The sequence below is a fragment of the Polypterus senegalus genome, chromosome 1 (assembly GCF_016835505.1).
Source record: "Polypterus senegalus isolate Bchr_013 chromosome 1, ASM1683550v1, whole genome shotgun sequence".
Classification (NCBI taxonomy): domain Eukaryota; kingdom Metazoa; phylum Chordata; class Cladistia; order Polypteriformes; family Polypteridae; genus Polypterus; species Polypterus senegalus.
In genome coordinates, this window is record NC_053154.1 from 104,069,784 (window position 1) to 104,646,499 (window position 576,716).

The 576,716-nt window shown below is 37.8% G+C and overlaps 9 protein-coding genes across 30 annotated transcripts in view; 5 read left to right on the top strand and 4 right to left on the bottom strand.

The window, feature by feature from the left end:
• Positions 1 to 14,933: 14,933 nt before the first annotated feature.
• Positions 14,934 to 15,479, top strand: LOC120527115 (neurogenin-1-like). The gene has a single exon (XM_039750246.1). It carries the CDS (start codon positions 14,934 to 14,936, stop codon positions 15,477 to 15,479), a length of 546 nt encoding a protein of 181 aa, XP_039606180.1.
• A 70,531-nt stretch (positions 15,480 to 86,010) lies between these two features.
• sgpl1 (sphingosine-1-phosphate lyase 1) lies at positions 86,011 to 156,203 on the top strand. 2 transcript variants are annotated; one of them, XM_039755109.1, is made up of 14 exons: positions 86,011 to 86,150; positions 94,442 to 94,607; positions 105,742 to 105,809; positions 111,130 to 111,277; positions 114,089 to 114,168; positions 119,655 to 119,783; positions 121,263 to 121,351; positions 130,415 to 130,523; positions 131,863 to 131,961; positions 133,778 to 133,924; positions 139,723 to 139,961; positions 147,144 to 147,290; positions 148,362 to 148,482; positions 153,315 to 156,203. In XM_039755109.1, the coding sequence occupies exons 1-14, from the start codon at positions 86,118 to 86,120 to the stop codon at positions 153,453 to 153,455; spliced, it is 1,716 nt and encodes a 571-aa protein (XP_039611043.1). In that variant the 5' UTR covers positions 86,011 to 86,117; the 3' UTR covers positions 153,456 to 156,203. The 2 variants fall into 2 exon arrangements, with proteins under 2 accessions (XP_039611043.1, XP_039611052.1); XM_039755118.1 differs by having other exon boundaries at positions 114,092 to 114,168.
• Positions 156,204 to 157,281: 1,078 nt separating this feature from the next.
• On the bottom strand, positions 157,282 to 175,386 carry pcbd1 (pterin-4 alpha-carbinolamine dehydratase/dimerization cofactor of hepatocyte nuclear factor 1 alpha). The gene is made up of 4 exons (XM_039755130.1): positions 175,272 to 175,386; positions 161,633 to 161,764; positions 157,822 to 157,902; positions 157,282 to 157,616 (listed from the first exon to the last, which is right to left on the bottom strand). Exons 1-4 carry the CDS (start codon positions 175,272 to 175,274, stop codon positions 157,524 to 157,526), a joined length of 309 nt encoding a protein of 102 aa, XP_039611064.1. The 5' UTR covers positions 175,275 to 175,386; the 3' UTR covers positions 157,282 to 157,523.
• A 10,481-nt stretch (positions 175,387 to 185,867) lies between these two features.
• Positions 185,868 to 241,942, top strand: tkfc (triokinase/FMN cyclase). 4 transcript variants are annotated; one of them, XM_039755177.1, is made up of 17 exons: positions 185,934 to 186,045; positions 197,069 to 197,258; positions 203,761 to 203,871; positions 203,961 to 204,142; positions 204,712 to 204,790; positions 207,238 to 207,327; positions 210,263 to 210,297; positions 210,372 to 210,456; positions 210,648 to 210,737; positions 218,527 to 218,643; positions 220,920 to 221,039; positions 221,309 to 221,446; positions 221,554 to 221,660; positions 223,671 to 223,774; positions 227,885 to 227,918; positions 228,276 to 228,368; positions 241,649 to 241,942. In XM_039755177.1, exons 3-17 carry the CDS (start codon positions 203,778 to 203,780, stop codon positions 241,805 to 241,807), a joined length of 1,527 nt encoding a protein of 508 aa, XP_039611111.1. In that variant the 5' UTR covers positions 185,934 to 186,045; positions 197,069 to 197,258; positions 203,761 to 203,777; the 3' UTR covers positions 241,808 to 241,942. The 4 variants fall into 4 exon arrangements, with proteins under 4 accessions (XP_039611101.1, XP_039611111.1, XP_039611079.1 ...); XM_039755145.1 differs by lacking the exon at positions 185,934 to 186,045 and adding an exon at positions 186,995 to 187,122; XM_039755167.1 differs by lacking the exon at positions 197,069 to 197,258 and having other exon boundaries at positions 185,868 to 186,045.
• Positions 241,943 to 242,577: 635 nt separating this feature from the next.
• LOC120530712 (cytochrome b ascorbate-dependent protein 3-like) lies at positions 242,578 to 298,749 on the bottom strand. 4 transcript variants are annotated; one of them, XM_039755221.1, is made up of 6 exons: positions 298,691 to 298,749; positions 250,052 to 250,247; positions 249,710 to 249,918; positions 248,376 to 248,530; positions 244,112 to 244,271; positions 242,578 to 243,523 (listed from the first exon to the last, which is right to left on the bottom strand). In XM_039755221.1, the coding sequence occupies exons 2-6, from the start codon at positions 250,236 to 250,238 to the stop codon at positions 243,500 to 243,502; spliced, it is 735 nt and encodes a 244-aa protein (XP_039611155.1). In that variant the 5' UTR covers positions 250,239 to 250,247; positions 298,691 to 298,749; the 3' UTR covers positions 242,578 to 243,499. The 4 variants fall into 4 exon arrangements, with proteins under 4 accessions (XP_039611155.1, XP_039611126.1, XP_039611137.1 ...); XM_039755192.1 differs by lacking the exon at positions 298,691 to 298,749 and adding an exon at positions 263,762 to 263,839; XM_039755203.1 differs by lacking the exon at positions 298,691 to 298,749 and adding an exon at positions 254,379 to 254,559.
• tmem138 (transmembrane protein 138) lies at positions 268,329 to 286,381 on the top strand. 9 transcript variants are annotated; one of them, XM_039755299.1, is made up of 7 exons: positions 268,329 to 268,971; positions 271,144 to 271,256; positions 272,519 to 272,610; positions 275,234 to 275,416; positions 278,824 to 278,995; positions 281,653 to 281,728; positions 285,577 to 286,381. In XM_039755299.1, exons 4-7 carry the CDS (start codon positions 275,289 to 275,291, stop codon positions 285,687 to 285,689), a joined length of 489 nt encoding a protein of 162 aa, XP_039611233.1. In that variant the 5' UTR covers positions 268,329 to 268,971; positions 271,144 to 271,256; positions 272,519 to 272,610; positions 275,234 to 275,288; the 3' UTR covers positions 285,690 to 286,381. The 9 variants fall into 9 exon arrangements, with proteins under 9 accessions (XP_039611233.1, XP_039611243.1, XP_039611226.1 ...); XM_039755242.1 differs by lacking the exon at positions 272,519 to 272,610 and adding an exon at positions 272,632 to 272,835 and having other exon boundaries at positions 268,330 to 269,424; XM_039755234.1 differs by lacking the exon at positions 272,519 to 272,610 and adding an exon at positions 272,632 to 272,835 and having other exon boundaries at positions 268,330 to 268,971.
• A 265-nt stretch (positions 298,750 to 299,014) lies between the features above and the next one.
• tmem258 (transmembrane protein 258) lies at positions 299,015 to 312,061 on the top strand. Its single transcript, XM_039755378.1, has 4 exons — positions 299,015 to 299,120; positions 306,310 to 306,419; positions 311,639 to 311,780; positions 311,966 to 312,061. Exons 1-3 carry the CDS (start codon positions 299,118 to 299,120, stop codon positions 311,763 to 311,765), a joined length of 240 nt encoding a protein of 79 aa, XP_039611312.1. The 5' UTR covers positions 299,015 to 299,117; the 3' UTR covers positions 311,766 to 311,780; positions 311,966 to 312,061.
• Positions 312,062 to 314,972: 2,911 nt separating this feature from the next.
• On the bottom strand, positions 314,973 to 476,674 carry myrf (myelin regulatory factor). Of its 6 annotated transcripts, none has more exons than XM_039755349.1 (28): positions 476,163 to 476,674; positions 405,865 to 405,952; positions 404,885 to 405,064; positions 401,636 to 401,697; positions 386,908 to 387,181; positions 378,222 to 378,322; positions 374,752 to 374,869; positions 351,649 to 351,844; positions 350,970 to 351,046; positions 350,658 to 350,768; positions 349,793 to 349,883; positions 345,257 to 345,457; positions 341,253 to 341,361; positions 340,973 to 341,082; positions 339,990 to 340,150; positions 338,890 to 338,962; positions 338,322 to 338,410; positions 334,092 to 334,160; positions 333,555 to 333,635; positions 332,299 to 332,400; positions 331,371 to 331,435; positions 330,958 to 331,053; positions 327,166 to 327,393; positions 326,992 to 327,079; positions 326,581 to 326,655; positions 322,481 to 322,583; positions 321,382 to 321,456; positions 314,973 to 317,982 (listed from the first exon to the last, which is right to left on the bottom strand). In XM_039755349.1, the coding sequence occupies exons 1-28, from the start codon at positions 476,206 to 476,208 to the stop codon at positions 317,896 to 317,898; spliced, it is 3,156 nt and encodes a 1,051-aa protein (XP_039611283.1). In that variant the 5' UTR covers positions 476,209 to 476,674; the 3' UTR covers positions 314,973 to 317,895. The 6 variants fall into 6 exon arrangements, with proteins under 6 accessions (XP_039611283.1, XP_039611265.1, XP_039611273.1 ...); XM_039755331.1 differs by having other exon boundaries at positions 327,151 to 327,393; positions 374,752 to 374,866; positions 476,163 to 476,673; XM_039755339.1 differs by having other exon boundaries at positions 314,973 to 317,979; positions 327,151 to 327,393; positions 476,163 to 476,673.
• Positions 476,675 to 510,772: 34,098 nt separating this feature from the next.
• dagla (diacylglycerol lipase, alpha) overlaps positions 510,773 to 576,716 on the bottom strand; it is a 326,959-nt gene continuing 261,015 nt past the window's right edge. For both annotated transcript variants that reach the window (XM_039755392.1, XM_039755401.1), the window contains 9 exons: positions 574,993 to 575,070; positions 569,753 to 569,833; positions 565,130 to 565,272; positions 556,622 to 556,690; positions 556,462 to 556,534; positions 553,039 to 553,235; positions 552,827 to 552,956; positions 528,807 to 528,961; positions 510,773 to 515,550 (listed from right to left, as the gene is read on the bottom strand). In XM_039755392.1, the coding sequence (XP_039611326.1) occupies positions 514,257 to 515,550; positions 528,807 to 528,961; positions 552,827 to 552,956; positions 553,039 to 553,235; positions 556,462 to 556,534; positions 556,622 to 556,690; positions 565,130 to 565,272; positions 569,753 to 569,833; positions 574,993 to 575,070 (2,220 nt within the window). In that variant the 3' untranslated portion in view covers positions 510,773 to 514,256. The remainder of the gene's footprint in view (positions 515,551 to 528,806; positions 528,962 to 552,826; positions 552,957 to 553,038; positions 553,236 to 556,461; positions 556,535 to 556,621; positions 556,691 to 565,129; positions 565,273 to 569,752; positions 569,834 to 574,992; positions 575,071 to 576,716) is intronic.

Consider the following 576,716-nt stretch of genomic DNA (forward strand, 5'->3'; position numbering starts at 1 on the left):
CAAGTCTTCAACTACACAAAACCTCAGAGACCACACATAAGGTTGCTGATATGAAACATTAGTAGAGAAAGGCACACACCAATATGCTCAATATTTTACACTTGAATTAATCATTCTGACATTACATTAGTAAGAATTCCATTGGAAATTGAGGTCCAACTCCGTCTTGTGATGTCCCAGCAACATGCACAACATATACAATGGCAAGAAGAAACAGCATTAGTATAAATACTTTTGAAATAAGCTGCAGTTTTGGAGAGCTGGCCATCGCACCACATCACAGAAAACAATAGCAAGTTGTTTAGATGTCTGTTCTTGTCTTTGCTATGCCAAGTTAATCTCTTTACACAAACTGAACCTTTACTTTTTAAAATTATAATTTTTTCAAAAATAAAATAATGAGAAAGTTTAAAGTGTTTAAGTACTCCTAAGCATTTTTGTCTGTGTTTCATATACATATCTCTTTGATCCCATCACTTTGATGCACAGAGAATCCTGTTTTTGTGAAGGGCTGTAATTTGAAATATCACGTTCATTTGTCACAAGCACTCCATGCTTAGTAGATGCACTTTGAGCAAAAAAGCAAAACCAATAATAACGGAACATGAAAAACATGTAAAATATAAAGTTTCCACTTAGAATCTTTAACCCACATCTCAATATGTTTGAATGTTTAGTTTTAATTTGAATATTCAAACCTTAATCTAGTATATAAAGTTGAATGTGTGTTTGTGTGTTTGCTTGTCCAGTATGCAAATATATGGTATTTAACCTACCTCTGCCAAATTGTGCATAGAAACCCCTATATTTAATTCTTAAAGTGATTTTGGGACAAAATTTTTCTCCCTGAGGAATTTATTTGGTAGTCGCTTCTGCATTTTATTCCACTCTGGATATATTTTGAGGGCCCTAGCATCTTCCTAATACCTTAAATTTGAGAGTTATTTACATATTGTAATTTTCAAAGCCACCAATAAATGGTGCATGGAAATCCTGCTATCCCAAAAGGTAATATCAAAGCATACCTTTTAATTTTCAAGTAGACCAAGTCTGACACCACTGGCCAGCACAAGACTGGGTGTACATCCGTGCTCCCTTTCTTACCACCGCAGCTCAGTGCACTTGCTACAACATGGTTGAGTTGGCAGCAGCCAAGTAAAGCTTTGTAAACAAAGCAATCCTGCCCTACTATGGCCTTTTGGCCAATCTCAGTGCCAGACCACGTTGCAACTAGAAGTGCGACTCTGTGAGGGTGACCTGTGCACAAGCTTTCAGTCCTTGGGAGATTCTAATCTGATGGCTGATGAGTGTGGAGAAATTGGTGACAAAGGCTGTGGAAATCATCTTCTATGTTTTTCTGGTCAATGTACTGCCAGAAAACTTTGCCTGAACAGTATGCTCCTGGGTGAACATAGAGAACCTTGTCAAATCATTGCATGAACCCTTGACCCTTGTAGCATGAACCAACCTGCCGTGAATTGGATACAGGTGCCTGCAAAAAAAATGGCACGTCTTCACTGCCTCCCCACTGCTGTAAATGTTGTGGGGTAGGCCACATAATCCCAAAACTGTCTGACACTCAAACAGCAAATAGATTATGGGAGGATACAAGGAAGGTGCTGTAACTAATCCTCTCATGCTTCATTTTGAAAGGGCAGTATGAGTCAATAAGCATTAGGTCATCACACTAACAGACTCCAGCAGTATCTTCATAGCTCGCCATTACATCCTCCCACAAATAACTACAAAAGCGAGACCTGACTTGCCTGTATTTATGCCGAAACTCGATAATACAAGACTGCTCTGTGACCAATCATTGTCCAGGGTCTGACCTGGACAATTCAGGTTGCAGTCCTCCAAAAACTGCCTTTTGCCATGACCATGGGCCTTGACAGATTCCAACGCAAAGGTGGAGATGCTCAACTTGCCTTTGACAAACCTACAGATAAGAGCCTGGCCATGGATGAAGTTGGGCTAGGACTGATATCTATTAGGATCCCTGGAGCCATCAGCCCGGTGTTCACCTTTATAAATACAGTTCAGCACTGTGGGATTTCCAAACTAGTTACCATATCATGGAACTCATCACAACCTCACACTCTATGCTGTATGGGGTAAAACAAAGGCAAAACTTAGTAGACTATTTAGTCAAACAGCCCAATCAAAGGCCAACCAAAATTATACAAACCTACTGGAAAAATGTGAGACCCCAAGCCTCTCTCGCCTCTCTCCAAGTCAAATCAGCACCATTTATGGTCAAGTGCTGTAGCTCAATGTTGGAACTAATCTCAACACCCAGAAAAAAATTTAAGTTGTTGGCCACCATAAACTCCATCCATGCCATTGTTGATGCTGAAACTGGCTATACCTTTTTGATCTCCCACTACATTGTGACTGAATCTGGGGTTGTCCATCAGCAGGGACTACCGTCGCCTCCCAGTGGTGATGTAAGCCAAGGTCAAGGTTGAATTAATGTGGATGCTCAGGATAGGCAACTTTGAGGGAAGCTCAAGTCCCTGGATGAGCCCAGTTGTTTTATTTCTCAAACCAGATGGAAGTTGGAGACTCTGCAACAACTTCTGCTAAAAGAACCAAGTCCGTTTCAACTCATACCCTGTGCCCTGAGTTGATGGCCTGTTTGAGAATCTCAGTGGCATGAGATAACTGACCACCTTAGACAAGACTGCTAAAGAAAATACTGCATTTACCAGCCCACTGGACACTAGCAGTACTGTAACCTTCCATTTGGGCTGCATGAGGCCATCCTAATGTCTGGTGGATAGACTACTAAAGCACCACAATGGCTATAGTGGTGCCTACCTGCATGATATAGTAGTTTTTTCCAGCACTGGGAAGAACACACATAGCATGTTCTCACCAGGATGTCCACCATCCACAAAGCTGGGCTTCAAATTAACCATAACAAGTTACCTATGAAGGATTCACAAGTCTAATACTAAATGTGTAATATCAAGAGAAATGTGTCCCACTCCAAAGTGAATTTTTGTCTGTAAGTCACATTGCTGAGATAAATATAAACACTTAGACCCAAAAAAGTGTTTATTAAGGTCTTGTTACATAATGGTAAATTCAAAATAGATTAATTTTTTGCAGTACCTAAACTAAAGTGTTACTGTTTACTTTTCAAAACACACAATGCAATAAGTATATTTGAATATATCAACAAATCATACCCTAGTTATACCATGGTTCTTAAAAAATTGGTGGGCTGGCTCACCACCTTCATACTACACCTACACTCTTTTTTCTCTTTTAATCTTTTATCTAATTTTCTCTCTCATTCTCTCAGAATCCTACCAGATTTTACCCATCAGATAGCGTTCACAGAAAAAATGGTATGGAGAATATATACAGTGTCATAAATTTGGCAGTAAGAGAAAGTAATCCACCAAACAATACGATATCTTGCGAAAATAAAAGGGCAAACTGAAATAATAGTGAAGAAACAGACTGATGACATAAAAAGATAATTAATCAGCCACTTCACAAGTGTGTATAAAGTGCTAGCTACACCCTTAATGTCGAAATACAAAAAAGCATCATTGGTGGAAATGAAAACCCTTGATTGACAATACAGTACATTCATTATAAATTGATGGTTTTGTTTCTTACTGAGAATGGAATAAACTGTAAAAATCTAATATGAAGAAAACATAAAATCATAATATAATAAACCATTAAGACAAAGTATATAAATAAATACAACAACATTACAGACACCCATCATAAAACAGAATTCTTTTTGAAAAAAGCAGACCATGTTGTTTACTAATACACACTGCTAGCATGAAAAACAAATGTGAGATGAGATAGTGAAGAGAATGCAGAATTTTAGATCAGGAATTTGACATATTTCAACCACCATCCCCAATCTTCTTCTTCTTCTTCAACTTTATCTACTTCTTCTTCTTCTTGTTTGTGAAGAGGAACACCTGTTCTAACAGCAATGTTAGACAGAATAGCAAACAACTTAGCACAGTTTGGCTTAGATGAAAATTGGATTGCAGCTGATGATTTATAAAGATGGCCAAAGTTCAATTCCTTTTGCTATACCCATACTGCATACCTTGCTTTTCATCAGACTTTGGGCACTATTGCATTGACCAGTTCTTAGTCCACTGTCTGCGAATTTGTTACACATTTTAACAGGTATGCATCCAGAAGATGCCCATTATCAGCTAATAGCCATCCACCGCTAGACTCACATTTTCTTTCCTTTAGACACAGTGTTGAATTGTTCAGATAAAAGCATCATGGTTACTCCCCAAACACTTTGCCAATAATATCCATAAAAAGTCCTTACTGCTTTTAAGGCATCTGTATATTCAATGCAGAGGAACTTTACGGCAAGTGTAAGTAAACTCCAAGAGGTTAAAAGTATTAATGGGTATAAGTTGCAACCCATTGAATGTATGTATGAGCTGGTGGTTGGAGACACTGACACAGAACTCAGCTCGTGTTCTTGTTGGTTTTCTTTATTGCAGCCATTCTGTCTTTCAACAAACATAACCAACTCGTAGTTTCTGTCATTTCCTTTTGTTTCTTCCCACTTCTCTCATAACCAACTGCAACACAGAAAGCATCTCAGTCAAAGTAAAGCTGTTGCTGCAACATTATACAAAAGATTCTTCAAAAGGTTTAAAGAACATAGACATTATCAACTTATAAATTTGTAATTATTAACAGTTAAAACTGTTCAAATTAAGTTAATTATTTATACTTTTCATGCATTACTGTATTTCACCATGAAAAGTATATTATTTTAAGAGTATTTTAAATGTCATTGCTGTAGATGTCCCGAGAACTTTCATTACGTGAATATACTGTATTCTGTGTTAGTCAGCACAGTCATCACCAGAGGTCGCCAGTTTAATGAGCACTTAGTGATGGATGAGTGTGTCAAGAAACACATACTGTAGATTACGAAAAATTTAATGTGCTTCTTCAGTTAAGATTAGTTTTAAGAAACAGTCATAAATTAATGATTCTCATCATGCTTTCAGGAAACACACCACAGACTGGTTTCCACATTCCAAAAAGACAAAGCAAAATTCAAATTTGTCAAAATAGAGCAGAATAACCCTAACACTAAATATTTTCCTGAATGTTTCTTTTAGGTACATTTTACGTTAAAGGAAAATTAAAGATTTTTAAGCAAAGTTGATCCAGAACTGAGACATTAAACCATACATTTAGCCATGTTTCATGCACAGTGCAATAACGAAAGACTTTGGGTAATACATTCCACATAATCAGACATATTGACTGCCAATAACACACAATATGAAAATGTCTATTCTCAAAACAATTCAAAACAGCAGCCACCATGTTGTTTCAAAATAAATAAATTAGTAACAAGCTAGTTAGAAATTATGACAAACATCTTCTGACTATCATATTCACATGTGCCTCTGGCATAAGGTAGCATTAAATTGTTAAAACTGCCTTTTGTAACACATAGAGCCCCTAACACCTCTGAGTCCTCAGCAACTCCCTGAACTTTCCTCTCACAAGAAGGCACCCTCTGTTGTCCTATTGAGGTGAACAGATTTCGCAAGTCTTTCATATTTGCTACTGGATATTTGTGTATGATTAGCACTTGCTGCGTTGCCTACCCTCTAGAAGGGAAAACAAAATTAGATGCTTCTTCTTAAGATTCATTGTTCTCTTTTTCTCCTGAACTGATTCCCTGCTTGTTGTCCTTCCTACATATCATATTTGACAGTGTCTGCTTCACCCAAGAAACCCTTTACTTCCCACATTCATATACACCATAATGGTTTTTCAGATCAATGCAATAGAGGTACCATTTTAAGTTACCAAAAGAACCATCCAATGAAGGTTCCAGAAATAACCTTCATTTATTTAGATCCATAACAGGCTATAGTAAATAACCATGAAAGGATTATAACAGACTTGTGAAATACCAATGTGTTCATAATCTTAAAAACACTCTTGTCACATACAATAATACAGGTTATTTACAAATTTTCTTGAGCTGATCCTACTAGGTAGACTATTTTTTTGTGATGAAAAGTTTTGTTATAATTTGCTAGGTAGCCTATATACATTAAACATTTCTACTTTGTCCCCATATTTGGAACCTTTCCAGATAGGTACATAGGGAGACAGCGATAGATAAGGCACTATGTGATAGATAGATAGATAGATAGATAGATAGATAGATAGATAGATAGATAGATAGATAGATAGATAGATAGATAGATAGATATAGATAGATAGATAGATAGATAGATAGATAGATAGATAGATAGATAGATAGATAGATAGATAGATAGATAGATAGATAAAAAAGTAGTAATACAGAGAATGCAGTTTGTTGCTTACACTGCTATCGTGGGCTGCATCAGGAGTGGGCAGGAGGAGGAGTATATGAGCCTAATCATTTGTTAAATGGTGCGACTCAATCCACTTACAACTGAACACCAGCAAAACCAAGGAGCTGGTGGTGGATTTTAGGAGGCCCAGGCCACTCATGGACCCCGTGCTCATCAGAGATGACTGCGTGCAGAGGGTGCAGACCTATAAATACCTGGGATTGCAGCTGGATGATAAATTGGACTGGACTGCCAATACTGATGCTCTGTGCAAGAGAGGACAGAGCCAACTATACTTCCTTAGAAGGCTGGCATCCTTCAACATCTGCAATAAGATGCTGCAGATGTTCTATCACACAGTTGTGGTGAGCGCCCTCTTCTAAGCAGTGCTGTGCTGGGGAGGCAGCATAAAGAAGGGGGATGCCTCACACCTGGACAAACTGGTGAGGAAGGCAGGCTCTATTGTAGGCACAGAGCTGGACAGTTTGACATCAGTGGCAGAGTGACGGGCACTGAGCAGGCTCCTGTAAATCATGGAGAATCCACTGCATCCACTGAACAGGATCATCTCCAGACAGAGGAGCAGCTTCAGCGACAAACTGCTGTCACTGTCCTGCTCCACTGACAGACTGAGGAGATCGTTCCTCCCCCATACTTTGCAACTCTTCAGTTCCACCCTTAAACGTTAACATTATTCAAAGTTATTGTCTGTTTTACCTGCATTTTTATGACTCTTTAATTTAATATTGTTTTTTATCAATATGCTGCTGCTGGAGTGTGTGAATTTCCCCTTGGGATTAATAAAGTATCTATCTATCTATCTATCTATCTATCTAAAGAATTGAAAAATGAATTAAAAACCATGAGTAGTTTGGTCATATGGTCATTGCATTTTTACGTGTCAGGATTCTTTCAGCAACATTTAGAACTAACGTCCATCCATTCATTTTCCAACCCGCTATATGCTAACTACAGGATCACAGTGGTCAGCTGGAGCCAATCCCAGCCATCACAGGGCGCAAGGCAGGAAACAAACCCCAGGCAGGGCGCCAGCCCACCGCATTTAGAACTAATGTGAATCTGCTAATACAACTGAAGAGAAGACAATGTAATTGGGGGCCTTAATTCATTCCTACTCTACTTTGAGCAGGTATATTGAAGACAGTACAATCACTTCAGAATGTTGATCTAAAAATCAACCCTAACCCCAACCCAATACAAGAACATACATGTATGAACTCACACTTCCCAAACAATGCTTTACAATATAACTGTATACAAGACTGAAATGAAAGTCCCTGAAGCCCAGACCATTGGCATCAACTGAATATTTTCTTTTAATTCAAACTCTTAAAAGTAACAGTTCTTTAATGGCATTCTGTGGTTCTTGAATGAGTTGCGTGGTTCTTTGTTGAACTATTGTTTTTTGCTTTTTTTTTAACATTGTGTTGAATTTATTAAAAGCAAACAACATTCCATACAAGCAAGTCAAATTTTACAAAACTAAGTTCAAATCAAATCAACCCCCACCCATGAGAAAGAGAGCTAGCCCAACAGAATAAAACTTTAATAGTAGGAAAAATAAGTAAAGAAAGAAAAAAAGATTCCATATTCCTCAGTTTAAATGCTTATTCTAAGATGTTACTGATTAGATCCTGCCAGGTTTTAAAAAGGCTTTGCACAGATCTTCTAAATGTGAATTTGATTTTTTCCAATTGAAAATAGTATATAGCATCAGTTATCCACTGACTTAAAAGAGGTGAGTTAGGATTTGTCCAGTTGAGCAAGACAAGTCTATGTGCCAAAAGTGAAGTAAAGGCAATTACGCTTTGTTTGTCCTTGTCCACTTTAATGGATTAGGAGGAATTGTGACTCTGAGGCTTTCTGAAAGGCATTTAAAGATTTTGGTCCAGAATGTTGTTAATGTTGTGCATACCCAAAACGTTTGGCCCAATGAGGTTGGAGCTTGATTGTAACGTTTACAGGTTGGATCTTGCCCTGGAAACATTTTGGACAGTTTTAAACAAGATAGTTCAGCTTGATAGATGATTTTATGTTGAATAATTGTATATTGTTGAGCTATTGCTTGACAAAGCATAATTCTTGTAAGTTTTCTTTGTATATGAAGTTGTTTTTTATGCTTTGAAAATCTTCCTAATACAGTATGTTGAAAAAAGCTGAAATCTTTAATGTATGGTAGGGCACCTAGCAGAACACTAGCAGATTAAGAAAACTAAACTTAGATGTGTTGTTGTATGCTGCAAGAGTCCTTTTAAAATCACAGCCACTGGTATTTCACACATCTGTTACCATATCTATTCATGGCTATTTAGCGTATGGAACCTGTTATGGATTGAAAAAAAATAAAAGCTCTTTCTGAAACCTTCAAGTGGTTGGGTTTTTTGGGAACCAAAAATGTTCCACTATGGCATCGCTCTGAAGAACGGCTCTGATACCTTTATTTTTAAGAATATACTTCTTGATTTCATAACACGTTCAAACTCTTTACGCCATCAAGCACCACCTTTTCAAAAATGTAGATACTTGTCTGTTGACCTGATGAAGTTTGTCGCTCTATTAATTAAGCAGAAAATTGCATTTAGTTTACACCATGCACATTAAAATTAAATTCAACAGTTAAAGAATATTATTATCAATTGTAACCTATAGATATCCCTTTTTTCGATAAGCATTTTAAATTAACACTGCATTTACTTTTATGTACAGATTTTGTAAATATAGCACTAAATTCTGAATTTGAAATACCTGAATTAGGAGATGAGTTTCAGGCAATCATTCCGTTTATCTGCTCTAAAAGAAAAATGTGTGCCTTAGTATAGGTTTCCGTTGAAATCAAAATATCTCATTCGTTTTGATATAGTAACAAATAATGGTGGCTTCCAATAATAATAATAATAATAATAATAATACAAAGTATTCACAAGATGTGCGCCCTCGGCTTTTAGCACGTGTAACAAATTGAGATTTAGATCGCGAGAAGGCGCACAGAAATGTGGCCCAGTGAATTTCAGTTCTACTGTATGCTGCTTCTTGCGCAACTGATCTTTTTACTTTAGGTTTACATGAAAGGTGTTTCTTTCTTCACTTTATAATGTCAAAAATACCTGCCGAAGTAGGTTCTGTTTTCTGAGAATGAAAGGTCTCCTGTGACAAGTTTGTAACGGTGGCACCGCGGCAGATATTTGCTGCTATGCGTGCGTTTGGATAGGTAGTCTGTTTAATGGTTCACTACGATATTTTTTGTTCAGCATCTTGTGTCAAAATAACTTATTCTGAGGTGTTCATCATTTCAGTCATTCGGAATTCTTGGGGAAAAAAACAGTTCTGATAAAGTTGCTCCATTAAGGGCGAAGACGCAGCGGACACACACCTTGTAAATCTAAAGTTCGCGCACAACAGTTTGTGTGTTTCAATTAACATGACATTTTGAGGTCTGTGGTTAATCGAAAACAACCAAAGACTTTGACTTGCTGCGCATTGCGATCTTTTGTTTAAAACTGACTACAAAATAGCTCACCTTTGCTTCTTGCGCTCGACATGTGTAGTCACTATGGGCAAAAATGAATAAAATTTTATATGCAGCCATTTATATTTGCTATAAGAGCGCTTCTGTTTTAAACTGTTCTAATCGATTAAATCAAGAAACTCAACAGTTACCCCCCAAAAAAAAAATCTGTGAGGATGATGAGTTAAAAAGAGTGAAGGACGGTTATATGGCGGTCGTTAGATGCTGCGTCTTGGGCTTCAGGTATTATGTGATTGGGAAGGTAAATTAGGAAGAGCAGCTGCGCTTTGTGAAGCTTGTACACATATTCGCCCAGCATATGTCACTACAAATCACGGTATCTTTATAATAGTAGACAGACATTTGGTGTGGAAGAAAAAGAAGTCCGCCTGAGACAAGACAGCTAGAGAAACAGGTGTTAGATGACTGTGCGCAAAGTACCTTTTAATGCGTCTTGCCCTTCTCTTCAGCTTCGTCTAAAGCCATATAAGCACAGTGTTTACATTTTGCTGAATCTTTCGTTTGGAATATGTAAACAAAGGCTTTGCGATCTTTTTCATATTCAAGGGGATAGCCTTTTTGTGTGTGTGAATTCCCCTCGCCTCTGTGTGCGCCCTTACATCGCCAGAACGTAACTGCGAACATATGGTGTTCTATAACCTACCCAAAAGTCAAGAGCGCATGCCGCCTTAATTGCATGCGAATTCTATTAGCTTGTGATTTAGGTACATAAAATACGGCAGTCTTATCTCAGTTGGACATAGCAATTAGATTAAACATTTGGCCATAAGAGCCTTAGATATTTATGCTTTAATGAGATAGCAAAAACCACTCCATCACCAGCAAACTAAATATGCGTTAAACGAATCATCTGTCCACCATATGCTTTCAATAAAAAAGGCAAATATGCTTGAGAGATAGGACTTGGATGTAGTCTGTTGTAAAAATAAATATATAAAAAAATAATATTTATAATTACAATCCAAAGCAAACGGAATATTATCGCTTCACAAATAACTGTTAGATGTCAAAACCGAACGTGATCCTCCGGGCAGGTGTGTGTTGAACCTAAAGAGTTTTTTTTTTTTTTTTTTTTTTTAATCCCCTACAACACTTTTTTCCTGTTTTATCAGGTTTGTGTGTAATATTGTGCTTGTTATGCTAAGTATGGGTAAACATAAGCGACCCAGTTGCTGTGGAAATGCTAGTGAGTTATCAGAAAAGTGTTAGTCTGAAGGTGATTTAACAATAAACTTTCTTTGCTCCAGAGCAGGTGATACCTGCCCCCAGACTCATGATTAATACTTCCACAACCACTTCACTTTACAATCTTTTGTAATTATTTATTAAACGAAATCTATTTATTATCATTTTAGCAAACAGTAGTACCAGGTGGGGCTTTATTTTCGTCTTCAGCTTTTGTTTGAAGGACGTTTGAAGTGGGCAATCTAAGCTAGAAAACTCGCTCACCAGATTTTTGCCAAGCATTTGTTCAAGCTCCAAACTGCCAGGCATGCTATTCAGTTTTTTCTCTTGTTCAGACATGTAAAAAGGCTACATATAAAAAAAGAAGAAGAAAAAGAAGAAAAGTTCACATTAAAAGTGAAAAAAATAAGCTTTAAAACATTTAATTGCAAGCCAGTTACAAAATGAACGGCACTTGTTAGCCTGAAACGTTTCTTTTCATTTAAATGTGCGTCTTTGGAGACGCGTGCGCGTACTGCCAGCAAAATGCCAAGGGGATCCTGAAGATACCTTCAGAAAGAAGAAGACGGCAGCTCATTTGCGAGCAAGCCTTTTGACACTGGCATGTATAAAGCATTAAGGTCTCGGACAGCTATATGTCTGCTGCCATCTCCGCTAATCAACCGCTTGTTTTACATTTAATAGCACAATTCCAAACTGCCGCTCTGGCAGTTTTCAATTCTGTTCGCCAGTAATGAGCGCTTACTTTTAGAATTAAAAAGTAATCGTTTTCTTTCAATAATAAATTAAATCCAATTAAATATTCCAAGAAGGAATAACAAAATGAGACAGGAACACAATTCGTTTTTTGATTGACTGTAATTTAAAAAAGATAAAAATAACATCAAGTGGTTAAATAAGAAACAACTGCGCATTGTTGCGCATTGTTGCGAAAAGTGATTTAATATGCGTGTAGTATTAAAAAAATAATATGTGGATATTTCTAGCAAAAATCCAAACGATTTGCAAGCTAAAGCTTCACCGAAATTAATAGTGTAAACGACCGGTATTTATAATGATGGTGCCTTATATTTATTCATTTCCCTCTACTGAAATAAAACATTACGGCGATGAGCTCATTTCAGCTCAGTTCTTTCAGTTTAGATGAGGTGTTTCGCTTTTTTAATTCTGACGTTATTTTAAACATTCCGAAATCCTGTTTGTGTTGGGGATTGAATTACCCTAATGAACTTTTATTTTAGTCACCTGCCAAAAGGTTACAGAATCTTAATTGTGACAGTAAACGCAACGTCGCAGGGCAGACAGAAGCCGACTGTACTTGATATGTACAGACTTCATCTTCGGATAACAAGTTGTTGAAGTCACTTTTATCTGTGGAGTTTGTTTCAGTAACAGAATTGACAGTCATCTTGGTATTATTATTTAGTATTTAATCCAACCCCAGTTTCCATAACTGTAAATATATGTTTTGTGTGATTCTCAAGTCCTACTTAAGAAAGAAATGAGAATCTTTTAGTGTAGCTTTGTTTCATTATCACGTAATCGATTAACGGCAGAGTCCTTTATCGTAGAGGGTAACCAAACACAAGCCCGGTTCCTACAGCGCATCAGATATAAGAAATGTACCTTAATACAAAGTTGGCGAAGATAAATTATCTCTAGAATTATATTATTACTTCAAATGATATAAACAGAGGAAACATTCGAATATCGATTTTGCTTTTCTTCTACATGTAGTCTACTAAGAGTATATTAAATAGAAAATATCTATTAATAGAAAATATCACTAATGTCACCTTAAAATCATCATCATCATCGTAATAGTAGTAGTAGCAGTAAAAGAAGAATATAGCTAAAGCACTTCATTTTTCAACACGTTCAAAAGATTTAGTAAAACAGCTTTTACAAACTGCAGCGACGTAGCATACTCGTTAAATGAAAAAGCAACTTACAGTTTAAACAGTCATAAGTAAAGAATGTGAGTATTTTCTAACAACCTGCAACAAAACACAAAACAATTTTATTTAAAATAACCTTTCCTGCAAATATCGTTCACATTCCCAAGACTGATAAAAGCTCGGATAATGAAATCAATTTTTAGAAAAATAAATACAAACTTACATTTAGCCTAGGCATTAAATAAGGGGTAATTTCTTAAGAATTCAGTAGCCCCCATCAGCACCACAGCAGCCAATATTTTGGGTTATGCGAATGGTTTTCTAAACGACGACACGTGTAGTGTGAGACAGAATGCGTTTTAAATAAAACTATTAACACCACACACACAACATATTTCGTTTTAAAACGGTGGCTGGGTTTTATAATAACTTAAGAAAAAAATCGGACATGACTGTCGCATTACGATAAATTGCATGCTTTTTTTTTCAGATTCATTAATAAGCGAACTGAAACGAACTTAGAAATCCTGTTAACGACTTATTTGTATTCATTCATTCCAGTCCTGAAGCATAATGTCTGGTACTGTAAATGATGGTATTTGTAAAGTAGCAGGGTGAATCCATCATGCGATCGACCATAGTAATCGTGTTAATCCCTGTTAAAAAAAATGCTTACATGCATTGAAATTCCTACATCTTTACTTCATACAGAAATTAGTGCTATACTGCCATACTATTATTATTATTACTATTATTCAGAGTTAATTAAAGAATATTTTTGTTGTTTGTTTCATGCTTATATTTCGTTACTTTAAGACAACAAAAAAGCATTTAGGTATTCTTTTAAAATGTAGTTTCCCATGTAATAATTTTGATCTGTTGGCCACACTCAGTGAAGTGTAATGTGAAGGCCAAGTCAAGGTCTAACAAGCAACGCAGTCATCCGAAACAACAGAATCGCCGTGTCTTGTTTTTCTTTCTTTTTGTTTCAAGTATCTTTTCGCACGACTTGCCAGTTCTAGAGGTTGCTCTGTTTGCTCCTAGTTTCCTAAGCCTTTTCTTTGTTGGACTTTGAGAGTTGAGTAATTAGGCTGAAAAGAGCCTTCGAAGGGGACTCGCGTGGCTCAGCCTATAGTCTTGAGCTCTGATTGGTCACTTCTCAGGCACTAATGAGCAAGACACACTCCAAGTAGGCTGATAAGATAAAGAATGCACAGGGAGTCTCCGACCTGATCCACAAATAAGCATTGTCTACACGCGCTATATAAACCGGGGCAACTTAGTCGTGTGCCTGTCACACAGCCGTCTCACAAGACAGCATCTCTCCACCATTGATCATTTCTTACATAGACAAAAAGTCCGGATTTCGAATGCAGGTCACGCTCCTGTCCATAAAGCACGCTAGCATCAACTAGTCGTAGAGGTATGTCTTTCTAAGTCGTTGGTCAAATGTATTTTTAAATTAATCATTTATAACAATTGTGTAAATAATTTATTTAAATAGATGAAGTATATGTTTTCCCATTGAGTAGCCAGAGAATACTGCAAAGTTTACTGAAACTTATCATAGATTCATATTTTAAAGAGTTCTTTACAAAATACGACGAAGACATTTCTAAATAGCCATCTGTGAGAAAGATGTAAGTTGTAAATATGAGTAATGTTTTAATGTTAATTCATATATTGATGTTAATGTTACTTGTACAAACACACTAATAATAATAACAATAATAAAAAAAATAATAATAGATTAGCATGCTGCGAAATGGGTAGCTGTACAATGCATAACTGTAAAAATGTATCATTCTTTACTTGTCAGATTAGTTGAGAACAGCACATCGTGACATTTGACCATTTTTAATTTTTGGATTGGTCAAGTCAAACCCTCTTCATGAAGTTTTTCTTCTTGCAGCCTCCCATCTCACTTGGCTTTACCCGGAGGACATGGCTGACAGGTTATCTTCAGTAGAAAGGACAACTTCAGATGTTGCATACTCAAATCACGAAAAGTCACTAGGATTCCAGAAAAGGAAAGGAAAGCTGAAAAGAGGACAGCCCGGGTTCAAGAGCGAAAGTCTGGCAAAGAAGCAGAAGGAGAATCGCCGAGTCAAAGCGAACGACAGGGAGCGAAATCGTATGCATAACCTGAACTCTGCGCTAGATACCCTAAGGAGTGTGTTGCCCACATTTCCAGACGATGCCAAGCTCACCAAGATCGAGACCCTTCGGTTTGCTCACAACTACATTTGGGCGCTTACGGAGACTTTGCAAATTGCAGATCAGTATCTAGTCGCTCCACGCCAACGGGACATGAAAGAGCCGTTCTTCCAGAGCACAGGCGCCTGTCTTCCTAGCCTCGACAGTCCGTCTAGCGTCTGTTCATCAGAATGGGAAACAGCAGGCTATTCGCCATCTTCTGAAAACTCCCCCAGCTTAAGTCCGAATGACGCACTGCAAAGAGCATCTCACGCAAAATCTTGGCTTTACTAGACAGAAGCGTGGGAAGATTTCATACCCACAAATCAGTCGCTTTCATGAGGACCTTCTCGGTATACAAAATACAGAAAACCTGAGTTTGAACAAAACTTTTAGATAAACTAACGAATTAATACTTGAAATCTACTTGTTAATTAAAATCAAATGTGAAAATTGTCGGGGTTTTATAGAAACTATTTCGTAACAAACTACATCTGAGTTTAGAATATAAAAGGATAGCCTTAAAGTAAAGCACTTTCATGTTGTTTTTCCTTCTTTTTTAGCAAAATATAATAGAGATGAATATGTATTTTCTTAAAAAAAGTACAATGCAGTATGGTGTCAATGATTATGAGACAAATAATTAAAAACGGGTCGCTTAGTAATTTCAGAGCTAGTGTTATAAGGGTAATTTATCCAAATCACTGTTGATTATGTATTATATTAATATGTGAAGGTAAGTATAAAAAGTATGCACTGTATATAAGATTACTTTTTTTATTATTACTGTATACTTTCGACATTTTTGGTGATAAGTCAGATCAATGGCAATAAAGTTTTGTCATTAAAGTTTCACACTCGTGCTGTTATTTATTGAATTTTTTTTTCTCCAGACTAAAATCCTAACTCTGAGGTGGACTGGCCCCCTGCCCCGGGACTGTACCTGCCTTGCGCCCAATGGTGGCTGGGATTGGCTCCAGCAGACCCCCGGGACCCATGTGTTAGGATATAACGGGTTGGAAAATGACTGACTGCCTGCCTAAAATCCTAACTTACATAATGTCATTTTCTTCTACTTCAAGATCTATACAATTCTTAACCGTTAAAGTACAAATTAAGAAACATATTCGCAATCCTTGGGATCTTCATTTATAATGTTCTAATATGCCATTGAATTTCGAGTTTAGTTGAATACTTGAATTTCGAATGCAATGTCAGCAAGCCAAATGACAAGAATATCTGGAGAGTGAATTCTAACAGTTGTTAGGAATATTTAGCGCAGCCTTTTTTTTAGTTTTTATAGGACTTGCAGGTATCGGAGGAAGCTCTCCATATCTGCTGCACTAGAATTACACACACGTCTTTGCCTTTTATTTATTGGAATACTAATGGATGTTCCTTGATATCTGTGGAATATTCGCAATGCCAACACATGCTAAGTGAGCACAGTAGTGAGTCTCAGAAAATACACCCTGAATTAATGAATTTATCGCATCGTCCTCTCTTCTTTATGTACTCGAAGTTTTATATTTCAGATTCTTAGTAAAAAATGTATAGGAAAGTGACACCAAACATTATTGTTTAAAGTACAATGCTATTTCTTTTCTTTTTTCTTTCTTTGTTCGTTTTCCTCTCCTTGTATTTATTGATTTTGTAGGATCTTGGGCGCGTAAAGTTCATGACAAGGAAGATGCGGCCGTGTTTTGATTTGTCTGGTCAGAACATTTCATATTCATTGTTGAATCTTTATCGTTTAGATTTTTACATGTCATAATGTTTTAAAAAGACTCATAAACATACAAAATGAACAGGGGCGTGCTTGTATATATCATGATTGCAGTGTTTTTTGTCTGATGATTCAGTGATTTCCTTTTATTGTTGTGCCATCTATTGCACTATTCACAGTCACTGCATGATAGCCAGGATACAACCCGTTAGACGAGAAAACACGCCACACTCTTTGGCTTAAATCTAAAAGAGACAAGTGCACGCTCGGATTAAGACTCCTATACGCCCCTGTGGTGACTTAGTTCCTTAATAAAGAGTTGATCATATTCAGCGTGGGGACGACGGGGTCGTTAAATGCAACTTACTCTTCATTTCGGCGGCTGACTCGGTCACTTCATCGATCTGAGATTCCCCGCTTGGTCATTTCCATACGCGGGTACGCGATCCTTTCGACCTGCCCCTGGGTATGAGGAAGGACCCCCAGTCAGTCTTCGCTTATGCTGTGTGGTGCACAGGACCCCAGCACAGTGCCATTGTGGGATTGCAGAAACCTGAAGAATAAGAGTTGTGCAGTCAATATCTCGCTTTTTTTGGCTTTCTCATTAATAATTACAGTAAGTTTGGTCGACTGTTTGCTGCTCTTCTCTTTTCCAAAAGGAAAGCAGAGATGTTGGAAGTTCCGAGCCTCAAAATGCCTTTGTATACACCAGACTAATACATAACGGTAAACAAATATATGAAACTATGGACAAAAACAGAAACCAAAATATGCCCAACTTACTTTATGCTCCGTTGGAGTCAACCCATCTTTCTATCCTAACTTAATTCTAACAAACTGCAATATTAGACAGCACTCAGACAGAAACAAAATCAAGATTATTTCTTAATATACTGTATATATACAGTACAGTATATACACATACAGTATATTTAGAGTATATATTCTAGTATACACACAGAATTGGGGAGCATGCACTCAGCATGTTGCCGGACCCACCATATGACAAAACAGCTTGGGATCCTGGTTGGCAACTCCCCAGCAGACGCGCAGTTGAGTCCCACCCTCTGGAAATGACCCTCTATCTGCTGCAGCCAGGTGTAATGTAGGCATTAAATCTTTCCTTGACTGTTAATTCCTAATTTATTCCTTTTAAATGTTATAATAGCAGGGGTATTTGGAGCTGCTTGTAGTGGGACAGAGTGCAGCTGAAATTACTAAATAAATTTCCCAGGGGGGAAATTTTTAGCCCCAAACCAAAATTTCACAGATTAAACTCACAGTGAGGAACAACTTGACATATCAGTGCCAAATCTCAAATAGGTTCAATGGCGTGGACTTACATATCAAACAAACACACACCTTACTTAATGTATGTGTGTATATAAGGTCATTGCCAGGGTCATCCTCAATAGGATCCTAGCAGCGACTGGAGCAATCTGACTTTACACCTAAGAGGTCTACCATCAACTGTATCCTGGCACTAAGAGTTCTCATGGAGTGCCATGTGAATATCTGCAGAGTTTCTTTGCAGCCTTTGCCAATTTATGTAAAGCATTCAACTCAATTGATCAAGCTGTCCTGTGGGACATCCTGAGACATCGGGGGATCCCCTCAAAGTTGCTGGATATCATGGCTGGCCTGTACACTGTTATTGTGAGTGCTGTGCAGAGTGGAGGCAGGACCTCTGCATTTTTCCCAGTTGATTCTGGGGTTCATCAGGGGTGTGTTCTTGCTCCTACTCTGTTCAATGCTTGTATGGACTGGGTGTTGTGCAGGGTCATGGGGTCCAGTGGCTGTGGGGCATCTGTTGGTGAAGAAAGGTTCACTGATCTTAACTTTGCTGACGATGTTATGATGTTCACAGAGTAAACGGATGCTCTGATCGAAGATCTCGAGAGACTGACCGAGGAGTCTGAGTGTCTGGGCTTGTTAGCATACTGCATAAAAACCAAGATCCAGGCCTTTAATGACCTCTTAGGCACAGCCATCAGCAGTTTGTCTGTCTGTGGAGAGTGTGTTGACCTTGTTGAAAGGTTTACTTACCTTGGCAGTGACATTCATGTCTCTGGTGACTCTTCCTATGAAGTCAGTTGATGGATTGGGAGAGCATCGGGGGTCATGAGGTCACTGGAAAGGGGTGTGTGGCGCTCCCGATATCTCTGCAAAAGGACGAAGTTTGGCAGAGTTTTAAGATCCAGTGAATGCTGATCTTGCCTCTCGCTTGGTGTTTCAGAGTGAATAAACTCTGTTTCAGAGAGGACCAGGTTCTGGTAGCATTACATGAGAAACAGTGGTGAAATGTTGTTGAATGTCTGTGTTTGAGTTTCTGCATGGATTTGTTGAGAATGGAAGGGAGTAGGCAGTGGTTTCAGGGGGGAATGGTCAGGGATTAAAACACATTCCCATACACAACTCTACACTAACTTATTATTAGTAATGTTTTGTTATGTAAGGACTTTAATATTATATATATTACAATAGTGCATCAAGATGGTAGATAATGGAGTGAAGTGGTCTGCAATTAGTCAATTCTGCACCTTACAAAATAGATAGATAGAGGGGACCGGATGTGGGTCTGCGCCCACCCTGGATCACGTGGGGGCCGCCTTCCTGGTTGTTTTGGGGGCCACGGGTTAAGGGCATGGAAGCCCCACCCTGCAGGGGCCCGTGGTCACTGCCAGGAAGCACCCCAATGCCTTGGGGACCTGTTCCCTCAGCACTTCCGCCACACCAGGAAGTGCTGGGGGAAGATTTAGAAGGGCACCCGCTGGGGCGTGGCCAATGAGGGAATGCCGGGAGCCATCTGGAGCTCGTCTGGGTAAAGATAAAAGGGGCCGTCTCCTTTCATTCAAGGCTAGAGTCGGGTGGAAGACGGACAAGGCAAGAGAGAGTGGAGGCGGCCCGAAGAGAGGCATTTTGTGGTCAGGACTGAGAGTTAGGGTTTGTGCACTAATGAACTGGGTCTGAGTGACCATTTATTGTAAATAATTTGTAAATAAAATATGTGTGGTGGTGACAATCAACATGTCCGCCTGTCTGTGTCAAGGTCGGCTCCACATCTGGCGTAGTCGGCAGAATGCTCCGCCTGTTCCAAAGCGGTGACCTGGAACAAAAAATCTCGTTGCGCAGCAGGGGACCCCACCCACAGAGGGCCGTTTTCCCCTGCCGCGGGCGGGTGGCGTGCATGGAAGGAGTGCAGCGGTCTCCGACGAGCGCGCCGTTGCTGGAGGCGCCCGGGACGGTATGGCGTCCAGAGAGGCCACGCCGTGGACGTTTCCTCGGTTAGATGGGACCTGGGAGGTGAGTTCCCTGCCTATCGGCAGCCGGCCCTCGGGGGTCAGGCGTGTGTTTTGTTTTCCAGGCAGGGACCTCCCGGATCCACGTCAGTGGTGGGCGCATGCCGATCTGTGGGGCTCCGGCAGCACGGCGGCAGCCGCGAGGGCTGCGGAGGAGGAGATGTTGCAGCTCGAGAGGCGCCGGCAGCAAAGCAAGGCTGCCGGCAAGCACGTCGCCGCCGCCGGAGGGGTGTCAAGATGGCCGCAGACCAGAAGTCAGACGGTGTGTCTTGTGTGCCCACCAATGACTGTATAGAGGCGGGCCCAAGGAATGTCCATCACGGGCAGGGGGGTGACCCGATTGGGCCAGAGGAGGAGGCCCACAGGAAGTTGCCGGCGACGGAGGCTGACAGACAGGTAGGCTCTGCGTCGGTTAACTTCCTGTCTTTGCCGGCTGCTCTGTCGGAGCTGGAGGCGTGCCTTCAGCCCGCGGACCAGGGGTTATTCCAGGTGCTACTTGCCCTCCGGGCAGAGATGCGGGTACTGGAGAGGAAGGCAGTCGCGTCCATAGTGGACCTGCGGATGGCGATCCGACGGCGCGGCGCTGGATTCTCCAGCCGGAGCGACACGGCAGGGAAGGTAGGTTTCGCCGTCCCCGTACAGCATGAGGGAGGGTTTGCTGAACATGGCTGTGATGCCAATGATCAGCTTCAAGTAAGTAGCCCTAAGACAATAGGTGCGGCGCAACGAGCTGTGCGCGCGGCGAGGGGGGAGTCCGTGAGGACGCTGCCTGGACACGGGCTGCTGAGTGCCCCGGGTCATAGCACCCTCCGCCCCGAGTCGGCCGGGGACGCAGACGGGAAAGGCTCTTTCTTTGTAATAAGGAGTCTCAAACCGTCAGGGCATCCCAGAGTGACAGGAGGAATGGCAAGCTGAGTGCCGGTTCCTCCGATATGTTGGGACGCGGTGCTGGGTGCACGCGTCCGGGTGCTGGCCGCCCTCTGCAGGGGCAGAGGGAATCCCTGAGGCCGGTAGAGAGAGTGCAGGCGCCGGCACGGCGGTTCCACCACCAGGAGGGACATGGAACCCGCAGAGAGGGTGCCGAACAGGCAAGTGCCGGGGTGCCGAACGGAGGGGGGAGGGCGGTTCTGCCCCTGTGTTTTTCTTTATTGCAGGGACAGACCCCGGATGAGCAGTAGGACCCCCTTCGTTGGGGACCTGCCCTCAGATGTCGGACCGCCTGTTGAGGGATCTCTCTGCTGGTGTGCGGGTGCCACCACGGCTGGAGGAGGCTGCAAGGGAGCGAGTGGCACAGAACAAAGGGGCGTGGAGGCCTCGGAGGGGGTGCCGAACGAGGGGGACCCGGGGTGCCGGTAAAAGGGGGGAGCGCAACCTGTGCGAGGCACAGGAGAGCACCGAGTGGAGGTGCTCAGGCTGCGTCTCCGCCCCTAACCCTGTTCAGAGAGCAGGGCCGGAACTCGGTGGTCCTGGAGTAGGACCCGCTTTGGGGGTGTGCTGCCCTCGCGGGACGTGTCGCTCTTCCCAAGTGGTCTTCGCTGGCTGTGGGGCACTGTCAGGGATGCCAGGGGCAACGACCCAGCCGGAACGCCGTGAGGGACCGGATGTGGGTCTGTGCCCACCCTGGATCACATGGGGGCCGCCTTCCTGGTTGTTTTGGGGGCCACGGGTTAAGGGTATGGAAGCCCCACCCTGCAGGGGCCCGTGGTCACCGCCAGGAGGTGCCCTAATGCCTTGGGGACCTGTTCCCTCAGCACTTCCGCCACACCAGGAAGTGCTGGGGGAAGATTTAGAAGGGCACCCAGAGAGCTGCCGGGAGAACAGCCGGCACTTCCACCACGCTGGGGCGTGGCCAACGAGGGAATGCCGGGAGCCACCTGGAGCTCGTCTGGGAGAGGATAAAAGGGGCCGTCTCCCTTCATTGAAGGCTAGAGTCGGGTGAAAGACGGACAAGGCAAGAGAGAGTGGAGGCAGCCTGAGGAGAGGCATTTTGTGGCCAGGACTGAGAGTTGGGGTTTGTGCACTAATGAACTGGGTCTGAGTGACCATTTATTGTAAATAATTTGTAAATAAAATATGTGTGGTGGTGACAATCAACATGTCCACCTGTCTGTGTCCGGGTCGGCTCCACAATAGATCAATCTTTTTTTGTCCTTTATTTGAGCTTTTTACAGAAGTTCTTTAAATAATAAATATGCATACACACTTTGATCTGAAAACACACACCAGAATGACTATAAAGCAAGAAAATTAAAAAAGAAAAATTCTGACTTTGCTGTCACAGTCACGAGGCATTATGCAGATGTATTGCTGTTGTTATAAAGGAGGCCCAGTAGCATGAAACTTATTCAAAAGGCTTTTAAATTAAAAAAAAATAAGTGAGTTAATATTAAATTGATTTTTTAAACTTCATTGTCTAAAAATACAAAAGCTTTCAAGAGTTGCAAAATTTTGTTAGATAGTGTTCATACAACATCTGTTGTCCTTAAGAACACATACCACTGGAGTTCTTCCAAACTGGAAAAATAGCTGCCTATAATGCTGTATCTCATGGTTCCCAAACTGCAAGGTATGCACTCATTTTAAGCAATTAAATAATGTCATGATTTAGACAACAACTCAGCCAACAAAGTAATATAAATATAATCATTTTGTTGTTTTTGAGCGTCAGACTTTAGGCAACTTGCCTGCTAAATAAACAGTTAAAAAGTTAAAAATGTAAAATAATGCCAATGTTAATGCCGATGTTCAAAAGCATTTGTGCAAAAATGAACTTGCAACAAAATGCAGTGTATTGCTTTGTAAAAAATTTTGTAAAAGTAAATTATGTTTTGCTTCCAGAAAAATTTGTGCTACTCACAAAAGAAAGGCACTTAGTTCCTGTCTGGAAAGATTTTCACGCATTAATTCCACAAAGAGGAAGGCCTAAGAGAAGGTTTATGGATGTGGTGAGAAAGGACATGCAGTTGGGGGTGTAACAGAACAAGATGCAGAGGACAGAAAGATATGGAAGAAGATGATCAGCTGTGGCAACCCCAAACGGGAGCAGCCGAAAGAAGACGAAGAATTCCACAAATGTTTGCCTGCTATTTTAGACTGAAATTTACATTTATTTGCTTTTATCCAAATTGACTTACAAAAGAGGTCAACATAACTGAGTAAACATCAGTCTGTGGAACTGTTTGAGAGCAAATGTTGCAGGACAAGGTTACAAAAATGATCACCACAAGCGAAGACCTCATAACAAAATACAAGCAAGTTAGAATCTCTAGGCTATACAAACTAACAGCTAATATCACTTAAACAGAAATTCATCAAATAAGAGGGTGCCTGAGAAAAGAGGCACCCTAAATCCTTTACCATCTCTCCCTTATTCTTTTGTATATTGCATAGGATTACAGAACACATCTGGAGAGGCACCAACAATGAACTAGTTTGGAGTGGAAATGGATTTACTGATAAAGTTTTCAAGAGTTTAAATAAAATCTGTAACATAAATTTTAGCAACCTAAACTTGATTGGTGAAAAATACGAATGCAATTTGTAATAGTACGACTATATCTTGTAAATGCTTTTCAGGTCTAAGAAAATATTAATTCAATGATCAGCTCTTGTTCTTTATTACTGATATACTGTATATTACTATTATTACTAATTCACTTTTTTCTTTTCTTATTTTATGTAAATCATTTTCATTGATTCTACTTGAATTTTAAGTAATAAGCTATTATTTATTGCATACATTTTTATGTTCTTAATTATTCTATTATTCTTAACAATGGACAATTTTTGCTGCTTCTTTTTATTAGTGTTTACTCCTTTTCTTTATTATTAATATTTTTTCTTTTTATCCTCTTTTAATTTTCTATTAATTTTAGTAATAGTATTAGCATTTGCATTAAAGTATTATTTGCAGTATCTTCAGTCACTTAAGTATTTCTGTCAATTGACTGTTTAATCAGGCATTAGCACAGCAACTAATGTGCACAACTCCCCATTGAAAATAACTGAACACTGTTGTTGGGAGGAACTTGTGTTTTTAGCATGTTATGTTACATTGTATGTTAGGGGACTCCAGACGATGAAGAGCCTTATTTGGGGGGGGTCAAGGCTGGAGAGAATCTTAGCCTTTTTTAGGGATTCAAACGTGGGGTGTTTAGAATGTGGAAGAGGATGACAGAGCATGTTGTATACATTGCTTTCTTATTGCAAGTGTCACATTGCAGTGAGCAGAGCATTGCAATTAATGGTGGAGCTGGACATTCCCAAATGTAAAATCTCACCAGATATTTAAAGAATGTCTAGAGATATGTCATCTTATGCTCCCAAATAGAAAGATTAATCCTAGCCGAAAATATCAACAGAATATTTACTGTTCATTAAAGTTACTAAATGGGAATGTCACATGTTTCAATCATGAGTTTAAAATAAAAAAGTGCTCTCAAACCCCAGTTCCATTATACCAGAATGTCTGCAAGAGATGCATCGGTCTACCAGAGATTAGATGCAGTATTTCATTCCAATATTAACAAGAAGACACAAGGAGTGAGAATGTTGATCCACAGAGTAACTCCTTTAATAGCTTTTGAGATACTAGTGGACGCTGAAAGCCATTATATTATGGGAAAGGGGAAATTAAATGAAAATAAAATAGTTTTTGCCAACACATGTGTACCAAACTCAGATGATGATGAAGAAGTTATGATCAAAGTACTATTGTCAGTTCTTAATATGTGTTATGGATTGGAGTCCCAAAAACAGCAAAATAGGTGTGAGGCTTAATAAAAAGACCATAAAGGTAGAGCCTTAACCAGAAATGTACCTGCAGACTTCAACCTGACTAGGCCCAAAATGTGAAAAATCTGACTTAACAATTTAAAATATAAAGAAATGTCCCAAAATTCAGTTGCCTCTTGTGAATCAAGGGTTTACAATTCACAAATCTACCTATTAGCAAGTTTATCAACAATAATTAAGTGGAAATTATTTTGTGAGTTTTGCAAGCAGTTAACAAGAAAAATGTCATTCCCACAATTCTGTACATTTGAATTGAAGACAGGACTCTTGACCAGTGAATGTGGGAGATAGGAAGATCTTCAAGTCAACTCTGCAACATTGTGGGAAAGACATCTTTCCTGTTTACTATAAATGCAGGCATTCCAGGGTATAACTATTAATAATATTTTAGCAAAAATGCACACATTTTGCACTGTTTTGCCCATATAAATGGATATCGGACATGTGGATTATACAGTATGGGTTATGTAAGATGTGTTTTCTGTTTTCCATAGACTTGTTCACATCATTTGCCATTGCCCAGAATAGTCAACACCCTACACCACTAAGTTTGAATACTTTTTCTCAGCCACTTCTACAAACCATATGGAGTAAGTAGCATTTTTAAAAAATCATTTTTGAGTGGAGTATTCTTTTGCCGAGTTGACATTAACGTATATGAAAAATAAAGCAGGAAATCCATGAAGCATACAGCTACACCAGTGAGTGTTAATACTCTGTATATTGCTGCTGCAGTGCATTGCAGCATACAGTAAATTAATCATATATCATTTTACTTTTTTTGGTGTTTCTATATACATATTTGTGCTGTTTTGTCTTGAATTTGTTAAATAAGTGACTGTATGTTATTGGCAAGGTTTGTGGTCAATGATACATTATTAGGAGGAGCGGTGGAGGGCCCAAGATGTACTCATGGATTTTTGGTGGTCCTGTACTAGTAACCCTATAAATCACAAAGGGATAAGTTTATAGCAAAAGTCTCATAAGTGGAAAGATGACCATAAACCTTCAGCTTGTACACAAAAGGGCAATTAAGCAAATAATTTATTAAGAAAAATACAAAAATACCAGTAAAATGTTCAAAACAGCAAAACAGACAATCCTTTAGCAAGCAAATCCAAATCCTCAATTCAGAAGAGAAAACCAGGTGTGGAAGCAAAATACTTCAAGAAGAACTAGAATATCCAAAGAAAATAACAATACCTACCAAGGCTCCTTTCACAGACAGTGTTTGTCTGTTTCCAGCTTACTCAGCTCTGGCCTTAAATAGCCATGGACTGGGCTCAGAAGGAATGATGTCACAACAACCCTGCCTCTTCCACAAGGAGTGAAAGCATAGTTAAAGGGACAATATACAAATACAAATATAACCAAAAAAAAACACAAATATTAAAAATAATCATAAAAAAATTACAATAAAATATAAAATGCACATAGATACAGACCCTTATATAAAAATAGCTTCCATAAACTGGTAATGGGAGGAATTTAAATTGTTTATTAAACCCTGTTTTACGTCAGTCACCAATGGTGGCCACCACCTTATCCAAAACTGCTGCAATAATCTTACACTTCATGAAGGATCATAACCTCTCAGACAAATTGAAATTTCTCTGCCTTTACTCAGTTTCCCTTGGCAATATTCCTTCTTTTCTAAAGTACACCATACTTAATCTCTCTTTATTGGCTACAACCTTTTGGCCCTTTGTATATACTGTATTTGTAAATATGATGCAATCATTATCTATGATCAAACTGACTTTATTTCAGAATTTAAATCAGAGACTATACTGATCCAAAATGTTGCTGTTACCTGAGCCCTTTAATTCCAGCAGATGATGACTCATTAAATTTATTTATCCAATTTAAAATTTATCCCATCTAAATTAGATTTTTTAAACAGACCAATACACTACAAAAGAGACCAATGTTCTACAAATCCAGATACATCTGCAGGAAGACTTTTGGAGATGTTAAATGCATTTCTGAGGGACAAATTACAGGTATATCATTTGATTCTCCTAAAAATAACTAATATTAGAATTATTTGCAGACACACTATACATAAAAAAGGCTGTCACTACAAACATAGTTTAATATTTTAACTGCAAGAGAAACAAGGCAACTAACTTCAAGTTACAGTACTCTTATATTGATCACATAGAAAAAGTTAGTAAGATTTTATTGTAACAAATGCAGAAAACAAGGATGAAACAAAATAGCAGAGTTAATAAAAATTTAAAGGGACAAAATTTAGTGAGAAAAAATAAACATCTAACACTATGGAGACATTATAAGTCTCTATGCACATCTGAATGCAATGAAGGAGTTCAGGTTAATACCCGTCTGGGAATTACCTCAACCTATCACCCTGCTTGTAAAGGAAATGAACAAACCACTGAGGCTTATTGAAATTAAATAAACTATACATTCCTACCAAAGTGGGAAGGATATTTCTCCAAATTGTCCAAATAGTTATCACACAAAATTTCACTTTGTTAATGCTAGGTATGGCTGAAGAAGCAAAAGTTGACAATATTCTATCCTACACTCTACACCAGGCTGTGATAAGAAAAATTAAATCTTGAGCATGAAGGATAATGAAAAAGGTTTTAAAATTAAGATTTAAAAGTAAAAGAGTTGGGAGGTGCACCATATAGACCAATTTCATTACTAAATAATGATGTCAATGTATTGGTAAAAGTTCTAGGGATAAGAATTGTGAGAGTGCTCCGTATAATAATTTCTCAAGACCATGCTTGAATGATTAAAGGCAGGCAGCTATTGACAGATGCTCGCTGATTGTCAGATATACTGTGCACATTCTGGGCAACTGAGCTTCCAGAAGTTTTTGTATGTCTAGATGAACAAAAAACATTTGAGAGTAAAATGGGGACATCATTTTACTGTTTTGTGCAAATTTGGGTTTTCTACACATATCGTCAACTTGTTTCTGTAGTATTTAGTTTGAAATATATGCTTTTTTCTTCAGGTGTGGGTTTTAACACACGGGAAATCTTTTCCTGAAGTTATGTTTTTAATTTGTCTTGAATTTAAAAGTTTATTTTCATTACAGTCTCATAGAATGTCTGGGGCCTTGGACTAAAAATTAGTTGGATGGGTGTGATTTATTATCTGTACTTGATGCATTTTTACGAGAATCTAAACTGCTCAATAGGCATGAGGCTAGAATTAACAACAAGTGATATATCATCATTGCTTCAGCATATGCTGTCTCTGAGAAGAGAAGTATGATCATACAATATGTGGTCTGATCAACTAAGTAGATTCTGTTATTTGTTAACCCAAATTGGTGAATAAAATATAGCACTATGTGCAATGTATTGTCCAACACCTTATCAATCAAGCTTTCTATCATACATAACAAAACAGATTTTAAAAGTGAAATATTATGAGATCATTTGGGTCATGTACACAAATGCTTTTACAAGCCCTCTGCTTGACAATCTCTCTTTCACTACTTTGGTTGATTTCCATCTATTGCTTATGCCGTCTTCTGCCAAGTTATTTTTGTTCTTTCCTCCATGTCATTGCACTTCTCTTAATTGCTGGCCTCATTGCTAATTCAATTTACTTTAATGAAAATTTGAAACAAACATCAGTTTCTGATTAGCATGTGTTCTGTGTCTTATTTTAACCAACTGCTCCAAGTTTTATGTGCAATTTAATTCCTCCTTACTTTTAAATCCTGAGTTCTACACAAAGCATTTTTCTATGTCCAATGAATTCATAGCAATAAATTCAGAATATGATGGGAATACTTCCTGTACATGGATGGATAAAAAAGGAGACATCTGTAATTTTACAATTTAATATGCAACTGGTATACCAGAGCTGTAATCCTTATAGATTGAAATATCTTGCCCATTTTAGATTTTCAAAAGTGCCAATCAAGGTTTTGCATTGTCTCCTTTACTTTTAATTTTCTTCTTAAAACCCTAGCTATTACCCTTCACTCTCAAGATTTAATTTCTCATGTCACTGTGTATGGCTTCCAAAATAAAAATTCCTTTTACATTAATAATATTTTGCACTTTCTTGGTAATGCACCCTCTGATTCTACATATGCTTATATTATTTAGTTCATTTGAAAAAGTACCCTGTTCTAAAATTAATTACTCTTCTACCCTTAAAGCAGTGTTTCTTAAAATATAGGTAACAGCTCTGTAGAATGACTGTGTAGAAAAATTAACCTTGTTTATCAAGCCGTAAATTCTGTGATATACTGCCTTCTATTCATTTACTATTATTTTAATGACACCTTTGTCAATCGTGACTTACCACATTTCAGATAGTTTTTTTTTCAAAATGGAGCCCAGGAAAGCACATTTTCTTGCTCATGGTCACATATTGTGAGTAATGGGATTGGAACCCACAACCTCATGGTCGTAACCATTGCGCCACACTGCCTATCTAGTAAATATACAATGTTTACTATTTATTGCAGTAGTACATGATATGATATATAGCATATAAATGATAACATTGGTGTGTCACAGAGAGCTTTTATTTCTGTTTCACAAACGTGTAATGTAGCTACAGGTTGACTGTGAAAAACAGAGGCGAAGCTAGAGAATGGATTGACAGAAGCAAGACAGGCAAGCATGACATGCACTCTTCAAAAAATATTTGGGAAGGTTGGCAGAGTCTGCCATCTGAAAAGGAAAAGTGGGAACCAGCTCAGGAGTAATGGTCAACTTCTTCCTCTTCTTCTTTAGAGTAGGTGTGCAAAGACTTGTTAGAGGGAGTTAGTATGACATTGCTGCTATTTGGAATTCTTTTTTCAGGTGTTTCCTGTGGTCTCAACATCAGGAAGGTATAGTAGGTCCATCAGATTGGAGCATTGTTTATTTGTAATGAAGATGTCTGGTTCTGATTTAATTACATTTGGTGTGTGTGTCCCACAGCAGCCATCCCAGTATTCATTACAATAATAAATATTCCCCATGACTCTAACACACTCATCACAGCTCTGAAACAATTCGACTGAGATGACTGATAAGCAACTGCATGTATAAGAAAGAAAAGGGCAGACAGACCACCTTGTGAGGTGTAGGGACCGTAGCACTAGTTTGAAATGCTGAAATGAAAATAAATGGTAAGGCAATGTGATCATTTTTGGAGTGGTGGGTGAGTAAATAGTGTAGAGGTTATAGCAGTGTTCTGACAGTACTGTATGATAGATGCAGTTTCACAGGCCATGGACAATGGGCTGAAACCCCATCACATGTTCAGTGTTATGGCATACAACGAGTCCAAATCTGTAACTCTATCTAGTTTGGTAGTTTAATGTGCTTTGGTAAGGAAGAATCCCTTTTCGTAGTGTTATTTTTAAATGTTATTTCTCTCTACCACTGGTATGAAGCACATACTTGTTGGTCCATTAAGAACTGTAGGAACACCAGAAAATATCAAAAAGGAACTGTAGAGTAGAGCATTCAGTATTTAGCATGATGTTAGTTGGTAGCACTAATTTTAGAATGGACTGTTCACTGAATTCTTTATCATGTTTTATCCTTCCACCCATATAAAATAGAAATAGTCCATATCTTTCAGCTATGTGACTCAACTTCTCTACCTGTTGTGTTCAATTATTAAATATAAAATGAGGACAATGAAAATGAACAATTTGCAGACTTATTTTTGAGGAATGTATTTTTATTGGTGGAGGTCATTTGAAAACATTTTCTAAAAATAATGTTATTTAAGCAAATTAAGCAAATTACATCAATTTAACTCATGTGAAAGCCAACCCTGACACAAACAGACACAAGACGCACAAGGTCAAAGCACACGTGATATTTTATTTTCTTCTCTTCGTGGGAAACTCCTTCCCCATATCCCATAGGTCAAACACTATCCCAAAGCACAAACACTTCACAATATTCTTCTCTTCTTCTCTCTTTCTCCACCCCACCTTCTCAGCAAGTTTCGTCCTCTTCCACCCAACTCTGGCTCCCCAAGTAGTGTCTACTGGCTCCTTTTACACATTACCCAAGAGTGCTCCAGGTGCTTGATGACCTGCTTCCAGCAGCACTTCCATGTTTGATGAAAAAATCGCCCATCTGGGCTCAGGAACAGTTGTAGCACCTCCTGGCACTACATGGACCCCAGCAGGGCTGCACCAAACTCCAACTCCCACGAAGCCCTATGGGAGTCCCAGGCACCGCCGCAACCCAGGGGGGTTACCATTTAGTGCCCCAGGGGAGATAACAATCTGGCCACTCTTGCTTCCCTGGTCCTTCAAGCTTGGAGGTGTCCCAAGTAGATTTAATTCTATTTATTTATGATGATATATATGATTTGACTTTCCTCCAAGGATTTCATCAATCGATTAGTGATATGGAACAGAGTTGTAATTTTCAGTCCTTCACTTTTTCTCTTCTATTTCTTTGCATATATTTAATTAAGAAAAGATATTTGGTGGTGAACACATACAGGTTTAAATGGAGCCAAGTTAGATGATGAACTGTCATCTCCATTATCATTTACATTATATTGTTAATTAAAAGTTGGGTAAGAAAACAGGAAGCAATTACAGATGATGAATGACACTTTAAGACTAAAGGTAAATATCTAAAAATGAATCTCCACATCAATGCATCCTTCCTTAGAGGTATCCCCCACTAATCCCCACAAGTTATTTTAAAATGCATTTGAGTTCATAGTAAGCAATGCTACAAAATACAATGAAAGTTCCTTCTTTGTGATGATTACTACAGCCAGAATTTCAAGTAATACCTTGGTTAATGAATCCTCTGAGAATAATCCTTCTCCAAATTAAAGCTGGAGTAAAATACACACCAGTGCATGTTCAAATTCAAGTACCTGTCTGCCAGAGTATTGAACTGTGAAAGTCACTGTGCATCTCCTTCACACTGAACAGCCATGTGTTTATATACACATTAGAAAAGAAATATGATTTTAAAGCCATTATGTGAGACATATTTAGTGTCAAATATTAACAGACCTCTCCAACCTAAGATGTATTTAGCAAGAAAGGACAAAAATGTATGATCAACATTTACAGTAAGATAACTGTCCAACAAAGTCTTTTTAAGTTTTTGATGAGTTTTCCTTTCATTGTGGAACTGTAATCAGATCCCCAGGGGTCAGTCAGGCTGATGTAAATAGTCCTCATATCTTCTTCTTCTTACGGCTGCTCCCATTAGGGGTTGCCAAAGCAGATCATCTTCTTCCGTATCTTTCTGTCCTCTGCATCTTGTTCTGTTACACCCATCACCTGAGTGTCCTCTTTCACCACATCCATAAACCTTCGCTTAGGCCTTTGTCTTTTCCGTTTCCCTGGCAGCTGTATCCTTAGCATGTATCCTTAGCATCTCCTCTGCACATGTCCAAACCAACGCAATCTCGCCTCTCTGACTTTGTCTCCCAAGCGTCCAACTTGAGCTGACCCTCTTATGTACTCATTTCTAATCCTGTCCATCCTCGTCACACCCAGTACAAATCTTAGCATCTTCAACTCTGCCACCTGCAGCTCTGTCTTCTGCTTTCTGGCCAGTGCCATCGTCTTCAACCCATATAACAAAGCAGGTCTCACTACCATCCTGTAGACCTTCCCTTTCACTCTTGCTGATACCCGTCTGTCACAAATTACTCTTGACACTCTTCTCCACCCATTCCACCCTGCCTGCACTCTCTTTTTCACTTCTCTTCCACAATCCCCATTACTCTGTACTGTTGATCTCAAGTATTTAAACTCATCCACCTTTACTCCCTGCACCCTCACCATTCCACTGACCTCCCTCTCATTTATACACATGTATTCTGTCTTGTTCTTACTGACCTTCATTACTCTCCTCTCTAGAGCATATCTCCACCTCTCCAGGGCCCCCTACTATTGCTACAGATCACAATGTCATCGGCAAACGTCATAGTCCACAGGGACTCCTGTCTAATCTTGTCTGTCAACCTGTCCATCACAACGCTCCTATCACAGTCCTCACCACTGTCACACTTCCCTCATACATATCCTGTACAACTCTTACGTACTTCTCTGCCACTCCCGACTTCCTCATATAATACCACAGCTCCTCTCAAGGCACCCTGTCATATGCTTTCTCCAGGTCCACAAAGACGAAATGCAACTGCTTTTGGCCTTCTCTAAACTTCTCCATCAACATCCTCAGAGCAAACATTGCATCTGTGGTGCTCTTTCTTGGCATGAAACCATACTGCTGCTCACTAATCATCATCTCACATCTTAACCTAGCTTCCACTACTTTTTCTCATAACGTCATGCTGTGGCTCACCAGTTTCATTCCCCTGTAGTTACTGCAGTCTTGCACATCCCTCTTATTCTTAAATATCGGCACCAGTACACTTCTTCTTCACTCCTCAGGCATACTCTCACTTTCCAAGATTCCATTAAACAATCTGGTTAAAAACTCCACTGCCACCTCTCCTAAACACCTCCATGCTTCCATAGGTATGTAATCTGGACCAACGGCCTTTCCATTTTTCATCCTCTTGATAGCTGTCCTTACTTCCTCCTTGCTAATCCGTTGCACTTCCTGATTCACTATCATCACATCATCCAACCTCTTATCTGTCTCATTCTTTTCATTCATCAGCCTCTCAAAGTATTCTTTCCATCTGCTCAACACACTCTCCTCGCTTGTGAGTACATTTCCATCTTTATCCTTTATCACCCTAACCTGCTGCACATCTTTCCCAGCTCAGTCCCTCTGTCTAGCCAATCGGTACAGGTCCTTTTCTCCCTCCTTATTGTCCAACCTCTCATACAACTCATCATAAGCCTTCGCCACCTCTCTCTTCAACTTGCGTCTTATCTCATTGTACTCATCCAGTCTTCAATCTCCTTCAGATCAACTCTTCTGCATAGGATGTAATCTACCTGTGTGCATCTTCCTCCACTCTTGTACATAACCTTATTTTCCTCCCTCTTCTTAAAATACATATTCACCACAGCCATGTCCATCCTTTTGTCAAAATCCACTATCCTCTGACCTTCTTCATTCCTCTCCTTGACACCATACCTACCCATCACCTCCTCGTCTCCACTGTTCCCTTCATCAACATGCCAATTGAAATCCGCACCAATCACCACTTTCTGTCCCTTGGGTACACTGTTCATCACTTCATCCAACTCACTCCAAAAATCTTCTTTCTCACCCATTGCACACCCAACGTGCGGTGCATATGCACTAACAACATTCATCATCACACCTCCAATTTCCACCCTTGTAATTACTCTGCCTGACACACGTTTCACCTCCAAAACACTCTTGACATACTGTTCCTTCAGAATTACTCCTACCCCATTTTTTCTCCCATCCATACCATAATAGAACAATTTGAATCTGCCTCCAATCAACCTGGCCTTACTTCCCTTCCATTTAGTCTCTTGCACGCACAATATATCAACCTCCCTTCTCTCCATCATATCTGCTAACTCTCTCCCCTTACCAGTCATACTGCCAACATTCAAAGTTCCTACCCTCAGTTCCACTCTCTTTACTTTCCTCCTCTCCTCCTGCCTCCGGTCACATCTCCCCCCTCTTCTTCTTCTTCTTCGGCCAACAGTAGCCCAATTTCCGCCAGCACCCTGTTTGCTAACAGTACTGGTTGCGGTCATTGTTAACCTGGGGCTCGACTAATCCGGTATGGAATTTTGTATTGTTGTCCGCATATTGATTTGGCAAAATTTTACACCCTTCCTGACGTAACCCTCCCCATTTATCCGGGGTTGGGACCAGCACAAAGAAACAGACTGGTTTGTGCCTCCCCTGTGGCTGGGTTGTAAATAGTCCTCATATCTAGTCATAAAACTCCTGTCCCTATTCAGACAATACTGTAATGTGTTAAATGTTTAGTTTAACTTCCCATTGCTTTCTCTCCACTTGTGTCTTGAAGTTTTCCATAAACACTGTAATTTTAAAATCATTCTTGTAGTGTCTATTGCTTCTGAAGGTGAGCCCCTACAGGGAAATTTCTTGTGCCATGCTTAATGTGAGACCTGTTTAAATCCATTCTTTGGCACAATAATTGCCCAGTTCTTCCCTTATTAAGTCTAGTGTTGGGACATTTTATGCACAGAATTTGTTAGAACAATAATCCCTGATCCTCCTGATCTGTAGTTCAGATGTGAGTACAGGTTTCACAACTTTTCTGTAGACAGTATGATGTACCGTTTTCTGTTGGCTCACTCAGAAAACTTAGTTGTTGCAGCCTGGATGGTTGTCTGTATGCCAGGAAAGAAGGTTGTGGGAATACACCTCTCAGTTTGTTATCCTTATTTAGCAGCCTTTATGTTTATTATCATTAAGAAATCTAGCTCCACAACAACCCATAGAAATTGGGAAAATGGGAATTAATCCACAATAATGTCATTGCAGAGCTTTGTCCTGGTTATGTTTCTATTCTGGGAACTCAGGACATTTTGTTGCCAGCTGTCCTAAGCTCCAGGAAAGCTAAATGGCTCATTCCATAAAAGGGTTGGTGGGGCAGGCACTTGTGGTCAAATCCAACTGTAGGCTAATTTGTTTCTTCCAGTGTTATTAATGAATAAAGAGAGTGGAGTGTTTGATATTTCACTGCTGCACAGAATCTTATAATTTTGATTTTGCAAAAGAATGGAACACCTCGTCCTTATCCTTATCACTTCTCAGGTATGGTTTAGAGATTTAATGGCTGAAATTACCACTTTGTATTGCTAATATACATTAGATAGAAGGGCCTAATAAAATGAGTAATTGAAAAAATAGGGAACTAATGGCATTGAACCCACCAGTGTTTCCAGATCTTCAGTTAATAATAATAATAATAATAATAATAATAATAATAAGTTACATTTATTGAACGTGTTTCACAAACCCAAGGTCACTTTACATACAGAGAAAAAAAAATTACATAGATGACAAAAGTTTGTAGAAGAGGAAAGGTTTCAATTGAGATTTTAAAGTACAGAAAAAGGAGCAATCTCGGAGAGACTGAGGAAGAGAGTTCCAGAGTTGAGGGGCCATAACACTGAAGGACCGGCCTCCCAGGGTAGAGAGTCTGGTACGTGGGACAGTAAGGAGATTACTGTTCGAGGACCAGAGAGAGCGACAAGGAGTGTACAGAGCTAGTAGCTGAGTGAGGTAAAGGGGCGCAAGGTTATGTAGGGCTTTGAAGGTGAGAAGCAGAATCTTGAATTTAATCCTTGATGAACGCTGCCGCTGGCGTTTGTCATGCCTACGACGAATACAATATTTGTGAGATACAAGTTTAATGAGAAGACGCAGGATATAAACAAGATTTTGGATCACTTTGTAATGGAGTTAAAATTGCTGCAACAGAGTTAAACCTGCGGGTGAAGGACTGTGCTTATGCAAACGTATAGGAAAGCAAGGTGTAAAGCTTAACTTTAAATTAAGTTCATAGACACGCTGTTGCTGGCGTTTGTCATGCCTAAGACGAATACGATATTCGCGAAATACAAGTTAAGGACTGTGCTTATGCAAATGAATAGAAAGCAAATGTTACGTTATTTTTAAAATGTTTCCTTTTCTTTTTCATAACTTCTTTAACACACTTCTTCTCTGCTGCGAAGCTAGTAATTTGATAAAACTTAGAGAGAGAAGCAAATGGAAACTGCTTCAGGCCATTATGAGCATCTTGTGATGCCCAATAGAATGGGCAATGCTCTGGCATGTTTTTCAATTATATGTTTATTCTGTTTTTTCTGATTTACTGGGTCATTCAGTACTAGTCTACATTGATGATATTTTGATTTTCTGTAAGACCTATGACCTTTATATCATCTCCTGGTCTATTTGGTATTCACAATAATCCTTAGGCACTTACAAGTTATTTTAATCTGTATATATAAAATTGAATTTTTGTCTGTCTGTTAGAGCATAATGTGAAAACCACCACACCTCTTTCTACAAAACTTTGCAGTTATTTCTAATGTAGTCTAAATCTAAATATAGCCTAATAAACTTTTAAATTTTCTAAATGTAAACATCTAGAAAAAAATTAGACAACCTCCCTAAACAAAAGGGGACCATTGTGCCTTTAAACATTAATATCTTCAGAACACAATATGATATTGACCCAATTTTTGCTTCAAAAGAATTAGAAAGAGATGTGTAATAAAACACTGTGAATCTGAGGTGTTAATGTTGACCACAATAAAAATCGAAAATTGCATTATTTTAGTCTTTCTTGAGAGCTAACTTCTTATATCTGGATTTGATTTCTTCCATGTTCTTGATGCTATCAGTATGCTCAAGTGGATTAGATGCGTGGCTCAATGCATGGCTCAAATCTTGGTGCAGGGTAGAAGGGTATAGGTTTATGGGACATTGGGACTCCTTTTGGGACAGATGGGGCCTGTTATATCTGAAGTGGAGGGGCACCAATGTATTGGAAAGGCTTATAAGTAGGGTAGTCGAGGATTGTTTAAACTAGGGAATGGGGGTATCAGCAAGTTTAGGACAGGCCAGATTTAGAACCATCTGCGTAGGAACAAACAACAATGTAGAAATAAAAAGGCATAGTAATGTAAATTCTAACCCAACATTTAAATGTAGGAGGAGTAATACATTAAAAATTGCTTGTCTTAGTGCTAGAAGTATCAAAAATAAGGCAAGTGAGTTGGAGCTGTATGTAGCACAGCATAATTATGATATTATTGCAATAACGGAAACCTGGCTAAATAAAAAAGATGGGGATGAGTATTACAGAGAGGAATACACATTTTTAGGAAGAATAGACAGAACAGAACAGGAGGTGCGGTTGCTGTTTATGTCAAACAGAATTTAAATGCAAGTCTTCTTACAGTTGGACGATGAGCCCTGTCTTAGTGAGGATATGTGGCTTCGCTTGGAAAGCATTAGGGAAAGAGGCCTTATTTTAGGAGTGTGTTATAGACCACCCAATGCAGGAAGTAATTTCAATACACATCTTTTTAGTAATATTAAAAAGGCATGTTTACAAGGTGATATTATAGTCATGGGGGACTTTAATTATCCAAATATTAACTGGGCTAAACTTGCAAATGGAGAAACACAAGAGCAGAAGTTTTTAGAAGTAATCAGTGACTGTTTTTTGGCACAGTATTTTAAAGCAGCAACATGGGATGAAGTTTGTGTGGATTTAGTATTTTGTAATAATCAGGATAGAGATTGAACCACTAGGGTCAAATGACCATGATATAATACACTTCTCAGTGTTTTATAAGAATGCAGATGCAAAGACTAAACTTTTTTAAGGAGATTTGACAAAGTCTAAGTAGGATAGACTGGGATAAGCTTTTAAGTGTGGAGACAGTTGAGGAGCAGTAGAACAGGTTTAATAATCGTTTACATGTAATGCAGGACAAGTACATACCCAAATTTGGAAATAATAGGAAATTTTTAAAAACTCCGCAGTGGGTTAATAAAGAGTTATAAAAGAGGCTGCAAAGAAAAAACAGTTTTAAAAGGCATACAAGACTAATAACTGCAAAGTGAATTGTAGGGCATATGAGAACATGAGGGCAACCATTTAGAAGGATATCGGGGAGGCTAAAAGATAGTTGGAGAGGAATAAAACAGATAAGGTGAAAGAAGACCCTAAGAGATTCTTTCAGTATTTTAGTAGTAAAAGAACAATAAAGGAGGAGGTGAAGTGCATCGGATATAGTAAAGGGGAATTAAAAGATACAGACAGTGAAATAGTGGACACTTTAAACTTGCATTTTTCTGAGGTCTTCACAAGTGAGGAAGTGGATAACCTCCCAGCGGTAAACGGGACTACTAAGTAGGTACTGAAGGATTTGTAGAGGGAGAAGTGCTGCTCAGATTAAATAAGCTGAAATCAAAGAAATCAACAGGATCAGATAATATTTACCCTTGTGTTCTAAAGGAGGCTAGCGAGAACATATATAACCCCTTGACGCATATTTTAGGAAGTCACTGCACACTGGGGAGATTCCAAAGGACTGGAAAATGGTAAATGTTATTGCATTATATAAAAAAGGTGACCAGGCAGATCCAAGCAACTATAGGCCAGTAAGCTTAACATGCATCAAAGGAAAATTAATAGAAGGAATTATTAAGGATAAGATTGAGCAACACATGGCAAGTACAGAGGTTCAGAAGAGGGAGTTCATGTTTTACAAACATGTTGGAATTCTATGAGGAAGAAACAAAAGGATATGATCAAAGTGGAGCATATGATATTACTTATTTTGACTTTCAGAAAGGATCTGATAATGTGCCACATGAGAGGTTGGGCATCAAACTAAAAGAAGTTACAGTTCAGGGTGATGTTTTTAGATGTGTGCAGAACTGGCTGAGACACAGGAAGCAGAGGGTGATGGTCCAAGGAACCTTATCAGAATTGGCAGATGTAAAGAGAGGTGTTCCACAGAGGTCAGTGCTAGGGCTGCTGCTATTTTTAATATATATAAATGATTTAGATAGGAATATAAGTAACAGGCTGGTTAAGTTTGCAGATGATACCAAAATAGGTGGATTGACAGATAATTTGGAATCCATTAAATCATTACAGAAGGCCTTGGACAATGTACAGGTTTGGGTAGATTTGAGGCAGATGAAATTTAATGTCAGTAAATATAAAGTATTACACATAGGAAGTAAAAATGTTGAATACACAATGGGTTTGAATACACAATGGGAGGTCTGAAAATCTAGAGTACACTGTATGAGTAGGATATAGGAGTCGTAGTGGACTCTATGCTATCAGCTTCCCAACAGTGTTCAGAACCCATTAAGAAGGATAATATAATGTTAGGTTATATATCACGATGTGTGGAGTACAAGTCCAAGGAGGTTATGCTCAAGCTTTATAAAGTACTGGTGAGGCCTGTTACACACGTGCACATGGAAGGCAGCTAAAGGGCCTGAATGAGAGTAATTCCACACCAGACCAGGTGGTGGAGGAGTACAATGACACCTTATCTCACTTCTCTGCAGACCAGTTACAGGAAATTCTGCCTGGCCCTAGTGACGTCACTTCCGGCCCCAAAGCCATTGATGACATCACTTCTGGTTTCACTGCCATTGATGACATCGCTTCCGGTTCCAGGCCCAATTAATGACATCACTTCCTCTGCTTGACTTTAGAACCGCCATCTTGACAATCTCAAATCAGTTCTGTGTTGGACCCAAACCTGCACACGTCTGTACAACTAATTTATCCATTTGCAGTCAGGAATATTGTAAGGGTGGCTGCCCCAAACTTTTTTTTTGGCTCCTTTATTTGGAGTACCTCATTTGGAGTACTGTGTGCAGTTTTGTTCTCCAGGCTACAAAAAGGACATAGTAGTGCTAGAAAAGGTCCAGAGAAGAGCGACTAGGCTGATTTCAGGAATAAAGGGGAAGAATTATTAAGAAACATTAAAAAAAGATTAAAAGAGTTTTTTCAGTTTAAGCAAAAGAAGATTAAGAGGAGACATGATTGAAGTGTTTAAAATTATGAAGGGAATTAGTACAGTGGATCGAGACTGGTATTTTAAAATGAGCACATCAAGAACACGGGGACACAGTTGGAAACTTGTTAAGAGTAAATTTTGCACAAACATTAGGAAGATTTTCTTTACACAGAGAACCATTGACACTTGGAATAAGCTACCCTGTAGTGTGGTAGACAGTAAGTCTAACTATATTTGATGTTTTTTAGAAGAATTAAGTGGATAAGACTGGTAAGCTTTATTGGGCTTAATGCCCTGTTCTCGTCTAGATTGTTCTAATGTTCTAATGTATTTGATCGTGAATGAATGCATGGATAAAAAATGGATGTTTAAAAAAGTTAAATATTTCTCTGGTTGGTAACAATTTTTGCAAGTCCAGCTTATAAGTACTAACACAATATTTTTGGTTTTATATGTAGCAATTTTGAATCATCTTTGAATGATTTTTAGTTTTTCAAATGTAGATAATGTGCTCTTTAAAAATACATTAACTTCATAAATGAATGAATAAGGGGTGGCGCAGTGGTAGCGCTGCTGCCTCGCAGTTAGGAGACCCGGGTTCGCTTCCCGGGTCCTCCCTGCGTGGATCTTGCATGTTCTCTGCGTGGGTTTCCTCCAAGCGTTCCGGTTTCCTCCCACAGTAAAAGACATGCAGGTTTGGTGGATTGGTGATTCTAAATTGGCCCTAGTGTGTGGGTGGGTTTGTGTGTGTCCTGCGGTGGGTTGGCACCCTGCCCTGGATTGGTTCCTGCCTTGTGCCCTGTGTTGGCTGGGATTGGCTCCAGCAGACCCCTGTGACCCTGTGTTCAGATTCAGTGGGTTGGAAAATGAATGAATAAATCAATAAATAGGTTTGAGTAGTTTAAATAAAAGTACTACTTTAATAAATATATGTGTTTTGCAATAAACAATGAAGAACTATTTTGTGTTTTATATTTGCAAATAATTTAGACAATTCTGCAGAGATCTGTTTTCACTTTGATAGTAAACAGTCTTTTTCTATTGTAAAAAAACATCAACAACAACATTTATTTATATAGCACATTTTCATACAAATAATGCAGTTCAAAGAGCTTTACACGATGAAGAAAGAGAAAAAAGACAAAATAAATAAGAATTAAAATTAGGAAACACTAATTAACATTGAATAAAAATAAGGTTCGATGGCCAGGGAGGAGAGAAAAAACAAAAACAACTCCAGACGGCTGGAGAAACAAAATAAAATCTGCAGGGGTTCCAGGCCATGAGACCACCCAGCCCCCTCTAGGCATTCTACCTAACATAAATGATCAGTCCTCATTGTATTCAGAGCTCTCATGGAAGAACTTGATGATGATGGTCATGTGGACTTCTGGCCTTTAATCCATCAATGTAGGGACATCATGGTGCTTTGATTTGGTGGTGGTGGCGCAGGTCGCCACCCCAGAAAGCCGGAAAAAGAGAAGAAGAGAAAGTAGGGGTTAGTATGGATTTGGAATATGAATACCATGATTAGTAATGATAATTAATTGAATATACAGAGAATCAGGATTTAACTAAGATGAAGCTATGAGAAAGCCATGTTAAAGTAATGTGTTTTCAGCAGTTTTTTTAAAGTGCTCCACTGTATTAGCCTGGCGAATTTCTATTAGTAAGCTATTCCAGATTTTAGGTGCATAACAGCAGAAGGCTGCCTCACCACTTTTTAAGATTAGCTCTTGGAATTCTAAGCAGACACTCATTTGAAGATCTAAGGTTACAATTTGGAGTGCAAGGTGTCAGACACCTCAGTCAAATATAAGACGGAGCGAGATTATTTAAGGCTTTGTAAACTATAATCAAGATTTTAAAGTCAATTCTAAATGACACAGGTAACCATTGTAGTGACATCAAAGCTGGGGTGATGTGCTCGGATTTTCTTTTCCTAGTTAGGATTCTAGCAGCTGCATTCTGCACTAGTTACAGTCGATTGATGTCTTTTTTGGGAAGTCCTGAGAGGAGAGGGTTACAGTAATCTAGTTGACTGAAAACAAAAGCGTGGATTAATTTTTCAGCATCTTGCGATTTTATAAGAAGTCTGACTTTTGCTATATTTCTATACAATTTAACATTGTATAATAATAAAATATAGTTTATTTTAGAATAATTTTATGTATGTTTATTTAAAGATTCAAAAAGAGCACAAGAAAGACAGGACAGGAAAAGGCCAAAAAAGGCTTTACCTAAAATGCAACCATAAAAGAAAATAAATCCAAAAGCAGCAAATCAATAATAGTATCTTATAAATGAAAGGAGGGGTCAAACCCAGTAAATCCAAATATCAAAAAGAAGCAAAAAATCAAAAATATTAACCTTATGTTTTAATCTTCTGCTTCCCTTTACCTCCATAATGAGTTTTGATTTTTGCTGCCTTTTGACAATTCTGTTTCAGGATCTCTTCAGTTTAGAATATTTGGCATTGTTATTTAGGATTTTGGACATTTGGCTGTTTTTGTTAATTATCGCTTCTTGTATTTTTGTATTTTGAATTTCTGAATGTTAGTCTTTAGTATTCATTTTGGATTTTATGTTTTTGAATTTGGTATTTAGCATTTGGATTTGCTTTTGCTTTTCATTTTTTACAACTTTTGTAGTCTTTTCCATTGTTTCTGTACTTTTTTTTAAATTAAGGGCTTTGAATTTTTGCTTTTTGACTTTAGTTATTCAATAAAATAAATGAATTAATACAGTTTAATTTGTGGCCAGAGTTTTTCTGATTGTTTCCCTTCTCCTTTGGGTTAAATTCAATGCTGTGCTCCTGTATTTTACCTGAGAGTCCCATCCAAGTCAATACCCAAGAACTAAACTTAGGTTTTATTTTTTACTGTATGTGTTGTACTTCTGTGTAAAGTCCTTTGAAGTTCCTCTTTTTAGGAAAAAAAAAAGTTAGATGATTTCCTCTAAATGAAATTCTTATTTGGGTTAACTGTGGATAATCATAGGTTCAAAGGGTCAGTATTGCCCTGTATAATAATGTGACATACCTAGGTTAATCAATGTAATGAGCTGCAGTTTGCTGCTTTGAAAAATAAACTGCCACTCCAGTAGTTTTTGAGCACTCTATATTTCTTTCTAGAAATTATATTGTAAAACTTTTTCTACACTACCGTATTTGCTTCATTTGATTTATTTGTGATGAATATTTTGAACTGTGTTAAAAACAACACCTATTTGTGGATAAACATTTAGCAAACAGGCTAATATTTCCATCTGCAAGAAGTAGTAGCAGTCTACACAGATAACAAGTTATAAGACCTGTGTCTAAAAACTTGTTAACTTGTTGTCATTGTTTAGGCTGAATATTGTTGTTTGTAGCTAGAGAAGCCATATCGTGTACTGTTGTCAGGGTCACATCCTGTGTTTCTAGGGGTGTGGTCTCTGGGGTCATGACCTTGACTTAATCAGTAGATGGCATAAAAGATCAGCCTTTTGCTGTGAGCTTTATCCTAATTTTCATTTGACTTATTTTGTGTTTCTTGCCTTGACTGGTTTTGACTTACTGCCTATTATTTGATCTTAATTTTTGCCTCTCAACTGGGTTTTGGTTGTTTCAGTTTATTTTTATTTTTTTGTTTTGCCTTTTGCCTGCTTCTCCCAGTTTACTCACAAAATCAGTTATCTGTTTTCCTGCCAAGTCAGGACATCTGCAATAACAAATGAAAGCTACTTTACATTGAAATAAAATGGTGCAATTTCTGTATTAAGTTGTGCTTCGTTTTTTGCTTGGAGTGCTTGAGGCTTTTAATAGCTTTCCAAACTCTATGCTACAGATAATCTTCTATCTGACAATCCACTTCCAAACTGCACACTTACCTTTCTTATAATAAATACACTACTTTGTTTAAGTGTTAATTATATTTAAATGTGAAATTCAAGACTAAATTGTGAATATAATGTATATTAATGTCTTTGCATCATTTTAAATGTTGTCCATATGTACTCCTACACTATAGGCTTTATTTTAGTTTTTTTACCAGTTTCATATAATTAGCTTGTATCATTTTGGTGTAGCAAGCAAAGACCTTTTCTTTTCTTTATCTTTATCTTTAGCAACAGAACATTTCTGTGTTTGACTAATGATTTGGATATGACCTACCAGCATTCAGAGATGGAACATCAGGTCATTGGACAGATGTTTACCTGGGACTCATGTGCTTGCTTCTAGTCATATTAAAATCTTCACACTAGCATAAAACCATAAAAGCCATAAAAAACTGGTCTTTTTTTTTATCATTCCTGTACATGTTCTGCCTTTACTGGAAACAAGTGGAACAGAAAAGGATGCTACCTCTGATGACATGAGAAAGTCACTTCAGTTAATACCCAGACTGCATAAATGAAAATGATTATTATTAATGTACTATGTATTATGTAGTATACCATGTCTTTTTGAAATAGGCACATATTATTACTGTGTATACTCGTGGATAAGTTCTCCTGCGGATAAGTCGGGAGTTGATTTTACTGTATAATTTCTTAATTTTGCAATGTCCGTCGTATAAGTGGAATGCAGAAAACTCATGCTATTGGTTCAAGAGATTATGATATGCTAACGCCTACCTGAGAGAGTAACCACGGAGCAAACTGCCTTTTTTTCTATGTTGATGCGGCAATGCACGGTATCAGCACATACTCCTAACCTCTCTCTCTCTCTCTCTCTATTGTGCATACGTGACCACACAGTAATACCCAAACTATTCTGAAGCAATGTTTGCAGTGATTTGTGTTTTTTGTATCTCACAACCTCATACACCTTTATTGTAAGAGCATCCCTGATCTATGATGGAGCGTTCGATCAGAAGAAAATATGAAGCTGGTTTTAAATTAAAAGTCGTTAAAGTAGCGAAAGACATTGGTAACTACGCTGCTGCAACAAAGTTTGATGCGTCTCAGAAATCGGTGTGAGATTGGAGGAGGCACGAAGATGTAAAAAAAATGTGTCGAATTTTTGAATGGCCGTATAAGTCGGGGTCTGATTTTATGATTGATTTTTCGGGTTTCAAAACCCGACTTATACATGAGTATATACGGTATATGGTAGAGGGCTATTATTATATCAGTCCATAGTAGCCAGTGTGGTGTTGTATGCTGTGGTCATGTGGGGAAGCAAACTGAGCTCAAAAGGAGTACTATGTCTGAATAAACTTATCAGGAAAGCCTGCTTCATTACAGAGCAAACCCTGGACAAATGGGAGAGAAAAAAGGATGGTGGCAAAATTTGATGTCATTCTAAGAAATCCCCTCAAGGAGGTGCTGTCTTGGAGCACTTTTAACCACAGACTCTTTCCACCACTGGGTGTTTTCTGCCCACAGCTTTCAGGCAATTCAGTGCTTCCTCCCTAGGCACCTGTTAAGTTCATTTTGGAATATCTGGACAATATTTATCTAATTATTTATATGTACTTATCAATTGAATCAATTTCCCCATGGGATTAATATAGTTTTATCTAATCTAATCTCTAAGAAACAAAGTGAAAAGCACTCTACAATTTAAGTATGAAGAGAGGTAAATTGGTGGTATGGCTATAATTTTGGGGGGTTGTAACAAATAGAAATGCTCGACGTCTTAAACATTGTTTAAATTCCAAATTCACCATGTTTTCTGTTTTTGAACATACAGTAAGAGCATAATAAGTTTCTCAAGATTTTCTTTTCAGCTACATGACTTCATAGTTCAGTTCCACAACTCTTGGTATATTTTGTGTTTCAGCAAGTAGGGATGAGATACAAGTGTTTCTTTTATCAGAATTTTATTATTTTTTATGTTAACATTGATCATGTAGTTTCTTCATGTCTATGTATCTACTGCTTTGTCCCATGTGTCTTGTGGGTGGTTCCCCAAGAGGCGGGACCACCTGGCCATCATTGTAAGAAACTGCCCTCATCCCCACTGCTCCCACTGAATGTGCTGGTATAGGTGAGTTTTGTTTGGATTTATGAAATTCTTGTGCTTTGTATTTACTGAATTTTGAGCCCCTTTTGTTCTGTTGTTTCAGACCATTCTTTACATTGTGTATTGTGAGTTTATTAATGGATTGCCTTGTTCACATAACTCCTTCTTCTTTTTCTGCTCTTTGAAATGTGGATTACTACAAAAAAAGATATAAAGATACAATGTTTGGTTTGTCCTTTTTTTGATTAGCTGGGGTTTGACAGTTCCCCCATTTGTGATGCTTTGGTACTTTCATGTTTACTCTCTAGTTCATTACAGTATAAAGATGTGCTTCCAGTCCTCCATTTTTATTTGCACTTTTTCTTGAATTACACACTTGCACTTGAGTAAATGTTTCACTGTTGAACTAAAGTAATTGTGCTGATTCAATTTTATCAATGCCTTTAAAAATTATGAAGAACTGGACTAGATCCCCACCTAGCTTTCCCTGTTTTAGACATAAACCAATCAATTCCCTTAGGCATTGGAGTGAAATTATGCTTGTGGTCCCAAGCGCTCTTTTCTGGATATGTTCTACAGCTGTTAGTGTACATTATGTGTTTTTGTGATACAGTGAAAAAACTGTACAAACCTCCAGAAGATGTTTCACTTGTGCATTTCAGAGTGTGAAAATAACAATCTTTTTTATGTCATAAAACAAATAGTGTTCTCCTAAAACAAATTCAGATTGGTAAAAAGAAATTTAAAAAGTGTTATTCCCACACTAAAAAAACAAAAAAATTCTGAGGGACATCCGGAAAGTGGCGAGTCTATCCTTTTTTTTCTCTATTTCAGGGTGGGAATACCCTTTATTTTTTCCCTCTTGCAGATACACAATGACAGAGCCCTTTTCTAAGTCCATCAAATATATATCTTTCTTTTTTAAATGGGCAATACATTTTCTCTTTTTTAACAGATGTATAAGAAATTAAATAAAGCCCCTAATGATATACTTAAAGGATAAGCAAATTAACATATGCCTCATGTCTCTCTAAGGACATTTTTTCAACAAGAAGTCCAAAAAAGCTCAATGAATTCACATTTGTATTTTGAAATGAATGCACAAGGGGCAGATTTTGTGATCTGAGGGCCCTAGGCAGAGGTAAGTTTCAGGTCCCCTACAGTTTCTTCTCTGCATTTCTTAAATGTAAAAAATTTAAGGAGGGTGGGCTTGTCTTCAGTGCAGGGGCTTGGATCTGAAAATGATGAAGCTATTTAGTCTAGGTATCTCTTCTGACTGTAAAAGAAAATAAGACAAATTAGGTTTTCATTTTAACTGTACTATAAAGAACATCTGTAAGATAGTTGCAGTATTCTTTACATGTTCTTGTGGAGCATATCCCATGACCACAGCTAAAAGAAAATGTGCATGCTGGCTGCATACAAAGGTATTTGTTTAGAAAAGACAATGAGTATTGTAATTATTTACCTCTAGTTTTCACTTCTGTATATGTTTGCATTTTCTTCAGGATACTTGCTTACATCCCAAAGATGTTCATGTTAGATTAATTGATAACAAAAATCATCTAGTAGACCAGTATGTGTAAGTGTGGATATATGCATGAGCATGTTTGGCAATAGATTGTCACAACTTGCCTTGCATCTGATGCTGATGCCACCACACTACAAAACTCTATCCCAATGACACCTCTCACCACCACAATAATACTGCTTTTAATTAACCAGATTTGGAAACAAGACGACGTTCTACTTTGTATTTCTTGTATTTACTTGTATTGTTCAACAGTAGCATCAGCAGATACAAATCTGCTGCTGTTGGACCACTAAGTGCAGGAGCAGTGTTAACATCTGACATGTGATCATAGTGTCTGTACTCTCACCGTATTCTTCTGTCACTCTGGCTCTCTTTGTTTAAACTAATTCACACTAGTAGACATAAGAGCACATTTCATTTTTAACTTGCTCCCTTTTGTCCTGTTTGTTGGACTCATCTGAGGTGTATCTACACTTCTTTTTTGATGTCCCACAAGACTATACCATTGCACAATGAAAATAAAAATCGGACAATTCTGAAGTCATGTTCAGATTTTGATACAGACTTTCTTCCACTTACTGGATTTATTGTAGTCACTACACTTATTTATCACTTGAATTTTATTTTAATTGAGAAAATAATTATGTGTATTTTAGGCTGTTTGCATGGAGCCCCTTTTCTAATAAGAAATGAGGGAATTGCTTACCTTTGCCTATTTATAAGAAGGTCCCTGCAGGTTAAACAACACCTTTCTGGGCTGTTTGGTATTCTAGATATTTGAGGTAGACTAAAATATTTCAAGACAAATGTCCTTTCTTTATTCAGTACCCATTAAAATGATTCATCCTTCAATAACTGTACACAAGAGTGAATGTGAAGCAGCAAGCATTTCTATGGAAAAAAACATTTCACTGCTTGCCAAGTAATTATGTCACCATAACTTGACTAAGGGTATATTAATAAATCATAAAATAATAATTGTTATTTAAAGAGCATAAAATTAAAGTTAAAACAGAATAAATCTCATTTTTTTTTTCAATTCATATGCACCATTGTGGCTATGGTTTATAAACTGTATAACATAAAGTCATTTTTGACATGCTTTTATAAATGCATGTATGATTTATATAATGGATTTTTTCATCTCATTAAAAATTTGGATATGCATTAAATACAGGATTTACATCAAACTCCTCATGCCTATTCCATGATATAATACATAGAAAAATGCTACATATATGCATTTCATTTCAGTCTTATTAGAATTATTATTTCAGAGTTTTAAAAATCAAGGTAGCTTGTCCAAATCGCCTGGATACTTTCAAATTACAGTTTAATGTAGGCAACTGTGAAGGGCTATATGGAGCTTAAAAAAGATTTATTATAATACAAGTTGGATGAACTACAGGAAGATCTGTAAAGGAATTTGTTTTTAACATTGGTGCAATATTCTCATCCAATAATGAGAAAAATTAAAAGGCTAATAAAAGGTTAGGTTATGTAGTAAAAACTGACATGTATACCTTTAATTTGTTTTCATCTTCACTAAAGTGAATCCTCCACTGTGCCTAACATCATCACCTATTGACTATACCAAAACATCAAATACATGACCGTTTAAAATTCTATTCTTATGTAAAATAAAACAGTGAATCAAATGGGTTTGATGGACTGAGCAATTTCTTTTTGTCCACAAAACATATTATGTCTCTTGAAGTGGGCAAAAACTGTTGCTCATTCTAAAAGAGAAATTCATTTTTGCACAGGTATACTGCATATTGGGTGATTTTGTTTATGGCTCTGTTTGTTAAGTAACAGATTTTAGTGTTATCTGTTTATTTATTGTGGCAGATGGCATGCATCGGCTGGTGCCCCCAGCCAACATGCTGCAGGCACCCAGCCAGGAGGTCAGTGAAATAGAAGGACTGGGAAGACAATGACTTTGAAGTACTCTCTCTCCTGTCACATTTGATGGCAGTATTCCTGGACTTGGATACCCAGCTGGATACCCACAGGAGTGCAGCCCTGTTTGATTCCATGGGTGTTACTAGGGGGCGCTACAGGGAATTATAATCTCTACTATAGGAGACCTCCACATGACCCAGAAGTGCTTCTTCCAGACCGTGTCCTAGCATCGGATGTACTCCGAGGTCCCAAATGAAAGGAGCCACTTTACCTTACCCAGGTGAGTTGGAGCTGGGAGTGGAGGAAAGACAAAGTTCACCTGTGAGGAGTAGAGGATAAAAAAAGACGGGGAGACAGAGAGAATTAAGAAGAGTTGTTGTTGCTTTTGTCTAACAAATGTATAGGGTGGTCCAGATCTAATTATGCAGTTTTAATTACACTATAATTTATTAAGTTTATTACATAGAAAATCACCCAAAAAATCCCGGACCATCGAGAAGTGTGCGAACTGACGACATTAAGAATCGTCCCTGCGTAAATCAAAAGTCATCCAGACGATCTGGATCTGCATAATTAGATCTGGACCACCCTGTATAGGACTCGTGTCACTGTGGTTGTGTCTGTGGTTTGGGATGCAGCAATGCCCCTTACAGGTCACATCACATAACCTTCATCTGTTCTTTAGATGTGGATGAAGATCTATAAAAACTGAACTCCACCTTGTGTCAAGGTTTATTGATAAACCATTCTTAAAATAAATTTATTAACATATATACATTATGATTTTTTAATGTCCTATTTAAGTATCAAGTGTATTGCCTAAATTCTGTGTTATAGTTTATACCGTATATTCAAATAAAACTTTTCTATAACCCTTAATAATCACATTATAAAAGACAAATAACTTTACTATAAATCTTTTTTACACAGAATTAGGTGCTGATACCCCAACATCCTGAAACAGCAACACAAATGGATAGATGTTACCACTGGTTTCTAATGGAAACGGAACCATTCTGTTATTTGAGAAATTAGAGCAAAACATTGCATGCAGCCGTATATAAATATAAGTGAACTATTCATCCTAACACACGGCTAGTTTCAATATGTTTTTCCAAGTGTTCTTTTTTTCTTGAAGCCACAGAACACCTTTGTTTCACTTACAACAGAAGATAAGTTGGACTGTCATAGTCTGAAAAGGTGATATATTTTTATACATAGTAGCTAAATGTATGCTATTACTAAGGAAACCCTTTTGTTACTCTATAGATCATAAAGATACAATTCAAATTCCCCCAGTAAAATACAAGGCCTCCAAGGCACACTCATATTTCATGACTTCAACACACCCCAATTTCAAAGAGTGTAGGGGTTTGCTACTCTTTCTTCTCGCTCTTAACATTAGTGAGGCATTTTATGCTAGATGTTTGCTGAAAACTGGGTAGCATCTGTCAGTTATTCGGATCTGTTTGATTTTTTTTTTTTTGTATGTCTTTAGTGCTGGGTTTTCTTTTTTCTTTTTTCCCCTTTTGCATACCATGATAGAAAAAAAGAAAAAGACTGCCAGACAGCATCAAGCCTCAGACACAAGAAAGGACATAATTGCATTTCTTCCCTTGTTAGTCTGCAATGAAAATGTCATCATATATCGGTCAAGTCTATTCAGCTCCAATTAAACCTAAATCGTTTCTTTGGGCAGCCATGCAACTATTCATGGTTTCCAGATTGATTGGGAGCCAGCTGCTAGAAGCTGCTGCCCTGACACCTATATTGCCCCTGACTTTTCCATCAAACATTGAACATTTCAACAGCTGATCGGTAGTTTCTCAAGCTGGGCCTCATTCTCAAAAGACAGAAAATCTGACTGAGCAAAGGTTGCCTTATAGAAAAAGGTGATTAAAAGCCTGTTTTGTCATAAACAGAAAAGGTAGCAGTTTAAACTTATCATACTGTCGCGTTGCCAGCAGAAGGACTGCACTGTTGCCAATTATTTCTATGAGGACATGTGCATTTGTTTATGCATGTATATTCTTCCCCTTCAAACAAAATGGTTGAAAGAAACAGAATGCGATTTTTATGTGAGGCAGCACAAAAATACACATTGTAACAGCAGTTGAAAAACTGCTATATGTAAAATACTGTTTAAAGCACGCCTTTGAAGCATTAACTCAGTCAAATGAATAAACACGGTTTTATGAAGAAACTAAAAAGCATCAGCATGCAAATTGAAATATGCTGTGAATTGTTTTAGTTATACAGATTTTTTTTTCACATCTAAGATCCCAGCAATCTAGTTTTATGAAATAACAATATTATCATTATTATAGCAGAGTGGCATACTAGTTATCTTGGTATGTAGTTAAGTATTTTCTAAATTTCAAAGCGTATTGGTCCTGAGATCAGTACTTTAGGTGTACAGTATGTGAAATAACATGTAAAATGAAAGAGCAATTATGTTTGACATTTATTTCCAAATAAATCAGTTTGCAATTAAACAAAATCTCAAATAAAGCATCTTATTTGTGTATTATGATTTTAAAAAGATAGGCATAGCATTCTCATTCCTGCTTAATCCAATTCATGGTACCGTATTGGAAGGCCAGAGCCTTTCCTGGCAATATCTGAAACAATCCAAATTGCTGCATACATCCCTAAATGTTATTTTTTATTTTCTTTGATTTGTGTTTTCATTTAATGTACCGTGTTTGTTTTGTGTATTGCTCTCTATTTCTTAATTGTTTAATGAACTGTTGTAATAAGACACTTAACTGGGTTATAGCCCTCAGGTGCTGCAGTTAGGCAATGCTACACCACATGAGGGTTATAAATTTTGTTGTGTTAAAATCCTTTTTGTTAAAATTCTGTGCTACTTAGAATAAGACTTTGCCTCCAAAGTTCACCTACAGGCTTGTAATGGGACCTAACATTCAAAGTCAGCTGTTCCCCAAACCCACAGCTGGCCTCTGCCTACACATACGATAAAGGGTGACAAAGGCTCAAAAATACTCAAAATCTAAGAAACTATCAAAAAAGGTGGTGTAGTAACCATGAAACCTTGGGCCCATAATAATAAAACAAAATTCCTTTATAATTGAAAGGTTTTCTTAAAATGAAATTAAAAAACATAAAAGTAAAAAACAGCAACAGGTATGCCTAAAATGCAAACTACAAAAGTAACAAGAATCAGTCTGTAATCATTAATGATCCCTTGAGGAACTGTAACACCCAGTCTTAAATACAGAAGCTGAGCACAGACCCTTAACTATAATATCAGTGGGCCTGCCCCCTGAGGTTCCACCTACAATACACAAGGTACCAAAAGAGAATAAGCATAACTCAAAAATACAATCAATCAATTATCAAAACAATATGAATAAAAACATAAAAGGAGAAAACAAAAACATTGTCAATACTGTTGCCTAAATAATAAATAGACATAAAAAGATTAAATAAACAAAAAAGTAAATGCTATCTCTAATACAGCAGCAGCAGCTTTTTATGTACTTGCTGCCCTCTCATTTTTTTGGAATTTAATGTTTTTGTCATTGAAGGTCTTTAACTCTTTATTGTTTGATGTACTGGGTTTTGACTTCTTGGCATTGTAATTTGGTTTAAGATTTAGATTAAAATTTGGTCTAATTTAATTTAGATTTTTTAAAAATGTTTTTGGCCTTTTGATTTTATTTATTTAGCTTTTGGCTCCTTTTTTCCCTTTTCTACCTACGGAGCCCCTGAGGTGACATTGTGTGATTTTTTTTTCTGATGCACACCAGATAGCTTCAAGTGTGCACCAGATTCTTTCAACCGCACAGTAACTGAAAAGGGGATCCACACCTATACATAATTTCTGATGCATATTAGTTCTGTTTCATAGTTGCACTTAGGAAAAATGAAAATTGGAGACTCCTCCTCGAGCCGTCACCTTATCATGCTGGAGGGGTTTGCATGTCCCAATTATCCTAGGAGCTCTGTTGTCGGAGACTTTATGTCCCTGGTAGGGTCACCCAAGGCAAACTGGTCCTAGGTGAGGGACAAGACAAAGAGCGGTTCAAAAAACCTACCATGAAGAATAAAAACTTTGGACGGCGTTTTCCCTCACCCAGACGTGGGTCACCGGGGCTCCAATCTGGAGCTAGGCCTGGAGGTGGGGCTCGATTGCGAGCACCTGGGGGCCGGGCCTGCACCCATCGGGCTCAGTTGGACACAGCCCAAAGACGTAACGTGTGCCTCCCCTCCAATAGGCTCACCACTTGTGGGAGGGGCCAAGGAGGTTGGGTGCAGTGTGAGTTTGGTGGTGGCCGAAGGCGTGGACCTTGGTGGTCCGATCCTCGGCTACAGAAGCTGGCTCTTTGAACGTGGAATGTCACCTCTCTGAAGGGGAAGGAGCCTGAGCTGGTGCGCAAGGTCGAGAAGTTTCGGCTAGATATAGTCAGGCTCACCTTGGCGTACAGCGTGGACTCTCAAACCAATCTCCTTGAGAGGGGCTGGACACTCTACCACTCTGGAGTTGCCCCCGGTGACAGGTACTGAGTGGGTGTGGGCATAGTTATTGTCCCCCGACTTGGAGACTTTTCATTGGGGTACACGCCAGTAGACGAGAGGGTAGCCTCCCTCTGTCTTCAGGTGGGGGGACAGGTCCTAACTGTTGTTTGTGTTTATGTGCCGAACAGCAGTCTGGAGTACCCACCCTTTTTGGAGTCCCTGGATGGGGTGCTAGAGGGCACACCTTCTGGGGATTCCCTCATTCTGCTGGGGGACTTCAATGCTCACGTGGGCAATGACAGAGACATCTGGAATGGCGTGATTAGGAGGAATGGCCCCCCTGATCTGAACCCAAGCAGTGTTTTGTTATTGGACTTCTGTGTTTGTCACGGATTGTCCATAACAAACACCATGTTCAAGCATAGGGGATGTCCATATGTGCACCTGGCACCAGGAAACCCTGGGCCTCAGTTCAATGATCGACTTCGTAGTCGTGTCATCGGACTTGTGGCCCCATGTCTTAGACACTCAGGTTAAGAGAGGGGTGGAGCTGTCAACTCATCACCACCTTGTGGTGAGTTGGCTTCGATGGTGGGGGAGGATGCTGGTCAGGCCCAAACGTATTGTGAGGGTCTGCTGGGAACGTCTGGCAGAGTCCCCTGACCATGTCCCGAGGGAGGTGGGAGACATTGAGTCCGAATGGGCCATGTTCCGTGCCTCTGTTGTTGAGGCGACTGACCGGAGCTGTGGCCGTAAGGTGGTCGGTGCCTGTCGTGGTGGCAATACCCGAACCCGTTAATGAACACTGCCGGTGAGGTATGCCGTCAAGCTGAAGAAGGAGTCCTACAGGACCCTTTTGTCCTGTGGGACTCTAGAGGCAGCTAATAGGTATCGGCAGGCCAAGCGGAATGCGGGTTCGGTGGTTGCTGAGGCAAAAACTCGGGCGTGTGAGGAGTTTGGGGAGACCATGGAGAACGACTTCCGGACGGCTTTGAAAAGATTCTGGTCCACCATCTGGCATCTCAGGAGGGTAAAGCGGTGCAGTGTCAACACTGTATATGGTGGGGATGGTGCGCTGCTGACCTCGACTCGGAACATTGTTGGTCAGTGGGGGGAGTACTTCGAAGACCTCCTCATTTCCACTAACATGGCTTTCAATGAGGAAGCAGAGCCTGGGGACTTAGAGGTCACCGATGTGGTCAAAAAACTCCTTGGTGGCAGGGCCCCAGGGGTGGATGAGATATGCCTGGAGTTCCTTAATGCTCTGGATGTTGTAGGACTGTCTTGGTTGACACACCTCTGCAACATCGCATGGACATCAGGGACAGTGCCTCTGGATTGGAAGGCTGGGTTGGTGGTCCCCCTCTTTAAGAAAGGGGAGTGGACCAGCTCTACACCCTTGGCAGGGTCCTGGAGGGTGCATGGGAGTTTGCCCAACCAGTCTACATGTGTTTTGTGGACTTGGAAAAGGCATTCGACCATGTCCCTCGGGGAATCCTGTGGGGGTGCTCAAAGAGTATGGGGTACCGGACCCCATGATAAGGGCTGTTCGGTCCCAGTACAACCAGTGTCAGAGCTTGGTCCGCATTGCCGGCATTAAGTCGAACCCATTTCCGGTGAGAGTTGGACTCCGCCAGGGCTCCCCTTTGTCACCGATTCTGTTCATAACTTTTATGGACAGAATTTCTAGGCGCAGCCAGGGTGTTGAGGGGGTTCGGTTTGGTGGGCTCAGGATTGGGTCACTGCTTTTTGCAGATGATGTTGTCCTGTTTGCTTCATCAGGCCGTGATCTTCAGCTCTCTCTGGATCGGTTCAAAGCCGAGTGTGAAGCGGCTGAGATGGGAATCAGCACCTCCAAATCCAAGATCTTATTCTTCCTATAACTTGCCCTAAACGTATGTGGAAAGGAACAAGTGGACTTGCCACCCAAATTTTAAAACTAACCTGTCTCTAAACTGCCAAATCCTCTGCCAACTTGCCCAGATCACCATTCTGCCAAAACACACACCATAATGTCCTCGCCCCTGCCTCCTTAATCTTCTAATAATGTGCATGCCCATCTGTCCTATAACACATCCATAGGATAAGTCCAATCCAAATCTTATTCTACCTCTGCTAGTAGAGTGCCGAGTCTTGGTTGTTTTCACTGTATTCCATAAATCCACATCATATAATCATTATTCCTTTCATTTTTCTCAAGTCTAATTTTCTAAACCCACAGAGTCATTCCCACCCTAATTTTATTCTACACTTGCTGCCAGTCTGCCCAGTCCTAAGCAAGTTTGCCAGGCTTACCTCACCTGGGCATAAATTCACATTGTAAGATCCACAGACCCCCACATCTTAAAAAATAACCCCCAACTTGTCTTGTACTACACTCATATGACAAGTCCAAATTAAACCTTATTGTGCCTTTATGATCAGAATATCTATATTTCCTTGAACATAAATGTTGTCCTCATTTCCTACAGGCCTGAAAATTCCTCAACTCGTAACCTTTTTTTTGTTGTGGCACACTTTTTGTAACCAAAATCATCCCCAGACACACCACTGTTTTACTAACCACAAACACATATACAGGGACTACTGGAGAAGCTGGTAAAAACGGAGCTCCAAGATCAGAGTTGGCAGACTTGGCACTTAGTGAGCACTTTGGTGGCATCTCCAAGCCGCTTTGCCCTTGTGCCCACCCCTCTCTGCCACAGAGGCAACTCATATGCCCACTATTCACCAGCACAGTGAGGCACACTGGTGACCACACACCCAGGTAAGATGAACTCTAGCAGCCATGGCGACACATCTTAAGTGTTCAAAGTGCTGTGTCTGCAACACAGTGATCACAGAGCTGATTTCATGCCAGCTGCTCCAGGAAAACCTGTCTTCCTCAGGCAGGACTCAACAACCTGCAGAGCTTGTCCCTCTCAGGTTCAGACCCATGTGTGCTACACTATTATTTCTATTAATTTCACATGGGTAGCTCTCATGGTGCACCATTGTGCCACAGTACACTGTTTGAAAAACACTGCCCTACATGACTGCGGCTACTTATTTGCCACGTGCATTTTTCAGAAAGATGTTTTAGGTCTCGTACCTACTTCGTTGTCCACAACATTTTGACACAGCAAACAGGGAAATTTGGCCGATGCACTTCACTCGTGGTATACAGGAATTCACATAGAAAATAAACAAGTATAAGTCAAAACCAATTTTTAATAGATGTTGACATGCGCTGACACCAGGCATGATATGCAAATAAACCAGTTTATTTCATGAATATTTCGCATTACCTAATTAATTTAAGTAGAGTATTAAAATATTTGGAGAAAGGGTGGCACCCCAGCAGTATTACAAACCGCCACTGGCTGTATCCCTTCCACCGCAAGGTTCAATGTGTTTTGTATTCTGAGATGCCTTTTTGCTCACCATAATTACCTGATTTATTGTAGTCTTTCTGTAAGTTTCTGTATCGTAGTTCAAGCCAATCTGGCCATTTTCCTCTCAACACTCTCATCAACAGGGTGTATCCATCTGCAGAACTGCTGCTTCATTGATATTTTTGCACCATTCTCAGCAAACTCTAGAGACCCTTGTGTGTGAAATACTCAAACCACCAACAATCATACCATGGTCAAAATCACATAGATCACATTGTTTCCCCATTCTTGTGTTTGATGTGAACATTAAATGAACCTCCTGACCTGTATCTTCAAGATTTTATGCATTGTGCTGCTGCCACATAATTGGCTAATTAGATAACTGCATGGATAAGCAGGTGTACAGGTGTTGGTTCAGTTACTGTATATATTACTGGATAATAGCAATATTACCTGAATTGTGGTTAATTAGAGCTAGTTAACACAAACTCTTAACAAGGATAGATTTATGTACTCAGAATGTCAGTGTTCTTGACTTTCCATCATCAAAAATCAGACAGAACACTGTATCCAGGGAGTTCTTTATCCCTTGCATGTGTTTTCTTCTTCATAGGTGTATACTTCTGTGGGCTGTCAGCTTCTACATCTCATTCATGTCAAGGTTCACCTTTGTTGTGTATTTAATATGTCTCCTTTGGCACCATTGTTGGACTTTGCAATTAGTTGACTGATAGTAGCCGATCTTTTTCTCAATATATGTCAGTCTCCTTCAGAGTCTTTCATCAATGCAGTGCTATTATTGTTAACAAAAACTATAATTAAGATCAAAACTATTAATAAATAAACCATTTTGTCAGCTTAACTAAAATAATTAACAAATCTGAAACTATTACAGTAGCTATTCACACTAAGTGAAATAAAATCATACATTACAAAAATTACTTTTAGTTTTTATCACAGCCAGATTTAAGCATGGGCTAAATAACTGGCTATATCGGTGTAGCTATTTGTTATTTGTTTTTCAAAGAAATATTCCTTCTATTAGACATACCAATCAAGTGTACCTTAATATCCTTATAGCTGAGACAACTTGTCTCTAATAAACTCCATCTAGTGATGGTGAGCAGCTGTTGAAACAGCATTTGTGGCAGTAGGTCTAGCTGAATACAGGCTGTTGAAACATAAAGCGTGTGATAAAAAAGGGACCTATGAGATTATAATAGTGGCAGTTCTTCAGAAATAGACATTGACATGATAGATTCTTATTCTGGTTATAGAATGGAAGCGATGATTTTGCTCCACCACATAATTATGATGCCACTTACTAATGTGTTAGGACACTTTCATAGCTGCCATTTACTAAAGATCTGATGCTCATAGCAGGTTTATTGGATACATTTGATCTTGTAGCACTCAGTGGACCCACCTTAAAGAGGGATAGGGCTGGACACCTAAGTGACAGTTACCCATTGATTACAAATCAACATGGCTGGTAGAAAACAACAAAGCCTTGAATGGAAGTTTTTTTGAACATTGGATTGTCTTAGATGTGAGTACATTGTGTGCTGTACAGATTAAAGGTAACAGCCCAACAAACTGTAATGTTCACCTACAGTGTCATCACAAATTGACCCTTTTCTGGGCAAAGACAACGAAATACTGAAAAGCACCAACCATCACAGCTTACATGCAATTCCAAGTCCCCATAATGGAAGTCATTAAATATTAGTAGCATATTTGCAAAGTCCAGCAGCTTGGGGAACAAACTCGAACACAAAAATATAAAGAAGCTGGAGTTAATTTAAATGTTCATTGAAGCTGGCATTTCTACAAGGTTATGTGACACACCATCATTCACAAACTGTGCTGCTTCTCTTGACTTCAAATATAGCATGCCATTTACTACATAAATGAATGTTATGGTAGGAATGTAAAACGTTAATTGTTTAATGGTGAAAAATGTATATCTCTCCTTTACATTTTGCATTATTAGGCTACTTGAGAGTTTTGTTATTTAATAATATAATATAATGTACTGTGGTGGGCTGGCGCACTGCCCGGAGTTTGTTTCCTGCCTTGCGCCCTGTGTTGGCTGGGATTGGCTCCAACAGACCCCCGTGACCCTGTAGTTAGGATATAGTGGGTTGGATAATATAATATAATATAATATAATAATATAATATAATATAATATAATATAATATAATATAATATAATATATTAATTATTTTTTGGTAAAGGATAGGGAATGTGGGGCATGGGTGCAATTTAATAAAGAAGGGTTTCAAGAACCTTTCCCTTTATATGTAGCATCAAGACAGTCCCTTGTAATAGTGTAATTAAACCTGAAGGAAATCAATACACGAGTTAGTAAGTTGGTCATTTGACCCCTTTATTTCTTGGCCATGTAGACTGAATTGTTTGATGTTGATTGGATGAAAAAATGTCCTTCTAAGACATTTAGCACTTACATCATACCATTACATACTACAACGGTGCACTTTTCTGCCATCATTCTGTTAATATGTTGCCAATAAACTGACTCACACCCAAACTATTGGCTATCAGGCCTGTCTAAAACCAGACAAGCAATTTATTTCTCCTTTTTTTACCCTTTAGACAAGTCAACTAGTCCTCCTGAGGCCCTTGTCACCTGAATTAACCTTCTTCACATAACAATTAAGTCATTTAAGTAAACATCAGTAAATGAAATCCCTGTCTACCCCTTGTTACTAGCCATGTTCAGTAATTTACCTTGCATCATCAATTTCCTTTTTCGTATGTATTTTTTTTCACCTTCAACTATTTATACATTATATTGTGGACTTTAGGGTGAGTTCAAGTTCAGAACCAAAATCCAAATAATGACTTTGGTAAAGTAAAGCAACATACAAAGAGAATTTAATAATAATTAAATGAATAAATACTAAAGTAATAAGGAACAGGAATGCAGAAAAGTAAAAAAAGCTAATCTTAAGCCTTCAAGACCTATCGACTCACTAGAAGCCCTTAGCTACAATATGTGTTGGTTTGTCAATTTACCAAATATTATTACAGATGAACCTAGGGAGAATTCACACTCGGGCAGCTATGTTCCAGATGAATTATATTGTAAAAAAAAGTAAAAGTTTACACATAGGAAGTAAACATTTCCCTCAGTTTGGAAAGCTAATCTTTACCTGAAAATCCCTTTGCAGGGTGTAATTTGCATAACTTGGATGCATAATTACCCTAAATCTAAATAGAAAAACGTTGTAAGCTCTGTCTCCATAAATGATTCCCATTTTTGTTCAAATATTACCCAAGTACATAACAAATTATATAACTTGTTCAAAATCAAATTAAACTCTAATAAAACATTTTTACCTTAATTAAATATCATTTTATATCTCATTATTGTTTGGCTGCTAATTAATGAACAGTAATTGGTTAATAATTAAGAAAGTGGCTGAAAAGAAACCTGAAGCAACTGCAGCCTTCCAGGATATTAGTTTGCCATCCCAGCTGTATGCAATGAAATTTTGTTTTCAGTAATCAAAAAGCAGTAAAAACCAATGTAGTTCTGTAGATAGTTGTATTACTGTGCCATATTTCTGCCATTCATTGTCAAATAAAATACATTTTAAAAATGGTGCTGCATAATTAATATGTCTGTTTCATATTTTCTTCATCAATTTTCCCAATAATAGGCTTATAATAGGCTGGAGCAACCAAGACATAGTGAAAAACATGAAGGCGTTCCCTAGAATAGCTGGCTGAACAGGCATTTGGAGTAGTAGACAAAAGTAAAACATAAAACATAATTTACTTAGCTTTTGAGAAAACCCTGTCATACAGTTTCATACCAAAAATGTGTTTTAAAACTGAAAGCTTTTGGCATCAGACTTTACTTGCAAATTTGGATTTCAAGTTGTTTAATCAAGCAGGTGGCGAAAAATAGTATACGGTGTAATGAAAAAGCACAAACAAGCATAAAGAGTTGGGGCACCCACACGCAAACCCCATATAACTGAAGGAAAACGAGAAATGTAAACGCATTAGGAAAGGCAAAAAGGCAAAAAACGTCTTTGCAGACACAAGTCTCAAGACTGACTACTCCAAGATGGTGGCACTTCTGGTTAAGTACAGGCCAAGCAGGAAGAGGTGGGTACAGGGGGACGGATGCTGGAAGTGATGTCAGAGATGGTAGAGCTGTCAATAATCTCGTCTGTACGGGGTGAAAGAGAAGCGGCTTTACTAAACAGCACCACCACCACCAGAGCCTTTAAGCTGGCCGCAAGGTGCATGTGTGTGACAACAGAAAAGGGGAGAATGTGTTCCATGGATGAAAATCTAACTCTTTTATTATAAATACAATGCAGTCTAATTATATCAGTTCAGATTTATTGTTACATGTTCAAAGTACAATGAAACCCATATAGGTATGTGCTCACACTGCCACTTTTAAATAACAATACAGAATGTAATAGATTAAAAGTCAGCACTCTTTGAGTAAAAATATTCCTATGATTTTAAAACATATCTCTTTACTATTAGAAGCCATTGCAGAGCACAATCGCTGAATAAACAGTATTGCAGAATCAACAGTAGGTTAATACGCAAAATATACTGTAGCTTGGAGTAGGGTGGGAGAGGGTTGTCATAACTTCACCCCCGACAGCCACTGAGAGCAGACAAATATCCTTACCTGGATAAAATAGTACAAGGCATCTTTGATAAAATGTATTATTTCAGTTTGCTTTTGTTGTCACGAGCATGTCTGAGAACAGCAGAAGGCACGTTTTCTTAAATCTAAACCTTTGCTACTTTAAACTGGAAGTATTTGGCAAGTTTTAAGACTTTTTTTCACAATTGGGCCCCATTAGCTTCATTATAAAACACAAGAAAGGTAGTTATTTTTTTAAATTGATAAAATATGCTTCACCTTAAAATGAAATTTGATCTGGCAAAATACTATATACCATGATTGTGAAGAAATGCCTTCAACTTAAAAAATACCAAACTTATCTTTGAGTTCTACAGGGGTGGTCCCCCAGCTATACCATTAGGAGGCTCTGTCTTTAAAAAAACAGAACCAGAATTAATAAATCAATATACAAGATTATACTTAGATAAAAATAGAAAACTTAAATTAATAAAAAATTCACTTTAGCCAGGGCACCAACAATGGATGAAACATGGAGATTTTGCTATAATTTTGCTTCTCTTTGACAAATTTTATTTAATTTTATTGCTTTATATTGTGTGATCTGTACTGATTCCAAACAACAATTAAGCAAGGACCAACTCTATTAATCTAAATGATGATTGGAATATACTTTAGGTACAAACATATGCAAATATACAGTACCTATAAATGTATTCACCCAATTGACAGTTTTCACATTTTATTTTTATACAATATTGAATCATAATGGATTTCATTTGGCTTTTTTGACATTAGTACAGAAAATGACTCTTCAGTATCAAAGTGAAAGCAGATCTCTGCAAAGTGTTCTACTTTAATTGCAAATATAAAGCACAAAATAATTGCATAAATTCACACCTTGCTTAATATGACACACCTAAATCATCACTGATGCAGCCAGTTGGTTTTAAAATCCACAGTTAGTTAAATGGAGAACACCTTTCTGTTGTCAAAGAGGTTTTAACTCATGGTAGTCTAAATCCTTCTGTATGTGGAAGGTCCAGCGTGTGGTGTGTCAGTGTCATAGCCTAATCTACACAATAAAGACAAACAAAACAGTCCAAGCAACTCCATAAAAAGGTGATTGAAAAACACAAGTCAGGGAAAGGGTACTGTTATTGCAATGTTTGGTTTGTAATTTCTAAGCATTTGGGTTGAAACAAAAACCTGATGCCCCTTCTGCCATCCTGAACCATCTTTGCAGACCCCTATTTTACAATATAAATCTGTCTAATTTGATTTCTTTGATTCCAAGGCTCACAGTATCTCAGGTGTCTTTGCAATGGGCAATAAAACAGCTTGGAAGTACAGCAGCAGCACTTAGAGACTTAGTAGAACACTGAGAAGATAAACAGAACAGATGGGAGTTAGAAGCGGTTCATAATCAGTATAAAACTTACATATATATATTTTTGAATAAATGACATACAAAAACAGATATAAAATGCACATCTAATCAGCACTTCTAATCAGACTAAAGTAGTAAGTCTTCAGTCTGGAAATAAAAGCTGAGACTGAAGGAGCATCTCTTATACAAGCAAGCAGATCATTTGTCAGCTGAGTAGCTACAAATATCTCAACATTCTCCTGTTATTTTGTTAATCCTTTAGTATGCCAGCAATTTGAGATTTAAATGCACACTCTGCTTTGTTGACACAACATTTTCATAGAGTAAGCAATGTACGGAAAGCAATTAAAAAGGCAAATAAAATGTTAGGTTATATCATAAAAACTGTTGAATTTAAGTCAAGTGATGTTCTGCTCAAACTATATAATATACTAGTAAAACCACAAATGGAGTATTGTGTGCAGTTCTGGTCACCACAGTACAAGAAAGACATGACAGGACTTGGAGCTGTGCAGAGGAGCAACCAAGTGCATCCCGGGACTTAAGGACATGTTCTACTCTGACAGACTCAGAGAATGAAACCTGTTTAGTCTCGAGCAGAAGAGATTGCGTGGGGAGCTAATCCAGGCATTTAAAATCCTCAAAGGCATTGATAAAGTAGATCCAGCAACATAATTTCAGCTTAAAGGATGAACACATACTCGAGGACATCAGTGGAAATGAAGGGGAAGTGGATTTAAAACTGAAGCCAGGAAGTACTTATTTACATAGAGTTGTGGGACTCTGAAACAAACTACTGAGATGTGTGGTTGACGCAGAAACCTTGATGACCTTTAAGAAGAATCTGGATGAGATATGGGAACAGTTTAGCTATTAGTTAAACAAACGGGCTTGATCGACTAAATGGTCTCCTCACATTTGTCAAATCTCTTATGTTCTTATGTATGTAATGATAAGCCTTGATAGGTAGGTAGGGCCTTGGCCATTTAAAGCTTTATATAGAAGAAGGATTTGGAAATCAATCCTAAGCTTAAGACAGTGTAATGACTTGAGAAATGGAGTTATGCAGGAATTTTTGTATTCCCAGCAATGATCATTGCGGAAATATTTTGAATTAATTGAATATAGAGCAGCATATAAATAATGTGCTGCAGTGGTCAATTCTTCTATAAATAAATTAATAAAATAATTTCTCCATATTCTTCAAATTTAAAAATTGTCTTAATTTTCCAGTATTTTTAGCTAGAAAAGCAGGTTTTATATAGGGTAATGCATGCTGTAAATGATATACTGTTGTCAAAGACAGTGATTAAATAGTGTGCTCATTTGCTAAAACTAATGTTTAGACCAATTGAGTTACAAATGGTCAGAATATTGATGCAGTTGGCACCATTCCCTCCAATTAATATTATTCCTATTTAATTTATTTCTATTTAAAGATAAGCATTTATCATCCATAGACTGCAACAATTGCTTAAAGACACTATTGGAGAAATGTTTCATGTAAAACAAGGTTATAGCCATGAATTGCCTGCGTACAAGTGAAACTGAATGTTGCTTTTTAATAATAGTTTCCAACAGGCAAGAGTGAAATGAAAACAGTAAATATCCAATGAACTAAGATGGCATAGGTTAATTCTGAATACAACAACAACAAGATTTGTTTATATAGCACATTTTCATACAAAAAAATGTAGCTCAAAGTGCTTTACATATTAAAGAATAGAAGAATAAAAGACACAGTAAGAAAATAAAATAAGTCAACATTAATTAACATAGAATAGGGTCGACAGAAAAAGCAAAAAAAAACTCCAGACGGCTGGAGAAAAAAATAAAATCTGTAGGGATTCCAGACCACGAGACCACCCAGTCCCCTCTGGGCATTCTACCTAACATAAATGAAACAGTCCTCTTTGGATTTAGGGTTCTCATGGAAGGACTTGATGATGATGGTCATGTAGACTTCTGGCTTTTAGTCCATCAATGTTGGAGCATTATGATGCTTTGAGTAGGTGGTGGTGGCGCAGGCCGCCACCACAAAGAAACCGGAAAAAGAAACAGAAGAGAGAGTTGGGGTCAATACGGATTTTAGAGCCACTATGAATAGTTATTATGATGAATTGAACATACAGAGTATCAGGATTAAGTTAAAGTGAAGTTATAAAAAGGCCATGTTAAAGTAATGTGTTTTCAGTAGTGTTTTAAAGTGCTCTACTGTATTAGCCTGGCGAATTCCTATTGGCAGGCTATTCCAGATTTTAGGTGCATAACAGCAGAAAGCCACCTTACCACTTCTTTTAAGTTTAGCTTTTGGAAGCTTTTTGGAAGCAGACACTCATTTGAGGATCTAAGGTTACAATTTGGGACATAGGGTGTCAGACATTCCGATATATAAGATGGAGCGAGATTATTTAAGGCTTTATAAACCATAAGCAGAATTTTAAAGTCAATTCTGAAATTCTGAAAGACACAGGTAACCAGTGTAGTGACATAAAAACTGGAGAAATGTGTTTGGATTTTCTTTTCCTAGTTAGGATTCTAGCAGCTGCATTCTGCACTTTTTGCAAATGATTTATGTCTTTTTTTGGGTAGTCCTGAGAGGAATACGTTACAGTAATTTAAGCGACTGAAAACAAAAGCGTGAATTAATTTCTCAGCATCTTTCAATGATATAAGAGGTCTAACTTTTGTTGTGTTTCTTAAGTGAAAAAATGCTGTCCTAGTGGTCTGATGAATATGCAATTTAAAATTCAGTTTACAGTCAACAGTTACCCCTTAGTTTTTTACTTCCATCTTAACTTTTAATCCTAATGCATCAAATTTATTTCTGATAACCTCATTGAATCCATTATTGCCAATCACTAAAATTTCAGTTTTCTCTTTATTTAGCTTGAGAAGATTACTATTCATCCATTCAGAAATACCAGTAAGACATTGTGTTAGTGTATCGAGAGAGTCGGAGTCATCAGGTGCTATTGATAAGTACAGCTGTGTGTCATCAGCATAGCTGTGGTAACTCACGTTGTAACCTGAGATAATCTGACCGAACGGGAGCATGTAGATTGAGAAGAGCAGCGGACCCAGGATAGAGCCTTGTGGAACACCATATAGAATATCATGTCTTTGAGTTGTGATTACCACAACTAACAAAGAATTTTCTAACTGTCAAGTAGGATTCAAACCAATTGAACTGCCAGAGAGGCCCACCCATGACTAAGGTGATTTCTAAGAATATTGTGATCAATGGTTTCAAATGCGGCACTCGATCGAGGAGGATGAGAACAGATAAATGGCCTCTGTCTGCATTTACCCGCAAGTCATTTACTACTTTAACGAGTGCAGTTTCTGTGCTGTGAATAGAATAATGGAGTAATGTAATAACACTCTTGTACACACTGAAATTAATTTGATGGTTACACTTCATTTTAGGTATTGCAAAAATGCATCTATTACTCTTTTACTGTTATGTAAAAAGACCATGACAAACACTTCTTATCACTTACAAAACATCAGTAGATAGGTTATTCATCTCTGTGCTGTGTGGCATATTGACATGATGATAAAACAATTTGTTAATATGAAGGAGGCACAGGTCTTATACTAAATATGTAATATCAAGAGAAATTTGTCTCTGTTTAGCCACTTCAGACATTCCAAAGTGTTTTGTTAGAAGGTCACATTGAACAAATACTTTACTGATGCTTTGTACGTGTTATGAAGACCCAAAGAAGTGTTTGTCAAGGTCTTGTTTCATAACAGTAAATGAGCAATAGATGCATTTTTGCAGGACTTAAAATAAAATGCTACCAATTTAATAAATATAAACTAAACCATGTAAGAATGATGCTTGAGAGTCCAACATAATTTCCAGCCTACAGTGGTGTGAAAAACTATTTGCCCCCTTCCTGATTTCTTATTCTTTTGCATGTTTGTCACACAAAATGTTTCTGATCATCAAACACATTTAACCATTAGTCAAATATAACACAAGTAAACACAAAATGCAGTTTTTAAATGATGGTTTTATTATTTAGGGAGAAAAAAATCCAAACCTACATGGCCCTGTGTGAAAAAGTAATTGCCCCCTTGTTCAAAAATAACCTAACTGTGGTGTATCACACCTGAGTTCAATTTCCGTAGCCACCCCCAGGCCTGATTACTGCCACACCTGTTTCAATCAAGAAATCACTTAAATAGGAGCTGCCTGACACAGAGAAGTAGACCACAAGCACCTCAAAAGCTAGACATCATGCCAAGATCCCAAGAAATTCAGGAACAAATGAGAACAGAAGTAATTAAGATCTATCAGTCTGGTAAAGGTTATAAAGCCATTTCTAAAGCTTTGGGACTCCATCAAACCACAGTGAGAGCCATTATCCACAAATGGCAAAAACATGGAACAGTGGTGAACCTTCCCAGGAGTGGCCGGCCGACCAAAATTACCCCAAGAGTGCAGAGATGACTCATCTGAGAGGTCACAAAAGACCCCAGGACAACGTCTAAAGAACTGCAGGCCTCACTTGCCTCAATTAAGGTCAGTGTTCACAACTCCACCATAAGAAAGAGACTGGGCAAAAACGGCCTGCATGGCAGATTTCCAAGACGCAAACCACTGTTAAGCAAAAAGAACATTAGGGCTCGTCTCAATTTTGCTAAGAAACATCTCAATGATTGCCAAGACTTTTGGGAAAATACCTTGTGGACTGATGAGACAAAAGTTGAACTTTTTGGAAGGCAAATGTTCCGTTACATCTGGCATAAAAGGAACACAGCATTTCAGAAAAAGAACATCATACCAACAGTAAAATATGGTGGTGGTAGTGTGATGGTCTGGGGTTGTTTTGCTGCTTTAGGACCTGAAAGGCTTACTGTGATAGATGGAACCATGAATTCTACTGTCTACCAAAAAATCCTGAAGGAGAATGTCCGGGCATCTGTTTGTCAACTCAAGCTGAAGCGATCTTGGGTGCTGCAACAGGACAATGACCCAAAACACACCAGCAAATCCACCTCTGAATGGCTGAAGAAAAACAAAATGAAGACTTTGGAGTGGCCTAGTCAAAGTCCTGACCTGAATCCAATTGAGATGCTATGGCATGACCTTAAAAAGGCGGTTCATGCTAGAAAACCCTAAAATAAAGCTGAATTACAACAATTCTGCAAAGATGAGTGGGCCAAAATTCCTCCAGAGCGCTGTAAAAGACTCATTGCAAGTTATTGCAAATGCTTGATTGCAGTTATTGCTGCTAAGGGTGGCCCAAACAGTTATTAGGTTCAGGGGGCAATTACTTTTTCACACAGGGCCACGTAGGTTTGGATTTTTTTCTCCCTAAATAATAAAACCATCATTTAAAAACTGCATTTTGTGTTTACTTGTGTTATATTTGACTAATGGTTAAATGTGTTTGATGATCAGAAACATTTTGTGTGACAAACATGCAAAAGAATAAGAAATCAGGAAGGGGAAAATAGTTTTTCACACCATTGTATGTAAAAGAGTAGAGTCGTCAATGGCTTTAAAGGCTGTGCTTGAATCTAACAACATAATTACTGTAGCATTTCCTTCATCAGAAGATATTTGAATGTCTTTTACATCAACTTCAATATTAGTTTTGTCCATCTAAAGGAATTTAGACTCAATTATGTTTTATGCCAGTACCAATAAAACGCTCACCCTTAATTTATAGATGAATTTGTATTGACAATTTTAATTACATTATTTTTTAAAGTTGCATTAGACAAATTAAGTTTTATATCTGACTTCCTTACACTTTTTTACATGTAGCCTCTGAATAACCTTAAAATTATTTATATTGTGATTCAATAACTTTTCGGTGAATAAGCACTTTGAGCTACATTGTTTGTATGAAAATGTGCTATATAAATAAATGTTGTTGTTATTGAATCTTTATATAAAAAGGCAATAATAAATAATTATTATTATTATTATTATTATTATTATTGCTTAGAACAAATAATTGATTCTATGCAGTGGTTTACAATGTCTAGTGTGTGGTAAATTAAGCAATTAAAGGTTTCTTTAAAAAGGCCTGATCGGATTGGACCAAAGGTACATGTGAACGGTTAAATGTGTGAAATTACTCTATAAATTCATGTCTATTTATTTTGTTAGAGGAGTGTATGTGACAAAAAAGAAAAGGCCAACACTACTGAAGTCAGCACTGTGCATGATTATATATTTTTAGTTCTCTTCACAAAAAAACTTGGACACCAATTCTTAGGTGATCAAAGGTGAAAAATAAAATCTACATAAGTAATGAGTAATAATAATTATCTACATAATATTGAAAATAAATGCATATCAGTCAGTTATTATCCAACCTGCTAACACAGGGTCATGGGGGTCTGCTGGAGCCAATCCTGGCCAGCCCAGGGCGCAAGGCAGGAACAAATCCCAGGTGGGGCACCAGCCCACCGCAGGGCACACACACACCAAGCACACACTAGGGACAATTTAGGATCTCCAATGCACCTAACCTGCATGTACAATACAATACAATACAATACAATTTATTTTTGTATAGCCCAAAATCACACAAGAAGTGCCGCAATGGGCTTTAACAGGCCCTGCCTCTTGACAGCCCCCCAGCTTTGACTCTTTAAGACAGAGGTGTTAAACTCCAGGCCTGGAGGGCTGCAGTGACTGCAGGTTTTCATTCTGAACTTTTTTCTAATTATTGACCAGTTTTCACTGCTAATTAACTCCTTTTCCCCTCATTTTAATAGTCCTGTTTTTAAGGATTCAGTCCTCTGAATTGATTTGTTTCTTCATGAAATGGCAGCCAAACAGAAATGAGATGTGAAACGAGCCAACAAATGAGCAGCTAAACTGGGATTTCAAACTCCAACCAATTTCACTCCAACCAATCTAATTATGAGAAGCTGATTCTTGCTGTTAATTAATTAAGCCCGTTATTTAGTTTTGTGGTTTGTTGCTGCTCTCATTCTGCCATAGCAGACATTTCCAAAACTGTTGATTTTCTGTTTGGCAAACGTTTTGGTGACCTGAGAGATCAGCCTTACTGAGACTTTCACTTTTCTTTATTTTCAGATACTGTGTGACGGGCACAGGTGAGCTGGTCATGTGAGAGCTTGTTTTGTGTCTCATTATTGTTTGGCTGCTAATTAAAGAAAATGAGACAACTAAGGGGCCTTAGTCAAGTTAATTAAAACTAAAGCAAAAGAAGTTGATTAGCAGTGTAAACTGGTCACTAATGAAGAAGATGGTTAGAATGAAATCCTGCAGCCACTGCGGCCCTCCAGGCCTGGAGTTCGACACCTGTGCTCTAAGAAGACAAGAAAAAATTCCCAAAAAAACCCTTGAAGGGAAAAAATGGAAGAAACCTTGGGAAAGGCAGTTCAAAGAGAGAGCCCTTTCCAGGTAGGTTGGGAGTGCAGTGGGTGTCAAAAAGAAGGGTGTCAATACAATACAATACACAGATCAGAACAAATCCTCAATATAGTATAAAAATAAAAACTTTACAAGTACGCACCAGAATTTAACAGTAGATGATATCACATAATATGATTTGGATTTGTTTAGAGTTCTGGAGACCTCATGCATCAAGCTGCCTCTCCCATTTGGCCATTCCACAGCTGAAACAGCGCTGGGCCAGCCAATCCGATGAAAGGACCCCTCTACCCCACAATTCCTGCGATCCTCTATCAAGGATGACTTTACCATAGGCAGGCAAAACAGCTTGGCAGGTGGGCCGTGGCACCAAGTGCCACATTTGAATTCCGAGAAGAGAAACAGAATATGTGAGGGCTAGTATCCAATTATAACTATCATGTTACTTATGTTTTAGTGCCAATGACTAACAACAGAGATGCAGTCTGTACAGTTAATCAGCAGCTCTAGTCAGGATATGCTAAACTGAAGTAGTGAGTCTTCAGCTGGGATTTAAAAGCTGAGACCAAAGGGGTATCTCTTATAGTAGCAGGCAGACCATTCCACAGTTTAGGGGCCCTGTAACTAAAAGCTCGACCTCCCACTGTTATTTTATTAATCCATCATGGATTGTGGGAGGAAACCCACACAGACATGGGGAGAACATGCAAACTCCATTCAGGGAGGACCTGGGAAGCAAACCCAGGTCTCCTTACTACAAGGTAGCAGTGCCACCACTGTGCCATCCTATGCATAACATTTTTAAAAATCTTTAATTAATCTCAATAATGCTGTTCTGTAGGTCCTTGGGGCTTTGACCACTGGCAAGCAGGGCATCTCCTATGCACAACTGCAGTCTTTCTCAGAATAGGTCACAGATTCAACAGGCCAGGTGTTCAGTCAGCTGCTTGGAGCGAAAACTCTACTGAACACCTCACTTGATCTTTTGAGTATAAACAGAATGTCCAAGACATGTAGTCTTCTGCATATGCCAATATGGTGTAGAAGACCTGAAAAGTCTGTTCTGAGTACTGTACCTCACATTGGCAAAGACAAACGGTCTTTACTCCGGTGTGCAGCACTACAGATCCAATGTTATTGCGCTTTTGCTGAGAACAGACTGAAGCTTCTTTGTAATATACAAGACACAAGGACTTGGAAAGTAGAGTTCATGCATTCTTCTGAAAGATGGTGTGAAATCCCAGTTTTGTTATGTTAGAGTTTCAAGAATTAAAATGTCTGTCGAGCTTGCTGGTAAGGTACGGGATCTTATTTATATATAAAATAACATGTAATGTGGCTAATCTGATGCATGGATTAGTTCAGCTATTTTACATCTTTATTTTTTATCTCTTTATTTTCCCTCTTTTAGTCCTTTTAATTGCTCATGCACCTTCATTTTTGGAAAATTGAACCAAAAGTCTGGAACTGTGTTTTAAAATAAAAATGGTGCTTGTTAGATTGTAAACAATTTGTCCTTTCTTGAAGAGCTTAACCAAAGATTGAAAGCTAGCAAATCAGGGTTTAATATACATAAATACTTGCAAAATGTACATATACAAACAAAATAAATAAACTAACAAGCAAATTATCAGAATCTACAAAGTTCTTTTCCAAAACAAATAATGAGAGTAGAATACAGACTGAATTTGCATTTGCTTCTAATATACAGAGCATCATGACATGCATTTCAGAAGACTCATTCTTAACTCACTATTGATGACATACTGTATAACTTACTTCAAAGATTGTATACAATAAAATGATTGAGTGACAACGTATTGTAATTTTCCGTGTTTGCATATTGTATACACTATTGCGAAACATACATTTCTGTAAGAAAATCCAATAATATTATGCCTTAAAAACTAGGTTTGTAAAATGACAGTGAAAATACACAAAAATAAACATACGAACATCTGTGCAGTGACCCTGCTGTGCTGGTCACCGAAACTTACTAAAACTGTGTTCTGGTGCTATCTGGTGGTGATCTTCGGGAATATGCACCCACTGTAGTAAATTGCACTACGGAATAAAGTGTCAGGGGCATAACCACCATCAAATTACACATCTTTAACTTCATCTAAACTTTACCAAGCTAACGCGCCTTTCGCAGCATAATGCAATCTCACACTGATAAACGGGATTGTATAAATAAGGGAACACAGACAGAGAGAGAGAGAGAGAAAGAGAGAGAGAGAGAGCGGCCGGCGCAAGACAGAATATGAAAACAACTTTAAGGAACGACAATTAAGTTTACTTTTGCGACTGAGAGAATCACAGAGTTGCTATAGCAGCAGGTCTGTTGACCTGTCTCCATAACCAATAACTACTCGATCACAACATTAGTCAATCGGATGTTTCAGCTAAATTAACAGTTTGTAATAGCCAGCATTGTCTCCTTAGAGATAGGCGGGTACTGGAGAGGTGATTGACAGCAGGGTTCTGCGCTCTGCGTTCCAGGATCCACAGACACTTTCGCGTTATACTTATCTTTCAAGTACGAGAAGGCTCGACAAGCCAGGTGGAGACTCCCATGGCATTATAAATACAGCCTTGCAGACGATAACGGGGTTAACTTGGAAAAAGAGACGCCACACGAGACTATGAACGACGATCAGGAGCAGCCTGCCCTAGTGAAGTGCCTATTATTTTCGAGTTTGATTCTGCTAGAAGACTGCTGTAAATTATTTACTGCCGAATAAACGCGCCCGTTATTGGGCTTAACGTCCATTCGCTGTGTGTCTTGGTCGTTCCATCTTGGCGTTCGTTACAATCTAATCAGTTCAAGGGGTGTTTTGTTTTTTTTTTTTTCTTTTTTACAAAGCAGTTGCTTTCTTGCCAGGATTGTTATCTACTACAATACACTCAGTTTTCAGTAGGATTAAAAATGTGCGCTCTGGTGTGGCTTCTTTTTATAATTCCACTCGAAGATTAAAAAAGATGAAATAGGCCTACTGGAAACGTACAAAGTTTAGATCAGTGGTTTGAAAAGACGTTCATGGAGGACCATAGTGGCTGCAGGTTTTTGTTCCAGCCCGATAATCAGAAATCAATCCTTGCCAATGACAGATCTTATTTATTTGTACGGCTTGTTAGTGTTTTCACTCACCCATGTCAGGTCATTCATGTATCATTGATTTTTTTTTTTACCAGTACACGTACTATATGTAGATCATCCAGGTGATTTGTAGCCTGAAATGAATGAGTAATTCTCAGACCTTTCCTTCACTTTTTTCTTTTCACTTTCCTTCCAGGTATTTTATATTACCAGAATATTCTCTGATGAATAATCACAGCTGTAAACGGAAACAAGTTAAACGGAGAAGTGCTGGTTCATTTGACATCTGCGTCTTATTGCTAATCAGGGTCAATTAAAACAGTAGCTGATGCAATGTAAGACTAAAATAACCAATTAAGCGTGGGTAATTTTAACAATCGGTACAACTAAAATGAAGCCTACAAATGTTACTGCATTTAAATGTTTAAATGCAAATAAAGCCTGCAGGCACTACTGCCCTCCAGGACTGACTTTGCAGATCCCTGGTCTAGATTAACAGCTATGGCAAGGTATAGTCCTATTGTGTCCGGAAAATTATTCTGGAAAAAAACAGACTAAAATGTGCAGTCGGACAGGGTTACTGTTTTGGTGACCTGGTCAACTACCTCCCTATCCACTATGATCTATAATAATTATTACTCTTGTATTTTTGCACAAATGCCTTACAAAAAGAGATGCAATATGCACAGATAAACAGCAGCTGTAATCAGGGTATACTACACTAAAATAGCCTAGATGTAAAAGCTGAGACTGAAGGAGCATCTCTTACATAAGAAAACAAATTGTAAAAACATGACCTCCTACTGTTCTTTTATTATTCCTTGGAAACGTAAGTAGACTGGCATCTAGAGACCTTAATGCATACCTCATTCAGCATCTTAGCCATTTAAAACTTTATATGTGAGTTGTAGGATTACTAAAACTAATTAACTAAAAGCCAGGGCAATGACTCAAGAACAGCACTTATGTGGTCATACTTTCTAGTTCCTATAATATTTCTTGCTGCAGTCTTCATTTTTATAATTGTAAGCTGGTAAGCTGGGCAGAGAAATTTTTAGGGAGTGTTGTAATGTGTATCTTAAGCAAACACCCAAGTTGCATGCTTATTCAGCAAAGCTAATGTCTAGGTCTATTAAGTTAGAAAGTGACAGAAAATTGTTGTGATCTGCATCATTTCCACTAATTAATAACATTTGTTTTTTCTCTGTTGTAAATTAGGTGGTGATGGAAGGTGCTATTAGAACAGTGTATGCAGGAGTAGGGTTGAATATGGGCCATCTGATCAGAAAGTGCCTGAAGAAGAAAGAAATTTATCATGTGATAGTAATGACAGTTCTTCAGAAGTGGAGAGTGGCAGAATAATAGCTTCTAGTTCCAGTGATATTAAGGCATATGAAGGGGATGATTTTACTCAAAACAGTAAACCATGATGTCCCATCTGAATGTGCGTGGTGTGATAAGAGTGTAGGATGGGTGCATCAGCTACAGATCATCCCATACTGTATTTCTATCTGTTCATAAATGATTACATATTATTATTACATTATTACATTATGTGAATTTCCCCTTGGGATTAATAAAGTATCTATCTATCTATCTATCTATCTATCTATCTATTACATATGTGGTCTCATGTCAGTTATGATGAGCTGTATGTTTCCTTTGCACTTGTTGTGTATCAAGATGTAATTCAAAAGCCTAAAGATGAAATGTGCTGGTTAACAAAATGTTTACTTGAAATGCCTGATGTGTAGCAGATCATAAGTGAAAAATGTTTCAGCGTACAACTCGGGTATTTGCATTTTGTTGTCAATAACTTGCCTGTCAAAACCTTTTTTTACAAATAAAACTATGCTTTGAGGCAACAAAAGAGAGATTTGTGACAATTTACACACCTGAAAAGAGTGCTGTTTTTGAAGAATAACTTAAGCTTTAGAAAGGTTGTTTGGGAATGAAGCAATACAAGCATCACACAACTACTAGAACATAAGAATGAGAGGATGACCATTCAGTTCTCTAAGCCTGTTTGTTCAGCTAATAGCTAAGCTGTCCCAATATCTTATCCATATTTTCTTAAAGGTTGTTAAGATTCTGCTTCAACTACATGCCTTGGTACTTTGTTCCAGATTTCCAGCTGAGTTGGCAATGTCTCTACTGAGCAAAAAGATGAAGTTTACTGATAGCTTGACAAAAGAGCCTAGTCTACAGACATGTTCTTATTTTTATTTATTTTATATATTTAACTTTTTCTTAGTGTAATATTTACTGTCGAAAATACGTGATATTGTGAAAATAATTTCTTTCCAGAATATTTTAAATATTTTCCCTCCATCTCTCCCGTCTTTTTCACTATTTCTCAAATTAGTCAGTTGAAGGATCAGGCTCTCTTTGTTTTTAACATTAGACATGGCATACTGTCTCTGCTGTTCTTGTGTCTTGTTGATGTCTATCTAGTGTAATTTGAAGTTTTCACATTGCGTACTCTGTCTCTCTATTCATTGTCCATTACTGTCTATTATTCTGTTCCTTTATTTTTTTAGCTGTCCATTCACATCGTGTATGATCTCGCTCTCTACTTGTTGTTCTTGTGCAGTGGCAATTCAAATCTTGGCTATTCCAAAGCTTTGACATTCCATGCTAGTTTTTCTGTGGTCTTCTCAGAAAAGCTCCCACTTAAGTCCACCAATGCCAACAATTTGATGGTAACATTGTATGCTATTATCTATTATTTACCTAACTTTGTTATAAGCTTAATATATTTCCAAAGAACATGAAAAGGTGGGCTCCCTCCTAAATCAAAGTGTTAACTAATCACATCAAAAGATGAACCTCAATAAACAGAACAGGACAGGATGGCTTTCAAATGGCAGTATACAACAGGTGCTGAGAAAATTTGTAAAAAAGTAATGTGAGAGGGAGATGGAGACAACAAAATTCTGGTAAATGTTGTATTTCATAAACCATCAATGCTTGATACAGTATGTTATCAAAAATGCTTAGTTTAATGTGAAGTCTGACTGTGACTAAATGAACTGTCTTTAAGTGTCCTGTAAAAACATTATCTCAGTCCTTACTGATCAGAGATGTGAGAGCACTTTTTTCTTTTTTAAGGTCATGTTTGAGATCTTTAATGTTCAAGATATTGCTTGATTAGACGTATACTGTTTCTTCCATCTAGGAAACATTTTCTGATATCAGATTAAATAAGTGAGATTTTTTTTTAATTTTAACTTTATCTCCAATTCTAAATATGTCATACCTGGGCCTTCCAACAGTAAAATAGCCAATAAAGTGCTAAATAAGATTTTATTTTGTGGGCAGTGGAGAGTGTTACAGTATTTACAAAACCAATCATTGATGAACTTTAAGGCATTAAACATGTGCTTAGACTTTTTGACAGCTCAAGTTGAATTTTCCAAAATTCATGATTATCTACATTACAGAAAAACTGCAGAGTAAACTTTGTAACTTTTCTGAGGTCCAAAAATAAATACATCTTTTGAGGAAACATCAACTAGAAAATGGCTGCTTTTATTTGATTTTTTTTTTGTTTGATATTTGATATTTTTTATGTCTTGAGGTTCTTATACTTGAATTTTTGCATAATGATTTTCACACAGGGACAGTCCTAATGGTCATTCTTGTTTCCTACTGTGTTGTGGTGAGGTAAAAGAACCTGCTTTTCTTGAAATGTATCTGTAAGATACAAGTTCCTATCTTACACCAAGAGCTGTTGGTTTATATTTCAGTCCACTACAAATTTAGTTTAGGGGATTGAGAATTTTTATGTTATGTTATGTTATGTTATGTTATTCCACCTGTCCACGTGTCTTCCTTGCACAGTCCAAAGTCATGCAGGTTAGGTGGATTGGTATTGCTAAAGTGACCCTGTTGAGGGAGAGAGAGAGAGTGTGTGTGCGTGTGTGTGTGTGTGTTTGCCGTGTGATGGAATGGAGCTCTGTCCAGGTGATGTTCCACTGTAACCAGTGACTGCTGGGATAGGCTCCAGCTGCCCTGCAGCCTTACCCTTGATAAGCAGTTCAGGAAAATGGATAAATTTTATAAAAATAGTTTACTTTTACAAATATCTCATTTGTATACTTCTTAAAAATCTATTAAGGTATTTTTTTATTGAAATACTGTAAAATTCTGTTGGATTTTATCCTCACCTTTCTGTAGCAACACTAAAGCTGCAGTGACTGTTAATGTACATTCAAATATAATGTTAGCATATTTACATTTTTGTTAAAATCATTACACGAATGAGGCAGAGAAGAGGCAATTCAGTAAAACTGATTGTATTGTTTATACCATGATGATTTAGCCAACATGATTTAACCTTTTCCATTTTTAAATGAATCAACATCCATAAAGCAGCTGACTGGTGTAACAAGACGAGACTTCAGACATGGGAAAGGTTTGCAGTAGCCACCCGTATAATATGTTCCTGGCTGCAAAAGTAAAGAATTTTAAGACCAGAGTAGTTTATAAGATTGAGTCTAAAACAGAACTGAATTCCAGAAGAAGGGAGTGAGGCTTAATAGGAGGTCTGGGGTAAGTGATGTCGTCCTCGGTACCGGAAGTGATGTCGTCCTCACGGCCAAGACCAAAGGTGACGTTTCCCGAGTTGAGGCAGTGGTTTCTGGTGGGATTTCCTGGGAAAGGTCTGCAGGGGACTTAGAAAGAGAGTTAGTGTACCCCGCCGCCCCCTGGGCAGATGTGTTACCCTTATTCTTTAAGCCCTTCAGCTGCCACCTATTCGCACGTGTGTGACAAGACTCCCCCCTCAGCCTAGACCTGTCGGGTCGGACAGCCTGCACCAAGAGGTCGTGAGTCCGAGAGAGGGCATCAGCATCGGCATGAAGAGACTCCTGTCGATGAATGAGTGAAAACTTGTATTGCTGCAGGTCAAGAAACCACCTAGTGATCCGTAGACTCGACTCCGACTCCTTGTGAAGGGCCATCCACTTTAAGGGTGCATGGTCCGTCACTAGAGTGAACACCCGTCCCAAGAGGTAGTACTGCAACTGAGTAATCGCCCACTTAATCGCCAGGGCTTCCTTCTCCACCGCTGCATACCTTGTTTCCGGGTCCAACAGTTTCTGGCTCATGTACATGACAGGGTGTTCAACACCGTTGATGCTTTGGCTCAACACGACTCCCAAGCCTGTGTCTGAACCATCCGTCTGGAGGACAAAAGGAAGAGAAATGTTAGGGGATATTAATATAGGTGCTGAAGTCAGAGCCTGTTTCAAGTCACCGAATGCAGTTTCCGTCTTGTCAGACCATACCACTTGGTTGGGAGCTCTTTTCTTCGTTAACTCAGTCAAGGGCACCGCTCTCTCAGAGAGCCAAACCGAGAAATGATCGGACTTGCCACTTGTTTCGCAGATGGGGCCATGTCAGAATGGCATTTCATTTTGAACACTGTGGCTTCACAGTACCCCGGCCCACCAGGTAGCCCAAATATTTAGCTTCCCTCAGTCCGAAGAAACATTTCTTGGGATTGATCCAAAGCCTGGCCTCTCCTAGTGTCCTCAATACCGCTGTGACCTGCTGTACATGTATCTTCCACGTGCTGGAATAGATGACAACGTCATCTAGGTAGGCAGCACTATACCCTGTACGTCTTATGGGGTCCACCAGACGCTGGAAAGTTGCAGGCACCCCATGTAACCCAAATGGAAGGACACGATACTGCCAGTGCCCTCTAGGGGTGCTAAACGTGGTCTTAGCCTTTGCGGACTCTGTTAAAGGAACCTGCCAGTAACCCTTCGTCATGTCAAGCATGGTCAGGAACCTAGCTGGTCCCTGCCTCTCGAGGAGGTCGTCCACGCGTGACATGAGATAAGCATTGAACTGGGAAACCTCGTTAAGCCGACAGAAGTCATTGTAAAACCTGCCATTGGGCTTAGCGACCAAGACGATGGGACTGGACCAGGGACTAAAACTTTCCTCAGTCACTTGTAGTTCCAGCATTCACTTGAGTTCCAGTTCCACCTCAGCTTCCTTTGCCTCCGGAAATCAATAAGGCCGCTCTCGGATGATAAGCCCCGGCTCAGTCAAATTGTCATGCGCAACCAGAGAGGTCCGGCTGGGTTGTTCACTCACCACCTCTGGGACGGAGTGAATAGCTGTTTCCAGCTCCTGCCTCTGTCTGGAAGATAATTCCTCACCTAAATTAAGGGGATCCATTTGAGCAAAGAGTGAGCAGGGCTGACCGGAGGAGGGATCGGGATCCCTCTCCTTCCACGGTTTCAGCAAGTTCACATGATACACCCGCTCGCTTGGCCGACGATTAGGTTGTTTCACCAGATAGTCCACCAGTCCTTTCCTCTCCTTAATTTCATAAGGGCCTTGCCAATGGGCAAGCAATTTGGAGTGAGAGGTGGGAACCCATACCATGACTCGATCACGTGGACAGAACTCCCAGAGAGAGCCACGGTTGTAAAGGCGGGCCTATGCTGCTTGCGTCTCCTCCATATGACTCTTTAGAATTGGTCTAATTTTATCAAATCTATCGTGTAACTGTGCGATATATTCTAGTGTATTTGTCGAGGGAAGAGCTTCTCCTTTCCAACCTTCTTTTAAGATATCCAATATACCCCGGGGCTGTCGTCCGTATAACAATTCAAAATGTGAGAAGCCCGTAGAGGCTTGGGGGACTTCCCGATAGGCAAATAGAATGAGTGGGTGGAGTTGATACCAATTCCTCCCATCCTCGTTGACCACCTTACAAAGCATCTGCTTGAGAGTCTTATTGAACCTCACGACTAAACCATTGGGTTGAGGACGATTCACTGCGGTTCTTAAGTGCTTTATTTTCAGTAACTTGGAAGTTTCCTTGAATGTTTCCAAGATAAAAGGTGTCCCTTGGTCCGTTAGGACTTCTCTAGCGACTCGCACAAAGACCCCTACTAGTTCCCATGCGATTGCTTTAGAAGTAGCCGAGCACAAGGGAACGGCCTCTGGGTATCGGGTCGCATAATCTATGAGGACTAATATATATTTATGTCCTCGGGCTGAGGGTTCTAAGGGTACTACTATATTGACCCCAATTCGGTCAAAAGGAACATCAATCAGAAGAAGGGGAACAAGAGGAGCCCGGTCCCTCCTGGGAATTTGCCACAGTTGACACTCCAGACAGGAAGTGCAAAAATGGCGAATCTCCTCATTAATTCCCGGCCAGAAAAACCAGAGCTTGATTCGCTCCAATGTTTTTTCAGAGCCGAGATGGCCTCCAAGGAGGCGGGCATGCATTAACTCGCAGACCTGCTGCCGGTAGGTTTGTGGGATTAGCAGCAACTTCCGGTCCTCCTACTAATGCTGCATGACCCGATATAATAAGTCATTTTCCGTAACGAAGTGAGGTCTCTGTAGCATGAGCTGATGTGTACGTTGGCCGTTGATGAGAACCACTGCATTCTTTGCGTGTTTCAAAGAGTCATCATTCCATTGTTCTATCTTGAAAGAAGCCGGCGTTGCTTTAAACTGAAAATGCATCTCAGAGAGAGGGTCCGGTTTGACCTCAAGGGGCGGAGATTCCTCCCGGGCTGCCAGGGCGCTGATAGATGATATAATGGACCTCGACGGACCAGGAGTTTCTGCATTACCCTCGGTCCTCCATCTCACTCTCTGCTGGCTGGTTACACAGCGTGGAGACTGCTTGAGGCCCAAAGCTCGACTGGGAGTACTCAATAGTCTACCACCTTTTCTATCAGACCAGTCCCACCCTAGTATCACAGTAAAAGGAGGATTGGGAAAGACTGCTACGGGGTATCTTTTTAGTGTCCTTCCGTGACAGATGTAATACAGGGCAGATTTATATGTATGGAGTTCTCCATGTATACACTTTAGACCGGTCATTTGTTTAGTCAGCTGTCGCGGTAACACATATTGGCGAGCAATGACAGTGACATTACTGCCGGAGTCAAACAAAGCAGTGCCTTTATGTCTGTTAACAAGTATGTCTCCGGTATGTGAAGACGTCAGGGGGTTGGCCAGGGCACACAAAGCACATTCCTGCATCCACCTGCATTCCATAGTCTCTAGGGAGTCCACTAGAGGACCGTTCTGGCCTCCCAGATTGCAAGTCCGGCATGGGTTTTTTTTTCACGAGCCATACTTGCTTGGTCATTGAGTGAAAGACTCCCCAGGCCAGCTGGGCAAAACTGTCAGGGAGATGCTGCAAAAATAGGAAGCACGCTACCTGCTCCACCAATTGGTAGGTGGTGAGATCCCACAGCCGTAGCCACCACCCCACCTGCTCTCAGAGGGCCATAGCCTGCTCCGGGATTGAACTCTCTGGATTGAATACCCAGCGACTTAACACCTTTGCCTGCTGGTCTGGGGATAGCCCACCATTAACGAGGACCTTGGTCCTGATGGTCGGCTCAGCTCTCTCATCCAAGAGAGCATAATAAGTCCTTTTCATTTCTTCCCCAGAAACCAGCCCACTTCTGTGGGTCCCATCTACGTTCTCCCATAGGTAAGATCTGCCTTTTTGGAGCAGAGCCTGTCCCGTGTCTCTCCTGACCCTCGGACGCACTGCCCACTCAGAAACTCTGCCCCGGTACTTTCTCACCTGGGTTAACTTTGAATTCTGTCCCGGTTTCTTCTGGGACACCATCCTACCGACTACGCCACTGTAACAAGATGAGACTTATGACATGGTAAAGGTTTGGGGCATCCACCCATATAATATGTTCCTGGTTGCAAAAGTTAAGAATTTTAAGAGTAGAGTATTTTACAAGACTGAGTCCAAAACAGAACTGAATTCCAGAGGAAGGGAGTGAGGCTTTATAGGAGGTCTGGGGGAAGTGATGTCGTCCTCAGGACCGGGAGTGATGTCGTCCTCGGGTCCAGTACCGGAAGTGACGTGTCCCGAGTTGAGGCAGTGGTTCCTCGTGGGATTTCCCAGGAAAGGTCTGCAGGGAACTTAGAAAGAGAGTTTGTGTATCCTGCCGCCCCCTGGGCAAATGTGTTACCCTTATTCTTTAAGCCCTTCAGCTGCCTCCTATTTGCACGTGTGTGACACTGGGTAGATTGCAAGACCATGATTTTAAAAGCCAATAGTGATCAATTGGCTGGCATTTTTAAGAACATTTTTTAATTGTGACTGAGAAAATATGTGAGTCCTGTCTGCTTCCAAAAGTCCACTATAATCACTATATGCTGTGTGACTGATGCTGGGACACATTAAATGTAATATAGCAGATTTTTCACTTGCTCTATGGATAACATCATAAAGAGGATACCACTGTCAAAACATGTGCCAATTGGCATCACTACTACCTTCATACTGATCAGAACAGAAACCCCACAGGGTAGTGTGCTAAGCTCCTGCTACAGTACTTGGTTACCTATTATTTTGCAGCCACATATAACTCCAACTTCATCATTACATTTTCTGATCATTTGTCATATGCTTGCTCACCAACAAATGATACATTTAATAAAAAAGATTTACCATCTGACACAGTGGTAGCAGGACAACAATCTGTCCCTTAATGTAATCAGCATGTAGATGCTGACCATACATTTCGAGAGGCAGGAGGCAAACCACACTTACATTTGCACTAAATGGCAGACCAACTACATTAGAAGGAATTTTATCTCACCTATTATCAAGAAGACTCAATATTGCCATTAACTTTTAATATTTCAGAGAAACACTTAAGTGTCAGCCTCTGTGCTCAACAACATCTAAAGGAACACAGTGAAGTCCTTATTCCCTAGCTAAGTAACATCCTGTTACTTTTACCTTCACTTGTCAACAAGACAACTAGAAACTTGGATTTTTTTCCACTTGAAAGTATTTCCCATCTATTCTTTCCTAGGAGAGGAATTTACCCTCAGATCTGAAGGTGCTGTTTCTAATACCAGTCACATGACATTCAGCTATGAACTGGACATTTCCAGTGAGTTAGAGAGATTACAGTCTGATCAGACCAAGAAGATAGCATTGTTTGCAAACAGTAGAGGTGAAATCCTTAAATTCAAAAACTAGATAGGCTCCACAACCCAGCAGTGTCTTAACATTTTAGCCATTAAAATCTTTGCAAAATGAATGAAATAAAATAAGATAATCCAAAGTGGGTGGAGATCCTTTGCACATTACAGTTAACGCAAGTTTGTCTGATCATGCCTTTGCCATTTTTATAACTAATAAGATACATTATTTCCAATTATTCAGTTAAGTTAATTAGTGATTTTAAATTGTTCTTATATGAGTTAAGGCTGATGTGTGAGGCGTGTACCTTGACACTCCACCCAGGGTTGGTTTCTGTCTTCTATTAAATGCACTCCACACCCTGAGCTAGACAGCAAGATTAGAAGATGGGTGAATTGAAATTTAGAACCCATTTAGAGCAATATTCTTGAAATTTAAAATTCAGTTATGCAATGTGTAACACCAATTTCTTATCCATAAAATATGAATGAAAAGACAGGTTTATTGAGTAGCAAAGGGCCAAGTTTTCCAACAGACTGAACTGGGCCCAAAGAACTATTGTAATCTGTGAAATTCCGTATCAGATGTTCTGGGCATCTTGCTCCACTTCTTAACCTTTTCTTTATACTTGAAGTAGTGCTAGTCAACTGCAGCACTATTATTTGTTCATATCCAGTGTATTACAATGTAGTGGTATTTACTATCAAGTCACAGCTCAGGGTTCTTATGTTCAAATCCTGCTTAACTCAACTCATTATCTTTATGGACTTTGCACAATCTACCTGTGCCAGACTTTTTTCCCCTGATACTGCAAATTCCTACCTCATCCAAAACATATGTGTGTTATTCTAATTTTTGACATTAAAAAACGCCTGTGATAGAATGGTGCATCAGTTGTTATTTGCCTTGTGCCCAAAGCTCTCAATTTATTGGATTTAGTAAGTTATGTGAGAAAAGTAATGCATACATACCATTTGACAGGTTTGCTTTATATTCAGAATAAGTTAAAGGATCTTAGTTTTAAAAGAATATTAATAGTGCATCATGATAGAATATTTTTAAAATCAAAAATAGATTGTTCTTTCAAAAACAAAACAAAAAAGTATATATATACCAAGTTAGTCCATTACATAATCCCATTCACTCAGACAGCACCAAATTTGAGTCACCAGTCATCCTATGATGTAAAATGCATGGCCATAAAAAGTGAAAGGAAACAGAATTTCATGGAGAAAATCCACTCGGACAAGGGATACAATGCAAAATGTTCATATTGATAACTTAACCCAGGTGCTACTATATGGAACTGTGAGGCAGTAATGTTGCTTATCACTTTCCCACAATGCAAAAACCTAACCATGTAATTTGTTGAATACCTGTGCCCATTTTTATGTTATTGCTGAACACTGGATGCCTACAGGTACACTGTGCACGATGAGGAAAACTGTTAAAATACATCCTGAAAATACAATTGTTCAAGTCAAAAATCTATCTGTGCTTTATAGGGTCATACAAGTCATTCAACTTTTGCATTAACGCAATTTAAAACATAAACTTATTAATATATCATAGTTATGAAAACACAATCATTCTTATATTTCTGTTTCCAGCAAGTGGTGAAGGCGTTTTCGTTTTCAGACGTCTTCTGGAAATATTATTTGCCAAAAAACAGAAAAGCTGGAATCCCCTTGTTAATCCTTTGTGACACCGCCGGCATTCGGGTGATAGCGATCTTTCCACGTCCCATTATTCCTACTCAATATGGCTGCCTTCAAGGGACGTTCCTTGAGTCTCGATCACATCTATGGTAATCTAGTGAAATGTGCTTTATCTATGGAAGGGGGAGGGATTTTTCAGAAGTTGACCGGCTGCAACTTCCTGATTTCATAAGTAGTTTCGATAAGGAGCGATTGAATCAGTTGCACTGTGAGAAAGAATACTCGCTAGACGGTACGGCAGAGGAAGTATTAAATGTAAATCATAATGAGCCAAGAAAAGGTTGAAGTTGATATTTCGGTGAGTTAGAAAACTCTTGTTTTTCTTGTACTTTGCATTCCTTTCAACATGTTATGTGAATACGTAGTGTCTTGAATGCACAAAGGGGAATTTGGATTTGACTTTTTGTCTGAACGATGCTTCCAAATTGCGAAATCGGAGCAAATTAGCTTACTCATAACATTAATAAAATGGTGCTTTACTGCTCGAGTGACAGACGCCGTGCTGACAGCGCTTTAAAGAAGTCACACGGGGTTAAAGATTTTCTTAAAGGCCTTTGCTTTACGACCATCATAGATAAGATCTGTTTTCCTAAGTGACATGTTTAGATTTGCGTGAATCAAAAAAGGCATTTTTAGGTGATGTGTACATAGCCTTTTACATTTAAAGACACTACATGGTGCTTTGGTTGCAAATGAGAACTTAAAATAGTTTTGTAACTATCAAATTTTTAATATTACGGGACTGCCTGACGTATTTGTTAATGTAGATGCCTAGAGAATTTTGTGTATTTTTTTTTTCTTTTTTTGCGTGACATAAAATAATATCTGCCGTGGCAGCATATAGAGATTTCGAATTTGAATCTACAGATTAACATTTGGTATGAACATTTAATATACACATACATCTAGCGACGCTAAATTGGATTGTATGTGCAGTACTATAAATGCTTTATGATGATTTTTTTAAGATTACTGCAATCTACTTGTGATTTAAGTTTTTGCAATTTCTTTTTTTCTTTGGATTATAGAAGCATAGAATTTATGCATTTTTGTTTAAAAATGTTAATGAGCTGGGTTAATACGTTTAAATGCATACTTTTTTTTTTTTTTTTAAAGCAATGATTAATATTAAATACAACCACAAATTGCGTGACAGATGCAAAAATACAATTCTGCAGTTTTGGACACCAGCATATGATAATCTAATTTAACATGCTGACAGTGCAAGCAAAAAATAATAATGAGCAAGCAAATTTTTTTTACATTTTACTCACAAAAGTGGTTATAAAGTTAGCGTTATTCTTGAGATAAGTTAATAAAGACCAATTGCTTCTTCCCTTTTTTTCTTCTCGTTGTCAGCACACTTTTCTGGATTGCTTGGTGTTGCAGGATTTTCTTTTCAGTTTTACTAGAATAAGGGTGGCATAGTGTTTACTGCCGCTGTCATGTTGCTCAAGAGTGCTGGCCACGCTTTATGTGGAGTTTGGACATCCCCTGATTTCTTTACCCCAAGAATTTTTATTTCCTTATACATACCATAGATAAGCATAATAAGTTAACTGCCAGCTCTAAACTGGTTTTGTTGGAGTGAGTGGGAGCATGTGTGAATGAGTGTGCCCTGGAATTGACAGTCTTGCTCCCTATCTTTTTATTAATAATTGCAAAATAGGGATTTTTTAGAATGCCACTCCTTTTTACTTAGTTAAGAAGTCATTAGGATTCATTGTGGGGGGAAAAATGCCTTGTGGTCTGTGTCTGTCATATGGGAATGGAAAAATATGTCCATCCTTATTCATTTTTGGAAATGCATTTTCATTTTTGTTTTAAATGCTCCATTTTAAATATCATTCCAACTGAGCACTTCATTTCTGCTTTTAAATTTTAGTCTTAACCATGACATTCTCAAGTCCACTTAAGGGTTGAGAGATGGTTGTTGTAGAATTCAGTCATATATTTAATCAAGATTAGATTTGCTCTTTGATCTTTGTCCTTTTTCCAGCATCATGTAATTACCCTCCTGGACTGATTACTGTATATATGGTTTTGTTGTCCCAGTATAATAACCCTGAATAAATTTTGATATCATATTTCTCTGTTCAATATATTTGTTTGACCATTTTTTTTATCCTTTGATCAGATAGATAACATTTTTTTTCTATATGTTTCTGAAAATACATCCATCCTTCCATCAATTTTCTAAACCTTCTTTATCTAAGTGGTGATAATTTTGCAAAAATGAATTTAACTAAAAATTGACCTTTAAATACCAGACTCTGCTTAGATTAAAAATAACATTTATAGAAAATGAGATCATACCCATTTCTTGAAATTTAAAAATGTAATGTGAAGTTAAATTTATGTAATACCATATTGTTCTATATTAATGTATTTACTATTGTGACATGGTTATTGTTTCACTACTTTTTCGTAACATTCTTGTTTTGCCATATTGTGTGAAAATACATTTCTTGGCATGGAGAAAGTAATTTATACAGCTGTCCACATGAGAATCCATAGATTTATTAAGTTATATATAGTTGTTTATAGTCCTGGGAATTACAATTCACACAGGTTACTGCAGACACTTTGAAAGGGATGCTGGTGGATTTCAGAAGAACATGTGGAATGAATGCAAAGCTTGTTTATTTTGTCATTCATTTGATTTGAAGTTCCTTTTAGCTTGTCTGGTTCCTCTACACAGTTTTGGTGCATCAAGATTTTGTTGTGACAGTTTTAAAATTACGTTATGCACAGGCAACCAGGTGGTTTCAAAGAGTTGATGGACATGGTTGGATAAAATAGAACCTGCTGGTTATCCGTGACATTGTCTGTAGACTTGTATGTTGTGGCTGGTTCTGTATATGTAGGTTAGTATTACTAACATTTTAGGTGTCAGAATTGGTCATTTCTATAGCCATAAATGGTTTCTAAAGCTGTTTATAATGTAATGAAATGACTGGAATATTGTGTGAACATCCAGTGGAAATGAAATCTGAAGCATCCTTATTTTCATATTTTAGCAAATAAATAATAAATAGATATTTGTTATCTGTGCTGTTTACAAACAAAAATGTCATCTGTCACTATCTGCTGTAGATCATCTGTCAATATCTGCATTTTAGTTGGTGGTGTTCCTGGGTTACCTGCATTACTCATTCAGATATATAAAGCCACTTAGTAAAGCTTTGCCCCAGTATCTCGACGGATGTAGAAATGTATAGGAGACCATAATACAAACATCAATTCAATTGTACATAAATTGTACAGTAGATGTCTTTTACATGAGGTACATTTCAGAAAGTATAACTTGCGTAGCTAGAATGAGAGAGTACCATTCAGATATATCTATTTTTTGTTTTCCTACATAAAGCTTTTTGGGTATTTTTTTTGTCTGTCTTGCTAAAAAAGTAGTGAATGTTGTTGTTTATTTGCTATGCTATGCCACTTTTTTCACATCCCCTCTGAATTCCCCCTGTTTAACTGTATGTGATCATAAATATGTTCCATTCAGGATGGTTTCCCATTTTATTTCTTCTGTTTCCAGGATTTCACACTTAAAAGTCATTTATTTGAATTGCATGACTGTGTATTACTTGTGAAATCTAAACTGTAAGAGCTTTAACAAAAGCTTATGTTTCTAACCTGTTTTGTTTCAAAGAGCAGTTAATAACAATAATTCATATGGGTAAATAGTATTAAAATACTAGCCACACAATCTTGACATATCCTATTGAACATCCTTTATAGCTGTGGTTTTTGTCCAGAGTCGATATCTTGAGAAAGAGATAAATGAACTTTAGCCCTTGAACCAACAAAAGAGATAAGCAATAGTCCAGTAAGATTATTCTTTCAGCAACTAGATGTGCAATAGTACTAAAGTGCCAGCTATGCTTTAAGCTGCTGAAGAATGCTTTTTACACTGGAAGGTTCTTGGTAGATACTGTTTAGTTCTGAGTGTTCTCAAGTTTAAATAGTGAGATAAGTTTAGTGTTGGAAAACATTCAAAGCCCAGTTTCAAGTTAAGACCTGCTTTTCTAGACGTCTTTTGTTTTTTTCTGCCAGAGCAGTTACATACTGTATTTCCAAAGAGAAACATCAGTGTGGTGGATGATTTGCAGTAATTTTAAAAAGTCTTTCCTAAGTAATTTTCTAAAAAGATAAATTGGAACATTTACTTTCCAATCAGTATCTAATATATTATTCATTATCACAGGTCCATAGATATTGAAGGTATAATCATGCAGATCTTTATTTTAAGTTATTAAAATTAAGTTATTGATTTTTTTTTTCTGAAAATAATAATACAGGTTATAATATCTTCACTGCTTTTATGTATAGAGTCCATTTTTAAAATCTTAGTTATAATGGTGTTTATTTTGAGAACAGAAGGGTGAAACACAAAGTAAACGCAGGGTGGCACTGTTTTATGATTGCAGATGCGAATGTTCATTCATTCATTTATTTATTCACTCTCTCTCCATGCCTGCTTGTATAATTCAGGAACACTGAGGTCTGAAACCTATAAGATACACAAATTAAAAAGAAAGATAAAAGTATTTCTCTGTTTGCTTTGCAACTTTTTGAATATTTTCACATGGAAACCTCTACAAATTATATCGGTGCTATTGCTATTAGTTTGGCATAATTCAGCAGCCTCACTGGTTAAAAGATTTCAGTCAAATTTGGAGGAGGAGGAGGGGGCAATAAAACAGGTCATAGTAAATTTTGGGATAGTAATGTTAACAAAGCACAGCTATTAATTTGCTTGTTCTTAATTGGTTGTCACAAAGGATCTGACTTGACTAAAGGATACCAGCAGTGTTTCCTAATCTTCTTAAGGATTTCTTATTCTTCATCCCAGAATGCACTGGACATATCTCCTCTTTTTAAATCAACTCTTCTGTCAAAGGGTAGGGTAATGCATACAAAACATTGTCTAACCAGACCCATGCAAAAATAGTAATTTAAAGTCGACCATGGAAAATTATTATACCTTTTCTGAAATTTTTTTGTTGTCTATAAGAATACATTTTTTGGGTGCAGATAGTATTGGAAAGAATAAATATAGTTCTATGTCAGTCTGTTTGACCGGGTTTATTTTTGAGTATTGGCTTTTGCTTGCAGTAAAATGTTTTTGCAAATGCTTGGTGCGTGTTGTTTATTAGAGCTGGATGAACAAGAAAAACTATTGTGCATGAATGACAAAACGGAAAACTATGATAGGAAAGCAAATTGTATCGTATGTAGCCTTAACCCATACATACATACATTCTGTCAGTTCTAGCTATGCTATTTTGCCACCTACCGTCTATCCTTTTTTCTAAAGCATGCTCTGACTTTTTAATTTATTTTCAAATTTAATGTATATTTTTCTTTTCTTTTTTTTTTTTTTTATTTAATTTTGAGATGTAAACATGTTTCCTCCTTGTGAGGCATTCATCCAGTGATTCAATTCTTACATACTTATTTTCAAGAGCTGAGTTATGAACGGAATCGTGGATAAAAACTAAGGCCGAAAACTTGCAGTGATGCATAGTTCAAGCTGCCCAGATTCTGTCACAGCGTGGGAATGATTCGAAAATCCCATTGGTCATTCATTCCACAGCACATCATTGCAACCTCTCCTTAATTCTGCTCCTCTTTTCCCCTTATAATCTGCAGGAATTAACAGCCATTCACTTTCACAATCTTGGGTGGGGGATCAGTATGTTAATTTTCTTAAAGTAATGAAAAATCTTAAATTGAAAACTTTATATTGAGAAAAAAGTGGAGCAAATGCTTTGAACATTAGGGCATTTTAAATGAAAATCTTTTTCAGATTTCGTGTAAATAGTAAAAACCTAGTCAGTCAATTAGTCATGTTTATTCAAGTTCATGTTTTCTGTCGTGTACATACTACAATCATTTTTATTTGTTTTCTCATAATAGTGACAGTGATACATTATCAACAAACAACAAAGGCATAAAACAATTTATGTAGAATCCATCATTATACTGTACTTATTAAAACATGTACTATATTTTTTGTTATGTTTAGTGACCTTAAGTTCTGTGGATAGAAACTGTCTTGAAAGCTACTGGTGTGATTGCGAAATGTTCTGTGTCATTTTTCCAGAAGGGAGGAGAGAGAAAAGCAGCTGTGCATGATGGTTGAGGTCTTTAATTACACTGTTTGTCATTCTAGGGCATCTTTTGTTGCAATACACACTGATCAGCCACCCTATTAAAACCACCTGCCTAATATTGTGTAAGTGCCTCTCGTGTTGCCCAAACAGTTCCGAACCTTTGAGGAATTGGCTCCACAACACCTATGAAAGTGTCCTGTTGTATCTGTCATGAAGACGTTAGCAGCATATCCTTTAAGTCCTGTAAATTGCCTGGTGGGGCCTCCATAGATCAGACTATTTTCCAGCACATCTTACAGATGCTGAATTAGATAGAGATCTGAGGAATTTGGAGGCCAAGTCAACACCTTTAACTCTCTGTCATGTTCCTTAAACCATTCCTAAACAATTTCTGCAGTGTAGCAGGGTGCATTACCCTGCTGAAAGGGGTCTCTGCCATCAAGGAATACCATTTCCATGAAGGAGTGTATGTGGCCTGCAACAATTTTTAGTTAGGTAGCATTTGTCAAAGTAATATCCACATAAATGCCAGAACCCAAGGTCTCCCAGCAGAACATTGCCCAGAGCATCACACTACCTCTGCCAGCTTGCCGCCTTCCCATATACTTAGTTTTCAGCATCCATCTCTTCCCCAGTTAAGTAATGCACACTTACCCAGCTGTCCAGATGATCTAAAAGGAAATTTGATTCATCAGTCCAGGCCACCTCCTTCCATTGCCCCATGGTCCAGTCCATGATCACTCTGACTCATTTGTGGCTAGGAAGTCCCATACTTAGCAAGCTGCGATGCATTGGTTGTTCTGTCACTTTTCTGTCATGGCCATTAAGTATTTCAGCAATTTGTGCTACAGTAGCTTGGACCAGATGAGCTAGCCTTTGCTCTCCATGCACATCAATAAGCCTTGAGCACCCATGACTATGTTGCCGGGTGACTGGTTGTCTTTTCATTGGAGTTTTGGTAAGTACGTACTAATCACTGAACTACTGGGAACACCCCACAAGACATTCTGTTTTGGAAATGCTTTGACCCAATCATCTAGCCGTCACAATTTGTCAGAGTCGCTCATATCCTTATGCTTGTCCATTTTTCGTTCTTCAAACACATCACCTTCAAGAACTGACTATTCACTTGCTGCCTAATATACAGTATACTACCATTTTTATATGTGCTGTTTTAATGAGATGAAAAATCACAGACGGCTAAAGTGAATAAAATTTGTCATGTTGTGGCTGATGACTGGTGTACAGTATATGTATAGAACAGATGGCACTTGCGTATTCACATTACATTAAGGAAGGCCAGTCCAGTTTTATCTCTTCACCCTCTTATTTTGATAGTGATATCTAACCAGTTACATACAAAAATAGTAACTTAAAGTGGACCATTGAGTTGCACAGTGCTCAAAGCTGCTTTCTTACAGGTCCAAGGTATTTGTTTTGGGCCTGAAATATTCTTGTTTGGAGTTTATATTTTTTCACTTCTGAGTGGGGTTTCTCTTTGGATTTGCTTTCTTACTTATCAAAAAGACTTGCATGTTAGGTTTTGTAGTGATATTGAATCACCCATCTATGAGGGAGTAATTTTACATACAAGAATGTGTCCTGAATTGCATGTTGCATTGAATTGAATTGTTTATTTTCTAAGTCCTTCTCATAAGGTGTACTTTCAAGCTTCAGACTTCCCAATGCTTATTCAAATCTTAAACTAGAAATGAGAGAGTAAAAATTAATTAACTCCAGTTCACATTTGCCAGATGCAGAATAAACTTTTGTTAAGTTGTAGATCATTAAATACTCCTCATCTTAAACAGGCACTTTGCTCATGTGTAAATGAGGGGGGGAAATACCTCAAACTCTGCCTTTAGAACCTTTTTTTTTAATTTTTAAAGCAGAGAATTTAAAAGAATTGCTGTGATCCACATACTGATTGATTGCAGTTTCACTTTACCTTTAAATCTGTTTTCATAAAAGAGCCTTGCCATGACCTATGCCGAATTTAAAAGTGTTCGAGAGCAACTGAGTTTCATTGTAATTCAGTTCAGTTTTTCAAAGCATTTGGTGCTTGTGTTGCAGAGGACGTTTAACATGCATGTTAATATTGTGTAGATTCTCGAATGTTTTGACATGCTTAGTTAATGAAAGGAGAAAAAAATGCAATGATAATTTATTTCCAGTTTATTGCCAGATTTACTTTTACAAAGGTTATGATAGCTGCTTTGTCTTATTTGGTGTTTCACTTGAATTATTTTCTGTCATTATCACCTTATTTTGAATATTCATTGATAGACTGATTTAACTGCCTGAATTCTTCTTTACAGGTTGCCGTAATTTTTTAAATAATTTAACATATAGGTTAAAGCAGATAGATGCATAGTCTTTCTTTTCTTTTTTATTTGATAATTACATTCCTAAATACTTTTGTGTTCTTTAATTTAAGTTTATTATTATTTTTTGTCCTTTACAGAATGCTGTGGCTATTTATGTTGAATTTTTCATGCACTATGTTGACAAGGGTCGAAGATTTGTGAATAACCAATGTACTGGCCTTGAACCATGGCAGATTATTGGAGCAACTGTAATGTCTACACTTTTTATACTCTGGTTACATGGATTTCTGTTTCAACAAGAAAGTAAGTTTAAAAAAAAAACTGATCAATTTGAAAGCAATGTGACATTTGAAAATGTTATGTAAAAGTGCAAAATAAGCAATAATGCTGTTATCCATTCCTACATTGAAACTGATGCTGTCAGAATTCAACAAATTTCCTGAGTTCTGAAAATGGGTGATTGAATATTGTTATAAACTAGCATTTGTAATTTCACAACTTCAGTGTAAATTACGTTCATATTACAATTTATATTCTATAAATCTAATGGTTGTTTATATTTATTATGTCAGATTGCATAAATTATTTATGAAATTGTTGTCAAATGGCTCAGTTTGTGTTAGAAATAAGAACATCATCTCCAAACAGTTTTCAGATTGAGTTGATCAAGTATGGCCTCTTTTTCCCAAAGCCATTATTTTACTTTTTACTGAGCTGTTTTTAAATAATTACCTCATATGCCTAAATTCGCAGTTAAGGTTTCCTGGGAATGTCTGGCTGAGGCTTCCCTCCTTGATGAATTCATTTAGTACCTCTGAAAGAACTTCTGCCATGTGCAAAGTGAGTTTGAGGACATTGATTTTGAATGTATCCTTCTCAAGACCTCAGTTGTGGAAGCAGCTGCTAAAATCTGTGGTCTTAAAGCAGTTGGTGCATCTCATGGTAGTAACCCTAAGGAACTTATGCTGGACACCAGAGGGAATTTGTCAGACTGACAAAGGTGACCTTCAAGTAAATACTCGCTGTGGGATCTCCTGACTTAGTTGATAGGTACCGACAGGCTTTGCTGCAAGAGGATTGCTGCGAAAGTGGTTGTGAAATCAAAAGTTTCAGCATGGTAGGAGTTTGGTTGAAGTGCGAGATAAGGACTGTTGGTTAGCCTTGAGGTTTTTCTGACAAACTACTTGGAAACCTCAGGAGAGGATGGTGTGACCTTGCCTGGACTGTGTTAAGCTGGGATTGGGAGTTGCTGACCTCTTCAGGAGTAATTGTTGAGCATCGGAAGGAACACTTTGAGGAACTCCTCAACCGTTGGACATGCCATTCTACCAGGAAGTAGCATTGGACTCGTCTGGTGGGGAGAATCCCATCGCTGTTTCCAAGGTCACTACAGTGTTCTGAGGACTCCATAATGGTAAGGCTGCTGGGGTGGAAAAAATATGACTGGAAATGTTGAAAGCTTTGGACATTGTTGGGATAGCATGGTTAACACTTCTCTTCAATATTGTATGGAAGGCAGGTACAGCACATTTGAAATGGTAGACTGATGTGGTGGTCCAGTAGAGCAGCTCTTCTCCCTGGCGCAGTGAGAGTATTTTAACCCAATCTATATGTGTTTTGTAGAGTTGGAAAAAAACATAAGATCGGGTCCCACAGCATGTGTTATGGAAGGTGTTGCAGCTATATGGGGTAACAATAATGCTCTTGGATGCTATTCTTTCCCTATGTGAAAGCAATGAGAGCTGTGTCCGAATGCTTAGTGTTAAATCAGATTTGTTCAGTGTGGGTATTTGACTCCATCAAGGCTATATTTTGTCACTATTCCTGTTAGTGGTTTTCATGGACAAGATTTCAATGCACAGTTGAAGATTTGAGGGTGTTCAATTGGGGTGGCTAGAGGTATCATTATAGCTTTATAAAAATGATGATATCCTCTGTCTCCTCAGACTATGACCTTTGGCACACATCTGAGCGATTTGCTGCTGAGTGTGAAGTTGTTAGGATAAGAATCAGCACCTCCAAGTTTGAGGTCATGGTTCTCCCCCACAAAGTAGTGAAATACTTCCCCCAGTATCTTCATACCTTGTTTGTGAGTGATTTAAAAAGGGCAGGTAAGGACGATGAGAAGATAGAAGCCATGGCACCTGTTTTGCAGGCAGGTAATGGTCTATGGTGCTGAAGCTAGAGCTGAGTCCAAAAACAGTGCTCTCAGTTTACCACTTTGTTTACGTCCCTGTCTTCATCTATGGTCATGAGCTGTGGGTAATGACTGAAAAAAATGAGATTACGAGCATATGTCAGAAATGAAGTTTCTTTGCGGGGTGGCTAGGCTGACACTCCATGATAGGGTGAGAAGTTCACTGATTTGAAAGTGCCTCCAAGTAGAGTCACTGCTCCTCCGAATCGAGTAGAGGCAGTTGAAGTGGTTTGGGCATGTAAGAATGCCCCCGGAGTGCCTTGTGGCACACTCGGGACATACTGGAGGGATTATATCTAGTGGCTAGCCTGGGAAGAGCTGGAATCTGTAGCTGGGGACAAGGAAATTGATTCTTTTTTTAAGAAAAGTAATATGTATGCTTTTTTCTCTCTCTCTCTAATAATGTGTCTTAGAGATTTTTGAGTCAGTTTAATTTTACTGGTCACTTACTGGATTTTTTTTTTAAATTATGGTGGTTTAGTGACAATACTAGTTCCATCATTTTCGTGAAATGAATTGTTATGCACTAAACCTCCATATTTTTACTAGTCAATCAAGACACCACACACACACACACACACACACACACACACAAAACTTTTTAAGTTCTTTTGTATGACATTCACCAGCTTAAACATTTAGTTTAGTTATTGTTGTCTCTGGTTGCACAAGAAGCCCCCAACATAAGTTACATTTCCTCCTCAGTTTATCACTAGGACCATTCCTAGTGCCAAAGCATTATTTTTATCTTGCTATTTGTAAATGCTTTAATCTGATTATGAAATAAGTTATGGTTTATGTAATGTTGAGGAGGGTTAGCAGGGCATCCCTACTTCAAACAGAACTTTGTTTTTTGTCAGACTAAATTGAATGTGTACATACTTGGTATATGTTAAAGATATCTGATCTTCTTATAGTGATTCAACTAGACCATGTGTACATTTCTGTTGAATTTGACCTTGGTGTGTGTGTGTGTTGGACTTTTATACGTGTACAGTGTTGAAGGCATTATTCTGCCTCGAGCACAATGTAGGGTACAGGTGTCTCAGCATATTTCTGTGAACTACAATACATAAACAAACGATTTGTGTTTGTGTGTTGTGTTAACATTAGTTTGGTTTCTTTATAAAGTCATCAGAGCTGGCTTTATTTGATTAGCCAGAGAAGGCAGATATTCCTTCTTTGCTGCTTTTTCATTTAAATTATATTATGCAAGGTTTTATTTTTTCATTACGTCTACTTTTTTTTTTAATTTAAAGCCGTGTATATGTAATGTCTGATTTTCTTATTCTTTCAATGTAGTTGAATATTTTGTACCAAAGCTGATAGCATTTTACTTTTAATTTTACTGTGCAGTTAGTACCATTTCCAAAACATTAACATTAAATAAAGAAGGTGGAGGTAGAAAATGAAAATCTATGTTTAAACAGTATTATGAGATGACTTGTTGGCTCCACTCACAAATATACTGATTCATGGTGTTGGCACTTTCTTGTGCTTCAGTTGCTGTACAATTTCTACAAAATATTGACAAATGGATGTGGAGGTGCATCTTCAAACATTTAAAAGGACTTTGGAAATTAAATACTGGTCACAATGGATTTGTTTGAGTTTATGTAAAAATTAGCATCTGAAACACTGGCTTGACTTGGGGGTAACTTTAGACCACTCCATGTGACACTTTCATGCTCAGGTATTTCAGTTACTACTTTCACCACCACTTCATTGTACAGTTTGACTTATCTCTTATGAAAGTTTCACGATAGGGGTGGATAAATTGGTATTCCAGGAACTACCAGCTTTTAATTCCAGACAACCAAACTATAGACTTGCAAAGCCTGGTGGACTACTAGATGCTTTAGATCTTTGGTCTATGCAACATTTTCCTAATCAAAAACAATCTGAAACAAAAGACCCAATTCCTCATGTAAGATCTTGACTTGGGTGTTGCTTTTAAAGACTGCTGCTTATAGCTTGTCAGACCATGGTTATCAAAGTCTAAAGCCCAGTTTATCCTTAATGTGTCCGCCAGTAATGTCACATATCTAAGAACTGCACAGCAGAGGAAGTGAGACTCTGATGATGGAAGAAGAGTTGTACCAGTTATTACTGGTTTTAAGAGGAAAGAAAGGTGAAGGTGGAATATCAGACCCAGTAACCAAAAGCAGCAAACAGAGAGTGATTATAGTATTTTCGTGCTTAGATGACCTAACATGATGAATTGGTGTACTAAAATATCTTTGCATGTCTTCTTTGTGCTTTGATGTTGCATCATAATTCGGTCCCTCTTTCATTATTCTGGCACCCATGGACCCAACCTCTCCTCAAAATTAACTGCTTTGGATATATGCACACACCAACTAGTGAGTAATAAAGTGCAGTTGTACAGTAGGTCTATAAAGCAATAAAGCAAATCAAAAGCGCTGGCATTTAAACAGGGGCAGTAAGCACAAGAATGACCGAAGTTTACCCTCTTGTTGTTTACTTTGATATTAATAAGATAATAATAAGTCCATACTTTGGATTTAAAAAAGAAAGAGGAGAGAACCAGGTGAACCACTTCACTGTTGCTTCAGAATCAGTTACAAAGGAGTCATAATTACAAGCAGCATTATAACAAAAACAAATGGAAAATAGTTCTTTGAAAAAATGTTTTCAGCAGATTAAATACTGAGGATATTAACTGCAGGGAGAGGACAGCATCATAATCAAGTCGGAAAATGTACTGTGCTATATGTAGACAGCATCCAGAAACCACATATAAGAGGTCCTATGCTTTCATGCAGACCTAAGTTTAGTACTGAAAAGGTGACAAAGCACAGTATCCTTAAACTGTTTACTATACTTATCTGCCTGCAAGATCTAACAACTGCAGCTGATGTGCTGTGCTCCTTACAAATTAGCTCCATTACTGCAGGGTGTGGATATGCTTTTTCAGGCCTACACCTCATCTTTACTAACATGAAGACCCACTTAATGGTCAAAGCATGGCCAATTTTAACATAGCTGTACACAATGATCATGGGCTTTGGTCAACTAAAGTGTATGGCACTGTAACCTGCAGCTCAGAAAAACTCTCAAGGTCAAAGTAATGTTTTTGACAGACTCCAACTAATGTTTGGAGTCTAAATTAGGTCTGAAAACTAATTTTAAGAGTACAGTAATCCCTCCTCGATCGCGGGGGTTGCATTCAAGACCCCCCCGCGATAGGTGAAAATCCGCGAAGTAGAAACCATATGTTTCTATGGTTATTTTTATATATTTTAATCCCTTATAAACTCTCCCACACTGTTTATAAATATTCCCCGCAGAGTTATACAGCATAATCCCTTTGTATTCTCTTAGATATTAGGTAAGATTCATTGAAATTATGTATATAAACACACTGTTTATATACAGTAAAACCTAAATATTTTAAAGATATTGAGTGTCTCCGATATCACATGTTACAGCCATTACGATAGACATGCCACCAGCAATAAATACGTACATTGCAACAAAAATAGTATACAGTAAATGTGTGTGTACAGTGACACTAAACGTATGTACATGTACTAAGTACTATAAGTAGAAAATTAATCATGGTTACTCACCAACAATGACACAATGACTTGTCCGATAACAATGAGTTTAATTTTACTGCACAACAAAGGAGAGCGTTACAGCCCTTAAAGGAGCCACTTCAGGCGATTGTGTAGCACTGCCGTTGTTCTTCTTCTGGCAGTCTTCAATCCAAATCCCTAAAGCAGATTCCATCCAGACTACTGCCTTATTACATCCACTTACAACTTGTTTTGCACCCTGGTTAAAAGGACACTGCGGCCGTAGATCTTATATTCCTTTCCTACTTTTAAATAAAAAGAATCGTAGCCTTCGACAAATCCAAAACGTTTACCTTTTCGGCAATCGTTAACCTCTTCCGTTTACGCTTGGGCACGGCCCCTGAAGCAGTAGCAGATCGTTTTGGAGCCATAATGAAGGGCTTGACTATGCACAAAGATAAACACAAAAGAGCACAACTCTTTACACAGCGAAACACGTTGATGCTGAATGAGCGAGACGAGACTTCCTGGTTAACACTGCATTCAGCAAGCAGGAACTTAACTGCGTGCTCTGATTGGTTAGCTTCTCAGTCATCCGCCAATAGCGTCCCTTGTATGAAATCTACTGGGCAAACCAACTGAGGAAGCATGTACAGGAAGTAAAAAGACACATTGTCCGCAGAACCCGCGAAGCAGCGAAAAATCCGCGTTATATATTTAGTTATGCTTTCATATAAAATCCGCGATAGAGCGAAACCGCGAAAGTCAAAGCGCGATATAGCGAGGGATTACTGTACATTGTTGATGCAGTATTTCATTTTAAATAAAATATTTTTGTGTACTTTGTAAAAAAAATACCATCCATCAACATGACATAATGCTTTAAAAAAAATAATACAGTATATTTACTAAAATATCCTCTTTCAGGATGTCATTTGTGTTTGCATTGTGGTAGAAGAATGTAAATCACTTGTGTACAACAAAACTTTATAAATGAACATTGCTGTTATTATCATATGCATTCATAATTCCACCCTTAACCCCCACCCCCATATATGAGATACCTGATACATTTCAAAGCATGGGTCAAGGCAAACATCTGCTATACTTGGATGTCAGATTTTGTACTGCTAATAGATAGGCATTAAATAGCGAGCAGTCCCTGTATGTCAAAAAGTGTGAAGTGAAGACCATACATCTCTCCCATTACCTGGGGCTGGTCAACATCCAGAAGTAAGAAGTTGTCCACCTGTATTGATTCTTAGCTAAATCAATAACTAAAACTGTGAATTATGGTAATCTGAAGCCCTATTCTGTCGAAGAAAGGTCGATTTAAGAAATATGTTTACATTTAGAGACTGTTTCAAATGATACTTAAGAAAACCTTGAAAGTAGGAACAATTCAATTTGTGAACATTTTTTTTTTTTTTTTCCCCACGATCCTTAATGCTGGTATACCTTACCAGTCAGGGTTCTGTCCATTTACATGGTGGAGGATGTCGGGTGGGGTGGAAGAATGGACAAAACAACCTGTTTTATTCTTTATTTCCAGTATTCATCCTTGTATCTTATTAATTTTACACAGTTTCTATTTGGGAGATTCTCTCTCTGGTAGTTTATTTGCATCTTTAGTTAATTTGGTAGCTCATTTTTTCTCTCTAAGTGAATATATTGTGGAGATGGCACTTCAGCCCTTCTTTGAACAATTATTTTTATGAATTTTAAATTTATTCTTGAATTTTTATATTTTTATAGTCTGTCTACTTTGATAGTTATTATTTTAAGTATAAATTAAGCTGAAATTAACTTCTACAGAAAGTGCTTCATTTTAAATGCTAGCTTTGTTTCAGTCAGCAGTAATTAACTTTGTTACTTTTATGTTAGTCCTGAACTGTTTCAGTTGTTAAGACTTGCAATTCATTCTGCCATTCTAAAAGTATTTGCATCTTAGACACTTGTTTCCCCTTCCCTAGATGTTCTGGATTTCCTCCAACATATTTGTGATACCTGTCTCCCCATTGGAGGCAATAATGACTTTTATAAAAGTTGTTGTGATGTTAGAAGCAAATTGGAAAGGTATTGACATAATAAATTTTTATTTTGTGTTAGTGACAGCTGTTGTAGCTTTTCTATTTTGTGTGTCTCATAAAGTAAGTTTTACCTCCGGTTTGTATTCTTTCATCAGTACATGATTGCCTCGGCCAGAGTATTATGCTGGCAACAGTGTGACACAGAAAAGAAAAAACTTCATAATTCCAGATTGGATTGTCTATTTCAAATTATTTTATTTTATTTTTTTTATTTTATTTATGTATATTAAAGTCAAATAACAATCCATGCACATAACTCAAGTTTTACAATACAAAAAAAAAGGTTAGAAAAAAATCAACCCCCACCCCTGAGAGAGAGAGCTAGGCCAGCAGTGTAAAACTAAGACCATCTGGAAATACACCAAACACAGCTGTTAGTGGATTAGGAGGGATTGTGACACCAAGGCTGTCTGAAAGGCATTTAAAGATTTTGGTCCAGACTGATGTTAATTTGGTGCAGGCCCAAAACATGTGACCCTGTGAGGCTGGAACTTGATTGCAGCGTTCGCAGTTGGATCTTGCCTTGGAAACATTTTGGACAACTTTTAAATGAGAGAGATGCACACAATATATAATTTTGAGTTGAATAATTCAATGCTTTGCACATAGAAAGCTTGAGTGAATTCTATGCATTGCTACTTTCCACTCCCTTTCTGAAATGTTCAGTAAGATATCCTTTTCCCACTGTTCTCTTGGATCTTTGAAAGGGAGGGACTGTAAAATGTTTTTATATATTATGGAAATGCTGCCTGAGTCCTTGAGACTGAGCAATATTTTTTCCAGCATAGAGGTAGGTGGGAGGTGAGGAAAATTGGGCAGGTTCTGGTTAACAAAGTTTCGAAGTTGAAGGTAATGAAAGAAATGTGTTGCTGGAAAGTTAAATTTGGAGTGTAATAGTTCGTAGGATGCAAAGACGTTGTCTATGTACAGATCTGTAAGTGATTTAATCCCAAATGTTTTCCAGGCCTTAATAACTGCATATGTTTGAGAGGGTGGAAAAAGGTTGTTCTCATGTAGAGGTGCCACAGATAAAAGCTTGTCTATCTTAAAATACTTCCTATATTGGTTCCATATTCTGAGTGAGTGAAGCACAATTGGGTTATTCGGTCACTACCCATAGCTCATGACCATAGGTGAGGGTAGGAGCGTAGATCAACTGATAAATTGAGAGCTTTGCCTTACGGCTCAGCTCTTTTTTCACCACGGCAGACCGATGCAGAGCCAGCATCACTACGGATGCCGCACCGAGCCGCCTGTCGATCTCACGCTTCATTCTTCCCTCACTCGTGAACAAGACCCCGAAATACTTGAACTCCTCCACTTGGGGCAGGATCTCTCCCCCAACCCTGAGAGGGCACTCCACACTTTTCCGGCTGAGGACCATGGTCTCGGATTTGGAGGTGCTGATTCTCATCCCAGCCGCTTCACTATCAGCTGCGAACCGATCCAGAGAGAGCTGAAGATCACGGCCTGATGAAGCAAACAGGACAACATCATCTGCAAAAAGCAGTGAGCCAATCCTGAGTCCACCAAACCGGACCCCTTCAACACCCTGGCTGCGCCTAGAAATTCTGTCCATAAAACTTATGAACAGAATCGGTGACAAAGGGCAGCCCTGGCGGAGTCTGCTACAAAACTGCAGGGTTTACAGAAATGCCCAGTTTGTAAATTCTGACCAGAGACTTTTGACTTGTTGCTACTGTGAAGGTCCAGTTTAGGTCCAGTAGTCTACCATCTGCTAGGAGAATGAGGCTAGACTTGGCCAGTTTCCAATAACAGGCTGTTTCTAATGTGTTTGCACACAGTTTGTGTGAGGAGCTTGCAGACTTGGTTGCGGCTGACAATCCTAATGTGATATGGGAGAACTTCTGTGACAAGACTCTGAAGGTGCTGAGAATTGTGTTGAGATTGCTGGTGTTCCCAGAAGGAGGTATTTCATCTCGTAGGGCTCCCTGGATAATATCGAGAGGAGTTGCTTTGCATGGCTTGATGTCAACTGTTGCATCCATTGTTGCAGTAAATGTGGTAAAGGGTATGGTGCTGAGAAATTTGCTTTGCAATCGAATGCCCACTAAGGAAAGTACAGCAAATATGAACCTTTTGCAGTCAAACAATGATTGCTTTTGACATTGTATAGTGCACATAATACACAGCTGAAGAGACAGTAATATTTAAAGTGTATATTAGTGTTTAAGTACAGGTGTAAAATAAACAAAGTAACTTATAGAAATCAAATTATATGGACTTTTTGAGAACTTGGCAAGACTGTGTAAGCTTAACATGTAACAACAGGTATACTCTTAGGTACAGAAAATAAAATATAACACTTCATTTAGGTTTACTGGATTACTGTTCTTAATCTCCTGCTTTTGTAGTTGAGATTATAATCGGAACAGTAATGACACTAGTGGTGATCTGGCTATACATATTTTGGGAATGGATGCTTTTAAACGTTTGGCACAATTTGTAGGCATTGATATGTTCCTTAAGTGGCTCTCCTCTTACCCTGTGACACAGTTTTATATATGGCCCCTCTGCAGTCCTCATTAGTATGGAACCCAGAATTGCACCTTTGCTTGCCCCAGACTTGTATACATTGCACAGGTCAATTTATTCTACAAATTTTAGGATGTGCAAAATGCAATGTAGACAATTTAGTATTTTAATTAACTTTGTATCCTTCTATATAAAAGCGGTCGGGATTGTCCTTCCGTCCCGTGAGTGTTACGCAGGCGTGGAGTTTCACACATGCCCCGTCCATTTTGCAATGCACGATGGGATTTGTAATTTCGTTTTTCCAGGTGAAAGATGATTTTCTACTCCAGACTGTGTGAGATCTTCTTCTTTCTTACTATATAAAAGTGGTCGGGGTTGTCCTTCCGTCCCGTAAGTGGAAAGCGTAGCGGTATTCCGCTTATCACAGACTTACTACTTGCAGCTTGCGTGCAAGCGACATGATGTGAGCAGAGTTCTGGTGCTTCCATCGTTCCCTTGCTTTTGTGCGCGATGCGCTGGAAAAATAGACAAAATTATGTCTCTGGAAATAATTAATGTTGATGGAGTACAAATGCCTTACCGCGTAGTAAATATCAGGGGGGTTCAAAAGGGCGACCTCAATATAGAAAAAGTTTAAATTTCATCACAAAAATAACAGAAACTACGAGTATTAAAGTAATACCGCTCAAATGCAATATAACCAAATTAATGAGTTTGTATAAAATATCAAATTGATCTACATATTGAATTGCCTTAAGAAGTGGTCAACTTAAAATTCGGTCGCCTTAAAAGGCAGGTCAGCCTAGTTTTTATTTAAAACAGTACAGATATTATTCAATACACCTTCAGAAAAAAACCTTTGTGTTCTTGTCTCCCTTCGCCATTGTAATTGTTTACATAATATTGTATTCACTTTTATTTGAAACTGTATTTAAAAATGTTCTTCCTGGTTTAAGAGTTTATGTATTAAAAATAAAAACTAAAATAATTACCTCCTGTTTGTTTTTTGTTTTCCTGCTTTCCACTCTGCTTCCAGGATAGGCATCAGGTCAAGTGGTTATGAGAATGTTGATTATTTTTTAAATAATTTGTATGTGTATTTCTACTTACAGGTTTAAGATCCAGAGCTAAGAAGCAGTTCTTTAAGATGATAAGGAGGGTTCCTTTTATTGGTACTGCTGTAAGTTTCACTTTTTGCTTTTTGTCAACATTTGGAAAATTACTTCCTGTTTAAGTTACAGTGCATCTGGAAAGTATTCACAACACATTTTTTTTTCCACATTGTGTTATGTTACAGCCTTATTCCAAAATGGATTAAATTCATTGTTTTTCTCAAAATTCTACACACAACACCCCATAATGACAACGTGAAAAAAGTTTACTTGAGGATTTTGCAAATTTATTAAAAATAAAAAACTGAGAAATCACATGTACATAAGTATTCACAGCCTTTGCTCAATACTTTGTCGATGCACCTTTGGCAGCAATTACAGCCTCAAGTCTTTTTGAATATGATGCCACAAGCTTGGCACACCTATCCTTGACCATTTTCGCCCATTCCTCTTTGCAGCACCTCTCAAGCTCTATCAGGTTGGATGGGAAGCGTCGGTGCACAGCCATTTTAAGGATGTTCAATTGGATTCAAGTCTGGGCTCTGGCTGGGCCACTCAAGGACATTCACAGAGTTGTCCTGAAGCCACTCCTTTGATATCTTGGCTGTATGCTTAGGGTCGTTGTCCTGCTGAAAGATTAACAGTCGTTCCAGTCTGAGGACAAGAGCGCTCTGGAGCAGGTTTTCATCCAGCATGTGTCTGTACATTTCTGCAGTCATCTTTCCCTTTATCCTGACTAGTCTCCCAGTTCCTGCCACTGAAAAACATCCCTACAGCATGATGCTACCACCACCATGCTTCACTGTAGGGATGGCATTGGCCTGGTGATGAGCAGTGCCTGGTTTCCTCCAAACGTGACGCCTGGCATTCACACCAAAGAGTTCAATCTTTGTCTCATCAGACCAGAGAATTTTGTTTCTCATGGTCTGAGAGTCCTTCAGGTGCCTTTTGGCAAACTCCAGGTGGGCTGCCATGTGCCTTTTACTAAGGAGTGGCTTCCGTCTGGCCACTCTACCATACAGGCCTGATTGGTGGATTGCTGCAGAGATGGTTGTCCTTCTGGAAGGTTCTCCTCTCTCCACAGAGGACCTCTGGAGCTCTGACAGAGTGACCATCGGGTTCTTGGTCACCTCCCTGACTAAGACCCTTCTCCCCGATAGCTCAGTTTAGATGCCCGGCCAGTCCTGGTGTCCTGGTGGTTTCGAACTTCTTCCACTTACGGATGATGGAGGCCACTGTGCTAATTGGGACCTTCAAAGAAGCAGAAATTTTTCTGTAACCTTCCCCAGATTTGTGCCTCGATACAATCCTGTCTCGGAGGTCTACAGACGATTCCTTTGACTTCATGCCTGGTTTATGCTCTGACATGAACTGTCAACTGTGGGACCTTATATAGACAGGTGTGTGCCTTTCCAAATCATGTCCAATCAACTGAATTTACTACAGGTGGACTCCAATTAAACTGCAGAAACATCTCAAGAATGATCGGGGGAAACAGGATGCACCTGAGCTCTATTTTGAGCTTCATGGCAAAGGCTGTGAATACTTATGTACATGTGCTTTCTCAATTTTTTTTATTTTTAATAAATTTATAAAAATCTCAAGTAAACTTTTTTCACGTTGTCATTATGGGGTGTTGTGTGTAGAATTCTGAGGAAAAAATGAATTTAATCCATTTTGGAATAAGGCTGTAACATAACAAAATGTGGAAAAAGTGATGCGCTGTGCAAATACTTTCCGGATGCACTGTATATTATCTGCATATTTAATAACTGCTAACCAGCAGGTTTGTTTGTGGAATTATTGCATTGTACAGTGAATGTAACCCTGGGACAATATGCAAGTTGTAGAACACCAGTAGTTTTATGTTTACAGGTCTCCTTTTATTCTAGTTGTCTTCATTTTCATAAGCAAACAAAACAAATGTAGACAATTGTATCACATTCTACTGCATTGGATAAAGGCATCAGTCAAATAATGTTACTAAGTGCAATTACTCGGTACAGGAATATAGAAATTTGCACAACACTAATGCTATATTTATGACCTGGATTGATAATTTAAACTCCCAGCTAAGATATAGCGCAGGAGCAAGTCAGACATGTAAACTAATCTGTTACGAGTCTGACACATTAAACCATTGTGGTTTTAATAAATTTTGATGTGAAAGTCTTATGTGAATTTAGTGGATATATATATCGAGGAATGTTTCTATTTATTTTAGCCTTTTCTGCAACTGAAGAAAATTATATTTTATTTTGGTTTGTTATGTAGCACTATCACAACGTATATGGGTACCACCATTTTGTAAGTCCAGTCATCGGGATGCTTTTGTTGCTGGGGTCTTTGTCTCGAGCATTGCAGCATCTGACTTCATTGATGCACTGTTTTAAATGCTGGCATGATGGATCTTTCCTCATCCATGATTGTGATTATAAATGAGGAGCTTTGTACAGTATGCAGTTATTGTTCTGAAATCTTAAAACTCCCCTCGGATTACCTCTTTCGTTTTTGGCTTTGGCAACATATTTAGTATGTTTTTGGTTAACAACTCTTCTGAGTTTGGATTTCGATATCTCTCCAGGTCTGTTGTATTCATTTTTTCTCTGTGCCCCAGGATCAGAACAATCTAGAATAATGTGGGCAAGGGGGAGAGAGATGACAGTAGATCTGATTTCTTAACAGACAGTGCTAAAGTAATCAGTTTAAATTACAGGATACAGCATATAGCAATGTAAAATGTAAAGGAAATCAAAGATATTTTTATGCATTCAGGTAATTAATTATAAAATTAACTTTATTACTTGACAAATGGATAGGTTATGGTGGGCATGGTATGAAACATAAGTTTCCGTATTTTATGTTTGTTTTATTATTTGGTTTTGTTTGTCATTAGAAAATTAAATTGGAGATGTATGTAATTCCTAAGACACATTAATTCTTTGTACACGATGTGAGCCGGTGAAGAAATAAACAGTTTTTGATTTTTTTAAATAAATTATTTAATGTTAATAATTATTCTTTTACATGTACTGCAATTCCTAGTTCTTCATAGGGTTAAGTTTAAATACTGTATCTTTTAGGCACTGTGAGTCTATCTATGCTTCTCAAGTGAAGTAACTGAATGTACTAAATGTTGTTATACTACAACAATCTAAATATTTGCTTCTCGTGTTATTTTTTTATTTAGCAGGTGCAGTAACATAAATGTTCAGTGAAAATGAGTTTGAGTGTTTTATTAGGCATCTACTAAGTTAGCAAACATTACAGAGCAAAATTTTAAAACGAATCACAAGAGGTGTAGGATATTGATAGTTAAAAGCATTGCAGCTTTTACAAAGTACACAGAACATGCAGATCTGACTTGAGAACCTAACAGTTGCTTCCCTGAAGTTAGAGAAGGGGTGTTTTTCTTTTGACCTCATGAAACTGCTACTTTCATCAGACAATAAAATCTTTTTTTCTTCTTTTTTTAATCTTTATTAAATGACTTAAAGAGGCAAACATTTTAGAACTGCACAAATAAAATTTTACATATAATAAATTAGCATCTGTTTCTGTGGTGCCCATCCCTCTCAACCCCAAACTAGACCTGCAAAGATCAAAATTCTAAATATTGCTAAATTGGTAAAATATTAATAATTGCTAAAATATTATTTACTTCCAGAATTATCAGTGCACATCATAAACAGGAAACCTGAAGGCTTATGGGAATGACTTTTTGAATTGAAGACTGGACTAGGGCTGGGTGGTATACTGGTACTAGAAAATGACAGAAAAACCCAAATTTCAGGATTTTTGGTACCAGAAGTAAATGTCAGCTTTCCTTATTCCTCTGTGTCTTCCTTCAACACTGGCTATTGCAGCTGTCGAAAAATATCCATTATTTTGACTTGCTTCATCATGACCTTGGGCGAACCCCCTATTGCTTCAACACAATCATGACTTTACCACAGGACCCCTACCAACCCACCATTTCTTTGACACAAACTGGACTTGACTTTCATGGCTATCAACAGGGAAGCATTATGTGTAGTGCTGCACACCAGGGAGCCAAGCAATTGTGTAATGCACCAGGCAGGCTGAAATTAGACAGGGAACTTTGAAGTATTTTTTTTTCAAGAACCATTTTGGTAATGGTATTGAGGTCTGAAATTCTATATCAATAGCAGAGTCAAAATTTTAGTACTGATCCAACACTAGACAGGACTTTTGACCAATGAAATAGAGAGACTTTGGGTTTCCTATTTATGATTAGTGCTGCAGACAGACATCAAGAATTTAAAATAAATGAACAGATTTATGCACGTATTGTTAGCCCTGCTGGTCACCATTTTTATAAATACTAATGTTGGAAAATATGCTCCTTATGTAGTCCTTGCCCCTTTAGAACAAAACTCAAAGTTGTACCAAAGTCTTCCATGCAACAATGAACTCTTTCTGAAAAGTTTAAAGTATAATTATTTAATACTTTGCGGGTGCAAAAGTATAGAATATTGTTTTCACTTCAGTATTTCCTTCAAGAAGTACGAGTTGCCCGCCTCTAGCTATATGATGTCAGTGGTATCAGTTATGCTTTGCAAACCTTATTAATTATGCCAAATATACCATCCGCTGCATTCAAGATGTCTATGAATAACATCTCAATTTAAGATTTTTTTTTTTTTAATACATATGAAATTAGCCTTAGAGGTGATCCTTTGTAACACTAAGGTTTAAAAGAACCCGAAAGCCTAATTATTTGGTCTTATTTCATTTGGACTGCTGACATCAACTTATGTTAAGTCCATTATTAACCAAAAATGTAATTATTTATGCTTACACTTTTTTTTTTCTTTTCTTTTACTTAAATATTTTATAGATAACCGTGTTAATGGAGTTATTTTAGTTGTGTTTTTTCATTTGCTGATATTTGCAAATTTTTATATTTAAAAAGGCTCTTTATATATTCAAATAAAGCACACATTCATATGCCTAATAGAAGTATTTGGACAAAATTGGCTGTTAGATTAATCAGTTAATCAATAAAACAGTTGATACATTAGATTAATGCTGCCACAAATGATTTTTGCAAATGATTAACGTCTAGCCTTAGTGTACTATAAGCATCCATTTTCTGTAGCAAATCTTTACAGAACGCTGATGAACAATGACTGTGCTAGGATTAGATTAAAAATTCAAAATAAGAATCTGGAAAAATATTTTACAAATAATGCTATAAATCAAAGTGGGATCATTGTTTATTTGCTAATTTATAAAAGCATTAAGATCAAATATGTTCTGTGTGACACTTCCAGAGATTAATTCAAGTATTTCAAGTGTTTCTATACTGAATCTAATTATAATATAATTTTAAATAATGTTTTAATAATTATCTTACTATTGCAGATACAGAAGCAGTTAAACAAGGCTCTGCATGACATGGCAACAAATCTATTTACGCTTAAAGAAGGAATGAGTTATATTACAGATCTTCCTTCCAAAGGACTTTCACAGCAAGAAGTCTTGCAAAAGCTCAATGAATATACATCTTTAGGTAGGATTGTACTTTATTTGGCTGTTTAAATATTTTACTTATTGTAAATAAAATACTAGTTTTTGATTACAGCACTTAAGTATTCTCTGTTCTTTTTTTTTAATATACATACTGGTGAGCAATTTGAAAAATCTAATATCGCAGTGAACACAAAATTTTTGAAATCCTTACAAATAGGCTTTGTGTACAGACTTGTTTTTAACAATTGTGTAACTTGGGGAGCCCATCAGCTTGAGTGAAAAATGAACGGATTATATGGAAGTTTAGATTGCATACAGTACATGTAAGCCTTGGTATTTATAGAGTGGTGACTAATGGGATCTACCAATAAATTATCTAGTTTTATCAGCTACTATTGACCTATTTTAACATTGTTTTATATATAAATAACTACAGCCCCAGAACCCCAAATTAAAACTGTGGCTCTTGAGGATTTTTTTCTGTCCAATATTGAGATGTATTGGTTTATACTCCACATGACAAACTGTCACTGCTAAACTGCTTAGGTTTATGTGCAACATTATTTACTTGGGCTGCATTAACAACTACTAAAAGCCAGGACTGCTGTGTACAGCTGTTTACTGGAACATTTTTTTGGAGAGTTTTCGGATTCTGTCAGGTGAAGTTTCTCATGTTTTTGATGCATGTTTAGGTTTTAACTTTAAATATTTGTAAATAATCAAAAAATAAGTTAGTCTGGAATTTTGAACAGGAGGCCAGTTTGATTAGAGATGTGCAATTAAAACTAAGAACAATTGGAAAACTGGGTGGAGTAATTAAGGGTTTTGTGCAAGACAAGTGTAGAATTGGAAAAGATTATGGTATAGTTTGTGGATTTTGAGAAAGTTAAAGAAGCTAATAAAGTGTTGAGAAAATAGTGATATGCTGAATTAATAGATAAAAGCTATTATTTTTCAAAGTTGTGATTCACCTTTTTGTAACAGAAAATAGTTTTCATAATTTCTTTGACATACCACAGTTCATCTTATTCCAATATATAGTAATGGATGATGTCAACAATTGTCTAAGAATAGGAGGTAAATTAATGGAAGGTAATGTTTATAGACCATGTATTTACTGTGGTGAATTTTGTAACCGATGACAATGTAAAGGAAGTGTGAAATGAGCAGAAGGTAAAATTATTTCAGCAGGCATTGTGTGAAATGAGTAAAGCAATAGCTGATAAGAATAAACCTGTGTTAAAAAGAAAGACCTTTGTATTGTCATCACATTTCACATGTGGATGGTGGTGAAGACTAAATTAGTGCAGAGGTATTTGAGATATTTTAATGAAGGAACAAGATGGGAATTAAGCTGTAAGGCTTGCAAATTTATTGGTAACGGTAAATTAATGCTAAAAGAGGCTTCACAATATTTATATTATTTTAACTCCCAGTAAATCAAGTCAAAAACGGTGAAAAATGTTTCATTAATAAAAAACGCAATACAGTAGGATAGGAATTTTTAGTGTTCACTGCTTTACTGATACAGTATTAGTACATGTCTTTCGTGTGGTAAATTCTGTAACGGTTACTAAAACTCAGCCTGATGTTGCACTCGGAACAGTTTAAGCATGTTTCTTTGCACACTTCCCCAACCAGCCCCCCCAACCCCAGTGTTCCCCCAGGACATGTGAGGGCTGAATGTCAGTGCCTGATCCACTCATGGCGCACAAGTAGGCTACCACACCATAAGGCTTAGTGACTTAGGGAAATGTCAGTCAGGAATATTGACAGTTACTGAGTTGTGAACAGTGATTAAGGGGCTAATGTCTGTTTTGTTGTTCTACTTGATAGCAATCATTTTCTTTTTTGCTTAGCAGGTACTGCATCACCCCACTGCAGTGTTACGCAACTGAAATCACCAGGCATACCACAGAAATTCGGTCACACTGAGCCATAGACATTAGTTTCAGTGTCGTCACTGTGTGGTTCAACTAATGTTACACTTTGAGTTTGTTCTAAAACAGAGTTAATAACCTCTTGCTTACATACCATTGTGTTTTGGTTGAAGGTTCTGCCTCTTTCATGAATATTGATGAGTTAACTTAGAGTTTCAAAGCACAATTCATGATTTTTGCAGCATGATGTTATATCATCGTCTTGATGGCAGCAGAATAGTGTCCCAAGTGTTTATCATATTTAAATGTAAAGCAAATCATTAAATGTCTCACAATCAATCTCACATATGGTTTTAGGTAATTGTGTAGAATCCCAAGCCTTAGTCAGGTTTGGGTTAACGCCCAGGAAGTTAAACTTTTCTCTAGTACAAAAAAGTAAATAACTGTAGCACACCTTTAAAAAGAGAAATTCTGGTGAGAGAAAAGGGAGCAAGCTGAGGGTTATTATTAAAGGAACTTTCACACAAAAAAGTAATTCTCAACCAAGAAAACCAGCTGAAGAAAGTGAATGCAATGAACTTGCCTTCATTCAGGGCATCAATAAACAATTAATAAAAGTCTGTCCATTATCCAACCCGCTATATCCTAACTACAGGGTCATGGGGGTCTTCTGGAGCCAATCCCAGCCAACACAGGGCACAAGGCAGGAAACAAACCCCGGGCAGGGTGCCAGCCCACCGCAGGGCACACACACACCAAGCATAATGAATAAAAGTGTTATCTCTAACTTCTATATAAATAATAGCTCATTTTTACTACTTTATAATTTCTTATATCTAATAGAAAGGTTTTCTTATTGTATGAAGACCAACTTTGTGAAATACATAGCATGTTACTCATTCCACATACATGCTAATTTGTTTACATTAATGTACATACATGCTAATGTGTTTTCCTGTGTTTCCTTGCAGCAGAGGTACAGTGGCAGAGTGGAAAAGTTTCAGGTACAGTTTACAGTGGAGATGAGAAGCTCACCAATTTGTTAGTAAAGGTAAAGTATATTTTAAGTGTAGGAATATATAGTACAATGTGATGAGGGTGATAATCACACATTGAAATTTAAGCTGTCAGTAACTCAATGAGAATTTATTATTTGTGTAGAGATTAACTTTGCCCACTTCATGTGGTTGACATACAGTAGGTACAGAAAGTATTCAGACCCCCTTCAATTTTTCACTCTTTGTTATATTGCAGCCATTTGCTAAAATCATTTAAATAAAATTTTTCCCTCATTAATGTACACACAGCACCCCATATTGACAGACAAAAAAGAATTTTTGAAATTGTTGCAGATTTATTAAAAAAGAAAAACCGAAATATCACATCATCCTAAGTATTCGGACCCTTTGCTCAGTATTTAGTGGAAGCACCCATTTGAGCTAATACAGCCATGAGTCTTCTTGGGAAAGATGCAACAAGTTTTTCACACCTGGATTTGGGGATCCTCTTCCATTCCTCCTTGCAGATCCTCTCCAGTTCTGTCAGGTTGGATGGTAAACGTTGGTGGACAGCCATTTTTAGGTCTCTCCAGAGATGCTCAATTGGGTTTAAGTCAGGGCTCTGGCTGGGCCATTCAGGAACAGTCACAGAGCTGTTGTGAAGCCACTCCTTCGTTATTTTAGCTGTGTGCTTAGGGTCATTGTCTTGTTGGAAGGTAAACCTTCGGCCCAGTCTGAGGTCCTTAGCACTCTGGAGAAGGTTTTTGTCCAGGATATCCCTGTACTTGGCCGCATTCATCTTTCCCTCTATCTTGGAGTTTGCTAAAAGACACCTGAAGGACTCTGAGATGGTGAGAAATAAGATTCTCTTGTCTGATGAGACCAAGATAGAACTTTTTGGCCTTAATTCTAAGCGGTATGTGTGGAGACAACCAGGCACTGCTCATCACTTGTCCAATACAGTCCCCACAGTGAAGCATGGCGGTGGCAGCATCATGCTGTGGGGCTGTTTTTCAGCTGCAGGGACAGGACAAGTGGTTGCAATCGAGGGAAAGATGAATGTGGCCAAGTACAGGGATATCTTGGACAAAAACCTTCTCCAGAGTGCTAAGGACCTCAGACTGGGCCGAAGGTTTACCTTCCAACAAGACAATGACCCTAAGCACACAGCTAAAATAACGAAGGAGTGGCTTCACAACAACTCTGAGACTGTTCTTGAATGGCCCAGCCAGAGCCCTGACTTAAACCCAATTGAGCATCTCTGGAGAGACCTAAAAATGGCTGTCCACCAACGTTTACCATCCAACCTGACAGAACTGGAGAGGATCTGCAAGTAGGAATGGCAGAGGATCCCCAAATCCAGGTGTGAAAAACTTGTTGCATCTTTCCCAAGAAGACTCATGGCTGTATTAGCTCAAAAGGGTGCTTCTACTAAATACTGAGCAAAGGGTCTGAATACTTAGGACCATGTGATATTTTAGTTTTCCTTTTTTAATAAATCTGCAACAATTTCAAAAATTATTTTTTTTTTGTCTGTCAATATGGCGTGCTATGTGTACATTAATGAGGAAAAAAATTAAATGATTTTACCAAATGGCTGCAATATAACAAAGAGTGAAAAATTGAAGGGGGTCTGAATAATTTCCGTACCCACTATAGCACTCTGATCATCATTAATGCATATGCTTTTATTTTCTCATTCATCATTTCCCTTTTCTATTCTTTCATAAAGACGATAAAACAATGCTGCAGTGTTGTACTGACTGGAGTTAACACTTGTCATTAATGTTTCTTCTACAACCTCACTTGTAGTAGGTTAATAACCACAAACACTATTATCATGATTAGTCCACAACATTTCACACAGACTTATATTTTGCGGCCTCCAGCTACACTTGCCTAATATCCAGTATGACAAATGATACTTTTGCAAAATTAGAATATCCATACACCTATTGCAATCTATGAATAACTCTCATAGTGTCTGAAAGTTGTGCCATAAGTCAGTTGGAGGAATGTGGTTACATTCCTTAAACTCCATTTGCACAGGAGTAACAAAGTTAAGTGGAGAGATACCAACATTCAATTCAATTCAATTTTGAATTTTCAGACTGTAAAAACATTCGGGCATATTCTAAATTAATCTGCATAACACAACTTTTTGTAATAAAGATCACTTCTTGCCATTGGCACAATAGTTACTCCTACTCCTTGTTAACGTGTCCTGCTCTCTGCACAAATTGTACAAAACAAGCCTTTACACTGATGATTGCTTTTCTTTAAGGTTGTCTTTTATCTTATTGATAATTATAATTCACTTTATTTACCATATACAATTTCTTGCATTAGGAATTTTTCATTTTTCTCATGCCACAGCTTACCTTCCATAGACAAAGAGAAAAGTATTTCTGTTCTCAAAGATTTGTATAGTCATATACTTTATAGTATTTCCACTGTTGTTTTTTTTTTTTTTTCTTTCACTTTCCTCATTTTAAATATTTATACATTTGCCTTTCAGGCTGGAGTCCTTGTTTTGTGCTCATAGAAAGTCATACAATGACGCTGACAAAGAACTAATGCATGGTGGTATTGAACCAGTACAGTGCTTCAGAGTGGTATTGATGCCCCCACACATATTAGTTCTTTCTGTTCCTGAAGTATTTTAGCAAATACTGCATACTCCTCATGATGAGCTACTCATATAGTATTAATGGGCATAATAATTTTACATGGTATACATTTTAAATTTTAACTTTTTTGATGAAGATTTTTACAAAGCATTAGCATGTATTATGAATACTGTATTGCATTTTTTTGTGTAGTGCATGTTACATGATTTGGCACTGTTTATGTAGTCTGGTTCATAAAGGTGCACAACCTAAGCAAAATGTTGTGTTAGAGTATCCATCTACAATAGGCGTTATTGGACAACTTTCCATCCATTATCCAACCCGCTATATCCTAACTACAGGGTCATGGGGGGTCTGCTGGAGCCAATCCCAGCTAACACAGGGCACAATGTAGGAAACAAACCCCAGGCAGGGCGCCAGCCCACTGCAGGTTTTTGTACATATAACTGGAAATTGTATAATTAGAGCAGGTGTTCTTTTTCTATAATTGTATTACACTTTTGACAGCTTTTCACAATGAATTTTTTGGTTATTTTATGCATTTTAAGAAATTTAGCTCTTCTTTTGACCCCCATTTTTTTTTTTTATTTAGTTTAATTTCACCATGAAGCAAGTATTTTCTTTTGCTTTGTAATAACACAAATCTTTGGCAATTTCCTGTAATTACACTGTATTAGTGCAGTACTGCCTTCCATTGCCTTACTTCATTATATGACCTTTAATGAGCACAAAACAAGGACTCTAGTCTGAAAGGCAAATATGTAAATATTTTGCACTCTCCTTGTTTTTAAACAACTGAGTAAATACTATGAAGTATCTGACTACAAATGTTGAATTGTTTTACTTTTGTTTAGCTCAAGTCATTTATTTATTCATTTTAAGATTAATTGGAACTTAATTGACAGCAATTATAAGTAGGTAGTTTGATCTTATTATTACAGTTTTTGAAATTCCTTTAGTTTTAAACTGTTTCCTGAATTCTTTCAAACGTAATTCAAAATTCTCTATGGCTAAGCAGAAACACCCTTATACAGTAATTTAGACTATAATTTTTAATCACTAGATAAAGGCAATACATTCATTCTGAGGATAAACACATTATTGTTGCACTTAACTTTGACACTAGTTTTTACAGATGTGGCAGCATTCCCAAATACAGGTAAAATTCCATTACAACAAACTCCCAGGGACCTAAAAAATATTTCGTTGTAACGAGAATTTCGTTGTAATGAGATTCTGTATTTGTTACTATAGTGCTTTATTTAACTTGCGCCCAGACATTTGCAATCATTTCAATAGCTTCTATCATGTTAATTTTAATCTCCTCCTGCCTACAAATTATGCTGACGAGAATTTTTCTCAGCATTCCCTTGTGATAATATACTTTCAGGGTGCGAATGATGCCCAAATCCAATGGTTGAAGCACTGCTGTGCAATTGGGTGGGAGGAATTCAACATGAACATTATCTAAATGTAGAAGCATGTTGTGGGCAGCACAGTTCTCAATCCGTAGTCGAATCGTCCTTTTCCTAATATGAGGTTTCTAAACTCTTTTGAGACCCCACCCAACGTGAACGACACGCTGAAGTGCGTCCCGAAGTGCAATTGCAGCGTCTGTGGAAGATTGTTTGTCTGTTGCTGTGGCAGGGCATCAACAGGCTCATAGCGCTGCATTGAAGCAACACAGAAGCAAATCATAAAAGATAGGGGGCGCACTACAAGTCCCTGTCTTGCACCCCAAAACATGAGGCTGTCTCAGTACTCAGTAAAACCAACTTTATTTAGCTTGAAACAGGAGCGGCACACTTATTTATTGTAGCGTGATCTGCCACTCTGCTATACACGGGCACAGCGGTCAGGTTGCATCACCCATCAATATTTTTTCTGTTTGCTTTGGCAGAGAGACGCAGCATAGCTTAGAGCTAGCTGTTGCCCTGGAACAGATAAACAGTCTTCCATAGACGCGGAGATCAGACTTTGCAATGCTTTTTGGCGTGTCGTACAGTAGGGGGAGGCCCCAGCGTGTTTAGAAACCTCACATTTTCTTGAATGAGTGCCTATTAATAGGAATGTTTCTTGAAAGAGCATCACTGAACCACATTAAAAACTGCTTTTTCGATGTCTTCAAATACAGCAGTTCACATGCGTTTCCAACCTGAAATTTTTTTTTTTTTCTTTTTTTGCTCGGTCCTTTAAGAAAGTTGACAGCGTCAATGGCGAAATTCCGAATTCACCGGCAATGTCTTTTTCTTTTTGCCGCAATCAAGAGCTGCAAAAATGAAAAGTTTTTTTTTTCTAATATGAACTGTTATCATTTTTATGTGTCTGCTGTTTCTATAGGAGGGTGACAGTGAGTTAAATTCCAATGGATTTTTTTCAAATGTTGATGAGCAATAAGTAAAAGGTATCACTGAAAACCTCAGGAAATGCGCAAGGCAGGAAACAAACCCCAGGCAGGGCGCCAGCCCACCACAGGGCACACACACACACACACCAAGTACACACTAGGAACAATTTAGAATCGCCAATGCACCTGACCTGCATGTCTTTGGACTGTGGGAGGAAACCGGAGTACCCAGAGAAAACCCACGCAGACATGGGTAGAACATGCACACTCCACGCAGGGAGGACCCGGGAAGCAAACCCGGGTCTCCTAACTGCGAGGCAGCAGCGCTAACACTGCACCACTGTGCCACCCCTATGAAAAGACCATTTTTTTAATATATAAAATAGTTTAAACAGGTTATTTTGTAGATATTAATCAAAGAGCATAGGTAGAACATGATTAAAATGACTATTCATTTTTCGTAATGTATTTAATGTAAACATCAGTATGCTTCAACTTTCCCAGATACCTAAACATTTGAATACTAATGAAAATTTACTTTTCCATATTTACAAATGCATAGGTGTATGGAGATTTTGCTTGGAGCAATCCTCTCCATCCTGATATCTTTCCTGGAGTACGAAAGATGGAAGCTGAAATAGTTCGAATGGCTTGTACACTATTTCATGGTAGTCCTGATTCTTGTGGCTCGGTAAGTAATTTTTTTTCCCCATTACAGTATGTGTGTGTGTGTATATATGTGTGTATATATATATATATATATATATTATTTATTTTTTTTTTTCTTCATTTCTGTTACACTGATGACTTGCTGTATTTTATTGAATTAGGTTAGCTTTTTCATTTATCAGTTAATTATCTCATGCACTATGTGGTCAGTCTAGGAAGTATCAAAATTGACAGCTCATAGAGCTGTAATTCATAGTATGTACAGTAAAAACATAAAAATCCAAGATGATGATGATTTTCTTTGGGACATATTCACAATAGTTGTAGAAGGAATGGGCCACTTTGTTTTTCAAAAGCTCATACCATTAATCCTAATGTGTCTTAATACTTAGGGAGACAAATAATATTTTAATAGATGATAAGAATTATTGTTTCTTAATGGTTTAGTGATCACCAAATTCTGTTTTACTACATAATTTCCAGGCAAAACAAGCTAATTGATTTGTTAGTAGTTTCAAGTACTGCATTCTACTTTAATCAAAACTATGCATCTTATGAGAGCATGATAAATTTATTAGTATGTGTCAGCTGGCAAAATGTATAATATTTATCTATGATTTATTTAAACCTGCATAAGAGTCTTCAATCAACTAACACATATGAGATATGGGATGGACAGGATCTGAAGAAAAAACACATGCAGTCATGGGTTGAATGTTCATACTCCACCCAGACAGTGCCGGGGCAATCTAGGTGTTTCATGCAATAGTATACACTTAAGAGTATTTCACGTATTTGGTAAAGGTTAATTTTATTAGGTCTAAACACCAAAAATCAGAATTGGATCTTATTTTCAAAATTATACTCTCCTTTGACTTTGGCCAGGTTCACATTTCTTCAGAATCCAAAATTAATTGCACATAGGTTATTCTTGTACCTCATTTACATTCTGTTGTTGCACACACCATCTATTTTGTCCTGGGAATGTTGCTTTAATTATCGAGGGTGACATCGAATCACCAGTGTGTGTATTGGAGAACTGAGAAAAGGCAGTATATTATCTGTCTTTGGAGAAACTGGCACCCAGGAAAATTTAATAGCAAAAGCACATTTGAGATTTAAAAAAAAAAAAACCACGCACACTGCAATGTATTTTTAATTCCAGGTCCAGCTCCCTAAGTCTAAAATTGGTGCCCTCCCCTTTAATAAGACTACCAATTTTACTAAGTGGCTTTGTCCCTGCAGAGGGTTAGTCTTGAGTTTCAGAGAGAATGTCTGCTGCAGTATGTGTGGGCTGTACTGAGTGAGCAGGGAGATAATATTGATCAGAAAGCTCATGTAGTAGCAGGTAGTTCTTGTGTGCACCTCCTTGTGGTTGTATGTGGAATGTACAGTGTTTTTAGGAAATATTCCTTGATATACAGTATTAGTCACTTTACACAGTAGTGGAGATCATTTGTCACAGCACCTTCCGTAATGATGTTTGAACTTTATATTTTAGGTTACTTCAGGTGGAACAGAAAGCATCCTAATGGCCTGCAAGGCATACAGAGACATTGCTGTAGAGCGTGGAGTCAGGTTCCCTGAAATGTATGTAATTGAAAGAATGAAGACCTCTCATCCCATTTTCTTTTTTAATATTTTTTATATTTTTTTTTCATATCTTGTAGTTTTATGCAAATACCCTCTGCATAATTCTGGAAATCCAAATGTTAATTAATCAAGAATTTCTAAAACCATTTTCCAGTCTTCTTCTTTCAGCTGCTCCCGTTAGGTATTGCTACAGTGGGTCATCATTTTCCATCTTTTCTTGTCTCCTGCATCTTGCTTTGTTACACCTGTCACCTGCATGTCCTCTCTCACCACATCCATAAACCTTCTCTTAGGCCTTCCTCCTTTCATCTTGCCTGGCAGCTCTATTCTTAGTATCCTTTTCCCAATATACTCCGCATGTCTCCTCTGCACATGTCCAAACCAATGCAATCTCACCTCTCTAGCTTTGTCTCCAAACCGTCCAACCTTAGCTGACCCTCCAATGGACTCATTTGTAATCCTATCCATCCTTGTCACACCCAGTGCAAATCTTAACATCTTTAACTCTGCCACCTTTTTTGTTCAGTGCCACCGTCTCTAACCCATGTAGCATTAACTGGTGTCACTACCATCCTGTAGACCTTCCCTTTCACTCTTGCTGATACCCGTCTTTCACAAATTACTCCTGACACTCTTCTCCACCCATTCCACCCTGTCTGCACTCTCTTTCTTAATTCCTCTCCTCTCTAGAGCATATCTTCACCTGTCCAGAGTCTCCTCAACCAGCTCCCTACTCTTGTTACAGATCACATTGTCATCAAAAAATATCATAGTCCATTGGGACTCCTCTTTATTCTCGTCTGTTAACCTGTCCCTCACCAATGCAAATAAGAAAGGGATCAGAGCCGATCCCTGATGTACTCCCACTTCCACATTGAATCCATCTGTCACTTCTTCCGCAGACCTCACCTTTGTCACACTTCCCTTCTTCATATTCTGTACATCTCTTGCATATTTCTCTGCCACTCCCAACTTCCTCATACAATACCACAACTCCTCTTGAGGCACCCTATCATATGCTTTCTACAGTTCTATAAGGACACAATGCAGCTCCTTCTGGTCTTCTCTGTACTTCTCCATCAACACCTTCAGAGTAAACATTATAGCTTCCACTAGTCTTTCCCATAACTTCATGCTGTGGCTCATCAATTGTATCCCCCTGTAGTTACTACAGCTCTGCTCATCCCCCTTACTCCTAAAAACTGGTACCAGTACACTTCTCCACCCCTCAGGCATCCTCTCACTTTCCAAGATTGCATTAAACAATCTGGTTAAACTCTACGGCCATTTCTCCGAAACGCCTCCATGCTTCCACAGGTATGTCATCTGGACCAGTGGCCTTTCCATTCTTCATCCTCTTCATAGCTATACTTCAACCCTTGCTAATCCATTGTACTTCCTGATTCACTATTGCCACATCACTCAACCTTATCTCTCTCTCATTCTTTTCATTCATCAGCCTGTGAAAATACTCTTTACCAGTAAATGTGTCAAATACTGTGTAGTTTACGGTAGTTCTGTGACTTAAGAGAGAACTCTTCTAGCAAGAAAGCTACAGAACTCAATTTTGAGCTTGGAATTTTTGTATATTTAAAATAAGGAAGACTACATTTCATAAAAACCAAGTAATAATTAATGATGTTTGATTTCTTTGGTTGTAAACTATTTATTGTGCAGTATAAATACTTTTTGTGTCTTGTATCTAAGTGAAAATGTTTTAAATTCCAAAAGATCCATCTATTTTTTCCTAAGCTTTCTTGATCAAAGTATAAGTTTATGAAAGTCTTGAACCTATTTTGGCAAACTGAGATGCAACACTTGCAGTATACAATTGGTTTTGAACATAGCTATTGTAACATTATTATTTAATCTTATTGCCATTACAAAGGTTGTTAAACTTACGGCTTACATGTGAGTCATAATGTGTTTGATTTATTCGCCTTTTTAATATCATAATGTCACTTGGTCTTACATCTGTTTTATAGATGTACTGTGTAAATGAAAATAGCACTTTGTATTAAATATGGCATTTACAATGACATGCAAAAGTTTGTGCAAACTTGCTTAAAATGTTTATTACTGTGAATAATTAAGTAAGAAGTAGATGAACTGATCACCAAAAGGCATAAAGGTTACATATTTCTTTAATATTTTAATAAAGATTACATTTTTATTTCCATCATTCACAGATAGAAAATACCAAAAAAATGAAAAAGGCCTGAAGCAAATGTTTGGGCACCTGACATATTTAGTAACACCCCCTTTGGCAAGTATCTCGATTTTGTAAATGTTTTTTGTAGCCAGCTAAGGGTCTTTCAGTTCTTACTTGGAGTGTTTTTGCCATTTTATCCTTGCAATAGGCTTCTAATGCTGCACGATTCTTGGTCGACTTGCGTGCACTGCTGTTTTGAAGTCTGTCCACTGATTTTCAATATGTTTAGGTCGGGGGACTGTAAGGGCCATGGTAAAACTGTCAGGTTTCACCTCCTGAGGTATTCCATTGTAGACTTTGAGGTATTTTGGATCATTATCTCGTTGTAGGACCCATCCTCTTTTTACTTTTTTTTAGTAGATTATGTAATGTTTGCTTCCAGAATTTGCTGGTATTTATTTAAATCCATCCTTCCATCTACCAGTGACGTGTTCCATGTGCCACTGGCTGCAACACAAGCTCAAAGCATGATTGATCCACCCCCATGCTTAATAGTTGGAGAGGTGCTCTTTTCCTGGAATTCTATAGCCTTTTTTCTCCAAACATACCTTTACCCATTATGGCCAAAAAGTTTCTATTTGGACTTTGTCAGTCCACAGGACTCCACAAAATGCATCGGGCTTGTTTAGATGTTCATCTGCAAACTTCAGGCGCTGAATTTTGTGGCTAGGATGCCAGACAGATTTTCTTCTGCTGACTCTACCATAAAGGTCATATATGGTCAGGTGTAGTTGCACAGTAGAACAGTGTACCACCACTCTAGAGTATGCTAAATCTTCATGAAGGTCTTTTGTAGTTAACAGGCTTTTCAGTTTCCTTTCTAGTAATCCAACGAGCAGTTTTTTCAGAAAGTTTTCTTGGTCTTCCCAATCAAAACGTGATCTCCAAGAAATCCTGTTAACTGCCATTTCTTAATAACCTTATGAAATGAGGAAATGTCTGCCTGAAAACACTTTGCTATCTTCTTGTAGCCTTCTTCTGCTTTGTGAGCATCAGTTGTTATATTTTTCAGAGTGCTAGGCAACTGCTTGGAAGAGTCTGTGACTGCTGATTGTTGGGACAAAATTTAATGAGTCAGAGAATTTAAACAGCTTTTCACTTTGTATCACCTGGGGTTTTCTAAAAAAGACTGAACAAGCCATAGTCCTAACGAACTAATTAAAGTCTGAGGCCTTGGGGTCTCTGACAACTTTTACCAAGTATCTTGGGTTGCCTAAACATTTGCAGGGTGCTCCTTTCCTTTTTTAACTGTACAAGTGTAAGGTGTTTTTTTTTATTTTTTTTTTTATTGCTCTTTAATTATTTTTGTTTTTATCAGTATACTTCTGCTAGAGTATGTGAATTTCCCCTTGGGGATTAATAAAGTATCTACCTACCTACCTACCTTACTACCTACCTACCTACCAAACAACACTGAAACGAAATGACTCATCTTGAACTTTAAGCCTTTTGATGATTTAACTATTCTCAGTAACAGACATTTAAAGCAAGGCTGCCCAAACTTTTGCATGCCACTGTGTTCTTTTTCTCTTTTGAAGTGCTGTGCTTACAGGCATCATCGCAGGAACCTACTGAATGCCTAATAGGAAGTAAAAAGCTATAGAGAAGACAGTACCAATAAGCAGATTCTGCTGCAGACACAACATCTTTACAAAAATGTGTGAAGTCAGGCTTGCCCAACAGCAGATGTCACTAAGTCTTGTAGTAGTCATGTGAGCTTTCCTATCATTTATAAAGTGCTTTTTAGGGTGGAATTTGTAGGATTTCAGAATTGTAAGAAATTAATGTATGAAACATCACAATCTGCAAATATTATGATCTGGCATTTATTTGAATTTTTTAACAGTTTCTCCTTGGCCTCTAAAAAATAATTAAGATTTTGTTTTGGGGGGTTTAGATGTCAGGAAATCAGTTCATGTTGGTTTTTGAACCAGATGCGTTTTTAATGGTGGTTGTTCTCTTATGGTGCCATCTTGTTTTCATTATAGGTGCTGCTAGTTTGAGCACTGATAGCTAACAATGCATTCACAGGTGCCTGTCTCCCAGAAGCTGTGCTGAATGACATTAGTGCAACAACTTGCAAACCGACTATTCAGGTTTCTGCCATCCCTGATACTTTTCTCTACTTGTTCTTGTGTCGTATCCTGAGCTATGTTTACCAAATATTTTCTTTTCAGTTTTGAGTTTAGCTTCTGAGTCTATCTCTGTTCAAAGCTACTGCTGCCCTGTGCAGCCAGAACAACAAGCTGTAATTTTCAGTGCTGTTCCCTAGTATAATATTTTTTTGTGGAATCCACCATCAAAAGATGCTTTAGTCACACAAATGGAATTACTAATCCTAATTCCCTGATTAAAATGTTAAAATGTACAGTTTTAATACAATAAAAAGCTAATTGGGATTTTATTTTAATAGGGATGTTTCTCCCTGTTTAAGTGCTAAAAGTCATAGTTTTGCCAAGTAGTCAAGGTGATAAATTAAGAATTTTTGATCAGTACTATTAAATGTTGTGGTCTTATCTGATACAAAATTGTGCCATTCACTAATTGTTCCAGTGAGCTGTTTTGGTTTTGTGTACTTTTTAGTTTTATCTTTTAAAAATATTACTGGTATTACGGCAGGACTATAGTTTGGCACCCTAATTTTTCATGGGTTTCATGTCTGAAGATGTGTCCTCCTCATGAGGGATTGCACATGACAGGCTAGTCTAAGGGGAGAGTTGGACAAAAATTAGCCATTAATAACTCTCAAGTTTCAGAAAATGAATGAGAACCTACTGTGGAACAGGTCTATCAGAACCTATTCCTGGAGACAGACCTGGGAGCAGAGTTCATTGGCAACTTGGTAACCAATGTAGCCTTGTTAGGCTCAGTCCGAAAAAGCTATTTGTAGTTCACCACCTCCAGGTGAAGGACATAGATCAGGAGAAATGCCAGTTGGATAGGTTTCACTGTTGCCTGTTGCCCAGCCATATTAGGCCTTTTAACTGGAAAGTGCCTCTCTAATTCTGATATAACTTTGTTTGCAGCAAAGAGGAGGAGTTTTAAAAATACCAGCCAGATATCTGTGTACAGTATAGCTGGCGTTTGTTCAGGTGGATGAAAGGATGTTTCAGTGTGACTTGGAGTGACTTAAACTGTTTGTATATATGTACCAAATGACTGTTCAGTGTGTAAAGCCTTTTTAAAGACATTGGACTTGGTGGTTAAAATGGTATTATCTATTGACTGTTCAATTTTACTCAGTGTTACTAGAAAGGTATGACTAGGATTAATGGCATGTCGATTGTAAAGCCGAGTGCTGTGCTAGTTATGGATTGTCTATAATAAATACCATGTTTTAATACAAGAATGCTCATTAGAGTCCCGGATCTCTGAGCACCTTGACCCAGGAATCGGTGATATGCTTTGTTGTTCTGTCATTTCATCTGAGTTCTTATGTTTTGAGCATTCCCATCACTGCTGAGAAGTCAAAAGATCAATAATTAGTAAATTGCTTGCCTGTTGGAAAAACTAAAAAATGGGTAATGTAAGTTTGCTGGAAATTACTAGTAAATTCTTCTGATTGGAATAAGTTTTTAGCACTTCCCCTCCAAAAAGCTGCATCTGCATCTCAGGAGATGTCAGAAATACAAATATCCCCTGTTCAGGACCAGGGGCCTCATGTATAAATGGTGTGCATGCACAAAAATGTTGCGTAAGAACGTTTCCACATTCAAACCGCAATGTATAAAACCTAAACTTGGCGTAAAGCCACGCACATTTCCACGGTAGCTCATACCCTGGCGTACGCAACTTCTGCGCTCAGTTTTGCAGACTGGCGGCACCCAGCGTCAAAGCAGTGCTACTGTTCCTGTGTGGTTATCCTTTCTTTTTTAGATCCACATCCCTGACGTGGCTTTATAAATACACTGAAATTAACCGCATATTGTTTATTAGTTTACTAGTAACCTGTAACAATATAATGGTCCACAGAATGGTCAAACTATTTTAAATATAATAGCTGCTTTAGCGTTGTTACTCTCACTGCACCTTCTTCTTTTAGCTGCTCCCATTAGGGGTTGCCACAGTGGATCATCTTTTTCCATATTACTCTCACTGCACCACTCTATGAGTATTTATATCACTGTATCTGAGTGGGGAATCGCAGCTGATCAGAAAGAAAATTACCGGGATACAGCATCCAGCACATGCTGCCTCGACCATGCTGTCTGTTGAACTGCTCTAACACGGCAAACGCTTCAGAGCCTTTCCTGTACTGACCTCGTGGTTCAGAAACTGTTTCATCCCAAAAACTATAAATGGACTCAATCAGTCCATCAAGTGCTCCTTGTAGAATGCTTTTTACTTATAAGTACAATTACCTCACTGTAAACTTGCGATACAGTTATAGTATTGCACAACCTGAGCCACTTTATAAAGTACTAGCAAAATACCCGCGCTTCGCAGAGGAGAAGTAGTGTGTTAAAGAAGTAATGAAAAAGAAAAGGAAACCTTTTGAAAATAACGTAACATGATTGTCAATGTAATTGTTTTGTCACTGTTGTGAGTGATGAGTGTTGCTGTCTTTATTTATATATATATATATATATATATATATATATATATATATATATATATATATTATATATACCCGCAGCAGATATCACATATACATCTCAGTATTTTAATTATTCAGAGAGCTGTAATATTACAAATGTAATGGATTCTGTGTCCTGTCGGAGGAAGAGAGAGACCAGAAGCACATAGAAGGTCAAATAATCAAATACAAAACAAAGCATTTAACATGCTACTTTAGTTACTATGGGATTTGAGAAACTAGTAAATTAAACGATTTTAAGATGAAGTGTGTGATTTTTCTACTTTAATGACAAGATAAACTGATTAAAGTAGAAATTTAGAGATTAAAGTTGACATTGCGTGCTTTTTTCCCCCCACTGTGTGCCTTTTTTTTTTTTTTTTTTTTCTTCTTCTCTCTCTCTGTACACTAATAATCTTTCATATGACACTCAGATGGTAGGCTACAACTCGCCTTTTCATGGCGACTTTGATATGTGACAACTTCTTTTTTTATTTCGGGCACTCTGTGACTTTGTAAACTTGAGCTTTCCAGTTTCTCCGACACGCTATGTCACTTGATCAGCTTCCTTTTGTTGTTTATACCACTGTTTAAACCAACAAATGGTATGTTTCTCCTTGGCTCCACTTCGTATTCGCTGAAATCCTTCTATTTTCCCTTATCACAGAAGGCTGAGCTTAAGGGCTATTTATATTGAGTTGCATTTTCAAAGAGGTGTAATTCTGGGAGTAGGTGGGGTGGGACAGAATGCGCATGCACATGCGTTACTTTTCATGCTGACCATGATTTGTGGAGCAGAAGACCGTGGAAGTTGGCGTTCGCACAGATTTATCTGGATTTTTTTTGTGCGTAAGCACATTTCTGCTTTTGTCCGCACACCATGTTATAGTGTGAATTCTACGCACGCTGTTATGCATGAGGCCCCAGATTATTGGAGGTCTCTGCAAGGATCTGTAACTTCATAAATGCTGGTCCTAGACATGGCAAAGATGCTGGGATCTAATGGTGGATGCCTACAGTAAGAAAAGTTATCAGCTTGAAAAAAAAAGTGCCTCACAGGACAGTAGTTGAAGTAAGCAAATGTCACTTTCATCTGTAATGGGAAGACATCAAGCTGCAGGTTTGACGGGTCAAGTGGCAGTAAGAGTGCATTGGCTAAAGTTGCAAAATAAGGGGCTTACCTGGGCCAGGAACCACTGAGACTCTTGATGTACTCTGATATTAAAGTACATTCAAATAAATAGCAGGTGATATGGATACAGCACAACAACAATTACCTGTTGAACAATACCTGTAGAAACCGTTTGCATCAACTTTTCAAGGGTTAATTAACTTCTGTTATTAATCTTTTGACTGATTTCATGCATGTGTATGTGTGTGTATGTATAATATATGTATATATATATATATATATATATATATATATGTGTGTGTGTGTGTGTGTGTGTGTGTGTATGTATGTGTATACACACTTAAAATAGTTCATTAAGAAGGATTTTGGAAATTGTACAAAAAAGCAGTTTGTGATTCATATACATGCATTGTTAAACTTCCTTGTTAATCTATAAAATTCAATGTTTACGTGGAAATGCAGCTCAGAGTGACAAATTCCACAACAATAGGGGATTTTCATTATCTTTTTTTAATTTTAACTCCTCTCAACTTCACATGTAACCTATTCAGCTGACAGCTTTTTTTTTTTTTTTTTTTCTTCTTCTTCTTCTCAAGCAATTTGCTCTCTTTCCCCCACTACAAGTTTTTACCTCCATTAATGCTTTCATTTCTGGTTAAAATGGTAATTCTGTATAATTCCTGCATGCTAGCTTTGCAGAGTAGGATTTGCAAATGTAAGGGCTATATTGTTTGATTCAAATTTTGGTTCTGTTTCTTTTGTGTGTGTTATTTATATGCAGGACCATTTAAAAAGATTTTATTATTGGTATGTTGATAAAATTAAAATAAAATAATGTTGCATAATATCTGTTGGCTCTTAGAAATTGCAAAGTGTTCACATTTTTTAGTATGTGTGTCTTTAAAAGTTTTCAGAAAAACTATTGGTTAACAAAGTAAAAAACTTTTGGAAGGCAACATTCTAAATATAAGGCATCATACAGAATGATAAATATGTTGGATTTTTTGTTCCCCTCGTTAAGTAATATACTGTATTTTTTTCACAGACATGAATCTAACCCTTTCATAGAATACAGTAACTGGTCACTCTACTAAAGTAAGTAACCATCAAGTAACCATTTTTCAACCTCTTGTGTTTTAGTGTGGCTCCAGTCAGTGCTCATGCAGCATTTAATAAAGCTGCTCATTACTTTGGAATGAAAATGGTTCATGTTCCTTTGGACAAAAATACCATGCAGGTGGATGTAAAGGTACTTTGTTTCAATCCATTCCTTTGCTGTAATATTTTAATTCATTTTTGGCAATTGTGAATGTATATAATGTATTTAAATTACTATAAGTATTATCATTGGTCAATAAATGCAGATGTATCTGGTGTATCGTGAACCTTGTGACATATTTAAGATCAGCATGGATCTGGAAGATTAAAGATTATAGACCACAGTCTTGCTCAGAGAATGCAGGCCTAAAATTCATGAGGGTAGCTATTTCAGGTGAAATATAAAAACTATATTTATTCCTTTTAGATAAAAGAATGAAGAAAACACAGCTTTATAATTAAATGGGTAGAGCACAGTGTTTTATCATGGGAAGAATGCTATATAAATAGCATGCATTGTTGTTGTTAGGGATGCCACAATTGCAGAATTTTTGCATTTGATGTCCGTATTAGTGAATTTACATAATACTCAACACCTTTTCAATACCACAGCACAGAAATAACAGCTGTCCCTTTCACAGGCGTTTAATCAAAAGTACCACCATTATTCAAGTGGATCGTATTGATGCTTTTTACATAATAGAATATAAAATATAAAAATAAAAAAAAGTAACAACACATTTAAAATAATGTTGTATCAATAGGGTAGCTCCCTAGCGGTCATTTAAATAAACTAGTATTGGCATTCATAAATACCAAATTATAATACAAGACTTGAATTTAATTTGTGATGGTCCATTGAAATTCCTCCAGTGTAGCAGTAAATTAGTGTATGTTATAATTTTAGGGGGATTTCAGCATAGATCTTACAATCAAAGATATCATCATGGACTACCCGATTTTATATTATGTGCATATTGAAAATTTTTCTTTAACATTTTCTCTCCAGTATGTAAAAAAAACACTGCTTAAAATCAGTATTAAAATAAAAATATTTGTGAATTAGTGACTTGCAAGATAATTTTTAATTTAAACAAACTCTTTTAAATCTATTTTTCTAGCATGTCTTGAAAACTGTGATTTGTTAACATGTGTACAAATCCAAAATTAGAATATTAATGGAATGACTTTTTTTGCATTAAGTATGATGTTTTGCCTGTATTATAATAATAACTGTGTGTCTCTGTGAAAGATATCTGTGTTCAATCAGAGAATGAATGCGAAGCCTCCATTCCTGTATTAGGACAACTGTATATAGAATATGATATTAAAAAGCAATTAATCTCGCCATCTACAAGTTAATATTAAATTTTTTACATGATTTCTGTATTCAGTGCTAAAGAGATGGCTATACATATGTCATTAAATGTTGGCAGCATGAAAGATTAATTATGCTCATTTGTAATGAAACTTTTCCTTATTTTATGTAGATGATGAAACGAGCAATCTCAAAAAACACCGCTATGCTGGTATGTTCTGTTCCCCAGTTTCCCCATGGAGCAATTGACCCAGTTCAGGATATTGCAAAGGTAAAGTTATAAGTGTTTTTTTTTTTATATTTTTATTCATGCTTAATACTTAACACAACCTCTAAACTCCAAAAACCTGGAATTAAACCCCTTCATCATTAATGTCGGTTTGGGCTGTATATTTACCTTCTGAGTTTTCTTTGGGTTCTCTGGATCCCAAAAGTGTGCATGCTAATTTTATGTTGACTCCTAATTGGCCCTGGATGAGTGAAAAACCGTGGTGCTTGAGGGTGGCCTAGAGTGGATTAGAGTTCCATGCATTAGGTGGATTTCTGCCTTAGGCCCAATGCTGGTTAACTAGTCTCACTTTCCCTATGACTATGAAAGGAAAAGATGCTATTTAAATGGTTGGCAAAACTCCATTGAATTCTCACCTTACTACTTGTATGCAAAGTTGTTTTTTTTTTTTTTTAATTAATGGAAATACGGATTCTTAACCAATGAATAAATGGGAGATGCAGATATTCAATTCAAAAAATGGAATTATGGGAATGTTCCTTTCCTTTTTATGATAAATGCTGCCTTTTGTAGTGTTAATATTACAGTGGTACCTCTGTGTACATCCTTAATCCGTTCCAGACCCTTTGACTTATACCAAACAGGATGTATTCCAAACAATTTTTTCCATAAGAAATAAAGGGAAAATGATTCATCTGTTCCCATGAAAAAATATCCTATTGTTTATTGGCATATTATACATTGATGGGGTTGTATAAAAATAATTTAAACACTGCTTAATACTAAAATACATAAATACCAAAGCAATTAGATGAAATAAATGAAAATTTAATCTCACTTTACTTTTTAATAACGTCTTTGTTTTTCACAATTGTAGATACCGTCATTCTCGGCATACGGTATGCAGCAGCCATGTCCTGGATTCGCATGCCACCTTCATACTTTTCAACAATGAATTCCAATTTATGCGAAAAAACACAAAATAACATGAAAATTTACAGAGTTATAGCGCGGGTTGTTCACTGAATGCTAGCAACTGCTATACTGACGCTTGTGGGCAGTCGTGGCTTTGTCTCGAGAGAGAGGTAAACAAGGGTAGCACGCAAGTCGTATTCCAAAGGCCGTATACCAAGCAAAATTTTTCATGTCCAAACAGGACGTATACCAAGTTGGACTTATTCCAAAGCGGACGTATACCAAGGCATCACTGTATTTTATAAATAAATGCATGACTTTTGCACATTTTCATCATATGACTGGATAATGGACATGTGGCTTATCCCTTAGAGTAACATGAGAATTTTTTCTTTTTTCCATGAATGTTTTTCACATCATTTGTCGTTGTGCAGCACAGGTCACCAGTAGGATCTGTTATGTAAATCACCAGATCCTCCTTGCCACCTTCTCTGATCTTGGCATCACTGAGACTATCCTCAGGTGGGTTGAGTCCTACCTCTTGTGCAGATCCTATCATGTGTCCTGGCATGGAAAGATGTTTAGGGTACACCAAGCAAGCACGAGGGTGCCCCAAGAATTAGTGCTGGGCCCACTCCTTTTCTCCCTATACATTTCATTACTGGGCCTTATCATCCAGTCCCATGGTTTCTGTTATCAGAGCTATGCTGATGATATACAACTATACCTCTTGTTCCATCATCTGCTAAGCAAATAAATGTAAAACTATATCAACTTTTTCTGTATGAAAATGATTTTTTTTTTCTTGGCCATCACTATACATGCGACTATACAAAAATATAATTTTTGGCGAGATTATTAGTGCTTTAGACAAGATGAAAGTGAAAATGCCTCTAATGTTCAGAAAGATTAGTAATTAAGTTATTTTCTTTTTTTTTTTCAGCTTGCTGTAAAATACAAAATTCCCCTTCATGTGGATGCGTGCCTGGGTGGATTTTTAATAGTGTTTATGGAAAAAGCAAACTACCCCTTGCCACCTTTTGATTTTCGAGTCAAGGGTGTAACAAGCATCTCGGCCGACACTCACAAGGTAATGAACAGGGAGGAAGTGTTTCTGCAAAGCACTATCTTTATGGCTTATTGCTTTGTGAGAAACTTCTCTGCATTTTTGTGTCATTTCTGTTTGGTCAATTTGTTAAGTGGGTGGTTGATCATATTCTCATCCTCAGGTTTAATCTTTGTTATTGTCTGTTTGATAAACATAGCCAAGAAAAAACATCAGCTGGAAGGAATATATTTTAGAAAATAAGAATCTGTAGCCTGGCAAGCTAATATTTGTAACATAAATGTGAAGTTGAAATGTGTAAACATGGGAAAATAGTTACTTCAGAGTGACTCTAGATGATGAAACAAACCTCTGTAATAATGAGGATGGTGACCTGAATGCAGTGGCAACCAATTGGGTAATTACAGTGAATAAGTGCTTTAATCTGAAAAGGTGCTTCAAAATATTCTAGTTTTCCTAGTGCTTGATTTTTGCTTTGAGTTTGACATCCACCCCAGACTTATAGCAGTTTTTCATTTTTTTCATTTCTGTTATTCCTCCAGCAATGTTACCTTATATGTTAAACTGTTGATAAACAAGTGGAAGTTAATGCTAACTTTACTGCACAATTCAAAAGGTGACTTCTGTTGCTTATCAATGAACATACTAAGATGGCATGAATTCTCAATTAAGAAATACAATAAGCCCCTCACTTTTTTTTAATATCCTGCAGTTACTTAAGCTCCAGATGTCTGTGTTTTGTATAGAGTTACATCTACAGTACTGATAGGAAAAATGGACCAAATGAAATATTTTATGTTGTTATAAATTAATAATAGAGTGTCAGCATGGTAGTGCAGTGGTTAACACTGTTGCTTTATACTGTACATCTAGCATCCTGGGTTTGAATCCTGTAATTGGGTCCTGCACATTGGGTATGTGTAAAAGAAGAAACAAATAAATAAAATAAATAAATAAATAAATAAAATCAAGATCTGACTTCATAGATTTTAATATAGAGTCCGTAAAAGTCAAATGTGCTTCAAGCCCATAATAAAACCCCACTAAAGTCTAAGAAACCTCCTGCAGCTGATGGCATTTTTTCAGTTGTACTAAAAGATCTCATATAAACCTTTCTTAGGCATGTTTGAGCAGTCACTTCAGAGAGAAGTACCAGATGGCTGGAAAATTGCAAATGTGGCTCTAATTGAGAGATTTATTGTTCTGTAACTACCAGTATATACCAGCACACAGTGTTTAGTACTACTGCTTCAAAGTTCCAGATGACCAGCTTCAAACCTAGTTACTGCCGTTATTGAGTTCACACATTCTACATTTGTTTGTATGGATTTACCGTGGTGATTCTTTTTCCTCTTACATCTCAAATACCGGCATGTTAGGTTAACTGCTGTTTTTAAGTTGACTTAGTGAAGGTGTGTATGGGCTTGTCTTGCAGTGGACTGGCATCTTATCTGTTATTGATTCCTGGTTGATGGAAGAATGGACAACTGTATTGCGAGACCGGATCATACTGTTGTTCTCTGTAAACTAAATTATTAAGTGCTTTGTCCATTTTTTTTTTTTTTTTGTGTGTAATGAAAGTGACATGCACATGTGTAAACAATGTTGTTATAAAGTAAATGAGCAGCAGATTGCATTTCTGTATGGTTGAACAGACACAATAAAAAATTAACTACTTTTGCTTCTTCAGAATTAATGTTAAAGTTTTAAATTGTGTAACTACTATATTTTAAAATAACAATGTTTGATAAAGTTAATGGTGAACACTTCTGTTTAGAGTATTTTTATTAAAGTATTTTTTGAACTATTTTTATTCAAAGTTATCAAGACATAGCCACACTTGTAATGAGAATTGTGTTTAGAGAAGACTGTCAGATGTAAATGTGTGCGGGATTGTAAGCTTCTCCTAGTCAGTGAAATCCTAATAAGCTTTCTCCGCGGAGAGCAGATTTGAAACAAGTTGATATATATTAATGTAAATAATTAACATGGTCAGGTCTAGTTTTCACATTGTTTATAAAGCTTGATCCCAGACAACAAAGAATGATGAAATCTTTATCTTCATATCTACTTAGAAGTCCGCAGCATGATGTAGAAGTGTACTGTAATGACAGTTAATCATTTGCTTATGTCCATAATAAGTATTAGTAATGGAAGAGTTTTGTTTGTGAGGTTTACTACGATTTAGTGGAAGCCAAATATACTCTTAGAAAAACTATTAATCCTGATAGAGTTGGGCAATATGGTAAGAAATGTGCCCCTCTAAAATGGGGTTCTTAAACTGTTTAATCTGAGGTCCCAAAATTAGAAAAACAGTATCATGCTGGGACCTAAAAAGAGGATTATTACCATAATTACAGTTGAACGACACAGAGGCAAATTACAATGGCCATATAATAAAAACTGTAAATGTTTATTTCCATTAAGGCATATTTCTCACATGAATACATGTATTACTAAAATAGAAAAGTGGAAAGCAAACATTGTTAGTAAAACAATAACTATTATTCAAAACAGTTAATAGATTCCTGAAGTATATCCCTGCCAGTATAAGTTTTTGGTGTAGGCTTTAGTAAAGCTTAGAGAAATAAGTGCTTCTTTATAATTGGTGTTTCACAAGGATAAGATCATTTTTGAAAGGACAGCCTGAATTATTACTTAATTTAGTCACTTGAGTCATGGTGCCATGTAAGGAGAATAAAACAGTCAAAAAATAATTGATTCCTTGTCTTAAATAACATTTTTTTAAAAGTAATGTTTTTCAAAAGAGCTCCACCATTAAGCAATACATTCTACATGTAAACAAACTGTTCGTATTTATTCAAGTGAAAGTATAAATCTTGATGAGGAATTTGGTACAGTCCAGTTTGAAAAGATTAATTCTAACAACTAATATCATGCTGAATGCCGAGGGTTCACCTGTACAGTCTGTTTCACCCTTCACATATTTTATGGTGTTCTTACAGTTCTCAGTGTTCCAACAAACACGTCTTTTACAGTACCAGTAGTTTTAAAGTGGTCTGATAAATTTCAATAGTGTTATAAGTATTGAATCACCTTCACTGTGATGCATTAAACTTGATACAAAATTTCCTTTGCACCTCAGTTTCAAATTTGGTTTTAGTGTGTGCTATAATGGCAATACATGCAATGAGTTACTGACCAGCTGTCCATGGCCTTTAGCCATACAACACTGCCACAACACAATATTTACCTCCACCTTATTGACTCGCTCCTCCCACAACACCCTAAAAAAATCAATTACATCTTTAAGATGTACATGTTATTTTCATTTTGACATTTCAAACTAGCCCCACAGACTTTTCACCTCCCAAGCACAGAAGGGTCAAATCAGTCTATTGCACAAGCTGATCTGTTCCATTCTTTGCTTGTCAGTCATCCTAGTTTGATTGTTTCATAGGTGTGTGAGGGGTGATTGTATCCTTGTCAATATATCTGAATATTCTAAAACTATAAGCAATTGGCTTCAGAGGTATCCTACAAAACTGGATCTTAACTGGCAGGTTACAAAAAGTACAGGTAAGACGAGAATTTTTTGTAGCACCACTAGAAACATGACAAAAAAAGATGTACAAATTTAATTGCTGTACACCATGTTTGACACATATATAAGAAGCTGGGACTGGACAATGGTATTATGATAATTACTGACTATTACCAACATTTAGTTAGCTGGCCTTCTTAAATTCATCTGATAACCAGAGATGTTACTCAAAGATGAGAGGACATGTCAGAAGACCAAAGAGGCAGACTTTTGTCTCTTAATTTACATCTTTTTGAAGCAGTGCTCTCAAAGAATGGTTACCTGTTTTAATATAAATAATAATTATTAATACATCCATTTTTTTGAAACACAAAACTAGAAGGAATGTGGTAATGTTCTTGCCGTATGACTAATGAGAGTTCCTGAGTATGGGTTACAGTACAACTCGAAGCATGAGAAAATGTGATCGGGGTTAATCGGAACATTCATATTTTGCTGTTTTTATAATTCAATTCAGACATGGTGATTGAAGATCAAAGATAATTGTTTTTTTTTTTTTTCCCCCTTTTTTGACGTTTCATAATGTCCTGTCTATTGTTACTGAGCATTGTGAGTTATTTGTTGGATGTATTGTTGGAGATGTACAATACAGTAAGGAGGTTTTTAATGCTGTATTGAACTAGGTTGAATTTCTGGTCCAATCACTGCAAGTCAACTTTTGTTCATTCGTGTTTTTTTTTCTGGGTGCTCCAGTTTTGTCACACATCCCAGACATGCGCATGTTGAGTTGGGACACTAAACTTCACAAGTGTGATCTAATGTGGTTGTATGCATTAATATACACAATGAGAAATTGCAGTTTTTTTCCACAGCTGATTTCTGCATTAAGCCTACCAAGGCCAAGATTGGCTCAAGCCGGCTCAAAATGGATTGCTGAAGGGTTAAACTTGTGGTATGACCCTCATATTTCCCAGTGGGGGCTGGGTGGTCTCATGGTCCCAGAAACCCTACAGACTTTTTTTTTTTACTTTATTCTTTGTTAGCTTTAGTATTGCCTAATCTTATTTTTATATATTTTTTCTTTCTTCATCTTGTAACACACTTTGAGCTACATCATTTTTATACAGATGATACTCAACTCTAATTCAATGTTAAAAGTGGAACTTCATCAGAGCTTTCTCAGCTCTCAGCAAATTGGGACTAAAATGCAACTTAATAAAAAGAGCTCCTTCCCAGTCAATCTTGGCGGTAATCTCATCAGACCTGCTACTACTGCAAAGAATCTTGGTATCATTTTTGATTCCTCCGTCTCTTATTCCGCCCACATAAATCTCATTAAGAAACTTTGTAACTTTCACCTCCATCTCATATCCCGTGTTTGCTCTATCCTCTACTTTTCTAATGCTGAGAAACTAGTCCATGCTTTTATCACATCCCACATTCATTATTGTAACTCGCTGCTGGCAGGTGCCCCTTCTAATCTTATATCACAGCTCCAGCTTATTCAAAACTCGGCTGTAAGAGTCCTTACTCAAACCAGCAGCAGCGAGCACATAACACCCATCCTGCTCCGTCTTCACTGGCTCCGTGTGTCTTACAGAATCGAATATAAAATCCTACTAATAACATACAAAGCCTTAAATAACCTTGCGCCAAAATACATCAGTGACCTTCTCATTCACTATGTGTCTGCCCACTCACTAAGGTCCTCTGATTCTGGCAGTCTTATTGTGCCTCACACTAATCTACACTCCATCGGTGACCGGGCCTTCAGCTGTATAGCGCCCAGACTCTGGAATGACCTACCGAAATTAATCAGGTCAGCTGACTCCATGAATTCTTTTAAAAAACAACTCAAAACTCATCTGTTCAGGAAGGTTTTTAGCTCTACTTGACTTTATTCCCCTTCTCTCAGTTTACCTCTCTGTCAAGATGCTCATGTGTGTGTGCTAGACCATCAATTCTGTTGTCTGTTAGGCGTTTTTCTTCTTTTTTTCTCTGAATTCACTGTCGTAATCTTCTTTATTTATTTATTTGGTTTATACAATGCTATATACTGTATACCCTGCCGTTCTTTCTTATATACTGTAAGTGCCTCGAGCATGGGAAAGGCGCTATATAAATAAAATATATTATTATTATCATTATCATCATTTGTATTAAAACATACTATATAAATAAATGTTGTATGAACCTCATATTAAAATGTTTTTGAGGGCTAATCTTTTATTGAAAAACATAATATAAATAAATATTTAACATTAAGGCAGAATACTGATTTTTTTTTTTTTTTTCTTTTCTCTTTCCTTATAAACAGTATGGCTATGCACCAAAAGGCTCATCGGTAATACTCTACAGTGACAAAAAAATTCGGCACTACCAGTTTTTTGTGGCAGCAGACTGGCAGGGAGGAATTTATGCCTCTCCAACCATTGCTGGCTCACGGCCTGGGGGAATCATTGCTGCTTGTTGGGCCACCATGATGCACATGGGAGAGAATGGATATATTGAAGCCACAAAGAAAATTATTAAGACAGCAAGATACATAGACACTGAGTAGGTTTTCCTTACCACTTTTTTTTTGTATTTGAAGCCTATGTTAAGTAAGTGCCTTGGAGCAGTGAGTTCCAATTTCAACCCAAGGCTCCCCCAAAGCTTTGCTTATATTGATTGGTAATGTATGCATACAATTAAGGGAGCACATTACACAAAAAGGTGAATGAATTGGAAAATGACAAAAGAAAGTTAAGAACTTAAAACTTTGGTAAAAATAAATATTTCCAGATTTCTGATGAATGAAAATTTCACAGTACTGCTGTTTCTTTCTAAATGCTGAATATAAAAAAGACCAGCTAATTAAACAGTAAAATTTGTTAGGAAAGTTTCTTACGGATTGTGGAACTGCTTGGAGCAAATACCAGTGGTGAAAGGTGTCCTTGGAACTTGGAAACCACTGCCTTAGTGGAATTTTTTTAAAGATATATTGAGTTTTTACAGTAATTGTCCAACAGAAAAAAAATAACCTGCTTGATACTTTTAACTGGAGAAAATGTTTGCTTTAGTATACAACTTTTCACTTGTTGTCCTGAGATGTTATTAGGTGAATAATTCAATAAACTTAATTGAAGAGAAAGGCACTGAAATAGAAAGCTAGTTTAACAGTGAAAAGCAAGAATGGCAATGCCAGTAATACCAATCTGTTGGTGTCTAGCATAAGTATGGGAAGTTTTGGAGAGATGGTATCTGTGTGAGGTAATGGTCCTGGGAGAAATTCAGCTTCAAGCGCAGACTGCATAGAAGCTGTTCTTAAAATAAATAGTGGCGTAAGGGGTAATTTGCAAGCACAGCATGTAGTTGTCAAAATTTGAATGAGGATTGCTTTGGAGAAAGTAGGCATGTTTTTGTGTTCATAAAACTTACTTATGAATGCTTTGAAATCACTTCAGTTTTTGTATCTGTTTAGTGCCTCTGAATTACCGGTATGAGAAAACCCCTACTTATGTTATACTGCTGAACTTGTCTTGATGTCTTGTTATGCAATACATCAAGCATTTGGGTTTTTTTCCCCACTGTTTATTTTCCTGTAAATCCAAAAAAACTAATTTTTTTGGACCAATGAGCCATATTTTGATCTATTTCATCTACTGATATACATATATTATATACTACTACCTCATGAAGCAAATCATTAAATTTTTTTGCAGACCACAACTTATGGCAGCTTACACTAATCCAGACGTTTTCTACATTGGTGACACCATAAATGCAGAGTGGGTTGCGAAGTTGATCCTCCCAACAGTAGTGAGATAGGCATTGATGAAACTGAAGGAGTTGTCCCTATTTTACACTTCTAAAGAAGCCTGTCTTATGTTGGCTGTTTAAAGAAAACTGAATTATCTATTTCACTGGAATAAAACAGAATCAAGATAAATTTTGTATGACTTGAGGTTCAGCTCAGTAAAAAGTTTGTTAATTAATGAGTCTTTGCTGGCTTCTCTGCATTCATTAGTTAGCCAGGGTAGATGGGAAATTTCAGAACACCAGAATCTGATGTTTTGAACAACAAAACCTCAGTTATAAAGTTCTAAATCTGGACATGCCATAGCATTTATATCTTTAGGACAACCACGTGCAGAATGTCCTAAACAGGGTTTCCTATTATTGTAGTTAAATTTGGATATCATGCGTCTAAATTTGGACCAGTATTTATTGGGTGGGGGGTTCATCTTAGTCATAGCTTTACAAGATGGGAGCAACATGTCAAGATAAAAGTCCAGATTTAGGCTACTTTTATCTTCAGTAAACATTATTTAATAATTGTGTAGTGCATTAGAGAAGGGAAGCAAAGAAATATCAATGCCAAGGTATCTGAACTGCAAAGCTGTTTGAATATTGCAAGGAGAATTCTCTAGTGTGCCTTTACTGTTAAGGAAAAACAGCATATTTACTTCAGTTAATCTTATAACCAAAAACAATGCTCATACCACATTGATAGTTAATAAAACTTATGGTAGAGTTATCTAAAAGCAAAAGAATATCATCTCCATATAAAAACATGAGCAGTTTTACAGCCTTTAACAGGAGATGTGTGAGTTGCAAACTAAAATAGTGAGTAGGTCCAGAAACATTGGCTTTTGTGTAGTATATAAAATATGTTATAGTCTTTGCATATGAACAGATTGGAAGTCTTGAAAGGGTAAATCCTGTCAAGTAAGGGTGCACCAATTTAGTCATCACAATATCCAGCTAATATTTCAGCTAACAGTTTAATGTCTGAATTAATTAAAAGAGGGAGACCTTTAACTGGAGCATAATGTGGGATTCTTATTTTGTTTAAGAAAGTATAAAAATACTGTTTTGTTTATATGTCTTATGTGACCCTTAGCCACTATTTGAAATGCTGAATAGAGACATGTGCTGTGTCTGTATCTTTAGTGTACTCCTTCAGTTTTCTCCTGCCCTGAAGCTTGCACAATTCTTACAGATATTGAAGAAGCCAAACCCTGAACATTTTATTTGTTCCATTTTTCATCCCATCTCTGTCTATCTTGTTTATTGTTCTACAGAGTTACTGTGTGTTTCATCTTGACTTTATACAGAATCAGGGGACTTTGGGTTTTCCTCAGTGTGTGATTACAATGCAAGTAAAACCCACAATATGTTTTGATTCACCAGTACAGTATGTGTAAGAATACATATGTAACGGACTACAGCAAAGTTAACTTCTTCCTGCATTGCTGTTTAGCAAGCCCAAAACCAAATAGTGGTTGTATCTATCAAACATGCGTAAGGTGGGCACACACAGCACACAGCAGTGAATATACCATTAGTGGAATGTAAGGTCATAAAATTGAGCAAAATTTTAAAAAAACAATACATTTAACAATTACTCTGCTGTAACTTTAACTTAAATTGCATGCAGCTACCAAATGTACTAAAGCATTGTTGATAATGCAGCACTTAATATTCAGTTATCAAAATATTTCACCATAGATAAAATAAAACTGAAACAAGGGTAAGGCATGTTACTGAAACTTAAAAATACACATATACAAAGGCAGTAATGGTGACCTCGCCTTTATAAGAACAGAACTTGAATAGTTAGTAAACTGAATCTTTGCAAATTTATGCAGTTTATATCACAGTGCTTTGATAAAAGTGCATGGTGACAAGTCGTGTATGGAAATGCACACAGGGACAAATATGCTCAATAATGTTTTTTCATTTAAGGTAAAGTAACACTTTACTTTTTAATATATACAGTACAGATATAAATGCAATTTCAATTATCATTTATAAGCTATTTTTAACTTGTATTTTTACCAATGATTAGTTACTGGATTGATTATTTTAATAAATAAGTAAATAAATAAATACATGAAAAAGAAAATATGGCAAAACAGAATCTATAACAAGAGTAGCAAAGCCTTTCAGAAAGCACAAAACCATGTCAATAAAAGAGTAACTGTGTACTATGAAATGTATCCATAGCAAAAACTCTAAAAGCAGCAGGGCTATTAAGCTGAACATGCAGCAGGGGAAAATATGCATAGAATGCATCAACATTTTTCTCAGTAAATCTATTTCTGATGGGGCATGAAATTTGAAATTTTCACAAGTTGTGTTGGTAACAACCCAAGTAATCCAGACATACAAAGAAACCGAAACAAATAAGTCCATAAATTAAGTTGTGTAATAAAATGGAGTGACAGATAATAAGTATTGAACACACTTACTGAAATTTACTGTATGTAATACTTAGTAGAAAAGCCTTTGTTGGTAATGACAGCTTTAAGATGCCTCCTGTATGGAGAAACTAGTCGCATGCATTGCTCAGGTGTGATTTTTGGCCCATTGTTCCACACAAACTGTCATCAAATCTGGAATATTCTGGGGGCCTCTTCTATGAACTCTTCAGTTCATTCCATAGATTTTCAATTGGATTCAAGTCAGGTGATTGAACGGGCCATTCTAGCAGCTGTATTTTCTTTCACTGAAACCAGTTGAGAGTTTCCTTGGCTGTGTGTTTGGGATCATTCTCTTTGCTGAAATGTCTACCCTCGTTTCATCTTCAGCATCCTGGTATATGGCAGCAGAGTCTTATGAAGAATGTCCCAGTACATTTTTCCATTCATCCTTCCTGCAATTATATGACGTCTGCCAGTACCATATGCTGAAAAACAGCATGTTGGTATGGTGTTTTTGAGGTGATGTGCAGTGCCATTTCTCCTCCAAATATGGTGTGTGCAATGACATCCAAAGAGTTCAATTTTGGTATCATCTGACCAGACTATATCCTCCCAGTATTGGCTTGTCCAAATGTTGCGCAGCAGACTTTAAACAAGCTTCAACATGCTTTTTCTTCAGCAATGGAGTTTTGCGCAGTGAGCGTGCATAGAGGCCATGGAGGTTGAGTGCATTACTTATTGTTTTCTTTGAAACAACTGTACCTGTTAATTCCAGGTCTTTCAGAAGCTCTACACAAGTTGTCCTTGGCTCTTGGACAACTTGTGTCATTATTCTTTTGACTCCTTGGTCAGAAATCTTGCAAGGAGCACCTGGTCGTGGCCAGTTTATGGTGAAATGATGTTCTCTCCATTTCCGGAGTATGGTGCTCACTGGAACATTCAGAAGTTTAGAAATATATCCAATGCCATCAGTATGTTTTGCAACAATAACGTTGTGAAAGTCTTGAAAGAGCTTTTTGCTTTTACCCATCATGAGATTTTTCTTGTGTGACACCTTGGTAATGAGAAGTCTTTTTATGGGCCATTAATTACAATAAAGTCCAGCTGCAGTCAGGTCAGTTTTAGGCCTTGGATGGATTCAGTGACCTGAGACATTCTGAGGCCCTTAAGATGATGCCCCTGTCAGCTGCATCACTTTGAATCCACCCAGTTTCCACGTCTCCACCCCCTATGTTTGTGGTACACTTTTGTACTAATTGTAGTATTATAGTAATGTTGGCAAACTAAATGTTTGTGCAAATAATATTTATAAATAACAAAAAAAAAGCTTTACCATTACTGTTGTGCTAATATAATAAATGTCTCTTCGTACTTGCTCAAGGTCGCGAGCCAACCCCAATGGGCATGCAAAGTCGCTCAGCTAACAGAAAAGGTCTTAGCTGGGTGACTCAAACGATTACTTCATACCTCTTCATGCTTCTGAGGGTAAGTGCGTCATTCCTCTGGAGCATAAACACTGCCACAATTAATGCATTGTCAATTAGTACTAATGACATAACACACAGGACCATAAAGACAGTACTCAAAAGCGCTCCTAAACGTCTGGTGTGTAGTATTGCATATTTTGACTGTTCACACAAATTATGATTTATTCGATTCAGAGTCTATAATAATATGTAGAGTTAATTGTAGCTCAGTGCAGCATATCATTTATTCTTCTTGGTCTTCTTCCTTAGCATTTCCCATTTGTATATGGGGTGAATCTTATGATTACCAGTGTAGATCCTTAGCCACAGAGCCACTACTCCATTGAGTGCAGCATATAACTAACGTATTAAAAAGTACAGTCTCATGAATGAGACATGGCAAACACAGATATAAAACATGTACTATAAAATGCAAAATGTTAAGATATTTTGTTCAGTTTGTTTCAAATATTTGACACCAAAACAACTGCTTCAGATTTAGAACTGAAAGACCTTGATAGTTTAGAAGTTTAATAAATGCTGAATACACATTTGACTTCAAGAACTAAAGGGAGTTGAAGTTGGCATGAGGGTCATGTAATATAGGTGTCAATTTATGGACCTCATAGTGGCTGAAGTGCTCAGACCTGTCCGAGGCCTAAAACTTTCCTGACTGCAGCTGGACACTTCTCATCAATTAGGACTAAACCAGCTGATCTTAATTTGCACTGATAGGGAGAAGGGTAGCTTTCTAAATACTGACATATTTTAGAGGGTTTCTTGGCTTTTTGCACCTCCTTTTCTTCATTTGTTTAAATACTTTTTCCCCAGTGTCATCCCACTTTATTACACAACTTGATTTATGGACTTATTTGTTTTGATTTCTTTGTATTTGTTGTTTACTTGGGTTGTTACAGACATCTGGTGAAAATTTCATATCAGTAAACCCATTAGAAATATATCTACTGAGACAAACATTTTCCCTACTGTATCTTGATTTTGATGCCTCTAGCTCTGTTGGGCAGTTATCCATAAGTTCTTCAAAATTAATTAACACATCATAAGTCACAAAACTTAAAGATAAGAACTTTTGTCATTTTGTAAGGGTTAGGGTTAACCCTAGTTCCTGTACTTTTTTCAACAAAGATTTTTTGTGACAAAAAAAGCAGTGCACTAGCTGTGATGCTGGGAGGACAGTTTTGCTTTCTGGTAAACAATGAATTGTGAATACCTAGAATAAAGAGCAGAGTAGTATTATATCCAAAACATGCGCTCATTTGTCAGTGCAATTTTTCTCCCACACCCTTTAGCTCTGCTGCCCAAAATTGCAGTGCATTTCTGTCCAGGAAAGTTGTCAAATTTTGAATTCTTTCACCAAGTGATTCTTCCTTTATGTAAATTTTTACCAGCTCAAATACATGCATCAAAAAAACATATATTAAAGAATATTTTTTAAGAATTCATTTTGGGGTGGGGACAAAACATATCAGGATGAGGAGCCTTGGCCACCGTAGATAGAAAATAACCTGTTAAATCTTTTTCTATTAATTTACAAAGCTGTCAGCAGCACATCCTTACCTGTGATTCCACTTCCTTCTCCTTTTAAAGCAATTGTGCCATCTCCATGCATGAGTCTTTGTAATGCTTTTGTTACCATAAAACATGTACAATGTTATAATAATTTTTATAGGTGTTGTTAAAAACACACACCCACCAATAATTTGTGTTCTTGGTTAATGTGGCCAACACAGGTTCTAGGCTTTAGTTTACTATATTCTTCTAAATGATCTCATTCACATTATCACAGGTGTTACCTTTGCCGCTTATTTATGCCCATTATTGGTTGTATAAAATCTTTATATGTTGTGTTCATTAAGGTGACTTGATGATTTTTTTTTATATATAGAAATTTCAGTTTTAAAATTATTCCATTTTCATTTATCAAGTATGTTTTTGTGATCAAATTTTTATTTGTATCAAGTGGCTTTTGGGTATATTACCTTCCTTTATTCACGTTAATATTTTTGACATATATACAGAATAATCCAGTTTGTCTAATTTATTTGTTTGTTTGTATTTGACAGGTTGAGAAAGATCAATGGAATATTTGTTTTTGGAAAGCCTGAAGTTTCTGTGGTTGCTGTTGGATCTAATGTCTTTGATATCTTTCGTCTATCCAATTTACTCACCAGCAAGGGATGGAACTTAAACACACTACAGTTCCCTTCAAGGTGAGTAAACACAACTTGGAAAAGATTTGCTTATAAATTTAATTGTAATGTGGTAGTTTAAAAGTGGATATACAGTGGGTACGGAAAGTATTTAGATCCCCTTCAATTTTTCACTCTTTATTATATTGCAGCCATTTGCTAAAATCATTTAAATTAATTTTTTTCCTCATTAATGTACACACAGCACCCCATATTGACAGACAAAAAAAATTTTTTGAAATTGTTGCAGATTTATTAAAAAAGAAAAACTGAAATATCACATGGTCCTAAGTATTCAGACCCTTTGCTCAGTATTTAGTAGAAGCACCCTTTTGAGCTAATACAGCCAGGAGTCTTCTTGGGAAAGATGCAACAAGTTTTTCACACCTGGATTTGGGGATCCTCTGCCATTCCTTCTTGCAGATCTTCCCCAGTTCTGTCAGGTTGGATGGTAAACGTTGGTGGACACCCATTTTTAGGTCTCTCCAGAGATGCTCAATTGGGTTTAAGTCAGGGCTCTGGCTGGGCCATTCAAGAACAGTCACAGAGTTGTTGTGAAGCCACTCCTTCATTATTTTAGCTGTGTGCTTAGGGTCATTGTCTTGTTAGAAGGTAAACCTTCGGCCCAGTCTGAGGTCCTTAGCACTCTGGAGAAGGTTTTTGTCCAGGATATCCCTGTACTTGGTCGCATTCATCTTTCCCTCAATTGCAACCAGTCGTCCTGTCCCTGCAGCTGAAAAACACCCCCACAGCATGATGCTGCCACCGCTGAGGAGAGGCAAGACACATGACAGCCCGCATGTAGTTTGCTAAAAGACACCTGAAGGACTCTGAGATGGTGAGAAATAAGATTTTCTGGTCTGATGAGACCAAGAGAGAACTTTTTGGCCTTAATTCTAAGCGGTATGTGTGGAAACAACCAGGCACTGCTCATCACTTGTCCAATACAGTCCCCACAGTGAAGCATGTCCCCCACCCCCCACACTCACTAAGCACCCCCCACTCACTAAGCAAGAACATTTAAACAAGCATCATAAATTGCACCTCTTCTTTTTTTCTATACTGAATAATATGATTTTGTTTATATTATAGCATTCACATATGTGTGACATTATTACACACACATGCAGGAGTTGCCCAGCAATTTATAGAAGATGTTAAGAACTCAGTAAGTGAGATTATGAAAAATCCTCTGGAGAAAACAACTGGAATGGTGAGTAATTACACCAGTATCCATTTTTTTAATTTCTTTTCATAGAAAGGGTTTCATTTGCAAATATTTGATTCTGCGCTACTGCAAAATCACACATTCTTTATTTTTCTTTATTCTGTAGCCCTGACCTAAAGAATTATATTTGTTGTAGATTTCACAGGGCACTTGCATTTAATTTCATTCTTCGGGACATATCTGGTCTATAGTCTCTTTTGTGGATAAGCAACTTTCAAAGATTATTTATTGTTTTAGATTTGTTATTACTTTTTTTTTTAACGCAGTTGAACTTCAGGCCCCCTTTACATCTTTATTGTGTTTTTCTTTTTGCTATGATGTTTAATTCCTTTTTCAAATCTGTAAAGTTGTTTAGAAATTGATATTTCATTCTAGTAGGTCAGTTTTCCCTGGTGTTCTGTGTTTCCTATAATTCTTTTGCAGTCGTTTTATTCCATCCATCCATCCATCCTCTTCTGCTTATCCGAGATCGGGTCGCAGGGGCAGCAGCTTGAGCAGAGATGCCCAGACATCCCTATCCCTGGCCACTTCTAGTTCTTCCAGGGGAATCCCAAGGCGTTCACAGGCCAGCCACGAGACATAGTCCCTCCGGCATGTCCTGGGTCTTCCCCCAGGCCTCCTCCCGGTTGGACGTGCCCGGAACGCCTCACCAGGGAGGCGTGCAGGAGGCATCCTGATCAGATGCCCGAGCCACCTCATTTGACTCCTCTCAACGTGGTGGAGTGGCGGCTCTACTCTGAGCCCCTCCCGGATGACTGAGCTTCTCACCCTATCTTTAAGGGAAAGCCCAGACATCCTGCTGAGGAAACTCATTTCAGCCGCTTGTATTCGCGATCTCATTCTTTCGGTCACTACCCATAGCTCATGACCATAGGTGAGGTTAGGAACATAGATCGACTGGTAAATTGAGAGCTTTGCCATGCGGCTCAGCTCCTTTTTCACTACGACAGACCGATGCAGAGCCCGCATCACTGCGGACGCCGCACCGATCCGCCTGTTGATCTCACGCTCCATTCTTCCCTCACTTGTGAACAAGACCCCGAGATACTTGAATTCCTCCACTTGGGGCAGGATCTCGCCTCCAACCCTGAGAAGGCACTCTACCCTTTTCCGGCTGAGGACCATGGTCTTGGATTTGGAGGTGCTGATTCTCATCCCAGCCGCTTCACACTCCGCTGCGAATCAATCCAGAGAGAGCTGAAGATCACGGCCTGATGAAGCAAACAGGACAACATCACCTGCAAAAAGCAGTGACCCAATCCTGAGTCCACCAAACCGGACCCCCTCAACACCCTGGCTGCGCCTAGAAATTCTGTCCATAAAAGTTATGAACAGAATCGGTGACAAAGGGTAGCCATGGCAGAGTCCAACTCTCATTGGAAACGAGTTCGACTTACTGCCAGCAATGTGGACCAAGTTCTGATACCGGTTGTACAGAGACTGAACAGCCCTTATCAGTACACCATACTCAAAGAGTACCCCCACAGCATTCCCCGAGGGACATGGTCGAACACCTTTTCCAAGTCCACAAAACACATGTAGACTGGTTGGGCAAACTCCCATGCACCCTCCTGGACCTTGCTAAGGGCGTAGAGCTGGTCCACTGTTCCGCGACCAGGACGATAAATACACTGTTACTCCTGAATCCTAGGATCGACTATCCGACGGATCCTCCTCTCCAGGACCCCCAAATAGACTTTTCCAGGGAGGCTGAAGAGTGTGATCCCTCTGTAGTTGGAACACACCCTCCGGTCCCCCTTCTTAAAGAGGGGGACCACCACCCTGCTCTGCCAATCCAGAGGCACTGTCCCTGATGTCCATGCAATGTTGCAGAGACGAGTCAACCAAGACAGTCCTACAACATCTAGAGCCTTGAGGAACTCCGGGCGTATCTTATCCACCCCTGGGGCCCTGCCACCAAGGTGATTTTTGACCACCTCGGGGAGCCCACCTCTGAGTCCCCAACGTCCTGAGTCGAGGTCAGCAGCGCACCATCCCCACCATATACAGTGTTAACAATGCACTGCTTCCCCCTCCTGAGATTCCGGATGGTGGACCAGAATCTCCTTGAAGCCATCCGAAAGTTGTTCTCTATGGCCTCCCCAAACTCCTCCCACACCCGAGTTTTTGCCTCAGCAACCACTGAAGCCACATTCCGCTTGGCCTGCCGGTGCCTATTAGCTGCCTCCAGAGTCCCACAGGACAAAAGGGTCTCGTAGGACAACTCCTTCATCTTGACGGCATCCTTCACAGCCGGTGTCCACCAATGTGTTCGGGGATTGCCGCTACGACAGGCACCAACCACCTTACGGCCATAGCTCCGGTCAGCCGCCTCAACAATAGAGGCACGGAACATGGCCCATTCGGACTCTATGTCCCCCACCTCCCTCGGGACGTGGTCAAAGTTCTGCCAGATGTGGGAGTTGAAGCTACTTCTCACAGGGGACTCTGCCAGACGTTCCCAGCAGACCCTCACAACACGTTTGGGCCTACCAGGCCTGACCGGCATCCTCCCCCACCATCGAAGCCTACTCAACACCAAGTGGTGATCATTTGACAGCTCTACCCACTCTTCACCTTAGTGTCCAAGACATGTGGCCGCAAGTCCAATGACACGACCACAAAGTCGATCATCGAACTGAGGCCTAGGGTGTCCTGGTGCACATATGAACACCCCTATGATTGAACATGGTGTTCGTTATGGACAATCCGTGATGAGCACAGAAGTCCAATAACAAAATGCTGCTCGGGTTCAGATTATGCATTCCTCCCAATCACGCCCTTCCAGGTCTCACTGTCATTGCATTGAAGCCTCCCAGCAGTACAAGGGAGTCCCCAGAAGGTATACCGTCTAGCACAACCTCCTGGGACTCCAAAAAGGGTGGGTAATCCAAACTGCTGTTCGGCGCATACGCACAAAGAGTTAGGACCTGTCTTCCCCTCCCACCTGAAGGCGGAGGGAGGCTACCCTCTCGTCCACCGGGGTAAACCCCAATGAACAGGCTCCAAGTCTCAATAAGGATGCCCACACCCGCTTGGTGCCTCTCACCGGGGGCAACTCCAGAGTGGTAGAGAGTCGAGACCCTCTCAAGGAGATTGGTTCCAGAGTCCAAGCTGTGCGTTGAGGTGAGCCCGACCATATCTAGCCGGAACCTCTCGACCTCGCGCACTAGCTCAGGCTCCTTCCCCTTCAGAGAGGTGACATTCCACGTCCCAAGAGCCAGCTTCTGTAGCCGAGGATCGGACCGCCAAGGTCCCTGCCTTCGGCCACCACCCAACTCACACTGCACTCGACCTCCTTGGCCCCTCCCGTAGGCGGCGAGCCCATGGGAAACAGTCATTTTATTGTCTCTGCTAAATTTTAAATAAATTATTCCATTGTATTGAATGTTGTGAAAATCCATAGATTGTATATGCATCAAAATAATTTTCTAATGCTAGTTGTAATAAACTAGTTTTATGCACAAATCCAGACACAGAACTGAGAACATTTTGTGACTTCATATTGTGACATTAGTTTCTGTTATGGCAAATTTAACAATATACAGTTAGGTCCATAAATATTTGGACAGAGACAGCTTTTTTCTAATTTTGGTTCTGTACATTACCATAATGAATTTTAAATGAAACAACTCGGATGCAGTTGAAGTGCAATTCATTGTGGTAATGTACAGAACCAAAATTAGAAAAAAGTTGTCTCTGTCCAAATATTCATGAACCTAACTGTATATGAAATGGTAATAGAATTAAAAAATAGCCATATTTTATGATGAAAACAAAGCAGTCCTATGGTAAATATGCTGATTCAAAAAAGATGAATAAATGGAAGTAGTTCATTCAGTTTATCCTCATTTTCCATATGCATATATTTTATTGTAGTGTTGCTCTTTTCAGTGTGTGCATTGCTGCAATGTTGTCATTTCACATGTTACATTTTTGCTTTGAAGGACATTTTTTTGTCTTCAGTTAATTTTTGGTCTCAATGAAATAAGGATTTCTAAAGGTACTGCCCATGTTTCTCCCTAGGGTTGAAGCAATATTCTTCCGATAAATTACTTGTTCTTTATCTGTTATTGTTACTAAGTGTTTCTGTAGTGATGGCTGAAAAAAATGTTCCCATGGAAAATGTAGATAGCAAAGTTGCTCATACAGTGGGCTTCAGTGTGGGCCAGTGTTAATCTATGCTAAAGAAGAGTAAACATTATTAAAACATCAATGGGGGGGAAAAAAAATCTAGTTACTTGTGATGCATAATCCACATGTTAGTTATCCACTCAATTCCTCACTATCTTAAAAACACACATTTCTGCTAAAATATTATTTAATAATTACATCCTGGAAAATCAAAACCGTGCACAGGTAAAGTGTTTTCAGACTATTTCAAGCTTTTACGTTGAAGACCGAGCTCTTGACCAATGAATGAGAGGAAAAGTGGGTCATCAAAACTGAGTCCAGTAGAGTTTATATTTCTCCAGTGTCATATTACGAATGCTGTGTACTGCAGTTCAAGAAGGGCTCCCCAATTAGGAAGGTGAGCTGTTGGAATAGGCTAAAAAATGTCCCTCAAAACATCTGAAATTGGTTGATTTAAAACATTCTTACATACTGGAATATGTTGCAGATTATTCATAGATTTTTCTACACCAACATAAAATGAATGGACCTATTTTATATAACAATTATTATGGTAATAACTAGAGTGTAATAGAAATTACTAAGCACTATGATAATTTGAGTATGTTAAATATAGTTGGCTTCTACTTCAAATTAAATGTTTGTTACTAATCTGTTCTGTTGTTCTAACCCCCTTTATTTAGGGTGCAATCTATGGAATGGCACAGTCAATTCCTGATCGTTCCTTGGTAACAGAAATATCCTGTGGATTTCTGGACTGCCTATATAGTACAGACACAATCTGTGTGGATAAGCACATGAATGGCTCAACTGGACTCCAATGACCATTTAGTTACACTAGACAAGTAGGGCCTCAGTTATTAAAGTATAGATGTGTTTTGTTTAATTTTTTAAAGTTTCATATTAATTTTATATTTCCTAGCTTGATGTTGGAAACCACTAATGTATCCCTCCAGAGATATCATTTGTTTAAATTATTATGTAATAAGTGATGCCTAAGCAGCCAAGCTAAATTTAATTATTTCTTTACTTCTTTATAATTAAAAAAAAAAAAGGGTTTACGACTTTCAGTTATTTTTATAATAATTTGCAATGAAGTAAGATATATGTATATTGAGTGTGCTGTCTTTTGTTGTAATTTATATTTAAATAGGTTAATTATTATTCACATTACAAGTAAACTGGACCAAATTAACATTTTACCATCTCTAAAACCACTAATTTTTTATTCTGACCTTTATACACATAAAGAGTACATGGTAGATGTTTAAATTGCACATTTGTTTTTATATTAGAATAATCTAAAAAAGGCATTTTTTTCTTCCCCTTTTTCTCTCCCAATTGTTTCAGGTTTTCCTAGGGTAAATGCTCAGTTCATTTATATTTAATTACAAATTACTTTGCCATTCATTTCCTGTGTACGTGTGCTAATGTACTCATTCATTTCACAAAAGACTGAATGCTAATTTAAACCTGGACCTGATTTATATTAGCAGTCACTCTTAAATAAGTAAACACTTGAATTTTTTGAAGATCAGTAAGTAAGAAATAGATTGTAAAATAATCTGCTTTCTAACAAAGCAGAATAATTTCTATAAAAGATGATATGTGCTTGCAAGTGCAAAGAGCACAATCAAACTGTTATTTCCCACATGTGATCTTTGAGAGTTTATTGTACTGTTGCTTTGTTAATCATTTTTGAAGTTACTCACAATACAGTATCTTCTAATATTTATTAAATCACTGTATGTTACTTTGATAAAATAAGAAAAATAACTAAAATGATGCCGTCTGAAACCATAGTTCTCGTCATTATTCTTTCTCAAGCTGATATGAAAAGCAAAATTTGAAAACCAGATATCAAAGTTACTGTAATGGATACTGTATGCATAATGCCAGTAGACTTCAACACAAGCATATGATGAGATAAGGCAATTAATTATTGCTTCAGATATGTAACAAAAATGTTATCCAGAAAAAAAATTTGAAAGGGTTGCAGTGGGTGGAAGTCTGGCTAATATGGGTAGGAGAGAACACTAGAAATTCACTTTTTTATTTTTTGATTAATAAATTAGGCTTGTTAAAGATTTTGTATGACCTTAACATACAGAAAATGTTAGGAACTGTTGGAAACTGTATTATTTTGTATATCAACACAGTATTGGGTAGTTTTTAAAAAATGCTTTACATTAGAAATTCTGTGCAACAGCATTTAGCTGTTCACGGTATACACTATTCATTTAATATAGACAACATATTGTGCCTTACTATACTGTAGGTAGTCAGGATCATTTGATATTTGATACATATTTTACAGCATATGTGAAATTACAAACTATATTGTGATTTTAACTTTGAAGTTAATACATTTTGGCAAAAAGTACAGTGAGTTTTAAACACGGTGCCTTTTTTAGCAATTAGTTTTCAGTGTAACAGTTTTAACAGTTTTTTGTTCAGTTACATTTACATTTTATTATAGAATTGCACAGCTAAGTGCACTGATGCATACATTGAAAATAATCAATCCTAATAATTGTTTGAATTCCTTTTAAACCATTATTTTATATAAGGTTATTTGTAAAGGATCCATGATAATTGTAAGTTTCTCATAGAAAACATATACACGCTGTTTCTGCCAAAAAAAAAAAAATAATTTTTATAACTAAAAGAATTATCTAACAAGGCATTTGCTTAATTTTAAAGAACTGTATTCAATTCCTGGACAAACATTAAAGTTTTATTTCTTAATGAGAGATGCACTGAATATGATTAGGCCGCCTTCAATTAAGTGTAATTAAGGAAATACTTATATTTATAGTTGCATTCTGTCAGATAACATATTTTCGTAAACATTTTCTAAAATGTCAAATCTGTGTAACTTTTTTATGGGTCTGCTTTTATATGTGAAAAGCAACTCAGGACTTTACATTCTGATCATTTTTTTAAAGTGAACTTTTCTACTTTTTATGTTCAGAGAAAAAGGATTTATGTAACATTTTCTTATTAGTTTTTCAGTTCACATTTATTTTAAGGTTTTTCTGTTGAGAATTCAAAAAGAAAATGACTTTGTTATTCTATACCACTGCACATGAACTTTTCTGCTTTTTAAGTGACACTGTCCCATTAGTTGTTTAATGTGTACAGAACAGAGCAAGAGTTTTATGAATTCGGTTAAAACATCTTTTAAGCCAATGTCTCTTAATTGTTCCATTAGAATGTGTTCATAACGATAAAAATAAATACATTATTTAAATATTGTTTTGTTTTTTTTTCCTGTCATCACATGGTCTTTGTTGTATCTTTTGGATCTGTGAAAAGGTAGGCCTTTCCAGCTTAAAATCTCTTGGCTTTGTACTCTGTCTCCTGTTGATTCTGCCAAGGCCCACTCTTGTGGGCTTCAAGCCTCGCTTGACTGTGAGATCAAGTAACATTTTTTTTTCCCCTTTGTGTTGACTAGTGTTCAGATCTCAAAAATACGACTGTTGTTACAAAGTAGTTAAACTATTTTCGGTGTCACATAAATTCTGACAGTTTTGTGTTTCAAATAAACTATTATCCACTTGGCTTTTTAATGATTTTTTTTTTTATTTTAATTTTGACCTTTTATCTTTTATTTATCAAAAAAAACCCAATTTTAAAAATGAATGAATCATTTAAAATTAATGGCATAGTGGTTAGCAATTCTCCCTCGCAATGCTTGATAATCAAGTTTGAATTGGTACCCCGGCACTACCTGTGTGAAGTTTGCACATTCCTTCAGTGTATGTGTGCATTTTTCCTCCAGTTACTGCAGTTTTCATCCCTAATCCCAAAGATGTGCATTATGGGTTGAGGTCTAACTGCACTTCCCAGTATTGTACATTGTAAGAGGTTTGATGATATTATGGTTTCTATCACAAGTAAGGAGACTCTCACCAGATATACAACTAAAGTACATAACCGCAGAAAGTAGATGTCATACAACAAAGGTGGACACTGCCAGAAATAGTGGCAGCTGTTTAAAGACATGGGATCTCAGAGGCTACTGGGACTGTATTTCTAGCAGGAACTTTTGAGTTCTTTTAAATCCTGTTACTTCTATGAGAAACAAGTTGCTATGAACAGAAAAGGTTCTGTTGAATACTGATTTATTTATGTAGTTTTTGATGCTAAGCAAATCTGAGGCTTAAATGGGTTAAAATAGTATGGACCCTTTTAAGCAACACAGACCCCCACAACTTTAACTAGATAATTATGTACATTTATTTGAACACATGCTCATATGTCATAAACACACACTATCTTGTTATAGCAATAATTTTTCTTTGTGGCAGGTAAGTTTACAGTTGGCTGATGTGTGCATCCAAGATGCAAATGACAGGTAATTAATTTACTTTGGCTTGATTGAATTAATTGAAAGAAAAGTAGAAGGACATGTTGTACTACGTTTTGCTGCTTTTAGCTACAATATACTCTGATATCTCTCACTCCCCTGCTATTATGTACAACATACAGTATAGGAGAGGATCAATAAATCAGTCAGTAGTCAAACACATATTGCGCAGAAGTTTTAAGCCAAGAGAGTGTTTGAGATTACTTTTGTTAGATTAAACTGATTAAATAAAATACATACAGGAAAACTATAATGTTTTGTATGACCTTCCAAAACCATTTTATCATTTAATCTTTTTATTTTTACCAGAACATTTTACACTTCACAAAAGATAAAGGCAGTTTGCTTTCAGCTTTAATCCTAAAGAAGCAAAAGTATGCTTTATTTTAAAAACTTTTGAGATGTGAATTCTACTGTCCTCCACACATATTCATTACACCTTTTGATTTGGATGCTGTGCTTGATTTTGTAATAAAGATTACATTCTTCTTGTTCTTTTCCATCTGGTATTAGCTTTTGATTAAAAAGGAACAACCTGTTCAATGAAGTCCGCCAGAGCCACATCCCTGTGGGAAAGTCCTCCACAATCATGAGTGCTTAAAGTTATGTGCACCTGAAAAGGACATGATATGTTACTCAACATGGCAGCATATTCATAATTCTTAAAATAAATACATTTCATTGGACTCTTCCTTACAAAAAGCACTTCTTTCAAACTGCTAGTCAGTATGTGCAGGTTTATTCACTAGTATTGCGAACCATTGTATCAGATATGAAGGTAAGAAAATGGAATATTGGTAAACACCTTTCATCAGTACCTTATTATACACATTAAACCATTCTGGGTGATGGTCCATTTTCTCTGACTGGAGAGCAACTCTAGTCATAAAACCAAATGCCTGTAAAACATTGTGGGAAATAGGAAAAATGAGTTTAAAATAAATGTGATGTCATCCTAGAATTCAAAGCATTAAAATACTCTTAACAATAATTCATGCCTGAAAACAATTTAATACTGTGCAGTTGGAAGTAAGCCTATAGAGAATAAATGCACAGTAAACCTCCCTCCAGTCATCAGAACCCTGTTAGTCCAGTGCAGGGTCAGGAGTGGGCCAGTCTAGAAATCGGTATTGAATTTAAAGCCTGAACATGTCCCAGATTGAATTCTTCTTCAACCCAAGGCACACTAAGTCATATGGAATACAGCTGGAGACACCGGTTTACACACTCCTTTCATATTAAGTTTATTGTGTTGTATGTAGTACTATGAACTTCTTATTTGCATGTCCCCTCAGAATAGTAAAAGTAAGACATTACCAACATTAAAACACATTCACAAAAAATGTTAGTGTAAAACCAGAGTAACCATATCACTAATTTCAAAGTAAGAGCAATAAAAATGCCTTGACAACAATTTCTGTGGGTGGCATGGTGGTGCAGTAGTTGGAATTGTTACCTCACACATTCAGAATCCTGAGGGGTGTTTGTATGATTTCTCCTTCTGTTTGGGTGTCTTTTCCACACCTAAAATGACATGCATAAATGGTTGATAGGTGATTCTCAGCTGAGCCTCTGTTTCTAAGTGGGCTCTATGATGAACTTTCTGTTTTGTGCACCATTTGCTTCAGTCCTTCATTTCCCGGAGTTGAATTAGGTAGGTTCAATGTTATGTTATACTTGACTTCTGGATAACCAATTTTTTTTCTTGTTACATTTTAGTGAGGCTCAGTTTGTACTAATAACAAAAGTTTTTCTCTAGCCAGTGTTCCCTTTAACAGAGAAGGGTTTAGAATATGTTATATATTTTTTATATGTATTTGTTAGGACTGCGTGTGTGTGTGTATTAAATTTAACATCCGTGACCGTTTTATTTTAAATTGGTACTGGTAAAGAACCCCCTTTTGCATACAGAGTGACATAGATTCTTCAAGAAATGCATGTACCAAGGCTCTGGATTATGACTTAACAGCATCATAGAGCTCTTGCATATTTGGTATTCTGCTGCCGACAGTCCAGTATAACTCCCCTACTGCACATCACCATTGTAAAGAGCGATTATGAGTATTTGTGGCCTTTATGTTGCCTTGGCGAGCCTCCTCTGACCTTTCTCTTTAACAAGATGCTTTTGCCTTTAGGACCACCATTCTCTGGGTGATGGTTGTTGGTCTCCCTATTCTCATGCTGAAACCACAGTGTCTGGAAATGGTGACAATGCCCAGGCAGAATTTATAGCTCATAAGTTTTGTCTAAACAAACATTACAATAGTCAACTTCTTGAACATGTCTTCATACCATGAAAAGCCACTTCGCGGCTCTGCTGCTCGCTGATGGGGAAGCGGATGTACAATTTAAACAGATTTTTATTTTCATGGGAATTTTTACATATGCATAATAGACTATTTTACTATTTTACATTACAGCGAGTAATTAGCCATAGTAAAAAAAAAAAATAGTAAAACGTAATAAATTGAAAGAAGATTGTTTCATGTTGTGTTAGAGGTATTCGTTGCATTACATGTTTTTGTTCTGTTTGGCTTTGAAATTAACACACATGTACTTTTTAAACTTACACTTTTTTACTCTAAAACTTCAGTAAAAACAATATTTGGAAATAACTTTTCGTCAATATTGCTTTGAATTTTGATTCAGTGTTTGGAGTTACATCTTGACAACACAATGTATAGTTGCCTGTGAGTGAATATTGTTTCTTTCTCTCTAATAAATAAACTGACTTTTTCAAATGTTTGTCCCTGTGATTTGTTAATTGTCATAGCAAAAGCTATTCTAATGGGAAACTGTAAATGTTTTAATACGAGTGGCATATCAAGATCTCCTTTGGTGTCTGATATTTTTCACGGAAGAGTACTACTACATTACCTTTCTTGATGCCTGTTAAAATTTTGCATGTCAGAATTATTTGACCAATTTTGAATACAACTAACCTTGTTCTATTGCATAGGCCATCACTCATTCATAAATTATGCAGTAACATTACGACGCACCCTTCTTTCAACAGTAATTAAGCCGGTGGAAGACCGGATGGTGTTAACGGTTTTAGTTATTCTACGGGATGTTGTAAGTTGATGTTTTCATCTTCAGCATAATCTATTGATATGCATTTAACCAATTTGCTGTCTAACCGATCGACAATTTTCGCTTTAATTCGTTTGACTTGACTTGGTGTTAGGATTGCGTACTCATTTCTTCTGTTGATAACTCTTTGGGATGAAATTCTTCATTAAGATTTGGACATAATAAGTCTTCTTTTATTGGGAACTTAAAGTGAGGAAAACATCATTTTTAAGAGCTGAGAGCGCAGGAACTGTGTCTGACAAAAGCATTCATCTGAATGAGAGGTGAGAGGACCATGGGCGTGGGCCATTAACCGTAAATGGCTGAGAGGAGAGCGAGACTTGAAAAAAATCTTTTGGCAATAGTCTTGTCTTGCGGCACTTGAAAACTCTTTGAAATAGTCTTGTCTCAAGATGTTTTTTTATAAAATAAATAAATATATATATATATATATATATATATATAAGTTTCTCCTTGCCCAAATGAGCAGATACCAGTCCTGCTGATGGGTTAAGGACCTTCTACGGCCCTGTCCAGCTCTCCTAGAGTAACTGGCTGTGTCCAGGAATCTTGTCCATGCCCTTGAGACTGTGCTGGAAGACACAGCAAAACTTATGGAAATGGCACATATTGATGTGCCATCCTTGAGAAGTTGGACTACCTGTGCAACCTCTGTAGTTGTCCAGATATCACCTCATGCTGCCAGTATTGACACTGACTGTAGCCAAATGCAAAACTAGTGAAAAAACAGTAAAGATGAGGAGGGAAAATTGTCAGTGGCCTCCACTTGTTAAACCATTCCTGTTTTTCGTCTCATTGTTGCCCCTCTAGTGCACCTGTTGTTAATTTCATTAACACCAAGGTAGCTGAAACTGATTAACAGCCCCCTCTGCTACTTAACTGACCAGATCAATAGCCCAGAAGTTTTTATTGACTTGATGCTATACTCTGATTTAAAAAGTGTTCCTTTAATTTTTTGAGCAACATATAAAATAATTTGAAAGTTGCAGTCACATAAGATTGGTGTATTTGCATTAATAAGCAGATACAATAATACATGCAGTAGCCTGTGTATGTACTGTATGCTTGTATAGCCTTCACACTAACAAGTCAAAAATGACTGTTAGCTAGTCTAACTGCATGGTTGCAGTACACCAGTCTTTTACACAGCTCGCATCCTCACTCATGCTGTCATAATTTAGATCTGCATCCTTTGTTATGTCAGAGGAAACCAGACAAAGGTCAGACTAACGTGGATAGAACATGTAAACATCATGTAGACAAATAGCTGTGCAAGAAGTTAAACCCAGAACTCCGGGGCTATGACTCTGCAGCTATAACCATGGTTCTGATGCTACTTGTATTCCATTCCCCAATCTCAAACCCAAGCAGCACTGAACACAAGGTAACCTTATAGAAATTTGAAATAATCAGAGGCCATATTTTGGAACAGTCAGAAATATCCCCGTTAAAATAAAAAAAATTTATAATCACATAAAACAGTTTTAGTTCCTTATTCATTCAATTCCCAGGCACTATTCTTAGCACATACTGTACCTGGTTGAAATCTTTAAATAAGAATTCCTTATATATGGCATCTCTACCTTCTACCTCAATCCAGCCAGAGGCTTTCAAATTAGGGAGTAATTGTCCTCGTTCCTCTTGGTTCAGTCTGTGGACTCTTTCTGCCTGAGTTTAAAAAAACAAAAAAAAGTACTGAACACTTATTAAATGTATTATTCCCATTCTTACACCCATTTAATCAGATTCAGGGTTTACTAGGGAGGTAACAGCTGGAGTCTGTCACATGACCCTCTCACACATTTTGTGATACAATAATATGTGCTATTAATATGTGTTTAAATTTGATTATAGAGCATATGTACTCCTGCTCCTTAGGATCAGTCAAAGGACTTTGAGAAAATCATTTCTCTCTTGCTTCATAAGAACTTGCCTTTATGTCCTATAGAGGTGTGGTGGGTATCCCTAGATTTAAGTCGGAGGAGAACCCAATACAGACCTGCAGAGGATGGTGGGTCCTACAGTGCTTTTTAAAAATGATTTTCCCCTTCCCTTCCTTGTATCCTCCATTTTTATATTTGTCACAGTGAATTGCTTCAGATCATTAGACAAAAATGTAATATTAGGTAAAGGGAACCAGAGTAAGCAAATAACACCTTTTCTAAATTGATCCTTAATATATAGAAGTTGTAAAGTTATCCTATATTTTTTATTGTCCATGTGAAAAAATAAATGCCCCCTTAGCAACTCCACTTAGTGAACACAGCCTGACCTGGCTGCAGTCAGCCCTGTTGGATCGTACTTTACATTGACCCTTACCATGAGCCTGAAGTCATCATCACAAGATTTTCTAGAACAACGCTGTGTCTTGAACAATCAAAATTCCAGAAGAATGGAGGACAAAAGTGGTTGAAATGCCACAGGTCAAGAAGGATTACAAAGCCATTTCTGAGGCTCTAGGACTCCACAATGCTATGGTCAGACACGGCACTAACACAGCATCTAACACTAAGAACGTGCATACCTAAAATAAAACTTGGGGAGGGTGTATGATGGTGTAGGGACGCTTTGCTGCCTGAGGTTTTGAAAGACTTTCTATTATTGGAGGAACACTGAATTCTGCACTTGACCAGAATATTCTTAAGAAGGCTCTCTGGTCATCAGTCCCTGTCCTGAAGCTGCAATGAACAGCTTATGCTGGCAAACCTACCAGTTTTTCTGTTTCAGTGCAGCTGTGCAAAAAAGAGTGGGCTAAAATGTCTCAAAAGTAATGTGAAATACTGACATTAACTTACAAGAAGAGTTTAGTTGTGATCATTGCTGCTATCAATCATGTACTGCAACTGAGTGGTGAAATTACAGGGCAGTTACTTTTTCACATGGGTGATATGATTTTTCCTGGAATAAAGAGAGTAGTGATATAAAAATTGTTGCGTATTCATGCAGGTTTCCTTTGTCTATTATTGCATTTTATCTGAGTCTCAGAGGCCATTCATTGTGTTAAATCTGCAAGTAAAAATTGCTCATCTTAATTGTAAAAGGGTCAAAAATAAAGTGAATTGAAGTTACAGTATATGTACAGTTGTGCTTAAAAAGTTTGTGAACCCTTTAGAATTTTCTATATTTCTGCATAAATATGACCTAAAACATCATCACATTTTCACTCAAGTCCTAAAAGTAGATAAAGAGAAACCAGTTAAACAAACGAGACAAAAATATTATACTTGGTCATTTATTTATTAAGGAAAATTATTGAATATTACACTTTTTTGAGTGGCAAAAGTAAGTGAACCTTTGCTTTCAGTATCTGTTGTGACCCCCCCCGATTTGCAGCAATAACTGCAGCTAAACGTTTCCGGTAACTTATGATAATTCCTGCACACTGGTGGCTTGGAGGAATTTTAGCCCATTCCTCCGTACAGAACAGCTTCAACTCTGGGATGTTGGTGGGTTTCCTCACATTAACTGCTCGCTTCAGGTCCTTCCACAACATTTTGATTGGATTAAGGTCAGGACTTTGACTTGGCCATTCCAAAACATTAACTTTATTCTTCTTTAACCATTCTTTGGTAGAACGACTTGTGTGCTTAGGGTCATTGTCTTGCTGCATGACCCACCTTCTCTTGAGATTCAGTTCATGGACAGATGTCCTGACATTTTCCTTTAGAATTCTCTGATATAATTCAGAATTCATTGTTCCATCAATGAAGGCAAGCCGTCCTGGCCCAGATGCAGCAAAACAGGCCCAAACCATGATACTACCACCACCATGTTTCACAGATGGGATAAGGTTTTATGCTGGAATGCAGTGTTTTCCTTTCTCCAAACATAACGCTTTTCATTTAAACCAAAAAGTTCTATTTTGGTCTCATCCGTCCACAAAACATTCTTCCAATAGCCTTCTGGTTTGTCCACGTGATCTTTAGCAAACTGCAGACGAGCAGCAATGTTTTTTTGGAGAGCAGTGGCTTTTTCCTTGCAACCCTGCCATGCACACCATTGTTGTTCAGTGTTCTCCTGATGGTGGACTCATGAACATGAACATTAGCCAATGTGAGAGAGGCCTTCAGTTGCTTAGAAGTTACCCTGGGGTCCTTTGTGACCTCGCCGACTATTACACGCCTTGCTCTTGGAGTGATCTTTGTTGGTCGACCACTCCTGGAGAGGGTAACAATGATCTTGAATTTCCACAATTTGTACACAATCAGTGTGACTGTGGATTGGTGGAGTCCAAACTCTTTAGAGATGGTTTTGTAACCTTTTCCAGCCTGATGAGCATCAACAACTCTTTTTCTGAAGGTCCTCAGAAATCTCCTTTGTTCGTGCCATGATACACTTCCACAAACGTGTGTTGTGAAGAGCAGACTTTGATAGATCCCTGTTCTTTAAATAACACAGGGTGCCCACTCACACCTGATTGTCATCCCATTGATTGAAAACACCTGACTCAAATTTTACCTTCAAACTAACTGCTAATCCTAGAGGTTCACATACTTTTGCCACTCACAAATATGTAATATTCGATCATTTTCCTCAATAAGTAAATGACCAAGTATAATATTTTTGTTTTATTTGTTTAACTGGTTTCTCTTTATCTACTTTTAGGACTTGAGTGAAAATCTGATGATGTTTTAGTCATATTTATGCAGAAATATAGAAAATTCTAAAGGGTTCACAAACTTTCAAGCACAACTGTAACTGCACATACATGGCAATAAGAGAAACCAAGCTCAATCCTAGACATGACAGAGAATGAAGCATATAGTAAATTTGTATAAACATATGTGAAAAAGCAAGTACACCTCGTGGAAATATACTTGAACAAATGGTACATAAAACTGACATGGTGTATTCAGTCTCTTAATCTAAATTAACAAAAACTCATAATGGTCATGTGAAAAAAGTAAGTACACCCCTACATTTATCACCACTTCAAATTCATAAAATTAAAATCAAGCCTGCCAGACTAGAGAAGCCAATGTTGGTGTCAAAGTGCATGCATCTACAATCAGAGATTGCACAAATTTAACCTATGTGTGAGGTGTACCAGAAAAATGCCTTTGCTGTGCAAAAAGGACATTAGAGCAAGACTTCAGTTTTCTATTAAACAGATAAACAAAGATCAGAAGCCTCATGTGTAAAATGTTGCGTATGCCCATTTCCACGCTCACATCATGATGTATAAAAACTAAATTTGGCGCAAAGCCACACACATTCTCACGCCAGCTCAATGCATTGCGTACGCAAGTTTTCGGCTCAGTTCAGTGTCAAAGCAGTGCTACTGTTCCTGTGTGGTTTCCCTTTTTTTTTTTAGATTCACATCCCTGATATGGCTTTATTAAATATACTGAAATTAACTATCGTTTATTAGTTTACGGCATCTGCCTTAAACTAATAATCTATAACAATATAATGGTCCACGGAATGGGCAAACTGTTTCATATACCATAGCTGCTTTAGCGTTGTTAGTCTCAGTGCACCACTCAAGAGTATTTTAACCCATTGTATATGAATATGGAATCACAGCTCTACAGCAGCTGATTGGAAAGAGCACACGCTGCCTCAGCCATGCGCATTGTCTATTTGAAATTCTCCCATACGGCAAATGCTTGAGAGCCTTTCCTATAGGGACCTCACAGTTCACAAACAGCTTCATCCTAAGAGCTCTAAACACACTCAATCCATCAAGTCAGTCCCTCCAGGATTTTGCTGGCTTTTTTTGTGATTGTTGTGGCCTAAATGCCTGATTTTGCGGCAGCTTTTTCAAAAAGTTGCAGTGACAGTTGCAATGCTTTAAGACTTTATTTTTTTTCTATACCATTGCAAGAAGAAATGAATTTACAAAAGTAAAGAAACACACATTAAGTACAGATTAAATGCAATAAAACTGGGTAAGATAAGTTACCCACTCCACTGTTACTCTCACTAGTAAAATATGTGTGAGCTTATTTGTGTATGCTCTTTCCTCTGCATCACTGTCATATGACACACACACACACTCACACATACATTTTAATACATTAAGCAAAGCGCATACAGCATGTTTATCATTTCACTTAATATTTTTATCCGAAAACATATTAATATCTCTCATATTTGCTCACATACACCCACACATGCTGCGCACACATACATACACACACATCATTTGAAACCCAGACTGACAAGCACACCTCTGTAACTTTATAATTATGTCTCTCTAACATTGTTTCTTGTTTCTTTCAGCACTTGCAATCGATCTGGATGCAACAGCCTCTGTCATGGTCACTTGTCGTATCTGTAGTCCTTGCTTTTTAGCCATTCCCTGGACATGTTTTGCAGTAGAAAAGTGCCTTTCAAGCGATGACTTTTGTCTGTGATCTACTACGATATTGCACATAGTGCAAAACAGTTTATCACCACTATTGTGTAATAATTCAGGAAATTGACTTGCACAGACTTTATCAGTAATATTTGACAGAAAATGTGATCTTTTTGCATAGTGCATCTTGCAGGCTTGGCTTCAAGGAAGTGAACCTGGGGAGGAGGGCTAAGGTGTGTGGTCAAATTTGCAGAAAAATCACAGTGATTGGACAAAATTGCAAGGCTGTGCAAAATTTGTGGGGATTGGTTGAATTTGCATTAACAGTTGCGATTGCAACATCGCAGCTTCCTGGATGGACTACATCAAGTGTTCCTGGTAGAACCGTTTATACTTGTAAGTACAATTACCTCACTGTAAACTTGCTCTTCAGTTGTAATATTGCACAACCTCAGCCACTTTATGAATCTTTTGCACTATATTTACATGTGTATCGTACATAAGCTTCATATCGTACATGTTGCATTGTTTTTTATTGTATTATTATTATTATTGTTATTTTATAGGAAAAAAATTTATGGAGGATTTGCATATTGAATCTCTTTGTACCATAGAATAAAATGAAGGAATTCAATTCAGTAGAAGAGGGTGCATATTTACAATAATGCAGCAATAAATTATTTCATTGAGGGTCACAAGTGCCCCAGCAAGCATTGTGCAGGATGCAGGAACAATCTCTGAACACACAATACGAAGCATTTAATGTGCTACTTTAGCTACGATGAGATTTGAGAAACTAGTAAACAATTTTAAGATAAAATTTATGATGTTCTACTTTAATGACGAAATACACTACATGATTAAAGTTGACATTTCAAACTATTTTTTTTCCACTGTCTCCCATATAATGTGTGTTACATTTCACGCTGACCAGGATTTATGTAGCGGAAGAACGTGAAAGTTGGCGTACACACAGATTTATGCATCTGAATATTTTGTGCATACGCACATTTCTGTTTTTGTCCATACACCAGGTTTTATTGTGAATTCTACTTACAGTGTTATACATGGGGCCCCAGGCCTTCTAGAACAATATGCTCTGGACAGATGAATGAAAGATAGAGATGTCTGGAAGATGCTGAAGTTAAACCATAAATGGACCTTTCCACATGACAATGATCTGAAGTACACTAGCAATCCAACAAGATATTGCCCAGAAATAAGAAATGAAGGGTTATGGACTGGACTAGTCAAAGCTCTGATTTGAATCTCATTGAAATGGTGTGGTGGTGAAACAGGCAATGCACGCAAGAGTACCCATAAATGTCTTGCAACTGAAAGAATTTTACATGGAGGAGAGGTAAAAAATTTCACCAAGATTATGTCAGAGACTGGTGGACAGTTACACAAAACACCTTGAAGATGTCACTTCTGCTAAAGGGAGCAACACCAGCTACTGAATTAAAGGGTGTATTTTTCCCCAGTAGACCATTACATCTTTTGATATTTTTTATGCAATAAATAATTGAAATGGAAATTGTTTTCTTGTGTTTTTATTCAAGTACAGTGATCCCTCGCTATATCACGCTTCGACTTTCGTGGCTTCACTCTATCGCGACTTTTTCTCATACACGCTTACGTCACTACGCATGCGCTTTCTGAGAAATTTTATCTAAGTCCCACTATGGCTCCTAAAAGTGCTGCTTTTTCTAAGCCTTCTTACAATAAAACTAAGCACCGGAGGAAGATGCTTACTATCCAGGAGAAGGGGAAACTCTTGGATATGATCAAAGATGGCAATACCCTACAAAAGCCTCCTCACACATATGAAAAGACAGCGCCAGCAACTGCCTATCAAGATGTTCTTCAGCCACACAACCAGACACCCACTGCCTACTCCTAGTACTCCTTCAGCGGAAGAAGACAACGACGCACCTGCTGAAGATACTGTACCACCTGAAGACTCTCCTACTGACGCCGTGCCTTCATAGGTTAGTGGTTGTGTGTAAGAACTGTGTGTGTGTGTAATTAAATGTACAGTACAATAATCTACTATATATAAATGGCTGGATTGTCCTTCCGTCCCGTGAGTGCAAAGCGTAGCGGTATTCCGCTTATCACAGACTTACTACTTGCGGCTTGCGGTACGAAGCGACACGATGTGAGCAGAGTTCTGGTGCTCCCATCGTTCCCTTGCTTCTGTGCGTGATGCGCTGGAAAAATAGACAAAATTATGTCTCTGGAAATAATTAATGTTGATGGAGTACAAATGCCTTACCGCGTAGTAAATATCAGGGGAGATGGTGCTTGGTTATTCTTATCTATAGCTTATTTAGTGCATGAAACTCCGTCTTTATCGGGCTGACATTGTACGACTTTGAACAGCCACTCGAGGGGATAAAAAAACGTAGGTTTTCGGGAGATGTTATGAATGGGCACTTTGATGTTCTTATTCCCTACACTTACATGCCTGATGTACACATGGAGTGCATACAAATTGAGGATAAAAGTCGGTCGACTTAAAAGTCGGGTTAGCCTAGTAATAATATATTTGTAACATCTAATATGTCTTATTTTCTCTTATTTTGTCTAATATATTGGGTAATACAAGCGTAATGGTGACTAAATGGTGTTATTTCATGTCTAGAGGGCTCTAATACTGTTAAAAAACGTATTTAGAAGGTCGTAAACAGGTTTTCTGTACTCTAACTGCAAAAATATTCAATTTATAAATAAAGAATCCTACTTCGCGAAAATTCATTTATCACGGTAGAGTCTGGAACGGATTAACCGTGATAAACGAGGGTTCACTGTATATTACCTTTATCCATAGACAATGTTTGCATGAAGATCTACTGTTTGCCTCTTAAAATGGGAAATTGTTGACATTTTCAACATGGGGTGTGCTTATGTTTTCACATGACTGTATATTGTTTGGAAAAGTAAAGCTAAATCAAAAAGTTTGGGTATATATCAAGGGTTTTACTTTCAAATGGGAGATGAGACACATTTAGTGAAGATATTTGTGTTTCAGACTGTGTTTTAACCGAAAACCCCAAGCACATAAATACTGAAAAAATATATACAGAAAAGGCAGGAGCAAATGCAAAACCTAAAAAAAATGTGGAAAAGTTAATATGGCTATTTTTTATTTTAAATGAGTTTTCATGCATGTAATAATTTTATTAGATATAACTTTAGAAATTTCTATAGGAAACACAAATAAATTATAACTTCCAAATCTGTTTTAACTCAAATTTTACCATTTTAGGCATTAAAAAGATGAGATTCCCAGTCCCAGGTAATTAAGTGGATGTAAACATGGTCACACTTAGACTCCCTTCAATTGTAAACTTCATAAAATTTCCACTTCTAACTCAGAACAGTCAAGATTAATTTAATTTGAAATACGCACAGCAGTATGAATCCATTCATTTATATTCTGTGGGGTGGTGTGGAAGTATGATAGAAACCAGGACTGGATTTTTTGCAACACATACTGATTGTCAGGCTTCTGGAATCCTTCCCAGCACTATGTGGACACATACACTTTAGCATGTTGTCTTACTTGGTTAACATTTCGTTGTTAAGTCACCTCACATGCAGAAAACAATTTATAAGAAAGCAGTAACATGTTTATTAAAACTAGCATAAAATATCGCACTCTACTTGTCAAACTATTGAGAATGTTAACATTTTTGTCTAATTGTCAAGAACAGTTGTATTAGTTATCACTCAACACAAGTGTATGGAAGGCAGTTTATTCTGGGAAAGCTGAAAGGTAAGATTCATAGTATTTTGTTTAGTCAGAAAGTGTAGCTTTTGATTCCCACAGGGAGATAACCTTGACCTTAGTGAGAATAATTCCATAATATTTTCTGTGTTTTGAAAAGCTGAAAAGGGTTGTGGTGTGCTCGCTAATGGAGATGAAATCATTTTAGCCAGGTGTTTTGTGTTTGTGAATGGAGAGGTGGAGAGTGGCTTCCTTTTTCTTATATTTTTTCAAAGAGATCTTACTTTTCTCAACTGCTGTGTGAAAATGGACACTTTTATGGAGTTTTTTTTTTTTTTATAACTACTGCTATGGACACACTGCAATATTTTTTTCTTCAGCAATTTGTTTTGTAACTAAGGAAATTGACTTAGTTGACTCAGTGCCAATTGTGATTTTTCTGTTGCTAAATGGACTACAAAAAAAAGTACGAACTCTTCCAGGGTGCAAGATTCTTTGCATTTCTTATATTTTTTGCTTTTGGTTGTGTACATAAAAGCCTAAAAGCCTTGTCTAACTGTTACTAGCGAGCCTTGAGTTTGATTGCCATTCCTTGTCTTGCTGTGGTCCCTTAAAGGAACTAGAGGATGCTCTTGTGAAGCTCTTGTGGTGGTAAATTGGGTTAAACTAAAGAAGTAAAAGGAAAGTCAGCCTGCTGATAGAGGGTCCAATGATGAAATTCACAGGGCACAATACAGACTGTGAGGCAGGTAAGAGGTTACAGGCAACAGATATATAGCTGGTTTTAACATTTCTTCCAACCTCTCAAAAAATAAAAACTAAGAGCTTAATTGGTACCTTTTCATATTAGGTGATCTGATAGCATAATAAAATTTACCAGGAGAGACTGTGTTTTACTAATACAATATAATCATAAACGAATGCAGCAATCAGAGAGTTGTGCATATGATATTATTTATCTTAATTTTCAAAATGTTTTTGATGAGGTACCACATGGGAGGCCTGTGATCAAACTAAAAGAAATAAGTTCAAAGTGCAGTGTAGATGGTACAATACTGGTCTATAGTTAACAGGGGTGAAGAACTTTTTACAAAATAGTTGTTGTTAAAATCGGTGTCCCACAGGGATCAGTGCTGGGCCATAACACTTTTTAATGTATACATGATTGAGATAATGATGCAAGTAACAAACTCGTAGATGACACTGAGCTATTTTTAATGCAATGCCCGAGCATCTGCAAAATCATTACAGGTTTAACTTGATAGAATTCAGAGTTGAGTAGATGAAATGTAACATTAATAATCATTTACATTTTTAACAATGATTATGTAATAGGATTTTCAAGCCTGAAAGTACTGTACATCTTGTGTCAGAATTGTTGGTGAAAGGTCTTAGGGAGTCATAGTGGATTAAGCCAGTGGTTCTCAACCTGTGGGGCGGACCCCCTAGGGGGGCGCGAAGATGTGAAAAAAAGAAAACAAGAATCACAAATATGAAAAAAACATCTTGTTGAAACCAAAACAAATTAACTTAAACTACATTCTGATACTAGAACAATAAATATAGAGTTAGATGAATGTCAATAACAGTTAAGTAGGTATAATAAAATATGCATGTACATTTCAAAAAAATGTTAGGGGGGCGCGATTAAAACTGTTATGAAAACTCGGGTCGCAAATACTTAAAGGTTGAGAAACGCTGGATTAAGCTTGTCCTTAAGCTTTACATCTAGACAAGAACAGGCCATTCAGCATAACAAAGCTCTCCTTCCTCTTCACTTAATTCTTCCAAAATAGCATCAAGTCTACATTTGAATATCCCTAAAGTCTTACGGTCTACCACACTACTTGGTAGCTTATTCCATGTGTCTATGGTTCTCGCTGTAAAGAAAAACTTCCTAATGTTTGTGTGAAATTTACCCTTAAAAAGTTTCCAAATGTTGTCCTGTGCTCTTGTTACTTTAAAATGAGTTCAACAGTCTTGATTCACTGTACTAACTCCCTTCACAATTTTAAACACTTCAATAATCCATTCATCCATTATCCATCCCACTATATCCTAACTACAGGGTCACAGGGGTCTGCTGAAGCCAATTCCAGCCAACACAGGGCGCAAGGCAGGAAACAAACCCCCGGCAGGGCGCCAGCCCACCGCAGCACTTCAATCATGTCTCCACTTAATGTTCTTTTGCTTAAAGTGAAAATGCTCAGCTCTTTTAATCTTCCCTCATAACTCATCCAGTGTATTCCTGGAATCAGCCTTGTTGCTCTTTTCTGGAGTTTTTCTAGTGCTGCTATGTCATTTCTGTAGACTGGAGACCAAAACTGCACACAGTACTCCAGACGAGTCTTCACCAGTGCATTATAAAGCTTAAGCGTAACCACCTTGGACTTCACACATCGTGCTATATAACCCAACATTCTGTTAGCCTTCTTAATGACTTCTGAACACTGCCGGGAAGTCGATAGCTTAGAGTGTCAACTATGACTCCTAAATCCTTCTCTTAAGGTGTACTTTCAAGTTTCAGTCCTTACCTTGTGTATTCAAACCTAATATTTTTACTTCCTGCATGTTTTATTGGCTAACTAAAAAGATTACAATATGCAAGCTTTCGAGGCAACTCAGGCCCCTTCTTTAACATCTTGCCTGAAGAAGGGGCCTGAGTTGCCTCGAAAGCTTGCATATTGTAATCTTTTAGTTAGCCAATAAAAGGTGTCATTTTGCTTGGCTTTTCTCTATATTCATAATGGCTAACACGGTACAACACCCTAGTACTACTTCCTGCATGTAACAGTTTACAGATACTGACATTAAATTTCATCTGGCACAAATATACCCAAACCTGTATGCTGTCCAAGTCCTTCTGTAATGATTCAACAAATTCTCCGTTATCTGCCAATCCATCTACCTTGTTATCATCTGCAAACTTAACCGGCTTGTTAGTTATAATCTTATCCAAGTAATTTATATACAGATAAAATGGCTGTAACCCTAGCAATAACCCCTGTGGGAAACCACTTTTAACAGCACCCAGTTGTTTGTGAGGGATCATCTTGAATTGAGTGTGTAGTTTTCATTCCTTGTGAAAAAAGATTTAACAGTTTTTAAGTCCAGTATACGCATAATAACGGGTGACATGACTGAAGTGTCAAATTATGAAAGGAATTAGTATAGTGTCTATCAGTTGTTACTTTAAAATAAGTGCTTCAACACAAACTAGGATAGTGAGGCTGGTTAAGGATACGTTTCACTGTAACATTAGGCAGTTGCTCTTCATCCAGAGAACCAGATATGTGGAAAAAATTACCAAGTATCCCTAGTTAGTAGTCAGACTGAGATATATTCTCTAGTCAGCTTTCATTTTGAAGATATTTCGCAGAAGTAAGGTGAATAGGGTTTGATGAGTTATGTTGCACTGAATGGCCTTTTGTCATCAGAATTGTCCTGATGTCATTACAATGACATTTGTGTTTTCACTGAAATGTCTGGTGTTGCCTGATCAGCTGCATTGAGATAAGTCATTCTTCATCGGGTTTAACTCAAGCTGTCCATTGTTCTGTTTAAATAAGGCAAGTTAAACGTGTTGATGATTAACTTGACAGAACATTACACAGCATTACATGAAAGTTGCTTTTAAATTGCATATAATGAAAAGCAAATTCTCTACACAAAGCACAATTTTTGTTCCAATTTTTGACTATTTGCCATTAAATTCCTTTACCAGAGTCTGTCTGAGAAGATACATCATCAAGAGTAAAGAGTTTGTTTTTCTAGAGCTATTCTCCTAGCATTAACTCTCTGAAACGGTCTCTGTCATGATTTACTAGGCTATAAATCATGACAGAAACAGTTCATCTACTTTGAAATGTTTCTGTGTTTCCACTGTGAACAGTTTTCTGTTCTTGATGTCCAGTCTTCCCCTGTTTTTCTAGTGTCTGTGAATGCTTTATTGTTCTTTCTACTACTTGGTATACAGGGTGGCCAAATACTGTAGCCAATATGTTAAATTTTAAACCTTAAAGGCTACTGGTTCAGTCCCCACCCCAACTCATTGTTCAACTCTGGGGAGAAAAAAAAACTTGATGAAGTTCTTGTTACTTTTTATTACAACAATGTGTTTTTGCATTTATATAATTGTATAATGCATTCACAACCAGAAACCTACCACCAAGATTTCCTACTTTGTGCCCACTGCTGCTAGAGTAGGCTATAGCTCATCATTACCCTAATCATGATCAAGTTCCATCTTTCTTCTTGACAATCTGGTTTTCCACACATATTCCAAACATGTGCATGCTAGGTTGAATGGCACTATATGAGTGGGTATTCCCTGTTATGTATTGTCATTCCATCAAAGATTTGGTTTCCTAAACTGGATAAAAAGTTTATAATATAGATGCAAGTTTGGATAGCATTTTTTAATATGAGATCAAGAAGAATGTTAACTAATGCAGTAAACATTAGTTTAAAAGTTATTTAGTATTGAGCGCACAGTGCATAATATTTCTAAAATACTGTTAAGTACTCATATGTGCTCTTTACTTGGATGTGATCACGCCTGCACTTCATGCTCTAAGGTCACAGCATCATAGTCCATCAATCATTGTCAGACATCAAACATCACACAGTTCAGTTTAAAACGTGTGTAGCTCTTTTAGAAATATTTGCCCCCTAGGAACACGAAATAAGGCCAAAATGTGCAGCATTCCCAATTAATTATCCTCACAGCTTGTCGGGGAGTCAAACACAAGATGTAGAGATGTTTTTCGCAAGCTGATATATATCACATTTTATATACCGTCAGAAAGCAGAGGAAAAGGGTTTTCTTTTATGTTAACATTTTTCAAGTAAATACTAATCTGTACATATTTCAGTGGTAGTCTTACTGCTATGATTTGTAAGTGGCAAGTAATTCTGGTATATCAACAAGTGTACAGCATCAAGTTTAAAAGCAGTTACCATTAGCTTTTTAAACACAGATTTGATTGAAAGTTATTATCTTTATTCATCTGCTTGATATTGAAATAAAAGCTCTTAACCAAAGTGCATACCTGTATTTACTGTTTTTATCATTAACCCAAAGCTTCCAGAATTTAATTCAGATCATATACCATAAAGTATTAAGTATAAAAAGATCTTACCATGTTGTTTTGCACTTAAAACAGAGCCTCCGTGTCTCTTCAGATGTTTGAGTCTGTGCTACACGTTCATGTGACTGTCTCCCTCATAGAGCCCAGCTGGAGTGGCAGCTGCAATTGATTATCAGGCCCAAGGTAGACGTCTGCATTAATGCCTGACCAGAATAAGCCGGTCAGTCCTGCAGCTTGACAAAAGCATTGCTTGTTTAAACACAGCTCCCCTACACAATGCCTACTGCTTTTGTCATCCACCGGGGGTAGAACACACCATGTTGTTCTAGATTGTTGTGCATTTTGACAGCTTTTGCAAATCTCTCTCCATACTGTTGAGACCTATGGATTCATCTAGGTTTGGTATCGAGGATAAAATCTTTTATTGTGTGCACATGCATTGAAAAGCAAATAACCACTTACTGTATGCATTAAGATAAAAGACAAGATCAAATGTGATAAAAAACGTTTAATTAGGGAAAGTGTCGTGGTGCAACAGAGACAGCTTTTGCATCCAGGATTTGAGTTCTGGCACTGCCTGGATGGAGTTTACTTGTTCTCACTGTATGTGTGTGAGTTTCTGTCCTTTGTCTTCCCTGATTTTCTTCCAGCATTCCAAAGATGATCATTAGAAAAGTTGGTGGTCCTGAATTGGCAAAGTATAGGGATTTGCACAAGGGTGGTCATTTCTTGCTAGGCATCTTGGTTTTTGGGTCGTGCCTTAAACCCAGTGCTGCCAGGATGAACCCTACCTCTCCTCACAGTGCTCTAATGAAGTGGATTAAGTAGGCTTGTTGGATGGATGGTTATAAAGCCAAAACAATGTGAGCTAAACAGGTGAATCCTACTATGAGACACATAGCTGATTTCTGGTTTTATGTATGACTTTGCTGTAATTTAATAGATGATGACAAGGTCACCAAATATCAAAAAATGCTCAGTTTAAAAGTTTCTCCCATGAAGTCCTGTAATCACTAGAATACAATTTCCAGCACTGTCTTTGAGATGACCACGAATTAAAATAGATATTCTGAAGAAAGGCTGTTAGTTTGATTTTTGTAAGTGCAAATTGACCCGTTGTGAGCGTGTGTGTGAGAGTTTGTCTAATGAAGGATTAATGTCTTTTTGAGGTTTGAGTCATATGCCACATGGCACTTCAGGCTACCAGTGGCCTTGTTTATGACGATAGCATACACAACTTCCCATGCAAATATTGGGATTTATAAAAGAAAATTGCAACTCTGACCCATTCATATGCAAAATTTCAGGGAAACTGGGAAATGATGACAACCTTGATTGAGTCAAGAAATGCAACCTGGATAAATGATAACTTGCACATACTGTATAAAAATTCATATCACTGAACTATTATTATAATGTGTGTTGATGTGACAAATATCTATCTATCTATCTATCTATCTATCTATCTATCTGGTCATTCCACATGCTGTCATTGTCATCATCATAGTGTCAATGCACATCTTGGCCTGTCCAGTACCAGGCCCATAGGACAAATTCAAGATAAAATATATTACATCACTTTCCACCAGGCTGCCCAATCTGATGCCAGCTTTCCCATTTCTACTGTACTCCCAAACTTCAGTTTGTGACATCCACAGTTTCTTTATTCTTTCCATAACTTGCCATGTGGAAAGGAACCAGTACATCTGTCACCCAAATTGTATACTACACCGGTCTCTAAATTTCCCAGTCCTCCGTCAACTTGCCCAGTTCCCCATTCTGACAAAACCTGCACCATAATGTCCACTCTTCCACTTCCATAATCTTCCAATAACGTGGAGTTCTGGCTGTCCTATAACACATCCATAACATAAGTCCAATCCATATCTTATTCTGCCTTTGCCTATAGAGTGCCCAGTCCTTTGCCATTTCCACTGTATTCCATAAATCCACATCATACAATCACTAGTTCTCTTGTTTTTCTCAAGTCTTGTGTTCCAGTTTATCATTTACCACACCCACTGAGTCATTCCTACCCTAATTTTATTCTACACTTCTTTCCAGTCTGCCCAGTCCTATGCAAGTTTGTCTGGCTTACCTCACCTGGGCATAAATACACATTATAAGATCCATAGACCCCCACATCTCAAAACATAACTCTCCCCCACCAAACCTGCCTTGTACTACACCCACAGTCCAACCTAATTCTTATTCTGCCTTTACGATCAGGATACTTATATTTCCTTGAACATAAATTTTCCCTCTTTTCCTTCAGGCCTGAAAATTTCTGAGTCATTTTACTAAACCCGCCAAAAAAAATTAGCTTCATACTATTGTGTAGATACATGATTTCCAACCTCTTTTTCAATAGTGGCACACTTTCTGTAACCAAAATCAGCCCCAGGCACAATACTATCTTACTAAGGACAAACACATATACATTTTTTTGTTTTACAGGCTTAAATGAAAACACACAAACCAATATATTTTCCAGCTTTACTTACTCAATGCAATCTATAACATCCAAGTGAAAGATATCACAGCTACAGTTCAGAAGAATTTAAAAAAATCAAAAACAAGAAATATTGAGATTAATAAAGGATCACCACCCCAAAATCCCCCCAAATTCAATCAGGTGTAAGTAACCACCATTTCCATTGCAGACCATGGTTACTGGCTGTGATCAATTGTAATCCGTGTGATTAGTGAAGCATAAAAACAGCTGTTCCTGGAGCATTCCCTTGCTTGGTAGTGCAACCGACAGCGAACAACTGACTATGGGTGGCAAGCCACTTTTAAAAGATATCAGGGATAGAGTTGTGGACAGACATAATGCAGGAGATGGATACAAAAAAATCTCAAAGGCTTTATTAATCCCAAGGAGCAGAGTAAAGTCCATAATAAAGAAGAGCCAAGTGTTTGGTACTACTAGGACCCTCCCTGGATCCGGCCGTCCCTCCAAACTGGATGGAAGAGCAAGGAGGAAACTGTTAAGAGAGGCTACCAAGAGGCCAATGGTCACTTTGAAGAAGTTACAAGATTTTATGGCAAAGAGTGGTCATTGTGTGCATGTGACAAAAATTTTACAAGCGCACCACAATTGTGGCTTGTTTGGGAGGGTCACAAGGAAAAAGCCACTTCTCAAGAAAGGACACATTAAGGCTCATTTGAGCTTGGCCAGAAAGCACCTTGCATATTCTGATGCCAAGTGGAAAAAGGTCTTATGGTCAGATGAGACCAAAATCGAACTATTTGGCCTCAATACCAAACAGGAGACCTGGCGGAAATCCAATGCCGCTCACTATCCACAACACACCATACCTACAGTAAAGAATGAGGTGGCAGCATCCTGTTGTTGGGGTGTTTTTCTGCCACAGGGCCTGGGGCTCTCGTTAGTGTAGAAGGAAAAATGAATGGGACAAAATACCGTCAAATCGAGGAAAACCTGCTACCATCTGCCAGAAAGAAGATGGGCAGAACGTTCACCTTTCAACATGACAACGACCCGAAGCACACAGCAAAATTGACCACACAGTGGCCGCAGGAGAAAAAAGTGAATGTCCTCGTGTGGCTCAGTCAGACCCCAGACCTAAATCCCATTGAAAATCTGTGGAAAGATTTGAAGATAGCAGTCCACCAACGATCACTATCCAATCTGACCGAACTTGAACAATTCTCTAAAGAAGAGTGGGCAAATATTGCTCAATCTAGATGTGCAAAGCTGATAGAGAAGTATTCCAACAGATTCAAGGCTGTCATCAAAGCAAAAAGTGGTTCAACAAAATATTGACATTGGGGGGGTGATCCTTTATTAATCTCAGTATGTCTTGTTTTTGATTTTTTATAATTTTTCTGAACTGTAGCTGTAGTATCTTTCACTTGGATCTTCTAGATTGCATTGAGTAAGTGAAGCTGCGAAAAAATATCTTTTTTTGTGTGTTTTCATTTAAGGCTGTTAAGCAAAAAAATGGGAAGATTTCAAAGCGGGTGATTCTTTTCTATACCCACTGCCACACCCACATTCACTCATAGGAGCCAATTTAGACACACCTGATGACAGGAAATGCATGTCTTCAAGTACACCTGGAGAACTGCCCTTATAAGAAAAAAAATGGACATACCAGTGTCACACTGGCAGTGCCCGGGTAAGCTAGAGCTGTCATGCAACAGCACTAATCGCTGTGCAGCTGGTCTTAACATACAATATGTTTGACATTACCTCTGCTGAATAATTATAACATTTAAGACAACCTAAAGCTTTACACTAGTGAGTCCTAAGTTAAGTCCTGGGGTACCCCTATGGCCCCTGTTTGCAATCAATGTCACAATCACTGTGTCATTCCTACTTTTAATTGTTTAGTGGGATGAACCTTTTTTAAACAGATTTTAAGAAATTATGAAATATTTGTATGTTTTGCCAAAGCTTTGAATGTGTGAGTTTCCTTTAGCATTTTCTTTTTATTCCACTCTTTGTGGTAGAGTTTGCTCCCTTAGTTGTATTAGCATTTGATGATTAGCAGTTAGTGGTGCAGACACAGATGCAAAGAACATTGCATGCTAAAGGTCAGCACTTACTTCTGTGCCTTATTCATTTGTATTACTTGTTTCCTAATAAGCAGACATGTGAAAACTGCAGCGAAGTAATTGTTATCCTTTATCATTTATGTTGTTTGCATTACTCACTGTTTCTTAGGACTGTGCCAAACTACAACTCTTGTGGAGCCCTCTGGGAATCCGAGGTGCTACTGCAACCCAGCCAGACTGCCATCTAGCGCTTTGGGGAAGGCAGTGTCCAGTGCACGTCTGCTCCCCCGGTTTTTCCAATATATTAGCCACCAGGTCGGGAAAAGGCTTAAGATGTCCATCACACCCTTACATAACATAATAGGTTATGTTTATTTTTAACATACATACTGTGCTGTCAACGCACTTGACACAACTATATGTTTAACAGGGTGTTTCTGGGAGACTTTCAGCCGTTTCCCATCATAACCATGGGCTTGCTATTGGTTGGATGACATTAATAAGAGCACCATTACTGTTTGCTGTGTAAAGAGCTCCACCTTTGAGAGGCATTGGATTGGTTTAGAAATGTCACACTACGTGATAGGTCCAATTGTTCCCACCTACATTGAAGTCAGATTCATTCACGGTTGTCTCCAATGGCCCTATGTGACTAAGCCACTCCAGGCACACTTACACACAAATACACACACACACTCCTTCATACTGGCTGAATTTGGAGCCCTCAAGTGTCAATGACATGTTCACATAGAAATAAATTGCTTAATAGAGAAGGATATTTAAAGCTTAAAGAGTAAGAGTAGCAACAGTCATTTTTGCAATTCTTTTTTGAGTTAAAATGTCACTGAGCAAGACCCTAGCTGTAACCTAATTTGTTCTTTGCTTTCCTGGAACAGTCACATAATATACAATTTCTTACTGGCTATACAGTCATATGAAAAAGTTTGGGAACCCATCTCAGCCTGCATAATAATTTACTTTCAACAAAAAAGATAACAGTGGTATGTCTTTCATTTCCTAGGAACATCGTACTGGGGTGTTTTCCGAACAAAGATTTTTAGCGAAACAGTATTTAGTTTTATGAAATTAAATCAAATGTGAAAAACTGGCTGTGCAAAAATGTGGGTCTTCTTATAATTTTGCTGATTTGAATGCATGTAACTGCTCAATACTGATTACTTACAACACCAAATTTGTTGGATTAGCTCGTTAACCCTTGAACGTCATAGACAGGTGTGTCTAATCATGAGAAAATGTATTTAAGGTGGTCAGTTGCAAGTTGTGCTTCCCTTTGACTCTCCTCTGAAGAGTGACAGCATGGGATCCTCAAAACAACTCTCAAAAGATCTGAAAACAAAGCTTTTTCAGTATCATGGTTTAGGGGAAGGCTACAAAAAGCTCTCTCAGAGTTTTAAACTGTCAGTTTCAACTGTAAGGAATGTAATCAGGAAATGGAAGGCCACAGGCACCGTTGCTGTTAAACCCAGCAGGTCTGGCAAGGCCAAGAAAAATACAGGAGCGGCATATGCGCAGGATTGTGAGAATGGTTACAGACAACCCACAGATCACCTCTAAAGGCCTGGAAGAACATTTTGCTGCAGATGGTTTATCTGTACATCATTCTACAATTCAGCGCAATTTGCACAAAGAACATCTGTATGGCAAGGTGATGAGACAGAAGAGTCGCTTGATGTATGCAAATGCACATTTGGACAGCCAGATTCATCCTGAAATAAAGTGCTTTGGACTGATGAGACAAAAATTGAGTTATTTGGTCATAACAAAAAGTACTTTGTATGGCAGAAGAACAACACCTCATTCCAAGAAAAACACCCGCTACCTACTGTCAAATTTCATGTCAGTATCATGCTGTGGATCTGTGTGGCTAGTTCAGGGACTGGGGCCCTTGTTAAAGTCAAGAGTCGGATGAATTTAACCTAATATCAAAAAATTCTTCAGGATAATGTTCAAGCATCAGTCACAAAGTTGAAGTTACGCAGGGGTTGGATATTCCAGCAAGACAATGACCCAAAACACAGTTCACAATCTACAAAGGCATTCATGCAGAGGGAGAAGTACAATGTTTTAAAATGGCCGTCACAGTCCCCTGACTTGAATATCATCGAAAATCTATGGGATGATTTGAAACGGGCTGTCCATGCTCGGCAGCCATCATATTTAACTGAACTGGAGAGATTTTGTTTTGAAGAATGGTCAAAAATACCTCCATCCAGAATCCAGACACTCATCAAAGGCTATAGGAGGCATCTAGAGGCAGTTATATTTACAAAAGGAGGCTCAAATAAGTACTGATGTAATATCTCTGTTGTGGTGCCCAAATGTATGCAACCTGTCTAATTTTGTTATGATGCACATTTTCTGTTAATCCAATAAACTTAATATCACTGCTGAAATACTACTGTTTCCTTAAGGAAGCATGTCATATTATTATGTCATATTAAAAGGAAGTTGCTACTTTGAAAGCTCAGCCAATGATAAACAAAAATCCAAAGAATTAAGAGGGGTTCCGAAACTTTTTCATATGACTGTATATATTTACAAGGTTTATTCAAAGGTTTATCATTGTCTAATTAAAATGATTTTAGAATATGGCCAAGACATTATGAAAGTTGCAAAATGACTGTTTAAATTTATTCTTCACATTTGACTACAAAGCCCCATTTTTAGCAGCCATCACCCCAGTGTCCTAATGATAAACTCCCTTAGTGTATCCTTAGTCACATTTAAATGTTAATTGATTATTAAAGAAACCTATGTAATTACATTAGTACATCTGAATGCATCTATTACTCATTTAATATTATGTAACAGACCTTAACAAACACTTCTTTGGTTCTTTATAATACTTACAGAATATCAGTAGATAGGTTATTCATCTCTATACTTCTGGCATATTGACATGAAGGTAAAATTATGTGTTAATATGAAAGAGTCACAGTAAGTGTTATGAAGACCCAAAGAAGTCTTTGTTAATGTCTTGTTACATATTAGTAAATAAGTAATGCATTTTTGCAGTAACTACAATAAATTGTGACCAATAATAAGTGATCCAATGCAGTTGATTGCCATGAAACTGGATACTTCATAAAAAGGAGGCCACTTCTGCCTTAAGAGAAGGGGGCAAACTGGAAAAAAAAGAGACATTGAAGGTCCAGTTGCATAACTGCATTAGAGGCTAAGGACATCAGCATGTGTACATTAATGCCTTGCAGGTCTTCAGCCAGCTTCTTCCTTACATACACGTCAAATGCCAGTGTCACCTGCAACAGAAAAAGATGACTCCAGGATACTGCCCTTCCAGAGTTTCAAAGCAAAAATAATTTGAAACTGGCAAATAACAGAAAAGGATAAAATGGGCAACAGAACACTGACACTGGATATAGTGAATGACTGGAAAGAGTATTATTATTATTATTTATTTAATAAATATACTGTATATTATGCATTATTTATGCTCATGTCATTTTGCTACATTTATTTCTAGGCACATTTCACAATACATCTGTTTATTTTATTTTGTTTGAAAAATTCATCTACACTTCTATCGTCTACAGGTAATGTCCACAGTCTGGACTCAACCGAGACACTGTTCAAGTATCTGTAGACTAAGGGGGCAGAGTCACAATAATCATTTTCTCTTCCTTACATTATCTGGCTGTAAAGACCTACTCTAGATCTTTTTTGTTAAACTCTTGTTTGTTTAGTTTGGTGCTGATGATGTAATTGAGTCCTGCCCTAATTACCCACCTATTGAGTTGCCCATTCTTAATAAATCACCTGGGTTGTGGGTGGGGTGTAGGTTATAAAAGAAGGTTGTTTGGGTTTTAGGTTAGACAGAGAGTGTGAAAGAAGAAGGATTTGGGGTTTCACAGTGCAAGGTATGGAGAGTTAGGGTTGAATGACCTGGCTTTGGGTTTTTAGTTTCTTATTGCTTGGTAAAGAAATGTAATTGTTGTCAGCTAGCCATGTATGTGATAAATGTGGATAGGTGTATCTAGCTGTGTAAACCTTGTTTAGCGAGATAGCTAAGTTAGTCAATGTCAATTTATTTATATAGCACATTTAAAACAACATAGGGATGCTGTGGCCAAAGTGCATTACAATAAAAGAAGAAAAAAACATACAATTAACATAAATAGAAATAAAATAAATTAACATAAATAAAATAAATATAAGTCAGATTACATAATCACAATGAGGAAACCATCAGTATTACTGAAGGTCATTTAATCTTGTTGTGAACAGTTCAATTGAAGATGACTTCTTTATGTAATGACGTAAAGAGTTCCACAGGCGAGGAGCAGCAGCAGCTGCAAAAGACCTGTCCCCCTTAGTTTTACACTTAGTACGAGGGACAACAAGAGACAACTGACCAGAAGATCTAAGTGCTCTGGATGGCTGGTGTAAAGCACACAATTCAGATAAATGGGCAGGAGCAAGCCCATGTAAAGATTTAAAAACTAGCAATAAGATTTTAAAATCAATTCAAAAACTGACAGGTAGCCAGTGTAAAGAAGCTAATATTGGAGAAACGGAATCAGCCTCAACCACAAAGCGAGTGGCAGCATTCTGGACCAACTGTAACCTGTGTATCAGGGATTTGCTAATCTCAGAATACAGCGAGTTGCAGTAATCAAGGCAAGAAAAGATAAAGGCATGAGTAGCTTTCTCAAGAAAAGGCTTGATCTTACCTAAAAGACAAAGCTGGAAAAAGCAATTATTTACTACAGAATTAATCTGTTTTTCAAAAGAGAGGTTACTGTCAAAAATAACACCAAGTTTTCAGACTTGAGGTTTGCAAAAGACAGAGAAAGAGCAGAGAAGTCCAAGACCAATTTGGGCTTTTGCTGATGGACCCACTCTAAGCTCCTTTGTTTTATTTTGATTCAGATCAAGAAAATTATTAGCCATCCAGGATCTTAGTTCAAAAAAGACAGTTGTGCATTTGATTCATTGCAGACGGGAATATAAACCAGTGTATCATCAGCATAGCAGTGAAAAGAAATGTTAAATTTCCTAAAAATAGCTCCAATATGGTGAAGGTATATAGAGAATAAAATAGGACCCAAAATGGATCCCTGAGGAACACCACATTTAAGAGGAGCAGTAGACGAAAAACAGGAATTTAAAGTCATTGAAAAATGTCTACCAATTAGATATGACCTGAACTAGTTAAGCCCGAACAAGATGTTCAAGCTGCAACAGCAATATCTCATGGTCAATAGTGTCCAAGGCCAGCGGACAGGTCAAGAAAGACAAGGTCTGCAGCGCCGCCTAAGTCAGTAATAATGGAGATATCATTGAATACTTTCAGGAGGGCCGTCTCAACACCATGATAATGCCTAAAGCCAGATTGGTAGATCTCAAATAAATTATTGGAGTTAAGGTGATCAACCAATTGATTATAAATAATTCTTTCTAATATTTTAGCCAGAAATTCGTGTTGTCCTCCTGCCTTGTTTCTGTTTAGTGTAACTTTCTCCATATTTTGTGAGTTTTTTTTTTCTTTTTGACTATAAATGGAGTTTTTTTTTAGTTAGCTGGTTTATTTTTTTTCTGTGTTTTGTCTCCCTCTCTCTCTCTATCAGTTGCGTGTGGCCTATTTATGTACCTCTACACCTTTTGGTAGGCCATCTCTCTGGCTTCTTAATAGAATTTGACACAGTGAGAAACTCCAAACACCCCTATTTTGATGCGGTAATAAGATCAATAGGAAAACCTATAGGGCACCCCTATTAATGAAGCAGTGTTTAGAGTAATGGAAGAATCAACATGTATACGAAGTTAATGGTGGCTGTAGTTGATTGGATAAATTCTGCATATTAAGAGTCGGATAACATGATGTATTAGCTAAAGTAATGGCCATAGAAATGTATAAAAAGGAAAGAATTGTATTAATGATTGCTCACTCCATGGATTGAGACATTAGGGCATATGTATGTGAAAATAAAGAACCATTCTGCATTTCCATGGTCTCTGTGAATGATTTTTTTGTAAACAGAGGAAAGCTTTTTCCACAACAATGGCAGTGTTGTATACTCAAAGCAGTTTCACTGGCCATGGGCAAATGATCTGTCCTTCATCATGTGCTTGCTGTTAACATCATACATTGAATCTAATTCTGCAACAGAGATGCATTATGTTTAGCATGCTTTGATGAGCAAGAATTCCTTCTCGTGATACTATTTTAAAGTGGTCTAATAAATTTCAATCAACTTGTAGTGTGAAGGAGGTGTTTGGCCCATTGACAACTGAAGAAATATCAGAAAATATCAAAAGGGTGAGTCATATTGTAAACGTTCAGCATGATGTCAGTCAGTAGTATTAAACATTTCAAATTGGATTTTTCTGCATTTTTTTAATCCAATCATTTGTATAAGCAAATAGTGCATGCATTTTTTAGAAATTGTTTGGCTACTTGATTACTAGATTTATGGAATTGTTAAAAAAGAGAGATATGTTGAAGAATTTATACGCTCATTTAGAAAAATACTGTTATAGTTATTGTGGAGCTCATTTGAAAAATGTCATTAAAAACCCAATGTTACTTAAGTCAAGATAAATCAACTGCAATTAATTTTGACCATTTTATTCCATAAGTCTTTTGACAGCTTTACTAAAGCTTACACTAAGCATTTACACTGGCAGAGGCATGTACAATACAGTGATATACAGTATACCTCAATAATATGTTCCCAGTTTTATTTAATAATTATTGTTTTATTAACTTTGTAATATGTACAGGTGTGAGATACTTGAAAGGAAACAAAAACGTCTGTTTTTTATTGTATGGCCTTTATTGTGTGTCTTTACGGCATCGCTGTCATTATAATAATAATAATAATAATCCACTTCATGAATCCCACTATGATATCGATTTTTTTATTTGGTTGCTCTGACTAAAAAGTTCTCCTGCTGCAGGATGACGACCAGGTGCTACATTCGTCCCCTTAACGCTTTATCGGTGAGGCAGATGTTAGTATATAATGGCTACATTTCTCTACGCTTACCTTGCGGCTACCCGAATTAAAGAACATTCGAGGAAGGTTTATCAAAAATAGAACCTGCGTATTTCATCCAATTCCACGTCCATTGTCATTACGTCCCCTAGCTGATGCTGAAACGGTTCGGAGTAATCCGGTTAGTAAACTGACTGATGCATTCCGCACACGCCCACCTTTTCTTTCCTCACGTGTTTAACGCGGCCTGTTTTTCTCTGACGCGCCGAGCGAAGACACTAATGCCGTATTCGACCTGCGTCGCCCTTTGCCCAGTTAAAAGTTAGCAGAAGAAGGACTTTGCATTAGTGCTCCATTACCGTAGAGTGGATGAAGCAAGGAAAAGCAGCCGAATGGAGGTGGGGAACTTGTTCCACGTTAAACCTCAGAATTGTCACACGTTATTATCCTGAATTATGTTATATATATATATATGAGTGTAGACAGATTAACTTGTGTATTTCAGTTATTACTTTAAAGCAATCGCAGTTGATTTAAAACTTTTATTACCGTGGGGACACAATGTGTTATAATGCCAATAAAGCTCTTTCTGAAGATTCATGTGGCTTTTGATCAGCAGGGCGCACGGGTGACATCGTTTTTGTTTTGATCGAGTCGGATGTGTTGTACAACAGTTATCTTTATTTCCTGTATCATACAGCGCTTGAAACACCAACTCAGATACGGATTGCAGAAACGAATTGCATAATATATGTGAAAAATGAAAGAAACGTTACTTATAGAGAAAAGAAGAGACCGTGCAATTAATGCATTTACTCAGTGCGTAAAAATGGGACAATTTTTTGTTGATATGCTTTCTGATTCTCTAGCGGCGTATAATAATAAAGGAAAGTGTAAACGTTACTCGTACCGCGTCAGCCTATTTTACGGAATACCTAAATACTCGCTCGTAAGGATAGATGCACCAGATACACGCACATCTGTGGAGGTAGGAGGAGACTGCAGTTCCTGGAGGCAAACCTCGTGATCACAGCAAACTCCACCCTGGTACTCTTACTCCCAGCTGTGAGGCCGCGCTGTAGGACCACTTCCGAGTCCGACATGAAGAGGCAGTCGTAGGTTCCTAGTCCTTCCCACGGTCATCTGAACTGAGTTACTGCATGCTAACTAAATTCTGTTAGTAATGTTGAAAATTAAACAGTAGCAGTTGCGTCGTCACGCGTACAGAACCACGGAAGATTACAAAAGGAATTATTTTCAGCTGGCCCAGATCGTTTTCATTGATATTACCACTCCGAAATGAAAATGAGGTCTTCATCAGAAATGATGTAGTTGAATACATTCTTGGCGGTATAGAGTGGCAATGTATTGGATGTTGGTTAGACATTCATGGACTAAATTCACAATATTTTACTAATGCAAAATGTACTCCAAAGAAACACATTAAAACTAATAAAACCATAGTGACGTTATTAGGGAGATTAACATCATTCCTTTCAGTTTATCCAAATGGAATAAACATTAAATTGGTGCTTACAGACCTCTGCAGGGTCTTGAGTGTTTGGGCTTTCAAGCGTCATGGATAAAAAAAACAAGATCCAAGCCTCTACTGATTTCTTGGGCATAGCTATTCGGTGTGTGTGTGTCTGTGGAGAGAGTGTCGACCTTGTCTTACCTCTTCTTTTGAAGTCAGTAGATGAATTGGGAGAGCATGCGAGGCATGAGGTCGCAGGACAGGGGTGTGTTTCTTGCAAAAGGATGAAAATCCAAGTCTTTAGAGTCCTGGTGCTTCCTGTTTTGCTGTATGGTTATGAGACATGAACGCTATCCAGTTGCCTGAGACAAAGACTGGACTTCTTCAGTACTGTGTCTCATCGGAGAATCCTTGGGTATCACTGATTTGATTTTGTGCCGAATGAGGCATATTACCAGCATTCTGAACGATTCCCCGAGGGCGATCCGGCTTGCAGGATCCTCGTTGTTTGGGACCAGAGCGGCTGGATAAGGACACCTGACTGCGACAGATAGATGATAATTTTCAGGGATGGGGGATAGACTGGACTGTGTGTCTGCCAGGGGTTTTGCCAACCATGATCCCGAGCTCTTTTATCATGTTGTGGGTACGGCAACTCACTTTACAAATGCATGCTCCACAACCTGGCCTGACCTTACAAATAGTAGCAATAGCAGTATGATTAGCAGTGGTGTTTAAGATTCAAGATTCTTTTATTTGTCACATGCATAGTTATACAGGACAATCGCAGTGAAATGCATCCTGATCCGCTTATAGCATTGAAGGCCAGTGTGGCACAGCCCAACCCCAGATTTTGTGCAAAATGCAGAATTTAAAAGATAAGTTGGGTATTTTTCAAGTCAGTTTTACTTCTTCACAATCGTAGTATATTTTAAGTTAGACATATAAAATTGTACTGTAAATTAAAGCTTTATAAGTTGCCATTTCGCAGCATTACTATGTTGTTTTAAATGTGCTATATACAGATCTCAATGGGAAAAAGAAATCCTCCTGGATATCTATACTGATATAGACTGGGTAATGTGTTAGTAACGAAAAGATGCCACATCGTTTGATGGAAATGAAAATGATCAACCTACAGAGCCCTGAATTCAAAGACGCCCCAAAAATCAGAGTGAAAAAATTATGTGGCAGGCTAGTCCATTTTGCCAAAATTTAATTGCAGCAACTCAAAATTGTACGCAGCACTTTGTATGGCCCCTGTGTTCTTGTATACATGCCTGACAACATCGGTGCATGCTTCTAATGAGATGACAGATGGTGTTGTGGGGGATCTCCTCCCAGATCTGGACCAGGGCATCACTGAGCTCCTGGACAGTCTGAGGTGCAACCTGGTGGCATTGGATGGACCAAAACATAATGTCCCAAAAGGTGTTCTATTGGATTTAGGTCAGGAAACTGTGGTGGCCAGTCAATGGTATCAATTCCTTCATCCTCCAGGAACTGCCTGCATACTCTCACCACATGAGGCCAGGAATTGTCGTACACCAGGAGCCACTGTACCAGCATAGGGTCAGTCAATGGGTCCAAGGATTTCATCCTGATACCTAATGGCAGCCAAGGTGCCTTTGTCAAGCCTGTAGCGGTCTGTGTGACCCTCCATGGATATGTTTTCCCAGACAATCATTAACCCACCACCAAACTGCTCATGCTGAATGATGTTACAGGCAGCATAATGTTCTCCATGGCTTCTCCAGACCCTTTCACTTCTGTCACGTGCTCAGGGTGAACCTGCTCTCATCTGTAAAAAGCACAGGGCACCAGTGGTGCATCTGCCAATTCTGGTATTCTATGGCGAATGCCAATCGAGCTGCATGCTGCTGGGCAGTGAGCTCAGGGCCCATTAGAGGACATGGGGCCCTTGGGTCACCCTCATGAAGTCTTTCTGGTTGTTTGATCAGAGACATTCACACCAGTGGCCTGCTGGAGGTCATTTTGTAGGGCTCTGGCAGTGCTCATCCTGTCCCTCCTTGCCCAAAGGAGCAGATACTGGTCCTGCTGATGGGTTATGGACCTTCTATGGCCCTCTCCAGCTCTCCTAGAGTAACTGCTTGTCTCCTAGAATCTCCTCCATGCCCTTGAGACTGTGCAGGGAGACACAGCAAACCTTCTGGCAATGACACGTATTGGATGTGCCATCCTGGAGAAGTTGGACTACCTGTGCAACCTCTGTAGGGTCCAGGTATCGCCTCATGCTACCAGTAGTGACACTGACTGTAGCCAAATGCAAAACTAGTGAAGAAACAGTCAGAAAAGATGAGGAGGGAAAAATGTCAATGGCCTCCACCTGTTAAACCATTCCTGTTTTGGGGTCATCTCATTGTTGCCCCTCTAGTGCATCTGTTGTTAATTTCATTAACACCACAGCAGCTGAAACTGATTAACAACCCCCTCTGCTACTTAACTGACCAGATTAATATCCCATAAGTTTCATTGACTTTATGCTATACTCTGATTAAAAAGTGTTCCTTTAATTCTTTTGAGCAGTATATATATATAATAGCAAAATACCCGCGCTTTGCAGCGGAGAAGTAGTGTGTTACAGAAGTTATGAAAAAAAAAAAGGAAACATTTTAAAAATAACGTAAAATGATTGTCAATGTAATTGTCGTAGGCTTATTTTAGTATTGACAGTGAATTTGATTGCAAATGTTGTGTGTGAGAAATGCACTTTTTTAGGGTGTAAGGATCTCTTTGTAAATGATGTTTGCAGTTCTGCCCTCGGGCTGTAAATTGACCAAGCTGTCTGCTGAGCTTACTCAGCAATGTACAGTTTACCATGTGAGAAGCAATCTTGTGTCAAGTCAATGCCAACCTTTTTTGGAGTTTGGCCCTGTGACTTATTTATTATCATAGCGAAGCAGACCCTTACTGGAAATTGGAGGTGTTTGAATTGGAATGGGTGGTCAGAGGGTATTAGACGGATGTGAGGAATATATACAGTCTCCCCTGAGCCAGTTCCAGTGAAGACAGTTGCCTCAATGAGGTTCTTGTGCAGAGATCTGATCTGATGCCTGGTGCCGTTACAAAGTTTTGGTGATTGTAAGTTTCGGAGTAAAGCTGTGGAGTAAATGAAAATACAGGAGTCACCAGCAGGAAGATGTGAAGCAAGGCCAACAATAACAGCCTTGAAGCGGTGGAGTAAAGAAGAAGGGAGCAGTGAGCATGACAAACAGCTGAGGAAAGTAAAGAAGCGAGTGAGGAGGCACATGAGTGTGGGATGTTGTTAATGTATATAGGCTGGGAGCCAACCACATGGTTGGTGCGCGGACAGCGGCCGTGCGGAAAAAGGAAGCCCTTGTTCGTCTCTGCCATGAAATAAATCCTCTGTTAATGGAAATAAGGAATGAAACCACCAAAAGGAGAGGTCAGTTACGAAAGTTCCTTACGGCATAATGGTGAGAAACGCAAAAAAGAAGACTTTTTTTTTAGTTTGTTGCAGGGCATATATACAGTTTAGGGGGTACACCCGTTTCCCCCCCTTGGGTGTTGCAGTAGGACATGAAGCATACCTAACTTTTGTAAGTACACTACAAGGAATGAGCACACGAAATTTCAGCTTCCCACTTGTATGGAAAGTGGGAGAAATGGTGAAGAGTCATTGAGGACTTTGCCTTTTATATGTATATATTTTATTTAACGTTAAAGGTGCATGTTTCACTAGCCATTAGCAAAAGAGGGAAAGATGTTGATAGGTAGGTTAATGTTTACATTGGAGAAGTCTGCACACATATAAGAAAATTCTGATATGACCCCAGCATAATACTCATGCCAAAAGTGCCATAGATAATCCATTCTCCTTTATTATACTTGAAGTGTTCATAATGTACTGTACATGAATACATTCTGAGACCTGCTTAATCCAGTTCAGGGTCATAGTGCGTCAGAACCTATCCTGGCACCACTGGGCACAATGCAGGAAATGGTCAAGGATAGGGCACCAGTCCATCCCAGGGTGCTGAAAAACATCTTCACACAACTATGGACAATTTAGAGTTGCCAGTGAACCTTAATTGCATGTCTCAACAAAAAGAACAAAAAATTAAATCTGTTGTTCTAGAAGAGATCAGATTAGTGAGTGTAATTTATCAAAGTAGCATTATGGATTAAAGAAGTTACTACTAAGCTAAAAGTGGATAAAGAAGTAAAATAAAATTTAAAAAAATTCATCTGACTACACCAGCAAATGTCAAAGTTTTTAATGTTAACAGTTTTATTTTGTAAATATTAAAATTACTGTCATGTTTTCCACAAAAATGTACATCCGTACATTATAGTGGAGAATCCGCCGGTCATTTCAGTGTGTTTCTGGGGAAACTATGGTGATTCTGTGTGTTTACTGTTGCTGTCCTGCATTGTTTAAGACAGGAGTAGCTAGAAGAATGCCAGGTCAATTTGTGCTATTAACCCCATGTGTAACTCTGAGTGAATTGCATAATAACTCTGTAATAATATATAAAAATAAAATAAAAAATAATATATAATATATCCACATGGATCATTATATGACCTTTTGCAAAGCAAATGAGGTTAGATTGCATTACGAAACAGAAAACTATTAATAAAATAATAATAGGTTCCAGTATAAGGAAAAGCAACAATGCAATATTGATAGATATTAGAAGGACAAGGAAGAGAGGTTCCATTGAGAGTTCATCATTCTTTATTTTATACAGTTCTTTTTGCAGTGAGCGTGATGAGGATCACTAGTTTATGTAAGACACAGTGAAAGTGTATTTCTTAATCGTGTTAATTTGTGTACCTTGGGTGCCATTTCAGTCTTTGTGAAAATGTGCTGCTTCATAAGGCAAACAGAAGAAAACAGAGAAAGTCCAGAACTAAGCAACTTGTAGTTCAACATGCAGCCTTATTCCAGCTGTGTGCTTCTGTTTTAGATGTACAGTAAGTTAATTTTTGTTTACTTGGTGGTAATTCAGGTGGCATCCCCACATTGCCTTGGAATGTGTGGCTGCATATGAGTTTGCTCACTGATGCTGTAGTATCCATTATTAATCAGTATTAATTATGTCATCATTCCTACCTGGATGGCTTCTCTGATTCTCATTTTATATTGGCACTAACCCATTTCTCACTTCCTTTGGCAGATCCAGCACAGATTGTATTTCTCTCTGCTGTGTATACAGTAGACCACATAAGGTCTTCATTCATATTTAAAAATACAGCTTTTGAGAGAAGGCACACTTTTTAATATATTTCATTCTTTATCCCACCCTGTGGAACATGACTAAAATTCGGCTGCTCTCGTTAGGGGTTGCCACAGCGGATCATCTTCTTCCATATCTTTATGTCCTCTGCATCTTGTTCTGTTACACCCATCACCTGAATGTCCTCTCTCACCACATCCATAAACCTTCGCTTAGGCCTTCCTCTTTTTCTCTTCCCTGGCAGCTCTATCCTTAGCATCCTTCTCCCAATATACCTAGCATCTCTCCTCTATACATGTCCAAACCAACACAATGTCGCCTCTCTGACTTTGTCTCCCAACCGTCCAACTTGAGCTGACCCTCTAATGTACTCATTTCTAATCTTGTCCATCCTTGTCACACCCAATGCAAATCTCAGCATCTTTAACTCTGCAACCTCCAGCTCTGTCTCCTGCTTTCTGGTCAGTGCCACCGTCTCCAACCCATATAACATAGCTGGTCTCACTACCATCCTGTAGACCTTCCCTTTCACTCTTGCTGATACCCGTCTGTCACAAATTACTCCTGACACTCTTCTCCACCCATTTCACCCTGCCTGCACTCTCTTTTTCACCTCTCTTCCACAATCCTCATTACTCTGTACTGTTGATACCAAATATTTAAACTCATCCTCATTCGCCAACTCTACTCCCTGCATCCTCACCATTCCACTGACCTCCCTCTCATTTATACACATGTATTCTGTCTTGTTCCTACTGACCTTCATTCCTCTCCTCTCTAGAGCATATCTCCACCTCTCCAGGGTCTCCTCAACCTGCTCCCTACTATCGCTACAGATCACAATGTCATCAGCAAACATCATAGTCCACGGGACTCCTGTCTAATCTCATCTGTCAACCTGTCCATCACCATTGCAAATAAGATAGGGCTCAGAGCCAATCCCTGATGTAATCCCACCTCCACCTTGAATGCTTCCATCACTCCTACTGCAGACCTCCCCAGAGTCACACTTCCCTCTTTAATATCCCATACAACTCTTAAATACTTCTCTGCCAATCCCGAATTCCTCATACGATACCACAACTCCTCTCGAGGCACCCTGTGATATGCTTTCTCCAGGTCCACAAAGACAGTGCAACTCCTTCTGGCCTTCTCTATACTTCTCCATCAACATCCTCAGAGCAAACATTGCATCTGTGGTGCTCTTTCTTGGCATGAAACCATACTGCTGCTCACTAATCATCACCTCACTTCTTAACCTAGCTTCCACTACTCTTTCCCATAACTTCATGCTGTGGCTCATCAATTTTATTCCCTTGTAGTTACTGCAGTCCTGCACATCCCCCATATTCTTAAATATTGGCAGAAGTACGCTTCTTCTCCACTCCTCAGGCATCCTCTCACTTTCCAAGATTCCATTAAACAATCTGGTTAAAAACTCCACTGCCATCTCTCCTAAACACCTCCATGCTTCCATAGGTATGTCATCTGGACCAACAGCCTTTCCATTTTTCATCCTCTTCATAGCTGTCCTTACTTCCTCCTTGCTAATCCGTTGCACTTCCTGATTCACTATCTCCACATCATCCAACCTCTCTCTCATTCTCTTCATTGATCAGCCTCTCAAAGTACTCTTTCCATCTGCTTAACGCAGTCTGCTCGCTTGTGAGTATGTTTCCATCTTTAACACCCTAACCTGCTGCACATCTTTCCCAGCTCTGTCCTTCTGTCTAGCTAATCGGTACAGGTCCTTTTCTCCCTCCTTAGTGTCCAACCTCTCATACAACTCATCATACGCCTTTTCTTTAGCCTTCGCCACCTCTCTTCACCTTGCCTTATCTCCTTGTACTCTTGTCTACTTTCTGCATCTCTCTGACTATCCCACTTCTTCTTTGCCATCCTCTTCCTCTGTATACTCTCCTGTATTTCCTCATTCCACCACCAGGTTTCCTTTTCCTCCTTCCTCTTTTCAGATGTCATGCTAAGCACCCTTCTTGCTGTCACCCTTACTACATCTGCTGTAGTTTCCCAGCTGTCTGGTAACTTTTCACTGCCACCCAGTGCCTGTCTCACCTCCTCCCTAAACTCAACCTTGCAGTCTTCCTTTTTCAACTTCCACCATTTGATCCTTGGCTCTGCCCTCACTCTCTTCCTCTTCTTGATCTCCAACGTCATCCTACAGACCACCATCCTATGCTGCTTAACTACACTTTCCCCTGCCACCACTTTGCAGTCTTCAATCTCCTTCAGATCAACTCTTCTGCATAGGATGTAATCTACCTGTGTGCATCTTCCTCCACTCTTGTACATAACCCTATGTTCCTCCCTCTTCTTAAAATACGTATTCACCACAGCCATGTCCATCCTTTTGGCAAAATCCACTATCCTCTGACCTTCTTCATTCCTCTCCTTGACACCATACCTACCCATCACCTCCTCGTCTCCACTGTTCCCTTCACCAACATGCCCATTGAAATCCGCTCCAATCACCACTTTCTGTCCCTTGGGTACACTGTTCATCACTTCATCCAACTCACTCCAAAAATCTTCTTTCTCACCCATTGCACACCCAACTTGCGGTGCATATGCACTAACAATTCATCATCACACCTCCAATTTCCAGCTTCATAATCATTACTCTGCCTGACACTCTTTTCACCTCCAAAACATTCTTGACATACTGTTCCTTCAAAATAACTCCTACCCCATTTCTCCTCCCATCCACACCATGATAGAACAATTTGAATCCACCTCCAATCCACCTGGCCTTACTCCACCCATTTAGTCTCTTGCATGCACAATATATCAACCTTCCTTCTCTCCATCATATCTGCTAACTCTCTCCCCTTACCAATCATACTGCCAACATTCAAAGTTCCTACCCTCAGTTTCACTCTCTTTACTTTCCTCCTCTCCTGCTGACTCTGGACACGTCACCCCCCTCTTCTTCTTCTTCTTCTTCTTCTTCTTCAGCCAACAGTAGCCCAATTTCCACCAGCACCCTGTTGGCTAACAGTACTGGAGCCGGTTGTTGTTAACCCGGGGCTCGAACGATCCGGTATAGAAATTTGTATTGTTGTCCGCATATTGATTTGGCACAATTTTACACCGGATGCCCTTCCTGACGTAACCTTCCCCATTTATCCGGGCTTGGGACCGGCACAAAGAAACACACTGGTTTGTGTCTCCCCTGTGGTTGGGTTACATGCTTAATTTCACTACTTGGGTGAAAAAACGTAAAAAAGAGAAAAGAAAAAAAGGCTTAATTAGTGGTGTAGAATTTAAATTGTACTTGAAGAAACATGCCATGGCCTAGTTTGGCTGAATTGTATCTTCATGGTCAATGACAAACTGATGTCGGTGTCCATGTTGGCATTAAAAAGAATTCTCAAGTCTAACTTTTTCTTCATTTGCATTTGCCAGTCCTTTCAGAATGTTGTTGTGAAAACACAGAGACTTAATATGCTTCTAAATGTCTAGTTTGTTAGAGACAAGACCCACCTTCCCAGAAGTGCTACATTTCTACACTTCTCAAGTGATAGCGGCATATGTTATAAATCAGTCAGATCAGTTTTTCGAATATCAGTTAGTTCTGTATGTTCCACTGGCTACTGCAACTCTCATATGCTGCCTTTAATTCTCAAGGTACACAAGAAGTTGTTAAACTCAGTTGAAGGCTGTGTGGATGATGCTCTTCTGGGACTTGTCACCTCACACCCTGGGCTGTCCCTGCTGCAGGGCCATCATGTGGTACTGCGTTCTGATCTTCATGCCTTAAAAGGGAAAGTAGCACTGCTGTCAGGAGGTGGGTCTGGCCACGAGCCGGCACATGCAGGTAAGAACAGAGCAACTGTATCCTTGTCACAATACAATTGCACCAAATATAAGTGAATAGGTTTACTTTACAAACAAAAGTACTATTTCAGTCTTTATAGATAGATAGATACTTTATTAATCCCAAGGGGAAATTCACACATTTGGGACTTGTTAGCCTAATGCCCTTCTCTCCTTCTCTCTTGCTTTTTTCTCTCATTTGTAATTTGTTTTTAATGATAATCCATTTTAGAGGTGAAGAGACCATATTTACTACATTTCATTGGCTGAATAATGGTTAAGTCTTATGAGAAAAAGATTTAAAACGATCTGGTTTATATGAAAGGAAAGTGTTTACTTCATGTTTCAATTATATTCTATCAATACTTTTCAATGGTTTAAATATAGGCCCTAATGATGATTCCAATTAATGCATACATTTTACATTCTGGCAGGGTTTTTCAGCAGTCCACTGGATAAAGTTAATGTTCCCACTGACACTGTGTGACCCTGAACAAGTCACTTGCCCACCTGTGCTCCAGTTGGGAAAAGAAAATAAATGTAACCAATTGTAACTCAGATGTTGTGAGTCAATTTGGGTAAAGGCATTGGATAAATAAATAAGTGTAAATATAAAGAAACCATCAACCAGCTATCACCTGAATATTATGAGTGTTCTAAGGGAAGCCTAGGAAAACCTTTTTAATGCTGAAAGAATTTTCAGTACTGGTTAAGCAACTCCCTACACTGCTTTTTCCATATATTTTGTTTACAGTCATTCAGGTTAGGTCAGGTCAGGTTGGGGAGTATGCACTGGTACAGCGCATTGCCTCACCCACCACATGACGATACAGCTTGGGATCCTGGCTGGCAGACACGCGGCCCAGTCCAACCCCCCGGAAATGACCATGTATCTGGTCCAGACACTCAGGTCCTCAACAGTGAGCATCCTGTTAGCCGGATCACCCTTGGGGAATCGTGCCACATGGCCATAGTGCCATAACTGGTGGAATTCTATGAGGAGGCAACAAAATGATACGATCAAAGTGGAGCTTATGATATTATTTATCTGGACTTTCAGAAAGCATTTGATAAGGTGCCACATGAGAGGTTGGGCATCAAATTAAAAGAGGTGGGAGTTCAGGGTGATGTTTTTAGATGGGTACAGAATTGGCTCAGACACAGGAAGCAGAGGTTGATGGTGCGAGGAACTTCATCAGAACTGGCCGATGTTAAGAGTGGTGTTCCACAGGGGTCAGTGCTAGGGCCGCTGCTATTTTTAATATATATAAATGATTTAGATAGGAATATAAGTAAGCTGGCTAAGTTTGCAGATGATACCAAGATTTGTGGAAAAGCAGATAATTTGGAATCCGTTATATCATTACAGAAGGACTTGGATAGCATACAGGCTTGGGCAGATTTGTGGCAGATGAAATTTAATGTCAGTAAATGTAAAGTATTACACATAGGAAGTAAAAATGTTAGGTTTGAATACATAATGGAAAATCGAGAGTACACCTTATGAGAAGGATTTAGGAGTCATAGTGGACTCTAAGCTATCGACTTCCCGACAGTGTTCAGAAGCCATTAAGAAGACTAACAGAATGTTAGGTTATATAGCACGATCTGTGGAGTACAAGTCCAAGGAGGTTATGCTCAACCTTTATAATGCACTGGTGAGGCCTCATCTTGAGTACTGTGTGCAGTTTTGGTCTCCAGGCTACAAAAAAGACATAGCAGTGCTAGAAGAGGTCCAGATATGAGTGACTAGGCTGATTCCAGGTCTACAGGGGTTGAATTATGAGGAAAGATTAAAAGAGCTGAGCCTTTACAGTTTAAGCAAAAGAAGATTAAGAGGTGACATGATTGAAGTGTTTAAAATTATGAAGGGAATTAGTACAGTGGATCGAAACAGTTATTTTAAAATGAGTTCACACAGGGACACAATTGGAAACTTCTTAAGTGTAAATTTCGCACAAACATTAGGATGTTTTTCTTTACACAAAGAACGATAGACACTTGGAATAATCTACCAAGTAGTGTGGTAGACAGTAAGACGTTAGGGACTTTCAAAACTCGACTTGATGTTTTCTTGGAGGAAATAAGTGGATAGGACTGGCAAGCTTTGTTGGGCTGAATGGCCTGTTCTCGTCTAGAGCATTCTAATGTTCTAATAACTGACGCTTCCTCATTCAGGACTCTGTGAGCAACCGCTCATTCAACAAATAGTTAAACTAGCGGTACCCAGGGACTGTCCGAAGAGACACAGTACTGAAGGAGTCCAGTCTTCAATTCAGGTCACTGGATAGAGTCCATGTCTCACAACCATATGGCAAAACAGGAGGCACAAGGACTATAAAGACTTGGACCTTTGTTATTTTGCAAAGATATCGGGAGCGCCACACATCCCTTTCCAGCGACCTCATGATCCCCATGATCTCCCAGTTCATCTACTGACTTCATAGAAAGAGTCACCAGAGACATGAATGTCACTGCCGAAGTAAGTAAACCTCTCGGCAGACAGACACACTGCTGATGGCTATTCCCAAGAGGTCATTAAAGGCCTGAATCTTGTTTTTTATCCAGGACATTTGCAAAATCCAAGGCACTCTGACTCCTCGGTCAGTCTCTTGAAAGCCCTGATCAGAACCTCCATTGACTCTGTGAAGAACACAGCATCATCCGCAAAGTCAAGATCTGTGAATCTTTCTTCACTTGTAATTTACACTGGCTATTGCTGGCAGAAATAGCTTTTTAATAACCAGAGAGAGGTCATAACATAACATTCTCAAGTTTGATTTGTCCCGTTCTTTGAAACTGGAGCCTGTCCCAGTAGCACTTAGCACAAATTAGGAAATGGCCCTAGACAGGGCACCAACACACTTTTGCTCACACTTCGGGCGAATTTATACTCTCCATTTACCTGAACTTGGATTATTTGTTGATGTCGGAGGTACTGGAATACCCACACATACATGGAGAGTATGCATGCCTAACATAGATAACGATCAAATGCGGATTCAGAATCAAGACACTGTATCTGTAAAGAAACATAGCATTTCTGTGCTATCATACTGCACTACTTGCAAATGATTATTTCTAATATTATTATTTTAACTAGTACACTACTAACTGATTCATTCAGGTTGTGTCTATGTGTTGTTGCCTTTTTAAAGAAATACTTTGCTTCAAAAAGGAATTTTTGGGATATTTTAAACTTATTCCACTAAGGCCTAATATATATCAAATTTCCACACTGCAAAAAATGAAATCTAAGCAAGTGAAAGGTATTCATATCATGACATTAAATCTTGTTTTTCTTATTGTAAGAATTGTTCACTTATCAAAAAATTTGTAATACGATTTTTTTTAGCTTTTTTTAAGAAATCTTGTCAAGTAAATTTTTCTTCCCCCATTGGCAGATATTTTTTGCTAAATAAAAGCAAAACATCTCCCATTTTAAATTTTTTGTGTCTAGTTTTTGTATATGCATTTTTGCAGTGCAAGGAGCACTTTGGCTAAATCTAATGTAGTGCATTCTGGACAGAAAACCTAGATAGACTGACTTGTGCAGGCTGTGTTGTTTCTCTCTTACTTGGGATGAATTAGGTGCAATTTTGTGATCCTTAAAGTGCAAATGCATTATTTTTATTAATTATGTTGTTGAAGTGAAAAAGAAAGTGGAAATATTTTTGCTTATGCAGAGTGTTACAGAGATTGCATTTCCATAAATGTGCCAAAGTGGTGCCTGGAGCCTTCTAGAATTCCATCAGATTAGATTAGACCAAGATGGCACAAATCACATAAATGGGAATGTCATTGAAAGGTTTAATGAATAACAAATGTATTCTTTTGTATTATCGTTACTTCTGTCCAGGTTCCTATTGTGAATTGTGTAATCTTGTAAGCAGTACTATAATGCTAATCATTTGTTCATCTTTCAAAAAGTTGCATGGTCTCCAGATAAAATGCTTGCATGTTTCTAGCTTTAGATTATATTTGAAAATACTGTATATACTCGTGTATAAGTTGGGTCTTGAAACCCGAAAAATTGATCATAAAATCAGACCCCTACTTACAGTTAGGTCCATAAATATTTGGACAATTTTTTTCTAATTTTGGTTCTGTACATTACCACAATGAATTTTAAATGAAACAACTCAGATGCACTTGAAGTGCAGACTTTCAGCTTTAATTCAGTGGGGTGAACAAAAAGATTGCATAAAAATGTGAGGCAACTAAAGCATTTTTTTAACACAATCCCTTCATTTCAGGGGCTCAAAAGTAATTGGACAATTGACCCAAAGGCTATTTCATGGGTAGGTGTGGGCAAGTCCGTCGTTATGTCATTATCAATTAAGCAGATAAAAGGCCTGGAGTTGATTTGAGGTGTGGTGCTTGCATGTGGAAGATTTTGCTGTGAACAGACAACATGCGGTCAAAGGAGCTCTCAATGCAGGTGAAAGAAGCCATCCTCAAGCTGCAAAAACAGAATAAACCCATCCGAGAAATTGCTACAATATTACGAGTGGCAAAATCTACAGTTTGGTACATCCTGAGAAAGTAAGTAAGTACTGGTGAACTCAGCAACGCAAGAAGATCTGGACGTCCATGGAAGACAACAGTGGAGGATGATTGCAGAATCATTTCCATGGTGAAGAGAAACCCCTTCACAACAGCCAACCAAGTGAACAACACTCTCCAGGGGTAGGCGTATTGAAATCCAAGTCTACCATAAAGAGAAGACTGCATGAAAGTAAATACAGAGGGTGCACTGCAAGGTGCAAGCCACTCATAAGCCTCAAGAATAGAAAGGCTAGACTGGACTTTGCTAAAGAACATCTAAAAAAGCCAGCACAGTTCTGGAAAAACATTCTTTGGACAGATGAAACCAAGATCAACCTCTACCAGAATGATGGCAAGAAAAAAGTATGGAGAAGGCGTGGAAAAGCTCATTATCCAAAGTACACCACATCATCTGTAAAACACGGTGGAGGCAGTGTGATGGCTTGGGCGTGCATGGCTGTCAGTGGCACTAGGACACTAGTGTTTATTGATGATGTGACACAGGACAGAAGCAGCTGAATGAATTCTGAGGTGTTCAGAGACATACTGTCTGCGCAAATCCAGCTAAATGCAGTCAAATTGATTGGGTGGCATTTCATGATACAGATGGACAATGACCCAAAACATACAGCCAAAGCAACCCAGGAGTTTATTAAAGCAAAGAAGTGGAAAATGCTTGAATGGCCAAGTCAGTTACCTGATCTTAACCCAATTGAGCATGCATTTCACTTGTTGAAGACTAAACTTCAGACAGAAAGGCCCACAAACAAACAACAACTGAAAGCCGCTGCAGTAAAGGCCTGGCAGAGCATTAAAAAGGAGGAAACCCAGCATCTGGTGATGTCCATGAGTTCAAGACTTCAGGCTGTCATTGCCAGCAAAGGGTTTTCAACCAAGTATTAGAAATGAACATTTTATTTCCAGTTATTTAATTTGTCCAATTACTTTTGAGCCCCTGAAATGAAGGGATTTTTATTAAAAAAATGCTTTAGTTCCCTCACATTTTTATGCAATCGTTTTGTTCATCCCACTGAATTAGTTGTTTCATTTAAAATTCATTGTGGTTATGTACAGAACCAAAATTAGAAAAAAATTGTCTTTGTCCAAATATTTATGGACCTAACTATATACGCCTGTTCAAAAATGCAACACTTAAGTTTTATTTATTTTTTTACATCTTCTTCCTTCCTCCAATCTCGCACCAGTTTCTCAGACACATTGAACTTTGTTGCAGCAGTGCAGTTACCAATTTCTTTCTCCACTTCAACAACTTTTAATTTAAAACCAGCTTCATATTTTCTTCTGATCGGATGCTCCATCATAGATAAGGGATTCTCTTACAATAAAGGTGTATGAGGGTGTGAGATACAAAAAACACAAAGCAGTGCAAACGTCACTTCGGAATAGTTTGGGTATTACCATGTGGTCACGTAGGCACAATATAGAGAAAAAAGGCAGTATGCTTCATGGTTACTTTCTCTAGTGGGCGTTAGCATATCATAATCTCTTGGACCAATAGCGTGACTTTTCCGCATTCAATGTATACGACTGACATTATAAAATACTGGAAATTATATGGTAAAATCAAGCCCCGACTTATCCGTGGGAGAACTTAAACACGAGTATATATGGTATTCCTAATTAATATTTTATTAATTTTTTTCATTTGTCCCCTAAGTGGTTTTCTAAGCTTCCTGTGTGCACAAACTACCAATATATTCAGCTTTGTTAGTTGTATATGTTTTTGTTTTCTAAATTTCTATAAACTGCACCTATCACTTCCTTTAACTTGTGACTTTTTGTCTTTTTACTTCTTAAAGATAATCTGATTATTTTTGTATACTCTTTTGTTCCTTCTGTTCTCCTTTAATCTTGAGGAGACTTTTATGTTTGTTCTTAGAACTGCTATCTGTCTTATCGAAATTTGGCCTGAATTTTGGCCTTTATTTACTCAGGCTATGTCGGTCAAGGCATGCTTTCAGGTGTAGTAGCTGGAGCCGTGTTTACATCGCCCCCTCCTGGAAGCATCCTGGCAGCTATCCGAGCATTGACAGATGCAGGAGCAGGTGAGCTATGTAGGATCTTAGTTGTGCTTGTCCGTCTTTTATCTTTGATATTTTCTATATAACCTTTCTCTCCTCGTGTTATTTCCTAGCTGCTGTTCTTCTCATTGTGAAAAATTACACTGGTGATCGATTGAACTTTGGCCTTGCTTTGGAACAGGCAAAGTCAGAAAGTTTGTCTATCGCTATGGTGATTGTTTCTGATGACTGTGCATTTACTACCACCAGCAAGGCTGGGCGCCGTGGCCTCTGTGGAACTGTGCTCATACACAAGGTGAAAAGAGAGTGAAAGTCACTAAAGGGGGCAAGGGACTGGGGCTGGGTAAGCAGCAGATACCATGCATATATACAGTATGCAATAAGTGTATCTGTCTACAATATCAATCACACAGAGAAGTTAAATGTTTTCAGAATTCATTGATTTGTTTTTGCTATCCATATACATAAATTGATGAATCAAACATACGTTTCTCTTGTACAATTAGCATAGGGTGCAATGTTCTGAGGGGCATGGCAGCTGACGGCACACAAAACAGTCAGCACCAATACAAATGTATTAACTGTCTGAACAAAGAGCACAAGGGATTAGACTTTTCAAAAGCCCCTAATTGCAGCTGGTTTTTAGAATACAGAACGGATGCCATCAGTTGATTGATTGATAACTAGCAGAAATATCCAGCATTATCTGAGTGCACTAAAAATATAATATTGCTATTACTGTACCTATGTTGAAAAATATTAAGGAATAATTACGTCAGGTATGGAGAAATTGGGTGTTTTTGAGGGTCTTATTTAGATATGCCCTAATAACATTGATTTATTACTGTCCTTGATGTTCTGCAGATTGCGGGAGCCCTTGCAGAGGAGGGGCGTCAACTGGAGGAAATTGTATGTAAAGTGAATCAAGCTTCAAAGCTAATTGGTAAGACAGTTTTGGCAGCATCTATGCACTCTTTTACCATATAATTTCCAATTTATATTTTTTTATTCTTTCCTGATGTTTATTGACTATTTTTCAAAAATGGCAAATTAATAAACAAAAGCATACAGAACATTAGTACTAGAATGTATACCTTCACAATGTACCTCCACAACAACACCCTAAGTCAGGTAAGTAAGAAAATGGCAAAGAGAAAGTGAGCAGTGCGCCTTTGCCAGGAAAAGTAATGTTACAGTCAGCATGTCACAAGTAAGGGGAACCAAAAGGGGCAACATCAGTGAGCAGCAGACATAACAGAATTTAAAGTACTGAGCATGAGTAAACCAGTCTTTGATACTCTTAACGCAAACTCTGTTAAGTCTGAGGTACATATACAAGATAGCTGACAAACTGTATAATGAAGATAGCCAGTTATTGGTCTTTTAGCAAGCCTACCTAAACAAGTCAGGTTCCACTGATTTGAGGTCAGACGTGAAGTAGAAAGGTCTAGCAGGGAAATAATTTGAGACCGTCGGTGAATATCAACAGAAAGGAAAGAACACCAGGAGTAGTGTACATAGGTCCAGAAGGGAAAAACTGGGGGGCAGATCCAAAATGTGAGGAGGAAAGCCACAGGGCAAAAGTAAGAGAGGTTCAAGACCTATCAAATGACATTTGTGTTGAGTAGGCAGAGTCTGTGAAGGAATTGTGATTGGGTCTGTTTAAAATGTTGTTTGCAAGTCCCTGTCGAAATGTGAATACAAAATCCTTAAAACTTTCCAGATACTTTCATTTTCAAGCCAAAAATGTTCTCAAGTTTTGATTCTTGTCTCGAGATTGCAGACATGTTATAAAACAGCAAATTTATGTTGTTTTCAGAAAAAAATATTTTTGTGACATACTGACATTTTTTCAAAAGGAGTACAGCTGAGCAGTTCATCTCATTGCCTGTCTCCCTCCATTGCAGCTCTCAGAGCCTGGTTTCTGTTAGATCATTTTTTGAATGATGCAGTGATATATTTATATTACAAATGATTCAAGAGCTTCCTGTAAAATAATTTTCAGGATTTAGAAATATAAGCTGTTATTCTATACATATTAACAACACACATACACTCACACTTATTTGGAACAGGAAATTCACCCAACCTTGGATATATTTGAGGATGTGACAGTATACCTTGTAATAACTTGGGGAATGAACAAACTATACAAGGCACAAGGTTAACACAGGGCGCTGGATTCATGACGCAGTGTTGGTATTGACTGCACTACTGTGCAGCCCCATAATGAACTACAGAATTAAACAGTTTTCAGTATGCTGGTAAACAACAGTTCCATTGCTAATAACATAGGACTCAATTTTTCACTCCTCTTCATTTTCAGCCACAGTGCAGTGACACTCCGGAAAGATACTTGAGACTGAAGCAGGCTTCAAAAATTGGTGATCAAGAGAACTTTCTGTTCCTTATAATCTGCAAGTAGTAATCCTCGGAAGAATGAGCACCACATGATCAGCTTTCTATAGGTTTTTGGTTCAACTGTTCACATTAGACCTAAGTGCTACAAGCCATAACTTCAGTTGCATTCATTGCCAGGTTGGGTTTTGCAGAGGGACCTCCACATCTCGTCAAGATAGTCCCTCAACACAAATAAAAAGCTTTGGTGCAGTTTTACTTTATGGTAAAGTGTTTTGGTACCTAAATATGAAGCAAAAAATACCTTAATGATGTTATTCTGGAAACCTTGTGAGTTGTATGTAGTAGCAAACAGTTGAAGAAGATTTATTCTTGAATGTTTATGACTGCATTTATTTTTTATGGTTCTTTTTCTTCTTGCTGTGATGGTTTTTGAACAGATCTGTGTAACATAAAATCATAAAATAAACAGTATACCCAGTGCTGTGTGGGTTCCCTGCACACATTAGCCAGTGCACTTAACAGGTGCCATTTTACGTGTGTTTGATAGAAAACACCTATGCTTGTCTCTGCACTTGCTGACCCACGCAAAGTTAAAGGCAGAACAGGGAGTGCCGAGTTTGAGAGCTTTTTTGTCTCAGTCATGGTAAATAAAACGTGACTGCTATGAATGATCTTTCATGGTAATTTTTACCTGGTCATACTTAGCTAAGCGCAGTTAATTTTCTTGGTTGTATTCAGAGAATTTGTATTCTCCATTAAACTTGGCATCCCAGTAGGCTTTGTTGTCATTGGCAACCTCCATGTTTGGGCACTGTGATTTTTTTTTATGAGAAAAGGTTCTGTGCCTAAAAGATGAAGTTACCTCAGTCTGGAAGGTAAGCAGAAGGTTTTGGCCCTTTTGTTACAAATAGACATAATAGACTTAATTTTAAAGAGAAAGGTTCAACAAGAAGGGAGGTGTAGGAACCCAAGTTTTAGGCAGCTGCCATGTGGAGAGTCACCTCATTTATAGCTTTTTGTTTTTTGCAGGAACCCTTGGAGTCTGTCTGAATCCTTGCAGTGTTCCAGGATCCTGCCCAACGTTTCATCTTGCATCTGATGAGATTGAGCTTGGTCTGGGTCAGTAATATGTAGTATTAATGTGTAGGCAAGTTTAGTGGAACTGGCTTAGCGCAAAGCCTAGGTTGTATTTATAAATGCATTCCCAGGTGCTGATCAAAAGATCATCCTTCCAAGTACACCTCCATCTTGTGGTACCAAAGAGCCATTTTCATTTGATGCCCTAATAACTAGTTTTCCCAGTGTCAAGTTGTGCAAGGTGAAGAAAAGCTGACTGAAGTATGCAGAGCCTTGTTTCAAGACTAATAACAGTTAACAGTGAGTAGTACAGTAATCCCTTCTCGATCGCGGGGGTTGCGTTCCAGACTCCCCCAAACCCCCGCGCGATTGGTGAAAATTGGTGAAGTAGAAACCATATGTTTGTTTGGTTATTTTTATATATTTTAAGCTCATATAAATTCTCCCACACTGTTTATAAATATTCCCTGCACAGTTATACAGCACAAACCCTTACATATTAGGTAAGATTACACACTGTTTATATATAGTAAAACCTAAATATTATTTTAAAGATATCTAGTGTCTCCGATATCATATATGTTACAGCCCTTACGATAGACAGGCCACCAGCAATAAATCCGTACAATGCAAGAAAAATTGTATACAGTAAATGTGTGTACAGTGACACTAAACGCACGTACATGTACTAAGTACTGTAAGTAGAAAATTAATTATGGGTACTCGCCCACAATGACACGATGACTTGTCCGATAACGATGAGTTTATTTTTACTGCACAACAAAGGAGAGCATTACAGCCCTTCTAAAGAAGCCTCTTCAGGCGACTGTGTAGCACTGCCGTTGTTCTTCTTCCAGCAGTCTTAAGTCCAAATCCCAAAAGCAGATTCCATCCAGACTACTGCCTTATTACATCCACTTACAACTCGTTTTGCACCCTGGTTAAAAGGACACTGCGGCCATAGATCTTATATTCCTTTCCTACTTTTTAAATAAAAAGAATCATTGATGCCGTAATGGCATCCTACAGCGGTGTAGCTTTTCCCTTCCTTCAACATATCCAAAACGTTTACCTTTTTGGCAATCATTAACATCTTCCATTGGCGCTTGGGCACGGTCCCTGAAGCAGTAGCAGGAGCAGATTGTTTTGGAGCCTTAATGAAGGGCTTGACTATGCACAAAGATAAACACAAAAGAGCACAAAAATTAACTCTTTACACAGCGTAACACATTGATGCTGAATGAGCGAGACGAGACTTCCTGGTTAACGCCGCGGAATCAAATTCAGCGCTCCGTCATTGAGCCATTCAGCACACAGGAACTTAACTGCGTGCTCTGATTGGTTAGCTTCTCAGCCATCCACCAATAGTCCCTTGTATGAAATCAACTGGGCAAAACAACTGAGGAAGCATGTACAGGAAGTAAAAAGACCCATTGTCCGCAGAACCCGCGAAGCAGTGAAAAATCCGCATTATATATTTAGATATGCTTACATATAAAATCCGCGATAGAGTGAAGCCGCGAAAGTCGAAGCGCGATATAGCGAGGGATTACTGTATATAACTTACTAGTTCCAGTAACTAGTAATATTTAATGTCATGGGACTGGAGACTCTCCTAGGAGCACAGGGAGCAGAACAAAACCAGCCTGGACATACACAGACTCTTCACAAAAAAACCCAAAAAGCTATCATTGAACCAACCACAGATGATTTTTAAACTAAAATTAAGGTAGAGCCCTATAACACAGCTCAAGTGCATCACCTACACACACAAACTGCAAGCCTCACCTAACATTCTGTGTTTGATTTTGATGCAGCTACTTCACACAGCTCAGCAAACCAAAAGTTTCATCCTCTTTCTTGTGTGCTTTGTCATGTATTTAGACAATGCTCTGTCTCTGCAAATGCAGGAATTGAAATCCCTGTACTCTCGCGGTACATCCCAAAACATATCCCAGGATACATACATCAGGCTCCTTGCCTACAAAACACTGATGTTCACATTCCCTGGTCTACTAAAATATTAGTGCAAACAAAGATTTGTTCCTCTGTTGCATAGCCAGACAGAATTTGCATTTCCCCTCCTTAGAGAGTTAGTAGGTAGTATACTTTCACGTACCATCTCCATCGCTAACTCCATCTCCATGAAGGCTAAATGTTTGGAGTTATTTTTGGGCACATTTACAATTGCAACAATGCAGCTACCTTGGTAGTTCCATTTCTCCAATGCAATATACAAAGCTTATGAATTTATTTTCCCTTGCATGAGACATTTTCCATAGGGTAGCTGTAAACTAGGGAAATTACACTAAATTGGAACATCCAATCCTAAAGAAGATGCTGTGCTTAGACTTCAGCCTTAATACATTTAACTGATACTTTTTTTAGTATCTCAAAGATCTGTCTCTGGCAGAAACTTTAAATGGCTCAAGAGTCAGTCTCATTTACCAGGATGTAGTCCAGTGGAAACTTTTTGCTCCATACAGCAAATCCCAGTAGGCACTGCACTTAGCCCCCATATTTGATTTTTTCCATGCAGTTAATTCCAGTAGGGTTTAGTGGGTTGTCCGTACACCATATGTTCTCACCTATGAACATCACTTATAGACTTTTAATACAAAAGTACATTTAGGTATCCTTATTTTGTGTAAGTTTGTTTTAATATTTTTGTAAACAATTAATTTTACAAATAATTCTCAGTTTTAGATCATTGTGCAAAGGTAACTCTACCAGGAAAAAACAGGTCCTGTCAGTATAGTCCTAGGTGTAGGTGTATCTGGAATACAAATGAAACTTTTATATCACTCTAAGATCATGATCTTCAGAAAGATCTCAATTGTAGATTAGGATTAACAGTATGTTAGTGTTAAATGGTATTACTTCTTCTTGACAGTTGTCTTTTTTCTTATTTTATAACAAAGTGATTTGAGTTGTTCAAGCATCAGCAGAAAACAAGATATATCTTTTGTTCTTACAGGGATTCACGGGGAACCTGGGATCAAAAGGACAAAAGTGAGAGAAAATTTTGATTTGCATCCATGTTTATGGAAACAGAATCTTTTACTCACATTATTTGTGCTTGACAGCTAACAACTGCAAATGAAGTTGTGAAGATGATGATTGACCATATGACTGACCCATCCAGCCAGTCCCATCTCCCTCTCAGTGCAGGTAGTTCATTCTGTAGGATTGTTTGTTTAAAATGAGGAGTTTTGAAAAGGTTATCATCAGCCACTAACACCTGGGACGTGTAAGCACCCTATTCTCCCTTCCTTCCTCCCATTTCTAGTGCATTACATATTTTTTGTCTGTTAGAGGGTACAGTCTACTTAATTACAATGAGTATTGTTTCTGTGTTGCAGGAAACTCTGTGGTCCTAGTGGTGAACAACTTGGGAGGGCTTTCCTGCCTTGAGCTGGCCATTGTTACTGGATCAGCTATCCATTGTCTTGGTTAGTTTCCCTTTCAAGCTGTACTTATGTTTAGCTACAAGGCAATGCAAATTATGAAACATTTTGAATGCGTAAAATTGCTCAGTGCTGGAACCTTGAGAAAATGTCAAGTAGAAAACATACTTAGCCAGAAATTGCTAACAAATGATTGCACTCTACAAGCTAAGTCCACTTCCTGCTGCTTTCTCGCCTTGGCACTGTTACAAGGTGTCTGTGCCCTGATTGGCTATGGCAGAACATAGTTTGTCCTTGAATTAATAAAACCTGCTTTAAAGACTTAAAATATGCCCCCTAATTTGCTGGAAGCTTTGGAAAACAACTTCTAATTTGCAAAAATTAGGACCAGTCAATGTATGGAAATTATATGCAGACTTCTTTCAGGAAAACAAGCATTTGATTTCATCAGTGGGTGAACAGTACACAGAAAGGTGAGGTATACTATTGGACTGCTCTGGTTGTATACCTTTCAAGGAGGTTTGAGCATCTTCATGTCTTCAACCAATCTACTTGTAGAATTAGTATGCATTGAAAAAGCACATGACTTACCTGCGGCTCATTAGTGTATTGACAGCAGTACATGGGGTCTTGTAAGAATAATGCACATATTTGTTTTTCTATGAATATTAAAAGTAATACACTGACTAACTACGATAAATATTATTAGTGACAAAGTCCAGTGTGCTAGTCAGTTTTACAGTAGACTGATTTATTTACAGACTTTTAAAATTGATCTGCACTATACTATAATCTTTAGCACTTGTCCATTTCTAGTAATTGTTCTCTTTCCTAATTGATAATTCTTAACTTGCATCAGTATGTACAAGCGATCTGTTTGGAGACAATTAATGACTGTTTACTAAGATATAGTGAGATTCATAATCTAGATAGATAAATAGATAGATACTTTATTAATCCCAAGGGGAAATTCACATAATCCAGCAGCAGTATACTGATACAGTATAGTAATAAAAATGCATGTAAAAGTGCACAATGCACAATATTGTTTTTTGTATCAGTATACTGCTGCTGGATTATGTGAATTTCCCCTTGGGATCTATCTATCTATCTATCTATCTAGATTATGAATCTAGACTGGATGCAAAAAAATATCCATGACCCTTTGCCAGATATTGGAGTTGTTCATTTTTTTTATGTAAACAAATTCATGATTTCAGGATAGCCTGAGACCATTTCATATCCCATGATATAGCTATTCCAAATTCCTACATTTACATACACTGTAACAGTTGACAAAATAAGTGTTTGTAGTTTTGCTATAGAGAATTAACTTTAATATCATAACAATAGAAAAAAATAAATAAACCCTATACCCCTCATCATATGTGAATATTTCATGTAGTTCACATGAATGGAATTTTAAAGTAGCTCTTTCTATAGCCATTCCAGTTCAAATTAAGCTCCAATTATAGTAACCTTCAGGCCTATAAATGGTGATTTGTTTATTTTTTTAAACAGAAGTGACTCTATTTTTTCCAGGATTAAAACAACATAATGAACAAGCTATGGTGTGTATGGAAACATAATAACTATGTAGCAGTGGATATTACTTAATGAAATGGTTAAATGAATGCAGAAGACAATCAAGTTGTCAGCATGTCCTTGGCAATTTACAGTACAACTTGATAGAGAATGACTGTTCGGTATAGAGATGGCACTTAACATTCACTCTTTAACAGAAAAATAGTTGGAACCCAAGTTCCAAATAGCTGGTACAGGTGAGTAAGACATGATTCCAGAACTGAAAGAAAGAAACAATTTATTGCATCAGAACAGGTTAAAACCAAAATCATAGGCAATACTCTGCTGTATGGTGGGCAATGACTCCTCCATGTAGGCAATGGATCATAGTGCATGTTGTGAGGACTCAAATTGGCACCTCGGCACACCCCAAACATCCTTGCTTAATTAAACATGGTCCTAGACATAAAATTGCCTTAGGAAGGCCTTCCACAAATCCTGACACAATGTGTGAGTTTATCTCCTACATATATTAAACCAAAGTCATATTGCTTCTAAGAAGCAGTGGAAATGACTAGACAACATGCCATAAAACTGTCAATTAACCAAGGTAAGAGTGAAAAGACAGTACTAGATAATATCAAATTATATTTAATACAGAAGTAGTCAAAAAGCAGTTGGCATGAGGTCCACAGTTCATCTAATGAAAGCTTGTTTGGTTAAAATTACCAGATTAACAATTAATCAGACCTTTTGGTATGTAGCACTTTTCTTAACTTCTTTCATCATTGGGTTGTCTGTCCATGTTATCCTGGCCTCTATATTTTTTCTGTAGTATTTTCTGCTGTATCTTTAATATCTATGTCTTCTCTGCTTGCACTGCTGGGATGTTGTTATCTTAAAAGATGCCTGTCACTGTGCCCCTTTTAGTTACTGCAGAGTGGTGCAGTGTTCAGCAGTGCTGCCTTCTAAATTCAGCTCACTTGTAAATTCAGCTTAGAATGCCGATTCTTCAAAACTTTTAAGGAACATTGAAATATTTTTATTATACATGTTTAATTATTCTATCCATTCATCCATCTATCCAAGGGCATGCCACTCTCAGCAAGCATAGAGCACAAGGCAGGAATAATTCCTGGACGGGGTGCCAGCTCATTGCTACCGTTGCACCACCAAGCCCCCACATGTTTAATTATTAACAGTATATATTATTTAAATGAATTTAAAAATGTATTTGTAAAATGTAATATACATACTTTAGTGTCTTTCATCATAAAAATAATATCAAGTATACTTCCTAGTTTTCTAACAGCACACAGCTCTAAGAGGATAGCTCTTGGAAATCTAAATCGACTTAGAAGCAGTCATCATCATCTGTAAATATGCACTGTCTTCTATTGAATTGAATTGAATCGAATCAAATTCCTTTATTGTCATTGTGTGGTACGATGAGATTCAGTATGTAACTCCTCCATGAACTTATTTTCCTATAAAATCATAAAAAAATAATAATAGGATAAAAAACAATGAAATATATACAATATGAAAGTCTAAGTTCAATTTACATGTGCCTATAGTGCAAATGGATCATAAAGTGACTTTGGTTGTGCAATGTTACAGTTGTAGTGCCAGTTCACAGTGAGGTAATTATAAGTACAAACCGTTTCACCGGGAGCACTGGATGGACTGATTGAGTGGGTTTATAGTTCTTGGGATGAAACTGTTTCTGAGCCTCCAGGTCCTTGAAGGAAAGGCTGTAAAGCATTTGCCGGATTGGTGAAGTTCAAGTAGACTGTGGCATGGCTGAGTGGAATCCATGCATGATGGCTTTGCTGAGGCAGCGTGTGCTGTAAATGTCCTCCAAGGCTGAAAGCTGTATCCCGATAATCCTCTGTGCTTCCGACACAATCTGTGCGGCTGTGATACCACATACAAATACAATCAACAGGTTAAAATACTCAGAGTCGTGCATTCAGAGTAACAACGCTAAAGCAGCTATGGTATTTGGAATAGTTTAGCCATTCTGTGTACCATTATATTGTTACTGAATGATTACAATCAAGTGCCTTACATTTGTAAACGATGTGCAATTAATTTCAGGGTATTTGATAGAGCCTACAGTCATGGATGTAAATCTAAAAAAGAAAAACCACAGAAGCAGTAGCACTGCTTTGTCTCTGGGTGCCACCAGTTTGCAAAACTGAACAGAAAAGTGCATATGCATGGTGTGGACTGCCGTGAAAATGTTTGTGGTTTTACACCAAGTTTAATATTTATACTTCTCAAAGGGAGCATGCAAACTGGTGGACGCAACATTTTTGTGCATACGCACCATTTATACAGGAGGCCCTAGGAGATTAAATGCACAATCTGAAACAGAAGGGGCATTTGGTATGGTCTCAAATCAGTTGCATAAATGTGGTGAGGGAAATGCCATTTGTTTACAATCGGACACCTTTACATAGTCTACATGTCAGACTGAAGTGCTGGCATAGTTATTTGTAAAACATATTTTTCAGCCATCCATCCATTTTCTAACCCGCTGAATCTGAATAGGGTCACGGGGGTCTGCTGGAGCCAATCCCAGCCAACACAGGGCACAAGGCAGGAACTAATCCTGGGCAGGGTGCCAACCCACCGCAGTACACACACAAACACACCCACACACCAAGCACACACTAGGGCCAATTTAGAATCGCCAACATATTTTTCATATATAAACATTTTTTTTACCAATATGCAGGCATCACTGAAAATATTATTAATCTTCTTGAAAGAAGATCAAAGTTTCTCAATAGTTTACTTCTTGGCCTCAAGGAGCTTCACTACCTGTGTGTTATGGAGCAATGAGAAATGACTGTGTTTGTTCCTTTTAAATTAATGAAGACCTTTTTAGTAGTTCGTGATATTAACTAAAATGCCTAGGCCAGCTAAGTATGTTAATGACAGGTTGATATATTTCTGGCTGAAAACATTCCTGTTTTTATTCATTGGAAGACAATTTGTTCCACAGCATTGCTGAAAATGAACAAATTAGATATTAAGAGTGGTAGAACATGTTCAGCATTAGCTTTATATAGGAAGCTTCTGTTATGCCTTTATCACTAATATGCATAATCAACTAACATTGATGGTGGTCTTTGTTGCTGCATGCATACCATTATTAATTTGTGGATCAGCCACCAGTGATTGAACTTTTTATTTTTATTCAGGTTAGCTAAAGGTAATTTAGAAGATAGTGTGCTACAGTTTATACAGTATTGGTATCTGTTACTGCAGCAAAGAATTATAGTGATGTTTCATTTACAAGCAGTATTTTAAGTTTTGGAGTATTGAGTCCAGCATAATAAAATTTATGTTGGATAATCAAAACCTTTTGGGTATGGACAGTCAAAGGTACCAAAATGTACATATGTAGCTCTTTTATCCCTTTTTTTTTAAATGCTGGTCTGACCTTGTGGGGTTGGGAATGTTTATTGAAAATAGTTTTACTGCATACAGCAGCCATCAGGAAGCATTTGGAACATGTAATATTTTTATAAATCAAAAGAACGACATTTGTTCTGCCTGCTATTTACACCTACTTTAAGTGTATTCAAATGTCACAGTTTTAGTGTTTTAGGAAATCACTGATTTTTCTAATTTGTTTCCCTTGTTTTTGAGTCATTTGCAGAAACCTGCATTGTTACTGATTTGTTTGTAATTTTCAAGGTTCTTTTATTTGCCATTTGTGCATAAAACCAACAAACAGTCAAAGCACATTGGAATTCTTATGCAGAGCGCTGTCCGAGTCATAGTAAAATATTAAAAAAAACTTTAAAACAGTAAAATAATATAGATTATACCAGAACTATACAGAAAGGTGGTAATATCTACATAAAAAATACAATATATTGTAGGTATTGCACAGTTAAAATATTGCAAATTTTTCACTCGTCATTTACATGACAAGTCAAGTGAGGTAGTGTGAGGTTATTACACATATTCAATAATTTTGTTTTGCCATCAGCCTGACTGTGACGGGGAGAAACCTTATTCTGTGAGTGATGATTCTGTCTGCTCTGCTGGGTCTCAGATTGTACATACAGTTTTTTGTGTCTGAGCAGGGAGTGAGCTGGATGGAGTGAGTCCCTGATAATTCCCTCTGCTCTTTTCCAACAACAATGTGCGTACATAAAGTCCATGGAAGGAGGTTTTGTCCCTATGATCCTCTCCGCAGTCTTTATGATTCTTTGCAAAGCCTTCCTCTCTGCCTGTGTGATGTTCCCATACTAGACAGTGATACCTGTGGTTAGAATACTCTCTATCAGTCCCCTGTAGGCCTGGGTGAGAGGGCGATGGTTCAGGTCGGCTTTCCTGAGCAACCTAATAAAATATAGCCTTTGCTGGGCTTTTTTCACTGAGGCTGTGGTGTTAAGATTCCAGCTCAGGTCTGATGTAACCTGCAATCCCAGGACTCTGTGGCTGTCAGCCCTCTCCACCTCAATCCCTTTGATGATAAGAGGCTGTAGAGGGGGAGGATTCTTCCTGAAGTCCGATATTATTTCTTTGGTCTTGTCTATGTTGAGGATGAGGTCATTTTGTCATTATATTTTATTCATATTAAAGTATATTAATGGAACTTCACCATAAAATAAGTTTAAAAAACTAAAAACTTTCTGAATAAGTCCATTTTTCAAGCCAAGAAAGTTATTGAGCATTGATCAGAGTCTTGAGTTTTGGAGTGGAGTGGTGGCTCTGAGGCTAGGGATGTAGCCAGTTAAAATCCTGTAAATTCCAGAAGGTGGGCCCTTGAGCAAGGTCCTTAACCTGCAATTTCTTTGTCCTGGGTATGACATTAATATGCAGATCTGCTAACTTATAGGGACAATTTGGGGGCTGGTGGCAGGATGGCACTCCAGACACTGTATATTTAAAAAAAAAAAAAAAACCTCACAACATTCTAGTGTGGTGCTGAGGTGTCGCCCACTGCACTCGGGTCCCAATCCAGGTTGCTTGTCATGTAGAGGGTGTACCAATGTGTTATCAGCACATTAAGATTGTACACTGTAACCGCAAGGGGGAACCACTGAGCCAAAATCTGCAGACACCGTATTGCCCTGACACACTTTCTGCTCCAATGAAAGGTTTTTATTGAGCCCCAACACCTTCCTCACAAGAATAATGACAAAAACACACACACACACACACATACACCAAGCACAATTCTCCTTCCTCCTCCAAGAGCATAACCCACTGCCTCCCATCTGTGACTCATCAAAATGAGGCAGCAGGCTTTCTTTTAAGCTCAACCAGGTCTTTTGTCCCAGTCGTCCAGAGTACTTCCATGACATGCATAAACCTGGGCAGTCCTCCCTCCAGCAGCACCCTATGGCAGTCCCCAATGACCTCAACAGGGTTGCATTTCCAGACTCCATTTCCTATGCTACCCTGCAGGTGTTCTACTCAGGTTTAGCCTCGAGACATATTACCACCTGCCATGTGGGGGAATGACCTGCTCCTGGCAAGCCCATTCCACCGGTCCTTCCATTATGGCCTCTTGGCCACATATGAAACCTTCCATTATCCTGGCCAGGATGCCTGTCCTTCCTTCTGGGGACCCACAAAACACATTGTAAAATAGCTTATATGTGTCATTTTCAAACAAAATAAAAGCAATATTATAAGATTCAGCCATTTTAAAAAACGATCATCTGTGCACATTCCCTATGTGCTTGTCGTCTTGTGTTGATTTACTTCCATATTTATGTGAGAACTTCTCTTATCACACAAGCACATAGAAAATGCATCCTTAACTCAAGAAAAATAGTACTAGGTAAATGCAATAAAATTATCATTTCCAGTTGCTATTTGTTGTCACAATCATGTATCAGAAACACAGAAGGCATGTTTTCTTATATTGAAACTTTTGCTGCTTCAAACTGTATGCATTCAATAAGTTTTTAGGCTTTTATTTTCCAGTGGTGCCCTGTGCCCCATTGCCTCCATTATAAAGTGCTAGTGCATGCAAGATAATTATTAAAATTTAAAGAAAATGCTTAACTTCATTTTGCATGACAAAAGCATATACTGTATACCCTGTCTGTGAAGAAATATCTACAACTTGAAAAATAAAAGGTATCCTTTAAATAATACACCTTTCATTTCTTGGCTTTTTAAGTTAAATCACAATTAGAAATTGCTGGCTATAACTTTTCTTTTGGTAAGTTTAAAAACTGATATTAACTGTCCTTGCAATTCAGATCATTTTTGTTTAGTATATTGTGTATGCAGGAAGCGGTGACTGATCATGTTCTCCCTGATGTGACAGAGAGCCGGCACGTCGTGGTTGCACGGGTGGTTTCTGGTACCTTTATGACCGCGCTAGAGATGTCGGGGGTCTCCCTCACACTGATGGTGTCAGATGATGAGCTCCTTAGACTCTTTGGTGAGTTCTGTTTTTACAGTACCTTTACATTGTTATATGTCTGCTCCCGGGTTTATATTGGACCTGGGATGATGTCGAGAGACTGTTTGCTATCATTATATTGTATGATGCTTAAGTTTTTAAACAAGTTTATTGCATACATGCAACATTTTGAAAAGGCAATTTTCCTTAATTAGGAAGTTTAGATTTGTCTGCATTAAACCTTGGTTACTTAACACATTCAGAGTATAGCAGCTTTCATCAGTATTAATAATTCAGTTTTAGTCAGTATTTATATTATACAACCATGTTATCTTTAAATCGCACTGGTAAAACGGGTACATTTGCATTTGATTATTAGATTCAATTGATGTAACAAAAAACTTCTGCATTATAAAAAATTAATAAACCCTGTTTTGTCATGAATATATAAAAGGAACCTTTTCAAATTGACAATTTTAGGAGGGACATTTCAATCACCTTTTATATTGATCCATGGTTGAGTTAAGCTCACAATGAAAACCTTTTTCTGATGATATGCATATACAGTATTGGCGAGAGTAGGAAAAAAAAAGCCAAACATACTGTGCATTATTCTCTTTCACTCCAAGTGGGACCATTAGACCTAGGTGGCTATAATTAAGCTTTCCAGTTACGTTTAATTAATAACTGTTGTCATGTAACTATACCGCTAGCTTATTTTTTCTAACATGTAACAAAGCTGCTAGTGTGCAATGCATAACACACTGAAGGGTGCAACATCAGAGAAAAAGGCCAGTGTGTACATTTTCAATGAAGAATCATAACCTATTAACATTAATCAGAGAACAACAAATCAATGCTGAAGAGAGTAAAAGAAAAAATGAAGTCTGTATCCAATACAAAGAGAGGACACCACTGGTGTCTCCTTTCTCATTTTTTGTATTATTGTAGAGGTAGCTGACTGTGCTGCATGTCTAAGAAGAGTTTAATCCAAGTAATCAACAGACCCCAGCATTAATGTTTGCAGTGCAGTTTTTGTAATGCATGTAGTAATAAGATGCATTGTGCTTGTCATTCCAACAGATGGTGTGTCACAAATATTCATAGAAATAGGATGCATTACTACAAATGTTTGTGAAGCACTATCTATTGGAATGACAAATGCCAATGCATTTTATTACTACAAACACTTATGTAATTACGCCATTTATTGGAATGACAGGGACATAGCAACCAGACAATTATCTTTTAATTAATGTGGGTATGTAATGTATATATTTCAATTATTGCCCAGTTCTAGAACTATAGGACTGGTTTATCTCCAACAGTAGTGTCAAATATGAACATAAGATATCTGACAAATTAGAAAACACCATATGACCATAAATCTATTTGGGTCAATCAAATAATCCCAATAAGTAATCCAGATATTTTTTAAAGGTTGTTGATGATACTACCTAATAAAATAACTCTTTCATTCCAGATTCCCATGCCTCTTTGTGTAGTAATGTGCTTCCTGAAATCTGTCTTATATGCACTTCCCCTTGATTTCTGTTGGAGCTCACAAGTACATGGATCATAAACTCTGCTCTGTGTGCTATACAGGTGCCTTTAAGAACTTTGTAGATTTTAGAATGGTCCCCTCATAGACGTCTCTGCTTGAGATTTAGGAGATTTGATTCCCTTAGTCTGTCAGAGTAGGAAATACCCTTCAGTGCATGGACACACTTGATGGCTTTTCTCTGAATAGCCTCCAGACTCACTATTTATATTTTGTTATGTGGATATTGGACCTGAACACAGTACTCCAGATGCAGTATTGTAAGTACATTATGGAATCTGAAGATAAGGTCCCTTGATTTATATTCAGTCTGAGATGTCCTATGTCAGACACACTCAGAAAATGGGGCATGCAAACAATAAGTATAACAGAATCCAGTGGAGGTTTGCTGATGGGTTTACTTTCATACTATCATGGTAATGACTTCACGCATTGAATACTCCTAGCCAATCTGCCTTGCAACATCTTGGCAAGTTTGCCTTACACAATGGCAGCACCCATAATAACAACATTTACTTATACGGTTCTGCACATTGCCAGGACAATGGTAATACAGTATTATGTCAACAGAAAATTCTTCAGTGCTACTTCTGTTAACATAAAAAGTTTAATTTGTTGTCATTATGTCAAAAGGGAAACTCTATTATGTCAAACATCTCAAAAATTGAAAATTATGCTATTACGTACAATGTAGAACATGGAGCTCCTCATACTATTAATAACACTCTGGTTTTCTTTTGATTTTACTTGGCAGACTCTGAAACTCGGGCCCCAGCATGGCCAGCCACAGGTCGAACTGTGCTTACAGGGCAAACACGCCTTATCCAGCCTTCAGTGGAAGAAACGACAGTGGTTAAAACCTTTGAGAATGAAGGTGGGTGTGGAATGATGCTTCACCTGCCTAAAGACAAATTGTTTGCATTCCTGATTCTGGTCTTACATTACATTTGGGTTTAAGTAGTTGAGCCTTGGTGCCTGTTTTTCAGATTAATTTTTTTTAAATAATTGCATTTTTTTTTTAATTCTCCCTACAGATTATTGTACTGTATGTAGAATATACTGTACAATACAATGATCTTTACAATGAACTTAAAATATTAGTTTCTGTCTTACTCTTAGCACAATGTATCTTTTTACCTGCAGCTTCTGAAGCGGTTCTGGTTAGACATGTCTTGCAGAATGTTTGCTCATCTCTCCTTGCTCTACACGAGGAGCTCAATGCACTTGATCGCGCTGCAGGAGATGGGGATTGTGGAAGCACACATTCAAGGGCTGCCTTGGGTGAATGATGACTTAAGTTACTATGTCTTAGCTTTAGTAGGTGAAAATGACTGAGTGTCTCTGGGATAGGATTTCATGTTGAGATTCTTGTCGTCTTATGTTTCTAGCGATCCAAGACTGGCTACAAACTCAAATCATACCTGCCAGCTATACTCAGCTCCTGTCTGCTCTTGCAAAAGTGGTTCAAGAACACATGGGTGGCTCCTCAGGGGCGGTAAGTGTTTGATCGTGTTGTGTAGTTTGGTGTCATATTGACTTTTAACTTTAAAGATGTGAGTTTTGCTTTGCCAGCCTGTTAATCCTAAATTAACATTTTGAATCAGTTAATGACATTCTAGCAGAGGGAATATTTTTCATGCCTTGTGCAGGATGTGAAGCTCATTTCATAAAGTCCTTTCTGGTGTCACAGCTACTTCTTCTCATTCACCATCATAGGAAGCATAGTCCTCCAGTGACACAGAAGCAAAATAAGATTGTTTTCTGGAAAAATCCAAGTCCATTAAAGGAACACATGCAAATATAATTACATTTAAGACAGAGGAAATTGAAATTAGACACTTAAATTAATATCACATGCGGTGGGTTGGCACCCTGCCTGGGATTGGTTCCTGCCTTGTGCCCTGTGTTGGCTGGGATTGGCTCCAGCAGACCCCCATGACCCTGTGTTCGGATTCAGCGGATTGGAAAATGGATAGATGGATGGATGGATGAATTAATATCACATAATTAGACTGTTTTGAAGAAACCCACACAAACACCGGCAAAAGACTGGACATTAAGACACCCCATTCAAGTAAAATGAATAAAATATTTTATCCTCATGGAGGATGTATAGATGTTGTTAAGTAAATGCCTTCAGTTAGCCTTCAGGTGGCACTGTTGTACTGCATGGCCCTGCTAATTCCCACATAAAAAATGTTTGTAATTATACTTCAGTATACCATAGAAACATCTGACAAAAATATCTAAAAACACTGAAGCAGCAAACTTTGTGAAAACCTATACTTGTGCCATTCTCAAAACTTTTGGCCACAACTAGAAACACAAAGGAATCAACCACACCTCATTCAGCTGAACATTTAGCACAAATTAAACTGAGGCTCCTCAGCCACCATACCCATACAAAATGATGTTAGTAAATCTCATATTTGCTGTTCCTAAAATGTGAACAGATTAGGGTTAGGGTTTTAAAGACATGGTGGCACGTCATACAATGCTTAAACTATCTTGATTGGCTAAGGGCCTTCTTCTAAAATCTCCTTTTAATCCTTACAAGTGGGACTGACCTACCATATCATTTCTAGAAGTTTTGACTTTTCAGAAGACCTCAAAAATTCAAAAACAAATCCTGCCACTGATAGAAAGTACTTCATCTGACAGTGCACACAGCTTAGATACATAACAATTCTTTGACACATTTGCAGGCAAAGAAGTCATAAGCATATAAACTGTTATGAGAAAAAAATAGGAATGAATTAATCTTGCCCAGTCAGGACTGTTAGTGAACGTCATCTGGTGATGCCCCCTCAACAAATCTCAATCCTGACTGTTTTTGTGTGTAGCTCTGAGCTGGCAGAATGAGCTGCCCATCTCCATCTGAACTGCGGACTACATCACTGTGTTTAAGAAGATTTTGAAGCTTCCCTTGTTCTCTGAATGTCTAATTGATAATGGCTTTGGTAGGTTCTTGTAACTACGAAACAATTAACTAGACTGGCATTCTGTTTGCATTGTGAAGATCAGTTCTGGAACCTTGTCTGTGGCTCTTGTCCCAAGAGTGATGTTTACTTGATTCTGTTGACCTACTTTGTAAGTCACTTTGGATAAGTGAATAAAGGTAAATGTAGTTGCTGATAATGAGAGAAGAAACCCCTGGATTTGTATTTGACCAGTGACTGTCGCACACACACAGCAACACAAGTGTGCATAGCCTTGATCAGTAGGTACATGTACTTATTATACAGTACAATACAATGATGGCAGATCTCTATTCTCTGCGTATAGTACTTGGTTTTATTGTTATTGCTATTATAAAGTCCGAGGGAAGATTTATGAGGTGATTTGACCTGAATTTTAGTTAAGTAGCAATGGTCCACAAGCAGTTCAGTACAATATCTTCTCAAACCAGAGGAATTGTCAGCACTGTTATCTCCCCCAGATTTCAAAATGTATCTCAAAGTAAATACATAACAGTATCACTTATTTTATTCTTTCTTGCACAAAGCTATACAGTTTATTCCTGACAGCTGCAGCACAGCTTCTTCGGTCGTCATCTACTCTGGTTTCCTGGGCAGATGCAGTGCATGCTGGGACTGAGGCCATAAAGAGGTAAGGGCTGTTTTATTTATTAGACTGGGAACTTGAGTGGCTGGACCAGGCCAAGGGGTCGCCCACGTAACACCTGGCTGCAGCAGATAGAGGGTCATTTCCGGAGGGTGGGACTGGACCGTAAGTCTGCCTGGGGGGTTGCAAACCGAGTTGTTTCGTTATGTAGTGGGTATACCAGTGCATGCTCCCCGACTTGTGATCATACCCAACAAGAACAAGACCAGAAGGCAATACAAACTTTGTATACTGTTAAGAAATTACAGGAGCAACTTGTGTGTCAGAAAAATAAAACAGGACTAGTTAGTCGTTATGTCATCAAAGGCAGAAACTGAAGTGAACATTTTTTTGGTTTGGGTCAGTATGCAGTGTTTTCTTCTGTTCATTACAGATTTTCAATCTTTAGTAGAACTGAGATTCAAAATGCTAATACCAGGAACCCCACATGGCTACTGGGTCTTGTTCATAAGCCAGTTTCTTCCTTCAGTTTGCTAGCTTGGTCATTCATCTGTTTAGAAACATCCTGTTTGTTTTACTGTAAAGGAATATATAAAGGACATTGTTGTCTGCATACTTTTTCATGATTTGCAACCAAAATCTGTTTTGGTAATTTAGTGGTTAGACTTAGATATTTAGAATGCTGTATCGTGTCTTGTACTTGAGACAATGAATATGTGGGCAAAAGAATGATGGAAATGGAAGTGCAGGGGAAGAGAAAGTGAGGAAGGCCAAAGCGGAGATGGATGAATAAAGTGAAGGAAGATCAGAAGGAAAAGGGCCTGACTAAGGAGGAGGTATTGACAAGGTTGATTAGGCATATTAACTGCACATAGAAGTGGGAAAAGATGAAAAGGATGAATGAGAAAAATAATTTTGAAACATTCTGCAACTTGAGCATGAATCACAATTGCTAATTACTAAGTCAAATAACAGAATTATATATATTGTGTATTTTTGTACATATTTATGAGAGAAAGAGATCTATCTATCCATCCATCCATCCATCCATCCATCCATTCATTCATTCATCCATCCATCCATCCATCCATCCACATAGAAATATAGTTATAGGTGATACCCCATGTGCCAACTTTGCAAAAATATAAAAGTAAGATCTTTATCAAAATTAAAATGTTTATTATGAATTAAATTACTAAGAAAGGACAAAATGGTTGGAGAAAGTACTGAGCCAGAACATACTGGAAGAAAGTCTTGCCTGCTTGAGCTGCACTCTGCTTTGAGCAGCATGTACTTGGTGGGGTGGCTGGTCAGCAGATGCAGGACACAAGCTTGTCTTAAATATTACCTGTTCTGCCCACATTGCCCCCAGAACGCAAACCCCACTGATAAGAATAATATGCACAACAGTCAAACCATCCTTTTGTCTGGTAGAACTGGTAAGTTCTCCATTTTTTTGCCATAACAAGTGCTTATCTTATCACTCAGTTCTTGTACCTCTTTTTATTCCAGATATTTTTTGAGAGATTTTACCTACCCATGTCTTCAATTTATAAAAGATGCCCTAGGTTCAAATTAAGTAGGTTACCCTTTCAGACATGCCATTTTCACCTCGCTAACTACAGCAGTTGTAACAGGGCATTTTTATGTACTACCCTTTTCTAGAAAAAGGTGCCAAAAAATAAAACTGTTTAATCACAGTAGAATGCTTAATTATTTGAATAACTGAGTTTAGGTATAAGACAGAACTCTACAGAAACAGCACATTGACAGAAAGGCTATGAAATAAACCTTTATAAAAGTCTTTGAACCCTGTCTACTAAGTGGGAGGACTTGTCCACCGTCTACAGCCCAAAATGAAAATGCAAAGCACTCATAGTAGTCTCTCTTCCCCCAAAACACTCTTTTTTTTCTGTTTGTCTAAATCATTAGCTCACCATATCTCTGCTAAATGAAATCCTTGCCACTATCTCACCTCTGCACTACATGCTCAGCTTCACTTTGGAGTGGCTTTATACTCATCCATGGAAGCACCTTCTATGTAATCCTTGGATCAGAAATGAAAGAAAGTTATGTGGCCTGCCCTGCAGATCCCTACATCCTTGAACACTTGTTAATGAATTACATCCTAAGGATTAGATACATCCATGGCACAATAATTTTCAGGTCAGGTAATCCTCTTGAAGTTTCCTTCCAATTTTACCATTCCCGTCATGGGAGCATGATGATTAGGATGATCCTCCTCTATGTTACAGAAACCTATACTCTCCTCTTAACATACACATCGTTCTAGATCTGCTCCCTGTTTCTTTCCATTTCCTGCCCCTTCTTACTCTGGCAGGTCAGCATAAGTATCTTTTTATGTTTATTTATTTGCCAGTTCTTTCTTCTTGTAATGATTCTTTAACAGTTTCATCGTCACATACATGTGACAGTACTTGCCGGCCTGTTTGACAAGTTGCCAGGTCTGTGCTTTTTCCCACAGTAAAACATTTGGAGAACTATAAGACATTTCCAGGAAAACCTGTTGTGCTTGATCTTTTGGAATATGGACAACTACTGTACACATTGATGACTGCGCATTACGAGTTACTGTGCACATGCAAACACTGTAGCACCATGACCACAAATCGTAGTTGAACGGTACTGTGTGCATGACTGATTTAATGAGACACAGACAGAATTGCTAATAAAGAGTATAATGCTAAAGCTGAACACTGTATACTAGACCATCTTAAAATGGTCAGAGGGAGCAGATGTAGCCATGTTTTTGAAGATAACGTCCTATATCATGCAGGATCTTTTATTGCACCCAAAGTGTTCTGTGTGAGTGGTATGTTGGGAAATGTCAACAGGAATGTCAATGTCAACACTGGCCATATGGTTAGTAATAGGAGAAGACACTTGAGCCTAGAAAGAAGAATCAGACAATATAATGAAGAAGTTCTACAGTATTTGATGGTGTGGGGAAGAGTCAGAATGTTAAGAAAGGATCAGAAGGATTCAGGTTCAATTTCTGTTACTTTTCTAGGAGTGAACTTCATTATGTTTGGTACTGGCTTGGCTGAGGGCCCTGACCATAACATGAATGCCATTTTCTTAAAGAGCCATGCCTGTTATGAAAAGAACTGTAGAGAAAGGAATGGCGTGAAGCAATGGCATGGGTTTTAGTATGACATTCTTGCACACATTCAGTTATAACTTAGATAACATTGTGATCTGATATGTCAGACATCTCTTCAATATTGCTTTCATCCATCCATCCATCCTTTATCCAACCCGCTATATCCTAACTACAGGGTCACGGGGGTCTTTCAGTTGATTTTGAAAGCTCAGTTACTGTAAGTACCTCACTGCAATGCTCTAATACAGCTATATAAAGTGCAGTTTCAGTCCTAAACAAATGTTTCACTCTTCCCTGGGAATTGCCCAAGACTCTTTGCAGTTCAGAAAGCACCAGACTTCTACTTTTTGAATTCCCCTTCCCCAGACAAACCTTTCAGCTCAGCAATTTTCAGTGGCTAGTCTTGCCTGAAGACTCCAGCACCCTGCTTCTATAGCAAACAGAGAGTCTGTATTGAACATGGGTGATGTTTAACATTAGAGATGACAAAATGTAATACAAGGTAAAAGACCCTTCCATTTTGTAGAACAGCTTAGCTGGTTTAGGGTTGAAAGGAGTCAGGGCCTATCCTGACAGCTTTATGTGCGAGGCAGGAACCAAGGTTGTCCATGCCTTTGAAGGCACTGATATTTCAGGCACATTGTTCCCATCTTTCAGTGATCCAGAGTAAGTAGGAACAACCATATGAAGTGCTTCTGAAACCCAGTTTACATTGTTCAGTTATAGTTCTGTAAATCGCCTATCATAGTAACCAACACATAACAGTCTAAACAATAGTCAGTGTGTGGAAGTGGTGCAAATCTCAGAATATCAGTAAGACAACACAGTCTAATAAATCACATGGGAAAAGATGATTTTATATGAGGGCACGACAGAATAACTGTGCCTACATGGGCTTTACCCTTCTAAAATGAGTAGTTTTCTGTGGGTGTTTTTTGCTTTTCATCATGTGGTGTGTCAGTGTAAATGTTTTGATTTTCCACCTTCTGCTCCAGAGTTGTGTATTGAATCAGTAATCTTTGTGCTTCTAGGTATGGAGGAGCTGAGCCAGGAGACAGAACCATGGTAATGCTGGATTAATGACCTGCCCAATACAAATGCTGTCAAGCTTATTGTCTGATCTGAATGAAATGAGAATGGAGGCATTTCTGATTGTCCTACTCTCTGTTCTGGACATTTTATACAGCTTTAGAGAAAGAGCAGTTTAGTTTTTTTGTCTCTTTTGTCAATTGTTCAGGTTTGGACTGGACAACAGGGGAGAAAATCTGTTGTTAGACATTCCAGAATTTGGCCTCTTTAGAGCTTTGCTTAAATTGTTAGCAGTTTTTCTGGTAACCCCCCAATCTCTTGTTCATATTATGATATACTTCCTGGAGGGACAGACCCATGGCAGCATGTCAACCCTAATTTCTTGTGTTGTAGCTGGACGCTCTGTGTCCTGCAGTGAAAGAGCTGCAGAAGCTTCATTCCTGTCCTTCTGGAGGTGAAATGGAGGTGCTGGAGAGAGCCGTGCAGGTACAGTAACTTTCCAGAAGTATCATTTTGTGCTTTTCATATCTTGATTGACAAGAATACAAAAATTCTTCTTGCAATGAAACATTTAATCCTATCAAATAAGTGTTTATTATTTTTTTTTTACCATTATAGTTCGAGCGTTTACTCTGCCCAATCAGAAGTTTTCAGCAGTTTGGCATAGTAAGGAATTAATGTGTAAACTGGAGATCCACATTCCTGTGCATGTCCAATGGGACCTGTCTTCTTAGCTGTGCGTTTTTGTTTTATTTGGCTAGTGTATATTAAAGGAGAGCTTTGATTCCAAGGCTTAGCTCATTACATAATAGCATTTGCAACCCACAGCCACATACTGGACTGTAGAGACTTGAGAGCAGGTACGTGAACCTGAAGTAGCAATGGATTATTTACCTGAATGGTAGAAGTCCTTGCTTAGCTACCCCTATAGACACCTAAACACTATAGAATAATTTTTTTTAGTTCTGTGGTTTAGCAGGTCGCGTCTCAGAAAAAGGTGGCCAGTTTTGAAATAAATAAGTAAATAATTGGCCGGCTCGATCTCTATGGGTGTGTGTGCTCACACAGCTGTGGTGGGGTTGGTGGAGTAATTGGGGTGAAAAGCATCTTCACGTGAGGGTGTAGTTTGTCTCAATTGCTTCATTGGCTTCCTGCGATGCATGATTGGGATGCTGTGCCCATGGGAAAAGGGAGGAGTCACAGAAAAAGGAAATAAGAACAAAAAAAAGAAAGGAAGGAGCAAGGTTAAGAAAAGAAAGCGGGAGACCGAGAGAGTGGGTGTGAGTGAGTAAACGAGAGAGAGAGAAGGCAGGCAGCCAGGAGGAAGTCCCTGAGGAGAGCGTGTGGTGACGTTTCGAGAGTGAAGGCAGCCACTTCACTGGAGTGATTGAGGAGCTGCAGTGACTGAGGCACTTCTTGGTTGGAGCGACTCCATGTAAGACCGGACGGGTATTGAAGGCTCAGCGAGGCATCCTGCTGGGGAGCCATGTACTGCAGGGACACGAGCCTGGCAGTGGGAGTCGGAGGTTTGGCCTAGTGCCCTGCCCGGGCCACAGATTGGTAGCAGGCCTAGGAGCAGCGCTGATGGTTGGCTTAACTGCCAGTTACGTGTCTCTTTGGCTGCAAGGACCCGTTTTGAGTTAGGCTAAGGAGACGTTAGTTTTTAAAGGAGTGCACCCGGCTCATGTTGTTAAAGACAGTTTCTTGCCATGTTTTAACCTTTCCTTTAAAGGATTATTTATTTGATTGATTTTAACTTCCACCAATTCACTTCACTTTTGCACTGCACTTTTGGACATTAATTTGTTTTGAATGGTTTTAATAAAAGCAGTTTTATGCACCTACCTTGTGCTCTGTATGAGCATCCTCATCCCTGTTGGGTACATTATTGGCAGTAGCAGGTTCAAGAGGTTCCCTGCAGCAACTGGGAAAGTAAAGCCGACCTGCACTGTCACAAGATCCTACTGGATATTAGTGATGCAGCTATAGTGTCTAGAAAACATATTCATCCCCTTGGGAGATTTCACATTTTATTATTATGCAACAGTAGTTGTGTTACTCAACTTCACCCGGTGAATTTTGTAGGACCATAGGCCTCCTTGATGGTGCCTTTGGCTAATCAGATGCATCACAAATACTACGTAACTCACTAAGGTCTCTTCTGTACACAATATTTGTCGCATTTTTATACAAAGTGTTAATGTTATTGTCGGGAAGTGTGGTTTAGTGGTTAACGCGTTGTACCTTGGACTTTAAACCCTAATGTTTCTGCTACTGACACTGTGTGACCACAAGCAAGTCACTTCCCCTGCCTGTGCTTCAATTGGAGAAACACGAGAAATGTAACCAATTGTGTGTCAAAGGTTTTAAGTCACTTTAGTCAAAGACATCCGTCAAATAATAAGTAATATGAATATTGTTAGGTCACTGGAGCTGACTGTTGTTGAACTAGGCATTGCAATTGCACAGAAGGAAAATATCCCTGCATTAGATTAATGTCTGCCAGTGTCAGTTTTCCTAGTGACTTGGCTTTTGTTGATGGTCATTGCAAAACACAATTTTACAGGAAAGTGTTTATTTTAATTAGAAACAGGTAATCCGTGATATTCCCACTAGGCTGCACTATGTTCCCTTTTCACATTGCTCACTCCCCTCCGATGCTGCACAGCATTTTGAACAAGTCACATAGCTGTTACAGCGTCTTTCACTCCTTGGTAATGCACCCATGGGCCCTGAAACTCCACAGGTCAACTCACACACAACCTAAAATCCCGCTGGACGTTTGTGCGAGAGTGCAGTGCAGCGTCCGGTGGTCAACAGAGCAGAATGGATAACTAAGATGAGAGCTGGTACACTTCTTAGAGTTGCGGGTAGCCAACCATTGAGCTGTGTGTCTTCCTTGAGCTCCGCTGAACTTTCCCTTTCCATTTTACAGTGTGATCACGTCTCTTTTTTTTTCCTGTCAATGACACCGCTTCATCTTCACTTATCCATCATCCCTGTTGGTTAGTGGTGGTGTTCATGTGGCCAGTCAATGACTTCTCCTGCTAACTTCATTTGCATAAAGCACACTCTCATCACAGGACAAAGCCTGTAAGTCAGTATAATGTTAATAAATATTGATAACTAAACAATGTGCCAGGGTGAGCCAAAATAAAGTACCACATTTTTCAAGGTCAGTGCATGAGGGAGAGAGGCAGTCGAGTGGGCTGGGGTGGGGGTCCTTTAATAGGCGATCCCTTGTAGTTTTCAGTTGGCAACATGCCTTGGTCCGGTGCGCACTGTGCTTTCACTGTCAAAGTATTCTCCAAAAACAACAAATCCTTCATTACTATGCAACACCCCTTCTGAATGCAATTCAGCATTCCTCCTAACAATGAAGTCCCAAATCGGAATACAGTTCTTCAGTGGGTGGCTAAATTTAGACAGACGGGTACAACATTGAACAGAAAATCTCCAGGCTATCCTTGGACTGTACAAATACCTGAAAACATCCAAGCTGTAAAGGCATTGATTTTGCAGTCTTCTAGACGTTCACCACGCAAACATGCTTCTGCCTTAGTCATTTCCAACACATCTTTGAGTAGGATTTTGCATGAGCACCTTAATTTCCATCAATACAAAATTATGGTAGTGCAGGAACAAACTGAAAGAATGGGAGAGCTGCAGAGAGTTGTGCGCGAACATTCTGCAAACCATTCATCGAGATACCATCGTCATGAGGCATATTTCCATTTGAATGGTTTCGTAAATAAGTAAAACCTTTACTATTGGGCTGAAACCAACCGTCGTGAACTTCATCAGAGACCCCTGCACAATGAGCGGATTACAGTTTGGTGTGTCGTTGCAGAACTTTTTGCGTCCCCAACTGGAAGAAATGGATGTGATGGATGCCTGGTTTCAACAGGATGGAGCAACAGCTCATATGGTGTGGAGATCCATGAATGTTTTGTGGCAGATGTTTCCTGGGAAGCTCATCTCCTTGCATGGCGATGTTGGGTGGCCTTCACATTCTCCTGATCGCACTCTGTGCATTTTCTTCTTGTGGGGATATCTCAGGTCGAAGGTACACACACTGACCTCAAAACCTTGAACCCCTCAAGGACACTATTCACCATGAAATTACCGCTATTCCCCTTGAAATGGCTGAACGAGTCAAGCGAACGTTCAGAAATCGTCTTGAAGAGTGTATCGCTAATGATGGCCAACACCTTGAAGACATCATTTTTAAAACACAGTGAAAAAAATCTATTTTGTATACGCTGTCTTGCATCGTAATGAAATTTATTTTATTGTGTAGTGTTTTTGTAGAATAAACCTCTGAAATGTGGTACTTCTTTTTGGCTCACCCTGTATTTGTCAGTATTGTGGCCTAATCTACACAATAGAGACACTTGAGGCAGCTCAGTAAAAAGGTCAGTAGATGAATACAAGAAAATATCCAAGTTACTAAATGTTAGTCATTAAGAAATGGCAAAAATAAGGCCCCACTGAAAACCTGCCTACAGCAGGTCATCGAGAAAACTGAGTGATTGTTCAAGAAGACCAGGGGCCTCATGTATAAACGGTGTGTACGCACAAAAATGTTGCGTAAGAATGTTTCCATGCTCAAATCGCGATGTATAAAACCTAAACTTGGTGTAAAGCCACGCACATTTCCATGGTAGCTCGTACCCTGGCCTACGCAAGTTCTGCACTTGGTTTTGCAAACTGGCGGCACCCAGCGTCAAAGCAGTGCTACAGTTCCTGTGTGGATTCCTTTTCTTTTTTTAGATCCTCCACATCGCTGACATGCCTTTTATAAATACACTGAAATTAACCGCATATTGTTTATTAGTTTAAGATTGTAATTAACCTGTAACAATATAATGGTCCACAGAATGGTCAAACTATTCCAAATACCATAACTGCTTTAGCATTGTTACTCTCACTGCACCACCTTCTTCTTCTTCTTTCAGCTGCTCCTGTTAGGGGTTGCCACAGCGGATCGTCTTCTTCCATATTACTCTCACTGCACCACACGGAGTATTTGTATCACTGTATCTGAGTGGGGAATCACAGCTGTACAGTAGCTGATCGGAAAGAGAATTATTGGTATAAAGCATCAAGTACATACTGCCTCAGCCATGCTGTTTATTGAACTGGTCTCATACGGCAAACGCTTCAGAGTCTTTCCTGTACGGTCCTCGCGGTTCAGAGACAGTTTCATCCCATGAACTATAAACGCACTCAATCAGTCCATCAAGTGCTCTTTGTAGAACTGTTTGTACTTATAAGTACAATTACCTCACTGTAAACTTGCGATAGTTATAATATTGCACAACCTGCAGCACTTTATAAAGCGCGTATTTACATATGATGACAATGTCATTTTGAAGATGAAATGCAGCAAAATATGTTTATTGTATTATACAGATAAAACTTTAACTTCATTTAAATAATCTGTATTGTTAATAATTAAAAATGTGAGGACACGGTGTCGCAGCGCTAGCGAGCCGCTGGCGCTCCATTCACAGATTGTTCCTGCCTCGCGCTGTATTCTTGCTGGTGCTGGCGTGACACTTGAAGGATAGATGGATAGAATAATTAAACACGTACTACGAAAATATTTCAGTGTTCCTTAAAAGTTTTGAGGAGTCAGCGTTCTAAGCTTACAGATGGCTTAACGTCTATTACAGAGGTGATTGTGTGGCAATTGGGTATTTGCAGAAAGAAAAGGAAGGACAGGAATTTGAGGTTAGTACATTTGAAAGAGACAGTATTGCTACAATAAAGTATTTCCTCGAAGGTCACGCAGCAAGCATCTTGCATGAGACATGAACAATCACTGCGCCACCGTGTTCCCATGTTTAATAACATGCTTTAACTCCTATGATAATGAACATTATATCAAGTATACATCTCAGTATTTTAATTATTCAGAGAGCTTTCATATGACACTCAGCGGGTGGGCTACGACTCGACTTTTCACAACGACTTTGATATGTAACAACTTCTTTTTTATTTTGGGCACTGTGCAACTTTGTGAACTTGAGCTTTCGATTTTCTCCGACACGCTATGTCACTCGATCAACTTCCTTTTGTTATTTATACCACTGTTTAAACCAACAAATAAGTCAGTTTTTCCTTGCCTCCACTTGGCATTTGCTGAAATTCTTCTATTTCCCCCTGTGCTTTTGCTATTGTCTTTTCACAGAACGCTGCATTTTAGGGCTATTTATATTGATTTGCATATTTAAAGAGGCGTAATTCTGGGAGGAGACAAGGTGGGACAGCAGGTGCGTGCATGTGTGTTACTTTTCACGCTGACCGGGATTTATGTAGCAGAAGAACGTGGAAGTTGATGAATGCACAGATTTATGCATCTGGATTTTTTTGTGCGTATGCACATTTCCGCTTTTGTCCACACGCCATGTTATAGTGTGAGTTTTACGCTCGGCGTTATGCATGAGGCGCCAGAATAGTGAGGAAGGCTGCAAAAAGACCAAGGAGAACTCTGAAGAAGTCATAAGGTGCAGTGACTGAGATTGGAGATGGTGTGCAGACAACAAGTGTTGCCCGGGGGCTTCACCAGTAACAGTGCTATGAGAGAGTGGCAAAAAGTAAGCCCTGGTTAGAAAATGCATGTAACATCTCAGCAAAAGACACGTGGGAGACCCCAGTGTCAGCCGGAAAGTTCTCTGGTCTGATGAGACCAAAACTGAGATTTTTGGCCATTAGACTGAAACAGTGCATATTGGCAAAAGCACATCCTGCCACCGTGGTGGCACCCTCATGCAGTGGGGTTGCTCCTCTGCAGCTGGTCCTGGAAAGCTTGTGAGGGTGGAGGGGAAAATGCTGGAAAGTTCAGGAGGAAAACCTGATGCAAGAGCATCTGCGTCTTTGGGGAAGGTTTGTGTTCCAGCAAGACAACAACCCCTAAGCACAAAGCGAAAGCTACACAGGAGTGGCTTGAAAATGACAAGGTCAGCGTCGTGGAGTGGCACAGTTGGCGTCCAGATCTCAATCCAATGGAGAGTCTGTGGCTGGATTGGCACATACTGTTCACCCGCAATCCCCAGTGCTTCGGCAGCTATGTAAAGAAGAATGGAGGGGATGGCTGTGTCCAGATGTGCAAGGCTGACCGAGAGAGACCTGCGCACTCAAACTCCAGGCTGCCAAAGCTGCATCTGCTAAATCCTGCTTGTATCACGTATGCCATTAATTATTTTACAGCTAATATTGGTAATTAATTTACGTCACTTTGCAGAGATCTGTTTTTATTTTTACATTCAAGAATCTTTTTCTGTTGATTGGCATCTAAAAAAAGAAAATGAAACTCACTGTGATTCAATGTTGTATAATAATAAAATGTGAAAACTTCCAAATACCTTTTATAGGCACTCTGTGGCTGTTGCATCACATGCCCCTCTGTTGCTGTAACAGGTGACATGTTCTTGTGTATGTCACACACCATATGCACTTGTTAGTACCCCCAATATACTCTAAGCTGTGTTTGTAGCTGTGAAGCTTTCTTGCGTCAGCCTCCTAGCTAACTGAAGCATTCCTAAGGGTGGAGATGGAGTCGCAGCTACTGGTGCCCTGGGAGCATCAGCAGAACAGAAACAGGAAGGTGTCTGTGACGTACTCTCCCCCCATGAAATGTGTCACGCTGCCTAGCAAGTCACCATTGAAATATATGGAATAATGTGAGAAAGCTGTTGTGCGTGACAGCAACAATCCCTAGTCCACATGCTGTGGATTTGTGCAGCTCATTGTGTTAGCCATGAAGTACTGGATACACACAATGGCTGTTTTTCCTAGTTTATCATTAGAACTCATATTTGACAAGTGGAGACCATCGCCAACCGCCACGTACAAAAGCTAATATTCACTGTATGCAGAAACATGAAGAAGAAATGGCACAGAAATGTCAAATATAAACTGTCTTTCCATCAAGTCACAACTACTGTATATGATAGAATATGGAAGTGTGATCACAGTTGGTAAGAGGCTGGCCACAGGAGTCCATGCCTGGCATACTTTGTGTCCTTGTTATCTTGTTGACTGTGGAGCAAGAAGTCACTGCCTTTTGCCAAAGCCCCCCATATGTCAATATTTCAGCAGGATCCATTTGCATGTGAATAAATCAACTTGCACACCACAGTCCAAATGTGCTTGTTGTGTATTTGTTCATTTTTGGGAAAGAGAAGACGATCTTTACTGAGTTTCTAGGAGGTCCATACCCTGCATGAACTACCAATGAAGACTCGACATCTGATAATTCCTGCTGTAATAATCCAAGTTCATACTTTATATAATCAGAGAGGCTGAATGCTGGTGACTATGGCTTCAGCCTTGCAGTTTGGAGGAACTTGCATAATTCTATTATGAGTCACGTGATTACCAGCAAGAAGAAAGCAATGTGCTTCATTGTCAGCCCACCAGCAGAACCTCTTTGGAGTCCATGCAGTGGTCGGTGCTTGCACAGCGTACATTTACAAATGACACCGTTGTGGGCCAAACTGTGCAGTGAATTCGTTTAAAGCTTGAAAAGGAAAGAATCTGAATTGGCAATTGGGTTCTCGTCATGGCATTTTAAGTGTGTTACCAGTATGAAGTACCTGCTGTGTAAGTGAAGTGGAACATCAATGTAGAGTAAGAAAAAGGAAGGCCTCGACTCTTAACAGGCTTTGAGTATGTGACCGATGATGATGATGAGAGAGAAGGAGCACCCAGTGTCAAGTAAAAGACTGCAGTCGTGTTTTATCTTTGGCCTGATTAGTGTAGAAACTTCTAGACCACTGAGGGTGTCTGGTAAGCGTCTGAGCAGTCAGCCTCGTGTTTGATATTTTCAGTGGGATTTTGTACTGCAAGTCATCCAGTTAACAATGCAGAATCAAACTGACACTTCACCTTGTGGAGCAGATTTATTTACCATTTGAAGTATGCCAGCACTGGTCTTCATGTGATAAGAACTTAAAAATCATTTTGTATGCAAGGAATGAGAGGTTCATCTCAGCAGCCTTCTATGGAGGAAATAAAAAAGTACCAAAAAGTAAACCGTTTAATTTGTAAACTTTAATATGAGCCTTCCAGAATACTGGAGACTGGACTTTTCTTACAGGCACAGTATCCCGTTTTTATTCTGCAGGAGGGCTGAATGCCGATTCTTCTTTTCAGATAACGCTGTACAAACACCTTTCAGAACTCCGTTGAAAAATTACAAACTGTGTAGTAAAGGACAACCTGACCCTGAGATGGGCCAAGAAGCAACACTCATTACCTGAAGTAGAACAGCAAGATTTTTTATTAAGTTTGATGTAAAGAAAAAGTAAGCCTAGTAGAAAATTCTACTTATGCAGAAATCTTGGCAGAAATGCAGAATAGAATGAGCTCTGCAATAGAGAGCTGCAAGACGCAACTAAATTGAAAAATTGTGAGTAGATGAAGGCATTGGATAAACCTCTGGAAAAATTCTTGAACAGGAAATAATTTCTCTCTTATTTAATAAAACACTAAGGTCTGACTGTGTGTCCAGTCACTCAGGGCAATTTGATTGGTTAGTTTTGCTTTGGTGATCTGATTGAGAAAGGAAATATGAGAAGGAGGTACGCTGAGAGTCGCTGTCAAAGACAAAGTATAAAACTAGACAAGAGGTGAGAAATTAATGATGGAGTCCAAGTAGCAGGCCTTTATATATATATATATATATATATATATATAATTTGATACTATCCGTATGTATGGTGTTCGCAGTAATACCTCGAGCAGCCACAAGAGTAGCGGCCATGGGAAGGATGCGTAGGAAACAAAGTCACATGACTGACGCAGAACGTAAACTTGCTAATGCGACCACACGTACACAACGAGCACAACAAACGGATGAGCCGCCTTCGGCTACAAATGCTACTAACGCTGACAGACATCGTGCAGATCAAACACAAAGGACAGATGAAGAACATGCGCTACAGAATGCTACTAACGCTGACAGACATCATGTCAGCCGTGCACAAAGGACAGATGAAGCTCGAGCAGCCGCAAATGCAACACGGGTTGAAAAAAATCGAGCAGCCTGTGCCCTGCGGTGGCTGAAAAGGTCCATTTTAACCACAAATCAGTGCCATGATAACAAAATCATTTCAAGGACTTAACAAAACAATTCTTTGCAGAGAAAGTATGGATTTCACAAACGTTGAATTTGTACCCTGATTCGATTGGGCTCCCAGTTGCTAGTATAATATATATATATATATATATATATATATATATATATATATATATATATATATATATATATATACAGGCCAAAAGTTTGGACATACCTCCTCATTCAATGTGTTTTCTTTATTTTCATGACTGAAGGCATCAAAACTATGAATGAACACATGTGGAGTTGTGTACTTAACAAAAAAAGGTGAAATAACTGAAAACATGTTTTATTTTCTAGTTTCTTCAAAATACCCACCCTTTGCTCTGATTACTGCTTTGCACACTCTTGGCATTCTCTCGATGAGCTTCAACAGGAAGACACCTGAAATGGTTTTCACTTCACAGGTGTGCCTTATCAGAGTTATTTAGTGGAATTTCTTGCTTTATCAATGGGGTTGGGACCAGCAGTTGTGTTGTGCAGAAGTCAGGTTAGTTGGACGATCATTTATTTTTCAACAGGACAATGACCCCAAACACACCTCCAGGCAGTGTGAGGGCTATTTGACCAAGAAGAAAAGTGATGGAGTGCTGTAAATGGTCATGAAAATAAAGAAAACACACTGAATGAGGTCTTGTGTCCAAACTTTTGGCCTGTACTGTGTGTATATGTATATATATATATATATTAGTGTGCAAATGTATTTATATATGTATCTCTCTCTCTCTCTATATATATATATATATATATATATGCTGCTCAAAAGAATTAAAGGAACACTTTTTAATCAGAGTATAGCATAAAGTCAATGAAACTTGTGGGATGTTAATCTGGTCAGTTAAATAGCAGAGGGGGTTGTTAATCAGTTTCAGCTGCTGTGGTGTTAATGAAATTAACAACAGATGCACTAGAGGGGCAACAATGAGATGACCCCAAAACAGGAATGATTTAACAGGTGGAGGCCACTGACATTTTTCCCTCCTCATCTTTTCTGACTGTTTCTTCACTAGTTTTGCATTTGGCTACAGTCAGTCACTACTGGTAGCATGAGGCGATACCTGGACCCTACATAGGTTGCACAGGTAGTCCAACTTCTCCAGGATGGCACATCAATACGTGTCATTGCCAGAAGGTTTGCTGTGTCTCCCAGCACAGTCTCAAGGGCATGGAGGAGATTCTAGGAGACAAGCAGTTACTCTAGGAGAGCTGGAGAGAGCCATAGAAGGTCCATAACCCATCAGCAGGACCAGTATCTGCTCCTTTGGGCAAGGAGGAACAGGATGAGCACTGCCAGAGCCCTACAAAATGACCTCCAGCAGGCCACTGGTGTGAATGTCTCTGACCAAACAATCAGAAACAGACTTCATGAGGGTTGCCTGAGGGCCCAAATGTCCTCTACTGCGCCCTGTGCTCACTGCACAGCACCGGGGAGCTCAATTGGCATTTGCCATAGAATACCAGAATTGGCAGGTCCACCACTGGCGTCCTGTGCTTTTCACAGAGGAGAGCAGGTTCACCCTGAGTATATGTGAAAGACGTGAAAGGGTCAGGAGAAGCCGTGGAGAATGTTATGCTGCCTGTAACATCGTTTAGCATGACTGGTTTGGTGGTGGGTCAGTGATGATCTTGGAGGCATATCCATGGAGCGACTCACAGACCTCTACAGGCTAGACAACGGCATCTTGACTGCCATTAGGTATCAGGATGAAATCCTTGGACCCATTGTCAGACCCTACGCTGGTGCAGTAGGTCCTGGTTTCCTCCTAATGCACGACAATGCCCGGCCTCATGTGGCAAGAGTATGCAGGCAGTACCTGGAGGATGAAGGAATTGAAACAATTGAATGGCCTTCACGATCCCCTGACTTAAACCCAATAGAATCTGTGGGACATTATGTTTCGCCATTAGGCGCCGCCAGGTTGCTCCTCAGACTGTACAACAGCTCAGGGATGCCCTCATACAGATCTGGGAGGAAATGCCACAAGACACCATCCGTTGTCTCATTAGGAGCATGCCCGACGTTGTCAAGCATGCATACAAGCTCGTGGGGCCACACAAGATACTGAAAAGCATTTTGAGTAGCAGAAATTAAGTTTTGAAAAATGGACTAGCCTGCCACATCTTCATTTCACTCTGATTTTAGGGTGTCTACACAATTGAGCTCTCTGTAGGCAGAAAATCTTTATTTCCATTAAAAGACTTGGCATCCTTTTGTTCCTAAGACATTGCCCTGTCGTTATTTGTATAGATATCCAACTTCATATTAAGATCTGATGTATCTAATGTGTTTCTTTAAAGTGTTCCTTTAATTTTTGTGAGCAGTGTATATATAATATATATAATAATATTTATATTATTTATTTGCAGTTTTCTAATTAATATTTTTTCATAGTAAAAATGTATATAGTCAACTAATGTGAGTGCATGTGTCATGTGATGTGTTAATTTTTTTTTTTATTTTATCTTTTCAGGCATTGTGATACATATTAGCTTATAAGGCAGATGAATAATAAGATTATTATGTGGAGTATCATTGTTGTTGTTGTTTTCTTCTTCATATATGTATTGACTCCACTCACGTGGACAGATCTGTCATATAGTACCTTATCTATCTGGGCGAGAAGATTTTGGTTTTCAAAGTGGAGTACTGGGAAAGGATGGTGATTAAGCGACACCTGCCTTCGTATCGGTTGGCTATTAAGTTCACTAATCAAAAAATGTAATCAATTTATATATCTTAATGGGGTTACTAAAAAGCTGAATATAAACTTAACAATTGCAGGGTTGCTGTTTCTCTTCCGTAAAACAAAAAATAACACATTTTATTTTAGGTACTGCAAAAAAAAAAAAAAAACTAACCAAGACCTTAACAGACAGTTCTCTGGGTCTTCAGTTACAAAGCCCCCAGTAACGCGTTTATTCATCTGTGCAGTGTCCCCTACTAATAAAACTGAGCTGGTTTAGCCAAGACACATTTTTCTTGATATTCCATATTTAGTACAAGACCTGTAACTTCTTCATATTAACAAGTTATTTTACCGTCATGTCAATATGCCATATGATTTGTTTTCACCTCCTTTGTACAGATTGCAATAAAAGTGGAATAAGTTCTGACAGGATTTCTCTTGGATGTATTTTTTTAATTACACAAAACCTGCCACTTTGGAAGGGGTGTGTAGACATTTTATATGCACTGTGTAACTGAGGATGATATATCTAGTTTGACGCACACACACACACAGAGCAAACAAGGGCTGCTCACTGAAAGGACTGAAATAAGTGAAAACCCTACTGGGAGAATAGAGTAGAGAGGGCTTAGTAGGCTTCTGTAACTGGAGAAGATCCTTCATCATGACCCGAACACTCCTTCATTTCTGGTCAGCTAAATGTGACATTTCTCTCCTGCACAGTAGTACTTTTCTAAGTACTCCATGATTAGCTTGTGCTTTGCATTCTGTTAGGTCACTGCCAGGTTAAGCGAGTGTCTGTCTTACAGTCACATCATGACACAACTAAGTGTGACTTTGTGGTTTTCACCACTGCGCCACACTTGCTGCTTCCTTTAACTGACAGATTTGTAGAATTTGACTGAAAAAAAAACAAGACTGTGAGTAACTGGGTTTTCTCTCTTTCACAGCAAGCTGAATTGGGGGCACAGTCCACCCGTGAGCTCACAGCCCAGGCGGGCAGAGCCAGTTATATAGACGCTACAAGGGTTAGCCAGCCAGACCCCGGGGCTGTTGCAATTGCGGCCATTTTCAAAGCCATCCTGTGTGCACTGAGGAGTAGACCATAGGGGCAGCCTGAACTCCGAAGAATCCAACTCCAACCAACCAAACAACCATCCATCCCTTTGCAATCCAGGAAGATGTGTTTTGTTTCGAGTGTATGTAGTACTGCATAAACAATAAAACCAACATTGTTGCTCTCATTGGACTTGAGTTTTATTTCTTACTAGCCGACGCCCGCTGTAGCATACGGTGGTGTAAGAATGGGAACGGAAAACGGTGAGAAAGGAATTCAGAAATCAAGAAGAAAGAAATACTTCTTAAAAGACACAATTCTGAATAGGTGTTTTGCTGGAGACAACAGATAATGAATCGAAAGATCTAACCCTAGAAAAAGCCACGTACAACAATAGTTTTGTTGCATACATCATGGACTTCCTGGAAAAGTGGACGGTAACTCCACACATTCACCTCCTCATTCTCTTTACAGTCCTTTCACTTTACTTCTTACTTGCCTTCACATCACACTCCCCCAACACTTGTCACACAGCTTGCTGAAACGTTTCCTTTAAATATCTTAACTCTTTGTAGAATGGCTGTACACATCTCCCTATCACCACCAGTGCTGAACCTTTATCATCATCCCCAATCTATGTGTCAGCTTGCCTAAGTAATAAAACTCTGTTGTTTGCCTCTAAACATATTATTATTGAGACAACATTGGTTCCCTTCTCACACACGTCTTTCAAAGGTCTACTTGTTCCACTTCTACATGTTTTATAAATCCATTTTCAGCACACCCTGCAGTGAAGGTGGTTTATTCACACAACCCTGTAAGTGAATGACTGTTTAAAAAACAAAACATCAAATTTTAATCAAGAAAATCATTTACAGTTCTCCTTAAAAATAAACAGCTCTAACATTTTTTGCACCAGAACCCTTATACAGTGTGGTAATTTGTGCAGGATAATAACAAGAATATGCATATGGATCTTAGCAAGAGGTGGCAGAAGAAGCATCTAGACTGAACACATGGGGTGATGCCTCACAAAGTGTTTTAATTGTGTCTCTCTAAGGGTTATCATCCATCCATCCAAACGTGAATAGTGTTGCAGGGAAGCTGGAGCCTATCCCTGCAAGCACCGGATGCATGGCAGGGACAAAGGAACTGGATGCCTCAAATGGCTGAAAGGTGAAGTTGTGACTTGTTTACTTTTCACGTTACTAAAGCAAGTAAAATATTTTTAACATACAGTATGTTTCTTCAAATGTACAAAACTGTGAGGTGGGTACCTAATCTCAGGGGTCCCCCAGATAGTCTTCATCGCAGGGTAATATTGACAAAAGTCCCTTAAGATTTTGCAGAACAGTAGTGACAAGGATCAAAGGAATGAGGCTGGAACGGCGTTCATTACAGCTGCTGTGTTCAGCCTCCTACAGTACACACAAGAGAGGTGTTTGCTGCAGAATCAATGCAGTAATACAGCAAGTGAACCTGTCCAGAATGCTTCACTGCATAACCCCATTAAGGTCTAGAGGGTGTTTGGTAAAGAATGGGCTACGGACCAGCTAAAAGGCCACTCCAATATAAAGCAAAGTGAACTGACAGCCATAAGAAGGTTTTCTTCATTCCATATGGTGGCTGGGAAAGCAGAGCAGTCAACTTTAGCTTTTAGCTGTTTAAATGTTAAGGCAAGGTGAGGTGACTGCCAAATCTGCATGACACCTAATAACACCACACTGTTCTCTTCAGTCGAAGCTCATCGGCGTCCATTAAGTAGAGGCTGTGGGAATTGAAGAAACCCGGTCAGTTAACTGTTGATAACAATGGACATAAAACAAGCACTGAATCAGTGATGACAGGGCTTCACAAGTACAGAACTGCTCCAGGGACTATAGCAGGAGATCTTTTATGCATGTAAAATAAATCCTGAGCTGAAATTAAATATTTCAAATGAGAGATTCAAAAAGTCAGTCTGAAATAGATAAGAGATGCTGCTTAAGAACTCCATTTCACTTTTGGACAGTATTAAAATGAACATAAATGATTTATCTGCCAATATTGTAATGATACTCCTTTTACAGCATATAGTGCCTTCCATGACAGATACCCTGTTAAAAATTCTTTTACACACTAACTACTACACAAAGTGCCAGTGTGTGCATTTCTTCATTAGACGTACATCCATATTAAGAGGCCTGTTCACCCAAGGCACTTCAAGCACTGGAGCTAACCACTGAATGACACTGCCCGAGTTTCAATAATAATCATTGTATACATAAGAAGCTGTAGCTCCATCTGAACAATGACATATAACTGCATGATCAAGAGTGGCAAAAACAAAATGTCCTGGTCAACACCCAAATCCTACCTCTGTTACTTCAGATGGATGGCCATCAGGCCGCTGCCATGAATGGTTGAAGAGTATCCGTAGCACGATGATCCCAAAGATAAAAATCAAGACTCCCAGAGCGTTTCCAAAGCGGGCCTCTGCTGGTTGTTTAGCGTACTGCTCAGTAGAATTACCATTTCTGCAGAAAAGAAGTCACAAGGATAGCACACTGGAAAAACTGCAATGAGAACAGGCCACTGAGCCCAACAAGCTTGTCCACCCTATTCTCCTAATTTCTACCACACTATTTTTATTTTATTACACGTCTCTGTTTTTTTGTGTGAAGAAATTTAACATTTATGCAAAATCTGCCCTTAACAAGTTCCCAACTGTGTTTTTAAAGTAAAAACTGGAATCACTGGGAACATTTTAGTCATGTCACCTCAATCTCGGTTTGCTTTACCTGAAAAGGTTCAACACCTTCAGTCTCTAATCACAGCTCATACGTATTGTCCCAAAATCAGACTAGTCGATCTTCTCTGGACTGTCTGTAGTACTGCCAGAGTATACTGTGACTCGAAAGCCCATAATGAGACACTGGAATGGAAACTGTGGCCAAGTGTTGCTCCAGGATCTGAGGTTCAGCTATGAGAATTCCATACTGGTCATGAAACTGGGAAATAATTCTTTGCCCTAAAATCAGTAACTGACGGTTAATGAGAGTTTACCAGTCCTGCATATATGCACTTTTTGGAGAACACTTAGGACCACGTAGCCCATGACATTTTGAGGTACAGAAGTATGAATGTGGTGGGGTTGCTGCAGCATAACTTTCAGTCCCTCAGTTTGTGGAGTTTTGTTTTCCCAATTAGCATCGAGTTGACTTTTTTTAAAATGGGTGAGGGACTTCATCATGTGCGTATCTTGTATTCTTTCCCTTCACAGTTTTTCTTTTGGCTACATCTCTGACCTTTTGAAGCATATTATGCTCTTGGTTTTATCAGACTACAACCTCCAGTACACGTGGCTGTGATTTGCCGTCAAGTGTAATGCAGATCATGGTACTTTGTAGGAAAGGAGTGATTTGCTTTTTCATAGTGATTGGGAAATGGATGTATCTCAGGGTTTTGGTCACAAGGAAAGTTAGAGGTGATTGTGAGACTAACCTATAAATCAGTAAAGTGACAAGTGGATGAAGTATGAAGGCACGGCTCACCTTCAACGAATTAATAAGGAGCTCAGCAATACAGGAAGACCAACGGAGGAGAAGCCAGTTGAGACAGTTCGGCCATGTAATTAGGACGACTTTAACTCCCATGTTGAATTTCAAATCAGCTAAAACTGTATTTTTTATATTTGGTGGTTTTCGACGTTTTGTACACCACGTAAAACCAAAAAAAAAAAAAACTGTCAAAGATTCATCAGTTTACACCAAAAAGGAAAACTATTACTTATCAAATTAAACTTTTTTAAAGTGCTCATACTATTTAATTGCAAGTTTAAATTTGCATACTGAAGGAAATGAAGAAGGGCAACATATTCTGGGATGAGAAAACTACAATTACAGTTTATAAGCTTTTTCCGAAAGACCTAGATCTAGATAAGTGGCCCTTTGCCTGCTAGTGGCCACTAATTTTGTCCCATAACTGCAGATTCAGAGGCTCACTGGCTCAGGTAGTAGTGGTAACTGTAAGAGATGGTCAAAATATTGACTGAAAGATGACTATTGTTAATGTTCACTATTGGAAATTGTTTTCCTGTTGTTTATGTTGTTGTGTTTTGTTTTGCTGTTATTACCATTTGTTTATTGTTGTTTCAGCAATGAAGGTTGAGTCGTTATTCTAACCACAGCTACATTTTCCTTAACAGGGCCGATGATTAGATAATGGCTTCTACATGTAAGATAAATTACTGGCTCACTTGCTGTAAATTAAATTAACCAGTGAAGATTAACATTCTCTCCATCTGTAATGCCCCATAGAACAACTGAGGAAAAAAGCTTCAAAATAAAGAAAAATAACAATCCTCAGAACTTGAGACAGTCCATTGTCCAGTCAAGGAAACTCTTTTATGAATACTAAACAACTGTGTTTGGCATGAATCAAAAACCACACAACATCTCCACTATTAACAATTATGGTAGTAGCATTATGTTACAGTGATGACGATTGCCACTGGGTACTCATCACGCTGCTCATACCATTCACTTAGATTGTCTAAAATAGTATCAACTTGAGATTTGAATGTCTTATAAGTCTTACTGTCCACCATACTGTCAGTTTATTCCATGTGTTTTTGGTTGTTTGCATGAAGAAAAACTTTCTAAACTTTGTACAAAATCTTTTGTAAAACAAATGACAAGTTTAACCATGTCCCTGTGCTCCTGTTGCAGAATTTATTTTAAAGTAAAAACTGAAACCTATTATACTAATTCCCTTCATAATTTTAAACTCTTCAATCGTGTCTCCTCTTAATCTCCATTTGCTAAACTTACAAGGTAAAGTTCCTTCAATCTGTCCTAATAGCTTACACCTCTTAGCTTCAGAATCAGCCTAGTCACTCGGCTCTGGCCGGTCTCTTGTGCTGTTAAATCTAATGTGTTAGTGGGTGATGCCTATTTTCCCATAATGTAATTTGGTCATTTTAATTTTTATAGTTTTTTTTTTTTTTTTGCATTTTGCACTCAAAAAGCATTGTATTTTATTTTTCCATTCTTTCATTCTCACCGACAGCAAGTTGAAAAACATACAAACAAAACTACATCTGCACAATTCAGTTTTTAAACCTATTAAATTATTCTTTTCACTAAATATAATCTTCCCTAGACACATTTTCTACTTGTCCATCATCAAAGGGGCGGCTTGTATACATGTTCTTTATGTTTTTCAACAGAAAGCATTAACAGCCATTAAGCCATAGGTGAATATAGGAGAAGATGGGCATTGTCAAATTTTTAGGCTTTCATGGCACACCAGGCCTGTTAAGAAAACAGATTTCATACAGTAGGGTTGCAGGTATCCATCTGCACAAAACTCCCACTTGCATTCTAAACTAAGCAATGCAACTCCAGCTTGTTCCAGGATCATCCTGGACTTCATCTGATAACAAAGGTATAAATCAGGAGTTACACTGATATCTCTCCAGAGGCCCTCTGCACACCTCTTGAGCCAGCAGGTGCAAAATGGACTCAAATAAGGGCAAAGACCTATAATTTAAGGGAGGGCATCTAGGATGGACAGACCAAAACACCGATTTTATAACTAAAAGTGACTTTAATCCAATCAGGAGAAGGTTCATCCTTACATTAAAACTCTGCATCATCCTGAAGAAGCTCTCTCTCTCTCTCTGGAATAGCTGCTGGACACTTACTGAGCTCCATGGGGATTCTCTCGGAGGTTCTCTCAGGGAGGGAGAACTCTCCAAAATGGCTGAAAACACCTGAATCTTGGCCTGTGAAGCTAAAAGGTATGAGACGCTCCCTTGGAGAGTCAAAATTGATGACCTGTTATCTTTGTGAACCAGAAGTTGAGACCCAGCCTGTAAAGCCAAAGCTGTGTTCCAGTAGTCTGAGGAGGCACAGAATCCATGACTTCAAGAAAGGAACTTCAACATCTAAACCTGTGAGCTAGAATGAGGAATGCCTTCTCCTTACGAAGTTCAAAAAAGACAGCAGAAGGCAGGCTGAGGAAGTAGCGGCACAGCACAGCACTGACAAGGCTCATGCAGCAAAAAGAAAGAGTGCACTCCAATATATGAAGAATCCTCCACTTCAACCTGGAGCAACAATAAAGCAACAACTCTGCACAACATCAGGCATCATCCATAAAGACTTGGTATTGTAAATTTATTTATCTGTGCCAAGATAAAAGTACAACTCTAAATACCAGTAAACAGCCAGCCTATTTGTTATATGTTTGTCTGACTAGTCGGTCTGCATCCAATCTTATATGTCAAGATATATATGCAGTTATCATATTTCTATAATCCTTGTGTTTAATCAATAAATTTTACTATTCTGGTCCCCTAAATGAGTGTGCCTCAGTTACCTCGAAAAGTCTAAAGATTGGAGAGACCCGCCTTCTGCAACAGACAAAGTAAAGGTGACTAAAGTAGGAGCTTTGCCGAATTATTGGACTATTTACCGGTATTGCCGAAGGCAAAACTGATATTTAATTAACCAAGTTTCATTTTTTTTTTTCTTCTTCAAATTCCACATTATTATGGTGTCCTCCTGGGTGGCTGTGTCATTTGTTATTAATCAATCAAAAATCCTACATGAGTTTTGTCAAGATCAGTTACTTACAGGACAAAAAAGAGCTTCTCATTGATGCCAGAGATGGATGAAATAAGCGACATAACAAAAACACTGGTACCCAGCCACACATGCAGTGGTTTAGCCAACTGTCGAAGTTCCAGCGGAGTCCAGGGAAACAAGAATGTTGCTAATCCCAGAAGCCACTATGGAGAACAAGGAGAAAAGCAACAGTCTTTCTTGAAGTTTTATCTATGGAGAATATATATGCAGAGAGCAAATAAATTGTCAAGTTAATCTGTAGCTGTAAAGGCATATCTGAGATCTTAATAATTTATCATCTTTTGTTTGACCTACTTAACTAAAACATGCAGCTCATGCATAAGAGGCTCTGAAAACCTAAGTATTGCCTATGTACTTCTAAAGCTAACATACAGTAGAATTTATATTGCAAACTATTAAAAGAAGAAACAATCAAACACAATATCAATATGCTACCAAACTAGATCTAATCCCCATCTCCCTGTATTTAAAACAAGAAGTAAGAATCAAATTGCCACAACAATAATGAAGGTTAACAATTATTTGTCAGCAAATAAGAAGCTAGCACCAACATGTTCAGTAATTAAAATAAGGCTGAAGGCCCATTATTTTAGTTTGGCCAATTACCATTAGAGCTGCTAATGTTTGTCTCTATATCGGCACAGGGTGGTTGTGTATACATTGGCTGTTACTAAACTATGTCTTTGGTACACCATTCACTATTACTAGCCATAATCCAAAACAGATTATTGAAATGGCAACTACTAGATGGCAAAACCTTTAATTGACATTGCTATAACACTGTGGCAAAATGGCAGTGGTTAATGCTTACAACTTCAGAGAATAGGGTCCAACCTCAAGCCTGGTCATTTTCTTTGTTAATGTTGAACATTTTCCCAGGGCTTATATGGGTCTTCTTGACATATTTTACTTTCCTCCTACATGCTAAATGTGTTAAAAAAAATGTTTAACTTGTTTATTCAGTGCTGGGTCACGGAGACTGGAGCCTATCCTGGCAGCAATGAGCACAAAACTGCCAACCAAACCTAGGTAGGGTTCTAGCCCATAGTATAGTTCACTTACACATACCAGGACAATTCAGACTCATTAATTAACCAAACACAGAAGTCTTTTGTTGTGTAATGTAATCTATTGCTGACATTGGAAAAACATGCAAACTGCAGGCAATGACCTGGCTGATATTTAAAACTAATCTCCTGGAACAGTTTGCCAGCAACACTAAACTATGGGCCTCTGTACCTTCCTTGCTGATTTTATTGCTAAAAAATAAACCATAAAAAGCTTTTCTGCTTTCAAGTTACAGCTTTAAAAATCATATTTACCTGTCCTGCAAACAGGGACACGGTGCAGATCCCCACCCAGCTATGCAGAGAGTAGACATTAGGAACACCTTTTGCATTGTGGTTATCAAACACAGCAACAAGTCCTATCACAGCAAATATAAATGCTAGAAAGGTCAGCCCAGCATGAAGAAGCTTCCACGGAAGTTTGGAGCCTTCCCAGGTTATAGGAATTCGATAAAGCATTACAGCTGAAAAGAAAAAGTACAAACTTAAGACGAAATAAGTAACTATAAAGACATAATTATTGTGAAAATTAGGCAAAACCACAAATAATACGAGCAAAAGTTTTCACAGCCCACTTTACTCATTCCATGGACTTACCATTCCCATAAAGCACAATCAGTCCAATCACCATGAGAACTGGATGCCAGTTAAACTGCAAAGCTGAACCATCCCAGGCAAAGCCCCCACGCCATGTAGCATTCCAATAGATGACAAAAATCATACAAAGGACACTCAGAAGGATAGCCAGGAAGTAGGTGATATAGAACTGTACTGTAGTCCTCATTATGGATGCCTGAAGAACAAGATTCAGGTCAATGAGGCAAGACTGACAACACACACACACACACACACACACACACACACATACATACATATATATATATATACATATATATATATATATATACATATATATATATATACACACAAAGAGATAAATGGTCTGTATAGATGGAAAAAAATAAAAATGGAGTAAGAATATGTAAGCATTGTTGCATAACAGATTTTTGTTTGTTGGGTTTGGACTACAGAAAGATGATATCCATCCATCCATCCATTTACTAACCCGTTGAATCCGAATACAGGGTCACGGGGGTCTGCTGGAGCCAATCCCAGCCAACACAGGGCACAAGGCAGGAACCAATCCTGGGCAGGGTGCCAACCCACTAAAGATGATATTATTCACCCAATTCATTTTACCTCCTGAGTGCATTATTTAAAGCAGCTGTAATTACCAAGGCTCTTCTGATTTGGTTGTTTGATAAAGTAATTGATAGGAAATGATGACCATGAATTGGAATAAGCAAGTTCAGAAGATGGATGGATTATACCAGGTATTTGCAATCCTAGTTCTAAGGGATTCCTGTGGCTACAGGTTTTTGTTATAGTTGGTTTTACAATCAGTGAGTTTTTACTATCAGTGATTTGATGTCTAATTGATCTCATTGTTTAAGTAACGGGTCTATTATTTCCTTCTTTTATTCTTAAAATTAGAAAAGAGCAGCAGTAAGAGATTAACATTCATACGAAATTAAGAAGCAAAAATCACATTGCGGGCAAAATAATTCACTGATTATGAAACTGGTTCTAGCAAAATAGCTGTGGCTACAGGGGTCCCCTAGGGCTAAGATTAGTAACCATAAGATTATAGTATTTTAGACTTGTGATTTCATTTGACAGATGAACACAGCAAATTTTATTTCACTACACATTTTCACACAATATATTAAATAGGAACAGAGGGTCATAGATTTCTTCAGAAGCGTTCCAGATTTGGTCCCCTTTGTCTCTGCATTTTTATGCCTATGCTATTTACTGGGAACCATTTCTGCATCATATTCTGAAATGACAAAATATAAACTCAAACTGTCTGTAAAATGTATCCTGTAATTTGCAAACTTGTTCAGTACTGTGTCTTAAACACTGATGGATACTACTTATTGGAGAGTAAATTCCACATACCTTTAGTAACTGTGTGTTTAGGGAGGAGACAAGCTGATGGCATACAGATCATAGGTGAATTAATGTGATAATGTGATGCTGTCTTTCAGTGCCACCCTTACATTGATGGTAATGAGATGTTTGAAACCCACAAAACTATGGATTACTGTTTAGTAGGAGACTAATACAGAGAGATTGAGAAAGGTTTATAAATAATGAGCCTGAGCCCCGAAAGCATGACTCTGTTCCATTTCACTTTCACAAATGTTCTAAATAATTCGTAAATAACAGAAATAAAGGAACTCCGAGGTCTGAGCACCTGGAATATGAGCCAGCATCACATACATGGAGGTTTTTAAGCAGTCAGCTTGCACCCACCTGCACTGTGGTTCTTAAGTAAACTCCTTCTCACAACAACTGGTTTTTGTACCACCCAGGTCAGCCAAGAGAGAAAGGAAAAAAGAAAGCGAGGTAAACAGAAGTAGACAGAGTTTGGAGGAAGTGCCTGCACATATATGCAGAAGTGAAACCGTGCTTTTCAGTAAAGCATAACTGTCCAAATTAACCACTACCACTGCCATCAGCCTATTAAATTTTAAAACATATTAATATTCTTTAATATGTAAACTTACAAGGATGAGACAATATTGACACAGAGCAGCTTGCTGCCCTGAAATAGTTAAATAACTCAAGAAAAAGCTCTCTGCTTTCTAGCAGTAGTCTAGATTTTCTAATATCAACATGTTTATTCCAGTACTTTCAGCAGAACTAAAAAACATAACAGAGAGCAGTTGTCACAGACGTGGCAAACATCTAAAAAATTAAAGACATAAAGAACCTGAAAGATTTTCATCAGTACCCATACACTTTAATATAACCAAAGCACTGTGGGATTTCGCTCATTAACTCCTGTGTGTTTTGCCATATGTCTAACATGACCAATGGAAATAGTTAACTTAATGAAATAAAGTAAAGAAAACATGAATACAAATGCTACATGGGGAATCAGGAAGAAAGGGCATCATTAAAGGCTCCCTAAAATGGCAAAAAATAAGATAACCTCAAGACAGATTCTTACAGTGTATGTGATTTAATGAAAAGCACCATACAATGAGGAAGATATTAGTTTCCTCTAAATATTTTAAAATAAGTCATGCACCCACACCATTTACTTAAGTTAACAGCCTTCATAAATTAATTATTATCCATCTTCCCCTTTTATACTCTGTTTAGTGGAACTAGAGCCCAGTTTAAGGCACCAATTAACCTAACACACATCATATGAATGTGCAGACAAAACCCACAGGGCCTCAGAGAAAAGGTACAAGCTTTAGTACCTGGACTGAGTGTCACACCTAATCACCACGCTCTACGAAGTAGTAGTGCTAATCACTCCATCACTGTGCTGTTAAAGGGTAATTGGTGAATCTGCTTGGGGTTGCTATAAATTAAATATGAAAATGTATTGACTGAAAGAGACATTTCAGCAGTAAGCAGACAATCAGACAAAAAAAAATATGCAAGATCCCATAAAAAATATGAATATTTCCCTACTTGGCTGAAAAATCTCCTGATTTATTAGGAGATAAAAAGAGGAAGATCAACTAAGAGAAAAAAAAAAAAAAACAGACTATAAAAAGAAACATCAGGAAACGGTCAATTCTGGCTCAGGCATTGATCTGAATTCTGTGCAGGTGGCTTAGCCAGCAAAAATGAATGTAGACAAACATACATCAAGGTACAATGCTAATGTTTTGCCCTAACGCAAACTTTATTATCAAAAATCACCTCCTGGAAAACAATATCCTATAAGAATAGGATACACTGCAGTAGCGTGTACAATAATGCACACTACAGTAATAAATAAACTAAAACATTACAACAATTAAACCAATATTTTAAAAGACAACTGGTATAAGTTTTGGAAGAGGAAGCCTTAGTCTGTATATTGTCACAAATAAAAAAACACAACACTAGAGGGAATCCAGAGGTGAGCTACTAGACGGATTCCAAGAGAAATAAAATTTGCGACAAATACAACATGACTTGACTGCAAAGTATGAGCAATAATAAAAACAGGTGACTAAATAGGACTTTAAAATTATAAAGAAAATTAGTAGGGTGGGTGTCTTGTTTTTACTTTCACTTCACACAGAAAATCATACATCAATGGAAGATGTGTGTGTTGTCTGCCATGTTCTCATCAAATGTTTCTTATGTTGTTAGTAGAATAAAGCAAAACATATGATAATTTACTTTCTATTATTTACTATCTTTGATACAGTTGTGCACTAAAGATTAATCCGGAGACCAGAAACTATTGGTTTTAGTGGTAATTATCTCTGTTCAGACTTTTACTGTTTAATATTACTGAAACAAATTCCATTAATGTCGCCAAGCCTAGATAGACGATGAATTCTGAGAAGGCAGCAGGGCAACTTTCAAAATTGAGCAAACTCTAGAAAAATAATGTGTAAAGAAAAGTAAAATTCTAAAAGCAGGCAATAAAGACAAATTATAAATGTAAGATGAACTACTTTGATTTACAGGAAGCAAACTCTGTAAAAGACATTATCATCAGTTGGAAAAAGAAAATAAATTATAAACAAATGAAACGTTTGCTTTTTTGGCTTTTTTCCTGTATAATACAAGTCAACCCTTAACTAATGCAATTTGTAATACATAATGTCTAGCTGCTTTATGATAACAGAAAACTGCAGTATGTCCGCTTATAAAAGCCACCTTTAAGCCAAGTGATTACAAAAATACAATCACAAGAGAGACTGACTTTGCTGTACAAGATACCTTACATATACAAAAACAAACAATGCACTACGAAAGAGCTAAACAGGCTAAGAAAAGGTGGCCTCAAAGCAGGACCATATGCAGTCTCTTTATGATTTCAGATATTACTGAAACAACTACAGATACAATAAAGAAAACCTTCCATTTTTAAGTTAATACCTTAAAAATGTCTCCCCACCTTGTTCTCACTTTCTCTTCTTTGTACTTTTTTGCCCCACAATTCAGCAGTGACTTCTGTAGGCTGTATTTTGTTCAGTCCAATCTGAACAGTAGTTTAGTATGAAAACTAAACTTCAGTTTGCTTCAGAAGAGGAGTATATATGGCAGTGTTGAAAATGGACAGCCAGATGGAACTGAAAGTGCTTCCCTTCAGTTCTTCTACAGCTGCGTGTACAGTAGGTGTGTGTGTGTGTGTGTGAGTATGTGTGAATCACTCTAGAGACAGTTCTCAAAACCTCATCTCCATGTACTTTCCACAGTGAAAATTGAGTTTTCAACTTGTTAAAACAGATTTATTTCTCTTAATATTGGATAATTACCACTTATCTGTCTCTCTTGTGTTTTAATTTACTAACAGCAAATGCTTGGAGATTTTAAATGACGTGAATTTGTTTCTCAGATAAAGTGAACTGATAATGCCTGGATGGACTTCTTAGTTTAAGTCAAATGGAGTTATCCAACTTCTTATATCCAACTGATTTAAGGAATCAACACTTCAAATTTGAAGGATTCTGTTTTATAGCAGTGAATCTGAGAATTTAGATAATGTTTTTGTCCTAATTTATGACTCATAAAATAACTGCAAAAAATTTCCTGTGTAGGCATATGAAAACTCAAACTTCGTTTTTTCCATTTTAGACGTTCTAGCAGGACAAAAGCAATCATGCAGACAAACACAAACCCACAGCTTCTGAATTTTGCTGGAAGATTTAGACCAAGTGTGTTCCATTTTATTGTAATCGAATGTCAAGGAAGACTGGTCACTGGGTTCAATTAATACAGATTATTAGGAAAACGTCAGCTTGGGGACAGAAACAATAAGCACAATTAGACACTGCTCTACTTGCCAACTTAAATTTAAATGCATCTTTAAGATCAGGCCTCTCTTTTTGTTTTTTACTCGTTCTGTACCTTACTAATCTTTTTGGTATATAGTTTATGTATACAGTAATCCCTCCTCGATCGTGGGGGTTGCGTTCCAGAACCCCCCGGGATAGATGAAAATCCGCGAAGTAGAAACCATATGTTTGTGTAGTTATTTTTATATATTTTAAGCCCTTATAAACTCTCCCACACCGTTAACATTATTAGAGCCCTCTAGACATGAAATAACACCATTTAGTCAAAAGTTTAAACTGTGCTCCATGACAAGACAGAGATGACAGTTCTTTCTCACAATTAAAAGAATGCAAATAGATCTTCTCTTCAGGAGCAGAGAATTTCAGAGAGAGAGCACTCGCAAAGAAAAACAAACAATCAAAAAATCAAAACGTGTGCTTTTAAGTTTGCCGCGGCATTTTTGAGAGGAGCGTCAGTATCTCCTAAGCAAACAGCCCCTCTGCTCACATCACCTCCGTCAGGCGCAGAGAACGTCCGAGAGAGAGAGCGAGATTAAAGCAAACCATCAAAAAATCAATAAGTGTGATTTTGAAAGCGGCATTTCTTAGAGGTGTGTCCGTATCCACTAGGTAAACAGCTTCTGTGCAAACAGCACCTCTGCTCACAGCCCCTCCGTCAGGCGCAGAGAATGTCAGAGAGGGTGAGATAGAGGCAGAGACAAACAAACAATCAAGCTCCGCGCGGGACGCATATCTTATAGCATTGAGGAGTTTTAGTTAATATGCAATACATGCTCTGATTGGGTAGCTTCTAAGCCATCCGCCAATAGCTTCCCTTGTATGAAATCAACTGGGCAAACAAACTGAGGAAGCGTGTACCATAAATTGAAAGACCCATTGTCTGCAGAAAGTGGCGAACCAGCGAAAAATCCGTGATATATATTTAGATATGCTTACATTTAAAATCCGCGATAGAGTGAAGCCGCGAAAGTCGAAGCGCGATATAGCGAGGGATTACTGTATTAGCTCAAAACTTCACAAATAGATTGCAGCAATATACTGTATTTACAGTTAATAACACAGGTTAATATTTTTAAAATATTTTGTGCATAGAATGTGCACTCAAAAATGTATGTGAAGGCTTTGGTTCTAATGAGATGAGATGAGTAGAACTACTGTATTTCTAGGATACATGCGGTTACACTTGTGTACTGTAGAGTAGGACACACACAAAATACCACCTTTAGGCACAACTGGTAATTCCAGAGATAGTAGACATAAACCACAGCCTGGCACAAGTCACAGATGAGAAAATGTTTTTTCTCATTTTTTTTTAACATTATGAAATAATAATGAGAGCAAAGTAAAAACCTTGAGTATTATATATATACTAGCCATGTGCGCCCAACTACGTTGAGTGTGTTAAAGTTGTCTGTGAAGGGCACCCTGTTTAAAGGCGGCTGCCAGTCGTGAACTGGGCCCTTCGTCGCACAGCATTATGATTTTTTATAAGGGAAACAAAATTACAGAAGAAAACCCTTGGACATTGATTCGATAGGAACGGCCTACTCGGAATCACTGTCTGAATAGTAATTACATGGTGGTGTAGGAGCATTTCTGCTTCTGGTCGTTCACAGTCCGTCTCGTTTTCACGACACTATCGTTCCCTCTCACGATCTCTTCTCAACCTTTCTCCAATCTCGCAGGTTGCTTTGTGGCAATCCAAAGAGTAAGGCAATATACACGGAGCAATGGTTATAAAAGGGGGACACATAGGTATCCAGGCTCTTTAAAGCATAAATAGGGATCACTTCACTGACATGTGAGCAAGGCATGGTACAACTGTGAGACGCGCAGCACTCGCCAGGTACAACGTAACAATAATAATTTCTGGAACGTGCTGTTACGTTGTCATTCATTTTACCCACTGTCTTTCTTTCACTCATATGTTACGTAGGCACGTACCTTTTATCTTCGGCAATCGCATTCTCTAACCAGGCCTCAGGAGCTAACCAGCGTAACACTGTCCACCACCCCTTTCGTTATTCCAGTACATTGTTGACATCTGTGAGTAACAACAACGTACTAAACTGGAAGGTGGTCTATGCATGCGTGGAGTTCGCGGACAAACAAAGATCAAGATCTAAATGAAGATTTCTTTAGTTAATTTAAAGCACGACAATTTGTTTAGTTTGAATGTCTGTGTTTTGAGGTGTGACTGGAGTACTACAGTCTTCAGTAGTATAAGCCTGGAGGAGATTCTTAATACAATGCCTATGTTTTAGCTGTCTCTCTACTGCCATCTAGTGCTTCTTCTTCTAATTCATTCACGGACAAAGAAAGATCAAGATCCAAATGAAGATTATATAGAGAGATATTCAGTACCATATATTACCTTTAAAACCAACAAGAAATATTTTTATCTTAAAGTTTCAAATTTCACATAAGCCTTGCTTCCCTGGGAGCTTCCAAGAATGAAACTCACACATGCACATAACAAATTTACATATACATGCTTGATATTAGTGTACATGTATCTGAATTTCACAAATCTTATTATATATAAGATATAAGAGAATCAGCACCTCCAAATCCGAGAGCATGGTCCTCAGCCGGAAAAGGGTGGAGTGCCCTCTCAGGGTTGGGGGAGAGATCCTGTCCCAAGTGAAGGAGTTCAAGTATCTCGGGGTCTTGTTCACGAGTGAGGGAAGAATGGAGCATGTGATCGACAGGCGGATCGGTGCGGCATCCGCAGTGATGCGGGCTCTGCATCGGTCTGTCGTGGTGAAAAAGGAGCTGAGCCGTAAGGCAAAGCTCTCAATTTACCAGTCGATCTACGCTCCTACCCTCATCTATGGTCATGAGCTATGGGTAGTGACCAAAAGAACGAGATTGCGAATACAAGCGGCTAAAATGAGTTTCCTCCGCAGGGTGTCTGGGCTTTCCCTTAAAGATAGGGTGAGAAGCTCAGTCATCCGGGAGGGGCTCAGAGTAGAGCCGCTGCTCCTCCGCATCAAGAGGAGTCAGATGAGGTGGCTCGGGCATCTGATCAGGGTGCCTCCTGGACGCCTCCCTGGTGAGGTGTTCTGGGCACGTCCAACCAGGAGGAGGCCCCGGGGAAAACCCAGGACATGCTGGAGGGACTATGTCTCCCGGCTGGCCTGGGAACGCCTTGGAATTCTCCCGGAAGAGCTGGAAGAAGTGGCCGGGGAGAGGGAAGACTGGGCCTCTCTGCTTAAGCTGCTGCCCCCACGACCCGACCTCGGATAAGCGGAAGAGGATGGATGGATGGATGGATTATTGTATATAGATTGTCATTTTATAAAATTTGTGAATTTCTGAAATGTTTAATTACAGTGTTAGTTACATGTAAAATGTCTGTTAATCGTCTCTTGAGTTTGCGATGTGTGTGTTTAGCTTGAAAGGCCAGATGCCTTTTAGCCTGCAGGACAGTTTAAAACTGGCAGAAACTGCCAAGATATTTAGAGAACTGTGTGGGATGAGAGATGTGTAAAACTGAACTCTGCTGTATATTCATTGTTTTTATTTCCTATTTTGTGTGTTTTACTTTTTTAAAACTAATCTTTAATTTTTTTTCTCAAAAAGAATATTATTTACTTATTATTTATTTATTATTTTGTTAGAAGGCACTGAACTGCTTGACTGTTGAATCATGAAGCCTGTATCAGATTATGAATTGTATACGGATTAACTTCGTTAACATCGTCTTATACTTATAGTAGAGATGTATTGAGAAGGACAAAAATTTGCCTTCTCTCAGGTGGTGTTACTTTACACGTTGGCCCTATAGTTTAATGTATACATTTGTGTGTGTGTGTGTGCGCATAGGTTGCCCTATGATAGACTGGTTCCCATCCTTGTTTGATTCCTGGCAACCCTGAACAAACTAAGTGAGTCTGCCCTTGTTTAATGTTCACTTTAGATAAGATACACTTACAGGAGTGTAGGAATTATTCACCCAGTCACATGGGTATTTGAACAAAAGTATATCATTGTATTCTTAAAAGTATACTCCCAGTATAATTCTCACTCATCAATGTCTCTGAACATGCAAAAATAATGTAATTTTTTTGTCACTTCATCACTGTGACTATATTCATTTAATTATTTTGGTGGCCATGGTAGAAAACAACAAAAATTCTAATATACTTTTAGACACCTTTCAAGCTCAGGGCAGACTCATATCTACTGTACACCCACTCTTGTTCATATCAGATTAACTTACAGGTACCAATAAACTCAACACATTCACTTTTGGAAAATGGAAAAAAAAAACACTACACATGGCTGAGAATGGGCAAACTACACACAAACAGCAGTGTCCACCAATACTGAATTTAAAGAAATACTGTACCAGATTAACCGATTAAAATTTATTTTCTAACAACATTTTCAGTTAAGTCATTCTTATCCAAAATTGAGTCAGGCATAAACATTTTTAGTGCCAAATAGTTTTTTGACTTTTAAAATAAGATGCCCATCTTGTTAACTGTATAATACTTTTTAGTAAGACAAGCTATTTGAAGAAAAAAAAACAGGGTTGACAAGATGACGTAAAGAATGTGTGGGCTATTTTAATGATGGTAAAAAAGAATCTACAGACTTTACACACACTGAACCAATATCTCCTTATACTAAAGTATTGGAAAATTAAAATTAACGTAACAGACTTTTTTTTTTTTTTAACAACACTGTGTCTTACATTACCCTCACTATCATACTTCATCTCCAAACACTATTAAATTAATTGCCATGGGTTTTAACACATGCTAATGAGTATATCCACTCCTCCTGCACCATCTGTATCTGTTAATTTGCTAAAGTCAATCAGTAAAACTAGTGTTACTCACCTTATGGCAATTTACTTTTACATTAACATAACCTATGGTCATGAGCTATGGTTAGTGACCGAAAGAACGAGATCGCGAATACAAGCGGCTGAAATGAGTTTCCTCCGCAGGGTGTCTGGGCTTTCCCTTAAAGATAGGGTGAGGCGCTCAGTCATCTACTGCTCCTCCGCATCGAGAGGAGTCAGATGAGGTGGCTCGGGCATCTGATCAGGATGCCTCCTGGATGCCTCCCTGGTGAGTTGTTCCGGGCACATCTAACCGGGAGGAGGCCCCGGGGAAGACCTAGAACACGCTGGAGGGACTATGTCTCTCAGCTGGCCTGGGAATGCCTCGGGATTCTCCCGGAAAAGCTAGTAGAAGTGGCCGGGGAGAGGGAAGTCTGGGTATCTCTGCTCAAGCTGCTGCCCTAGCAACTTGATCTTGGATAAGTGGAAGAGGATGGATGAATGGATAGATGGATTAACTTATAATTATACACACTAAAAATAAAAAACAGCAAAATGTCTGTAAAACTGCTGCTGCTGTACCACTCACTGATTTTACCAGCCTCAAAATCATCTCTCCCCTGCCTAATGAATAAGATCTTGAGATACTGGAACTCTTCCACTTGTGGCACCTATTCACTGCTTGCCTGCAGAGAACAAACTGTTTTTTCAAAAGAGGACTGTGGCCTTGCCTCTGGAGGTGCAAACTCTCATCTCAACTGTATCATAATCAACTGGAAATTGCTTAAAGTACAAACTTGAGATAATATTCTTATGATGCCACAGGGCCAAACTAATCTGGAAACGTCAAAGATGTAGCCATTTGATTACAGTGAAATCCTTGGCCGTACGTTGATATCCTATCCCTGAAAATTAGCAACATGAGAAGAGGCAAGACACAACCCTGGCAAACTCCCACATTTATATAACATTTAAAAACCTGTTTAATCCATTTCATGGTGGCAGGACCATTTAGCTGTAAACACTGTTTAATATTTATTACACCATATATTGCTGCACTCTGTTCCAAATATACACTATACAGTACTGTCATTTTGTACCTAGCATGCTTTCCTTTTTTAATAATTCAAACAAAAAGCATGACTTATTCATACCAACAACATGTGTTGTACTTCATAACAAGAATATAATAATATAAGAAATGTATAGTATTCCACTAAGACTGAAAGATATTAGTAAGACTACACTGTTATGTGCCTAAAGACAAATAAATGATGATCCTTCTGCCTCTGCAATCTGGAACAATATGACCAAACACATTTATTATTTAATAACTGAGATATAATACACACCAGAAGGTTTGTGTACCTCCATGCATTGTTAAATACTATGCTTGCTGAGCTTGACCTCCACTAAAGGTTCATGTGCAATATTTCATCATTGATGCTAGAATATACTACTCTATTTTGTAACATGTCAAAAGAAAAAATATCTAATGCAGTTTTCATTTATATAAATTGACAGTGGGCACAATTTGCATATGTGTCTTAATATCTTGAACTGAATTTTATTATATAAGGTGTATGGCACCCAAAAGAACAGGAGCTACAGTGCTACACATATATTTTACAATATTCATTTTATTGGAATATTAACTGAATATACATATTAAGTGAAGTCATGCACAATGACATATTATAGATCCATTATAATCTATCAAAATAAAGAGAGAAAAAAGGGCATTAACTAATTCCCAATGATATGATAGTATGATATGCAGACCTCAGAATGGTTTTCTTGTATACTAGTTAATGAATAAATACAGTGCAGTTAATTTGTTTGGTTTACATGACGTGTAATATTTTTTGGCAAGTCTCGTGAAAGTCCTAAATAAAGTTTGACAGTTTTAATTATTACATTTACATAGAGCTGTAGCTGTCAAATTAAATTATTCTGATTATCAATACTTTACCTGTTTTCTGGTTCCTTTTCTCTTAAAGTGCTTGCCTGTTACAATTCCTTTTTGTCAGCTCAAAACAGAAGTTATCAAAAGCTGCTGAACAATGGTGTCAAACAAGTTTTTTTATTCATTTCATCAAATTGTTTCTCCTTTTTAGTTTTATCCCAGCTGTGGCAGAGTTACATGTTGTCTTGTTTATACAGTATTCAGGTTATAACTGGTTATCTGATTGGTGTGGACAATAAGGTGTAAAAGTTTTAATTAGCAATTTTCAAATTGCTCCTAGCTTTTTGGATAGCGTAAAGCAAGCTCTACCAGAAAAAGAAACTATAAATGATCAGCTTTGTCCATTCTTGCCCCAATCTAAAGCAAAGAACAAAATATTTATAGCTAAATCTTATTAATTCAACATCAAAGTTTTAAAGTGATTTAATTAAAATAAACAGTTTGGAAGCAAACAATTAATGGCATTCAGTAAGTGAAGCATGATGTGAAGTTGTGGAAACCCCCCCAGTTCCCAAGTTCTGAGAAGTAGGCCACCTATATTAGGTAAAACATGAGCACAAGAGAAGGTAGCATCAGAAATGCTGTTTTATGTAGGGGCACAAATCAGCATGACAAGGAAAGAAAGCCAGGAGAGCAGAGAAGAACAACATTGCGAGTACGGAAACAGGAAGAATAACAAAAGACTTCCAGGAACTGGAAAAACCACGAGAGCAGCATGACTAGATTCAGAATGTTCTAAGTGCAAATAAGTGGAATAAACAATGTGTCATGAGAGAAAGTGCCTAAAGAGTATCTGTGTAGCCATCAATTTTATTTTAATTTAATAAAAATGGCCAGGAATAAGCTGGTGGCTTAATTTGGTGTTTAAGTTAACAAACATTATCTATATATCTTATTTTCACATGCTCAGAATAAAGTACTGTCATGTTTGAATACATTAGCATTACCCCTGTGACTTATCTAGCTTTAAGTATTGTTTTCTAAGTATTTTACTGGTTACATTTTGGGCAACATTAGCTTTTCCAGTGACAATTTAATCTAACTTGAACATGAGTTGTCTGAGACATTGTCTCAAATGCATGTGTTGCTATTGAAATTCTTTTGATCACTGTAGCTGAATATTTATCTAGTAACAGCCTAAATCATTTTTACATTACTGTATGCTTGTGTGTAACAATATTCATAAAAAGACAACGCTGAAAGGAAATTCTGTACAGCTAACCAAAAACCTGACAAACTTTGCAAATACATCCAAACACTTAATGCAAATATTTTGATTAATTATACATTGACACCTCATCCCACCAGGCAGTGAAATTACTGTAATGCTTATTATTATTATTCATAGCTATGCTTCAGAGTTTAATGAGGAAAAACTTCATTCAGGTATAACATTATTATCCGTCCCCCACAGACGTTGACTGTCTTGCCAATAGTTTAAACTTTTTTTATTAATTTTTCAAATCTCCGTATTTCAATACAGGGTCAAAAAACAAATTTGAAATCCTGCGTTTTTCCAGTACAGAGTTTGCGCTTAGTAAAAGGCGCTGTCGTTTGACCTCAGGCGGTTTCACTGATTCTTAAAACAAAAACTCTGACCTGTACATTAAATATTGGCAAGCGAAACAATCGACGCCTTTTGAATACAAGTGGTTCACGTTCACATGGAGGGACAAGGGGGCTCGCACCTTGTCAAACGGAGCACAACTACACCGACTTACCTGCACCCGCTTCGCCACCACGATTCCAGTACAGTACTCGGCTCTGTTTCGCAGAGGATCTTGGGAAATGTAGTTGCACGGCAGATGGTGCTGTGGTCACTTCTTTAAATACCACGACTTTTATAATAGCTGTTATGAAACCTCCAGAGAAAGAGAGGAAACGAAGTTGACATCACCTGTCATGCCTCAGCCTGACGTTCATGTGACAGGTTCTTGAAAAACTCCAGGAACAGATGGTTCCACACAAGAGGAGAATTTCATACAGACAAAAATATCCACTTATTTCTAAACCGACTATGGAGTTGACAGCCCATATGATGTTTTGCACAAAATCTGATGTAGCATGTCACTGAGAGAATCCCCTCCTACTATACAGTGTACTGGGGCTAACATTCTATTGCAAGGTACTGTAAGATGGGTGCTTATCAGAATAAAAGTAAGACCTAATGGACCAAGTGGGGAGGACGAGGAGCAAGTTGTATGATACAGCATGTTGCTGCACACACTACACGATGAACCACCTCAGGATCATAGATTAGGACCCGAGTGCAGCTGTGCAATGGGTGACACCTCAGCAGCACACTAGTTCAAATGGAATGAAACAGTGTGAGGGTTTTTTTTTATAGTGGCTCGATTGCCAATCCTGTCACCAACTCCCAAGTTTTCCCTGCAAGTAATGGACCAAATTATAGACAAATTCATGAAGGAAACTTGCTGCCTCCTGTATGAAAGCAGAAAATGTATGACAATTTATATTTCAGCATTATAGTATGTTAACCGCAGAGTCGAAACAATACTGGAGTGGTATATGAATAAAATGATAAATACACCTGATATTTTGTGGAATGATTCAGAGATGATAGTCCATCAACAGTCACATTGCATAATTTGAACATTTTGAATAATTCTATAAGAAGAAACAGATAAATACTTCAAAATCTAGTGTGCCATGTTGGTCAAACTGACAGGGCTTTCCTAACAGAATTGCGACTATAACAAGCATTTCTATCTAGTATTTTTGCCAGCTTGTTATATTTAAAAAAGTGTTTATTGCTACTAAGAAGTGATATTTAGTTCATTTCTGTTGATCTTCTGTAAAGGTAATGTGTGTGTGTGTGTATGTATTACATACATATACATTATATACATATAAATGTCCATCCGTCCATTATCCAATCCGCTATATCCTAAGCACAGGGTCATGGGGGTCTGCAGGAGCCAATCCCAGCCAACACAGGGCGCAAGGCAGGAAACAAACCCTGGGCAGGGCGCCAGCCCACCACAGACATATAAATGTGTACAGTTTTATATATATATATACGTACAAACGTATGTGTAGCAATAGTCTTTTGTGTGAAATATGTGATTTCCATTTGCTAGATAAATCCTGCTATGATCACCTACATACCAGTAACACAGATGATGGGGTGGCTATGGTGACCAGAGCCCCTGTCCTTTTCTCATGTTAGGGACTAGTCAAAAGTCAAAGTCAAAGTGAACTTTATTGTCATCTCAACCATATACAAGTATACAGATAGACGAAATTTGCAAAGCTCAGGGTCCACAGTGTAACAAAATCCATCCATCCATTATCCAACCCGCTATATCCTAACTACAGGGTGATGGGGGTCTGCTGCAGCCAAACCCAGCCAACACAGGGTGCAAGGCAGGAAACAAACCCAGGGTAGGGCACCAGCCCACTGCAGGGCACACACACACACACACCAAGCACACACTAGGGACAATTTAGGATCACCAGTCACCTAACTTGCATGTCTTTGGACTGTGGGAGGAAACCCATGCAGACACGGGAAGAACATGCAAACTCCACGCAGGGAGGATCCAGGAAGTGAACTCGGATCTCCAAACTGCAAGGCAGCAGTGTAGTTATAACACTATAACTGTGCACAAGATGCACACATACCTTTTGGTTATAATGGCAGCTTTTCCAGTTGGGTTCTTATGGTTATCAGCACCACTTTCAAAACGTATGAGATTTATAAATTAACAGTCTCTCATAGTACACAGCATTATTCCTATCAACTCAAGCACATTATTAACAAAGCAAAGCACTGTTTGTGACAGCATGTCTCCAAGGGACAGATTTCACATTTTAGATTTGACAATATCATTCAAGCTCACTGACAGGTGTACTGATAGAGCTCAGAGTATATCATTCTATGTACAGATCAGATCTGGTTGGGGAGCATGCACTGGGACAGTAAACCTCTCAACATGGTCTGCGCTCTCTCTGCAGACAGACACACTGTTGATGGCAATGTCCATGAGGTCATTAAAAGCCTGGATCGTGGTTTTTATCCAGGACACTCGCAAACCCAGAAACTCAGACTCATCGCTCAGCCTCTCAAGAGCCCCAATCAGACCATTTATTGACTCTGTGAGAAAATCATAGCATTGTTGGCAAAGTCAAGATCTGTGAATTTTTCTTCACCAACAGATGCCCTACAGCTGCTGGACCCCACGATCTTTCCCAACATCATGCAAGCATTGAATAGGGCAGGAGGAAGAACACACACATAACAAACCCTAGAATCAACTGGGAGAAACCCAGAGGTTCTGCCTCCACTGTGCACAGCACTCACAGTACAAGTGCACAGGCCCGGCTATGATACCCAGCAACTAAGGCGGGATCCCTCAAAGTCTCAGTATTTCCTTCATGGCAGCTGGAACGACTTAGTGTCGACACTTTCTGTTTACACCTGCCCAAAAGCAGGGTACAAGCAATTCTTTGTATATTTATAGAACTTGATGCTGAATGAGTGTTTTCATTTGCTAAAAATAAATCCCACAATGTCTGTATCAACACTGCTGACCAAAGATTTTCATTACTGTATTTCAGATACTGTATGTCAAATTCAGAAATCTATGAGGATTACAACATCTCCCCAATCTTCTCATTCTGATTTGATAGGCATCACTATTTGCAAAAATGATGTCACTACCACCTTTCAAGACAAGAGATCCAAAATGAAGTTTTTGCCATAAAATCCAAACACAGACTAACCTGGTTTTGGTTACAGAGAGACTGTTATACATACAGTATATATAAAATCATTTTACATTGTACTTCCGGGTTCTGAATCCCAAAAATAATACTTTTTCTTTATGAATGTTTAATGCGTAAAAAACTGTAATCTCTGTATGGCACCATGTGATCAGGTCTGATGGATTCCTAGATATTCACCTACAAAAGGAACTTTATAGAGGCAAACAAATCATTAGCATGATGTGCTAATAATGTGAACTCTTGCTGTTAAAAATCATCCGGTATTTTTGTGACTACAAAGAAATTATTTTCTTCTCTGTTTTTTATTGTTAAAATATAATGAATTTGGAAAATAAAGTGCAGGTGTAGTAGACAGGGTGTGATATTTTTCCTGATAATCTAATATAATCAGCAATTATAGACAAAAGGTTGTGAATATTATAATGTCCCTGAAGTTACATCCACATTTCCTGTGAAATTAAAAATCACAGAAATATATGTGAGAACTAATTTGATTTCAGTATTAAAATGTAACAAATCCTATCCCACAGCGTGCCTCATTTATCCTTTTGAGCACATGCAACTGTAGCAGTGGATTCAAAGTGATAACTACGCCCAACACAGTCTTTTCCAGACAGCACCCAGTGTTACCACCTCTGGTGTTCTGCTTCTGCGTGACCCATTATGCCAATGATGAAGCCATTAAGTCAGTCACATAAGAGTGGTTTTACAAGAAAGACAAAATGTTTGATCTGTGTTGTACAGAAAGTTTTTTAGAATGTTACAATAAGTGAATTAGTGTTCATGGAAATTATGACACAAAGTAAAACTGGTCAGGCTGAAAACGTTTTGATTACACCGTGTATTTCTTGCATGTAAAACTGTGAATGTCTTGATCTTTTCCATGTATATGCATGAATTTCAAGTTCAAATTTATTGGCACATATACAAAGTACAGTCAAATTCCTACTTACACATCTGACCAACATGCAAAATGTCACCATTGCATGGTAATCCAGTTTTCTTCACATTACCAAAACACATGTGGTTTATAATGATTTGCTGTTCTGTACTTGTCTTGTATGCATGTGTACACAAGTCTACATAGCATAAGCTCATATCTGATTCAGGATTGGTGCCTGCTTTGCTTTAGATGTTGCTGGATAGGCAACTTACACCCTGAATGAAATTTAAGTAGATTTAATGATAGATGGATAGTAAAAAAATAAGTATCACAATTTCCACATGAATTATATAATCGTATGGTTGTCCATGTAGTTATGTATATAGGTTTATGCAATTTTTTGCAACTGCTTTTAGTGGGCTGGCTTTAGAGTTTGTATGCATTTCTTTAAAAAAAAAAACAGGAGGGTCACGTCTCCCTATAATGCTGTACTAGATTAAATTAATGTCACCTTGTAAATAAAATGAAAGACATTAATTACCTGCAGAATGTTAGAAAAAGTTCGAACACACACGCAAAACACACGCACACATATACGGAGACGGAGAGAGAGAGAGAGAGAAGGGGCGGGGAAAAGAAGTCAACAAAATAAGAGCGCGTCAGAGTGATAGGACAACAGCAGATCAAGGAAGTAATCGTAGTTAAAAAGTGACATACAGGAGAAGTGAGAGCGGATGGGCAGAAAATAGTTAAAAAGTAAAATATACGAGAAGTGAGAGCGGATGGGCAGAAAAGCTATGTGTGTGTGTATTTTTTTTATTTCAGTTATGTGTCTTGCGATTACATAAAACAAGCTGGGGGAACGTTACTGCCATTTAAACCTTACAATGTTTCAATAAAACGGCGTTTATAATCAGTCAGATTACAGTGTTTCGTTTTAATTATTGGCTACTTTATGCTATACTAATTATATATACAGTATGTATATATATGTATATGTGCTACACTATCATAAGACGTTTTAAATCGAAAAATGTTCTTTGCATTCCTCCTCACCGCGAGGTGGCAAACGTTTCCTATGGCGAGCTTTTCACATGGAGCGTCAGTCCGTTTCTATGGGGAAAAAGCGTGAGACAACAGAGAGGAGATGAGATTGTGTATCGCTGGAAAGTCTGAGTTGTAGACATTAGCAGCGAAAGCTGAAGTTTATGGAAGATCGGACACAGAGACGATCGATACTAAAAAAAAACAACAAAAAACAGTCGATAGCCAGGGTATCGAGAAGCAGTGCATAAAACGGTAAGAAATTGTTAGAATCTAGTCACGGTGCACTTCAGGTGGATTTACTGACTTTTCAAAATTCTGTTTTTTGTTGTTGTTTATCCCAACTTTAAAGATGATTTATTTCAAAGTTTGGCCACCAGTGAGGAAACTGTACGGAGTGCTTTTCGGTGATTAAAAATATAAAACTATAGATGGAGGTTTCCCCAGAGAGTACCAGCCCTAAACCCTTTCCTCCTTTTTACACTTTTACGGTTTTATAGTCAAAGGAGCTTATTTGATTCTTTGACGTCTTCTCCTTTTAAATAATTAGTTTATATTTTTAGCACACCGTTTGATAACTCCATGGCTGAGTGTCCTAATGCTAAACAGATGCCCAAATCCGTCCTTAATTCTAAGCGGGCACAAAGACTGCATGATAACTGATCTGGACTAGGCGCTCTCCGAGAGATCCCATGTGTTTACTTACTGGTAAGTGGGGAAGAATAGGCATCACGATGATTTGATTTGGTGGTTTCACGGAGTGTTTCGACTTAGTAGGTATTATCACCATTACTACATCTATACATGTGTCTTTGTTTGCTCCTGTTGTCATAGTCATTCTTATACCTGCTTAATACAGGGCACTACTGGGATCAAGGCAGGAAACGGCCATGGGCAGGGCTCATTCTCTCACACAAACACACCTATTGGGTCCATTTTGGAGTTGCTATGCAGAGTAACACTTGTGCCTATTATTTTATTTCTTCAGCCGATTTATCTTGTTAAATGAGTAATCCTATAGGTCCATCACACAATCACTTTCATACTTACAGCACCACAGGCATCAGTAACACTTGATTCATGTCCACGTAAATGAAAATCGGTTTTAATAGGTCAGTATAAATGTTAGAAAGTAGCAAAATCCCATAATTAAGTGACTAGTTCATTCTGGGTATACATTTGATAAACATCAAAACTGATGTTGATACTTTAAAAAACACCAAGGACCACCTTTCTGACACCAATATAAGTCAAAGTAGTGACACTTCAACATTTGTGATTTACTAACTGTATTGTATTAAGGGCATGTTTTAATTTTTAATAAAAGTCCCTTGTTGCTCTCAAGTCAAATGTTTATAAGCGCATGTTAGCTAATGAAGTAAACTTTAGACTGACATACAATTTCCTTTGCTTCCAGCTAGTTAATGTATCCCACTAGATATAAAAGATTTTATAAATGAAAAATGCTTTATATTAGGGTTAACTGTATTAATTTTCTTATCTGAAAACACTTCTAAATCCTAATGAAACTATTAAAAATGTGTTTAACATGGGGCATCTGTAATGTAAAGAATCTGAATACTGTAAAATGAACCCAATCAGACAAACATGTTTGTTCAGTTCAACACACTTTGTCTCTGTTAGGAATTGGGGCTGTGTTGGAAAATGAGTGCCGGTTGTAGAAGCCATCAGTTAGTGGTCTGCATCTAAACTAGCTTTGCACGCATATTTATTAAATGTTAAGGGAATGTTGGCCAGCAACCAGTTTGATATTTCAGAAGACATCTTGATAACAGTGTTGATTTTTTTATGCTGATTTTACGCAACTAATGTAAACAGTGGTATTAATTCAAGTTTTTGTTTAGGCCAGAATTTCAAATTCAGAGTGACTCGACAAGAACTGCCAGAGATAAGTGCCGCTTCAAAATATGTAATCATCTTAGTAACAGGAAAATGATTCACACCAAAGTAGCAGGGAAGTACATTAAATCAGCAGCCTCTGCGCTTCAAAAATGTGCCCTGACCAGTGAACGTTATGTTTCCACTTAACTCATCAAAAGCTGCTGATGGCATGACAGTGCTCTTTACCATAAAACACTATTTTATTCTTTTTTTAACTACCTAATAATTAGGAAAAACATGTATAAATAAATGAGTGACTCAGTAGAAGCATCTTGACATTTAAAATATTAGTTACGTAGTTATAGATAATAAGAGTTAGTATGTCGGCTGACTACCTGACCAGAGTTCAGAAGACATCATGCATGCAGACCTCCACCATGTGCTTCAGTCTATCTTGGGGGGATGGGAGGGGGTTAGTGTTTGGGGACCTAGGCAGTTCTGATCTGCACTAATCCTTCTTAAACAAGATTATCCTTTACTGCTGTCCTCTTCCTTGTACTACATCCTACCACCTTCCCTCTGTAGATTGGTAAAGCAACTGTCAGGCTGCTGTGAGCCTTGACCCCATATTGGCCACCACAGAAGGCGTGAAACTGGAGATGACTTGAGGTAGGAGCGGGTGACAGCAGTGAACTAAAGTAAGTGTGAAAAAGGGAATAACTGAAAGTATGTCGTTTAGCAGTAGCATGAGGGAGTTGCTGCAGTAAACACAATGCAAAGTAGGCCTTGGTAGATGAGGGTCATTAGCAAATTTTTATTCAACATTGCTTAATTGAACATCTCAAGTGTTTATTGAGCTTTTAGGGTATTGGTTAAATTGCTACATTTTAGTTGATTGACAGTTTTGTGTACTGCTGGGCCAGCACAGTGACAAACTGGGCACATTGCCTGCCTCACAGCACTTTTACTCCAGTTTAATGTCTGGCTTAGGTACCACCAGTGTGAAGCTGTATAGGTTTGCACCAGCAGACCAGACAAATGCTTTTAACTTGCCTGGCCAGTCTGAATGATCCTAATCTCAGCAGACTTTACAGTCAATGGACCTCCAGGAGGCTGCTCCCAGACTGGTGTCTATTGTTATCATAGATCTTAGCTCCTTCCGATTTTAAGATGGCATAAAAAAGTGGATATCTTTATATCACTAATTACCTACAGCACATCATCTTCTTAACTTTCTATCATTAAAATTCACAGTCCCCAAACCTACCGGTGTGAGGCTAAGGTCTTTAATAATGCTGTTTGCCTTTCGAAGACAACAAGTGTTGTATAGAGCTTTACTAGTTACTGCTTCTGCTAGACTTTCCCTCGACTGGTTCTCCTTCTATGTCTTAGGGACCATTTTATTATTTATTTGTATAAAAATGCAATCAAGTATGGCACTGATTTTAGAAAGAAAAAAAACATAAAAACAAAATGACTAACTGACTCATGATTGATTGTGGCACTAGCTTCACTAACTGCTTCCTGAATATTTTTATCTTTACAACTACAACTGAACCTGCTTGACAAACTGCTTCAGAATAATGTATCCAAGCTGGTCATGGTCTAGACTTGTTACAAGTTGAATTTAAATCTGTCCTTGAATTGACAGTCCTTGACTATAGGCCCTGGCTCCCACAGTCTGGTTGTGGAAAAGTGGGCTCAGAATGACTAGGTGGATGGTCATCTATGACTGATTTGAATATCTTGTAGTTGTGAAATTACAGGAAGCAGCAATTATAGAATTTCTGATTTCTACATAAGAATGGAACAGTTTAACCGCATTTAGTAAGGAAAATTTAACCTGTTATTCAAATAAATTATATTTATACTGTCTTAATATAAATAGGCGTAATGCACACTGGATAATAACAGTTTTTTCTGTTGACATCATTTCACTTTTGCATTTTTCATTTTGTAGATCAGCATGAAGATGACAACACATCAAATCTGAATCCTAATTATAATTAAATTATAATTAAAAAGAACACAAAAAAGAAAACAAATCTTGAGGTGACTGATTTTTCTTTACAGTTTTATTATGGATTGTTGTGTGGACAAGATATTGCACTCAAGCCACTGCAGGGGCACTATCCATTGTGTCTCTCCATTGATCATTCATAATTTGTAAACAAGGAACCTCATCAATTGTCTTCTATTGCTGAACTAGTAGCTGTCATCTTCTGAATGTGCCAACACTTCATCCTTTCGTACATTATCCCTGTGAACTGTGACTTGGTAAGTTGAATGTAAGACTTAATGAAAATGTTTAGTCATTTGTTTCAAAAGATGTGTCTCAAAAATGTCATCTTTGATATTGAGGTGCCTATACAAATTAATTGAAAAAGAGTTCTTGAATTCCAAAAGGTTACATACATACATACATTTTCAACCTTCCAGGTTGTGGGGTTAGGGTTTGGGTTTGGATTTGCACTATTGTATCCCACCAGTACTGTGCAGGACATAGGAAACCACTGCAGGATGTCGGTCAATCACAGGGTACATACAACCACATTTACTCACACTGGGGATAATTTAGAGTTTCCAGTTAACGTAACCTGCATGTTTTTGAGAATGTAGGAGGAAAACAAGAGTACCTGCCGTAAAACCCACAGAGAAAACATGCAAATTCTACACAGACAATTACTATATACTGCACTTAAGTATGGAGCAAAACATTTTTTCCTTTTTTGATTTCTTGTTTAAATGTGTAGAGTAGCTTGAACTGGTTATATGTATGGGAAGAGAAAAGATACTGTATTATCTTATATACATCTATTAATACTTCAACAGGCCAACAGATAAGGCCCTCAATGGACATTTTTAACAGAAACGTGCTTAATTCTGAGGCTAGGGAAAACAGTTGTAGATTCTGCCATTTATAGAATTCCTGATATAAATGTTACTCCCGTTTCCTGCAGAGAAGATTGTTAGGACTGGTGTTTTGATGTTGATTGAAGGTGTTTTGCAATCATTCATGTTACATTAGTTCTATACAGTATGTCTGACTCAGAAAATTTGAATCAAGTAATAAAGATACTATAAATCTGGGGCTAGAATAACTAAGCTAGACTTTTCAGATAAACCAAAGGGAGCAAACTTTTTTTCCCTGCTCCATTAAAGTACATTTTTACCCCAGTGTTTTATTTTCAACCTGTAGTGGGGTAGAATTTTGTCACTTTAAAAAAAAAAAACTAATGATTTTAACATTTAAATACATATAGTGCCTACTAGTCTTGTCTCTTTTGGGAGTATCAATGTTTATTTGTTGGAAAAAATGTAGCAATAGTGAGGTAATTAGGATTTCCTCCAAGCATCAATATTTCCGGAGTTAGTTGATGTATTTTGTAAATGAGCTTGGCAACCGATGAACACCAAGGGTAAAACTAAAAATAGGCTGAGCTAAATATAAGCTATCAAATTTTCCTAAAAACCTTAGCAATAAGGTGTGTTTTCCTTTACATCAATTGTAAAAACATTGTAAAAAATGCCTTTTTGTTACATTACTTTTGGTTAATCCATTTTTTGCAGACTTTGCAATCATGTGTGTGTATACATAAGTGTATATAGCTTGTATGCTTATATACATGTGTTCATATGTGTTTATTACTCGTCATGTACAGGTGTTTTCTATGATTTTGACTGTATGAAACTATATTATTAAAAATTTATAGTAGATAGCTTCAAAGACCACTTTTAATAAGTAGAGGGACAGTAAGGTGGCCTTCTTGATAGTTACCATATAAAAATTAAATACAGAACTGACTGTGAAAGCACATTTCCAGACATCCTAGTTCATGAGCTATTTACTATTTTTCACATGTGAGCTTATTAGTATGATATCACTTGTTGTGTTAATATCCCAGACTACTTTAATTTTTCTCAGTAATATATTTTGATTATGTTACATTAAAAAATCTTTTTTACTATTAAAAGAAAAAATGTGTACTTGAGGCATGCTTTTCCTTACTTGCATCAAGGAAGACAAGATAGCCTTTTATAGTTGTCATTTCAGGATTAAACACACATTGACAATTATTGATATGTGAAAGCTGCCTACATTTTGAAACGTACACATAGAATATGACAGAAATGTAAACTGCTGAAGGAATTTGTGAGAACACCTCATATCATACCCTGGTTACGAGGGCTAGCGCAGGGACAAGAAGGTGCAGAGTATTTGTATAAGGTATGTGAGATGGGTTTGAATGTGAATGCTTTTCTGTGAGGAATGGGGAGATAGTTTATGCTAATCAACAAGCACATGATAAACAGAAAAATAATTCAGCAATTTGATATGCACTTTGTTATAATTTTATATTGTTATATTATTATATATAATCATATATTGTTATGCTAGTACATTATGTATGTATAGTATAATGAGTCCTTATGCCATAAAGGGTCAACTTTGCCTTTAGTAGGGACAAATAAAAGGAAAGAAATATAAATTCTCCTGTTCCCCATACAGTACTATTAAGAGATAATTAATGATGCAATTATTTTTATAATTAATTTTTAATTTGACAAAATCATTAAAACCTTGAAAGATTGCATTTAATTACTTAAAACTGCTGAGATCAACAGTTTGCCTCAGCATTTCAGGTAATGTTTAACAATTTCTATGTCATTTCAGACTTCCTGATGCTCCCAAGACTCCTGGTAACTCTTTTGGATATCTTAGCCCAGTGATGCTCCAGACGAGTAATTATTCTTTGGTGCTGCTGGTGCAGTTCCTTCTGCTGGTGTATGACCTTTTCGTGAACTCTTTCTCCGAGCTGCTGAGATCTGCCCCCGTCGTGCAGCTTGTGCTTTTCATGTATGTATCATCATGTTGTATGATTAATTTGACATTCCTGTTAGCTTCTGCTCTGGTTTGTATATTTCTGAAAATTATTTAATATAATACTTGTCATCACTTGACCATGCTGATTATACTGTATTATTTATTATGTGAAGGGACACTTTTCTGCTATTTATTTTGACATTCTATTAAGTGTTTTTGCTAAAGCAAGCATATAGCTTACCATCCATTCCAATAATTATGCAGGTGTATTGAGTGCACCAAGTGAAATACATTTAACGTTATACTGTGCGGCTCTATATAATCTCATGAACCAAACACGTTAAACTGTTTCTTTGTTTTTATGTTTCTGCTGCTATTGGCATCTCATTTACTTCTTGGAAATTTATCTAATCTACTCTAAACAACTTAATGTAACATCAGTTTTAGTAATGAGGAAACATCAATCCATCTGTACATCTATCTGTCCATCCATTTCCACAACCTGGTTTATTGATTGTAGGTTAGTGGGTAATCATAACCCAACTTTATTTGGGGGCAAGGAACGATCCAACCAAAGAATGAACACTAGTTTATCATTCAAATACTGAGACATCAGATATGATCACATCCCAATCTTTTGTTCACATATCCTTTTTCCACCCAGGAAGTGCCTAAGCCAGGGTTCCAAAACAGCTCAGGAGATAGCACTTGTTATAAATTCATACCAAGGAGAAACTGCTAACTAGAGCAGGAAAATCTTCTGTTGATTTTCTATAAAAAAAAAAAAACTTTCATTTTTTTTTAATACACATGAACAGCAAAAAGCATTGGAATATATATAAAATCTATATATAATTACAACATCTAGTCGTAGATATTTTAAAAAAATGACTTAATTTTACAATTAGTTGAAATTGGTTGTATAACACAAAGCTTAAGAAGAGTTTAAAAAAAATCAGTTGAGCGTGTTTCTCCCATAGGTGCCACTTAACTTGCAGAGCCTGACCCCAGAAGAGAAAAACAATATGTTTAGAAGTGTACGTACTGATACAAGTGTAGCAGAGCCTTTTGTGCACTTACAGTTTTTCCATTATTTATGTATTTGCCTTTCTTAGCTTTAAAAATAGATCCCAAAACTGCACCAGTACATGTGTGTTCAAGCAACATTTTGTACTATACTTAATTAACAAGGCGGTCCTATTTAGAGTTATTGGCTGCAGTGGCTTTCAGTAGAGCATTTTTATAGATCAAGGCCATCTGCTCTGCAAGTTATAATTAGGAGAGGATCAGCCACATTGTACAAGGCCTTGAGACATTTTCATGTGTCAAAGGGTCATGAACCCTCCCTCAAGGTAATAAGCTAAATGTGGATCCAACGTAGTTTGTGTTTATTAAAAAAAAGAAAAAAGCTGCAATGACGACCAAAAAATGAAAAATGTTAACAAGACACTTTTCAGTACCATAGAAACAGGGCATTCTTCCGGCACAGAAACCTGGATCTTGCATATGTGGAACATGAAAAGCAAGCCTCATATCCGCTGAAGCTCAAGCTCAGACTCTTTAAGGTTTAGACTGCAGGTGTTTACTTTGCTTGAGCCCTGATATTCTAAATCTATGGATTTTTGGATGTTACAATTTACTATATGAATATTCCTGGGAAAATGGAATAAGAGATTTTAGGATATTTATACTTTTGAAAAAAGAATTGTTTGAACATTACCTAGTAACAAAAATGTGTGTTAGATTAATTGGCAATAACAAATTGGCCCCTTGTGGGTGTTGTGCTTATCATGAGTGGACTGTGAGACACTTTAGTTTTACATCTGGGATTGTTGCCTGCATGTTCACCGTTGATGCTGGGATAGGCTCTGGCCTTTACCACATTATATTGGATTAAATGTTACATTTGTAATAGTTTTTAATAATAAAGTCTTATCCCAAAAATACACAATTAGTAATAGGTGTAGAAAATTGATTTTTAATACAGAGTTTATTTTAATCTTTCTTTTACAAAGCGGATTTTGTTTACTTTGTATAGAGCTCCTAAAGTATTTTGTGACTTTTTCAGGATGGTTTACGTCGCAATAACTCTAAATATACCACCTTCATTAATCAAGCACATGTGCAAAAGACGCATCATGGGACCGTAGTAGTATATTGTGAAATTATTGTGCAGATTTAGGATCTATTTTTAAAGCTAAGAAAGGCAAAAAAATCAAAAGTAATGGAAAATCTAGAACTGCACAAAAAGCTCTGCTACACTTAAATCAGTATATGCACTTCTAAACAGTTTGTATTTCTCTTCTGGTGTCAGACTTCAGCAAGTTAAGTGGCATCAACAGAAGAAATGGCTTCATGGCTCTTTTTTAAATTCTTCTTAAACCTTGTGTTAAAAAAACATTTCAACTGTAATCTTTTAAACTAAATGTAAAATGATGCAACTCTTTTAAATATCTACACCTAGCTGAAGTAATTAAAATGTATTTTTCTACTGTAAAGCATTTAGCTCTTTACATGCATTATAAAAATGAATGTTTTTTAAGAAAATCGACCAAAGATTGCTCTGCTCTAAACATAAGTTTCCCCATGGTATGAATTTACAGTATAACAAGTGCTATCTTCTGTGGTATGTCTGACTCCTGGCTTGGCTACTTTTTGCATGGAGACAGAATATGGGAGAAAGATTGGCATGTGAGAGTATGTGGTGCCTCAGTACTTGAATGATAAACTAGTGTTCATTCTATGCTCAGCTCCTTGCCTTGCCCCCAAATGCTGTGAAGATGGGTTATGATTACCCACTAACCTACAACTGATAAACCAGGTTCAGGAAATGGATATATTGATTTACAATCCCTCATTACTAAAACTAATGTAACATGAAGTTGTTTTAAAGATGTTGTTTTTTTTTTAATATATTTTATTAGAAGTTGAATTCAAACTGTATTGGTGACCCCTTCCATAATTAGTTTCTGTGTTGTGCCCAGTGCCCTTGAGGTAGACTCCCAGTGACTCTGTAATGGAACAGGCAGGATGAGAGCATGGAAGACTGGAAATTTAAAATATGGCTAACTGATTATTGTTTACAGTGTGTATCAATTTTTATCCATGTATGTTTTAAATAAGTATTGGTAGTCCTGAAAAGTTCAGTTAAATTGCACATCCTAGATTATGGCATGTTCAGAAAAAAGCTGGCTGACTGGTGGCCACACAACTTAAATACTTCTTGAGTTTTGTTAGTTTCTTCTTTCATATAAACAAAAGCTTTCTTGTTTTAGTGACTATAGCCCAAAAATGTTATTCTAGATTAATGTCACTAGTTATTTTTACTTGTGGTCACTGTCATTTGTGAAGTTCATTCCTCATGTTTAGGCTTTGACTTTTATAATTTATAATCAGTTTATATTAATTCAACTCTACATGATGCGGTTCCCTCCCTGCAGCATCCAGGATATTGCTATTCTCTTCAATGTGATCATCATTCTTTTGATGTTCTTCAACACTTTTGTGTTCCAAGTTGGACTAGTCAGTTTGCTTCTTCATCGCTTCAAAGGGACAATCATTGTGTCGGTGCTGTATTTGGGACTCAGCATCTCTTTTCATGTGTGGGTGATGGTGAGTGTGAATTTGTAATAGAAACAGAGATTCTTTAGTCAGATTAACATTCCCTTTCATAATGTTCTGAAGCAGTAATTACAAGGAAGAGATCAGACAATCAGTTTTTAATGCTCGTTTATTCTGTTTCGGAATCTGAGGAGTCAAGGTTTATCTCAATAGAAGTAAATGCAAAACAAGGCTACCCTAAGATGTTACAGCAGGCAGTTACATGATACACTCATGCTTACATGCCTTCACTTCTGTCAGCCTGATTTACAGACATTTAACCAAAAACATGTCGTCTTATGGGTGAGGAAATGGTAGTAATTGTAAAAACATACACTTGAGCACAGGTAATGCACACACGTAACTCAGACAGTGCTTGGAGACTCACAGAGTTAGAAAATAATTAAATAAAATAGCATATAATTAGAAAGAATATGTTGCTTAAAATTATGTTCCTTATACTGAATATTCCAATGAAATAAGGTTGTGCCATTCAAATTATTAAAAGAAGTACTCAATTCTTTATTTTTTGTTCTGTCTAATAAGGAGAAAGGGTCAGGAATTAGTGAGTATGATAGCAGTTAAGCTTATCAGGTGGACAAGTGTTATTGCTTATGGATAAGCCAGCAGAGCCTGGCTAAACAACCTCTGCACGTCAAGTTGCAAATGTAATTAATTTCTCTTTGTAGCAGTCAGGTGTTCTAGGTGACATTAAAGTTGATTTTGTAGCCTGCATAAAAATGTTATATGAATATTCCATTTGAAAATGTAATTTTTAATTACATAAGTGTTTTTGTTCACATTATTTATTTCCACACTGTACCAATGTCTGTTTAATTGGCTTATGTTAACAATGATATCAAGACTTTAATGAAATTAAAATCTTTCCATCATTACATGGTTTTGCTGTCATACACCTGTACCTTAAAACATATTTCCCAATATGTCCATTTGACTTGTTCTACTAAAAATATTTTAACCAGATATTGACTTGAAGATGAGTTGGTTTCAATTCAGGAATGAGCTCAACAATTCCAATTCAAACAAGGAAACTGAATTGAAGTTGGAATTTAACAACAGCTACAGGAAACTGAATCGGTAATTGAATTAGAGTTTCAGGAAGTGGAACTGAATTCCATTTATTGCTCTTTCTGAGCATTTATCTGGGATTACATGTAGGAACAAACATGTGAACTTTATTTATGGTACCTTATAAATACCAAGTAATGTATGAAAAATAGGTGATGAAATGTAAGTAAATAAAACTGAGAACTGTACATTGGCCATAAGTACATGAGCATACTGTTAATTCCAGTTCATGATTACCATTTCATTGTGATAAATGCTACCACATGATATATGTCTCAAGCCACAAAATAATTAGTTATGTGCATTCATGTATTTTATTCATGTATATTCACTTTTAATTGCATTGAAATTCTGAAATTTTGCATCACTAAAATTGCATCTCTCAGACCTAAATATCTTGCCGGCAACACTAAAAATGTGTTCCATAGGAGCAGATGAGGCAGAAACAGCTAGATGCTGACAATTTGAGCCAAATAGAGGAACCAGTCCTGGTTGTCCTTCCAGTACAGGAAAGGATCAGACTCATCAGCATGGTATGGTGGGCTTAAGTAACTTGGTACCTCCTCTGATGTTGGTGATTCTGTAGATGTGGATGGGACTTTGGTGTCTATAAATGCAAAATGTTTTGTTCTCTTTTTTGGTGGTGAAGAGCAATCCTTTGTAGTTGCTATTTTTGGGGAAGAGAGTGAAAGGACTTTCTTTGTTAGAATGTTTTTTATATTTTGTCTTTCTCCATCTATTCAACCCTGAGTTCATACACAAATCAGATTCTCAAAACAGTCCAACATTATACACAAAAAGCAACCCAAAGTCAATCAGAATCTTTCTAATCAAACTCCCTTCAACATGGGCTCTAACTGGCTTTTATTTATATTCATGGGTTATGAACCTTCACCTTGCATGGAATTCTGGGAAACAATGTTTTAATCTAATTTTAGAAAATGTTGTTAGGGATATTAATGTGCAGAGTGACACATGCAAATGAGACAATCAAATTTCATATTTTACTTATTTATAACAGTGATTTGTGAAATTAATATGCGTAATGTATAAAATATACATTACTCTTTTATTTCTATGTTTATGACTTATGTGATTCATAATATTTAATGTACTGTAGACTATTTAGCAAATCCAGTCAAATTGTTTTAGAAAGTAGAATAATTTATTTGAATTCAGTTCTGTTTCCTGACATTCTAATTCTATTTCCCTTCACCTGCACGCAATTCTAATTCCATTTCCAGGAAGTGAATTTGAATTTACCATTCATTCGCAATTCAATTCATAAATGGCCCCAACCCTGATTTGAAGCAAGTAAATTAGGAGCTTTTCTCATGATTGCCTTGTAAAGCCCCACTATCACTATTTAGTGAGAAATTTAGTTAATTTTCTGAGCTGTGTTCATATTAATTTATATACCTTATGCATGGTGTACTTAATTACAATCGATGAGCTGTCACTCAAAAAACAGCAAGAAACTGCTCAAAAATATTATCAAAAGCAAACATATTAAATGAACTCTTCATTCCTGTTAATTCTTTTAAAAATACTCCTTGTCTTTTTTTTTCTCCTCCAACTAGAACCTGCGCTGGTTAAATTCAAACAGCTTTGTGTGGACAGATGGACTACAAGCCCTGTTTGTGTTTCAACGCCTTGGTAAGTCCTTTTTATAATTCAAGGTTATCAAACAATTTCAAGTGTCTGCCTTGTCTTTAGAAAAAAGAAGATATCTTTCTTTTTTTTTTTTTAAATTAACTAGGGGGCACTGCTCACTGCTACCTTCATCTGCCAACACCCTCGAAGGGCGTTGAGGCGCTCCTCTGTCAGAGAAAGCGATTGTATTCAAAGATTTGGTATATAGAAGAGTATGCAGGGTGTGGGTTGAAGACGGTTTGGTCCTTAGTTATTATAGATAGAAAATCAGTTACTTGAGTGTTTCACTACAGCTGTCTATTTTAAATACCAATTAATAATAAAATGTAGTAAAAATAAAAAAAGGAAAATGTAATAAAAAGTAAATAAAAAATTAAATTACATTAACGCCTCATCAAAAGTAATATGAATTACTTTATCCTCTAACTTACATTCCATAAACATTGTTTTTGCTTTCTTTCTCATTTATTGGATGACTAGCAAAATACCCGCGCTTTGCAGCAGAGAAGTAGTGTGTTAAAAAAGTAATGAAAAAGAAAAGGAAACATTTTGAAAATAACGTAACATGATTGTCAATGTAATCAATGTAATTGTTTTGTCACTGTTATCTATATATATATATATATTATTATATATCTCCTTTGGGGTGCGAGCAGCTGTTGCTGGGGGTGCCAGAATCCATCGAGGAAGAAAAATGAAAAACATTTTTTGTACAAAATCTTAATTTATCTATCCATTCCTAAATAATTAAATGGGCAGGCTATTTCGTATCAGTGCAATATGCTGCTTGTTAAAGCGGATGACTCCTGCTCTTACGTGCACTTACTGTAGTGCTGCGTGGGTATTATGAACTATCGTATCTGTTCAAGTTCTATTTTTTTTTTTTTTTTTTTATTAATTTTATTACAATCCATACATAGCAATCAAGTTTTTACAAAAAGAAGAATTATGTTAAGAACAGATCGATCCCCACCCCTGAGAGAGAGAGCAAGCCACACTGCGTAAAATTTAAGGCTTGTAAACATACCTAAATTAATAAATTCTCTGTGCTTTATAAACTTATTTTAAAATATTACTGATTAGATCCTGCCATGTTTTGAAAAAAGTCTGTACAGATCCTCTAACTGAGTATTTGATTTTTTCCAATTTCAAATAATATAACACATCGGTTTCCCACTGACTTAAAAGAGGAGAGTTTGGGTTCTTCCAGTTTATCAGAATAAGTCTGCGTGCCAAGAGTGTAGTGAATGCAATCACAATTTGTTTGTCCTTCTCCACTTTAAGCCCCTCTGGAAGAACCCCAAACACAGCTGTTAATGGGTTAGGAGGGATTGTGAGTCCAAGGCTGTCTGAGAGGTTATTAAAAAATTTTTGTCCAGAATAATGTTAATTTTTCTATTAAATTTTAAATATAAGTAATTTTTATTTAGTCGGTAGGAATGTAAGTTAAATTTAGTCATCATTGCATAAATTTTTCTTCACCATAGAAATTTAAAGACTAAATTCAACTTACATTCCTACCAAAGATATTTCTGTCGACTAAATAGAACCTACTTATATCCAAATTCGAGCTACTGAGCTGTCGCCTGCCTGCCTGGATAAGTCACCCTTGCTTCGCTCTTACTTTTTTACCGTTCATTTAATCATGGCTAGTCGCGTAAAAATTAGAACATGGAAGGATTACACTGAGTATGGCTTTACCAAAACAATTATTGATGGCGAATAAAGTATCCATTATTCATAAACCTTCAATTGGTGATCTGTTTTTCTGCGTTAACCTCATATTTTTTCATAGTTCTTCTCAAACCAAGGGGGTGCGAGGGTAAAATGAATCGGGAAGCGCTGATATGTATATATTGAATATATTGAAATAGTTTTACTGTCAAATAACGCAAACAGTACGCTGCACGTGTTTCGCCCTAATTCTGGGCTCATCAGGCGTACACACTCACTGCACCCCCTCTCGGGAATCGAACCTCGGATGTCAGCGCTAGAGGCAAAGCCTCTCGTGTTTTGCCACGGCGTGTGGTTCGTTTATTTGACAGTATGTAGATTGGGGTGTGTGTGTGTGTATATATATATATATATATATATATATACACTCCTGTAGCCACAATAAATGCCTTTATTTTATAGCCAAACCAGGGATGAACAAGTTCCTTTCTACTGCAGCCACAGCCGCGACACACATAAAAAACATCAATAATAACTCATAAACTTGCAACATTATTTAGGAAAATCGCAACATTTTACTCACCAAAAATTCGGATTTGTAAACAAAATCCATTGTCCTCTCTTTCCTCAAAAACAGTTCAATTACTCTGTCGTACGGATTATCCGTGCGCTTCAGTTCCATCAAAACCTCAATTTCTATCGCCATCGAAGCTAATGCTGAAAGGCGAACCCGCCCTATGGTATTTCTGGCATAGGTTTGATTTCGCTTTAGGGCTGAAAATGGAATGCTCACCGCCAAATATACCAATGTGAACAGCTGCCCCATGCTCTCATTCAGATTTTTCTGATGAAGGAAGTCTAGGAGATCAGTGGGAGATTCTCCTGCAAAATCATCCATGGCATACATTACAGTCAGTTCTGTTTTTAGCCGAGACAGATCAAAAAGCACTCCGTGGCTCTTGTGTTAAACTGGAGAAGGCTGCATGCATGAAATTTTTCTTGTATTCCCGAAACTTCTGGGGCTCGAGGAGCATGACAAACATCAGGTTTTCATGGTCTTGAAGTCTGGTCTGTGTCTGGCAAATAATATTGTCCAGAATCCTGCCATGGAGTTGGCCGTAGTGCACGCAACGATCTTTCGCTTGGAGTGTTTGCGGTGCGTTCAATGGCCTCGTAGAGTTCCTCATTTTGGCTTCTATCCAATCAATGGGTCTGAATACGGTGATGTTGCCGTACGCCTGCTAGAGGGCCCTACTGACACCAACTCAAAATTTGATTGGTTGAACAGGTTAATCGACATTTATTCTGTGTTGGAGTGCCTCCACAACAGATTGTGAAAGCCTCTCTGCCTGGCAACAAATGACGGCTGAAATGTGATTGGTTAAATATTTTAAATACGAAACTCCCACGGCTATCGAGCTGCATTCTATTACTGTATATGGACGAAAATACGTTCCAGTTATGACCATTACATGTAGAATTTCGAAATGAAACCTACCCAACTTTTGTAAGTAAGCTGTAAGGAATGAGCCTGCCAAATTTCAGCCTTCTACCTACACGGGAAGTTGGAGAATTAGTGATTGAGTGAGTGAGTGAGTGAGTGAGGGCTTTGCCTTTTATTAGTATAGATTACCTTTGTTCTTGATTTTTATTATATGCAGCTCTTTTTTGTTCGTTTTCTTTATTTCAATGTTTATTATCAGCTCTTGCTGCTGTTTCTCTGTTCGACGTTCTTGAATAGATAATTTTCTTTTCTGCCTTGCCAGTAAAACTGACTGTGTTAAAGGTGTGAGTTAGCAGCACTGACAGTGTCACGGTGTGGTACGGAGAGAGGATGTGTGTAGTAGGAGTAATTGGGAGAGGTGAGTGGTCAAGGCTGAATAACGTGGACACAACAGAAAACCTTTTTTAATAAAATAAACAAATAAGAGAACTATTTTTTTACTACTTATACTTTACTCTTACTGCTTATGAAAATGCATGTTTCAGTATAAAGTATCATTAGTCAAGGTTCATATAATAAGGTTCAAAGTACAAAAACAATAATTAATTACATCTTGGTGAAAGGGAGATCATTCATTACAGCTCAAGAGTGTGTACTGGCACTGACTATGTGATAACAAAAATATCCTGTAAAACTGTCTGACTTCCTATGTCTTTTTTCCTTAACCCCTCAGCGGCTGTGCTTTATTATTACTTTTACAAGCGCACAGCAGAATGCCTTGGGGACACCCGTCTCTATGAAGATTCAGCATGGTTACGCAGTGCCTTCTCCCGTATCAGACAATAAGGTCAGAATGACTTCTTTGTGACATGTACGAGAAAACCAGACACAAAATGACTGAAAATTGTGGCAAACATGAGAGGACATTGGAGAAAGATAAGAAAAAACAAAAACAGTCAAGATATTTGTTGTTTTGGGCATTCAAGGACCAATGATGACCTGAATGAATTTGCAATGCAGTATCCCTGTGAGTCCAATATACAGAAGACTTAAAATAACTATATTTTGCATCGTGAGGAGCTTGGAGATTGTGAAGACCTAAGGCTAAGTGTCAGGAATCTAATGAGGCTGTACCACCACAGGTTTTGTTACTAATTTTACTCTGTTGCACTTGAATTGTCATCTGATGTAAACAACAGGACTTTCTTTAATGTAACCTAAAATATACTATTTGAATCAGAATTTAACAGGGCCCCTAATTTTTGTCGCTTGTGTTCATTATGTAACATATTAATTGGACTGACTACTACTCCAGTAGTTTTTTCCCCTTTTATTGATGTATTGTGACATTTTTTTTTACTTCATGTATGCATGTTTTTGTATTTAAAATTGAATTATTTTTTTACTTTTTTATAAGTGACATTTTTAAATGTTATCTTCCTTTTTACTACAGATTTGTGCATTTATACAAATAGTCAAAAAACTGCAGTTTGCATACTGCACTATAAATACTTCAAATAAAATAATGTGAATAATCACAGGATGTTAATAGTCATGTAACTGCTAAGCAAACAACAATTTTGTATATCTGTCACAAAATAAGATGCATAATATAGTGGTAAAGAAAAAAGTGTCTATCTTCAAGGGAAATGAAAAGTGAAAGCATGGTGATTGGCACATACAATTAGAAGAAAATCATATCTGGATCGAATGCTACTGAAAATATTTGATAAACATAGGACTGTAGCGCAAACACTAGTAATCTTGATTAAACTGTTACTTTTCATGATTTAGTACGAATTCAGATCAGTGTGATATGGATCCATTTGATATGTCTCAGATAGCAGTTAAAGTATGAAATCTAACTCCAGAATATCGTGTATATGCAAAGAACTTCCCTGTTTTCCCTCCTTGTAAAACAAGAAAAAAGAAAACATGCACAGTTTGCCTTGGCATAAAAAAAACTCTTGAGGTTGCAAAAAAGCTATTTGTTGATGTTACTTTTTAAAATGGATATTTTTGTATCAGTTGTCGCCATATTTTTTCACAACACATTATTCCCATATATGTCTGCGCCTGCTGAAAGCTTGAATAAAGGCTTCAGTTTATAAAATGTTCCTTTGGATTTGTTGAGTTTTGCAGTGCATATTGTGTTTCCAGGGAAAATACAGGACAGAACTTGTGTTAAAATAGAGCACAAAAGCAGCAACTGAGAAAAAAAAAACTTGGATGCAGACACTAGCAGATAAAGAAAGGTTTTGTTTTTTTTAAAGATAATCGGCCTAAATCAAGTCAGGTAATATTATGGGTGGATTTTATGAAGTTATGTTTAGGTTTTTTAACCAAATCAATGTCACTCATTCAGTAGCATTTCAATAGCATTGAATGTAGATTAAGCAAAATGTAAACACATGCACTGTCAGTCCTGGTGTGTATAGTGCAATGACAAACAAACATTAAGATACTGTATATGAAAAACCTTCACCAAAAGGTTTAATATTCTTCAGGAAGTATAGAGAGGTGGGCAAAAGTAGGTTTGCAGTTATGAGTACATGAAACAGGGAGTTTGTTCTTGTACTTTAATTTATTAGTTATTGTATTATTTATTTGTATTATATGTCTTCCTATTTATCTTCTTCTTCTTATAATTATTGTTATTAGGAAGTAGACTACAAGAATGTGTAAATAATGAAGCTGGGCAATTTCAGCACTTATGAGATTATACTTAAGTGCACTGTGCCATTGTAATATCTTTTTGAATTTATAAAGTTAGTAAAGCTATTGAGTTAATAAAGCTGTTGTAATAATCATAATGTGCATGTCTTTTTCCGTATGAACAACTGTAAACCTACTTTTGCCCACCCCTGTATAATAAAGACACTATTTCAAAAACACAATTTTATATATGGCAGAAGGATGTATAGGGTGGTCCAGATCTAATTATGCAATTTTCATTACGCTATAACTTATTAAGTTTATTACATAGAAAATCACCCAAAAAATCCCAGACCATCGAGAAGTGTGAGAACTGATGACATGAACAAACTGGAATCGTCCCTGCATAAATCAAAGTCATCCAGACGATCTGGATCTGCATAATTAGATCTGGACCACCCTGTAGAGGGCATACAGGTAATGATGTACAGTATCTGTATCTACAAAGTGCCCATAGGCTGTAACAGCAGACATTGACAGTGTTCTTCAGAATCATGTGCTGCAATTTATTTGTGACAGAAACACTATATTTTTTTTTTTGGTAAACTATTCAAGGTGTGGCTAATATCTCACGAGCATTTACATTGCACAATTGTTCTTTTTGCTTCACAGTATGCCGAGTTTAGTTCATTTCTGACTGTATGTTATATATACATATATATAACATTTGTTTGTATCGTGTTTTAAAATAACTCTTAGAAATTCTTGCAAATGTCTGTTTTTTGCACTTTGGCTGTTTTGAATCAAGAGCTGGTATGGTTAACTCAGCTTGCTACTTAATGGCCGGGAAAAATATGTCACTTCCATTTTTTATGGTGTATTTCATTTAAAAGTCTAAAAGTCAATTTTGCATCTGTCTAGATGGACACAATTACAGTGAACATACACACTTGCTTGATGGGCGACTTTTAAAACTTGGCACAGCGATTATAATCTCAGGATGTCTTTCATGGCATTGGAAGAACAATCATTTTCTAGTATGACTACCTTATTTAAAATGTTAGTCATTTCAGTACCTCCTGCAGTTACATGCAATCAAATATTTTTCTGGTAAATTATTTTAATTATATATAAACAGAAAATCACTGGAACAAAAAATGGTTATGTCTTAACCTTCTCTGCTGCTGAATACAGGTGACAATAAATTTGGCCTTCAACTTGAATTCTTGAAGACCCAAGGCTAAGAGTTGCATTATGGACATGTCACTCACTAAAATAAATGAGTAAATCATAATATGCTGTAGTAGCCTTTGGTTTACATGGTTCAATAATATTGTCCTTACAGTTTCATGTTAAACAATGTATGCTTTATCTGTTATCTTTTATGTGAGTGTTTGCACATCAGTGCATTTTTGACGTGATACCAAGCAGTTTTTTTAAATTCATCTGATGTTCCTCTATTCCCAGAACAATACTAAGGCGGCCAAATAAATACATTACAGCAGATATGCTTATTATTTTGTAAAGCACACAAGGAAGTGTAACACGGAATTCAAAGTAGTAAAGAAAAGAATACTGGAACTAAATCATGCTCCCCCGTTGCACAATCCTTATCCCTCAGGTGGATGGCTTGTCCATCTCATGTATACCACGCCAAAGCACTCCCTTCTCTTCTTCCACCTCCCTCTCTCTCTCTCTCTCTCAGTTGATGCTGGGCTCTCTTCTTTCTGCCAGTACAGTACACCTTAGTCCTGATTGTAAACTCTGTTTCTGTGGTTTGAATTTACTTTAAACCTTATCCCTGAAATCTCCCACAGAGTCGGGGTCTACAGAGCTGCCCTTTTAGGAGACATCTAAGCAGTCTTTGTTGTCCCCACATTTCTTAGTACTATGTAGCAGTCCTCCTAGACTACTGGCTTTAAATTGTCATCAGTGGCCCACTCCTTGCATTGCGGTACTTTATATCACCACTACACTGGTTGGAGGGTAATGGCTAACCTCCTCCCAGTCCCAATCCTTAAAACAGATACAGGGAACCTGGTTTGATGTCTGGGATGAACTGTGCCTCCTTATGTAACTTTGTAGTGTCATTAGGTAGATTAGTTCTAGGCCATCAACTACATTTATATGGCTTGCAGAAATTCAATGGCTTAAATCTGTGGAATGCAGATGTGTTCTCTCTGACTGTCTTTTGAGTCTCTTTCTCATCAGGAGATCTGCTGTAGCCACCACTTCCCAGTTAACTGACATGTTATACTGATTGTATGTTGAAGGATAAAATCCAAGTGAGAGTGTAGAAAGTTACATTTTGAAGACATGTTGCATCCAACTACTAATTAGGAAGAGAGAAGCTCCTCAACTAGTTACTTGTAGTTTTCCACCTTTGTATTCCCAACAAAATTGTGTCACACGCTATCTTTCAGAAGGCTGTATAATCTCTTATTGCTTGCTTACCTGTTACCTAGTCAAGACAGTGGATCAACCCAACCTTGCATGGTTCTGTAAAAATCATTTAAATAACAACTTCCTATCTAGACAATAAAAAGGCATTTTTCTAACTTTCTGGATATAAATTCCTGGCTTTTTTGAAGAAACATAAAGAGAGAAAAAATACTGATTGAGAGCAACAAATGTGTAGCAAATACTTGATTTTGGGTTGTTTCCGATCGATTTACATTAAGAACACGTCAAATAATACTCTGAGCATAAAAAATACTTATGCCATAAAACAGATATAACCTATTTTTCAAAAAGTATTTTTAACACAGTGTTTAATTGAATCTGAAATCTTACTGTGGTAGAGAAACTTCAATTTAAGAAATGGGTTCAGTAACACCTAAACCTATAAAGTATACCGTTTTTTTTTTTTTTTTTGCATGGTCAATTTTGGTGCAGACCAGTGTTATAATTTATAATATATATATATATATATATATATATACTATTTTAATTGCAGTCCATCTTTTAGTAATTATGAGTAATCCTTTAAGTGTCTCAGATACCTAGTTACCCAGCTATCAGAAAAATATCCCAGTTGTAACATGTGACTGCTACAAATTTCATTGGTTAAAATATGTACTCTGCTTCTGTAAAAATTCATATGAAAAAGTAAGTACATGCTCTTCCAATTGTATAATTTAACACATCAGTACATATCTAACAATCGTAATCCACACTCACATCAAGTCGTATCATCAAGTGACAAAACAAAAACGTATTACAAACTTCCATTTAACACACTGATTTGATTGTTACAATGTCATGTTTGCTGAAAAAAAAAAGAAACACACTGCATCACTACAAGAACCTTATGTCAACTGCCATGTATAGTAGTTGAGTGGAGCAGGAGGTAATTTAGGGTTGTTTCATAGCTACAATTCTTGAATCCACCATGAGCTCTTTATATTGGGGTATACTAAAGGATAATGTAAAGGTAACTGTCCAGCGGTAAGGTTTAGTAAAAACTGAACCATGCAACAGAACACCAGAAAACCTACAAATGACTGGATGAAAAAGAAAAGAGTCAAATTTAAGAATGTCCAAGTTAAAGTCCAGACATCAACCAAATATGGTACTTTAGGGGAACCTTAACACAACTGTGCATAAATGAATGCCCTCAACCATCAATAAACCAAAGCAGTGTTGTAGGGAGGACTGGGCCAAAATGTCTTCATTCTGGTGAAAGAGACTGATAAACTCATGCAGAAAATGACCAATGCTGTTAAAAACTGGTCCTGCAAGCTCCTGTGTCATGGGATGTACTTACTTTTTCACATATATGCTTTTTTATGTTTTGCTTATTTAACTAATAACACAGTCAATTCTGTCAAGTCTTGTTTGTGACCTAAAGTAAGATGTATCTGATTTTAGGAGCTGGTAAGGACTAAATGATTATTGCTTATGTCTTGATATGTAAAAACAGAAAACTAAAATACAGTCTACTCCCTTTTTCACACAATTCTATTATTAAGGAAGGTTGTGTAAATGATTTATCTATTCCTATATATTTACTTATTTCATGTGTTGCAAAAGGCCATTTCTACAAGTTTTCAGCTTGTGTCATCCACATGTTTAGTAACACATTGGACGCTCATGTGTTTTTTCTGTTTAGACACAACCTAATCCTGGGTTTAAGAGAGTATAAATAACAAGAAGCTTTATTTGGATGAATCGCTGGTTTCTATAAATAGCCTTGCCATTTGAGATTAATTATTTGGTATGTGTGTGTGAAATTGTGTAGATCTTATGCAACTTGGAGGACCTCAGTGATTACATTCAAAACAGTATTTGTCACGTTATTTCTAACATGCTACATAAATACTTAAAGGGATACCTTTACACATGCACCAAACTTTCTTTTTGATTACCCTTAACTGGAGCAATACTAAAAATAACATGCAGAAGTCATCAAGAACAGCACAATGTAACGTGAACATTTGATTTTCTGAAATTGCTTAATCTAGTTCCAGAGGAACAAATTTTAACAGTGTGCTAGTCTATCACAGGGCACACACCCACCCTGTCATAGAGGGACAATTTAGAGTCTTTGATTACCCTACTGTTCTTTGTATGACAATGCCATGAACTCCTGAGCCTTGTCACAAAATACTAGTGGATAAATCTTATACAACATATTAAAATACCTTAACTAAATAGTTTTAAATTGTAATCTGATTGTAGCATACTGAATGCTCATAAACGCAATGTCCATCCATTCATCCATCCATCCATTATCCAACCCTCTTTGCCAAATCCACTTATCCAGAACAGGGTCATGAGGAAGCTGGAGCTTATCCCAGCAAACATTGGACACAAGGCAAGAAATATCCCAAGACAGTGCACCAGTTCATCGTAGGGTAAAACATATTGATTGTGTCTATTAATGGGTCTATAAGTTGGAAGCTCTGTGGCTACTGCTACCACCTCACAAGCATCCTGTGATTGCCTGATTGTCATTCATGTGGATTTTGAACATTCTGCTCATGTCTCTGTGGGCTTTCTCTGGGCACTCGGTTTTCCTCCTCCCTTACTGCCAAGTGGTGGAAGGATGCAGCCACAAGGGCAGAGAATGATGGCTCAGAAGATGAAATGAAAGTCAGAAATGTTCCTAACTCAAAACCAATAAATAAAACCAATCTATAATCAAAACCAGAATGGAAACCAAAGTCTTAGTCAGTTTTAAAATCTTGAATTACTTTACCAAAAAAGGTTAAGTATAACACATTAAATTCTTGAAAATGTATCCACAGCCTTATACAAAGTGTCCCAGCACAGAACCAGTTTATGCACTGCTCAGAAAAATAATGGAACACTTAAATCACACATTGGATCTCGATGAATGAAATATCCATCCATCCATTTTCCAACCCGCTGAATCCGAACACAGGGTCACGGGGGTCTGCTGGAGCCAATCCCAGCCAACATAGGGCAGAAGGCAGGAACCAATCCTGGGCAGGGTGCCAACCCACCGCAGGACACACACAAACACACCCACAAACCAAGCACACACTAGGGCCAATGTAGAATCGCCAATCCACCTAACCTGCATGTCTTTGGACTGTGGGAGGAAACCCATGAAACCCATGCGACACGGGAGAACATGCAAACTCCACGCAGGGAGGACCCGGGAAGCGAACCAGGGTCTCCTAACTGCGAGGCAGCAGCGCTACCACTGCGCCACCGTGCCGCCCGAATGAAATATTCAAGTGGAAAATCTTTACTGAGTAATACTTTGTAATTTGTTGAGAACACAATGATGTAACAGTGGTCAATGGAAACAAAAATCACCAACCCATTGAGGGCTGGATTCAACATCACACCAAAAATCTAAGTCAAAAACTGAAATCACAGGCTGATCCAACTTGCATGAATTTCATCATGACAACTCATAATGTGACTTAGCAGTGTGTATGGCCCCCACGTGTCTGTATGCACTCCTGATGATGTCTGGGCATGCTACTGATGAGACAGTGGATGGTGTCCTGGGGATCTCCTTCCAGACCTGGATCACAGCATCAGTGAGCTGGACAGTCTGTGGCGCTACTTGACAGTGTTGGATGCACTGATACATAACATCTCAGATGTTCTCAACTGGATTCAGGTCTCGGGAACAAGTGGGCCAATCAATGCCATCAATGGCTTTGTCATCCAGGAACTGCCTACACACTCTGGCCACGTTAGACCGGGCATTGTCCTGCACCAGAAGAAACTCGGAACCCACTGCCTCAGCAAAAGGTCTGACAATGGCTCTAAGGATTTCATCCTGTTACCTAATAGCTGTCAGGGTACCATGAAACATCCAAGGATATGCCTTCCCAGACCATCACTGATTCACCGACAAACTGGTCATGCTGGATGATGTTGCAGGCTGAATAACATTCACCACAGCATCTCCAAACTTTTTCATGTCTATCACATGTGATTAGTGGGAACCTGCTCTCATGCGTGTAAAGAACTGGGTACCACTGACAGAGCAGCCAATTGTGGTATTCTCTGCTGAATGCCAATCGAGCTGCATGATGAGGGGCTGTGAGCACAGGTTCCACTAGAATACATTGGGCCCCCACACCACCCTCATGGAGTCTGTTTCTGACAGTTTGGTCAGAAACATACACACCACTAGCCAGCTGGAGGTCATTTTGTCTGTGGCTACCACCTGCAAAACCATTCCCATTTTGGGGATTGCCTTGCTGTTGCCTCTCCAGTACACCTGTTGTCACCATCATTTGTACCAAAGCAGATGAAGCTGATTCCATTGCTTATGCTCCTAACTGGACAGACTGACATCCCCAAAGCTTAACTGACTTTTTCAGCCGGACTGCTAGACTATAATTAAGTGCTCCCTTAATTTTTTGAGCAGTGGTGGTGCCCATAAGAAGAACAAAATGGAGTCAAAACAAATCTAAAACAAACAATAATGAATTACTTTAATGATAAAATAATTCATAACAAAAGTAAATAAATATTTATCAACCTTATATTCAAAAATGTACAACACAAACCTTGAATGCCAATAAGATGCATTTGTAATACCTTGCAAAGGTTTGAAAATTATAACACCCAAATCCTCAAAGATAAGCAGGTTAGGTTAACTGGGGATTCCAAATTGACCCAATGCTAGTGTGTGTGTGTGTAAGTGAGCTCTGGCATGGACTGGTGATCTAGTCAGGACTGTTTTCTGATTTGGGCTGAGTGGTGCTGGAATAGGCTAAATCACACTATGACTCTAAGTTGGATTAAGTGGATTTAAGAATATTGTGTTATATAACTTCTCAACCAGTGACATTTTAGTCAGTCCAAACAAGTACTTATATCCTTAAAAGCGTTAAAATACAGTTGATGTAATATACATGCATAAACAATTTCTCAAACAAGGCCATCAAATACCTATGTACCATAATGGTTTTGTTCCTGCATCCCAAAGACTCACAAGTTATGTTACTTGAAACTCTAAACTGGCCTAAACTGGTGTGCATAAAAATGTTCATGGCACCTGTTCTACATTTGGTTTCCTTCTTGCACCATGAAATTCTGCAATAGGCACAGGCTCCCTACAACTCCAAGCTGGTTAAGTAATTTAGAAAATGGAAGGTGGATGAACTGAGTACGTTGCTCAGGTAATACAAGTTGCCCTGCTGTTAGGAGGTAAAGATGTAATTCAATAAGATAACTATTTGCTTTTATAACTTTCTTAGGATATTCATTTAGATCCTTTTTGATGGTGATTTCTATAGACATTTTCATATTTACAATTTCTAGATAAACAGAAGAAATACTTCTTTCAGAGTGGCTGCAATTTATATTAAGAATTTCAGTTTTAAATGTTCTATATAATTTGTAATGTCAATTTAATGGATTGATCATTTTATTTAATTGATTTATCTATGAGCTCCTTTCTTGACTTTAATGATATGGTATTTCATGTACAGTCCTTGGAACATGCAGCCCATGATGGTGTATTTTTGAAGAGTTCCTGGTTAATAATATAAGGAAAATGGAGGCAACATTTAACAAAACGATGGGTACAATAAACATACAATCCATCTATTCATCTATAAAGCATTCCAATAATTAATGTTTTACTTCCATGTATAATTTTATTATTATTAAACAAATTAATCAACATTCTCACAGAAATTACTACATAGAGAAGAGAAGATGGTTTTGGTAAAGATATAAGAAGAGAGATCACTGCTGTACTCAGGATAAGGAATTATGTAGCAAATTATGAAAATGTCTGATTTTAAATTATGTTGCGGTACACTTGCTAAGAAGCACTAATATTTAGTGGCTAAATGATCAAATTACTATACGATTAAAACTTTCAAGTAAAGTTTTAGTCTGTTTCAGAAGGATAAGAATATTTCATACACAACCTATAATTATTAAATATCTGATTTGATAGTGACATACCTTATTCCCAATAACGTGCGAGTATTAAGACAGAATTTAAACTTTTCAGTTATTAAAACACAATCATAACCTTTTTACTGAAACCTAATTAAGGTTTACTGTAAGCTAACATCATATTAGTGGAACAGTAGTTTTTGTTGTTGCCCTGCAGATCAAATTTCCTAGGTTCAAGTTCCATGCGTTGTCATTGCCACTTTGGATCTTCCTTTCAGTTACCCCAAACATGTCTATTTTAGATTTATTGGTGGCTATAAATTGACTGCATTTGTTTGGCTTCTCCTGGTGCTATCAGGATACGCGTGTATATTAGAATACATGTATATTGGAATCTACATTCTGCTCAGTGTAGGTTGTTGCCTATCTAGGCTATAGCTCCTGTAACCCTGAACTAAACAGTGTGATAGATAGAGAACAGAGAAAGTGGTTGACATTTTACTTATCACTGAGGTATGGTGGTTGGTGCTGCTGCCTGACTGCTCCGGGAGATGGCTTGATCTCCATTTGATCCTCAGTACTACTTGTGTGGGGTTTGCATGTTCACCCTAAGATTGTGTGTGAGTTTTCCTTTCATATCACAAAGAAAAGAGTTATAAAAGTTCCTAAAGTCCTACAGTCTACCACAATACTTGGTAACTTATTCCATGGGTCTAGTTTTCTGTGTAAAGAGTGATTACAGATATGTGCATCTCTGTGCCCTGTGATTGTATTGCACCCCATTCAGGGTTATTTACACCCATATTCCAAGACATTAACATTAAAACTTGAATGAAATAGGACAGAAAATGTACAGATGAGAAGTTAATCATTCTAGTACCTGCAATAAGGAAGACTGGCATTCTAGTAGCTTTAATAAGGAGAGACTGACTAGCTGTTTTATCATTACTATTATTATTTAAAATTTACTCTAGGACAGTCCCCTTACTACCACCTATATTGATTCTAGACTTAGACATAGGGGCCCAAAGCTCATGACCATAGGTGAGGGGAGGCAGGTAGTTCAACTGGCATATCACAAGCTTCACCTTCTGACACGGCTCCATCTTCTCCACTACAGATCAGTATAGCGAATGCATGACTGTGTGCATGGCCCCAATCCATCTATCGATCTTACCATCCCTTTTTCCCTCACTCATGAACAAGTCCTCAAGTTATTTAAACTCCTCTACTTGAGGCAGTAACTCATGTCCTACTAGGAGAGGATAGTCTACATTTTTCCTACTGAGGTTGCTGATCCTCATAACTGCCACTTCACATTTGGTCTTAAACAGCCCCAATGCATGCAGGAGTTCACAGGCCAATGAAGCAAACAGGACCTGTCATCTTCAAAAAGTAGTGACTTGCTTATAAATTAACAAACTGGACCCCCTGCCCCTTCCCAACTTTGCCTCAATAATCTGTCCATTAACACCACAAACAGGATAGCAGACAAGGTACAGCCCTGGCGGAGTCCCACACCGACTGGAAACAGTACTGATGTTTTTCTCAGTATGCGGACCCAGCTCTCACTGCGACTATACAGGGACTGAATAGCCCTTATTAAGGGACCCCATACTCTACCAGCAACACCCCCCACCCCCAGCTAACCTAGAGAAGGTTAGGTAGACCAAGACCAAGTGGACATAGTCCCATGCCCCCTCTAGATTCCTCATGATGGTAAAGAGCTGTTCCACCATTCCACAGCCTGGACTGAATACATATTGCTCTACCTGGATCTAAGGGTGGAATTTCCTTTTTAGTATGCTAGCTTAAGCTTTCCCGGCAATTTAGGATGAGGAGTTTGATCCTCCAAAAGTTTGAGCATACTCTTCCCGGTCTGCCATTCCTGGGGCACAGTTCTCGATGACCACACAACGTTGAATAGGCATGTCATCCATGACACTCCAGTAATGTCCAGATACTTGAGTGTTTCAGGGTGGATCTTATCCACCCAGGGGTTTGGCAACTGAGGACTTGATTAACTACCTCAGGAACCTCCCTCAGAAAAATGGGCATTGATCCCCCATTAGCTTCTGGCTCTTTCACCTCCACAGAGAGCATGTCCATCGAGTTCAGGACCTCCTCAAAGTGTTCCTTCCACCGCTGGACAACATCCTCAGTTCAGGTCAGGACTTCTCCACTCTTGCTGAGAACAGTCAGAGTGAATCCCTGCCTTCCCATATTGTGGTGATTGATGGTTTGCCAGAACCTCTTTGAGCCAAATCAACAGTCACTTTTCATGGTCTCTCCAAACTCCACTCACAACCAGATTTTTATTTCCCTGGCAACCAAGGTGCCTCTCAGCTGCTTTGGGAGTCTCCCATGCTAACCTTATACCAAAAGTCTTCTTTTTCAGCCTGATGGTATCCCTTACCTATGTGCCTACCATAGAGTTCTTGGGTTGCCACCCCGAGAGGCACCTATGGCCATCAGAATGCCACTCTTCGCAGCTGCTTCAATAATGATGACTTTGAACAAGGCCCATTTGGACTCCATGTCCCTAGCCTCCCCTTGGGTGGTTTTAAAAACAAGGAAAACGATAGAACGCCGGGTTCGAATTCTGTACGTAGAATCCATAATGTGTCATTGCTAACCACTGCGCCACACACCCTCTTGACAACTTACGTGTATGCAGTTCGCACTATTTGGTGGTTATTTACTTTGTTACTTCGCAATGTGCTACACCGTGGAACAATTATTTAAAACTGAATACAATTTTAAAATAACAAATATTACAACAATGACAGCTATAAACCATATAAGTTTCGTTTGGCATGTATTATTGTAAAAAAAATCAGACTCACAAAGTAACACGTTTGAGGCAGAGAGTGACTCTCCTCTACCTTTGAGTGCCCTCTTTCGGTAAAATTGAACAAGCGAATAAAATAGTCGTTCATCCGAGTGCGCAGCTGACGTCTCCCACTCTGTCCCGAAGGATGATGGAATATGTAGTCCTGTATCGTGAGTTTGCGCGTGCCTTTTCTCCAAATATTTAAATTTCCCTCATATCACAACCGTGTGTAAATGTAATTATTCTTTTATTTCCACTAGCAACATTGATTTTGCTTTTATTATTATTATTGTTATTTTTTTCTCGTGCTCCTCCGTGGCAAGGGAAGTTGCCAAGATGACCTACATTTCCCATAAGGCACCCATTTCTACGGGTTCTTCCGGAGGTACGTGTCCTTCTGAGAGTCGTGCCTGCAACGGTGGATTGAACCTGTTTAGAAAATGGTAAGAAAATAAGACTTTAGCGTCGTAAACATCAGGCTTGTTCATGAAGAGGGATGTGGAAGCAGGAAAATATATTCAGGAGTTGACATGGTTGTTTAGAGCTTTCCGGAAGTTTCCTTTTTCTCATAGTTAAGCTATGTGTGTATTCCTGTAAAGCTATTGTACTGAGAGTTTCAGCGCAGAAAATACATGGTTTATTGAAATTTTAAAATATACAGCATATGATGCTTTATTGACGTGACAGTTGTTTTATAGAGTCTTCGACTCCAAGAGATACTTTGTAGAGTAAAATAAATTAACTGTATATTGAAACAAGGATTTTGGCGAAGTAGAATTTGGAACCCAGTCGTTATCGTTTTAGGTAACGCAGAACGATCAAAAGCGTAAAAGGCAACTTTCAAAGATGTGTCACAAGTTACAAAGGTCCATCACTTAATAAGGACGAAGTTGGTTCAAAAACTATTAATTCTCACATTTCCAATTTTTAAATTTTTTAAATGTATTTTAATAAAAACAGTGTTTTGCTGACCTGAACAGTGTACATAATAACACAACAATATGTAACACTCTAACTCGTTAACAATTGCTGTATATATTTACAGTAGGTAGTTAGCAGTATGTAATGGGTGCATAGTATCAGTGTGTTTAAAGGCTCACCCATTGGCAAGTACGTAGTAGTTAAATTTTTCAACTTTGTGACTTGCTTAATATTTTTACTTAAATATACACTCACCTAAAGGATTATTAGGAACACCTGTTCAATTTCTCATTAATGCAATTATCTAATCAACCAATCACATGGCAGTTGCTTCAATGCATTTAGGGGTGTGGTCCTGGTCAAGACAATCTCCTGAACTCCAAACTGAATGTCAGAATGGGAAAGAAAGGTGATTTAAGCAATTTTGAGTGTGGCATGGTTGTTGGTGCCAGACGGGCCGGTCTGAGTATTTCACAATCTGCTCAGTTACTGGGATTTTCACGCACAACCATTTCTAGGGTTTACAAAGAATGGTGTGAAAAGGGAAAAACATCCAGTATGTGGCAGTCCTGTGGGTGAAAATGCCTTGTTGATGCTAGAGGTCAGAGGAGAATGGGCTGACTGATTCAAGCTGATAGAAGAGCAACTTTGACTGAAATAACCACTCGTTACAACCGAGGTATGCAGCAAAGCATTTGTGAAGCCACAACACGCACAACCTTGAGGCGGATGGGCTACAACAGCAGAAGACCCCACCGGGTACCACTCATCTCCACTACAAATAGGAAAAAGAGGCTACAATTTGCACAAGCTCACCAAAATTGGACAGTTGAAGACTGGAAAAATGTTGCCTGGTCTGATGAGTCTCGATTTCTGTTGAGACATTCAAATGGTAGAGTCAGAATTTGGTGTAAACAGAATGAGAACATGGATCCATCATGCCTTGTTACCACTGTGCAGGCTGGTGGTGGTGGTGTAATGGTGTGGGGGATGTTTTCTTGGCACACTTTAGGCCCCTTAGTGCCAATTGGGCATCGTTTAAATGCCACGGGCTACCTGAGCATTGTTTCTGACCATGTCCATCCCTTCATGACCACCATGTACCCATCCTCTGATGGCTACTTCCAGCAGGATAATGCACCATGTCACAAAGCTCGAATCATTTCAAATTGGTTTCTTGAACATGACAATGAGTTCACTGTACTAAAATGTCCCCCACAGTCACCAGATCTCAACCCAATAGAGCATCTTTGGGATGTGGTGGAACGGAGCTTCGTGCCCTGGATGTGCATCCCACAAATCTCCATCAACTGCAAGATGCTATCCTATCAATATGGGCCAACATTTCTAAAGAATGCTTTCAGCACCTTGTTGAATCAATGCCACGTAGAATTAAGGCAGTTCTGAAGGCGAAAGGGGGTCAAACACCGTATTAGTATGGTGTTCCTAATAATCCTTTAGGTGAGTGTATATTCATTATTTATTTATTTTTTTTTTTTTTACACAAAAATACTGTAGGAAAATACATTCATGCTGGATAAAAGAGATTTAATTCATTCTTTTTTTCTACAGCAGGTAACAGTAAATAGGCAACCTATTGTAGGTCCCATAACAGCTTTGGATGACCATAAGAATCAGAAAATAAAGTATTATTCACCAGAATGAAATATATTTTAGAATCGGTAATAGTTTAAAAGGCAGTAAATAGTTTTGAAAACTATTAGTAAAGGCTTACATACTATGCTATATACTAATCCAAATTTTAATTGATAATTTTTAAGATAAAAATTGAAGTGGCTATCTTGTGACTTAAAAATGCATGATACTCTTCTTATATAACCCAGAAATTAACTGTTAGTAACATCTGTGGTAGTAAAATTAGCTCAAAACATATATTTGTCCATTTCCTATATCTGATTTCCCTGACTCTCTATCAGAGATAGAAATTTATAGGTTAGGATCTAGTAATAGCAATAAAAGGTTCACGCTGTTCTTGAAAAGCATATGCAAAAACCAAAACTGTTAAGTCTAATATTCATAATACTTTGAGTAGTTGCACCAAGGTCTTAAAGAAACAAGCAGGAATTAAATTTTAGGTACAGAGATGGGAAAAAAAGAATTGTAGGGCAGGATCAAAAGTGTAATGCATACATTGCAGGACAAATAAATCTAAAATTTACAAGCAGTAGGACATTTATTAGAATTGCTTTGTAGAAGTATGAAGCAACTAAGAAAGAGAGTGAAAAAATGCTGGTGTATAACTTTTTTTTTTTTTTTTTGAGACAAATAACTCCAATGCAAGGACAGAAAAACCTCCACCAGCTACTGGAAATGTTTAAAATAATATATTGGAAATTCAAAAAGAGTGAGAGAAGTGGATTTAAAAAAATCTGAAATCAAATAAATCCGCAGATCAAGATAACCTTATCCAGGAATACTCAAGTAATCTAGTGATATACAGTGTATAGATACTAAATAAAAATGGTCCATAATGTTGTAAACTGTGTTCCAAGATTTTTCAAGTAAGAAAGAAATCAGTGTCAGGATAAAGCTGTTATGTAATTTATGGTGCTGGTGAGGGAAAATGTGTTGCATATAGTCTACCACAAGCAAGAAAGAATTTCATTGTACCCTGTGCATGTGACAGCAATGGCCTTGTAAATGTTTTTACATTGTATATGTGGTTCATATGTACAGTAAATACTAGTGGGCTTCGCTCACCAAAAGCTTTTTTGCTAATGAAAAATCGTTTAAAATGCATAATGCTGTGTTACTAGATAAAAGAACACCTCAGCCTTATTAATACCATGAGAGTGAAGCAATATCAATGTATTTTAAATAATAAAACTCGAATAATTCACATTAAAGTTTGATATATGGGTACAAAATGTCAGCCTTATGCTTTAAATATCCTTCAGTTTTTGATTGTGTCACAGTACCTCATGGAGTTGGAAAAATCACAATGAATTGTATCAGTATACTGCTGCTGGATTATGTGAATTTCCCCTTGGGATTAATAAAGTATCTATCTGATCGATACGAAAGTCCACCTGTAACTGCTGATTATAAGACACCTGCTGTTTCTGCTGAGGAATCATTCAGTGTGTTGCTGCCACTCTCGCCAGCTGTATTCTTTGAGATGGCATGGCTGAGATGTATCCTTGGGATGCTGGGAATCACCAGTGGGTTCAACCGCTTGACTAAACGGGCATCTGCTGATATTAGCTGCTCAGGTGTGGTCGATTACTTTTACCAGTCAAACATGCAAATGAAAGTAGTTCAAAATGGGGACAAAGTACAGACTGTGCTGTAGTATACTTTAGCTTTATTGTCATTCATAAGTAAAAAACTGAAATTACTAGTTGAAATTTAATTATGAGCATAATTTATGATGTTTTTATGTGGTTGTTAGTATCTGCATAATGGTCATTTTGGGTTTAGAGGAGTTAGACCATGTTATATTAATATGTTGAAATTCTAAGAGGAGGCAACAACATTATAAAACTAAGAGTTGCATGTTTTTTTTTTTTTTGATTTTCAGAATTATTTTTCAATAAGTCCCACATGAGAGGCTAGTGATTAAAGTAAAATGTGAAAATTCAAGTTGCTGGGTGAGGTTATGGTGAGAGGAAATTTTCTGAATTAGGTGATAACCGTGGTGCTCCTCAGGGATCAATGCTGGGCCACCATTCTTATTACTCATTATATAAATGATTGAGATAAAAATGTAGCTAACAAACTATTTAGTTAGTAGATTCACAGAATTGTTACAGAACATTTTGCACAAAATTCAGACTTGACATAAACAGCATGTGGCAGATAAAGCTCAGTATGAATAAATAAAAATGTACTCAAAATTTTATTTAAAAAAAAAAAATGCAGTATTATAGGTCTGAAAGATCAAAGTACACCTTGGGTGTAGCAGCTGTACGGAAGCTACAGTATTAAGATGTTGTCCGATGTTTTTAATAATTTCTTTGTAGTCCTCCTTTAAAGTCTGCACATGTGAATGTATATGCAAAACATTGCTTGAACTGGATATACATAAGTGCCAGCAATCTAAGTGTTAGACTGATGTATTAACGTGAAGAGTGCAGAGCATTTACCCAATAGAAATTCAAGCCCACTGCCTAATGCTGGGCATTCATTGTGTGATGTTTGGCTTAATTTTAAGCCTAATTTGAAGTTGCTGCATGACTTTTTTCCCCTCTGAGTCTGCGCAAATTTTGGCGTTATTGGCCATCGTTTCACTTAAAGTATGAGAGGGGTTGTGATGCCTGATTGCATCTTATGATTGGACTGTAAAGTATAACTCCTCAAAATCCTGTCTTTATTGTTAAAAAGGTATAAATATCAGCACGTCTTAACTGAAATGGCTCTAGGCTCTTCCCATGTTTTCAAGTAGGTGCCCATGGCCTAATGAACATCTTGCTTCCCTTGTCTCACTGGAACAGAGAACCCCGGAAGAGCCACGTGTGAGTTACCGTATACTGAATTTTGCTTATGAAGTTTTGAGTGGTGAAAAAGTTTTCTCCCATTTATTTCAGGTTTTTTGTTTGAAGCAGTTTTTTTTGTAGCAGAGGATGTTCCAAGTTAATTAATTTGGGTGTTGCACAGGATTTTTGGTAGATTATTAATGCAGATTAAGACGTCTAGTAGGTTGCTTTTGAAAAAGTGTAATTGCACATGAATACAATACATTTATATTGCACCTTTCCTATACTCAAAGCAATTTACGTCAAGAACTTAAAACAAACATGGATTTATGTGCCTGTTTTCAGCTGCTTATCACTGTTATTTTTATAAATAAGGTTTAAATGTGATGATGACAATAACAAACAATGGAAATGTAAAAAACAAATTAAAAACTGCTTTTGCAGTCATTTACCCTTCAGAAAAAAAGCATAAAGCTGTGCTAAAGTGAGCGCATAAAAATTAACTGTTAATGAAAAGTTTCATTTATAATTGTTCTGCTGTTACAAAGTATAGAATATTGTTCTGTCATCTCCTCAAGAGATACAAGTTGCCCATCTCCTGCAGTATGATTTCAATTTGTATCATTTATACTTTGCAATATAGTAAGCCACAATATGGCAAGTAAGCCTAGCAACTATATTCATTATTTTGGTGAATAATATCTATCTCAATTTAGGATGGAAATTTTAAAAATGCATGTGAAATGAGAGTGGATCTATTGTAACACTGAGATAAAAAAAAATTCAAAAAACTAAATATTTGTTCTTAAGTTGGACTGCTTACACCAAGTTATGTTTGTCCATTTATCATTCAAAAATATTCTTCCTTCTAGGCTTTTTTGACTTCAATATTTTACTAATAATAATATTTTCTTGTTTGTCGTCTTGTAAATATTTTAGCTGCATTATTTATTTATTTATTTTTAAATCCGGATGTTTTCTAAGTCTGTATATCAAATTATTCAATAAATATTCAAGTACAGAACACATATGCCTGTTTGATTCATCTGGACAAATTTAGTTAGGTTAATTTATTAATCAAAAAAGTTGATAGATTTATTTACAAAATTAATGTTTGTGGCAGCTCTAGTTTATTGTAAAATCAAAAAGGTATGAGATGCCAAGGCCATGTTTAAATTACTGTCTGTCTTACAGAAGCTGAGAATGTTGGGTTCAAGTTTATTGTTATGTGTACATAGTACAATGCAATTCTTGCATGTCTCCCTCAGATCAGTGGCATTAATAAGGTACCTACTACAGAAAATAAAGACCTTGAATACAACATTACACACTGATTGAAACTCCTAAACATACACACGTAATAAAAGAATTTCAGTGTCAGAGGCTGTTGTGTAACTTACTTACCTGTAGATGAAAATACTCTCTCTGAGTAGCGGAAGTATTTGAGCACACTACTTCTGCTGCTTAAAATTTTCCAAATTGAGGAAGACCACACACATTACCCCAGCCCAATGGAAAGCTGGATTGAGAAAGTCCAGTGTGAAAGGATGTGCACAATCCAGTGACAGTCATCTTTCAAGTTTAGTGGTAAATCTGGGCCATATAAGCAGGGATGTACAATATAAGACGCAATACAATTTTTAATATGCAGTGTATGTTCAGAGCTGTTCAATTTTATGCTAATTTATTATGTTGTATTCTGAGTCAAAAAAATAGCACATGGTATTGTTTTTTAAGAAAGTTCTGGGCGTCTTTTTCTTCTGATTTACTGCTTTTTGCACTCTACTTAGGCATGATGCAGTGCATGCCATGATACAACAAAGCTAATGACTCGGCTATTCAAAAGTGATTCATAAGTTTGAAGTGTTATACAACTTGATCAAAGAGAAATTCTGGTTTGGCCATTAAAACAGAAATGTTTTGGTAAAGTTGGAATGATAATGGTGAGCATCATCATGTTTCAGCTCTGCTAATCTTAAATATGTAGCCATTCTTACCCTGAAGGTCGTACAAGTTTGTGGTGGAACCGAGAGCTCAAATTAGACCAGTCTGAACAATGTGGGAATAGTGGCTCCACCCTCAAAAGGTCTCCTTCTAAAGAGGGTTGTAATACCATCCCTTCATCTTTTTGCATTTTCTTCATACCTTCCATGTAACAGGTGACTCTTTGCGACTGTTTTGAACAGTTTCTCTGGATGATTGTTACTACTTTTATATTCATTTAAACTGCAAGTAATCCAGTACCTTGTTCTTTCTTTCACCCCCTCTTCTTTAGGAGCTCGAGGCAATGACCAGATATACCAGTCCAGTGAACCCAGCTGTGTTCCCCCACCTGACAGTGGTACTTCTTGCCATTGGCATGTTCTTCACTGCATGGTTCTTTGTGTATCCTTTTTTTTGCTATACCAGGCACTACTCTTAATGTTATGGAACCTAAAATTCCAGAAGCTCGTTTCTGATCTTCTTACAGCCCCATGAAAATATGACAGTCTTTTCACTTCTACATTGGGCCCTTAACAAACTGTAGTGGTTTATTGTGCAGTGAAAAAATAGCCCATTTGCATCTCTTGTAATGTATAATTAAGTCGCAAAATACCTCAAAAATTATTTTAAATTGACCACATTTAATTTGTGTGAACCTGTTAATTTGCAATAAGGTTCGGTTTTAAAAATAATTGCTTTTTGCCTGAAAAGCTATACAGGTCTGCACATTTAAACATGAAGCAAGTTCTGTCATGTAAAGTATAAACTTGTAGATGCAGAAGGAAACTGGAAATGTGAATTTTCTGTCCCTTTATGTGACTTAAGGGTAACGTCTTTGTGGACTTGTTTGTGAACTGTGAGTCTACCCATTTTAAAATATTACCTAGAGTGCAATGTGGTTTAGTCTAATTGGTGAGTTGATGTAAACCAGATGCACAGACAAGAACTAGCTGTGTGTTATGTTGTTTGCTTGGTAATGTTGTAAGTGTGGAAGAGTTCTGCTTTTATTGGTTCCTGGGAAGCTCTTGAATCCATCTCGGTAGCAAAGCTTTAACAAGTATTTAGAAGGACAAGGGTCATGTCTGTGTCCACAATCAAACATTAGAATACTAGAACAATTTAGACGAGAACAGGCCTTTCAGCCCAACAGAGCTCATCAGTCCTAGCCACTTAATTCTTCTAAAAATACATCAAGTCTAGTTTTGAAAGTCCCTAAAGTCTTCCTGTCTACCATACAACTTGACTACTTGGTAGCTTATTCCAAGTGTCTATGGTTCTCAGTGTAAGGAAAACCTCCTAATGTTTGTGTGAAATTTACCCTTAAGTTTACAACTATGTTCTTGATGAACTCAAGTAACAGTCTCAATTTACTGTACTAATTCCCTTCAGAATTTTAAACACTTCAATCATGTCTCCTCTTAATCTTCTTTTGCTTAAACTGAAAAGGCTCAGCTCTTTTAATCTTTCTTCATAATTCATCCCCTTTAGCCCTGGAATCAGCCTAGTTGCTCTTCTCTAGACCTTTTCTAGCACTGCTATGTCCTTTTTGTAGCCTGGAGACCAAAACTGCACACAGGACTCCAGAAGAGGCCTGAGCATAACCTCCTTGGTCTTGTCCTTTACACATCGTGCTATATAACCTAGCATTCTGTTTGCCTTCTTAATGGCTTCTGATCACTGTTGGGAAGTTGATAGCTTAGAGTCCACTATGATTCCTAAATCCTCATAATCACTCATATGCTGTGCTATTTGTCAAGAAAATGTTGCAATCTGAAAAGTATACACAAATGCATTATACTTGTATCTTCTAAAATATCTTTTTTTTTTTTTTAAATTGTGTTGACATTGATTTTGGACATGCCTCCTATTCCAACAATATGCACCCCTGAATATCACTGGATACTTTACGTATTTGGTGCAAATATTTTATGCTTTTGCTCCACTTATTTTCAAGCAAGCCCCCCAAACTTATCATAATGTGCAAAATTGAGAAGCAAGCCTCATACAGGCTTTGTGATCCAGTTATGTACAACAAATGACGGAGGTTAACAAGATAAACAAGACTGAGATATCAGCATAATCAAGCTGTCGAATTACCTACAAACAGAAATGCATTTTGGTAGACTATAGTGTGATACCTTTAAAAACTTTAAATGGCTAAAAGCAAAAGCATGATCCCTTAGAGCAGTGGAGGGATGGCCATGTGGTTTACAGTATAGTTCCATGTTTCCTGAAAGCACAATGAATTTCTTAAATATTCCCAACATTTTTCATCATGTGTCAGTTATGTACTGCAAGGATTCAGATATAAGGACATCCTGTAGCACTGTGCATTTAACACGCTTTACACCCAGACTCCAGTGATTTGATACCAAGTATATCTGGTATTATAAAGTAAACTCGGTATAAGTTCTACAGTTGCACTTGTACCACTATTATCCTTTAGACCTTCTACTTCTCACTTTAATTGCAAATAACAAAGTGTAAATTCTTTGAATCATTGGGGAAACCTTTAATTTCTTCATTAGAAACTTACAGTGCCCTAATGATATACACAGTCTGAAAGAATTAACATCACAGCACAGGGATACAAACAAAACATTTGTGTTACTTAGGTTGAGAATTCTGCAATCCTAGCCAAGAACAGTTAGTGACAGTGATGAAGCTGATGGGTATCTGTTACACATGGCCAAAGAGTAAATTGTGTTCAAGAAATTTCCTGCGTCGTTTGAAACAGAAAAGTGCCATGCTGTGCAGTTAGGAAGTACAAGGCTGGAGCTGCTGAACTAACATGGTAAAAAGATGAGTTAAAACCCAGACTTGACGGGGACCCTGATTTTGAATGCTTAAAAGTAGCTGCGTTGAGAGCAGGTTTTTAGCCCTGTAAGACATTTTGCATGGTACAGCTGTTGGCCTGCAGGTGGTTGTGTTCAGGAGCTTATTTTGAAAAAGTGGAACAAATTTGATTTATGCTTTCTAAATCCACTGAAGAGGAGATTAAGGACTCCCATCTTTTTTTACATGTTGTGTTGCAGTCTTGTGTTGAAATCATCCATCGATTATCCAACCCGCTATATCCTAACTACATACGGGGGTCCGCTGGAGCCAATCCCAGTCAGCACAGGGTGCAAGGCAGGAAACAAACCCTGGGCAGGCACACACACACACACACACACACCAACCACCAACTGGGGACAATTTAGAATCACCAATGCACCTAACCTGCATGTCTTTGGACTGTGGGAGGAAACCGGAGCACCTGGAGGAAACCCACGCAGACACGGGGAGAACATGCAAACTCCACGAGGGGGACCCGGAAGCAAACCCGGGTCTCCTAACTGCAAGGCAGCAGCGCTACCACTGCGCCACCATGTGTTGAAATCATTTAAATTATTTTTCTCTCATCAGGCAACACTCAGAATCCTAGAAGGACAAAACGAAAAACAGGATTTTAGACATTTCTGCATATTTATTTTAAAAAAATTTGGAAGTATTCAGGACATTTTGACACTTCAAGTTTGGCTCATATGCATCTCATTGTATTGATCATCACTTAGATTTTTCTGCACCTTGTATGGAGTCCCAACTGTCATCAATTCAATTGATTTGACTCAATTAGGAAAGGCACACACTCGTCTACGGACGGTCCAAAAGCTGACAAGGTGTACCAGAGGAAAAAAACAAACCATGAGACTGAAGGAACAGCCTGCGGAGTTTAGAGGCAGGATTTTGAGTCAAAGCACAGATCTGGGGAAGGCTACAAGGAGCACATTTGCAGGGGAATAGTCACATTCTTCATTTAACAGTGAAAAGTACACTTTGATTTGTAAAGAATATGTGTATCAATGAGGCATTTTCTAAAAGCACTCAGAAAAGAGTGGATCAATAGCTGCTGTAGCATTGAGCAGGTGGAATAACCCAAATTTGGGAATCAGTAGAGCAATGTGTACTGTCATGGGCATTTCCAGCCCGCCCTTCAAATTGCCAGGAAATAGTGGACTTGCATTCATGCAATTGGAATTGGAGGTAATGGTTGGTTAATTATGAGGTCAATATTGTGACTGTTGTGCTCATTCTATCATTGTCCATTTTCATGGGTGAGCATTGCTGCACAACAGTGAACTTAATAAAAAAGTGACTGATGTAACCAGCCGGGGTGCCTGCCCAGACTGAAGCGTGAAGGCCCAACACCAGATCCTGAAGCACCTGATAACTTGCTAATGCTGCTTCTCTGTTCTTTTTCAAAAAGGTGTCAAGGTCCACCAACAGCCCTAAACAAGCAGCATGTGAAGCGTATGAGATAGGACCCAAATCAAAAAAGGCAAGAAGAGGGTCAGTCACCCTGAACATTTGTCAGGGCAGACTTTCAGTGGTGCTTGAGATGCATTTGAATTGTTTTTATTAACACTTGGTTAAAAATTCTACTATTTTGTATTAAGTCTTGATCTGTTATTTACTGAGCATTTCCATTATAGTAAATTAAACAACTGTATAGATCATTTGTAACAGAATCTATATTCAAATGATGTCCACCCTTCCCAGAGTTGGGGAAATACTGACACAACAGAAGGATCAATGAGCAGAAGAAATTCAGACTTTAAAGGGCAGAACAGTCCTCAATAGTTTTCATGGATGGTTTGCTAATCTGAAATGCAGATAATAATCATCTGTAAAATTTAGATACCCAGATAGAACTTGTGACTGTCTCAGGGGATTTCACCTTAAAACAATAAGATGTTTAGCAGCAAGACTGATGAAACAGATGAGATTCTGCTGGTAGTAAAGGTAAGGTGTAGGACGGACACATCTAAAAGGTTTGAGCAACAGCAGTAGTGGGATATCAAGAGGTAGGAAAAATGGCAAAGACTAAAATGCAAAGAGCCAAAGGAGAAAGAAAACAAGATGGAGGAACCAAAGAAAGTGGCAGAGGATCAGGTTCATGACCCATTAGCAGGTGCTCTTAGGTAGAAGAGTGACGTCTCTGAAGGAACTTTTTGTTGGGTTTGGTGATAATTAGGATTCCCTAATTCCCAGACTTTTACATTAACATTGTGTTTTTGTTTAGCAGTTGTGTCTTCTTTGTACTAACTTTTGTGTCTTTTTGTGAAAACTAGTATTGTTTAGTATCTATTGGAATGAGCTAGTCAAAAATACATTTGCAGATGTCTGCTATAGAATAATTGAGTTGGTGCTGATGGATGTTGTAGTAATTAATAACATTTTATTAAGATCTGGAAATGTTCACCTACTTGTAAATTAATGATCTATCAAAATAAAGTAAAACCAAGTAGTGTATGCTTTAACTTTTGCGGTTTAGAATGATTTTTCACCCCTTGAAATGCAGCATCTTGAACTGGTGAACTTCATGACTGTTTTATGACTGAACATCTCCATAGGTATAATGCATAGATTAAAAGTGCTTGTTGATGTACATTCATTCATTTGCTAAGCAATCCTATTCTCAGACCTGTTTAACCCAATTCAGTCTCACAAGGGGACGAGACTGGGCACCATATAATGACGCTGGGCTTTGTTTTAGGCTTCTGCTGTGCTGACTAGAGATGCTCTTCTTTTTCTGGAAATTGGTTGATCTTCCTGTTATCCTTAACTTGCTTCACCAGTTATGAGGTGACATCCACCAAATACACACGTGACATCTACAAAGAACTGCTCATCTCCCTGGTGGCCTCACTTTTCATGGGATTTGGAGTCCTGTTCCTTCTACTTTGGGTTGGGATTTATGTATGAGGCAGGTGGACAGAGGTAAGAATTTAGTCTACAGAATCAACATCAATGACTCGGTCAAAGTACGCTCGGTTTTTGGTCTGTAGTTTTATTCTACCTAAACGCCTGTTAACTTTCAAGATGAAGATAACAGTAAAATGATCCTGATAGCCCCATGATTGAGAAGTTGTTTCTGGTTGCTAATGTCTGTATCTTTATTTTAGGGACAGGTCTTGAAGAGAAGGCACCAAGGGCATTCCAGGGAACCTTTTGGCCTCTGCTATGGCACAAAGAATTTATTGTGAAGTTGTTTTTTTTTTCAAACATGAACTGCTTGTGATGGATGTTTTCTGTTCCATTATTCAAATAATGAGGTTTTCTAATAAAATTGATTTAAAATGTTGTATTCTTGAATGAAACCATGAATAGTGTACATAAAAATTGCAAATCATCCTGAAAGGTGTATAAGCTTTTAAGTAACAATGCTTACTTATTCCGTGAGCAGATAATTAAGTCTTTTAACTTGCTGTATATTTTATAATGATGGCTCAGAAGAGACCGGAGGTGGTGAGGGGCAGAACTCTGCCGGCAGCCGTAGACTTCTGCACCCATCACTTTATGAGTAACAAGCTGGTGAGTTGAGATGTACAGAACAATAATGTGAGTGTGGTTAACAGCAGAGGGCAGCACCAGGCATAATGACAATGGGGACACAAACCTCAAAGTTTGTGTGTTTATTGTAAAAATAAAACAAATGAAGGACAAGTGAAAGTACAGACTGACAGACAAAACAAGCCCACCATCAGGAGTGGCTTTCATTCTTGCTTAATTCTTTGCCTTTCTTCCTGACTGTCCTCAGATAATCCATGGACTGCTTGACGTGGTGTGTCAACTTGCTGGTCCTCTATGGCCCATCTCTCTTGATTTTTAAGTAGAAGATTAGGTACCCTGTTATCTTCCAGAAACATTGACTATTTTCATTAAAGGTGCCCCCCTCTCACTCTGCTAGTTTTTAGGTCTTGCCCCCACTACATTCCCAAGGTTGTACTCCATGGGGCCCAGCCATAGCTGCCTCCCCACACTGACATGTACTGACATACATTCATTTTGCTACTTTGGCTTTTTGTTTTTCCTGGTGCACTTCCTGTGCCGTCTTGCCAGATGGACCGTAGCAATCTATTTAATTTGGAACGCTCAGATAGCAGCTTAAGCAGTCAGAGTCTATGGACAAGATACTGAGCTTCAAGCTAGCAGGCATAATTAGTGGAGGGAGCAGAAAAGAAGCAACAACAACAGGTCTGTGAAGGGATTTGTTACGTTGCCATCAGCTGTCATGCTGTAAGGTTCTTGACAGTAAGTGAAGAACAGGAGTAGCTGACTGTCAGTGCAGTATTGTGAGAAAGAGCAATGGAGGTACACATTTCTGACATGAACAGAGATTCAAGGTTTGCCCTTGATGGGCTGCTAGTTTCTTTTCTTTTTAATACCTACTCTTGTTGAGACCATCTCTTGGATGTTTATTGTTGAAAAATTTTTACAACTAGACAGATCTATGTATAACAAAAGTGACGTCCAGATACATGAAAAAATCGATTCATATCTAGAGATGCATCCTAGGTGTCATCTTCTTTTAACATCCGTGTTTTTTCTACTCAACTGCAAACAGACGTCGTTGTTAGTAGATGTGCTGTTTTGTGTTCATTGCTGTAGGCCTGAAGAGTGCGTCAGTTAGGATTGTTTTAATCATCCATCCATTTTAGCAAGAGCCTGTCGTAGCACTACTGGGCTCAAAGCAGATCCAAACCCCACACTGAATGTCTATTTATTCTGCATTTCAATTTAGTGCCATGCCCACTCACATGGATGTCAATTTATTCTGCATTTCAATTTAGTGCCATGCCCACTCATGGCCAAATTCAGAGCTGTCAGTCATCTTTGGGATGTGGGCAAAACCTCTAAATGGACAGGAGAGAATATGCAGGTTCATACCATCACTCATTGAGGGAAATCAACCCAACTGGATGCCTCTCCACACTGCCAACACTTCATCATGCGACTCAAATAGTTCTGTTGCTGTAGGGTTGTACAAGCCTCTAAGATAAATACAGTTGACTTCAGCAACTCTCAGGCTATTATACATTCATTTGTCTTGCAACGAGCATCACTGTGGTGCCCTGCAATGCTCTCTTTGAACAAGAGGGTTCTGAGTTTGAACTGTGTCAATCATTTGGGTGCACTCACAACTGTTAGTATCGACCAAATCATTTGGAACACACGATACTTTAGAAGAGTGTTCTTGGCAGGCAGTGTGGTATGCTGGTTAAAGCTTTGGGCTTCAGTCTCTGAGGTAGTGGCTTCAAATTGTGCTACGGACGCTGTGTGAACATGAGCAAGTCACTTCCCCTGCCAGTGCTCCACATGGAAAAACAGACATTTAACCAATTATGTTTCAAAATGTTGTAAGTTGTCATAAAGGTGTCAGCCAAATAAAAAATATGGATGGAACAGAGTTATTAAATGCACTGCAGCTTCATCCAAACTTCTCATGGAGTTGACCCTATCCATGCAGCACTGAGTGTAAGACACCGTCCAGGCTGAGGCTTACAGACACTCACTAATTTTGGGCAAACACGGAGTTGCCAATGAACACGACATACACGTCTTCGAGAAGTGGCCCCCAGCTCCAGGGAGAACGTGCAAACTCTACACTAAGAGCCTTGTGGAACTGTGAGGTAGTGGCATCAGCCAGCATAGCTCTGTACGGCACAAAAGGTCAACTTACTTAGTAAGTATTACTTTATTTAGTAATAAATAAAAATAATCCATTTATATTGTAATTAAAATTAGAGAAAACAGCAGAGTCCAAACAAATAAACTGTGGCCTTTTCACTAAAATGCACGGTGCTCCATTACTCAAGGACCTTCGTTCTTTTAAGTCAAGTTAAATTCTCCTCTGAACCTATAAAATTTGTTTTATTAGTGAAAAGGTCACATCTGTAGACCATAAATTAGTTTATTCCAAACATTGTCGAAGAATGAGAAAGAAAGTAACCGACTGAGCATGATAACAAGTAGGAAATGACTTCCAGAAATTTAAGAAAAGGTGTACTGAGATCAAGAAAATGGGATGGGACGATTTTAGTGAAATAACCCAGAATAAAACCATACATTAGAGCCTTAGGAATGCAATCGAATCCCCCTCCACCAAAAAAAAAAAAAAATCCAGAAAACTGAGAATAAATCATATTGTATTTTTAAAAAAGGACAATACAACGTAAAACAGAGCATGTTAACAACGCACGGAAGCATCAAGTAAGGAGTTAAAAGTTTTTCCAGTTCCACAAAGACGAACCGAGTTGGTGAAATAAGGACACAATAAATATTTAGAGCAGTAACAGAACAAAAATACTAATTACAGGCTCAGCCCACTAGAGGGCGCCATCTCACTACTAAGTAGGATACATAACACACAAGTAGTCTGTTGTCATATACAAATGATTTTAAAAAAATCAGTGATTGTAAAAATAAAAGTAGAAATTAGTGCTTTAAAAATTAAACAGATTTGATTGCAACAGCAGATAAAATACATATTTACAATAGCTTTAAGCTTTATATCCTGTTTAGTACATCTTTAAGTTGCTCAGTGGTTTATTTTCAGATGCAATTTTTAAAAGGTTATTTAAAATTTTGAAGGTTGAATAATTATAATAATAAAAAATAATAATTTGGCCCCTTTCTTTGCACCTTGGAAAGTGTGACGTTCAAAAACGATATTGTCCTGACAGAAATTGGATTGCTCTTTAATTTTGGTTTATGTATGATCCAGAAAAAGGTTAGTTATACGTCGTTTCAGCACAAAACAACGCACTGTAAAATCTGCAGACGAATGTGTTTCAGAGGGCGCAGGGCCCCCAAATGACTGGGGCTTTCCACAGCGTCTACCTAGAAAGCAGGGTGGGAGCAGATCAACTGATGTGCTAGTAGAGCTCACATGAACCACCGTCCACATGGATGTAGAAGGTTTTCCCTAGTGCGCTCACTTAATGGAGGTAAAGTGTGGAGGAAAGGCGCAGATGTCGGAGTGAGCGGGCGAGTGTGTTCAGTGCAGCTGTGAGAGCAGACTCGTCACAGCAGAATGGCAACTATTCCTATGTGGCATCTCCTATTGGCTAAAAAACAACCTATTACAAAATGCTATATTCCTATGTTTAGAAAAAATAAACATTTTATGTCTTGGCACTTTATGCTATCATCAGTTTTCTCTATCTAAGTTGTGCATTGATATATGATCAGTCATAAATAGTGTAAGGCGTTTAATAAGTAGTGCTTTTAGAGAGTATTGACAGTGTTTAAAGAAGAAAAAAATATATATATATATATATAAATGCAATCTGTTGTACTCATTGACCATGTAGTTGGATGATTAAAGCAAAACAGACAAGAAGACCTTTTCTTTCTCACTATGGCCGCTTCTTTCATAACATGGATTCTTAAGTCCATGGCTGACGAATCTCATCTGAGCTGAGGAACCTCTGCTTGTCTTCCAATGTCTGAAAAACCATTTTAATAATTTGGGTTATAATCGATACTTAAAAACGTTACTTGTGTTACAGGTGAACATGGAAGGTAGTGGCTCGGGTCTGTGGTAGTCCTGTCCCAGCAGGAGGTCATCAAGGCTAATGTTTTCCTATGGTATCTCCACAACCTTGTCATGTTTCACTATTAAGGTTCGCATTTCTCCAATTAGTTAGAGAAATCGTGGATTTTTAGAACTAGAGAGCTGGGCATGATGGAATAGGGGAAAGAAAAATACAAAACAGACCACTGTAAGCAATATGTCTTCATCTGGGTCTTCATCCCCCATGAATCTGAGTCAGATGTGTCATTGTGATCAATGTCAAATAAGGAAATCAGAGTGTATTAAAACAGAAGAAGACTACACAAAACGCAGAAAGTCATTAAAAAACAAGCAGAAGTTTGAAGCGCCTGTCATCGCTCCAGCTGTGACCTGAAAATATAATAATTCTTTAAGCCAATGCACAATGTACAGCACAGATGCTGGCTAATGCTAGCAGACTTCCTATGACGGACTTGTTTTTCACCCGAGAAAAGTGGGCTATGTAGAGTTCCTCACTTCTAAGCTGTGCACCTCTTCTTTCCAACACACACAAGGCTGACGGCTCAGAGTAACATCGGCAGCTCACCCCAAGTTTGAAGAAGCAACCACTGTGTTTTATCACAAATCAAGGCCTTGCCACCACATGCAAGTACGAGTCCAGTATTCTACCCGATACTGGAGGTGGCTTTCGATGAGAAACGATCAAAGTTCCAGTGTACCAACACACAGCTTTGTGAACAGGGCTGAGGTTCCGTGGCATGGCCGCTCAAACCCTAGACTAGCTGAATGAGATGACAGCACTTTCAATCCAGTGTAACTGCAGTAGGATATGCAGGTTTTGCTAATTGCCAGTTCTGACCAGTACTCTCCAGTGTAAAAGCTTTAAATAATCCAGTTATTGGTCAGGGATAAACAAGGACAGCAGTGTTGATCAATGAATGAAATAAAAGCATCTTCTAAGTGCAATTAATTACCCATATTTGGCGTTGGGCAGGTTTCTCCTACCAGTTAGGCTGGTAGCCATACCTCTAAATAATGAACTAATTCTACTTGGCATAACAAAAATAACACAATTAAATATAAATATTTTTTTGCAGAAAAGGGAGGGATTAAACCAAATGCCAACTACATATCTTCCACCCCTTTTGACCTCACTGTCCATCCAATGCAAGGCTGTGATAGTCTGCTTTGGTCTTTCTCATCATTTTATCTTCGTCATCCTCTTTCAAGTTCTTTGGCACTAACTGTTCAGTGCATACCCAGCGGCTGTGCTCACAATAAGAGCTTGAGCAGGAAGGAGGCTACCTGCAGGGATGAAAATGTTGTCCCCAAACTATGACGGTGCAACGATAAGTATACATTTTCATGAAGGCACAGAATGGCGAACTGGACTCCTTTAACTGTGAGCCAAATCCTGTAGCCCCAAATGGAGGAGTGGGGAGGGGGGGAATAAAGGTTGTATGACAGAATGTAGCTGATGCAAGGAGGTCCAAGCCAAGTATTTTCTTTCCCAGGATGCTTTCCTTCGACTGTCTCTCAGACGCAGACTTGCAGGAATCGGAAGTAGTAGTCGGTAAACATGCGTCCATCCTCTCCATTCTTAGAATCACAGGCCACGTGCTGCTGCCAAAGAACAAAACACAAGAATGTCACAGTGCAGTCATGTGAACTTGACACTTTCGGGATATTTACCGCCGTCTCTGTCTCATAACAAAACATCTCTCAGCCTCCTCAGTTTAACCATACAGGTTAACAGGACAGGTCTGGGACTGAGATGAGGGCCGTTGATGGTTCTTCTATCTTGCTGCTCTGGATGTGCTTAACACGCTGAAAATGAAATCTATCTCTGTGTTTCTTATGATTACATCAAAGTAGTCAGTGATAATTACAGTCCTTTGTACAGTAGTAAGAGTTGGTGGAACAGTGGTAAATTCTACAGTCTCACAGCTCCTGGGCTCAAATCCAGGACATATCACTCTCTGGAGTTTTACATTCTTCCTCAATTGTATCTGCAGAGCTTTTTGCCTGGATGTCCTGATTTTTTTTTCTACATCCCAAAGGCATGCTTGTTACATTAACTGTCCACACTGTGTTCAACTTTTAAGAGTAAGTGGTAAGGTGGGGGGTGTGTTTGAGTCTGCCCTCTGATGGGCTTATGCCCCTTTCAGAAAGTTAGTTCTTGTCTTGACGATGGTGCAGCCAAAATAAGTTGAATTACACAGGTTTGAAGATGGATGAGTGGATGAATTGTAATCTGTAAAATTCTGAAATTGCATTCTGAAGTATCGTTTCAAAAAGATTCAGAAATGCTGATGTATCAGAGGACTGCTTTGGGACAAAGATATGACTGTCCAAGGCCTGGGCCCTAAATCACCCGGTGCTGGCAAAGACAACATAAGCCGCATTGTTAGTTTAGTGGAGTTGACACCAGCAGTGTGTGGTGTGTGCTTTGTGTATATGTGAATGGAGTGCGCTAGAAAGACTACAAACAAGGGCAACTTTACAAAAGAGAATGAAGTACGATGAGGTATAATTGTGTTATAGTTTGTTTTTCCAGGACACAAGAGTGTAGACAACCAAGCCGTTGATATTGTTACCTAATTCTTCTTCTTTTTCATTCGGCTGCTCCCAATAGTGGTTGCCACAGCGGATCATCTTCTTCCATATCTTTCTATCCTCTGCATCTTGTTCTGTTACACCTATCACCTGCATGTCCTCCCCACCACATCCATAAACCTTCTCTTCTCTTTTCTCTTCCTGGTAGCTCTATCCTTACCATCCTTCTCCCAATATATCCAGCATCTCTGCTCTGCACATGTCCAAACCAACGCAATCTCGCCTCTCTGACTGTGTCTCCCAACCAACTTGAGCTGACCCTCTAAAGTACTCATTTCTAATCCTACCCATCCTCATCACACCCAATGCAAATCTCAGCATCTTTAACTCTGCCACCTCCAGCTCTGTCTCCTGCTTTCTGGTCAGTGCAACCGTCTCCAACCCATATAACATAGCTGGTCTCACTACCATCCTATAGACCTTCCCTTTCAGTCTTGCTGATACCCGTCTATTACAGATTACTCCTGACACTCTTCTCCACCCATTCCACGCTGCCTGCATCCTATCCTGTATGACCTTGGGTGGGGACACAGAACACTCGAATGGTAGGAGGAAAAGGATGCTGGAATTTGATGAAAGAGAGAGTGCTTGGAGTGTAGCCAGCGCAATAGGTAGGGGTCTGGCTTGTTTAGATAGCCTCTGAGTGGCTTCACATATTCCATTATTTGTGAGCTATGAGAGGTTCCTGATTCAACACTTTCCTTTAATTAACAGTAAATATGCTTTGTTTGGTACTCGGTATTATGCTGAAAACATCCACATTCATCAGCAATAAGTGAGGATCACAGTCCAAATGTAACTGCCTTATGTCTGGTTTTACTAGGATGTTGGGCTCTAGTCCCCCTTTAACGGTTGTGGAGGACGACTGGGGGTGGTACCCAGCTGGGACGCCCAGGAGGACCGGAGGAGGGCTTGCGCCTCCTCCAGACCACGAGGGGGCGACCGCCCTGGTTGTGTTGGGGGCCACGGGTAGAGGTCTTGGAAGCCCAGCCCTGTAGGGGCCCGTGGTCACCGCCAGGGGGCGCTCCAATGCCTTGGGAGCCCTGGACCTCAGCACTTCCGCCACACCAGGAAGTGCTGGGGGGAAAAGAAACAGGGACAACCGGAGTGCTTCCGGGAGTACAGCCAGCACTTCCGCCACACTGGGGCGTGTCGGTGGGAGATTGCCGGGGAGCACCTGGAGCACATCCGGGTGTGGATAAAAGGGGCCGTCTCCCTTCATTCGAGGCTGGAGTCGGGTGAGGAGAGGACGAAGCAGGAGAAGTGAGAGTGGAGGCGGCCTGAAGAAAGGCAGTGTGTGTGAGAGGCCTGGACTTTGGGGACTTGTGGGGTTTGTGTTGCACTTATGAACTTTGTAAATAGTGTAAATAAACGTGTGGTGGTGCATAACATGTCTGCCTGTCTGTGTCCGGGGCTCGTTCCACACGGTATATTACACAAAGATTTTCAAAAAAATATAGTAGAGCAGTGATTTTCAACTTAAGTCCTCAGGGACCCCCATGGCTGCAGGAGAAGAGAATGAAGTACAATGAGGTATAATTGTGTTATATTTTGTTTTCACAGGGCACAAGAGGGTAGACAAACAAGCCCTTGATAGGGTTGCCTAACCTTTACCAAAATTAAGACTGGTTTGCAGAAGACTGTGTCACTAGAAGGAGCTCTAGCTTCTTGCATTTGGTGCAAAGGGACCTGACCTGGAATGCTATTCTAGGGCTTGGCCAGAAGTGGTCCCATACTGGGGTTTAAAACAATAACCTTTATGACCTACAGGATATGCTTTTTTTTTTTTTTGTAAAAGTATGTATTAATAATATGCTAGCAAAACATGCATGTATTTTGCACATTGAGCATTTTCCAGGTTCACTGACTCATTGAATATGTGACACGTTTTTCTTTTTTCCATGGATGTTTGTCACACTGTTTGTCTTTAGACAAAATGGATCGCTATAATGTTTTATTAAATCAAAAACTGTTTTTTCTCATTCTACATTAAAACAGCCAACACTATAAACTGCATGGGGTAAGTAACATATTTTAAGTAGAGTATTCCTTTATGCAGTTCAAGTTTTGGAAAAATAGAAACAAATCAGAATTTGTTAGAATAACAGAATAAAAAATTGCCTCTTGCTAAAGAATCAGATCATTTAAAAAAATAAAAAATGTTTATGAAGTTAATTGAAATAAAAACAAGCAGCCACAGGGGTCCCCAAGGACTAAAGTTAAAAACTATTATGGTAAAATATCTCAAACATACCTCTTGGAGTTTAAAGAAATTAAGATAATGTGTGAGCTGACATCCATACTCTATCAAACGTCACAGGTAGAAATAATTTTTTTCTTCAGGATAACACATATTCGATGTTAGACACAAACCAATAAACACAGGAGAGTCTAACAATTACTTACAGATTCCGACACACGAAAGTGGTATGAGAGGTTGTGGAATGGAGCAACCATTAAAGGCCACTGGTGATCGATCCCCTGACAAAAGCAAAAGAAGAGAGAGAGAGAATGAAATATTTAATTTGCAGCAAAACGGAACAATTTAGAGCCACTTAATTCAGCTCTGCATTGAAAGAGGCTTGGGCTTAGTCCAGCAGCATTAGGCACAAGGCAGGAGCCAGGAACAGTCCATCCCAGGACCCACTCATATACACATACCCACACACACTGGGCTAATCTGAAGTTGCCATTTAACCTGACCTGCACGTCTCCACACTAATAGTATCTGAATTATCTGATAGTATCTGAACTGACTCCATAAATCAGCAGTGCTAAATACTGTGCTACTATACCACCTAATAATGAATATGATCTGATCATATTGGACAAATGGGACAATGACTCTGCTAAGGCATACAGAGACAGTGCCTTCCAAATGAATTTTATTTTTGTGTGCTTTGTAAAGGTCCATGTAATGGTGCAGTGTACAATGTGATAAATAAAAATAAGAAATACTTGACTTATATTCAACACACTCACATGCACATTTACAGTATCCTATACTGTGAACAGCAATGAAGATCAATCAATATTCAGTGTGTCACTGTAGTCAGTGTGTTTAATGAGGTTTGAATTTATATAAATATATATTTTATTCTGCTTTTTATTATTATTATCCATCCATCCATTATCTAACCCACCATATCCTAACTACAGGGTCACGGGGGTCTGCCTGGAGCCAATCCCAGCCAACACAGGGCGCAAGGCAGGAAACAAACCCTGGGCAGGGCGCCAGCCCACTGCAGGGCACACACACACACACCAAGCACACACTAGTATAATTATTGTTATGTTACACCACTTGTTTTTCATTTTATTATAAATGATTGTCTTTTGTTTTCCTTATGCTCTATACTCCTAGTCTGACTGAGTGGTTTACATAATTGATTACAGCATTCTGTTCTGGTAAAAGGGAGATGGTATACAGTTTTTCTGTGTAGATTATGTTTCTCATTTTCCTAACTTACTTAACTTATAATTTAAGTTTCAGCTATCAAGATACCTGTGTCTGAGTGATTTCTAGTCTCTTCTGAGGAACCAGGCTGCTGGCACATGGCCGTCCGTGATTGACTCCACAAAGCAACACCAGCATAGGTGACGATGACCTGAATAAAGCAATAAAGCTTGGTTATACTGATTATAAGTAACTAAGTGAACTCCAAAGAAGACTGGAAAAGGTACATTAAACATGCAAAATAGAGACACAATTAATTGTTTAAATTGTGTGGTTATTTCACAATTATCAGTTAGAACTCTACTCAAGAAGCTGGAAAATGTTCACCACTTTGCTGTCTCAACTCTACACTCCTCACTATATGGAAATCTCCTGCCAAACTACTGCACTATTGTATAGCTGGAGGAGTAGAAAATAGTTTAAGAGAATATACTCTCACTCTATTAGTATTATATTACAGCCAGAGTTTTTACAATGGATTTTATGTATATTCTGTAGTTTTTGTTAATTTTGAATTATTATTTTATGTTTCTGTGGTATTTCTACTTTTTTGTTTATTACTTATGTACTTTCTCTTTACTGTTCTTCCTTGTTCTTTGTTTGTGGAGTCCCAAAAGTGGGACTACCCTTGACATCACGGCTGCTAGGTCCTCACTCTGCCTTGAGAAAAAGATTCAGTAGCCGATCATTAATTTTGTGCTGGAGTTTAATGTGTATTGTAATTTGTTGACTTGTCTGGTTCTTGAATTTTTTTGTGCTACTGTTTATTGGATTCTGCTCTTAGATTGTGCATTGGGACTTGTATGCGTTGGATTTTTTTTGGGCAACATCCTACATCCTTGTCTTATTTTTCTCCTTTTTTGTGTTTTTCTATTTTTTTTAATAAACCATTCTTTTATAAAAATTCATCATTTTAGTTTGTCACTATAATCAAAGAACTTTTTTAAGTTTCTCCCTCTGTAAAGGAATTTATGATATTTAGGGACTTTAAGATTTACTTTGAAGTTTAAAAGCTACACCGCAGAAGCCAGCTAGTAGTACCTGTGAAACCAGCTGGATTGGGATGGGCCTTTTATGGGCTGGCCACTGAAGGTTCTGGCCTGCTATGTGGGTTATCTGTGGAGGCCTAAAACCCTTTCATTGTGTCCATGAGTTGGCTGAACCTGATGCATGGTTCATATGAAGATACAAACACCTTAGCAGTATCCACTTATGCATGAGGTTTCCTGCAAACAGGACACCCCCATATTTCAAAGATGTTTGTGTATGTTGCAATAAAGACACAAGTCAGTCAAAACCAATAATGGTGTTTTACATACCCAAGGTTGTCTTCTTTTAAAGAAATCATTAGTTTCCATGTTGTTTGCTCTGTTTCAGGCGAGCAGTGATGCACAGCTGAATGACTCTGTTTTAATCAAAAATCACGTTGAACCATGTACAGTAAAAGACTAATTACCATTGGGCAGCTGAGTTTCAGACCTTTTCAATGATGTTGTCTATGATTGGTCACTACATGTCACAGCTGTACATGAAAAACGTGAAATATATTGCATGTGTGACAGTTCATTTTTATGCATCTTTACACATTGTTATGCACAAAGCTTCTGTGAGACTACAAGGGGACTGTTTTTTGATGTGCGATAAGACTTGAAGTTTGTACTAGGGGAATGTCTTCAAAAAAGACAAAATATGGTTGAAGAAGTCCTAGCAAAGTTACAAAATGCTATGATATGAAATATGAAGACCATGAGTCAAAGTTTTGACTTTATTGAGAATGATGTGTTTGCTGAAGGACATGATAATATGCTTGATTTGTGAGTACTGCTTAGTATAACTTTGAAGAGTGTGCAGTTTTACCATACAAGTGTCATTGGTTCAATTACCATATGTGGATCCTGTCTGCAGCACATTCTCCCTATGTTAGTTTTCTAAGCAGCGCTTTTCCAGTTTCAGCTTCCATAAAGTAATGTTAAACTGTACCAGCTCAAAGTCTCACTTGAGGACCCCTCTCCCCATTTTGACCAAATGTCACTAACTGTGCAAACTTTCATGGGGGACCACTGGAAGATGGTGGTATGAAAATGTATGTATGTACTTAGTTTACTCCAGATGTGAAGTGCAAGAAAAAGCAAAAACAACAAAATTAAATGAACAAATGAACAGAAGGCAGGAGAAGATGTGTTCATTGCACAAAAAAAAAACATTCTAGTGTACAAAATGAAAGGTTTCTCTGTCTAGTGGTTAACAGAAATGGTTTCAACAACTGGCATAAAAAATAAATGTGAAAATAAAGGTCTGGATGAGTAGGCAGTGATATGTAAATGGTTACAAATTGTTTATTTGTTGCTTCAGAGTGATATACAGTATAATGTGTGTGTATATACATACGGGGGGGCAAAAGTTAGTATACAGTATTTATTTGTTATTTCTTTTTATTGTACAGGATTTGAGCAGGTTTACATTACTCATCGGGTCATGTTTAGTCTCTAAGGTGCTCAAAATGTCCTTCATCAATCAATGTCCCTGACATTGTGACACACAGTAAAAGACAAATTCTGGTTAGCATCAATGTCTATAAATGCCTGTGAGATAAACTCCTCAAATTCATTCACTGTGTGTGACTTCCTCTCAAAAACCTCTTCCTTTACTACACCCCAAAAAAAAGAAGTTCATGGGTAAGTATGAATGAATACTGCAAACCTACTCTAGGTGTACTGTATATATCTATATATATATCTATATATATCTATATATATATATATATATATATATATATATATACACACACACACAGGTTAAATCCTGTTATAGCGAATACCAAAGTAAGGAAATTTTCACTTTTTGGGGGCCCAGAAAACCATTCATAGAACATTATGTTAAAAGAATCTTGTTTTATCTAAATGTAAATCTCAGTATAACAAATGTTTTTTCAACCAGAAGTGGCCAACAAAGATAATAAAGCGATGCAAAAAATACACTTTCTGCACTGAGACTCGGGAACCCTACAACAGGTTGTCCCAAAGAGAGAGACAGCCTGTTGCAAAATTTCCGATCCTGGGCAGTCTTGGGCAGGCTTGGCAAGCGTGTAGGTGCAACATCACACACACCGAGTATCCGTATAGGTAGTTGTGTTTTGTGCGGATAGTTTTCTTTAAGATGAACAAAAAAAAATGAGAAATGGTGTCAGTTTATACTGTAAGAAAAATTAACCATCCTGGAAAAAGCTGATTCTGGAATTTAAAGAAAAATGATGGGGCAAAAGCATTTTGGAATCATGTCTTCATCTTCATCTAACGACTCATTGTTTTCGTTCTGTATTTTCATACCTGCATTTTTATTAAAAAAAAGTTATATCTAACATCTTGTTTCATTCTGTGTTCATACCTGAATTTCTGTTAAAAAAAATTAACGTTTCATTCTGTGTTCGTACCTGTATTTCTTTTTAAAAATTACATCTAACGTCTCGTTTTTCATTCTGTATTTTCATACCCGTATGTCTATAAAAAGTTACATTTAATGCCTGGAGAAGCCTGGTGTTAAATGTTAAAAATTGGGCAACAAGCACAGTACACTGCAACACTGATCCAGCAGAGGACAATCAATTGCTTTGCCCTTTGGTTTACTGTTTACCAGACGCAGCAGAGCAGCTATGGACCTGTCCTTGCACCACTGCTGTCAGACATGGCAAATCGGCAGTGGCCTAATATCCATATTTATTTTCACCCATATTCGTCATAACAAAATATTTTTAATGTTCCCGCGTTTTGTTATAACGAGATTCCACCTGTGTAAATATATGTAAAATCAGACACAATGTTTTCAAACAGGGAGGCATCTTGTGCCAAACAGTATAACTTTGCAATGCAATAGGATATGACACTAGGTAAAAGACTGGGGCACAAAAGAAAACTTTTAAAAAATACAAGTGTTATACTCACTACTCTTTAGTCATTTGGAGCTCCTTTATTACATAAGCAGCACAATAGCAATTGCTTGGATTTCATTATTTTTGGCAAAATAATGCCAATAAACCCATAGGGCATAAGGAATTAAATTATTCACAAGCAAATTACAATACTACATGACAGAGATGTCAAAAAAAAAAAAACAAAACAGCATCACAGATATAAATAAGAATGGATGCTCACGTCATTTCAAGGGTGATGGCACCTCCTGTTATGTTTTTGCCTCTGAGTGGAATTGCAAATGTGTAATTTCCAGGCCTGAAAGAGATCCAGAATATACCAATTAAACAGACATTGCTGAAACAGGTAATTTAAGGAAAATATTTTTTTAACTGTTCCATATAAAAACCTTCTGATAATGAAGAAATCATGAATCAGATGGTGAAACAAGATTAGCCATTGTGGCAACAAAATGTCAGTTGTATATTACGATTAAAGGTTTTATATAATATATGGTATATATTTTTATTTCATTTAAGGCAATCAAATACTCTCAATGTGACATGTGAACGACCCCTTTCTTTTGTTGTAGCTCCCAGATTTTTGTTGATCTTCTGTTTACACAAGAAATGAGAAACACACATATTCTCTTACCTGCAACTTTCTGCTAGGGGGCAGTATTGCTGTGTGATTGGCTGACCCATCTCCACGATCCACAAGGACCTCAGAGTTGGTGGAGATCCTACAGAAGAAATTTACATTGAGCCTGAAACCTGAACAGTGGTGACAGTGACATTGTGGAGCAAGACTTACTTGCACTGCGCTTACGGTGGGATATCGTCCTTTCATGGTCTGGTAGATTGTTGCTGTTCATTCCCAGGTCAGGTGGCTTTTTGGACTTGCTTTGAATGTGGGTACTATGAAGTGGAGCAGCAGGAGTGTAACTGTTTGTACCTGACCCACTTGGACGGCTTCTGTATCGCATTTCCTTCTCAGTCTGGCGAGACTTGGCCTTCTTGTTGCTAATGCTAGGAGTGGATAATATGGTAGTTGATTCTGCAGGAAAAGCAGGAGGTGTGGAAGTTAGTCTTTTAGGAACTGTGGATCTGCACAACAGTCACTCAACTCTCTTTCTATGATAGAACTTTGTGTTACTTATTTTCCATTTATAAATGTTCACCCTGCCCAGGGCTGGATAGATAGATAGATAGACAGACAGACAGACAGACAGACAGACAGACAGACAGATAGATAGATAGATAGATAGATAGATAGATAGATAGATAGATAGATAGATAGATAGATACTTTATTAATCCCAAGGGGAAATTCACATAATCCAGCAGCAGTATACTGATACAAAGAAACAATATTAAATTAAATAGTAATAAAAATGAAAAAAAAGAAAAAAAAAAACTGCCGATTTGCCATGTCAGACAAAAAAAAAAAAACTGTTTCCTGCCTTGCGCCTTGTGCTGGCTGGGATTGGCGCCAGCAGACCCCCGTGACCCTGTAGTTAGGATATAGTGGGTTGGATAATGGATGAATGGATGTTTTCATTAAAAAAATAATTTTTTAAATGTTCTTAAGGAATGGAGGAAATCCTAATCAGACAAGATAAGATATTAGCAGTCTATTACCACTGCAATTCTAATTCTATTATGTGAAATCCATTCATTTATTTCCCTCTCTGTTTTCATTATTATTTTACGGAGAGCAGAACTTATCTGATCAGCATTAGGCATGAGGCAAGAACAAACCTTGGATAGGACAGATGTTTTTGAGATTTGGAAAAAATATAACACTTGTGGACATGTCTGTAACCAAAAATTAAAAATACTTTCCTGAAGCTCTGAGAAGTGACACAAATCACTGCATTTACTGAAAAAGCAATTCATTCAGAAGAATAAATACAGCATAACACAAGAAACACTAAACATCTCATTCTCACCAGACTTGCTTTGGTGACAAGGCACATTACTGACCTGAGGTTGTTTAGGACTGCTTATTACTGTGCATCTCTGCAAATTTTTTGGTCTCATTATAACATACTTCCTAACTTAACCATTAGATTTAAATTGTTAGAACTATGGGACAGTGATGTGCAACAGTCTATCTGCAAAGCTTAACAGAGATAAAGACATCACTCGGACCACAGGCAAAACTAAACACCTCAGCGTGCTTATTTTAATCATTTCCAGAAAGCAGAAACTGAAATAGTATGCAGTATGAGACTCAGTTATTTAAAGGAACAATATTCAGGATGGCACTAACAACAGAATGTGTTACCGTCTGCTTTATTTACAAGCTGGAGAACATGTTTGAGTATGGAAAAGGTCCTAGTGAGGTGGGGCATATCTAGATATTATTGTCTCTATCTCAGTAAACAACATCATGACATTTAGAAGAGGAACTAGTAAAATTTTCGACTTGGAAATCTTTCCTGCCTCACAGTACTGTCCAAGTAAAATCAAAGAAATTAAAATTTCAGTTTGAATATTGGTGTGGGAGTTAAGTGTTTTTGAACATATATAATTTACTTCATTAAGGATTAATTTTCTTGCTTTTTTTATCTTCCCTATGAACGTCTTAAATATTGAGGGATTCGTTTATGTTTTTTTGCACCATCATCTTTGGGAGCTGTGCCTTTCTTGTTGTATTTCAACCAGGGTTTAATTGACATCTTTCTTCTTCATTTTTGATTACTTTGTTTATGGTAATATTGTTGTTCACTTAGTTTCAATGTAACTGTATCTTCATTTATGTTCTGTGTGTTTTGTGGGTGGTCCCCCAAGAGGAAAGGCCACCTGTCCCTTGTGGTTCTTTGTGAATGTACTTGCGATGTGATGAGTTCTCTAGTTATGATTTGTGCTTTTCTTTATGATTTACTAGATTTTTTTTAACCTGTACTTCGTTTTTTGATTAATCTGTACCATTATGTATGTCCACTACCCATATTTATTATTTCAGATGTAGTGTGTCCCTGAAGGCAGAAACTCAAAGGCTTTCCATTAACAAGAATGTCAAAGTCAGGTCTCTCAGTCACAGCACACCAGTCAGGCGCCTGATGAGTTTTCTGCTGAATGTCCACATCTAGGTTCTTGCCTAAGGCAGCTTTGCCAATCGAAACCCCAGGAAATGCACATTTTATTTCATTTGGCCTGTCATATTTAGTTCAAGTAATCTCCTAAAATGGTGATAGAAATGGAACACATAAAAAAGATCTTGTAACACATTAAGATGTTATACTGAAATTACTGTCCAGCTGAGAAAAGCAGGCCAAGCAGAACTTTCTGAAATGTTTAAACTCATTCTGGGGCATAGATTGCCCATCCTATTAGTAAATTAAGGCTATGTGATGCCAGTCCAATGTGGGGCTCACTCATTTACATACACATAATAACTCAGTCACACTATCCAATGGGATATGGGAGATAACCCATGTGTATATCAGGAGAACATGAAAAGTTCACATTGCCAGTGATAATGCCAGAATTTTAAGCCATGAATCTGGAGCTGCAAGGCAGTGTTATCCACTGTGTCATAACTGTTTATATACAAAATATAAATACACATGATTGCATTCTGCAACTGATTTCACAAATGAATATTGGTCACCAAAACAATTCTGAAAATGTTTCTTTAATTACACAATTCTGCATAAAAATAATTGGGCTTAAATTTTAATTGTTAATATTAGATTACATCCAGTGAAGCATTAGATGTAAGCTGTACAATGCATGTGTGAGGTCAAATCTTGAAACATTCGTGCACCTTTGGTCTCCATATAACAGTGTTACAGAAAGACTAAAGAAAAATTAATACATTTTTTCAAGGACTGGTTTTGCACTAAATGTGCTAATCTTTATGACATAAACAAATAAAGATTAAGAAGTATCACAGAACTCATCCAGGGCTAGTTCCTTCCTTACACCAAATGTTGCTGGGATTAATTGGATATTGGATATACAAGCTTAGTTGCTAGATTGATGTATGAATAAGTAAGGATGAGACAGACTGGGATCAGAACTAGTTCTAGCATAGCATCCAATTCTGCCCAGACAGATTTCTACCCCATACCACCCTGGATTACATACAGTAGTTTCTGAAAAGTGATGAATGGATAAGTAAAGTTGATAACAGCCAGTTAAAATTTAAAAAAATTCTTCATACAAATTAGAATTCCTCAGTGTTCCTAAAAATTAATAAAACTCTACCTAAATGACTTCTAGCATCGTGCTCTTCTAAGGAGTTGCTTTAGAAAACCACACAAATCTGCAAGAATTTTCACAAATTAAATAAGCTATGTACGGTGAATTTTGGGATAAATTATACATTTTCAGAACATGAGCCACTTATGAGCTAAGCACATTACTAGAAAAAAAAGCATATTTTTTCTGAATGCAGTGCAAAATAGAAGAGCTAATTGTCTTAAAACTGCTAAATTAGATTTGTGTAATTATTGTAAAGTACATCCTAGGTTTATGTTATTTGTAATGGAATTAAACCTTTATTAGCTGAAACAAATACACTGAATTATGACACCATAAAGAGAGGAAAATATACTTATTCAGTGGCAGCAGTAATCCCTCCCCCCCATTTACAGGACAAGTTCTCTTACCTGCAGTGGATTGGTTCGTGTTAAAGTAAAGGGTAGTACTTGACTGGCTAGCTGTACTGGGACAGCAAGGTTCCTGACTGGGTTGGAGAGGTATGGCTATGAAGAGGAAATACAACAGGGGTAAAGCTTTTATTAACCATAGAAAGGTGCACAATATTTGGGACTCAAAGTTAAGCTATGGTGCTAATAAATTATTTCAGATTATGTTTTGAAAAATAGAACATCAGAAATAAGTCCGTATGTTAACCTTCCAGCAGTGCTCTTAAGAATTTAACTTACAGTCTGAACTAAGGGATTACTGCTTTATTCCATGCTGAAGGAGCTTTGAACTTAAGATTCCTTTATGTATAAAAATGTTGTTTCTTACTCCACTAAATAACATTGTCTAATTATTAGTAAGTGATGAAATTCACCTTGTGAGTCTGGACTGGTAGAATGAAGAAAGCTTGTTGAAAAGGAGACATAATCTTGAGTGGACCTGCAGAATAAAAATGAACAATAAACAAGTCAAACATAACAGTCTCTAAGACGATTAATTCAATTCACCACTACAGAGAGCTGGAACCAATCCTGGCAGCATGGAGTGAGACTCAGAAACCAATTATGAACAGGGAATCCATTGCAGAGAAAACTCACTTAAAATGGAGAGAAGGTGTCAAATTTGCAATTTACAAGTGTCATATGACTGCAACTGTGAATCTCTGGAATGAGGGGATGGGGTGGGGGTTCGGATAATCCTGAGACAAACTCTGCATGGACAATGACCAGGTGATGAAATCAGAGGTAGAAGCGCTATCTATCTATCTATCTATCTATCTATCTTTATTTCTTTCTTTCTTTCCTGTATATTGGCTCAGCAGTTCCTAGACTGCAAATATCATGTATACAAATTACAGGGGACAAGTCTCCATTTCCCAATATAAACTTATTTAGGGAGTACCTTATTTTTTTCACACCCTGCTCGTTTCACTCACCAACCCCCCCAAAACCCCCCAATCTCTTGGCACAAAGTCTCGTCTTGCGGGACATGAAAGTATCTCTCTGAAAAAGTCACATCTCGTCACAGGCTAAAAAGTCTCGTCTCGTCCCAGGATTTTTTTATTATAATAGAGAGATGCATGGAAAAAGATAAAAGAAAGCAGCTGACTGATGGCTATGAAGGTTTGTTAATACAGGACTTTAAATAACAAAATGTCAGCTTTGAATAACCTTGTACAGTTATAAATGTATCAATTATGGAATACTGATGACAGTACTTCATTATTCAGAAAAAAACACTTCAGGAAGATAAAAAGAAAATCTTTTAACTGTGATACTACTGTGTGTGTGTCCACTGTATACCTTGAAGGCACTGGTTTTCCAGGAAGATTCCCTGTGGAGGAGATTGATGAGGAACGCTGGGAAGGCCCATTAAGAGAATAATTTTTTTCTGGAGTCCCTTCACTGAAGAAGAAATCAGAAACAGATTTGTTAATCAGGAACTTGGCACTTTGAATATTATGGGAATACATACTGTACATTAATTTATACAGAAAAATGCATATATTAGGAATCATGTTTATTATATCAGGTCACATTAATTCAACTTTTTAAAGGTGTTTTTACACGAGAAATACATTAATCAGGTAACAGAATTTTGAACAAGTTCTAAATGAATCAAGGTTCGTGCAATCTAACAGAAACAAACTCAAAAGAAAACTAAATCTATGTGACCTTCTGTGCAACTGTGCTTGACTGCAGAATTTCAATTACATAGATTGCACCTGTGTGTTCAGCACATCTGCCCAAAGAAATAACCATAGCCACACTGGTAGAAACATTGACAGTGAAAGAGCCAAATCAGCATGGAGATTCATACAATTAAGTCTAGAGTTTATTAGCATTTCCTCAGGTATTAAATACATAGTAGATAGTTAATTTAATCATGGCTACAAAATTGATTCTTTGGGTTCTGTGCCATGTAGCATTTAAAAAATCTGTCAAAATTGCTTACTTTAATGTTGCACTCAGGACCTAACTGTAGCTTGGTCAATAGTTAGGTATGCTTATCCTTAAAAATGATTTATGATTGGCTATTAAAAATATAAAATGTAAAATGAAATGAAAACCTAATAGGGTAGTGAACTGAATTGGTAATGAAAATGCGTAGATGAACTGGAAATAAAAAAGTGCTTTTTATTAAAATCGAAAAAAAATGTTATATTAGTATATAAACAGTCTCCAACGGTACAAAGTGCTTTGAAGAAAAAGTTGTTAAGTTACTATGGTAACATTAGGGTCTTACTATTTTAGTATTGTACACACTAGTAATGCGTAGGGATGATGCCATGGTGATTAAACAACTGCAAATAAGTATGAAGATGGGGGGTGGGGATGGGAGCCAGCTAAAGAATGGCAAGAGGATACATGAAGAAGATAGTAGCTATGAGTGAATGTATATGACAAGGGTGGACCTGTACTTGCAGTTTATTTAAAGATACAAAATGCATCCCTGTCTCAACAGGCCATGGCCACTTTTTGAAATGTACTTTCTATGATATGTCTCCTACACTACACAAAGGAACACTGATGACAGACTGACTAAAAGATGAACATACCAAGGACAGAGGGTGACCATAGTAGTCGGGTCATGCCTCCAGGCCACAGTCACAAAGCAGAAGACAGATGTGGCACCTGAACTACATGCCAAGGCAAGAGACAGAAATAAAAAGAGTTTGGATAAAAAAGAAACAAGATGAGATTGAACATACTGAGGTCTCAGAATGAGGCACATAAATCAGAGAGTGATCTTGGGAAGAAGGAAATCACATTTTAAAAACTAGGAGTAAAGCAGAGTGAAAGCCTAAATGGGGAGTTCAAAGTAAAACAAGTGTATTAGTCTTTCTGTGGAAGAAGAAGTACTGGTTAACATTTTGTTATGAGTTTCAAAATAAACGATGATAGCTTTCATATGTGTCTACATTCCCTTGTTCTTAAGCACCACACATACAGTTCAAAAAGGCATGTAACTGGGTATGACTTAGTTGCTACTGCACAACATTTTTACAAAAAGTAAGTAAATGCTTCAAACTGAGTAACACTAGAAGAAAAGAAGTAAAATGATTTTAGTATATGGAGTGAGGATGTCTACTTACCTGCCACCATCTGTGGCCTCACTGTGGTTATGCAAGCTTAGCATGTAGAGTGTAGAAATGGAGATGACACTGTCAAGATAAGTGAATACATGTTACTCATTTCACAGAGATCAGAGACATAAACAATGAAAGCAGTGGGAGAAGGGCAGTCAAACAAAGAGAGAAGAACAGAAAATACATAGAACGGGGTGAGGTCCATATGAAGAAGTGATTAAAAAACAGAAAGAGGCAAGAAGAAAATCTGAAGAGAAAAGGGGTGATGCGATAAACATAGGGGACAGCAGATGTAGAAATGATAGGAAGAAGAAGGGACAGAGAAAAAGTAAAATTACTAAAAGCAGACAGGGAGAAATAAATGTAGAAGTGCTAAGAATGGAAACCACAGAAGTAATTTAAAGAGTTATTAATAAAGCACTACAGTATATGCAGTGAAGCAGAAGTAGAGCAATACGCATAAGGAAGTACTAAAAATATCTAGCAGAAGAAGTGTGAGGAAAAAGAAGTAGATAAGGCACAAAAGTAAGAAATATAAATAAATGCAAAAATAAAAATAATGTAGACAAGGAGAAAGAGAATAAGAAATCACTGATGATAAAGCAGTGAAGAAGGAGCAAAGGAAAAGACAAAACAGAAACTGAAGGATATGGGAAACTTAATGTAGCAGGCACTTAAAATACATGGCCCTGCTTAAATGTGGCTAACCTCTACCCATCTTGCGTATGAAAAGCAAGTCTATTTTTTCCACAGGTGAAAAATTAGTTTTTAAACTGGCATCTTATACATTTATCAGATCATATTCTGTAATTGTCACCACAGAGTGAGCATCCCATCAGCACCTTCTACCATCATGTAGTCTCTCACTGAAACCCTTCAAAGGAAGACCTCCCCATCCAGTGTTTTCCCTACTACTGAAATTGTTGGGTGAGCCACCCAGTGATCACGATCACCTACCCAGTAATCAATAGGCATTTCAGGCATTGCAAACCACACTGACATTTTGGAATCCCATTGTGAATTAATGTTTCAGGATGATGTGAATTTTCAAAGGGGGTACAATGTAGGCAAGCTGTGCATGCTATTGTTTGTTTGTTAACATTCATGCAGTGTTCCTGTTCATATTCTCATGTTCTTTGCATTGAAAGGGTACCAAAATCATGTTTAACTTGTACTTCATGTGCAATGCAATGCATGTCTATGAATCAGTGTGAAATATCAGAAACAATGTCATAATTAATCATGCATTACGAGTTACTTGCAGTAACAGTTCCAGAGATTTTAGCCACTGCAGTCTTTTATTATGACGTGTCTTCCTTGTAACACTCGCTATCAGCGGTGTCAAGATGTAAATCTGCCTGTAGATGATAACATGATCCTCCCTCACCCCAAAGACAAATGAAATCCCACTACTTTCACCATCTTCCAATTATTTAACTTGTAATGCAAATCAAACAACAGTGCTCTGATGTCCTACTTATTGTAATAATTTATAAAATACAGTTGAAGTAAAAAATTTTGAGGGTTTTTTTGGGTATGCCTTTTGCGAATGTGATTAAATTTTAAATTTGTACATACACCTTTTTTGTGGGTATTCTTTTATTAGAATTCAATGTAAAAATCGTATGAATTTTCTTTTTGTTGTAAAAAGATATATTTTGTTTAATTTACGTACGCGTTGCTATAAATAATTAATTATTTATTAATGTCACCTCTCTAAGAGGTAGACACTCCCAGTCAGAGAGTAACCAATGCCACCCACAAATAAAAACACAAATATGCTATTCATTTGATGCACAGCCTACACTATTCAGAAAATAAACACAGATAAAGAACCAGTAAAAAAGCTTCTTCTGGCTACCTGAAATTTGCCTGAAATTAGTTTTTAAGACTAACATGGAAACTATAATAAGGTAAAATGTATCAACATAATATTGTGAAACATCAGTTAATCCAGTTTAGGGTGGCACAAAACCGGGTCATATCCTGGCAGCATTGAGCACAAGGCAGGAACCAACTCCAACTCTTGCACACTCTCAGTGCCAATTAAGAATTACCCTGTGGGCACAGTCTATTGGATGTGGACGAAATGCTCATGCAGACAAGTGGAGAATGTGCAAGTTACACACAAACAATAACAGGTGTGGAATTCAAAGTCAGGCTGCTGGGTCTATAAGGCAGCAACACTAACCACCGTGACATCAAAGATTGGATTGCAGTAATGCTGTATTGATCTTTACAATGAAATACACAGGGGCTTCATGGAAAGTCAAAATTATTATTATCAACAATATATGGAATTCATTCTGCTGGACTTGATGAGATGTAGTGTAAAATGTTATGCTTACAGAATTGTGTATATAGTGGACAATAAGTTGTGCTTGCAATGACCCTTAAAGTATTTTTCACTAGAATGGATGTTTTGAGCTAATGGTGTTTTAGCCCTGCACCAGGAAATGAAGCATTTCCTGTTTAGCCTGTAACACTGGCAGTTATAGGGTTTCCAAAAGGCTGTGATAACAATAATTAATGATTATGTGTGTCCATTTAGTCAATCATTTATGACTATTCAGAAACCATGCTGTGTCACCAAATCTCTGTAAGAAGAAATCTTAAGAGAGCTACAGATTATATAAATCTGTGGTGGACATCTAAATGAGCCTCTGTGGTATCAAAAAGATGTTACCAATGCTGGAACATTTGGTCTTTTCCCCTCATGCTTAACACTGCTGAGATCAATGAATGGATGAAACGATGGAGGATTGCAGGAATCATGGGGTCCTTTCATCGGACTGGCTGGCCCAGCACTGTTTTTAGCCATGGAATGGCCAAATGGGGGAGGCAGCTTGATGGATGAGGTCTCCAGGACTCTAAAAATATCCAAATCTTATTATATGATATCATCTACTGTTAAATTCTGTTCCGTACTTCTAAAATTTTTATTTTTATGCTGTATTGAGGATTTGTTCTGTTCTGTGTATTGTATTGTATTGACCCCCTTCTTTTGACACCCACTGCATGCCCAGCCTACCTGGAAAGGGGTCTCTCTTTGAACTGCCTTTCCCAAGGTTTCTTCCATTTTCCCTACAAGGTTTTTTGTAGTTTTTCCTTGTCTTCTCAGAGAGTCAAAGCTGGGGGGCTGTCAAGAAGCAGGGCCTGTTAAAGCCCATTGCGGCACTTCTTGTGTGATTTTGGGCTATACAAAAATAAATTGTATTGTATTGTATCAAGTAGACGAAATGTGAATGAATTCTCTCACAAGTATATTACCAGTGGGTTCACTGTGAGTATGGACACCAAATGAAACTCTAGTGCAGAACAGTGCACGTTACCAAAATTTGATTAAGTATGTTTTCTGTCATACAGTGTTGGAATACTGGATGAAGCATGAAGCTGCTGACAAAGAAAGAAAGAACAGAAAATAACAAGAGGTAGAATTCACTGTTGTGCTAGTTAGGTTAGAGAGAGATAGAATTTGAACTATTTAGCCTTCAACAAAGCCTTAAAAAGAGACAGGCTGAAGAAGCAATACAGGTAAGGGTGGAAAATAATAAATAAAGAATTTGATGGAAAAGATTAGAGAAAAAGGAATAGAGACACAGATAAAAAAAGAAAGAGAAAGAATACGAAAAACAGATAGAAGTGCTTAGGAAAATTAAAATGATAAATGCAAAAGAGGAGCCAAATAAGAAGTACATAAGAGGAAGGAGTGCATTCTGCAATTGTATCTTATGAGTGTTGATTAAGTACTTCGAGAAGTAGACAGGAGTGTATGAAAATGTTGCCACTCTGAATCCTCTTTGTCTTTATTAAACTTTATGGTGGTTTTAAAAAGTGTTCACTACCTTGGAAGTGTTCACATTTTATTGTTATACAACTTTAAATCACAATGAATATAATTTTGACAATGATCAACAGAAAAAGACGCTTTAATGTGAAAGTGAAAACATCTCTACAAACTGATCTAAATTAATTGCAAATATAAAACACAAGTATTCAAGTCAGTATTTAGCTGATGTGCCTTTGGCAGCCATGACAGCCTTGAATCTGTGTGGTCACTATCAGCTCTGCACATTTAATTTTTTCTCCATTTTTTGATCAGTTTCAAAAATGTCAACTTAAATCCACTTTGATTTCATGTTGTATAACAATAAAATGTGAAAACTTCCAAGAGGGTGAATACATTTTATAGGCATTTTATATCATCATTTAAAAAGTATTATCTTTCTCCTTTACCTGAAGGCCATGACAATGACTAGTGCGATAATAGTTCCCTGTAGGAAGCGATGGCTTATGCAGCCCTTTTCAGTGGATGCTGATGAACTCTAGGGAAGTGGAAAAGAAAAAAAAACAGCTTTTTAAAAAATTGGATTTAAAAAATGTAATATATAATAGACTTTAAAATCAAAAGGACGATCAAAAAGGACAGTATAAAAAGGTACAATGATTATAGGAAATAAATAGCTATGGAGATTATCTACAAACAAACAAATACCACATTGCTCCTTTTGAGACTGAATATTATCATTCATTTCTTTATAGTTAATGAACAGATTTTCCTTAAAGTCGGGGCACTGGCAGGTTAAGGGCAGAAGGGCACACTGCTACATACCTTATTTCTTCCTCGTTATCACATTTGAGGGGACACAGAGGTTGTGGTGCATAATACTGTCATGTTTCCTTTCTATGTTAATATTGTATATTTACATTCACAAATTTTACAGTACTTGAAGCATCAAAATGGTGAACAGAAGTCCAGATGAAGAGCTGTGTATAAAAACAAAAAGTGGGTAGCAGGACTTACCTTTCCATCAACCTTGGGGGTTCTTTTTTTGTAGGGGCCACTTCCAGCCCGACTAAACTGACTTCCAGTTTGACTGTAATAAAAGTGTCATGGGTCACTACAGCTTAAACATTATGTAATCAATAAATGAGTAAGAGCTAAATACGATTGCCTGTCACACAATCAACAATTGTAATTAATATAATCTTTACTTGATGTACAGTAGTGTCACTCACAGTCTGCACCAAGGCACCTCTCTTTATCAAATAGATAAAATTATAATTCAGTATTAAACTGAAAAACACATGGTCAATGTTACACAAGAACAAATACTCAACAATCCTGGGGTCCCAAAAATCCTTCCAATTGACCACTCATAAACTATTTGAATGCTATATTTAAAATAAACACACATTGTATTTTACACCTAGCCTCTTTGTCAACTAGGGGGCTTTCTTCTCTTTTTAACTTGCTCAGACAATCAATTGAATCTGGAAATAAAGTATCAAGCCCTGAAACCTCCATGCAAGCAGGTGTTATTAAGTGACAAAAATTACCCAGGGTGAATTAGGGCAATATAATGGCTATCTATGATTTTTATGCATTACATGGGAGTTTTTTTTTCCCCAGTCTCACGTACTTGTACTAACCACACAGCATTGACTGCTGTTTTGTAATTTATAGATTATGTACTAATGATTAATGTTACAAGTCTTCAAGCACACAAAATAAGATATTTATATTTTTACAAAGTGCATAAACACAAAAAAATTCTCATATATTCTTCTACTACCCTGGCAGCTATAATAAGTTAAGTGTGACTTACTGACAAAAGTTACAGCCAATTAAAGAAATATGAACATATTCTCTAAAGCATATAAGAAGCACATATCACTTTTCCATTATTTTTTTCCTCTAAAGCTTACTCTTCCCTGACACCTCTTTCCTTTCACTTCTGTTTATATCTTTGATTTCTCTTTCTCCTTCAATTTTTTCATCTGTCTCCATTTGGTCTTTGTACAGACATTTTTTTAATCTAATCATCTAGCATTCTTATTCTTTTACCCCTTCTTTCATTCATTTCATTGTTTTTTTTTTTTTGACAGTTCCTTCCATCTTACCTAAGTGTGCCTCCACTGATGGTTGACTTCATGCTGTCCAGTCGCCTAAGTTTTGCAAGCTTTCTGCTCCATCGTTCAAGCTCATCAATTCGAGTTTCCAAGTTATCAGTGAGCTTGCACAATTCCTTCACTGCACCAACATTCTCCATAAATATACGCTCCTAAAACACAGGACAGGAGATGTTAGTAACATTAGTGACTCATTATAGAAAACACAGAATGACCTAAAAAATAAAAAGAGAAAGCTGAGTCACAAGGAAGAAGTGAGACATGAATGCTGGTGAACTTTACCTCATGATACCAGGTACATGATCATTACTTAATAACATACTTATGATTCATTATTTGCATTATTTCAAATTTATTATATCTGCTCATCTGTCTACTAAATTCCCTTTTTCCAGATGAAGGTTGCAGAAAGCCTTAGCTATCCAGCACTATTGACTTAAAGCAGTAAACACCCTTGGGCAAGAGACGTGCCTATTGCAAGGTACAGTCATGCACACCCAAACATTGGGCTGAGCCAAACCTAACCTGCTCATCTTTGGAATTTTGGGTTGGGGTGGGGTTTAGTAGGGCTTGTGGGGCATCTGGAGATTGCCACACAGACCCTGACTGGATTCTAAAAACATAGGCACTGATTGGGCTAAGGATTTAATACAACTGTAAAGCAGAAGCACTAAGTGGCAATTAATAATTTCATACTCCTAATGTATTTTTCATATACCTGACAGTGAGACATACTCAATAAATAAGAAAAAACTGAGAAAAGATTTTATCGTTTTAAAACATTCACCAACATTGTTTGGCTGTCATTTCCTCCTTAGTATACTGTCTTACAATACAGTGAACAGTACCGTTATCCAGGACAGGGTCTCCTGTTGTGTTGTTGTGCTTTCCTGTCAGTCTGGATTATCTTTCTTCCATTAGGTACACTATGAGAAAGCCTATTGAAAACCTTCAGTCTTTGTATATTTCCTCACCTTATTCACCACAAGCAGGTTTTCAATTGTCTCTCCATTGGCAAAAACAACATCTCCTGTCTCCTTGACAGCATCTGGAAGAATCTCCTTTACTTCCTGTGCTATTACACCTATCAGAATAAGACAATAAATGTCAACAGTAACCAATAAGCAAGAAATAAACACAATTTACTTGCTTTACAATAAAAAGTGCAATTTTGAATACCAAGTGATGTTACAAAGGGTATACTGCTGTATATGCTGAGGTACCACAGCAGTCATTACCTGTATAGTTAGTTACCTGTCTCTGCTGTTGTGTCAATGCCCACAGTTGCAGCAAATTCAGGCTTGTAGTGATACTTAACTAGTCTCATCTGTGAGATTCGTTTCAGCTGTTCTGTTGTATTTACCTATATAAAGGCAGATCACACAGAAAGACAGTGAGAGTTGAACACAATGAATTTACCAAAACGGTGTCAGTTACAGTACTTGCTTCTGCTTATCTAGGTAGTCATCATTAAAACAAATACAAACGTTGGCCCATAAAGTGTTTTGGTTTTAGTTTGGTTATGAGTGAACTCCATGGTGTTCGCTTACTCGAGTTAGGAGAAATCAAAGAAGTAATCGTGAATATCACCAAACTCAGTGAACTGCCTTGAAGTCAATGAGGAAGGACTAACTGAACTAGATTTGACTGGATTATAATGGTGCAATTATCCCTGAGGGCTAGAGAAACATCTGCCAACTATACTGAACTGGCTGTCCAAAAAGGTGACGTGAGCTGTGCAGCAGCTGTGCGAACCACTGCACCACCGTGCCTCCGTGAGATCAAAAAAGAAAGAACGCAGTCAGAGATGTGCAATCTTATATTTCATCAAAAGAATGCAGAATGCTGCAATCATAGTCAAAAGTCAGAAAAAATATGTAGGTCTTTTAAAGGCAGAAAATTCAAAGTGGCGTGACATGACTGAAGCCGCCGGCTCATTCTATTTTCTGAAGTTGCGTTGAAGGCTCTCCAAAGTCTTGTAGAAAACAATAGAAAAGTCTTATAAATAGTAAGAAATCTTTCATTATTACTTCTTAGAGTCTCCTGTGTTTTGTTGTCAGGCTACTTCAAGGTTTGTTTTTATATCTTCACGTGGCTAATTATGCATGCATTGGGCAAATGTCTCCTTCTCTTATACTGATGTGGAACTCGAAGATTGACCTGCACATTTCACAAAAGCAGAGATAGCTCGTTATTTATGCTGTATTTCATAAAAATATAATTTTGAGAACCTGCATTATTCACTTATCTGTTCTACCACTAACTAAGTCCCACAGAGTCTGTAATGCAAATGATCATCATTATATACCCAGGGGGCGGTTCCATTCAATGTTGGCTGTTATAGCTTCAGGGGATGTCACTCTGGCCTCGCAAAGCATTATGGGGCACTGGGGAAAAAAGTTCTCCTGCAACCTTAACTGGCCGAATTATCTATAATAATAAAAGGCAAAGCCCTCACTGACTCACTCACTCATCGCCTGACTCACTCATCGCCAATTCTCCAACTTCCCATGTAGGTAGAAGGCTGAAATTTGGCAGGCTCATTCCTTACAGCTTACTTACAAAAGTTGGGTAGGTTTCATTTCGAAATTTTACGCGTAATGGTCATAACTGGAATGTATTTTCGTCCATATATACTGTAATAGAACGTAGCTCGATAGCCGTGGGAGGGGGAGTTTCGTATTAAAGCATTTAACCAATCAGATTTCAGCCATCATTTGTTGCCAGGCAGAGAGGCTTTCACAATCTGTTGTGGAGACACTTTAACACAGAATAAATGTTGATTAACCTGTTGCTTCAACCAATCAGATTTTGAGTTGGTGTCAGTAAGGCCCTTTAGCAGGCGTACGGCAGCGTCACCGTATTTAGACCCATTGATTGGATAGAAGCCAATATGAGGAACTCTACAAGGCCAATGAACGCCCCGCAAACTACGGCCAACTCCATGGCAGGATTCTGGACAATATTATTTGCCAGACATAGACCAGATTTCAAGACCATGAAAACCTGATGTTTGTCATGCTCCTCGAGCCCCAGAAGTTTCGGGAATACAAGAAAAATTTCACGCATGCAGCCTTCTCCACTTTAACACAAGAGCCAAGGAGCGCTTTTGATCTGTCTCGGCTAAAAACAGAACTGACTGTAATGTATGCCATGGATGATTTTGCAGGAGAATCTCCCACTGATCTCCTTGACTTCCTTCATCAGAAAAATCTGAATGAGAGCATGGGGCAGCTGTTCACATTGGTATATTTGGCGGTGAGCATTCCTGTGTACACTGCTTCTGTCCAGCTGACATTTTCAACCCTATAGCGAAATCAAACTTATGCCAGAAATACCATAGGGCGGGTTCGCCTTTCAGCATTAGCTTCGATGGCAATAGAAAGTGAGATTGTGATGGAACTGAAGCGCACGGATAATCCGTACGATAGAGTAATTGAACTAGTTTTGAGGAAAGAGAGGATGATGGATTTTGTTTACAAATAATCCGATTTTTTGGTGAGTAAAATGTTGCGATTTTCCTAAATAATATTGCAAGTTTATGAGTTATTATTGATGTTTTTTATGTGTGCCGTGGCGCAACACAAGAGGCTTCGCTTCTAGTGCTGACGTCCGAGGTTCGATTCCCGAGAGGGGGTGCAGTGATGAGCCCAGAATTAGCGTGAAACACGTGCCGCGTACCGTTTGCATTATTTGACAGTAAAACTATTACAATATATTCAATATATATATATATATCAGCACTTCCCAATTCATTTTACCCTCGCACCCCCTTGGTTTGAGAAGAACTATGAAAAAAACTATGAGGTTAAAGCAGAAAAACTTAGTTCTGACATTATTATACATTATTATATGTGTACAAGCTTTATGAATAATGGATACTTTATTCGCCATCAATAATTGCTTTGGTAAAGCCATAGTCAGTGTAATCCTCCTTCCATGTTCTAATTTTTTTGCGACTAGCCATGATTAAATGAACGGTAAAAAAGTAAGAGCGAAGTGAGGGTGACTTATCCAGGCAGGCAGGCAGCTCGAATTTGGATATAAGTAGGTTCTATTTAGTCAACAGAAATATCTTTGGTAGGAATGTTAATTTGAATTTAGCCTTTGAATTTCTATGGTGAAGAAAAATTTATGCAATGATGACTAAATTTAACTTACATTCCTACCAAACATATTTCTGTCGACTAAATAAAAATTACTTATATTTAAAATTTTAATAGAACTTGAACAGATACGATAGTTCATAATACCCACGCAGCTCTACAGTAAGTGCATGTAAGAGCAGGAGTCATCCGTTTTAACAAGCAGCGTATTGCACTTATACGAAATAGCCTGCCCATTTAATTATTTAGGAATGGATAGATAAATTAAGATTTTGTACAAATAATGTTTTTCATTTTTCTTCCTTGATGGATTCTATATATAGATAACAGTGACAAAACAATTACATTGATTACATTGACAATCATGTTACGTTATTTTCAAAATGTTTCCTTTTCTTTTTCATTACTTCTTTAACACACTACTTCTCCGCTGCCAAGCGCGGGTATTTTGCTAGTCAGTAAATAATTTGACAAACAAGGGCAAATGCAAGCACAGCAATTTCGCCTCGAATAACGCTTTGGCAAAATTTACTGACATGGAACTCAAAGATTGACCTGCACATTTCGTGACAAGCAGAGATAACTCATTATTTATACTGTATATGTTTCATAAAAATAAAATGCTGAAAACCTGCATGCATTAGCTGCATATCAGTTTTACCACTAACTAAGTCCCACAGAGTCTGTATTATTTACCTGGGGAGTAGCCTCATCCAATGTTGGCTGTTACAGCTCTGGGGGATGTCACGCTGGCCTCGCAAAGCATTATGGTGTGCAGGGGAAAAAAATTCTCCTAAACCAGTCGAACAAGGGTGAACATGAACTTTGCAAATTCTCTGCAAATAACGATTTGACGAAATTCGCTGATCAATACTATTTCTTTCAATCATTTTTTTAACCATCATATCCACATATATCGTAAGATCTGCTATGCAACTCTATAGAGTATAATAATAATAATGACAATAGAGGTTTTTCTTCCAACTGCTTTTACAGTGACCCTTTAGTGACCAAACGGTTATTTTTAATTCTTTCTGAAGTTTTTAGAAATGTCATGGCCTTGGTGAAGGTTGTTTAATTTGGCCTCTGCAACTGTCCTTGAGTATTGTTAAATGTTACAGTTTGATACTCAGTTAAGTAAGCATTACTTACCTCCTGGACATTTTCCTTGGCCCGGATATCAGAAGGATGCATGAGAGATCCCATGACTTTAACATTGCCGTGAACAACCAGTGCCTCATCTGGTCTATCAGTACTGATCCCAACGCGGCCATGGTGAAATACTGTGTCAGGGAGCTGGCCACGTTGCCATAGCACATCACTGTCACTTTCAAACTGCCCTGGGTTTGATGCCTGGAAAATAGCAGTTAATTACTAAAGATACTACCTTGCTAACATACACTAAAATAAAATCAATTCATTCGTAAAAAAATGCTAAAAACTTCATATAAAATCAACTTCAAAAAGAAGAAGACACAACTAGTTAATTCAGACTAAGGTCCTCAAATCCAACTGCTCAGGACAACTGAGAGTTTTGGTTTCATTGAAATTTTACTATTCCAGCCTACTGGACACCTAACAAATCCATTTATTTTGTTTTTCCATTTTGCCTTTTAAAAAGAGCAACTGGAGAAATCTGTACAATCACTCGTCCACTACAGTGTCACAGTTTACTGGGTGCTACAAATCTCACAATGATATAAGATGCTGTACAGTAGATTTTCCTTCCCCACATTAAGTAAACAGATAAGTCATTTCTAAGACACCTGAGAAGCACAACATATTCTATACTGTAGAGAGCTGCCTCACTTTTTATGCTCTGGTTATCATTCTAATTTAAAATATAAGATAAAAGGCAGAGTCGTGAGTAGCAGCAGCAGCAGTGGGATTTAAGATTTCCACAGTGACTACAAAGGGAGGATGCATTGACATGCAGGTTGCTTCTGCCCAACTGAAAAAAGTAACACCTTCAGCAACATAATGAGACCAAAAGTCAACTTTATTATGTCATTAATTACCCCAAATAAGATCAGAGGGATCATGAAGGGGTCTACAAAAGACTTTTAGTGAGTGACTCTTTCATCTTCCCACACATATTTACAAGGATGCCAAGTAAGGTTATGGTAGTGCTGAGATCTGTTTGGTTGCAACTGCTTAAGGAGTTCATCACCTACTTAAAGAATTACAAATACGGTATAATACAAACCAAAATGTGTGGGAGAGTGGAACCAAAGGGACTAACAAATCACACTTATCAAAATATTATTTTATGACTGCACTTTCATGTGTAGTAATTCAAAATAATGTTTTCTATCAAATGAAAAGTTCATGGTAACACATCTGTTAAACTTTCAAAACTGAATGTGGTTCCTTATTTACTGTAAACACCAGTTTTCTATCCTTATATTTGACTTCAAAGTCAAATATAAAGGCATCAAAGGTGGTATATTTATACATTATATTAAAATAAAAACACTCAATATAATGACCAATGCAAACATGCCTAAAATGTAGTCAGCAGTATACAGTGGTGTGAAAAACTATTTGCCCCCTTCCTGATTTCTTATTCTTTTGCATGTTTGTCACACAAAATGTTTCTGATCATCAAACACATTTAACCATTAGTCAAATATAACACAAGTAAACACAAAATGCAGTTTTTAAATGATGGTTTGTATTATTTAGGGAGAAAAAATCCAAACCTACATGGCCCTGTGTGAAAAAGTAATTGCCCCCTGAACCTAATAACTGGTTGGGCCACCCTTAGCAGCAATAACTGCAATCAAGCGTTTGCGATAACTTGCAATGAGTCTTTTACAGCGCTCTGGAGGAATTTTGGCCCACTCATCTTTGCAGAATTGTTGTAATTCAGCTTTATTTGAGGGTTTTCTAGCATGAATCGTCTTTTTAAGGTCATGCCATAGCATCTCAATTGGATTCAGGTCAGAACTTTGACTAGGCCACTCCAAAGTCTTCATTTTGTTTTTCTTCAGCCATTCAGAGGTGGATTTGCTGGTGTGTTTTGGGTCATTGTCCTGTTGCAGCACCCAAGATCGCTTCAGCTTGAGTTGACGAACAGATGGCCGGACATTCTCCTTCAGGATTTTTGGTAGACAGTAGAATTCATGGTTCCATCTATCACAGCAAGCCTTCCAGGTCCTGAAGCACCAAAACAACCCCAGACCATCACATTACCACCACCATATTTTACTGTTGGTATGATGTTCTTTTCTGAAATGCTGTGTTCCTTTTATGCCAGATGTAACGGACATTTGCCTTCCAAAAGTTCAACTTTTGTCTCATCAGTCCACAAGGTATTTTCCCAAAAGTCTTGGCAATCATTGAGATGTTTCTTAGCAAAATTGAGACGAGCCCTAATGTTCTTTTGCTTAACAGTGGTTTGCGTCTTGGAAATCTGCCATGCAGGCCGTTTTGCCCAGTCTCTTTCTTATGGTGGAGTCGTGAACACTGACCTTAATTGAGGCAAGTGAGGCCTGCAGTTCTTTAGACGTTGTCCTGGGGTCTTTTGTGACCTCTCGGATGAGTCGTCTCTGCGCTCTTGGGGTAATTTTGGTCGGCCGGCCACTCCTGGGAAGGTTCACCACTGTTCCATGTTTTTGCCATTTGTGGATAATGGCTCACTGTGGTTTGCTGGAGTCCCAAAGCTTTAGAAATGGCTTTATAACCTTTACCAGACTGATAGATCTCAATTACTTCTGTTCTCATTTGTTCCTGAATTTCTTTGGATCTTGGCATGATGTCTAGCTTTTGAGGTGCTTTTGGTCTACTTCTCTGTGTCGGGCAGCTCCTATTTAAGTGATTTCTTGATTGAAACAGGTGTGGCAGTAATCAGGCCTGGGGTGGCTACGGAAATTGAACTCAGCTGTGATACACCACAGTTAGGTTATTTTTTAACAAGGGGGCAATTACTTTTTCACACAGGGCCATGTAGGTTTGGATTTTTTCTCCTAAATAATAAAAACCATCATTTAAAAACTGCATTTTGTGTTTACTTGTGTTATATTTTACTAATGGTTAAATGTGTTTGATGATCAGAAACATTTTGTGTGACAAACATGCAAAAGAATAAGAAATCAGGAAGGGGGCAAATAGTTTTTCACACCACTGTATAATGTACCCATCCATCTATACATGCATCCACTATCACACACTTCTAAATTCAGGGTGCAGGGTACCAGAGCTTATCCCAGCAACACTGCGAGCAAAGTGGGAACCAACAATTTACAGGGTAATAGACCACCACAGTGTATAACACACATTTTTTTCATTTACAATTTCTTGGTGGTCCACTTTCTAATGGTTTTCTATATTGTCACACTTAGTTCTGACATTATTATATGTGTACAAAACATTAAAATCAGTCTATAGATACTGTTTAGTTTTAACTCCAAATTGGGATGCTGTAGAGCTACTTCATGGTCAAAAAATGGGCAAGACTACGATATTGATAGTTGGAAGTTGTTATTTGCCAAATGACATCCAGGGAAGGCAAAAAAAAAGGATTGCTGTGAAGAAACTTTTTAAAACACTTTAAAACAATTTTACTTTCTCACCATGCGTTTACAGGAAAAGGTTTGCCCTGAAGTACAAGTAAACTGATTCACAGCTTTGAGGAACAACATTTTGTGTTAGCGTCTAGTAGAGCTGAGGGCTATCCTGGCATCCTCAAGTGCCAAGCAGGTTCCTTCTTCTATATCGGATGCACATATCCTATACTCAGTGATACCAGGCTGAATTAGAAATTTCTTTGAGAAGTAAAATTAATGAAATTACTTACACAAAAAGTGCAGAGAAAATAGAAACACATGCTGCAGCTGAGGTAACACATCTTCCTTCAGTAATGACGCACAACCACTAACTTATGCCACCATTGTAAGAATCGAAACTACCACATATAAAAAGTATTTTACGTATTTCCTTACTAACATAATGTAGTTGTTTATTGATCAAAATCCAGACTTCATAAATGTTATGGGCACTGCATATCACTGAAGCCTGATAGTGCTTGCACCCAGTATGAAGTGAAAACCAAGTCACAAAAAAGACTGGGACAATCGTCATTTTTGAAATCTTGGGATGTCATCTGGATAAAGAACCACTGTACAATAATATTTGTGAACAGTTACTTCTGGCACCTACGTTTATTTCAGAACATATGTTTTGACATGGGTGCTGGGAAAGAAAAGGTCAGTTCAGACTTTTCTGCACATTTACACCACCTGACTATCTTACTGTGTAGCTCTTCCTTAACATTGTGCATTTAAGAACCAAACAATGTGACTGAACATAGTTTGAACAATATACAATATCTGATATCCTACATTGTTTCACAGTCCTCCTCTGTGTGTACAGCATATTATGCGGCACCAATTAGCTCCTCCAAGTGTACCTCAACCTTGGTTTCAGTCACAAATCAACATATGTATGTAATAGTTTTTATGTACTGATGGCTTTGACTGCAGTAACTCAGGATTGTTGTGAATGCCAATTAATGGTGAAAACAATTACAGCACAGCAAAGAAATGTCAACTGATTTTGATTTTGATTTTTAAAGTTTTTAAAGTTATAGTGGCACTTCATAGTATCAGATTAAAAGAGGCAGGTCTTCTACACATGACTAAATAATATAAAACTTTCACAGACACTGCAGATATGCTTTAGACTTACTCGCACAATGATTCTCTCCGAAATCTGTGCTGCAATAGTGTAACTCTGATTTTGAGACTGGGCTTGAAGCGCTACCACCAACATGAAATACCTGCAAGAAAAAACAATGCAATTTTTGACAGGGAACAAGTTTACTGTCCCATTATCATTAAAATATCCCCATAAGTACTATATGAACTTGGCATAAACTGAAATACCAAGATCTTATTTCTTGTGAATCTTTTTTTAAGTTCATTTTTTTTTTCCAAGAGGCATTCTAAACAGGCCTTCTTCTTTTCTCAAACTGGTTAAACAAAAATATTTCACCTACTAATGGCCCTTTTTGGGGTAACACTGGATGGGGCCCCACATCTTAAAGATCAGTCAGTTATTATCACATATACTAGATAGATAGATAGATAGATAGATAGATAGATAGATAGATAGATAGATAGATACTTTATTAATCCCAAGGAGAAATTCACATTAATTACATTAATCACTCATATATTTTTCTGCCCAGTTAAAGAAATACACCGTTTCTATTATCAGATACAGAAAGGAAAAAAATGTGTTCTCTATTACTCGAAATTAGAGAAATTGCACTTTAATCACGTCTCTTACCATAATACATTTTACTACATTCTACTCAATTCTTGCTCGCCTCTGTTTGGTTTGAAAGGGGAATTTAAATGTAATTGTTAGATGCACTAGTTACATAACTGTATCTAGTTTACTTAATTGTAACATGTCAAATTCAATTCATGCTCAAATAAGAAGTAGTCTCTAAGTGCATTAATAAGATCACTTTTCTTTCAGCTTCTAAACAAATGAGCAAAGTCATAAGCTGTGACTCTTCATAGATTAGCATGGTCTTATCTCTCACCTCTGATCTGGGTTAGGTTTGCCTTTTTTCCTCATGTTGTTTGCTGTAGTCTCACTAAAATGAAGCCGTCCTACAGTAACTTTTGTTACCTGCTCAGGAGGAAGAGTAACCCTAAAATAAAGACAAAGCAGAGTGGAATGTGAACAACAGAATTTCATAAGCACATCCATATTATTGTCCCACCTCCCATGTTGTGATTAGACAGAGGTATGAATCCCTAAAAGAGTGACAGAGGAGTAAATTTGCATATTCCAGTACTAACCAACAAAATTCTATATGCTTGGATTAATGGTGCTGAGATGCAATACTTACACCACGGGTTTAAATGGCCTTTTGCTTCTGTCTGACTGTGATTGCTCAATATTGATGGTCTGATTCATGGCTTCCAGCTGTTTAATAGACAGAAAAAAAATACTGTTTTATGAACGACTTTCTCTTCCAAACTCTGCAATTTATTTCAGAACTTAACACTGTCAGTTGCTATGGAGTTCAGAATAAATTTGACTACTGTACTATAGAAGGAGTCAAGTCTGTACTGGAAATTGTATGCATGGTACTCTTTCACAAACACATGGCTCTTGAAATACATAGAAGGTTCATAAAGTCAGTGTATATTTCTCAAATGATGATATCTGCTTAACGTTTACAGCTTCTTTCCTAATGGCTAAATATTTGCAAATGCTGTTTAATTTGTCATTTATTCTCTGGTCACATTATAATATATAGTCTTTGCTTTAATTTTCCATAAAAAAAGCTTCTACAAGTTAATTAAATGTAATGTCTTTATGGATCTGTATGGTTTGGTCATTCTAGAGTGATACACATATGGTATAACACTGCTTATTTTGAACACTAACACTTGACTCCCTTTTTCTTTTGCTTTCCAGGCTTCCTATCAATACCCACTTCCAATTTCAACCCTTCATTCTGTGCATACCTTATTCATTTTGTCTAAGTGTATGTGTGTGTGTGCATGTTTTGTTTTTTTTACCTTGACACCATTAAGTTTTAGGTAAAAACAATCGATGCTTTTGAATCCTTCACTTGTCTTGATGTACTTTGGGTCACCCAGCATTCCAATATAAACTGTAACTTGGAAATGGTTTTTCTTCTGACACACAAAAGCATCATCAGGTACAGAGAAATTAAATCCTTTGTCAGCATCTACTCGGTAAGTTGGCATTGGCCTAAGAAATGAAAAGAAAAATAAATGATGAGAGGGCAATTAACTTAATGTTCTCAGCCACATGGAACCACTAAATAACAGCTTTCAAACATGTGAACATGGTGATTGTCTTATAGGGACTGATGTGGATATGCACAGAAGGACGAAAATGGTACAGGTAGAGTCCTTAACTCAGTTTCGATTTCTGCCGCTAGAATGGAGGAAAACACTCTGGAAGGGGGATCAGTGATATCACTTCCACCTCTTCTGATTTAATCAGTTAAAAATAGACCACAAAAAGAAGCCTCCGCAAGGCCTTAGACCATGGGTGTCAAACTCCAGTCCTCAAAGGCCGCAGGGGCTGCATGTTTTCATTCTAACCATCTTCTTTATTAGTGAGCCATTTTTACTGCTAATTAACTTCTTTTGCCTTCATTTTAATTAACTTGACTCAGGTCCCTTAGTTGTCTCTTTTTTCTTAATTAGTAGCCAAACAATAATGAGACATCAAACATGCCATCACATGAGCAGCTCACCTGTGCCCATCGCACAATACCTGAAAATAAAGAAAGGTGAAGGTCTCTGTAAGGTTGATTGCTCAGGTCACCAAAACATTTTGATGGTGTTCAAACAGATTTGGAAAATGTCTGCTGTGGCAGAATGAGAGCAGCAACAAGCCATTAAATTAAATAACGGGTTTAATTAACTGCAAGAATCAGCTTCTCATTAAGAGACTGGTTGGAGTGAAACTAGTTGGAGTTTGAAATTCCAGTTTAGCTGGTCATCATGTCTCATTTCTGTTTGGCTGTCATTTAATGAAGAAATAAATCAATTCAGAGGACTGAATCCTTAAAAACAGGGCTATTGAAATGAAGGGAAAAGGAGTTAATTAGCAGTGAAAACTACTCACTGATTAGGAAAAGGGTTAGAAGGAAAACCTGTAGCCACTGCACCCCTGCCTTAGACCATCACACTGCAGGATACGCTAGTGCACTAACAGTGTGACTCAAAATTACTAATCTTTTCTTTGCAATTTTTAGTTTGCCAAGAAGAATTAAATGAGAATTCCATCCTGAACTCCAATCTTTTCAAAGTCTCAGTTTTGATTTTACACAGTTCATTATTTTTATATCACAATTTACAGATTGTCGCAATGCACCTTTTGACCTAGTACATTTGTGTCGGAAGCAACCTACAGCTGTAAACAACAGTGTTTGGTGCTTTACCTCCTTCTTACATTTTCCATTGAACCACCCTAGTTTCCTCCCAAATTCCCCAGCTTTAATCAGTGATTCTTGTAAGGATTAACTTTGGCCAGTCTATTTACGTAATTTTTCCTTAGCGTTGCTCATTCCAGCCTCTTACCAGTTATATCTATCAGTGATTTTTATCTCACTTTCAAGAAATTACCTTGCCTAATTATTCTCCTCTTCACAAATATAAACTTCTTGGAACACAATCAGTTGTGGTCAACCTCAACTTTTTGTTTGGGACAACCCTTTTCTACTTTAACTATAACTGTAAGAGACAATCCTAGTAAGTTAATAGTAATGTTCAATTCACGTAAGTGTTCGCTTAATTATGATGGAATATGAACTTTACATACTGTAGCTATTTAGATAACGGAAATTTCTCTTATACATCTACAGTAAATAGAATACACAGAACATTCTTTTGTGTGTGTGGATTATCAACTTTTCTCTTTATTTTAGGTGAACTGTTGTGATTTAAATTTCACTAAAACATTAAAAGAAAAACACTTGGACTGTGGGAACCATATTCACTCGTCATACTTGCTCCCAGTACCGTTTCAGTAGCCATAGAATTTGGAAAGAAAATACAGCTAAATTTGCATTTATAATTTTTTTTTTATTTTTCCATTTTTGGTCATACCTAACCTTCCTTGTTGGGTTCAGGTATGTGTACCACCTTTTATCTAGGTGCTTCTCATTAATGCCCTTGTCCATTTACTGTTTATTTCAGTGGTGGCCAGCTCCAGCCCTGGAAAGGCACAGTGACTACATATTTTCATTCTAACTATTTCCTCAATTAGTGACTAGTTTTTGCTACTAATCAACTTTATTTAATGTATTTGCTGTTTAAGACTCAGACCCATTAATCAGGGTTAAGTAATGTCGGCCCTGGAGGGCAGCAGTGGCTTTATGTGTTTGTTCTAACCCAATCGCTTCAAGGGAAGCTTCATTCTTTGCTGATGAAGCACATATTGTTCAAGTGACACTGTCCTGCTTCATTTTAGTTGTCTCGCTTGTTAAGATTTTGAACCCTTAACTGCTTATTTTAGTCTTAAATGGCTGTATTAATTATTTTAAATGCTCCTTATTAGAAATATGATGCAAATGACAAAGGAACCAGCAGTTCTACATCAAGCTTGTCTCCATTTCCAATCGTGTGTATTCATCATTCACTATTTGAGAAGTAATGAGAAGTCAAGCAAAATGCTTGACCTATTATTGGCTAACTAAAAAGATTACAATATGCAAGCTTTTGAGGCAACTCTGGCCCTTCTTCAAGCAAGATGTAATCCCGGGCCTGTGTTGCCTCGAAAGCTTGCATATTGTAATCTTTTTAGTTAGCCAATAAAACGTGTCATTTTGCTTGGCTTCTCATTACATTCATAATGGCTAACATGGTACAAAATACTAGTACTGCAGACTGTTTGAGAAGGAAACTGAAGAAAAAGTGAAGAACTGAAAATGACTTGACTCATCCATTTTAGGCTTCAAATCACTTGGATGATACATGAATCATTACAAAGGAAAAAAAATCTATGATTTAAGAATGAACTGACATGGTAGAGTTAAAACACTAACAAGCCATGAAATTAAATAAGATCTGTTATTGGTGAGGACTGGCTTCTAATTAAGCAACTGAGTTGGAACAAAACCAGCAGCCACTGCGGCTCTCCAGGATCAAAGCTGGCCACCCCTGGTATATTTGTTTGTCTGCCCTTTCTACCCAAACTTCCTGGTGTACAACCCCCTCTCTAAAATCTGTTCCTAAAAAGATTAGCATGACCTAATTCATGAACTTATTTTGTGAAATTCTTTACTACTGTGTTTTATAAATTATTAACTTTATGCCTAAGCCTGCACCCAAAATAACCCTATAGTTATTTTGTACCCTGCGGTGGGTTGGCGCCTTGCCTGGGATTGGTTCCTGCCTTGCGCCCAATGTTGGCTGGGATTGGCTCCGGCAGACCCCCGTGACCCTGTGTTTGGATTCAATGAGTTGGACAATGGATGGATGGATGGATTATTTTGTATCATTGTCATTATCAAAACTGAATGTTTAACTGTTTTTATGCTACAACAAGAAAATGGTTAAACTTAACTTAATCCATGACTGCAGCTCTAAGCGGTTTTGGATCTTGCTGCACCACATTTTAGTAATTTAGGTTTGGGATTAGTTGAGTATTCTTAGTTGCTTGTACAAGCTGAACTTTAGCAGAGAACTACAGCTTCCAAACATGAAAGATATTACTTTTTCATTTGTGACAGTTATAATTTTTCTTTGTGCAACCATTTTCACAACTGCAGTAACTATTGTGAAACTGCGCTGTTTGCCAAATTCATTTTTGGAAGATAAGTTCAAATAAGATTCAGTTATTCAGACTCTCTTGGAATAGCTCATTGCTGTTGACATTTGCCTTAGTAATTAAAATTACAAATAGTAATGTGCTGTAAAATCAAGTGATTATTTACTTTCATGGTTTTTTTTACATTTTATGTCATTTTGGCCATGTTCAAAAGTATATTTGTTGTGCTCCAAGTGGTATCATTATCATTGCAGTGTTTGTTGCTAAACTAACCACCCTTCTTGCTCACACTGCAGCGACAGGAGATGAAGCCTATGCACTTTAGTCCAGAGAGGACTCAGATGGCAAGAAATTGTGGCTATAAATCACATGCCACAACAGCATAGAAGTCTCAGCCAATAGTCAATTATGTCAGAATTGTGAAAAAAACTAACTTTTTGAATATTAACCATTCAGCTACAGTATCATCCATGGTCATTAAAATGCCTGGTCAAGGCATGCCTTTTTGAAAACTTGCACAGAGAAACTGGAGAATGTGTGCCTTTTGCTACTGCTAGACACTGGAGTGACAACATTGACACTATGGGTTCTGTAGAGTTTTCAGTGTTTTATGGTTCCAAGATCCTTCCTAAATGCAAATTAAATGCCTCCTTCCATGGCACCATTCTCTTGAAGCCTGACCTCTTTAATAGTCTTGTTTTTACTGTTATTGACACTAGCAGATCTATTGGCAAGAGAAGTGACCATCGTTCTTTGAGTTGGCAGTATCTTTGCCTTTAATCATCAGCTTTTGCTAGATTCTACAGTGTGTCCTATCATCTAACCACCACCACACTACATCCCACTGACTTTTTTGAGAAAGTATCAGCTGGAATTACAGAACGTGTTAATGTTGATCCATGAATTTCCAACATGGTTGATGCAAAAATGTCAGACGTTCTATGGACACTAAAAAAGGCAGTTACACTCTGCCTATATCCAGTAATATTTTTTGCAAAGTTAGACCTCCATCAGTAATATCTACAAGTTCTACTCCAACCTAGCAGTTAAGGACTCACTGCGTTTGCCACTTATATTGGTGTTTTCAATACATTAGAATGCCATTTGTCCTCAATTCTGATTCAGGTTGTTTTCAAAAGATTGTGTCTACCATTTTGCAGGAAGTTTAGGGGTGGTCATTTGATGATACAGAGCATTGTACCACATCCTCTACCAATGATGACCATCTCAACAGAGAATTTTCTGCATTGAACAGACATAATCTCACTCTTAGTGTAATGTGAATTTGTAGGCTTCTGATTGTCAGCAGATGGTTTATACTCACTCCAGTCTAACATACCTGTAAATGCAATTAAAAGAAACGGGTATGACCATACACTATCTAGAATACAGCTGCAATAGTTTACTACTATTGCACCTCTATGTCAGCTTTTGAAGAAAGATGGACCCTGGGCATAGACATTGACCTCTGTTGCCACACCATACTCACCTGTGATACATCTGGAGCTGCTCATGGAACTGTTCTGTCTCAGATTCAGAATGGGATATAGAAACCTTTTACTTCTAGAGATCTTCAGGTCAACAAAAATAATGGCATGAGGATTTTGGATGTATCTAGTCTTGTGAACATTAGCATATGCATTATATCTCTGTGGTTGTACATTTACTCTAAGAGATGACCACAAAGTCCTCACTGTCCTACTGGCAACATTAGCTTCTGGCCACAGACCACTCAGTCTGCATCCACTAGTCTTAGCATCTCCAGCTGTGCAATTTTAAACTACTCAGCTTTGTACCTTCATCAGGCTTGCTGGAATGGCAGATGGATGGTACATGAGATCTGCGCTGTAGTCCCAAGGTCTCCCCGACCTCATGTTTTAGTTATTGCACATGAGGGCTGTTCAGGTGTAGTGCATGTTACAAACAACAATGTTAAGATCTCATATGCACACACAGGATCCTGAGGTTTTGTCATTTCCAGTGGAGCCCAAATACGGACTTGACTAGTCCAATTCAAAGACTTTGCGGATAATTTCCATACTTGAATAAATTTTAGAATAAACTATTTGGAAAATACATAGAAATTTTATATGGCAGTAGAATAACCTCTGTAATATTTTAACGGATACCCTATGCATCTCATTTGGTAAAGGAACATTTGGTGGAAAAAGGTAAAATGTTATATTTGCAGCATTTATAGTTTACAGAAGTGTGTGCTTGTTTTCTGTGCACCATTTGTGGCTTACAGTTTTGTCAGGAAGAGTGTTAGAAGAATAAATGCCACTGACAAATAAACTGCTCTTAGCCACAGTTGGTGTCTTAAGGGCAAGTCTTAATTTAATTCCAGAAAATGTACACACAATCATTCTAGGAACTAACCTACAGTGGGATAAATTTTTGTGTGTTATCCCAAAAGCAAGCAAATAATTAAGGTTAATGATGTACATTTGTTTTTTAAGTATGATGTGCAATTTACTTATCAGCCTGTTTTAATAATTAAAATCACAGTCACTTTACTGATTGTTGTATAAGCTTTCTGGACATATTTTCAGCTAAACTGAACATAAGCAGAGTGAAGGCTACATAAGCTTGTAAACATTGACAAAAGAATTTAAAAAATACTTTTCTCTTTGGCAGCACAAGACCAAAGGTCATCTCATAATGCTAGTGTCATGCTGAGATACAGCTTTCTGGGGAAGCCAACTAATATTGCAGCGGTTCACTGGTGCATATAGTGCTTAAAGAGGCACTATAATTTCACACCAGGACTCCAGCTGCTTAGCATAATGTTTTGCAATGTTTGCTATATACTTAATTCAAGATCTTAGTAAACATTGGTATTTATAAAGATTCTATGTATCAGCAAATAGCATGCTTTTTAAAGAATGTTAGTTATCATTTTCATTAAAAACTTGTTGCATTCATGTATGGACAAATGAAAAAGCTTATTTATGTGAAGATCACTGTTGTAAACTGCAATTTGATTAAATTCTTCCTGTTGAGTCAGAAAGGTTGTAGCTCTGATAATCAATGGCTACCTAGGTATCTGACAGCTATTGGACTACATCCTTCTGGGAGTTCTTGAAAGACAAAATTGTGTGTACATACCATGCATTCCAGTGTACCTTTAAAAAAGTACATATCAGAAGTGAATAAATTAAAACATGACCCAAACTTTAATACTTAAATTGTAGATTTTGCAAGTAAAGCGAATGTACATCCATTATACCATTCCGCATTGCATTCATTATGTGAATTCACTTACTGCCCCGAATCACAAAAAGTGTAAGGGTTGAATATTTCAACTGAACTATCTAATTTATTATGAATATCTACTCATCCCACTTTCTGAACCCAATTTTTCCAACAGAAGGTAGAAAGGAGCCAGAGCTTTTCTTCGTGGAACGGGGCTCAAGGCTGTAACCCACTATGCATGGAATGCCAGCCACCTCGGACAATGAGAGGCATCACTTAATCACTTAACTTAATTGCATGTTGTTTGCAATGAGGAGGGAAAATGGGAGAAAATGTACACTGTACAGTGACAGACAGCAAGCTGGCAGTAGCCAGACAGCAGTGCTAACCGCTATACTACAACAATATATGCTTAATAATTTAATAAAACCAAAAAAATGACTGAATGAAATAATAGTAACAGTTGTATTTTATACTTCTACATAGCACATTATACTTCACTGAAGTTACAATTAGAAAATCTGCCAACCAACCGCAGCATTATTAAATTGATATATTTTTATTGTGTGTCAAGCTAGGTCTATACTGCATCTTTTCAAAGTCACACAGTTGACAACTGATTTTTATAGAGTTCACAATATACCATTAGACATTAACAGAATTTTACAGACAGGTTCAGTTTGTTTTAAGTACTTTTGCTAGATGAAATGGTAGAAAAACCTCTCTGTTTGAATGGCATTTTGCACAGCTGGTGTAAATCTTTGTACAAGATGGATGGACAGGTTTCCATGGAAACTATCCAAACAGACAAGCTGTGCCAAAGAAATGTGACACCATGCAATCAGATGAGCTTAATGTTTATTAGAACTGTAGAAATTTCACATATGCTGAACAAAGGTAATTCCCAGGGAATATGCGAGATCTGGTCAAAAAATTAATGGAGACAACTTTCTCAGCCCAAAGATTGCTCCAAATGTGTGCAATATGATTGGTCCTGTGATAATGATATGCCACATGTCAATATAGAATACTGGTGTTCATTTTCTTGATTTATACATAATGACATAGGTGCATGGGAGTAGGGGGTGTGGGAGGAAGCGGGGAGAGGTGTTGTTAAAGCAGTCCTGATGCAATGCTAGAGAAATGTTGCAAAAGTTATGCTCTTTTTTTTCATTTTATGTTTCTGTAAGAAGATCAAATCTAAGTCATATCACATAATTGCTAAATAAGTTATCTTTGAGTGGTACTAAAACCAAAATAAGACTTGAGTATCTCTATATTTAAGTTGCCAGCTTACTGACCTAATATAATGACAAAATTCTACTAAACAGAAGTGTAATGATTACCCCTACCCATGTTTAAGTTTGTAATATCTTTGCTAATTTCTGCAAAGAATGCAATATAATCATCCAAGTAATGCACAGTGTCAGTTTTTAAGCAAGATATCAGAGATATTTTTTAGTACGCCAGGAGGAAATGTGTAAACAGAGCAGTGCTTTCCAACTGTATTTCTGTCGTGACACACTTTTTGTAACTCAGAAAATCCCAAGGCATGATTCTACCAACCACAAAAATATTACATTTCTACACGTGCTAAACTGCCTACAAAATAGCGATCACTTGTGTAGAGTATAATTGTCAAGTGAATGATGGCAATGAACAATTGAGGATAATATTCATAGAGTTTTAACAGAGGCTTTAATGTATGCCCATTTCAGAGATGCTTAGTCTTTCATTTAAATTAGTCTTCAGCAGTGCATTCAAAGTCAATAGTTGTTTCAATCATTTAACTTTTACATTTGCTTTTTGCCTTCTTTTCAATTTGCCTTTTAGGAAGGCATTCAAATTCAGGTTGTACTTGCTCAATTAGTTTTTTGTTAAAAGTTCAGGGTTAAAGTCATTGTTTAAGTTTAAACTATGCCATTATTTTTTTAATTCTTTTGTGTTGATTCTACATTAATTTTGTGATTCAGTGTGTATTTACTTCATAGTTTATGTATTATTTGTATAATTACATGTTTTAATGTTAGATGTGGTTATTCATGATTAATTGCATACATTTATGTGATTAATTAATCATTTTTTTTAATCGATTCCCAGCCCTAGTTAAAAGCTTAAAGTAGTCCTTTTTGAGTGGCTGATATAAATAAAATCTATGGTAACTTCCTTGAAGTTATACTCCAGGATCACTTATAGGGGAAAAAAATACTAATGTTTTCCTTGCTTGCCTTTGGGTACTGTTGACTATATCAGGTTTCCAATCAGCTCTTCCTAGCCTGACTTTTGGCCTTTATCTGTATATATTAATATGTGTCTGTGACAGAGGGAAGGATTCAAAAGGTCAAAGTAATAGTGACACATTGGGTCTACATTCGATGACAGACATCCCCAGTGGGGTATGCAACATAAATTAAGACAGATGAACCTGGTTTTGGAAAGAAATCTTTATGGTCAGCATCATACTAAAAGGGTAACTGCTTTGTTTTTCTTTTTATGGATGGGCGTTAAACACCTCTTTATCTGTAACTGATCGTGCAATAAGCTAATAAAAACATTCCTTTGTAACAAAAACAAGTGGAACTGCAGAGCATTCAGCAACATATAACAATATTATTTAGCCTCTCCAAATTTTTGAAATAAAAGATTACACTTTTCAGTTATGTCGACATTTATTCTGCAGTATAAGCCATACTGCAATGGGAAATGCTGGGATACTATTTTTATGACTTTTCATGCTCTCACCATGTTTTACATAGGTTTGTCCAAAGATATGCTATTTGATTGATTCATAAATGTAAATTGCTGTTACAGAGTGAGTCAAACCATTTTGTCCTGCTTTGCACCTGCTAATGAAATTACAAACTGCCAAACTCTGCATGTCCCAATAAGCAAATATACAAAATGGATTGACAGACTGATAACAGACAACTTATCAACACTTTCATCAGATTAATTGTTTATCAAGTCAATGTTTATGAAACGTGTCTCTCACTTAGCAGGCATCAGCATGTTTAAATAGAAAATTGGTAAATGTATGAAACTTTACAATCTTTTGCAAAATCAAGTGAAGAAGAACAAATGGATTCAGAAAAATGTGACGATCATCTTTCTCAAACTCTCAGTGATGTCCCTTTCATCTTAAAAAACTGCCATACTCTGTATGGACTATGAAGAAATGAATTCATTTGAGACAAGGGTTGTCTTGATCTAACTAATCTATATATAATAGATAACTTATTTTATTTGATTTTGAGTGACAGAATAAAAGAAAAGAAAAGAAAATTCTGCCTAAAATCACTGGCATTAAAATTGGTCTTGGGTTGTTATCACAAAAATTAATCAAACCAATTTCTCAAAAAAAAGGATGGATCTGTCAATAGTACTTTCAGAGTCCTAACCAATAACAATTTGATTTTATTTTACTAACTAAACCTAAAAAATGCCCTGTGGTTGACCTTTCCTAGTATAACTAAAGCTACACAGATCACATAGCTAAGTAAAGACACTGACAAATGCTGCATGGTAAAGACAATGACCTATGCAGCACAGTAATGGTAAGCTGTCACTCATGACAAGATTGAATTATAAAATATTTATACTACAAAGATACTTCATCCCATTAATGAAAGAGTTTTTTATGTGTCAGTCACCCATAGCCTATTGAGCAGACAACAGCAATGTTGGCTGGAGCATGACAGAGGTGGAGGAGGAGTATTGATCAAAATAGTGCCGTATACTACACCTTCTGTAACATTTTGGGGAATTTATGGGTCAGTAATACATATGCACTACTCATTATAAGAATGTTAGTTACATTTTGTGGACATTATCTAAATGTATACAAAATATGGAGATCGTCTGGTCTACCCTAAACATTATAAGCCTTCAAATCATACAGATTTTAGTTACTATATACAGAAGTTACATAATTTTGAGCATATAATAGGCAGATATGTGAATTAGTTAAATGAATGTTACATATGAACAATTAGAAGTGACAAATTAATAAATAAGAGGCTCAGAAGTCATTGAATTTGACTTTGGTGTTACATCAATACACCACAGAGTGAGAGTGTAATGAGCAACAATGCTCTGTATACTAGTGAGGACTCATAACACATGCTTTCTGCAGAATTTGTATTGATGAAAACCTTAAATATTGTGAAATGTAAAAGATTCAGGTGGTAATCACTGTCACACAGGTTTTTTGAGTTATGTTTCTTTCATGAACAGAATATTTTTCTTCTACAACTATAGCACAACTTCAGTAATGCAAATCTGATCTTCTCTTGTCATTGAAGTACAGGTTGCCTTTTCAGATGTGGATCTTCATACCCTGCGATTTTGTGGTGCTGGAGGGTAAGCAAAATGGATCTGAAATGGTGCAAAACTAAACAAATTTAATTAAAAAATAACTAAAATCAAAACCATTAAGAGACATGTTCACACATTTCTGAATATAACAGATTCCAATGAAAAGGAAGAAAATAAACCTTGGCCAATATGAATAGACTAAAAGGCCTTTTCTTGTTTTCATCACGAATGATCAAACACATCTTGATTGTGAAGATCATAGGACATATATTGTAGATCATATATACTGTAGATATATATATATCAGGGCAGAAAAAATGACTGAAGATATCACACTTCATGAAAAAGAGTCAGTAAAAAAAAATTGATTAATTGGTATATTTATTAGGCACTCTCAACTTATACAACTATTGCAAAAAAAACATGATTTGTCTAATCTATTCATGACTGCATTTAGGTTTGCAATTTTTCATATTGGTATTGGTATAGCATGTTTTAATTTATATTCAGATTAAAAGAAGAAAAACTACCACTGGGTAAAAACTGTTGAAAATTTAACACTAAAAGAGAATACGGAACTTATTTAATTCTGTTGTAGCCTGAATCTTTGCAGTGCAACCATTCCAGCCCAGTTTGCACTTGTCTTCATTTACACAGCAGCTATCAACTTGTTTACAACATACTTGCACCAAACTTTCCATTATGAGACCATTAAGCAGGATCAGATATTACAAACACAGATTTGCTGCTATCAGACTACAGACAGGTAATGTCTACATTGGCTATCTGCTCACCTGAATGTTTTTATGAATTCATGTGTGCTGATATGATTAACACTGAATTATTCTAGGATTAGGTGGAAGGGTGGCACAATGAGTAGCACAACTGACTCACACATGTGGGTTCGATTCCCACAATATCTGTGTAGGGTCTGGATATTGCCTGTGAGGGGTTTCCAAACCACATCCAATATATTACTAGACTTGTGCCATACGAATGAGTGGGTTTGCCTGGAGATAAAGTTGCACACATCTGGAGCTGAATTCTGCCTTGTGGCCAACTACAGAGCCTCCAAAAAATAGATGAATATAACATTGTCAATGTAGTGACATTGTCCTGAATTGGATATATGTATACTAGTTCCTCTACTAAAATGGCAAAGTTGGGGTTCATACTGAAATTTTGTAGCACTCTAAGCAACAATGAACTTTTTTGAATCGGTACAGAATCTACTGCAAAACCGTTAAAGGATTTCTGCATGTCTGACAATGAGCTATGATGACTAATTGAGGTCACACTCTACAATAATATTCCTGTAACGTCAAGGAGGTTAAAGAACAACAATGTCTAAGAACCAAAGGTTAGGATAAAAATCAGAGATGCAAGATGATAAAATATTAAATAAATGTGAGCTTAAGGATAAGCACAACAGAGTATGCAATACCTGACAATTCCCATACCCTTAAACTAGGGAGTTCTGTTTGAATGTCCAGAACAGAAGCACAATGCAAGATAAAAAAAAAACTTTATTTACAGTGGGATTTCTGATAGTACGGTATGACTAATATTCTTATTGCATAGCTCAGGCATGTAGTTTTTAACTGCTTGTATTTTGTATAATTTTACACATTGATACACGTAAGGTTATTCCTGAACAATTCCACTTGGGTCTAATAAACAAAACGTATACACAATAAGCACTAGAATGCCATCCTCAAAAACACTGAACCAAGTTGATACCTAAATGGATTTAATAGAGAGGAGAGATTTGGCAGGAGCTACAAGTTCTTGTAAAAACTTCTGGCCAACTTGATAATGATCAACATACACCAGATGAACCAGTCTGAAATAAAATGCAAATGCATGAACTGCCATCAGACTCTGCTTCACTCCCCCTCCACGAAAACAGCTGTTTAGCCATATAGACTTGAGGTACAAATTGACATTGACTTTACTCCGTTACAGTGGAGGAACTATAGGAGGACAAATACACAGTTCTGGCTAATGTAGCTAGAAAACATTTAGCATTCCGGGCAACTACTGTCCCTTGTGAATATTTGGTTTCTGTATCTTAATATATTAATAAAAAAAATGTTTGTTGAATCAACAAATGTAAATAAACTGGTCTGATTAAGCAAATGACTGAATAAATCATTTAATAGTCAGAAAATCAATAATGTCTTATTTTTCATCTTCATATCTTTTTAAATACAGCATTATTGACAGAATCAATCAAAGTGCTATATTCAAGTACATTGTGATGTGGCTCAAAATAAAAAAAACTAAACTGTTGACTGATTATAGTGTTTCACTGTCTATTCAATTGTTTCTGTTACACAAAAGTGTTCAATAAACTTAACTGGAATAATCTACAACTTCCAGGCAAGTGGTTATTAAAACTGTTTTGTATTAGAAATTAATCACAGTTATTTTTACCTTAATTATGGAGAAACTGTAATGGATAGAAACTGGCAGAATATAACACATTCACAATGGCTTATAGGTAGTTTGAAGACACAGAGCACAATGGTCTGCTGTTAGTCCAGTTGAAGCCATGGTCAAATAAACATGGGAACTCTACTGCGAGACTACACCATTATAGAACATCATAGTGAGATTTCTTTGAGCAGAGGGAGTGAAACCTGCTGAAATTCAATGAAGGATGTTGGCTCAGGACAGAGTGAAAACAGCCATGATTCAACTAAAAGTTTATTAATGGTGTTGCGAATGGCCGGGGTCCTTACCCGGCTGGGATGCCCTGATTATGGAAGAACCAGGGCAGAGTATTTCCAGGACAGTTTCTCTCCTGGACCGACAGAGGGCAACCCCCTTGATTTTCAGCGGGGCCACAGGTCATGAGTATATAAGCGCCAGGGGGCACCTGGCCATTTTCAGGGCCCTGTTTGGCAGTACTTCCGCTATATCCGGAAGTGCCACCGGAAGAAGCTCGTTGGGCACCTGAAGTCCTTCCAGGTGCCCTATAAAAACGGGCCAATCGCCAGCACTCAACAGACAGAGTCAGGAGGAAGATGAAAAAGCCTGTGTGGAGGACTGAAGGTGGTGGCAAAGGGACTATGTTTTACCTTGTGCTGTAAAAAGCTTGGCACCACAATGGGTAGAAAGGCTTAAAAAAAGAAGAATAAGTGTAATAAACAACGCTAAGTCTGGTTAGCCATCTATCGCATATGCAAGCCCACATTGACACAGCAAATGCCTACATAAGAGAAGACAAACAGATCATGCTGTCCGCTATTGCTACACATTTGGATATCAGCTATGGATGATTACATGTGCATGAAGTTTGCACAAAATTGGTACCCAAACAGCTTACCTATTTGCACAAGCCAACAACCTTTGGTGAATTTCAGCATTCCTCTGACATTTTACAAACCCATGGTTTCATTCCTTTCCCAAGCTCTCTCAACCAACAAAGGAAGGTATATGAAACATTATAGATAGTCTCACGTTCCTTCCAACCCTAATAATTAAGGTGAAAAAACTAAGTATGAACGGAATCCACATAACTTAAACTACCATCCTCTATTCTATGTAAAACAGCCAAGCCAAGGAATCACTAGCAGAAAAAAACGAGAGAAAACTGAATAAATAAGCAAATAGGTAAGAAACTAAACGAAACTTAACCATACTCATGTGTGAACTATCAACAAGTAAATAAATATGGCGTACAAGAGACATTTGAATAAAGGAGAGAAATGACAGCAAATACAGAACATATAAAGTGACCAATGACTGAAAGAACCAATTTACAGAATATTTGCTAAGCAATATGCAAGTAATCAGAGTGGAGAATCTGAAAAAACAACACCACACACTTCCTGTAAGGTATCCATTAGAATATATATATTTTCAAAAAGAGATTACAGACAGAGGCTTATATCCTTTTAACTGATTGCTAAACCAAAATAAAACTGATAGCGAGAAGATTACACATAGTTCCAATTACATACTGATAGATAGACAGATAAACAGATAGATAGATAGACAGATAGATAGATAGACAGATAAACAGATAGATAGATAGATAGATAGATAGATAGATAGATAGACAGATAGATAGACAGGATGTTCCCTGCCTTAGCCAGACAACTGGATATGCTAGCATCAAGGACAGGTTCAGGTTTCTTACCTAGCTGGGGAGGCCAATCTAGTGATAAAACGCGGGGTTGGGAGGTGTTTGGGGGGGGGTCTGTTTGGATTATTTACTCCTCCAATACCCTAGATGGCAGCATCCCAGTGTTAAGATTCCAGTAAGGACACCTGCACAGCATGCTAGGAACTTTAGTCCCATGGGTACAGTGGGGATTGCTAGTTGGTGCTGCAGAGATTTGAGAATCCTACTTCGTGGGGCTCTTGTTTGATCCAGAAGTACTCCTGAGTCATAGATAAAATGAGCAGCTGTGCCACAACAAAGAGAAAGAGTGAGACAGAGAAAAGAAAATACTTTCATTTATATAATGTGTGAGAAGCCCTTGTATGGTATTGTTGTTGATAAACCTTGTATTTCATCCCGGGACTTGTGTTTGTGAGATTGTTTCTGGGGTTTTTGGTGCTGCAACACCTGCTAGTGGTCACAATAGATTCCTAAAAATGCCTCTTGGAGGTACTTCCCTAATAGACCGCAGGCACTAGTTCTCTAAGGGGACAAAATGACAAAATGAAACATGGAATATGGTCTACCCAAGTATGAATGGGGAATCTATGCAAAATCAATTAGTGTGAATATGAACACCAGACAATTAAAAAAACATATATTTAGCAACATATGATAGATAGATAGATAGATAGATAGATAGATAGATAGATAGATAGATAGATAGATAGATAGATAGATAGATAGATAGATAGTTTGATTGTTGCTAATTAATACTTCTCAAATGCGCACTTTTACATTGTAAGACTGCATTTTTGCATTGTAAGACTATGTGTTACTATAGTCCATTCATGTATTCCTAAATTAATTTGTTAATTTAATTTACAACTAAGCAGTCTAAAAAATTAACCTTTAAAACCAGTCCAGGCCAGTCAAGTACTGTTAAATATGTTGCATTCCGGGAATAGTGAAAAATGTGCCACATGAAAACTATAATTCCTTCCTATCTCCTAAAATACTTTTACAGGATTTATGAACACAGCAGAAATGCAAAACAACACATTTTTTTATCATTGCTGTCCACACAAATAAATCTTTGCTGCACCTACACTCATAAGCTGGCGAGCCTGTTGGCTCTTACTGTATTTAGCTTCTAAAACAAATATACTACAGATTTGCATTTGCTTTATACAACTTGCATTTACTTCTATGTGACTACAATTGCATGTGCGCATATGAGAACCACATTCTATGGCATATAAGCAGACAACCACTGACATGACCCTATGAAAGCTTTGGTTGGCCTTGCTGTGTACTGCTTTTTGAAAGTTAAGGGCTTAAATGGTTGCAAGAGCCATTTCTCTTCCTGGGAATCAGACACGAGAGGTAATTTATCTTGAGCACCTATCAGACAGATTAATGATGGTCTCCTTAGGGTCACACTTAAAAAATAAAACATTCGTCTCCCCTCTGCAGGCTGCTCACTGCATGAAGATCTGAAGCTGATATATGCATTGCTCTTTGGAGCAGCTCTAATTAAATTAACCTGGAAGACTGCAATGTCTTGGAATTTTCTCATCAGGCTATACTGGGTCCTGAGTTGGTTTGTCATGTGGTGGGTGCGGCAATGCGCTTTATCAGTGTGTGCTCCTAACCTCCTCCTCCTATACAGAAAACACAATCTGTATAATAACCTAACAACATCATTTCAGTATTTGTTGGTGTGTGATTACAGCCAAAGTTTTCTTACCTTTAACCTCTAAACCTCCTTTATCCATGTATATCAAAAAAACATTTTTTCAGCTTGGAAAAGGTAAATCAAAAGTCATGTTTTCTGCTTCTTTTCAGCTTGAACAGAACAACCTAATTGATCTATTAAATCTACACTGACAAAAGCATAAAGACATCTACTTCCTTTTCCTAGCTCTTATTTATCCTTTATTTCACTATTTATTTTAATGTATTTGCAATGGTTTCTCTTCTATGCCTTGAACTCTTCTAGTAGAAACTACATTTTGTCCCCCTCCACAACTGTTAAAACTCAGTCGAAACTATACTCCTCCTCATTGCTAACTGCTCAGGAATCCACACATTGCTGCCCCTTCCTTTTCTGGTTAATAAAAAAATAACTTTCATAGTATCTCTGCAAAATGCTAATCTGGGGTTCAGAATGCCAAGACGATTTAACACATTTTCTTGCTATTAATGTGAATGTTGTATTCTTTATACAGTCTACAAAGCTGTGCTATCACATCCAATGGAAAAACTAGAATTGCCCCTTAGGATAATTTCCTAAAACTTCTTCCCTTTGTGAATTGTATAATATAGACATTATAAAGATGACCAGGCTAGGAAATTGTTACATTGTGCAGGAAGGAGGAATCTATAACTCTTCATGTGGTTGTGCTATTGGTGCTAAAGAAAATAAGTAACCCATATTTCTGTATTGAACCTAGTTATGCATCAAATTGCTTTCAGAATTGTTACTGAACAAACTGGGAACTTGCTCATGTCCCTTAGTCTACAGAAATACAAACATTACCACAGATGTTATAGAAGTGAGTGAGCCACCTGCCTTTATTAACCTCTATCTTGCATGTGCAAGAATGGCAAGTAATCAATTTTCGGCACCTGCACAACTGAGGCTGTAGGGAGATGGAATCTGTTAAGCACAAACATATATGTAGTAAAGCACAGTGAGTGAGTAAAAATAACATACTGTATAAATTACATTTCAACAACACAATTTAAAATAAGTATTTCATCATTTATAGCTGCGGAAAGAATTTTTAGTCTTCGCACAAAGTAAACACCTCACTTCTGTTGATATGACAGTACTAGTGAGAATTGTGCTACTTGTTGTTAATTTTTTTGTTGTAAATTCCCCACTTTAAGGATGATTATCATTAAACAAAGCCCATAGGTACACTGCAACAGAAAACAATGAGGCATAGTATAGCGTCATAGTACATGATCAATGATTTTTAAAGGACAGAACCCAGAATGTGATTCTGGCCATAAGCAACAGCATAGACCTTATCAGTAACATGGGGCACTATGCTGCCTAGATATGAAATGGCATTCAGAGTTGCCTGGAAATAGTTACAGTATGTAGTGAAAGGACAATGGGGAATGCCAAGAGTTTCAACAGCAGATTGGTCGCAGCATGGAGACTCATTATGCTATTGATTGAATTGTCTGATTCTGGACTGCATGGGGACCTGTGGCCACTAGATAGAGCTATAGGAGCAAGTTCTAGGAGTTTCAAAGGTTAGCCTTAGAAAATTTCTCTGAGATATTTCTGTAAGTAGTGGCAAGCAACGGCTTAAAAGGTCCACTGGACTACTAGACAGATGAAGCTTCAGGGGACCTGGACAACAGTTGACTGGTAGGAGAAAGAGAGGCCAAAAGTATCTTTAAGATTCATGAGGTATGCAAGAAGTAGCTTAACAGGAAAGGGCAGAGGGCATATAACCTGTTACACAGAATAAAAAACACAGGGGTGAAAAAACAAATCAGGTGTTATGACTGTGATGGAAAAGTTACACATTGTCACAGGGACTTTTATTCTTAAAGTGAATTAAGCCGGGCAAATGAAGGGCTTCTTCAGATGTGATTAAAAAGAACAGTCAGTGACCAGGCAGACATTAGTACACAAGAAATTCAACTTCCTTTGCTCTAAACAGAAGGTAAAAATCAAGTATAAAAATAAATGAGTTTGTTTTGTTGTTGAATCTGTCTCAACTTCCTTTTAAGCCGTATTCTGATGATTTCATACACCATGACTATATGAACAGAAACATGTATCGTTGCCATAAACAACATGGAAGTACCCATAGGAATCTCACAAAATGGTTTTCCCCAAATAGAAAACAATAACCACAAAATATCTCTCTATTATAAAAGAAAATCTTAAGACGAGACGAGACTATTGCCAAGAGATTTCAAGTCCCGCCCTCCTCTCAACCATTTCAGGTTAACGGCCCACGCCCACGGTCCTCTCACCTTTCATTCGTATGAACACTTTTGTCAGACACTGTTCCTGCTCTCTAAGCTCTTGTAAATTTTTACGATCAAACTGGCAAATTTGTTAAATGTGTATCAATAGACTATGCTGAAACAGTTGGTGGTGATGTTGCGGAAGATGAAAACATCAAATTACAATATCCCATAAAATATCTACAACCGTTAACACCGTCCGGTCTTCCACCAGCTGAATTATTGTTGAAAGAAGGATGTATCGTAATGTTATTGTGTAATTTATGTATGAGTGATGGGCTATGCAATAGGACAAGATTAGTTGTATTCAAAATTGGTCAAACAATTCTGACATGTAAATTCCAAACGCAACAAGAAAGATAATGTAGTACAACTTCTGCAGATAAACATTAGACGCCAAAGGAGATCTTGATATGTCATTCGTATTAAAATGTTTACAGTTTCCCGTTAGAATATCTTTTGCTATGACAATTAACAAATCACAGGGACAAACATTCGAAAAAGTTGGTTTATTTATTAGAGAGAAAAAAACGATATTCACTCACAGGCAATTATACGTTGTGTTGTCACGATGTAACTCTAAACATGGAATCAAAATTCAATGCGATATTGATGAAATGTTAATTCCAAATATTGTTTTTACTGAAGTTTTACAGTAAAAGTGTAAGTTTAAAAAGTATTTAATTTCAAAGCCAAAAAGAACAAAAATGTATAACGCAACGAATACCTCTAACGCAAACATGAAACATAATTTTCTTTCAATTTATTACGTTTTACTATTTTTTACTAGTTAATTTACTCGCTGTAATATAAAATAGTGAAACAGTCTATTATGCATATATAACATCCATCCATCCATCCATCATCCAACCCGCTATATCCTAACTACAGGGTCACGGGGGTCCGCTGGAGCTAATCCAAGCCAACACATGGCGCAAGGCAAGAAACAAACCCCGGGCAGGGTGCCAGCCCACCGCAGTGTATATGTAACAATTCCCATGAAAATAACAATCTATTTAAATTGTACATCCCCTTCCCCATATGCGAGTGGCAGAGCCGTGAAGTGGCTAGCGCGTAGCGCCTGCCTGGGGGTTGGCGAGCTAAGTGAGCGGGGGCAGAGCCCCCTAGTAATGAATATAACAGTAAACATTAACATAATTATACACATACCTGAGAAAAAATAATATTTATAATCCTTATGTTGACAAATGCACTTGTGACACCAGGAAGGCCCATTAAATGTAGCTGGTCATTTGTTTTACCTTTGCTTAGTTGTGATGTGCATTACTTCATCAAGTCTCATCCTCCCTCTTGTTGTTTATTTTTATAACATACAATTTTGTAATTCTTTGTGATATTTTAGTTTAAGTTTTACTCCCTATCCTTGACAGATAAAAAGTGACCAGAGTGGCAGAGATCTCAAGCAGATCATTATGGTTTTAAGTCCATTTTATGGTTTTATGGCCATTAGGTAACTTTCAGTTGCAGCTTTTTCCATTTTTCTTTACTGTGTATGAGCCTATTAGTACCACAAATTATATTTTTACGTGATAGTCTATGTTCTGCAAAACATTTCAAGTTATAAATACAACTAAGAAAAAAAAATATATTACAGTGGAACCTCGGGTCACGAACGTCCCGGAACACATACAATTTGGGTTACGACCAAAAAGTTCACCAAACTTTTCTAACTGTTCACGACCACACACTCGGGTGACGAACAAGCCAGTTTCCCTTCCGGTTCGAAGGCACCAATGATTTCCGTACGTGTTCAGTCTCTCCCTGTGCATTTGCTGTGAACTCTTTGTGCTCTATTTCGTTTCCCTTCCGGTTCGTACGCGCCAGTGATTTACGCACATGTTCAGTCTCTCCACAGTACATTGTTCTCGGTCAGACGTGCATCGCGCAGAGGGACTTTACCTCAAAACTGTAATCTCTTCTCCACCCAGTTCCTCCTCACTTCCTTCATGCCAGAACTCGACTCATGCAAGGTTTGTTTATGGTTAGTTTTTGTATAAATTACAGATTTTTCAAATGTTCATTTTTTGCCCTGCGCTTAAAACTCATTAAAAAAGTGTGTTTACAGAGAGCGGTTCGTAAGACTATAGCGTGACTTGTTGCAATGTTACTTTTCTCTGTTCAAGGTTTTCTTAGTGTTATCCAATGTTTTTACATTTAGTTTACTATTACGCTGTGAATATTTACATACAGTTTGTACGGTCTGGAATGGATTAATTGTATTTACATAAAATCCTATGGGGGGAAATTATTTTGGGTCATGACCAAATCGGGTTACGACCAGAGTTTGGGAACGAATTACGGTCATGACCCGAGGTTCCACTGTATTACTTTTCATAGCTTGCATGGAATTTTTTTTTTCAACTTCCTGGTCTTTTTAAGAAAACAGTTTCCAGATGTTAGAGCTCTAGTCATCTCTTGTAAGGTTCACACTTTGATGTATGTTCAGGTCCACACAATTTCATTATGCAATTTATATATATAACTAGCAGGAGTACCCGGCATTGCCCGGGAATCTATAACCGGTGAATTTCCCAAATGAAAGAAACAGAATATAGAAATAGAACAAACAGTTGGCGATGGTAACTATAGAGAGAAGTGATATACAACCGGTGTTGCGTTTGGGGAAAATGGTGGGGGAAGGATGTTGTCTTTTTAAGGCGAGTCTCTGTTCAAACATGCTTGCATATAACGGACGTTGGCGAATGAAATACAGCACTGGGTCATACACGTTTTATATCCATACGGCAGTTCCCCTTCACCCAATCAAAGCAGTCTGCCTTCTCATACTTGGACACTTCTGCCATCTCTTGGCAATTTAAAGAAATATGGGTAAAGAGCGACGCACAGAGACCAAAGCTGCCGCTAGATGACGCCGCGGTGAACGTCTGTTGCAACGTGCGGCCATCTTGTCGATGATAAGTACGGGAACGTGTGCCAAACGTTGTGTCGGTGAAAAAGTGCCCTGCCGGTCACCACAAACATTTTTAGCCGAACCAAACATACCCCATGACCTTCTCCTGGTCACAAAGGAGCCCCATCCCCAGTTTGGTGCCGATCGGATGCCCAGTGCAGATTTGTATGGTGGACAAGCAAACATACATACACACATCGACTCTGCTTTATATATTAGATGGAGAGCTCATCTTCCTCCCAGAAATCACACAGACAACCTACGTCCAAAGAGGGGAAAGTTGCTTATCAAATTCAGCAGTCGTTTACAATTTTATACTTGGATAAGGTCGACTTACTAGCCATGATTTACTGCATTGCCTAACTAAGTAATATTTATACAATCAGTTGAAAAAAATTGCTAAGTCTCGGTCCACTATTTTACAAAGTCGTGTATTTTAAGGTACAACATGAACAACTTATAACAGGTGCACAACAATCATTTCACTTAATAGAAACCAGCTTCATCCTTTCCAGCTTTTGTAATAAATGGTGAATGTGATTTAGCTGAGGCAACAGTCTTCTCTTATTTCTGACACCTTCTTGGCCTGTTTCTCAGAGATTTTCTCAGAATATAGTATGTAATCTTTTACCAACATGTACATTGCTTTCAAGTTGATGACCAGGATAAAACAAAAATGTAAAAGATTTTTAAAGTACAGTGTTTAGTTGTAACAATATTGTCAAGCAAAGTCTTGAGACCAAACAATAACAGAACAAATGAATGTCAGTCTTTCAGAATTGTTGTTATGTAACAGTAAGTTTCATGGTTATGTTTACTTACAGTTCTTTGCAGTTGACATCATAAATGGCACACCACTTGTTTTGTAGATGTGCCTGCCACTTGATACACTGGTAGTTTGGATCAAGATAGGAGCTGTCACTCTCCTGCACCAGTCCTGCTAAGTAAAGATGCACTAGTTAATTCAAATTATTCACTTAATCACTTCCCACGCTGGACAGCGTCCATATGGAGTTTGCACATTCTCCCAGTGTCTGCATAAGCGTTCTTCTTAGTATCATTTCAAAATGGGTTCTGTGCGAGTGCACATATGAATGAGGTGTAAGTGGGACAAGACAGATTCCTGCATTGCACCCAGCACTGCAAGGAAAGGGTTCAGTGCTTAACCATCCTGAATTAAATTAAGGGGGGTTGAAAATGCTAATTTATTTGCTTTGTAAGTAAAGTGTTTCTCCATGCTGAATATGAAAAAATAGGGAAAAGGAAATTTCAACATGGAAAAAACAGGACAGTTAGAGTGACAACATTTTGGCTTTTCAGTGTTACCTCCAAAATAAAATGTGCATCGAAATGTGTTTGTCCCCATGTGATGTCCCCAGTAATGTTGGGAAAGTGACGTCACAATTGCAATTGCTATGTACACAAGCTGTGAGGAAAAAATGAATCTAATGAAAAAAACAGAAAGTCATAATGTATGCAGCATATTTTTCACAAATACCCTTTAATAATTCAAATGTGAACAAAACTACTGGGGCAACTGCCTCCAATGTGTTTCCTACAACTATTAGCTTCTTCTTGTACTGCCACAAAGAATTGCCAATATGTGATGTTGGATTTGGCATTTGTAATTCCCTTAGGGGTCTGCTTTGAATCAGGAGGGCTAAACCAGCATGAAATGTAGACAAGTGTCCATATAGGTTGGCACTTCAAAATTATTAGCATCTTGCAATATCCTTAAAAAGAAAGAGAGCTGGTATATTTGACAGTCAACAAAGAATAATCTTCCTATAAGAAAAAAATAAACAAATGATGAAGGAAAAATGATCTATACAATGAAGGTAAACTGTAAAGCACCTTTTGCTGAAATCACAACCTCCACATTGCAGAGATGAGGGTTTGAGAATCAACTGTTTGCAGAAGACTTAAAACAGCAGAATTTGTAAGGCAACCTTTCATGGAAGAAAACCTGTCATCAGTGCTAGAAGTTGAAAGGTATAGTTAGAATCTCCTAAGAATTCTTGAGTTGAACAAATTGAGGACTTGAGTGTTAATACACAGATGAATCAAAGATAAGTCAAAGTGATCACAAGGGGAAATTTGGAGAAAATTTGAAAATTTAGGCAATCCAAAGAATATGATACCACTTTAACTGATTTGGGCATATATAGCCTCTTGTAAAACTGGGTCAATTATCTTTAAAAAGATAAGTTTATTCATTTTCAAGTCAAAGTTATTTCTTCAAATACATGTAATGTATGCATTTCCCATGCAAAATGGTGTCCTAAAGTCCAGTGTTTTCTATAAGTTTAAAAAAACACGATGCCCACATGGGTACTTTACAATGGAGTCAATAGAGCATTAAGCATCACAGGAAAATAAAATACTAAAACTTAACTAAATACATCCGCTTTGAATTTAAATTAAAGAAAACATGCCTTCGATGTTTCCGGCACACGCTTATGATAACAAAAGGGATCTAGCAATAACAATTCTATTGCATATTCCTGGTACTGTTTTTCTCGAAGGCAGGATACTTTTTTTATTTGCTCATGTGAGTTCTCAGATAAATAAGGTAGTAAATCAAACAAAACCAACCATGTGGTAGGAACAGTTTAGTGCGATTTGGTCTGATTTGGATTAAACCATTCCCCATGGAGGGTGAAAGGTTATTGCAGTAGCCTACAAGTGCTAAGGTAGTGCACAGAGATGGTTTTCTTTTAAAATGGCTGAATAATTGTGTTGCTTTCTGTTCAAAAATGACATGTATAAGCTATCTTACAATGTGTGTGTAATCGCAAGACATGATTTCAGAAATACCCTGCAACAAACAGAGAGAAATCTGCTGCAGCAGAGTCTTGGAAATTAATCTCAAAAGAACAACCTATGAGTCTGGATCAGCACCCAAAGACAACATTTTATAAAACCATAATTTGTTTGTCACAACACAACAACGTACTTATACTCAAAATGAGTTGTATTACTTTTAAACATAAAAGTACTGATCCACAGGCAGACTAACAAATAAAACTTTACATTCTGCATATTTGCCTTATTTTCATATTTTCGCCTCAAGTTTGAATTGCTTGTATAGCTATCTCAATAATAACACTTTTGACTTCTCAGTCCCAAAACAGATGGAGAGTTCTGTGTACACACCCATAAAATATGCATCCTTAATGTGCATTCTGCATCCATTGTAAAGACACAATCTCATGTGAAACATGAGTGAATTGAAAAACCTCTTCAAAAAAAGAATTACATTGATTAATGAAAAGGTTAAAAACAAACATTTTAAAGAGGAAGACTGTAAAGTCTGTGAAGACTGTGCGGTTTAAGATGTCAGACAAAGCTGTAATACTGTACGAGAAGCTAGTAGAAAATTGCACATTCGTTAAAATGCTGCACTTTGAAAAGCATATGCTGACACTCCTTCTCAGCTAACCTTAAAATGGATACCTAAGTGGAGAACCACATCCTGAGCAAAACATTGATGTTTGATTCAAAAAGCTTCAAGAAACTCTTGCAATGTACATTGAACAAAAAGATATCCTGAGTCTTGAGTGAATAACAGTTTATATCTGGTTGCGAAAAGTTCTACCAATTTAAGCAAAGTATTTTATTAAATGCAAAATCCAATTATTTACACAGGCTTTTATTACTGTGGGTTTTAGCAGGTTCACTGCGTTTGATACATCTTTTTCATTGGTTATGTGCAGAGGTTGTAGCCATAGTAAACAACTGTCTGTGAGTCTGGGAAAAATCTACCTGAATGATTACATGAAATAATGAACATGTGCTTATCTGCTCTGATATAATGTATTATGATTTTATGAAATGTAGCATTTCGGATAGGAAGTCTACCGACGTTAAATATCCAAGAATATAACAAAACCTGTCTAGCTAGGGTATATGTTGACATTATTATAATGTAGAATTATTTTTTTTTTTGTTCATGGGGACTAGGTTCAGTGAGACTTACGGATACTGCTCCCTAACCTGGGTATCTGAACACACTTTAGGTCATCTTGAGTTGACAGTTTCATGATAAGGCAACTGAGATATCGCATGTTATTTTCTAATAGGGTGAAAATTAACTTTGTAATTTCAAGCTGCATTTCTGCCAAAACATTCATATTGACAATATTACACTTATACAACATTACATAGCTCTATGGTAAGGAATGCAAATACAATATTTACTGCATGGCTGAGGCACAATGTGCACAACATATTAAAATATAATGAACAATATTTAAATTTATAAGTGAGGTATCTGAGAGCAAACTAAGTACCTGGTTCCTGCTTGATCATACCATTGAGCATCTGAGCATTGAGAGTACTGGGAGGCGAGTCCGAATGTTTCCTTTTCTTTGCCTGGTGGACTGGAATCCCGCTACACATAGGAAATACCATATTTTAGAGCTTAAGCCTGAAAGCACTGAGGTGCAGAAATAAAATTAAATCATACCATGACAAACAGAACTATCTTTAGAAAAAATGTATGTGGTTTAAACACTGAAAACTAAAGTAAAGAAATATAATTTAACTGAATGCTTACTTTAAATAAAGAAATAACACAGAATATACTCTAATATACAGTGTCTATACAGAGAAAAACAAAAATGAGAAAAAAAAAAAAGAATTACGATTAATCAAAACTTTTTATGAAGGAGACTAGAATTGATTATAGTTACCATAGTGACAAGCACAAGAGAAACAAACAGAAAGTCGAGAATGATGTGAAATCACATTAATATTAAATCTCAAAAATATTTACATGAATCAATATTTATTGAAATTCTGTGTATTTCAAAACTGTGATATAAATTTTCTCACTGAGAACACGCATGAGGATAAGAAGGTACAGTTAGTAGTTCCTTGAGTAGAACTATTAATCCGTGAACCTTATTTGTAATAAATGTGGATCAAATCTTGGCATAGGATAGAGGGCAACAGGTTTATGGGACATTGGAACTCCTTGTGCAACAGATGGAACCTGTTTTGCTGTGATGGGTCACGTTAGAACAAGAGGGCACTAATATATTGCGTTGTTATGTGAGTAGGACTGAATTAAGGATTGTTTAAACCACAAAGGGAGTTTAGGACAGGACAGAATTTAAATTTACCATGAAGGGACAGGTAGTAGTGTAAATACAAACATACTAGATAACTTTAAAGGTTGGCTTTCAAACAAAAGAAAAGTAGAAAATATATTTAAAAATGAATGCCTTAATGCTAGGAGTATTAAAGCTAATATGTTAGTTAATATGTTAGTCAGATTTATTTGCATCTGAACATACTGTAATTATGATGTAATAGCAATAACAGAAATCTTGCTAAATAATAGAAATGGGGATGAGTATAACCTATATATCCCTTGCCCCACCTCTTGATGCTGACTGGTCATTTAGTTACATTTAGTTTTGGCACGACCAAAGCTTGGTCATCTCCAATTGAAATACAATACACATGGAGCTACTGCTAAGCAAAATGCAATGTGTTTGCTTTGCTTTTAGTTATGACTCACAATCTATGGGCATGAATTAAAATGCAATATGCTTTTGCATTGCATTTGAAACTGACACAAGACATGATTGCTGTATTGAAAAGCAATCAATCATTTGGTTGATATGTTTTTAATTTTGACATGATAAATCCATGCCAAAATTAAATGCCACGTGTACAAATGTATTACTTTTCAATGTAGTTAACACTTTGGACTGAATTTAATTTTGGCCAGAACAATTTTCCAAAAAAATACTTCATTTAGGAAAGACGGGCAAAACCAAAAAGGTGGGGGGATTTGCCATTTATGTAAAACATGATTTGAATGTAAGTCTTCTTCAGTTAGATGGTGGACTATTGTCTTAGTGAGGAATCTGGCCTTATATTAGGTGTGTATTAAAGGCCGCCTAATGCTGACCGTAGTTTCAATATACCTCTTAATTAATAACATTAAAAGGCAAGTTTACAAGGGGATATTAGAGTCACTGGGGGCTTTGATTACCAAAATATTAACTGTACTACCCTCACAAGCAGAACAGCATTAGAACATAAACAATGATCGCTTTCATCATAGTTAGTTCACTGGAAATAAAATTGTCACTGGCAGTATAAGAGATGATACATACTTCCGACACCAACAGAGGGAATCACAGTATGAATATCATCCTACAAATAGCTGTATCATGTGCAAAACATTTCATAAAGAGGATGAGATGTAGTGATTTGCCACATGCGTTTGGTTCTCTATGTGAAAAATGTGATACAAAACAGATGTAAATTATTGGCAAGAAGTGTTCATTACGTTTAAGCCAAAGGGCATAGTGTAAAGGAAGCTGCCAACTTGAAGGTATATCAAAGCCTACTGAACAACAGGTGTTCCAGCAGTGGCATACGTAACAATCAACTGTAGAATTGAGGTCAAAGGACAGTGCTCACAGATAGGGACCGTCACCATGTGTAACACATTGTCAAAGCAAACCATACAGACAGTCAATGCAGGACCACAGCAAGCCATTTACAAACAAACACTCAAAAAGGAACTGCATGCCATGGATATCTGGAGCAGAGTACTGCAGAAAAGGCTGTTCTTAAATATGCTTGGTTACAGTGGGCACAGACCCACAAACACTGGAATGTCGACAAGAAAACATGTTATCTGATCTGGAGAGTTGCTTTTCTGCTTCTACTGCAATCATGTGAAGCAACAGGTACTTTATAAACTGCATAAAGCCTTCCATGAGGACTGTGTTTAAGATGCTGTTCAAGCGAGAATCTACTCTCTGATGTTCAGGGGTGCTTAAATTATAAGGAAATCGGTCCTTTGAGTGGGATAATGACTTGAACCAGAAGTGCTACATTGGGCTTCTGGATGACCATGTGTTGCCTTTTGTGCTTTCTCTCCAGAGTGAATACAGAATGGTTATGCCAGTCTTCCAAGATGACAGTTGTTGCTATGTGTGATTGGCGCAAAGAACGTTCTGAAGCATTCTTGCATCTGTGGAACTGTTTGAAGCAATGAGTGAAATGCCAGTGGAGCCATATAATAAATCTGGCCAAACTCTGGAATTTGGCACTGAAAGAGTGGATAAACACTCATGTCACTTACATCCATGAACTGGTGGTAGTCATGCTAGATAGAATTGAGGATGTTCTTCAGTCTCACAGAGGTGTTATGAACTATAAGGTACAATTTATGCAGGGGTGACACATTTTTTGTTTAGTGAGATTATTTTAAAGCAACAATGAGGTGGGTAGACTCTCTAGATTTAGTATTTAGGAATAATCAGAACAGAACTCAGACAACACTGGACCTAAGTTTGGTCTCCATGATGCAAAAATACAAAGAGGATGATTCCAGGACAGACAGATTTGAGTTATCAGGAAAGATTGAAGGAGCTGAACCTTTTAACTTTAGCTAAACGAAGACTAAGACGTTACCATGATCTAAATGTTTAAAATTATAAAGGAAATGAGTTTAGAGGATGCTTGCTGTTATTTTAACATAAACGTTTCACCAAAACACTTGTTAAGCGCAGATATTTGCGCAAAGAAAGTTTTTCTTCATACAAAGAACTACAGAAACATGGAATAAATTATCAAGTAATATGGTAGAGAATAGGTCTCTAGGGACCTTCAAACCTCAACTAAGACATTTTGGAGATTCTAGGTGAACAGAACTGGCATGCTTGTTGGGCTGAATTGCCCTTGTCAAAACTGTTCAGCTATTCTAAGGTTCTAATATAAAAAAAATAATATTGAGCTTTTAGCATTTAATCATTTCATACTTGCATGAATTAAAGGTCACAAAATGTAGTAAGAGTTGTGGATTGTATAAACTATTTCCCCAAAAAATGTGACACAACAAGAGTAGGACTGCAATAGAATCAGAATGGAATACAAAATATAAAATAATGGTGACTGCTACAAAAATAAGAAATGCAAATAGTATTTGTGCAAATAAAAATACACAGTGTTGTAAGTAAATGTTAGGTGAGTTTTACAAATCTTACTTTTATATTCATTATATAAAATTAAATACTGTTTTCATATTAAAGCACATCTGTCCAAAAGTAAAAATATACTGTATTTACTGTACACCATCCAGTGCCTGACCTTTATATACTGTCAAAGATGTGGATCAAAACAGATCATGACAGAGGGTTAGAGGGTCATATATTTGCCTCATTCTTAGCAATAATGCTGTTGATCTGGGTAAAGGTTTGTAATCCCTGGCCAGTTCCACCTACCTATCCATCATCTGCATTTCATTCTTTTTTAAAAGGAGGAGAAGACTTGTTTTCTTTTCATAGTGTATGTTTTGGGAGTCAACAACTGTCTCTTTGAACACCTCCCATAAAGCAACATTAAATGGGGATTTCTGAACTGAACTGAAACTCTACATTTTCCATAAACATATTTTGCTATGGGGTAGATAACTTTAAATACATACATCATATCTTGATTGAGTATGTGGAAGAGGCTAGTTACTGAAAAACACAAACTATATTGACAGAATTATGTCAAAATGCATCAAACAAGGAAAACAAAAATTAAGCCAGACAAACAGTGAATTTCTGAACAGTGAAACGTACTGCACATTTTAATGACACTGCAGATCCCCTTGAAGCTGTTCTGTTCATTTTGGTCAACATTAAACAAAGCGAGAAATAATGATTTATGTAGAAAATAGAGATCTGTCACATGTAAACAAAGTAGAATTTTCCTGATTATGTGCATTTCTGTATCATGTCTCTGAATTGGTTTTAAATATTGTCATATGTAAAGTGCTGTAGTGGTTGATGATGCTGGAGACTGCACATTGTTCTCATGTGTACATGAGTTTTTCTGAGATACTTTGGCTATCCTCCTGAATTCATAAAATAAGTGTTCTTGGTATACTGTACAGTTAAATGGTGGTTTTAAATTGTCCTGGTGTGCAAATGTCTGTGTATTCAGTGTCACAGGTGGACAGAGCTTACCCCAACAGCACTGAGTGCAAGGCAGCAGCTAAACCTGGATGCAGCACCAATCTGTTAAAAGCCCCAATTTGACCACACACCCACAGTCATATATGTAATGAGAAATTTAGTATTGGCAATTACTCTAACATTGGGATGAGTCAGAAAATCTGGAGTACCTCAGATGAAACGCATGCAGAGGTGTGAAGAACATGTAAAAATCATAGAACATGACTGGGTAGAGAACTGGCATAGACAGAGAAAAACACACTAAATGATCTCAGCTCTGGATAAGCCAAAGTTTTAATGAAGGAAAATGTTTCTAAACCTAAAAAGCATATTTACCTCGCTAAACTAAACACACTTACCAAAAGAGAAAAAACAGCATATTATTACTCTAGTCATATAACATGATGCCTTATACTATATTATTCAAATACAGGCAGCAGTGAACATAAATCAAAATACAGTGTGCCACTGTGGTCTAGTATTTATTAGGCTTTGAACTCATTTAAACAGTCTACTTACTTGCTTATGAAATATTATTTTATTTACAAATAGGGGGCTGCCCCCTGCTCGCTTCCTTGCCAATCCCTTTCCCTCCCTGCCAGCAGCCGACTCTCCAACTCCCCTATTAAACGGTGATACAATGGGAAACAAATACATTTTTTTAACTCCTCTTTGCTTGAGCAGCTGCTGGCATGCTGTTGCTGCCCTCACACGTGATCTGCATTTCGCTCGCCTACCCATAAGCCAGTAGTAGGCGCTGTTGTGAAGAGGGTGGCTGAGCACACCCCAAGGAGAAGCCACCGCTCCTCCGAAACCCCTCTTAAACAGTGATTCATTGGGAAACAAATAACAGGTGTATTTTTCACCTCTTCTTTGCTCGAGAAGCTGTTGGCTTGCTGCTTCTGTGTGCTGCATGATCTGCATTTTGTGAGGGGCTGCGAACATTTGAAAGACTGTACAGCAACTGAATATTCAATCTCTTTTCGCAGTTCCATTATTTCCCTGAGTATTATTTTCAGATTGTTTGCGCTAATGTGATCTTTACTCTCACTTTTGGAGACTTTTGAATTTTCCTATTTCCATTATCTTCAACTTGCTCTGCATGTGTATCACGGGACTTGTGTCTGAAGGTTGTAAGTATGACATGACTTGGCCACCTCGAGGAAGTGTCTCTGTCTCTCTTCTCTCTTCAAAAGATCACTTCTCATCCCCATGAAAAAGTCTCGTCTCATTGCAAGTTTTTTTTTTTTTAATGGAGAGATATATACATGCATATTATTTATATTTGTTGTTGCTAATATGTCACAGTGCTTGTTTTTCCTTTTCATTAAACATCTGTGACAGGCATTTCTTGAGCTCTACCAGGAGAAATTCTGAGAAAGTTCTTTGCTTCTACAGATTCCTAGTTAATCTTTGATTGGTTTAATGTACCAAAACAATATTACCCTAAGTTCTTGTCTATAAGCCGCAGCTTATCTAACGAAAAAAGTTGTGAAAATGAAAAAATAGAATATCAGCTTATACATAAGTCCGGCTTATACACAAAATCAATTTATTAAAAAAAGTTAGTTAATCAAAGCCATCAAATTCTTCATCAGATTCAGTATTAAAGAGATCAAACATCTCGTTAAAAGATTCTGGAATATCAGATTCAATTTGATCTTCGGATTCTTCTTCAGATTCTTCTTCACTATCAGTGGCACGAGATGTCACAGTTGTTAGCACTTCGGTTGGATATTCGCAGATATTCGCGGCTTTAAATCCATTTTTAATGCAATCCGCGGTTACTTCACTCCAACATTCGTCGATCCATTGACATACTTCAGCATAAGAGGCCCTTTTGATTGATCCAGACTTAGTGAATGAATGGTAACCATTGACCATCCATTCCTCCCATTTCTCACGCATTTTGATTTTAAAAGATTTATTAACGCTTAGATCCAGTGGCTGTAATTTAGATGTCAGTCCTCCTTGAATAACAGCCAATTGTGAATACTTTTTCACCTTTTCTTTGACTTCTTCTGTGATGTGAAGTCGAGCCGAATCGTATATTAAAACTGATTTCTGGCAAAAAAATGAATTCTTGCATTTACGCCAAGTGTTTTCTAACCAATAGCTGACCATATCCGCGTCAACCCATCCCTTTTCGTTTGCTGTGACAATAACTCCTTTAGGGAAGACATCTTTAGGAATAGTTTTTCGTTTGAAAATCACTAAAGGTTTGCATTTTCCACCATCGGCTGTAGCACACAAGACAACAGTAAAATTGCACTTTTCATTGCCAGTGGTGGTGATTCTGACATCAGTTGATCTCATTGTCTCAACTGTGAAATCACTGGGCACATCGAAACTGATGGAGACCTCATCCATATTCCCGATGTGTTCGAAATTGACTCCATTGATCGCATTTTTGACAAAAATCCCAAAGACGGCCATTTTCTCTTCCCAATCCTGTGGTAACTTCTGTCCAATAGATGTAATGGCTCTTACAGATAAGTTGTGTCTTTTCATAAACAGAAAACACCAACATTTGCTGCCTTTAAAGTCATTGATTTTTAAATGTTTTGCCAATTCTTTCGCTTTCAAACGAATTCCAGTGGTCGACACTCTTCTATTTTCATTGCGTCTGGAGATAATCCATGTCTTCAATTGTGACTCCAATTCCGGCCAAAACTCTTTTCGGGACCGACGACAGCGCTTCTTCGGATGCATTGCTTTTATAACAGGCTTTTTTTTTTCCATCGCCGGATGTTTGACTCGTCTGTTCCGAACTCTTTAGCCGCCGGCGCATTGGCATACTTTTCGGTATAGCTCACCGCTTCAAGTTTTCGATGATTGGGATAAGATTTTCAATTCTTCTTTACATTACCCATTTTAACAAATTTCACAAAACAAAAATTTAACAAAATCATAATTTAAATGACCGCTATGCACGCGTGTTGACTCGGCGACGCCCACAGCAGAAAGAACGCGCTCTGGCTGCTCCAACCGCGCCTTGCGGGGAGTGAGAGAGACACCAATATCTCACACTCTCTCCCCCTTAAAGAAAAGAAAAGAAAGACCACTGACCTCCCTCCCTTCTATTAGTTATAGGCTATAGTACGTTCGGCTTATCCATGAGTCCGGCTTATCTATGATAAGATTTTATTTTAAAAATTCGTATGACTTTTGGTCTCCGGCTTATACACGAGTCCGGCTTACAGACAAGAACCTAGGGTAACTTAAAGTTACATAAAACACTACCACCAGTGCACTTCAGACAGGCTGGAGTAACCTGTTCAACATATGACTTTTGAATTGCAGTCCTCCAAAACTTTATAACCTTACAGTACACCCTTTAAATTCTTCTGCAGATTTTCACAGCACTGGAACAACGTAACAGCCAACACATTGAACCAATAAAGTGATCAAGAGGGGGAGTGCATCCTAACCAAGCAGCATTCACCCTGCTGATATTCAATCAGAGTGTCCTGACATAATCTGATGCTACATGATGAATAATTCTTTAATACAAACAGTACATAAAATTATCATTTGTATAGTGACTGATATTAGTTGTTGTGGTGGTTATTTGTTGTTGTTATGGTTTTGTGTTTGTTCTTTAAGCAGAATTACTTTTCCACAGTACATTTCCCAGCACTGAACCTCCTCTACTTGTGGAGCTAATATTCCATACTGGACACAGCAAGAAACTAATTATTTTACTGAACGGCAAAAAAATTTACTTCTTATGGGCTGGTAGAATACATGCAGTAGTTAGGAAAATATTCTGTGGTAAGTAAATTACTTGGTTATACCAAGTAGAGAGGGATAAAGATTCATTTGGTTTCTATACCTCACCTTATTTACATGTTCGTATTCTCTCGTAATGACTTACAATGACAACCATGTCTTAGTTATTTAAAATTAAAGTCAAACACTTCCTTTTCTTACTTTACATTAAGTATGTACATTTTAATAGTATTTTGCTTTTGTGAACTTTTTTATTTTTCCAGGTTTCACTTACTCTGCTCCAACTTGGTGATGCTGTAACAGCTGGTGCAACATCTGGCTTTGCTGGCTGTGCTGAATATCGTTAGATACCATTCCGGGTCCAAGTGAATACTGTGACATCAATGGCTCTGCCTTCATATACATGTCCCGGGGCATGCTAGGATAGTGAGGATGTGGAGGAGGACCCTGCATATGGGCAGGACCAGAAGGTTGCTGGTGTTCCATTCTTGAAGGTGGTGTCACATGGCATAAGTTTTCAGGAGTCATGGTCCGAAGCATGTGGTGGTCTGTAGAGAAAAATGTTTTATTACAGTGTGCGATATACATCCTGTACTCTTCATAAGAGCAATGCAATAAGTGACATTCTTAAATATGGTTACAAAATCTGACCAACATGTGGCAATATTCTTCAAACGTATATAGGAAAGCAATAACCACAACAGTTAGTGATAGCAGTGTTCAAATGTTATAGATTTAGACATAACAGCAGATTTCACTGAAATATAGTTCTTGAAATCATTTAGAAAATTCTATTTTAAAGATAATTTATCAAAAATATATGGATCAATGTATAGCACTAAACCTCTCTAAACTGGCAGATTAATCCACCAGTCTGTTTAGGTATGTTCATCTATTTTCGGGAACTGTCTGCAAGGATGTGGAAAGCTAGAGTCTATGCACGAGCTAGGCAGGAACAAAGGTTGAATGGGACGGCAAGTGATTGACTGACACACTAATATGCAGCACAGATTAGATACACTCTAATCAGAGTCACTCTCAGGAGAATGGCATACGGTTCAATGAATCTTGGACTCAACTGTTAAGATGGTAAACCTAGATGGATGTTATGGCTTGCAAGACACACCTCATGTCCTATCTGAAATATAGAATGGACGCGCCTCTGCTTGTCCACATAGGACTTAGAGGGCACTCAAATGGTGAAATTTTTAGAGAAGAGTTAAAAATTCAGCCATAGAAAAAAACATTGACCCAATCAGACTGAAAATTGTTAACTGTGCACAACAAAAAAAAATTGATTTACTCTTTCACATAACTTATTGCACTCTGGATGACAACCCAAAGTCAGTTTCAAATCTATCTCAACTCTCTTACAAAACCCCCTCCAGAACTAAGAAATTAACTCAGGTTTACAATCAAAAAGAATAAACCTGGGTTAATCATGGAAACAAAGCTAATACTTCATGAAAACCTCAATCAAAGCTTTAAGCTTTAATGCAATACAATGGGCAGCCTTGGAAAATATGTAATGACAAATGACCAACATGCAAAAGTCCAAACTATGGATCAAAGTACCATGATCGACCAAAGCACAGGGGCAAACCAAAAATCAAAAGTCAAAGTCAAAAATAGACTGAAACCATAATGCATCTAATACTAGCCCTGCTTAGAAGAAAAACTAACTCATGGTAAAGTTTTGCTGTTTTATAATCTAACTGAAGGATAATCTTCAAATGTACTGCAGACAGCTGCAATTATATAACCCACAATTTGTTATGTGCAAAAAATAAACATGAAAATTAAAACAAATTCAAATAATTTGTCATAACAAATTGCCATCACCAATCATATTTAGTCACATTTAGTCGCATCATAAATGTTACCTATTAAGATGATAATTACAAATTACATTTTGCTAACCTAAATATTGCTTTTATGAATACTTTCATTACCTAAAATTTCTAACTGAGCAGCAAACAACGGCATTTTAAGTACACATACAGGACTTAGAATTATCTGCCATATTTACAATGTCATGACTTAGGGGCCATTGACTTGGAGCACTGTAACAGAATGGCATTGTCTGAAACAAATGCCATCAAGACCACCTCTTTCTACAAGGGTCAAAAATCAGCTTCCATGTGGTATACTTCTTACAGGCATGTCAACAAAGCCAAGGCCTTCTAAAAATTGCAGGTTGATTTCTGGAACTGATGTTTGTTAGGCATGGCACAAACGATTTTTGTACCTGTATTGTCAGCATGTGGAATACACTGATTATTTTATTTTAGAAAGTTTTAAATTGACTGCCCTGGCTTTCTCTTGATTATGAATCAGTCCTAAAATAAAATCACAGACAGGTATTCTTGACTCTTTTAAGCTGACATGCAACCTTCCTGCACACTTCAGTCTAGTCTTTGTATGAAAAATTTGTGTTCTTGGTCACTCAGCATTTGCAGAAATAATTATCTTTTCTTTCTCTGTGGGCTCACTAGTGTCAAAATAGAATTTTATACACTACTAAGCCTAACTATATTACACAAAGTAAAGCACAATCTAGCTTACCAATATTGTTTGAACTGACAAAAGTCTAGTACATTCACATGGCACCATGTCTGTAGTCATCTTGCCTATAACAAAGCTCATGGCAGAGATTTTTGTTACACAGAGAGCATGACTTAGTGGCTAAGGAGTTGGACTATAAAGCACAACGTTCAAAGTTCTGTCTTCACTTGGTGATGCTCAACAAGTGATAACATTTTCTGTATGCCAACTGTGCATAAATTCCTGGAAAAAATTGTGTTCTACTTGGTGTGCATCATAAACGGAAAAATAAAGAGGAGTTTTATTGCACTGATGGAGGTACTTCTTTTAAACACTGCCAAAGAGATACAGAGAAAGTATTTTTGACGTGGTTATCTGTATATTTAGAGCATGCCAAACTATTTCACAAATGGAGATTTGTATAGTGTGCAATGATTGAACACTGCCGGCAGCCTGAGAGCAAGTACCACAATCACCCACTGTCAAATAAGCACAAAACCTGCATCTCACAGTGATACTCTTTGTGTCTTTGCATGATTTTAAATGCAAAAAATTGTCATGTATAATTCTCTTTTAAAGTAAACTAAATTTCAAAATCTCCAATCTTTCCAAAAAAACACTGAAGTTACAACAATACAGCGTTTATCTCTTTCAATCTTTTGACACAACTCTTCTCCTAACTCTGTCTTAATATGCTCATTCAAGAGGTGGCTATAAAATCCCTATAAGAGTTACATGAGCTGTGCCCAGGAGTCATTTTACAGGTTAGGGACAGGCTTTATTTTCTTAAAGGAATACTAGACTAGAACTCACTATAGTGAGATCTACTGCCTGTTCACTTCTGAGCCCTTAGTATCTCTCAGAATGATGCCTGATTAAAAGGCCAGCTTGGTTCCACTTCTCACTGAGTGCATTTACATGTGGTTTAATCACCCACTTACTAACAGAAACCTGGATTAAAAATTGCCCTCTTTACTATTATTCCAGTTAGAGTATCTGGGAAATTGGTCTCTGAGAAACCAAGGGAACACACATACATTTCTCTACAAGTAACCTAGTTATCTGGCCATGTAAACCCTTAACCAGGTTACACACAAGAATTCTGTAGCATGCGCAAGTCTTTGCTTTGTACACACATCCAGCAGCCACACGTAGAAAATGTGGAACTATAGACAAAGACAGGGGTGACCACACTTTTTCGGCCTGTGAGCTACTTTTAAAATGACCAGGTCGAAATGATCTACCTACATTAAAAATATATATATATATACTTACCGTATATCTTCCAATAGTAGCCCCGGCGTTTATTCAAAAAATTATTTGGACGGCCCGGCGTTTAAAAGAGACCGGCGGTTGTTGGAGACCGGCTATTATTCGCCTCGCAGATGAAATGGTGATGGGTAAACGGGGTTCATTTGGCAGTAAAATATGGTATGGTACCGTATTTACGGTCACAAAATGTAGGCAACAACACCGGATGAACATTTCAGGATTTAATGAAATTATCAGTACAGCAGTACGGTCTTATTAAAGCAGTATACAGTACGGTACTACCGTAAGCATGAAAAACAGGTACGGTAGACAACTTTCTTGCCAATGATGCCACCAGCACTGGCCTGCACCAGTCCGAATTTCGCACGAAAGCGCTCATCAGCCCGACAAGTCCCCTGCGGAACATAAGGAAATGCAATAAGCTCCAAACTCACGCATATACGTATACATTACGACATGAGACTGGATAAGATACAATAAAGTACAGTACTTATCATCTACTCATCGTCTGAATAGGTAATGATTGCTTCGTTATTTGCGAGTTCTTCTTCATCTTCCTCTTCTTGTGATGGCAATACAGGTACTCCCATTGCTTGTTGTCGCGCAGTAATCAGTTTTATGGGGATTAACGTGTCGAAGATGGCATTTTCATGTTCTTCCCGCCACCTCTGCCCTCCCTGTGGGGTTATTATTGACGTGGAGACGAAAGGGCAAAATGTACACAAAGAAATTTCTTTTTGACTTTCTCGCTTCCTCGATAGCATCCGACGACAAAACATTTTTGACACGAAAAGGTACTTACCGTATCATTCACTGCAGGAGGGTGGTAGCCCAGGTGGTACGAAAAAGGCGGTGGGTCATTGGAGATCGGCGTTTACTAAAGACCGGCGCTTAAAGGAGACCGGCTACTATTAGAGACCCGCGTCTATTTGTCGCGCATCTCTTCAAACCCGGCATTTATTGGAAACGGGCGTCAATAAGAAGCTGGCCACTACTAGAAGATTTACGGTATACAGTGTATATATATACACTATATATATATATATATATATATATATATACATACAGTATATACACTGAGTATCAGAGGTGGGCAGTAGCGAGTTACATTTACTCCCTTACATTTACTTGAGTAACTTTTTTAAAAAATTGTACTTCTAAGAGTAGTTTTACTGCACCATACTTTTTACTTTTACTTGAGTACATTTGTGAAGAAGAAACGGTACTCTTAATCCGTTACATTGGGCAACACTGGTATCATTACTTTTTTTCCATTACTGTAAGTAAAGTCTGAAAGACAATTTTCAATCTGCTCTGTGTAGCGTATGCTGTCAAGTTGCGCATACGTCTTCCATTGCTTCTCCATCTCTGACACGAGGTTTTGGATGTTCCCCAAATCAAGGTGCTGAAGCTTTGAGGACAGATGTTGCATTTTTCATTTGAAAACTTTAACTGAGCTATTTATATTGACCATGGTTTTCTCTTTTCCATGCAGCTGTAAATTAAGTTCATTCAACATGTTGGACAGATCAGAAAAATAATGCCAAGTCTATTTGCCATTGATCTTTATTAAGTTGCTTGTATTCTGCATGTTTAATGACAAGGAGAAACTCCTTTTTCTCCTGCCAGGGGTCTTGAAATCTCAGCAGGAATTTATCCCTAGCCATCTGTTTCAACGAAGACCTCTTTTATCATCTCTCCATCCTGGAAGGACTTCTTATGCTTAATGATCGAGTGACTCACCTGGAACGATGCTTCGATGCATCTGTCTTTGCTTTTGAATTCAGCCGAGTGAAAAATGATGGCTGTCCAATTAACTGCGATTTTACTTCCCTCTCCTTTCTCTTATTCAGATCACTTTTTGGAAGGAAGTCAGTTTTGTAGTTTTTATGAACAGTTCGAAAGTGCCTTTCCACATTTTCCTTCTTTGGAATAGCAATGATAGATTGACAGATCAGACAAACGCACTTCGATTGTGACATTGTGAGAGAAAAAAATCCTCTTCCAATTCCACATCCAGCCCATAACCAACAAATTTTTTTAAAATCCCTTCTTTAGTCGATATAAATTGGAAGGCTAACTAGATCACTTAGATAGCCGGAGTTTTGCAGTAGCTTGCGTGTTTGATTGTGCGTGCAGGCTGACCAGTGTGTTAGACGAAAAGAGATCTCAGACTGGCTGCCTTGTATGTCAATCAAGTGGAAAATGCCATAGGGAGGATATATGATAGACTAACGTTTAAAAAAACTTTTTTTGAATGCAACACGATCTACCTGCACTACCTTTCCGATCTACCGGTCAATATATCTGATCAGACGATCATCTTCTGGTTGAAATAATCTGCCTCAGTTTTTCATTGATTACCTGAATGCTCAGCAGCACAATCTTGGGAGAAGTGTTGGGGATAACGTATTAAAAGTAAAGTGCATTACATACTCTGATTATTTTTTAATGTAACAAGTAATCTAAAGCAATACTTATTTTACTGAAATAAAAATACTTGCATTATTACTATCCCAACAACACTGTGTGCATAACAGTATGTTGGTCCTTTGCAGGGCTCAATCGCACAACCAAGTAGAAAAGAGTGTGGTGATTGCAATCTGGTAACAGAAACTTAATGTTCAGTGTGTTCTGGTAGTGCAGTGACTAGCATCCATACTGTAAATTCTCAGGAACTCATAAAAATAGTATGGATATTATTTTTGACAGCACATGAAGGACTAAATGTAAAGGGATTCAAAAGCATTTTATAAAGAGTCCTGGAACTCATTTAAAATGTATATGTGAAAGAACTGGATTAAAAAAAGGTTGAAAAAGCTGCCACCCAGATCTAACCATATGTAATCTTTGCTATGGCACTCCAAATTGTAGTCAGGTGCATCATGTTTGCTTTAGTTATTATTAAGACATGTCTAGAACTTGACTAGAGTCCATCTGTGGCAAACTGAATAGACTGGACATCGTTTAGAAAGGCACACACTTTTGTATGCAAGGTCTCACAATTCACACTACATGCCAGAAGAAACACCAAGCCTTGAAGTCCAAGAAACTCTCTACAGACCTCCACAATCAAACCCTGGCATAGATCAGGGCAGGGGTATACAACTATTTCTAAAGCTTTGAGTATTCCCAGGAGTACAGTGACCAGAACAATTGTGAAATAGAAGAAGTCTGGAACCTCTCCAACTCTTGCACTTTCATCCAAACTGATTAACCAGGCAGTAAGGGCTGGATTAGAATTTGATGTTATGTTACCATACTAAAGCTTTAAAAAAAAAATAACATCACTTTAGGAAACACAAACAATAATATATAACAATTATAATAAAACAGAAGGTCCAAATAAGAAAATTTAACTTTGGATGCAAAGAACAATTTTGATAACTTCAAAACTTACCTGACAGGATGAATCAGACAGAAATGAAAAAGAAGATTACAATTGTAACCAACCAAATTTACAAAATATGATTAGTTAAATTTGAAGACTATTTTTCTCAAAGTCAGAACTCATGTGAAGTTTTTTATGAATTCTGCATCCATTTCATCTTTATAAACAAGTAAGAAATGATCAATCTATGAATGAAGAACATATGATCTTTCCTCATACATTACATTAATACATTTGAAGACTAGTTTACATTTTTGATAAATTGTAGACAAAAACCAAAGTGAAAGTAAATTTTTAAGTGAAATAGCATTTAGGTTTGTACTCCAGTTTACTTCTACATGCTTATATGATGGTAGATTTTTGAATGTCACTGCAACGAAAACAAATTATCTAAGTAGGGTAAATATGACACCTACTGTATATTAAAGCTATCCTTAACAAGCCTTACACTAAATGTTTATAATTTATGTCATACAATGGCAGCACAAACATTAAGTTTTTAATTTTACATCATTTTGGATAACTATATGCTGTATATGAATGTATTTATAAATATTTTCTTGATTAAAATATTTTTCACAGAACTGACAATTTATAATTTTTGAAGATCAATTATTTTTTGTATAGGTCTCTGCAGTCCCAAAACATTTAAGAAATACTGCCATATACCATCTGTGCAGACCTGAAGATGGCAGTTTACAGACAGGGCTCCTTCCAATCTAATGGAGCTTAAGAGGATCTACAAGGAAGAATGGAATAAATTGCTCAAATCCAAGTATGTAAAGCTTGTAGAGACTTAACCATGAGGACACAAAGCTGTAATTGATGCCAAAAGGTCTTCTAAAAAGTACCAAACTAAGGGGTTGAATACTTACATAAATAAAAGATTTCAGGTTTTGATTTTTAATAAATCACTAAACATCTACGCAAACATGTTTCCACTTTGCAATTAGGGGTTATTAGGTATAGACAGATGGGCAAAATTGGCAAATTTATCAATTTAAAATTAAATTCACAACACAATAAAATGTGTAGAAAGGGAATGGTCTAAATAATTTCTGAATCCACTATAATCCGAGTCCAGATGACCAACTGCACATTTTTAAGATGTTCTTTCTGCAGAGGGTTTGACCCTGCATGACCCTTTCTATATGACCTTCTCTCAACTAGGGGATAGAAAAATAGGCCTGGTCTGTGATTTCTCAAATCCAATCTGATCTGATCCAAAGGCATTAAAATGCATGGTCCCACTAAGCAGACTTCATACCAAAGCAGGTTTAACTCAAGCTGCTCTTGGCCTTGAGATTTCAGAATTATTTGCATGTTAGAAACTAATCTGAGAGTACCTGCTATTGTTCCAGTCAGGCTTGGCTCATAGCCAATCAGATAAGCAGATTCCAATCTGACAAGTGGAGGACGTTTTAGAGTTTGGACTTTCTGGCTGATGCAAAGCAGGTGACGGGAGGAGTGAACTCCACTGTGGGGCTGCTTTATCATGGAGTGATGGGCCTACAATTCCAGGGGTGACAAACCACTATAAGAAGGCAGGGGTGAAAGGAGCCAGCTGGATAGGGGAACCAAGGAAAAGTTAGAAACAATGATATCACTTGTTGATGAAGTTAATCAAATCTGGCAGTTAGAGGTTTGCATAGATTTTGAAGTTTGAAGGAAAAACTTATCAGGAATCATGTTTCTGCAGAGGAAAGAAAAGCAGATCATGCTTAATTGTGCTTCACAAACAGATCAACTTACTCTTTTAGTTGAAATTGTTCAGTATGTGTAGAGAACTGACAAAAGCCTTAGTGTTTATGAATACTGTCCAGACCAAGTAAACCAAGGCTTTTAATCTCTGCCAGCTGTTTACAGTTAGCAGTTACTGAGAGGTAAAGAAGTACATTTTTTGTAGGAAAGCCCTTTAACTCCTTAAAGTCAAATCTCTTAACACAGGCTGATTCTCAATCAGCAGGACACTCTTCTCAAAAATTCATCATCAATAAAAAGTCACTATTAGATGAAGCCATTTCATATGTTTTAGTCACTCATACTGCCACATTCTACATCTGTATTGTCAATGCAACTTCAAGGTATATGAAACCCTTATTCAGATTGCTGAATCTACAATGTCAGATTTTTCCTTCTTATATGTCATTATAATTATGAGTGAACATTCAATGCCTCTGTATTTGTTGCTGCATTTTTATGATCAGTCTTAATGACTGAGATCTAAAATGCCAGATATTTTTGACACCACTCTTTCAGTATTACAGCTACTCATTATCATTATTTGTATATTTTTTGTCTAAAAATATTGTTTGTCTTCTGCTCAACAACATGATCCTTGTCAGTCAGGTTTAATTCTTTTCTTTTGCATTTATATAATGCTTTTCTCACTACTCAAAGCGCTCAGCAATTGTAAATTAAGGGCCTTGCTCAAGGGCCCAACAGAGCAGAGTCCCTTTTGGCATTTACGGGATTCGAACCGGCAACCTTCCAATTGCCAGTGCAGGTTTGAATGATATTTACCATCTATGTATTTGTTCAGCTTCTAACAAACCTCCACATTAATTTACTTTATTTTATGGTCATTAGGATTAAATGTTTCTGCTTTTCTGTCACTGCTGCACTTATTAACTTCACCAGCCCACTGTTATGCAGCATATAACTGCATATATATAACAGGATGATATACTTCACTCATGGAGTCTGTGAACCAACTATAACTGACTACAAAGCAGTTACTTAAACGATGGCACTTTTTAATAAGGGAGTGGACTTATGGTTCAGATAAATGTATGACAGCAAGTGATTTGCTTTTCAGGAAATCCCAGGGACTCTCCAATACTGCATTTAGTAATCATGACATAATATGTACACAAAGGTTATGTCTTGTCAAAAGTTGTATACCTGGTCAAACCTATTCAACATTACCTTGCTCTTCTTAAGAATTACAATCACCATCTCTAGCTCTTGATTAATTATCTAAAATCATAATTTAGACAGTAGTAATTTTAAATTTATTCCAGCTTTTTTTTTTTACTGAATATGTTTTCTCTTTTTAAAATGAACAATTGCTGCATGTGGAAATTGAATTCCTTTAGTTCTTCTGAAGAAAAGAGTGTGGAGCAAGTACATGCCATAAATAAGGTCTCTGTGTGATCATAACTGTTACCTTTCCAAATATATTAACTGCATGAAGATAAGTGCAAAAGTAGCATGATTTCAAAGACGATACAATTTTCCATGTTTTAACTCTGTATTTAGCATTTATATGAAATGACACTCATTAATTAACCAATTAAAAATGGTAAACTACCAGTTCCTAAAAAATTCAGGGTACCAGCTAACTGGTACAAAGTCATAAAATGAAGTATACCTATCTGTGTACCTGCTGTCTATTGTGACTAAAACATAAAAACAAAAAACATTTTCCATAGTATTTTGTATCTTAACGTTATCACTATTGGCAGCTGTTATTATCATAATTTTCCATCAAAGTTGTACGTTATTCAAGCTAGAATTCATAATCTTTTGTCTAATCAAAAATGGTAAGCCAAGAATTAAAGGGAGAGAATTAAAAAATCAGGAGCCTGGAAATCAAAACAGGACTACTGTACACACGTATGAAGGGTCTTATTTAGTTATCTGCAAAACCTGAATGTCAATGCATTTAATGTATGGATCTTGGCGCTCCTATGGTATTCACTGTGCAGTCTCTGGGGACCACTCTCCGTAGCAACTGTTATTGCATCTTGACAATGAAGACACAAAATGATGGTGCGCCCAGAAGAAGCAATATCGCAACCAATATGTTATAAAATAATTTTTAATAGCTGAACACAAAGTATAGAAACCAGATTAACTGTCAGGATATAATTTTATGCCACAAAAAATCCATAATGAGATTGACAAAGTGCTAAAGACAAACCTATAAGAAATTTTAAAACTTTCACTTGTAATTAGTGAGATTATGAAAAAGTATTGTGAATCTCACAAACCCAAGAAATAACTTATCTGAGGCACTGGCATTGTCATATTCAGTTTAACCCAAAGAAGCCAAAAACACTCCTGTCATTCTAATGCATTCTAGATCCATTCAAATAGAAATGATAGAAAATGATCCATACATCTATGATTACCACCATTTTTTTCTTCCCAGAGACCTAATATCCAGCCCTGGGTTTCAATCAGCCTTTTAATATGGAATATCCTTTTTTGAGATCTTGTATACTGTGCCTCGTCTCCACGTATATTACTGCATATTATTCTGAATGTTTTACTCCAGAATAATAATGCTCTGACATAATTCATAACCCATACACAACTGTCGTTCATCATTATAACTGCTGTGTAAATATTCACCAGGCACTTAACACACATGCCTAACGTTTATACATTTGTAAAAAGCAGTGAATGTGCATGGTTCTATGACTTTACTAGGATACCACCACACAAATGTTGGCATCTGTCACTGAAAATACATGCTGACAGCTTTTTTCCACTCCTTGTTTTCTCCAATAGTCAGTTTAACACTATATCAATTTTACATTCATTCTGAAGAAATTACAAGATCAAACAGTCTTAAATAAATAATGCAACTGAGAAATTATATTGTATTGAACAAATTATCTAAAGGCAGGGATGGGGCAATGCATGGAACAGTAGAGAAGCTAATCAGTCAGCCAGTCAGTCATTTTCCAACCCACTATATTCTAACACAGGGTCATGCTGGAGCCAATCCCAGCCAACACAGGGCGCAAGGCAGGAACAAATCTCGGGCAGAGCACCAGCCCCCCGGAGGGCACACACACACACACCCACACACCAAGCACACACTAGGGACAATTTAGGATCATCAGTGCACCTAACCTGCATGTCTTTGGAATTTGGGAGGAAACCGGAGCACCTGGAGGAATCCCACGCAGAAAACAGGGAGAACATGCAAACTCCACACAGGGAGGACCCGGGAAGCGAACCCAGGCCTCCTAACTGCGAGGCAGCAGTGCTACCACCGCACCACTGTGCTGCCCCTAGAAGTTAATCACCAAAACCAAAATGTCAGGTAAATTCATCCATCCATTATCCAACCCGCTATATCCTAACTACAGGGTCACGTGGGTCTGCTGGAGCCAATCCCAGCCAACACAGAGCGCAAGGCAGGATACAAACCCTGGGCAGAACGTCAACCCACCGCAGGGCGCGCACACACACACACACTAGGGTCAATTTTAAATCGCCAATGCACCTAAGCTGTATGTCTTTGGACTGTGGGAGGAAGCCGGAGCACCTTGAGGAAACCCACGCAGATATGGGGAAAACATGCAAACTCCACGCAGGGAGGTCCCGGGAAGCGAACCCAGGCCTCCTAACTGCAAGGCAGCAGTGCTACCACTGCACCACTCCTAGAAGCGCATTACCAAAACCAAAATGTCAGGTAAATTCAAAGTCAAAATTCATAGAAGGATACAAAAAAAAATAATTCTTAGATTCTGCATTTAGTCATTGACATCTGCTGTGTCTTTCCTTTGTATTGATGCAAAGTTCAGTGAGCAGTGCAAGTGGGCCACTATCTTTTTTTTTAAAAGACAATGTGATAAAATCATGCAATGCCCTCTAAACTAGCAACTTCTAATAAACAAAATGAAGACACCTTAGAAAAACAATGCACGACACAGCAATATCCATAAGAAATACCAAAGACAAGGTGGTAGGACAATGACATCTTAAAAATAACAAAAATGAACAACATTAACAACAATAATAATTGTTCAAAATGGGCAAACAAGCTTGTAACAGCATTAAATAATAACATTGTAACAATCAGCCATAATCTTAAATGTGGCTGAGCAGTGGATACAGCAAAGCAGTACAAAAATATGACCAGGAAATGTAAATAGAGACAAGATTTATCAGAAAACAGACAGGGGTCTAAACCAGAAAGACAAAAAATAAGTCAGAATGACCTAACAAGAAGCAAGCTTAAAAATGAAACTAAACCAGAACATCAGACGAAAATCAGAATGCAGTGAGCAAAACAAAGGCTCTAACACAGGTTTTCTTGGTAGAGCCTTGTAGCTAATTTTACCACTTGGAGGAAAGAGACAAGAGTTTTTTTTTTTTTGTTTTTGTTTTCTTTTAAACACATAAATCTTCACTTCTATATGCAGAGGTGTGTGTTAGTAAGACATCGTCTTAAATGGGAATCCCTTGATGAAGGGCACTACCAAGCCTTGGGGTCACATGCTTAGCAATTGTTTATAACACTGACGACAACAACATGGCTATAACCAATGAATAGTAACATTGACAACATTTAAATCAGAATGAAAAAATAAGTTGTAACGTTTTAATTATAGAAATGTATTTTAAGACAGGAAAATTAAAAATATAATATTTTTTCAGATGTCAGATGTTCAGATGTTTTCTTTACTCAGTTTAATCATCCAAATCTTCCAGTACTGGGACAGCCACGGTTTGGTAGAGGATCAGCAACAATGAAATTCCATGAGCAAAATATAAAAAGCCAAAGAAGTAATGCCCTTTAAAAAGGGAGGCTGTGGAGCAACACAAGAATGTTTTTTCCAGTGTTCATTTATCATGAAACTGTCACTGTTATTAAGAACCAAAATGTGTTAAACAAGTAAACATTCACCTTGCTAGCTGTGGCATGTAGCCCTGAAATTTATCACTCATATTCTGATGTATTTAAACAAATACATATTTAAATATGTAACATTAATTATTGATTTACTTAGATGACAGTCATAGTCCACACCCTCCTGCCTCTCCCTGATGATGCAAAAATCTCTACCTGGAATTCTTTCTAGATGTCTGCATCTTTCCCTTGTTCTGCCATCTATTCTCCAGAAATTTATTTGACAAACAGTTTATCGGCATGTAGATACGTTTCACAGTATTCTTTCATTCACTAATTTTCTAAATTTTCTTATGAACATATGTAAAGAAATGTTTGTAGAAATTAAAAGATTAGAGAGCCCAGACTGTTGCTAAAGACCAGTATGCTTAGACTTCAAACTGAGAAAGATTTTGAAGGCTTAACATCTGTTTAGACCTTCACAGGAGGAGGCCTGCATCCCTAAGACTTATATGATGAACACTAAAAACCAAACGGCAGTCACTACTGGGTAAATCTACCAAGCATAAGAGTAAACCTGGTCAAGAGAGTTAGATGAATCACATTGTCCTTAGGAGTTAATCTGTAGAAGTAACATTATAACTTGACAAAAAATGTTGCTTGTGCGATTATTCTCCAAAAATTGATCATAAGAGCATGGAGAAGGTGCTTCTCTTTCTCCTTGCAACTACAGGTGCTGTTGACCACAACAAATGAAAATGCAATATGCATGTAAACCTCCTATGCTTATTTATGGGATTTAAAATCTTTCTTTATTGTTATTTATAGATAAATTGATTCTCTCTTCTTCTTTCTAAGTAAAGAATGCATACTTACCCAACTTTTATAATATACACAAGGTCCCAGCACTTTCATCAGCCATGTGTGAAAATGAGCATTACATTAATATATATATATTTTTTTTTTTCATGTGGATGTTTTTTTTCTATATTTTTCTTTGCCCTCAACTTCTCGATCTGCACCTGTAGCCATTCCTCTTGCTGTAGGGAACTGAATTCAATGTGAAAAAAGGTGTAGGAGCTGGCATGTTTACAGAAAGATAGTGCCCCTACACAACAGACCCACCTCTTCCTGAAAGCACACGTGGTGCTTTATGAAAATGGCAAATAAAAAAAAATCAGCGGACGCCACTAAGGAACTTACCATTCACTTGCTGGGGGGAGTATGGTTCTGAACTGGAATCAGGAGGAGATTCTGGTAAAGTGCTGAAAAATAAAAATACAACATAGAGATGGTTTGTTAACTGTGGCTAAAAATATCTCTTTTCCTTATTATACATGCTGTTATTATACAGTAAGTGCTTTGGCAAAATAAAATGTACTGTCATACCAATAATTCTGTTTGTAAATTTGAATTCGCAACTGCACATTCTTTCTAAGTTCACTTGAGGTCCCTCCAGGTACTGAAGTTTTCCCAAAAATGTGTAGTATATGCTGATCGTCAAATTCAGACTGCACTTGTACATACAGTAAATGTGTGGGGGTGTTATTAGTGCACTGTGTAATATCTCAAGTCTCTATCTGGATAGGCTCTGACCACTGTGATCCCTTAATATTTATTGAATGAGTAAATAAAAGAAGTGGCACAGATAACCTCATAAACTGAAATCTTTCATGAATGTGAAAATTCACAAACGAAAAGACAGAAACTGAAAGGGCAGTTTGTATTGGGGTTAACTTAAACTGTTTGAAGATATGCCAGTTTTGCACACAATGATAGCTGACATCTCTTCCCGATTTTCTGCCAGTAATGTTGATATAATTGTGACATGCACAAAATCCTTCTGTGGGCAGACCAGAGGTAAATTCTGTTTGCCCCCCAACCCCCATCCTTTAAATAGCCAGGTTTGAGGGCATCAAGGTTGTACACCTTAGCTCACGATGTTTAACTTTCCTTTAGCAAACAGAGAACGAATAGAGCAGAGTCAAGAACAGAGAGAGGGAGAAATGAAGTAGTGCAACAGAGGGGGTGTGAGCCTGTGAGCTTACCTTGCGTGGCTTATGCAAGTTTCCAGTCCCCAAGCATACATTCAGCCACCTGCTGTAGCTTAAGGAATAATAGGAGCTATGGCAGTTATGTGTGTTTAGCATTACAAAACATACATGATTAAACTTAGGTTCTAGAATACCACATGTGTTGCAGCTTTTGATTCCAACTATCTTAGCAGTCAGGAGTTGATTGTCAATGTTAATGGAGTATGGCATTTAATATGATTACTCATTTCTGCTTTCTTCGGTCTCTTCTTAAATTTACACTGTGTATATTACTTTTCTGACATTTGGAAAAAATCTTAAATCTTCAACCTTTTTCTGTCACTTCTTCCTACACTGTTTAATAAAACTGCTGCTTCACAACAAAGAATTACAGGTGAAATGCTCTGAAGTTAGATGGTTATTTGTACCTCAATGCTGGTTGGCTACTGGAAAAGGCAGAAAGATTAAGAAATTAATATCTTGACAAAAAAGTGGGCAAAAATGAAGCAAAAATGTGATCAATGAATAGACAGTAAAAGAATAGTTCCGCAAAAACATAAAAACAGTGAATACTTTTATGAATCGCATAAGCAAATAAAACCCACGCTCTTGGCAATTTCAGAGATTGCAAGAGGCAAGTCATCTGATTATATAAGCAGTTCTGCATGGATGAAGAATCTGTGGCACTCCAAGTTCATGAATGCCTACTTTAGTTTAGTTTAGACACTTCTGACACTACAACGTTATCTATCCGTCCAACCATCTTCCAAACCCGCTTATCCAAAACAGGATCATGGGACAAACACATACACATACACACACAAACAAACAAACACACACTATGGCCAGTTTAGCAAAGCCAATTCACCTGACATGAATGTCTTTGGATTGAGGAAGAACAGGGGAGCACCTAGAAAAAACCCATTCAAACAGGGATATTAACATTTTCTTCTTATAGTTGAATTATGTTCACTCATGAATATAAAAAGAAGTACATTGTTAAGAGGGGTTGTAAATAAGTAGATCTCTAAAAGAGAGATAAGTCCAATTGCTAGCCATTAGGTTTATAAAAGTGGACATTTTCCCTCTTCAAGTGTACTGCATCTAGGCTATACAAATGCCATCTACACATCTGCCCTACTGCTAGATTACTATTCTGGTTATTTTCCAAATATACTGTACCAATCTGTCTGAAGTACATAACTTTGGAATAAAATTGAAAACATACCTACTTGGAAAAGTCAATGCACAAATGGGGGAATTTGTGACAATACCTGAAATTTGAATTACAGTCAAATAACAACAACAACAACAACATTTATTTATATAGCACATTTTCATACAAGCAGTAGCTCAAAGTGCTTGTAATGTAATAAATGTAAATGTAATAATATTTCTGACATTTATTTAATAGGATGTTTAAATAAGGCTAGGTATGCTACTTGTTCCTGATTCTCTGGGAAGGTATCATACTTGTCCTAGAACACCTAGGAAGGTATATTACTTGCCCCAAATCTCTGGATACTTGGGCAATGAAAGGAGAAGACCGAATTTCTATTATGAATATTTAAATTTAGGGTTTCCAAGATCTCCTTTACAAACTTTTTTTCAAGGTCAGGCTATGTTCGTTAATTTGTCACACACGTGCATGTTGGAGGCAACTAAAGGGCCTGAGTAATTGTAATACCTCCTCCGATCAGGGGGTGGCGTAGTGTGCTGACTATCTTTCTCAGTTACTTGCAGACCGTTCCTGCAAAATCCCACCAGTTTCCGGCACCCTCGATGACGTCACTTCTGGGTCCGGCCCCAGAGACAATGTTACTTCCGGTCCCGACAACACCACTTCCGGACCCAGAGAGGATGCCACTTCCAGTCCCGGCAACATCACTTCCAGTTCCAGCCCTAACAATGACGTCACTTCCTGACCGGGCCTTTAAAGCCGCCATCTTTACTGTCTTTGATCAATTTTGTTTTGGACTCTTGTGAACATTTCTGTTCAACTATGTCAATTTTAGCAGCCAGGATACAATATACGGGAGGTTGTCCCAAATCTTTACCATGTCTTTTGGCATTTCTTATAAGTTTTATGATTGGATGATATTTTAATTAACTGTAATCCTGTGAGATATAGTGCACTCAATATCAAATTTGATTCCTTTTAGTTTTATTGATGCTTTTGAAAATTCGAGACAAGTACATCTTTTATTTTGGCTTGCTTCATCTAGTGGATTTGATGACCAGTGCTTTGAGAAGGGTTTGGTTTGTTGGGTATGTAAACCTCTGTAAGGACTCAGGGCTCAACTGCTGCAGTTGGGTCCAGAACCTCTAAGATCTTCTCAGTATCATTCTTATCCTCAACTTCACTAAATATACATAATTATTCCTTGAATATCTCTGCCTCCACATTGCAAGTACTCACCCGGGTGCGTAGGGTCCCTTGCGCTCACTCTTGACAGGAGGACCAGCCACCATACAGGAGTATGCCTTGTTAAGCTGGCCAAGGTGGGGTGGAAAGGCAGACAGACAGGCGTTAGGGTGTAGAGGTGGTACACCCTGCTGAGTGTGAGGGTAGCCTGGGGGTGTGATCTCGGGGAAGCAACTGTAAAACAAAAAGTGCAGGTTAAATGAAGGAATGGCACTGATGCTGACATGGTCAGAGAATGTATTTCTTTTTTCAATGGAATTCTCCAGAAGCTGCATTACGTTTTTCTGGAGGATTTCATTCTGTTTTTGCTTCTTGTTGAAAATTCCTAAGGACCATACTGAGTGGCTTCACTAAAAGTTATTCCTAGGTATTACAGAGAGGTTTCACGCTCTATGCACTTAGAGTTCATGCTGACTTTATTGGAAGCCCCTGTATGCTGAGTGTGGGAGAGAATTCCTTCTTCATGACTTTGTGTAAAGCTAATGAGCACAAAAGGGCTGGCATGGCATTGGGACAGTAAGGGATTATTGAGGAACTTTTGTTTTAAGATAAATTCTGTTTTTAAGTTCCTCTTCTTTTCAAACATAGAGATAAACTTCAATAAAATTCTTCAGATAGCTCAGATTGTCATATAAATCCAAAATACACCACTTTAAATGAAGTAGAAGTGGGAGGAATGAGGTCAGCATGGAGCAGGGTGTCTCACTCTTAGTGTATGCAAGAGGGCTGGGTGACAGACAGAGAGTCTTGGGTGTCTCACTGAGAGTGCATGTGGGAGGGCTGAAAAGGGTGGGGGTATCACCTGAGTAGAGGGGGTTGGAAAGGAACAGTCTGAGTGTGTGTGTATTTCTCTGTCTCTCTCTCAATCTCTCTTTCTCTGTGAGGTTCGATATGAAGGGCTGTGTATGAATTTACTTACATTTTGTATGTTTATTTCATTTGCCTGTTTTGCCATTTCGTCTGCAAACACTTACATATCTGGCGAATCTTCTTTGCTGATGTATTCTTCCAGAATGCTGGTGTCGATGTTTGCTGGCTCCAGAGCCCCGTTGATGTCGTGACCTGCACAGAAAGACAAACTATTTGCATAAGAGTACACACCACCCTTCTTCTGAATTTTTCCTCCAGCAATTAGATGGCCAGTATTTTCTGATTGTATATTGATGCTCTCACCCAACTAATGCTGAAAACTGACTGTGGTAGAGGCTTAACTGACCATACCACAGTGAGAGTGCTGAATCCTGTTGTCAAGTGAAACAGATTAATTTGTCATGCTGTCCTTCCTGGGTGTTGAACTGAAGGAAAGAGGAGGGGTGTGTGGGTGTGGGGTGGGGGTGGGGGTTGAAGTTTACAGAGTGGACTTGGCTTCTGGCACATCATCCATTACTTTAAAGCCAAGCTTCACTCTGAAAGCCAATGAAGATTCAGCAAAAGGTTTGGTAATCATAACAACCTGTGGCCAGGGAGCTACACGGCTGGAATCCACTGGATACAATCCAGGATGAAAATCACTGCCCAGCATTAACCCTGTTACTGCCACATTTGAAGCCAGTCTTCTTGGGCCTTATAACCAGGAGGCTAGAAATGTTCAGCCAATAGTGTGTGTGCCTGTCTGGATATTTGAATCACTTCCAAAAACACTCTACTTCAAATTACAGACTGGTGTCACTAATCTCAATGTCTGAATGAAGAGCTTGCAAACACACACACACACACACACACTCTACAGTTGTACAATGGGACATACCAATAAATTCAGAGTTAAAGTATGTGTGCGAGTGAGTGTGAATGAGATGTGTTTGGGCAAGGGTCTCTGCAGCTCCCCTGAGAATGTTTACAACTACACTCTCAGTTACGATGTGTGGGAGAGTTCAGTGTCACCCAACGTGTAAACCAAGATATCTTTTTTAAAAGGTCAACTGCACATGAACCTTTCTTTTAGTGCCAGTTTTCTGAAAATCATGCCAACATAAAATGACAACTGCACAAAATACATAATCAAGCAATACAATACATATCCAATTACATATTTGCAAAAATATTTAAACAACTTCTCAACTGTTAACCTCTTAGGCTGATCACACTGACACAGCCATCTTATTTAAATAGTATAGAGAGAGAATATTTCTGAATGCTGCTTTAGACTCCATATACAGTATACAAAAGGATGTTGGGATTTTATAACAACTTGACCAGTTTCCTATAAATTCCAGTGATGACTTACAGCACCTCAAAATAAAATGTACATCACGCCACAAGCAACCTTGAATCCATAGTTTGAACTGCATTTTGGTCTCCACGGTCAGTCATTTATTTGAATAAAGGTTTATAAACCTACCTGTGTAATCCTGAACGTCACATGCCTATATGGTTTGAATTGTCACTCCTTTATAAGCTCATCTGCTTTCACTTTTGCCACCATAACTCTGACCTTTATTCTGATTGGTTCATATATGATAATCTGGTGCATTATTTCCACCATGGTTCTTGCTTGATTAACACACTGCTCCTTTTTTTGTTCATGAATACAAGACTCTTGATCATCCTTCTGTTGTTAGGAATAATAGTGTATATGTAGGGGGTCTCTTGTCCTGGTCCGTAACAAACAAAATATATATATTTTTTTATTTCTGGGACACCCCTATTTAATGAAACTGCAGGAGGAAGTCATATGAGACCACTGTCAAACAGGAGTACTAATGATATGGTCCAAAGCATCCTTGCTGTCAAACAATCCCTAGCCTGTGAAGCCCCTAGCTGGGCTCACAATGGGAACCCTTCTGGTGGGCTAACAGCAGAAACAATATACAATAACAGGTCTCTCCAGCTGCTTAAACACAAAGAGCAATTGACATGATCTGCACAGAAAAGGATCTTGTGCACCAGCTTCATACTAATTGTCGGATGTGTCGTCTATGCATTGCACTGTCCTGAAAAGTGACTGTCTGGTCATACATCAGCATTGAGACTGGCCTCCATGATATACGTTTTTTATTACATAACAGGAAAATGAAGGCAGTATAATAATAAAGCTTCAAACCACTGGAAAGATTAAGTATAGAATGAAGGTTTTAAAGCATACTAAAAGAGTGAAAGTATGTGATAAGCTACAAAGGAAAGGGTGAAATATCAAGGTTCAAAGCATCCAAAAATTGAAGTAAAGTGCAGTATCCAAAAACCTGGGAGGGCCTGGGCAAAAGAGCAGAAGACACTGAGAAAAATTTCTTTCATGAAATCTAGCAAGTGGTTAAAATGAAAAACCCTAGGAACCAATTATTGGCTGGAAATAAAATTATACACAATTTTCATAGTAAATTAGGAACATAAAATAATTGGTTTTATGACCAGAATATAGAAAAATGTAGATTGTGAATCAATACACTAGCCTGGTGCAAAAAGGTGAAATTTATATCCTCTGGGTATGTCGCAGGTGAGTTTTGATTCCTACGTGTTTTAGTTCTAGTCATACAAGTAAGGAAGACACCAGGACTTTTCTTCTTATTTTTAACAAAGACCTCTAAAAACTTTAATTAAAATATGTTTTAGTAATGCCGTAGGTGTCTTGACAGCCAGGTGGAGGGTCTCCATGTCTGATAAGCTAAGCTATCCTAGTGAAGATAAATACCATTCATTTTTAATCCTCTCCATCTTACATGTTCATCATGCTACCTTTAGAGAGAAGTTCATCTCGTCAGGTTTCCAGCCTGCTTTGCACAGGAGTCAGCTGTTTGGGATTTGATACTCTGGATAAGCTGGTCAAAGGTCCCTGAGAAAGTTTAAAGGGGCAAAGGAGGCAGACAAGCATTGGAGTGATCACTTTATGAGGTGCTTACTGTTTCTCTGAATGTCACATGTCCCTGATAGAAGTCTGGGATTGTGTAGGGAACCCTGATAATAGGTTTAGTGGGAATTTTAATGCTTAGTCTCAAAGGCATAGAAGCAGATTAGCAGGGTGGTAAAAAAACAGTCAAACGTCTATATACCCAGACATGTACAGTATATATATATATATATATATATATATATATATATATATATATATATATATATATATATATATATATATATATATATATATAAAGTATATATACCCTCACTTTGTATGTAATACCAATCTTTAAAATACAGTGTAGTTAACAACATTGTTTCTTAGAAGCCTACAAACTTCTTAGAGATGCATAATTTTATTGTGTCTACAAATCTGCGTGCTGAATTTCTGTGGAATGTTATGATGATGGGTCCCTGATTGACCAGATAACTCATCTCTCACCTAGTGTACTTCTCAAATTCCAAAACCTTTTGTCATCCTGCTCTGGCTCAAATACCACTATCACACATGTTAACCAATTGGGACTGCGAGCACAGAAAGGCATTACATGTGATACATTAGTTACACACTCGGTCACAGTGGGAAAATTTAAACCTGATTATCAATTCAGAAAGTTTGAATATAGTATAATGAGGGTAAAGCGTGTAAAGCAAATGTTTGGGACCGGAAAGGAAAACAGCATACAGAGAGAGAATCAGGAGAACTTTTGTACATTTTGAGTTTGCAAGTATACCCCTTGTAAAAAAATATTGGAATTCATGAGTCACCTCATGCAAGAACACAGGGAACTACTTTACAGAATTGTAGTAATGGTGAAATGAATAGAGTGTGATATTTACATAATAAATGTGTGCAATTAACAAAAAAAGGCATTACTGTATGTGTGGTAATTAAAAGGAAAAAAACAATGAAGAAGGACATACACAATTTGTAAAAATAAATACAAAATACAACACATAAAAACAGTACACTTTTCATCAAATATCAGTTACCAATATGGTGTCGATATCATGTTATTTAAATGTTATTTTTAAATAGTTCAAGTACCAACATTCTAAAGAGCTGTTTTTACACTATTGTCATTCACTTGTGCAGTGAAAAAAATACAACAGCTGGACTAATGTATACTAATCAGTTAGTCACTCTTTATTATATTGAGTGCTGCTTTGTTGTTTGTTCATCTCAATTAAGTGTAGTTATCATTGCTTTCCTGAATTTACAGTCACACACACCAGCGACTTTAATCATATCTCTCCATAATGAGGCTACAGAGCAATAACACGATTTAACACCCGCTTAAAGTAATTATTTCCTTTGGTTTCTTGGTCAGTGACATATACTGTAGATCAGCTATTGTTTTTATTTGATAAGACGGATTACAATGAAAATATACAGTAACTACCAGCCAACCCCAAATGTACACTTAAAGAAATGTTGTTACTATACATAGAAAACAGCTAAAAAATCATTTTTGTGAAAAATAAAACAAAAGAAAATCAAGAAGTAGACAGAAAACTTTTCCCACCTTTTCGGAAATGTGTGTACACTCACATTGCATGGTAGTATATGAAAACAAATTCATTTGTGTCAGTTTCAAGAATTTTAAGGTTATACAAACCAAAAACTGATCTACTTTTAAAGGGAAACAAAACAATATTACAAAATGACAACATAATTTCTTATTTACTATTTACTGTTGGATTTGATCACACTTCTTAATCATATTTATATACTGATGATCAATTTAGTTTAGATTAGATTAGATAAACTTTACTAATCCCATGGGGAAATTCAGACATATGTACAGTTACATATGTTTGAGCATTGTGACCTGTGATAAGACAAGCATACCACGCGGTTGAAGTTTGGGGCACTAACTGGGTGAAACTCTCTTTAACATTTAAGCAAAAAATAACAGCTGCCCGATGGCACAATATAAAAGACTGCCACTGTTGCCTAATAACAATGTTCTCCTTGAGCAGTTTTCTGAATTAGATAGTGAACTCCATTCTCATGTTCAGGACCCAATACACACCTTCATCTGTTTGGCCTCTCTATTTTATAGCACTGAGGCTGGAAGGGGCAGGGTTTCCAGCTGAAGTCTAAAGGCAAAAGAGACAATGTAAGCAACAGCACCCCCTCTTGTCCTAGTGTGGAATTGCTTACCTTAGCAAAACCCTGAAGTTCATCCCCAAGAGCACAGACAGGACAGCATACAGCTCATTTATAAATTTGGCCTCTGGGGCTAGCTGGTACTGTTCAGAAATAAAACAAGAGCATCCTCACACTCCCAAGACCAACTCTATCCACTAAAACTAATGCTTAGCAGTACACAGGTTCATAAAAGTCCAGCAGTTCAACCTCCTGAAAACTACACAAAGCAGCACAGTCCATCTGCACGTAACTGACAGAGAATGTTTCAATGAAAGCTTGAATAAGAACCTTTCAATACCAAAAAGTTACTATTCTTCACCTGGAAGGCTCACTTGGAATCGACCAACCCAGGTGTTTGAAGGTGCAGCACTCTCACTTCACACAGCTTGGACTATTGCCTCACCCTGACCACACAGGAATGTGAGGAATCCCACTGTTTGTGTTAGAAAGCTGCTCTCTCTCTATATCTTTCTCTCTCTACTGAAACCCACCCCCACCTCTTGTACTATTCCCCCACCCAAAGCCTGGCAGAAATAACTGGAATTATTGAGAACAGGCCTCTTTGTCAAGAGCTTGTGCAACTGTTGAGCCATGAAATCCAGCTCCCAGTTATCTACTCCTTGACATGCTGAGGGATTTTTTTCTTACCTCCAGTCTGTTCCTTTGTCCAGGGTCAAGTTCATTTTCAGTGTGAGCAGAGTGGGTCAGAGACATGGAGCTGACCTTGTGCGTCAAAGCACTTAGATTCAACCCCAACTGCTACCTCACTACTTGTCGGCCCAGCACAACTCTGATTTATGTGAAAGCTCCCCATTCTAACTACAAATATCGTAATACAGAACAATTCACTACAGAGTAGCAATGAAATGCAACATTTAGGAAAAAACCTACACAAAGTAAAAGCAACTAACATATACAGGACAAACGTTTGGCTAGAGCAGTAGTCCAGACAAAATACAATTTGAGTCACAAGTTTACATTCTAACCAAAAAACTCCTTGTTTTAAGCACTGAATTTGGGGGTTCAGCACAGGGGACTCTGTTGCAAAACTGAGAAACCTAAAGACAGAGAAGATTAGTTGTTAATAAGAATTTCTCTGCCTACTTGAATTTGACATGTGATTTCAAACTTTTAGTGCTTTCTAAAATTCTAACCTAAAACACTGCTACCTTATCAACTCTGGAATTACTTCCTAAAAACTAGCCCTTGATCTCTAGGTGCCACCACTTTGTAATACTATAACATGTAATGTAACACCATTACATAAAACGATAATATGAGTAAAAGTTTTTGACAAGATTAGTGTGTTCAGAACAATATATCTTGTCAATCTTTATTCAACTAATATTTGCAAAATATCATTGACATTTGAATATAGTATCACCAAAGAGCCAAAATTAACCATAAAAATGTAAAGTTATTCCATTTATCTACAGTTCTTGGCGTGCACTAATTGTTTTGCAAAAAATAACCAGTTATCCTTGCTGTCTGTTAATCCAAGCCATTCAACCATCACTGACTGCAGTTCTAATTCTTTTTATAATAGTAAATGGTAATCATGTAGTTGTTCTACCAATTTGTAACAAACAGTACATAACCAGAATAGACTGGGCTATAGCAGCCATATTTACAGTGATATTTCTTTAATTTGATAGTAAGAAAGTATGGTTGAAAAGAATGACTAGTTTGGCAAAGAGTAGTATTGTGAAGGACAGAGATGAAGAATGCCAAGCAGGAGAAGTTCCTCCCACCTGAATAAACACCATCTCCCTGCCATTGTGGACAATTCTATGAAAAATTGCTAAATCAGAATTGTTGACATTTAGATATAAAGCATTTTAATTATCTATTTTATTGTAATAAACTAAAAGGGTTTACTAAAAATGCTTTTGCATAAATTTAAATTTATGTCTTATGTTAGGTTAATTCTATCCTTTTCATGTAATGTTAACTCTAATAATATAACACAGAATGGACAAAGATTCACTTAATCCTCACTTTCTTTTCTTACACCATAAAAGGAGGTTTCGGAACACAGCAGTCAGTGCTTTACTTTCTCAGTTCAAAAGAATACATCCAATTGAGAGAATTTTAAGATGTTGACAACTACTATTATTTCTACTATGGACTATATTGATAACCACATAACTGTCACAGATCCCTTTTTCCAATAAACCTATAGATTGAGTTGAAATGCAATGCCTCCTGGTAGTTCTCATTTTCCACAATTGGTGCAAGACAGGAATGAACCTTGGATTTGTGAACTGTTTATGGCAGGTCACAAATGTACACAAGTCTGTTCACCCAAATTGGATCTTTATGGAGTTGATTGTTACCCAGAGAAACACTGACAAAAACTTTAAACTTTATCACAACGTGCATACTTCATAAAGACATTGACCTGGACAGGACATGAACTGTTCCATATTTATGCAAGTAAAAAATTAAGTGTCTACTTTGAAAATTATGTAGAGCAACAGACAAACAGTTAGAAGTAGATGGTTAATACAACTGAAACAAAATCTTTAATGGCTTAATAGTTTGACTGTCTAGAAATTTATATAATTACTGGATGAAAGGTTAGGGTTATTGATTTTGATAATATTTTTTCTTGTCCTGAATCGAACATTTCAGCTAAAAAAGTGTTTTCTATAATATACTGTAAAAATGAATACATGCATGTATCTGGGTTTGGGTTGCTACTACAGTGGCTTAAAAGAACATTTTTCAGAAGCAGATAAAGAAACACTGGATAGGTACAGTACATCATTTATCAAAATCCAGAAAACATAGTAAACAGCCATGTTATTCATGCAATTGATGTGGTGGCTCTGCACTTGCAATCGGAAGGTTGCCGGTTCGAATCCCGTTAATGCCAATAGAGACACTGCACTTTTGGGTCCTTGAGCAAGGCCCTTAACCTGCAATTGCTGAGTGCTTTGAGTACAGTGATCCCTCCTGGATCGTGGGGGTTGCATTCCAGAACTGCGAAAGGTGAAAATCTGCGAAGTAAAAACCATAGGTTTATATTGTTATTTTTATATTGTCACGCTTGGGTCACAGATTTGCACAGAAACACAGGAGGTTGTAGAGACAGGGACTTTAAAACACTGCAAACAAATATTTGTCTCTTTTTCAAAAGTTAAAACTGTGCTCCAAGACAAGACAGAGATGACAGTTCCGTCTCACAATTAAAAGAATGCAAACATATCTCTCTCTTCAAAGGAGTGCGTGTCAGGAGCAGAGGATGTCAGAGAGACAGAGAGAGAGAGAGAAAAGCAAACAATCAAAAATTAATAGGTGCTTTTAAGTATGCGAAGCACTGCCCGACAAAGCAGCAAAGGGAGTAATGTGAAGGTAGTCTTTCAGCATTTTTTAGAGGAGCGTCCGTATCCTCTAGGCCAGTGTGCGAACAGCCTATCTGCTCACACACCCTCCGTCAGGAGCAGAGAATGTCAGAGAGAGAAAGAAAAGCAAACAATCAAAAATGAATAGGTGCTGTTAGAGCTTTTAAGTATGCAAAGCACCGCGCGGGAAGCATATCGTATATCATTGAGGAGTTTTATTTAATACATAATCTGTGCTCTGATTGGGTAGCTTCTCAGCAATCCGCCAATAGTGCCCCTTGCATGAAATCAACTGGGCAAACCAACTGAGGAAGCATGTACCATAAATTAAAAGACCCATTGTGGCAGAAATCCATGAACCAGTGAAAAATCCGTGATATATATTTACATATGCTTACATATAAAATCCGCGATAGAGTGAAGCCGTGAAAGTCGAAGCACGATATAGTGAGGGATCACTCACTGTAGTGAGAAAAGCACTATATAAATGCAAAGAATTATTATTATTAATTGATGATTAACCAATCGCTATCCAGCTGTTGCGTGGATGCAATGATCACAATTCAGATACCGTGATATACAGTATAAGAGTGTGGTAATTATTCATTCAATCATTATTTACATAATAAAGACTCTTTTTTAAAAAAAAAAAAGGTACTCGTTCTTGTTTAAGAATTAGAATTTATGACTTCAGACTGTGATTTCTAGGTTTTCCCTATTAAAAACTGACTAAGTGAACAGCCCCTGCTTATACTATTACTAATACTATTACTATTTACAGGAAATAAAACTATGAGTAATACTCTCTCTTCTTGAAAGATATCCATGTTTGTCAGATATACATTTTAAGTGCCCCCACTTTTTCATTTATTTTTAAATTAAATTATATACTGTCCTCTAGTGGGGGCAAAAAACATACTGAAGTTGCCTTATTTTTACAGTATACAGATTCATACAGCAGACAGAACAAAACAGTCTGAAACTGCACTGCTTTAGGAAATCATTAACACCGTATATGACTCATTACATGGAAAAGCCATCCATATTGCCAAAATGTCTAGGAAAGCAAAAAGTAAACTATGACAAAATGTCATTTTTAAATTTGGAAAACAAAAAGAAACTTTTCCCATTGCAGCACACCAGATGGAGGCTCAGCAGCTGAAATACTGAGCTTCCTTCTACAATGAAATTCATTACCTTGCCTTAATGTCTTCCAGACAGAGAACCCAATCACAAGCCTTCACATTGTGTGTTATGAACCTTTGGTTGGGCAAATATAGGGTTGTTGTTTCTGACTTTTGAAATTTCCTTTTATTGTTATGACAGTGATGGTTTCCACAATTGAGTGGTAGGGATTCATTTGCACGGTAACCTTGGTTATAGTTGCCATATTCATGATCCGTCATCATGATCCAGCTAGGTAAGATGGCAGCTTACATTAGCTTGTTATCCTCTCATTAAACGTAAGATAAAAAAACAAAGATCTCAGTTATCAGTTAGGGTAAAATAAAACAGGTTAGCCTGAGGACGTTTTTGCTCTGGATCCGGTGCTTATGTCTTGTGTTTTGGTTTAAACGCTCAGTTATGTTTGCTACTTTTGGCTTTTCTTAGACAGTTGCCTGTTTTCCAGATACTTCTTAATGAACCTTTTGGATTCCTCCATTTTCCATTTTTTCACTGCTGTCTCTTAAGCCATTTAATATCTATGACTACTCCCTCTTACTGGAATGATCTTAATATGGTGCAACCTCATAATGATTTGTTGACTGCTACACTTCATCATAAATTGATTTAAAGCAGGTTATTGATATCGGTCAATCAGACCATTTCCTTCTACTATTTAATATTGAAATAGAGCTAGAAAACACTCATGAGAAGCATTTTGTTAAAAAACGCTTCTTTGACTCATCAGCAGCTTTAAAGCTTACAACTATTCTAAGCAATCAGTCCGTTTATAGTGCCAACTATAATAGCGAGGATAATGTAAATAGTAAAGTGGAAAACTTTAATTCTAAAGTAAGAGCTGCTGTTGACATAGTTGCACCTGAAAAGACAGTTAAAAAATCTTCTAGTATTTTTATTCCATGGAAGACCCAAAGAGTGTCTGATTTAAAAAGAACATGTCGTAGAGCTGAGCGTAAATGGAGGAAAACTAAACTAACTATCCATTATGAGATATTGAAGGCTAAAATAACAGAATACAATAACACTGTCCGTCTTGAGAGGCGCTGCTATTTCTCTAATATTATAAATAACAATGCTAGTAATCCCAGAGTCTTATTTTCTACAATTGATCGTCTGTTAAACCCAGGTAACACAAAGGAATGCCCCCAGAATACTTCCAGTGAAACCTGTGAGAACATTGCTGTATTTTTCAATCAAAAAATTAATGATATTAGAGATAACATAGTATATCTCCCCAACACTGCAGAACCTCCAAAGCCCCGGTACTCCATTATAAACAAATTAAATTCTTTCACCAGGATAGATTTACCTGAATTACATAGTATAATCTCTCAACTGAAACCCTCCACCTGTGTCCTTGACCCAATACCAACAAGGTTTTTCAAAGAAATATCAGGCGTGCTAATTGACAATATTCTGGACATAGTTAATTCGTCATTAGATACGGGGGTCTTTCCAGACTGTCTTAAGACTGCTGTAGTTAAACCCCTGCTCAAGAAAAATAATCTTGACCCTCTGCCTTTGAAAATTTTAGACCCATCTCCAACCTGCCCTTCTTAAGTAAAATTCTAGAGAAGGCAGTCATTATGCAGTTAAATGACCACCTAAATAAACATGCTATTCTTGATAAATTTCAGTCAGGTTTCAGAACAAATCACAGCACAGAAACTGCACTCGTTAAAGTAGTAAATGACTTGCGGTAAATGCAGACAGAGGCCATTTATCTGTTCTCATCCTCTTAGATCTGAGTGCTGCATTTGACACCATTGATCACAATATTCTTAGAAATCGCCTTAGTCAATGGGTGGGCCTCTCTGGCAGTGTCTTAAATTGGTTTGAATCCTACCTGGCAGGTAGAAAATTCTTTGTGAGTTGTGGTAATCACATCTCAAAGACACATGATATCCGATATGGTGTTCCACAAGGCTCTATCCTGGGTCCGCTGCTTTTCTCAATCTATATGCTTCCGTTAGGTCAGATTATCTCAGGTTACAACGTGAGCTACCACAGCTATGCTGATGACACACAGCTGTACTTATCAATAGCACCTGATGACACCGACTCTCTCAATTCACTAACACAATGTCTTACTGGTATTTCTGAATGGATGAATAGTAATTTTCTCAAACTAAATAAAGAGAAAACTGAAATTTTAGTAATTGGCAATAATGGATTCAGCGAGGTTATCAGAAATAAACTTGATGCACTAGGATTAAAAGTTAAGACGGAAGTAAAAAACTTAGGGGTAACCGTTGACTGTAATCTGAATTTTAAATCGCATATTCATCAGACCACTAGGACAGCATTTTTTCACTTAAGAAACATAGCAAAAGTTAGACCTCTTATATCATTGAAAGATGCTGAGAAATTAATTCACGCTTTTGTTTTCAGTAGACTAGATTACTGTAACGCACTCCTCTCAGGACTACCCGAAAAAGACATAAATCACTTGCAACGAGTGCAGAATGCAGCTGCTAGAATCTTAACTAGGAAAAGAAAATCCAAGCACATTTCTCCAGTTTTGATGTCACTACACTGGTTGCCTGTGTCATTCAGGATTGACTTTAAAATACTGCTTATGGTTTATAAAGCCTTAAATAATCTCGCTCCATCTTATATATCGGAATGCCTGACACATTATATTCCAAATCGTAACCTTAGATCTTCAAATGAGTGTCTCCTTATAATTCCAAAAGCTAAACTTAAAAGAAGTGGTGAGGCGGCCTTCTGCTGTTATGCACCTAAAATCTGGAATAGCCTGCCAATAGGAATTCGCCAGGCTGATACAGTAGAGCACTTTAAAACACTGCTGAAAACACATTACTTTAACATGGCCTTTTTATAACTTCACTTTAACTTAATCCTGATACTCTGTATGTTCAATTCATAACAATAACTATTTATAGTGGCTCTAAAATCCGTACTGACCCCAACTCTCTCTTCTGTTTCTTTTTCCGGTTTCTTTGTGGTGGCGGCCTGCGCCACCACCACCTACTCAAAGCATCATGATGCACCAACATTGATGGACTGAAAGCCAGAAGTCTACGTGACCATCATCATCAGGTCCTTCCATGAAGACCCTAAATACAAAGAGGACTGTTCGACTTATGTTAGGTAGATTGCCCAGAGGGGACTGAGCGGTCTCGTGGTCTGGAACCCCTACAGATTTTATTTTTTCTCCAGCTCTTGGAGTTTTTTTTGTTTTTCTGTCCACCCTGGCCATCGGACCTTACTTATTCTATGTTAATTAATGTTGACTTATGTTTATTTTTTATTGTGTCTTCTATTTTTCTATTCATTTTGTAAAGCACTTTGAGCTACATTTTTTTGTATGAATATGTGCTATATAAATAAATGTTGATTGATTGATTGATTGATTAAGCTTTTATTTTTATTGCTGGTGTGAATGGTGAGTTGTAGTCAAATAACTATGGTCCTCCAATAGATTTACCTAGGATTTCATTCACATCAAAAAAACTGTACATAGCAGTAATACTATTTTGACACTACCTAACATCACTCTGCCGAAGCTGTAAAATGAAACGCTCAATACAACCCTGGATTCTGACATTTACAATAATGCCTATCTTTCATTTCTTCCGTCGTCAAAGAAATAACTGCACTGACAGGACAGTTTATAAGCCCACTTAGTCATATCTAGTGTATGTAGATGTTGCTTTTGTTTTAATTTAAACATGCAACATTGTCATGATCAAATGGCACACTGTATATTATTCCATTGCCAACTGTCTACTCAAATGTAAAGTCATAAAGATCAACCTATCAGTTTTTTTTAACCCTATTCAGTTCAGGGAAGGACACAGAAATTCGGTTCATTATCCAGGCAAATCTGGTAAAAAAATAACTGAAACCATCACACTCATGCACAATTGCACTCAATCATACTGGTCAAATCTGAGTCACCAGTTACTTAAGTTGCATATCTTTAGCATTTGTGCACTTGCAGAAAACCCACACTGACATGAGGAGAACATGGAAATAAACACAGTAACCTGCAACTGGAAATGCAAGACTCTATAGCTATGAAACAGCAGTGGCAACTATGGCATCACCAGGTTTTTGGTTTCATAAACATGACTAAGAAATTTCTTTTGTGTTTGTGTGCAGTCAGTTTTGTACGGAAGCCGAGAGAGAATGTGCAATATCATTATTTTTTAAATTGTTTTCTCGAGATAACGGAGATCTCGAAAAAACAAAAGATTTTATTTTCTCAAAATTATGAAATAATTGTATCTAACGTTTAATGTTTAGCTTATTGAAGCCACGTCCTGTTTGAAATGGCAGAACAGCAGAACTGTATTGATCAGCATGTCAGATTTTTGTTCAATCAAGGGTTGACGCAGGTTGAAATATGTTTATATCTTAGTGTAGAAAATAATTACATTAGTGTCCACCATTTAAGAAGACAGTTAGCAAGGCTTCAGCTGTATAGGCATCACAATCTAAGTGAGCCTGATGCCAGGAGCAAAGGTTAAGTTTCGTTTTCTCGAGATCTCGATAAAATTAGTCTGTTATCTCGAGGAGACAATTTAAACAATAACGATACTGCACGTCCTCTCTTGGCTTCCGTAGTTTTGTACTCACATCCAAGTTAGTTTTTTCTAAACAGTGCCTATTATATTCTAGATTCGTCTGGCTAACAATATTCAAGACAAAAAACTCCATCACTTTATATAAATGAATACAAAAAAATAAATCACCACCCCAGGCCTCTTCACAACCAGCTCAGAAATAAGGATAATATTGTCGGCCCTCCCTTAGACTACACTTCACCATTTCACATTTGATTCGAAATCAATCTGATTTTTTGTTAGTGAGTGAATGGATCCAAGTGAATAAGTTTAACTAAAGATATTCTAGCAGTTTCCTGGCTCACAACTTTGAAAGCTTTAAAAGACCCCACATCAGCATTAAAATCATCTTTTGTCACCCCCCAGGTAGTGTAGCAGTACCAGATTCAGTGAGCTATAATGGTGAAGAAGGCTTCAGGTTCATTTTACTAGCTTAAAGGCTCCATCTGGCTGATAATGTAAACAGTTATGTCTTTTAACATCACCATTGACCCTGGGAGTGATACAGTAATTCTTAGTGAGAAGACCAGTTTAGGTCTTATTGCTTGAGTCCAAGATATACAATCTTATACCATTGATGTGAAAACTTTAAACTAGTTTGAATACAATTCAACTTCAGTGCTAAAGAGCTTCCTGTACATTGCATTTACAATAAATACAGTGCATAGGTTTAACTGCATTTTACCTTTAAACAAACAACTACTAATCTTTTATTTCACATGTGGTACTGAAAAGTAAAAATACGTTGACATTTTTCCCCGAAGTTCCCAATAACCTACTGCTTTTCGAATTGTAAAAGAGAGAAAATTTGGCCACCAGTCAGGGTGCCTGCTTTTCAGATCTAAACATTTTTATAAGTCATTGAGGAGGTACTATTTCCACACATTGAGAATACCATTTTGAATGTATCCTCCTTTTTGCCGTAGAAGAATAACAAGAGCTCATCACTATGCCTCTTTTCTCTCCCCATTCAGTGTTCCAAAGTTTACGTGTCTTGATAATGGTCATTGTACTTGGCCTAGAATCTATTAGTCTAGTATTTGTCTCTGTTGGCTTGCAGTTTTTTTTCCCAGGTCTTATAGTTCATTAGGCCAGGATTGCATAGAGCATCAGTGTTTCTCAGTGTGACACGCAGGTACTCTGTATCTAGTTCTTTTTAAATTAGACTGAGATGACTGCTGCTGAAAGGTACTGATCCTCAAGGACAAATGTTTTTATTATTTTTCAATCACATTCTATAAAAATATGACTTTTTTCCTTGCAACATAAATGTAATTTATCATAGTATTCATAATCATAGTATTACCCAAAGCTCAGTTCTCTCCTCCCTTGCGTTCTCTGCCAGCAAACTGATTACCAGCATTGTGCTGGAGAGAAGCCCCCAAGATAAAGACTATGACGCACTTTCTAATAATAAACAAAGGCGCCTGCCTCGCCCCCATATGGCACTCCTAGTTTCCCATAATGCCCTGTACCATGTCATGATGGCTGGGGGCTTTAATACAGTCCAGATGCCAAATTGACACACCTCTTTCAGGTCAGGTTTCAACGCGGTTGCTGGTGGGAATACTGATAACAAACCCCCCAAAAAAAATTCCATCAAGAACAGGCATTCCAACATACTTTGGAGCCATCAATTATTTCTGAAATCTGTTTTGCCAAGCCTCTATTCCATTTACCACTCAAGCTTTTACATTCTTCCTTCTCAAACCAAGCTTAAGGTTATTAGCAGCACTTAAATCATTTCACTGTAAATGAAACCATGACAAAGATGAGATCTGGCAAATGTGTCGCTGTCCACACTCAAAAACATAAGGTGAGCTATGAATCTCTATGTGTATACATCACTGAGAGTTGACCATAAATACAAATACGACAGCCTTAACTTTTCGAGCTTTGGTCTCCCACAGGCCTCAAGAAATGGGTGCTGTTTAACTGGCTGAATTATACATTTTTACTTTCCTTAGACCCTCTTTAACATTGTCTATTCATCTTAAGTGGATATCCTGTTTTTGTTCCCGTGTATCTGTGTATGTACTATATGACAGTGCTTACCTGGGTCTAACTGTTTACTGTTTCTTCTGGTGAGGATCCCATTTGTCTAAGTCACTATTGCCAAGGAAATACTTCTTGCCTATGTGTTTATTCTGTTTTAAATTCTTTTGAAAATAGTCTATCTTGATAACTCACTTCTATTATTTTGTGTGAATATATTTACCTCTATTTGGAAATAATGACACAATCAAGGTTTAATAAGAATTAGTTTTTTTGGTACAAGACTGTAAAAAATGAATGTGTCCGGCTATTGTCTAAGATGGTTCCTGCTGTGCTTCTGATATTTTTAGGTCAGTCTGCAGTCTCCCATAACCCTAAAAAAGAGAAGCAGGTAACTAAAGGGATGGATACATGGATGTTGCACAGTTTTCTAAAAGTCACTTCTGTTAAGTAGTTTTGTTTTTTTATGTTTTCTGAAATTACCACTCCAGAAAAGCACAGCTTCAACTAGGCCAGTCTTTCTGAACCAAAAGTGAGTCGCAAGTTGCTATTGCTTATAATGGTTGTGGGTCACGAACTGGATTGCGCAATGCTCGCTGCTTCAAAGATCAGACCTCAGTTTACCAAGGGGACCCCCAAGGAAGCCACTTACATGTGAAAAAGTGGTTTGTGACACCAGAAAGTTTGGGAAACACTGGCCTAGGCCATACCACTCTTAAATAAAGATTATTTCAACCCATCCATCTGATTTTTAACATTAATTTGTACATTGCATGCCTCAGGAGAACCTACTCAGGTAGGTATAAGGCAGACAAAAATTCGGATGGGGTGTGCAGTTCATTGTATTGCACTTCATGGTGATGTAGGAGAAAAGTATAACAATCCAGAGTAAACACAGGTGAAAACAAGGAGAACATGCAAACTATACCAAGGACATGAACAAGTAAAGAACTGTACTCTGGTTCCTGAAGGTAACCCTAACACTTTTCTTTATTTATTGTTATTTATTTTTGAGAGTGCCATCAAACTTAACACATAAACTAGGAACTAGGGCCAACAAACTAAATGTGGTGCAGGGAGTCAACAAACTGAACAGAATGTAGAGATAGCACACACTCAACATAATGTATTTGACTGACTAAATATAACGTGGATATGCGACAGCTTACGACCCTAGTTAAAGGTAAAGAACTGAGAGCCAATTAACTGACTACAGAGAAAGGAACTGAGAACCCACATATCTAATATACTATGAAAAAGAGTGTTAACAACTTCATAACTGAATATGAACCTAGACCAAAGAAATTAAAAACAGGATAGAGGAAAGAATGCTTACAAATTAGGCAGGGTAAAGAAACACAAGCCTATAAAGTGTGTGAAGAAGTGAAGAACAACAAAGCTCAACAGAGCATATTCAAGATGAATGAAGTGTAAAGAAGAAATGGCCAACAATTTCAGGGCAGTGTGCAGGAGAAGAGAGAGTGGGCATCCTCAATGCGATATATAAAGACCCAAGAGCCAGTAAACTGACAACAGCATAAAGAAGTGAGTGCTGACAAACTGTACAAAGTAAAGAACCGAGAGCTGATAAACTGATTACAGGGCAAAGAAGTGAGAGCAAACTAACTCAACCGAGCATACAGAAGTATGAGTCAACAACCTGAATGCAGTGTATAGACAAAAAGCCTGTCTCCAGAACACAATATAAATGACTGTGTCAGAGGATGCTTTGGAAAAGTGAGAGCAGAGGGGTGATAAATTAAAAGCAGTTCTGTAACAGGTTGAGAGATGACCATTAAAGTGTTCCTAAAAATGGATTTTGGCTCTTAAGGTTATGTACTGTATGAATGAAAACATCTCCCATTTTAACCTATTCTTCAATCAAACTTAGTTACTTTGCCTAAGAAGTGTTTGCCACAATCAAGTAGCAGTATGCACATTTTTTTGCAGGCTTGTGTAGCTTATTGTTCATTAAGTAATTAAAACATGTAGGTCATGCATGTTTCATCAAAAGAAAATGCAATGGACCAATCTAAATTGATCAAAATGAAAAATTAATGTGCATTTTTTATGACTTTTTTTGTTTATGTGTGTTTTATCTATTGTTTGGTGTCCTTGAGTGTTTAGAAAGGCGCACACAAATAAATCAAAAATGTATTATAAGGCAGGGATAATTGAGCAACATAAAGTTTAGATGAATGTGATTTCAGATTGAGCCCAAAATTGGCAAATCTATTGGCTTTCTATCTGCTTATCCACCCATTTTAAGAATCCATTTTATCGGTATGGACTTACAGGAAGCTAGAATATATTCTGCCTGCATTTGGAGCACAAATTTTGGACAGAATGGCAGTCTATAATACCAGGTGAAACTGGAGCAAATCAACTTAGCATTTAGGTCTTTGGGATGAGAAAATAAGGAGCATGTGCAAATTACAGAAACCCGGTGTCATTGACCAAACACACTGAAGTCCCTAGAGGCATGAAATACCTAAACAAATTAAGATTTTAATTTTGAATCAAAGAGAAAAGATTAAAGGTTGCAATGAGGTTGTTGTAGTGGAAAGTAGAAAAATAGGATATGCATTTTACCTTGAAAATGCTACGTGAGGGGTCACTGTTACAAGAACACAACTGTGTAGGGGTGTACTGTGGGTAAATAAGGGATACAGTTTGTCATCAAGAGATGAATCAGGTGTTCAGGCTGATTAGTGCAAAGCCCATAATGCTGCTAGACTGATTCACAGAGCTTAGCAAGCGGTTCACTCAGTATAATATAAATTTAAATGATCACAGTCTCTTTAAATCCACTGACTCTCCAGAAAATAACCTGTACCTCCAAAGAGCTGCCCTCCCCCAAACCAGCTGTGAAACTTAGCCACAGTGACATAATTGTTATCTCAGTTTCAGGACAATCTGACTCATAGACAGACAAGGTCCAGCTTGTGCCCTGGCCAAGTCAATGCACTTGTTGTGACTTCAGCATATAATACTCCATTCTGGGAAGGTCAAAGCTGAAACAAACATTGACAGACGACAAGCAAAGGCCCTCTGTTCTGTACAAACACTGGCTGCTTGTTGGAAGAGCATCAGGCGCTGAAAAAACGAAAGTTTGAAAACGCAAGACCTGGGTTCGAACATGGAAAGCTTGTGACACTGTTGGCTAGAATGTCATCAAGAGCAAGTCAATGTATCTTCTGTCTTGCCACACCCATAGTAATACCTGTGTCCAGCCAGGAAAGCCAGAGATGGCTAAAATGACAAGGCACGATCCCTAGGGAGTAGCAGTCTGAATATAGCTTCTGATGGAAAAGTGAAAACTTTAGACAAAATTTTGGATAAATAAGAAAACATTGTATGATTGTCTCACAGTTATTCTTCCTGAAAAATGGCAGTACCTAGGTTTACAAAAAAGCACACCATCATCTACAAATGCTTTTTGCATACTGACAAAGAGGGGACACTTGAACAAGGCTGATCCTTAAATGATTCTCACTTGATGAGTCTACCACATGTCTTTAGATATCCCTTGGCTGCTCAGAGTCTTCATGTAACTAATTAGCTTTATCAATTACATTAATTAACATTTAGCATACCAACCGGAAAAACAATTCTGAGCATATTCTCAAATGCTAAATATATTAGTTATTACATTCTATAGCTTGTACTCTATTTATTCTGTTTTCACTATTTCTTAAAATATGTTACGTTTCCAGTTTTAAAGATTGTATTACTTCTTATAATTAAATAACTTTTTCTGGCATTATGAAAGGAAACTGCATTAAATATTATGAATTATTTAATGTAAATATTAGTGTAGTTTTCTTTATTTGCAAACTCTCTCAGTTTTGTCTTAGAAAAAAAAAAAAAAAAACATGGTTGCTCAAACCTGGCAGCTACCCCAGAAGCCCTGGGTGCAAGGCAAGAAATGAACCCTGAGCAGCATGTCAATGTATCACAGAGGAGACGCATCCATGTTTACTCCAAATGGACTCATTTAAATTTACCAATTAACTCAACCAGCATACCTCTGGGATAATGGAGGAAACGTGGCACTAGGGGAAATGTCACAAGAACATAAAACAGAGAAGAGCCCAAACTGCAAAAGCATCATGGTCAACGACTCCACTGTCTAATTACAAAATCTATTGGGTACATCATATGTAGGAACAACTTCAAAGAATGTTGTTTGTGCTACAATTCAAAATCATCTATTAATCCATATGGTATTTTCTTATAATCCTAAAAAATATTTTATGTGATATAATTATTTGCTTACATGCACCTTTTATAATTTTCTTTTCTCTGAATTCACTTTCTTTATTGTAAAATCATTGCAAGGCCGATTCCCTGTTTCCCAATGATAACCCTATGCCATTTTAATTGCTGTTTTAGAAGTTTATGATTTTCCAATTTTAAGTTGTTTTTTTCATTATCATGGTATACATTAATTGGCCAAGGGAAATTATGTTCTTAAGTGAAGCATTATTTTATAAATTAAACAGAAAATGCCACGTCTGTTTTTGAGGTTTAAAATGTAGTCTACTGGGCACCAGTCCAAATGAAAACAAAAGTCTAAATTTCACAAAAACTTTGTTTAATATTTGTTTAATATTGATCCACATATTGATATTGTATGCATATTGTAAAACAGTGTATCCATGTTGTTTTTCGAAAAATAAAATGTGGGATTCTGTTATTTTAAAATAAATGTAGCTTTGTGAATATTGCATTTTCTGTAATTGTCTTGAAAGTGATTATATGCATTGGGTAAGATTTTTCTCTGGATTTAGACAAATATGTTGTCATTTTAAACAAGCAGCATGTCCAAATATAAAAATGAAGACACATTCAGTCTCATCACTGAATGATAATGTTGTAATTAGAGTTTTGGAAACACTGCTTCATAATTTGCACTTTTTGTGGATTTATGGTGACATATTTATGCTATATATATTTTATGGTTATGGCATGTAATGTCAATAAGACGCTACCCTATTGTTTGTGTTTCTGGTAGGCACCTTTATTTTCAGTTGGTTTTGCATTGCAATAGCCATACTGTTTATGCTGATGATATCCATTGCTAATCTTGTGACATCTCTATTATGTGTGACTTTGTCATGCACTCTAGATTTAAAAATGGACCGCAGCAAGGACTTTATCAGTGTATTGGATTCTCTCAGGAAACAAAACTGTTTATGTAGTTAATTGAGGGTGAAAACAAACTAGATTGCATTCTCTCTTTCAAATTCAATTTTCGTTTCTTTTTATTGGGCCTTTAATAAGCTCTACATTTGACTTTTTTATGATTTTGTGAACCTTCTGCCTGTTCCTGTCCTCATCTGTGCTCTGTTCTGCCTTTAGGCACTTTCGGTCGTGTCAGAACACACTATATAAAGCATTTTCAACAAGACTTTAGTACTGAGACCCTTACCTTTTTAATTAGGTATATCTCTGGCCCATTTTTTGTATCACTTTGCTAGTGTTCTCCCATCTCTCATTATAAGGATCCTGCCTTCCTCTTTGACTTTGTTTTTTCTTCAAAGTCCCTTTTCACCTGTGATAAAATTTACCACTCCCAAATTCCTTAGTTGTCACAAACATACCTCAGAAACGTAGAAGGCATGTTTTTCAAAATCAAAACCTTTGCTACTTCTAAATGGATATATTTGAAAAGTTTAAAGGCTTTGTTTTAATTTTTGGACTTTTGCCCTGTACATCCTATTTTAAACTGAAAAAGAAGCATGGTATCTGTTAAAATTTATAAAAAAAAATGCCTCACTTAGAAACACAATTTCCTGTGCCAAATTAATGTATGACATGGTTGTGAAAAAATAACTGACTTGAAAAATACCAGACTTATCCTTTAATAACAAACGAATATACCTTTGATATTTTTGGTTTACTGAGTGTCACTTCAATGTGCTCTGAAGCAACTTCTCCTAGATACATGGTAACACAACAGACATTAGAAAAAGCGTTTCAAGAGTGGTTTCCTTTTGTGAATAACATTCTCCAGGTGACGTACCAGAGCACAATGGGAAATAGTTGTTAGCTTACGAGAGTAGTTTGAGTATTGTCCTCCTGTAAGTTAGTAAACCTTTGAAATGAGTCATTTATGGGCGGCTTTGGATTTCAGTTGTGGTCTTCATGTTATTGTGATCAGGTCACATAAAATACAGAAAATACAAGAAATCCTGCATTTTGACTGCGCCCTTGTATGGATTTATGAACTAAATCTTCACCAATACATATTAGTACTCTGACAAATGTACATAAAGTTGTCTAGGGGAAGAAAAAATAAAGTCTGAAAAAATCTGATTTAATTTCATGAAAATTCATTTTCGGAATAAGTGTCTAAGCATATAAAGATATGTGTTATGCAGAGTGACACGGAGTTGTACACTTAAATGTCATGACAAATTGGACAAAATTCTTCCACATGTCTGAAAATGAAATATTCCCTCCAAAATATGTAGAATGTGAGTTAACTCTACTTTCCAAAGGCATACCAAGCTGTCCCATCATATCAAAAGAAACATAGTATTTTTCCCACAATAAACATCAGTCTACTGAAGAAAACTCAGAGGCCTTCAGGACTACAGTAACTGGGATAGACTGCTTACCAAGCTGACAAGCCAGAAAAAGCTTTCCAGTGCACCTTTTATGAATGTTTAGAAATTCTTTCATTTTAAAACCCAAGTAGTGCTGTCAACCTGAAAAAGAAAGGCCCTTTAAATAGGGAGTGAGATATTGCAGACCACCCTAGGCCTCTTTAACAGTGGGGATTTCTCTGCACGTGGGATTTAGATTTCATTCTACTAATAAAAATGTGGCTTGAGGGAAAAAAAAGAATGAGCAATGTTGGGAAATTCTTTGTCTTTATTTTCTTCTAAAACCATAATGCTATAGACAGGATTAAATCTGCTCATCTCTAGATCTATAAAGCATAATAGTTTCATTTTATGCACAACTTTGTTTTTCAAGCCATGAACTGGTAATTTGCTACACAGATTCTTCAAATCATAAGTCAGGTTTGATAGACAATTAGCAGTATGCATGTGGTCTAATAGTTGGCATGCTTGCTTTTCAACCAAGACCACAGATAGCATAATTATAACATAATGTGAAGGACAGCCGAGTCCCATGCCCGGCAGGGACACCCTTGCTGCTTATGTTCCGGGGGAGCCACCATGGGCACTCCAGTACCTCCCCTGGGACGCTTGGTGACAGCCTCCATGGCTGACAGTGATTCCACAACCACCCGCAGGGCTCCATGGGAGATGGAGTCCTCCACAGCCTGGTTGGGGGCTCGGATGGCCGCTAGGGGGAGCTGCATGGACTCAGAAACCTGGCTGGACAAATCTTCAGCCCCACCCGGAGGTGCAATTAGGACCAGGTGGTCAAGCACCTGGAACACTTCCAGGTGGGTTATAAAAAGGGCCAGCCACCACCAATCAAGGAACCAGGGTCGGGAGGAGAAGGACTAAGCTTGAGGAGGAGGAGTGGTGGAAGAGAAGAAGGATTGTTGGTTGTGTTTATTGTGCTTTGGGACTGTGTTTGGGCTGTGTGGCACGGGGAAGACGTGTCCCACAGTTGAAGAAGCAATAAAAGTCTTTGTGTTTTTATACGTGCCTCCTTGTCTATCTGTGTCGGATCAGGTGCCTATATAGCGCCTTTGTTACAATAGAAACATATAGTGTGAGCTGACTGTAAAAGTAAACAATATACTTACAAAATATAGGTGTAAGTCCCCAACAACCAACACTCATTTTAATTGTATCACTAAACAACCCTCCTGTCCCACAGATGCTAAGGGTTACAATACTGTGCTCATGGAATTGAAAAGAATAAAAGCAAAGTGAGCCAAGCCTCAGTAATGCTTCAAGTGCAGGATATGGGTGAGAAAGTGCGCCAAACTTTTTCATAAGGCATGCTATATACTTGCATGTAATATTTTTGTCCTGTAGGATAACACTACTGTAGGCCCAAGTCATTAAATTTCATTGGATTTTGGACTTGCTGAACAACGATGATCTGATTGGCAAGACACATCCTCTATGTTGGCCCTCAATTGCCCTGTTCTGTACTCCTTGTTCATCTATGACTCTGTGGTCAAACACAGCTCACAAATCCATCATTAAATCTGCAGATGACACCACCAATAATTATAACAAAGCTTATGAAAAACTGGTTTACCTGCTGAATCAGTGGTATCAGGACAGCAGCCTTATTCTTACTGTAAGCAAAACCAAGGCGCTGGTCATAGATTTTAGGAAGGACAAAACAGAACACACTTCGATCTATTTCAGAATTGATGCCGTGAACAATGCTAGCAGTTTAAAATCACTGATGAACTGAAGTAGGTAATTGATTTCAGGTATTTGGCTGATGAGATGGCTTACCAGCACCTCTGCTTCCTCAAATGTCTGATGAATGCTCAGATTTATCCCATCTTTTCTCAAGAACCTCTAAAGGTACAGAGTAGAGTATATACTTGCTGGCTGCATAACATCTTGGTGTGGCACCTGATTGACTCAAGAATATAAAGCACTGAAGAAGATGATTGAGGTTGCACGGAACATTTACTGGCACCCAGCAGCCTTCTGTTCAGGACATATACAACAGTCACTACTTAGAAAGGCAAACAGTGTAATTTAAGGCCTCAGCTACTTTTCCCACACTTTCTTTCTGGCAAACGATACTAGAACGTTGGCACTTGCAACAGACTCAGGGACAGTTTCTATCCACAGGTCGTAAGCCAATTGTAATAAATAATTACAAATAATATCAAATATTCAAAACATATCAAATATAGATAGGCTATACATAAAAATATACATTGTCAGACACATGGGCATAGGATGCATTTTATGGAGTTGTACTGGACAAACATGGTGAAGAAACTAAGTGTGACTTTTGTTCCATATGTCTCCTTAGACTGGAGGAAGAGAAAAACCCAGAGGATCACCAACCTCATTTCCTTGCTGGCTAAAACCCCAGCCCTTCTGGTCTGGGCAGAACATATTTGCAATCTCAACCGTGAGTTGGCATTCACTCAAGGACCAGCTAAGGAGGAATACAGAGCTCAGAGCCTCTAAAAGCTTATGTTTCTTCTTTAAAGCCACCGTGACACACCGAGTAAAACTGCGGCACCATTGAGTCTTTTTCTCCCTCCATGGAGACCGCAAATAAACAGGACCCCCAAACCTCATTTCCCTAATTTTGTTTTCATTTACTATATATATATATCCCATGGAAACTGTTGAATTTTTCAACATATCTGAACAGGCCAACAGTAGATCTTCATGCAAACAGTGCCCACATATAAAGGTGATATACTTGATGAGTAATGATGATGTAATGATCTACTGAAGAAAAACAAAAGTATGCAACTTGGCCTCAGAAGCTGGTATTGCCCCCTTTAACAAAATAGACTTCTTGAAGACATTCTGCATAACTGTCCACCAGTCTCGTACATGAACTCAGTGAAATTTGTGATGACTCCTGCATGTAAAATTTCTTCAGTTGCAAGATGTTTGTTAGGTTCTCTTGCATGCACATTGTCACAAATGCATGCATGAGAAGCAGATTAAGGACGTGGAAGTAAAATTCAAAGCCTGGGGTTGATTCATTGTACTAATACCTTTTCTCCCTTTCCTGCAGACCTCCAGAAGAAGACCCGTCTAAATCTCCTCCCAGTTCTGGCAACATTCTACACCCCGTTCACCGCACTTCCGCCCGAAGACCCACCTCTCCCTGCCTCACAACTATAAATCCTGAGCACTTCTCTTAATTTGCAATCTTTGTTATGTCTCAGTACTTTACGATTACTCATTTTTTTGAGCTGTATTATTCTGCAAAGCAACACTATACGGGGTGGGATGCCCAAACCTTCATCTTGTTTTTTGTCTCTCATTACAACATCCCATTTCAAATTTACCACAAAATTTCAATAGGATTCCAATCAGATCTTTGACTAGGCCAGTACATAACGCTCCATAACTCTTCATTTTTGAGCTATTCCTTCATGGACTTGCTAATGTGCTATTTTTATTGTGTTGTAATATCTATTTCAACGTCAATTTTTGGACAAATGGCCTCACATTTTCCTCAACCACACTTTGATTTAACAGAGAATTAACAGTTGATCCAATGACTGCAAGCCACCCAGGCCCTGAGGAGGTAAAACAATCACCAAACTATAACATTTCCACCACAATTGAGGTTCTTTCTCAGGAACGTCTGTCTTTGGTTGCACCAAACATGTCTGCTGTTACTGTGACAAAAAAACTCCATCTTTGATTAATCTGAAATAAGCACATTGTTCCAGAAAGCCCGGTCTTTGTTTATATGTTCAATGCAAACTGTAGTCTTGCACTAAAGTTCTTTTTGGACAGCAAAGTATTTTTTCTTGACATACCTTGCATGCAGGTCAAATTTATGCAATCTCTTTCTGGTCTTTTGATCTTGGCATGATTACACTACACATTTCAATAGCAAAGAGAACACCAGGCCATACAAATCTGCTGTTTAAATAAGACAGGCTCCACCTGTATCAGAAGGATCGAAACATTAGCACCTAATTTGGAAAACCTGATTCTATTTTTATGGATTTGAAGTGGTAACCAATGTAGGAATTTGTCACTTTTTCCATTTAACAAATCTGAATTTTCATTAATTTAGATTATGAGAATGAACATACCATGTCAATTTTATGTGTCGCTAGCTAAGGTATCTAATGTTGCCTGGGTATATTTATAAAATTGGTTAAGGAAAGAAAGCAAATATTGATGTGTTTTTTAAACAGTGACCCTTTTGGTATTGTTAGCTGTCCCATCTGCCATCCACACTGCTTCTCTATCAATGTATCTGCTCTCATGACCTGAGAATTTGTTTTATTTGGGTCTGACTGGATTCTAGATTTGCAGTAGTTCCTTGTTGGGTTGTAACCATGAACACTAACATATCTGACTCATCTGGTTACTTCAAGGAGGACTGTTTGTAATGCTTAAATTATAAAGAAAAGCCGATAAAGCAGGAATTAAACAACTCTTTGAGTCTCCATTGTGTTAAGCTGCACTTCCACTCTCAATCAGGCTTCACCCAACACCCCCTGCAAAAGCACAACATACTTTTTATATTAAAGTAGATAGAAGTAGCATGCAGCGATAACCAGGTAAGTAATGTTAACCTCTGGTCAATTTGTCTGCTAGTAGGGCTTCAGTCAGTTTGGAGGATCCACTTGCTCTGAGCAACCAGGTGTGCAAAGTGTAGCACACAGGGTAGAAAAAGCACTGGGACCCCAGGGGAAAAGTTTTGGGTTTCAAAGTAGTCTATCTTGTCCGTATGGTTCTAGAGAGCACTACACAAATAGACAGGCCTATTTTACATATATGTGGAGAAATTAAAGAATATTTCCTTTATCAGTAGGCACTGTTTGCATGAAGATCTAATGTCTGCCTATTCAAATATGCATACATATATATGAATATATATGTATATACATACATATGAATATATGAATGGTCCTGTTTGTAACTAGTTGTTTTAGGTCCAGGCCCTGGGTGCTCCCGGTGTGGAGTTTCAATGTTCTCCCAGTGTGTGAACAGGTTTCCCCTGGGTGGTCCAGTTTCCTCCCACAGTTTAACAACAAGCAGGTTAGGCTTGAACTATTAATGATGTGTTTGTATATGTATGTGTGTGTACGGCATGTGTTTTCAACCTGCAGTGGGCAAGTGCCCAGTCCAGGGATTCAGCCCTGCATCCAATGCTGTCCAACAACCCTACTCTGAATAAGCAGTTTTAGATAATGGATAGAGTATTGTTTTAATAATACATTTCTTTCCCTTTTTTACTTTTAGGAATGGTCATGTCAGAACTATACTTTAAAGGAAATAAAAACATTTACTTTTATTATATGGCTACTGTTGTGTATGAATGGCTCTGCCGACATTAGGATAATAACCCTGTTCTTGGGCCCAGTATAGTCCCAATTTACTAATTTGTGTCGTCAGGTTAAAAATTTTAAAAACCCTTGTTCTGAAAACAACTTTCTGGATAATGTGAGGCACCTCTTCTAAACTCCATCCACCTTCTGGTGCAAAAGGAACAAGCAAAGCAAATCACACACTTTGAGTTATATCTTTTCTGTTACGCAGAGCAATGGCCCTGGGAGCAGAGGGAACCTTCATCAAATATCCTAATTAACAAATCCTCAGGAAAGGACAACTAGTAGAAGCAGCAGCCTGTGATTTGCTTCAACTGCACCAGACATAAGGGGGCTAAGCCCTTAATATAAACAAGACTTTCATAGACAGACACAATAAAACATTTTTAGCCATCCATCCGATACCTGAATCCTGCTTTCCAACCTACAGATTCACTGTGGAATAGATTATGTTGAAGTCCTAGCAGGGAAAAGGGAGTGCAATGATGAGGTATACACAAACTGCAGATTTTTCAGCTCATATTCTTTATATTTCATAAACACGAAACACACCAACTTATTAAATTATGAAACATAATATTAAACAGCTATAACACTGACAGAATCAGTATACATCTTACCCCACAAGACCTAATTCAAACCACCATATGAGGTTTTAGTTTGACTGTAAGTACAGTAAATCCTTGTTATCTGTGGATTTCATTCCTGTGGATTCACTAAATCTGCTTTTATAAAAAAATATAAATCATTTCATGAAACCTGCAGTTTACTTGTGCCTATTTGTGGCCATGTACAATTGAAAAAAAATTCTTACAAGCCTATTAAAACCCTATGAGGAACCCTATCAGAACTAGGTGATGTTAAGAGTGGTGTGATGTTAAGAGTGGTCAGTGCTAGGGCTACTGCTATTTTTTAATATATATATATATAAAGGATTTGGGTAGGAATATACATAACAAGCTGGTTAAGGTTACAGATGATACCAAGCTAGGGGGATTGGTAGATAGCATGATTTGTACAGTACAAGTCAAAAGAGGTTATGGTCAAGCTTTATAATGCATGGTGAATTCTTACCTGGAGTACTGTGTGCAGTTTTGGTCTCTAGGCTATAAAAAGGACATAGCAGCACTGGAAAAAGTCCAGAGAAATAGGCTGATTCCAGGGCTAGAGCGGATGAATTATGAAGAAAGATTAAAAGAGCTGAGATGTTTCAGTTTAAGCAAAATAAGATTAAGAGGAGACATGATTGACATGCTTAAAATAATGAAGGGAATTAGTACAGCGAGTACAGTGAGTACAATGAGTTCAGCGAGAACACAGGGATACAGTTGGAAACTTGGTGACAATAAAACAAAAATTAGGATGTTATTCTTTACACAGAGAATGACAGACAGATGGAATAAGTTATCAAGTAATGTGATAGACAGAAAGAAAATGGGGACTTTCAAAACTAGACTTGATGTTATTGTGGAAAAATTAAGTGTATTGGACTGGTGAGCTTTCTTGAGCTCAATGGCTTATTCTCATCTAGATTGTTCTAATGTTCTAATTTTCTCTCGCCTAACAACAATCAAGCTCCACCAGCAGTCTTTTCTTGCGGCTTCGGAAGTGCTAGCAAGACTAAACATTCTGAAAATATTCCACATTTTTTTATGTTATTTTTCTCATAAATGTATTATATTTCAACAATGGCAGCAAAGTGTAGTGCTAATAAAAGTATTTTGCCAAGTGTTCCTAAGCACATAACCCCATTTTCCCAATAGGATCAATCTTTTAGTATCCTCGGTTTACGTTTCTGTTGGGTTTATCAAGCGTGGATAACAAGAATTGGCTTTAGGGAAGTGTAGATCAATGATTGAAATATCTATTTCTAAAAAGGGTTTACAATCCTCAGTCAAAGTATATTATTGGTAAAGAGGTATTTTGTAATGTAACTGTGCTCATACTGTATTTAAAAAGAATTGATCTACACAGAAACAAATTAATACAATTTGTTTTAGAAAACTACTACAGGTACAAGTTAGGAGAAACAAAGAGAAATAGCAGAAACAGCAAATTATCTACTAACCTGTGACAGTGCCACTACTCTTCTGGGTTCTTATTGTTGCAGTATTGTACTTAGATATACAGTATATTTATGTACACTATTTGTATATATCTATGAATGGACTGGACCAGTGAATTAAAATGTAACCACTTCAACTAATGACTGGAGTATAAGTTAAGAGGGAGAATTAATTAATTTATTCGTGAATCTGTTGAAATACAGCATACTTATCCCAAAACAATTAGACACAACATTTGGAGTCAACCCTGGATTGATTGCCAGTCCACAATAGGATACAATCCTTTAAAACTGGTCAGTTTAGGACACATTATTTGACTTACAAAAACAACCATTTTTAAGCTGTGAGACAGAAAACCCAAGTGTTCAATGAAAAACATGCAAACTCAAAATTGCAAGAGAGCTCACTGAAGAAAAAAACCCTGGAGATACGATTTAGTGACACTCCTTTTTATACTACCATGATACCTAGGGGAAACTGCACCTTTAATAAATCACATCAAAGAATAATTAATACAAAATACACAAGATGCTAGAAAAGCAGATACTAATGTAGGGTTTAGTCAGTTGGTGTGAAGTCTATTAAATTTCACTTCAAAAGTTAGGCTCTCTGACCTCTGCTACAAACCCTAATCAAAAAGTGCCTGATCTACATGGGGTTGCTCCTTATCTTAGAGGATACTGTTTATTATTTTCAGGGTATCATGCAGGCATTTCATCTATTAGTCAACTTTTTCAAATACTATATCCATCTGAACTGGGAGGAGGTCGACTTAATAGACAAATGACCATTGTTGTCCCTGTTTGCACAAGTTGTGGTTGAGGATGGAAAATCCTATTGACATTTGTGTGTTGATAATTAAACAAACTAGAGCAAGGGTGTCAAACTTCAGGATTAGAGGGTTGCAATCATTCCCTGAATTACATATCTCAATCAAAGGTTGGTTCTCATTTTTTTCTTATTTAATTAACTCCTCGTTAACATGCATCTTTATCTCTTACAAGGATTTAAATCAGATATCTGGGCAAGAGCCCAGTTCAAAATATTCTACTCACAATATTGTGAAAGGACATAAACTGCCTTATACTTAAATAGAAACTGTATGTTAAAAATTAATTGCTATGTATAAAAATTATTAAAATATTATAGAGCGTCATAAAGAAAGCAGGCTGTGGGACAAATTAACAACTGTGTATGAAGAGACATGACAATAAAAAAGCACATACTGTTAAATATTCTTGTTTGGTAGTAGTGCATCTACAGATACAGACAATCAAACTGTCAAATAAAACAAAGAGTATACTTCAAAGCAAGAATTAACTTCAGTGTAGCAGAATGGATGAAGCACAAACCTGCACCATTGCAGCCCTCCTGGACCACAGTTTGGTAAACTTGACCTACAATATAAGAAAGGATGAAGATCATTGAGGAGCAAGCACTTAACAAGTGTTTGAGGGAGTTAGCATACAGCATAATGTATGACAGGAAAGAAGGACAATTCAAGAGAACACAGTCCAAATGAGAACAAACTTCTTTGTGCTATAATATGAATAAATAAGAAACCGAAGTTTGGATAAAACTAAAAGGGGTCTTTAGTGGAATATGGCTGTAGTACTAGGAATGAACTATGTGTGTGAGTGTGTATGTACTTGTGTGTGTGTGTGCGTGTGAAGGAGAGACTATGAAGTCTTGAAACATGTAAATAGGTCCAGTTAATCATTTCTGAGGCAGCCAGACTCCCCAGCAACTGGGCAAAGTCCACAGCAACTATCACATTGTAAACAATACCCACAATTCTCTGAAAAGAAATCAACTTAACATTGCTGAGCTCAATACTTTAATCTAAGGCCCATCTCTGTGCCAATATACTGTAATTTATTCCCTGAATCCCAGTTATTTTACAACTTCAATATTGCAATTTTTGGTCTCTAAATCCCTGTTGAGCCTCTGAAAAAGAAAAATGAACTGCTTTGAGTCTTGTAGGGCATACTGTATGGCCTAAAGGACAACACATCTGAAACCTGAATGCTCCCTTGGACACTTATCTTTTAACTAAGAAATGACAAGACTTCATTCTTTCTGCGTCTCATGCGTGCTGTCTTTGATTTATGGTTGGCTGCTCTATTTGGCTAGTATCTGTACAAATGTATTATTTCCTATTATACTTTCAACACATTAGGTACATGGTGGCACAATTGTTAGTACTGCTGCCTAAACAAGCTTTAGAAGACTAACTTATAATCTCCATCTAGTCAATGTTCATAAGCTTTGCATATAATACCTATCTCTTAGTGTATTTTTCCTCAGGTACTTTATTTTCCTCCCATGTTCCAAGCACAAGCGTTTTAAGGGAAACCACTGTTCCTACATTGGAAAGGTATAAACAAGCATGCTCTGCAATGGACTGTCACACTGTCCTGGGTTCTCATTTAGTGTAGGTTTTTGAGACTCCATAACTCTGGATTAAGCATGTTCAGAAGATGAACAGCATGCATGTACAATATTAAAAAACAAAGTTTTACTTTCTCTTTTATGTTCCCAGTACTAGCAACATTTGGCATGTTGATTCTGAACTTGTTACTCTTTATCATTACTCACTATAAAAATGAGCCACTTGTAATTATTCAGTAAAATAAATGAATAACCTATTTATGGTATTGACTTTACTATTGTTGTCTTTGGCAGTCTTTATGAAAATTTTTACTGTTATTCTGTTTTTTCATTACCACATCTCTTACAATTGTGTATTATATTTTACAGTGTTTGAATTATCTTTCATTGCAAAGGACACTATAAAAATAGAGTAAAATATATGGTGGCTGTTCCACTTCTGCGAGTAATTTAAAAAGCCTTTTAATAAATAACTTAACAGATGTGGTATTTTCATCATGTAAAACTCTTGCCAGCAATGGTGTTATATACACTAACTGAAACAAATTACCTTGCAGGTAAATCTGGAAAATATGGCCATTTAGACCTGTATCAGAAATTTCTTGAAGCTATAATATTAGATTCTATTTTCTGCATAGCTAAACATTTATATTCCACACTGAAAAGTATAACACAAGACAGAACTGCTTATTTTCAAGTACACAAGCCACTTTTACCATCAATGCTTTTATCCTTCATCAAGCAGAAGTTCCCTCAATGTGGAAGCCTCTATAACTGTGGAAAATGCTGAATCTCTTTTTCATTCATTGATTGCTCCATCCATCCATCTATCCCATCCAACCATTCATCCATCTTCTAATTCAGGGTTGTCAAGATAAGCCAAACCTGTTTTCCCAGTATTGTGTGCAAGACAGGAATCACTTGGCAACGGGAATTCAGTTAATTTTATAGCAAAGTCATTCATACTTCCAATTTAGAGTGGGCAATTAACTAAAAATTCTCATCTTTGGGAAATGGGAAGAAACATTGGGTATCCAGAGACAAATTATGAGGACATGAGGAGAAAGTGCAAACTCCTTTCCACTCAGCCCTACAGAGATTGCCCATAGAGTTTCAGTCCTTCAGCTGTTCATAAACTGAAATCTCACACAAAAATCTCTTTGAAACAGTGATCCTGTGGAATTTCCACTACTTGCACTTGCTCTTTTTAACTACTGCTGTTTTACAAACCCATCCTCACACTTTCACATTACCTCTGTACTCTTTATACATATCCTCACACTTTCACATTACCTCCTCAAAAAATGTAACCTACTGAGATTCCTTCAACAACCTGACACACTCTATAATCATTTACCACTATCCTGATTTACAAGATCTCCTACTACTCAGCCTGTATCTTTTGTAGCTCATCATCCCTAAATTGTCAGTTTGCTTTCAAACATACACAACAGTAAATGGTTACATAATCTTAAACCAAAATCAATGGACAAAAAGCACAGTCTTGCATTCTTTTGGACAAACAAATACATAAAATTTTACTTTACCTGTTCTTAGCCAAAGCATGGTCTGAAGTGAGGTGATCTGATTGCCCTAAAATCACCCTAACTAAATGCAGTTTTTCTATCTCAAATGATCACATTTTGATATCCTGCAGGCACATTTCTTTCTTTCAGGTCTGTTTTTCAGCAAACAATGCTTCTGAATCATGCTTTTGGTTTGGTGCACTGCATGTCTTTGCAACCCACTGCAGTCAGGTGTGTTTAGGTAGTTGAGGAGATTTAGGAGGTTAGCAGGGATTAGGAGCATGGCTGTCATGAGCTTCTACTGGTACCAGGACCCTGGCAGTCATGCTCTTTCTCTGCTTTGTACTGCTCTCCACCACCCAGGCACACAAAGAAGATTATCAGAGGAAACAGCAGGGAAAAGCCCCCTAGGAATTCAGGCACTCAGAAGTAGGAGAGAGGGCTGTGCATAAAACACAGAACATTAAAAAACATACTTGACTGACAAGACTAGTAAGCAGTAATCACACAACTGATGTATAGCTTTATGCACCTTAACTATGTAATTTGTAAATATGAGTGTTCCCTGTGGGAACTGTTCACAAAAATGTATATGAACCTTAACAAAATTAACAATTCACATAGCCATGTTCAAAGTCATATTTATAAAATTATGATATGCAATATGGTATGAGAAAATAAATCACACTGAAACAGAGGCGTTATGTTTGCATGTTTCTCTTCAATAAACACACCATCAGGTGAGTGCTGGCTTGCTGCATCAACAGGGGTGTTGCACATCATGACTCCTTGCTATTAGCTCTCCAGCAGGGAAGAAACAATGGTGGAATGCTGTGTGACATGTTGCTCAGTAAAGCACACCAATTTAAAACTGCAGATCAGGGTAGAAGAAGCACAAAAACTAGAAAATAAAAAGCATTAAACGATTTAATAAAGGGAGCTTTAGGTAGGCTCCTGTAAAATGAAAATACACAATGTTTGAGGAAAAGTCCCACTTAAGCTGTCCTTTAATTTATGTATCCTGTTCCTCCATCTCACAATTGCTGGAACACTGCCTGTACATTAATGAGCCCTATGATGAACTAGTGCTCCTTCCTAAGATGCACCCAGTGCTGATGGTAAAAGCTCCAGCTCCTCCATGAACCTGAATTGCACTATGCAGGTTTAAGAAAGTTACACTGTGGATTTCTTGAACTACTGACAAATTGTCAGTCATCCTTTAAATGAACAATATAGAAGTACTATTATACAATGTATTTCATAGTGTAACTATTGTGATAGACGGCCAGGAACTCTGCCCCGCTGGGACGCCTGGAGAAAGGAGGGACCAGGAGAGCAGCACTTCTCTTCCCTGGGCACCTGGGCGGTCCTTGATCACTGGGGGACAGCACTTCCGGTATACCAGGAAGTGCTGACAGACAAGGGATGGTGTATGCCGGGAGTATTTCTGGGTGCAAGGGCAGCACTTCTGCCACACTGGGGAGTGCTGCTGGAAGTTCATCAGCAGGCACCTGGAGCACATCCAGAGGCATTATAAAAGGGGCCGCTTCACTCCATTTGAGGAGCCAGAGTCGGGTGGAAGAGGACTGGGCTTGCGAGACAGGAGTGGAGGCGTCCCGAAGGACCAAGGACTGAGAGCAAACTGTAAATAGTTATTGTAAATAGTGTAATAAACATGTGTGGGTTTGGACATTCTGGTGTCATGTATGTCTGTGGCCGGGCTAGCATTTACACTATACAGATTCATTCAAGTTTGTCATTTTTTCTGATATTAAATTCTCTTGTATGATTTTCAGCCTCTAGCACTTTTCTTCCTCATCCTCCCCGATGAACATCTTTAATTAATAATTGGCTGTCATAAGGTATGCTCAGCTGTCATATTCTGCAAGATTTCTCCTTAATTCCCTGTTTTATACACTTAGCCAGTTCTTTATCAGTAATACAATACCTATATACAATCAGTAATATCGTACTACACAATAACGTGCAGTGAATACACTTGACTTGAGCATTCCTAGTTTTCATACTCTTTCTCTATACGTTTAGCATTCGTTTGCTCAGAGATTGATACACTTGCTGCTTCCTGAGCAGCTCTTCTTTTCTCCACCCTAGCGGGTCGTTTCTTCTCTTCTTTTGTCTGCATCTTTTTGCGTTAAAGTTAATAAGTCAGTGTCCATCTATCCATCCATTATCCAACCCGCTATATCCTAACTACAGGGTCACGGGGGTCTGATGGAGTCAATCCCACCCAACACAGGGCGCAAGGTAGGAAACAAACCCCAGGCAGGACACCAACCCACCGCAGAAGTCAGTGTTTGTTTTGCAATTACTTAGTATGTTTTCCTTAATTTTTCACTTCAGCCTGCAGTTAAGTCTTCAATCTGCCTCAAGATTGATTAAAGTTATGAAGAGGTAGGGGAACTGACGGCGAAAGTAGTAGGGACGAGAACTGCACCGGTACGCATGCGCCGTATGGCCGCACTGCTGGCCGCTGCCAAGAGTTGATTCTACAATAAAATACAATAAAAATAAAAAGAGGAATAACCTTGGCGTCAAACATCACCCCGAAAGCGGATAGTAGACATCAAGTAGTATATGTGTAACAAATTTCAGGTCAATAGGTCAAACGGTTTGCGAGCTACAGGTGATAAATAAGAACATACAAAAAAGTAGGACATTTATGAATATTCATTAGTGATTGTGCTAATGGTGAGATATCTTTTAACAGAGCTGAATCACACAAGTCTTTTGAAAGACCTGATGGACTGCTAGAAAAAGGTAGGTAAAAGGCTTGCTTATAGTGGAAAATGCTACATGTTGGTTGCACAAGCAAGTATAAATTTCACTGTACTCTTTATACATGTAAATAACTATCCTGTAAAATAATCATTGCATGGCTTCCAATGCAGATACAAAACATGGGGCAGCTTTTCCAGCATGAGTGAACAGCATCTCCATTATGAATACAGAATACATCCATCATGTTGAGGTGTTTCTCAGACACAGTACCACCCTTGAATTTTCACAATGAAAATGGCTTTTTGAAATTTATTTAATTACAGCATTGGAAATAATATAAAAATATATAACATCTTAACAACTGCACATGCAAATATCTCCCAATTTCCTACTTATGATGGTGGCCTTTGCAATTAATGACTCTGCAATCTATAAATAAATTATGCAAATACTAGAATTTAAATGTTGGAGAAGTCTATAGTACTGTTTCACGTCCTGGCCACCTCTCTTAGTATCAAGTACCTGTTAAAAGCAGTACACTATTGGTAAAATATTCTGGTCCTAATCACTCTAACGCACCAGTAATTAAACCCATCAGAATATTAGAAAAATTTAGATGAGAAGAGGCCATTCAACCTAACAAAGCTCACCAGTCTTATCCATTTAATTCCTCCCAAATAACATCAAATCTAGTTTTAAAGATCCCTAAAGCCCTACTGTCTACCATACGATTTGGTAGCTTATTCCAAGTGTCTATGGTTATCTGTATGAGAAAAAACCTCCTAATGTTTGTTGGCATTTTACCCTTAACAAGTTTCAAATTGTGTCCCTGTGTTCTAGTTGAACTAATTTTAAAGTAACAGTCACAATCCACTGTACTAATTCCATTCATAATTTTGAACACTTCAATCATGTCACCTCTTAATCTCCTTTTGTTTAAACTGAAAACGCAAACTTCTTTTAATCATTTCTCAAAACTCATCTCCTGCAGGAAATAAGCCTAGTCATTCTTCTCTGGTGTTTGTGAAGCAGAGAGACTAAAATTAAATACCATACTCCAGATAAGGGCTCACCAATGCATTATAAAGCTTGAGCATAACCTCCTTGGACTTGTACTCTGTACATCATGCTATATAACTAACATTCGGTTAGCCTTCTTAATGGCTTCTGAACATTGTCTGGACGCTGATAGTGATGAGTCTACTATGACTCCTAAATCCTTCTTGAACGGTGTACTTTTAATTTTCAGACCTCCAATTGTGCACTCTACATTTACTGACATTAAATTTCATTTGCCACAGAGTCATGATATAATGGATCCTAGATTATCTGCTAATCCATTTAGCTTGGTATCAACTGCAAAATTAAGGAGCTCGTTATTTATATTTAAATCCAAATAATTTATATATATATATTAAAAACAGCAGTGGCCCTAGTACTGACCCCAGTGGAACCCCATTCTTAACATCAGCTAATTCTGATAGGATTCATCACAAAATAACGCTCTGTTTCCTGTGTATTACACACCACAGCCTGAACTCCCACCTCTTTAATTTTGAAGCCCAACCTCTCATGTGGGTCTTTATCAAGTGCTTTCCGAAAATAAAGATAAATAATATCATATACACTACTATGATCATATCCATTAGCTGCTTTCTTATAGAATTCCAGCATGTTAGTAAAACATGATCTCCTTTGCCTGAATTTGAAATTGATTCAAACAGGCTGATTTTTGTTTCTCTGTTTTGCAAATATCAAGAACCTATCACTCTTTTTAAATAAAACAAATATTTTGCCCTCAGATTTCCAAAAAGACTACACGTTCTTAGTAGTGTGACGGTGCAGGACTACCTCAGGAAATTAGACTATAACACAGGTGCCATGTTTCTGATCAAAGTGCCCACTATCAGAGTTTTTCAGTAATGAGTTGATTATACTATATTATCAAGGAGGAAAAGTATGGCATAAGTGAAACATAAAGAAATATCTCAGCTCTAAATATGATACAAACATGTGTACTTCATTAAAATAACAGAAAGCAGTTTCTTATTAAGCAAACAGCTTTCAAAATTAGAAGATATATACTTCCAGTTCAGACTGGGTGGAGACCATCTCTCAGAAATGTGTAGCTGAAGGACAACCCTAGCAAGTGGACTGTTTACCAGAATATGGTGTAACCAAAGCATTCAGTGACTAAGGGAAGGTGTGAAACAATCAATTCCTTACCAGACTAAGACAACACTGCTATGTGCTGGCAATGTTAATGTTGCAACACTGTACTTTCATAAACATATCATAAATAGGAGGGAGTCTTTGTGGCTGCCCTCCTCAACTCGAACAACACACAGGAGGCAAAGAGATAAATGCAAATGGCAGCTTATTTAATACAAATCCTTAAGGGAGTTATGAACACAGACAGAACACAAAGTAAAAACAAACAAACAAGAACACCAAACACCCTAGGGTCAAGTGGGCAGGAGGTCTATCCCATGAATTTTACTCTCCTGGAGGCATCAGAACATATGCAGTGCTTACGACTTCCTAATGGGACACACATTTTTAACACTGACATATGGAAGTCCTTTCCTCTACTTCCTGTTTGGTTTACTCTCTTTCCTCATAACAAACTCCTATCCTGTGCTAAGCTGATGGCGTTCTTGTCCATGGAAATATCTTCTCAGTCAGGCCACTCCACAAGACATATTTATGTATAATCAACACCAAGAAATATCTTACTTCTATATACACAAACAGGCTGAAGCAGCAGAAGTATGTGTTCATTCCAACTAATGCTTCAGATGCAAAACTGACAGACAATTTATTAATTTATTTTTGTAACCTGCTTATTCCTTTTAATAATTCCTGCAGTCTGAAGCCTATCACTAAATTATTTGAAGTCCTCTACTTGAAACAGTGGTTCGACTACAACTGTCAAGTTCTGCAGTGTTTCTGTGTCATTTTGAATAGTAGAATCTGATGTTCTTTATCATATTCAGACTCTTAATATAACTGAATATATCAGGGGCCTGAAGCCTATTCAGTATTTGGCATAAGGCAAATCCATCCCTGGACAATGAATCGCCTAGGGCTTTGGAATTGTCAATTAACCTATCAGGTGCATCTTTCTGGATGTGGGAGTGTCTGGGGGGATACTTACATAGATACTCTGAGAAGGTTCCAATTGCACACAGACAATTCCCACAAGCAGGATTCGAACATGGGACATCAGATCCATGAGGCAGCAATGCTAACCACTGTATCACCATGGTGCTTTTTTGATATTAATCTTTTGTTAAATTCATTTTTGCTCTTCTTTTTTATTTTCCAGTCTTAACCATTGTGATGCTGACACTGCATACTTGCAGGTTCACCATTGGAGTTTCTAAATATGCTAACATCATTGCTAGCAGTATCTGCACATTTGCCTATAGATGACATCAGATGCCTCCATCATGCTGAAGGACAAGTGCTGCCTTTGTTTCTTAGTTGAATAAAACCAATAAGTAAAGGAAAGACTCGGATTCTCTTTAGCGCTTAAGTAAAAAAATTAATTGGTTAAAAGATAAACTTAGACACCTCTTGCTTTTTCCTGTTTTCATTCATAAGCCCCGACTACGGACATTTCATTTATGATTTGAGCTTATTATTTCTATTCTCTGCCACTCCTTAGTAGTATGGACAAATTTGTGTGTATATGTCACTAACCTGCAGAGATGAAGCAATTCTTTACCAGGTGACTGAACTTCAGACTGCTTCAGTGCACACACAAGATCACAGACTCCATAAACAGTGATGGAAGATGTGGCTGCACTCTACTGTTCTGCCCATGAAACTCATAAGCAGAAGAGAAGACAAGATACCCTCCTGGTTATTAGTTATGTTACATTTAGACATATTCTTCCTAAAAAAATATGTGAACACAGCTCTTAAACCACAATGACAGCAGCCAAAGAGCACACAACTGCCTGTCACAAATTCCCATAGTCTTTCTACAAGACACTACTGCATGTCAAACTAGTATAAAGAGAAGTGGCAGAAAAGCAGCAAGCCAAAAAAAGGTTCTCATGATGGTTCTAATATCTGATTGTGCCTCATCTGACACAGGGATGCAACAATCAGTTCCAGGAGACAGTCCTGTGGGTGATGTTCACCAGTGAGCATATAACTTCTGGATGCTCAGAAAAGACCAACAGGGTCAGGCCAAAAAGCCTGCAGGCATTCACAATGTGGAATTGCCTTGTATAAAACTATGAGCTGGGGTTATTGTTGTCATTTCAGTTTGGGACAAGAATTGGTGGGACAAATCCAGACATACTAGAACTTGGCAATGGAAGCTATGAATGTTTTAAGCAATTAAAATTTATGCAAATGATTCAAACTAGTAAAAATAAAGTTTTAGTTATGACAGATAATATTCAGCTTTCAATGTTAAAAAATTAAGTCAAATTATAAGTTACTGTATGGTGCTGAATTGCTCTTAACCTTCATCTTTTTGATCCAACTCTTGCAAATGACAAGGATCTATACATAAATGAAGACTACTTGTTAAATATGATGTTTCGTATTAAAAAAATGATTCATTTGCCCTGTAGAGTTTAGGGTAAAGATAGCAGCCTAGTCAATGAGATTGGTTTTAATCAAATTTCTGTTAAAAGAGCTTCAATTCCTGAGGAGGTTTCATGACTGGGATGGTTACAATACTGGTAACATTCAGGAACAGAATACAGAACAGAACTCTATACTTGGTATAATGAATATATTTATTCATCTAAATCAGTAACTCAAATGAATGGTAGACAGGAAAATGAGAGTACAACCAATTTACAAACAGGTTTGGGGATATATTCAGGCCTTTCTGTTTCATCTGTACATACTATGCATGCATGGTTCAATGCTTTCATCTTTGTAAACAGTAGCCTTAAATATTTATTTCTGAGCTCCAGCATTCATTGCCTCTTCTCTAAACACCAGTCTTTTGTACCTCATCATTTAATACGAGGTTTTATTGTGACAGTTCAATGTAAGGTACAGCAGCTCGTTACCCTCAGCTCTAAGATCCTCATCAATACTAATGTGATATTCTACTATATTTGTGTTTACCATTAATTACTAAGTAAATAAAGTAAACTCTAAGTAGTTAAACAAAAATACTGGCTATAGACACAGATTTATAAAAAAAAATGTTGATAAACAATCCAAATGTCCTTCTCACAAGGGCTATGGAATATTGGTGTCTGAATATCAAAACAATTATTATTAACCACGCATAGTGACAACATTCATTTAAGGCAGAAAGTCATTAGTAACAAGAAATAAAAAATGTAAATGGACAACTTTAGATTTGCAAGTAAGTCTGACTCAGAGCCATACAGTTTAAGATCCATTAATGTAACAATGAACTTATTTTACAATAGCAAGTGACACCTGAACTCTTTCCATCTGGAGAGAGGCTTTAATAATATATTTATGTTTATGTTATATTTAATATTTATGTAATACATAATTTTGATTAGGGCGGCATGGTGGCGCAGTGGTAGCGCTGCTGCCTTGCAGTTAGGAGACCCGGGTTTGCTTCCCGGGTCCTCCCTGCGTGGAGTTTGCATGTTCTCCCTGTGTCTGTGTGGGTTTCCTCCCACCATCCAAAGACATGTAGGTTAGGTGGATTGGCGATTCTAAATTGGCCCTAGTGTGTGCTTGGTGTTTGGGTGTGTCCTGCGGTGGGTTGGCACCCTGCCCAGGATTGGTTCCTGCCTTGTGCCCTGTGTTGGCTGGGATTGGCTCCAGCAGACCCCCGTGACCCTGTAGTTAGGATTCAGTGGGTTTGAAAATGGATAATTTTGATTAATAAAAAAATCAACTTCACTCTGCCAAATTAAAAATGCAAACTTATAAGTTAACCAGCACAGATGACACAACTTTATTTTCCAGCACACATTCAGTCAAAAATGACTATATCTTATATTAAACACTGGCCTAGATATAAATTTATACTCTATATCCTAAACACTGAGAAAAAGGCTTTCTATTTCAATATAATATTTGCACATTTCTTTTCTAGAGTCCAATACAAATGAACAGCTTACTTGGGTGAAAACATCAGCTTTGCTTAAAGACAGAGGTACACAACATTAAGATAACTTCAGACGCTTCAGTAACAGTCGTTAAACTATATACAATTGAGCAGTGTACAATGTACCTACAGGGAATTCCAAAAATGTATACCCTCTTTCAGTGATTATAAATGAAATTTTTATTAAGGCAACACCGCAACTGGTGCCGTTTATTTGAACTTCCTGCAGAAATCCAACATGCCATGCAGTTGACAGGAGTTTGGTGATGAGGAAAGGTTTTATTTCCAGAAGGATGGAGCACCTCCCCACTATCATTATGATGTGAAGGCCTATCTTAATGAAAATCTGACAAAAAAATCGACCAAACAAATGGATTGGGCGAAGAGGTAGCCCCCACTTTCTCCAGCTCATGACAATGGATGTTTTCTTTTAATAGGGTCAAACATGAGGTTTATCTCATAAAACCACAACAATCTATAAATTGAAAACAGTCAATGAAAGAAAATGCACCCAAATACCAAATGAAAAGATCTTTGATATTTGCAAATCTATTGGTCTGGGTTTAGAGCAGTGCCTGGACCACAGCAGCAAGTTGTTTGAACACTTGTGATAATAGATTCCACATTTTTCTTCTTTAATTTGAATTATAAAACTTAAATGTATCTCAATAAACATTTCATTTATAATCATTCAAAGTGTGCATACATTTTTTGGTACACCTAGTATTTTGATTCATCAAAAACATTCAGCCTCCAGTGGGCTATGACGCATATCATATTAAATAATTTGCCTTATAGTCTACCACAGGGTGAGTTACAAGCTGCCAGAGTCCCTGCCTCTTGGTGGCCACTGGATTGTCTATCTATCTATTGGATGTATCTATTAATATCTGAATGCTCATGTTGTAGTTGTAATTAATGAAAATGTTAATGGAAATAAGATAATTCATAGGCAAATAATAGAAACGGTAGTTAGTTTTGCGAAGAAGAAAGGAAAACCTACTTCATGGCTGGCTTGATTACAAAGTCACACAATTGGTGGGTTGATGGAGTGATGTGTGGGTAGTTTAATGGATTATGCAAGTCATTGAAAGGCAAGCCTGTTTTCTAGGTAGAAATAATGAATAGTTGACATGAACAAGGTTTAGAAACAATGGTTTAAGTTCAACTGTAGCTATCATGAGAAAACATAGTGATGGCATTAATGATATTTTCAAATTACCAGAAACTGTGTGATAATGGTGTGACAGAAGTGCTGTGCGGAATATGAAATGCTGTTTAAGAGTATATTAGGAATTGCAGGAGTATTTGGAGCAAAAGGTATTTTTTACGTATGAAGGATGGCTCAAATTGGATGTATAGGGTTAAATGAGGGCTTTTGTTAGAATCTGATTTTTATCATATTTGTCTCACACTCCAGCAGAGTAAAAAAAAGAATAACACAACAGTAATACAGCCAATCAAAAATGGCAAAACAAAACAAATAGAAGGCTCAACTTTTTTCTCTGGGAGGTATCCATGCACCCGTCAGAAATGTACAACAGTGAAACAAAATAAAAAATAACTATCAAAAACCTTGCTATAATCCCCATATGTTTGTGTGCTTGCATTATAACGCACATCCAGCCAGTTCAGAGCAGTATATACACAGGTCAAGTTAAGCTACACTGTATTGTGGGAAACCATTTCATACATAAGAAGCACACTTCTCTCTGACACCACCATACAGACTCATCTTCTCTTATCACTATGACAACAACTGAAAGCAACTTTGTCTTGTTGACTTAAGAATGAATATTTCAAATTAAAACTTCTACCAGCACCACATGGAATTGCGTACTAGCTATGCTAAAATTACATCTAGCTCCAGCAAATCAATATTTGAAGATATCTCCATATATGAAAAAATCAAACAAATATTCAATTTGATTTTTTTCACCAAGAATTTATATGTCCATTTTCTCATGTTTTGGGGGATGTTTAGTTTAAATATAGTGAAATAATAATAAAAAAACAGTTACAATGCAGATCACAGTAGCAAAAATTGATCAGTAATTGCAAATTATGATTCTGTAAAATATACAACAAAACAACGTACTTTAACACATAGTGAGCTTTTACTTGTAGATATGGTAGCTTTTTGGAAAATAACAGTGGTTAACAAAAAAGATAAAATATTTTGGTTCTTTGTTGAGCCTTAAGTTAGAACACTTCAAAACCATAACAGAGTTGAAAAGCAACTATAGTATGAAACAATGTGCACTTGAGCACTACAACATATAAGAAAACTCTTTATATGGCTCATTCTGAATATTTCAAAATTAATAGAAGAAAAAAGATGTAACTAATCCTCTTCAGAATAACACAAGTTTTTTAGCAATGAACTAATATAGTATAAAATTAGAGTTCAAAAAAATCATTTAAAACCAAACTAACACTCTGTGCACAAACTACCTGACTAGCTCAGACTAGCTCGTCCTGAAGGACTAATTATTGTAGAGCAAACTGAGAAATGAAGACTCTGGCTGGAGAAAAACAGACATATAAATGGGCCAGGAAGTCAAAGTACTCTTTCACCCAAACAAAAAACATGAAACAAAACTCAGAAAAATGAAGCCAAGAAACTCTAGCTGCCTAAAAATCCTCCCTTAAATAACTAATAGCTGTTAATGAACAGTTCTTTATTGCATATCGAGATACTTGGATGCCAGCATTATTGTAATCCAATCTTAAATAGTACCTGCAATAAGAACATAACATGCAGTGCTGCTGTCAGTAATGTGAATTATTATCAGTAATGAAAAGTTGTAAACTCTAAATGGCACTATGATGATGTCACCAACATGATGATAAAAAAAATAACATTAATTATTTATTTAGTATAAATAATATGACAATATTGTCCCTCAAGGCACAGACCTTTGAATTACACACAAAAGGAAGTTTAACAGCTGGGAAAACAATCACTTGTATCTTACTCTCAACAGATTATGCATTCACTTTCTGAACATTCTTCTTCCAATACAGAGTGTTGGTAGACTGGAGAATACCAAAGTAGCACAAGATAGGAAGCTGTAGTCATCTCTCTGGACTGGGATGTGACAAGAAATTGAAGCACTTGAGAGAAAACCAATGGAGACATGTTGAGAATATGTACTGTAAACACTCCCGGACTGGAATCTGTAACATTGATGCAGTAGCACTATTCACTGCAGCACTACTCCTCAGATCCAGCTTTAACCAAAATGTAATAGTGCTACATACAGAGTTTTTAATGTACTTAGTATTGTTTAACCCAAATGTCAGTAAGCTCTTTATTGGCAAGCTTAATTTTCTGTTTTCTTTGTTGTTCAGTGACCACTACAGACATATCAAATGGTTAGGATGCAAGAAATGGGTCCTTAAAACATGATCATGAAACACAACAGCAGAACTGACGGTTATCGGCTGAATAAAAAGAAAGAAAAACCTTCCAGTTCAAGACAGGGACTAAGCAATTAATGTTAGTTTTTCTGAATCTACTTACAAATGTATATTTTCTTTGACTCTTGTCAGTCCTTAAGTACTCACATTACTATCTAGATCTCACTCTTCTCCAACTAAGAATAAAAGAAAATTAAGCTGGTTTCTCACTAAGAAGGATATAGATGGGTGTGTTGCGACAGACAGGTTCCTGCACAAAGATAATAAATTATTCCTTGTAATCCAATATTGGAGCAAGTAGTCCTAGATAAAAGCCAAGCTAGACACTGACTACTCATCAACCTAGACATTATAAGTGAGTCAAACAATGAATGGATGGAAGTATGATGGTGACAAAACAGGGCAGCAGAATGACTGAGTGGTCAGGGGCTCTGCATCCCTCGATATCAGAGAATCCTTTCTAGAGGTATTCAACTTTTCTCTGCCTCACTCTCTCTCTCTTAAACATGTGTCAATTGGTACCTCCAAACTGGCATGATATAAGTGAGTGTGAGTGTGTTGTAAGCATGCTCTCTGATGGACTGGCATCTTATCCAAGTTTGATTCCAACCTTCTGTCCAAAGCAGCTGAGACCCTGTGTTAGACAAATCTGTGGATGAAGATCACAGAACGCTTAACAGTAAGATTAGGCAATGATTCAGAGCAATGTAGCACTTAGCAGGAGATTTCTACAGCCCAAATAAAGGCAGAATGCACAACCATTCTTTCCAATCATTACAGTAAAGAATATTAAAAAAGAGCACAGTTTACTTGTATTACATTAATGTATTACACAAAGTTAATTCAGAAGAAGTACTTTAGTTATTTTTTTTTAAAAGCAAGGCAAGTTGCTTTGTTTAGAAAGTATGGACCAACCAATTATGAAAAAATTCATTCACATCTTCATTTACGTGATGGGTATTATGTTATTTGTAAGTACATTCCAAAAGAATAAGCCAGACTATACACTGGCTGGTCACAGCGTTAAAGAAATATTTTCAGGTTCTAAAGAGGACTTAACTGATACTGTCAGTTCCACCAACTGTGATATCCTCATATTTCCAGAACTACTGTACTCTTCCCTGAACACAATTCAGTTGTGGCTATTTCAGCAAATTTAAGAACTTAACCACAGCAAGTTAATTTTGTAACTATTTGATGCCATTAATTAAATTAACATTTTAATAATAAATATGTTGTAATAAAACAGTTGGGTTCACAAAATTCTATATTTTCATTTATCTGTATGTTCTAAACATACAAAGAATGAATGGATACATCTTAAAAGGACAAAAGTGTAAATCAAAGGTTAGATAAGGAAATCAGAAGTCAAAAAAAAAATAAAAAATCTGTAAACACTAACTCCTGTAAACATAAACTCAAAAATCAAATTCTAACCACGTTCTAGGATGCTGCTTAGATATAAAAGGTAACAAAATAATAGAATTTGCATTTCTCCAAACATCAAGAGAGTACTTCTGCACAAGATGCTGGCAGAAGCCCTTACAGGGACCAGCCAGTCTACAGAAGGCCAAGCTGCACCTGAAAAAGGCAACCCCAATAGTCTCACAGATTGGCTGAAAGCACTAAACACAGCATACAGATGCAGATCTCAGCAACTTTGTTACATTCAACCAGCAGAACAAATTGAACATTGGACGGTAGGCTCATAAATGAGCTTTATTGTAGATACATGCCATATGAGTAACACCAACAGATTCTTGAACATTATTCCTCAGAACAAATAATGCCTTATAATTACTATTAGAACAGGAATAACCTTGAAATTGCCTACATCCAGCACTCTTTCGTTTTTAATCACCTTGATTGGAATTTTCTTTGGTTTTCTTCCTCAAAGAAACTATAAACAGAAGTCTTTTCCAGCCATGGATACTTGTCTTACTGATTTAATTATATCATCTAAACTCTGTCTCATCAAGTGACAAAAAAAAGATCCAGCATAGTGAAAGAATCTTTACTGCTCGACTCTTTCTGCGATGCATATAGGCATTTTCAAGTTTTGTAAAGATCAATGGATAAAGTTCCTTTAGATATAATGCTAATTATGGATAAAAGGAATTGGCTGAACACTGGAGAACCATATGGGATGGTGATGACGTTTTGAAAGGTATTCACTAGCAAAAGCTGATAAACACTAAGAAATTAAACAAGTAAGGTGTAGTAAGCAAAAATCAAAGTTAACAATAACAAGGGCAGTGAACAGATGGTAAATCAATCAAATCAACCACCAAACAATGGTGCTTATGAGAAAAGACCAAAATTGGCCAGATATGCCACTGAAATACAAAAGCAAATTGGGTACAGGGTCTTCTGTTTGACTTGGACCAACACTCCCTTTAAGTCCAATACAAATTAAAGTCAGGGGAAATAATAAAATAGGATAGCACCCACTCTTGTGTATATCCAATTGGAAATACATGGAAGAAACAACAGATAATATGTTAACTCCACAAAGAAAGAAGATTATCTGCTGTGTGTTTTTTATGCAGCCATGGATAATGAATCTTGTTTTATCCATAACACCTTGAAAAAACAGAATTGGTTCTCGATCACCAGCATCACTTCATCCTTTGATTTTCTGCTACTCAACTTTACATTTTCACACCTTGATGGTGTTTACACACAAAATCACTTTCATTTTTCAGCTCATGTAATTTTTAAAACTAAAGTTTTAGTTGACTCTATCAGAACCATCATAATCAATTTAGTAGATTAAATGCATTTCTCATCTGCTAAATGACTTTCTGTGCTTAACTACAATCTTCCTGACTTCCGCCAGCCAGTACTTCTATTGTTAATTGTATATTCTGTTTTCTATGAGTTTCAATTTTTGATGGAATGATAATTATGCCCATATTTTGGCCTGTTACTTCTTGAAAATATGTTTGTCTACATGCCTTTCAAGTGTCTGTTCTACTGGATCTTTTTTTGGCGTCTTTTTTTGAGGAATTCTCTGACTTAATGTCAATTTTAATTACGAACTATGACACACTCCTAATAGTTGGCAACTTTAATTTTCATATAGATAATCAGTGTGACCTAAAAGTAAAAGAATTTATGAACCTCCTGGACTCTTTTGATTTGAGACAGCTCGTTAATCAGCCTACACATAAAGCAGGTCATACGTTAGACTTAGTGATTACTAAAGGACTTAAAGTTGATATAAAACAGATCATTGATATTGGTCTATCAGACCATTTTCTTCTACTTTTTAATATAGAAATAATGATAGAAAACACCCACGAGAAGCATATTGTTAAAAAACGCTTCTTTGACTCAGCAGTAGCTTTAAAACCTACAAACATTCTAAGCAATCAGTCCATTTATAGTGCCAACTATAATAGTGAGGATAATGTAAATAGTAAGGTGGAAAGATTTAATACTAAAGTGAGAGCTGCTGTTGACATAGTTGCACCTGAAAAGACAGTGAAAAATCTTCTAGCATTGTTATACCATGGAAGACCCAAAGAGTGTCTGATTTAAAGAGAACATGCCGTAGAACTGAGCGTAAATGGAGGAAGACTAAACTAACTATCCACTATGAAATATTAAAAGTTAAAATAACAGAATACAATAACACTGTCCGTCTTTGAGAGGCGCTGCTATTTCTCTATGATTATAAATAACAATGCTAGTAATCCCAGAGTCTTATTCTCTACAATTGATCATCTGCTAAACCCAGGTAACTCAAAGTAATGCCTCCTAAGTACTTACAGTAAAACCAAAAAATTAATGATATTAGAAATAACATAGTATATCTCCCCAACACTAAGGATCCTCCTAAACCCCAGCATTCCGTTATAAACAAATTAAACTCTTTCACTAGGATAGATTTACCCGATTTACAAAAAATAATATCTCAATTAAAACCCTCCACCTGCGTCCTTGACCCAATACCAACAAATTATTTCAAAGAAGTATCGGGCGTGCTAATTGATAATGTTCTTGACATAGTAAATTCGTCATTAGATACGGGGGTCTTCCCAGACTGTTTTAAGACTGCTGTAGTTAAACCCCTACTTAAGAAACATAATCTTGACCCCTCGGCTCTTGAAAATTTTAGACCCATCTCTAACCTCCATCCATCCATTTTCTAACCCGCTGAATCCGAACACAGGGTCACGGGGTCTGCCGGAGCCAATCCCAGCCAACACAGGGCACAAGGCAGGAATCAATCCTGGGCAGGGTGCCAACCCACCGCAGGACACACACAAACACACCCACACACCAAGCACACACTAGGGCCAATTTAGAATCGCCAATCCACCTAACCTGCATGTCTTTGGATCGTGGAGGAAACTGGAGCGCCCGGAGGAAACCCACGAGACACGGGAGAACATGCAAACTCCACGCAGGGAGGACCCGGAAGCGAACCCAGGTCTCCTAACTGCGAGGCACATCTCTAACCTGACTTTTTAAGTAAAATTCTGGAGAAGGCAGTCATTATGCAGTTAAATGACCGCCTCAATAAATTTGCTATTCTTGATAAATTTCAGTCGGGTTTTAGAGCAAATCACATCACGGAAACTGCACTCATTAAAGTAGTAAATAATTTGGTAAATGCAGACAGAGGCCATTTATCTGTTCTCATCCTCTTAGATCTGAGTGCTGCATTTGACACCATTGATCATAATATTCTTAGAAATCGCCTTAGTCAATGGGTGGGCCTCTCTGGCAGTGTCTTAAATTGGTTTGAATCCTACCTGACAGGGAGAAAATTCTTTGTTAGTTGTGGTAATTACAACTCAAAGACACATGATATCCGATATGGTGTTCCACAAGGCTCTATCCTGGGTCCGCTGCTCTTCTCAATCTACATGCTTCCGTTAGGTCAGATTATCTCAGGGCACAACGTGAGCTACCACAGCTATGCTGATGACACACAGCTGTACTTATCAATAGCACCTGATGACCCTGATTCTCTTGATTCACTAACACAATGTCTGACTTGTATCTCAGAATGGATGAATAGTAACTTTCTCAAGTTAAATAAAGAGAAAACTGAAATCTTAGTGATTGGCAATAATGGATACAATGAGGCTATTAGAAATAAACTGGATACATTAGGATTAAAAGTCAAGACGGAGGTAAAAAGCTTAGGGTAATTGTTGACTGTAATCTGAATTTTAAATCGCATATTAATCAGATCACTAGGACAGCATTTTTTCACTTAAGAAACATAGCTAAAGTTAGACCTCTTATATCACTGAAAGATGCTGAGAAATTAGTTCACGCGTTTGTTTTCAGTCGACTAGATTACTGTAACGCACTCCTCTCAGGACTACCCAAAAAAGACATAAATCGTTTGCAACTAGTGCAGAATGCAGCTGCTAGAATCCTAACTAGGAAAAGAAAATCCAGCACATTTCTCCAGTTTTGATGTCACTACACTGGTTACCTGTGTCATTCAGGATTGACTTTAAAATTCTGCTTATGGTTTATAAAGCCTTAAATAATCTCACCCCATCTTATATATCGGAATGTCTGACACCTTATATTCCAAATCGTAACCTCAGATCCTCAAATGAGTGTCTCCTTAGAATTCCAAGAACAAAACTTAAAAGTGGTGAGGCGGCCTTCTGCTGTTATGCCCCTAAAATCTGGAATTTGCCAGATTTGCCAGGCTGATACGGTGGAGCACTTTAAAAAACTGCTGAAAACACATTATTTTAACATGGCCTTCTCATAATTTCACTGTAATCAAAATCCTGATACTCTATACATCTCCAACTCATTATAATAACTATTCATGGTGGCTCTAAAATCTGTACTAACCCCTACTCTCTCTTCTGATTCCTTTTCCGGTATCCTTTTGGTGGTGGCGCCACCACCATCTACTCAAAGCACCGTGATGTTCCAAAAATGATGGACAGATTAAAAGCCAGAAGTCTGTATGACCATCAACATCAAGTGACTCCGTGAGAACCCTAACTACAAAGAGGACTATTTCATTTATGTTAGGTAGAATGCCCAGAGGGGACTGGGTGGTCCCATGGCCTGGAACCCCTGCAGATGTTTTTTTTTTTTCTCCAGCCGTCTGGAGTTTTTTTTTCTGTTTTTTCTGTCCACCCTGGCCATCGGACCTTACTCCTTTTCTATGTTAACTAATGCTGTCTTATTTTAATTTCTTATTTTTTCTTTTATTTTTCTTTTCTTCAGTATGTAAAGCACTTTGAGCTACTTTTTGTATGAAAATGTGCTATATAAATAAATGTTGTTGTTGTTGTATAAAATTTTTCATATCAACACTGTTTGCTGTTTATTTTCTGTCTGTGCAAAAAGGGAGCCTCTCTCTCTCTCTCTTTCCTCTTCATTATCGTTGCTATACTCTGAACCAAATTCCAAAAGTTGTATAACTCCATTTTTAACATTAAGGAGAGAGTTAATATTAAGGTCACCACATCTATTTCCTTTTCCTCCACTACAAAATGCTGTATGGAATTTGGAAATTCTCCCTATTTTCATGAGGGTTTCCTATTATAATCCAAATACGTGCAGTCAAGCTGAATGATAATACTTGTCCAAATATGAATGCTGATCAATGTACACTGCAATTGACTGGAAAGTGTTAAAGCTGGCTCCTTCATTCAGCTCAGACCTGCCAGGATAGACTGAAGTTTCATGCAACCCTGTAACAGATGCGATGTCTTAAGAAAATAGATGGATGGAAACTTGCTACCAAGCATTAAATTTAATATGCACTTTAAGAAAAATGAATATGACGCATACAAAATCAAATCATTCTTCAATTCAGTTACTTATTAAATACCTCAACTATCCTGAACATTCTGCTTTGCTCCCTCCTTCCTTGTGGCAAACAGCTCTGGACAATTCAGATTCTCACCTGTTGATTCAGAGACAGTTTCTATCCATAGACTATAAGGTTACTGAGTCTCTAATGATAACAACAAAAACTTTAAAATTACAAATAATGCATATATAAATAAAATGCAAGATATATAAATAAATACTTTCCAGTATCCATTGTATATAAATGTGTGTATGCAGTACATTTGCAAGTAAGGATTTCATTGTCTTATATAAACTATGTCATCTGTACACATGACAATAAACTTGAACCTGGATTTGAGGTATATAAATAATTCAAATACAAGAAAACATTCATGTAACTACCTGCACAAGGTTATGTATTCTATGCTATACATTTCACAGACACTATACATATATAAGGCTAAGAGGAACACTCTGCATCGGATTAAACAAACTCACAAAAATATGATGGTGGCACTGGAGCAGTAAGGATGAGTAATCTTCATTAACCTAATCTGTGGATTCAAGGGTGACTACAATTACCTCAAGGAAATTTTTGAAATGCAATGGGCATGACTCTAACAATTGCATATTGAAAGACACTGGGTGGACTGTTTTTTTTTTTTTTTGAGATACACAGACCACACATGAATATCAGCACTCTGTATTAGAGATTGAACATGAAGTCTCTACATCAACAGCATCTACTGGGTGATCCAGATCTAATTATGAAATTTTTATTATGCTATAACTTATTAAGTTTATTACATAGAGAATTCACAACTGAATGGAGGACAGTTGGGACATTACATTTAAAATCAATGAATTAATTCAATGTAAGTCCATTTTTGATTATTACAAGTTACAGTATGTCGAATAATTCTTTCGTCTTGCATTGTTTTCCTGCATTGCATTAAAAGTTGCATAATTAGATCTGGACCACCCTATATAATCTTTGTTTAATGTTTACGGTACAAACTCCTTAGACGAAAGGATTTTTAAAACAATTGAATGAATGTAGGGCAGTATCAGTGTGCATTTGCAAATGAAAAGGAGGTAAAAGTTATTTTTACTTCAGATTAGCTTAACCAGTTCAATTGCTTATCATTTACTCTTTCTCTACTCCAATGGTGAAATTGCCACACATAATTCTGCCTTATCAGTCAGCATGGACAGCTGAATGTTTATTACTCGTTTGTGGCAGTATTATTATTTGACTGCTGATGAGTTTATTATATTTTAATTTAACGCCTAACCAAGAAAAAAAAAAGTCACACACTTTAATATTTCATTGGACCATCTTTAATTCTGATTGTGGCATGCAATGTGTCATTCAATGAGCTTATGAACCAAATTCTTCTCTGCTACATCCAAAAGACTCTCAATGGAGTTAAGGTCAGGACTCTCTGGTGGCTAGTTCATGTGTGAAAATGATTCTTCATGCTCCTTGAAGTGTTCTTTCACAAGTTGAGCCCAGTTAATTTTGGCATTTAGTCGCTCTGGAATATGCTTGAGCCATCAGAGAAAAAAAAATGAATTGATGGGATAACCATTCAGGAGATTCAAGTACTCAGCTGACTTCATTTTATTGTTGCATAATTCTATCTGCCGATTTTCTATGATCTGACTTCACCAAGCATTTTAGTGATGTCCAGTCACAATCATTTGCATTTTTTTCCACCCATATTTCTTCCGTGAGGTTGACAGTTTGCCACTATCCTTCCAGGTTTTAATAATGCATTGGACAGTTCTTAACCCAATTCCATGAACTTCACCAATCTCCTTAGTTGTTTTCTTTACTTAATGTTGCTCCTTCTGAAGCGCAGCAACATCTTTCTGCAATCACAGGAAAGGTCTTCAGTTCACATAAGGTTGTTTAAGGAGCTACAGACCTGAATTGGTTAAAATTATAGGAAGTATTACCAGCTGAAACAAACTAATCACTGCAATAATGATCCAGTCATTGGCTCTTAATTATTTGCTTATTTAAACTGCAACTTTTATTGGCTCAGCAGTGTAAATTAAGCTACTGTATGGTTGCTGTAGACCCAGATGGCTCCATGTTCAGCAATAAAGGGATGTCTATTCAAGACTACTGAATGGGAGGCACTAAGAAACTTACAACTCCATAAGTACACAGAGATACTGAATGCTGCAAAAAAAAAAAAAAAACTAAACAAATAAGAAGAAGTAAACCTATAGATTTGAATGGGGCCACAGTGCTTATCTTTACAATTGAACTTGAAATGACTACAGGTCACAATATGGATGACTGAATTAAATGGTCTCCGTAATTTTAACAATCTCTTGCTGGGTTCAGTTAACTATATAGTTTGAAGTTCATATCTCTCAGTCAACAATTATTTAGAGTGGAGAACAAAATAGTGTATACCCCCCTAATAAAATTGTATTATTTTTTCTTTGGGACACATGTGAGTTTTGGAATAAAATGTCCAATTACCTACTGCACTGGCCAGTCCCTCCATCCACAACAGGGTTCCTCAGTGTTGCTTGAACTACTGCACACACACACTCATTCTACCTATTACTTATAGAATTATTTATAGGATTGTCCAAACTACAGGTGTCATCTAGACTCTTTACTCAAAAGTAATATTTCGAGCATTGTCTGCCATTTGATTTTGTGTGTATACCATTAGGAAGCATACACAGAGCACACCTATATACACTTACATCTGCTAGTACCTTGGCAAGCCAGAGCCTATTCCAGCAACACTGGACCCATGGCAGGAGGCAGCCCTGGCAATGGTGCCAGTCCACTGTAGGGTCCTCTATAATCTGTATTCTCCAAATAGCTCAACCCATGCATCTTTGGAAATATAGGTGGAAAACCAAAGTGAGATCCATGCACAGGAAGCACATACAAACTCCAAACAGACAACATCTATACATAAGATTTGAACCCTTGATGCCAGATCTATGAGGAAGAAACACTATCCTCTTCACCACCTTAATATAATTATGCAATACACAAACTCAAAAATTCATACTTAGTCTTCATTTACAGGCTGCGCCAAGTGTCAATGTTTGGCTTACAAAGAACATCCAGAAACCCTGCAGACAAATCAGGAAAGTGGTCTCTAAATGGTACTTGGTAATTCAGCATTGAATTAACTAAGTGGTTAATTAGCCTCATTAGCTGAGTGTTATGCTATTTTTACTTGTAAATCCAGTAATCATCAAAAGCAGTATAAAAATAAGACATTATTGTGAAAACAGTTGATTTTAGCTTCTTAATGCTTCATGCTGATAACTGTTTAAACTTTTATTGACTCGACCAATAATATGTTAAAGCCAACCAGTCAATTCAACCTCTTCTCCAGTAAGACAGGAGCACACATGGAGTAGACCAGGGGTCACCAACTCCGGTCCTGGAGGACCACCATGGCTGCAGGTTTTCATTCTAACCCTTTTTATAATGAGTGCCCTGTTTGTGCTGCTAATTCACTTAAAATTAAAAAAATTAATTAATTAAAAATTAAATAAGTGAATTAGCAGCACAAACAGGTCACTCATTAAGAAAAGGGTTAGAATGAAAACTTGCAGCCACGGTGGTCCTCCAGGACCAGAGTTGGTGACCCCTGGAGTAGATGGAAGCACATCACTGGAGGGAAAGGCACACCTTTTTCTAACAGGCTAAGGTGTAATGCTTTTAGGCCATATAAGGCCATGTGGGAGATGTAATCCAAATGTTTAAAATTCAGAAAGACATCAATAAAGTTGTTCTAGTACAATTCTTTACGTTCAATAGAAAAATGGGAAGGAATAAAGAATTCTGAAAGCAATTCTATATGAAAAAAGGATTGTGAGACCCAGGAAAAAATATGACATCTTGCCAGGTATTTAGAAGAGGTATTGGGGCAGTCATTGTTTATCACAGTTCTTGTGTTCTTATCCATCAATCCAGCTTATTTAACTGTTTAGTAAGCAACTTTATTCAAACACAAATTAGAACCTCTTAAGGATTAAGGGTCACACAGTTAATTTCAAGGCCACACAATTTCTTTCAGAGAAACACAAGGTCAAACATTATTGTACTCATTACCCAGACAGAGAAAGCCTCTTGCATCTGCGTTTGAAACTCATTACGTGAGCTCAGAATCCTCTACTGCAACCACCAAGCAATAGCAAAGCCTGAAAAAGGTTAAACATTAACATAGAGAGTGGAAGTACAGGCCTGATTTTCCTGTTATCTGCTGGTGCTTTTCATAAAGGGCACACAGCTTGCCCACCTGTAATACTAATTAGAGGTCATTATCTGAGGATATTTATGGACCAGAAACTCGTAGGCAGCATGTGGAATGGCATCTATTCCTTCGGTGCAAGACCTTGGCGGTGTGTCGTTCATTTAGATAGGCAGCACACGTTACAGCGTAAACCAGCACGTTTTTGTAAATACTGTATAAACTAATATGGATCATCCAATAATGCTATAGGATGGAAAAGGGGCAACATTTTCAGAATTATTATGGATGACGGATGAAATAAGCTGACCAATAAAACCATACAGTACGCATACCAGATAAGAATGAACTTATTTTTATAGCCATTATTGTAAAGAATAAAGCAAAAATAATTTCATTAAGAAAAGGAACCTTATGGTGTAACAACAGTTTGCGTTATCACTGTATTGTGCATGAATCCCAGATGTGATTCTCAGCTAGGGCACTCAGAATCACACCTGGATTGAGTTCTGTGAAGGACTGGCACAAGTTTAAGGCTGGTTCGTCCTTTGTACCCAGCACTCTTGGGCAGGATTCTGGCCCCTTTCAACCTTGATTTGGGTTAATTGGATCAGCTTAAGTTATTTTAAGTTATATTACAGTTTAAATTAATTTAAAGCGATTAACACTGTGGCCTTAAAATACTAGGCTAGGACAGGGGTCCTCAATCACGGTCCTGGAGAGCCGCAGCGGCTGCAGGGTTTTGCTCCAACCCAGTTGCTTAATAAAAAGCACTTATTGCTAAAGTAACACTTCTGCTTCACTTTAGTGATTTTGAGCCCTTATTGCTTAATTTTGTCTTAAACAGCTATTTTAATTGCTCCTTAATATCAATAACATGCAAATGACAAGAGAGAGCAGCATTTCTCCATTTAACTTATTTACATTTACACCTGTGTGTATTTATCTGCACTATTGGGTTTCATTAAATACTTGGAAGAAAAATGAAGAGAAAAAAGTAAAGGACTGAGAATTACTCGTCCATTTTAGCCTTCAAATCATTTGCATGATAGAAAGGGAAAGAAAATCTAGGATATGAGAATGAACAGACATAGCAGAGTTAATTTAATTTCATAGCTTGTTAGTGCTTTATTGGCAAGAATTGCTTTCTAATTAAGCAACCAGGTCAGAACAAAAACCTGCAGCCACTGTGGCTCTCCAGGACTGGGATTGAGGACCCCTGGGCTAGGACACTGTCCCTGTGAAGTTTGCATGTTCTCTTGTAATATAAGTGAACTTTTTCTCATGCTTATCTGGCAACCTCACCAATCTCAAATATACTGTATCCTGTCTAGGACTGGATCTTGTAGCTTGCACTTGTTGCTAACTACCCACTCTTGGAAGAACACCATAAAGGTCTAGCGCTAAGAATGGTGAACATGATCAATCAAGTAATTATAAGGTATGATTCTACAATACTGCCCACTAAATGTGCAGTTTTTGTTTTTTTTGTACTTTAAGCACTTAAAGGCGATAGTAACAATCTTTTGATGCATTTGCCGGATAGAATACTGGAGCTTTTCAGTTACAAAGCACATAAGAACACCTTCATTGTGCATAACAGTGGAAGAGAGGCCATGTTGAGCCATGCCTGATCCATACCTGACTGAATACTTTACTACCTTATTCCTGGATATTTAAAAAGGGAGTATTTGGAAAGATGATAGTTGTCAAGTGATACCAATTCTGAAAACAATTCTGCATTCAAGTGAGGACTAAGTTATTGTCACTGCAGACAAATAGAACTGCAACACCAAGAATGACATGAACTATCAAAGTGATACATTGGCCTACATGATTAGAAGTACAGCTCGGTCATGCGTACGGAACGTACAATAATCAGTGTTTGGTGTATCCACCATGGGTGGAAATAACCTTTTCTACACGGTCTGGCATGGTAAGGAAGAGGTGTTGGATGTGTGTTTGTGAAATTGCATGCCATGCTGCCTCTATACATGCCCTAAATTCATATGTAGCAACCATGCTGGTTTCTGGCATACTAGCTGTCGCATGTTTTGTGCCACCTGTGCTTGAGCACTGTCTTATTGGAAAATGGCACTGGAAAACATCTGCAGGTACGGTACCATCTCCTCCTTAAACACCTCTGTGATGAATACAAGGCAGGAATGGAAGTTGAACCCAAAAGCACACTATAACACCTGGTGCTGGGCCCATATGGCACTACAAAATTAATGCCTCCAAGAGCCTTTCGCTGCAGTGCCTCGAAACATAGATCCAGTAAATTGAACCAGAATGTGTCCAAAAACACAATAAGATGCCAATTATCCTGCCACTGTTGGCATTCTTGGCACCACTGCAGTTCAGGACACCTGACGTCAAATGTCTAGGCTATCTGAAGCAATGAGCACCAAGCAAGAAAGGCCCTACTGCTGCAAACAAGGTCAAACAGTGTGTGTGGATACTGATTGGCATGACAGACCCTGTTTGGTTAGTGCCTGTTTTGTGGCTGTTTGGTACACCACTGTCATTTGTACAACACGTACACCCTCCTGTTCATTTGTGTGTTGGGTTCTCCTTTCTCTACTCAATGACTCCATATTCTCGTCAACGTGTTCACATTCTGTCCAACACAAGCACCAATGTCCCTGAAGTATAATCCACCTTGCTGCATCCTCACAATTCTACCTCACTCAAAGTTTGCAAGCTAGATATGTGGTTGTCTTAAACCAGGGATATACTTAACGCTACGCAATGCGCACACTTGAGGATGCCGTTGCTATGCAAGCAGTGTGCTGACTATGCTTGTGCGCATACTTTATGTAAATCTGGAGGATTCCGCCAGGTGGCATTGCAAGAAATCATCGTGGTGAGAAATCAACGTCCTGTTTCACTGTGTTTTTAGTTGAGGTACAAAAGAGGTTAAGAATAAAAATTCTTTGCATTCTGATGCTGTTACGAAGGTGCAAAAATAAAAATGGTATGTGAGACCTTTAAATGTATCGTGTCATTATGATGGGGAATATGTGATGCTTGTATTGCCTACGCAAGAAATGAATGAAAAAAAGCACCAGGAATTCATTTGCATGTCAGTTAAGTTTAATTATTTGCTTCACTGCATCGAAACATTCATCAAACATCGATGCATCTCAGCTCCAGCATTGTGGGTTGCCACCACACGTTGACAGTAAACAATGATGCTGACATTATGTAGCAAAACTTGAACACACACAACACCTATATTTTTGCTGGTACTGCAACTCTCGTACATGTCACGTTAATTTCTGACAATGTGCTCAGAAGACATGTTAAAAGAATACTGGGAACGCATGGCAACCATGATGTGTGCACATAAGCATTCTGAGCGTGAAGTATAAACCGGCCCTTACTCTTCACTGGGGTACATTTGGTCCTTTAGAGTACATCAACTACCAGTTTTCACTCAGTAATGTTTCCTTTGAAGGTGACTTCTATACCTGTTGTGGGAAAGTCCAGGGGATGAAACTCACATACATCATGTGTATATTTGCTGTGCTTGTAATCATTTTCACCATAATCTATCCATCTTGCAAGTTTCGGACAAATGACATTTGTTTTTCCCAGTGTCACAATTTTAATGGCCAGCAATGTACAAAGTCTTCATATGTAGGCATATACTGTATAACTGCAACATAATTCCATTCCAAATCTGCAACACAAATTATATACTGCACATTTCAGAGGAAAGCGAAAGTAGTCTCAGATCTCTAAATATTCAGGACAAAGGTGTATCTAAATTGAAACAATGTAAATAAACTCTAACTGTCCAACTAGGAAAAGACTTTTCAAAGAGGGATAAGACAGCTTAAGTTAGTTCATCCATGTAGTGTTGAATTGGTACTAAAATTCCGACTTCAGAATCCATACCAGCTTTTGGACCTCAGTACCAGGACCAAAACAATTCCAAAGCAAATAATGGAATACTCCAAAACCCCATCTTACTCCAGCCTCCCTGTTGTGTCGTGCCATTGCACCCCACTACGCAATGCTACCATCTTGGTAGCAGTGAAGTCCTGATTGCGCCGAAGCAATTAGAAGGGGTGCAGTGATATCCAGATCACATCGAAGCCATGGATGGACCTTCTCCGACCCCATTAAGTCCCAATTGCGTTGAAGCATGCAATTTTGTTTTGTGTACTGGTACCAGAACAATAGCGAGTATCAAGGGAAGCTGGGGGTTTGAGAAGAAAGCTTCCAGTACCAAAAATGCTGAAATGCTAGCCCTGTAACATTTAATTTTTTTTTTTATTTTTGCAGTACCAGTATACCGCACATCCTTACATTTATGCTTTATGAACATTAATCGAAGAGAAGAACAAGTTACAGTAAGTTAGAAAACATCTCAAAAATTAGATGCTGCTTCACAGAAAGCAGTAGCACTCCTCATTACTGTCTCCAGTATAAAAATAAGTTAGAAAAGCAAGAAGACAAAACACTGAAGTAATAATGTATCAGTTGAACATATTCCCAATTAATGTTGAAAGGAAAAAGCAAATCAAGAATGAGGTGAAATTTTATCACTGTTGAACCAACAACTGAACGCAGTTCAGAGCAGTGTTGAGGAATTCCGTCTTTTCATTTATTTTTTTCAGCCCAGTTTATCCAGTGCCAAGGTTCAAGAAAGTATCCACTGATACAGCACGTTCCCACACCCACCACACGACGAACCACGTGAGGATCCCAGATTAGGACCTGAGTGCTGCTGTGCAATGGGTGACACCTCAGCACCACACTAGTTCAGATGGAGTGGAACAGTGTGAGGTTTTTTATGGTGACTGTAGTGCCAATCCTGCCATCAACTCCCCGAGTTTTCTCTTCAAGTTGCAAGACTTGGTTAACACCATACCAAGGATGGAACAATTTCAAGTTAAGGGCCTTGCTCAAGAGCCCAATGGAGTGGAATCCATTTACAGGATTCAAACCAGCACAGATCCCTAGCCTTAGAGCCACCACTACGCCCTGAAAGGATAACCAGTAAGTCTAGCAGTCATTAACACAAGGTGGGAACAAACCCTCCTGGAGATGGCAGTGCATCATGGCAATAAATCATGGCACACTTACCCATGATCCACACTAGTCAGTCATAACGACTTTGACGCTGACTTTTTAACCTTCTCCTTTTTCATGAACTGTGCTGACGGCAGTTTATTGTTTACCCTGAATTGTAATCTTGTCATTTGAATTGTAAAGCACCTGAGGGGACTCAGTATGAAAAACTGACGAATGCCTAATATTTTGTTAAAAAAAAAAAAACTCTAAGCAATACTGACTTTAAAACTAACATCAGTTCTGCAATTAAATATTTTTGGAGAAATTAATAATCTTGCATGACTGAAACTATAATAACTAAAAGGTGATGAAAACCTTTCTGTATTGATCAGCACTTTGAAACATACAGAGTCAAACATGAAGTATAAAGTGATGGCTAAATATTAAAAAGAGTATAATCATGACTGAAAATGACTTTAAAGAAGTAATGTCATAAATTCTTCTTTAAATGGCAACCTCTTGATCCCAAAAATTCATCAAGAGATCTCAGAAGATAAGCAGATGGATTTAATTGAGACATTCAGTGTATCAAACTCAGGTTCTGTGATGCACTCTTAATTTATTAGCATTCTATTTATAACGTGAATTAGGATTCTGGTTACAGAATAATTTTTAGGGGTGACATTGATTTTCAAGAATAAAACTCTATTCTTTGCTTGTTCGATAAGAACATCACTTTTAAGGAATTTGTTGATTTAATGTTAATGTACAGCCAGTACAGAAGGAAACAGAGAATTTTTTTTTGGTTGTGCTTCTAACAATCTTCTTTTCATTTTCTGGATACTCTGGGAAACAATAAAGAATGGACAATGAAAAAGTCATCAGAGATGCTACTGTTTGTGCATATGTAAAACTTTCTTTCTCTCTAACATTGTTGAGGTCCAACTGAAAAGAGATTGAGGTTCACACCATCAAATGTTAAACCTTCACTTGCTATAATGATAGTTAAAAGAAGACATAATTAGAAAAACTAAGTAAAGATCAAGTGTGGACAATGATTACACTCTAGCAAGATTCTCCCTGATACAACAGCACTGGATTCCCTGTGATTAGTAATTGAGGGATGTGGGCCTACAGACACTGAATGCCACTAAATAAATCTTCATGACACACTCCAAAGCAGTATGCACTTACTTACTCACATTGGCATATACACATTCAAATGACAATGAAGAGCTGCATCATTTTGGTATTTAATTTCCTTCTAATTTATAATACACTAAATAACTTTATATTGGAAACACAAACCTTCAATTTGCTTTGTAAATCACCGTGAAATGTTGTGCTATTTGAAGGGTGCTTTATAAAATTTAGATTAGTTGATATTGGTATATTCTTAACTCTTCTAATTTATTTATGCCAATTTACCATATATATATACCCATGCATCTGGAAGGACTGGGAGAGGGACAATACCTCCCCAGGACCACAGAAGGGCCACCGTCAGAGGGGCCCAGACAGTTGTGGAGCCCTGGATGCCAGCATTTCTGCCACACCCGGAGGCGCTGGGGGGAAGGACTTCCAGGGACACCCAGACTGCTTCCTGGTGCTCATGCTGCACTTCTGGCACACCAGGAAGTGCCGTCAGAAGTTCATCGGAGAGCACCTGGAGCACGTCCAGGTGATTTTAAGAGAGGCCACTTCCCTCGAGTGAGAGAGCCGAGTCGGGAGGAAGAAGGCAACTCTCGGGAGGAGAGGTGGAAAGGTGGCAGATGAAGTCCGGAAGGGATAGAAATGGACAGGAAGAAAGGTGTTTGGTGCAGGGGCACTGTGTTGTGTGCTGAACTTTTATAGTAATTAAAAGTGTGTGTTTTTGAAACATTGTGTCCATGTCTGTCTGTGCCGAGGCTGAACTACCACTCTATATATATATATATATATATATATATATATATATATATATATATTGTGAATGCTGGCCCAGACACACACAGACGGACAACATAGTTCCACCCAACATATGTTTATTTATACAATATTTACAGTTCAGTGCACTCACAAACCCCAGTGCCTCCAGCACCGATTCCCCCAATGTCCAGGCCACACAGTCCTGTGCCTCTCTTTCTCCTGGCCGCCTCCAGCCCTCACTCCAGCTCCGTCCTCTTCCACCCGAATTCCGCCATCGACTGAAGGGAGGCGGCCCCTTATATAGAGCTCCCGGATGAGCACCAGGTGTTCCCGGCATTCCTCCCTTGGCCACGCCCCACGTGGCGGAAGTGCCGGCTGTCCTCCCGGCAGCTCTCCGGGTGTCTCCCAAAGTCTTCCCCCCAGCACTTCCTGGTGTGGCGGAAGTGCTGGGCTCTCGGGATATCCAGGCACCGGAGTGCCGCCTGGCGGTGGCCACGGGTCCCTACGGGGCTGGGCTTCCAAGCCCTTAACCCGAGGCCCCCAACATAACCAGACCGGACGCCCCCTCTTGGTCTGGAGGCACAAGCCCTCCTCTGATCCTCCTGGGCGTCCCGGCCGGGGACCACAATATATATATATATATATATATATATATATATATATATATATATATCTACTCTACTGTATATATATAAAAAATCTTAAGCCTAATAGTACAATGATTTTGTGCAACGATTTTATGTCACTTTTTTGTAATGCTTTAAATCATCTCATTTTAAAACTTACATATATGTTTGGTATCATTCTTTTCAGAATTTATCAAACTTTAATGTGATGTCGTCAGATTTTCAAATTCTTATTCTGTTTTTAAATTATAAACAAAAGCATCAAGAACTCACGTCCTGCGAGACAAGACTTGGTGCCAAGAGATTTAACCACACCCGGTACCAGAATTAAAAACAAAGAGTAGGACAGCTGCTGTACAGGCTTTTAAATGTTCAAAGCAAGATGCAGATAACACGACATGGTCGCAGCAGCAAGCCAAAAGTAGTTGATTGAGTAAAGAGGAGGTAAAAAAAACTGCATTTGTTTCCTATTGTATCGTCGTTTAAGAGGGGGTTTCAGAGGAGCAACCGTGTCTCCTTGGGGAGCATTCACGATGTGGTTGGCGCATAGCGCAGGCCGGGGGGTTGGCGAGCAAAGCAAGCAGGGGGCAAGCCCCCTAGTATATATATATATATATATATATATATATATATATATATATATATATATATAGTGTACATATTTTTCACACTATTACCCTGAATATCAAGTTTAAAAACATAACATAACATTCTCAGACATGTTTAATTCATTTAATTAGAGCCCACACCATGCAGAAAACGGCCCTGTGATGAACTGACGCCATGTTCAGGGCTAATTCATGCGTACACCTACAAGGGGCCAACTTGGAATTGCCCATTAAACCTTCATGTTTGTGGGGATGTGGTGTACCCACAGAGGAACACCCATGCAGAAGTGAGCAAAATGTGTAAACTGCAGACACACAGCAGCCAAGTGTGAAACAGCAAAACTACCCACTGCATCACTGTGTCGCCAAATTCAACTTCAAGCTCAAGTCCTTATGTCTTGTGGATAACAACTGCTTCATATTGTTTGTAAGAAGCAAAAAACGATCACGTAGGATGGCTGAGATGTCCAATAACACTGCGAGTCATTCTAAGGCAGTCTGCATTATATCACAAAATAAAAAATGTAATAAAAACAACAATCTACGATTTGTCTAAGGCGAGACCCTCACTATAAACACCTGGCATTCTTGCCAAATCTACATGAACGCACATTAACTTATTTGAACCAGACCATGTAGAGTATGTAGCAAATAATTGTAATGAAGCAAAGAAAAAAGTGAAGGGCTTGAAGAAGACAAACTAAACACCGAAGTGCTTAAAAGAAAACAAACCAAAACAGGAGGCTTCTCTCTCTCACTCTTAAGCAGAGAGTAAGGAAGACAAGCAACAAAACATTTCTTAATGTTCAGAACAATGTGAACACAGGGATTTAAGAACACTAGAGAAACATGGGAATAAAGACAACACTGAAGAGGAACGCTGGGTAAATACAATAAAGCCAAAGGCTTAAACAAAAGCAGGACACAGAGAGAAGCAGAAAATGGACAGCTTAGGAGCAACTAAAAACGAGAGGGCTTGAAATCAACCAACAGAACACTGAGGGGGACTGGGAAGGGAAAGTCAAAAAGTGCTGATCTTGATAATGAACACTAAGACTTTGATGAGGTCTGACATGCAGGAAACACATTGACGCTTCAGAACGATCAATGGATCACTCAGGTGTTTTAAAGTAGGGCCTAAAACACGGTCATAATCTTAACATTTACATCAACAGAGTATCGAACACACAAACTAAAAATGACATCTTATGTGATGAATCAATACATAATAGAACATCAAACTTAGGAAATGGAGATTAAGTAAATCCACAGAGCTCATGCAAGCTGCTTTTCGATTGACTAAGCACAGTCTTTTTCTGCAGGTTTTGGTGTCACTAGAAATGCATCACATAATATCGAAGCAAAGAATGAAAGCGCTTCAGGAAAGCCTGTGAAAGAAACAAAGGGACAGAATTCTCCACATTCCACAAAGCACTCTAAATTTGGAGGCTTAAGCAGAGAGGTCATCTGAACTCCACTATGCCCTTTGTCTTCTCTCTGGCCCATAATGTCTTCTCAGCATTAACAGGAAACAGCTTATAAAAATGAAGGTGGAAAGTGGGGCCTTGGTCTACACACCTATGGTGTAAGCAGCCGGGGAGAGTTCAGGTATCAATGAAGACTGCATTCCACTGGTACATAAGGGCAATAAAACATGAATTCCTATTTACGTTTGTAACAACACTAAAAGGTAAGCACTGAACTTGGTGACTACTGGTGTACAAAATTAGGCAAATGTATGTGTAACAGCAAAACTAAATAAATAAAAACAATGTAGTTAAATGTCCAAATCTGGATCCTGAGCTTGTGTGGTGCGTGCGGCAATACGCTGTATTAGTGTGCGCTCGTAACGTCTCTCTGTATCTCTTTATTAAGATCTTTAAGTAGATAAACTGTGAGGTATAACCACCCACTTCTATTCAAAGATAGCTACATTTCCCTTTTTTTTCGCAGATCACAGATCTTAATCTGTTATCCTATGTCTTGTTCTCTTTTGTCATTTTGCTGATGGTTTCTTCACTTTGTTTCCATGTTCGTATTGATGCCTCCATTTACAGCAAAAAATGTGGGTAACACTTTAGGATCCAATTGGCAAGTCACAAGTGTCACGGAAAAAAAATGCTAAAAATGAGTGAAACGTTTACACATTCTTAAACATACATACACACACGTATACTGTACAGTATATAATACATACGCAGATCTGGCACAATATTAAAACCACTGACAGATGGATTGAATAGCATTGGTTATCGTGTTACAGTGGTACCTGTCAAGGGGTGCGATATATTAGGTAGAAAGTGAACAGTCAGTTCTTGAAGGTGATGTGAAAAATCTGAGTGACTTTAATAAGAGCCAAATTGTGAGGGCATCTCCAAAATAGCAGGTCTTCTGGGGTGTTCCCAGAATGCAGTGGTGAGTACCTACCACAGGTCAAAGGAAGGAAGACCAGTGAATTGGCAACAGGGTCATGGTTGTCCAGGGTTCATTGATACATGTGGGGACTGTTGGCTAGCTCATTTAGTCCAATCCCACAGAAGAGCTACTATAGGACAAACTGTTGAAAAACGTAACGCTGACCGTAAGAGAAAAGTGTTAGAACACACAGTGCATCGCAGCTTGCAGCATATGGGGCTGCAAAGCAACAGAAAGGTCAGAGTGCCCATGCTAACCCATTGCCCACCACCAAAAGTGCCTATAATGGGCACAGGGGCATCAAAACTGGACCACGGAACAGTGAAAGAAGGAGCCCTGGTCTAATAAAACATGTTTTATTTTAGATCATGTGGATGTCCAGGGGTACATGTGTTGTTTACCTGGGGAAGAGATGGTAGCAGGATGCACTATGGAAAGAAGACGAGCTGAAGAAGGCAGTCTGAGTCTCTGGGCGATGTTCTACCATGGATCCTGGCATTCATGTAGATGTTACTTTGACATATATCACTTACTTACAGATTACTGCAAACCACATACACTTCTTCATGGCAAAGGTCTTCCATGAAGGCAGTGGTCTCATTCAGCAGAATCGTGTGTCCTGCGACAATCTAAAAATTGTTCTAGGAATGGTTTAAGGAACATGACGAGGAATTCAGGGTGTTGACTTGTCTTCCAAACTCCCCAGAACTGAAACCAATTTAGGATCTGTGGGATGTGTTAGAAAAACATTTCTGATCCGTGGAGGTCTTGTGGAGTCCATGCCTCAGCGGATCAGAACTGTTTTGGCAGCACGATGGGGACCTGCTTACACAATATTAGGCAGGTGTGGCTGATCAGTGTATATGTTATATATACTGTATATATAAATACAGTACATATACTGTAAACATATATACAAACACATATTTTATATAGATATATGTATACACATACACACACATACACACACACACATAGTGCGAGTGTGTGTGTGTGGCCTTGTATTCCCCGGAACTTCAACTGAATAAGCAGCTTTAGAAAATGAACAAATATACTGTGTGTGAACAGATATATATACTCTATATATACACAATATTTGCACATGTGTGTGATTGAGTGAGTGTTCATAAGATTCTAAAATTATGGATTAAGTTTGTATCAGTAACAAGCCACTTGCATTGGAAATAAGCTGATATATGAAGAGCCTCTACCATTACATAAATATAATATACATACAAATATACAAGAAGTACAATATACTGAATATATAACATACATATGCACACCTAAATATACGTATGTGTATATAAATATTGAACCCTCATTCAGTATTTACAGAATCGTATCCTGTCAAGAACCAGCCCTGGCCGGGACGCTGCTCCCCTCACTAAGCACTCTCATGCCCACAGACAGACGCACAAGCACCTGGTCAATTTAGTCTCGAACGGAAAAACAATTTTAACTACGGCTTCCAAAAACTTAATATTTTTATATGGCGGCTTTAATGCAAACAAAGGCATGCGTCTCAGGAAGATCAATACAAGTCTCACAGATTTACTAATAAACGCGTTCAGCTATACTGTACCTACAGATCATTTTTCAATAGTAAAAAAATAACGATTCGCGCTAAAGAAAACATTGCGATAAGCACTTTAAACACTTCACTTTGAAATTCGCGAAATGTGTAAAGCTCAAAACCAAACTCATTCCCTTAACACAGTGAATATCGTTAAGGTGGTCGTACTTTAACGTATAAACATTAGCATGTACTGTACTGCATTGTATTTTTAATATGATCCACTAACTAGCAGGATGAAATGCATGATTACATTCGCTTCATTTATACAGATATATTGAGATTTTCCTACTGCATTGAGACTTTCTCTAACGTTTTCAACGCCAGTGACATATCTAAATTTTTTATCGGCGTAAAACCATGCCATCTGAAAGCTGACCCAAGGGGGTCTCGCGAGGGTCTGTCGTGACCTCCAGAGTTGATCCCTGCGTTGTGTCGGATGCTGCCGGGAGAGGCGCCTTGACATATGCGGCTTCTCACACCCCCTGCCGTTTTATGATACAGACGACTGTGATTTGGGTCCAACAATTCCTTACGATCCGCACAGTTGTACATACACTATGGAGTATTTTCACTTTTCCGTTAAGCCAGCTCGTCTAATTTTAAACAACTGCGTACTGCTAATATCTCGATCTATTTCGTTGCCTACCTTCGCTTTCGTTTGCGCTACTCATACTTTGAAAGAGCACTTCTCAGTTTAGTTAGGGCTTTACTGGAGACGCAGGTTAACACAAAACAAAGTCGCAAGCTAACAATGGACGTTAGCAGAAGAACGCGAAGACGCCTTCCACCTGCAGTTCGCTTCTCTTACCTTCAAAGAACCTCTGCAGAGCTTCGGTTTCATCCACCACTTCCATTCTAGCGGTCCCTCTCTAGCATATCCATGAAAAGCAAGCCTGCCGCGACTGAGCCGCACTGGAGGCGCTCGCCGTCTCTTCCCACTTCAGAGCAAACGCATCCCGCTCTGGAGACGCGCCGCTCCGCCCGCAGCCCTCTTTTCTCTTCTTCACTTGCGTCCGAAGCGCTTCGCGAGTGCTTTTAAAGAAAGTTTAAGCGAACCGCCTCTTCCACTTAAAGAAAAGTCCGAATTCTCTCCGACGGTGTTTCTCTTTAGTGTCTTTCTGTGCTTCGAGAACCGCGGCGGGCGACCACTTTCGCTGCCCGGGCTTCCCAGTGTGTCGAGGCTCCTGCCGACTATTCCCTCAGTGGGTCAGTGAGTCGCTGAATGAAGTCGGGTTTATTCTTCAGGGGACTCCCGGACACCTGAACAGCCCGTAGAAGGCGGCTCGTTACCGTTTACTCCGCTCTCTTGCTCTCTCTCTCTCTTTTCCTCCCTCCCTCCGCCCGTCACTCCCTCCAACCCTCCCGACACGTCAGTGGTACCCAGCCGAGGGCAGAAGAGTCCGCGTTAACGGAATCCTGCGAGTGAGCTGAGGACGATTGGGGTCAGCCATGAATGGAGAAAGGCAGAGGCCGCGCAGTTAAACCATACAAGTATAATGCGAAATAAACTGGGTTTAAGTCACTGATCTGTGAGTGGGCTTATGGGTCACCATCATTGCGTAATTGTGGAGTTGAGAGAACTGAAGAGGTGGGCAGTGGCAATGACCAGGGCCACAGTACAGGTCAGCCGAGCAAGGACACAAAGTGACATCGAATATATATATGAAGGAGTGCTCTGTGACAAAAGGACAGCGGCCAACATAAAATGACAAATAAACAAGAAGGTAGCGAGAGAAGCGGTGTTCTACTGTATAGTGCAGAACAGCTAACTAAAAGGGAAACTGAAAGAACAGACGTTCAGAAGACGAAAAATGCTGTGATGGATGTGTGGGATGATCGAAATGGATCAAGTAGAAAACATAATGGGGGAAGATAATGGAGAGAAGACCCCAGTGGGTTCGACTTGTATAAAAAAGGGGGAAATGGGGTGTTAAGGAGAGTATCAGAGATGGGGCTATAAGGAGAAAGAAAGACAGGGATGTGGAAAAGAAGGATATAGTAGTTGTCTCGCTGTAATAAGGAGATGGTTCAAGTGATTTGTATTGAACTGATAAAATGTGGATCTCGTGTTTTTCTTTTTGTTCATACCATCTTCTGTATGCACATACCTTTTCTACTTGAGTTATTTATTAGTATCATGAAGTGGTTTGTATTTCACTGTAATAAGGAGATGGCTGGCAATATACAGTAGAATGTGATATAAAAGAGAGAGAGAGAGAGACCTCTACTGGGGTGACCATAGAGATGGGAAAAAGCCAGGGATTGGGGGTACGGGGGGGGGGATTTATTATTATTCAATAGACACCTTTATCCAAGGGAATGAGACACATTTGGTTACTTTTGATTTTTTGTTTCCAGTTGGAGCACAGGCAGATGAAGTGACTTGTTCATGATGACACAGGGTCGGCAGAACCTTCACCCTTAGATTTTGATAACCAAGGCCTTAACTACTACACCACATTCTCTGCCGATAATACCCGACAATGTGAACAAACAGCGATGCAAAAAGGATGGAGAGATATAACAAATGAAATGACCAGGGTTCAGGGTGACAGCAGACTGAGTGACCTCTTAAGGGCCAGCAGCCAGTGGGACCAGCCAACCCACAAAAACCCACGGATTTCTGTATGACACTTTAATACACGGGATGTCATTACAAGGTGTCAAACAAATTGTTACAAAGAAAAACATTTAAATTAGATGAAAATAACAATGAATAAATAACACACACTGTGATGGGCTGGTGCCCTGCCTAGGGTTTGTTCCTACCTTGTGTTGGCTGGGATTGGCTCCAGCAGACCTCCGTGACCCTGTGTTAGGATACAGTATAGCGGGTTGGACGATGATGAAATAACGCACAAAAATGAAAAATACACCCGTCATAAAATGGATATTTAATAAATAGAAAATATGAAGAAAGGCAGAATGACAAAAGGCACAGAGACAATGCTGCATAAACTAAGAGAAGTGGAAGGTGGGGACCAACAAGAATCCTGGATGATGTCCACACTGGGAAATGATGAGAAATACATAGTGTCAATAGATAGATAGATACTTTAGTAATCCATTTTCTAACCCACTGAATCCGAATACAGGGTCACGTGGGTCTGCTGGAGCCAATCCCAGGGCACAAGGCAGGAACCAATCCTGGGCAGGTTGCCAACCCACCGCAGGACACTCACAAACACACCCACACACTAGGGCCAATTTAGAATCACCAATCCACCAAACCTGCATGTCTTTTACTGTGGGAGGAAACCACAGGAAACCCACGCAGAGAACATGCAAGATCCACGCAGGGAGGACTCGGGAAGCAAACCCGGGTACCCTAACTGCGAGGCAGCAGCGCTACCACTGCGCCACCGTGCCGCCCTACTTTATTAATTCCAAGGGGAAATCCACATGCTCCAGCAGCAGCACACTGATAAAAAACAATATTAAAGAGTGATAGAAATGCAGGTAAAACAGACAATAACTTTGTATAATGTTAACGTTTACCCCGCTGGGTGGAATTAAAGAGTTGCATAGTGTGGTGGAGGAATGATCTCCTCAGTCTGTCAGCGGAGCAGGACAGTGGACAGAAGTCTGTCGCTGAAGCTGCTCCTCTGGAGGTGATACTGTTTAGTGGATGCAGTGGATTCTCCATGATTGACAGGAGCCTGCTCAGCGCCCGTTGCTCTGCCACGGATGTCAAACTGTCCAGCTCCATGCCTACAATAGAGCCTGCCTTCCTCACCAGTTTGTCCAGACGTGAGGCATCCTTCTTTATGCTGCCTCCCCAGCACACCACCGCATTGAAGAGAGCACTCGCCACAACCGTCTGATGGAACATCTGCAGCATCTTATTGCAGATGTTGAAGGACACCAGCCTTCTAAGGAAGTATAGTCAGATCTGTACTGGGGAGACAGAAGAAATTAGTATGAACAAACAGCGCTGGGCTGATGAAAAATTATGGGAAATATCGAGAGTACAGTGTGATGGTAATGGAAGGAATACAAAGGATGCAGAACGACATTGTGAGAGTACAGGAAAATGACACAAATGACAGTTCTGAAATGACAAGAGATACGAGGTGACTGCTGAGGTGTGAAGAGGCACTGATGGGAATATGATGAGGGGTGCAACATGCCGACATTGTACCTGGAAGATAATGTGCTGGGGAGTTGATGTGCTAGAGAGACAGAGATGACACAGTGGTAGGATGGGACAGGACTTGAGAAAGATGGACTGCACTGAACTTTAGATGTTTTGAATGGAATTCAATTACTTTGGCTTTTTTACACATATTCTAATCGGCTTGAATAAATACTACATTTTATTCTTTTCTTTAAAGGGCCATGGATGATCATCTTTGCAGATTTTCTCTTTATTTTTGTTTTTATGATCCATTATCCTAAATAATCCATCAGCATTATCTTTCTTTCTTTGTTTGACATGAGAGCAGACCCATTGTGCAATGTTTTCTCACACTTCTGTGATGTTTCTGTTTTGTTTGGGTACATTACAGCATCATCAGTTTTCTCCAGTATCTTATATATTTGCTTTTTCACAACGTGGTAGGGTTCCATTTCAAAGCATTCTCCAGCACTCATTTTAGGCTTGTCATCAGGAGTGGTCTACAGCTTATCTGGTGTCCCTCTATGCAGCCCAGTTCTCTGAGCTAAACCAGACTAATGACCACGTAATCACCAGCACAGGTCACATTTCAAATTAATATAAAGGCCTAACGGGAGTCGGCTGTACTAATGGGAATTATTTCTGCAAAGTTCTTCCCGTCTCTATGGGGTGGACTTCTGCACATGCTTAGTGTAGCTGGCGGCCCTCATTTACCGTGGCCTAAATTGTTTTAACATTAATCAGATTTCAAGGGGGCAAGAGTAATCTGAGGAGGGAAGCTGGTCTTTATTTCATACTGATCTGTTCGAGAGAAACGTCACCATGAAGAAAAAGCAAGCATCCATAATCTTTTAGTGCAAGTTTCGATTCTGAAAAACAGTAGAATTGTGGGCTTTGTAGCTGGTCTTATTTATAAAAATATGCAAAGCTTCATTGAATTCAGTAGATTTAACCCAATCGTTGGAATATCCCATTCCAGAGATGCCCATGTTGGGTTAACTGGCGCTGTGCAAGTGTGGGCACATAACAGACTGGCGCGCCATCCAGCGTTTGTTGCAGTCTTGTACCTGATTCATGCTCTGGCCTTCCACTACCCTGGATTGGATTAATTAAGCAGGTTTAAGAATGCTCCTCCATATTGATACAGGCAACTCCAGTCTCCATAGGCAATGGTGGCAATAAAACAAGAGGTTACTTTATAAATATTCCCGGCATAAACAGTCGCATGGTAAAGTGCAAACACACTGGGCCTTTGTCTGCCACTGCTGATCCTTACTGGTACTACTGGTAATGCCGGACATGTTCAGCTTCCTTTGGTCCCATTGGTGTAGTGTTTTAGGATTGTACTCTCTCAACACCTTGACATTCAATTTTACTTCTTATGTGACCTCTCAACTTTAAATAGTTTGTCATCTTGAGGATCATCAACAAAATAGCTATGGATCATATGATGCAGTAATACTGGCACTTATGCAGATTCATGGAACCCGTGGTCATTTACTGGCTGCCAGAAAGACCGAAAGGCTCCACATAAGCAAGCTAGCCAGGTAGTTTTTTAATCCTATATATCTGAACTTGGGTGGGGTGGCTGCACAGCTAGATACTGTATGTGGGAGCTCTTCACGGTGGGCACACCAGATGAAGCCTAACAAGCCCAAAATCTCAATTACTGGAGCAGTTCATCCATTTCCCATACTCCCCCTGGGCTTTCTTGCAGCAGCTAACTCATTTGAAAGAAGGGCTATGCTTTTGCAGACGGGGATGACGTTTGATATATTAACGATCAAAACTAAATATTAGGCATTGTATTGTCCAGCCATCCATTTTCTGACCCTCCAGTTCAGGCTTTCAGGAGACTCCAGCATTGTCTAACAGTATTAGCAGTAAGGCAGATGCCAGTGCTGGATGGGAGGCTGTTCAGTCACAAAGCCCAGCCACGCTAATCTAACACACAGTGTTAGGCATTAACCTAGTAGAACTAAGGCGGCCATCTTCTTAAAAAAACACAGCATTTTCAAACCGGCTGCCTTCATTCAAGAACAGAGAGGAGCTGGAGGATATCCCGATATCAGGGGACTCATTTCAGGACAGGGCGCCAGTCTATCGCAATTTCCAGCATACCTTCTTGATAGCAAAAAAAAACCGCAAGGCAATCACCTCTTAACTTCAGGGATTCTCCTACCGAAGCAACCCAGTGAGGAGCTGGGGGCACCGAGGGGCTGCAAACAGTTTAGAATCATTGGGCAACATGAAAGCCAAACAGAGGGGATTTATTTAAAAAAAATGAGAAAATGCGGAAGTGTAAGGAGGTGTGTTTGGTGTACGACAGGAGAAGCATTGTGGGAAACCAGAAGGGCATCGATCTCTTATCTGTAGATAGTGAAGGGAGTGGCAGTGTAAACTCTCAACTGGTTAACTATTAAAACAGCCCTTTTGCGTCTCAGAGGTGTTTTGCATTGACCCATCCACCAACAAAGGCTTACGCTTATTAAGCAGAAGGACCTCCAGTGACTCACTGGAAAATAGGCTTGGTGAAGCATGTTGATAGGGCAGAGAGGGAGTGTTACAATGTGCCCACCACCTACTGTATCTGGTCTGTGTGGACCACAGGCATGGATGTTAGAAGAACTACTGAGAAATTGTAAATGCATCAGCGTCCATTATCTAACCTGCTTAATCCAGTTCAGGGCCTTTCCTGGCATCAGTTGGCGCAAGGCAGGAACCACCCTGAAAGGGGCATCAGTTCGTCACTGGGTACATTCACACACACACTCACTGGTACTTAACCTAACCTGCCTCAGGAATTTTGTTTTGTTTTCTTTTATTTATTTATCTATTTATTTATTTCCTTTTAAGGGATATCTGGTTAAGGTTTATTTTGACAGAACCAGAGCGTATTACTCTAATCAGGTGTTTCAAATCACACGTATCCTTAGACACCTCTGCAAATTCCATTCGGCAACGGCACAGGAGAGCGATGTACAACACTGCCACCATCTGGTAAGAAGCAGCAGAACACAAGCGTCTTTTATTCTTTCAGTCGGCTTCCCACTTCCCAAATACCGGCTTATAAGGACGGAGCGTGAAACGACGCCTCGCCAGTGATATTTTGACAGGAATTAGTGAGTGAGGACCCCCAACCGACTCATCTCCCACCTCGTGGGTTTCCGGTAGCGCCTATTTGGATATCGAGGAGTTAAACAAAAGTCTTTATTTTATTGAGCGCTTGTACCTCCTAGAAATCATTTTCAAGGCGACTTACAAATACGAAGTTCCTGTTTCTAATATATATATATATATATATATATATATATATATATATATATATATATATATATATATATACTGTATATGAGAGAGAGACAGTATGTATTTAAAGTATACACTGTATACATAGGCGCACACACACACACATATTGTATATATGCACAGATACATAAACCGCACAGTCACGTAGTAAATAGGAACACCTGTACACCTGCTCATCCATGCAGTTATCTAATCATCCAATCATGTGGCGACAGCAGCACAATGCAGGAGTCAGGAGTTTCAGTTAATGTTCACATCAAACAGTGGAAAACAAAAATGTGATCTCAGTAGTTTTGACTGTGTCATGATTGTTGGTGCCAGATGGTCTGCTTTGAGTGTTTCTGTAATTGCTGATCTCCTGTGATTTTTCGCACACAACAGAGTTTACTCAGAATGGTGTGAGTAACAAAACATGTTCAGTGTGCTCAAGTTCTGAGTATAGAAATGCCTTGTTGATCAGAGAGGTCTGAGGGAAATGGCCAGAATGGTTCGATCTGACAGAAGGCGGTGGTAACTAAGATAACCACTTTGTACAACTGTGCACAAAAACAAAAGGTGGATGGGCTACAACAGTAAAAGACCCCATCGAGTTCCACTCCTGTTAGCTAAGAACAGAAAGCTGAGGCTGCAGTGGGCACACGTTCACCAAAACTGGACAGCAAAAGACTGGAAAAACATAGCGGGTCTGATGAATCCTGATTTCTGCTGAGGTGCACAGATGGTACAGGATCATACTTTGGCACCAATAGCATGAATCCTGCTAGCATGTACCTAACCAGCCTGGTCTCAACAGTCCAGATATGTGGTGATGTTTTCCTGGCACACTTCAGGCCCATTAATACCAATCAATGACCATTTGAAATGCCACAGCCTATTGTTGCTGACCATGTGCATCCCTTCATAGCCACAATCCTCTTACCCATCTTCGAATTCGAGCATGATAAAGCAAAAGGTCACAAAGCAAAAGTCATCTCAAACTGGTCTCGCGAACATGGCACTGAACTCAGAGTTCTTCAGTGGCATTCCCAGATCTGAATCCAACAGAGCACCTTTGGGATGTGGTAGAACTGAGATTCACAGCGTGAATGTGCAACCGACACATTTGCAGAAACTGTGTGACGCAATCGTGTCGACATGGAGCAGACACTAAAAAAATGTTAACATCCTGTGGAATCAATGAAAAACTGAGATTGTTTTTAGAATTGTTTTATTTATTTGCTCCATGAATGAATACATTAAAGAGTGTGTGCGTGTCCTGTTACAGAAGTGCACTGCTGTGGCCTCTTATGCCACACTTGACTGTATTCAAACAATGACCTTACAAGTCCTTCCGTGCGATAAAGAACAGACGCGTTATTTTAATATACTTGTGTAATGTAAACACTTTTGAGGCGGGAGTGTTGGACACGTGTGCGTTCATTATACTTTTTATACCAGCTTCTTTTCTAAATCTGAAGTTAATTACAGTATTGGGTTATGAAGAAATAAGAGCCAAAATTACTAGAAATAACGTGATCTCACCTTGAAGAAATGCCGTTAACTACCGGCACAATCACGCCCGGAGTGTTTTAGCTTTGCTTATTATTTGACGACCGGCAGGGTGAGGAAAGGAATACACCGCGAAAGTCGACAAAACGTGCGAACTCCACATCCCAGCGTGAAGTCTCCTTTGGGAATGTTCCTGTGTCTGTCATCAGATCCGGTCATTTCCATTAGGCGACACAGATGTCCGCTTATAAAGCGCCGTTTACGCAAGGTGAGTTCCGCACGCGCTCCGGACACCGAGTTGCGCTATTAGTGCAACTCAAGCGGCGCGCGGTCCGAAATCCGCTGTATGTTGTTTTTGTGTGTTACAAGAAGTGTTCAAAATTAACGAATCATTCCGGCCAACAGCAGGCCCCTTTCGAATGAATTCGAACAAATGGAGTACCGGTGTAGAGAATACAGTTGCTTATTACGGCCGGTTACATCCCTGATCATGACGACTGCAATGGGAAACCTTATAACAAGCAATAGTGGAAGAACAACAAAGTCCACATCAGTCAAATTATATACTAGTGAGTGCTATACGTGATATAAAAAACAAGCAAAATATATAGGGTAGTCCAGATCTAATTACGCCATTTTCAATACGCTGTAATTTATTAAGTTTATTACACAGAAAATCACCCGGAAAATCCCGGACCATCGAGAAGTGTGCGAACTGACGACATGGAGAATCGTCTTCGCGCCGATCTGGAATCGTCCCCGCATACATCAAAGTCATCCAAACCATATGAATCTGCATAATTAGATCTGCACCACCCTGTACATACTGTACACCAGTAACGGCGCACACTGCACGTTATACACTTGACTTGGGCATTCATAGTTTCATACTCTTTCTCTGTACGTTCAGCATTCATTTGCTCACAGGTTGATGCTGAGCAGCTCTTCCTTTCTTCACCGTTGCGGCCCGCTTCTTCTCTTCTTTCACCAGCATCTTTTCGCATTAAAACTGATTCAGTTAGTGTTAGTACGTTTTCTTTCATTTTTCACTTAAGCTAGCACTTGAGGCAGATTGAAGACTTAAGAATGATTATTGTGAAGAGGAGGGGATGGGCGGCATGGTGGCACAGTGGTGCTGCTGCCTCGCCGTAAGGACACCTGGGTTCGCTTCCCCGGTCCTCCCTGCATGGAGTTTGCATGTTTTCCTCGGGTTTCCTTCCACAGTTCAAAGACATGCAGGTTAGGTGCATTGGCGATCCTAAATCGTCCTAAGTGTGTGCTTGGTATGTGTGCCCTGCGGTGGGCTGACACCCTACCCGGGATTTGCGGCGAAGGTGGTAGGGATGAGAACTGCACCCGTACGCATGTGACGCACGGCCGCCCAGCTGGCCGCTCCCGAGAGTTGATTCTACAATAAAATAAAATAAATTAAAAATAAAAAGTGGAATAACTTTTGAGGTCAATCATCACCCCGAAAAGTGGATAGTAGACGTCACATAGTATATGTGTACCAAATTTCAGGTCAATAGTTCAAACAGTTTGCAAGCTACAGGTGATTTAAAATCCTGGACAGACTAATGAACAGCCACGGTACCGTATTCTCTTTAATAAAACCCCTATGTGCGTCCAGGTGTCCGTGCGTGTGTGTCATTTGGTGAAGTGGGCATGTGCGGGCCGCGCCATGCATCGCACCGTGCTCTGCCCATGCGCGCGCCACTGTGGACGCACACACACTGGAAGCCGGGCACACATTGAATGGCCTTGCCACGGCCGCGGATGATAAGAAATAAAGGACAACATTGCTGGGGAGAGTGCTGATTGGTTAGTCGCGGCCATAAAATCCATTGCTGCGGAGACGCCACACATACAATAATCAGCTGCACGCCAGCACAGATTAAAATACTTGCTGAGGAACTAAACAGTACTTGCTGGGGGAGATGCCATGGGCATGATTATCAGCTACACACCACACATTACATCAGTTGCTGGGGACACTCTGCTGATTGCCCAATGTTGTGACAGAAAATTAAAGTCATATTACGGACATCAAAGCCAGTATTACTGGATTACTGTGTTAGAAAATTGCAGGCATTTTATGGAAATACAAACCAGTATTACTGCGAGAGAAAATTAAAGACACACAATACAGTGACGCATATTACAGCCACATACAAGCCAGTATTTCTGTAAGAGAAAATATTACGGACGTATCTACTAACAACATGCCACCCCAAAAAAGGACACGTCAAGTAGGACAAAAGACACAGACAATCAAATCCTATATAAGCAAGGTCTCCTGGAAGAACGGTCAGCTCAACAAGTAAACATCAACAAAAGAAACGCTGAAAGACAAAGAAAAATACGAGCAAATAGATCGATTGAAGAAAAATGACCGTCAGAAAAACGCTAAAAGAGAAAGACTTTAGAAGAGCAAACCTTAGAAATAGTTGGCATTTACTTGCCAGAACCAGTATTCAGACATGGTCAGTTATATGTTGCATTATCAAGAGTTAGAAGTTTCCAGATGTTGTTGTCAAGGTTGTAGATGGTCCTGAACAAGGCAAACTGTTGCCTTTCTCTGGCAGAATATTTACAAGAAATGTTGTCTATAATGAAATTGTATAGAAAAATTTCATGAGGTAAAAAAATAGAAAATGTTACCTAAATATCTTCTTCAGATATTGTGTCTTACAGATTGTTACAAAGTTTTACACTAAGACAATATTAATTATACTTACTGTGTTGTCATATACGTTTCTATTTTATTTTTATTATTATTTTACTTTAGGCTTCTTGCAAAAAAATTTTTGACAAAAAAAAAAAATTAAGATAACAAACAGAATGAGGTCAAGGTCCTTTGCCATTTAATATACAGTAGACTGTTCCTACTAATGTTTATGCATTACTGTTCTAGCGCCCGCTATTGTAACGGGCTTAATGTCTAGTACCTTATAAAGATGTCAACCATGTTTGATTCTGAATAAAAGTACTCACACGAAGATTCTAGAAAGAACCTTTATTTATATCCGTAATCGGATATAATAGATGAATAGATGATGACAAATGAGTGAAATACCTATGGGTTCTACGGACTTTTGCTGCATTCAATAACAACACTGGAGGAGTTCAATTCCTCTCGATCCGTGTTATTTACAATACAATACAATTTCGTCAGTCAGTCATTGTCCAACCTGCTATATCAGGACTGTCGAACTCCGGGCTTGCAGGGAGGGCCGCAGTGGCTGCAGGTTTTCATTCTGACCCTTTTCCTAATCAGTGCCCAGTTTTCACTGCTAATTAAATTCTTTTTCCCTTCATTGTAATAGTCCTGTTTTTAAGGATTTGGTGCTCTGAATTGATTCTTTTCTTCATTAAATGAATGCCAAACAGAAATGAGACAGGGAACAAGCAAACAGATGACAAGCTAAATTGGGGCTTCAAACTCCAACCGATTTCACTCCAATCACGGTCTTAATGAGAAACTGATTCTTGCTGTTAATAAAACTCGAAGATCCGTCCTCGATCGTGGGGTTGCGTTCCAGAACCCAAACCCCCCAACATGCAAAAGGTGAAATTCCGCGAAGTAAAAATCATACGTTTATATTGTTATTTTTATATTGTCACGCTTGGGTCACAGATTTCCACAGAAACACCAGAGGTTGTAGAGACTGGGACTTTAAAACACTGCAAACAAACATTTGTCTCTTTTTCAAAAGTTGAAACTGTGCTCCATGACAAGACAGAGATGACAGTTCCCTCTCACAATTAAAAGCATGCAAACATACTGTATCTTCCTCTTCAAAGGAGTGCGTGTCAGGAGCAGAGAATGACAGAGAGACAGAGAGAGAGAGAGAAAAGCAAACAATCAAAAATCAATAGGGCTGTTCGGACTTTTAGGTATGCGAAGCACCGCCCAGGGAGTAATGTGAAGGTAGTCTTTCAGCATTTTTTAGAGGAGCGTCCGTATCCTCTAGGCCAGTGTGCGAACAGCCCCTCTGCTCATACCCCCTCCGTCAGGAGCAGAGAATGTCAGAGAGAGAGAAAAAAAGCAAACAATCAAAAATCAATAGGTGCTGTTCGGGCTTTTAAGTATGTGAATCACCGCACGGGAAGCATATCGTATATCATTGAGGAGTTTTATTTAATAAGTAATACGTGCTCTGATTGGGTAGCTTCTCAGCCATCCGCCAATAGCGTCCCTTGTATGAAATCAACTGGGCAAACCAACTGAGGAAGCATGTAGCATAAATTAAAAGACCCATTGTCCGCAGAAATCCGCGAACCAGAGAAAAATCTTTGATTATATGTAATCAAATAGTATATATTTAGATATGCTTACATTTAGAATCCACAATGGAGTGAAACCGCGAAATTTGAAGCGCGATATAGCGAAGAATCACTGTATTTAATTCCACAGCTTGTTGCTGCTCTCATTCTACCACAACAGACATTTCCAAAACTGTCGATTTTCTGTTTTTCCTAAGAACACTGTCAAGATGTTTTGGTAACCTGAGAGATCAACCTTACTGAGACCTCCACCTGTTGTGTGATGGGTGCAGGTGAGCTGGTCATGTGATAGCTCGTTTTGTGTCTCATTATTGTTTGGCTGCTAAATAAGAAAAAAGAAACAACTAAGGGGGCCTGAGTTAATTAAAACTAAGGCAAAAGAAGTTAATTAGCAGCACAAACTGGTCACTAATTAAGAAGATGGTTAGAATGAAAACCTGTAGCCACTGTAGCAGTCCAGGACCGGAGTTCGACACCCGTATGCTATATCCTAACACAGGGTCATGGGGTCTGCTGGAGCCAATCCCAGCCAACACGGTGTTCAAGGCAGGAACAAATCCTGGGCAGGGAGCCAGCCCACCGCAGACAATACAATACAATTTATTTTTATATAGCCCAGAATCACACAATTAACTGTTAAATTAACTGCGAATTAACTGTTAAATGGGCTTTAAGAGGCCCTGCCTTTTGACAGCCCCCCAACCTTGACTCTCTAAGAAGACAAGAAAAAACTCCCAAAACACTGTAGTAGGGAAAAAATGGAAGAAACCTTGGGAAAGACAGTTTATAGAGAGACCCAGGTAGGTTGGGCATGCAGTGGGTGTCAAAAAAAGGGTAAATAAAATACACAGAACAGAACACAGGCAATCCTCAACACAATATAACAGTAGATGATATCACATAATACGATTTGGATTTGTTCAGAGATCTGGGGACCTTGGCCATCAAGCTGCCTCCCCCTATTGGCCATTCCACAGCTGAGACAGTGCTGGGCCAGCCAATCCGATGAAAGAACCCCTCTACCCGATGATTCCTGTGATCCTCCATCAGGGATGATTTTACATTCTGTAGGCAAAATAACTTGACTGGTGGGCAGTGGCACCAAGTGCCACATTTGAATACAGAGAAGAGAAACAGAATAGGTGAGGGTTAGTAACAAATTACAACTATCATATTACTTATGTTTTAGTGCTAATAACTAACAACAGAGATGCAGTCTGTACAGTTAAGCAGCAGCTCTAGTCAGGATATGTTAAACTGAAGTAGTGAGTCTTCAGCTGGGATTTGAAAGCTGAGACCAAAGGGGAATCTCTTATAGTAGCAGGCAGACCATTCCACAGTTTAGGGGCCATGTATCTAAAAGCTTGGCGTCCCACTGTTATTTTATTAATCTTTGGAATCAAAAGCAGTCCGGCATCTTGAAATCTTATTGTAGGCTCTAGTTTGTAAGTCATGATAAGTTCAGACAAGCTGGACCTTAGCCATTTAATGCTTTATATGTTAAAAGGAGGATTTTAAAATCTGCCCTAAACTTAACCGGGTGCCAGTGTAAGGATTTAAGAACTGGAGTTATGTGTTCATATTTTCTTGTTCTTGTAATAATTCTTGCAGCCGCATTTTGGATTAACTGGAGGCTCTATAAAGAACAGTTTGAACATCCAGAGAACAACGCATTGCAGTTGTCAATCCTACTAGAATACTACTGCCACTCGCAAAAGTTCGCTGACGACACTGCTATCGTTGGCTGCATCAGGAGTTGGCGGGAGGAGGAGTATAAGAAGCTAATCAAGGACTTTGTTAAATGGTGCGAATCAAACCACTTACAACTGAACACCAGCAAAACCAAGGAGCTGGTGGTGGATTTTAGGAGGCCCAGGCCCCTCATGGACCCAGTGATTATCAGAGGAGACTGTGCAGAGGGGACAGACCTATAAATACCTGGGAGTGCAGCTGGATGATAAATTGGACTGGACTGCCAATATTAATGTTCTGTGTAAGAAAGGTCAGAGACAACTATACTATCTTAGAAGGCTGGCGTCCTTCAACATCTGCAATAAGATGCTGCAGATGTTCTACCAGACGGTTGTGGCAAGCGCCCTCTTCTACACGGTGGTGTGCTGGGGAGGCAGCATAAAGAAGAGGGATGCCTTACGCCTGGACAAACTGGTGAGCAAGGCAGGCTCTATTGTAGGAATGAAACTGGACAGTTTGACATCTGTGGCAGAGCGACGGGCACTGGGCAGGCTCCTGTTAATCATGGAGAATCCACTGCATCCACTGAACAGGATTATCTCCAGACAGAGGAGTAGCTTCAGCGACAGACTGGTGTCACTGCCCTGCTCCACTGACAGACTGAGGAGATTGTTCCTCCCCCACGCTATGCGACTATTCAATTCCACCCGGGGGGGTAAACACTAACATTATTCAAAGTTATTGTCTGTTTTTACATGCATTTTTTATTACTCTTTAATTAAGTATTGTTTTTTTATTTTGTATCAGTATACTGCTACTGGATTATGTGAATTTCTCCTTGGGATTAATAAAGTATCTATCTATCTATCTATCTATCTATAAATGCATTAATTAATTTCTCAGAATCCTACTTTGCTAGTTAGTCTGTTATACAGTATATTAAAGATTTCTTTTTTTGTCCAAGTAGAATAAACTTTTTTAAACACCCAAAGAACCAATTTCATAGGCAAAGAACCTTTCCAAGAACGAAACAGAACTCTGTCAAGCAGTGGGTCTATGAGGAACAACACAGCCCAATGAAATGCCATTATTGAACCATTATTTTAAAGAGTGGCAGTGCAGGAGCCACTGTCGTTCAGGAATCGTCAAAGACTTGGGTGAGTAGAAAATACAAAATTTTAAAAGCTATACATCGATATATTAGTAAGCTCGATCAATACTTGACTGAGAAACGATTGGGCGCGACTTGTGTGTCAGTGTCGATCAAATGACCTGACAGATTTTGCACATCCAATGTATCGGCTGCACTGCATGGTAATGAACTGCGACACCAAAGAGATGAATCACCACAGGTCACTTTTGAGTTCATATATTTGCAACAACAGGGGTGTTTGGGATGAATTGTCAAATGAGGCTCATGGCGGCATTAGCACCGTAAAATTCACACACGTAATTCTCCAATGTTATCCTGCTCGTGCTTCGATATTGAAGAATTTAGAAGTCCAGAAGTAATACATTTTGAGTCTTGGGCTCATGCAGAGGTCCAGCCATGCTAATACTCAGCTATTTTCCCAACCAAGATGCATCAGCCTGGCCCTGTTTAGCCACCCTAATATTTTAGAAGACACGTCAGATGGCAAACTGAGTTACACGTTGCTGCTCTTACTATAGTTCAGTATTCTGTTACCTGCATTGACTTTAGGGCATTACTTTTGAACGAATGTCGTCACAGATTGACTGGTTAAGTTCAGTTATGGCAATTGTTCTGGGGGACCCCCGTGGGTGCAGGCTTTTGTTCTAATTGGAGTCTTAGCCTAATTAAGTGCGCTGTTTGTTTTCCATTTTGGGTGTTTTGAGTCAATGTAGAAATTATGGAACAAAGTTTGATATATATTTTTAAAAGTGTACTAAGCAGTTACATGGAGATAATGTAGTTTTTGTTTTTAATTTTGAACAATATTTTCATCCTAATTTTCATTCTTTTGATAGGGTGTTCTGGTTATTTAAACTAATTATTTACTATTAAGTGGGTGTGATGCTGAAGTAGGTGCAGCCTTTAATCATTCAGTGCTGTTTGCCCCGATGTCTGCTCTCTCGTTATTATAATACAATAAAGGGAGCAAACTACACAGAAAAAGGGCAAAATCAGGGCCATTTCTGGGCATAGGCGGTCAAGGCAATTGCCAACTAGTGGTCAGGATGCATTACTCTTTATTCAGTTTAAAAAAAATTGTCTAGACTGTACCGGGGGCCTCATGTATAACGGTATGCGTAGAATTCACACTAAAACATGGCATACAGACAAAAACAGAAATGTACGGACACACAAAAAAGTCCAGATGCATAAATCTGTGCCAACTTCCACATTCTTCAGCTACATAAATCCCGGTCAACGTGAAATGTCATGCAAGTTCACGCACCATCTGCCCCACCCTAACTCATCCCAGAATTACACCTCTTTTAATATGCAAATCAATATAAATAGCCCCTTAAGTTCGGAGTTCTGTGAAAAGACAATGGCAAAAGCATGGGGAAAAAGAATGACTTCAGCGAATACCAAGTGGAGGCAAGGAAAAACGTACTATTTGTTGGTAAAGCAGCGGTATAAACAACAAAAGGAAGTTGATTGACTGACATAGAGTGGCAGAGAAAGTCTAAACTTCAAATTCAGAAAGTCACACAGTGCCTGAAAAAAAAAAAAGAATTGGTCAGATATCAAAGTCGCCGTGAAAAGGTGAGTCATAGCCCACCGTCTGAGAGTAATTTGGAAGCTTATTAGGGTACAGAGAAAATAAAAAAATAGGGACACAGTGGAAAAAAAAGGTCAAAATGTCAACTTTAATCTCGAAGTTTCCACTTTAATCACGTAGTTTATGTTGTCATTAAATTAGAAAGTCATAAACTTCATCTTTAATTTCCTAGTTTCTCAAATCCCATTGTAACTAAAGTAGCACATTCGATGCATCATATTCTGTGTGTTCTTCTATGTACTCTATGTGTGTGAATCACTATGTGCTTCTTAAATGGGCTTTCTCTTACACCGACAGGACACAGAATTCATTGCATTCATGATATTACAGCTCTCTGAACAATTTAAATACTAAGATGTATACTTGATATCATTTCCATGTTGATAGGAATTAAAGCTTTTATTAAACATTGGGGCACGGTGACGGAGTGGTAGTGATGTGTTGGAGGCCCATCCAGAGGTTGTTCCTGCCTCTCACAAGATGCTTGCTGCACTGTGCACGATGAAATAATTTATTGCAGCAGTACTGTCTCTTTCAAACGTACTAACCCCCAAATCCTGTCCTTCCTTTTATTTCTCCAAGTAACCAATCGGCACACAATAAGCTCTGTAATAAATGTCAAGTCAACTGTAAGCTTAGAACGCAGATTTATCAAAACATTTAAGGAATATTGAAATATCTTCGTAGCACATGTTTAATTATGCCATCTATCTATCCAGGGTCACGCCAGTCCCAGAAAGCATACAGCACAAGGCAGGAACAAGCCCTGAATGGGGATGCCAGCTCATTGCTACCACTGCGCCATCATGCCCACACATTTAATTATTAACAGTATACATTATTTAAATGAAGTTAAAACGTATCTGTGTAATGTAATATAAATACTTTACCACATTTCAATTTAAAATTGATATCAGGAGCTCCAAGAAGACAGTGCTTGGAAAATCTAAATTGACTCAGAAGCCAGTCGTCATCATATGCATATACACGCTTTCTTCTATTGAAATGAATTGAATTCCTTTATTGTTAATGTATAGTGCGACGAGATTCAATAAGCAAATCCTCCATAAACTTATTTTCATTTAAAATGATAAAATTACAGCACTACTAATAATAATACGATAAAAACAATGAAACATATACAATATGAAAGCATAAGTACAATATACATGTACTTATATCCATGGCCGGCTTTTCATCCCGGTCAATACCCCCAGGCCGCCAGATGGTGCTCTCCCTGCAGCATGGAGGTGCCCCAGATACCAGCAGGGAATCATGGACTATGGAGTTTTCCCCTACAAACCTGCTGGATACCCCAGGGGCCAACAGAGGACACTGCAGGGAGGCTTAGAGAGTCATATGTGCCCTATAACCCGGAAGTGCATCAAAGGCAAAGTGACAGCAGAAGTGACGTACTTCCGGGATGAAGAAAAGGACTTTTTATGTGACCCGGAAGTGATAAGGAATCACATGGACTGGGGATTGGAACACTTCTGGGTCAGGGACTATTAAAGGACTGTGATAGCTCCCAGACAGGGAGCTGAGCTGGGTGGAAGGGTGGCAACGCGTCTGAGAGTGGTGGAGTGTATTATTGATTATTGTTGAGAGTTTGAGTATTGTGGAGAGGAGGGTGCTTTGTGCACTGTACAATTGTCCAAATAAAGGATTATTGGACGTTTACCTGGTGTCTGGAGTTGGGTCAAAGGGTTCAAGAGGACGGCAAAGCCTCAATCTGTCACAATGTACATATAGTGCAGATAATGCAAATGGTTCATAAAGTGGCTCAGGTTGTGCAATATTACAACCGTAGTACAAGTTTACAGTGAGGTAATTATACTTATAAGTACAAACAGTTCTAACAAGAGCACTTGATAGAATGATTGAGTGTGTTTAGAGCTCTTGGGGTAAAACTGTTCCTGAAACGCGAGGTCCCTACAGGAAAGGCTCTGAAGCGTTTGCCATATGAGAGAAGTTCAAACAGTGTGTGCATGGCTGAGGCAGCATGTTCTAGATGCTTTATCCCAATAATCCTCTTTCCAATCAACTGCTGTAGAGCTGTGATTCCACACATACAGAGGATTAAAATACTCTGAGTGGTGCAGTGAGAGAAACAACGCTAAAGCAGTTATGGTATTTGGAATAGTTTGGCCATTCTGTGGACCATTATATTGTTACAGGTTGATTACAATCAGATGCCTTAAACTAATAAACAATATGAGGTTAATTTCAGTGTATTTGATAAAGCCGTGTCAGGGATGTGAATCTAAAAAATAAAGGGAAACCACACAGGAACAGTAGCACTGCTTTGATGCTGGGTGCCGCCAATTTGCAAAACCGAGCTGAAAACTTGCATACCCCATTGATCGGGCTGGCATGAGAATGTGTGTGGCTTTACATGAAGTTTAGATTTTATATACTGCGATGTGAGCGTGGAAATGGGAGTATACAACATTTTTGTGCATACACATCGTTTATACATAAGGCCTGGGAACACAAAGAAATGTTTATGTTGTGCGTCTCAGCAGCGCTTGCACTGTCTGCATTATGTACAGCACAATCTGTTGCCCAGAAATGACCCTTGGTGACACAACATGCTTTTAAAGTGAATGTCCGATTACATTGTTCTCTATTATTTTCACAAACTAGCAATGCTCGGTCTTAACATCTGACGACTTACACAATCCAGCAAGAACACGAACAACATCAACAATGATGACAATGATGCCAATAATGGTAATAATCACTCTCAAACTGTAGCATAGAAGAGACAGACATGCCTAAATAAAACTAGATGATCAAAACAGCAACAGGATTATAGCTCTTGAATGAATTGCTAAAAGCTGATTTCACCCAAGCAATGATTGTCTCCCAAATGGACATACATCAAAACGTGTGTTAAAACTACGCAAATGTCATCCTCTGTTGCTCACCACCATTTGTGAGATCCGCTCCGGGCATGTTAAAGCAGTTGCATTATTTGCATACAGGAGCATACGTTAATCAGGAATTGTGGGTAAAGGTTGCAATTTAAAAGATAATCATTATATTCTCAGTTTCACTGAATGTTGTCATCTTCAATTTATTTGATTAGCTTAAACATCTTGTATATGTTACTGTAATGTCTTTGTTAAAAAATAAATGAATAAATAATAATAATTATATACTGTATATAGAATGACACCATCATCAAAAGGGACACGTTTAGCTAGTGGTTTAAAGGTGGTAGTTTTAGAAATGATTTTGTTTTCTTTAGAGATTAAAAGTAATAAGGACTACTAATACAGCCTGATTCCTACTTATTTTCTGAACTGACACCCCTGAAGAGCATATTTGTCTGAGACAGACTTGTAAACAGACATTGCTATAACGTGACATTCTCAAATTGTGAATTCAAGCTCCTAAATACTTCAATGTCCCCAGTCCTGATTCCAGGTCTCAATATACATGTCTGGCATTGATGATTACTCTCAAAGTTAAGGGGGGTTACCATTTACAACTTCACCTAGGGCAGCAAAAATCCTAGAACCAGGCCTGGGCAAGTGAACAGAAAAGCAACAAAAGAGAATTAAACATTTAGCAGCTATATCAAAAATAGAAATATTTCTAAATGTCTTAATGTAAAAGTCATACTGCTGTGGTTTTCTGAATGCAGACTCTGAGAACAGAAAAAGATCAACTAATAAAATCAGATCAGTTATTATCAATTATTGTCACTAATCTCTCTCTATGTATATATAATCCAACATTTGTCTGCCTGTCTGTATGTCTATCTGCTTTTCACAAGAGAACTACTTAACAGATTTAGATCTGTTTTTTTTTTCTATAATTTGCTTGAACATTCTGGTTGACTTGTCTCATTGCACTATGCCTCATAGTTCGCTTGCGGTACCGATTTATTTGTGCGAATCCGAGACACACATAGTGGGCCAAGGCCGTTCCTTACCTCCACTTAGCTAGCGATCGAGAGAACTACATAACAGATTTTTTATATATAATTTCCTTGAACATTCCGGTTGATTTTGCGAATTCTTTCACCGTGCTAAAAATCATAGTTCGTTTACAGGAACGATATATTTTTGCACTAATCCAAGACAGACGCTGTGAGCCAAGGAGAGGGGGAAGCATGACGTCAGGAGTAGGGAGCCGGGCAGAATCCTCCTCACTGTCCTATTTTGCTACTATGCAGGCAGAGCCGCAGAGCTTGGCTAGTAAGGAATATGGTTGGAACAGAAACCTGCAGCCACAGCGGTCTCTGCAGGACCAAGTTTGGGAACCACTGAGTTGAGGGAGTAAAGTAACATCATTGCATAACAGAACATAACCCAAGATTCTCAAACCCCCTTTTGTCAGTTCAGGATGAGGGGTCTAATGGCACCTTCGCAGTCTGGATTGATGTTGTTTTGTGCCAGAGTAGCATTTTCACAGTGCATTGTCCTGCAGGAAAAGACCAAGCTATATCGGTGACCACCACCTGTAATAATACAGTGCAGTACATAAGCAAATATCGGGGAAGATGGCACAAAATGACATTAAGAAGAGGGAAAAAAGTGAAGAATATAAATTTAGGAAAATTAACAATAGCATTAAAATAAGGCCTCCTTCAGCATTCTTGCTTATAATGGAAAACTGCCTATGGTTTGGCCATCACCCTCATTCTGCTTCATAACAGTGACATTTAAAAGCTGCCATGTGTAACGATTACATCCATCTTACATTAAGTTTAAGTACTTGTGCTCATTGCCTGGTTTTACACAGGATTGCTCTCTTATCCTGCTGGTACACATTTAGATTTTTTCACTTGTTAAAACTGATATACCTAATCATCTGCATAAATGAACAGCAGCAGCCCTAATATCGAGCCATATAAGCATCCTCTTATTCTTGCTCAGTCTTTCCACTTTAGGGATGGCAGTGTCCAGAGCCTGCCCTGACTGTATGAGCAGCGAAATAGGTGTCAACCCAGGGTGGGCCTCTAATCCAACACAAAGCCTGGTCATGCACACAACTTGATGGGGTACATCTTATTTGTTTGCTACATTTTAAGGCCGCACAAAGGCAAAGTTATTAACAACAACAACAGTAACATTCATACAATGGATGTAGCTCAAAGTGCTTTACAAGATGAAGAAAGAAAAAAGAAAAAAATATACAAATAAAATTAGGCAAAACTAATTAACAAAAAATAAAGTAAGGTTCGACGGCTAGGGAGGACAGAAAAAATAAAAAATAAATAAAAAACTCCAGAGGGCTTTTAGAAAAAAAATAAAATATGCTGGGGTTCTGAGGCCACGAGACCACCCAGACCCCATAAATGATCTCAATCAGTCCTCATGGTTTACAGGCTTCATGTGGAAGAATTAGACGATGATGGTCATGTGGACCTCTGGCCTTCAATCCGTCAATGTAGGGACATCACGGTGCTTTGATCAGGTGGTGGTGGTGCAGATCGCCACCACAGAAAACCGGAAAAAGAACAGAAGAGAGAGTAGGGGTTAGTACGGATTTCAGAGCCATGAACAAAAAAAAATTAACTGTATGCACAGAATATCAGGGTTACACTAAAATGAAGTTATGAGAAAGCCATGCTAAAGTTATGGATTTTTATCAGTTTTTTAAAGTGCTCCACTGTATTAGCCTGGTGAATTTCTATCGGTAAGCTACTCCAGATTTTAGGTGCATAACAGCAGAAGGCCGCCTCACCACTTCTTTTAAGTTTAGCTCTTGAAATTCTAAGCAGACACCCATTTGAAGATCTAAGGTTACGATTTGGAGTGTAAGGTGTAAGACATTCCGAAATATAAGATGGAACGAGATTATTTAAGGCTTTGTAAACCATAAGTAGTATTTTAAAGTCAATTGTAAATGACACAGGTAACCAGTGTAGTGACATCAAAACTGGAGAGATGTGTTCGGATTTTCTTTTTCTAGTTGAGATTCTAGCAGCTCATTCTGTACTAGTTGCAATCGATTGATGTCTTTCTTACGTAGCCCTGAGAGGAGTGCGTTACAATAATCTAGTCGACTAAAGACAAAAGCATGAACTAATTTTTCAGTATCTTGCAAAGTTATAAGGTGTCTAATTTTTGTTGTATTTCAAGTCAATACTTCAGAGTTAAATAATTTAGAGTCAATAATTACCTCTAAATTATTTACCTGTGTCTTGACTTTTATTTCCTAATTGATCAAGTTTATTTCTAATAACCTCATTATATCCATTTTTGCCAATCACTAAAATTTCTGTTTTCTCCTTATTTAGTTTGAGAAAATTACTACTCATCTATTCAGAAACACAAGTAAGACATTGTGTCAGTGAATCAAGAGAGTTGGGGGTCATTGGACACTATTGATAAATCAGTGCTGCTGCTCTATAGTTGCTGCAAAGTCTGAGGCTCAAGTGTACACCTGGTGTGTGGTGTTTGCACATTCTTCATGTTTGCATAAAATACAGGTATGTGGTAGAAGTGAAGCCGAGTGTCTAGGAACATGCACACTTTAACTCTGCTGTGAACAATTCTACATGTAGATTAGAGGTAGAGCGTTATAGTGGCTGGGTGGGGTAATTGCTGTATTTTGCTGCATATGATTGGTCATTGTCAAAGGACAGACCAACACATTTCCAAGCACTTTGAGTTACATCCTTTTGTATGAAAATGTGCCATAGAAATAAATATTGTTATTTAAATTATGTTTTTTTGGTAAATGATCAGTACACATGAAAGTAGTGAATGGTCAGTTGGACTGATAGCCTAACTTCATTAATAAGGTGTCATATTGTGTTGGCCTTTTCTTCAGCTCCACTGCATGGAATTGTTCACTGTAGTATCATCTTGTGCTTTTTTTTTTCTTCTTTGGTAAACCTATGAGTCAGTGGGTTGCTAGCATATTAAAAGCCATGTTGATATGAACAATATTCAATCAATCAATCAACATTTATTTATATAGCACATATTCATACAAAAAAAATGTAGCTCAAAGTGCTTTACAAAATGAATAGAGAAATAGAAGACACAATAAAAGATAAACATAAGTCAACATTAATTAACATAGAATAAGAGTAAGGTCCGATGGCCAGGGTGGACAGAAAAAACAAAAAAAAAAACTCCAAAGGCTGGCGAAAAAAAATAAATTCAAGTATAGTTGGCTTACCATTCATTTAGACCCTGGATGGCATCGTCCTCTAACAAGTATTTTTGTCCTGGAAGTCATATTGGACACTCTGCCATCTATGTGCAGAGGTAAAAAGTTAATTTGTGATACTATTACACTACAAGATAAAAGATAATAAAATGAGATAGTTTATTTGATATTTTTGCATGATGAATTTATTAAATGTAATAGCTGTGCTACCCATCTAAGATGGTTTGAAATCTAAGTAATCAACATAGACCTCAGTGCTAACATTTGCAGTGCACCATGCAATGAATACGTCTCTATTATACGCCATTTGGTATGGGATTGGTAAAACCAGTGTTAATGTTTGGGATGCACCATCTGTTGGAATGTTAGATGCAATGTATTTTAGTACTAAAAATGTTTGTGATGTACCATTTTTTGGAATGACAGAGACATACTGTATATATATCACACACACTACCAGTTTTTCTTCAAATTTAATCACTTGAAATGCAATGAATGAACTAAAATGGTGAAAAGGTAAGCAGTAAACTGCCAGAAGTTTAAATTTAAAGTTTAGGAAAAATGAATAAAAGGACATCTCAGAATATTACAAATGAGCCATCTTCAGGGAACAACTAATTGGTTAAAACCTACAGATGTTCTGCAACAATTCAAGTAAATTAAGCCTTGCAATTTGAAACAAACAATTCTGTTGATTACTTAAAAGCCCTAGGCCTGTCTTAAAGCAGATTTGGAACAGACTGTGTTACTACACCCTCTACTACTTGGACAATATCCCACTGTAGAAATTTGTAAACGGCAAGAAAATGGCAGTTAACAAGTGAAAAGAGACACAGCATTGTTGCCCTTAGAAGTGTAGGCCTTTCATTTAGAGAAATAGCAAATAAAAAATAATAATAATAAAATCAGCACATCGGTGGGTACGGTGTACTACACAGTCCAAAGGCAAAAAACTGGAGAAAACTCTGATAGGAAGAGATGTGGCAGACCCAAAGTCACCATCCAATCAGAACTCTCTTGAGGTGACCATCTTTCATGGACATTTGCATTGTCCAATGTTACAAAAAGACTTCAGACAGTCAGAAAGGTTTGGGGTAGCCACCTGTATATTATAATCCTGGCTGCAAAAGGTTGAAAATTGATTGAGTTGTTTACAAGACCGAGTCGAGTCCAAAACAGAACTGAATATGTGGAGGTAACATGGCGGTTTTAAGGGCTGGTGGAGGGAATGATGTCATCTATGCCAGAACTGGAAGTGACGTCATCAGAGATGCCAGAAGTGACATCATCAGAGGTGCCGAAGCTGGAAGTGACATCATCAGAAAGGCTGCAGCATCAAGTGACATCATCAGAGGTGCTGGGGACCTTCAGGATTTTCCGGGAATAGTCTGCAAGGAACTGAGAGAGACAGTCAGCACACTCCACCACTGCCTGGTTTGATGTAGTATTACACATACTCAAGCCCTTTAGCTGTGTCCTAATCGCACGTGTGTGACACCACATATTCATCTAGCAAAATTTTGCACCAGATGCCATTCCTGACGTAACCCTGCCCATTTATTCCACCTTGGGACAGGCACGAAGAAACATACTGGTTTGTGCATCCTCCTGTGACTGAGTTGGATGAAGTGGTGGAGAGTGTACCCAAGGGAGAAAGAGTGGTGATTGGAGTGGATTTCAATGGACTTGTTGATAAAGGAAACAGGTAGAACAAGGAGGAGATGGGTAGGTAGGTATGGTATAATGGAGAGAAATGGAGAAGGTCAGATGCTATGTGGATTTTGTGAAAAGGATGGGCATAGCTGTGGTAAATACATATTTTAAGAAGATGCACACAGGTAGATTATATACAGCAGAATTACTCTGAAAGAGATTGGCAAGTGGTGGCAGGAGAAAGCATAGTTAGGCAGCATAGAATGGTGTTCTGTAGGATGACATTGGAGATCAAGAAGAGGAGTAGAGTGAGGGCAGAGCCAAGGATCAAATCATGGAAGTTGAAAAAGGAAGACTGAAAGATAAAGATTAAGGAGGAGTAAGACAGACACTGGGTGGCAGTGAAGAGTTACCAGATTCTGTGGTAAGTACAACAGATGTGGTAAGGGAGACAGTGAGAAAGGGTGTTTGGTGTGACATCAGGACAGAGGCAGGAGGACAAGGAAACCGGGCGGTGGAATGGGGAAGTACAGGAGATTATACAGTGGAGGAGGTTGGCAAAGAAGGTGGGATGATCAAAGAGAAGAAGAAAATAGATGGGAATACAAGGAGACAAGGTATATGATAAAGAGAGACGTGGCAAAGGCTAAAGATAAGGAGTATGAGGAGTTGTATGAGAGGCTGGAGTCTAATGAGAGAGAAAAGGACCTGTGCCAATTGGCTAAACAGAGGGACCAAGCTGGGAAAGATGTGCAGCAGGTTAGGGTAATAAAGGATAAAGATGGAAACTTACTCAAAAGCGAGGAGAGTGTGTTGAACATATGAAAAGGGTACTTTGAGAGACAGATGAGTAAAGAGAATGGGACAGAAGGTTGGATGATGTGGCGATAGACTCAAGAATTGCAACAGATTATCAAGGAGGAAGTAAGGACAGCTATGAAGAGGATTAAGTATAGGAAGGCTTTTGGTCCAGATGATATACCTGTGGAAGCATGGAGATGGCAGTGGAGATTTTAACCAGATTATTTAATGGAATCTTGGAAAGTGAGAGGATGCCTGAGGAGTGGAGAAGTGTACTGGTACAGATTTTTAAAAATCAGGGGGATGTGCAGAGCTGTAGTAACTACAGGGGGATAAAAATAAATAGCCACAGCAGGAAGTTATAGGAGTGAGTAGTGGAAGCTAGGTTAAGAAGTGAGGTGAAAATTAGCAAGAAGCAGTATGGTTTCATGTTGGGAAAGAGCACCACAGATGTGATGTTTACTATGAGGGTGTTGATGGAGAAGTATAGAAAAGGTCAGAAGGAGTTGCATTGTGTATTTGTGGACTTGGAGAAAGCATATGACAGGGTGCCTCGAGAGGAGCTGGGAGTGGCAGTGAAGTAAGAGTGGTACAGGATATGTACGAGGGTAATGTGAGATCTGCAGTAGGAGTGATGGATGCGTTAAACGTGGAGATGGGATTACATCAGGGATCAACTCAGAGCCCTTTCTTATTTGCAATGGTGATGGCGATGTTGACTGTGGAGATTAGACAGGAGTCCCCATGGACTATGATGTTTGCGGATGACATTGTGATCTGTAGCAAGAGTAGGGAGCAGGTTGAGGAGACCCTGGAGAGGTAGAGGTATACTCTGGAGAGGAATGAAGGTCAGGAGGACAAAGAAAAAATACATGTGCATGAATGAGAGGAAGGTTGTAGGAGTGGAGAGGATGCAGGGAGTAGAGCTGGCGAAGGTGGATGAGTTTAAATACTTGAGATCAACAATACAGAGTTTCAAGGAGTCTAGGACACCTCCTCTTCTTCACTCACCACATCCACTCCATTGGCTATTGCTGCGTCCTTTTCTTGTATAAAGCCCACAGAGTTCCACATAGAGCATCTCGTTTAAATTTGTCCAAAATGTTTTCAGGGCAAGATCCAACCTGCAAACATTGCAGTTGAGCTCCAGCCTCATTGGACATATTCTGGGCATGCACTGAATTAACAACAAAATCTTTAAATGCATTTCAGAAAGCCTTGGTATCACAATCACTCCTAGGCCACTAACAGCTGTGTTTGGTGTACAGTACTCCCAGATGGGCTTAAAGTGGAGGTCGAACAAACTATAACTGCCTTTACTTCACGATTAGCACGTAGACTTACCTTGCTCAAAAATGAAGAATCCTAACCCACCTTTTCAGTCAGTGGGTAACTGATGTTATATATTGTTTGAAATTGGAAAAAAAAATCAAATTCTCACTGAGAGGATCTGTTCAAAACCTTTTAAAAACCTGGCAGAATCTAATCAATAACATTTTAGAATAAGCACTTAAATTGGGAAAAAGGATTTTCTCCCCCTTTTTTCTAGTCTTAAAAGGTTTATTCTGGCTGTTTGGCTTGGTCTGTTTCTCATAGGCAGGGGCTGATTTAAACTAGTTTTGTCAAGTTTGACTTGCTTGTATGGAATGTTACTTGCTTTTAATAGATTCAATAAAACATTAAAAAATGAATATTCAGAAAAAGCTACATTGTAAAAATATTGTTTAAAGGCAGGAATTCCAGCAGATATAAAGGATGCTAGACCTTAAAAATGAAAGATACCATAGAAGCAGATGGTCATAAGAGCTTCTAAGTCAACAAAGCCTGGACTGGGAAATCGTGGTGGTAGTGGGGTGGTTAGGTTAGCTAGACTTTCAGAGAGGCAAGAACATCAGAGGCAGCTCAATTATTGTATCCCTGTTGCAAAACCCTGGATGTGACTTTGGTAGAAAGTTTAAAGCTGCCAAGAGTGGTGGCAAGAACAGAAATCAGTTGGGAAGTGACAGAAAGACAGAGGGTGAGGCTTGCAGTGCTTTGTGTTACTTGGAGAAAGACAAGCATGTAAGCCACCACAAGTGGGAATCAGGCATTTAGAACCTGTATAGTCAGGTTCAAAAAGGCTCCAGGATGTGATGCAATAGGTATATATACAGTACATACATACATACATAATTAAACATAGCAGAGGCCCTAGCACTGAACCCTGAATATTCCCCGCAACATAACCCCCTGCTTCTTAAAATAATTTCAACAGGAATACGAGGACACAGCTAGAAACTTGTAAGGGTAAATTTCACACAAATGTTAAGAGGTTTTTCTTTACACTGAGAACTACAGACTAAATGAATAAGTTAACAAGGACTGAGGTAGGACAGAAGCTTTAAGACTCTACTTGATTTTATTCTGGAGGAATTAAGTAAATAGGATTAGAGAGCTTTGTTGAGCTTATTCTCGTCAACATTTTTGTAATATTCAATGTCAGGGACCAGACAAGAGCACGTGGTGATTAGGGTTGTACTTAAGAGGTAAGCCAGTAGGTGAACAACCTCCAGTTTCTTGCAGAGCAATTTCTTTTGTACTTTGCATTCATACTGTGGTGATTCATCAGTTGGTGTGTATGGTGTCTATTAGTTAAGTAAATGCAAATATTTTGTATTTGTAGCTTCCTTAGCATTATTTCAGGTAAGGAAAAATAATATGACGGCATCTCCCTCTATTATAGTATTTATTGTGACAGGAGAGGCCTTCATGGTATGCCTCAGCATCCAGAATAAACCAAAGAGGCACAAAAGTATAAAAATAAACCTTATTTTAAAGAAAATGAAGTATACTTAACCAGAAACAAACCCTGCTTCCTCTTAGCCTAGTCAAGTCTGGAATCCCCACTCTACCTAACACGAGGTGAGACACAAAAATAACCGGATTGGTTAAATAAAAAATGAAATAAATAATGAATTATAGCATTCTAAACATTGTTACCTTCTATATACTCCCTCTCCCAATCTCTACACTGCTCCATATGTATCTTCCATTGATTGAAACAGTGCTGGAAGTCTTCTTGCTTGAGGCACTTCAACAGGCTTGCTGTTTCTGTCTTCCTTTCAAGTCACTTTTGAGTTCTGGGAACAAGTAAAAATCACAGGGAGCTAAATCGGGTGAAAAACGAGGATGATCGAGGACAAGAATGTTTTTGTCAGTCAAATACTGCTTTACGGAAAAAGCATTGTACACGGGAGCATTGTCTTGGTGAAGCACCCATCCCCCTCTGGACCTGGGTGTTGAACATCTTCCACATTTTCTTGTCTTCCTTGAAACATTTGTGGCACTCAAAAACTTGTGTGCGAGACAAACGGTTACACCATACACTGTTTTTATCATTCCATAAGTTTCTGTGGCTGTTTTGTTCAATTTCTTGAGAAATTTGATGTTAATTCACTGTTTAGTTTGTATAGCGGCAACTCGTGTAGCGATTGTTGTGCAATACTGACTTGGCTATTCACACGATATACCTAGCCGGTCAGCGGTTTGAGACGGTGTGTAGGAGGGGATATAGTTCTATGATTCAAATTCGGCCGACCTCTAGCCAGTTTTCCAGGAAAGCCCCAAGCCCAGTCCGGTTATTTTTGTGTCTCACCTCATATAGTGGCTTAACCCAGCTACAAATAGTACACACTCTACAGTATTTCACCCTCTCACTCATGCCTGGCCTTTGTCTTCCTTCTGCCAATTCAGTCTTCTTGTAACCTCTCTTCCAACCATTCATCTATCAATTCTGAGATAGCTCTGTAATCATACCATACCATACCATACCATATTTATTTGTTGAGCGCTTAAAAACACAGCATTACAACTGACCAAAGCGCTGTACAGTTACAACAAGCAGGACTAAAAGCAAAATATTAAAAATAAACATTAAGAGAGAATTAAAACAGAGATACTAAAAACAGGTCAAGGGACCAAATAAAATAGAGAAAATAGCAAAAGACAAGTGGAAAATGAAACAGGTTAAGAATTAAAAGCCAATGTGAAGAAGTGCGTTTTAGGCGAGATTTGAATGTGGCGACTGAAGCGGCTTGCTTAACCACTAAGGGCAGGGAGTTCCAGAGCCTGGGTGCACAGACGGAGAAAGCCCTTTCACCACGAGCTTTAAAACGTGCCTTGGGAACGGTTAGGAGCAGCTGATCTGTGGATCTAAGAACACGAGGGGGATTGTGACAATGGAGCAAGACACTCAAATAGGCGGGGGCTAGACCGTTTAATGCCTTATAGGTTAGGAGGAGAATCTTAAAATCGATTCTGAATCTAACCGGCAGCCAGTGAAGGGTTTTCAAAATTGGTGAAATGTGTTGGATTCTGCTACTTCCAGTTAGAAGCCTTGCAGCTGCATTTTGAGCCAGTTGGAGTCTAGAAAGTGTGGCTTTACTGATACCAAAAAGGCAGGAATTAGAGTAGTCAAGCCGGGACGTAATGAATGCATGAATTACTGATTCCAGGAGGTGGTTAGAAAGAATAGGCTTGAGTTTGGCGATTCGCCTTAGATGGAAAAAGCAGGATTTTACTGTGCTGTTGACTTGAGCATCCATTTTCAGGAACGTATCCATTTTGATTCCAAGATTGGAGACAGACGAAGTTACTGGAATGGGAAGAGAAACGAGGCCAAGGGGTGGAGCCTGTTTGCAGTCGGGACTAAAACAATGACCTCGGTTTTGAATCGTTCAGGTGAAGGAAGTTTACAGCCAGCCAGTCCTTAATGTCAGATAGGCAGTCGAGGAGAGGTTTGGTGGAGTCAGTTGGCTTGAGGGAGAAATAAATTTGGCAGTCGTCAGCATATAGGTGATATGAAATTGCATGCTTTCTAAAAATTGCACCTAAAGGCAGGATGTAGATTGAAAAAGTAGTGGCCCTAAAATGGAACCCTGGGGAACCCACATGGGAGTGGGACTGATTCAGATGAAAAATCGTCTAGCATGACTCTGAGAGTCCTGTTGCAGAAATATGACCTGAACCAGTCGAGGGCTAAGCCAGATACACCAGCCCAGGATTCGAGTCGGAGATCATGATGTCGTGGTCGATTGTGTCGAAAGCAGCAGATAAGTCGAGAAGAACCATAACCACGTGGAATCCTGAGTCCAATGCCAAAAGGACGTCATTTAGGACACGTAAATGCGCGGTTTCTGTGCTGTGTTGGGGCCTAAAGCCTGACTGAAAAGATCCATTACCTGATGGTCCTGTAGGTGATGAGTTAATTGCTCATAAACTACTTTTCTAGTATTTTTGACAAGAAAGGTAGCTTGGAGATTGGACGAAGATTGGAAAGAATGGCAGGGTCAAGATCAGGTTTTTTCACAATTGGATGTACAACTGCGTGTTTGAAAGCATGAGGAACTATAGCCGAGGATAGACTACTAGTTATGATCTTTAGGACATCATATCGAATCACAGGAAACACATCTTTCAGCAGTCTGGACGGCACCACATCGTCCGGAGAGCCCGAAGGCTTCATTGAGGCAACGATTTTTCCAGATGGGGGAGCGAAATAGGTTCAAATCTGGTGAGGGAACCGTGCGCAGGAGCGGCTAAATCAACAGAGCCAGAAGAAGAAATGGAGATCTGGGATCTAATGTTCGTGACCTTATCCAGAAAAAACGTGAGGATCTGATTACAAAGAGCAGTGGAGGCAGCAGAGAAAACAGTTACGGCTGGAGAGAGGACAGCATTTAGTGTTTTGTATAAGACACGTTGATCGCCAGAGTTTTTTGAGATGATGTCAGCGAAAAAACGGTTCCTTGCACCTCTGACTGCTCTCTGGTATTGGGACCACGCGTCACTCATGCAGTCGAAGGTAACAGTGAGACCATCTTTCCTCCATTTACGTTCTAGCCGCCTACAGTTTTGCCTGATGGAGCGAGTTTGTTCATTTAGCCATGGGTCATGCTTGACTTTGGATTGTCTCCGTTTGAGTGGGGCTACGACATCCATCACAGAACAGCAGGAAGTGTGGAAAGTTTGCAATAAAACATCAGCATCCGTGGATTCACATGATGTGGAGATTGGTGAAAAAGCAGCTGTAAAATCTTCAGCAGCAGAGGGGGGAATGACACGGGAGGGACGAGTGGTGGTGGATTTACCATGCTCAACAGAGACCAAATCCAGATTAAACAGAACAGGCGAGTGATCAGAAAAGCTGGGAGGTAGAATGTCCAAGTCACTGATTCTGAGACCGCGAGAAAGAACCAGGTCCAGTGTGTGAACCTGTCCATGTGTTGGTCTGTTCACTAGTTGAGAGAGACCAAAGGAGTCAATAATGTCCAGAAAGTCTTTTGCTAGAGGATTAAGGGGACAGCAGACATGGACATTAAAATCACCCAAACAAAGGAATCATGTCAATGTCACTGCATTTAAACCACACTAGAAGTCTGTCTAGCAGTAACTTGTGTCTATGAACCCCCCCCCAAGCTTTAAAAGGCCAGTTCTCTAAGTCAGCTCTACATCTGCTACCCCTAATAAATGGACAGCATGACCAAATAAATGTGCCTTAATATGGATAGGATCTGACATTTTCTCACTGGCCTTTTTCTCTCTTACACCTGAGGGTGAGGCATCTACCGCGCTGGCTGCTCACTAGCATCTAGTGATGCATAGCATTCTTCAGTTTAAGTAATCTCTCTCTCTCTCTCTCTGGCTGGCTCCCCTATCTAATGCCTTCTGAAAAAACACATATACTACAGAGAGACGCCTATCCACTAGTGGACATCCCTGTGTTCTGTAGGCTTTTGAATTTAACACTTTCCTGTGCTATTATGATGGTGCCCTTACTCTGGCCACTCTTTCCTGTCACTCACCCCTCCAAAATACACACACTATATGGTAAAAAGTATCAAATTTCTGGAGTTACAGTGTTTCAGTCACACCCATATTTAACAGGTGTATAGAATCGAGCACGTGGTCATGCAGTCTCCTTTGACAAACTTGTCATACTGAATAGCTCAATGACTTTATTGTCATAGGAGGCCTCCTCTGCCACAGGTCAGTGCTGAAATTTCTGCTCTGCTAGATCTGCCACAGTCAACTGTCACTGCAATTATTATCAGGTAGAAGCATCTAAGACCAATAGCATCACAGTGATGAAAAGGTAAACCATGCTAACTCACAGAGCGTACCTGCTGAGTGTTGAAGTACATAGCACATACAAATCATTTATTGTCTGCAGTATCACTCTTGAGTTCTAAACTGCCTCTGGAAGCAACACCAGCACAAGAATTGTGTGTTGGGAGTGTTATGAAAGGGTTTTTATGGCCTAGGAGCTGCATGCAAGCCAATGTTCACTATGTGCAATGCCATGAATTGGCTGGGGTAGTGTAAAGCATACTGCCATTGGACTCTGGGGAAATGAAAAATGCGTTCTGTGTAGTGATGAATCACATTTTAATAATCTAGCAGTATGATGGATGAATCTGTATTTGGAGGATCCCAGCAGAATGCTACCTTCTAGACTGCACATTGCCTACTATGAAGTTTGGTAGAGGAGTGATAATAGTCTGGGACTGTTTTTCAGGGTTTGGGCTAGGCCCCTTGGCTCCAGTGAATGGTTCTGTTAATGCTTCAGCATACAAAGACATTTTAGACAAATGCATGCTTCCAACTTTGTGTCAACAGGATGGGGAAGGCTCTTTGACTATGGACCTTACAAGGAGTGCTTTTTATATCCACAGAAATATAAAGGACTCACAAATAATGCCTAGTTACCATGTGTAGTTTGTGATAAATTTGTTGTGTAAACCTGGAGCTTCCAAAGCACAGAAATTTAAGGACTTATGCAAACACTAAATTTAGATTTTTTTCTTCTTCAGTTAACTATCTACAGAAATTGGTTTATTTTGACTTTGGTAATGTATCATCACATCATTAAGAGTTCACATTAAAAATATTGAATGTATAAATATGTGTACAAATCTTTTGTCATGCAGAAAATGATGAATTCAAGGGGGTTGAATACTTTTGCAAGGCAGTGTATATATTAGTAGATTAAATTTCAAATATATAATTTTAAAATAAAAAAATTGATTTCTTAGTAAAATAGTTAAGTACAACATATACACACAAACAGTGTTAATAAAGGAAACAAAAATCTGTAAATATTGTGTCTTGAGCTCCCATAACAAACAGAGAAATTCAAACAGAACAGCTTCTGAAGGATCTTTATTCTATCACAGATCAGGCAAGTGGGACCTTCACTACATTCTCTTATTTCACTGGGAAGGCAAAGGGAAGGTTTTGCTGGAGGGTGGAAACAAAACACAAAATATTAGTTCAGTAAAATTTGCTTTTAAAGAGGCATTAAAATTAAGTCTATATATATATTTATATATATATATATATTTATAGATATTTATATAATGCTATATCTTTTCTTTTTTGTACAACAATATTGATACAGTACCATTTCTTACATACGTACATAGATACATTGAGGTGGTACCACCTTAAACACACAATTACAGATAGTGCAGTAGTTCCTTCATGGTATCCAACCAGAAGCAAGCAATTAATTAAAATAAAAAGAAGAGGAGGGCAGGCCAACAAGTCAGTCAGCCTCTAATCAGCAGTAATCAATTATTGAACAAAATTACATTGTATTCTCTATGTGGAAGAGTAGGTTTTTTTGATTTCTAAGTTGGCAAGGGGTTAAAAAATTCTGACTGACCAATACTGTGCAGACGTATCCCCCTTTATGGTACCAATTATATACCCCTGATAATCACTTGCAGGCTGGGATATGTTGTGTGGACTTACATCTGGCTGCACTATACCTATAGCCTTGCATTACTATGTAACTATTTTGCTATGGGTTTGCTGGAAAAAAGGTAGAAAAGAAACTGACTGGGCTATGATGGGAATAGAGTGTTTATTGAATAAGATTTTGTCTTGTCCTGGATTTAACTTTTTTATAGGTTTATTTGAACAAGTTTGATATCTGCCACTTAGCAACCTTTGAAAGGGAGTTCTTATTAAGAAGTATAATTTCCTTATCTTAGTATATCAAATGTAACTTAAAACAAATTTAAATAAGACTGCAACAACTATATCAACAGAAAACAATTCAATAGAAGGATTAGAGCATGCAAAAGTACACAGACATTTACAGTCAAGTGTATTCTTGGACAAAAGGGCATGTTCTCCTCCGAAGTAAGTGAATTACTCTTTAGTCTTGAATCAAATATTCAGAAAATCAGTGGCATCCATAAAGTTGATCTAGCAATTTTTGTTCAGTTAAATAATAAATCTCATACTCAATAACACCAGTGGTAAATAAGGAAAATACTTTCCACATGAAACCAATGAAGAGCTTTTTCAAGTAATGGGTTGTGGAAATTATTTATTTGTATAGATTCAATGGAAACCATGAAATATTTTTGAAAGGTCTCATCTCTGGATCAAATATTGCGAAAAAGCAAACAAGGCTAATAAAAAATATTATTATGTCCATAATGTTCCTGTTCTGCCTATGGGGATGATGTGCTAAAAAGAACAAAGCAATAAACTTCATTTGTACAGAGACACAAGGAAAATTGTCGGCTAAAATGGGAGTCGCCTCATCCTAAACAACTTGTAAGCTGGGCCACAAGGTCTTCTCTAAAGAACTGGCCTAGGTACTTGGCTAAGCGAGACAAATAGAGTGAAGATTGTTAAGAGATGCTTTCTTCCTTAATTTTTGTATGTGAAATTTTGAGGACAGAGAGGACTGGCACTCAAAAGCGTTTCTCTATTAAACCTGGATTTGCAAAAATAAGGAGAAAATGCTAACTAAAACTCGGTCCCAAACTTTAGAGTGTTCAAAAGGTGTCTCTAGCTACATAGAACCTTTACTCCTGAAAGTCTTTTTGTGATTTGCTTGCTTAACTCATGGCCCTTCATTACCATCATTCTATCAATCTCCTTGCTGTATAAGCACACATTTTACATGTGCTGTGATTTTGATGTGTGCTTTTTGCAAGTCACACACTAATAAAATGCAAGCATTTTTCTTTTTTTTTGCGAATGTTTGCATTGTTGTGCATAATGTCTGGACGTGCAAAGTGCATATGTTTTTAATCTGCATGCAATAACGTCACCTTGTATATTTGGGAAAGTTGTGTTGCCTTTAAAAAGTGTGAAGCAGAAACCCTTATTGGTTCCATGGGTCATTAGGACTTTGTACAATACTTCTTCATGATATCACACTGGATGAGACAAATATATCTGGGGGATAGAGGAGGGGTTTTAGGAATATTATGAGTGCACTGATCAACTTTAAAATCTGGAATAGTTTTTCCTTTTAAAATGTCATAGAAAATCCCTTCAGTAATAATCGAAAAGAAACACCTTAAAACATAATAATAAATAAAAAGAACAACGTGCACCCGATATGTACTGTACCACAGTCTGAACACAGACTTAGTCCCCGGATGTGCCTTATAAAAGCTTGGTTTTGTCCAGTCAAGCAGCAGTTGTACCATTCCACTAACACAAGAATGTTCACCCAAACTGGATTTTGCACATGCCAGTCCATTTTTGTAGCTTTGAGTACACTGATGCAGGAGTTCTCTCCTGCAACAAAGAGCACTCTTCTCATAAAGCACAGCATTCTTTGTGCAGCATCATTTTCTTCAATTAGTTCCACATTTGTCACATAGCATCCCTCACCATATCCGGTGTCTGGTGCTACACTGTATACTACTATTGTTTAGTGCCACTTGGTCCTTGTGATATTCCCTCAAATGTGCATATTCAGTCACTCATTACTATTCCATTCATGCATTTACAGTAGCTCTTACACAGACTTGCTCAATTGTATCGAAGATGATAATGAACTTTGGATTGGAAAGTCATTCCTGGAAATACCTGGGAGCACTGATTGATGGTTGTTCCTGCAAGAACAATAAACATCAGCAGCTTAGATAGTTGGTGGCTGCAAAGCTACCTCTCTGGTATACTAACACATACAAACATACTGCTCAGTGGGTTAATGCCAACTTGTGCTGGAGAGTCGTATGTGCCAAAGCACACATTAAGTTATAAGAGAAAATGGCAGAATTTGCATCTTTTTCTAGAACTCTTTCTCACTCTGTAACAGCTAAGATCAAGTATTTCAGGTAATGGTGCAGCAAAGGGTGTAGTTTAAATCATTTTTGATTAGACAAGGCTACACTCTATGCAACCCTCTGCTAAAAATGAAAAGAGATTCCCATTATAAAAATAACAACTTTGTCAATCAAGATCTAAAAACGGTGCTTCACCAGCACCCAATGACAATAAAGAAATAAGCGGACTTACAGCAAAACATTATGGGGTGTTAATTTAGCCATTTGCATCAATGACTGAGACTCTTTCCCTCACAAAGTAGAGGTAATAGAGAAACAGGGTTATATAATATTACAGACCACATAAGGCCATCTGTTTTCTATTTTATTTCATCGCCATATTTGTTGTTGATGAAGTAAACAGGGTAACATCAGTGGCTGATTGTGTATTAAAGGGAATCTTTTCTCATTGAGTACTTAATTTAGATTTTACTGTTCTGGTACAAATAATTTTGCACCATATCAGGACAGATGGCCTCATTAACCTCTGATTCTGTAATTATGTTGGTTCACTGCCCCTCAGCTACATTGTCTATGTTGGCATGCTGCTAGAGAGCTGAGATTATGAGCTCTTCCTGACTGGCATGTTGTTGACTTGGACAGGCTGAACCAGGAGGGGAGTGTGGTGTGGAAGTCCGCAAAGGCTCTGAAGGCATCTCTCCGGGAGACAGGTCCATGAGCTCGCCAGAGGAACTGAGTGGGAGAGAGGGGGACAGAGAGATGCCAGAAGAGGGGTCTGTTGAGCCAGCGAAAGTGCGTGGTGGCTTTGGAACCAAATTTGGCTCAAACTGAGCACGTGCCAAAAACCGCCTCTCCTTCTCCTTTAGTCGATCAAGTTCTTCCTGGCTGTGTGTGCTGTAAGACTGTGAAGCCTGTCTGCTATGTGTCCCCTGAGACTCCTGCTTGTACTTCTTCCGACTTCCTCCATCAGACCCTCGCCCTGACTCAGGCAGTTCTTCAGCACTGTCAGAGAGATCAAACACATCTCCAAGTGACCCACTTTTTGAGTCTAAGTTGAAAAGAGAGTCAATGAACTCTGCAAACTCCAACACAGCTGGATTGGGGCCATCTGAAGAGAGTCGGCCATTAGGCAGCTTACCGTCACTGGGCTGATCTAAAGGAATGGTTGATGCTGCTACCAAAGAGGGGATGGAGGATCTAATGGAAGAATTGGACTGACTAAAGTGGCCAGATTCTTGCAGATGGCCTGTTATGGCTTCCAAAATGCTGCTGCTTCCTTCTGAGTGGGCTCTCTGGTGGCAGACAGGAGAACGACTATAGCCCTCCTCACGGTGATCATGGCTGTCAGGTGTGGAGTAGAAGCGTTGTGTGTGCACGATGCCAGCATCGACATCAGCATGTTGAACTGACAATGAAGTGGCCTGTTGCTGATGTAAGTCAAATTCATTGCCAGTGAAAGAATAACAGGCACTCAGTACTCCCTGCTGGTCTGGCCCAGCTATTGGGGTGTCTGCAGAGTGCTTGGACAGGCTGTCTGCTGCAAGCAACTCAGTCCTTGAGCTAAGGGAAGGATTCTCTTCTGGAATGGTGGGGTCAATGTAAAAGCAGGGTGCTTCATTGTGTTCAGGCAGTGGCCCCAGACAAGGGGAACCTCTGAAGGCAGCTGAGGATCGCCGTGAGTCTAGGCTATATATGGACTCATTGTCTGACAAACTTTCCATTACCGCCAGAGGTGCTCGTCTCTCTCTGAGCTCCCCTGCAAGCCGTTCTCTGGCTCCACGCAGCAGCACTGATACAGGATCCCGTGGGCAAGGTGAGGGGATACATGATGATGGAACCTCACAGTAGCCATCCAGGCTGATTTCTGACCGGGCACAGCTCCTAGAAAGTTTGCAAACATATTAAAATATTAATATGAATATCTGACTATAACAAACATCACATCAAGACTTTGAAATATAATGTATTGCTTCCATAATAGCCAAAAAAAATTCATGGCATCACTCAACAGAACATGTGTGGAAAAAAGATAATCTCTTTCACTCTTAAGGTTTAATCTAGCTAGTACAAGACACCTTTACAGTAGTGTGGAAACTCCCAAAAGGTAAGTAAAAAGAGTACTTACCTTTTTACTCAGCAAGAGTACTTACTGTGCAAAAAGAGACTATTAACTTCATTAAGATGATGGGAAATGTCACTTTGCTGGAAAATTTTAATGTGGTTGTGTGTTTAGATCAATCGAAATGAATGTTGTTAATTTAGTGTTAAATGTATGCATTAATAATAAAAAAAAAACCAAGAATGGCTGTGCATGTATTGCTTCTTGGCAAAAGCTGTGAGAACTTCATTAATAGTAAACCTTTTGACGATCATATGACATGAACTGGTACAATGCTAGAAGATGATTTTTAAAAAACCTTTAACCTCTGATAGCAGGTGGTCAAGAGTTAAATTCTTGAAGTGTTTAAGATTTTTTGTCTGGTTTCTGTTGCATTTAAACTCAGATTACAAATGAGGGATAACCAGAATCATCACTTTTGTGAAAACATCTAAATGCCAAAATGTCAGTGTTGAATGGCAAATATATTTAAAATTAGCCATATACTTTGACCAATAAATAATTTTTGAGTTTTACTTTTCTTGGACAGTGATAAATGGTTAATTATTGTTGTAACCTTCCCATAAGTCTCATAAGTGTGGAGACAATTGAGGAGCAGTGGAGCAGGTTTAAAAATGTTTTACATGTAATGCAGGACAGGTACATATCTAAATTTGGAATTAATAGGAAATTTTTAAAAAGTCTGCAGTGGATTAATAAAGAGCTAAAAAAGAAGGTGCAAAGAAAAAAACAGCTGTATAAGGTGTATAAAACTAATAGCTCTAAGGGGAGTCATAGGGTGTATGAAAACATGAGGACGGATAGTAGGGAGGCTATAAGACAATTGGAGAGGAATATAGCAGATAAGGTGAAACACGACCCAAAGAGATTCTTTCAGTATTTTAGAAGTAAAAGATCAGTTAACGAAGAGGTGAAGTGCATCAGATATAGTAAAGGGGAATTAAAAAATACAGACAGTGAAACAGGTGGATGCTCTAAATAAGCATTTTCTTCCTCATCTTGCACCCTCATCCACGCTGGAAAAATTATTGCTCAATTTCAAGGAGTTAGACTCCATCTCTACAATATATAAAATCCTTTTACAATCCCTTCCTTTCAAAGATCCAAGAGGACACTGGGAAAATGACCTCTCAATTAATATATCAGAAAAGGAGTGGAAAGTAGCAATGCAGAGAATTCACTCAAGCTCCATTAGCGCAAAGCATACAATTATACAACTCAAAATTATATATCGAGCACATCTGTCTCGACTAAAACTCTCCAAAATGTTTCCAGGGCATGATCCAACCTGCGAACGTTGCAACCAAGCCCCAGCCTCACTAGGTCACATGTTCTGGGCCTGCTCCAAATTAACATTATTCTGGACAAAAATTTTTAATTACCTCTCAGACAGTCTTGGACTCACAATCCCTCCTAACCCATTAACAGCTGTGTTTGGGGTTCTTCCAGAGGGTCTTAAAGTGGAGAAAGACAAACAAACTGTGATTGCATTCACTACACTGTTGGCACGCAGACTTATTCTGATAAACTGGAAGAACCCAAACTCTCCTCTTTTAAGTCAGTGGGAAACTGATGTGTTATATTATTTAAAATTGGAAAAAATCAAATACTCAGTTAGAGGATCTGTGCAGACTTTTTTCAAAACATGGCAGGATCTAATCAGTAATATTTTGAAATGATTTTATAAAGCACAGAGAATTTGTTGATTTAGGTATTTTTAAAAGCCTTAAATTTTACACCGCTTGGCTTGCTCTCTCTCTCAAGGGTGGGGATCGATCTGTTCTTAGCATAATTTTTTTTTTTTTGTAAAACTTGATTGCTATGTATTGATTGTAATAAAATTAATAAATAAAAAAAAAAAAAATAAATAAGCATTTTCTGAGGTCTTCACAAGTGAGGAAGTAGATAACCTCCCAGCGGTAAATGGAACTACTAAGGTGGAACGGATTGATTTGGAAATTGTAGAGGGAGAAGTACTGCTCAAATTAAATAGGCTGAAGTCAAACAAATCTCCAGGACCAGATAATATTAAACCTAGAGTTTTTAAGGAAGTTAGCGAGTACATATATAAGCTCTTGACACATATTTTAGGAAGTCACTGCTTACTAGGGAAATTCCGAAGGACTGGAAAATAGAACATATTATCTCATTATACAAAAATGGTAACCGGGCAGATCCAAGCAACTATAGGCCAGTAAGCTCAACGTGCATCACACGAAAACTAATGGAAGGAATTATTAAGGAGTAAGATTGAGCACCACATGGCAAGTACAGATGTTTTTATGAACAGTCAATATGGGTTCAGAAGAGGGAGGACTTATTTTATTAACATGCTGGAATTCTATAAGGAAGCAACAAAAGGGTATGATCAAAGTGGGGCTTATGCTATTATTTATCTGGACTTTCAGAAAGCATTTGATAAGGTGCCACATAAGAGGTTGGACATCAAACTAAAAGAAGTGGGAGTTCAGGGTGATACTTTTAGATGGGTTCAGAATTGACTCAGACACAAGAAGCAGAGGGTGATGGTGCGAGAAGCCTTATTAGAATTGGCTGATGTTAAGTATGGTGTTCCACAGGGGGCAGTACTAGGGCAGCTACTGTTTTTAATATATATAAAAATGGTTTGGATAGGAATATAAGTAACAAGTTGGTTAAGTTTGCAGATGATAGGTGGTTTGGTAGATAATCTGGAATCTGTTAAATCATTACAGAGAGGGACTTGGACAGATGAAGTTTAATGTCAGTAAATGTAAAGTATTTCACACAGGAAGTAAAAATGATGGGTTTGAATACACAATGGGAGATCTGAAAATCGAGAGTACACATTATGAGATGGATTTAGGAGTCATAGTAGACTTAACACTATTAACTTTCAGACAGTATTCAGAAGCCATTAAGAAGGCTAACAGAATGTTAGGTTATATAGCACAATGTGTAGAGTACAAGTTTAAGGTGGTTAAACTCAAGCTTTATAAAGTACTAGTGAGGCCTCATCTGGTGTATTGCATGCAGTTTTCGTCTCCAGGCTGCAAAAAGGACATATTAGCACTAGAAAAGGTCCAGAAAAGAAAGACTAGGCTCATTCCAGAGCTATAGGGTATGAATTGTGAAGCAAGATTAACAGTGTTTTTAGTTTATGCAAAAGAACATTAAGAGAAGACCTGATTAAATTGTTTTAAATTATGAAGGAAATTAGTACAGTAGATTGAGACTGTTATTTTAAAATGAGTTAATCAAGAACTCAGGAACACAGATGGAAACTTGTTAAGGGTAAATTTCACAGGAACATTAGGACGTTTTTCCTTACACAGAAAACCATAGACATTTGGAATGAGGTACCAAGTAGCATGGTGGACAGTAGGACTTTAGGGACTTTCAAAACTAGACTTGAGTTGTTTTTAGAAGACTTAAATGGATTGTATTGTCGAGCTTTGTTGGATTGAATGGCCTGTTCTCGTCTAGATTGTTTTAATGTTTAAAAATGTTCCAATTTTATTTAGCTGTTTATAATAATATATCAATAGATGTGTTTCCCTAAAAAATTAATTAAAGTTAGTGAACACAAAGAAATACCTGACATCTTTATGGAATGCTATAAAGCTCCTTATGTGTAATGAAGGAGAGGCTTATTTTAAGAAGTTTTTTTTAAATTAGAACTGACACAGATCGATACCTTGCAGAAGAACTCGAGAAACTACAGAGCATCACTGAAATATAAGATGTCAGAAATTCTTTACAAAGCAAGTCATTCAGCTCAACTCCATGGAAAACTGTCTGTTAAATTAACTCTGTTAATGTTAGCTATATTTGAGGAAGTGTACGAAGACAACATTCTACTGAACACTTCGAAATTGCTGTCTATCACTTTTCTTCCAAATAAGAATACAAACCCACTTGACTGAGCATATTATAGAACAATCTTGTTGCAGATGAAGATCCTGGCATTCTACCTGGCAGAACAAAGAAAGTGATCTCTCTCATAACACGACAAGGCCAAGCTGGATTTATTAGAAGCATACATGTATTGTTTAATCTTTACCATTAGGTTTTAAATTAAAAAGCATATTTCTTTATTTAGTAGTGAAGTAAAAACATTTAATCTTTAAAGTCAGAATTACCTGGATAATACTTGATTAGTGTTTTGACTTCAACTATTACTGTGTTCAGGTTTCCTTTTACCTAAAGCTGAAATCTAATATGTACATATGGATTTTTTAATTCACTTGGGTGAAAAACAAACTTCTGGATTTTTATAAAGTCTGGTAAATTTTACTAAGTTTTAAGTGAACTTGATTTTCATGAGTTCAAATATTTTACTTTTGGAAAATGTCATATTCTGAGTGCATGTTTTTATGACATATGTGATTTCTTTTATAGAATGTTGTTATCAAGAAAAAAATAGAAGATTAGAACAATCTAGGTAGAATAAGGTCATTTGGCCCAATAAAGCCTGCAAGTCCAATCCACTTAATTCTTCCAAAATAACATCAAGTTGAGTTTTGAAGGTCCCTAAAGTCATACTGTCTGCTACACTACTTGGTAACTTGCTCCATGTATCTATGGTTCTCATTGTACCAGAGAGACCAAAATTGTGAAGAGCACTCCAGACTTGGCCTCATGAGTGTGTTATAAAGTTTGAGCATAACCTCCTTTGACTTGTACTCTACACATCACGCTATATACACTAATTTTAACATTCTGTTAGCTTTCTTAATGACTTCTGAAAGATGACAGTGACATGTCCACTATTACTCTTAAATTGTTCTCATAAGGTGTACATTCAATTTTCAGACCTCAGATTGTATATTCAATTTTAGCATTTTTACTTTGTACGTGTAACACTTTACATTTACTTATATTAAATTTCATCTTCAACAAATCTGCCCATGCCTGTATGCTGTCTAAGTCTATCTGAAATGATTCAACAGATAGTAGATGATCTGCCAATTCACCTAAAATGGTATCTTCTACAAACTTTACCAGCATGTTATTTATATTCCTATTCAAATCATTTATATATATTAAAAATAGTGGGCCTAGAACTGACCTCTGTTGGACACCACTTTTAACATCACCCAATTCTAATAAGATTCCTCGCACCATAACCCTCTACTGTCTGATTTTCCATCTATCTACACACTACATCCTGAACTCCCACCTCTTTTAGTTTGAAGCCCAACCTCTTATGTGGGACCTTATCAAATGCTTTGTGAAAGTCAAGATAAATAATATATGTCTCCACTTTGATAATATCCTTTAGTTGTTTCCTCATAGAAATGCAGCATGTTAGTAAAACATGATCTACCTTGTCTCAACCCATGCTGACTGTTCAGTAAAGCTCATGTTCTTCTTATATTTGGCTCAGTCTTTTTTTATATATATGTACTCACTCACTAATCTCTTTAAGAATTCTAGGATAAAAATTATCTGGTCCTGATGAATTGTTCCATTTCAGCCTAGTTCATCTGAGCAGTACTTATCTCTGTACAAATTCCAATTACTCAGTACCACCTTTAGTAGTTGCTTTTACCATTGGGAGGTTATCCACATCCTCACGTGTGAAGATTTCAGAAAAGTGCAAGTTTTAAACATTTGCTATTTCACCGACTGTATATATTAATTCTCCTTTACTATTCTTAATACATTTTTGCCCTACAATTCACATTGGACTTATTAGTCTTATATGCCTTATATAGCTGTTTTTTTCCTTTGCTGCTTAATTTTCAACTCTTTATTAACCCACTGCAGTTTTTTTTCCAATTTCCTGCTAATTCCAAAGTTTGGGATGTACCTGTCCTGCATTATGTGTGAAGTGTTTTAAATCTGTTCCACTGCTACTCGACTGTCTCCATGCTTACAAGCTTATCCTAGTCTATTCTCCTTAGATTCTGCCACATCTGCTCAAAATAGTTAAATATTTATTGAAGATGCAGTATGCATGTTTTCTTTTTGTAACACCCAAAATTATGCTTTGTAAATATAAAGTACATTAGCTACAGCTGGTTAATTTACCTTAAAATTTAACTATGTCCTCCAAAAGAAAAACTGTGTAAATCTATCAGTTTCAGTTTTGTACAGCCCAGGGTAATGCGGTTTGGTTTTCCAACCTGCAGGGTCAAACTCCAAATTTATTGACTACCTGTAATGCAGCCTCTGCTTCCTGGATATTTGTGGAAGTTTCTGGAGTAGATTTTAACAAACTAGTGGCAGCCATACCCTGTACAAAATCTGCTGTGTCACCTTCTAAAATTTATTCATATTCATATCATTCATATATCCCATTTGTCTTATCTTTACCTCCCATTAACATTATTAGTCTATTGGCTTCCTGGATGCTGTTTTTTTCTTTTAAAAAAATCATTACTGAATGTGACACTCACATCAATTGTTATACTACCACAATACATTAGGGTGAAAAATAAGCATAATTACTTTATCTTTTATTCACATTTTTGTACAATGTGACACTTTTCCGGTGATTACATGATTCTGTGCTTTTCTCCTTACTTTATCCTTTTATTTTAGTTTTACATTTCTGGATCCATATAATTTTTAATTACTTTGACTGAAGCTTTTAAAACACAAAAGCTGAAGGAAATAATGAAATCTGTTATAACATTTCTGACAAACTGTTCCAAGTATGCAGCCATGCCGATTATTACCAGCAACAGAGATGGGCATCCAAGGAAAACATACAAACAAGAAAACACTGATTAGTTATAAACATGCTATTTAAACCTCCATGTTGAAGAAATGTTACCACCAGAATGGTGCAAAAAGGTCATAAGGGCAAGGATAAACATTACAAACAACTTGATTCTGTTGGATCAGTGTTTGCAAGCCTAGGAAGCTGTAACAGACCTATTTTGAATACTGTTGTAGCTTTACTATTAACTCTTGTAAAGATGGATCAGAATCAGAACTTCAAGAAAAACAGAAGCGGCTACTCATTAAACATGAATATATGGGTATATTGGGAAAAGGATGCAAAGGATAGAGCTGCCAGGCAACAGGAAAAGAGGAAGGCCTAAGAGAAGGTTTATGGATGTGATGAGAGAGGACATGCAGATGATGGGTGAAACAGAGCAAGATGCAGAGGACAGGAATATATTGAAAAAAATGATCTGCTATAGCAACCCCCAACAGGAGCAGCTGAAAGAAGAAGATACTGTAACTAATATCATGTTATAACCAAACCACCAAGGTCTATGAACCAATAGCAGTTAAGACCAGAGTATTTACAATGATTAATGTATCAGTTTAGACTTTTTGTTGTTCACCTTGCTACATTTGTTGACACTCAGAATGTTGCTTTGACTGTTCATAAGTTGATAACTGATAAGGTAGGAATTTCAATTATAGTCAAGTTAATTACGGGAGACTTCAATCTGTGTAAACAAGGTGACAATTCATTAGTGTTATGTAAGGGTCAATATTTTTGGTATTTTATGGTTCATTGTCATTTTTGAATTATTATTTTTCATACTTGTGTATTTCTTGTTATGTTCATAACTGCACGTCCACTCCCTGTGCTTTGTGGGTGAGTTTTGGACACCTGTTCAACTGTTCTAGAGTTTGAATTCTAGGTATGCTCACCAACAGACCTTAGTCACCTTACAACACGACTTTGTCTTTGCCCGACAGGCTTATATGTGGCTGTCTTTGGACTGGTTGGAGTGTGTTACTTGGCTTATGCGCTACCTAATGTTCATTTAGGCCCTGTTCCAGTTAAATGTGCCACCATCTCAGTTCTTCAAAAAACTCCTGTCAGTAATGGCCTGCAATATGCAGCAGTTGGAGCAGTTTTTCTGCCTCACATTTTTGGGCTTGTAGTTGGAACATACATTAATAAACTGGCTAATACACTAAATCTGGTGGCTAATTTCACCTCTGAGGCTCTTGCTATAAGAACTGTAACTTTGCAAACTTAAATGGCCCTGGATATGCTTGAGCCCAGGGAGGCACCTGCAAGTTGATAGGATATGATATATCTGACCTGGCCTATAAAATTCTCCATTAAGAGAATTCAGTTCTTGATCCCAATTGGACATCAGAACTGAATACAGACTGGTTTCTTTATTCCCTGCTGGGTCAAAAGCAGTATTTGTTGCATTAATAACTTCTGCCATCATCATTCTATTATGCTAATGAATTTTTAAATGTACCATGAGAAACTTTATGTCACCTGTCAACATCATCATGATAAACACTTCTTTCTGTTCCCACTTCTGATATTGGTTGTGTTGTCCTGTCACTTGAACTGCCTTAACCTAATGTATACCTACCTGAGTTAACTGCTTGAAATAAATGCGTATTGATTATTGTTGTAGAAGAACAAAAGGGTTCATTGTTAGAGTTGATTTTTACTGATGAACATGATTTTCACTATTTGATTACATATTGGTCATACTGTATTACTTATATCCTTGTTAGCTGTAGCTGTTAACTATTAACCTTTGCCTTTAGCACTCATAGAAGGCATTTTAATTAAACAACAACAACAACAAATTAAAGTGTCTTGATTTGTCACCCAGTCCTGCTGCTACATCTCTGCAAGGCTATGTATTGATAAGACAACCAGTATAATCTTGTGTAGCAGAATTCTGACTCTAAGGGTATGTTTATCAGTAACTTACAAGGACATGAAAAATGAAACTAATCACATACACTTCTGTAATTAATGTATTTAAGAAGTGTAATCAACAGCTGTAATTCAGTCATCTTCTTCCATTCACTGAGTGACTCCACGCACACAACACTAAAGGCATTTTTCCAATCATTAATTGATTTTGTGAATGTGACTTTGACAAGCCCCAAGAGGCAGGGCCACCCTCACATCATCCATCTGAGCACTCACCCTGACAATTTAAGGCCATAGCTGAATAAGCTCAAATCAGAAAATCACTGTGCTTGTGTTTATGAGTATTGCTGTTTTTGTTGGATTTTCTGGTTTCCTTGATTTATTTCGCTTCTGTCATTGGTTTTCTAGTTTGGATTACGGATTTGGACTTGTTTGCTTTTTTGCCTATTTTTGGTATTTTGAGCATTTTACTTGCATTCTATTTTTTTCTAATAAATCCTTAACATATAAAGATTGTTTGCTCTGTTCATACAAGCTGAAGGTTTACAGTGAACCTTCTTTGTTGTGGGGCTTATGTTATAACTTTAGACTTTTTTTGTTATTTTGCCAGCTGGCCTTGTTTGGGGTCTACTAGGCTGGAAGTGTGCAGTTAACAGTTTTGTCTCCTTGGGCAGGCTGTGTAGGTTGTGGTCCTGCCATTATAGTCTCACATCCATTTTGCTATGCTTGGAATTTCTTTTATTAACAATCAGTATTTCATGGCTGGTAATGTCAAGAATAAGCATGGGTTGCCTCCAGGTGCTTGAGCTCCCCTGTCAATCCCCAAAAACATGCGGGTTACATTAACTAGTGTGACTGTGTGCACAACTAGGCCCTCTATCCAAGGCTGTTTTCTGCCTTGTAACCAAGTTCCACTGTGAGGCTCCAGCTCTCTGTAACCTTTAGTTGAATTAAGAAGGTTGTAGAATTTTATATTATGCTACTGAGGTGTCATAATGTGAAAATAGCTTAATTATAATTTTTAGATTAAATTAGGTTGGCTAAAAAATTTCATTTGGCCTTCGACTTTGCAGAATTTCAGTCTCTAGAAGAGAAATTTTACATTCTTACAACCATCTTGTTTAACTGTCACTGGATGCACCGCATAGGACTTTCCTTTTAACTAGCTCTTGTCTACAAGTTACAGTCACAGACTACTGATTGTTGAATGGTTTGATTTAGTTTATTTGCCACTGGAAGGAATTTAAATAAATCCTTAGAGAAGCTGTGACAAGAGAAATAGTTTCTAAGATAAACGTTAATTCTTGTTATGATCTTGAGAGATAATATTTTTTTAGACTTTCAGCATGATTTTAACCACAATAGTCAAGTCTCATCTTCAAAACAAGTAGAGAAGGAAAACAACCATCCATGAGACTAACTGAGCACAATCATTTATCTAGGTAAGAATAGCAAATACCCATAACATTATGCCCGAGTCTATATTGCGGATCTAACCTGCATTTTTAAACAACTATCCAGAGGTGCAGAGAAAAAAAACCCAATTAAATAAAAGAAGCAAATTTTGACATGGTTAATTGTCTCATAAAAATAACTTTTTTGAAGCAACTATACACTGAGGGGTTGATATGTTTAAAATTAAATGTAATGACTAATCAACAACAAAAGTTGAAAGGTGCAAAAAATGGTAGAGAACTGGTTAACAAATCCAACTGAGCTCAAATTTGGTCCATTATATTAAAATTATTAATATCACATTAACCAATAAATCAAAGTCCTGAGATGGGATCCCATGCCTGGTTGTCTTTAAAAACATTTACTAATTTTGCTCTCTTTTCGGAGAGACTGACAGGAAGATCAACTAACCCCCTTTTATCACAATTACACAGGATTCATTGATTTTCATTAGAAACACCAAGTAATTCAGCAAATTAGAATTTCTGTTTTGCTTATACTTAATATTATTTATCCTGGTAATCAGGATATTTAAAGAAGTTATAGTTTATATCTTAAAAATATGTGGACCAAGGACCCTGTGATGCATTTGCAAAATTCCTCATCAAGTTTACAGGAAATCAGACATAAACCCAACAAACATTGGTACAGAAAAGTCCTGGACTAAAGGGAACAGAGAGATCTGACCATAAGATAGCTCATTATTTTCAGCAAGTAACCTGGTTATTTGGCAATATAAACACTTAACCGGGTTACAGTTTGAAATTCCATAGTCTGTACAAGTCTGTTGCAGTCTCCTAGCCTGTGCATAATCATTATTCTTTATATTTATATAGTGGTTTTCTCACTGCTCACTTCAACTGCTGCTGGAAAGCAGCCAGAATGATGGACTGACAGACATAGGGAGAGGGAGAGCAGGGTGCCTTACTTGATGCTGCTGTTCCTGTGATGGTATTGTGGTTGTGTAGCATCCACCTGGATAATGTTACGACAACCATTTTTGCACAAGTATGCGCACCACACATTACCTATGAAGAATGCCTGGGGATCTTTTATGACCACAGAGAGCCAGGACCTCAATTTTATGTCTCATCCGAAGGACAGCACCATTTTTATTGCACAGTGCCCCCATCACTGCACTGGGATCCATACTCAGATCACAGGGTAAGCGCCCCCTGTTCGTCTCACTAACATCTCTTCCAGCAGCAAACTGAACTTTTCCTAAATGGAGTCCCATACAATTATTGACCTGGCCCAAACATGCTTTGCTTCAGGTCTCCAAAGGGATGTGGTAGATTATGGCTACATATACTTGCTTCACACATGCTTCCTGTAGCCACAGGTATAAAACGGTGGAAAAATCAATTTCCTCAGGCAAATGCTTGGGTGATCGCATTACTCGTTCTCCTGGTTGAAATTGTCAGTCTCAATATTTTAGAAATTGCTAAATTTATGTTAATGAGTTCAACATGCAGTACTAAGCTCAGCAGCACAATCCTGGGATTAATAGGGTAACGTGTTAAAGATAATGAATGTTACATTTTCCAATTACTTTTTAAAGCAACGAGTAACCTAATGCAATACTTATTTTATTTACGTAAAAATACCTGTGTTATTATCATCCCAGCAGTACTAGATGTAAGGGAAGAAGCAAATGTACCATTAGTCTTTTGAGGACTCGATTGCACAGCCAAACAGGTAAGAGTGTGCTGCATACAGTCTGGTAGCACAAATCTATTAATAAAATGTCAGTTTAGTTTTCATCCAGCTGTTTGCTATAAATATGTTAAAACAGTGTGATTGAGTGAGTGACTTGATGGCAAGTGTTCATACAGCGAATTATTGGTGGGTCAGGTCAAATATGTAAAAAGGGGCAAAATGGGATTTACATTACATCACCTTTTTTTTTTTTTTTTAATAAAAACAGAAAAATATCACGTTTGCCAGTGTTTCTTGTCAGTTATATGAAGGTCCATATATGGGCCTAGAATTTAATAACAAATGCTGGATAACTTCAAGCAGGTGCAGTTTTGCAAAGAAAAAAAGAAAAAACAATGCAAAATCAACACATTGTAACACATTACATTTTACAATAAGTAACTGTATCGGAAAACTTTTTTGTAAGTAATGTTCCCCACACTGCTCAGGGGATGCAGCCTCCATGCTTGTTTTCAGATTCACGGCAATCATTGAGAATATTTAATCTTTTTATAGAGCATTTCAATGACATGACATGAGTGTTTTGCCAAAGGAGAACTTTTGCTTACAAATCGGTGTTTTTAAGAAAAGAGCTTTCTGTCTTTACCAGATTGCTCATGTTATTTTAGTTTTGTGTGTGCATGCAAACACACTCAATATGAGAACAAGGGTAAAAAGTACAGCATTATATACAATCCCTAGATTTGAATGGACCTGACCATAACATCACACCTTATTTTTATAAAAATAATAGCATGAAAAGAGGAACTGTACTATTACAAACCTGAGAAACATTGCTTTACTGCTGAAATTATGAAGTTATTACCGTATACTTTTGTGCACTGGGACAAATATATTTGTAAAGGTTATATTACTGTTTCCATGAATTATTTACTTCAGTTGTTTAATGTTGCCTTTTAAATTAATATGTTTCGAGCTAAACTGTACCCTAATATAAGTTAACGTTTGTATAATTACATTTCTTACAGTTCCCTACAGTTAACATCATGTGAGAATCGTATTCCTGATCAAGTCAAACCACTCAGAACTGAAAAAATGAAATGAAAAGGATTGAAAAAATAAAAAAAACAACTTATTTGTTTTGAACAAGAATGGTAGAGAATAAAAAAGAAAGTGAATAGGAAATACAAAGTGTAAAAGTTGTGGATTGTCTTACTTGACCTTGTTCTTCACTGCTGATGGTAGAGGAAATGTGGTGGTTGAAGACAGTCAGACAGATGGACTGACAGACATAGAGACAGGGAGAGCAGGGTGTCTTACTTGACGCTGCTGTTCCTGCGATGGTGCTGTGGTTGCGGGACAGTGAGGTATTCTTGGAAGACAGTCTCAGGATTCAGGTCCACTTCAGTGGGACTCACCATAATCTTCGCTGCTGATAGAAGGGCCGTCTTTCCTTTATTATAATTCTCCAAAACCTAAAGTGGGAAGAAATTTACAATGTAAATAAGCAAACACAAATCATATACTTAGTACCTCACTGCAGGTAGGGGACATATTTTCTGTCATTTGTTCCAAATATACTCTTTATTAGTCTCTATCTTTGCCACTATGTCCTTGTCAAAAAACATTTTTAATTAACAGATAACATCAACTGTACTTAAGAACTTAATAGTTTTAAATATATAACTTCTGCAATAACATAACATATCAAAACATAATACGTTACCAAACCTGCTCAATCCAATTCATACGCACTCTAAATCTCTAAGCTGAAAAGTTCAATGTGTTCATTTTTTACTCACAATTCATACACTAAAATTCAGGGTTATGCTCATTAGCTTAACTTGTATGCCATTTATCTATACTAATAAAAGGCAAAGCCCTCACTGACTCACTCACTCATCACTAATTCTCCAACTTCCCGTGTAGGTAGAAGGCTGAAATTTGGCAGGCTCATTACTTACAGCTTACTCACAAAAGTTGGACAGGTTTCATTTCGAAATTCTACGCGTAATGGTCATAACTGGAACCTATTTTTCTCCATATACTGTAATGGACTTTAGCTTGATGGCCGTGGGGGCGGAGCTGCGTGTCACATCATCAAGCCTCCCACGTAATTACGTGAACTGACTGTGAACGCAGTACGTAGAAAAGAAGGAAGAGCTCCCAAAGAGCGCTGAAGAAAAACGCATACAAGCTTATTCATAAGTGTAGCTACGAGATACAAGCTTAATGAGAAGACACGAGGTATAAACGAGATTTTGGATCACTTTGTAACGGAGTTAAAATTGCTGTAGCGAGAAACTTTTAAGTGCCGGGTCTCAGGGACAGAAACTACAAAAGGCTGGCATTGATTTCAGGCAAGATTGCTTTTCTCCTGGACAACTATATGTTGCATTCTCGAGAGTGAGCTCGCGCAGCTTCGTCATATTACAACCAGAGTGCTGAACTGACAACATGCTATATAAAGAGAACTATAACAATCGTAATAAACGAACAATAAAACAGCGGAGAACCCGTGGATTAAATAAAAAGGCAGCTTCCTTGGCAAAGCAAGGAAAAAGGATGGCCTTATATGTCGTTCGTTTATAAAACAGCGGAGAAGCTGTGTAAAGGCTGCTTCACAAGAAACCAGCGGAGCGCCTTATATGAGCAGGCAGTCAGATAAAGAAGGGAATAAATAAATATCTATAATCGTAATAAACGAACAAAAAATAGCGTACAAGCCTCGGATTAAATAAAGGAAATGGGTACCTGAACAGTAAAGTAAGTCTCGAATAGCTACACAATTAACTATAACAATCGTAATAAACGAACAATAAAACAGTACAGAACCGCGAAGCAAGGAGAAACGACGGCCTTATATGGCGTTCGTTTATAAAGCAGCGAAGAAGCTGTGTGAAGGCAGCTACAAAAAAAAACAGCAGAGTGCCACACTCTGAATGTATTCCTCGCATCACCGTTATACCCTTTGATCTCCCATTTCAATTCAAATGCCTCAAATTTCCAGTAAGGCTCTGCTTCGCGATGACAATTAATAAGTCTCAGGGACAGTCCCTACAAAAGGTTGCCATTGATCTGAGGCAACATTGCTTTTCTCCTGGACAACTATACGTTGCATTCTCAAAAGTAATTGGACAACTATACGTTGCATTCTCAAAAGTAATCTCAGTGCACAGCTTGGTCATATTACAACCGGAGTGCTGAACTGACAATGTGGTATACAAAGAGATCCTTAACAGACAGTTATTGGTATATTTTCCCTCAGTTTAAAAAAGGTTTTCTTTTCTTCTTAATAAAAATTTAAAAGCAGTTCTTCGTCGCTGCGAAGTGCGGGATTTTGCTATATACAGTATATATATATGTAGATATATGTGTATACTTTGTATATACTTTGTATATACAAACCGGATTCCAAAAAAGTTGGGACCCTAAACAAATTGTGAATAAAAACTGAATGCAATGATGTGCAGATGGCAAATGTCAATATTTTATTTGTAATAGAACGTAGATGACAGATCAAACGTTTAATTTGAGTAAATGTATAATTTTAAAGGAAAAATATGTTGATTCAAAATTTCACGGTGTCAACAAATCCCAAAAAAGTTGGGACAAGTAGCAATAAGAGGCTGGAAAAAGTAAATTTGAGCATAACGAAGACCTGGAAGACCAATTAACACTAATTAGGTCAATTGGCAACATGATTGGGTATAAAAAGAGCTTCTCAGAGTGGCAGTGTCTCTCAGAGGCCAAGATGGGTAGAGGATCACCAATTCCCACAATGTTGCGCAGAAAGATAGTGGAGCAATATCAGAAAGGTGTTAGCCAGCGAAAAATAGCAAAGACTTTGACTCATCATCAACTGTGCATAACATCATCCGAAGATTCAGAGAATCTGGAACAATCTCTATGCGTAAGGGTCAAGGCCGTAAAACCATACTGGATGCCCGTGATCTCCGGGCCTTTAAACAACACTGCACCACAACCAGGAATGCTACTGTAAAGGAAATCACAGAATGGGCTCAGGAATACTTCCAGAAACCATTGTCAGTGAACACAATCCACCGTGCCATCCGCCGTTGCCAGCTGAAACTCTACAGTGCAAAGAAGAAGCCATTTCTAAGCAAGATCCACAAGCTCAGGGGTTTTCACTGGGCCAGGGATCATTTAAAATGGAGAGTGGCAAAATGGAAGACTGTTCTGTGGTCAGACGAGTCACAATTCGAAGTTCTTTTTGGAAATCTGGGACGCCATGTCATCCGGACCAAAGAGGACAAGGACAACCCAAGTTGTTATCAACGCTCAGTTCAGAAGCCTGCATCTCTGATGGTATGGGGTTGCATGAGTGCGTGTGGCATGGGCAGCTTGCATGTCTGGAAAGGCACCATCAATGCATAAAAATATATTCAGTTCTAGAACAACATATGCTCCCATCCAGACGTCATCTCTTTCAGGGAAGACCCTGCATTTTTCAACAAGATAATGCCAGACCACATTCTGTATCAATCACAACATCATGGCTGCGTAGGAGAAGGATCCGGGTACTGAAATGGCCAGTCTGCAGTCCAGATCTTTCACCTATAGAGAACATTTGGCGCATTATAAAAAAGCTTCCCGTGTAGGTAGAAGGCTGAAATTTGGAAGACTCATTCCTTACAGCTTACTTACAAAAGTTAAACAGGTTTCATTTCGAAATTCTATGCGTAACGGTCATAACTGAATCCTACTTACGTACATATATACGGTCATAGCCTGCAGCTCAGTCGCCGTGTGAGGCGGAGTTGTGTCACCCATCACCACACCTCCTACGTAGAAATTCAGCAAAAGTGCGAGAGAAACTTTTAAGTGTCGGGTCTGAGCTAACATTAAATAAAGCCGTGGACATCGCAAGATCACATGAGATATTCGTGAGATACAAGTTTGATGAGAAGACGCAGGGTATAAACGAGACTTTTGATCACTTTCTAACGTAGTTAAAATTGATGGTGAAGGACTGTGCTTATGCAAACGAAGATGAGATGGTCAGGGATAGAATAGTGTTTGGCACAAACTCAGCAAAAGTGCAAGAGAAACTTTTAAGTGCCGGGTCTGAGCTAACATTAAATAAAGCCGTGGACATTGCAAGATCGCACGAGATAGCACAACCACAGCTGAGAACCTTCGATGCATGTACTCCGAACGGCTCACGTGAACTGACTGTGAATGCAGTACGCAGACAAAAAGCAAGAGCTCCAAAGAGTGCTGAATAAAAAACGCATTACACAATTGAGAAGGCAGCAAAAGAATATGAAGCGTGACGCATACAAGCATATTCATAAGTGCAGCTACTGCGGAAACAAAGCACACAGTGGAAAAAGTCAATGTCCAGCTAAAGGAAGACAGTGTAAAAATGTGGTAAATTGAACCACTTCACTAAATTTTGCAGGACTGGGAAAGGTAAACCTGTGCATGCAGTGTGTGATGTCTCAGATAAAGAGGAAGACGAGCTGTTTATTGATGCAGTAAGTAAGGAATGACCCTCTGAATCTGAACAAGCCTTTGTAGACATATCAATAGGAGAGCAAGGTGTAAAGCTTATGTTTAAATTAAGTTCATAGACACGCTGCCACTAAATATTCACAGGCAAATCCATAACTTAATACCGGGAATGCCTGTTAAACATCTTACATTCACGAGTACCGATTTGGGTAGTGAACACTTCGATGAATGAAACCTGTTATCTTTACAACAGTTGACAAACACGGAATGTAACTTGAACACAACACATCCTCCAAATACAAACCTGATTGACAGAAATAATGATAATCAAATTCTTGATGACAGCAACATTCATAACAGTCACAAAACAATTACATTGACAATGATGTTATGTTATTTTTAAAATGTTTCCTTTTCTTTTTCATAACTTCTTTAACACACTACTTCTCTGCTGCGAAGTGCGGGTATTTTGCTAGTATTAATTAATTGAGTTGTAAAAAGCAAGGTAGAAGAGCAGCTATACAAATATTTAAACAAAAAGGGAAGATCTTTTACTAATATGAAGAAAAAATATACAGCTTATCATTGAACATGTATTGGAAAACATCATAAATTTCAAAAACACTGATGCAATATTTCTTGAGATAACAGCCATCAAAGAAGTTAGGGTTGAAAGATATATCTACGGGAATAGTGCTGTTTTTTCTTTTTAAAATTGTTTCAGTAATTTCAATTAAATTAAGTATAAGTAACTATTGAAGTAATAAGGGAGTGTAGAGTTAGGAAAATAGTGTTAAGGTAGCAAGCTGGGGAAAAGTAAAGTTTAGTAACTTCAAAGAATGCAACATGAACAGGGGCAGAGAGATTTACAGGAGGTTGAAGGCCAACAGGTATTAAATAACTGCAGTAGTTCTTTATTATGATATTAATCTCTTAATTTTTAATAATATAAATAATTTAAATTTAATAAAAATAGGTTGATCCATTAAATAATCCAAAGTTAAATTTTAATAACGAGACCAATACAATGCAAGTCCCATTTGATGTTAGACTTTTTGGAGGGTTGCTTGGAAGAGTCAGGCCTACTTGAAGGCTACATGTGCAGGAGATCCCAGTTGATTCAGCACCTTAGTTGAGCTCAAGGTTGCTGAAATCGAAGAAGGGGTTAGGGCCAGCACTGTAGAAGAGAACTGGTGGACCAGGGCCCAGAGTCCATTAATGAGAGTATGTGCACTCTAAGCTAGTTTAGGAGGATACTCCAGTGCTGAGAGGAAGAGATAGGTGGGTCATAGTCAGATATAGGTACAAGGTAAAGGGTGCAAACTGTCTGGGGCATCAAACCCTGCACTGGAAAAATCAAACTGTTTTCAGGACCTTGTGGAGCTGTATAGTGACTGTGAAAACTCAGATGTGGTAGGCAGGTATGAGTAGCCTAGAAGGATCACCTCAAAATCATTTACCAAAAAGAGAGAGGTTGTGATAGTGAGGGACTCAATCATTAGGGGCTCTGAGATTCAGGTTTTAGAGAGAGGCAAAGAATGTGACAGACCAACTGTGAAGGGCAGAAAGTCTCTTAGCTGGAGCAGGGGTGGATCTACTTGTCACCACAAATGTTGGAAAAAATGACATACAGTACATAAGAGCAGGCTGCCAGTTATGCAGTCTAAATTTAAAGATTTAGGTGCCAAGCTGATGAACAGAACTAATAAAGTAGTCTTCTTTGATGTTTTGCTTGTGCCACATACCAGTCCATGTAAGACTGAGGAGATTAGAAGGTTTAAAGCCTGGCTCAAAGCTTGGTGTAGAATTGAAGAGTACAGGAGTTCATTGTGGAACATATGGGATCAGCCCCACTGTGACAAGTTACATTTAAACCAGAGTGTCACCAATGTATTAGGGAGGCATTAGTTGAGGATAGGCGTGAGATAGCTGAGGGTAGGGAATTTGGGACTTTTCAGGGTTAGAACTTTACATTAAGGGACAATAAGTAATAAAATAACATATATGCCTAGTAACTTAAATTCTACCCCAAAGTTAAAGTCCCAATGGAAAACAAGCAACAATTATTAATTGCTTGTTCAAATGCCAGGAACATCAAAATAAAAAAGTTAGCTGGAGTTGTGTGTAGCACAGCATAATAATAATATATTATGCAATAACAGAAATCTGGCTAAATACCAAAGGTGGGCATGAGTGCAACTTAGATTGTTACACATTTAGGAAAGATAAAACAAAAAAAAAAGAGAGGAAGTCATTTATATAAAACACAATTTAACTGAGCACAGTCTGCAATTCGAAAATGGTCCATATCTTACTGAGAACATTTGTATTTGAATACAATATTAGGAACTGAGGCCTTATTTTAGGAGTGTGTTATTTATTGATCCCTCTTTAAAGACAGTAATTTCAAAGTGCATCTTTTTAATAATATTAAAAAGGCAAGTTTAAAGGGGAAATTATAGTCATGAAGGACTTTATTAACAAAATACTAACTGGACTAACTCTGCAAATAGCTGAGCTCAACACCGGTAGTTATTAGACACTAATCAGTTAATGATTTTCAGCTTAGTATGCTATAGGCACAAGATGGGAGTGGGAACCTGTAGATTTAGTATTTTGTTACTAACAGAACAGAATTCAGGGTGTATTAAACCAATAGGGTCAAGTGACCATAACAAAATGCAATTCACAGTGCTTTGGTACACACATATATAGAGACTAAAATTGTTAATTTTAACTTTAGCAGGGCAAATTTTGAATTAATGCGTGGTGAAGTTTTTCAGGAATAGTAAGGGAGAATTGCAATATACAGACAGTGAAATGGCAAATACTTTAAGCTTGCATTTTTCCTAAGGTTTTGCATTTGAGGAAGTTGATAGCCTCCAATCAGTAACAGGGACTACTAAGGAGGTATTTAGTGTTCAGGAAATTGTAAAGGGAGAGGTATAGCTTAGATTAAATAGGCAGAAATTGAATAAATCACTAGGACATTTATCCCAGAGTGCTCAAGGAGATCAATGTGTGCATATATAAACCTTTGACGTGTACTTTTTAAAAGTTACTGCACACTGGGGAAATTCCCAAGAACTGGAAAACAGCTAATTTAATCCTGTTATATAAAATGGTGATCAGGATGATCCAAGTAACAGGTAAATTAATGGAAGAAATTATTAAGGAGAAAGTTGTGTTTTACTAACATGCTAGAATTCTATGAGGAAGCAGCAAAAGGATATGATCAGATAGATACAAATAATATTATTTATTTTGATATTCATAAAGTATTTGATAAGGGTCTACATGAAAGGTTGGACATCAAACTAAAAGAAGTATCAGTTCATGGTATAGTTTGCAGATGGGTGCAGAATTGGCAAAGATCCAAAAAGCAGAGGGTTACTGATGCAAGAAACCATACCAGAATTATCTGAAATGAGAATTAAGTCATGCCCCTCAGGGGTTGGTACTAGGGGCCGCTGTTATTTTTAACATCAGTAAATGATTTGGAGGGGAATATAAACAACAAGATGGTTAAATCTTCAGATGATGTCAAATTAGGTGGATTGGTAGATAATCTTCAATCCTATGAATCATTTCAGACAGACTTACATTGTATACAGGCTCGGACAGATTAAATTCAATGTAAGCAAATGTAAGGTATTACATGTAGGAAGTAATAATAATAATAATTTATTTTATTTATAGGCGACTTTCAAGGCACACAAGGACACCTTATAGAGCACATTAATAATAACAATCACAACATAAAATTAATAAAATCTTACAGTACAATAAAACCAGGATAAATACAATTACAATAATAAAAAACTGAATTTAAATTTATCAGCTAAAATTATCAGACAGAATAAGCCAGCTTAAACTGATATGTTTTAAGATGAGATTTAAAGATAGGAAGACAGTTGATATTACAAATGTCTTATGTGAGAGAGAGTTCCAGAGGCGAGGAGACACTTGACTGAAAGCTCTAAACCCCGTGGTAGTCAAGCGAGCAGGAGGTATAATAAGATTGATAGAGGAAGAAGATCTTAGGATACGAGAAGGAATGGAGGTGTGAAGAAAATCAGAAAGATAAGGAGGTGCCAGGTTATGAAGGGTCTTGTAAGTAATAAGCAGAAAGAGTGGTATCTGAAAGAGATGAGCGTAAATGGCTGATATTATGTAGATGGAAATATGCAGACTGAGTAACATTATTAATATGTGCCTCAAATTTTAAGGTACTTTCGAGAATAACACCTAAGCTCTTAACCTAGGTGGAAGAGATTAGAGAATTATTAATAGTCTATGAAATATTATCACATTTATCTAAAACAGATTTAGTTCCTATCAGATGAACCTCTATTATTTTATCACAATTTAATTTAATAAAATTAGCAGACAGCCATGATTTAACTTTCTGCAGACAGTCAGAGAAGGAAGAAGGTAGAAGAGTGGAATCAGGCTTAGTAAACAGACAGAGCTGGGTGTCATCAGCATTACAGTGAAAATGAATATTAAATTCCTAAAGATATGACCAAGGGGCAAAAGATAAATAACAAATAGAAGGGGACCCAATACAGAGCCCTGGGGAATACCACTAACAACTGGGCAAACTTGTGATCTAAAATTTTTTAACTGTAGAAGAATATCATGAGAGATTGTATCGAAGGCAGAGCTCAGATCAAGTAGTAAAAAAAGAGATCAAGTAAAAAAGTGAGAAATGTTTTACTTCTCAGAACATTTAGGGCTAAATGTATTTATAAAACAATAAAACTATATTTCTGGACAGTATTATCAAGGTTTATATATGGGCTAAGGATTTAATAACAAATGGTGGGCAGACAAATGTGCAGTTTTCATACAAAAGAAGAAAAAAATAACACACTGAGTACACAAAACACTTTATAACAGGCAACTGTATAACATTTAGTTACTTTTTTGTAAGTAATAAGTAATGTAACTAAGTTACTTTTAAAAGTAACACAATGTGTAGAGGAAAAGTCAAAGAAGTTTATGCTTTAGCTTTGTAATACATTAGTGTAGCCTCAGTTACAAGTGCTAGAAAAATCCCAGAGAAAATCGACTAGGCTGATTACAGGACTGCAGGATATGTGTTATGAGGAAAGAAGAGATGAAGCTTTTCAGAGATTAAGACGTGACTTGACTGAAATGTGTAAAATTACGAAATTAATTACTACAGTGAATTAAGACTGTTTAACAAGAACGCAGGGACAGGTATGGAAACTTGGTAAGGGTAAATTTCTATACAAATATTACAAAGTTGTTCTTCACAGAGATTACCACAGAGACACAAAATAAGTTACCAAGCAGTACAATGGATAGTTAGCTATTAAGGAGATTTTAAACTGGACTTGATTCTATTATGGAGGAATCAGATAAATAGGATTGGTGAGCCTTGTTAGGCTGAATAGCTTGTTCCTTTTCCAATTTATTAAACAAATTGGTTGAATTTGAATATGAAATTAAATTATGTGGATTAGTAAACATTTAACCTCAGCAAAATCAATGCATGTGGACTTGGATGCAATTCAGGCAAATGAAGTTTAACATAAGGAATTTAAAAGTTAAGATAAGAGCCTTTTGTAGGTAAACAATACGACGTAAGGAAAGACCTCTCACTCACAGACAAGCAATTGAGAAGGATAATGGAATAGTGGGTCATATAGTGCAGTGGGGCCAGCGTACATTTCATAGTACTCTTGCAGCATATCTCCTTTACCCGAGCTTGTTCTCCTATTCCATGTCCACTGCCCAATGCTCATGGAATCCAAGGTCACAACTCGCCCTGTTTCCCACCTCCTTCAGAGGATCCATGCCAGGATGGAGACTCTATGATAACAATATGGCAGTACCAACAGATATTTGTGAAAGATGGCAATGGTCAAGGCTGACTTATTCACCCCGACACAAGCAGTCTGCAAAGCACCCCTGTCCCCCTGATTATGTAAATTTGGTTGCTGTATCATCATTTTCAGAAGAGTTCAGTAGGAATAAGGATAATTTTTAATAATTATTGATTTTTTATTAATACAATATTAATCAAAAGAGGAAAGCTTTTTGAATTACTAATGTTTAGTAACTATCATCCTCCTGTAAAAAATAAACAGTAACAGGCTGAAGGCAGAAGCAGAACTTGTCAACCACAAAGCAGAATCAGCCTTCACATTGACTTGGAGCAAAGTTCTTTTCTTTTCTCCACCATAAGTTTTTTGTAATTTGAGAGTCACTTTTCTCCTGCTTTTGATTATGATTCAAATGTCAGTGTATACTTTTTGCAAATGTAAAGTATCGAAAGGCCTTTTTTTTATTCAATATCAAATCTTACTACTGTTTTTACATTAAAAAAATAAAAAATCATTTGGCATATACATGGAAGATTAAAAAAAACACAAACCCCCATAAAAACTACTTTATAATCCTATGTTAAAAATGCAATATAAAAACTTTATTTATATAGCAGATTTCAAACCAGCTTGAAGTGCTTCACATTGAATATACTGTACATACTAGAAACAAATAAAATAAGTCAACTTCAAATCAGAAGTTTTAAGCACTGCTTTGGTAAATAAAACATAAAAGAGATTAACAATTAGGAACCAATGACACTTAAAAAGACTGTACTTTTAAGTAAAATTTAAAAAGTGGCTATTGAAGCAGCTGATTCAATGCCTACCAGTAAGCTATTCCAAAGTCTAGATGCTATCATAGAGAACACTTTCTCCTTTAGTCTAGACTATGGAACAGCCAATACACCTTGACACGATGACTTTAATGGTCTTACCGTTTGATACAAAGTATCAGCAATTCAGTGACATACGGTATACAGGAGTTAAATCATGCACGGCCTTAAAAGTTTAATATTTTAGTTTAAGTAAATATCACCTTTAGTTGTCCATAGTAAAAGTTCAGCATTTAACAATTTAAAATAAACAAATAGTGGTACTTCAAAACATGGCAATGCCTGGAGTTAGTATGTCAACAAGAAAGTGATATTTGATCACCTATTCGTTAACAGCCAGTTACACATTTGCCTTGAATAACAGGTCTACTATTATCCAAAATCATGCAGTGGGTCAGCTATTAGCAGAAATCAATGTCCAAGATAATGCACAGCTTCACAGTGTTTGGTTTACATTAGTGGGGGGGCTTTGACCAGGTCGTACAAGATTTTGGGGAAATTTGGATTAAAACAAATTTGGGAACCTTTAATATAGTGTACTATATAAAGATTTAATCAGAATAGATTGTTGTTAAGATGCATATTGCACTTATGAGGTCATCATTGCACCGGGCATATGAAACATGGTGGCGTTCATTCCTCCATGCTTAATGTTTTGTACAGTTTACAAAAAAAAAGTGTGTGGTTTGCTTTTCTAAAAAGACTTTCGTGGCTTAACAACTTTGTATTAATTTTTTTAACTTTGATTTTTGTTTTGCTTTAGCATTAGATCTTCTGATTTTTTTTTTGACCTTAGCCCATTTAGACTTCACTTTTCTCTTATCTAATGGCAGAACATAAACTTGGACCTGAAAACATAAATAACCTGGAGAGGTAGACAATTTTTGTTGAGCTCAAACAAGAGAAAAAATATGTCTTGGCTCTGAAAAAATAAAGAAATAAATATATACAAAAATAAAAACGTAATAATATTGTGGGCTGCTTTTAGTAGAATGTTTCAGAATTTGTTAGTATGCAAGTTATTTTGCAGAAGATTTGAAAAATTGCAGGAGATTTAGAAATCACTTGGTATTTGACCAGTAACCACAAACCTTTTTTTACTGTTTGTTCATTGGTTGATTTTATCATTCCCTGCTGGATGCTAAGCCTTCAGAATGGTGTTCTTCGATCAGCCAGATATGCAGAGGGGTGGTGGTGGTGTAGGTTATAAGTAGATTATTAGGGGACAGACAGGGCAGTGAAATAATTAATAAATGTATAGCCACATTTAAGACAATTACTACAGATGTATGTCCAGAGGTGTCCATACTAGCTTCTTTTTAAAAAAAAAAAAAGGATTTGTCAAATTAGCTAAAGGGGAAGTTAGACAGTCACATTCAGGTGCATCTAAAGATTCCCCCAGTTCATTTGGATTAAGACAGGGCATCAATTAGTTTAAAAAAAAAAAAAAAAATTTCTGAACAAGAAAAAAAGTTTTTATTGTAGTATTTCTGTCCATATGGTAGCCTCCTATCCAAAGCTGTAGGAAATTAGAATGCCTATTCTATATTATGGTAAATATTGCACTATTATGGAAATTGCACTTAAGTACTTGTGACAATAAAATCTACATCACTCATAGCTCTCGTAATTCTGGCATTTATGAAACCTTAATCAGCTAAAATACTGTCCCAGATTAGGATGAAGACAAGACCCTTAAAGTGGAAACCATGGTTTCTCTGAAATGATTTTGGAACCACTGGTAGTAGAATTACAGATATTACAATCTCCGTGTGATATCACTAGAATGGATGTTTGAAAAAAAAGGAAGAGATTGCTGCTGAATGTACCAAAACCTATAAAGCATTTGCACAGCATTAGCTCTGTCATGTAGTATATTTTTGGTTGTCAGGAAAAGGGATGAGCTTGTGATATTCCTATGCAATTATAAGTCCATGCGATCTGACATCCTCAGGAGATGAGATCAGCAGCTGCAGCCATCAAGCTTGATGCCCCCTTCAAACTAGAAGTTACGTATTGGAGTGCAAGCATTACAGAGCGCATACAAACATATTTGTATTAGTCAGGTTGATGAATGGAAGACTGCCTTTGATATTTCTAGGGGGCCTTACAAATATCTTGTAATACCCTATTGGTTAGTGAATGCTCTAGCTGTATTTCAGTCATTTGTTACTGACATCTTTTTTGACATTTCAGGCATACCTATTTTCATTTTTATTGATGACACTTTAATTTTTTATCTGAACACTAAGCAACATCTTCTATATGTCAGAGTGATTCTTTAAAAAGGGAAAATAAACTATGCAATTGTCTTAATAAATATTTTTGGGCTACACAATCACAAAGGACAAGCTGAGTATGGAAAAATCCAAAGTAAAGGAAACAAGAAATCTCCTAAGTATCTTAAAAAAGTACAGTACTTTGTTGGTTTACAAACTATTACTGTTGTTTTATGTAGGATTTTAGCTTGGTAATTTCTCTTATTACTACTATTACTAAAACATCTTCCCTAATATTGTTATGGACCCCTGAAGCTCAGTGCATTTGAATACCTAAAATCCTTCACTTCTACAAATATTCTTCAACACTAAGATATATTGTAAAGTATAGACATATCAAGTATAGGGGTAGGTGGTATACAATCTCACCATTTCACAGATACTGGGTAGCTACAGCCATCTGTATTTTGCTCTAAAAAGTTGACCACATCCGTGTAAACCTATGATGCTGGGAATTGTGAGCTTCTTGCTATATAAGTTGCCCTTGAAATCTGGCACCCATGGCTAGAAGGTAAAGATCATCCTCTGGCAATCTTCATGGATAATAAGATGTAATGTATTTGATGTTAACCAAAAGGATGAGCTCTTGACAGGTTAGATGATCATTGTTCTTTAGCTGCTTTAATTTTGTGAACTCATATAGACCTGGGGATAAAAATATAAAGGCTAATGTTCTTTCACATCAGATTGACAATGTGGAATCTAATACAGAATCAGAGAGTAAACTTTCAGTAGACAGATTTTTGGCTGCAACCATTTTAGAACTCTCTGCAGATATTAATCAATAAGTGATCAATAAGACAGCTTTAGAAACACATTCAGTACCCGTAATGGACAGAAGGGGGTAACATTACCTCCTCCTGTCAGAAGGGTTTAGCTTGGGGGCATTGCCTTGTTAGGCTTGGATATCCTGTAATTAACCAAAACAACAGAATTAATAAAAGTTAGATGAATTTTCATCAGAGTGTTTGCCCGACCATGGAAATTAGTGGGCGGGCTACCCAGTAATCTTGATCAACTGCCCAATCTTACAGCAAACTTAATAATCTCTGCATTTTTGATGGGGGCATTCTACAACTTGGTTGTCAAACAGACTGCTGTTTGTTTAATTCCACATCCACAATTTATTGAATGGCTCCCAAAAACACCCTGCCAATATGTGTCTTGTTAGATAATAAGAAAACTCTGCAACAATCTTCAAAATTAACACTTGCAATGATAGCTCCAAAGACTGACATGTGGCAAGATTTTAGCAACTGTAGTCCTTAAAAGTGAAGAGTCTTCCATTTAAAATTCACTGTGTGTTGCTTTGAAACATAAATCTTACACTGCCTTTAGTCAATAACATGGTCTCTTCTTGACCCCAAAGCAAATACATTAGTACAACTTACACTCTTTCAATAACTTAAAAACAGTTTTCGGATCACCAATTTACTGTAACAATTTAGAAAATGGGATTCAATCAAAAATTGTTGTACCTTTTTGTGGACATTGCTTTTGTAAATATGATTTACATTTTTTTTTATAAAATGTCCTTTTTGTGAGTTCTCTTTTATTGTAAATCAATTAAAAAATCTGTAAATACTTCTTTTTAGCTTTAAAAATGTGTCTTTTGCATTGTTTATTTATTGGCACAATTATTTATTAGTGACGTCTCTCTAAGAGGGGGACTCCATAACCCCACCCCATGTCAGCAACCAAGGGCACCCAACTAATAAAAGTTTTCTAATGGTAACATTGCTTCAGGATGGAAAGTAATTTGTCAAGGTTTATGAGACTAGCAACAGAGCTTTGTCACCACATTTTTTCTGAGGGGTTATTAAAATTCATTTTACTGATCAAGGAAATATATAAGATTTTGGAATAGTAAATTTACTAAAATGATACTATATTGAATCTCTTTCTACTGACCTTCTCAGAACAGTTCAGGTATTTAACGTTACACTTACAAGAGAATTTAAGGATCATTTTGGACTCAACTTTGGCAGCTTCTTGAAAAGCTCTCTCTCTCTAGTGGAAAGAATTCATATTTTTAAAAAATGAAATTCTTTTTCAGATTTCTTTTTTGGAGTATTCTGATATTTACCCTGTCATATGTTTCTTCATATGAAAGGTTAAAAAGGCCATGTATTGAAAAAGATGACAATGTAAAATTCAAAAGCATAGTGTGGTATGGCACAACCAGACTTCCAGCTCTACTACTGTGTTGTAAATATTCGTAATGTGAGTCAATTAAAAGTAGAAAGTACTAAGAACACACCTGCTTGATTATCTGTGGAAAGAAAATTATGTAGAATTTCATCATATGTGTGGCTTTGTACTCTTAGTTATCAATAAGTATTGTTGATTTAATAACAGTAAGATTATTTGCTTCACTCACTGAAGACAGAGAATCAATATAAGAAACACTTTAAGGTGGAGATGTAATTTTATGCAGCTTATTACAGGATGTTGTATTCCAACCCTCCCTTAATATATCCCTTTATGCAATAACTTTCCTGGGGCAGTAAGCATGTCCTGTGCCTCCAAATTAATGCTAATCAATGTATTCTGAAAAAATAAATGTTCCACATGCTAAATTACAACTTTTTTGCTGTGCATTATTCATGTTGCATCTTGCCTCAACAAATGTATTCATGTCTTTTTACACATGCAAATGCATTAAGTCAACTTGGCTGCTGTCAGCAATGAACACTGCTCACAACACTCTGTGAACAATAAATTTTGGGTAGAATGATAGTTTTCCCAAAATAACACCCCCGCTAATTCTCAGTCAGATCAATCATTTTCAATTTCATTTCATTTTCATTAAATGTGATGCATACAGTATGGTACATTTAAGTGTTTGCTTTGTACAACAGTCATTTTTTTTATTTCAGTATTATCATTTTCACAATAACATTTACTGTACTTAGGTGGCAGCACATGGCATGATTATTTTTGTTGATTGCTTTGCATAAATGTATATTCACCTGGGAAGCATGATGATACAGTGTTAGTGCCACTGCCTCACAACCAGGAGACTGGGCCTCAAATCCTGGGTGCTACCTGTGCAGAGTTTGCATATTTTATGTGTCAGTGTGGGTTACCTCTTTGTGCATCGGATTCTTCCAACAATCCAAAAACATGCAGGATAAGTGAACTGTTCCTGCCTTGAACTTGAAATATAGGCTCCAGTTTCCCTATTATCCTACTTGGGTAAAGCGGGTGAAGAAAACTGATGGTTATGCAATTTCCATTCATTTAGACACCATTGCATGGGAAACTAGTAGAAAACTCAGAAAAAAGTTGTTACTCAGAACAGAGTTTATCAGAAGTGTCTGGTTAATTCTGAATCTAATGGACAGTGGTGGCTTAGATAATGTACTACCATCTCTAGAGAACTCTTTGGAATTGTGGAAATGTGATTCTATAATCTTCATGTGCGTAACTAGTTACATAGCATTTAATCCATGTAAGTCATAATGTATCTGGACTTTTCAGAAATATTCATATTGACAATGTGCTTGCATCCTTTGACTGTAAAAATGGAATTCCCTCAACACACATTTTATTTTTCAATTTACAAGTCAGAAAACTTTGTTAAAAAGAACGTGCTTAACTACTACTCCATCAATGTGCACTTTTTGGGAAGAAAAAAATATATTAGTAGTGTTTTTATATTTTATTAACTACAGTATTGTTGAGTTTACTGTTAAACTATCTATAAGCAATGTTGTGACTCTATTAATATTACAAGCAAGAATCATTCACAACATTAATTCTTCATCAATCTGTACAAAATACACTGCAATTCACTTAAAATCGTACGCATCCAACCTTAAGTTATCCAAAATACTGCTTATTACACATTTGACTATATCTGTAAACAGTGCCATTTAGCTTGAACTTTGCTAAGTCATATGTTTTGGCACTGTCCTAATTTAGGACCTTTATGGGTGAAGATAACTGTTTATCTACCAGACAAGTTCATATTTAAAATCTTTTGAAATCCTCTTATTGCAGCATTTGGAGCAATATCAGAATGGACTAGATTATCTAGTGATAAGCTCACCATGTTTTCCTACACAACACTGTTGGTGAGACAATTAATTAAAAAAAATCTAATTTTCTTTGTGTAGAAAGGTGCAGAGCTTCTTTAAAATTTACCAATAATTAAATAATTAAGTATATGTATGCCTGTATGGTTATGTCTCTGTCTTCCAATAGACGATGCATCACAAACATTTGTAGAAATAAAGTACACTGTATTTGTCATTCTAACAGATTGCGCATCACAAAAGTGAATATTACTTTTATAAATCCCATGCCAAATGGCATTGCATCAGATAGTGCATCATGAACATTTGTAGTATTGCATTTTATTACTGCAAATATTTGTGATACACTATCTGTGGAAATGACAAATGCAATGCATTTCATTACTACATTACATTAAAAAATACATTTCAATAGGTAGTGCATTGCAAACATTAAAGCTAAGGTCTACATTAATATCAACTCATCTTGGATGTGTATCACAGCTAAGGCTAGTACAATTCTACTGGGCTTCTACCAGCATCGCAATTTAACTGATGTGGTTTTAATCAAGATGATGGTTTGTCACCACTATTAACTCTCTGCCTTGGTCTGGATAAGGTTTTTAGTATTTTTCAAGATAGATGAACCTTTACTTTTATCATACACAAATCTTGTGATGGATATTTATAGAAATATAATTTTATTATTAAAATAAACAACAAAAAAAAACCAAAACAAACAGATTTAAAATTCTCCTGAAGCTTTGGAACTGTGCTATCACATATTATGAATAAAGACAATTTAATAGCTTCCTTCTCTTTTCTCACTTTTTCTAATAAAAACTTCCTTCTGGTTAACCCTGTTACTAAATAATTCAACAAATATCAGCTACTTGCACCTTTGTGAGCCAAAAGTTTCTAATTTAATTTTGCATATTTGCATGTTGTACTGATCTGGTGTGGAACATTTTCAACAGACTTGAAAGTTTTAGGAATTCCTGAACATGAGCTGATCATTTTAGCAGGATGCCAATGTGTACATGTGCAAGACGATTAATTCTTGAAGAAAGCAGCCATTTGCAATCAAATTGGGAACTTATTAAAACCTTGAAATATAAACCCAGCCACAGGGGATGCACAAACCAGTGAGTTTCTTTGTGCTGGTCCCAAGCCCGGATAAATGGGGAGGGTTACGTCAGGAAGGGCATCTGGTGTAAAATTTTGCCAAATCAATATGCAGACAACAATACAAATTTCCATACCGGATCAGTCGAGCCCCGGGTTAACAATGAGCGTCACCAGTACTGTTAGCCAACAGGGTGCTGGTGGAAATTGGACTACTATTGGCCAAAGAAGAAGAGGAGGGAGACGTGTCCGGAGGCAGTAGGAGAGGAGGAAAGTAAAGACAGTGGAACTGAGGGTAGGAACTTTGAATGTTGGCAGTATGATTGGTAAGGGGAGAGAGTTAGCAGATATGATGGAGAGAAGGAAGGTTGATATATTGTGTGTGCAAGAGAATAAATGGAAGGGGAGTAAGGCCAGGTGGATTGGAGGTGGATTCAAATTGTTCTATCATGGTGTGGATGGGAATAGAAATGGGGTAGGATTTATTCTAAAGGAACAGTATGTCAAGAGTGTTTTGGAGGTGAAAAGAGTGTCAGGCAGAATAATGATTATGAAGCTGGAAACTGACGGTGTGATGGTGAATGTTGTTAGTGCATATGCACCACATGTTGGGTGTGCAATGGGTGAGAAAGAAGATTTTTGGAGTGAGTTGGATGAAGTGATGACCAGTGTACCCAAGGGACAGAAAGTGGTAATTGAAATGGATTTCAATTCGCATGTTGGTGAAGGGAACAGTGGAGACGAGGAGGTGATGGGTAGGTATGGTGTCAGGAGAGGTGGAGAGGAATGAAGAAGGTCAGAGGATAGTGGATTTTGACAAAAGGATGGACATGGCTGTGGTGAATACGGATTTAAAGAAGAGGGAGAACATACGGTTACGTACAAGAGTGGAGAAAGTTGCATACAGGTAGATTACATCCTATGCAGAACAGTTGATCTGAAGGAGATTGAAGACTGCAAAGTGGTGGCAGGGAAAGTATAGTTAAGCAGCATAGGATGGTGGTCTGTAGGATGATGTTGGAGATCAAGAAGAGGAAGAGAGTGAGGGCAGAGCCAAGCATCAAATGCTGGAAGTTGAAAAAGGAAGACTGCAAGGTTGAGTTTAGGGAGGAGGTGAGACAGGCACTGGGTGGCAGTGAAGAGTTACCAGACGGCTGGGAAACTACAGCAGATGAGGTAAGGGTGACAGCAAGAAGGGTGCTTTAGCGTGGCATCTGGAAAGAGGAGGAGGGAGAAGGAAACCCGGTGGTAGAATGAGGAAATACAGGAGAGTATACAGAGGAAGAGGATGGCAAAGAAGTGGGATAGTCAGATAGATGCAGAAAGTAGACAAGAGTACAAAGGGATAAGGCGCAAGGTGAAGAGAGAGGTGGCGAAGGCTAAGGAAAAGGCGTATGATGAGTTGTATGAAAGGTTGGACACTAAGAAGGGAGAAAAGGACCTGTACCAATTGGCTAGACAGAGGGACCGAACTGGGAAAGATGTGCAGCAGGTTAGGGTGATAAAGGATAAAGATGGAAACGTACTCACAAGCGAGGAGAGTGTGTTGAGCAGATGGAAAGAGTACTTTGAGAGGCTGATAAATGAAGAGAATGAGAGAGAGAAGAGGTTGGATGATGTGGAGATGGTGAATCAGGAAGTGCAACGTTTTAGCAAGAAGGAAGTAAGAACAGCTATGAAGAGGATGAAAAATGGAAAGGCCGTTGGTCCAAATGAAATACCTATGGAAGCATGGAGGTGTTTAGGAGAGATGGCAGTGGAGTTTTTAACCAGATTGTTTAATGAATCTTGGAAAGTGAGAGGATGCCTGAGGAGTGGAGAAGAAGCGTACTGGTGCCGATATTTAAGAATAAGGGGGAAGTGCAGGACTGCAGTAACTACAGGCGAATAAAATTGATGAGCCACAGCATGAAGTTATGGAAAAGAAAGAGCACCATAGATGCAATGTTTGCTCTAAGGATGTTCATGAAGAAGTTTAGAGAAGGCCAGAAGGAGTTGCATTGCGTCTTTGTGGACCTGGAGAAAGCATATGACAAGGTGCCTCGAGAGGAGCTGTGGTATTGTATGAGGAAGTTGGGAGTGGCACAGAAGTACGTAAGAGTTGTACAGGATATGTACGAGGGAAGTGTGTCAGTGGTGAGGTCTGTGGTAGGAGTGACGGATGCATTCAAGGTGGAGGTGGGATTACATCAAGGATCGGCTCGGAGCCCTTTCTTATTTGCAATGGTGATGGACAGGTTGACAGACAAGATTAGACAGGAGTCCCTGTGGACTATGATGTTTGCTGATGACATTGTGATCTGTAGCGATAATAGGGAGCAGGTTGAGGAGACCCTGGAGAGGTGGAGAGTAGAGGAGAGTAATGAAGGTCAGTAGGAACAAGACAGAATACATGTGTGTTAATGAGAGGGAGGTAAGTGGAATGGTGAGGATGCAGGGAGTAGAGTTGGCGAAGGTGGATGAGTTTAAATACTTGGGATCAACAGTACAGAGTAATGAGGATCGTGAAAGAGAGGTGAAAAATAGAGTGCAGGCAAGGTGGAATGGGTGGAGAAGAGTGTCAGGAGTGATCTGTGAGAGATGGATATCAGCATGAGTGAAAGGGAAGGTCTACAGGACGGTAGTGAGACCAGAGTTAAAGATGCTAAGATATGCATTGGGTGTGACAAGGATGGATAGGATTAAAAATGAGTACATTAGAGGGTTGGCTCAGGTTGGACGGTTGGGAGACAAAGTCAGAGAGGCGAAATTGCGTTGGTTTGGACATGTGCAGAGGAGAGATGTTAAGTATATTGGGAGAAGGATGCTAAGGATAGAGCTGCCAGGAAGGTGAAAAAGAGGAAGACCTAAGAAAAGGTTTATGGATGTGGTGAGAGAGGAGATGTAGGTGATGGGTGTGACAGAACAAGATGCAGAGGACAGAAAGTTATGGAAGAAGATGATCCACTGTGGCAACCTCTAACAGGAGCATCCGAAAGAAGTTGATTAAAATATTGAAATATCAAAAACATACTGATTTAACCAAGACTAATTCTCAGAAATGTTCAAATTATCATATGCAAGTTCCATTTTTTTTTTAAACTGCAAGTGACCCTAAAAATATCTTTCTTAAAGCAATAAAACCTCCTGTGAATTAAAAAGTATTTAAACTTTGATTAGAATATATTTTAATGTGTCCAACTAGCTCTGGTCTGCTGTTATTTGTATAATTACTGCAGACAAAGGATTTGCTTTTTACAACAATGAATCTACAATATTTGTTTCAAATATTTTTGAAATTCTACTCCATTTTGAATGATTATTTAATCACTCCAGACTAAAAGACAGCTTTCAATAATAGTCACTAGAAATTACATTAGCAACTATTGTAGTAATCATTATTATAAATTTTCTCAATGCTCCCCATAATAAGTGATAAAATATCTATGAACATTGTTCTTTAATAGCACAAATTACAGATTGAACATATTAACAAAAATTAAAACTCCCAACATTTTTTTTCTCACGAGTGTTTCAGTCTCTTTTTGAAAGTTTTTATGTTAAATCACCATCTGTTAGAGTGAGTTTTTTTGTTTTTCTGTTTTATAGTACAACAGTGCTTAAAATTATATTAAGCAAGGAGTGCAGGTATTAATCTCTGTAGGAAAAATGTATTACTATCATATCAAAAGTAATTAAAAGATCATTCTGGAAATTCCTCACTTTCTAAACCCATTTGTTAGACTAAGACGATAATAAAATCTGGAGACTATCTTAGCGGCATGCCACCTGAGTCAGGAACTAATCATGGGGCAGATGGCTGTTGACTGTAGGGAAAATTCTCAAAATAACCCACAGTTCCTCAGGCTGACTGGTTTAAAGCCCCCAATTATAATAACACCCTATCTTTGATGATGAATGGCATGTTTAAGCAGCATTTACCACTACTGCCTCACAGCTTGAAAGCACTGGGTTTGACTCCTTACTCTAACACTATGTGTGTAATTTTCATGTACTACCCAAGTTGTTGGCTGCTACATTGTAATCAATGCTGCTTGGATAAGCTGCAACCCCTGCAACCCTAAACTGAAGTTGATTTTATAATGGTTAGATGGATAGATCTTTGATTACTGAAATAAACCAAAATTCCTAGACATAAGCCACAAAAAAGTAAGGGTTGAGAATGCAAAATTAAAGCAGAAAGCACTCCAACTAGAAATTAAACAGGGATTTAGTTGCTATAAACTTGCATCTTCAATACCGGATTGACAACGATGATAAAAGCACAGTGTAGCAAACCACTTTATTTTTAAGCTTTACTCTGTTTTCTATACAGGAATTCAATATTAGCAAAGAGCACGTTCTTCGATAGTATTTGCCACTGATCATTGACATACATACAAACACTATGAAAGTATCAAGTATATAAGATAAACAGCAACGTCTTCATAGAAAGATAGCCTTGATATGCAAAATACTTAAACCAAATGATTCAAAAGCAGGACAGAAGAAGGTAAGCCTAATGAAAAAGTACTCGAAAATGACCAAAAGGCCATCTCCCAACACTCAACCCTGTTATTATATTAACAGAAAAATAAGAATTTCTTTGACATTCTTATTTGAGTTTGATATAGGAATATGGTCTAATACTATAAGTTTAGACTTCTGCATTCTTAAGTCTAAAATATTGAACCGAGCACAGTCCCTCCCACCCCCCTCTCTTGCTCTCTTTTTCTCTGCTTTGATTTGGGTGTGAACTGGCTCTTCACTTTCACCTCCATGGCAACGGTGACTCAGTCATCTGCTTGATGTGGTTTGGACTAATCTGAGCTGGGATTGATGTGTCCCAGTTCAGCTGGACTTTTCATAACCTGAAAAAACAGTGTTGCAATGAGTGAATTAAAGGTCCAGACTTAAACACTAACAACCCACAGACAAGCAGAGAGAGAGCAGCCAGATAGATAAAGGGCCTCCGAGAGTAAAAGTTTAATGAACAGGAGGAAAGTATGAATAACAGCAAAGACAAGCAGCAAGAGAGAGAGAAGAATACACTAATTGAAGAAGACTGTGCAAAGGAACATCACCAGAAACTTAAGAGTGTTGAATGTTATGCTGTTTAAAAATGTTAATATTCCTGCAACACACTGGTCAATATCTGTAGTTACCATACAATAATTTCACCTTCATCATGCCAAGTTCATGCAATCATTCTATTTGTTAAAAGATTAATACTACAGATGAAGCTCAGCTATCTTGATCACTAAATTATTTGCTCCATTGCCAATGGTCCCATTTCCAAAAATATAATTTGGCAAACTTTAACATGAGCCTCCAAAAATATTAATAAATGTAATATGACAAACAATTTTCTAGTATGATTCTCAGGGTGTATCAAAAAAAATCAATGACATTTATTAAGACAAAACTTTAGATCTATAGCAAGGTTTGCCTATGCCATTATCATAAACAAAGCTACAAGAACATTTGTAAACTTTTCCTCAAGTATTTTCTTATATAAAACAGAACTGTAGCACGATTGCTTTTTAAATTTCATCATTACATATACAGTTTCATTTCTACTGCTAGTTAAAACAGATACATAATAGGTCAAAATTAATCTTTTGGGCAAGGAAATCAATTCTAAATACTGTATAACTACCTGGCTTTATGTACAAATAATTAACAGTACCATTTTAAGTGGTATTAGTAGTCTGAATAAGATTCCTATGGAATATGTACCTCAGCTGGTCTGTCTAGTGCTTATCTCACCTTGTTCAAGCCTTCCATGACAATATGGGGCATATGCTCATGAAGCATGGCAGGAGAAATAATGACTTCATCAAAGGTCTTGTTGTCACCCCAGATAGCAGAGTAGGTGGGATCTTCCTGACCACAGCATCTATAGAGGACAGAAATAACAGATTTTTGAAATGTACTCTGTAAAAGAAGAGTGGTGTGAACAACAACAACAGAGAACTTACGAGCGTTCAGGTGGATGATTGTGAACAACATGGATAATCCTGCCTGGCAGGTACAGGGGTGTGCTGGCCGACAGTGCAATGGTCAAGTCACTCGGATGTGTCCACAGTCTGCAGCTTGGGAAAGCAGCAACTGGAAGGTCATCATCAGGCAATTCTGATTTTGGAATGCATTTGGTTCCACCAATAATAATCCGCCACTGAAAATGTTAAAATAGAACAGAACTCCACCCTTTTAATAAAACTCACAAGCCAAAAGTACTAGACAAAGTAACTATTAATACTGTAGTACAACAAAGAAAATTTACTTCTTCATTATTCATTTAAGATGATGCAAGTGTGACCTAGTGGTAAAGGAACAAGACTTTAAAACACCCAGAAGTTAAATATTTCTGGTTTAACAGTAATAATTGCCTCGCTTTGCAATTCTAAGGGTCTTTCAAATATAAAATCTGTCCTTCTTTTCAACAAGGTAAAAAGATCCCTCTTTTGGTTTTAACCTTTCTGTTCTACTTAGCAATAGTCAAGCAAAAATGAATCCTTGCTTTAATTTAATCATTGTCATAGAGCTCTTCTTTCGCTCCCTCTAACTGACATGCTGTAAAAGTTAGTAAACATTTATTTATTTAGAATGGGAAAAGTCCCAAAGTAAAACAACTGTTATTCAAAAAATTAATGTTGAGATATCCTGAAACACAATTGTTTGATTGGGATTCATTATTCATCACACCAGATATTGGTTTACACTTATCTCCAATCTTGGTCCCCTATTGGTGTGCTACAATTGCCCTTTGTGAATCAGTTGAAATCTCAAAGATTTATTGACTAGTCAAAAAACAAATGAGCTTCATTCCAAAGCAGTATCAGTATCCCATAATGTGGCACCTGTGTTATTGTCTGTTATGGTCTCTGTGAACCTTAAGGGATGTTTAGGTGTTTTTCTTCTACAATCTTTGTGAAGATGACCATATTCATAACTCCATTTTTCCTTTTTCTATTCTTCTGTTGTTCAATTCTCCTCTGTTTTTCTCATTTTATGTGTTGATAATCTTTCCTCTGTAAAACTGGTTTCTGTTCTGTACTCTTTACTGTGAACATGTTTTACCACCTTCTTCCTTTTACAATACATGTTCTTTCCTCTACTCAATTTTCTTTTTTTTGGGACAGATTTATATAAAATTTTGTTCTAAAACTACCATTTACCGATTGATTTAATTTGATTAGGTTAACAGGTTTTACTTAACTTCAGTTTCAATACCCACTTCTTGCACGGAGTCTTCTCCTCTTTTATGAGTGACTGTTTAAGTACCGCATGTACTAAACAGTAAATTAGTAAAGGAGAAAGGACTAAACACTATGGAAAAAGAACGGCAAAACTGCGTCAGCTGTGGAGCTCAGCTCGGAGCGAAATGAAGTGAATGAAATGATGTGAATGAGAGGGGAAATGATCACGTGACTCCCCCACCCACCTTAACTCTCAATCCCTCCACAAACACAGTCTCTCGGATCCCAACTCTGCTTTATATATATATATATATATATATATATATATAGATAAGACATGCTAGTGTGGGTAAGTCTAAGATTGGTAGCCTTCTGTTATTTATAAGCATGATACTCTGTTCTTGTCAAAGATTAATAGAAGGTTTACTTCCCAATCTTCAACCGTTAAGAGTTTCTTCAGCTACCCTTTGTATTTTGCTTTTTCCTTCCATGTAAATGGAAGTTTGGTGATGGGGTCAAAAATTAACCAGCAAGATAAGTTTAGATTCTAATTCTACAATGTTCAACACATTGACAAAAGTTGATTTTAACATGGTGATTATATGTATGTGTGGCTGTGTCTTATAAAACTTAAATGATTTTCACCTTTTAAAATATACTATTTTTAAATTGTTTTGTGCTTCAACACCTACGTTATATGCAACAATAATTTGCAAAAAATGTATCTCTCTTTTACTAACAAACAAACAAACAAACAAACAAACAAAACACAAAGATAAAAAAGACATAAAGATAAAACAGGGACAGAAAATATTTATTTTGATAAATGAAAATAATATTAATAATAAAAATTAGTACAAAATATGATGCAGCACTTCAGCAACCCAAAAAATGAACAGCTATAGACAAGAAGTTGATATTAGTGCCGAGGAATTTTTTTTAAAACAAAGAATCACAATAGCAGCATTGTAAGAAAGCCAAAGGCACTGAACACTGATGAATTCTAAAATACTTAATAAAAGTCAATGTAAATTAATCATTGAGGAAAAACATCCCAAGGTGCTCACAATTCCCTTTTTTGTTTCTTAAAGACTTTTATTGGAACAATACTATCAATATTAGAAGTGGGTGGGAACAGTCGGAAAACACATTCTAAAATTTAGATTTTTTAGATAAGTGTTTCCTCACTTATTATTCCAGTCTTTTACTTTGTAACTTCTTATGGTATGCCAAGTGCAGTCATGTCTGGAATGTTGAACAAAGGAGCAGATGGATTAGTTCAAAAATAGTTATGACTGGCTACTAGTTCATAAGGTTAAACTGGGGTGCAGCATGCCACTAAAATTGCCTGTCCTGGGAACTGTTTTGAACAGCTTGCAGATTGAAATGAGAGAGGAGAAAAGAAGTGAGGTGCAGTGAAGAAGCTCTTCTATTTAAGACACATCTCAAAGGCCAACATTGGAGTAACTGTAGGAAAGAAGAACACCACCACCTAATACCTACAATGAGAGTTTGTCTTGGATGGCCAAAAAGAGCTAAATAAACACTACTTCAAAGGGCCAACTGCTGCTAGTGTCTGTATCATTATCAATGTCACTATTCACAAAGCATCAAAGGCACACAAAAAACCTTAACAATTCTCCATGAAAGAAAACATGGAAAATGTATCTTATTTGAATCCATTATGTTGTGTATGGTATTTTGTGAACTTTTGATATAACCTACATGATTGATTCATGGTTTCAGTTTCAAAAAATTACAGCATGTGTGTAATGCATCTTTGTTTCTATTTCAAATACTGAATACTGTATCATATTAAATTCTCTGGGCTGTTACAGGTAAACCAGAAACTAATACATATAGACACTGAGAAAACATGGGTCATCATTCAAAACCAATCTCCTAAAGAAATAAAAACTAAATATACTGCAAGAAAACTGTGATAAAGACTATCCCAAAGGGCTGACTTACACAAACCTACTACTTATAGTACTGTTTTGGTTAATAAAAGCCCCAAATACAAGGTAGCTTTTCTGGTGCTACAGAACCTCTTTCAATTCAGTTAATCTTTTCAACTGGATACATTTACATATTTTCGTCATTAACTTATAAAACCTAAAAATGTATATACATTTTGCAAAATGTCACTTAAAATTACAAGGCACATTATAAAAACACAAAAGTATCATTCTTTTAGTATACCTTTGGCTTGTTGCTTTTTTGTAAAACCTCAAGTAGATGACGTCGGAACCCTTCCAACTGTGACAGACCAATCCTGGAAGAAAGAAATTGTCAAGCTATCTCTGCTCTTGGCTCAAATACTAGCCCAAGACATGCCAGCCTTAGCACATCAACCACTTACCTAGGCACTAGGTCCTTTCCCAGAACAACCGAAGTGACAAACTCTTTGGAATATTCCATGGCATCCTCACTATAGAGATAGGAGAAGCAGGTATGATTCAGGGGCACCACTGTTGTGGTAAACTTTGGCAAAAAAAAAAAAAACCTCTAATTGCAGCTAGAATTATTTTTTTTCTTATCTTTAAAACAGTGCACTAATAAACAATTTACAAAAACTGTTAGCTGCAAAATTTATTTTTAGTTGAAGTCCTAAAAGAAATGTGTTATGCACATGCAAACGACAGGCATTTAGCTTTTCTCATTTACTGTTTGATGGGCAACCACTTTTTTCAAGCATTAAGTATTATTTCCAAACTTTTTGTATTGTAGCTAATAACACTGTTTAAACACTATTAAATTAAACATGATTTTTTTTAAATTAGCTTTCTGATGATACTCTTTAAAGTGCTGTCTCCTGGTTTAAAGAAAAAAAAAAATGTTCCTCCTTCAGAATGTCTCCAGTTATGTCCTTGATGGCATTAATAAAAACAATCAGCAAAAAATAAGGATACCATAATATTATGCTAAAATAATTTTATTGTCCTTCATAAAATAAGCATACAGAGCTACTTTATTACTGTTTATCAAACTGCACTTTAATATTATTTCATTCTACTCTACCTCCCCTTTACTCTAAATAATGATTCTTAATTAGAGAAAGATTGTTGACCTCTTTCCATAGTTACCTTCACCTTCAACCTGCAACATGATGTGTAGATTATGTGCTAAAAAACTACCTTAAGCATTGTTAAGCACAAAAACAACTAAACTGATCAATCAATCAATTATTATGCATAAGCTGACAATGGATCAAAATGGAATAAGATTAGCAGCGGTGAATAATGTAGTAAAAAACTGACAAAGCAGTGACAATACCAAATGCGGACACTCAAAATCTGTTGCTGATGAAACTGAAGTTAGCAAGTGAGACCTCATCAAGAATTATTTATATGTGAAATATTAAAATATCAGGTCAGTAATTGACTGTAAAAATGACAGTGCTCTTTAAAATAATGGTCTCTTCCAAATAACTCATCAAAAATAATTTTTTTAAATAATGCAATATACACACTATGCTTTGTATTTCAAAATGTCATATCGTATGTACAAAAGTAGCATTTTTCTTTTGTCTACAGTGAAAGAAGCTTTGGATATTTCCCTCAAATGTCTTTAATCTAGGATGCCTATGATTGTTTACAGGTATTTTATTTTTGGAAACCAGTTGGCTACTGTGCTGTATGCAGGATGCCCTGGATCAACAAACAAAACCAAATAGTTTAAGGACTATTATCTGGGTTTACTCAAATAAGCCACTTGCCCTTGAAATTGGACTCATCCATTTTTCTGTTGTCCTGAGCATCCTTTGGAATGAGCTTCATTAAGTGCTAAGCAAATGTGCTGGTCCTTATAGATTTTTTATTGTTCAGTTTGATTTTTTGTTCTACACTCTTAAAAGCCTAACTCAGTAAAAATAAAAGGATAATGAGTTATAACATTTTAATAGAAAAATAAAACATGCCTTGAGCAGTTGAAAATTTGACATACTTTACACAATCTTTTACTTATCTTCAGAAGCTTACATGCATGTAATTTCCCTAAAATCAATTTGCAACAGTGCATATCCACTGTATTTTTTTTTCCCGGAGCATTTTTGTAATAAGTGCCATATTCTTCATTACGACACTGATGCGATGTATATAAAAAAAAATTCTGTGAGGCCACAGGTAACATTAGCTGTGCATCCAGAAAGCAAGTGCAGTTACAACACTTGGCTAGTCAGTTACTGCGCCCTTTTGCTGTGAGATGCTGCCCAGAACTGTAAAACTAAGGTTAAATGAGCTGTTCTCTTCTCCAGCTCAACATCTGTTATTTTTTTGTTACCTCTTTTGCTTAGCCTCCTTATCTGACTGGTTTAATTACCTTTGCCACACACCACACTTGCTTGATGTAGGTTCTATATTTAGCAGACGTACCATACCATCAAGGGATTTCACTGAATTTACAAGCCACAGATCTGTAACCTTGTTCAATGTTTAAGGTATGTACTTCTCTTAAAAAATGAGAATAAATTATATAATGATCGGTTCTGTTTACTGTTGTTAAATTTCTCAGGGGTATAATACTTTAATGAATGTAGTCAACTCTTAATGAGGTTTTTCTCAAAAGGAAAGAAGCACATAAAATACATGACTTGGCTGACTTTTTTGGTCACTTTAACTTTTTGTTTCCATTTGAGTGAAAGCTATATTGATTGATTTAAACATATGTGCAGATATATAATGTATATGTATTTCATCACATGGTCATCCATATATGTGTAAATGCAGTATATACACGATATATCACTAATCTATTCATATTTAAATAATAATAGTGCTGGCCATTGCCTACATATCCAACTGCCCAATAATACATTTCTAAATATTTTTAATAAAAAAAATCAAATTGTACTGCCTTCACAGAGCATAAGATTTAGATGATGTGAACGAGGTGCTTAACAATATAATTCAAAGCAAAAAACTACCGTAGTTGATGCAACAGTTTTGAAAATGGATGTCTACTATAAAAGACAAAATAAAAACCTAGAAAATTCACAATATTGACATCCAGGTCTCACAAAACTTTTAGTTCTTTTCTAAGTTCTACATAATTAATGTTTTCAATTTCCAGATATCAAAGCATAAAATAGCAATTTTTGTGGTTTGATGCCACAAGAATATGTGATTGATTCTGGTGGAATGAATGAATTAGAAATATGTTTGGTAACTTTATCCAATGAAATTTTATTACAAAGTATCCAACCCGCGGCGTATCATACGCTGCATAATCAGGCCAGTTTTTTAATGATTTTTAAGCACAGGAAGAAAATTAACATTTGAAAAATCGGTAATGTAATAAATCAGCAAGAAAAGCAACATTGTAACCATGCACGGAACGAACCAACACATAATCGTCTGTGACTGAAAACTGGCGGACCGCCACCGCTCATGTGCCTACCTTCAACTCGTTACTTGAGTTGTTGTCGTCTTTGCAAAGTCCAGATGCACCTGTGACTCACGTAGACTTTCAGTGTTCCTGCAGGAGCATCTAAAAAGATGCATGTTTGTCGCTAATGCGAATTGCAGTATGTAGCGTGTAAAACAGTTTGCTATGGTGCACACGGTCATGCGTCGTAACCGAAAACTCGGTTTTTAAAGACTGCTTACTTCATTGTCTTTTAACCTCAGTTGTAAAGGATTGTTTTAAGGATCCCTTGGGATACCCCTCGCAAACCGTTTTACACGCTGTATATGGCGATTCACCTCCGCGAGAAACATGCCTCTAAAACATGCCTCTATGAACAGTCAACGTGGCCTCTACGACAGACGAATATAAATGACACCGTTTTTTTCTGTGTTGTCGCGTCTGAGTTGGTGGGCCTAGCTCTGCAAGTTGTCGTCGTATCTAATGGTCTTGGAGTTGGTGGGCGTGGCTCCTTCCTGCGTGCACCATAGGTGTCTTACTTGTCGGCGGCTTATTGAATCAACGCCCCTTCCGGCGTGCTTTCCATGGGTGTCTTGCCTTAGTGAATTATATATATAGATGTTCTTTAACAAAATGTTTTGGAAAATTATTTTTTTATTTGGATTCTTTCTTCTATGTTGGACACTCTTCCTTTCTTGTAATGTTATTTATTGAATTTTCTTAACTTTGCACAGTTCTTACTCCAGATATTTATCTAATATACTGTATTTCTGCCTTCGTCCCCTGTGTTGCCTTCATTGACCAGGTATCTTATCCAAACATCATACTATTCACCACACAAAATACAAGACTGAAGATGAAAGAAAATGTGGGTGAAAAGAGGAAATGATTACTTAAATTTTTTTTCTAGCTTTGATGGCTGACACACAAGACACATTTAACATACTGTAACACTAAAAAACCTGTTTAATTCAATTAAGGGTTAAAAAGAAAATTTTGTTTATCCTAAGTTTATGTTAAGTGATATTCGTGGATGACGTGGTGAGGAGCAGCTCATGTTGCTGCTTCACAATGTTTATTCCCTAGTTAGAGCCTGTTCTAGAGTAAAATCTCTGTGACTGTTCTACTTGAGTATGAATCTTTGGTCTGGGTATTCCACTTTATTTCCACTATCCACAAGCAACTTGTTATATTAATTGATGAATTAGGATTTAAAGAATAATTGAGAGTGGAAATGTGGAAAAGTGGACTGATTGAGAGGTGTATACTTCAACAGCTAGAAGGAATGATAACACTTAGTTTTTCAAAAGGAGTTTAGGGGTAAATCATATTAAGAAAGTAAAAAAAAAAAACACTTAAAAATTTTATTTAAACCAATTTGGGGTCACAAGGGGTCATAGCCTATCTCAACAAAGCTCAATGATACCTGGATTTGGCATCAATCTGTTACAAGAGCCAAATCACAACATCCAACACTCTAACAAGGTCAGTTTACATTCATTAATTAAACTAACATAGACACTGGGAGAATATAACTCTAATGACAGCAGATAGGCATGGAACATCAAGTCAGTCTGCTGGATCCAGTATGGAGTCCTAAAAATTGTTAAGCAAAAATTACCAATATATTAGAAGTGCCCTAACTGACAGCACTACCTTTAGAACACTACTAAAAAAGTGCACCACTATAATTAAGAAATCTATTTTATTTAAAAAGGTCACTATCACGGACTGATAATTCAGTCTTTATGAATCTCTATTTCTAAATTCTCACTCATTTATTCCACAGATGTTGGTGGTCTTCTCTGAGGAAATAAATGTTTTCAAGCTACCTTTGTCAGAAATTGATGTGAGTAATGCACACCTTTCATTCTGCAAAAAATGGACTAACATTCAGGTCAGGTAAGCTCAGGTCAGGCTGGGAAGCATGCAATGGTACATTAGCGCCTTGCCACACCAACCACATGACGAAACCACTTGGAATCCTGGTTGGCAACCCACTGGCAGACACGTGGTCTAGTCTCACCCTCCGGAAATGACCATCTATCTGTTGCAGCTAGGTGTTACGTCGGTGTTCCCGCCACTCAGGTCCTTAACAATGAAGATCCTGTGAGCCAGATCACCTTCAGAGGGTATTGCACCACATGGCCGTAATGCAGTAACTGACGCTCCCTTATAAAGCAGGTAATGTGCCTCACTTGGGACTCCATGAGCAACTGCTCATTCAAAGTTAAACCAGTAGTACCCAAGGACTCTCTGAAGAGACAGAGTACTAAAGTAGTCCAGTCTTCATCTCAGGTCACTGGAAAGCATCTATGTCTCACAACTATATAGCAACACAGGAATCACCAGGACTCTATAAAGACTTGGACCATCATCCTTTGGCATAGATATCAGGAGTGCCACACACCCCTTTCCAGTGACCATATGTGCTATCCCATTCCATCTACTGACTGCATAGTAGTCATGTCACCAGAGACATGAATGTCACTGCTAGGGAATCCATTCCAGGACGGGTTTATCCATTCCTGGGAATTCGGGAATCCAGCATGTCATTCCTGGAAATCCCGGGCTCACGGGGATGACACAGTGCATGGGCATCTCACATGTGAACGGTTTTAGAAGACCGACACTTAGTTTTAATAAAACTAATGCAATATGTTGAGACCAATAAAAGACTAACCTTATCTACAAGCAGTTCATGCTGTCATACAAGTACATGTATATAGTTCAGGGGTGCCCAATGCGTCGATCGCGATTAACCGGTAGATTGCGTTGCATTCAAAAAAAACTTTTTTTTTAAACATTAGTCTATCATATATCCTCTCTATGGCATTTGCCACTTGATTGACATAGAGGGCAGCCAGTCTGAGATCTCCTTTCTTCTAAGACACTGGTTATCCCGCTTGCACGATCAAACGCGTGAGCTACTGCAAAACTCCGGCTGTGATCTATTTAGCCTTCCAATTTATATCGACTAAAGAAGGGATTTAAAAAAATTGTTTGGGGAGGGTATGGGCTTTATGTGGAATTAGAAGAGGATTTTTTTCTCTCACAATGTCACAATCGAAGTGCGTTTGTCTGATCTGTCAATCTATCATTGCTATTCCAAAGAAAGAAAATGTGGAAAAGCACTTTCGAACTGTTCATAAAAACTACGAAACTGACTTCCTTCCGAAAAGCGATCTGAGAAAAACAAAGGGAACTAAAATCGCAGTTAATCGGACAGCCGTCATTTTTCAATCAGCTGAATTCAAAGGCTCCTTGACTGCATTTTACGGTTCTATTTATTTATGCGAGTCTGCCTTTTCCCACATGAAGATGATTAAATCCATATACTGTAGAGACCATAAATGTATTGAATTGTTATTGTGCCATAAAGGTTATTCAGTTATGCAAGGTACGACAACCTATATTTTATGTATAAAGTATACTCAGTGTGTGTATATATATATATATACTTTTTAATGTAGGTAGATCACTTCGACCTGGTCATTTTATAAGTAGCTCGCAAACCGAAAAACTGTGGGCACCCCGATCTAGTTAGTTGCAGTAATAAGAGCATAGAAAGCATAACGTGTCCAGTGTGCAGTCGTCCAGGCGAGAGCGTACTTTGTGCAGAGTACGCCAGCTGCTGAGAAAGCATGCTTTGTCTCCATTGAAGTAGGCAGCAAAGTCATCAGATACAGATACACTTGTTCTAAACAATGCCTGCACTTGTCGTTGCTGTGAAACAGCGCCATTTCAGCTTTTACTGATGCATCCAGTTTCTTGTCATCATTCTGTGATGGCAAGTTTCTTGGCACAGATAATGCGGATGCAACAGACTGATGCATTGCAATTTCAAGTTGCTGTTCAAAGCTATTGTCTGACAGATGTCAATAAAGTCTTCAGTTTTCAACTATAACTCTGTTATTTCTTGATCGATTTTTACACTTTTACACGCTATATATGTGAGCTTGGTCGTTCCCGGGAATTACAGCAGTTTCATTCCCGGGAATGCGGGAATGAAAAATGTCTGTGAATCCCGGGCTCCCGTCTTGATAAGGTTGTCACTCTCTCTGCAGACAGACACACTGTTGATGGCTATGCCCAAGAGGTCATTAAAGGCCTGGATCTTGGTTGTTATCCAGGACACATGCAAGCCCAGACACTCAAATTCCTCACTCAGTCTCTCTAGAGCCCCGATCAGAGCCTCCATTGACTGCATGAAGGTCACAACATCGTCGGCAAAGTCAAGATCAGTGAATCTTTCTTCACTAACGGACGTCCTGCAGCCACTGGACCACACAAACCTGCCCAACACTCAGTCCATGAAAGCACTGAACAGAGTAGGACCAAGAACTTACCTCTGACGAACCACAGAATCAACTAGGAAAAACAAAGGTTCTGCCTCCACTCTGCACACCACTCACAGTACCAGTACACAGGCTTGCCATGATACCCAGCAACCTTGAGGGGATCACGCGAAGTCTCAGGATGTCCCACAGGGAAGCTTGATCAACTAAGTTGAACACTTCACGAAAATCGACAAAGGCTGTAAAGAAATTCTGCCGATATTCACATTTGCGCTCCATTAGAACCCTCAGTGCCAGGATGTGGTCAATGGTAGACTTCTTAGGCATAAAACCAAACTGTTCCGGTCACTGGTAGGTGAGCAAGTGATCATGGATCCTATTGAGGATGACCCTAGCAAGGACTTTACCTGGCACAGAGAGCAGTGTTATTTCTCTGTAGTTGCCGCAATCCAGGTGATCACCCTTCCCTTTCCAGATAGGCACGATAAGTCCTGTTTTCCAAAATGTCTCTGCCTGTCTTCCAAATGGAAGCAAAGATATTTGCAATGCCAAGAGGACAGCCTTACCACCTGCCTGGAGAAGTTCACCCCAGATACCACCGATCCCTGCAGCCTTCCCTACCCTCAGCTGGTTCACCACCTGTGCATTCTCAGTAAGACTGGGTGGTTCCCAGCTAATCTGAGGATCAGCGTCAAGAACCAAGCACCTATAGATAACCAACGTCCTAGTCGGAGGATTAGCTTTAATAGCTGCTCAAAGCAGCTACCCAGTGGGTTACAACTGCAGTTGTGAGTAATGTTAACTATCACTTTTACCTTTTATAAAAATGCCAAAATCTTTGACTCCTGGCCAAATTTTAAGACTTAATTAACCTCATTAAAAGCATTGAGTTTATTTATAAAGTTATCTCTCTTTGTAGATTTACTGTTCCATACAGTTTGTAGGGTTTGCACAGACACAGGAATATAATTTATGTATAAATTAATATGTAAACAGATTCAAATAAAATTGCATATTTTACTTATTTTAAAATAAATTACATATATTTTTATAAATCAAATGTGTTATAATTATAGGTCATGCACTTCTGTAATCCTGCTATGTTTAACTGTCTTGCTGCTTTCATTACTATAGTTGTATTTACTTTTGCTTAAACTGTTTTTCACTTGAAAAGAAAAAGATTTGTATATTTATTATGTAGTTCTCACCTGAGCAGGCCACCTGGTGGTGAATAAGCATAACAATGGAGGGATGGATAGAAGGGCCGGAGAAGAAAAGACAAGATGGCAGCAGTCCCAGCTCCCAGCGAATGCCCCACTACAATCAGTCCATAATGCTTTGTACCCCGAACCTCATCAATGAAAAAAGAGTGGGAAACAAAGAAAGTGAGCTTAATTATTCTAAAGCAAAGCCTTGCCATAGTCCATTTATCAATGTATTTTATAAACCTGCTTTATCCAACTTTTGGGGCATGGTGAGTCTGGCAGTATTAAAAAGGAGATGGAAATGGCTCTGGAAAAGACACCTGTCCAGGGTACACCACAACACACATCTATACTTTCTTAAAGCAGAAAAAAATAGAGTTGGAAATTGCTGTAACCTGGCATTCTTATCTTTAAAACAAAGGGACAAAAACTGGAGTACACACAGACAACCCTATTGTGATACTCATTAAATAAAATAAGGAGAGGGAAATGAAAATGAAAAAGGAATAAATAAGTCTCCAAATCAAAAACTTACAAAAAGAAAACATTTCTGTGAACCTTAAAGCATTGCTGCCAACCTGGCTGAAATTCGGTAGTACCTTCCCAGGATACAATTACTCCCCTACCAAAAATCTGCCACTACAATTTAATTAAAACAAATGAGCAATTTTGACCGTGTGCTTTTTCTTAGTTTTATATTGCCACATGTTGACTGAAAAGAACACACATATACATTGATTAAAAAAAAAAACATAAACAGAACATTTCCCCAGAATTGCCACTGAGTCAGCTTGTTTTGAAATTCATATATATCAACACTGAATGAATTGATCTGCAACTAAAGAAATCTGGACATAAAAATGTTGTTTGCTGCATAAAGCCTTGTCTGTTATTGAAAATTCTGATACATAACTGCTCTGCATCAATGCAGCTATATGAAGAATAGTTTATTGAGAGGCTCCCTGATGCACTCAGAAAAGCATTTGGTACACTTGATGAAAAAATCAAATCTTGTTCTTGTACTGATTTTAATTAGAAACAGATAATATTCCATACAGTCAAGACAAATTTAACAAATCAAAGAAAAATTCGACCCCCACCCAAGAGAAAGACAAAGGAGTCAGCAACTGAAGCTAATCTATGAAAGGAGCAAGAAAAGAGGGGTATCCTTTTCCCCAAAACGGAAGCTTATTCTAAAATATTATTGATTAGATCCCACCATATTTCTAAAAAGTTTTGTACAGATCCTCTATGTAGTATAGAGCATTGGTTACCCACTGAATTAAGAATGGTCGGGTGAGATTCTTCCAGTTGAGCAAGATAAGTCTATGTGCTAGAAGTGTAGTAAAGAAAATTACAGTTTTACATCTCCACTTTAAGGCCGTCTGGGAGTATACCAAAAAATGCTGTTAAGGGTTTAGGAGTGATTGTAACACCAAGGCTGTCTGATAGGCATGCAACGATTTTTGTCCAAAATACTGTTCATTTGGTGCACACCCAGAACACGTGGCCCAGTGAGGCTGTAACTAGACTGCAACATTCACAGGTTGAATCTTGCCCTGGAAATATTTTGGAGAATTTAAAACAAGATAAATGTGCTTGATAAACAATTTTAAGTTGAATGGCTAAATGTTTTGCATATATAGAGCTCGAGTGTATTCTGTGCATGGCTGCCTTCCACTCCTTTTCTGAAATATTGCGTGACAGATCCTTTCCCCAATGTACTCTGGGGTCTTTGAAAGAAAGAGACTTTAAAATATTTTTATAAATTGTAGAGATGCTAGTTTCCAGCTTGAAAGTAGTGGAGGAAATGTGTTGATAAGAAGTTGTATTTGAAGTGTAATTGTTTGCAGGATGCAAAGATATTAACTATGTACAAGTATCCAAGTGTTTTAATCCTGGACATTTTCTAGACATTGAATAGTGTATACTGTATGTTTGAGGGGGTGGAAACAAGTGGTTGTTATGTAGAGGTGCAACAGATAAAATCTTTTAGTTTTAAGGGTTCCATGTTCTGAGAGAATGAAGGGTAATTGGATTTTTAGTGTAATGACGGTAGCTTGCATTAACTGGGGCATAGAGCAGGGAATATAAAGAAGTACTACAAGATTTTATGTCTATTGCAGACCAGGCTTATGGATATTCATCAATTTGTGTTGATGTCCAAGTCTTTATAACTTGTATATTTGTCACCCAGTAATAAAACTGAAAGTTGGGTAGTGCCATGCCCTCTTCTGCTTTAAGTCATTGCAGAGTCTCCCTTTGGATGCATGGATGCTACGAATTCCAAATAAATGAATTTATTATTGAGTCTAATTTCTTAAAAAATGATTTGATAATGTGTATGGGAATGTTTTGAGATAGGAAGAGCAGCTTGGCAAGGATGGTCATCTTAACAATGTTGATTCTCCCTGCTAATGTAAGGTGGAGGGTAGACCACCTACTGTAGTCATGTCTGTTTAAATTTTTTCCATGCAGGCAGCAAACGTTTTTTGAAAAAGAGCTTTATATTTACTTTTAATATTTACCTCTAGATATTTAAACTGATCTACTAAAATAAATGGGAAGATGTCCCATCCGATATTACGTGCTAGAGAATTCACTGGAGAAAGCAAGCTTTTATTCAAATTGATTTGAAGACCAGATGTCTTTTGAAAATCTGCTAATGGTTTTAGGACTGCTAGCACAGAATTTTGTCAGTCTGATATATACAGTACCATATCATCTGCATATAGTGATATTTTCTGTTCAAGTCTTTCTCTGAAAATCACCTTTATCTCTGATCCGTTTCAAATGATCAAGCCTTCTATGACTGGAAAGTAAGCAAAATACATTTAACAATTTTGTTAACCAACTTTTCCCATCAAAATGTTATAGGGATTTATAGAATATCTTGGCAGTATCAGGACGTGTGGGAAGAAACCAGAATGCCCAGAGAAAAACTAGATGAATAAACACAGACTAAGTCAGACTGCAGAACCTAGACACCATAGCAGCATTACATGAGCACTCAACACTGCATCTCTAAACCATGCCTGCATAGTGGATTTATGTTATTGTATTCCAAACTATAAATTATGTCTATTTAAAACATTAAAAAAATAAAGCAGCTTCTAGATTTAGGTAGAATATTCTACAAAGCCAAAATAAAAATCTTTCCTGTCTGAATTCTGAAAAAATATATGCTTAGAGAACAAGTGTGGGTTGTTGACACTTAAAAAGCTGACCATCCAAACAAGAGTGGTGTATTGGTCTATGCTTCATAATGAAGCATTTCCCTCTGCATTGTAAAAATACAAGGTGACCATAGTAGGATACATCTTAAAACACAAATCTCACTCATTTATAATATCATTCAATTCACAATTTAGGGAATCAGGTAGAAGGATAACATCCTACTAAATGTAAGGCTATATGGGACAGTTAAAGAATGCCAACAAAACAAAAAATGACATGTTGTCAATGCCTGTTTATTTTGATATAAAAAATGTAATGTTACCCTTTAATTGTTTATTTCTCAGACCTTTGTCACTATGTATGCACATCATGTGGACTGAACAAGTCTGTTCTAATGAGAACTGACAAAAAACGAAAAGAGTAAGAGATAATACAGGTGTGTATCCATAATAGCTTACACAGTATAACACCATGTTTACTACAGGTGTGCCAGAAATACAATGTGCACAAAAAGCAATGCACCAGGGACAGAGGAAAATGACAAAAACAGGTCATCACTAGAGAAATAAGTGAATATGACATACTGCCGGCACATAAGAAAATAAATACTAGAAAGGAAAAATTATAGAGACAAAAAAATAATATAGAGAAGTCATGGATGGGCAAACTGACCAGTGAAGGACAAAAAGAGATGGTAAGATAACAGAGTAATTGCTGCAAAAAGCAGATCTTGCCCTAAATTTATGCACTCTGCAACCAAAAAATAGAATCTCTCTCAAAAGACTAAACCTTCAAGTAAATCCCATCAGAAAAAATCCAGATAAAATATAGAACAGATTAAGTCTGTCACAGAAAACTCTGGGAGCAAATGCTTTCTTTTCCTTAAAGAGACAGTTGCTGTGACTGCGAATTAATGTGCAGTATTAATGTGCACTGCAAAATGAATATTTAAACAAAACTGTCCTAATGAAGCCTTTAATGAAATGCAAACAATGTATAGTAAATATAGTAAAAACAGTTGCCCTGTGTATAGGAACAAATTCTATAATGGTTAGTGATGTTGTTTCGCAGTTTGGAAGTCCTTATTATAAATCTTGGCACAGGTATTAATTATGTTGAATTTGCAGTCAGTCTGTGTTCACATGACTTTTCTCTAGGAACTCTTGATTTCTTCACACATCCCATAGACATCAAGGTAATATATAATGTTGATTCTAAAATAACTCTAATGACTCACACAAGTGAACTTTGGTATGCGAATGGAAAAGCCCCGCAGAGAACGAATTTTCAGTCCAGTGTTTGCTTCCCAAGACCCACGTTTGGTATTAGCCAGCACAGAAACCTAAACTCACAGATACTGTAACCTCTGGTTAAAAATGTATATGAACTTTAGGCTTGCTGCAGAAAATCTTTTAAAGTAGAAGGAAGGACAGCAGAAGTTTAAATTACCAGGTCTCTGCCAAAGGCTTGTGAGAGGATCATCTCCTGGTCAAGTTTCTTCTTAATGTACTCTGCAGACAGCACCATACCCTAGGAAAAAAAGTCATGGAACATTTGACTACATGCATGTGTATAAATTAGCTGAAAAACTTAAAATATTGAGAACATTACTAATTTCCATTTTAAGTAAACTGAATAAAATATTACCAATTTCTAAATATATTCCTTGTAACTTTGGAGGAATGATCAGACCAAATTTTATGATTGCTAGATTGTGGCACAAATGGAGGAGTCTATTGCTATTTTGTCTATGTCAACTTTATTACATGAAACAAGTGTAGCACGTTAGGCTCAGAATATTTGAGTATAAAAGTAACATACGAAAAGTTCCATTAAAATAGTTTCCACTCTATTAAAATTGTCCGATTTAAAGAATACTATGTTAGGGGCTGTCTTTGCAATTCAGTAATGTATTGCATGAGATAAATTAACTAACTTTGTATAATGAGATAAATTAACTAACTTTGTATAAAAATATTTACATTTGCTATATGTTTTTGCTATTGCCACCTAATAGTTTCCAGTATTTTTGTTTTTATGAAGCAGAACAGCAGCCTGGTACTATTTGTGAACTAGCATGTTTAGTTCAAGGTTGAAGGTTAACACCATATTCTAATTATCTTGTAAATTGTTTGTGTTTTGTAACCTGACTACACCTGTGGTGTTTTCATAAGATATTTCTCCCATTCTGTGTAGACAGGGGATTCCTGAAATAAGGATGATGATCACTTGTTTATTCTTCACCTGTGTCTGGCTGTCTGAATTTACCTTAAAATGCAATGTTCTATGATGTTCTTTGAATTTTGTATCTTCAGAAATCTCCAACATGTGGTCTTGTTTCACACTGGAGCACCTGATCCAGTGTTTGATATTGTGGAGAATGAACTTGCTATATGGACACTCATTCTTCTTTGTTGTGATATGCATATTTTAATGTATTCTTTTTTTGTTAGATTTTGTGTTATTTCTTATAATATGCAGTAAGTTTACTTTGTGAGAGCATTCCCAGCTTCTGCTGTAATTTTCTTCTTTTGAGTCCATGAAGTGATTGTTTGATGGTATGGATTTACATCAATTCAGAAAATAGCCTTTGTTTCAAGCAACTTAGTTTGCACAATGCTATCAAGCTACCCATAATTTTACACTGCACTTTTCATAGAGACCAAACACACAAAAGCAGATTCAGACAAGGCATCCAAATATTTTCAATCTCCTGCAGTAAAAACTATATATAGGAAATATGTCTGGTCACACAAATCAAGCGTGTTATAATGCTAGATTTCATTAAGAAAATAAAGTAGAGGGAGTTAACATGAAAATGCTTCACATTCTTTAAATAGTTTAGCAAGGAATTAGTTACTAGTGTAGCCTCTAGTTTCCATTTTCATAACACACTACAGAGTTGCCTATTCTAGTTTATTAGCACAAAATTTAAAGGTTTAACCCCACAGAATTTTTTTTTTTTTTTTACATATTACTTACTCCTTGCAGTTTGTAGTTATGGTCTGGAAAAATATTAATCTCGTGTTTTCATGAACGACGGCAAGTTTCTAATACAAGATAAGTACATCCATTTAAAGTAATTCAGTTGTACGCTCACAATGTCCCAAACAAGTATTTTTACTAAAATATTGTTAAAGAAAACCACTTCAGGAAAAGGTTATTGTGAACTAAAATGAAACACATTTAGATGCAAACTAGCATTTGAATTGTACACCCACGTCCTGTTGTTACATTTATATTCATATCCACAATTGGAGTACCTTAGAGGTATTTAGTTGTAGGCTGTGAAACTGCATGGGTATGTCTCAGTGAATTTAGCACTGTTGCTATTGTGTGAAATGCAATGTTAGCCAATGAATACGTTGTTACTGGGCTGGATTAGTAACCAGTGAATGGGGTTAGGGAAGGAGGTGGTGGTCTTCAATTCCAATGCTCGTTCGCATCTGAGAGCATCCCTTTTTACAACCTCAGTTCCAAATAAGTTGGGACACTATAAAATGTAAATAAAAACAGAATGCAATGATTTGCAAATCTCATAAACCTATATTTTATTCACAACAGAACATGGAAAACATACCAATGTTTAAACTAAGAAAATGTACCATTTTAATAAAAGAATAAGGTCATTTTGAATTTGATAGCATCAATGCGTTTCAAAAAAGTTGGAACATGGCCTTGTTTACCATTGTGTAGCAACTCTCTGTAAATGTCTTGGAACTGAGGAAACAACTTGATGGACTTTTGGGAGAGAAATGTTGTCACATTTAATTCTGATATAGGATTTTAGCTGCTCAACATACCTGGGTCTTCTTTATCATATTTTTGTTTCATGATGCAACAAATGTTTTCAACTTTTGAAAAGGTCTGGACTGCAGGCAGGCCAATTCAGCACCTGGAGTTTACTTTTATGAAGCCAGACTGTAGTAGGCAGTTTAGCATTGTCTTGCTGAAATATGCAAGTCATCTGGATGGGAGCATATGTTGCTCTAAACCTGTATATACCTTTTAGCACTGATGGTGCCTTTCCAGATGTGCAAGCTGCCAAATCCATACACACTAATGCACCCCCATACCATAAGAGATGCAGGCTTGTGAAGTGAGCTGTGATAACAACCCAGATGGTCCCTCTCTTCTTTAGTCCGGAGGATGCTGTGTCCATGTTTTCCAAAAAGAATTTCAAATTTCAATTCCTCTGACCACAGAACAGTTTTTCACTTTGCTTCAGTCCATTTAAACAAGTTTTGGCCAAGAGAAGATGGTGGCATTTCTGGATCATTTTCGTATATGGCTTCTTCTTTGCATGACACATTACGGGCATTCAATATTGATTTTCAGCCTTGTCCCTTGCGCACAGAGATTTCTCCAGATTCTCAGAATCTTTTGAATATTATGCACTGTAGATAAGATATTCAAAGTCTTCACAATTTTACGCCGAGGAACATTATTCTGAAATTGCTCCACAATTTGTAGATGCGGTTTTTTGTAGACTCTGCCCATCTTCACTTACTTCTGAGAGTCTCTGCCTCTCTAAGATGCTCTTTTTATACCCAATCATGTTATTGACCTGTTGCTAATAAACCTAATTAGTCACAAAATGTTCCTCCAGCTGTTTGTTTTTTAGTACCACTTACTTTTCCAGCCTTTTGTTGCCCCGTCCAAACTTTTCTGAGATGTGTTGCTGCCATCAAATTGAAAATGAGGTAACATTTTTCATGAAATAGTAAAATGTCTCACTTTCCAACAGTTGACATATTTTCTATGTTCTATTATGAATACAATGTGAATTTGAGATTTGTTACTCATTGCATTCTGTTTTATTTACATTTGACATAGTATCCCAACTTTTTTGGTATTGGAACACATTAGATTACATTTACAGCAATGACTTATAAAACAAAATGTGAGTAAAAATGCATGTGTTTGGGATGCTGTGAGCATGTGACTTGGGTGAACTTATATGCGGATTATGTAACACAAGAAATAATTTTTTTTCATGGACATTTTGATATTGTATGCTGCTGTCTAACAGTCACTACTGACTTGTAGCAGAATTCTTTTTATCTCAGTTTTGCATGAAAATATTAGAATTTTTTTTGGGTGGAGTATTCCCTTTCAGATAGCTTTATCAGATAACATTAACAGAGACTATTTCTGTTTTGTATGGCGAAAAGGTAATTTATTTTTACAGCGATTTAGCCATCTTAGATTTTTTTCATAGCAGCCCATCATTATTGTACTACAAAATGATCATTCAGCTCATTCTCATGCTTTGCCTCTCATACCATGAAAATGTTTTGTGATCCCACAGAGTGGAAGAAGGTCCAAATGCCACTGAACAGCTTATGTCTTCAATGCCAAAGAAGCACCTAAATAGGCCATTAACAGGCAGTAGTAGCCAAATATGCAAAAATGTTCAGGAATCACAAGTGTCTGGCTGATTAGAGCCACATACTCCTAAAAGTATAACATTTAAAAGCAACTGCAAAGCAATACTAAGATGTATTCTTGGCAGCAGACCTTCAAAAGGTCAATGGAATTAAAGCATAGCCCAGCAAAAATATGATATTAATTTTCCTCCTGAGTCTGGTATCAATGAAAAAATGTCTCGCCTCAAGCCATAAACACTAATTTAACTGATAATAAAACAGTCGCTATTGTGTTTTGCTTGCTCCTACTACACATGTGTGTGCATAAGGAATGCATTTCAACTTGCTTCCCCTTCTGGAATTGAAACATTCAACCTACCTTCACCATGAAGGGCAAAAGAAAGCTCACAAGCATTTTTGTTAGCCTCTTAATTAAGGCTATTCTGCAGGTAGTAATTGTACCATGTTCATTTCACTTCAGCATTGCTGCATACAAACTTTGGAGCATGCACTGCAATCACAAGATATAGGTCTTCTTAAAATTAAAAAATAAATAAAAATTACAAAAGGAGACAATCTTAAGCTGGAATTTTTTTCACTAGATGCTACATTTCTCTCAGCTTTTATATCAATGGTGAAAACCCAATGTTTAAGAATTCCATTTTTCACTTCAAAACTTATGAAGAAACTGCTTGTATCGCTTTGTAATAGTTGTGTCAATTATAGTGACTGCCTGCTAGTGTGGAATTTTTAAATTATTTTTCTGTTCTTCATGGTCTCTCCTGGTTCTTTATGATCAAACTACCTTTCATAACCTTGGAACAGGAACTCTGTTAATAAGAGTGCATACCCAGCATCAGATATTGTCCAAAAGAAAAAGAAAATAAAAGCTAATGATATTTCCATATTCATACTGTTTGGTGAATTCTCACAGTTCCAAATGTTGGAGCTAATTCTAAATTAAAAATATGCCTATGCAACCAAAAAAAAATGTAAGCAGTGATTAGGGCTCATACTAAAATTTGGTTACCATTATTATGCTAATCAGCCAAATGCAAGGTAGACTACACAAATGTTCACATAGAGAATTTATTGTTCTTAAATATTATAATTAAGGAAAATGTGTTCACTATCTTTAAGGTGTTGCTTGTCCCTTTAATGGCTTAGCTTAGTAACACTTTCATTTTTGCTTTAAATCCAAGTTTGATAACTTTAACGGGGTTTTATTCCCTTATCCTCACCACATTGGTTGCTGGTACACCAGTCTACAATCATTTTTTTTGCATCTCTTTTAGCAATGAACTCTTCTCAATTTCTCACCTTGTGTCCAAGCCAGGTGCCATGATGTCCTTCGACAGGTAGCCTCTCAGCATCACCAGTCAAATCTGTCAAAGCATCCTGCAGATAAGCAAATAAATAGATAGATATATAGATTAATAAATAGACAGACAGACAGAAAGATAGATAGATAGATAATAATTGGACATTTCCTTAGAGTCTTTTTTAAGTTCTGTTGTGTATACCACAGTGCACAGTGATTTTGGAGTGCACACCTGATACAATGTGTATTAAAAGTCCTTCACATAGGATGTCCTTAATGAACTTAATTCAGTTATACATATATTTGGTGTGCAAATGTTCTCAATATATAAAAATTATTATATAAAAGAAGAGGTATAGGAGTATCTGTCTTGTGCTTCTAAATGGCAATAGAAAACAGAAAAAAACTAAAATATTGAAGTCTTGGGGAATAAAACAAACAGCAGATAGAAGGCAGTGAGTTGTCCTGCCCAGTAGCCCACTGACTATATAAAATAACCCTGACCCTGAAGGCTCAAATTCGTTTATTACTAAGATTCAATGTCAGCATGACATCCTGGAAGACACAGGAGGATAAAGCAGTCATCAGCAATGCAAAGCTTTGAAATTTAGCTGTTAAAGGAAGAATCAGCTTGTCAGAATGAAGCATCTGACAGACCACTGGAGGAAAGATGGCAAAACCTGTTCAACCTTTGTAGCTGTCTGCAGACTTAAACCGTAGGTACCATAACTCTGCTAGCTTGATGTAACTGCCATTTACACACACAAATGTGAATTTTTATAAATAATAAATGGTAGCTTTAGCAAATATGGAACTCAAAAAATATATACTAAGAATTATCAAAAATAACATAACTTCTCTGTTACAAATTGAAGCATTTTGTTTTGATGTATATGACATCACAGCATTCTTCCTGTTGTCTCAGACTGTATGTTCAAAAAATAAAAAATAAACTAAAACAGAGAGACAATATTCCTCTCCACTGGTATGAGAGATTGATCAAAACTTGTAGTTGTAGTATTATTAAAGTGGAATGTGGCACAACTAGTTATTCAGTCGGAAAGGGCAGTTATTTTATGATAAAACTTCCTCCTTCAGAAGATATTAGAACATAAAATATATGCAATATGACCATTTCCACTATTTTAAATTCTAGTAAACACTGGTCAAATTTTATTCTTACTGTTTATGTAGACTGGTAGAGCAAGCAAACAGACTAGTATGAATCCTGACTGGGCTAACAACAAAAAAACGCTATTCAGCAAAAAAAAAAAAAAAAAAAAAACCAAAATTAAGCATGTAAGCCTTACCTAAAAATAGGGCTAGTACATTTTGAGTAAGTGTCCAAAAACAAACACCAAACTTAGGAAACAAAACATTTTAAATCACGAGTTTCAAAGTTAAAGTAATGGTTCCAAAATCTACAGTAAAAATAAAAACAAACTTCAGGAATGTATTGCACAGATAAACTCAAGTTCATTCAGGATACAAACTCTTTATAGCAGGTCAAAACCAGAAAAGACTGCCTACATGAAGTCTAAACACCTTTTCCAACTATTTACATTTTTTGATTTAAGAGCCTGAAAATTATTTTATTTTATTATATTTACTAATTGGGTGGTACGGTGGTGCATGGGTAGTGCTGCTGCCTCGCAGTAAGGAGATCAGGGTTAACATCCTGGGTACTCCATTTGTGTAGTTTGTGTGTTCTCACTGTGTCTGC

Excerpts from the sequence above, each read along its gene's own strand:
- LOC120527115 (XM_039750246.1), top strand. The coding sequence starts at position 14,934 with ATGGCTGACAGGTTATCTTCAGTAGAAAGGACAACTTCAGATGTTGCA.
- tmem138 (XM_039755309.1), top strand. The coding sequence starts at position 275,289 with ATGCTCCAGACGAGTAATTATTCTTTGGTGCTGCTGGTGCAGTTCCTT. Across the intron at positions 278,996-281,652 it reads CTTTTCATGTGTGGGTGATG|AACCTGCGCTGGTTAAATTC; the intron begins GTGAGTGTGAAT and ends TCCTCCAACTAG. Across the intron at positions 281,729-285,576 it reads GTTTGTGTTTCAACGCCTTG|CGGCTGTGCTTTATTATTAC; the intron begins GTAAGTCCTTTT and ends TTAACCCCTCAG.
- tkfc (XM_039755145.1), top strand. Across the intron at positions 197,259-203,760 it reads CCACGAGCCGGCACATGCAG|GCTATGTCGGTCAAGGCATG; the intron begins GTAAGAACAGAG and ends TTATTTACTCAG. Across the intron at positions 221,040-221,308 it reads TAAAACCTTTGAGAATGAAG|CTTCTGAAGCGGTTCTGGTT; the intron begins GTGGGTGTGGAA and ends TTTTACCTGCAG.
- myrf (XM_039755320.1), bottom strand. The coding sequence starts at position 476,208 with ATGGAAGTGGTGGATGAAACCGAAGCTCTGCAGAGGTTCTTTGAAG. Across the intron at positions 349,884-350,657 it reads AAACCTAACCCAGATCAGAG|GTATTTCATGTTGGTGGTAG; the intron begins GTGAGAGATAAG and ends TTTTTCTTGCAG. Across the intron at positions 326,656-326,991 it reads CCCCTAGCAGAAAGTTGCAG|GCCTGGAAATTACACATTTG; the intron begins GTAAGAGAATAT and ends GATCTCTTTCAG.
- sgpl1 (XM_039755109.1), top strand. The coding sequence starts at position 86,118 with ATGAGCCAAGAAAAGGTTGAAGTTGATATTTCG. Across the intron at positions 94,608-105,741 it reads ATTTCTGTTTCAACAAGAAA|GTTTAAGATCCAGAGCTAAG; the intron begins GTAAGTTTAAAA and ends TTCTACTTACAG. Across the intron at positions 131,962-133,777 it reads CAGTTCAGGATATTGCAAAG|CTTGCTGTAAAATACAAAAT; the intron begins GTAAAGTTATAA and ends TTTTTTTTTCAG.
- tmem258 (XM_039755378.1), top strand. Across the intron at positions 306,420-311,638 it reads TTCACTGCATGGTTCTTTGT|TTATGAGGTGACATCCACCA; the intron begins GTATCCTTTTTT and ends TTGCTTCACCAG.
- pcbd1 (XM_039755130.1), bottom strand. Across the intron at positions 157,903-161,632 it reads TATTTAAAGATTTCAACCAG|GCATTTGGTTTTATGACTAG; the intron begins GTACAGTATGTG and ends AATGTTTTACAG. Across the intron at positions 157,617-157,821 it reads GGTTTAATGTGTATAATAAG|GTGCACATAACTTTAAGCAC; the intron begins GTACTGATGAAA and ends TGTCCTTTTCAG.
- LOC120530712 (XM_039755221.1), bottom strand. The coding sequence starts at position 250,238 with ATGAGGACTACAGTACAGTTCTATATCACCTACTTCCTGGCTATCCTT. Across the intron at positions 244,272-248,375 it reads GAGAAGCTCTTTTTTGTCCT|AAATGGTAATTCTACTGAGC; the intron begins GTAAGTAACTGA and ends TCTTTTCTGCAG. Across the intron at positions 243,524-244,111 it reads ATCCATCTGAAGTAACAGAG|CCTCTACTTAATGGACGCCG; the intron begins GTAGGATTTGGG and ends CAATTCCCACAG.